Here is a 576,716-nt window from a genome sequence, read left to right as displayed (position 1 = left end):
TGTTAAATGGTGCGACTCAAACCACCTACACCTGAACACCAGCAAAACCAAGGAGCTGGTGGTGGATTTTAGGGGGCCCAGACCTCTCATGGACCCCGTGATCATCAGAGGTGACTGCGTGCAGATGTTGCAGACCTATAAATACCTGGGAGTGCAGCTGGATGATAAATTAGACTGGACTGCCAATACTGATGCTCTGTGTAAGAAAGGACAGAGCCGGTTATACTTCCTTAGAAGGCTGGCGTCCTTCAACATCTGCAATAAGATGCTGCAGATGTTCTATCAGACGGTTGTGGCGAGCGCCCTCTTCTACGCGGTGGTGTGCAGGGGAGGCAGCATTAAGAAGAAAGACGCCTCACGCCTGGACAAACTAGTGAGGAAGGCAGGCTGTATTGTAGGCATGGAGCTGGACAGTTTGACATCTGTGGCAGAGCGACGGGCGCTCAGCAGGCTCCTATCAATTATGGAAAATCCACTGCATCCACTAAACAGTGTCATCTCCAGACAGAAGAGCAGCTTCAGCAACAGACTGCTGTCACTGTCCTGCTCCACTGACAGACTGAGAAGATCGTTCCTCCCCCAAACTATGCGACTCTTCAGTTCCACCCAGGGATGTAAACATTAACATTATACAAAGTTATTGTCTGTTTTTACCTTCATTATTATCAATCCTTAATTTAATATTGTTTTTTGTATCAGTAAGGTGCTGCTGGAGTATGTGAATGTATGTGAATTTCCCCTTGGGATTAATAAAGTATGTATGTATGCATGTATGTATGTATGTATGCATGCATGCTCAAGGGCCCAACGAAGTACAGTCACTTTTGGTGTGCCTGTTAAGGATCTAAAAAAAACTAATTCTTTCTGAAACCTTCAACTGGATCGGTCTTCTGGGAACCAAAAATGATTTGGCATTGCTCTGAAGAACCACTCTGAGACCAATTTGAAACTGGCAACTCATGACATTTCCAACAAATAACTAAAGACACTATGAAAAATAAACAAAAAAAAACAAAAGCAAAAGAACAAGATGGCATCTTTTTTTTTTTTTTTTTTACTAAGCATGATGTTAGCAAAGGACACACAACATGCTCACTCTAAGGACATCTATGCCATTTGTAAACCTTTTCACACTTTTAGTAACTCTCTCTAAGAAGATGATTTCCGAATGACCACTCTGTATACTCTGCAGTACAACTTAATCACATTTTTTTTTTTTTAAAATAGCATCAAAGTATAAAAAGCATCTTCCCTGGGATATTGTTCATATCTGCAATAAAACTTAGTGAATTAGAAGAAATATGCATTTTTTTTATAAAATGATGATAATGCAGTAATCATTCAACAGTCATTTTTGGAGGCACTGAAGTAAACGTTCAGGATCCATGTTGAAATGTTTGTTTTCTTCTGTCACTTACATTTTTTTCTCAAAGCCGTCCCAGTTTGTTGAGCCATGTCATTTGAACTTGGCAGTACACCATGCGGAACCTTAAATATGATGCATGTGTCCCATCAGTGTTTTGCTACAGCAAGTTTTATATGTTAACATAGCAGCGCTATAGCTGAACCCTTCCAGGATATTCAGTCTAATGTGACAAATCCTTTATTAACAGACTTGTGGAATGTAAAATTAGAAAACGATTCCAAGAAAGCTGGACAGTGATGCATCATGTCCACTATGGGCATTACATGTCAGTATGTCAATGATATGAACTAGTTTTGTTATGTCAAAAAAAGGCAACTGTGCTTACTATTGGTTAATCTTAATGAAACTAATCTTTCAAATGATGTCTAAAAAAATGTATCGAAAGAAAGAGTATGCTCCACAGTATGCACAAAGTGGGCAACACTTTGGATTTAACAGATATCATAGAATAAGAAATATTTTGATTTTGAAAAGGCTGTACCAAATATCCCAATCTCATTCACAAAACTGCTGCTTCTGGCTTTCTTGGTCAGCAAAGCAAGAATGTCAGTAGTTTTAAATACCTGGAAACCAAAATGGATAGTTGCTTGAAACTCAACTAAAATATATGCACTATATTTTATTCCCCTAGGACTCGATAGAATTACTACAGGTGTCGCATGGACAATATATTGACCTAGTGATTTATGGACAATTTTCTGATCTCTCTGGGGGCAAAAAGGGTAAGATGAGAAAATGATCAGTCTTAAGTTTTGTTTTCCATAAACAGAGGTGCCTGGGGTTTTGAGCATAATATGGCAGAAATTCATACGCACTATCTTAAAGTTCATTCATTGATTACCAACCCTTCTTAATCCAGTTCAGGGTTACAGGGGCTGGTGCATATCCCAACGGTATCCCAAGAAGCCATTCCACCAGTGCATGCTCATCCATACACCCACATTCCTGACAAAGGGCCACATTAGAGAATATCAGTCAACCCAAGCTGAATGTCTTTCAGATTTAGGAGGAAAATCCTATAGATAGATAGATAGATAGATACTTTATTAATCCCAAGGGGAAATTCACATTCTCCAGCAGCAGCATACTGATAAAGTCATACACGGAGCTGCTGATAAACATACAGAGAGCACATTCAGGCTTCATACAGAAAGTAACCTGTCCAGTTTCTCAGTAGGTGCTTGCTGTTGGGAACAACCATTGGACATTCATATCCTTAGTGAGCGACCACCCACCAAAGCATTATTTTTTGACTTGTCTTTCACCTCTTTTTGCTATGGCTAGTATGTTTCTCATCTGTAGTAATTAACTCATCTAATATACGTATAAAGCTTCATGTGTTGTTTGTATGTATTTGTTTTTTTATACAAGTCCACACCCTTGGTCTAATCTCAACAAAATTTTGCACACATATTCCACTTTGTCAGGAAGAGACACTGGATTACTTTGGAACTAAACCTTTTAATCCTGGGGTTACTATTTTCTTTTTACTACAGTGAGCTTTAAGGACTGTGTCTTTTCCAATTTATAACAGTTAATTTCACCTTAACATTACCCAGACAAGTCCAGGTGATGCTGCTGGATAACTAGAAATCTGAAAGTGTGTGCACTTTGTTCTTTAGATAACATTTAACGAGTACTGAATTATTTTATTATATTTAAGTATTGCAGAATGGCTGACTGGGACTGGGTAGAACGCCTAGAGGTTTATTTTCTCCTGCATCCTCGTGAGCCAGTGGTATCACTAGGGTGGCATGGCAGGGCTATCGACTGCTCTGGGTGATGGTGCTACACTCAAATGACTGTCTATACAATTTTTGTGCAGTGTTATTGAGCTGAAATCACCAAGGTGGAACCTACGTGATGAAACGATCAAGTGTTCACGAGGTGAAACCACAATAGGAACCCTACCCCCCAAGCCTCCGCGATTGAATGTGTGAGGGCTGAAATCACCCAAGGGGTTAGGTTTAGGTTTAGAATTAATGCTCTGTATTGAATAACTGGGTGTCCACATGCTGCATTGTTTAAAGTATGGGTGACACCAACCCTAGTGATGCTGCTGTCACCAGCTGGAGTTCTTTTTATCTCCTTTCTGCCCACTTGACCACAGCATATGTTGTCAATTTGGTCTTTGAATTTTACTGTTTTAACCATTAGAGACTTACAAGTTCTAAGGGTTCTTTCATTTTACACTCTTACAACTTGCTACTTGTAACATACTTTAAACTACACTGATTACATGGAGTACATGTGCTATATATGTAAAAATATTTTAAGTCTTTAAATATATATATATATATATATATATATATATATATATCATATATATATATATATATATATATACATATATATATATATATCAAAGTTTACTATATTAAACATCTTATGATATTGTATGAATGATGTTGTATAAAATAAAAACTGATTGATTACTTTTAATGCTGTATAATGCTGCTTTTAAATGTTCTGGCATGAACACCATTCGACCAACAGGCAAGGCTAAGCAAAGTAACCATTCAAAAAAATGGCAAGAAACAGGAAATGAGTGAATTAATGTGTATTTTTAATAGATGTATAGCAATGTAGCTGCAGCCGCGATTGCAGTGGTGTGCTAAACTGTTAATAGTAAATTTGTTAATCGTTGGTAAAGACTGGTACTACGCGTCCCAATAAGAAAATAAATGATTACCGATACCTCATAATGTCGCAAGATGGCTCACTCTTTCATCTTTCAATTGCGACGGGGAACAGGCAATTTTAAGCCCCGCCTTTCCTCTCCCATTGGATGAAACCAGCCCAATCGTCGCGCAGCAGGATTACGTTTCTCCTGCTTTTTCTCGGTTTTTTTCAGGTGACGTCAACCCACATAATCCTCCTGACTGTAAACACCATGTACCGAAAGGAGAGGTGGTGGTGGTGATGATGATGATGATTCTGTGAGGTGTTAGCGTCGTTGGCGTTCATTTACAAAAAAAAAAATGTAGTAGGTCTACTTGACACGCGAAGCACATTGGTCTATTGTATACAAAATGTATCTTTCTGTACAGTATGGCTTTTTAAGGTATTGTGATCAAGACTGGATTCCTTGTTTTCTCATTATATAATTGCCTGTTGATATGAACAATCTTGTACAGTATTTTTAAATTTCTATTCAAAGCTTTACAGGACCAAAAATATACGGCCAACCTTCGTTCTGTGCGTTTTTGTTAGATTTTTACGAAGTGTTAAAGAAAATCTTGAAACGCATCGGAAATTCGAACTCCCTGCAGTAAGTTCAACCAGCTACACAATACTGTATGTTTAAAACTGAAACAAAAAAAATGCGAACGCTTCGTGTTCTGTAATTCCCCAAGCTTTTTACTTTTTTTAAAGTACTTATTAAATACGATGTCCCTCCATCGGCCACCTCCAGGACTCTCTTTTTCTTCCCAGTGTAGGAGTTTTTCACTAAACGCAACTCCGCGGTGATGGTACAAATCCGACAACTAAAAAAGTTTACCTTCGCCCCCCCCCCGCCTTGAACTTAAACGCCAGCATCTACTAATTCATGTCGCGCCCCGCTGCCAAGGAGAATTAACCGACAGGCTGCTCAAATGTTCCAGCAATAATTCAGCCCACTCCCTCTCCCTCTCAGGAGTGTTTGCTTGTTGGATAACATTCAAAGGATTTATTGAGCTACAGGTAGCCTAAAGAGCTTTTCAAAACCCGCTCCACTGAATCTCCCTTCTCTTTCGCTATCTTTCAGGGGGATTTAAAGATAGTTATGAATCTGTAATATTGAATGACTATAAGGTTATTTTCGTTTTTCTATACATACTGTATCTCCTCTACGGCTTTAATTGTCCTCCTCAGAGGGTTTTTTTTAATGGAGGGGCGATTTTGGTTCTCCTTCAGGGCAAACAATCTGTCCTTATTTAGGAGTGCGTGTATTAGTTAGCTAGTTGCAGGAGGGCAACACATAATGGAAGGGCTCTAAAACGCTTTATTTGCTCTTTGTACCAGTAGGGGAAATTGTGTTAAAATTGTCTTTGCAGAACACCTCACACCCCCTTCCAAAGAAATTGCAGTCTACAAAACCTGTTAGTATTGCTTGCATACCTATTTTACGTAACTTGTCATATAATGGGCGTAGAGCATAAGAATTAAACTGCAACTTACTGTGTTAAGCCATCCATTAAATTCAATTAAATTAAATTAAAGGATCATAGAAAGTCAAAGCCTGGCTCAGAAACATTGGGTGCAAAGCAGGAACTATCCCTGGCCAGGGTGACAGTTCTTCCAGACTCACATTCAGATGTAGTCTGTCTTAACTTACCAGCTGACATAGCCTGCAAATATTTATGGTACAGGCAGAAAGCCAGAACACCAGGAGGTAATCCCACACATACACTTGGCAAACTCCACACACACAGTTACCAGAATGGATTCAAAGCTAGGCTGATGGCGCTCTAAGACAGGGGTGTAATTCAGTGTACCACTGTGCCAGCCCCAAGTAGTTAACCAGTTTTTATTTTACACAGTGACATTAATGGATCAAATTGTCACCGAGTATTTTATAGAATAAGGAAAGTTACAACACATCATAAGTAAGGAAAATACTGTAGGAAAACCTGTAGCACAATTACAAATGAGACAGCAGTATTGATTGGCACTGGGATGGGCATAGAACACGTCAAGAACAGAGGGAATTGCAGTTGGAAAAAAAGGAAATGAGAGAAGATTCAGTACAGTGAAGCATGGCAATTGCAAGGCGCTTATCCAGTATGATGAGCCATGGAAAACAAGAAGGAAGCGGTGAGTCTACAGTTCTGTTTATTCTCAAACAGAACTAAGCAAAAATTTCCAGAGTTGCCACCACAAAATTACATAAAAGTTAGTTCAGTGAGGTTGTTATCTCAGAAATTTATATGGGGAAAGCAACAGGGAATGGTATTCAAGTTTATTTTCATCTTTGCATAGTTTGGATAAATTCTTTTTTGTCAGTCTCCTTCGATTGGTGACAGTAATGCAGTGAGAACAGAAAAGGCACATACATGCTCAAAAAAAAAAAAAAAGAAAATTAGGCATGTTGACACTCTTTTCAGGCTAACTGCAGTTTGTATATGGTGGGTGCATTTTGAACTTTATTTTGCTGACACTGTAATATAAACCTGTTTATATAGATTTTTTGACTTACAAGTTATTTGTAAAGCAATGATTATGTTTATCTATTTGGCCTTAGCTTTTAAAATGTGGTAATGTCCATATTACAGTGTGTATTTACAGTATATTTCTGGAAATATTTGTATTATGCATGTTGCATCAGAGACACTGTGTAGCAATATTTAAAACAGCATATTTTATTTAATGCTCAGCAGTACCAACTCCAATGAGCTTGCATCCTCTTATGATTCAGTCTGCTGCTGCTTATACAGGAACACAGATTTGCATGCTCCAGGTAGCTTCTCTACAACATGGCGTGCTACTTGTGTTTAATGCACAGGTCCTTCTAACATTCCTCCTTCACAATGCCATATCCAGTCCAGTTTACTGTTACATGAGCTTAGGAGCACTCTGAGCTATTATATGAACAAGTGAGTAGGGGCTTAATGGAAAGGGTACTGTGCAAAGTTTTAGGTCATATTCACATTAAGTGTGAAACAAGTCCGGTTACTGTATTGCAAAAAACATAAAGCAATTCACTTAGCAATGGAACTCTAATTTTTTTTTTTAAATAACTTCTTACAAGCTTCTTGAAGGATGTGCCATAATTCTTCTTTTGACTTTGGCAATTTTTTGTTTATTTTCCTGTCCAAAGTATCCCACACAGCTTCATCTACTTGAGATTGAAGCTCTGTGGTGAACAACTGATGCTGTTCATTTTCATTGTTGCTGAATTCTGTTCCAAACAGATCTTATTTGTGTTTGTCATTATCACTGTGAATGATGAACTCTTCGTCAATATGTTATTTTTATAAGGTGTAGCAAAATGAAACAGAATCTGTTTATTTTCTAGCAGTCGACCTTATTTTGACTTTGACCAGATACTCTACACTGTTGTATATCAGCCAGAGTTCCTCTTTCTTCAAGTGCAGTTTTTATGTCTCTTGTTCATTTTTGATTCTTTTGTTTGTTATTGTTGGTAATTTCGTTCATATTTATCTGTGTATCATCTTTTATGTTCCATATGTTCAATGAGTGGTCCGCCAAGAGGTGGGTCCACCTGCCATTATCATCAAGGGCCCTATATGGTGTGATGAGTTCTCTTGAGTTTATTCTGTGCTTTTCAGTAAAATCTGGATGTTTCGAACCATTGCTCTGTTTTTTGACTTTGCCTTCTAAATTGTTTACCTATTTTGAAGGCCTTACCTTCTTTGCCTTTGTGTTCATTTAAGCTTTTTTGTTTAACAGAGCTTATTGTTATAAACAAATCTCTTTATAAAGATTCTTTGTTGCCCTTTTTTGTAACTAGCCAGGGTTTAAAGGGTATCCCCCCCAAACCCCCCACTGCGCATTTTCTTTTGTACTTACTGTAGGTGCTTAGGAACTCTTTATCTCACAACATTTGCATACTTCTTGCCAACTTCATTTCACATACCGGTATCTTTGTGAGCAAACAACTTTACATTTGGAATCATTACTCCATAAGACTTTCTGCCATGGTTTGGTGCTTAGTGCTATATACCATTTGTGGACTGTTTTAAACATTAGGACAATTTTAACAAGAACACACCATTCAGCCCAACAAGCTTTCCATACCTCTCTTCAAAAAAGGTAAGCCCTTTTAGATAGACAGACAGAACTTTATTTGTCCTCAGGGGAAGTTTGACTTTTTTTAGATTTATTTCTTAAATTTCACCACTTACATGCCTGGATTTAGCTAATTACTTCTTCATTGATTTGAATCAGATGTGCTGCTGGTGGAATTTTCCAAATATGTGGAATGACAGAGATTGCTTATTCTAACCATCTCAGTAAATAGTATGGCCAGGATCTCATCCCTGGCTTAAATGTCTTTTCTTTCTGTTTGATGTTTTTGTTATTCTCTATAATTACTTCGGCAATATTATTAATTTTGTTTTGGTTTTCTTTTTTTTTTAACAATATATGTGTTATTTAATGTATTATTAATTATTTTGTGTTTATGCATGATGTTAGTTTTGTTGTGACTAGTCTTTTACATTATGTTCCTTGTTTTCTTTATGTTAAGTCAAAAGGGACAGGGCTTCCCTCTGATTTTGCAGCTGGAAAACTGCTTATGCTTTTATATGCTTGCAGACAGTGCATTGCTTCACTTCTTTTGAATTCTGTGGTTTATGGAGTTCTCACTTTTGTTTCAAGGTACTGTGTTTTGCTATACAGTATGGGAAAGGCCTTTGTTTGGTTTTGGGGTTGGCTTTTGCGCAGTCCTTTTGGATACTTTTTCCCTTGGCTTTGCACTTGTGTGCATGAATAATTTGAATATTAAGAAACATCGTTTTGGTTAATTGTGCATGAGGGTTTTTACAGTTTCCTTCCTTTTCTGAGTTTTCTTTTGTTAAAGCCTTTTGCCCATTTTGGCGGGCATGCAAATGCATGCTGCTTGATTTTGGGATAGTCAAAGGTCCATTTTTCTGTTAGGTTTCACTGAAACCTTTATTTTTGAGAGCCTGCGTCTCAAGTTTTTGAAGCCAGGTAGAATCATAACAACAACTTAAAACCCCACAGGGCTCCACATTTTCCACTGGCTGCCACTTTGAGGGACTCATCAACCACTTCAGTGATGCACCAGTTTTATAGCATTGGATAGCAAATGCTCAGTTTTTGCTTATTATGCATAATTGGCAGATCGGCATATACCTGGCGAATTACTAGGTGAAATAAATTGTAATCTGTGCACTGCACTTCCTGGCTTTACTTTGTGTGTAAAGGAAGCTAAAAAATCATGTATCAACCATCTACTGTGCATGCAACAGGACTGTTTAAAGTCTCTTTTAGCTTAGAGAAGAACATGAAGAACTGAAACATGTCACAGGACCTTGGACCCCCACAGAAAAGCCAGTTGTGATAGAAATAGAGCAAGATAAAAAAAAAAAAAAAGCATACACAATGAAAGATATTGGGAGTTTAAGTAAAATCAGCTTTCCTTTGAAACATTTGTTCATTTGATTGTTTATTCAATGTAATGTTATGTTAAAAGCATTCGTTAAACAATATTATATTTTAGTAGTAACAATTATTTCTTTGTATTTAATAGCAGATTGATATTTTAGAATTTTAAAGAAGGAACATATAAGACAAATAATGCTTGATATTTTGGAAAAAAGCAACGTAAAACAAGGTGAGCGGACAGAGATGACACGCACAACCACCTGTTTTTAGGATTGTTAACATATTTTTGTTTATTTGATATTTGCTATACAGTACAGAACATGTACAGTTGGGTCCATAAATATTTGGACAGAGACAACTTTTTTCTAATTTTGGTTCTGTACATTACCACAATGAATTTTAAATGAAACAACTTTTGAGCCCCTGAAATGAAGGGATTGTGTTAAAAAATGCTTTAGTTGCCTCACATTTTTATGCAATCGTTTTGTTCACCCCACTGAATTAAAGCTGAAAGTCTGCACTTCAACTGCATCTGAGTTGTTTCATTTAAAATTCATTGTGGTAATGTACAGAACCAAAATTAGAAAAAAGTTGTCTCTGTCCAAATATTTATGGACCTAACTGTATACAGTATATGTCGTGGTGGATGGCTGAGGCTCCTGCCCAGCCGGGATGCCTGGAGGATGGAAGGACCGGGAGAGAGACAATACCTCCCCCGGGACACAAAAGGGCAGCCGCCCAGGTTTGCATTGGGGCCACGGGATCAGAGCTTAGAAGCTCAACCCTGTTGGGGCCCTTCGCCACCGCCAGGGGGTGCCCAGATGATTACAGAGCCATGGACGGTAGCACTTCCACCACACCAGGAAGTGCTGCCGGAACAGGAACCAGGTACACCCGGAGTGCTTCCGGTTGTCCATGCAGCACATCTGCCACACCAGGAAGTGCTGCAGGAAGATGTTCAGGGAGCACCTGGAACACATCTGGGTGAACTATAAAAGGGGCCGCCTTATTCCATTCAAGGAGCAAGAGTCGGGAGACAGAGGACAGAGCTTGTGGGAGAGAAGAGGAGTGGAGGTGGCAGAGAAGACTAGAACAGGAAAAGAGAAGGAAGGAAAAGAAGGACTGTGATCATTGTTGGGGATTTGTACATTGTGCAGTGCTGTAAAAACAAAGAAGAAAATTAAACGTGCGTGTTTTTGGGACTTCTGTGTATCCTGTGTCTGTCTGTAGTTGGGCAGATCTTCACAATGTACAAAATTATAATATATAGCATTGTGCTCTGCTAAAAATATTTCAATTATTAATAGTTTATTGCAGCCTGTAAGGAGTTCTTATGCTGTTGCTTATATTGTAGTCCAAACCCGGTCCACAAAATTAAAATCAAGATGTATGAAAAGTTATTTGTTCTTTGTTTTTTCAAAGAAGTGTTCCTACTGCTAGGAACATTTTCAGTCCTCCTTAACTCCTTTACCATTATTCCTCATAAAACTCATCCACCGCTAGTTGCATGCACACTTCATCCCCAAGTATATCTGTCTCCAGTGAACCGCAGGTAGTGATGGAGGGTGGATGTTGTCACAGCATTGGTGGCAGCAGTAGAGCTGAACAGTGCCTGTCGGAACGTAAAGCACATGAAGAAGTAGGCAATTTGTTGTGTTGTAATAGTGACATTTCTTCAGAATTGACTAGTGACAGTATTATAGATTCTATATCCAGAGCTTATACTTTTGCCTAATGGTAAACTGACTGTACTTCTGAATATGCATGCATTATGATAACAGCACTGGACAACTTTCAAATCTGACATTCACTGATTTCCAGGGCACAAGGCAAATGTATAATGTATAGATGATCCCTTATAGAATTTCAATCTGTTCATAAGTGACAACAGTTAAATGTAATTCTGTGCCCAACAGACAGGCATTGAAACTCATTGACAGTGAAACATAATCAGAAGTTGTTCATTTGGTCTGATATTAGTTATGATGAACTGATGACTTTGTTTGCACATAGTTTATAGATTTTATAATAGTTCAAAAGTCTGGTGTTAAAGTACTAGTCAACAAAACCTTTATGTTAAATGCCACATGGACCATCCTGAATGTGGATTACAAATTAAAAATGTTTTAACTTACCTGTCAAGCGTTGGCATTTTGTTGTCTACTTACAAAAGTAGTCAAAAAAGTAGTCACTGTAATGAGAGTCCTTTTTGAAAATAAGATTTGCACTTTACATACCTGAGGAGAGTGTTGTTGACAAACCATAAACTGTACCCCATGCAATCAGAGTTTTTAGTAGCTGATAGAAGCACACAGAGCCTGAAAACTGATGAATAACTAAACCTGCTGATTTGCTTTTGTTTTTATTTTTAAAATTTATTTTTATGTAATTTTACTTTTGTTTTCATTTTGTTCTTAGCTATCGTAACAGCTAAAAATACATGTTATTGTGAAAATAATTGCTGTAGGTGCCAGAATAATCCTCTCCCTTTCCCTTTCTGTCTTATAATAGATAGTTAATGGAGCAGTCTTTTTGTTTTTAATATCTGTCATGGCTTACTGTGCTCCAATGGCTATCAAGAATAACTCTAAGCTTTGCCATTGCACACTCTGTCACTCTCTCTGTGTGTTTTTTTCATGCTATCCATACACCTATCCCATACTTTTACACCGCTTGCTGTTCTTGTGTAGCACCTCTTCCAGTTTAGGCAACTCCTAAGCTTTGACATTTCATACAGGTTTTTCTGTGGTTACCTCAAAACACCTATGGAAGTCTGAACAATAGATCAAACTCCTGACCCTCTCCCACCAAAGTCTGCCCTGACTGTTGTGATCTGGACATTTATGCTAACATTTGGGAAACCTTTTCATTTTGTTGAGTTCAGAACTGGCTTACTGACGTCCACTCTGGTAGTTTAGGCGTGTTAAAGCACTTTGCTTTTGCTAGTGTAGAGTATTACATGAAAACAAGATCCTAAATAAAATGGATTGCAGGATGGAACCATAGTCAGTGCACTTCAAGTAACTAGTGTATTCTGTAGCATATTGCCATGAGTCTTTTGAAAATAACCATTTGGCATTTTAAACTTAACTGTTATCTAAGAAGTGTTTTAGCTGTGAAAACATTTATGAGCAATTGCTTAATAAACTGAATTATACCACCCCAGTCCTCATAGGCTATGTTTGAACAATCTACATGACATGAGAAGTGCATACACAGTCGCAATTCTGACATGTGAAGCGATAACTGTTCTGATTGAAATGCTGTAAAGCTGCAACAAGCTAACATATAACCATATAGCATTACAGTTACTCCAAATATAGCCTGTTAAAAATGACAATGATATTTTCATTTTCTGCAACAAAATGTTGATGCCTAGTTGCCAAGCCTGGCAACCTATTTTCAAAGTTAGTGTTGAGCCCTGCACCAATACATTTTTTTCAAAAGGACTTCATGTTACTCTTTTATTGCATAAATGCTTATTTGTACTTAATTCCAATGTGATACACTGTTTTGACAAGCAAATAGTCACTTACTGCCGAGCTAATTAGTTTTGTGACCTTGTTGTTTATTTTTTTTATACTAATAGATTCATTTTTAGCATGTAGAATTCATTTTGGCTATTGGTTTTGGATTCATTTAGATGAGTGTTTTTTTATCATTTCATTATTTATTGCGATACCATTTTATTCAACAGTATTTCCTTTACATTCTGACAATACTGCGACTGGTTTGATATGCTTTGGTGGATGAAACTGCTTTAAAAAATATTATTGCTTAGATTATAGGTTATTGTTAGTTTTCACTCTGGTTTTGACAATTGCTTTGCTCTCAACTTCCCATATCTCTTTTATCCTAACAATCTAAGACATTATGGTGTCTGTCCTTTTGTTGAGTTTTACCCCACTTTCTTCTGACAGTTCCCTTGTCTTCCCTTTTTTGGTACTCATCTTCCATATTTAAGCTCAAACATATTGCTGGGATACTCTGACTTGTCCACAACAATTGACTTTACTATGCCGCCAAAGTAACTATTTATAATTTTGCATAGTACTGTTCGTTTTACCTATTTAAATAGCTTATTTCACTTCTCATACCAGGTCTCGTAGTTATTCAGATATATGGCCATCTATTGGCAATAAATACAATGGTCAGATGCCTGCTAAAATTCTATGCAACTAAATTTAATAGCCATCCATCCATTTTCCAACCCGCTGAATCCGAACACAGGGTCATGGGGGTCTGCTGGAGCCAATCCCAGCCAACACAGGGCACAAGGCAGGGAACCGATCCTGGGCAGGGTGCCAACCCACCGCAGGACACACACAAACACACCCACACACCAAGCACACACTAGGACCAATTTAGAATCACCAATCCACCTAACCTGCATGTCTCTGGACTGTGGGAGGAAACCGGAGCACCCGGAGGAAACCCATGCAGACACAGGGAGAACATGCAAACTCCACGCAGGGAGGACCCGTAAATTTAATATAGTTACAAAATATAAAAAAAAATATTAAAATTTATTTTATTTCGGGAGTTTTTTTCCAGAGTGATTTCCAAATCATGGTTTATGCGTTATGTCTCCAAGTACAGCATTGTTCAGAGTAGTGTGTTAAGTTGGTGAAGGAGATTTTACTGGTAGCCTTGTGGTTTATAGTCCAGCATCTTAAGAACTTGATCACACGGCAAGTAAATAGCCCAAGCATATTTTCTACAGTTAAATTTAAAAGCAAATAGTAGTCAAGTTGCTCAACGTCTCTCACCAAAGCGATTAAACAAATGATTTTGTAATTATCAGTCCAACATGTTATCTCTTCACTGCACTGCAATGAGTCCATTTAATGTTTACTGTAGCTGATCGAGTTGTTTTGCTGTTATTTTTTGGTAAGATGACACAGTTATTCCTGCAATAATAAGACTGTATCACAATGTTTGTTTACAGATCATTGCATCCATCTCAGGTGCTTTATTTACTTTTACAAACCAGATCACTTTCTCTTAATCTTGATGCTTAGATACAGTGTCCTACTGGGCTAAGTATTTGAAGTGAATGGATACAAAATGTTATATGTGTAAAGAAATGTGGTTTGCATTCACAATAAAAGGAACTCTTATTAGTAAGTATATTTTAGTTAAACACTGTAGTTACGGAGATGGACAGAACTCCATGAGGCTGCAGGTTAAGTCACCACTGTTGGCTCACTGTAACAGTAACCAGCACAGTTTGTCTGCTTGGGTTCAGAGTTGTGTAAACATCAATTTTGGTGTCACAGATATGATCTGTGTCTTTAAATTACAGTTGTGAGAATATCGGCTTCTACATGGTACACAGATCCATCTTGCAAAGATCAGGCATCAGATACCAGCGTCACTGTATGAGTGCCTGTGAATAAATTGCTTTACTTAACTCTGTTCAGGTTACGCAGGTGCTGGTGTTGCAGGTCACTATGCAGTTGAAATTGTCTTTTTGTTAATGCACACAGAGGTTTGAGACTTCTTAGTTGGGTGCTCATACTGAATGAATATACACTAATGAAGAGAATGTCACACGCTGTATGTAGTGTCTTACTGCGCTTGTCTGACTGTTGCACGGCTTAGTGATTTTCTATTGCCTCCCAAACAACTGCCATTGTTGTTCAGGGGCAATGCAATTCCCTGCACTGTGTCTAGCCAATTTGCATACTGCAGATTTCTTGGGAGCGCTGCCAGACTTAGCATTGGGCATTAGTTGCCACCTTTTGCCCTTTCAAGTGAATACCCATTAGCTACACCAGTTAGTCACCATTACATGCAATGCTTGGATTGCACAAGTGTGTCTCAGGTGCCAGCTAAAGCTTAGTTACTGATCGGTTGGTGCCTGCATATGCCATGCTTTGCCTGCAACTTGTTATGCCAATGGAAGCTGCCTTGACAGGTTTCCAAAAGGGACCAGAGAGTCAGAGCGTGGCAGACAGGTGCCTCATTATCAGCAAATGCACAGTTTGCCTGGGTTTCATGAGAACGAATATGATGACAGCATGTCATATGAGCATCCTCAATAAAGTTTAGAAATGGAAAAGAAGACAGTAGAAGCCAATGTGACAGGAAAAAAATGCAGCTAGGGGGAAAAAAAAAACAGGAACATGAAAAGCTACAAAATACAGGGAAAGCACAATTCTTGCCCCATTCATTTATTTGCAGAATTGTGTTTATTTCACTTTTCTTTTATATAGGTAAATCTATCCAGATATATTTTAGCTTGTGGTGTGTTCAAACCTGCAGGCACACAGAAGTTATAAAGATGTGTAATTCCTTCTGTAATCATTTTGAATTCATTTTGTAACTTCATGTAAATCAAGTGTAAATAAAGAGTCTATGACAGCATCTCTAGGTGCAAGAGAAAAACTAACTCCTTCAAGGTGAGCATATGTCTTTGAATGTGAGGGGAAATTGATTTGTCCAGAGGAAATCCACCTGAACATGTGGCAATAATGCAGACTCCATACACACAGTGACAAAGCCAAGACTGAAAACTAGTCTCCTGCAGCATTGAGGTAGCATATACTAAAGTGACATTTCAAATGTTAGTGTCTGGGTTGTGTCTTGCTTTCTATGACTGAGACTGCTTCTGTGAGTTTTACACCTCTTTATACTTTGTGCATTTTGTGAAAAAATGTAACCTTGAAGAAGAAGACTTGTCTGAACTATTCAACTAGAAGTATGTTCATTTGTTACCACTTGTCCTTGGGCACCTTGCTCTTCAGGCAGTAGAACACAAGAGAGATATAAATCATGCATGTGTAGCAAATAGCGTTAATTAGTTAGAGGTTTAGAAACATGAGGCAGTGTTTTAACAGGAGACTGCTAGAGTCTCGAAATCCACCCATTAGGAATTTGTTGTTAAACAGACCATGCAGTAGCATTAAGTCACTCTGGTGTATAGTACCTAATGCTTCATCTGAATTTTTGAGACAAATTCCCTCAAAATATTTTGATAATGTCTTGAAAAAAATGTGGATACTGTCTGCTGTCTTGAAAAAAATGTGGATACTGATAGCTTTGTCCAGCAAAATAGCTGTCCATATTCTATAAAGACACTGTACCTTTGTTTCATTGCATATACACAAAGCAATGCCAGCATGGTCTTAAATACAAGTGTTATAAAGCTCTAAATTCAAACAGCTGCTATGTACTCTATGTTTCATATTCTGTGGTTTACTGAAGATGTTCTGAGTCAAGTCTTCTCAAGGTATCCTAAAACCCCTATTTGAAGCTTACTACCAATTGCTAGTGACTACAAAAGACCACCCACACCTGGAATTTGCCAAGAACCTGCCACTTCTCGTTAGTTCAGCTACATCCACGTTCAACTGATTTTCTCTTAAAGGTTAAGTTCAGTATATTTTGAGGCAGTTATTAGTTCCCAACCATAGTATATATTGATTTCCCATATGAAGTTGATTTCTAAAGTAAATCATTTGATAACATTTCATGTCTGTTCTTGCAATTTTAAATGGGTTTTTGGGGACACCAGTCCAAACAGAAAAGAAACGTCCTTAAACTAACTGAATACTGATTGATGTGTAGAGATTGTACATGTATTGTAAAATGGCATATTGGTGTAATTTTATGAAGAAATGTTTTTTTTATAAGATTCAGCCATTGTAAAAGAAGACCAGCTGTGTGCTTCACCTTACTGCTCGTCTCCCTCCGTGGCAGTCTTTCAGCGCCAAGAATGTGGTTTCCTCTAGCATAAGCTCATGCCACTATTTTTAAAAGTTTGTTTCTGTGCCAGAGCCTTAATAGTCCATTTAGTACCTTCAAATTGCAACTTTTCAAAATGTGTAACTCTTCTTCTTTGCTGTATGCTGTGGTTTATAGGCCTCCTGTAATTAATGATATGTTCGTTTCTGATTAAATAGTACTGTTCATTCATGTGAGCAGTTTCTTTCATTCTTTGTCAGCAAGATTGAAAATATCCCTTCTGGTATCTTTCCAACAGGTTATGTACTTGCTGTTGGTAACCATGGTATTGTTTTGAAATCCTTTGATGTTTTACTTTCACAGTTTAAAAAGTACTATTGACACACTTAGACCTACTTTTTGTCCTCTTGATGATGTTCCACCACGCCTCTTACTGAAGGCTTTTGATATCTTGGGTCCAGCATTGTTGGTTATTATAAATGGATCTATTAGCGAGGGGGTTGTGCCCTCATTTTTTAAACATGCAGTGGTGTGACCCTGTCTTAAAAAGACAGAATTAGATCCTGGTGTTAGGAAATCATGTGAAAATTAGCTAATTGCCATTTTTGGCTAAAATGTTAGAAATAATTATTTATAATCAGTTGGTTGATCAGTTATTAACTCCATCCATCCATCCATCCATCCTCTTCCGCTTATCCGAGGTCGGGTCGCGGGGGCAGCAGCTTGAGCAGAGATGCCCAGACTTTCCTCTCCCCGGCCACTTCTTCTAGCTCTTCCGGGGGAATCCTGAGGAGTTCCCAGGCCAGCCAGGAGACATAGTCCCTCCAGCATGTCCTGGGTCTTCCCCGGGGCCTCCTCCTGGTTAGACGTTCCCGGAACACCTCACCAGGGAGGTGTGCAGGAGGCATCCTGATCAGATGCCTTAGCCACCTCATCTGACTACTCTCGATGAGGAGGAGTGGCAGCTGTACTCTGAGCCCCTCCTAGATGACTGTGCTCCTCACCCTATCTTTAAGGGAAAGCCCAGACACCCTGTGGAGGAAACTCATTTCAGCTGCTTGTATTCGCAATCTTGTTCTTTCGGTCACTACCCATAGCTCATGACCATAGGTGAGGGTAGAAATCTGGATTGACTAGTAAATTGAGAGCTTTGCCTTATGGCTCAGCTCCTTTTTCACCACGACATACCGATGCAGAGCCCACATCACTAAGGATGCTGCACCAATCCGCCTGTTGATCTCACGCTCCATTCTTCCCTCACGCGTGAACAAGACCCCGAGATACTTGAACTCCTCCACTTTGGGCAGGATCTCGCCCCCAACCCTGAGAGGGCACTCCACTCTTTTCCGGCTGAGGACCATGATCTCAGATTTGGAGGTCAAATGCCTTTTCCAAGTCCACAAAACACATGTAGACTGGTTGGGCAAACTCCCATGCACCCTCCAGGACCCTGCTAAGGGTGTAGAGCTGGTCCACTGTTCCGCGACCAGGATGAAAACCACACTGTTCCTCCTGAATCCGAGGTTCAACTATCTGATGGACCCTCCTCTCCAGGACCCCCGAATAGACTTTTCTAGGGAAGCTGAGGAGTGTGATCCCTCTGTAGTTGGAACACACCCTCCGGTCCCCCTTCTTAAAGAGGGGGACCAGCACCCCGGTCTGCCAATCCAGAGGCACTGTCCCCGATGTACATGCGATGTTGCAGAGGGGTGTCAACCAAGACAGTCCTACAACATCCAGAGCCTTGAGAAACTCCGGGCGTATCTCATCCACCCCCGGGGCCCTGCCACCAAGGAGTTTTTGAACACTTCGGTGACCTCAGTCCCAGAGATGGGGGGTCCACCTCCAAGTCCCCAGACTCTGCTTCCTCACTTGAAGGCATGTTAGTGGGATTGAGGAGGTCTTCGAAGTACTCCCCCCATCAACCCACAACGTCCTGAGTCGAGGTCAGCAGTGCACCATCCCCACCATATACAGTGTTGACACTGCACTGCTTCCCCCTCCTGAGATGCCGGATGGTGGACCAGAATCTCCTCGAAGCCATCCAAAAGTCGCTCTCCATGGTCTCCCCAATCTCCTCCCACGCCCGAGTTTTTGCTTCCGCGACCACCGAAGCCGCATTCCGCTTGGCCTGCCGGTACCTATTAGCTGCCTCCTGAGTCCCACAGGACAAAAGTTATTAACTCCAGTAATTTATTTGAGATCTGCTAGTCTGGCTTTAGCTGTTATCATGGTGTTGAGACTTTCCTCCTGAAAATATTTAATGAAATCTCTGTCATTACTGACTCAGGTTAGGCTGCAGTCCTTGTACTCCTTTCTGCAGCTTTTGATGCTATTGATCATGAGATCTTACTGTTGCAGCTTGAGCATCTGGTGGGGCTTAAAAGGGCTGCTCTTAACTGGTTCAGATCATGTCTTACTGATGGACACTTTTCAGTAACTTTAAAGTCCTCTTTTTTTTGTATACTGCTCCTGTTAAATGTGGTGGTGCTATTGTTAGGAATTTTAATGTTTCTTTTCATTGTTACGCTGATGACACACAGGTCTATATTCCTGTTTGTATCTCTTCAATTAATCAGCTGCACAATTGTCTTGTAGAGCAAAGATCCTGCATGGCCGACAATTTTCTCGATCTTAATCAAAATAAAACAGAAGTGCTAATCCTCCTGCCAAAGCTCAATTAGGTTTCGAACTCTTTGGTTGTTTTGCGGACTTTTGCAAACCTCGTGTTCAGAATCTTGGGGTAATATTTGATGGTAATCTCTCTTTTGAGAAACAAATAAATTCTGTGGTCAAGAGTTGCTTTTTCCAGCTTCATCTTTTAGCTAAGGTTAAGCCTTTTTTATCTCCTAGGGATCTTGAGAAAGTTATTCATGCTTTTATCTTTTCTCGGCTTGATTACTGCAGCTTGTTTTATTCTGGGATCAGCACATCCATGATACGCAGGTTGCAGTTGATCCAGAATGTTGCTGCTCGTTTTTTGGTCAGGGCAAGAAAGTTTGATTCTGTATCTTCAATTTTAGCCTCTTCACTCTGGCTGTCTGTTAGTTTCAGAATTGATTTTAAAATTTTGCTGCTGGTTTTCAAATCAATACATGGATATGCTCCTACTTATTTTTCTGAATTATGTGTTGTTTTGTCTTGGTAGAGTAATATATTGCTCTGCTTTCCCCTATTATTAATATGTAGCCTTTGTCAGAATGCCTTATCTCACAGACTTACCACTGTTTATAAGGTATTATAGTATATAACTTATCCCCACCTTCCCTTCTATATCTGTAACCTCAGGCAATTAGATGTGGTAAAAAGATGATCAGGAGTTAAGTTACACATAAAATAATGTATTACTGATAATAATCATAAATAATAACAAAATGCAAAGTACATTTGAATATTGGCAACCATACAACCTGATTAAATGGTGATGCGTAGTTTCAGGCTGCACACAGACTTGTAGTTATTTAGTGTCTCTAGTTAAAGCATCATTCAGCTTTCTTCAGAACAGGCCGTATGCCTGTTCCAATATGGCTGCTAAACTGTGGTATCCATTCTGTTGTCCTTTCAGTTCATGGTGTGATGGTCGTCTTCAGTTGTTGGTTAGTAAGAGAGAGACTTCATCATATGTTGGTTGGTAAGAGAGAGAGTGTGAGGTGAAACAAGTAAATACAGTAATCCCTCCTCCATCGCGGGTGTTGCGTTCCAGAACCCCCCGCGAAAGGTGAAAATCCGCGAAGTAGAAACCATATGTTTATATGGTTATTTTTATATTGTCATGCTTGGGTCACAGATTTGCACAGAAACACAGGAGGTTGTAGAGAGACAGGAGCTTTATTCAAACACTGCAAACAAACATTTGTCTCTTTTTCAAAAGTTTAAACTGTGCTCCATGACAAGACAGAGATGACTGTTCCGTCTCACAATTAAAAGAATGCAAACATATCTTCCTCTTCAAAGGAGTGCGCATCAGGAACACAGAATGTCAGAAAGAGACAGAGAAAAGCAAACAAATCAATAGGGCTGTTTGGCTTTTAAGTATGCGAAGCACCGCGGCACAAAGCAGCTGTTGAAGGCGGCAGCTCACACCCCCCTCCGTCAGGAGCAGAGAAAGAGAGAGAGAGAAAAACAAACAATCAAAAATCAATACGTGCCCTTCGAGCTTTTAAGTATGCGAAGCACCGTGCAGCATGTCGCTTCACGAAGTAGCTGCACAGAAGGGAGCAACATGAAGATAAACTTTCAGCATTTTTAGACGATCCGTATCGTCTAGGTGTGCGAACAGCCCCCCTGCTCAATCCCTATGAGAGAGAGAAAGTAAGTTGGGTAGCTTCTCAGCCATCTGCCAATAACGTCCCTTGTATGAAATCAACTGGGCAAACCAACTGAGGAAGCATGTGCCAGAAATTAAAAGACCCATTGTCTGCAGAAATCCGCGAACAAGCAAAAAACCTGCGATATATATTTAAACATGCTTACATATAAAATCCGCGATAGAGTGAAGCCGCGAAAGGCGAAGCGCGATATAGCGAGGGATTACTGTATATAGATTTTCTATCCAACCCTTACAGCCAATAGGGCGTCGTAGTACTTAAAGGCCTCTGAGACAAGCCAATTCCAAACAAACATACCTCAAACCAATGAGGAAATAGAACATCCTAATACCTGCCATCCCCCAAAACCGTTTGTTGAAGTAACCTGGCATTCTTGCGGGGGTTGAAAGACTTTAGCAGAGAAACACTTGCCAAACTGGTTTAAAGCACACACCCCAAATCCTGTCGTAAAATTCAAGACTCAGTCGTAAAGGGGGGGGGGGGGGTAAACACGAATGCCTCTCACCAAAGTAACACTAAATTATATTGCTTTGCCTAAATTACAAATAAAGACATACAAAATATTTATCAAGTTATATGCAGAATCTTACATCACAACATGTGTTATACACCAGCCATCCAGAGAGCCTAGATCTACCAGTCAGTTGTCTCTTGTTGTTCCTCGTACTAAGTGCCAAACTACGGGGGATAGGGCTTTTGCAGCTACTGCACTTCGTCTGTGGAATTCTTCACCTAATTACATTAAGGATTCACCTTCAGTTGAACTGTTTAAAACCATATTCTTTTTACTCACTCAAAAACGTTTTCCTCACATGTTCTCTTAGTATTCTCAGCAAGAGCAACACAACTGGTTTGTGGTGTTTCAGTCTGTTTCATTGTCTCTTAGCTCTCTTATAATCTGCCTTTTCATTTTCCCAGTTTTTTTTTTTGTGTGTGTGTGTGTGTGTGTGCAAGCAACATGCCATTGAAATTGTGTAATGAGTGTTGACTGGCATTGTGAACATAGTATTAACCTACAGGTGACTTTGGTTGTTTCAAAAATCTAATGCTTTGATATAAAATGCAAAATAGTGTAATTGGTTCAGTTCAGATTTATTATGTGTATAATACTATAATGCACTCTTATGTGCCTGCATGACCTACATGCTCTACACTGCCACTTGGCATAAATCTCACTCCATAGGCTGTATGAAATATGAAACAGACATATAAACACTGCCATCCACACATGCTAAAGGAACATATTCTGGATTCTTCTGAGGTATGCATTCCCTCCCTGGGATGAGAGGGAGCACTGTCATTTGTAGCTCTAAATGGTGACATCAGGAAGATTCCTGACCATGTCTCCTAAGAACTATCAAAAGGCCCCATCCCTTCTGGGGATAGTGCCATATATTCAGTCTGGTGACTAGAAACGACCGTTGATTTCGGGGCCTGCGTGCAAGAGAGACAGAGCTCCTGTACTCCACACAAGCACTTCAGCAGTAGCCTTTATTTTATTTTTCTTAGTTTTGCAACTAGTAGTAAATGGGGCCTACTGAGGAGAAAACCCAATCCTTGATCTGTAATCCATCAAATTTGTGACAACAAACGTAAACACAGAATATAGTAGGTGAAAAGTAGGCATACCACAATCAGCCCTCACAATGAGTTCTGTGGTTCTTGATTTCAGTCATATAAAAACATATAGAAAATCACCAGAAATGGCATTACAATGTGTGAAACAAACCTGGAATAATAGCATACAGCTTTCACCAGCGTCCATGTGGAGAAAAGAAGTTTGCACAGAGTGGATAGAGAAAGCCAAGGGTGCAGAGCATACTAATGGAAGGCAGCATGTTTAAAGACATGGCAGACCTGACAGTTTATGAAAATATGGCAGCAAATAATCAGATTACTTTGCATAGTTCTGACATGCGGGGTTGCACCATGGTTATAGCCAGAAGGACCAAAGCAGCATGGAACTTGACAGTACATAAGGTGCAAATTAGGAGTATACATTTGCCATCAAACCACTGTGTCTGTATGTGATTCAGTAAGTGTGCCAGCATTGTGTATAAAATGTTGTGATTTGATTGCAAATGGCATAGGAAAAAAATAAAATCTGGTTTGAGTAGGGATTAGGCATCTACTCAAACAGAGGATTCCATATTAAACTGACAGCTTTGTCACTATATCAGACACTTGGCACACCTTTTTGCAGATCATCAGTTGTTACAAGCCATGACAGAACATAACTGTTGATAAAACTGAATTGAGGAGTCAAAAGGAGGAAATTATGCAACCCTAAACTGTGACAAGGCTTAGGGAACTGCCAGTTAGTGGTGCATCTCCAATAATCTGTCACTATTGTAAGGCAGTAATTTGCTGAATTTTTAATTGTGTCACACTTTCTAATTTGGTGTAATTAGTAAGAGGCAATAAAACATTGTTGTCTTCTTTGCATTATAAATTAAATTATTGAAAAGGATGAGACCTGCAGCAATGTATTTGTTTTGGGAATGAAGATGGATAATGTTAGTACTTAAAAGCAGTGTCAGATTTTTGTCTCAAACTAAGTAATGAGTTCTGAGTTCAAAGGGTTATGGTGAGAGGAACTTAAGAATTAGGTAAAGTTAAAAATGGTGAACCTTAGGGATCATTGCTTGGGCTGCTTCTCCTTTTAAAACACGTAAATGATCTGGACAGTAACATAAATAACAAGCTGGTTAAGTTTTCAGATAATACTAAACTAGGTTAAACTGCAGACAATGTAGAATCAGCTTAATTATCACAGAGGGACCCAGATAACTTACAGGCTTAGGCAGATTTGTGTCGATGAAATGTAATGAAGGAAAATGTAAGATGTTACTTGCAGGAACTAAAAATGTTAAATTGGAATACACATTGGTTTGAAATTTGAAAATCCAACTCTTGAAAAGGACCTAGGAGTCATAGTGGACTTGTCTTTGTGTACATCTAGACAGTGTACAGCAGCGATCAAGATGGCCAATTGAATGTTAGATTATATAACCCAATGCGTGGAGTACAAGATAGGGAAGATAATGCTTAAACTATATAACACACAGTGTTGTGCATAGTTTTGGTCTCCATGTTACAAAAAGACATAGCAGCACTGGAGAAAATCCAGAGAAGAACAAATAGGCTGTAAGGTATGAACTGTGATGAGAGATTGAAGAAGTTTAACCTTTTCACTTTAAGTACTTAGAGATTAAGATGTGGTAACACTGAAGAATTTAAACATTTTAAAGGAATTAGAACTGTGAACCTCAACTGTTACTTTAAAATAATTTCTTCAACAAGAACACATGGACACTGTTGGAAACCTGGGAAGGACAGATTTCACACACAGTTTTTTTTTCCCCCACAAAGAATCATACTGTAGATACAGAATACATTTATCAAGTAGTGTGGTAGAGACTATGGTTTTAGGCACTGTCAGATCTCAACTCAATGTTATTTTGAAGAATCTACGTGAACAGGATTGGTAAGCTTGTTTGGCTGAATGGATTGTTCTCATCCAAATTGTTATAATAATTACACAGAAGAATGTCACATTCAGCTGTTGCTAAAATCTTGCCACTCCTCAGTCACTGGATCTGTCACCTTAAGTGAATTGCAGTTGAGTAACATATCATTATAAGACTGCTTCTGAGTTTTATCATGCTGATTCCAAGTCATACATTGCAAGTAGTGCAAGGTGAGGGTAATTTTGGCCTAAAATTCATATAACGAGTGCTAGAATAAGAAAAGTAGCAGTGCAGAAAGTAATCAAATTAACACAATGGATACCTCAGTTGCAATTTGAACAATTTGAAAATTCATGGTGATAAACTAATGCAGTTTGTTTCACTACTGGATGCTGTAATGCCTTCATGCCTCCACACTAGAGTCAGCACCTGGATGGGTGATTGAGATTACTGGATATTCATTAATGTCAGTGTTCGGGAAAGCAATGTAACTACTTTATGTGACCAGATGACCTCAAGAGGCCCCACTCAATCCAGAGAAGCAGTGGTTCTACTCCAGAGTCCTCCCATAATGCTGAGCTCACCACCCTATCACAAAGAGAGGGAGCCTAGTAACCCTGTGCAGAAATCTTGTGGTTAGGAAGATAAACAGTCCCCCATTGCTCAGGTCATGTTACTATTTCTGTTCTGTTTTCTTTTCTACTGTACTGTTTAAACATGTTGTCATAAAGCCTAACATTAACAATTAACCTTATTGTCCTTATCACATTGTAGCACAGCAAGCTGCCTCTGACATGGTGGATTTTTTAACAGGCATTAGAATCCTTTTAAAAGAGAAGATATGATTTACAGGTTGTTTCATGGTCAAATATGTACTCTTTCTGGACAAAAAAATGGAGATTTCAACATGTTATGTCTTTCTGAAGTAAAACTTTAGCAGAGTGGTTAGTTATGCTCTTGACTAATGGTCTGAATTCTGAAGCGTGTACTGCCTGTGCGACTTTGCAGGTCCTGCCTATGTCTCTTTTAGCTTTCCTTCAGGTACTCCATCTTCTGTCCACAGCCCAAATGACAGGCAACCAAAATTTGTTTCCCTGTGAGTGAATGTTGGTTCATTAGTGATCCTGTCTTGTAATCAGCTGGTGACCAGTCCAGAATTGATTTCCGCCTTGTGCCTAACGTTACTAGGATATGCAGTGCCCACCCACAACATGGTAATGGACTTTATTTCTGTAGCGAAATCTTCCTCAAAAGTGCACTGCATCAATACTCTAATAACTAACCTCAATTCACGTAAAAAAATCAAGACAGTGTGTCAGAAATGCGAATAATTTAATTACCATTTCACCTCAGATGAGCAATTTATTAAAACTATAAAAATAGACTATAGATTAAATAAAAAATATGCACAAAGCAGCGCTAATACAATCTTATTAGTGACAGGAAAATCGATTTTATTGCATTAAGTGAAACGTGGCTTAGCTCTGATGGTGCAGCTGTTTTAATCGAATCTGCTCCTCCAAATTACAGCTTTACTCATGCGGATCGCCAAGGTAAGAAAGGCGGCGGTTTAGCAAATATTTACTCGAGCCGGTTCAAGTGTGAAGATGTTGGCTTTGGCACATTCGAGTCCTCTTCAAGTATCTTGCCGTTGTTATTCAAGGAGTTTCTCAGTCTCTAGTATTGTCCGTGAATAGACCTCCTAAATACAGTGCATCTTTCTTTGAGGAATTATCAGACCTGGGGCCTCATGTATAAACGGTGCGTACGCACAGAAATGTTGCTTACAAAAGTTTCCACGCTCAAATCACGATGTATAAAACCTAAACTTGGCGTAAAGCCACGCACTTTTCCACGGTACCTCATACCCTGGCGTACGCAATTTCTCCGCTCGGTTTTGCAGACTGGCGGCACCCAGCGTCAAACCAGTGCTACTGTTCCTGTGTTGTTACCCTTTCTTTCTTAGATCCACATTCCTGACGCGGCTTTGTAAATACACTGAAACTAACTGCATATTGTTTATTAGTGCATTTGATTGTAATTAACCTGTAGCAATATAATGGTCCAGGGAATAGCCATAGTATTCCAAATACCATAACTGCTTTAGCATTGTTACGCTCACTGCATCTTCTTCTTCTTTCAGCTGCTCCTGTTAAGGGTTGCCACAGCAGATCATCTTTTTCCATATTACTCTCACTGCACCGCTCAGAGTATTTATATCACTGTATCTGAGTGGAGAATCACAGCAGAGCTGATCGGAAAGAGAATTATCGGTATACAGTTTCAAGCACACACTACCTCAGCCACGGCAAAATGCGTCAAAGCCTTTCCTGTACGGACCTCGCGTTTCAGAAACAGTTTCATCCCAAGAACTATAAATGCACTCAATCAAGTGCTCCTTGTACAACTGTTTGTACTTATAAGTACAATTACCCCACTGTAAACTTACACTACAGTTATAATATTGCACAACCTGCACCACTTTATAAAGCACGTATGATGACAATATCATTTTTAAGATGAAATGCAGCAAAATATGTTGCTTATAGTATACAGATAAAACTTTAACTTAATTTAAATAATCAGTATTGTTAATAATTAAACATGTGAGGACACAGTGCCACAGCGCTAGCTAGTTCACGGATAGCTCCTGCCTTGCACTGTATTATTGTTGGTGCTGATGCGACACTGGAAGGATAGACAGATAGAATAATTAAACATGTACTACGAAGATATTTCAGTGTTCCTTAAAAGTTTTGAAGAATCTGTGTTCTAAGCTTACAGATGGCTTAACGTCTATTACAGAGCTGATTGTGTGGCGATTGGGTATTTGGAGAAAGAAAAGTAAGGACAGGAATTGGAGGTTAGTACGTTTGAAAGAGACAGTACTTGTGTAATAAATTATTTCATCGAAGGTCGCGCATGGTGCAACAAGCCTCTTGCATGAGATATGAACAATCACTGCGCCACCGTGTTCCCATGTTTAATAACATGCTTTCATTCCTATCATCATGAAAAAGATATCACGTATACATCTCAGTATTTTAATTATTCAGAGAGTTGTAATATCACGAATGTAATGGATTTTGTGTCCTGTCGGAGAAAGAGAAAGAACGGAAGCACGTAGTGATTCACACACACAGAGCACATAGAAGATCAAACACAGAACAAACCATTTAACGTCCTACTTTAGTTACCATAGGATTTGAGAAACTAGTAAATTAAACGATTTTAAGATGAAGTTTATGATGTTCTACTTTAATGACAAAATAAACTACATGATTAAAGTTGAAATTTCGAGATTAAAGTTGAAATTTCGTGCTTTGTTCCCCACTGTGTGCCTATTTTTTTTCTCTGTACCCTAGTAAGCTTTCATATGACACTCAGACGGTCCGCTACGAGTCGCCTTTTCACACCGACTTTGATTTGTGACAACTTCTTTTTTATTTCGGGCACTGTGCGACTTTGTGAACTTGAGCTTTCGAGTTTCTCCGACACTATGTCACTTGATCAATTTTCTTTTGTTGATTATACCACTGTTTAAACCAACAAATAGTACGTTTTCCTTTGCCTCCACTTGGTATTCGCTGAAATTCTTATATTTTCCCCCGTGCTTTTCCCATTGTCTTTTCACAGAAGGCTATTTATATCGATTTGCATATTCAAAGAGGCGTAATTCTGGGAGGAGTTGTGGCGGGACAGAAGGCACGTGCATTACTTTTCCCGCTGATCAGGATTTATGTAGCGGAAGAACATGGAAGTTTGCGTACGTTCAGATTCCTGCATCTGGATTTTTCTGTGCGTACGCACATTCCCGCTTTTGTGCTTACGCCATGTTATAGTGTGAGTTCTACGCACGGCGTTATGCATGAGGCCCCTGGTGTCAATTATAATTACGAATTATGACAGGTTACTAATAGTTGACGACTAATTTTCATATCGCTAATCAGTGTGACCCGAACCAAAAGAATTGATGAACCTCCTGGACTCTTGATTTGAGCCAACACGTTAGTCAGCCAACACACAAAGCAGAGCATACGTTGGATTTAGTAATTACTAAAAGACTAAAAGTTGATGTGAGGCAGATTGTTGATACTGGTTTATCAGACCATTTTCTCTTACTATTTAATATAAAAATAATGATAGAAAAATTCACGAGAAGCATATTGTTAAAAAACGCTTCTTTGATTCATCTGCAGCTTCAAAGTTTACAAACATTTTAAGCAACCAGTCCATTTGTAGTGCTTACTACAATAGTGAGGATAATGTAAATAGTAAGGTGGAAAATTTTAATGCTAAAGTGAGAGCTGCTAAAATAGTCGCTCCTGAAAAGACAGTTAAAAAATCCTCCAGCACTGTTACACCATGGAAGACCCAAAGAGTGTCTGATCTGAAGAAAAAATGCCGGAGAGCTGAGCGTAAATGGAGAAAAACTAAACTAACTATCCACTATGAGATATTGAAGGCTAAAATAACAGAATACAACAGCATAGTCCATCTTGAGAGGCAGTGCTATTTCTCTAAAATTATAAATAACAAAAGTGAAAGATTTGAGGCTTTTGCTATATTTTTTAATCACAAAATTAACAATATTAGAAATAATATAGTATATCTCCCCAATACTGATCCTATTAAACCCTGGTACTCCATTTTAAACAAATTCTTTCACCAGGATAGATTTACCTGATTTATGTAAAATAATTTCTCAACTAAGACCCTCCATCTGTGTCCTTGACCCAATACCAACAAGTTTTTTTAAAGAAGTATCTGGAGTGCTAATTGATAGTATTCTTGACATAGTAAACTCGTCATTAGATACAGGGGTCTTCTCAGACTGTCTTAAGACTGCTGTAGTTAAACCCCTGCTCAAGAAAAATAATCTTGACTCCTCTGCTTTTAAAAATTTTAGACCTATTTCTAACCTGCCTTTATTAAATAAAATCATAGAAAAGTCAGTCATTATGCAGTTAAATGACCACCTCAATAAACATCCTATTCTTGATAAGTTTCACAACAAATCACAATACAGAAACTGCTCTCGTTAAAGCAGTAAATGCTGGTAAATGCAGACAGAGGCCGTTTATCTGTTCTCATCCTCTTAGATCTGAGTCCCACATTTGATACCATTGATCACAATATACTTAGAAATCGCCTTAGTCAATGGGTTGGCCTCTATGGCAGTGTCTTAAATTGGTTTGAGTCTTACTTGGCAGGTAGAAAATTCTTTGTAGTTGTGGTAATTATACTTCAAAGACACATGATATTCTCTCTGGTTTTCCACAAGGCTCTATCCTGAGTCCGCTGCTTTTTTTCGATCTACATGCTTCCATTAGGTCAGATTATCTCGGGGCATAACGTGAGCTACCACAGCTATGCTGATGACACACAACTGTATTTATCAATAGCGCCTAATGACCCTGATTCTCTTGATTCACTGATAAAATGTCTGTCTTGTGTTACCAAATGGGTGAATAGTAATTTTCTCAAACTATATAAAGAGAAAACAAATTTTAGTGATTGGCAAAAATGGATATAATGAGGGTATTATGAATAAACTTGATCTATTAGAATCAAGACAGAGGTAAAGAATTTAGGGGTAATTATTGACTTTGACCTAAATTATAAATCACATATTAATCAGATTACTAGGACAGCATTTTTTCACTTAAGAAATATAGCAAAAGTTAGACCTCTTATAACTTTGCAAAATGCTGAGAAATTAGTTCACGCTTTTGTTTTTAGTCAACTAGATTACTGTAACGCACTCCTCTCAGGACTACCCAAGAAAAAAAACAGCAATCGATTGCAACTAGTGCAGAATGCAGCTGCTAAAATCTTAACTAGGAAAAGAAAATCCGAATACATCTCTTCAGTTCTGATGTCACTACATTGGTTACCTGTGCCATTTAGAACTGACTTTAAAATACTGCTTATGGTTTACAAAGCCTTAAATAATCTCGCTCCATCTTATATTTCAGAATGTCTTTCACCTTGCACTCCAAATCGTAACCTTAGATCTTCAAATGAGTGTCTGCTTAGAATTCCAAGAGCTAAACTTAAAAGAAGTGATGAGGCAGCTTTCCGCTGTTATGCACCTAAAATGTGTAATATCTTACGGATAGAAATTTGCTAATTCGGCTAATATGGTGGAACGCTTTCAAAAAACTGCAAAAACCTCATTATTTTAACATGGCTTTCTCATAGCTTCATTTTAGTTTAATCCTGATATTCTGTATATGCATTTAATTATCATTATCATTCATGGTGGCTCCGAAATCCACACTAACCCCTACTTTCTCTTCTGTTCTTTTTCCTGTTTTCTGTGGTGGCGATCTGTGCCACCACCACCCGATCAAAGCACCGTGATGTCCCTACATTGATGGATTAAAGGCCAGAGGTCCACATGACTATCAACATCAAATTCTTCCATGTGAAGCCTGAAAACCATGAGAACTGATTTGAGATCATTTGTTAGGTAGAATGCCTAGAGCGGGCTGGGCGGTCTTGTGGCCTGGAACCCCTGCAGATTTGTTTTTTTTTCTCCAGCCATCTGGAGTTTTTTTTTTTTGTTTGTTTTTTCTGTCCTCCCTCGCCATTGAACCTTACTTTTATTCTATGTTAATTAGTATTGCCTAATTTTATTTTTATATTTTCTCCTTTTTCTCTTTTTTTATCCTGTAAAGCACTTTGAGCTACATCATTTGTATGACAATGTGCTATATAAATAAATATTGTTGTTGTTAAGAAAGCGAACAGATCAATTGTGGATTCTAAATAACCTTAACCTGCTGTTCTAAAAGTCTGATAATGAAAAGTACTTTTAATTGTGAAAACCCCTTATAAAGGAAGTTGAAGTAGTGTAAAAATGTAAAATATAATGAATGAATACATGTACTGTGAAGCAAGACCTTTTTGAAGTGCAGACATACAAAAACAAACTAGGAAACACAAATAGAACTGAAGGCTAAGAATTTGCTAAAATATTTCTAGGTATGAAGGGAAAAGAAAGAAGAGGCATGTATTGTTCAAAGTCATCAAGCTTTTGAACATTTTCTCTGAGCTAAACCACCTTATTAAAGTTGTGAGAGACTAAACCCTAACTTTAGACAAGAAGTTTGCACTTGTTCCTGCTGTTCCTGTTTGATGTTGTTGATATGATGCTGTCAAAACTGTTTAAGATGTTAAATCAATGTTAAAAATCTTTTTCTTTGTTTTCTGTCACCTTTTGAGGCATGTGTTGGTGTGTACTTAGCTAGCATTAGGCCCTGACACTAAAAAACCTACTTTTATGGAATTGTGCAAAATACAATACTTGTATTGTTTAATGCTGATTTAAATGGCCATGTGTTAGAAAAGATTGGAATAGGGCTGGATGGACGCCAAATGTTCTACGTGCACGTCGATGTAAATTTGACATGCAGATGAAATCAAAAAGGGCGTCAATGTTCTCCAGTTGTTATAAATTCAGTAAATAATTGCATATTTATACACAACACAAGAGATATGAATTCTGGTCAGTTAATGTGAGCTAAAATTCTTATTATCCATATAATTTTGAAAATACTTGGTCAATTTTCACAATTAAGTAAATGAGCATAACTGGACTACCAGTATCTTGAAATCCATTCATCCATTATCCAACCCGCAATATCCTAACTACAGGGTCACGGGGGTCTGCTGGAGCCAATCTCAGCCAACACAGGGCTCAAGGCAGGAAACAAACCCCGAGCAGGGTGCCAGCCCACCGCAGTATCTTGAAATCAATTATTCATTCAACACATTGTATATCTTGCCCTTCATATTGATCGCCAATAAAAAGAAATAAATACACTAAGCAGAGCAACATTACAAAAATATTTAAAGTACTTATATTTGCTGAACTTATTTTTTCCATTTCAGGATTGCGTAAGGTTGAAAGAGTATACTGTGGCAGCATCAGGTACAAGAAAGACCTATCCATAGATGGGACCACAAAAATGGACCAGGGGTGCTTACTGTAATTTATCTGTAGAGTTCAAACAGTGTCTCATTTTACGTTACTACATATATCCATGATATGGCGTTGTACTAGGTATTTTCTCCATTTGACTGCAGTGCACAATAGGTTTACCTTTTCAGAGAATTAATTTGCCGTGTTCCAAGGAGCTTAAGACCAGCTCTGTGTTAGCTCTTTTTGGGTTTATGCATGAGGATATCATGTGATAGGCTCCTTTGTAGGAATTGTTCAGACCTTGCTCCTAAAACCTACAGGGTTAGGCACTGGCATGCCACATTATATTGGGAGATGTGTGTACAGAAAATGCATTAGTATGTGAATGCATGTGCTAATCTCAAATCCAAATGCTATTTTAGGTGTGTATGTGTTATGCATTGTTTAATCAAAAATGTGTGTCTTCACATGATTAAAAAAAAAAGCTTCAGCTAAATAAAATCCCAGACTGTCATCAGGAGCATTTTTCTCCCTTCAGCTTGTTTGTGTTGCCACTCATACTTAATAGAATTAAGCAGTAATTAAAAAAAAGAGAAAAAACACACTATGGGTACATCTTCTGCCAAGTCACCACCTACTTCATCTCTTATTGTCAAAACAACAAGCTCTGTACCTCCAACAGTATGTAGGCACGTGTACCAATCTAAAAGCATTCCAATCTGTTTGGACAAGTACTGCTGTGTAATTTGGGTATAGAAAAGCATGGGCAGGATAAAAGCATATCATTTTAATATTTGCAGTTTTGGTTGGAAGACTTGTGTTTTTGTCTAGCCCAGAGACAGAACTATTAAACTGCACTACTTTGTGACAAAATCACCAAGTTGTTTCAAAATGCAGCCAAAATAAAATTAGCATAGGTAAAAGAAAGCACATCTCCTGCAACCCATCATCAAATTCTAATTTCCACTGTAAGTAAGTTTTCCATCCATCCATCATCCAACCCCACTATATCCTAAACTACAGGGTCACAGGGGTCCTGCTGGAGCCAATCCCAACCAACACCGGGCGCAAGGCAGGAGACAAACCCCAGGCAGGGTGCCAGCCCACCGCAGGGCGCACACAGACATACCAAGCACACAGTAGGGACAATTTAGAATCGCCAGTGCACCTAATCTGCGTGTCTTTGGACTGTTGGTGTAAGTTTTCTCCGTGTAAAAGTATCTGCTTTACCTCCTGATAGTCTTAAAAATGTCACATAGTGGTCTAATACTCCCGTGTGCCTAACACACAATGGAATACAATCAATCAGCTTCCACAAATCAGTGCATCTCACATGTCACCTGTCCTGTCTGAATTTCCCCGTGGAATTAATAAAATAATCTAGTCAAACTCATGTCATTTTAGCTCATGACCCTGGTTGGCACATAGCAAGCTTAAGGAAGAGAAGAGTTGACAATCAAACTGATGCACTACTTTCATAAAATGGAGTTTCTCATGGCTAAGGCGCTGTTTGAAGTGTGCAGTGATGCCCTGCTGTTATATATCTTAAATTCATAGCCACATTTACAGTAAATGTTAAAATAAATCATGCATGGTGATCGCCTGCATAATGCAAGTTTGGCTGAGTGTAGATATTTATTTTATTTATTTTTAATAGAAATAACATGAATTTAAAGAGTTACAGTAGGTGTAAAGCTTAGGTGCAGAACTGACAAGATGGTCTTCTCAGAAGTTCTCTTACTTGCCAGTCCAGAAAAGACCTTGTAGATGTGAAGGTTTAACATGCCGCTAAGATTTTCGTGTAAACCAGAGGGGCATAAATTTATAGGAAATGAGGACTTCTTCCCAATGGGACCTGTACCACTGTGATGGGTTGAATTTGAACCACAAGAGCATTAGTATAATTGTGGAAGAAAATGAGTAGGCTTGTTGAGGACTGTTTAAAATATGGAATGGTCGAGGTGGGGAGTTTAGGACTGGCCAGTTTTATAATTTCACATAAAGGAGAGGCCAGTAATAGTAATTTAAGCTGTATATATTACAAATATAAAAGAAATGTCTAACCTACAATTTAAAAGACAAATTGGAATGAGTAATACATGAAAAATTACTTTCCTTAATGTTTATAATATCAACAATAAAATAAGTGAGTTATCACCTATAAACCAGTCGCCCACTAATTTAAAACTAAATGTGTAATATTGTGCAGGTCACCCTTGTGCTGCCAATCGGCACTGATCCATTGAGGCATGGATTCTACAAGACCTTTGAAGGTGTCCTGTAGTATCTGGCACCAAGACATTGGCAAAAGATCCTTTAAGTCCTGTAGGTTTCGAGGTGGGGTCTCCTTTGATCGAACCTGTTTTTTCAGCACATGTCACAGATACTTGATCAGATTGAGATCTGGGGAATTTGGTAGCCAAGTCATCAGCTTCAAATATTTGTCATGTTCCTCAAATTATTTCTGGAGAAGTTTTTCAAGGTGGCAGGGCACATTATCCTGCCATCAGCGAATAGCATTGCCTTGAAGGGATGCACGTGGTCTCCAATAATCTTTAGGTAGGTAGTGTGTCAAAGTAACATCCACATGACTGCCAGGATCCATGGTTTTTCAGCAGAACATAGCATAGGGCATTACTCTGCCTCCGATGGCTTACCTTCTTCCCATAGTGCTGCCCGTTGCCATCTCTTCCATAGCTAAATGACGCACACACACCCAGCTGTCCATATGATATAAAAGAAAATGTGATTCATCACACCTGGCCCACCTTTTAACATTACTCCATGGTCCAGTTCTGACACTCCTGTGCCTCTTGTCGGAGCTTTCAGTGGTGGAGAGGGGTCAGCATGGACACCTGACCGGTTTGTGGCTACACAACCCCACACACAGCAAGTTGTGATGCACTGTGTGTTCTGACAACTTTCTCTTATGGCAAGTTTTTAGCAATTTGTGCTATAGTAGCTTTTCTGTGGGACTGAATAAGATGGATTAGCCTTTGCTCCCCACATGCATCAATGAGCCTTGGACACAAATGACCCTGTCACTGGTTCAACTGTTGTTTCTTTGCAGCACTTTTGTTAGTACTAACCACTTCATACCTGCAACATTATACAACACCTGCCATTTTGGAGACGCGGTGACTCAGTTGCCTAGCCATCACAATTTCACCCTTGTCAAAGTCCCATTTTTCCTGCTTTCAGCACATCGCCTTCAAGAACTGACTGTTCACTCGCCGCCTAACATATATCAGCCTTAGACCGGTGCCACTGTAATGCGATTGTCAATGTTATTCACTTCACCTGTCAGTGGTTTAATGTTTTGTCTAACCAAGGTGTGTAGATGAGCATAACATAGGTGGTTACACTTTATTTGGAAAAGGTAGACAAAAATTAAAACGGTATAGAAAAAATCTGAATGCTTACCTGCCTGAAATGAGCAATGAACCACATCATCAGTGAGGATTTCAACTAGAAAGCATCAGAGATAGAGGTGTAATATTGGGAAGGAGTGTGTTATAGACCCACCCATAGTAGTTTAATTATAAATATTTTTAATATTTTAAAAGGCAAGTTTAGTGGGGGGGTATTACTGCATGATGATGCTGGATTTCAATTTCCCAGATATTATAACTTGATGATATAATATAACCATTGATGGGATAACCTGACAAAAAGTGGAGCAAAGGAATAATTTTTAGAGTAAATCATCCATCTATCCATCTTCCAACCCGCTGAATCCAAACACAGGGTCACGGGGGTCTGCTGGAGCCAATCCCAGCCAACACAGGGCACAAGGCAGGAACCAATCCCGGGCAGGGTGCCAACCCACCGCAGGACACACACAAACACACCCACACACCAAGCACACACTAGGGCCAATTTAGAATCACCAATCCACCTAACCAGCATGTCTTTGGACTGTGGGAGGAAACCGGAGCGCCCAGAGGAAACCCACGCAGACACGGGGAGAACATGCAAACTCCACGCAGAGAGGACCCGGGAAGCGAACCCAGGTCCCCAGGTCTCCCAACTGCAAGGCAGCAGTGCTACCCACTGCGCCACCTAGAGTAAATCAAATCTGTGTAAATGTACTATTTTGTAATAACTGAGTTGCAATAGATGAATAAATGTTATTAAACCATTAAGATCAAGTCACCATAATACTGTATATTACATTTGACAGTGTTTGCCAGAACACATATTCTAAAAAGTCTGCACATCATCTTAGCATCTGAGCTGGTCTGTTTGGAGGATTAGTGAGCTAGCCACTCTTTTTTTTTGTCTGTGGAAAACATTTTACAAGGTGGCGCATTCTTTTTCCAGTACTTGAGATAGTACATACACCAGTATATTTGAGTTAATCTATGGGGGGAAGATGGATTTCTAAGTGTTGGGAACAGCTAAGAAATAATAGCAGACATCTAGTAGGAGATGGCTATCTATGCCTAATAGAATTGAGTGTAATATTGAGTTTATTTCTTAGACTATCCTCTGGTCATTACTATAGCAAATTCCCACCCCGTGTTTATTGACAATGAGATAAGATCATGTTATTTTTGCATTTAAATCACTAAAACACCCATTCATTCATTTATTTTTCTGAATCCATTATTTAATTACAGATTTGGTAGCCACTGTGTTACACAGCAGCATGAGATAAAATGCAGAAAATCAACCATGAGCATGATGCTACTCTATTATAGCTTTTAAAACAGATAAAGAATTTCAACTAGTACTGGCCACAATTTTAGAATTTCTGTTTTATGGTGTAACACTGACTACTGTAAACATTCATATCCCACCATTGAATATGTCAGAAAGCCTCAGTGCATAAAACACATCTTATATAAATTCTTTTTTTCCCCCTATTTAGCATATGTATGGACACATACAGCTGTTGATTACAAGGTGTTGAAAGTTGCATTAAGCTAACTAACCCCCATCACGTTTGTTCTAAACAGCTAGAATTGTTTCACCTTAACAGAGAGACGTGATGAATATTCAGATTCAGTGGGCATACTGACCTCTGGTGGATGTTTATTGCATTGCACTCAGAAGCTAATCCTTTGTTGTTGCACAGCTGAGATGCTGTAAAACAACAGTTGACAAAATATATTGTAGGAAATGACTCTGTATTCTGGCTTGATAACTAACTAACCGGGGTGCATATCTTCAAACAGCTTATGTGTAAATTGTTTTACCATGTAAATGATAAATTAGCTCTATTTGTTCATTGGATGTTCACTGAGCAAACATTTTGCTGATGCCTTAAGTTTGGAGAAGTGCTATGTACACTGTAATAGCATTTGGTGTGTAAGCTTGTTTTGATGCACCAATACACAGCACTGTCCCTACAGATAATAACAAACCTAGCTACCCAGGCTATAGACATTTTCTTTTAGCTCAACTAGCGATGTGTTAAGACTACAACAGAGCATAAGGACCCGAGTTCAGTTTCAGGTATGGGATGATCCATGGGGGATGTTAAGTGTGTACCTAATCTTGGTTACAGCACAGCATGCAAAAAGAGTAGGCAATTTTTCACATAGAATTTTTTAATAACAATTACAGAGATTTTAATTAGTGAGTTCTGATTTGAAGTGCAATTATGTAGTGGTGAATCTCTAAAAGTAATCTTTGGCACATCTCTGAATCTAATTTAACCATCAATCCATACCTTTTACCTACTTTGTCCATTGCAGGTTCATGGGGACCAGAGCCTGAAACCAGTAGCATTAGTTGTAAGTCATGAATCAGTACTGGACAGCACCCCAGGCCTTTTTAAGCCACATTCATGCATGTACTTACAGTCAGCCAGGAAGACACAGTTTAAAATCGGCCATTAATCTATCCTGCACTTGTTTAGGATGTGAGAGTAAAACTGAAATGCCCTGAGGAAAAAGCAAATTACACACAGAAAATGTACAAAACTCCACATAAGCAGTGACCTGACTGGCATCTTCCAGCAGTAAATTGAAGCAACTGTGAAAGATTCAGCTGTGCAGATTGCCGAATGCAGTGCTGTTGTTTTGTGAGAAAAATCACTGTATGGCAGACATAACCTGCAAGAGGGAATGGGCTGTGATCTGATCTCAAAGGAAAGGGAAAAAAGATGTCATGAGACTGTGCTCCAGAATAACAGCAGGCAATGTCAGCATCCATCTTCACTGATGACTCTTATGATTTATTTTGAGTGTACATCCTGCAAATTACTGCAGTCATAATGTACAACTACAGACTGAATTTGTCATCTTTGCATTTTTGCCATACAAGTCCCCATTTCTAGTGATTTTTTTTTTATTGTGTCCATTATTTCAGGTAGTAATTGTGTTAGCCCCAGAAAACAAGTCCAAATTAATTTTAAACATACCTCATTCAGTTGATTTTCTTTAGTGAATAAAAGCATCATGTTTCATAATATTCCTTTATTTTCCAAATCCACTTATTTCATTTCAAGGTTGTAGTGGTTGGGGACCTTTATAGCAGCAGAAGTCTGGAACCAGCCTTGGCCAAATCTAGTGCTTACCCTCGTGCTTTAAAAACACCCAGGGTTGTACTAAATAATGAGAGAAAATTGGGCCTATCATGACATGCCAGAGACATGCTGTAATAGGCACGGTGGCACAGTGGGTAGCGCTGCTGCCTCGCAGTTGGGCGATCTGGGGACCTGGGTTCGCTTCCCGGGTCCTCCCTGCGTGGAGTTTGCATGTTCTCCCCGTGTCTGCGTGGGTTTCCTCCGGGCGCTCCGGTTTCCTCCCACATTCCAAAGACATGCAGGTTAGGTGGATTGGCGATTCTAAATTGTCCCTAGTGTGTGCTTGGTGTGTGGGTGTGTTTGTGTGTGTCCTGCGGTGGGTTGGCACCCTGCCCAGGATTTGTGCCCTGTGTTGGCTGGGATTGGCTCCAGCAGACCCCCGTGACCCTGTGTTCGGATTCAGCGGGTTAGAAAATGGATGGATGGATTGACTTGAATTAATTTCCTATTCACATGGTTTTTGTACAATGAATATGCTTCTTACTTTTGGAATAACTTTTGTAATATAAAATTATTAATATCGCACCTTCCATGTCTGCACAAATGGCACAGAGTGAATTTCATTTCCACATATTTCTGAAATCAGTTTAAAGGTAATATGTAACTAAAGATGAAAATTATAAACATCACGTAAACATTAGCTTAAATTTTAGAACAGTTTTGTTCTTTTAACTCCACTAGGGGGCTTCACCACTTGCTCGCTTCGCTCGAACCCCACCTGTGCTACGCACCAACCACTCCGCGTCTGCTGTTCGCGTTGTGAAGAGGGGTGCTGAAGGCACCACAAGGAGATGCGATCGCTCCTCCGACACCCCCCTCTTAAACGTTGACACAGTGGGAAACACATACAGTTTGTTTTTTTGGGTTTTTTTTTGGTTTTTTTTTACCTCCTCTTTGCTGCTGGTGCCATGCTGTGTGATCCACATTTTGCGCTGCACACTTTTATCATATTACTTATGTCCATATATTCGATCTCTTTTTGTTTTTACCTTTTCATCAGTATTGCATTTAATTTTGATATCGTGACAACGCAATGTAGAACTGCCTGTGAGTGAATATCGTTTCTTTCTCTCTACAAGAAATGTGTCTGACATAACCACGCAGGACTTTTCCAAATCTCTTTGCATAAGCTCTTGTCATCTCACGGGGCGTGAAAGTGTCTCTGAGACAATCATGTCTCGTCTCCGTCCAAGATTTTTTTTATAATAGAGAGATATATACTTACAATAGATACACACCAACTTGAGAAACAGTATAGGGTCAACATAACCCCTTAACTTAATCATTCAGGACATACCCCATGACTGAGAGACGAACATTGAAGAAGAAAAAAAAACTACAAAGGCTACTGTTTTTACTTATGCTTATACCTTTTCAGTAGACCACATGAAATGGACGGATGAGGGTGGACATCTCTAATGTGATTTGAATTGCTGGCTAGTGTAGTTATTTGATCTTCTACAGAGTATAAGTATTTGAATCAAAATTTGTGTTTTTGCAGTGCAGTAGTCACTGCTGCTTTTATAGCCCCCACCCCTGCTGGTTGTCTGCTTATGACCTGTGCCACAGAACAGCAAACATTTAAGGCTAAGCAGGGAGGTAGAAGAACACATTGCAGGCATTGCACGTGCCTGGATGGCCTTTCCATATACAGTAGCATGTTTTATCCTTAGATGCTGTACTGTATGAACTGTAATCTCTATAAAATCAAACCATTTGCAAAATGCAGTGCTGACCCTACCTGTTCTAGATGCTTCCTCTTCCAATCCTTGCTATATTTTGTCATGATCTACACCACCAGGATATATGGGCAGAGTCTATGTAAACACACTTGAAAAGAGCGGTGGAGACTTTGTAGATTTTATACCATGTTCAGAGGAAGCTGTGGAAAATCAAATAAAAGTGCTGAACATTGTGAAATTGTTTTCCATATTGATATTTATTAACTTTAGAATTTGATAAAAAAAAAAATTTGATATACTGCCTAGCCCTAGTGTTACCCTTGTGCTAAAATCAACTAAATTCTTTTTTTTTTCTCTCATCAAGCAATTCTCAATACCCAAGGGTGATAAAGCAATAGCAGGTTTTAGAAATATTTCCTAAGTTATATAAGTAAAGAACTGAAATATCACTTTGACACAAGTATTCAGACTCTTTGCTGTGACTCCTATTGTTTTATGGTGTCCAAGAAAGGCCTCTAAGGTAATACTAGAAATGCCTAAACTGTTAGCCTTGATTCACACATACTGTATGTCCTGTAAAACTTAACTATTCAACATTCACACAGCGCAGCTAAGCTCAAATAAAAATCAAGAATATCTCACACTGGCCAAGGCTAGATACCTCAACTTCGATATCTCACCGGGGGCTAGAAGCCATTCCGCTCACAAGGTGTACCTGCTGGGATTCTCTTAAGTGTCGATCCGTCTTCAGGTTGCTTCTCCTGAAAGAGCTACACTTGAGAATACCCTAGCAAAATCCAGGAACAGCTACTCCTATCGAGCTTTTGTATGCTGATGGCTACCTTTGAAAGGGCTATGCAATCTAACAGAAGCCAAGGTCTAATCACTTCCCCTGACAGTACATAACCTAAATGGACAATTTGTTTCATTAACAATCATCGGTCTTTGCTAAATATCAGTAAACAACAGCACAACCTCAGTAAAGCAATACTCAAAACTATTTAAATCATTATGATTTGAATGAGAAACCAGGTGTAAAAGTTATATATGAAAACCTACAACCTGAACAATTCAAATCAATGTCACACAGCAAGCGTTGTTTCAGGTTCCGATAGCTTTGGTTGTTGCAGTCTTTGGTTTCTTAAACCTCCATGATGCTTGGGAGTAAAGTGGAAGTCTATAGGTGGCCCAGTGTGACCGATTTGTCTTCTCTTTGGCAGTTGTTCCTCTCCTCCTAGTCTTGGCAGTGCCTTTTACAACAACAACAACAACAACATTTATTTATATAGCACATTTTCATACAAAAAGTAGCTCAAAGTGCTTTACATAATGAAGAAAAGAAGAATAAAAGACAAATAAGAAATTAAAATAAGACAACCTTAGTTAACATAAAAAGGAGTAAGGTCCGATGGCCAGGGTGGACAGAAAAAACAAAAAAAAACTCCAGAAGGCTGGAGAAAAAAATAAAATCTGTAGGGGTTCCAGGCCACGAGACCGCCCAGTCCCCTTTGGGCATTCTACCTAACATAAATGAAATAGTCCTCTTTGTAGTTAGGGTTCTCACGGAGTCACTTTATGCTGATGGTTATACAGACTTCTGGCTTTTAATCCATCCATCATTGTTGGAACATCATGGTGCTTTGGGTAGATGGTGGTGGCACAAGCCACCACCAATAGGACACCGGAAAAGGAAACAGAAGAGAGAGTAGGGGTTAGTACAAATTTTGAATAAATAGTTATTATAATGAATTGGATATACAGAGTGTCAGGATTAAATTACAGTGAAGTTATGAGAAGGCCATGTTAAAGTAATGTGTTTTCAGTAGTTTTTTAAAGTGCTCCACTGTATTAGCCTGGCGAATTCCTACTGGCAGGCTATTCCAGATTTTAGGTGCATAACAGCAGAAGGCTGCCTCACCACTTCTTTTAAGTTTTGCTCTTGGAATTCTAAGGAGACACTCAGTTGAGGATCTGAGGTTGCGATTTGGAATATAAGGTGTCAGACATTCCGATATATAAGACGGGGCGAGATTATTTAAAGCTTTATAAACCATAAGCAAAATTTTAAAGTCAATTCTGAATGACACAGGTAACCAGTGTAGTGACATCAAAACTGGAGAAATGTGTTCGGATTTTCTTTTCCTGGTACAATCCTTTAAATTTATTCTGTCTTGCTGAGTGCTCCTTTCAATGTCTTACGTAAGATATCAGTCAGACATTTCAGACAACTTATAAGTTCTCATGGTCTGGTTGACTGTTGATCAAGTTACTTTTGGCTAGACATGAAACATGTTCATCCTTCACATATTTTTACAAGCATACATACACTGGTCACTTTTTCTAAGCTTAAATATATACATTCTAATAACAATGACACTTTTAAATAATTTATACTTATTTTCACAGAATTCCTGTTGATGTCTATTTTACATATACCCCAGAATTTAGTCTACTTTCAAAATTTGACACTATTGGAAAACTACCTCATAAACATTAATGATCTAATGAGGCAATTTGTACATGTTTGCTATTTTAGATATAGAATATTTTCGATTAAAGAATGTCAGTTTATATGCCCAGTTTATAAGTCTTGGTCATAGAGTTTATGTGCTATTATCTAAATAATTCTAAAATTAAACACAAATGTTAGGAGTTGTGTTTAGCATACTGTGAAAGCAGAATTTTCCAACAACATTAGACCTCTGAAATTTGGCACAGGCACAACCTGTTCTGTTGATCATCGTTGAAATGTTTCTACACCTTGTTTGCTTTGCTTTGTTTGCGGGTAGTGTTGTGTAGTTGTTAAGGCTTTGGACTTCAAAGATCGAGGTTGTGGGTTTAAATCCTACTACTGACACTGCGTGACCATGGCCAAAAAAAGAAATGTGACCGATTATATCATAAATGTTGTAATTTGCCTTGGATAAAGGCAGCAGCCAAATAAGTAAATGTAATGCATTTCTTTGATTAGGAATCTCACACACATTGTCTAGTTAAGGTCCTATAGTTGACAATGTGTATCAGAGCAAAAACCAAGCCGTGATGTTGAAGGAATGGCCTGGAGAGCTTATAGACAGGATTGTGTCAAGTTCCAGATCTGGGGAAGGCTACAAAAAAGTTCATGCAACATTAAAGGTTCTCATGACACCGTGGCCTGTATAATTCATAAATGAAAGCTGTTTGAACAACCACAACTCTTCCTAGAGCTAGCCACCTGGCCAAACTGAGCAATCTGAGAAGAAGACCCTTGGTTAGAGAGGTGACCAAGAACCCTATGCTCATTCTGGCCTGTGTGGAGAGGGAAGAAAATTCCTGAAGGACAAACGTCTGTATGACACTGAGTTTCATTGCAGAGTGGCCAACAGATAGAAGTGTTTGTCCCCAGGGGGAAGTTTGGCTTTTTGCAGAAACTCAATAGATAGATAGATACACACACTCACACACTTTGTTCTATACACACACCAAATTCATTAAAAAGGAGGAATGTTAAAAAGAAAGAAAACTTCTGAATATGCAGTCACAGTCAGGGTGAGGCATTATGCAGGCATATTGCTTTTGGTATTAAGGAGCCCCAGTAGCGTTTCTAGACACATTTCTGTTGAATAATTCATTGACTAAAAGTCTTCAGTGTTAGTCCTTCAGAGAGAGGTTGTGCAGCATTGTTCATAATGGAACTCAGTTTTGTTTCAATTCTCTCCTTCTCTACTATGTCCAGGAGGTCCTGAGTGTGTCCAATATTACCCTTTTAATTATCTTTTTGATTCTGTGGTCCTCTGCTGAAATGATGTTACCAGCCCAGCACATCTCAACATAGAAAATCGCACTGGCCATCACAAAGTTATAGAAGATGTGAAGGATGACACTATCCACATTAAAGTAATACAGTCTCCTAAGAAAAAAGGACCTGCTCTACCCTTTCTTATATAGTTCTTCTGTGTTACAAGAAAAGTTCAAACTGTCGTTGATGTGGACCCCCAAGTACTTGCAGGGTCACACCATCTCTATAGCCACTCCCTGATATTATGTTTCAGACAATTCTTTCTGCACCAAGAAACAAAGTTCTCCACCTGACTCCTATACTCTCTCATCACCTCTTTCAATACACTCCAAAAGTGCAGAATCATCTTGCAATTTGTGTAAGTGACATGACCTGATGTTATGTGTATAGTCTGAGGTGTACAGAGTGAAAAGAAAAAGGAGTTCCTTGTGTTGCTCACATCCATATCAGAAACACAGAGCTTGAATCTCACAAACTTCAGTCTGCCTGACAGATCGTTCATTATCCAGGACACCATAGGCTCATCTACCTGCATATCTGTGAGTTTACCCCTTAACAGAGATGGCTGGATGGTACTGAAGGTGCTGGAGAAATCAAAAAACATAATCCTCACAGTGCTGCCAGCTTTGTCCAGATAAGAATAAGCCTTGTGGAGCAGACAGATAATTGCACCCCCCAGTTTGTCTCATAGGCAAACTGCTTTGGGTCCAGTTGGTCTACCACAAGAGTACACATATAGTCCAGGACCAGCCTCTCAAAGGTCTTCATGATGTGAGATGCAAGTACCATTGGGGTGTAGTCATTAGGAGAAGAGGCGCCTGCCTTCTTTGTAATGGAAACAATGCAGGATGTATTCCACTTCAACAGCATTTTCTGGAGACTTAAGGACAGATTGAACAGGTGATGGAAGACACCACAAAGTTGATTAGCATAGGCCTTATGAATTAAAGAACTGATTCTATCTGGTCCCACAGCTTTCCATCTCCTTGGCTAAAGATTCTTGAAAGCCTTTTTGGAGTTTGTGAAAAGCCACCTAAGAGACTCTCAGGACTCTAAGAAAGCCGATTCTGTGGTCTAATAAAACCAAGATTGAATTGTTGGACCTCAGAAGCTCAGGGTGCTGTAAACTCACAGAGAATGTTATTTTTGAAAATCACAGTTAAACACGGAAACAACTTAATTTGCATGCACACCCCCATTTAAGCCAATTTGTTATCATTAGGTCAAGGATACCCACTAACAGCCTGGTTCTCAAGGCTGCCTGATGCATCAGTATTTGTATATTATATTAATAAATGTGATTAAAATGCCCGATTAGCTATTTTTCCTACCAAGTAGGGTTCTTTCTCCAGGACCAACATGGAATTTGAAAAGGTGGAATAGATCATTTCATTTTGGAACAGAATACCATAAGGCATATTTTTGAACAAAATATTTTATTTGCATGTAGAAGATAACAGTGCTGTCTTATAGGTCCAGGGTCCTGAATTCAAGTCTCACATCCAGACACTGCTTATGTAGACTTTGAATGTTCTCCCCGCGTTGGGGTGTGTTGCACTGCTGTTGCTTTTGTATTCCAGTGATCAGCATATTATGTTGATTGGTGACACTAAAATGGATGAGAATGTATGCATGTGTGAATGTTCCTTGCAGTGAACTGGTACCTTGTTGGTTCTTGTATTGTGCTTGATGGTGCCAGGATAGGCCCCTGTAAGTCTCAGTTGGTTAGAGTATTTTTGACAATGCATGGATTATTAATAATGTCTGTTCTTTAAAATATTTTTTTCTGTGTGCTTTTCTTTAAATGTTTGAGCTTAAGTGAAGTATCTCTCAAACCATACATATATTACATGTCCAAAGAATTAAAATAACAACAATAATGAGTTCATCCATTCACATTTTTAACATTTGAGTATATTTATGGACAATACCATCGTGCAGCCCTTGACTCCGTTATTGGAGACACTATGTGAATATGGCATCTAGCCAATCATCTAGGACTAAAGGGCAGACAGCTCTAATGAAGCTCCTTATTTAAATACATTATTAATTAAAGGCCAAAGTGTGTAATCTGAAAAGTATTCTCCATGTAAAGTGAGCTGCTTCCTCAAGAAGCCTCACAGTTTAACTGTTGTTGACAGGTAGCTCTATGAGAACATGAAAAGAATTTTAATATTCCTGGGATGATCAAGCAAATTGCAAGCTAGGCTCCAGTCAATGAATACATTAGCATTATTCATTCAACTGTATTTCTGTGCCCCCTTATTCCATCTGCCAGGTACTTTGTGTTGAAAATACGCATCACCCAAAGTCACATATTGTAACCTAAAGTTGTATTGCATTTATGTATTGTTTAAAATGCAGTGACTCTTAAGAGCCAATGTGATGCTCCACAGTCTGTCATTAGAGAGTTTTCAGCATGAAAGTAGATGTGTTTTGGTTAATTTGAAACAGATTGGGATAATTAAATCAAAATAAGACTTATTTTAATCGAATTATTTAAGGGCTTTATTGTGATAATTCCAACATGATCACTGTATGAACGGAGGACATACATTCTCTCCATGGGTGCCTTGGATGTTCTCTTGCTACTCAGGGTTTACTTGAATATCACAAAAACGTGGATGTTGGGGTTAATGATGACTTTACATTGAATGTGTATGTGTGTGCACGAATGTGTCCAGCAACGGACTAGCAGGTTGACCAGGGTATTCACTCGTGCCTTGCTCACAATGCTGCCTGAATAGGCTGTGTCCTAGAAACCATCATCTGGGTTAAGTAGACTTGAGTGTGATGTGAAAGTGGCAGTTCTGTGGACTGACGTCATGAAATAGAAACAAAGACTTTAAAATAAGCTGTCAATTTGCTGGTCTCTCTGTGTCCCAATTTTCCCTTACAGTCATAAGGTTTGTGTAGTGACTGAAACAATCGTTTTGTGTGACCAAATGGTTGAAATGTCTTCCACCTATTCCTGCTACTTTGATAACAAGATGAGCCATTTGAAGTGGCTTTGACAGCCCACTTGACCAACTGGTGAGGAGAACTGAAATGCAGTACAGGATTTACTGGATGGATGGAACTGTTTTATGGACCTGACAAGTTCTTAGGGGAAGCTCTAGACTTTTGGTAGGGAAATAAAGCCTGCTTAAACTTGTTCAGTTTGTCCCACCTAAATCACATTAGGAGGAGTAGTGGGGAACACTGCTACCCTACAACACATGGATTGTGATTTGTTTGCTTTCCAGGATTGTTTTTATATGAAAACTAATGTTAGGTTGATTTATTTGAAGGAGTGTGAGTGTTCTTTCTGAAGGACTGTTATCTTACATAGGGTTGTGGCATATTTGGCCAAGGTTTTACACTGTAAGCCACAATGTTGCTGGTTATATCACTGCTATTAACTCATCACATGTCCCATAGCATGTAAGTTTTTCCTTCCTGTGTTCATGTTTTAAAAATGTGTAAAAACAAATTGCACTCCAATTTGCGTGTTGCTTTGGGGAAATCGTTATCAGCTAATTATACAATGTAACTTTAGGTTAGAGCCCAGCTCCGCACATAACTGACCAGGATGAGACACAGTAAATGGAGGGAATTATTCACAAGAAGAAAGTTCAGCAATAATCAAATTCAGCAGGGTGCTTTTCAAGGAGTAGACTTGCAGATTATGATGTGATAACTGAGTGAAAGAAGTTTCAGACTTCAATATGTATTTTAGTTAAATTTAGTTGAAGTTGCTGTTTTGTACACAGTGCTGCAATATCCCTTCCTGTCAATATGTAGAAGTAATTATATAATTGTACATTGTTAAAGAGTGCCTTGATTATCACATGCACTTTTTCGCCCAAACACGCTTGGAACTTCTGTCTCTTACATAATGTGCATCAGCTTGTAAAGGTTTACAGTGCTGAAAAATATCAAAACATAAACACTGTTCCGAAAACAATGGCTTTTAGATAAAAAGGCTTATGATTATAATTGCCTGAGTGCAATTTTGCTTTTAAATATATGAGATCGAGAAGTCTGTAATTGAGCATTGAGCAACCTGTTATCATATTTCAAATGTGATGATACTTAATGACACTCTTAGGAATATACTGTACAGTATACAGCTTGTTATAAACTGGAAAATATGCATTGTGAAAGAACTTACATCTCTAGTCACTGAGTAGAAAAAAAGGAAATTGTCCTGGAAATCCCTGACTATATCACAATCTTCTGTACATCAGAAATCAATACAACATGGTCATGACGGAGTAGACCAAGCGGGTTTAGAAATGGATGGAATAGCATATAGTCATTAGTGACACATTGGACCTCAGTCATGACAATGAAACTTTCAAACTGAATAAAAATAGAATGCACATCTATTCAAATCCTAATCAATAGGACTAGAAGGACAAGAGATACTCATCCTGATGTCTTTATACATGTATGGTTTCTTAAATTAAAAGTTTTTTTATACTTAATTATATTTTGGGTGACACAGTGGTGTAGTGTTTAGCACCGCTGTGTCAAAACTCTGTGACTCTGGGTTGATATCCTAGTCATGGCAATCTCTGTATCTCCCCCCCCCCCACATCTTTAAGATAGCCATGTTTCATTTAGAGTTGCAATAAATGTAAGTTCTTTCATGGCATTTAAAAGGTGGTCATATAGATGAACCACCGCAGCAGACAGACAGAGTTAATTGTAATTATAGCAAAAGTAATGCCTTTCAAAGGGATAACATGGTTCAAGTTAATTGTTTCAGAAAAGGAAGAATAATGATTTGATTTTAAGGCATTTATACTCATTTATCATGTCACTGGAGAGTGGCAAAATGTTGCATGTTGATTAACATTTGCTTTTTCTGTGATGGCGATCTGCGCCACCACCACCTAAGCAAAACACCGTGATGTCCCTACATTGATGGATTAAAGGCCAGAAGTCTATGTGACCGTCATCATCAAGTTCTTCCATGAGAACCCTGAATAGAATGAGGACTGATTGAGGTCATTTATGTTAGGTAGAATGCCTAGAGTGGGCTGGGTGGTCTCATGGCCTGGAACCCCTGCAGATTTTATTTTGTTTTCTCCAGCCGTCTGGAGTTTTTTGTTTTTTCTGTTCTACCTGGCCATCTGACCTTACTTTTACTCTGTTAATTAGTGTTCCGTAATTCTATTTTCTTATTTATTTAGTCTTTTTTCTTTTTCTTCATTATGTAAAGCACTTTGAGTTTCATTATTTGTATGAAAATGTGCTATATAAATAAATGTTGTTGTTGTAGTAAGAATGTTGCTATACCTTGTACATGTGACAATATTAACCCTATAAACCTATGAATGTGATGCATTGGCTCCCTGTCAAGGCCAGGATTTAAATTCAGTCTTCAGGAGCTGTGAGACATTTATGTTATTAGCTGCACCATCATGTCACTCAAAACAATTATGCTGGTAAACAAGTAAATGCTTCAAAGAAATCGTGCAGTTAAGTAAATTTCATTTATGTCATGACTCCATCTTTGCTTGTCTCCTCATAGCAGATCAGAGTTGAGCCTCTGTTTTCTTGTTTTTCTGTGTTGTGCACTTTTTGTGTTCACTTTCAAGTACAGTGGAACCTCAGTTCACGACCATAATTCGTTCCAAAACTCTGGTCGTAAACGAAATTTGGTCGTGAACCGAAGCAATTTCCCTCATTTTACATTTATAAGACATTTAGAAATATTTCTGCTTTTGCTATAGATTTAAATGCTTAACTCTCTTTTGTTGATTTCATTGTATTTTGCCCTTTCTCTGTGCAGTTTTTCCCCTTCATTGTATCTTATTAATGACAATTAAAATGAGCAGAGCAGACACACTGGCAAACAACACTGAAGGCTGCAAGTACTTTAGCATCAGACCCACAGATTAGTAAATAATGGATTAATTAAACAATTAGAACATCTAGAAAAGTAGAATGAAAATCAAGATGAAAATATTGTTAAAAAGAAAAAAAATAAATTTTTCCCATATAACTGCTTGGCACATTTTAATATATATTGTCACAGGTGGCTGGGTGTGGTTGGCAATCAGCTGCCTATTTAAAGGTCCGCCTCCCGACAATCAAGGCTGGAGTCGGGTGAGGAGCTGGGCGAGGTCAGTGAGAGAAGGGGGCGAAGAGAGGCCCTGTGTGTGAGAAGAGTTTGGGAAGAAGAGAGATGGCTAATGAGAGCCAGGACTGTGGGACTGTGGGGAGTAGTGTTGGTGCACTTATTGACTTTGTAAATAGTAGTATGTATAATAAACGTCTGGTGATGGACTTAGACGTGACTGCCTGCCTGTGTCCGGGTCGCTCTATTCCACAGTGGCGTAGTCGGCAGGATGCTCCACCTGGGTCAAGGTGGGGGCCTGCGAGTAAGAAATTGTCTGTGGACGACCCGGCATGGCAGGAGACCTCACACATGTGCCGCAGGGGTGGCGTGCACCTAACCCCGCAGGGGCATAGGGTAACCCGGGCTGTTAGCGGTCCACAGGAGGACTATGTGTTTCAGAGGCGGCTCACCGACTCGGTGGCAACGCAAGGAACTGCCGGGAAGGAGAGGCTGTAGATGGGAAAGTTGCAGCAGCAGCAGCGGAGCTACCCAAAACCTCGTTCCCCTGTGAGAGAGGAGGACAAGATGGCCACCGACAGGAAGTCCCTCCTCATGACAGGCACGGGATTGGACAGCGTGTCCTGTCTTCCCGCCAACTTTTGATCGGAGGCGGGAGCAGGAAATGTCCGTCTCATGCCTAGAAGAAACCCGAGTGGGCCGGAGGGAAGGGCCTATGGAGAGCAGTCGGCAAGTGGCGCTGCTCAAAAGGTAAGCTCACCACCGGCTGTTTCTCTCTCCTTGGCAGAGATTCTGCAGGAGCTGCAGGAAGGCCTGCGACTTGTGCTATCACTGCCAGCTGAGCGATGTGCCCTCCGGGCGGAGACGCAGGATTCAGGAGGGACGGCAGTGGCGTGCGATCGAGAGCCGCTGGCGAAGGAGGATCGGCGCGCTGCGGGAACTTCTGACTGGAGAGGCACAGCGGGGAAGGTAAGCGAGACCAACCCCGTGAAGCTCTGGACGCCAGCGGGGCTGGGTCTGTCCTTTTGCAATGGGCAGATCCGAACCGTCACGGCGTCCCAAAGTGAAAGGAGGAGGTGGCTAGAGAAAGCCAGTTCCTCCGATACGGGAGAACGTGCAGCTGGGTGCGCACGTCCCTCGAAGGGCCGTCCTCTGCGGGGGCAGAGGAATAACCCGCATTCTGAGAGGAGACGAGCGAGTGTGCTCCCGCTGGTGGTCCCGGGGCGGGGATCACGGACTGCTCGAGCGGGGAAACCGGAAAAGGGAGCATCGGGGTGCCGATCGGAGCAGAGAGCATTGGACCAACCAAGAAGACGAGCCGAGGGGCTGCATCAAGGCAACGTCTCCGTCCCTTGTTTTTCTATTTTGTTTATAGGATCGGGCCCTAGGCTACAGTGTGTCGGCTTGCCGCCAAGGAAGGCCAGTCCTCGCAGATCGGTCCGCTGGCCCCTGGAGGTCTCAGCTTGCGGGGGGAGTCATGTCACAGGTGGCTGGGTGTGGTCGGCAATCAGCTGCCTATTTAAAGGTCCGCCTCCCGACAACCAAGGCTGGAGTCGGGTGAGGAACTGGGCGAGGTCGGTGAGAGAAGGGGGCAAAGAGAGGCCCTGTGTGTGAGAAGAGTTTGAGAAGAAGAGAGATGGCTAATGAGAGCCAGGACTGTGGGGATTAGTGTGGGTGCACTTATTGACTTTGTAAATAGTAGTATGTATAATAAACGTGTGGTGATGGACTTAGAAGTGTCTGCCTGCCTGTGTCCAGGTCGCTCTATTCCACTATATATATATATATATATATATATATATATATATATATATATATATATATATATATATAATATTACCAAACTTAGTTTCTGATTTCTATATTGTTCCCAAAACACAGAACTTTGGAAATAACAGTTCACTTAATTAGCCCATTGAATTACACTAATACTATTAAAGTTAGGACAGTATGAGTTGCCTAAGAATTTAGAGCTACCAATATTATTCACTCACATATTTGAGCAGATTGTTTTTCTAGCGGAGTCGTTTTTGAGAACCATGCCAGTTTACTAATCTAGCATTTTAGTGTTTGCCAGTCTTTCTTTAATCCCATCATTTTAGAATAATTTGTCATAAAATTACACCATATTAATTCTTCAGTTTTCTGTATAGAGTAGAAATGTTGCAAGTCTTCGTTTACCCGTCAACTCTGAAAATACAATAGTTATTTATTTTCAGCCAAATAACCATGTACACTCATGTAAAAAAAAGTAAGCATACTAAATAAATTTTTTTTCCCATCATTAACATATGAAGACATATCAAGATTTGATGTTCATTTAGATTTCATTCAACTTTGCAAAAATGAATTCAATGAAAAATGAACAGATCTGTTTCTATCTGTGGATAGAAACGTTAAATCCTCCCTGTCTCTAATAGCTGATATTTACCCTCTTTGGCAGAAACAACCTCAAGTAGGTATTTCTAATAACTGTCTCCCAGTCCCTGACATCGACTAGAAGAAAGTTTTTCCCACTCCTTAATGCAGAATTGTATCAGCTGTGCAGTCTTTGAGGGGAGTCTTGCATTCACAGCCTATTCAAATTCCCTACAGCATCTTCATGAGATTCAGATCCAGCCTTTGACTTGGCCATTCTAGAACCCTACATTTCTTTCTTTTCAGCCACTGCTGAGTGGATTTACTGGTGAGTCTGGGGTCAGTGTGTCATATTGGAAGGTCTACTTTTAGTTGCTCTTCAGTCTTCTGACAAATGGTCTTGAATTATTCTCAATTAGTCTTTGATACGACAAAGAACTCATAGTGGATTCAGTGATGGTGAGCAGCAAAATGTAAGAAAGCGGTCCCAAGCCGTAACACTTCCATGGTTTTCAGTTGATATCAGGTTCTTCTGGTCAAATGCTGTTTTTGGTTTTTGCCAAACATGTCTTTTGATACTATGGCCAAATAACTGTCTTTGCCTTGTCTCTCCTGGAACATTTTTCCAGAAACCCTGGTCTTTGCCTAAGTGTTCATGAGCAAACTTACCCTGATCTTCTTTCTTACAACAAATGTTTCCTCCTGGAGCACGCCTCATGTAGATCTAATTTGTGCAGCCTCTTTCTAATGGTAGACTCATGTACTTTGACATCAACAGTGGCAAGAGCTCCATGTAGGTCCTGTGATGACTTTCTGGGGTTCTTAGAGACTTCTTTCACTACCCTTCATTCTGCTTTCTCGATGAACTTGCAGGGGTGGTATGGCCTGGATAAGCTGGCAGTTGCTTGAAATCTTTTTCACTCTACCTCTATGTGATCTCTGGACAGTGAAATGATTGATTTCCAAATGTTTGGAGATATTTTTAAATCCTTTCCCAGACTCATAAGCATTAATAATCTTCTTTCTGAAGGCTACAGAGAACTCTTTTGATCTAGGCATGGTGAGAAAACACACATCAACAACAAAAAGAAAACCAAGTTAAAAGTCTGAGGTTTAAATAAGACAGGTTCCTCCAAGACCTGCTCAAATTATGTTCTAATCATTTGCATCTGATGTTAATTTTATGTATTTGAGGTATTTGATAAATGTAGGGATTATTTACTTTTTCCAGATGCAAAATATGCATTTATGTTTATTTAAATTATACAATGGACAAAAAAATAAATAAATATGGCATGATGTTTGTTAAATTATATGGCGTTTATTGATAGATATTGTTTAAATAAAGATGGACTCTTCATATGTTCATATAAGTTGAAAAAGAAAAGACATTTTATGGGGTGTACTTACTTTTCCCTGTAACTGATTGTAATTGTTAGCTCAAAAATTCTCATTTTAAGAGAAATACATATTTGGAGTCAAAAAAGTGAGCAGATAATAGATCCAGAGAAACGGTGTTTTTCCACTAGCATGAAAATGGATGCTTATTTTACACGATCATTCACGTCTTTTTGTTCTTATTTAAAAACTTTAAAATTAAAATAACATTTATCAAAGAAACAAATAGTATCAAATATATTTTAATAGTCATTTGATAATAAATTACACTATTTATAAATTAAATTAAAATAAGAACATTTCTTTATATTGTAGAGATACACATTAAAATTCTTCCCCCTAGTACACATTGAGGACAAAATAAATAAATAGGAATGTTACGGTGGTGTATTTATTAGAACTCCTTACACCTCTAAAGTTCCAGGTTTGAATCCAGACATCTGTGTTGGGTATTTATGTGGGTATTGTGTGTATGTGTGTGTGTGTGTGTGCGTGCGTGCGTGCGTGCGTGCGTGCGTGCGTGCGTGCGTGCGTGTGTGTGTGTGTGTGTGTGTGAAAGGTTAATTTGCATTTCTGAAGTGGCCTACTGTGGCTGTGTTAGAAAGTGGACTATGTGATGGACTGGTGCTGTTTCCAGGATTATTTGTTGCCGTGAGTCTGATGCTGTCAGGGTGGGCTGTGTTATGTTCTTTCCAGGTTTTCCTCTCATATTCCATAGGTGTTGCAGAATGTGCACATTCTATACAATCAATGCCTGGGCACAAGATTTAAAACCAGGATGCTGATCCAAAGACCCATAGCCACTATATGTTCATGTTGTTCAGAAAAAAATCTTTTATGTTTTATGATGTATGGTAATTATGTAAGAATATGTGACTTAAAAATATACTCCTGTTTGGATGTTTGAGTTGTTTACTCAGCATCTAGTTGCCTTTCTGTACATAGTAAAACACTCCCATGGGATAAATAGAAGATATCATGAATTAGAACTTACTTCACTCCCATCAGTCTTAGATGCAGCAGGATCATCTTCATCACAAAATGGAATAGTTAGTATCGTGGCTTCAACAACTAATAAGTGATTTTAAACATATTTGTTAAACTCACTGTTGCAGAGAACTGAAGCCTTATTTCAGCAACTTAGAGCACAAGATAAGAATCAAGCCAGGAAGACATAATGATGATTACTCATGCTAGACCAATTCAGGCACTCCAATTAACTTATCACACTTGTCCAAGGGATGCTGGAGGAAACTAGTGTACAAGCTCCATGTAGCAAGTACCGTAAAGCTGTACTGCAGTAAACGACACTGCGGCTGGTACGTCATGAATGAAATATTGTAAGTGTGACTACATTCTGTAAGATTCGATAAAAATATGGATCCATTAATTATAGAACAAACAGGCCTACCTCTCTCCAATGTAATGTTATGCTACCTTTAGACACATGTAAGAAGAAACATTAAATGTAAGAAAAGAATATTGTAAAATGACAATCAGTATGGCTTCGGGACATGTTGATATTGTAAATAAATATATTTGTCTGTTTTGAATGGGCACTCAGAGTAAAGTTAATAAACTTTAATCCAAATGGACACTAGAGCAATACCATGGTAAGGTAGTGAACATGTCTGAAAGTTTCAGGTTACTTTTTTAAAAGAAAAATCACTTTGGAGAAGGAATGAAACAAGGGGTTTCTGGGGTATCAAGGAATTGTCCATGTTTAACAAGTAATTCACACTGATCAAGGCACCAGAAAATTATAATGTGTTGCATGTTGGTCAGATATATAAGAAAGCATGTTATTGTATTCTCTACACAAACCTAAACATTGATAATTAAAAAAAAATACAGATTATTGGGCTGACAAGGAGGTGGATGGACAAAATGAAGGAGACCCAATACAATCCATACATTGTCAGGTGAGTCTACAAAAAGAGCCGGGTGGGTGAACAGCCACTAAATGCTAATTTATCATTAGGGGAGCCCAGAACAGAAGTAACACAAGAGTGTAGTCTCCAGGTTGCTTTGTGTCCCATAAGTTAATTGAATGTCTTAGAAGTAACTACTACAAGGTCACCAAAATAACAGACAGGTCACTTGAATAATGGAAAGTTATTCAGGAGGACATCTGCCTGTTGCGAGGTACACATGATATTTTGAATAATTAACTTTTTTATTTTTGGATTGCTACTATGACATTAATATATAATGAGGAATATTTAATTGAAAAAATATAATGTGCTGTTCCTGCCTGAATGTTTTTTTTTGAGCATAACATTTTTTGACATAAAGTCGTTGTTTAAAATGAGAAAGACGGGTGGTTCAAGGTAAGGTTCTTATTTGTTAGTCATGCTGCCAGAGAGTGGCGACCCATTACATGTTGATTAACACATGCAAGTAAAGGATCCTTCTGTAATCTGTACATGTGACAGTAATAACCCTTTAATCTTGTAGATTCCATGACTTTTATTTGGAGTTGCAAGTGTTTACCATAAAAAGTAGTAGTTGTGTTTAAATGTATCCTATAAGGATTGTTTGAATTTAGGTTTATACCTTGCCAAATCTTCAAGCAATCCTTAAATGATAATACAAATAAAATTTATGTACAGTATTTATCTCGGGTAAAAACAAATCTTCTTTTAGGTGATTTTCATGTGGTCACATTGATCTATCACATCTGGTCTGTTATTACTTAATCAATGTAGACCAATAAAAAGGTTTGCCTAGTATTATTATGTTAATGTTCTACTAGGGGGCTTTGCCCCCTGCTCGCTTTGCTCACCAATCCCTGGGCCTGCACTATGCGTTAGCCTCTTTGCGGTTCTGTTGCTCGCGTATGGGGATGAGGTTGTACAATATAAACAGATTTTTATTTTCATTGGATTTGTTACATATGCATAATAGAACTAACTATTTTACATTACAGCGAGTAATTAACCATAGTAAAAAATAGTAAAACGTAATAATTTTAAAGTAAATTATGTTTGATGTTGCATTAGAGTTATTCGTTGAGTAATACAATTTCATTCTGTTTGGCTTTGAAATTAACACGCAAATACTTTTTAAACTTACACTTTTACTGTTAAACTTCAGTAAAACAATTTTTTGAATTACATTTTCGTCAATAACACATTGAATTTTGATTCTGTGTTTGGACTTTCATCGTGACAACACAACGTATAACTGCCTGTGAGTGAATATCGTTTCTTTCTCACTATTCAATAAAACAACTTTTTTGAATGTTTGGCTCTGAGATTTGTTAATTATCTTTGCAAAAGTTATAACGGGAAACTGTTAACGTTTTAATATGAATGGCATATCAAGATCTCCTATGTTGTCTAATGTTATCCCCTGAAGATGTACTACATTACCTTTCTTGGATACATCCTTCTTTCTACAGTAATTCATGCAGTGGAAGACCGGACGGTATTAACGGTTGTAGATATTCTTTGAGATATTTTAAGCTGATGTTTTCATGTTCCACACAATCACCACCAACTGTTTCAGTATAGTCTATTGGTACGCATTTAACCAATTTGCCGTGTAATGGCGCTAGGATTGCCCATGTACTCATTTTTTCTGTTGATAACCCTTCGTGATGAAATTCTTCAATGAGATTTGGACATAATACGTCTTCTTTAATTAGGAACTTTAAAGTGATGAAAACATTAAAATTTATAAGAGCTGAGAGAGTAGGAACTATGTCTGACAAAAGCATTCAAACGAATGAGAGGTGAGAGGACTGTGTGTGTGCTTGAATATGGTTGAGAAGAGGGCGTGACTTGAAAAAAATCTCATGGCCCAAGTCTCGCGAGACTTGAAAAAAATCTCTCTTCAAAAAGGTCTCGTCTCATCACAGGATTTTCTTTTTTATATACTAGAGAGGTTTTATAGCTGCCTAATATGTATTGTCTGTCAGTCTGTCTTGTGCTAGTGTATCCCTTATACTGTCTGTGATAAAAATGGCTTTGACCTTCTCTCTTTGGTGGTCAATTAAGGAGAGACCACAGCAGTCCTTCAATATAGGAGAACTTGATAATGTGACATAATTCCTAATTCAAGGCGCTTATTGATAGAAGACATTGTGAAACATGAAATCTTTTTTTTTTACAGTATATCCAATGTGTAGATAAAGTTTAAAATATTCAATATTTAAATTACAACCATTCTGTTTTGTCGGTCCATTGAGGAGAGATTCTTTATGTTTAACATAGTTTACTACCATCAGACTCATGATTCCCTCTTAACTGCTTTGCATGGACAACTGACCTTGAAAATCTCTGAACTTGAAATTTCTATCTGTATTTTGTGTTTTACATGCCCATGCCTACACAAGCCATTGGTGAATGGCTTGTGTGGAAGACTGAAAAGTATATACTGTGTCCTATCCATATCTAGTCTAAGATCAAAAATGATGTTCAAGTTAAGTAACCAAGCGACAGAAAACTTCTACAACACCAAAAACTAAATGCCTAATAACAGTGCACTAAAAGCTCATGCAATGCTTACAATGTTTCCCAGGGAGCTACATTATAGACATCTCTTCATTGGATAGATTTACTTGGCTCACTAGTCTAATGGAGTTCTGACCTTTTAGGGTACACGACAATTCAAGGATGAATGGAAACCAGGACCCATGAAATGGAGTTCTAGCCTGTTTTCATCTGTTACAAATACACTGCCACCCTTAACTCTGAAAGCTACCCCAAGATGGGGTTTAAGATGACTCTGAGACAGAAGCCAGGCAATCTTGGAGTTTAGAAGATTGTTGTTGGTAAGAACACAACTGATGTGAAAAAGAGAAGACAAAATCTAAGAGAAAGAGATAAAGAAATGTCAGAAAAGGAGTGAATATTAGAGGTAAATTAAGGTACACAGGTCGACAAAATGCTCTGCCTGATTGATCAGACTCATGATCCTATTGAAGGGCTCAGAGAACCAAAGTAGTTAATTGATCTCTTCTGCCTTGTTCTTATGCCACTCCTTTTTTCTGTGTAAAATAACTCTTTCTGCACTTTTCCACCTTTGACTTACTCAAGGATTTAGGCTGGCTTAAGATTACACTTTGTAGTTTTCAATGTAAAAACAAAATCCTTTACCTTGTCAAACATATATCAGGAGGTTTTTCTAGATTAAGCCAATCTTAAACTTTCTAAGAAAATTAAAGGTCATAACTTGTCTAAAGTTTACAGTCTATAAACTTTAGAATGGTTTTCCAGTTTATGTTGTAGATAACCAATTTGTTCTTGTGTTTGGTTATGGAAGGTGCATCCTATCCTGATAATGTCAGATATTATCACTTCTGGATGTGCAGGACACACTCACACACACCCATACTCACTCATATGAGGCCAATTTTGAGTCACCAGTGAGATGAACATACCGTGCATGTTTTTGGGATGCAGACACCGGAGGAATGTGCAGACTACACACAGGCTATGTCAAGACATGGAGCAACGGAGAATCCAAACATCATTCAAAAAACTCACTGGAGCAAAACCTACTGACAGGGGCACTGCAGAAAGAGTTGTGATCCAAAGCACTAGCCAGAGGTAATGTGCTTCTTTGTAGCACTTATGACATCAGGGGCAAAAGGCATTCCCAAAATGTGGACAGAACAGATTGCAGGAGTTTGACAATAGAGCTGCAAGAAGAGCTAGTCATGTGCAACTGGAAGCAGAGAATGACCAGTAATGACCTATTATTCCACTATACTCCAGCCAGGGCCGGATTTTCCTATAGGCTAACTAGGCTTCAGCCTAGGGCCTCAAGATCAAGAGGGGCCTACATTCAAATTGTTAGCAAAATTTTATTATCTCTCATGTAATTTACAAACTTAAAAATGGAAGGTATAAGGGCCTCATAAGTGGAATAGCCTAGGGCCTCTTTTCATATAAATCCGGCCCTGACTCCAGCATAGGCCATAATCTCTCAGCAACCTGGCAATGATTTGGAGCACTTTTTGAAGATGCAGAATGAAAAGGTAATAGTAATAATAAGCTCATAAAGATAATAAACTATAATCCATGCTTAGACAACTGAATTACTATGGGATCAAAATACAGTATACATCAGGCTGCAGTGTTAGTGAAGTAAATTTTAAGCTGCACTGTTCTTGGGTTTCTTTTTAATAAAATTAGCAAATGTTGCAAATTTCCTCAATGAAAAAGGGTACTGGGAATTGTGCTCCATCTCATAGTCCACTAGTGGATATTTAGATGTAATAAATACTGTCTACTTGAAACTCCTAATTATGCAGTAAATACTTGTTACATTGCATTTTTCTTATAACAATCCGGTGTGATAAATTAAAACTAAATAATTGCCAAGCTCATTAAACAAAATATATGTGTGTGCAAATCAGATAATTAGACAATAAAGAAAAAGATAAATCTACAAAGATGGACCCACTCTTGTGGCCATTGGTGATTCAATTGTGGCATAGCATAGCATTTTTTAGCAGATAAAGAATTAATTACAATATTAAGAAAGAAATGTCGATTATCAATACACTGAAAAACTTAATTTTAACATGTGGATCGCTATAGTTCTGGGAACAGTGCTATCACAAATTTAGATTCTAATTGTGCTTTGGACTGGACCGTTTACTTCTGGCATACGATGATCTAAGAATTATTGTATGGCACCCACAAAGTGGAAACATAGAGAAAAGCATTCAGATTCAAAGAGATGGGTTGGCCTAGTGAAGGCAGACCTTATTGGAGGAACACAGCATTATTGGCATTGCTCAAGCTAAGGATGGTTGGTTAAGAGAATACAGTCTTGCTTAGTCATTGCTTCAATACCCTGGAGTTCTGGGACAGATAGGAAGGGTCCAAGGAGGTTTACTACTTCCTTCATGTGCAAGATTACTGTAGGTCCCATGGAGAAAACTGCTGGGTTCTTACAGTCCACTGGAGAAGATTATTGCTGTTCACCTGGCTCTTTAAGTGAGTATCAGAGCCCACAGATGATGAAATAGTAGGTACTCTCAGAAGATACTGTAATCTGGAAAATCGGGACACACGCTCTCAGTCATTAAGAAATGGTTATTATATCCTGGTGTCAAGGAAGGAGAAGAGGAGAGAATCAGCCATGATGTAAAATGAAATTGGCAGTAAGTGAGAAAAGTAAGCTAGCTATCCCAATGGATAAATTGATGCCCAGCAGAATAAACCAACCCTGTTTAGGGTAGTAGGTTGTTTAGCTTAATCTTCTTTGTATTGCTCTTTCTTTACCAATACCTTCCCTCATTATTATTTGAATTAATAGTTTAGGTTAATCTAAACATTTGTATCTCTGAGTTATTCTTAGGTTTCATGAGTGGGATGTTACAAGAAAGAGACTTAAAAATACTTTCTGGTTCAAAAGATATAGTTTGATGCATTCATTAGCTGTAGTATTTATGAAATGTTTACCAATAAATAGGAATATCAGATGATGTTTTAATGCTTTTGCTTTCATTCACCTCCATGTATTCTTAATTCCTGATCTTTCTTCTATTCCCAAGATTCGTTTATCTATTTTAATTATGAATGAAAAGGGAAATAATTCTGACATGAAGCACAAATGTTATAGAAACCTAGTGTTTACTTGGGGAATGCAGAACTCACTAGGTTTTCACCATCATTATCAAAAAGTAACTAGAAAGTTATCAGGAAATTTGACTAAGACTTAGTGTAATGAAATTACTTTTAATATAATTTTGGACCAACTAAAAATATTTAACATCTTATGTTTTTTGTTACACACGACCATTTTGTTTTTTTTGTGAGCATCACTATTTTGGGAGCTTTTGTTTGTGGTTGCTACCATGGTTGCTACTGCATGGCAACTGGATGTTGACACATGACATTAATATTTAGACGGTAATAAGGTCAGCATTGTGTACTTTCAAGTTCTCCAAGATTGCAGATAAAATTTTAAAACACAATCGCTCTTTTGCTCTCCTTGCAGTTTAAAAGATTTTTGACTTTGGAAGCACAATTTTCACATTTCAGTATTATTTTGCCTCATTCGCCTGACTTTAGGCTTTAATTTCACAAACAATTTGGACCACAAATGTTTAGGGTTTTGTTACATGTTACTTTGTGTTTTTGACCTTTCAACTGGTTTTCAACCCTGATTCCATTGCCTGGTCCTTTCTTAGCATTATTTGCTTTTCTGGCCTATCCATTTTCTATCATTGCTAAAAACAATGAGACTTATAAAGCTACAAGGGGGCTCCGCCCCCTGCTCGCTTCGCTCGCCTACCCCCGGCGTTGGGTATACTGAAATACATTAGTCGAGCTCGTTCGTTTTGAAGCCGTGCCCGCTTTGCCCGCGGCATTTCAGACGCGTGTTGTAGGCGCCCGCATTCATTGATTTTATCCAGGCGGGCTCGTGTTTGTATATCCGTCAGTCGAGCTCGTTCGTTTTGAACCCGTGCCTGCTTTGCTTCCGCAGTTTCAGACGTGTGTTGTAGGTGCCTGCGTTCATTTATCTTTTCCAGGTGGGCTCGTGTTTGTATTGTTGAGCTGTATTGTGTTTGAATGTGGTGTAAAGCGTTCAGTGGTTTGTACAATCCCAAGCAGCACATTATTCCTAACTGCACTCCGCAGTAGTGCCACTCACAATATGGCGGTGACACCTGCGCCTTCAGTCCGCAGTAGTGCCACTCACAATATGGCGGTGACGCCTGTGCCGTCCGTACTATGCCGGGTTTCACTATGCTGTGTAGGCGCCTTTGCCTTTCGTACTTTCCCGCGCCTTCCGTACAATCTTTGTGGACCTGTGGGGCCTCCGTAGCCTCTTCCGTTTGAATCTGGGCTGCAGCGCAGAATCCTCTTTTCTGTGTGGCTGTGTTGTTAGTCGTTAGCTATGGGCGCGTTGTTGCTTCATTTCTCATTCACGTCAGTTGAGCTCTTTCGTGTTTGGTCCGTGACTCCTTCATTCGCGGTGGATACAACTTCGCTTGCGGTTTATGAGACGCGCGCTGTACGAGCCTGCGCAGTATGTCTCATGGTCCCATCGCCGTGTACCTGCGTCCATGCCATCCGGTTTTCACCGTGTGGCTGCGTCCATGCCATCCGGTTTACCATTCTCGGTTAGTAATATGGATAATGAAATTGCAATTGTATTTCATTTTCTAGGCTTACAAGACCATTGTACAGGTTAGATGTTGCTTCCTGTTTAGTCATTTCTGTTGGTCATCAGCTGGAGGCCACTATTCACAGATGTTTGGCCCACTGCTCCAGTACATTTACTGGTGAGGGAGAAATGACAAATTAGGGACATCTCCCTACCACCCTCTGCAGCTGCCTTTACAGGGTTGTTTGCTCTCAAACATTGTCCTTCTTCTGAAACCACAGGCAGTAGCTGGCCATCTCCTTTACAGCTTTACATAAGTTTAACCCCATCATGCCAGCACCATGGAACAGCTGAACTACTGCTTTGCTAAGAGAGCCCCAGTATCCAGCCTCTATGGGGCAGACCCTGGTCTTCCAGCCACTGTCTTGACACTCCACTGCCAACTCTGTGTACTTGAGATGTTTTTTTTCATGGCTGCTGTCATGCCCTCTTCTCAGGGGATGGTAAGTTATTCCATGAGGATCTTTTTTTCCACTGCATACCACATAACAATATATTGCTATAGAGTGGTTGTTATCTCTCTCGGGAAAACCATCTGCCTTCAGAGGTCCACCAGCATTTGCCATACTTTGCCCAGTCAGAGTATGGTGTCTCTCTTCTGTGCATGTGCTTGTGACATAGTGCATAGCTTGTTTAATGTTGTAAGACTGGGTTTTTCTGCTTCTGGGGTGTGGTTTGCTGCTACCTTACATCTCTCCCAGACCTTGGCAAGCTTTTCCAGGACTTGGTCATAGCACCACCTAAAGTGTCCCTGCATCAATGCATAGGATATACTGGAGGCTTTCCTTGATGTTTACACATACCAGGTAGCTTATGTCACTTTCAAACCATTGGGTAAGATTCCTGGGTCCTGGAAGAGTGCCATAGGCTGCCCCAGAAAAATGAGTCTAGCTTGTGCCATCCTCCAAATATCCACTCAACTAATGTGTCTATTCACTGTTGCGTCCCTGGGATACTGCCTTTATGTGATAACACTCCTGCTCTAGCCTTGTGACCTCATCTACCACCATGACCCTTTGCTGCGTTTTGGTGGCTTTTGACCAAAACCAATGTGGTGTTCCCCAACCTAATCCAGTATGACTGATCTGAACTGTCCCCATCCCCTCTTGGTGATGCAGGTTGGTGATAGCGTGATCTACCATGGCTTGCGTCTTCCACTTGCAGCCTGTGCAGGTTAGGAATTCTGCACTCCTTATGAGCTAGTCAGCAAACTTCCTTAAGTATTATTAAAAAATATTTTTCTTCATATAGCTGTGATTCTTGCTTTTTGAATTATTTTTTTCTTCATTTTCTGTTCATTTTGGAACATTCTGGACTGTGTTCTAATATTGATCATTGTGTTTTTCTATTTTTTTGGACTTTATCATTATTCTGACCAAGTCATTTTGTTTTCTGTTTTTTGTATGTTAACCTCCATTTTGTGACTGCCTTTACATGGTCACAACCATATTGTTTACAGGTTTCTATGCCTGTTGTGTTTTTGTGAAAGATAAACGACAGAGTACAAAAGCAGCATGGCCAAGAAATTAGAGTAAAGAAAGTTGAAAGAAACTAAAATCAAAACAAAAAAAAAATACCAAAGCCCATTACACAGAGCAAAAATTACTGCTATATTTTAAAGTGTCGCTATGATGACATCACACAATACAACATTTTTAATCACATGATGGCAATGGAGCACCTTTCTGTATAACGAGTCATGAAATGGTGGAGCCCACAGCCAAAAATGCTAAAAAAATAAATAAATAAAAAATGGCAGGAAAGCATAAACAAAATAGCTTTAAATTGAAAAAAATTGAAAACTATGAGCTACCAAAACTATTTCAATAAAATAATATCTAAATATATGACATGTTGTCAGTCATGTGAAATAGCGATTGCATTTTTTGAGGCCATTCTATAAAGCATGGTTTTGTAGCAGGATCACTGTCCTAGTGAGCTGAATGACCTCCGGCCTGTCGCTCTGACATCACATGTGATGAAGACCATGGGGCGGCTGCTGCTTCACCACCTGAGGCCACAGGTCCGTCACACCCTTGACCCTCTGCAGTTCGCATACCAGGAGAAGGTGGGAGCAGAGGATGCCATCATCTATATGTTACACTGATCCCTCTCCCACTTGGACAGAGGCAGTGGTGCTGTAAGAATTGTTTCTAGACTTCTCTAGCGCCTTCAACGCCATCCAACCTCTGCTCCTTAAGGACAAGCTGACAGAGATGGGAGTAGATTCATACCTGGTGGCATGGATCGTGGGCTATCTTAAAGACAGACCTCAGTATGTACGTCTTGGGAACTGCACGTCTGACATTGTGGTCAGCAACACAGGAGCGCCACAGGGTACTGTACTTTCTCCGGTCCTGTTCAGCCTATATACATCGGACTTCCAATACAACTCGGAGTCCTGCCACGTGCAAAAGTTCACTGACGACACTGCTATCGTGGGCTGCATCAGGAGTGGGCAGGAGGAGGAGTATAGGAATCTAATCAATGACTTTGTTAAATGGTGCAACTCAAACCACCTACAACTGAACACCAGCAAAACCAAGGAGCTGGTGGTGGATTTTAGGAGGCCCAGGCCCCTCACAGACCCCGTGATCATCAGAGGTGACTGTGTGCAGAGGATGCAGACCTATAAATACCTGGGAGTGCAGCTGGATGATAAATTAGACTGGACTGCCAATACTGATGCTCTGTGCAAGAAAGGACAGAGCCGACTATACTTTCTTAGAAGGCTGGCGTCCTTCAACATCTGCAATAAGATGCTGCAGATGTTCTATCAAACGGTTGTGGCGAGCACCCTTTTCTACACAGTGGTGTGCTGGGGAGGCAGCAGAAAGAAGAGGGACGCCTCACGCCTGGACAAACTGGTGAGGAAGGCAGGCTCTATTGTTGGCATGGAGCTTGACAGTTCGACATCTGTAGTGGAGCGACGGGTGCTGAGCAGGCTCCTGTCAAATCATGGAGAATCCACTACATCTACTAAACAGTGTCATCTCCAGACAGAGGAGCAGCTTTAGCAACAGACTGCTGTCACTGTCCTGCTCCACTGACAGACTGAGAAGATCGTTCCTCCCCCACACTATGCGACTCTTCAATTCCACCCGGGGGGTAAACGTTAACATTATACAAAGTTATTATCTGTTATACCTGCCTCGCACTCTCCACCTTTCACTTTTTAACTTGCACTGTGTTTTTATCACTCCTTCATTAATATTGTTCTTTATCAGTATTCTGCTGCTGGAGTATGTGAATTTCCCCTTGGGGATTAATAAAGGTGTCTGTCTGTCTTCGCTTTGGAACAACCAAAACTAACTCCCTTGCTACCCTTGTACTTTGATTTTTTTTTGGTTAGAAATCTTCATTGTGTCAGTTTGGCTTTTAGAGTTTAACACTCCTTATGACCACAAATTTTGTCCTAGTGTTTTGTTTATGTCCATAATGCTGAAGCCCAAAGTTTGAGTACAGGTTTTGCTTGCTCCCTTTAGGCTTTCATCTCCCTGTCTTATTTTCTTTCTCTCTCTATTTCTCTCTAACTTTTAGCTTGCCTTTTGTATTTTTAGAGCCTTTACAACATATATAGTAGCAACCTTATGTGTTTCAGCTTGACATAGCTATCTTGTTTTGATTTCCTTTTCATTTTATTTTTATGCAATCATAATAGGTGCTTCCGGATGACACTGTGACCTGGTAAACAGAGAAACATAGTGTCTGTTATTAAGAAATAGGTATAAGAATCTTGTATGAAAAAAGAAGAAAGAGAAAGAATCACCAGTAAACTTACAAGAAATATGACATGAGTAAGTGAGTGTATGTAATTGTGTCCTGCAGTGGACTGGCTCCTGGTCCAAAGTTGCTTCCTGACATTTTTTCCAAAGTTGCTAGGATCAGCTCTGCCTCTTCCAACCCTGAACTTTATTAAAGTGATTCAAAACCAGGCTAGACGGAAGTCAAATCTTAAATGTATGTTCCTGAAAACACATTAAAATCCCAGTTAAGTGGCAGCAGTAAACTATATGTTATTCTCCTACACTACTCTTTAATTCTTTGAGCCTAGAGTGAAGATACGTATTTTTAATTCATTTGAGTTGGGGGGATTGGGATAGACCCCTCTGCTTTCCTTCCCTCTGCATATTCAGAGACTCATATCACTTTTGGATTTTGGGCCCCTTCATCCTCATTGGCCTCATAACTGACACCAGTGCCATCTTTCCTGAGTCCGGTCAGTGACTTCCTTTGGTAAAGATGTTTTTTGCGAAAACCTTTTTGTTTTTTTTTGTTTTTCTCTCCATCAAATACACAATATAATGGGATCACAATTCAGTGCCCCATCCCTTTACCTTTGTTTATGTTATTACAATGTTTAAAAAATCTCAATATGTTTACTTCTGCCCTTTACATTTGTAAGTTAATTGTTTCTAATTTGATATTTTCTCTCTTTTAGATACTAATGTTTTATAGTACTAATTAATAACAGTAGAAATAGTATTTCTAAAGTATGTAATATGTGAAGTTAGCCCAATCAAAAGTATTTTGGTAACACTATATATTAAGTGTTATATGTTAGTACACATTCCTGTCTTAACACATACTGTTGCTCAAGTTAAACACTAAGTACACTATAATGATGTCTAAGTACACTGTAGGTCATCAGGTAATTAGAGTGTACATACACAGGAATAAGACTTTTAATGGAAAGTGTGACCAGATTTTTCCTTCCTTACATCAGTTACCTAATGATCTTCACTAAGAAATAATACATTTTATTTTCCAGATGAGACAGAATTAGAGTTTGTTTGCATAATAATTCTGAATATTAAGAATTGATTTGTATCATTTTCGGAAATTTTGCTTGTTTTTCCCATTACTGGTATTTTCAGGTGTCTGCATCTGTATTGTTAATAGCAATAGTTTCTGTTGCTAGCCATGTTCAGGAGTTGATATACAGTATGTTACATCGTTACTTGGAAATACAGAATTGTTGCCCCAGTGTTGGGTTTTTTCAAAAAATGAAAAATTTAGTTAGTCAGGATGATCAATCCTAATTATTTGTTGGGCTTTCTAGCTTTTTGATCAGCTTTATTGTATGGATTCGGTTTTGTCTGTAGTTCTTTTATTTGTTCTGTCCTTCTGGTTTACAAACTCTAGCCCATGTCCAACTATAAATTAGCCTTTTCCTAATGGGTGTTAGTGCTATACATTTTTTTTTTCTAAACACCTACTTGCACATTATCAATTATAATTTTAAATTTTGATAAGTTATATATTTAAATGTATCATAAACTGTGAATACTGTACTTGTAATCTAAGTACTATTTATCTACAGTAGTTGCTTACTGATGATGCTGAATGAATTTACCCTTTAAATTGAACATAACATTTCCAAACCTGCCTAATCAAGGTTATATGGGGTCAGTGTCTTTCATTGTAGCACTGGGCACAAGGCAAGAAACAGCCATGGATAAGCTGTTAGTCTATGACAGGACCCACTCATGCACAGAGGGCCAATTTTGAACCACCATTTAACCTAACCTGTATGTCTAAGGAAATGTAGGAGGAAATCCCAAACAGATATGGGGGAATGTGCAAACACTACATGGAGGGCAACCATGGCTCAGAATTCAAACCCACAACACTGGATTCATGAGGGTGTAGCACTACCTACACACCACCATGCCATTCATGATTTAGATGTCATCTGATTTTGTGAGGCTGGTAGTAAAGTGAATAAATTGTTGTGAAGCACAAAATAGCTAAGTATTTTCTTTTAATCTTCACTGGAAAAACTTGGTTAATGATTGTGAAATCCAGTGCTTTTACAGCCTTGGCAGAGTTTGTGCTGTTTAAATTGAGAAGCACAATGCTGTATGTATGTGTGTTGGCCTCATGTTTTAATGTCTGATGAGGTTCACCCTAAGTTGAATGAACTGCTACACAGGACCAAACAGAATATATTCATAATTATGGTGGGCTGTGAAAGCCATTTAAAGTATGTTAATCTGTGGACAAGATTATTGACAGGTGAATATTGTTTTTCCTGACCAAAGATGTTTGTTGACAACATCAAGTAGTATGGATAGTATATTTATAAAACTGACTCATCATAAAAAGCTATTGTAACAGGGGAGTATTATGAATATTTCAGAAATGCAAAAATTGATGAGCTCAGCCATTTTTTATCATTTAGAAAGATTATGGGGGCATCACTGGTAATGCATTTAAACAATTAACTTTTAAGCCCAGCAATAAGGATGAATATATGTGGGAAATTTCAGAATTTAACCTCTAAAACTCTAAATAAAAATAGTGACTACAGGTGGGCTGAATGTATGCATATATTAAAATAATATAAAATGCTTCTCACCAAGAGTTTTCTCTCACATATAAACATGTATGGATTACATGAAGGACTGTTTTAAAATCTGTCAAGGGGTAATTACTGTTAAAAAGAGTGTAAAAATCACTATGGGTTCAGTCTGTACTTGAACAAGAAGACAGGCATTCACAGTCTGAGTTCCAGAGGGATGGAGCCACAATTTTGCATAAATGGCCATTTGATCTAGCAGACTTACACAAGATAGATAGATAGATAGATAGATAGATAGATAGATAGATAGATAGATAGATAGATAGATAGATAGATAGATAGATAGATAGATACTGAACAAATTTTATTTGTACCCAGAATTAAGTTTTAGCTTTTTATAGAAGATCATTAAATAAATAAATACATAAATAAAATACACACACGCTATGTTCTGAACACACGCCAAAGAGACTAAAAAAAGTAACCTTCTGCCTAGGCCTGTCACAGTCACAGTGAGGCATTATTCAGGTGTAGTGCTGTTGGTAAACAGGAGCCCCAACACTGAAGCCTGACACACTTCTGCTGTATAATTTGTTGGCTGAAAGTCCTCATTGTTAGTGTGTCAGAGACAGGATGTGTAACTTTGTTCATAACGGCACTCAGTTTTGTTTTAATTCTCTCCTTTGCTATGCCTTCTAGGGGTCCATTGTGCACCCTATAGCTGAGCCTTAACCTTTTTAATTAGCTTATTAATTCGATGGGCCTCTCTTGAAGTTATGTTACCAGCCCAGCACATCACAGTGTAGAAGATTGCATTGAGCATCAGACCGTTGTAGTAGAAGATGTGAGGGATATCACTACTTAAATTAAAGGAACATAGTCTCATAAGAAGAAAAAAAAAAACTGTTCTGCCCTTTCTTATATTCAGTCCAACCTGTCAGTGATGTGGACCCCTGAAGTGTTTGTAGGAGTGGACCACCTCTCCATCCAATCCCTTAGTAGTGACCAGACATAGAGGCTCTTTGGTGTTCCTTGTATTTGCTGATGTTAAGTCCTTTCTGCACCAAGAAACAATATTCTCCACCTGACTCCTATACTCTGTCTCATTCCCCTTGTCTGGTATAAGTGTTGTGTATGATAGAAGGGGCATTTTTCAGCCATCCCAAACACAGGTTGAATGTTGAGAAGACCAAAGATCTTTTAAAAATGTGTTTTATCACACACACATATAAACAGGTGAAAAACATCAACATAATGGACATAAGCCAAAACACTAGCTTCCCTTATGACCATGTCTAAGAGAGGATATTCATCTGTGTGACTGTTGAACTGCATTATGGACTTGGCCACATGTGAGCACAAGTACTGTAGATTCTTCCCTGTCGTGTGGCTCAACCCCTGCCCTGCACAGCCTTAAATTGACTGCAGCCCCTGTTCTGACCAGATCCTCCTCTACGCTGACCTTGCACATTCCATGCTGTACACTGTAGGTTTTATTTCTTCATCATGTTTTCTCTTTCTTTACCTTCCTTTACACAAGTTGTAATACTTCACCATTTATCTAGGAGGCCCCATTTGAGCTCAGCACCTACTGGTGTAATAGCAGCCAGTCTTTCTGCCTTTGCCTAAATTTCTTGTCTTGTCGGGTATATTCTCTCTTGGCATTAGATACATATTCTCATTTACTATTTTTTACATGTTCAGTTTTTTTTTTTAATTTATTTTGATTTGGGGATAATTGCCCAGTGTATAAAGGTAGTACAAGATAATTAAAGCTTAATTAGCAAGTTTGTAGTCTGAAGTATATCAGTACCCTGAACGTGCATAATCCTCTGACACTCCAGAAAAGGATTGAAGCCCAGACTCTGAATGTGTACAGTGTGTGTGACTTGTCAAGCCGCAGACACTTAATTGCATTGACGTGGAGTGAAAAGCGGTTTCCATATTGCTTCCTCCCCTGTAAAATAATATTATCAGAATGCTTATTAGACAGACCTCATTTTCAAATGCAATTAAAGTAACAGACGACCGCAAGCTCCAGCCGTTTTCAGCTGCAAATTTGAATCATTACATTAGGCTTAGTGATACTGTTATTAGGATTAGCACAATGACAAGGGTGTTAAAAAGTCAGAATTCAGATATTGTGTGTCAGTGTGTATTCAACACTCATCTACAACAGCACATTTCAGACGGCTGAGCACATGCACAAATGTATAACAAGAACAACACAATACAATATGTACTTAAAAAAAACATTATGCATATCTGGTTCATAAAGATCCTTATAGTAATAATATAATAATAACAATACAGTAGTATAGCACAGCATGGTAATGCAGTTATAACAGATCCAGCATCCTTAGGTTGAGGTATACCACTGTCTGTTGTCTTTACGCTGTTTTATCATCCTCTGCATGTTTTTGCCGGTTTTCTTTCTGTGCTGGTTTCCCTTCCAAACAAGTAAAGATGTGCCAATTAATTTAAAACTTAAACAAAATAATCTAAATATTGGCATATATTTTCATAGACAGCATGGTGCTGCCAAGGGTAAAGTTGCTACATCACAGATCCAGCATCTTGGATTTTTTTCCCATAACTCCAAATACATGTATATTAGGTTAATGGGTCTCTCAGACTTGGCCCTGTGTATGTAAGTAGTCCCTCTGATGAACTGACACGTTGTATTGAGTTATCAGATATGAGAATGTTATAATTATTTTTATTGGCTCCACATCAAAGGGTTCAAGCCCTGTGCCTGGTCACTGTCAATGTAGTGTGTTATTTACAGTGTGTGTGTCTATGTATACGGTGCTAAAACAGAGATTTTGAATGTACAATTTTTTCTGTACTTTTTATTTCAGATTGCCTGGTCTGTCATAATCATATTGACTCTTCTATAACTTGCGCTGGCCATTTGTTAATTTTACTAATTGGCTTTTCATATGGTAGATTCAGAATACTCTACACAGCATCAGTTTATGTGACTGTAGTCCGTTAGATAAAACCCTCAAACACAAGTTAGACATATTATTGTCAGTTCTTCTGTAGTGCCGTGAAGCTCAACTTCAAGAGCAGATACTTTGAATAGAGCAGCAATAATACATACCCTAAGGCAGGCCCTAAGTCCAACCCCAAAAAGACCAAATTAGATATAAGCCATGTATATCCACTTTAGATGGAAAGTCTTAAGAAGTATGTATAAGTAATTATATGTGTTCTTAAGTATGTGAGCTAACCTTTTTTGCAAGGTTTACACAATCTAATATAACATAATCAATCCCACTTCAGGAGCTGAAATCTAACTGGCATGCTCAGGTACAAAGCAGAAACCAACCTGAAATGAAGTGGCAAACAGCTACAGGTCTGCTCATACTGGACTAATTTAGAAGAGCTGCATAATCTAACATTCACATCTTTGGGGATGTCGTGTGAAAAGTGGCATACCCTGGGAATGTCCCAAATGGACACAGGAAGAATGTACAAAATACACATAGACAACAACTGGACATGAAATTCAGACTCGGAACACTGGATGCTTAATGCAGAAGTGATAACCCACTTTGCCATTGTGTTTCACCCAGGTCTTAAACAATGAATCAAAAAAAGAGTTGAACTCTAATGCATAATAAACATAACCTGAAATGTGCATTGTTTTGTTATGGGTTTCAGTAAAACACAATGCACAGTCATGTAAAAAAGTAAATATACCCATGGCAATTGTTGACTTTCTCAACATATTTGAAGAGACAAACATTAGATCTTCATGATAGCAGTGATATGCTTGAAAAAAGGACACATAACATTGATATGGTGTAATCATTCTCATAATCTAAGTTAACAACAATCCAGATTTGTCACATGGAAAAAGTGAAGACACCCCCAACATTTATCACTGCTTCATATCCATCAAATTAGAATGAGGTGTTCCAAACTTAGAAACTCCTTAGGGAGTATACAGCTGGAACCCATCTAATTAAAGCTACAGATATCTAGGGTCTGGTGTTCTTTTTACTATCGACACGTGGTATTATCACACCAAGATCAGAAAAGATCCACAAAAGAAGGTTGTGGATGCCTGTGAGTCTAGTAAGGGATTTAAAAAAACACCAAATTATTTGAAATCAATCATTCCATTGTAAGGAAAATCATTTACAAGTGTTAGTGATTTCAAACAACCTGTTAATTTGTCCAGAACTGGCTAGCCCAGAAAAGAAGTCTCCAAGAAACTCAAAATTTTATTGCATGATATGCAAGTAATTTGTGCAAAAATTGATATCAAAATACATGTATCTGTAATGAGAAAGACATTGCACAAATTTGACCTGCATGCAAAGTGTGCCAGGAAAAAGCCTCTGCTCTCCAAATAGAACATTAGAGCAAGTCTACAGATTGTAATTGAACATCTAGACAAAGACCAGACCTTCTGGAACAATGTGCTCTGGATAGAGTTGGTTGTCCACAGTAACAACAGACATGTTTGGTAAAAACCAAAGACAGCATTTCATGAGAACCACCTCATACTAACTGTGAAGCATGGTGGTGGAAATCATATGGTTTGGGGATGGTTTACTGAGCTGTTTGCAGTCATTGAGTCAACGGAGAATTCTGCATCACATCAAAATTTGCTTGAGGAGAATGTGAGGCCATCTGCAAAATGTTTAAAATAAATAATTTATGATTAAAGGGCTAATACCAGCTTCTGAGGCCAAGGGTGTACTTGGTATTCCCCCAGTAAACCATTACATTTGTTGATATTTTTGTTGTATAAATGATAGAATTAGTATTGGTTGTCTTGTATGAAGAGTCCAATTTTGATCTTACCACAGCATTTCTGTTGATAGAAGATCCATCCTCTGGTATTTTTCCATATTCTGCCTGTTTTATTGTATCATGTGTCTGTTCTACCTGTTTTTTTTTTTTTTAAAAGAGCAGGAAGGTGGATAAGTGTTGAAAGGACTAAACAAACTGACATTAACTGGGAGTAAGTGATGCTTAATATCAAGACCGTAATTATAAGATAAAAGTCATAGCAAAAGGCCCCAACCAGTTCTACAAATGAGATTCCCTTCTTACAATTCTAATTCATGAACCATGCTTTTTTTCATATCAATCTGAAAACTTGGACATTGTGAGCTGGGTGCCACCATCTTATACAGTAAAAAGAAACTGACATCAACTCATACATTAGTGTCAGAGGCCAAGACAGCAACAACATAAAATGGTGGAAAAGTGATCAAACAAGACAGGGACAGAAAGATAACAATGTCGTAGTAAAATGAATACACTGATGCTAACCACTCATTGTTAATATAGGAACATAGACAATAAAATAAGCTGCCTCGATGATTACAGGCCCATTACACTTACAATAATTCTAATAAAAATATTTGAATGGTTAGTTCTAACCCATTATAAGTCTGCTGCTCCTTATTTTGACTCACTTCAGTTTACATATAAGGCAAATAGATTTGTGGATGACACCATTAACATGGGCCTACACTTTGTGGTAGAGCATTTTGGCTATAAAGGAACTTACAGCAGAATACTGTTTGTAGACTTTAGTTCAGCATTTAACGTCATTGTCCATGGACCATTGTTAACTAAACTTCTACAAACTGAACTGAATGCTTCCATCTATAAATGGATGCTAATGAAACAGCATATAGAAGGCAGGTGACTCATTTGTCTTGGTGTGCTACAAATGACCTGGTACTCCATACTATTGACAGAGGAAATGGGTTCCAGCCCTGTGGCCGGTCACTCTTATTGTAGTGTGTTATTTACAGTGTGTATGTCTATGTATAAGGTGCTAACACATGGATTTTGAATATACCATCTTTTCAGATTGCAGATTGCCTGGTCTGTTGTAATCATATTGACTCTTTTATAACTTGAACTGACCATTTGTTAATTTTGCTAATTGGCTTTTCTTATGATAGATTCAGGTTTGAAAAACAGCAGTGACAGCCTTTTGTTCTAGAAATTAATGATTCTCCAGTCGATATGGCACAGCTATCACAAACACTCTCAGCTGGGTTGCAGACCTGTATGTATCTAGTGTCATTAACCATATTTAAAGGATCATCATGGACTCATCTCACTCAGGTCATCACCTGTTCCAAAAACTCCACTCTGGTAAACATTTAAAAGTCATTTAAAGGTAAAACTAATGAACGCCTAAATAGTTTCTTTCCCAGAACCACAGCCCTTACACACCAGTCCTTTAGCCTGTCTCCCTTGCTTATTTTTGTGTTCTTTTACAGTATATACTGTATGAAAGTGTGAGTGCCATGTGCATACACACTGTACACACAAATCCACTGTCGTTTACACGTCTACTTATAATTGCAGTATTCTGCAACTGCTTATGATGTATATTGTTTATGTTATTTGTATATTATGTTGTGTTATGTTATAAGCAGCCCAAAGCTAAAAAGTTCAATTCCGCCACATTAAAGTACTGGTAAATGAAAATGATCCTGCTGTGATCAGCTGCTACAAAGAGGCCTTGGACATCCTTGGAGTGGCCCTTTGGGGTTTGCTATGTGAGTTGGCCATTTGCTCTGTGGGATCATTTTGAATGCCATCTGAATCAAGGTCGAATCACTTTAGTTTAGTTAATGTTTGTGTTGAATATGTGTCTTACATCAAATTCATGAACTGGGCAATGATAATCTATAGAGTTCGGTATATGTTAGGACCATTTTTGGTGTGATTTGTCTAGCTTCCTGAATATTTTTAATTTTTGTTCTTAAAGATTTTGTCATTCATTTTTGACATCATGCCATCACAATTTTGTGTCTTTTCTTCTACGGAAGTAACCATTTTGCATGTTCATTTGCCTGAGCACCACCATTTTGTTTGTCTAGTTGCTGTGATGCAACAGTTGTAAACACTTTGTGAAGATGTCACAAGAAACTAGTGCTTGGGTTTTTGGAAAACGTTTCTAGTAAAGAATTTTTCTTTTGTTTTGACTAATGACTTTGCCAAGCTATTTGGTTTTGATTACAGACCCAGATAATTAATGTAACTACATTTTTTGCTAAGATTCCTAAAGCAAAACATTTCCATCCCTTAAATTAATTTTCAGACCAACTAAACTTTTATTTTTTTTCCAATTCTAAAATTACAATAGAACAATTTTTCTGAAATTGTTCTGAAGATTACTAAAGTCCTCCACCCTACCACACAACTTGATAACTTGTTCCACGTGTCTATTGTTCTCTGTGTAAAGAAAAAATTTCTAGAGTTTATGCAGAATTTAATCCCAGCAAGCATCGGGCACAAGGCAGGAACAATCCTTCTGCTCAGCCATATCTGCTTGGAATTTGCACATTCCCTTCTGTTACTCCAGTTTCCTCCCACATCCCAAGTGTTGACATATTAGGATGTTAAGTCAGTTTCAACGAGAACAGGTCATTAAGGCCACACAAAGCTCATCAATCCTGTTCTCCTAATTTCTCTACAGTAACATCAAGTTGAGTTTTGAAGGTATATAAAGTACTACTCTAGTTCTATGTTTCTGTGATTCTCTGTGTGAAGTAAAACTTTGTAACGTGTGTGAAATTTGCCTTTGACAGGCTTCTATCTGTGTTACTGTGATCTTATTGAGAACTCGTTTTCGGTAACAGGGTGTCTCTTAAATTGACCAGTTGTTGTGTACCCGATTTTATCCTGCAGTGGACTGCCATCCTGTTTAGAGTTGGCAGCAGTTAGTGGTGAATTGCACTGCAAGCCCATCACACACACACACACACATTCTCAAAAGGCTTGCCACTGTTGTTGAGGAGTTTTAACATTTTCTTGAGTTTGTGGGGGCTTCTCTCTGGACAGGCCAGTTTGTCTACCACAGATGTACAGATTTATTTAACTGAGGACTCCTAATTGGCCTCCTTATGAGTGAGTATGTTAAAATGCATGGCAATCAATGGGCACCCTGCCTATGGTGGGCTTCTCCCCTCCAGGATAGATTTTCGCTCCCAAAAACCTAAAAATGGAGAAAACGTGTATGAGAATGCATGTATGGAGTGAGTGAGTTTGAGAGTAGAATTCTTTATGCCTTGGAGCAGGAGGCTTAACCACCTTATAATCTGTGTTTCAGAAAAGACAACAATAGTGAGTCCCACGTAGCAGGCAGAATATTTGCAACTGAAGTCATTTTTCCCTGCTACATTAGTTTTGTTAATGCTTGGTGTGATCCCTTAAGGCCTGAGAGCTGGTACATAAATATAAATGCATTATATACAGTTATATTATACAATTATGGCTGCAAGACAAGCTGTTATGTACAATGTATTGCAATGACTTACAATCTTACAAATGTCTTTGGCTCATTTAATTAGATATGTAATTTGATTTCATGTGCCATCTTTCTCAAGTTAATTTGTACCAACTCCAGTTGACTTAGTTTCCATGGTAACGCCTGTCTCTTGAGTTCGTTCCCAGCTTGATTCGGCCTCGACTTTTTGGTATCAATTTATTTCAAGCATCACCATGCAACATGCACATCAGCCATTGTAGTGGCATCAAAACTGAAAATGAAGAAAAAAAAACGTATAAGTCTCTAATGCCTCTTGTAACGGTGACTTGTCACATTTCTAGCAATTTACAAATGCTTTAAGAGGCTTTTGATACAATAGAGGTGGCATAAGGTTTGTAGAATATTGTTATGGAACTGCAGGAGAGCACAAATACACAAGGACACCAAAAAGGTGACCTATCTAGATTCAACTGTTTTATTGATTCATAACTTTTAAATATGGCAGGCAAGTTAATTGGCAGTTCTTATCTGGCCCTGTATGGGTGAGTGTGAATATATGTATGAGTATGGCCTATGATGAATTGATGGCCCTGTCCAGATTTGGGGCCTGTTTGTTCATGGTGGTAAAGAATCTGAACTGGTTTAAGCAAGATTGTTAATGGGTGGATGTGCAAATAAAATAAATGGTTGGAATGCACTTTTTCTTCTCCCTTTCACTTTATAGTTTTCATAAATGCAGGGCTTAGAAATAACCTGTTGTTTGAAGATGGCATAGTTTCAGGCTTGTTGAGCCCTGTCTGTGATCATGAACTTTGCCAAGAGTGAAAGAAGCTTGCACAAGCAGGAAACGCCAAGAGAAAATGTTCAAATCATTGTTCACAATATATATCTGTTTGATAGTGCATTCCTCTCATTTGTATTTTCTATCTATATTCACACAAACTCCAGCACGGAGCTTAACTTAATTTGTCCTGGGCAAAAACATGCTCTGCAGTTGGCCATTAGCTCAAAAATTTTTTGACACCGAAATATTTATTACTACCGTTTAAGGATTCATAGAATGTTTTCTCAAGAATACTGGCATAATAAATAGCCTAACAATGATATCATTACAGTCCTATGAGTATGGAAATTTAAGGGCATAAAAGTATACATATTACTTAAAGTTTTTAGTGCTACTCATCAACTTCTCTAGGGAACTGGGTTCACTTTCCAGTCTTGTCTCTACCAGTTACCACGTAGTGTAAGACAGTAGTACTACGGGATTTCAAAACTCAGCTCGATGTTATTCTGTAGAAGTTATATGAATAGGATTTTGTCTGAATGGTCTGTTCTTTCAGTGCTCTGGCCTGTGTGCAGTCTGTGTGTTCACCCTGCAGGCTTGATGTCTGGCTTAGATTTTATTCCACATTTCAGAGTTAGGTATCTCTTTTTAATTGTTGACTCTAGGTGTATGTGAAAGTTTACCCTGTAATGAACAGGTTTCCCATTTGGGTGCTGACACCGACCTTGTGCTTAGAGCTACCAGGAAAAGCTGCATATCCTAGTGACTACTTAGCCCAGTGTAATGGAATAACTGAGTTGAGAAATGGAGGGATGGGTAGACGTAGGTAACAGATTTTGACAACTATCACTACAATGAACTAATCCTGTGAGGATATTATCACAGTTCAGTTTTTTTCACAGAAATTAAATATTTATATTAATGTTATAGCTGCTGTATGTGTTTTCTTTTTTGTATTGGTTTTATTTATAAAGTAAAAATAAGTATGATTTTTGAATCACCAATAAATCAAATAATGGTGGCTACTTCAAAATAGAAGAATCAAGTGCTACTACTATACTATACTATATTTCATACTATATTTTAGAATGTATTGCTTTTGTGCTATCACTAGGCAGGTTAATGTCTTTAGAAAGGTGCAGGGTATAGGATGTTGTTTTCTACCCTACTTTCTTTTTTCCCTACTTGTGCCCCATTACGTTTTGGAATGTGAAGGAGGAAGATGACAATTCTTACTCTTCTGTCTGAAATGTTAGCGTGTGTGATTTTCTGTTTGTTTTAAGTTACAGGAAAAAGAGTGGTGAGGTTTATGTTCATTTTTCACAGCAAGTAACAATGGCACCAAAAACTTAATTCAGTGAAGCGGATTCAGAAGGTAAGTGGCTGGACAGACATTTTCTGTGATTGTCTGATTCTACTCTCCCTTTGAACTTTTTTGAGCTGTTTCTAATTTTATAGTCTGACTCTTCTGTAAGTGACTTTGTTTTCATATTTGTTCATATTGTAGTGACCAGAAAAAGTTTAGGGCTGTTGTTTTAACTGCTCTAATGTTCAGGGTGACTTTGACACGTGGTGAGTTATCTTGGTTGTCATGCACAATAAAAGTGCAGGTTTTTGGTGTTGTTTACTCACAGGCTTGGTGTATGGGTGCACACTAAAAGCGTTCCATACTCAGAGCTAGAGCAACGACCTGTTAAGCAGCATCTGTTTCATTAAATTCAATGCAAGTTTATTGCTGAATAATTCTGGATAATGTTTAGTTAATTATTAAAGGCTTCCTGACGATTATCTTTGTCATGGACTAGTTTTTTACCCACAGCACATGGATGGCACGACAATATTTTATACTTTCGAATACTGTTTTTTACGCAATTAGTTTAATGTATTAATTAAAGATTCACCAGTTGCTAGGTATGCATTTCCTTGGCCAGGAGTTCACAGTACCCTCACTGAACTATGACAGTGTTGCCACCATCTTTCATAAAGAATTTTCAGTGACCAAAAAGTATTTACACTTTTGGAAATGTTTACATTTTATTATTATACAACACTGAATCATAAATAAGCCCTTTAGTCCGGTGGCCATAAAGCTCAATTTTGGTCTCATTGTACCAGAGAACCTTCTTCCAGCTCACCTCAGAGCCTCTCATGTGCTTCAGGCAAACTCTAGCTGAAATGTCATCTGTGTTTTTTTAACAGTGGTTGTCTTTTTGCCACTGTCCCATAAGGCTTTGGAAGTTGAAGCACCCAGGCAACATTTGTATGCACAGCTTGTCTAATCTCAGCCACTGTAGCGTATTCTTTCAGAGTTATCATGAGTCTCTTGGTGGCCTCCTCACTAGTTTTCTTCTTGCATGATCCCTCAGTTTTTGTAAATGACTTGCTCTAGGCAGATTTACAGCCTGCCATACACTTTCCATTTCTTAGTGATTGATTTAATTGGACTACAAGGGATATTCAGTAAATTGGATATTGTCTTATGTTCATACCTTGTGTTGTGATCCTTTTTGCAGAGTTGCTTGGAGTGTTCTTTTGTTTTCATCGTGTAGGTTAGGCCACCATACTGACTCACTACAAGCTGGACCTCCGCAGATAAGTTGTGTTTACACTCCAATCAATTAAAACCACTTGACAACATACAAGTGATTTCCATTAATTAATTATGTGACTTGTAGAACTAACCGGCTGCACCAGTGATGATTTAGGTGTGTCCTACTATTTGGGATGAATACTTACAGTAGATACAATAGATTATTCTGTTTTTTACTTGTAATTAATTTAGACCACTTTGCAGAGATCTGTTTTCTTTCTGACATATTAAAGGCTTTGTTGTTCTTCAATTGTCAAACAAAGCAAATTAAATCCACAGTGATTCAGTGTTGTACAACAATAAAATGTGCACACTTTCAAGGGGATGAATACTTTATATGGACACTGTATTCGTAGCTCACATCCAGAAACAGTAAAGAAGTCTATGCAGGACTGCAGGTTTCATTTCATACTGGTTCCCAAGGCAGCTTGTCTTGTATGTGTCTTGAACAGAGGAGAACTTTGTTGCAAAAATACTTTGAACTGAGCCTTGAGTACCATACCAGGAGGTTATTTACATTTAAGTGTACATGTATTCCCTTAGCAGACACTTTATTCCAATGTACTGACTCTGAAAATAGAAGTGAGGCACAGGAGAAAGAAATGCAGTCAAGACAAAGTGAGGGTTAAAATTGAAAATCAAAAAGAGAACAAAACCAAAAAACAGAATCGAAAGGCAGAGATTTGTTTCAATAACCGGTTATCAAAATATCAAGGTGGGTAAATCGTTAGGTTTGGCCCAATCTTAGATGCAAGCAACTGTTTTGTGGGGATCTTCATAGTGGTGTGTTGATGACATCACAGCCGGCTCAGCTCCAGTACACCATGGGAAGAATCCTGTTGGAAACGCAACGCAAAAGCTCCAAAATGGCAGTGCCTGTTGTTAAACCAAAATGGCGTAGGAAGAGATGCAAAAAAGACTCCACTTCAGAATGCAACCTCTAAGTAATATTCTGAGTACAGAACTGGATTCCTTGGGTATTAAAACACCCTAAACGACACGAAGATGAATTTTCTAGCCTCAGGAAAACCAGAGAAAAACTAACTTAAAAGAAACTCAATTCTTAATATCTAAAACAATTACAAAATTGAGTAAAATCAGTCTGCAGACCAATATGAAGCAAGTGTTATAGAGCAAGGTTACAAAATTGACCACCACAAGTCAAGAACTCTAAACCAAACAAAACGACATATGACTTGTTACTCTTTTCTTAGCTACTAAAGAAGGAGATACAGTAAGTACCTAGGAGTGTTTCCATATATATAGGTTCTGATCCATTTACATTATGTACGTAGTATGTAGCTGTTAAATATGGACTCTATTGTGCACCTCTAGATGTTGTTCAGCATAGATTAGATGGAATAATCTGGTCTTTCTTCGGACATCTGAGAAAGCAAGGGTATTGGTGGGACTTCTTGACATAGCTGACATGCACATACTTTAGAATATATGCATGGGGAAGTACTCCTCAGTTGCCATTCGGAGGAATAACCCTTATTTAAAAAATAAAATATTTTTTGTCTAAAACCTGAGAACTTTCAAGGGGAATGTGCACCACACTTTTAATCATGTAGACTATTCTTGGTTCCAGAATTACATTCTGTATATAAAGAAGTGCTATTTGTCATACTGTACATTTGTTTTGGTGGAGGTGCAGCCATCACTGAGATCTTTCCACCATAACGACTCATAAGGGGACTCTTGCTTTTGGAGGTCCTTGTACCTTTTTCTGAGTCAGTCTCAGAGCTACTCTTATGCAGTCATAAAGGAAAATCATAATTTCTGGACTTTTATGCTTGCTGTTTGTGAGGCTAAGCTGTCTTTCAGTTTGTCAGAAACATCTAGCTATACACTTACTCGACTAAGGCTACTGCTTACACAGTTAAACAATTTAAGAGTCATTTACCTTATATAATTAAAGGATTTGAGACACTGAAAAGGATTTAGGACTTTGAGAGTTTATGTTGGCATTATATTCTCAGGGGTAATGTGCAGAAGCAATTAAAAAGGCTAATAAATTATTAGTCAATATTATAAAAAATGCAGAACAGAGATCAAGGGAGGTTGTGCTCAAAGTGTTCAGTGCATTAATGAGACCACATTTACAGTAAAGTGTAATGTACAGCCCTTAAATAAAACACTTTCTACAGTATATGAGGTACTTCTTCCTCTGTTCGGTTATATGAAATGTTTTACTTCAATTTGTGTGCAATGTGATATAAAAATAAATGGTACTTACTGTAGTCTTGTTAGCTTATAAAAATTCCTTTCTAGTATTACTAGACTTACTTCTAACCCAATATGCATGTTCCCCTTTGATTCTGCATGTCTATCTGCTGAGACAACTGGATTCCAGCATCTGTTACAAAAACTGTTATCAAAAGCAGCTCCTTGATCATGTCAGTACTTGTTCAGAGAGAAATAGCGAGGGCCCACACATCAGTGTAGTGTTTAAATCCAAGATGAATGATTCAAGTTAGGTCACCAAATAAATTATGCCCTGGAAAAGAACTTCAAAAACATTTCCATTCGATAACACCCTACCCTGAAATGCTACTTACATATCTGCGTTAGTGTGTGGATAGCTTGATCTCCTTAAATATGGGCTCTAAAAGTAATCAATGCTTCTTTCAATCTAACTGATCTTGTATCCTTGTTCTTTGTTCATCTATTCATCTATTATCAAGCCAACCTAATCTAGTTCAGGGTTGGAGCCTACCACAGAAACATTGTGTCCAAGCCAGGAAATGACAATTAACAAGGCTACAGTATGTCATAAGGCCCCTTCTAGTTCAAATTTTTGGGATTTAGAAAGAAAACTGGAGTACTATATTGGACATTATAACAGGTTATATTTTCAAACATAGTAGTGCGACTGATGCAGGTTAAGATAATTCTAGCAAATTGTAAACACAGTTAAAGTTAAAATATGAAGCACAACTGTGTCCACTAATGGTCAGGCATCCCAGACTCGGTTGCTATCTTACATTTGTTGCTTCTAGGATAAGGTTTGAGTTTCTGCAGTCCTGGATTGGATGAACATGGATAAACATTTAGTACAAAAATCAATGGATGGATGAATTATGTAGATTGGAGCTTTTAATATTTAAACTGCCGTTGAGCCTTGAACTGTTATTTATGTTTATATTTATCATTCTTCATTTGGTGATGACTTCCAAGTAAATGATTCTAGGGTGAGGAGACATAAAGCAATACACCACCCAAAAATGATACGTTTATCACTTAATTACCATGCATTGTTTGTAGTGGTGACCAAGAGAAACAATTCCTGATACAGTGGCCTTCAGTGTAGATCAGCTTCAACAACAAATAATATGAAATCTCTCTATTATAAAAAAAAAAAATCTTGTGACGAGACGTGATCTTTGAAAGAGAGACAGAGAGACACTTTCACGTCCTGCAAGACGGACAAGTCACGTCATACTTACAACCTTTGGAAGCAAGTCCCGTGATACACATGCAGAGCAGGTTAGAGATAATGGAATAGGAAAATTCGAAAGTCTCAAAAAAATGATAGTAAACATCACATTAGCGCAAACAAGCAGAAAATATTACTCGGTGAAATAACTGAACAGCAAAAAGAGATCAAATAGTGCTGGAGGACGGTTTCCTCCCACAGTCCAAAGACATGCAGGTTAGGTGGATTGGTGAGTCCAAATTGGCCCTAGTGTGTGCTTGGTGTGTGGGTGTGTTTGTGTGTGTCCTGTGGTGGGTTGGCACCCTGCCCGGGATTGGTTCCTGCCGTGTGCCCTGTGTTGGCTGGGATTGGCTCCAGCAGACCCCCGTGACCCTGTGTTCGGATTCAGCGGGTTGGAAAATGGATGGATGGATGGATGGATGTTTGGGGGAGAAGAGTGAGACAAAAGGACAGCTGCTGTACAGGCTTTTAAACGTTTGAAGCGCCCCGCAAAATACAGATCACGTGGCACAGCAGCAAGCCAGTAACTGATCGAGCAAAGAGGAGGTAACAAAAACAAATGTTATTTGTTTCCCATTGTATCAGCAGCTAAGACAGGTTTCGGAGGAGTGACTACGTCTTCTTGGATTGCCTTCAGCCCACCTTTTTGCAACAGCAAGTATCGCTTTGGCGAGCAAAGCGAGCCGGGTACGAAGCCCCCTAGTTGTTCATGAAAAAAATTAAAATTACTCAGGCATGCATAATCCAAACATCATGTATCTAATTGTAAGTTCACAATGGCCCAAACATGTGTATTTTGGTTAAATATTAAATAAACCAATTCCAGAAAATACTCTAATACATGACAGAAAAGCTTGGTCAATATGGTTGAGCTTATGAATTGAAGACTTGCATGAAATGTCATGTTTTTCATTTAAATATCACACTTTACTATTGAGAAGATCATACCAATGGCAATACACTACCCTGCACTGTTAAGCAAATCATGCCAATACCTACAGTTAATGTGAATTGGAAAAATGAATATTTAAAAACTTTGGCTCAGCTTAACAGATGGTAATGGTAAAGATCTCTGAATTAAACAGAAGCCAAAGATGCTTACTTCCATGGAAGAAAGTTACCCCTATATAAAAAAATCATGTGTTTAAAGAAAGTTAAACAACTGGGTGTAAGGGTTCAAACAAGGTTGATCAAGTGTAGAAAACAAAGATCTTTCACAATGTTGATAAATTAATTTCTGAGTTGATCTTACTTGCAGAGTCATTGAGCTTGAGATTGCACAGATTTTTGTTGAAATAAGTTGGCCTTCTCATTCTAAAGTTTCATAGCCTTGTCATTTACTAGCTTTGAAATGTATATGTGAAATATCCATACAGTTACATTTTGTTATTTACCTGCAAATGTTTTATCATAGTTTTTAACCTTTTTGCCGGCTAAGTAATATCAATGGATGTATCTCAATTAACAAACCTCAGATGTACGTTCACTTTGTGGATGGAGTGAAAACTGAATGCCTAACTTTATATTGTGTTGTGAGCATATCTCCCTAAAGGCTGCCATTGCCAGATCCCCTGGTTGATAACATGCACAGAGCAAGAAGAATAATGTCATTGTTTTTGTTTCACTCTGGTGTGTGGGTGAGAGTTTACTGCACATAATGCAAAATAGTCCTCTGAAACATTTTCTCTTGCATCTGGGCAATTTATCTTGTACTTGTTGTACTTTGAGTTTATATTCCCATAATTAGGTTCACATTATGATTTAAACAAGACACACAAACACACTTGTCAATAAATAAGAGTGCCACAAATAAGTAAGTAAAATAAGTCTTTCAGCATCTGAAATGGGATTTATTGTACCATTAAAACAGGAGGAAAGCAAATACATCTGAATTATTAAAATGTAAGAATATACAAACACAATGATATGTGAATGAACTCATAGTAAAACACTTTGATAGCAGAAGTCCACGTGTTTCATCATCTTACAGTATATCTGCTTATCTTTTTCTTGTATCCTCTCTCTCTCTCCTTATGGCACATGCTTTCTCTATACTCGGCTCCAAAAGAGCTCTCTTTGACTTTAGTTCTGGACTTGGTGTTGTCAGATCTATTCCTCAATCAGGTTCCAGGATGTTGAGGGTTTTCTTTTCTCTTGCTTTTTGGCTGGATCAAATGATTACTCAGTGCATTGAACACCAGGAAGCACAAAAATACAGTCAGGTTCATAAGTATTTGGACATTGACACAATTTTCATCATTTTGGCTCTGCATGTCACCTAAATGGATTTGAAGTAAGGCAATCATTATGTGATTGAAGTATAGACTTTCAGCTTTAATTTAAAGGATTTACCAAAAATATCGTATGAGCAGTTTAGGAATGACAGCCCTATTTCTGCATAGCCCCCAACCCCCCCATTTCTAGGGGCTTAAAAATATTTGGACAGTTCACTGACAAGCTATTCCATTGCCAAGTGTGAGCAGCTCCCTCATTATTTCATTAACTATTAAGCAGGTAAAAAGTCTAGAGTTGGTTCCAAGTGTCAAATTTGCTTTTGGAAGCCGTCACAGTGAATTCTCAATAAGTGGTCCAAAAAGTTGACTATGCAAGTAAAAACAGGTGATCATTAGGCTGAGATAATAAAACAAACCCATCAGAGGGATAGCAGAAACACCAGGAGTGGTCAAATTAACAATCTGGTACATACTGGTGAACTCAGCAAATCCAGAAGGCTTGGACAATCATGGTAGATTACTGTGCTGGATGATTGCAGAATTCTGACCTTGGTAGAGAAGAACCCCTTCACAACATTTAGCTAAACCAAGAACATTCTCTGGGATGTGACCTATTATTGACAAAATGTACAATCAAGTGAAGATTTCTTGAAAGTAAAGACTCAGGGTTTACCACAAGGTGCAAAACAATCGGTAAACCTCAAGTGTAGGAAGGACAGATTAGATTTTGTCGTAAAACATTTTTTAAAAGCCTGTCCAGTTCTGGAACAATTTTCTGTGGACAAAGGAAACTAAGATCAATATCTACCAGAATGTTGGAAAGAGGAGAGTATGGAGAATTAAAGGAATGGCTCATGATCCGATGAATACCACATCATCTATGAAACATGGAGGAGGCAGTTTTGTGGCATGATTATGAATGGCCACCAATGGAAGTGGGTCACTGGTGTTTATTGATGATATTACTGCTGGCAGAAGTAGCAGGATGAATTCTTAAGTGTACAGGCTACACTATCTGCACAGATTCAAACAAATGCTGCAACACTGATGGAACAACACTTCACAGTAAAGTTGGACAATGAGCCCAAACATACTGTGAAAGCAGACCAAGTGCTTTTTAACACAAAGTAGTGGAAGATTCTTCAAGGGCCAGGTCAATCAAGTGACCTCAACCCAAATGGACATGCATTTCACTTGCTGAAGGCAAAAGTCCAATGAACAAGCAGCAACTGAAGACAGCTGCAGTAAAGAACTGGCAAAGTATGACTAGGGTGGAAACCCAGCATTTGGAGATGGCCATGGGTTCCAGACTTCAGGCAGTCATTGACTATTAAAGGATTTGAAAGGAAATATTGAAATTGATCGTTATACTCATGATTGTTAGTTTACTTTTGATCCCCTGAAAATGTATAAAAACGGCTGTCATTACTAAACAGCTCATATATTTTTGGTAAACTCCTTAAACTTCACTCACAATTATTTTATTTTTATTTCAGATCCATTGTGGTGGCATAAAGAGCCAAAATTATGAAAATTGTGTCACTGTCCAAATAATTATGGATCTAACTGTACATACTTTATTACAAAATGTCTCTTAACCTCATTAATCTCTAGCGAAAATCTGTGTTTGACTCTCATTTATTTAAAATGCTTACAGAAGTGAGGACCATATTTCACAGCTTTTGTTTACCTCATACAAGTTATAAGGCATTGGATCAAAAAATGAAAGTCGTGACTTTTTAAGTAGCTGCTGGACAGCTAGCCATTTCAAAGCATCCTATGTGACTGACTTGTACTTGAATTTTAAGGCCCATAATTTTGCACGTTTATGCTGCAGGGTACACTTTGGAGAGGTTAACCAGCTAAAATCAATGGCTCAACACCCATCAGTCTTCCATACCTGTTTGTCTTTTTAGGCTCAAATTAGGTCGGAACTGATGGACAGAGAGCATTAACCAGTTATAAATGTAACGCCATTACAACACAAAATTGTGGCCCTAGTGACACATACTCATATTGGACTGATTAAAGATGTCGGACATCCTAGCATCATTTGTTTGGACTATCAGAGAAAACCCAGCAGAACACAGCCAGACCATGCAGACTGAGTACTTGGAACAGACAGTTGGCCTCACTCACCCATTTACCAATAAAATCTTAACCATGTTAAGCAATAGTTTAATGCCACTCAAAAAAAAAACAACTGTGGTCATTGTTTTCTGTCTCATCTGTTCCCCAGTCTTGGGCCAATACATAAAATTCATACCAATGCATTTAAATATTGTAGAAAGGAAAATGAAAAAGTACCTTCCCATGTATAGCAGTCCAGTCTCCCCTGTTGTTCTGTTTATATATTTAAGTCATTTAGCCTACACTCAAAAGTTACTCTTATATTACATACCCCTACTCTTACATGGCATACCCTTCTCAATCCCACTCTATTCCAATTCTGGATCATGAGAGTGTCACAGTCCATCACAGGACCATACCTTAAAGTACAATATTAAAAATGTGAGAAGAGCAGTGTACATAGGTAGTTTAAAATTAGCAGATTTTTAAAATACTTATCAACATTTTAAATTATTAAGTGGGCCCAAGATAGCAGAGGATAGTGTAAAATTTAAAAAAACTGAGTCTCACACATTTAGAAATGACCCTCTCAGTTCTCATTTTTTTACTACAATAGTTTGTTGTGACGAGTCTGAAAACTTGGCTATGTTTAAGAGAGTTAGCACTGCTCGCATGGCACAGTGTTCAGGAGAGTGGGTATTGCCCAGAGATAATGAAAGTTTAACTGAAATAACAAGCAAATCCATCTGATATTTCTAATTTATTTTTCATGTTATAAGATCATGGACAGTTGCAGCATATTGGATGCAAGACAGAAACCAACTGTTAGACTCCAGGTCATAGCAGGATAAACTCACACGCATGCTCACTAATGCCATGTCAGCTAAGAGTCCCCAGTTAACCTAACTGAAGTATTTTTAAGGCTTGAAATCCTTCACAGACCCAACATAGACTGATACAAGGTTAGGCAGACAGTAACGCCCTCCAGGCTGGCTCCCTGCCTTGTGGACGTTCTGACAGGATACTCCAGCCTGTCCTGAACTATCCATTTACTGTATTTGAAAAGAAATGAATGAAGAAGTAGGAGTTTTATACTTGTGACTTTGAGACTGGCTTGGCTACAGTGGTTGAAGCCTGTTAGTTTACTATTACCTAGTATCTCTCCTTATTGCCCAATTAAGAAAATATTTGAAAGGATATGCTAAAATATGACCAATAAAAACTGTTTGACTTCTTGAGCATTAAAATGGAATACAGGTCATTGTGCCACACTGTATTGCCAGCTTTTCCAAGGTGGATGTAGTTCTATGTGTATTATCAATATCTGTCTCAGAAAGAAAGAAAGAAAATTATTGGCACAAGTCTCAGTGCCTGTTTGTGAACACAAATGCCATGAGGGGGTGGAGGTGTTCTGCATTCCTGTCATTCCTTGGCTCTAAGCGTCCAGGACAGGGTAGCACTCTCAATTAACTCCGAGCTGTCAGCCTCCACAGCCTTTCCTTGAATGGAGGTCAGGCCTCATTCCAGTATCCCCTTTTTGTTAAACCCTTTATCATTAAAGATCTCAGTAGAGGCTTACATGACTTCCGCAGCTGGCCTTGTCCCTCTCCGTTTCTTAAAGGTAGCTCTTTTACACAGCATTTCTCGCTTTTTGCAAAAGTTGTTATGACTTGCTTTATTTCCACTGAGTCCTAATCCAGCTTCTTTTGCTGTGGCAGGAATTCAGGTTTCACGAGGCGCAGCTTCCTAATCACATTGGTCTTTCATACTGATCAGAATAAAAAAAATTTAGAGGCTTGGTTGTATTTTTTAATGTCTGAAATTCAGTTTACATAGAACTGAAGCCAAGATGTCATAAGGCCCACATGCCCCATATGGCCATGTGTTTTTGACAGGTGAATTTGGATGCGGTGGTTTATGATTCCAATCCCAGATCAGGATGTGACTCGCTGAATGATCTGAAGCACCTTACTTAACTTCTGTGCCCTCCTTTGTATTGAGTTTTTAATTACAGTGTTGTAATTTTGTTGTTAAATATCTCATAGATTGCCATTATGCAAAAACATTATAAGCAAGATTTGCCCTTGATTGCTTTCCAAAATAAATGTAACAGAGAATCTAGGAAGTATCAAAAATAATAGTATATGCAACAAAGCCAAAAGTAACTATAAGACCAACACAAAAGTCAAAAAAGGAATAAAATAATATGGCAGCTCCACTGTGCTTTTCAAATCCATACAGTATTAGGTGGGGTGGTTTCTCTAGCTGGTCATCTCAACAGGCTTATTTGTTCTATTTGATTGTTAATCAGTTTACTTAAATATCTGTCTAGTTATTAAATCACCTCTGATATGCACCTAACAGGAAAGGTACCAGCTAAACTTTTAGGTTCTTTTCTTAATGGAGGGTATAAAGAAATGTAAAAAAGAGCTAGGTGCCTGCAACGTGTAACCACTTATTTGAATTACTGTCCTCTAACTGAGAATGTCTTTTCTTTCAAACCCAGTTTACTACCAGTAGAGGGTTTCGCAAAAGTATCTGCCCATGCTCTTAACAGCTAGACAAGGAATGAACAAACTACCTTCTCAGCCTGCTAGCATCAAGCATGCATGAGTAGGGAACATCTTCAGGGCTTTGGTTATACTTGGAATTCCACCCTAAACCACAGTGCTTATTTATTATTCTCCTCTTTTATCATCAGATCTAAGGCACATCAAGATGAAGAACTCTGATGTCACTTCCACCTTTTGCCCAAATGTTCCACTTCTTTCACCCAGGGAAACATATAAAAGCCGGGTGCACAGTAAAAAGTAAGTCAGTTTGGAACTCACATCTGCTCAATATGTCACAACCCTGGCGGTAATGAAAAGACTACATTTTTTTTTCTTTCCTTTATGCAGCCATTTCTTATTCTTCTTTCAGCTGCTCCCTTTAGGAGTTGCCACCGCGGATCATCTTCTTCCATATCTTCCTGTCCTCTGTATCTTGTTCTGTTACACCCACCACCTGCATGTCCTCTCTCACCACATTCATAAACCTTCTCTTAGGCCTTCCTCTTTTCCTCTTGTCTGGCAGCACTATCCTTAGCATCCTTCTCCCAATATACCCAGCATCTCTCCTCTGCACATGTCCAAACCAACGCAATCTCGCCTCTCTGACTTTGTCTCCCTACCGTCCAACCTGAGCTGACCCTCTAATGTACTCATTTCTAATCCTGTCCATCCTCATCACACCCAGTGCAAACCTTAGCATCTTTAACTTTGCTACCTCCAGCTGTCTCCTGCTTTCTGGTCAGTGCCACCATCTCCAACCCATATAACATAGCTGGTCTCACTACCGTCCTGTAGACCTTCCCTTTCACTCTTGCTGATAACCGTCTGTCATAAACTACTCCTGACACTCTTCTCCACCCATTCCACCATCTTTTTCACCTGTCTTCCACAATCTTCATTACTCTATACTGTTGATCCCAAGTATTTAAACTCATTCACCTTCGCCAACTCTACTCTTTCCCAGCTCGGTCCCTCTGTCTAGTCAATCGGCACAGATCCTTTTCTCCCTCCTTAGTGTCCGACCTCTCATACAACTCATCATATGCCTTTTCTTTAGCCTTCACCTTCACTTTGTGTCTTATCTCCTTGTACTCTTGTCTACTTTCTGCATCTCTCTGACTATCCCACTTCTTCTTTGCCATCCTCTTCCTCTGTATACTCTCCTGTACTTCCCCATTCCACCACCAGGTTTCCTTTTCCTCCTTCCTCTGTCCAGCACCCTTCTTGCTGTCACCCTTACTACATCTGCTGTAGTTTCCCAACTATCTGATAATTCTTCACTACCACCCAGTGCCTGTCTCACCTTCTCCACAAACTCAGCCTATTGCAGTCTTCCTTTTTCAACTTACACCATTTGATCCTTGGCTCTGCCCTCACTCTGTTCCTCTTCTTGATCTCCAACTTCATCCTATAGACCACCATCCTGTGCTGCTTAACTACACCTTGCAGTCTTCAATCTACTTCAGATTGACTTCTGCACAGGATGTAATCTACCTGTGGGCATCTTCCTCCACTCTTGTACGTCACCCTATGTTCCTCCCACTTCCTAAAATACGTATTCACCACAGCCATGTCCATCCTTTTGGCAAAATCCACTATCATCTGACCTTCTTCATTCCTCTCCTTGACACCAAACCTACCCATCACCTTTTTATCTCCTTTGTTCCCTTCATCAACATTCCCATTGAAATCTGCTCCAATTACCACTTTCTGTCCCTTGGGTACACTGTTCATCACTTAAACCAACTGACTCTAAAAACTGACTTTCTCATCCATCGGACACCCAACTTGTGGGGCATATGCACTAACAACATTCTTCATCACTCCTCCAATTTCCAGCTTCATAATCATTACTCTGTCTGACATTCTTTTCACCTCCAAAACACTCTTGACATACTGTTCCTTCAGAGTAACCCCTACCCCATTTCTCCTCCCTTCCACACCATGATAGAACAATTTGAATCCACCTCCGATCCACCTGGCCTTACTCCCCTTCCATTTAGTCTCTTGCACTCACAAAACGTCAACCTTCCTTCTCTCTATCATAACTGCAAGCTCTCTTCTCTTATCAGTCATACTGCCAGCATTCAAAGTTCCTACCCTCAGTTCCACTCTCTTTACTTTCCTCCTCTCCTCCTGCCTCCGGACAAGTCTCCCCCCTCTTCTTCTCCTTCTTCTTTCCGCCAGCACCCTGTTGGCTAACTGTACTGGTGGCAGTTGTTGTTAACCTGGGGCTCGACCAATCCGGTATGGAAATTTGTATCGTTGTCCACATATTGATTTGGCAAAATTTTACACCGGATGCCCTTCCTGATGTAAGCCTCCCCATTTATCTGGGCTTGGGACCGGCACGAAGAAACACACTGGTTTGTGCATCCCCTGTGGCTGGGTTTGTGGCCATTTGACTTGCCAAAAGGAGAGCAACCAAGTGCATTCCTGGACTTAAGGACGTGTCTTACTCTGACAGACTCAGCAAATTAAACCTGTTTAGTCTCAAGCAGAGGTGACTGTGAGAGGAGCTTAATCAAAACCTTCAAAATCACCAAAAGAAGAGAAGATCCAGGAAGATTCTTTCAGGTTAAGGATGAATCATTTACTTGAGGACATAAGTGGAAATTAAGGGGAAGTGCATTTAAAACAGAAAGAGTTGTGGGACTGCCGAACAAACAACCGTGACATGTAGTTGAAGGAGTAACCTTGACAACCTTTAAGAAAAATCTGGATGAGATATTGTGACAGCTTGGCTATAAGCTAAACAAACAAGCTTGATGGACTGAAAGTCAAAGTCAAGGTTATTTTACCATGGGAGTCAAAAGCTGAACTTTGTAACTAAGCATATCTATCTATCTATCTATCTATCTATCTATCTATCTATCTATCTATCTATCTATCTATCTATCTATCTATCTATCTATCTATCTATCTATCTATCTATCTATCTATCTATCTATCTATCCAAAACTGTTCTTGAATGCCACACAAACCCAGGTTTCCACCAGATGAGTGCAGGATGCCCTTCATTTCACTGCTGGTTTACTATCAGCCCATCACAGTGATAAGTGTATAGTTAAAACATTTCAATGGAAGAAAAAAGTTTGACAAAATAATATGCAGTAGAATTACAGTACTACAAGATGTAAAATGACATGACAAAATAAAGAAAACATGTTTTGTTTCAACAATCCTCATTAGACTGAATAGTTTTTTTAAATTATAAACCACTTGGGCAGAAACACTGACTGCTTAAATTTGCAAATGCAATACAATATTAATTATTACGTACATGTAGTACAGCTGGTGCTTTGAAAAGAAACTTGAAGCATCTGTTCAGGAGCATCCTGGTGATCTTTGAATTTCAGTATGCATAACACCAACTATCTGCTGCAATTCAGAATGGTGTTTTAGTCATGGTGATTTTCTACCAGTTTAAAAGCTTTCTCAATTGCTCATCATATCTTGTAATCATAAACTGTTCACTGCTGATAGTGATTTCAAAATCACTATCGTTGCTTGAACATGAAAGACAGTATTCCAGCCTTGTTTTTCTCAAAGAGTGTTACAGAGTTAAAGAAATACTCTGTCCAAAAATAACATTTTTTAAATGTTACGTACTCCATGTATTTTGTGGTGGTTGGTGAGAAAAATTTTTAATCTCATGTTTTCATAGAGAAAGGATATAACAGAGTTCCTAACAAAACAGAACCTAATCATGAAAATTCTGGATAAAAGCAAAATATATCAAAAACATCCATGAGAAAAAAAAAACTCACGTTACTTGTGCCGCATAATCCATATGTCAAGTTATCCAATTGTATGCTCACAACATGAAAAAAATGTCTGTGAAGATTCTCAGTAGATACCTAACAAGAAAGAAGTCCAGTTGCCATGACTCAACTACCAGATACTGTAACATGAAAAAAATGCATGCATTTTTTGCTAAGATATTGTTAAATAAATAACACCAGAAAGTGAAAGTGGTCCACAGACATGATCACCCTTTGGATTGAAGACCCACCTCTCCCCCTCATTCACTGTGCAAGAGTCTTCTCCACAAAAACACAAGATTAAACAGGAAACTCCATGCAAGGAGATTTGACCTTATACTCCAGGAGAGCTGCCGTAATGTCACTGGGTGCCTAAAACTCAACACCTGTCAACAGCATCTACATACTGGCTGGTTTTGCTCCACCAGATACACTATAAGAAGAAATGTGGTTAGTAGATGAGAAAAACAGAGGCAACTAGAGGACCCAAGACATGCACTGTATGACCATTCCAATGTTGCTGAACATCTGAAATCACAGAAAAGCTTCATACACCTGACCACCTCTCTGTACTCACCAGTCAACTCATGTCACGAGCACCTTAGGGACATCAACTCAATTAACATCTCTAGCATAGAAGTGGAAGAACATCTTCCCTCTGGTGGTCACTTAGACTAGATAACATGGAAAATCTTTAGCTGCCTATGTACCAGGACTGGCAGATCTAAAGCCAAAATGACCAAGTCTGGGGAAAAACAAGCCATGGAACATCTCTTGATCTGCCCACACCTGGACAAAATATGCATCACGTTAGGACCTCACAATGGCCACAGACAGCTATAGCCTGCGCTCACCACTGGAATGTCATATAAAACCTTGGTTTAAGGACTCGAGGAGAAGAAGCAACTAAATGAGCTAGAAGAGTTTTCAATTATTTTTTTCATTTATTTCCTCAACATTTTGTACAGGTGGTGTAATTCCTGCTTGGCATTTGCCTGCTGCACCTCCGCCAATGCCCATTAGGTCAGCTGCACGGTCATCAGGTGGTGCCACCATTCACTGATGTTTCACCCCCTACCCAGTTCATCTCGCAGTGAGTGGGCAGTGGCCAAATGGGGGCATCTCCCTGCCACTCCCTACAGCTGACCTTACTGTGGGGTTAAGCCTCAAAAACTATCTCTCCTCCTCAAGAAACAACCAGTAGTTAGCATTCTTCACCTCCTCTGTCATCTCTTTAATGGGTTTCTGTAAATTTGTACCAGTCATACCCATAGCACTCAACCTCTATGAGTAGATGGAAGTCTCCCAGCCTGCCTCTTTGCACTCTGCTGCCAACTCGGTGTACTTGAGGTGCTTGTACTCATGTACTGCTGGTAACCCATCCTCCCAGGGGATGGTAAGTTTGATGATGAGGACCTTCCTGGCAACTGAAGACCACGTTACAGCATCTGGTCTTAATGATGTTTGCTTATCCAAGTCCACCCTTAACTCCCATGCTCTCGAAGGGGTCAGCACTGACTGTGACTTTCCTGCTGCTATTTTTGGCGGAGTCTCACCTTATGTATCAAATGCATTGTTCTTATGGGATATGTTAAATGTTTTTCAAGTGAAAGTTATTTTCTTACAGTCATGGTATACTTTAATTTGCGATGCTAAATTATATTCTTAAGTGAATCATGCTTTTGTGATTAAAAAAATATTATGCCTGTAATTGTGCCTTGTGGTGTAAAATGAAGGGAAAATACTGATTTTATCCTTAAGTTACAAAGTGATTAGAATTCTCTTACTTCTAGCGCATGGTTACACAGTTGCCAACAGGACAGATGCTAGCCAGCTTATTCCCCAGCAGTTTGTAGCCATTTCTACAACATTAGAAGTTTTTCCACAGGTGAGAGTTGAACTTATCTCAGAAAGATTTGTCCAATAAGCATTATTAATGCACCCTTAGGACCAGTCTATACTTGACACTCAGAATGCTTACGCACAAACATCATGGCTGTCACTCGTTCCCAGCATTCTTTTGACACGTCTTCTGAGCACATTGCCAGAAATTAATGCGACACATTTACTAGTTGCAGTACCAGCAAAAATATGGGTGATGTGTGTGTTCAACTTTTGGTTAGTGACATCAACTTTGTCATTTATTATCATGTGACGGCCATCCGCACTGCAGCTCCAACAGGTTCAATCTGTGTGCTTCAATGTTTGATGAACGGTTCGGTGCAGTGAAGCAAATCATCAAACTTAAATGCTGACTTGCAGAAGTATTCATGCTGCTTTTCTTTATCCATTTTCCGCATAGGCAATACAAGTGTCGCGTATTCCCCATCATAATGACGCAACATATTTAAAGGTCTCGCATACCATCTTTTATGTCGCTGTTGCTGACAGAATGCAAAGAATTTTTATCTTTAAAATCTTTTTTTTTTCCCTCAACTCACAAATCACAGTGAAACCAAGATGATTTCTCGCACTGCCACCTAGTGCAATCCTCCAGATTTATTTAAAGTATGCATGCAAGTACAGACAGTATACTGCTTGCATAGCAGCAGCATCCTCAGGTGCATGCGTCACATCGTGTTATGGTTATCCCCGGACTTACTGTCCATTTTGATTTAAAGGGTATAGGATGATGTAGTCATCCGAGTCTGCTTTCCACCAAACTAAGCTCTTCTTTACAGCTTAGATCGTCATGTTACCTCACTATTTAAAGCCCTTGACATGTCTTAAAAGTCAATTATTAACTTTTGGTCCAAGTTCCTCAGATTTCAGTTATGAACAACCTTGGTGTTACTTAGTGGACAATTCATACCTATGCAACAGTCAAATTACATTTCACCTCGGATTAAAATCAGACAGGTCATTTCTCCCAGGTGTCTCTAGAATTTGAGCCTTGAAGTCCCCATGTGGGATTACAGACTGAGAAGGTTGTACGCTGTCAAGCTACTCATTCACCTTCTCTGGGATGTCATTAAGAGCATACATTCAAGCTATAGTAAAAATTTGCATCTCTTCAATCAAAAGTTGCAAAGAATTGATATAAACTCCAAATGTACAGTATCCAGCTGGTGGTTCCCAATGTCCTTATTTCAAACTTTGCTGCGTTGAATTATAATAGGAGTTAATTTGGGATAGTTTTTACTGGTCATTCCCCTTAGGCCAATATAGCCAAGCTTTCGAGCAAACATCTCTGGATAACATAACCCTGATGACTTCTAGCACATGCGGTGCTTCCGCCATTTTGAATTGGTGATGCAAGGGGAGTAATGTCCTCCATACAAAGCATATTTATTCTCACAGGTGAAATGATGGAAACAGTTTATTGAACTCTGTTTTTAGCTTGGATTCTTCACAGTCAGAAAGAAGAAGAATCTTTAGATACGTAGACAAATTCATAATGTATCACGACATACAGTATGCGGTGTCAGAGAAACTTAACCTCTACAGTTTAATACCAGGGTTAATGACATACAAGTTAAGGGAAAATGCAAACACATAAATCAATAAGAAGAAGTACACTTTCAAAAAATACTCAGTTCACAACAACAGAGAGATATCAGTATAAGTTGGTAAGAGAAGAACAAAAATAACTCTGCTTAATAGCTAAAATGGTATAGGAGTGTAAGAAATGTTCCCCTTGAGTTTCATTGTGGGGAAAGATTTTTTGTGAATTGCCTTATTTTATTAACCCAAAGAATCAAATGATGTCAAATAAAACAGTGAATTAAAGGTAAGAGCAAAACAGCTACGGAGAAAATGCAGGGGAGGCTGGAAAATGTCACTGGCTGAACTAACTGCAAATGGTGACTAGACTCTTAAAATCTGAGCAGTCTCTTGACTTAATTTTTTTCAGTTTCAGTTAGATATTTGATTGTTGCAAAGAAAAGCAGAATATAAAGTAATACATTATTTTATCTTTGCTGTAAGGTTGCAGATTGCATCAAAATGGAGTTTAGTAGGCACACCATGTGTTTGCTTTGGGGAATCAGAAAATGATTTTAATTTGTTAATACATAAAGCTATAGAGAATTGTTTTATGCAGTGTGTTTTTGTTTTCATGCTGTGATTTGACTGAATATTTGAAAATGAATGCATGAAGCTGCACAGAGAAGAGTAAGCAAGTGCATCCCACAATTTAGAGACATGTCTACTCTGATAGGATCATGAGGTTAAAACTCTGTAGATCAGAGGAGAGGAGGCTAGTTGGACACCCTAACCCAGGTCTTCAAAATTCTCAAAAGCATAGATAAAATGGGTCCAGCAGAATTCTTTCAAATGAATAGCAAATTATGTATTTGAGCACACCAGTGGAAATTAAGAAGTGTAGTTAAGAATGAAGCCAGTGAGCACTTCTTTACACAAAGAGTAGTGAGAATATGGAACAAACTACCAGTCACATAGTTGAGATGGAAGCCTTAACAACTTGTGTCTGAATGAGATATTGGGACAATTTAGCTTTAGCAAAACAAACAATGGCCTCCTCTCATTTGTCACTTTCATTATGTTCTTATGAGTATTACCCAGATGTTGGGTCCATTAAGCACAAAAATACTCTGATGGGCTTTTGCCACCAGACTAAGGTCAGAAATGGATGAAAGTTCCAGAGTAAATCATATACTAGATCAGTGTTTCTCAGCCAGTGGGTGGATTGCATCTGACCTCCCTGCTTTATCTGCACACTCGAACCCTTCCTCTAGGATATAGCAGACATATACCAATGCGCTCAAAACTCTCTTTATTTTCGATTGTGTACAACATAGCAAAGAGCGCCATATTTCATCAAAGTACACTATTATTAAACGCTAAAGGGGAAATGTTACCTGGGGTCATCACTGGCCAAAAATAGATAAAACTGGGTCTAGAGGCAAAAGAGGTTAAGAACCACTGTTCTAGAGAGCACAGGTGGGAATTAAGGAGACGTATATTTAAGAACTAAGCCAAGAGTCAGTTCTTTATACGCTGATGAATCTTCAATTTGTCACCTAAAGGAATTGTTTAATTCTGTTGTAGTCATTTTAGAGCATTATTGATGCTGTTTATTTTATCTTTACAGTAGTGGTATCACTGTAGCATTGTTTTGAACAGGTTTTCACCATAATCACTGCCTGTTTATGGTGATCTCTGAAGATTTGGAGATGGGTTGTTTATTGTGGCAGCGTCCATTACTAGCCAGGTGACTGGACTTCAATGCGCCATCAAGGTCGGAGTGCAGTATTGTGCTAGTTGTGCATTGAATAAATAAAAACAAAATTCAAAGAACATTAGAGAGAGTTTTGGACACGTTTTTATTGTGAGAACCTTTTGCTTGTTTATTTGACCTAAACTTTCATTTTGTGATTTGAGCTTTGAAGATCAGTTTTGGTTTGCTCCTTAAGGTTTCCTACTCCATCCTGTTAAAAGACAACATTTTTACCAGCTGCTTTTGCTAAGTAAACTTCCCGGTAGTCTTGTCTGGTCACCACAAAAACGGTTTTGAACAACCTATTTTGTCGTGTGTGTAATATGCACAAAGGATTGGTGGAATCTGGAATAATCTAACTTGAAGCAGTGGCCTTAATCATTTCTAGAAGTTTCTGGATGAGACAGGGGGAGAATGTAGCGATTAGCTAACCACTAAATGGTTTAACTAGCAGGGTGTGAATGAGTGTCAGTGGGCGAGTGTGTAAGTAAGTCGGTAAGTGAATTTTATAGCATTATTCATCAACTAATGTCACAAAGTGCTTTACAAACAGTCATCACAGTCACTCACACAAAGGCGTGTTGACACATTTAAAACAGAAATAAAAGGAATAAACATACACAATGAAACCTAGTAACAGAAAAAATTTAATCTGAACAAAGTAAAACAATGTGGATGAGTATAATGTGCTTGGTGCTTGTGAGGCTTCTTCCTACTTCAGAACGATAAAAGAGCTTAAAGTTAAACAGAAGCCCTAAACTAGTTTGGTGTAACCCAGTGTCCTCTGCAATGAACCATTCAAAGTTGGTACTTGCCAGTCACTCGGTGCTGCTGGGATGAGCTTTAGCTTCTTGTCACTTGGTAAGGAAAAAACAGGCTTAGAAAATGAATGGATGGTCGAAGGGGAAGAAATTATATCCATAGATGACAAATCGTTTGATAAAATGATAAAAAATGAACATGAAAACAGTTAATTCTAAGTGCGGCCTGGTACTGTTAAAAAGTGAAATATTTTTTTTCCAATCCACACTACTTCACCAGCACACCATTTGTTATGCTGCCTACAAATCACTGCTCAGGCCAAAGCTAAAGAAAATGCCCGCATCATTCCTACACTTGTTCAGTGTCATCTCCATATGCTGGAGAACTATTTTTAATAGGCTTCAATACAAGAAAATGCTAGAAGTCCCCTCTGAACCCATATAAGGGAGCGCTGACAAAGGAGAGGTATAAAATAACAAACACATTGCCTTCAACATCACTTCATGGTTACTAGAAATTACAGCAAGCTTAGAGTAGATGTGATGCCTCATACCACCATATACTTTGCAACGGTTTAACAATGGGGCCTTGAATAAACTGGGATGCAGGAGAGAGGTAAAGACACAGTCCTATGTTCAAAACAGGTGATATCCAAAAATCTAAATATCAAAAGTTGAAGTGAAGTAATTAATTCCATCCATTCACAGTACAAGTGTGTAAGAATAAATACAACAAAACAAATAGAAAAATGGTCAACAACTTAGTGGCTCTAGTCCCTTGTCCAGTCTGTGGAGTCAAAAGCAAAACCACCTCAAAGATCCCAGTTCTTTCCCTTTCCAGCTTCTTTCCAGCTGTTCCAGGGAACAAAAGACATTTTCAACAAGAAACAGTAACTCAAATAAAACTAATGTCAAGCTCATCACATTTATCCCCAGTTCTTTGTGCTCCATGGGTTCAACAAGAGTAACTGTACCCCCTCCTATCCTTACACAGGCTGCTCAGCAGTATTGCGATGCACAATCTATTACTGACAGACTCTCTTCTGCAAAGGAAGACACCCACTGACGTCCGTCTTCCCTACTATTACACCCCGGGATCCATTTGACCAATCTCAATGGACACCTTACCCAGCCCACTCCAGTTACTTAGTAGGTTGCTTTATGTGTGTAACCCAAAAAGAAGCCTAAAACTCTGGGATTCATGTGTGTGCATTGCCACTGACACTCCAACCATGACTGCCCTCTGATAAGTAATCACTCTGTCTCTGCCCCTTTCCTCACTCAAATGGCTTTGCTAACTTTTAGTCTTTACCTTGCAGCTTAGTACCTCATGTCAGGATGCCTTGTATCATCCAGTTTCACATGAATGGTGTAGCACTTCACCATTTGCACCCACACTTCCTCGGCTATACGCACACCTACACAGCTGCCTTACTGTTTCCTTTTACTGGAGGTCTCTTGTTGACACCTTTTCAACAAGCAAGGCAAGTGCCGCCCGTATATTTAAACACAAAAAAACAAAAATCTATAAATAGTTACACTCACACACAAGTAAACACCATCACCATAGTGCAATTTACCACAGCCACCCACCTTCCCTGTTGTCATGACCTGAGAAAGGCTCCCCTTTTTCTCTTGGTATTATGGCCAGCCTATAATACATATGCTCCATATCCATCAGCTGGGTAGGTCAGGTCAGCGGCAGGATCAGTCTTTGGCATAGACAATGTAGGAAGCTGTTCAGGGCATGCCAGTTTCATGGGCCTGCATTATCATTGCTGGTTTTGATATCTGAAAGATAGTTGTGGCAGAGCTGGGAGGGAGAGGATGACACTTGCTGGTGGAGGAGTGGAGGCGAACAAGAGAGAGAAAGCCGAGAAGAAGTCAAAGAAAGTGCTGTGTGCTGTACTGTATTGTACTGGGTTGCTGAAGGGAATGATTGGGAAACAGTTCCCCTTGATAATAAACGTGTGTTGTGCCTAGCATCTGACTGTGTCAGATTTGGGTGGTTGGTGTGCCCCGGCAGGCCACAGTGTATTTTATCATATATTACTTAAATTATTTATTTAGTAATTGCTTTCATCCAAGGTGAAATACAAAAAACCTTATACAGTCATGCACCGATTTACTCCCAACTGACAGAGGCCATTCGTACTTACTGTTGAGCACCATTGGAAAATAATAGGGTAACAATATTCTGCCAAAATCAGCCTCTACAGTCTGCAAAAGGTGTACACGTTTTGTTATCATGTACTTGTAGCAGCGCTGCCAGCCATAAAATGATACTCTTTATATAGAATCTCTGAGAGAAGTGGTGGTGGAGCTGCAAAGATAGCAGTCTGTTGGCTATTGGCCTTTTTGTACTTTTTGACACAAACTAGCAATAACACATCATTTAGGTCACTGAGTTCCAGGCTTTGGGGCACTGATTGGCCATGCCACACACCACTTTTTTTTGGCTTCATTCAGTTGGCATATCTTATTTGTTTCTGATCTACGCAGATGGTTCGCATTTTTTTCTTTCATCAAAAAGATACAGTGCCTCATAAATAGTAATAAATCTTTAGTTTTTATAATTTCACAGGGTCTCATATGTTTTCTTACTCTTGGAGGATCCTTTAAGGTTTGTTTTGATAAGTGCTGCTCCATGTAGCTGATTCTAATGCATTCAGCTTGCAGCATCTTCCCTTACACGGACCCAGCGTGCAGCTGCTGAGACTTGAAGATTAATTTGTGCTACTCTGTACCAGCCATTAAAGTGTGCATACAGGTAACCTACACCAGCCCTACAGAGCCTCAACTGCAATGCCCTGTACACTTTATGACCAACACACGGCCAATTTGACATACTGTACAGCCAAATGGCTGGTCACAAATGGAGTTGTAAGTTCATAAATGTCTGTACGTGGCATGAGTTTATGTGACTGTTCTTCCTGGACGTTATATAATTTTTCCAATTAGCCCATTGTGATACCATTTAATAGCTACAAAAACTAGAAACATTTGTATTGGTGTAGTGACATGAACCCTTGATGTTCTGTGTGACAGGTTAGACATAACCTGGCACTAAATACAGTATGGCAGGTTGCTGCCCAGGAAATAACAGCAGAGCATCTCATAGTAGATGAAAAGATAGTCTTCTAACTCAAAATGAGCTGAGGAAACAAGAAGAACATGTAAACCCCACATTTGTTCTAACATAAGTAAAATTTGTGTTCTAACATAAGTAAAAAGGTAGGTCAAAAAAAGGAAGGTAAACACCACAGGAGATGAGAAAAAACATGTGGTCTAAAACTGTAAGAAGTCAAATCAAGAAAGATGAAGAACCTAAATAGCCAAAGCCCAATAATTAAACCAGAAAGCAAGGTCAATAAATACGAAAAGTCCAGACTCCATAATAAGATCTTTTACTATATAAACTTGCTGCAAAAAGATTTACTCTATACAGAAATTTGGATATCAAGGTCTTTAGATAGATAGATAGATAGATATTTATTTGTCCCCGTAGGAAAATTGTTTTTTACAGAAGCTCTTTAAATAAATAAATGCATAAAGAGATGCATCACCACCTCAAAAACTGAGGATAGATGGAAACGTACTCACAAGCGATGGAAAGAGTACTTTGAGAGGCTGATGAATGAAGAGAACGAGAGAGAGAAGAGGTTGGATGATGTGGAAATAGTGAATCAGGAAATGCAATGGATCAGCAAGGAGGAAGTAAGGACAGCTATGAAAAGGATGAAGGATGGAAAAAGCTGTTGGTCCAGATGACATACCTATGGAAGCATGGAGGTGTTTAGGACAGATGGCAGTGGAGTTTTTAACCAGATTGTTTAATGGAATCTTGGAAAGTGAGAGGATGCCAGAGGAGTGGAGAAGAAGTGTACTGGTGCCGATATTTAAGAATAAGGAGATGTGTAGGACTGTTGTAATTACAGGGGGATAAAATTGATGAGCCACAGCATGAAGTTATGGGAAAGAGTAGAGTAGGTTAAAAAGTGAGGTGATGATTTGTGAGCAGCAGTATGGTTTCATGCCAACAAAGTGCACCACAGATGCGATGTTTGCTCTGAGGGTGTTGATGGGGAAGTATAGAGAAGGCCAGAAGGAGTTGCATTGCGTCTTTGTGGACCTGAAGAAAGCATATAACAGGGTGCCTCGAGAGGAGTTGTGGCATTGTATGAGGAAGTTGGGAGTGGAAGAGAAGTATGTAAGAGTAGTACAGGATATGTACGAGGGAAGTGTAACAGTGGTGAGATCTGCGGTAGGAGTGACGGATGCATTCAAGGATGAGGTGGAATTGCATCAGGGATCGGCTCTGAGCCCTTTCTTATTTACAATGGTGATGGACAGGTTGACAGATGAGATTAGACAGCAGTCCCCGTGGACTATGATGTTTGCTGATGATATTGTGATCTGTAGCAATAGTAGGGAGCAGGCTGAGGAGACCCTGGAGAGGTGGAGATATGTTCTAGAGAGTAGAGGAATGAAGGTCAGTAGGAACAAGACAGAATACATGTGTGTAAATGAGAGGGAGGTCAGTGGAATGGTGAGAATGCAAGGAGTAGAGTTGGCGAAGGTGGATGAGTTTAAATACTTGAGATCAACAGTACAGAGTAATGGGGAATGTGGAAGAGAGGTGAAAAAGAGAGTGCAGGCAGGGGGGAACGGGTGGAGAAGAGTGTCAGGAGTGATTTGTGACAGACGGTTATCAACGAGTGAAAGGGAAGGTCTACAGGATGGTAGTGAGACCAGCTATGTTATATGGGTTGGAGACGGTGGCACTGACCAGAAAGCAGGAGACAGAGGTGGAGTTAGCAGAGTTAAAGATGCTAAGATTTGCAATGGGTGTGACGAGGATGAGCAGGATTAGAAACGAGTACATTAGAGGGTCAGCTCAGGTTGGACGGTTGGGAGACAAAGTCAGAGAGGCGAGATTGTGTTGGTTTGGACATGTGAAGAGGATAGATAGATAGATAGATAGATAGATATTTATTTGTCCCCGTGGGAAAATTGTTTTTTTACAGAAGCTCTTTAAATAAATAAATAAATAAATACATAAAGTGATGCATCACCACCTCAAAAACTGATGGCCCAAAGACATAACACTACATGTTTTAGGAAGTTGTCACTAATAATATGGCTGTAACCATTAAAAATACTCAATATGGCAGCTCCCACACTTGAAAGTGACAAATGAATAGGCCGTAATGTTGCAAATATAACAATTAAAAATAACAAGGTTAAAAGTGTCAAAAGTGTAGCACAGAGATGTTGGCTTATGTTGACTTCAATATGTTCCATAGTTGTTGAAGATTAGCTAATGCATGTCATTCCACCGATGCTTGAATGGATTGTGATGTGATGGTTGGGGAGACCACTACATTAAGATAAATTCTCCTTCATGTAAACCTGTGGCATGGAGTGTTATCCTCCTAAGTATGCCCATTCATCATGAGGAAATTCACCCAATTGGCAATAATATTCTTATATTCTATGGCATTTAGATGTTGCCCTTCTCATATCATGATGTACAACTTGTGTCGTAAAAGCACACTATACCACCCAACAAGCCTGAATTGTTTAGACCCAGTATACTGAATCTATAGATTCATTGACTTTTGTCCATAGTGTGGTTCTCCCATTATCACAACTCAACTGCAACTGATATTCACACAGTCCTTGTGGACTGAGTGTTTAAGTTCTTTATCCCATCATAATTTGTTGTTATGCTCCATTCACTACATTATACAATAATTTATATCCCCATCAGGACCTGCTGGGATCAGCTGTCATTTGACTAAGTGTAACCTATCTTTTACTCTGGCAGATGTTTCATCATTGCTTTGTTTCCCATTCACAGGGTCACAACTAAATCCTGGCTTTGAGAAGTGCTGGAATGTTAGTGAATTCATATTAGCGATCACCCTCTGTCTCCAGATCTCATCCCAGTCAGTCATTTGGAAGATGAAATAGGACAAGTAATTCACAAGTAAGAATTTCACTTTACTCTGTAGCTCTACCGGTATTCACCATATAAACCTATAAACAACAGCTAATTTTCACTTGCTGTGAGATGAATTGTAGTCAACATGGGCCAACACCCTAAGGTCACACCATGCTGAGTCCATCGCCCAAACAATTAAGGTCAGCGATTATGTAGATGCATCTTATATAGTGGCCTCTCAGTGTTGGAAACTCCCCATTGTAACTCATGAGGATGAAAATGAACACTGGTTGATCTCACAATTATCAGCTGTTTAATTTATTATATAGCATCCAGTTGTGAAGCTTATCACAACCCAGCTTAAAGCACCATTTCTTGATTTTAGGCCTATATGATATACCTGACCAAACTGGGCATTGCTTAAAGAAAGCATGAGAGCCAATATTGTGATTATTATTATGTTCTTGCAAAAAAAAAAAAAAAAAAAGCAAAGATCTGTGGGCTGAAGAACACAGCTGAGTAGGAGGTGCTGATACAAACTGTAAGTCATTCTCAGGTCTCCGCTGCCAATGTGAGATCATGAGTGGTCACTGAGTAATATTCACAAATTGGGCTAGCCAGTGTAATGAACAAAAAATATTTTTATGCACACAATTTTATAATCGGCCATATATGTTGAAAATGTTTTATGATTTGCATTAGAAGAAGACAATTACCAGTTAATTTGATACATATTTAGAGTCATGGGAGTTTTCAATAAACGTCTGTGCCATTTTATTTAAGAAAGAGAATCAAATACTGGGGTAACTTACCCATTTGTTAACCAGTCAAGTATGGTTTGATCACTTCCCAGCAAGGTGGGTTTCATTTCTTAGCCAGAGACATGTAATTTACACTAATTCTCTTTAAGGGTGCCAAAAAGGTGGTAGTGTTAACTGAGCTGTCTCACAACTCTGGAAATCTGAGTTTAGTTCCTGCTGTGAACACTGTCTAAGACAAGTTTGCATATTTTTCCCGGGTTTATGCCTAAGTTATATTTGGGTACTTCAATTTCCCCCCACATCCTAAACAGGATCATTTTCCACTGAATGGTGACTCTTATTTGAGAGTGTATGTGCATCGGTGTGTTCTTCAATGAATGAAGGGGCTCCCCATTTGTAAAAAGTTCCTTGTGACCTTAAAGTGGAAGATCAGAAAGGATGAACTGATTGTTTAGTCCAAAAGAGGCATTATGATGAGATGAATGGCTTCACTTGGCACTAAGTTTGTGAATTCTCCTTGGGATTAATAAAGAATCTATCTATCTATCTATCTATCTATCTATCTATCTATCTATCTATCTATCTATCTATCTATCTATACATGTCCAAACCAACACAATCTTGCCACTCTTACTTTGTCTCCCAACCGTCCAACCTGAGCTGACCCTCTAATGTACTCGTTTCTAATCCTGTCCATCCTTGTCACACCCAGTGCAAATCTTAGCATCTTTAACTCTGCTAACTCCACCTCTGTTCCCTGCTTTCTGGTCAGTGCCACCGTCTCCAACCCATATAACATAGCTGGTCTCACTACCGTCCTGTAGACTTTCCCTTTCACTCTTGCTGATAACCGTCTGTCACAAATCACTCCAGACGCTCTTCTCCACCCATTCCACTCTGCCTGCACTCTCTTTTTCACCTCTCTTCCACAAGCCCCATTACTCTGTACTGTTAATCCCAAGTATTTAAACTCATCCACCTTCGCCAACTCTACTCCTTGCATCCTCACCATTCCACTGACCTCCTCTCATTTACACACATGTATTCTGTCTTGTTCCTACTGACCTTCATTCCTCTACTCTCTAGAACATATCTCCACCTCTCCAGGGTCTCCTCAACCTGCTCCCTACTATCGCTACAGTTCACAATGTCATCAGAAAACATCATAGTCCACGGGGACTCCTGTCTAATCTCATTTGTCAACATGTTCATCATCATTGTAAATAAGAAAGGGCTCAGAGCCGATCCCTGATGTAATCCCACCTCATCCTTGAATGCATCCGTCACTACTCCTGCAGACCTCACCATCATCGCACTTCCCTCATACATATCCTGTACAACTCTTACATACTTCTCTGCCACTCCCGACTTCCTCATACAATGCCACAACTCCTCTCAAGGCACCCTGTTATATGCTTTCTCCAGGTCCACAAAGACGCAATGCAACTCCTTCTGGCCTTCTCTATACTTCTCCATCAACACCCTCAGAGCAAACATCGCATCTGTGGTGCACTTTCTTGGCATGAAACCATACTGCTGCTCACTAATCATCACCTCCCCTTTTAACTTTGTTTCCACTACTCTTTCCCATAACTTCATGTTGTGGCTCATCAATTTTATTCCCCTGTAGTTACTGCAGTCCTGCACATCCCCCTTATTCTTAAATATCGGCACCAGTACACTTCTTCTCCACTCCTCAGGCATCCTCTCACTTTCCAAGATTCCATTAAACAATCTGGTTAAAAACTCCACTGCCATCTGTCCTAAACACCTCCATGCCTCCATAGGTATGTCATCTGGACCAACAGCTTTTCCATCCTTCATCCTTTTCATAGCTGTCCTTACTTCCTCCTTGCTGATCCAATGCACTTCCTGATTCACTATTTCCACATCATCCAATCTCTTCTCTCTCTCGTTCTCTTCATTCATCAGCCTCTCGAAGTACTCTTTCCATCGCTTGTGAGTACGTTTCCATCTTTATCCTTTATTACCCTAACCTGCTGCACATCTTTCCCAGCTCGGTCCCTCTATCTAGCCAATCGGTACAGGTCCTTTTCTCCCTCCTTAGTATCCAACCTCTCATACAACTCATCATACACCTTTTCTTTTGCCTTCACCACCTCTCTCTTCACCTTGTGTCTTATCTCCTTGTACTCTTGTATAGTTTCTGCATCTCTCTGACTATCCCACTTCTTCTTCGCCGTCCTCTACCTCTGTAAACTCTACTGTACTTCCCCATTCCACCACCAGGTTTCCTTTTCCTCCTTCCTCTGTCCAGATGTCACGTCAAGCACCCTTTTTGCTGTCACCCTTACTACATCTGCTGTAGTTTCCCAACTATCTGGTAATTCTTCACTACCACCCAGTGCCTGTCTCACCTTCTCCCTAAACTCAACCTTGCAGTCTTCCTTTTTCAACTTCCACCATTTGATCCTTGGCTCTGCCCTCACTCTCCTCCTCTTCTTGATCTCCAGCTTCATCCTACAGACCACCATGCTATGCTGCTTAACTACACTTTGCAGTCTTCAATCTCCTTCAGATTAACTCTTCTCCATAGGATATAATCTACCTGTGTGCATCTTCCTCCACTCTTGTACGTAACGCTATGTCCACGCTACAGACCACCATGTCCATCCTTTTGGCAAAATCCACTATCCTCTGACCTTCTTCATTCCTCTCCTTGACACCATACCTACCCATTACCTCTTCATCTCATCTGTTCCCTTCACCAACATGTCCATTGAAATCCGCTCCAATCACCAGTTTCTGTCCCTTGGGTACACTGTTCATCACTTCATCCAACTCACTCCAAAAATCTTCTTTCTCATCCTTTGCACACCCAACTTGTGGGGCATATGCACTAACAACATTCCTCATCACACCTCCAATTTCCAGCTTCATAATCATTACTCTGTCTGACACTCTTTTCACCTCCAAAACACTCTTGACATACTGTTCCTTCAGAATAACTCCTACCCCATTTCTCCTCCCATCCACACCATGATAGAACAATTTGAATCCACCTCCAATCCACCTGGACTTCCTCCCCTTCCATTTAGTCTCTTGCACGCACAATATATCAACCTTCCTTCTCTCCATCATATCTGCTAACTCTCTCCCCTTACCAGTCATACTGCCAACATTCAAAGTTCCTACCCTCAGTTCCACACTCTTTGCCTTCCTCCTCTCCTCCTGCCTCCGAACGCGTCTCCCCCTCTTCTTCTCCTCCTTCTTCTTCTTCTTCAGCCAACAGTAGCCCAATTTCTGCCAGCACCCTGTTGGCTAACAGTACTGGTGGTGGTCATTGTTAACCTGGGGCTCAATCGATCCGGTATGGAAATTTGTATTGTTGTCCGCATATTGATTTGGCAAAATTTTACACCGGATGCCTTTCCTGACATAACCCTCCCCATTTATCTGGGCTTGGGACCGGCACGAAGAAATTCATTTCAAATAAAGACCAAGCAAAAGCCTACCAAACCTATCTGAGAACCGTGCATGCTGCAACGTCAGTGGCACTTCTTTATATGCTGAAACAGTAATTTCTCATTTCATTCGTCCACAAACACCTGACACACTACAGCAATTACATCAACGTGGGCTTCAGAATGATGCCCCTCATATGAGGCATTTGCATCACAAAGCCCCTTGTCACTTCATTCTGCTGTTTGATAACCTAACAGGGTGGCATCTGCATGTCTTGTTTTGAGACCCTTTTCTTACAGGCTTGACAATTTTACTTTGTTTTGGATGGCTTTCTTGTGGATTTTTATATCACTTATTCATTAAAATTAACATAATAATCATTCAGGAAAATGGGAAAACTGAATATTTCTGAATGCTGAGTAATCAATGTAGAAGAATGGGTTTTTACTTTTATTTGGTATGGAATTTTAACATTGATTTTGTATATAACATAATAAATGAATTGGCAGAATTACTTTATGGTACCTTAGTAATGGGTACTTTGGGCTAAAAGAGAGCAAATTACATTTTATCTGACTGAGTTACAATTTTGCACTTAAAACTTGTTCCAACTTGCCTCAGAAAGCGTGTTGTGTCAAGCTGTTGTCAAAGAAAGGTTTTCTTAATTAAGATTTGAAGACAGTTTCTTGCAATAGGTGTAAAACTTGGATTTCTCTTATGTCATTATCTATGCTAGGCAGAAAGAGAACTGATTTTGAGAAATGTTTATAAAAAGGACAGCAAAGTGAGCTGATGGCGCAGAAAGAAAGGATGGGGTGTCACACACATGCGATTGGGAGACAGCTAAAGGGCCTGAATGATAGTAATTCCACTCCAGACCAGGGGGTGGCGAGGTGCACTGACTTTCTTTCTCAATCCCTTGCAAACCATTCACGGGAAATCCTGCATGGTCCCAGCATCACTGATGACGTCACATCTGGTCCCGGCTCCACTGATGATGTCACATCAGGTCCAGCGCCACTGATGACACCACTTCCAGTCCCAGCGCCACTAATGACATCACTTCCTGTCTCTGAATATAAAGCCTCCATCTTTAGCAACCAAAATCAGTTCTATATGGACTCATACTTGCGAACATCTTGCAATTATTTAACCCTTTCGCAGTCAAGGCACATTATACAGGTGGCTGCCCCAAACCTTTTCATGACTTTGTGTCATTTTTGTGACCGGGGATATCAGTGAATTAGTGAGCCACTTGTATGTCTAAAGGTTTACCACGGCAGGACTGTATGTGTGTTATTCAGAATCGTACAAAGATCACAGTGAAGTAGTTACAATTTAATGTGACATTTAAATCCATATCACGTATGAATATTCCATGAAACAAAGAAGCCTTCATTAGCCAAAGATTTCATTTATTAATAACACAGGAAAAATGTTACAAGAGGAGACATAAAACTGCACTTCATCCACCTACTCCCACTTCAGTATAGTGTATGATAAACTTTATTAAGGAAAAGTAATTACTGTTTTTGTTATAAGGGAAATGTAGGAAAAGCATGACGCTGAAGAAAAACAAACTTTTTAATACATTTATAGATTAGGAGAAGGCATTTGAGACAATGGTGCCTTTAGACTTTGCAGATGAATCGTTACTGTCTGTAGTGATGTAAATGGTGGAAATGGCAGCAAATGGAATTAATAGAGGCTTATAAAGCAAAGTTGGACATTACCAAGTATCTCTTATGAGCGTTGCTATTTGTATAACTTATGGAGATGGCGATCAGAGAAGTATGAAATAGCCTGTCATGGGAGCTCTTGAAAAGCAGTATAGACAGTGAAAATGCTGAAATAGACATCTAGTACAGCAGAGAATGGCCTGATGGTGAATGTAGGATGAAACCTGACTATTGGTGATGTCTGAGATGTGAGAAAATGCATAAATGGTTCCTGGCTTTTTATGTTGAATGGTCAGTAAAGGATCTTTTAGCTTTGTGACTCCTACTTTCTGTTTCAGATATTTTTTTTCTTACAACTAACTTTTATACACCTGCTATATGCTGGGTTTACTGCTAAGCAGCTCCAAAAGTCATTCTTCTCTTTGGTATTTTTTTTTACTTTTTATGTTGTCTCCAGTGTTTATTCTTCATAATGTATTACCTATTTATCTGTCCATTTCCTGTGCTGATTATCTGTATCAGGGCTGTACTTAGGAAAGAGCCCTGAACAAGATGCCAATGCGTCATATGGCATACTTATGCACACACGTGAACTCACTCCTACAGGGCCACTTATGTGACCTTTGTGCAGTTCAGGGTGTTAACTGTCTTGCATTTCACCATGACACATTTCAAACAGTCACTTAGGGAATGCATATCCAAAAGTCTTTCCCCAGGGCTGTGTTTTCTGCCCATTACAGCTTTTCCCCTATTTATGCCATATTGTGCTGGCAATCTTGACCCAAACTCTGTCATTACATTTACTGATGTCACCAACAACCTACAGGTTAAACTACTCAGTGAATGATATAATAATATTAATCTGTCCTTTAATGTCATGAACTCAAATAAGTTGTGGACTTTAGGAGACTTGGAGTAGGTCATAAGTCCAGCAACATTAATGTCATTGTTGTGGAATGAATAAATAGAATCTCTTGGTTCCTCAACCTCACGTATTTACTTGAGGGTAGGGGTGCTCAACAGCACCTTCATTTTTTGACAAGGTTCAAGAAAGTCAGTCTGCCCCCTCCGATATGACTTCCACAACTGCACAGTGGACAGCATACTGGCTAGCTGCAAGCAGACTGTTTGGTTACTACACCTTAGCAAACTGTAAAACTCTACAGAAGATGTTAAGGTGGTCTAGTTCACACTGAAGCCAAGTTCCCATCCATACAGGACAGCTATAACAGGTGATCTCAAAAGGTGGCTTTTTCCATGTAATCCAACCCTAAAATGCTCTCTTTATACCTCTGCCATCCAGCAAGTGATATTTTGGCATTTGCATATTCCCAGAAAATTCATAAACGGGTCTTGTCCAAGGACCATTACACCATTACTTCCAAGTCATCTGCTTTATATGTGATCAAGACCCCATTATTTAACCATGTCAACTACCTATAATGATTCGTACCTCAAGACAAGGCGGAGGACTTGCAGTAATTGTCAGAGTTGAGTTAAATATCAGAAAAATCCCAATTGATTGTCCACTGTCTTTTGAGTGTCTGGCTCTTAAACTAATAACGGAATCAGGTCCTTTCTTACTCATTGTTCTTTATCGTCCTCCAAAATACAATGCATCCTTCTTATCTGATCTGACTGAACTATTAACCCACTTAAGTTCCTTTTCCCAGAGAGTCATTCTTTTTGGTGATTTCAACATCCATATTGACATCCCCACATCGCAACTGAGAAATGAATTCCTATCCTTACTGGACTGTTTTGACTTGACACAACATGTTGATTTTCCCACCCACTCTTGTGGCCATATAGTGGATCTGATCTGCACATCTGGACTATCTGTTGCCAACACTTACAGCACTGATTTGGGACTGTCTGACCATAAAGCAGTACTTTTCACTGTCTCATTACCTCTCCCTCCTTTTACGTGTAAACGTCAAACTTCTTACAGAAACCTTAAAAATATCTGTCCCTCTATCCTTTCTGGATCCATTTCTGATCTTTTACTGTCTGCACCTATTCCATCAACACTAGATAGTCTTGTTGGCTACTATAACACAGCCCTTCATTCAGCATTAGATAAAACAGCTCCTTTAAAACATAAGGAGGTTTTCTTTAAGCATCCTACTCCTTGGTGTAATTCAGAATTGCGATCTATGAAAGCAGCTGGCCGACGCCTTGAGATAATGTCACATAAGACTGGCCTCACCGTTCACATCCAGGCTTTCTCTGACCACCATAGAGCCTACAGAGAAGCACTAACTACTGCCAAGAACACCCATTATGGTAGAATAATAGAAAGTGGCCACGATAACCCAAGGGTTCTGTTCTCTGTAGTTAATAAACTACTCCAACCCGCATCTGGCCCAACTACCTCTTCTACTGAAGTCTGTGAGGAATTCCTCCACTTTTTCAGTAACAAAATTAAAGATCTAAATAATTCAACTAACATAAGTACATCATCTGTTTATATCTCTCCCTGTTTTCCCACTCCATCCAGCTCCTTCTCTAAGTTCTCACCAGTCACATCTGCTTTTGTTAATGACCTGCTTTGTAAGATGAGGCCAACTACTTGTGTACTGGACCCCATCCCCACCACACTACTTAAAAGCTGCCTTCATGCCATAATCCCGACTGTTACAACAATAATAAACTCATCCCTTGACACTGGCTTTGTGCCGCTCACTTTTAAAATTGCTTCTGTAACCCCAATGTTAAAAAAGTCTGGTCTTGATGCTGATAATCTTAACAATTTTTGGCCTATCTCCCACTTACCTTTTCTGTCAAAAGTTCTTGAGCGTGTTGTAGCTTCCCAGCTCACCAGCTACTTAACCTCTAATAATTTGATAGAACCCTTTCAGTCTGGTTTCAGGGCGCAGCACAGCTGTGAAACTGCTCTGCTACAGGTAACCAATGATTTGCTTATGTCGGCAGACTCTGGACAAACCAGCATATTAATTCTATTAGACCTCAGTGCAGCATTTGACACTGTCAGACATGACATTCTACTGTCCAGAATGGAGAACATGCTGGATATCTCTGGCAATGCCCTCCAGTGGTTCAAGTCCTATCTGACTGATAGGCAAGAGTTTGTTAGTCTTGGCAACAGCAGATCCAGCTCAGCGCCAGTCACACAAGGAGTCCCTCAGGGCTCTGTCCTCGGCCCTCTTCTCTTCTGTATTTACATGCTTCCCCTTGGCCATATTATTCATAGCTTTGGACTGGGTTATCATTTTTATGCAGATGACACTCAACTCTACTTCAATGTTAAAAGTGGAACTTCATCAGAGTTTTCTCAGCTCACAACCTGCCTCAGTGAAATTAAAACCTGGATGGAGCAGAACTCTTTAAAATTAAATTGCAACAAAACTGAACTCCTGCAAATTGGGACTAAAGTGCAACTTAATAAAATGAGCTCCTTTCCGGTCAATCTTGGCGGTGATCTCATCAGACCTGCCTCTACTGCAAAGAATCTTGGTGTCGTTTTTGATTCCTCCTTTTCTTTTTCCGCCCACATAAATCACATTAAGAAACTTTCTTACTTTCACCTCAGTAACATATCCCGTGTTCGCTGCTTCCTCTCCTTTTCTAATGCTGAGAAACTTGTCCATGCTTTTATCACATCCTGCATCAATTATTGTAATTCCCTACTGGCAGGTGCCCCTTCTAATCATATATCACAGCTCCAGCTTATTCAAAACTTGGCTGCAAGAGTCCTTACTCAAACCAGCAGCAGCAGCAAGCACATCACACCCATCCTGCTCCGTCTTCACTGGCTCCCTGTGTCTTACAGAATCGAATATAAAATTCTACTAATAACCTACAAAGCCTTAAACAACATTGTGCCAAACTACATCAGTGACCTTCTCCATCACTATGTGTCTGCCCGCCCACTAAGGTCCTCTGATTCTGGCAATCTTGTTGTGCCCCACACTAATCTACACTCCATGGGTGACAGGGCCTTCAGCTGTATAGCGCCCAGACTCTGGAATGACCTACCGAAATTAATCAAGTCAGCTGACTCCATGAATTCTTTTAAAAAACAACTCAAAACTCATCTGTTCAGGAAGGCTTTTAGTTCTACTTGATTTTATTACCCCTCTTTCAGTTTATCTCTATGTCAGGATGCTCATGTAACCTGTATGTGTGTGTGAGACCATCAATTATGTTGTCTGTTAGGCTTTTTTTTCTCTGAATTTACTATCTTACTTACTTATCTTTATTTATTTATCTGGTTTGTACAATTATATATACTGTATACCCTGCCGTTCTTTCTTAAACTACGTGAAGTGCCTTGAGCATGATAAAGGCGCTATATAAATAAAATGTATTATTATTATTATTATTATTGTTATTTTAACTGGTGATGCAATGAACTCGGTAGCAGACAAAAAAAAACAAAGATGAAAAAGGTATTAAGTGTAATGTCATAACTCACAATGTATTGTCACTGCATGTTTCTGCAGTAACTGCTTATAATTATGATTTAGTGACAATTTGAATTGAGCTGATTGAATTACGGTGTTACTTCTAACTGTTTTTGTATGCTTTGTAAAACAAAGTAACATTTCTCACTGAAAGGAGTCACTTTTGTGCAGTTTTGTTAATTGTCCATCATTGCTGAGGTATTGCCAATATTAATTTATCACAGTATCCATATGACTTTTTTTAACTAAATATCTTAAGGTTAAAAAGTAGCAAGCTGTAAATCCAAAATGACATAAGAACAGTGCCATGTGCTGTCAGTCCAGATAAGATTGAGCAGATGAGAAGTTTTAACATGAGGCTTAAATCTTTATATATAGTGGAGGGTTTATAGATAGATAGATATGAAAGGCGCTATATGATAGATAGATAGATAGATAGATAGATAGATAGATAGATAGATAGATATGAAAGGCGCTATATGATAGATAGATAGATAGATAGATAGATAGATAGATAGATAGATAGATAGATAGATAGATAGATAGATAGATAGATAGATAGATAGATAGATACTTTATTAATCCCAATGGGAAATTCACAATATGAGATATTGGAATGCTTTTTGAAACAGATGAGACCTAAACTGTGACAGCCTGGACCTAAACTGAAGAGATGCCAATGCAGTGTGAAGGCCCATACAGTAAGTAGGTTATTTGAGGACTAAGGAAAAGTGGTGGTGTGGACAACAGAAAGCTTAGTACAGGCCCGGCCTATAACTATACTTACACAAATGGGCAGTATCGTTAATGCATCAGATATACAAGGTAACTTTGACATTTTAGCCAACAGTTAATAATCTGAAATGAAATGAGAAATACATTAAAATTGTTTGTCCTAATACTAAAAGTGTCAAGAATAAAACAAATGAGTTGGAGTTGTATGTTGTAACCACCAGGGGCTGCCACCAAGCACAGACAGTACCACACCAAGACAGTCTGGGAGCAAAATAAAGATTTTTTTTTGCAGCAACTACTTTTGTACAGTCCCCACCTCAATGTCCAATTCACAGAACTCCTTTTCCTTTTCCAGGTGAGCTTTGCCTTCTGCCTCCTGACTCTGACTCAACTGGAGGAGGATGGATGGTTTCCTTTTATGTTGGACTTGGGAGTACTTCCAGTGCCAGGGTATAGCCCTATGGAAGCACTTCCGACTGAAGCGGAAATCCCCTGAAAATTGAGTCCTTCTCCCTGCCGCACCGTCTTTGAGGCCTCTTGTTGAGTGCAACTTGTGTCTGAGCTTATGTGTGTAGGGTGTTTGTGGAGCTGGAGCTGTGGCCACAATATATGTATACACACAAGTTGTCCCCTGCTGCTCTGCCCACATAGTGGTGAAACAGGACAAACTTTAAAAATCAATAAAAGAAAAAAAAATATGTAATATCTGTTGAGAAGAATTTATATTGATAGCTTTCATATCTGAGGTATCTCTGGCCAAGCGGAAGGTAGGTACTCTCCAAGATCAAACGTTGTCCCCCGCATGAGAAATAGAGCACGTGATCATGATATCCTTGCCAATGAGCAGGTAGGCTCTAAAACGCACGTAGCTGTGATCTCTCTTTCAAAAACATCAAACATTACTCTTTAACAATTTCTAGGTGAAAATGTCTGCTGAACAAACAGGTATCGTTAGCTAAGCGGAGGCAAAGGTACGCTCCAATGGGGTGAGAGATAGAGCGACTCAAACAGAGGCTGGCGCATGACTGAAGCATTGTACACATTACTGAGGGAAGTGTTGTGTTAGATCTTTAGTGCAGAAAAGCCCCCTGGAGTGGATTTGGGGCAGAATCTGTTGGAAGAGAAGGTGAAGTTTGTATCTCTGGAGAAAGACATTCTTGCTATTTCATGGATTGTAACCTGTTATGTCATTATTTCTTGGGTCAAGACTTCACTTTGGTAATTGATCATGCACCTTTGCCAATGCTTTTCATAAGAACAAGGAGGCTTCACGATCTTCTGTTCTATTGATTTGTAGTGAAACATTAAAGTGGGATTCTCCATTGCAATGTAGATGTTCTGTGCCATGAAGAACAATGGCACCACCAAGGTTTCCTACTATCAATGTCTTCCAGTTGCAGAGCATTAGACCTCTCACCACCAACAAGATGGTGTTGGTCACTGACCTGAAGCCCCCAAAGTAAACACCAGTGTTGTCCAGAAAATTATTGCAGAGTGCTAACCTATTTCCATTTTGAAATGACCAAACTGTTCAAGGTAAACTTCAAACTGTTTCATGTTGTTTTTTGTCTGTGTTCCTTCACACTCTATATTGAAAAGTCAATTCTTCTATATGTTTCTGTGGACATTTTTGTTTAGTTTGTTTTTACGAGAAAGGCACAGTAGTGCAGTTCTTGGTGCTATTGCTGTATGGCATCTAATACCTGGAATGACTTTCTGTCTCTTTGCATGGTAATATTCCAAGAGCTCTTCTCTCCAAATTTTAAATGTGCTTCTTAGGTTAATTGGTTATTCTAAAGGCTGAAGTGTAATTTGTGTTGTGCCCCATCCGGAGGGGATTCCTGCCCTTTTACTGGATGCTGCTGGGACCCTGAAATGGAAATGAATGGACAACTGTATAGTAACAAAAACAATCAGAGAGAGTCAGCAAATAAATAAATAAAAAGATCTATAAACTCATTTCAAACCTGATACCTGCTTAGTGGACAGTAGACAAAGGCATAAGGCCAGTGCAGCATAACAAATAGCTAGTCTCATTAATTACTGCTCACTTTTATTACTTTTTTCTTCTTTTATGTGAAGTTGTTTAATTTTAATTTATAAAACACTGCTCCCCTCTGCATCTTCGTGCACCGCCAGTGCTTGCCACACACCCACTAGACTCCCACATTCACGAATACAAAACGTAATTTGCTTAAACTAGAACTGCGAAAAGAATTATGCAACACAGCAGGTGAGAGATTCACTGTCTACTTAACTGTACAGATTACAGAACATATTAAACAAGAAGGTGTCTCTTTTCAGCCTTTGAACCTCCAAACAAACAAACAGCATAAATGTTTTCTGCATATAAGTGTTTCACATCTGTTTACCAAAACACTGGCTTATCGATTCTGGCCAACAAGCAAAGGCAAGAAAAAAAAAAGCATTGACTATTCACTTACTCTGACAGGTCCCAACAAGAGGCAGGCAGCATGTGATACCACAAATTTGCAAGGTTAAGTGTTTTCCTCTGCTTCATGGTATGACTATAAGCAACCGCTTCGAGGTTTTGTGATAGGACCATAAAAAGTCCTATGCATACACAAAGGACTACTATAAGGTGTAAAATGAGAGGTACTGTATAGATACTATAAATGAATTTATGTTTTTCAGACACATGCCAGGACTGCTATGTATGTATGTATGTATGTATGTATGTATGTACTGTATGTATGTATGTATGTATGTAAAAAGGCACTTTCATTCGTAACAATTCACATTTTCTGAAATCATTAATTCTGAATCAATCAAGGTACTGTGGCAGGACAGCCTTCACTTCTGTCCTATACCAGAATTATCATGTACATTTTTATATGTGTTAGTAACCAGAGTGGAGTATGTGAATAACATTTGTCCAAAATAAAAATCTCTGATCAAAATAAAGTGTGGCAGAATCTCTGACTTTTGCTTATGAGACATAGTGTTCATTGTCTGAAACGAACAACTAGCTCGCATTCTTCACAATTACCTCATTGCTTCACCTTATTCTTCTTCTTTTCGTCTGTCTCTGCTGAGAAGTCTGCTCAAGCTGATGTCCCCCCCTCAGCCGCTTGTTCCACACTGAGGCAGCAGAGGCAGGAATCAGACTTGGGCCCTTTGGGTGATGGAGCAACCCTATGGCGCAAGCTGAATTCCCTGGCCCCGACAGGCAGCCAGACGTCTAACTACAGTAGTGTTTCTTACATTGCAGCAGTCTCAATATGTTACCGTTCTCACAATTTAGAAAAATGTTCATCCTACCCATCTCACAACTTTAGAAAATTTTAGTATCTTCCAGCTTTAATAATGCATTTATTCTAAGATGCCAGGGTTACCCAGTGGGTATATTACAATTCCATTGTATTCTGCAGCTTGTTCTGATAGGTTATAAATACATCAGCTCACTCTTCATTGTCTTTCCCACAGCTGTAACATGAGACGTTTTGTAGCCCAGCTTTACCACTCAGGTTCTCCTGGCATCTTTACCCATCCTGGCTGAATGATTCACAGGATCTATGTTGTTTCACTGGCCTTTCCTTAGTTTTTGAAATGCAGCTGGCCTGCCAGCCTATTCTTATGGAGTATAGAATTTTGTCCCAAGAGCTTGGAACTCGTCCCATGCATGTGCCTCTAATTGTTATGTTTAGCCCATTGTTCATCGCTCTATTTATTTGCTTTCTAGTTTAAGCTATGCCCTCCATATCATGCTCATCCTTAGCCTTGACTTTTTAATTAATCACTAAATAGACACCTTACTGAAGGGGCTCAACCAATCATATAGAGCTTGTGGTGAGCCATGCGTAATATGGAGGATATTGTAATGAGCTCTGAGTCCGGACCACAGAGGGACATGCTTCTCAGGTGGTGGAGGACTTTTTTGGTGTTGGAAATAACTGGCTACAAAGCAGTCAGTGAGCTTCAAGAGACACGTCTGATCAAAGTACTTTTCTAAGTGTTGTGTCCACACCCCCCTTACCTGCTGGTCACTGTCTGCTTTATAGCCAGCTTCTCCTGGTATCCTGCCCCCTCACACGGTCCATCACCAAAGAAGGAGCATGTCCCTCTGAGGTCTGACCCAGAGCTTGTTACACTCAAGATGGAAGACCAAGACACACACCAAATGAGAGCTAAGCCTGATCACAGACACATTTATTTAACAACAAATCATTTACAGTCATACTTCTAGGTGAATCGCCATCCCACTGTTAAAGCCATTGGGGACACCTCTTAAAAATGACAACTGTCTAAAATAGACAGGGCTATTGTCTGAGTGGGCTATTCCACTCTCACAGTGTCCCTGACAGTCATCCAGCATTGCATGCCATGTCCTTCCCCATCCTTCAGTTACTGTCTGCGAGGCTGTATTTATAATGCACTGGGAGTGTCCACCTGCCTTCTCGAGAATTCCTTTACTTGTATGGTGTAATGAGAAAGTTCCAGGAGTTTCTGGAATGCAGAGCTGATCACACCTGTGAACATTTTGCTGTCAATCACCCCATCGAGCCCTGCCTATCTTTAGTGTAAAATGCTGACTATTTCAGTGGTAGTAGTTAATCTTTTTGCTGGTTACAAATAGTAACAGAGAACAGAGCTTGAGGTAAGTACAACAAATCTACAAGAATTGAAAAAGACAAGACGAAAGCTGAAAAAAAATAAATTTATGATCAAAAGTGCAGATCCTTCAAAAGACTAGTAAACTGCTATGATGATCAAATCAAATAATGAGACAGAGGCAGAAAGAAATGCTGATTTTTAACTGCACTATTGTTTCATACATAATAACGTGAGTTAAAGAAAGTTTAATAATAAGTGCAATAAATAGGAATGTGAACAGCTAAATGAATAGGATTTTCAAGTGGGATACGTCATTTAAATCTGATGTAACAAAGCAAAAATTTTAAGTGCAAAGAGAAATCCAACTGTCCAACCCAAAGTATGGCTTCCTCAGCTTGTGGTAGGTGTTTTCGGTAGGAGAATCCGCCCTCTCCAATAGCAGGTCCATTAATCAATGTTGATTTCCAGTCTAGGTGCCAATTATGACTAGAAAAGGAAGAGTTTCCAGAGTCTGGGCAAAAGTGTGATCTGAAGTCTTCTTCCACTCAAAGGTTAAAGAGAGAAAGGAAATTAAAGATTGTGTAAGCACTTTATCACCCTTCCTTACCTGAACAGAGCTTTCAAAATCGTTTTTAAGCATGTGTGTCAGACAGTTGGTAACTCCAGGGTCAACACAGTCTTTGGCAAAGGCATTTCCAAGCTGGCACAGGTTTCATATATGGCACAAAACAAGCTGCAGAATTAGTTAGGACAAGCTGCAGGTGGTGAATAGAACTTACTGTTTTTCATTTAAAAAATCATTCTGCTTGTACAAGGGTTTAAGAGAAATGTAGCCTAATTCTATAAATGATCTCTTTATTTTACATTAACATTTTCCAATCACCTAAGCCAATTCAGTGTCATAGGGGTGTGTGACTCTTCTAGCAGCACCAGATACTAGGGAGGAACCAGCAGTGGAGAGGACACCAGTTCATCACACTCCATCCCAGGGGGTCAAACTAACATCATCCACACTCACACAAGGCTAATTCATTTAACCAAACCTGCATGTATTTGGGCATGTGGGAGAAAAGCTGGAGTAGCTAGCAGAAAACCCACACAGACAAGAGAAAATGTGCAAACTCCTCAACCAGGCGTGGGATTCAAACAGGATCCATGAGAAGGAAGTGATGACCACTGCACCCACACTGTAATTAATTTACTGTAAATTCCAAAATTATGAAAGGGTAATCACTAGAAAAACATGGGCATTTTTCCACTCTTTGTTGTGTGCTTGACTGAGACATTAGAGAACACATAGTGTAGCTAGAACTTAAAATCATGGAAGTTCCAATAATGAACTGTAGATTTTCAGAAACTCTTTGGAAGGGTTTCACCAATGCACCTCTTCAATTACACTTCTTTTACAGAAATAATTTCTTCAGTGCTTTCTAACAGTAAAAACAACTTCCTCTTTACACCACTACCACAGATCATATAAATTAGATATCAAACATAAAATTTCTGTCTTATTGACTATGGATGGGGTGGAACAATGATTAGTGCTGCCACCTCACAGATGGAGTGCCCAGAGCTTGTATGCCATGACCAGTTGCTATATGTATGGAGTTGTATGTTCTCCCCGTGTCTGTGTGGAGTTTCTCTCACATCCTTAAAGATATGTCAGATAAATTAATTGATGATTCCATGTGAGTAGGCTTTATGATGGACAGATGTGCTCTGCTGAGTTGTTTCCTGCTATATGGAAAATACTTTATCTCTCAGCTGATGGACTTCAAGTGATGTGGCTTAAGCCTAAAAGTTTTCTCATGCTAAACAGGAGTGCAATGCATTGAAGGAAAACTGAAAAGCAAAGAAGCATTTAGAGTATTTTGTTTAGTTAGCTCAGCCACTGGTTCCCATGAGAAAATAACCTTTACTTTGTGATAATGATGTGGTAACATTTTTTGAGTTTTGAGAACCTGAAACGTGTCATGGCACATTCTACTAGTGAGATGAAAACAAGTAAGCCAGGTGCTTATATTGAGTTAAAGAGATGGGAGGAGTGGTTGCTTTCTATTATGTTTTTTTCAAAAGGAATTCTTTCTCTTAGCTGCTGCTGAAAAATTAGTACTTTTTGTACATGTGCTGCTTTTCTGTCACTTTTGTAAAGAGTTTAGCTCAGTTCCAAAACTTGTCACTTGTAAGCAGTTTTTCTATCTCTGCTCCTTTGTAAAATTGACAAATAGGCATAGGCATTTCATGGATCTCTCTCTTAGCTGCTGGACACTTGGAAAAGAGCTCTCTCTCTCTCTCTCTCTCTCTCTCTCTCTCTCTCTCTCTCTCTCTCTCTCTCTCTCTCTCTCTCTCTCTCTCTCTCTCTCTCTTTCTCTCTCTCTCTCTCTCTCTGGCAAGTAATCTTCTTTCGTTCAATTTTTGAGCTAAGGATATATAATTTGCACCTGAAGTAAAGAAGCCATCTGGGAATAGTCATCTGGAACTGAATGAAGACTGCAAAAACCCTCACAGGTTGTATAATTCCTTGCATCCCTTATATTTGCTGCTGTTGGTTTTTATGCAAATAAATATAATTTTTAAATGAAAACTTTAAAGTCTGATTGCAATTAGCATAACTGAAAAGCTAAATCATCCATCCTTGGTCTGGCTGCAATCCCTTAAGGGCTTAAGGGGACACCATTTATAAGCCCCCTATTAATGATAAAACTGGGTTGAAGTAAAGTTTTGGAAATAAAAGCCAGTCCTGCTCAGTAAGCAGCCTGCCATTTGAGGTCTCTTGGGTTAAATACCTGGGTATATATATATTATTGTACATATTGAATATTATTGCCTGAGTGATCCTATTATTTTAAATTGGAGTGAAATCAGACACCTCATATCATTTTCAATCCTTCATTTGTTTTTCTTTACAAAGGGTCACATGCAGCTGGAATCTATCCTTGAGTGTGTTTACATGTGCTTTAATACCCTGGTTATTCACAGACACCTGGTTTCTAAAATGAAATATAAACAGATTTTTCCATTAGCAACCCAGTGTTATGGCCATGTAAACCCTAATCGGGTTACAGTTAAAGATTTTGATTTTCTGCACATGTCTGTTGCACTCAGTTCTCCTGTAAACTTTGCATACACACGTTCAGCAGCAAGAGGTAAAAGTGTCCACAAGATAATTTTCCTGAGGTAAATGCTCTGGCAATTGTGTTGTTGTTGTTTCTGCCGTTTAAAATAATTTGTCTCAATATTTCAGAAATTACTAAACTTATGTTGAAGGTATAGTGCACATTATAGAGAAGGAGAGTTTGGGGGTAACGTGTCACATAAACGAGTCACAGACATCATAAAGGCTTGGGGCAGCCTCCCATATATTGGTTTCCTGGCTGCAAAAGTTGATTGAACAGCAAGAGATGCTCATAAAACAGAGTCCAAAATAGAACTAACTGACATTGAGACAAAATGGCATTTTAACATAGAGCAAGGGAAATGATATCATTGATGCCAGAACTGGAAATGACATCTTAGTGACCGGAAGTGACGTCATTGTTGGCGCCGGAACCAAGCGGGATTTCCCGAGAATGTTCTGCAAGAGACTGAGATAGACAGCACAGTCCGCTGGCCTCCTGGTCTGGTGTAGAATTACTATTATTTAGGCCCTTTAGCTGTTTCCCATACGCACATGTGTGACACATGTTAAAAGTAACGTAGTCTGATTACTTTTAAAAGTAACAAATCTAACTCAATACTTATTTTGTTGAAGTAAAAATACCTGTGTTGTTATTCTAGCAGCACAGGGTGTAAAACAAGAACCACACGTGCCAGTATGCTGCTCCTTTGCAGGCCTCAGACTCCAACCTTCACTCAGTTTCTTAACTTGAAGCCAATTCTCATTGCTAATTATCCCCGTTATTTAATTCCATGGCACTGATTCTGCCATGGCAGACATTTCCAAAAATGTTGATTTTGTTTTTTAAGAGCGCTGTCAAAATGTTTGTGGACCTGAGCAGATCGACATTACTGTGGCCTTCACCTTTCTTTATTTTCAGTTATTGTGTGATTGATGCAGGCTGTTGTTTATGTGTTGGTTCATTTTGTGTCTTAATATTGTTTGGTTGCTAATTAAGGAAAAAAGAAATAATTAAAATAAGGGGCCTGAGTTTTAAGTTGTGCATCAATTAAAATTAAGGCAAAGAGTTAATTAGCAGCAAAATCTGGTCACTAATTAAGAAAAGGGTTAGAATGAAAACCCTCAGCCACAGTAGCTTTTCAGGACTGGAGTTGGAGACCCCTGATCTAGAGTGTTCTCTGCACCCTGTAAGTAAGTATCCAAAGACATTAACCCACCTTGGACATTTTTTGCTTTATGACAGCTTCCAGAAAAAATTTAAGCCCTTCAACCTCATTGGAGAAAACTTTAGTCATCTTGTGGACACCTTGCAGAATTCAAAGTGAATTAACCCCACCATCCTAAGTTCAAATAAAGTTTTCAGCATGGAGCAGTAATCAAGTGTTTTGACTTTCACCCACACTGGTGCACTGTGGTTGTAGAATAATTGTTCCTTAATGAAAGACTGCCTGAAGTTTATTTAAATTTTAAGCATCCACTGTTCAGTGGTGTGCAGAAGTATTAAATCCCCTTGAAAGTCATTATAATTTTCAACATGACAAAAGATTTGTACACATATTTATCCATTCAGTATTTTTAATGTGAGCTCTTTTTCTGTAACCATACATTTCTAAAGTCAAAATAAAGCATTTTCTGTACATATTTAACTGAAGAGGAAAAGCTCAAAGGTTAGTGTTTGTATTAAGTATTCAAGCCGTACACATTAATACTTTGTCGCAAACCCTTTTGCTGCCATAATAGCCTTCATTCTTTTGGGGTATGTATATCATTAGTGCATAGTCAATGGGAGGTTGTATTATAACCCCTACAAGCTAAATTCTAAGTGGAATATTATAATTATTTCCTGTCATTCTCACTACAGAATAGTTTCAGTTGTGATGTGCCTTGCAGTTGTTAAGGCATAGAGGACAATAAGTATCAAACCGTATTGAATGTACTGAACATACTGACGTACTAAAGTGAAGCCAATGTAAGTTTGCCATGGAAAAGTAACGACTTCAGAGTATAGAAAGTAACTGAAGTTTAACAGGAGAAAGCTAAGATTGTAATGGAACAGAAGAAACCATTTTTCCATTTTTATTCTGCGTGTGTAGTAACTTTCTTCTGAATTTTTGCGATTTCTTTTTTCCTTTTTAAAGTTTTGCTAAACATTTTTAAAAGGAACTTTATTGGACTAAGAAATATTTTTTATTATGAGTTTGATTCATGCTGGATCTTTCCTTGCCAACTCAGTAGCTGCTCAAATTTGGGGACCTAGAAAAGATGCATCTACGCTTATTAGAACAATTTTGACAAGAACAGCCATTCAGTCCAACACACCTAATTTCTCCAAAATGACATCAAGCCAAAGTCATAACATGCATCAATATGTCCTGTACATACATACATACATAAATAAAACAGAAAGCACATGCCACAGTCAATAAGGAGAATGGGTATGACAGATACAGCAGGTTTCACAACACATGTCACTCTTTACTCTTGAGGGATTGTCACTGATGCACACTTTCGTATCGTATTAATCAACACAAGGCATTCTTGCAATACAATTAGACTCGCTGTCATGTTTGCCTAAGGCCGATTTGCAAAACACTTTTAATAGACGTTGTATCTCAGCTAAGGTCGCCTCAGAAACAGCAGTCAGATGAAAAATTATTCAGCCTGGCATGAAGGTGTTGAAAGCTCTTGGGAGGACTTTAAAGTCATCTGAGGTAACCAGGAAACATGCGCTGACACTGCAAGCAGATCTGTGTGAGCAAATACAAGATCTCTGCCTATTTTTTTTAAGGTTAATGCAAGCCACAGATGTGTTGCTCCAAACCACTACCAGAATACACAGACTTTTGCACTTGCAGGAACTTCCCTTAGACTGTGACTGTACCAGAGCTGATGCCGCATATCTCACCTGACTCAAGACACTGCAAGAGATGACAGCAAACAACCAACGCTCCCATTTTCTTTCAAAACACACCCATCCTCTTCCAATGTTTGCACAATGCAAGTCTGTTTTAAAATATGGTTTTACAACATGTGGAATTCTCTATAAATCCTGACATTCAAAGTCATGGGCACATGTGCTATGCGCTTCTAACCTGAAGCTGTAAGAACCAGTTTCAGTTTTCAGCCAGGTCTATACAGAATCTGTCGAGTGTACACATTGTCTCCATCTGCACACTAGTTAAGTCCAGTATCTCAAAGGATGTTCATTAGGCTAACAGGTAAAACTAAACTGTCACTGTAGTGTGAGTGAGGGTGGGTGTGCAAAGTGTGAAAAGGGGGATGCCCATCTAATTAAATCAAATCAGAGTATTCCCGTGTGGAACCTTTCTCCAAGGATAGACTCTAAGTGCTTCCATAGATTTACAGATGTAGTGTAACAAATGAAAATTATACATTTATGCAATACTTACATAGAAGCATATTAATTTAAATTTCAGTCTGTTCCAACTCTGCTTCCAGACAGACTGGGTTTCTAAGTAATCGACAGAAGTTGGGACACCTCTGAAAATTGTTTGCTTCACCTTGCAGGGCTTAATTTACTTTAACTGCTGCAGAACATCTGTATGCTGTAACCTATTAGTTCTTCCCTGAAGAAGGCCCATTTGAAATATTCTGAAATTTCCTGTTTTATCAGTTTTTGCCAACCTAATATTTAAATTTAAAGCTCTGGCAGTTTATTGCTTACAGTTTCCCCAGTTTAGGTCATTCATTGCATTTCAACTGATTAAACTTGAAGAAAAACTGGAAAAATGGAGGTGTTCTAAACAGGAATTTACTACACGCCATTCAAATCTATACACCTTTGTTTAATTATGTACACAGTTCTCATCCCTATTCAATGCAGGTTTTACACCCTTCTACAAGTTTGAAGATTCTCTTCCTATAGAGCTTTGTTCTAGCCATTTGTAAACAGTGATGCACTGCTGCCAGGACAGCCTCAGTTCTTTGGTTGTCACAGTTCAGATCTCTCATATAAGTTCATTGATTGTTCTGTCGTCACTCTCGATAGATGCTGCCAAACACTATGGGGCTGATCAGCAATGCCCGTGATCTTTATTTAAAGTGCTTTGCCTATCCTTTGACATTGCTAGCAACCATGCCAGTATCTCTGTGTGCATGAATGTTATCTGTATAGATGTCCTCCTTCACTAGACATTCAGTCTCTACACTTTATAAAAAACAACACTTCCTCATCAAACATTTTCTTGCACTGACGTACAGGTATCCAAATGAGGTACATGACACCCTTTGTCATTCATATGTAAGACAAAGGGTGGATCTTAAGGAATCCAATAATTGCTGTAATTCCCGGGAAAACGGGAACGGCCAAGCTTGCATATATAGCGTGTAAAAGTATAAAAATAGATCAAGAAATAACAGAGTTATAGTTGAAAATAATTAAGTGGCGTGGTTTTTTTGGTCCATGGTGTAGTGTGTTGCTCATTAATTCATTCAACAACAGACCAGCAGCAGTCAGTCTCCCGGCCCCCACTAAGACTGAGCACAATGGACTTGGAGGTGTCTGCACTCTGCAGCTCACGAATGCCGGGACGGGGCAGACTTCATTGACGTCTGTGCTGTTGACAGCTTTGAACAGCAACTTGAAATTGCAATGCATCAGTCTGTTGCATCCGCATTATCTGTGCCAAAAAACTTGCCATCACAGAATGATGACAAGAAACTGGATGCATCAGTAAAAGCTGAAATGGCGGTGTTTCAGAGCAACGGCAAGCGCGGGCATTGTTTAGAACAAGTGTTTCAGTATCTGATGATTGTGCCACCTACTTCAGTGGAGGCAAAGCATGCTTTCTTAGCGGCTGGCGTACTGTGTACGAAGGTGCGCTCTCGCCTGGACGACCGCACGCTGGACACGTTGTGCTTTCTACACTCTTATTACCGCAACTAAAGATACATGTACTTATATGACAGCATGAACTGCTTGTAGATAAGGTTAGTCTTTTATTTGTATCAACATATTGCAGTAGATTTATTAAAAATAAGTGTTGATCGTTCTAAAACTGTTCACATGTGAGATGCCCGTGCACTGTGTCGTCCCCGGGAGCCCGGGATTCCCGGGAATGACATAGAGGATTCCCAAATTCCTGGGAATGGATTCCCTAGTGGATCTACTAGTTATTATAATGTATATTTCAGTTTTATTTTGTAGACAGTACATGTCCCTAAAAGCTATGTTCTTTCATCTTAACCCTATGATATGAATACTCTAGTAGTGGAGCTGTTTACTTCAAAAAAACAAACCGGAGCAAGCAGATCAGAGGTTCCAACTGGGGTTACTATACCGAAAGCCAAAAAGAAATCTAGCAAATAAAACACAAACTTCGTAAAATCACTAGTTAATAGTGGGCTGAAGCAGTACCAAAAACAGACTTGCAAAAATTGTCTCTATCCAAACAAAATTAAGTGCATCTCAAGAGATTTTGCTTGGATTTACTAAATTGCATGCTGCAGATACTGTGCCACCAACTTGTATAGGTGGGGACTGATGAGCAGTAGTGAGTATATAATACTGTATGTCATGTGTCCAGCAGTGGGTAGAGCAATGCTAAACAATGTTGCCATAGTCATTAAAATGAGCACAAAATGGCAACAATCCACAAAACAAATTGACATTGCAGAGACATCACCAAAAATGTGCAATGCAATCTGTAAACATTAAATATAGCATGAAGAAAATGAATTATTACAGCCTAATACTAACCCAAAAACACCCACAGGTGGCAGGGGAAAAAAGCGTCAAACATTAAAGAAAATTTACCACTTAGCTTAGCCTTTAATGCTGATTTATGGTCTTGAAGGAAGCAGCTGTGAAGGCCACCATGTCAACAACATCAAATGAGAGTCTCTGGTGCTACAAGAACAAGGGCAAGTGTCTTGACTGAGGCTCAGATTTTTGTCTCTCCTGCTGTGGCCAGGTGTCTTGGTTCAGAGAAGAGGATCAAAGGCTGGAGATCTTGTTGTCTTCCAACAAGACAGGACTCAGATGTTAAGCCCTCAAGACATAATAGATAGCAGCAGCAGAGTAATCTATTCCTTTTTTTTCATCTGACTTAAATATTTTTACAACATTTGCCCAATAAGTTATACAGCCCAACAGATCATATAGTGTCTTATTTTCTCAGTACAACTAAATAATTTAAGATGTTTTTATAAATGCAAGCTAAATCCATGTGTCTCCCTGCTACTTTAATGCCCAGGTTATCTGTTCACCCACTCCGGCCTGCTGCATCCCTCTTTAACTGCAGCAGTTGTTTTTACAGCCAGATTCCGTTCCTGACACCAACCCTCTTTATTCATCTTTTTACAACATGTAAGAGAAATGAATTCCCATCAAACCACAGGTCAAAGGAGTGAAGCTAAATCTAGGGGTAAAATAAGAAAATGTATATGGAAATATATTTGGAAATGTATAAATTTACATAACTAATTAAAGGATAAGTGTGGAATGGGCCAATTGCTGATTATATTTGCTGCACTTTACGTCAGTATTGAACAGTATCAGTGCTTGAGGTGGAAATAATAAGGACCAGTGCTGCAATTGTTGGCAAGTTAACATGCCTATTGTATTGATTCTCTAGAGGCAGGAAATGAAAAATGAAGATGATTGGGAGATGCATAAGTCAAAGAGGTCAAAACTGGGTGTCTAAAGGTACTCTTTTAGCAGAACCAAAACACAATCAAAATTTCATCGTCAAAATATACAGGAGCAGAGGTTTGTTAACTGGCAACGTCAAAAGAAAGTTTTGTAGTGCAGTGATTCATAGGTTTGTGTGTGAAATTCAGATACCTCAGTAATGTTTGGGATGATTGTTTCCTGCTACCTAATTGATGCCTCAAATGAGAATCCTCCGAGGCAATTTCGGGAAGAATTTCCATGGAAATAAAAATGGTGACATTCACAGAAAAATAATATGGCATCTCAATAAAACACAAATGAATTTCTTGAGTGTCTAGACCCCACAAACAGTAACTTTCCATTGCTTAACAAGAAATTGCGCAATAAATTTTGAAGTTTACAAATCATAACACCTATCAGCTAGTATCAGTAAAACATATTACATTTTGCACTTCTTGGTATGAATTAGAAATGTTAGGAGATATTCTAATGTTCACAGCGTATGTTTTTAAAATGTCATTACACAGTTATTCAAATGAAGACTTCTAGACAGCTTTGGTGTACGATACCATCAAGGCCTGCAGTGAAGAGCTCTGAAGTAGCTGGATGAAAACCAGTGTTTCAGCATTCTGAGCCTCTCTGTCTCTTGCTGCCAAAAAAAGTAAAGTGCCTGCCTTTGAAATTGGCACACAGTTTTCATTGAAGACACAAAGAGCAGAGACAGGCCCAGGTGGATCAGGGAAATACACAAAGAACATTAGAGAGTAGTTATCTATACAGGTGGCAAAGACATATAATACACAGTGAAGATGGTAACTTAACTATCCAATTACCTTTCTTTCTAATATTCTTTAGAGTACAAATTCAGATTATATTCGCTTGTGGTACTTTTATTGCCTGGCTAACATTGTGACAGACTTACAAAGTTACCCACACCTTTCCATCAGCAGAAATAACTGGACAGAATTATAGAGGAAATGCACCATAGTCAATGAATTTTAGTAAGGATCACAGCCCAGCAAGTCTTCAGCAAGGGAGACCGACAGGTAAACCTGTCTCTTTGAGCAGGAGCAGAACAGTACCAGGAGGTAGTGAGAAGTGCCAGTATGCGATAAAATGTCATGAAACTCTGAAGAGCATAAGGGAGGAGTGTTGTTAATGTATGCCGATAAGTAAGGGTCTACTTCCAGCACTGAGTTTCAATACTAGTTACTTATAATAAAATCAGATGTTATAGAGAGATCGAAAGACCTCAGTAAAACTGTAATAGATATCATGCTAGCTAAAGGTCTGTCTAACAGAACATTTGTCTCAGTGGAGAAGGTATGGTCAGTGGTTAGTTGAGGTCTTTTTGACCTTGGCCAGCTAGCTACCTTTCCCCTTCCAGGCACCTAAAATATTGTATGGCACATGTGCAGTCCATAGCTACAGTGTAGTTTTTGTATTTAAATAGACTTCTTTGTGTACTATCCATATTATTTGTGTGTTGTTGGAAATGTGTTTTTGTTTTGTATTTTGAGTAGTTTTCAGTTGTATTCAAGACCACAGGCCATGTTGAACCCATACCTCAGGTAACAGTGACCTATAGAAACTAATGACCCTGAAAAAAATTAGAAATCAGGGTTAGAAGTACATCATGTCCTTCACTGCCCAGTTGTGCATCAAGGGGGTTAAGCTAAAAGGAGGCAGCACTGTTAACAGCCAAGAGTGTAATGTTCTAAAGTACCTCTAGAAGAGCATCCATGGCATACCTCCCTTGGTCATGTACTCTGCCACAATACCTCCTCATGTTTGCTCTTGTTGGACACTCATGATGCCTCAATAAATCCTCATCCACATACAGCCTTTTTTAACTGTCCAGGTGACATCCCTTCATTCAGTGCTCAGTCTGATGAGGTGATCATTATTAAATTGTTAATGTCCTGTCTTATTATCCTATTCTGCCTTCTTACCAGCTAAAGAAACTGCTGTACCACTTGAAGTTAGAAAAAATTCACCCAATAGGTAATGTATGGTAGACTTCCATAGACGTGGTGCTTTACTTTGACCACTAATTGATGTAATTGATGGCTCTCATTTTTATTCTCTGTTTTCCATAACTTTTATTTAATTCTTTTCAGTTTTCATGGCAATACAGTATTCCCTTAAGAAAAGAAATGTTAATTCATGGAATTCATTGGATTGTTTCTCCAAAGTAAATGTAAAAGACAGATCCTTTATTGCATTTGCAAACAATCGTATCTTGTAATAATGATTCTGTTAAAGACTGACTATATCTGCAATAACTGCATATTATCTATGTTTATTTACTGCCAAATTATATAGCTGTATTTAGTGATGATTATCCCTATAGAGTCAATGGCTACAGACAGGTAGAATTCACATCCATTAGAATAAAATGCTTCTTGTGGCTGCTGTTGGGACACATTAAACATAATATTCCAGATATCCTGAACTTCCTCCAGTGTGGATACTGTCACAACCAGTGCAAAGAGCATGTCATATCCCTTGCATTTGGCTCCACCCTGGCAGACCTGGATAATTAAAAACTACTGTTCCAGAGGCCAGTGTTATAGACTACAATTCAGTATTTCACTGAACTGACTCAGAGCCCACCCTCTGTGTCCAGAGAAATTTTGGAGTATTGGACAATGAACAGGACATGGAAATAACAACCAGGGGTAGACAGAATTCTTATCTAGGTATAAACAAAGGTCAACAAACCAAAAGAACTACACAACTGAACTTTTGAACCAAAGAAGACAACCATAGTTTAAAGTAAATTTGCGAAGTCCACACTAACTCTAAATTTGCGCCTAAATAATATTAATCTTTATAATTTTCTAAAGAAATGTTTTTAATATGTGGATACCAAAACCTGTGAACCGGTGTTCTGACGATTTATGCTGCTTTGTTAAAATATGATACTGTAGCACCAACTGATAGCTACTTCTATCAATAGTGCTACCCTATCGATAAAAAGCTCCCTTTGGCTACATTCACATGAGCGGCATTGCTGAGAGATGCAGGTGAACAAAGTGCTGAGACATCATCATAATATGCTCGCCGTATTCGGTTATTTATTTATTATTTATAATTTATTATTATACAGCATGAATATTTAAATTCTAACAAACAAAAATCAAAACGGTCAACTTTACCAATATTTAAACAACTGTCCAACATTTATATTATGAATTACTTTATTCAGCACATTCTTAAACAAAGCATAATTCGATTAACAAGTGTGCCTTATGAAAAACATGCTCCCAGTGCATATATACTCCAGACTGGGTCACTTCTTACTCTCAGAGTCCTTAAAAGAGACAGATTACTTTAATAAAACATGTCTGATGCTCTTATGAAAGGAGCATGCTTTAAAGTAACCCCGTCTATGAGCGGGAGAACAGCAGACAAGCTTTGGAGACTACACTGCAATAAATACATGTGTAAAAACTAGACCAAAAAACTTTAAATGAAAGATGTTTTGCTTTTATTTAGCAAATTTATAAATGTGCCAATGGGGCAAGCAAAATCTACTTGACAGGATTTCTTAAAGCAAGTTAAATAATCATAAAAACAAATATTTTGATAAGTCAATTGTTCTTACAATAAGGAAAACAAGATTTTATGTCATAATATAAATACTGTACTTTTCACTTGCTAAGATTTCATTTTTCTGCAGTGTAGACAAGAAATGAAAACATGCAAATATTCACATGTTTAAATGGAAAAAAGTTGGGATGAACATAAGATTTTCTCCCCACTTTTCCCTATAGATGCTTCACGCCGTTTTCAGATAACTAGTTTTGCTGCAGAATGCAAGTTTTCACATGCAAACTGTGCCATTTTAGATAACTTCTGTGTTCTGCAGCAAAACAGTTGTGAACGTGACAATATTTACACATTTAAAAGTCAAAAAATAAGATTTTTATGGTATTACCATCAGCCAACAGGTTGCACAAATCGACGGGTATAGTGATGTATGAGGTGAAATGTTTACTGCACATGCACAGAATAGTTTTGGAACACGTTTCGATACGTTGCGTGGTTCAATAGAACCCCGGCATTTTATAAGATGACATAATATATTAGGCATATCAACCCAAAAAAATGGCCACAGCCAAGCAAAAAGAGAGGTTGGAAGTATACACTGATTTTGCGGCGCATTGCCGCACCCAACCCACTGCAAAGATCAAAACAAAATGAAACTAAGACAAGAAACCAAATGGTGTTGCTAGAATAATGATAACATTTAATATAAACAGTCAGAAAAAAAATGTAAAAATTCAAATACAGACACTCAGCAGGGTAGTGTGCTGAGCCCCCTCCTGTACTCATTGTTCATGGTGTGGCCAGTCGTAACTCCAACTCCTTCATTACATTTACTGATAACATCTCCATCATAGGCCTGAACACCAACAATGATGAGATGGTTTACAAAGATGAGGTCTGTCTGCTGATTCAGTGATGTACCATGACATCAATCTCACCATTAATGTCAGCAAAACCAAGAAGCTGATCATACAGTAGACTACAGAAAGCTGATGGCAAAGTACACTTCCATCTACATGTGCAAGTATGTAGTTAAGAGACTCACTATCTCTGCATACATGAAGTCGGTACAACACTGCTCAGCTATAGTGAAAAAGGCTCACCAATACTTTTATATCCTCAAATGTCTGAGAAAAATGCAGATGTCTCTCATCTTTACTCATCAGCTCCTATAGGTGCAAAGTGGAGACCATCGTCTTTGGCTGCATTGCATCTCAGAACAGCAGCTGGCAAACTCTGAGCCACAAAACACTGAAGAGGTTGCTAAAATAGGCACTGAACATGGCACATACTGTAGCTCTCTTCTGTTCACGAGGACATATATAGAAGTTGCTGTCAAGGAAAGACAAATAGTACTTATTAGTAAAGATATCAGCAATTCTTCACAGTTGTGTTTCTCATTCATTGATTCTGATTAATGGTACTGAATCATAGTATCGCCCCACTAGGTTCAGGGACAGCTTTTATCCTTCAGTCATAAGGCTCCTCAAAAGCCACTTGTATTTCCTGCTAAGTAAGTGCATTTGATATGTGTTCTTATGTATTGCCCAATGTTGCATTAATGGTGTGATATTTGTTTCATACAGCTGTGAATGGTCTGGGGGAAATATGCAGGTTAAATCATTTGTACTCTGTACACATGAAAATAAACTTGAACATGAATTTAAATTTGATTATTACATGGGTTTGCCACCAGCAGTCATAACATCTCGTATTCAAATGTGTGCTGTCTAGGACTGGTGGCAATGGTTGGATTCCTTCTCCTGCACTAGGGCGAGGCATACAACGTGTCAGCAGCCCAGACTACCAACTTGCTTTATAGCAGCGTTTCTCAACCTTTAAGTATTTGCAACTCGAGTTTTCATAACAGTTGTAATCGCGCCCCCCTAACGTTTTTTGAAAGGAGCCCACTAATTCCAATTTGTTCTTTTTTAATTAATGATATATCATAGATGCATATTTTATTATACCTACTTAACTTTTATCGACATTTATCTAACTCTATATTTATTTTTCTAGTATCAGAATGTAGTTTAAGTTAATTTGTTTTGGTTTCAATTGATGTGTTTTTCATATTTTCAATTCTTGTTTTCTTTTTTTCACATCTTCGTGCCCCCCTTTTTGTTACTTTGCGCCCCCCTAGGGGGGCCTGCCCCACAGTTTGAGAACCACTGTTTTATAGCTTCATAGGGAGCTTAAAGCAGAATTGCTCCGTTTGAAAAATAATCTTTACAGACTGTGCTAACTAGAATCTTGTTTCAAATCAGGGATCATCAAAGAGCCAGGCTGCCATCCATTACATTGTTCTAAGAAAGAGAGAAGTTGTATGGCTTTCTGTGATTCAGAGTGTAACATAGTAGGTGTGCACCCAGAGAGTATTTCATTTTATAAAATGTTACATCTGACTTGAATGCAGACTACATTATTTTCAAAGGAAAAATCTTTTCACACCTCGATAATCAGTGCTAATGTGCCTAACAGAGATGATAGTGTTTCCATAAATTACAGTGCACCCATTTTGCCAGACTTAGGTTCACACCATGTGATTTATTTTCCATCATATTCAGTATACCTTCTTGGCATTTGGCGGACAATTAGCTGTGGAAGGACCTCTGAAAAATGGGCACATTCTTGAGGGAAGTTACTCAGTGCAAGTAAAGGTGTGAACTGACCTAAAGTTATTTCTGGGTCATTGATTTCATTTCATTGCAAAGAAACAAAAAAAGGAAGACAAAGACACTCCCCGTGGATGCTATTTCAGTGATTGGCAAAGAGTGTAATGCACATCTTGCCTTGTGCGTATGTATGAGATAAAATATGATTTGTAGGATTTGGGAGATTCATCACTGTTTACAAGGGCTAAAAGCAGGCAGCCAAGCTTATTCCTGATAATACCACACATGCAGGGCTTGACTACAGTCAAGCCACTCAACTGATCCTATATATATAATATATGTGTGTGTGTGTGTATACTGTATACTGTATATATGTGTGTGTATATGTACGTATATATATATATATATATATATATATGTGTGTGTGTGTGTGTATAAATTATACTGTAAATGAAACATGAAAATTAAAAAATAAATCAAAGGCAATTTCCTAACAAAATAAAAAGCATGGGTGAATCAAAAGGTATGAACATGAAACTGCTGCTCCACTAGGCCTAACTAAACACCGCTTCTTGCTTTTGTCTTGCTAGTTGGGTGGGTCATCCCACTGGGTTTCCGTAGTTGGTTCCTAGCATACTGAAGGAGCACCACATGCTTTACTTAGCACAACCTTCTTCTTTTAACCTGGTGTGCCTGGTGAGGTATCTTCTACAGCACCCCTATACAGGTATGCATGGGGGTCTACTATTCTTACCTTCACCTGTCCAGGTATATGATGCAGGACTGGCTTTTTTGCAGGGAATGGTCTGAAGCATAATTGGCACCAAACAGTGAAAACATACGGCATAAGCTAAGTAAAGAAAGAGAGACAGAGAGCGTGAGCACAACACCTCCTCTGGCAATAAAAGGAGGCCTGGGAGGGCTGGTGTGGACAGAAGGTTGTAATTCTGGAAGATAGATGCACTCTGTACAAAAGCAGGCTGCCTGAGCACATCACAGAGAAAGAGTGATGTGAAAGTGGTCCTAAGCTGTTTTGGTGAGAGTCCAGTACATATTTTGGTTGTCGGGATGGATCATGTGATCAAATTTTGTTTAAATCAAATCTTTGGTGTCCTTTGGAAGATAAGATTTTAGAGGACTGGCAGGAAGCTGGTCCGTACCATCCAGGCCTTAAGGTGCATAGGTAAGAGGAGCTGGATCTTATTACCCTTTTAATACAGGTAGCTCAAAAGCTTTTTAAAGAAACCAGATATTTTAATGGCTAAATGACATTCAGTTGTTCTATACCAGAGTTCCTGTAGCTAAAGAAGTGCCACCCCAGACCAAGGAGTGACTCAAGAGCTTGGATATAAAGAACCCTGGGAGGAGGTTTAAAGAGACCACATAAAAGGAGTGTTGCTAAGTCTAGAGTGAAGAATAGAGATGGGTGAATGCTCAGTTGTTGAATGGAAAATCCAGATTGAAAAAGAATAAGAAGACAACACTTTTGTGTGGAACTTGGTAGACAGGCCACCCACCTCTGTTAGACAGGTGTCCATTTCCCACTTCGTGTTGTCCCTGTTCATCCCTTACCCTTAGTGTTGTGTTCTGTGGTGTAATCAAACCTTGAGCAGCTTCTGAAGTTACTTAGACAAATGAACAGTGCTCATTTGTAATTTGGTAGCCACAAAACACTTTCCAAACATAAATCCAAATCATGTCCATTTTGTCAATAAAACTGCAAGAGTGGATGTGAAACCTGGCCTCACCACCTGTATTGGAATGAAACCCGATGAAGTTTATAACAGAAGCAGAAAGCCATGCCACATTTTATTCTAAAAGATGCACTACAATTGCAGGCCAAACTACAACAAAGTGTTTCATTTGGTCATACAAAATTTTCAATGTGTCGATCTTTACACCTGTAGCAGAAATGTAGTGACTGAAGACCAATGCATGAGGGGGCAAGGCGTATCTTCAATTCAGATACACAGTATTATGGGAAGGCAATGGGAATTCTGAGTGAGAATTTTTTTTCTGTCTTCCATTGACGTTTTACACATTGTTTGCCATTGGACAGAACAGGTCACCGTTAACTTCCATTATATAAAAACTGTTTTCTCTCATTGTGCATGAAACCGTGAAATTAAAATTTTTTCTTGGCCACAAATACAAACTTACATGGGGTAAGTAACAGCAGGCAGGTTTTTCCAGATGTGCTGTCCAAATAAATATAAAAAAACTACTTTAATTAGGTAATGTAAAATAATCATGAAATAAATTTGTTTATTTGCACAACATGCCTGGTTTCAGCTCATGTCAAGATCCATTAAAAATTGGTTCTGACTTGTATTTGTTTCCTTTCTATGTGAACACTTATGTTTCCTGAATGAAGGGCATGGGTGTAATGAGAGTCTCTGTAAGTCCTTGATCTTTTGACAAACAGGTGACCTGAGGCTCCCCTTTAATTGGTTGCTTTCAGATTTTTCCAGGGATGCAGCTCTTTGCACCCTGAACACTCCCACATTTATTGACAGCGAATTAGTATTATTTTAGGTTTTTTAATCTAACGTGATTGGACAATTATCGACACACACTTTTTCATATTCATGTCTGTGGTTCACAGTTCACACCTGCCATTAATGTAACTACAGATGAGCAAGTGCAGCTTTAGGGAAATGCCAGCTTTAAGTGGAACTGTAGAAATTAAAGAAAATTTGATTATTTATTTAACAAAACACTGTGTAAATCATTCACTTGAAGAAAAAAAAGAAGACAAAGGAGCTTGGACCAGACTGACCTGACAGCAGGCAAGTGACCAAGGACGAGTTTACACACAGACTTTGTCCTGCTTTTGTTATGACAAATGGAGTGGAATAATTTGATGTGGTGTAAGTAATGCCTTTGTTTGCTTTCCCTGTTTGCTGTATCAAAGTGTCAGGACAATGATGGGGGTACAAGACCTAAAATATCTTTCTGAAAAATGTAAATGGTGTGAAAGTAGCTGCAGTCATCTAGACAATAGCATGAGGCTACATGTTTTAGTAGGCTTAGTGAGATTAGTCAGTTTAATCAGAAAGTAATTGAGAAATTTTAAGACCTAAAGGAAAGGAGGGTAAAATGTATGTTCAAGGAAATATAGGTATCCTAATCATAAAGACAGAATAAGATTTAGGTTGGACTTGTCCTGTGGGTGTAGTACAAGACAGGTTGGGGAGTAAGTTATGTTTTAAGATGTGGGGGTCTGTCGATCTTACAGTGTGAATTTGCTCCCTTGTGAGGTAACCCTAGCAAACTTGCATAGGAATAGGAAGACTGGCAGGAAGTGTAGAATAAAATTAGGGTGGGAATGACTCTCTGGGTGTGCTAAATGATAAACTGGGATGCAGATCAGAGGACTAATGATTATATAATGTGGATTTATGGAATACAGTGGAAATGGCCAGTTACTGAGCACCCTATTAGAACAAGCAGAATAATATTTGGATTGGACTTATGCTATGGATGTGCCATAGGGCAAACAGAAGTCCATGTTATTGGAAGATTGCAGAGGTGGGGGTGTGGACATTATGGTATAGGTTTTGGCAGAATGGGGGACTGAGCAAGCTGGCAGAAGATTGGACAAGTTAGAGACAGGTGTAGTATAAAGTTTGGGTGGCAGGTGCACCTGTTCCTTTCCACATCTATAGGGAAAGTTATGAGAAGAATTATGGGGACTGTAGATGTCACAGACTGAAGTTTTGGAGCCCAGTAGAAATGGAACAGCTGGCATCAGATTGGGCAGCATGGTGGAAAGAGTATAAGACATTTTAGCTTGGATTTGTCCTATGGGTCTAGTACTGGACAGACCAAGATGTGCATTGACACTGTGATGAGGACCATGAGAGCATGTGGAATGACCAGACAGATACATAGATATGAAAGGCACTATATAATAGATAAGTGCTTCTTCAGTTTGCTCCACCAAAAACTGCGCTCCTGTCTAATTTTTTTTTTACCAGCCACTACTGTTGGCCACTGAAACTGAGTATAGAAAATGAGAAATGCATTGAGCTTACTTCCTTTAGAAACTAGAATATATCCAGAGCCACTCTAAGAACTGGCAAAAACCTCTAGCAACCAAGTATTCTCATCTTCAGGCCGGAGAAGTCTTTTCAAAAGTGGTCTTCATTGAAGAGTTGTGAATAAAAAGCAATTCATTCGAGATGGAAATAAAGCCAAGTGACTTCCTTACTACAATGCGTAGCAAGGCAGCAAGGTGTTCTAAAATCAAAATTTAAAAATTTTGGTTATACCAGAAGGTAGTTTGTCAACCGAAGGACTGAATGGGACAATAATTAGTGTCTGCAGTTAACAGAAAAGCATAGTGGAGGTTCCCCTGCAGGTCTGGAGCTGTATTTTCTCAAAAGATGTTGGTTAGATTTCATCAAAATTGATGACCTCCTTATTGCTGAGGAATACAGACATATTCTTATCCATCATGCAATACTGTCAGAGAGGCAGCTGATTCATCCCAGCTTCATTCTGCACCCTGATATTGACTCCCAAACACAGAGTCAAAGTCAGTCAGTCAGTCATTTTCCAAAGTACAGTAATTTAAAAAAATTTCTTTAGCCAAAAAAGAATCAGGAATCTTGAAACAGATGGTGTGGCCCTTACACACCCCTGATTTCAACATCATCGAGCCAGTCTGGGATTACTTGCAGAGACAGCAGCACATAAGGCAGCCAAAGACTGCAGTGGAACTGTGGCACATTCAGTCAGATGCTTGGAATAGCCTACCATGTGATAACCTTCAGAACTGCATGCAAGTGAACCTAAAATTATTTTATTCAATTAAGCAAATTGGTAGAGTCTGCAGGATAATGTGCTAGATATCTTGGCTCACCTGGTTCAAGTATATAATGGTAGCAACTGACCACACAGCCAATCAGGTCTTCACAGAATAAACTTGATACCCAAAGGATAAGACCAATATGTATTTAGTACCCGTACTAAAGGGCTATGATGAAGTACAATTACATTTCAGGATGTACCTTGTGAGCAAAGCTGTCACTTGTGTTGTCACTCTTTCATCTGTGGAGGAGCATTTCCTCCATTTGGCCCAGCAGGATATTTCATGAAGCCAGTCTTCTGGCATCGTCCCTACCCAGCCACCTGAGATTTGTTTCTGGGAAAAAAAAATCCTGGCTTTATCAGCAGTCTTAAAATAATTCTTTTCTCAAACAGCAAATATTAGCCAGAGTTTTCAGAATCGGCTGTTTGCACCATGCTTCTATTCTTAGACCAAATATTTTATTTTAACTTGTGTGTTACATAATTTCAGCCAAAATATTTGCTTATCAGAAAGATTTGCAAGTGTAAAGTGATCCATTCAAAAATACCCAGGCTGATTATTAATTACTCATTCAATCTCAGTCAGTCTGTATTTTCCATGGCGCCTTTCGCAGTGAGTACTAGGATATGCAGATGCAATGCAAATAGTTATTATAACAAGTATTTTCATAAAGACTGTCAATCAATTTTATAATGGCTGTTTTATTTTACTTGGATAAGTATTTCCATAGAGGTAAATGAGCAGGAGCAAAATGCTTGCTTGTGGTATAATCACCATCTGAAGAGGCTCTGGTCACCTCTGTTATATTAGGCTGCCTGCACACGCTGAACTTCTGAACTGCTCTACTGAACTGGTTTTATGGCATGAAAAATCAGACATTTCTACTCAGTGGATGTTAACTTTTAGGAGTAGACGGCATGGTGAGGCAGAGGTTTTTATTGCTGTTCCAAACTTCCGGAGTCCTGGGTTCAAATTCTAAATCAGTTTTCTATTTTCCCTCTTTTTATTAAACATTTTCTCTGTTGTTCTCTCATGTACCAAAGATGCTGGCATTCGGTTAGTGGACAATTCTATATTAACTCCATGTGGTTGTGTGCAAGAGTGAGCCCTGCAACAGACTGATACCTCATCCAGGGTTGACCCCATACCTTGCACCCTATGCTGGCTGCTGGCAACTCTAAGGCCTGTGGCACAGTATATGACTTCAAGTCAGAGAGCTTGTCAAACTTACCATTTCCTGAATCTCTTCCTTGAGGATGTCAGTTTACATGACTAGGGAATACCAGGCGATGACAGATTACATTACATTCCAGGACAGTTTCAAATTTCCAAAGTATTTTGCATATTTTAACAACCGCTTAATCTGTTGCCAGGCAGTGCTGCTGGTTGTATACATTTCTCCAGGTATAAAGAGTTCAGCCACAATCTTGGCCTGTATTTTTCCCTTTGGGCAGATGATTCTCATTTTGTTTAGTAGTTAAGAACACTTGTTTTTCTTCTTTCCTTGCAGTCACACGAATTATGTATGAATCATATTTCTGCTTGGAGCCCACCCTTATGATTTAAGACATTTGTCAGGGCTTGTCACAGAGTACAATCACTGATAATGTCACATAGTGACTGGTGGTCACAAGCACATGCTGTCATTTACCATAGCTTGCTAATATTTTGTAAATGAAGGCTAAATCACTGTACAAATGAGTGTAGTGTGACCCTGGATTAACCTGGTTTAAACTGATTTAAGGATGTTATGTTAAGTATGTCCTTTGACTGTAAACTGAGCCTGAACTCTCAAGAGGAGATTCAGAGACACGAGAGAAGGTGCAGACTCCACAATGGTGGCATTCATGCATCCGGCGCCGCCGTGAGTGGCAGCCTTTTCAGCAGTTATGTGAATTTCCCATTGGGATTAATAAAGTATCTATCTATCTATCTATCTATCTATCTATCTATCTATCTATCTATCTATCTATCTATCTATCTATCTATCTATCTATCTATCTATCTATCTATCCATCCATTCTGGGCATATACTGAGTTCTGATCATAGTGCTGCAAAGTGGTACTGCAGCTGCCTTTTTAGTCAACTGGTCTTAAGTTAAATGGTAAAAAGAATCCAAAATATTGACATTTTTTAGATTGCATTGGTTTGGACATGTACAGAGGAGAGATGCTGTGTATATTGGGAGAAGGATGCTAAGGATAGAGCTTTCAGGGAAGAGGAAAAGAGGAAGGCCTAAGCGAAGGTTTATGGATGTGGTGAGAGAGGACATGCAGGTGATGGGTGTAACAGAACAAGATGCAGAGGACAGGAAGATATGGAAGATGATCTGCTGTGGCAACCCTTAACGGTATCAGCCGAATGAAGAAGAAGAAGTTTGCATATAATGCAAGATGCACATATTGCAATAGCCATGTCTGTTAGTCTGTCCACATGAAGCAACTTGGCCCCCATGGACCAATTTTGTCGAAATGTGGCACACTTATTTTTCAAGGAAATTTGTCAAAACAATTCCATCTTTATTGAGATATCTTGAACAGTTTGCGCTATATAGTTTTTTTAATTTTCAAAATCTCCCATTGAAAAGGACTGACAAATCATCTAACTTAAAGCACAAAAATGTTCTGTGCGATTTCAACTAGAATTAGTTCACTGTTTCAGTTTTACCTTGACAACTATTACACCAACTCGTGTATTTTTCTCTTTTTTTAACGTCCGGCATCTGCTACTGTGGGCAAACAGGTCCTCAGTACAGGTTAATGAAAAATGAGCAGACTGCATGTGCGGATAGGAAGTCGCTGCCACTGCTGGCTGTTTGGGTGAGCACGGGACAGCAATTGTTTTACCAGCAAGTCCATGATGTTATGCGAGGAAACTGCTACATGCATCTTCCTTCTCCTGCCCATGATTTAAGTCTTAACAGGTAAGGTAAGTGATCATACTAAATGTAAAAGTATAAAATGCAAGTAATTTGAAACAAAGGGTTATAATAAGAAGTACCCTCTGGCACATAAGGCGCAGTGCACAGAGCAAACAAGCATTCATTTTTTGAGACATAAATTTGGTCTTGTCTATTGGGCTTTGGCATTTTGTGTGTGTTTTTTTTTAATTTTATGGCTTTGATCTTACTATGTTTTGAAATTGATTGTTGTTTATCATCTCCTGGTCTATCCTTAATTTTGCCTTTTTGAGTCACCTTCGCCACAATTGACAGTATGGGACCATTTCAGGGATTACAGTAAGCATTGTGTGCTATTATTTTAAGAAAAGTCACCGTGCTTTGAAATCTAGAAAAATACAGGACTGAATTAAATTTTAGATCTCAAAAAAATGTAAAAATATAAAGTATTTGACTGGATTGAGCAGCTGTCACCATCAGTCCAACCGAATTTGCTAAAGACACGTCCCATTGAATGTTATTGTCAATATGATGTTTTGCTTTGAGGAGTGCTGGGTTGTTGCTCTACTCTTAAATTATAAACGTCTCTTTAATTAATGGTTGGAATCCCAAAATTTATACTTGATATATTGAAAGTAAGGAGCCAGACTCCGTGCAGATTTATTGAGCATTCATGTGCAATTGATTGTGCCATGTGCTGGTTCCTGGCCTGTACCCATTCTTGATAGCCATTTTCTGGAAAAGCTTGTAGAAAAACTGGATGTCTGGATGATTTCCTATTGAGTAAGTGTCCCTGATCATACTTGAAATTAGCAATTCACTTGCACAGATAAGAAAGTATTGTTAAATCACATCTACTGACATTGGAGCATGAAGTGTCATTACACGAGTATAATGTAACTGCAGCCTGGTTCAAGTATCTGAGTTTTGTATCAGATCTGTAATTAGCAAATAATAGTTATTCAGAGAAATTTTCAAAGGCCAGCAAAATGCACAGTGCCGGTTTGCCTGAAAGGAAATTCTTAAAAGCATTGTTTCAGGAGTATGTCTACAGACACCTACTTCGTTCACAGACTCCTACTCTCTGCTCAAAATAGGACATGCAGTCAGTGCCACATGGACGCGTCAGTTCAGTTGCAGGGGTGGGAGCCATGTGCTAGCTTCCCCAGAGACAGCCCAGTTCTTTTGTAATGACAGTGTGAGGAACAATGCGTGAGCCTGTGCTGCTCCTGCAGTATGCTCTCAGACACACACACACACACACACACACACACATGCACACACATTCTGATGTATTGCAGTTGGAAACATGACATGATAAGCAAAGCCGGCCCTTCTGCCTGTCCCTCACCCCCACCACCTTACTCAGCTTTTTCCCATCAAGTCATTTCAAAGCACACTGATGCAGGAGCTGCTTGATTCTGTGATCTAATGCTGTTATATTCAGAAACTGTTTATCGTCTTAACGTAATTTCTAGAGCTGCAGGCCCAGGTCATTCATCATCACTGTCTTTCCTTTTTATTCAGATGGTAATTACATTATTTTATTGTACTATTTTCATGAAAATGTGTACTTTATATATGGGACCTGTATAATCTTAAAGAGGAGGTAGGCTGCACCATTTATAAGGAAAAACTCTACAAAATTTTAAAATTATGACATATTACCTTGTATCATACAGTATGTAAAGTGTAATATAATTTTGAAATTCTAGATTTTTTTACTACATAATATCAAAAGACTTTTCCCGTGGAGTAAAACATTTTAAGGTAAATGTTGTTTGCTCTCATTTGATCTTGAATCATGCATCGGTTTCATCTCAGTGCTCTCTCATTATTGAATGAAAGAATTTATTTGTGATTGCACATTTCTAGCTAATCAATTCAATTCTCTTTCCAGCCCAAGCAGTGGCTAGGGTTGCTGTTTCACACCTCCATGAGCCTTAGTTTGAATATTACTTTACATTTACATTTTTAGCTGACACCTTTATCCAAGGCGACAAACAACATTTATGATACAATTGCATTTCAAATTGGAACACAAGCAGGTCAAGTGACTTGCTCACGGTCACACAGTGTCAGTAGTAGGATTTGAACTCTCAGCCTCAGGGTTTGAAGTCCAAAGACTTAACCACTACACCACGCTAGCATCATCATCTCCTATGTAATGACCACTTTCCAGGTTTATCCCGGTTCATAGAGTCTCCTGAATTTTTTTTCCTACTATTTCTGTGGTCCTGAGCACCCTTTGGGGTGAGACCCATTCTTTTCCTATCATCAGATGCCACTTGTAATCATTGTTGTCTCCTTCATTCTGTCCCTTGGCCACATTCTCTCCACCTCCATGATTGTGCACCACTTCACCCAATCATCCTCTGACTTTTTACTCCCAAAGCACCTTAGTCTGTTTCTCCTCAGCAGAAAAGTCATACACACCAAGTCTTTGCCTTACTTGGCATATCTTTTTCTTGCATTGTGACTCTTTACTCATCCATCAGATCATTCTCATCTCTGTTCTTCCTAGCTCTGCCACTATATTCTGCTTTCACTGGCCATGTCTCTATCCCATATGGTGTAGTGCTTCTCATACAGCTTTCATAAACTTTACTCTTCAATGTCAGAGAGACTAACTTAGAAGTCAGAATAGGAGACACCTCAAGGAGGTTTTTCCATGCACCTCTAACGATATACTAACTGTCACAGGACTTCATTTCTGATTAGTAATTGTACGTTCACCCCTCTCACACACATTTTACAAAACTGGAGTTAGAATAGGGTCACCATCCATTATGCTTGGTGGCCAAAGAAAGTTGGCATCAAGAACGGCATCCAGCCTTGAATAATTCTGCTTCAGTAGCCCTTTTGTAATGCTTCATAGACCCCAGGATGAAGGTTGCCACTGTTTGTGTGGTTTTGCAGATTCTCTCCTGGTTTTCTTAAATTTTCTTCTCTGCATGCTATTGAGAAAATATGAAATCCAGATACAGAGAGATAGGCACCAAACCAGCAGCATCAAACACAAGTTATTCAAGCCAAATTTATTGTCATGTGTATATAGTGCAATATAATACATACTTGCAAGTCTACTCAGGCAGTTGACAAAATACAGTATAAAAAAATATAAAAAGTATACTTAGCAAGCAACATATATACAATTATATATAACATGTATTTGCGTGTATTATTTATATACACTGTTTTTTATGTTAGTTTTTGAATTCCTATGATTGGCTGTTCAGCAACTTTACAACTTGTGGGTAGAAACTGCCCCTGAATCTGCTCCTTGTGCATCTTGTGCCAGAAGGGAGGAGTGAGAAAAGCAACTGTGCCGAATGGCTGAGGTCTTTAATTATCTTGTTTGTCTCTCTGAGGCAGTGAGTGTTGTAGATGTCCCGAAAAGAAGGTAGCTGGCTGCCATTAATGTTCTGTGCTGCCTTCACCGCCGTCTGTATGTCATACAGCCCATGAGGATGGAGTACACTGTGCACCTGTAGAGATCATGAAAACAGATGGAGAAATGTGAGTTGTCCACAGACATCTGAGGCAACAGACTTGTTGGTCAGCCAGTGAGGTATAAAGTGCCAAGGATGCTGCATCCTCTGTGGACTAGCTGTGACAATATGCAAACTGGGGGAGGTCATGACTATCTGGAAAGATTCTTTTTAATGTGTTCCAGCATCAGTCTCTCAGCACACTTTGTCACAATTGAAGTGAATCCCATCAGTCTGTAGTCATTCATTTTATTTTTTAGACACAAGGATAATTATTATTGTTTTGAAGCACACAGGGGCCACAGATTCTGTTAATGAAATAGTTTGTTGGAGGTGAATGGGCATCCCAGCCGGATCAGAGATGGTGTCATTACCCAGACAGAAGGCCAGTACAATGACGCAAGCAAATTGCCCTGTGGATTGAAGAAATAACTGTGTGACCGTCCAGCATGAAATAATGGATGGAACAGCGGAAGCTGAGACTGAGAGCTGTTTCATTTCCCATACGCCATGGCAGTTGTCCTCATATGGTAACCCAGTTGGAATTGGGAATTGGAGTCCAGAAGTGCAGCCCTATCAGGGTACTTGGGTCTCGTTAGAGGGTGCTTTAGGGGGAGGACCTTCCTACTTTCTTTATGGCATCTCAGAAGACATGGAGTGGCACTGGAAGCATTCCCAGGTCCAACATAAAAGGAGTTTGCTGCCCCATATCGGGGAGTCAGAGTCAGCAGGAGGTGGAGAGAAGGAAGAATTAATTTATTTTATATAATTGTGGTTTACTTTGGAGAGGTGATAATTCAAAAGGTGCTTGGTGTACATAAATACATGTCATTTTATTCATATGTGTACTTTACACCACAATTTAGGAAATGTGCAAACACTAAAATTGGAGGGATAGCAGGCACTGAGGAGGCAGCCAAAACAATTCAAAAAGACTCGGATAAGCTTGAGAACTGGGTAAACATCTAGAAAATACAGTTTAATGTAGATAAAGTACAAAGTGCTACGCGTGGGTAAAAGGAACATCAATTACACATACAAGAAGGGAGACACTGTCCTAAAGAAAACAACCTCTGAGAAGGATTTAGGATTTTATGTTGACACAACATTTTCATCAAATAAGCAATGCGTTGACGCAATTAGAAAGGCAAATGAGATATTAAGTTATATTATAAAAATTGTTGAATTCAAGTCAAATGATGTTATGCTCAAACTATGTAATGCACTCATAAGACCGCATCTGCAGTTTTGTGTGCAGTTCTGGTCACCATGGTAGAAGAAAGACATAGCAGCACATGAAGCTTAAGGGCCTGTCCTACTGTGACAGACTCAGAGAATTAAACCTGTGTAGTCTCGAGCAGAGGAGACTGCATGGGGACCTAATCCAACACCTCAAAGGCTCTGATAAAGCAGATATAACAACATGCTTTTGGCTTAATACTCAAGGATATCAGTGGAAATTAAGGGGAAATGCATTTAAAACTGAAGCCAGGAAGCATTTCTTTATGCAAAGAATTGTGGGACTCTGGAACAAACTAATGAGACATGTAGTTGAAGAAGCAGAAACCGTCACAAACTGTAAGAAAAAATTCTGGATGAGATATTGAGACAGCTATTAGCTAAAATTATGGTCATGACGGACTGACTGGTTGTTCCTCGATTGTCAATTATCTTATGTTTCATATGCAAGATGAATATTTTACAAATTGAAAACTAGGAGTAGATCCTTATTTGCTTGGTAAGATGAATTTAAACAGTTTTATTTTTTTCATTGCTTTTTCTAAACAGTCCATTTCAAAATTCTTAAAATGTTAGTGTAGAAATTGGTTTAGAGTTTCTTCGACTTCATGAGGTAAAGTCAACATTTTGTATGCAGAATGATGCACCATTCATATATCTATTTTGTGTAGCTGAGCACTGATTGTATCCATTAGAAGTAATGGAAGTGAAGCCATCTTTTATAAATTGATTGATATGAAGAGAAATCTATATAATTAATCACTGTAGGGTGATGACTCATTGTCTTTGCAAACCATCAGATGGACAAGCTTTATGTTGCAGCATTGTTAAGATGCATGTAACATGTCAGTTATGGCAATTTAACGTGATTAACATGGAGCACCATTGATAGTGGGGCAAAAACCACATGTATCCCAAAATAGCTGCTTGCTTCAGTTTCAAATGCTTCTAGAACGACTGATTCAAGTGAAAGTTGTAAAGTTCTCCGGCACAAGTAGCCAAGCATGCAATTGAAAAGATTTTGTAAATTGTGTTGTAATTGCAGAGTTCAAAAAACTCGCAAAAGACTTTAGTACCAAATAGTAGGCCTTTAGACTGTAGGAAAACTAAGAGCCAAAAGTAGGCCTGGTCCTGAAACTCAGACCCTTAAAAAAGGACCAAGCCTACTGTAGCATATTCTTCAAAAAGGGAGAGGAGAACCTTTTGGCTCAAAGAACAAAAAAGTGGAATGTTCCTTGTGAAAATGTGTATTTAACAAAAAGGTTCAAAATGCACAAATGTTTCTTCCAATAGGCAGCTTAAAAACATGTCCAAATAGATAGTCCAGATTCCATAGAGAAAAAAAAAAAAAAAAAAGCAAAAGTTCATTAACCAAAGAATAAAAATATTAGAAATCTTGGGAGGCACCAAGCAACAAGAGCAGTAGCTAATTCCTGAGCATGGAACTGAGGCCAGCAGTTGGTTTACATAGGACATACTGTACGTGAAGGCCCTGTTAGATTATAGCATGGACAGAGTTATGCAGATTGCAAAGATAATAACAGAGAGCACAGAAGGGAATGGGGGAATTTCAAAATTCTCAAAAAAACAAAACGTAACAAAATATTGGCGCAATCCTAACAAATTGCAGACTTCAGTAATGGATCTTGAACTGGTTGTGATTGATCTGAGTCATTTTGGGTTGCGCAGACTCGTGATTCACAATTGTAATCAATGGGAAAGGGTCACATATGGTTTGTGGAGTGACTTGCGATTGGTCACCCCAGGTAGTTTAAAGCAAATGGCGGTGCTTCAAAGTGGACCATAACCATAGACCACCAGCTCCCACCCTTGTCGGCAGAGATTCTGGGTCTTGGAGACGCCCAAAAAAAAGGTAAATTGAGTTGTGAAAAAAAAGTTGAAGAACCACTGATAGACCGTTTAAGTGGCACCAGTTAGTTCTGTCCTCATAGTTTGCTCATTTAAGAATATCTGCAATGGTTGGAGATCTAAGTGGAGCTCAAATGGCAGCACAGTTAAATACCTGTGTTTGTTACATAGTAGCTGTTTTGTGTTATTTTGAGACCTGTTCACACAAATGTCAACTGTTACAAGATACTCTATTTAACAGTTTAAAGTTAAACATAAAAAAAGAGATACATTAGTTTTAAGGGAAAAATAAATAAAAAGTAATACATTACACTTTGTTTCACTGCACCTTTGTGACATTAGATTAGAACATAAGAAGACTTACAGTTGCTAAATCTAATAAACTTGAAGTCAAGTGCCTGAGATAACTCATCTTTCTGAATAAAACACTTGAAATGATGGGCAGTAAACTGCTAAGGATAAGTAAGATTTAAATAGAAAAAATGTTGACTTCTGTGCTATGTGACTTTTTTGAAGTTTGGCCAATATAGAGACAAAATGTTTTGTTATCTTGCTCTGATTATTTGAATTTGAGAAAATGTAGGGGCTGAGTAAAGAGCGTGTTGACTATTTTATAAGCTGGATAAATGATAAGCTGAAATGGGCAAACAGTTACCTACTATTTTTTGCTGTCAAAAATTTTGTTAATTTTAAGTAAGGTAAAGGTGCATTAATGTAGACTAGAGGACACTGGTATTTCATTCAAAGCAGCCTTTGTTTCATCCATTTCTGTAAAAAGTAGAGCACTGATTTAGTGCCTATTCCATTTAATTTAATAAAGGGATTCATTATAATTCAGTTACATGATGATATATTGCTCTTATTATTATTGTGATTTTGATTGTAATTATTTAGTTAGTATTCATAAGTTAACATGTTTTAGAGCAGGCTGCAGTTAGCCTATTTATTTGAAAATTGCAGATAAAAATCGATAATTGTTGAGTCTTCTGTCAGCAAAGCAAAGGCAGAAAAAAGGACTATGACCAGCAGAAGAAAACCAAACTGCAAAACAAAGCAAAGGGTCAAAAGCAAGAAGGCAAACTCATTTGTACCAAAGTTACTAACCTAAAATGTAAAAGCTTTTAATGAAGCAAGAAGTCATTTATTCCTAAATATAAGCATAAACTCATACTTGAAGAATTGTTTAGCTAAATCCAAAATCTTGGACAGTGAGCTAACTGCAACGGCGACATTTATACTGTCACACCTGTGATGTCATCACATGTGACTTCCAAGGCAAAGTCTCGAATACCACATCTTAGCAACCATTAATCCATAACAGTGGCCCCACTTAAGAAAAGCATGCCATCGTAGAAAATCCATAATGAAACCAAAAATAATTACTTACGTCTTAAACAAAAATATTATCAAGTTATATTTAACTTTATACATTTGAATATTGGAAGATAAATTTTGAATACCTGAATATGAATACATGATACATCTAAATATTAGTAAAAAAAAAAATAAAGACCCAAAGAAAATTGTTAAACCTTACTAGTAAATGTACATCATTTTAATGTGCATCAGTAAATCATTGATCTGTGAAAAAGGCATCCATGTCAGAGCTAAATGTTTGTCTACATTACCAAGTTAGTATTAACGTATCACACATACAGTATCACATAGCTGTATGTGGTTTTTAATCATCAGGATTTTCATGTTTGATAACATGATGGTCTGCGGTGGGTTGGCACCCTGCCTGGGATTGGTTCCTGCTTTGTGCCCTGTGTTGGCTGGGATTGGCTCCAGCAGACCCCCGTGACCCTGTGTTTGGATTCTGCAGGTTGGAAAATGGATGGATGGATGGATGGATGGATGGAACATGATGGTGTAGCTGCTGGAGTCATTACTTTGCTAAAATTAGACCTTGGTTCAATTTTGGGGCAATTCTACTGAGACTCTGATATCTCTTCAAGGATAAATTCAGTGTTTTTCAAGTCAAAGTTATTTCTTCTCAAACATGCTATAGATGTGTTTGTCACGTGAAATTGTGTTCTAAAGTCAATTGCTTTCTCTAAATTTTAAAAATACCTTGCCCACACTGATGCTTTACATTTGCAGTCTTTGGAGAGCAGAGGAAAAGCTTCACAACTTACCAAATACATTTATTTTCCAAGCCAAGATAGTTGCTGAGCATAGATCCGTGAACACACACATTGTAAAATATTTTAGATGCCATTTTTGAACAAAGAACATGAATATTATGAGAGTTTTAAAAGAAGACTAGCATGCGCAGTAGCTGAGCACTTAGTCTTCCTGCGCAACAACCTTTCAAAGAGGGGGTGCCTTCCTCCCGACAGACCTAATCACAGCAATCTTTTTTTGTGCCACGTGGTTGGTTTCATTTTGATTTACTTCTATGTTTATGCCAGAATTCTCACAAGTAAATAGAAAACACATCCATACCATGAGAAAAACAGTACCAGTAATATATGATAAAATAATTATTTACAGAATCCTTTTGTTGTCACAAACCTGTGTCAGAAACACGTAAGGCGCCGTGGATCATTACTCAACAACTGTCTTGGCCTGAAATATGGATGTATTTGGTAAGTTCTTAAGCTTTTCCTTTGTGCCCTATACCCTCCCTTGTAAAGCACCAGAGCACATAAAATATTGTTTTACATTTATAGAAAGCACTTAACTTTAGAACACAATTTAGGGTGGCAAATGCATATATACCACGTTTGTGAAGAAATAAATTTGACTTGAAAAATACTACAGTTATCCTTTAACAAAGCATGCCATTCAGTGATAGAGAACTATGTAATAACTATGTAATGTACGGGTGTGTGGCCGCATTTCAATTTATCCTGTGACCTAAGATGAGCTTTCATGTTACCAGAAAGTTCATCTACTAGGTTCCCAATAGAAGAAGAGGAGGATATATTGGAACCACCCTGTTTATCATACTTGGAAAGCTACCAGTAGTAGAACCAGAATTTCAGGCAGCTAATCCTCATTCCACACAACATACCTGGCATTAGGATAGGCTGCTGCTCTTTGTGTTGCTGATTCAGAAAAATATCACTTGGAAAAATGAATGGATGAGTAATCACCTGCCATCGGGGCAGCTTGTTTCAACACACCTGAACAGTGCCTTCTCTAAATTTACACAACACAGAAAAGAGAGGAGAATATTAAAGAGCAATGCCACATGTGAAATCACGACTTGGCTGTTTGATAAAAATGAGACAATATACTGTATTTACCTTTTTTGGAGTTTAGGCATGTTTTAGTTGACACCCATGTTAGCCATGCCAAAAACTGAAACTGACGCACTTTACCAATACACTTCTGCCACCAGTTTGTATTTTGCACTCTGGTGTGCCTTCTACCACAGCATCTCCCTACATGCCAATACTGTCAGCCCCACAGTGTTGTGTCATGAAGAAAAGAAAAAAAGAAATTCAGCTAGTCGACAGCACAAGCAAAGCCCACCTTCTTTTGTGAAAGGGCATCAGAGAGTCACCCTCAGGGTTCATTCCTGGTATGTACTTCCACCCTGGACTGAGAGGGAGTCACTGCTGTCAACTGTATTGTCTTCCTTTTCTTCCACAGTACTGAGAAACTGCCCAGTGAGGGGAACTGACTCCACCCCTTCCGGTCCATAAGCCATTAAAGCACGACTGCCTGGAAGGAGGCGTTAGTTTACAACCAAGTGATTAGGGAGAAGGATCTCCTCTATAACTTGAAGGAATGCATAGAATTAGTCAGTCAATCAGTCTATCTTTTTCCTTTTAAGTAAATGGGAAAGGCCAGGTTGGCACCCCAAAATTAATTTTTGTCAAGTCTATCATTCCCTCAGATGACCACAGTTGTTATCTAGGAATTCAGAATAAAATGGATGACAAATGTATATATACCTGTAACCTGGCATAGCATTATCCATCCATCGATCCATCCATTATCCAACCCGCTATATCCTAACACAGGGTCACGGGGGGTCTGCTGGAGCCAATCCCAGCTAACACAGGGCACAAGGCAGGACAAATCTAGGGCAGAGCGCCAGCCCACTGCAGGGCATAGCATCAAGGGGGCCAAAATAAAATAGACTGTTGACTACATCTGTTAAATGGGGTGGTCTTTCCACTTGTCTACTGGAGTATAACCAAGCACTCCCTTCTTCCTTCACCTCAGTCTGTCATTTCGTCCTTCTAATTCTGATGTGTCTTCCTCCCACCATTTGAGGTCACCACTGAGGGACTGCTTCCCATGCCCTAAAGGCTCATGGGAAATGTAATTCCTAGCCATTCATTGAATGTGTTTGGTGGTTGGGTGAGTTCTCCTTTTGATTATTACTTCTTTGGATTTACTGGTTTTTGTGACTTTCTCCTACTGTTTAAAGAGTTATGTTTTTTGGATAATTGTATTTGGACTTATTTGCTGAGGATTGACTTTTAGGCCATTCCTTTTTGTCTCCATTTTTGATAGCATACTCCAAGTAGCATCACATTACTGTTTCAGTCGCTTTTCTGATAGCATTGCAAGGGACACTATATATATGGCTTCCTTTGCTGCATTAGCTATGCCTTGGTGGATACACTGTTAATTCTTTGCAACGTCTTGGAGATAGTTACCTTCAAATCTAAGCAGACTTTAGCAGAAGGTTTTAACTTTGACCTTTGTTTCAGGTTTAACGTCAGTCCAAGTAACTGTCCTCAGCCATGTTTCTTGGCTCATGCTTTCATCTCCTACTCATTTTCGTTCACAATAATCTCAGTATCTATCCAAAATTAACATGTAGTCCATTCTTAGAGGTAATAGTGATGCCACATGTATGTTGTCCTTTACATTGTTGTCTCAACTTATTGCACATCTTTACCTACCCCAAAAGTTCAGGATGACTTGTGGACTGCGTAATGTGAAGGCTCAAAGCAATAAGAAGTTGCTTTAAGGAAGAGAAGGGGTAAAACAGTGTGTGTGTTTTCAAACATCAGAAAGAGTCCAACATCAGAAAGAGACACACATTTACTGCACTTAACAGTAGACAAGCTTCAATGCCTCAGTAATACAGCATACCATGATAGGAAGCCTGTGCTGCAAGTTCAAAGCTTATACAATGTGTGGAGGGTAACTAGTGATATTTGTTAAAGACACATCTCCAAATGTAACCTGTAAAAGAGGGCTGCTGCCAGCCTGAAGATCTGGTAGGACCTCCAATTCTTTTATTAATGGGAAGTACCTTCTTCTATTCCATGGCCTCTTACCTTGACTTAGTTGCCCATATTCCTTCCAACTGCAATAACCTGTTGGGACAATAACTACAGTAGTGTTTGCAGTTTTGCCTTGTATATTGTATGTCTTGTGTTTATATATTGTAAACATGAGAATTCATTTTTTAAAATTTGTTTTGTTTATTGTTCCAGTACAATTCATATTATTGTATAACCAATCTGGGTTGCTGTTGGACGTAATATAGTGTATAGTGCCCATATATTGTACATATATTGTGATGTGGGTCACAGACTTGCACAAAAGAGAAGGAGGTGAGTCCAGGTTTCCAAGAAAATAAGCTTTATTGTTGTGAAGACAGGAACATTTCCAAATCATTTATTCAAATGGCAGCTGTTACTTAAGCACATGTAACACACAAATAGTGAGATGATGTTGTCCTGCATTTGCTCTTTTCTCAATCAAAAGAACAGTCTTTCTGCACAAGCAAGAAGGCAGAAAGAGAGCAAGACCAGGTCAGTGGCTGGTTTTACATGTCCTAGTATCAACCATTCAGCGACACACATGTTGCGTGGTGAGTCTGCAAACTTACAGTTGATCCGGCAGCGGACAACCACCCCATCCCGTTTTAACAGAGTTTCATCACACAGTGCAGTTGGGGGAGTTGTTACTGGGGGGGGGGGGGGGGTGTTCATCCTTCATCAGTGGCAGTGGACTGTGATCTTGCCCTCATATAACATTGTACTTTGCAAAGTAATACACTGTCTGGTGCAACCATGTCAGTGGTCATAGGTGGACTGCCTCTTCTCTTGTATGGCACACTTTTATTATACACCTCTGGGTATTTGTGACATGACAGAAGATCATTTCACCTTTCCTCTGACCTTCTTCGGTTGAGCCAAATCCCAGGAACTTGTTTCTCTCTCTTGAGTGTGTCCTTTGTGACACATCTTCACTGTTTGTGCAAGGAGAGCAGCACAGGTTCACCTAGCTCAGTTAACCAAGAATAGTTAAATGAAAGGTGACATTCTGTGTGAATATTAAAACATTGGAACCACAGGGGGGCCCACTGAGCCCCAAACCTCTGACACAATATCATCCAACACAGTCCTGGGTTCATATAAAGGATTTTATTACACCAGTAGCTCACTAAGTGTGCAAAATCAACAAAACCGCAATTACAAAACAAGTGAATCTTGGTTCTCTCCTTATGCACCTCCTGTTGAGTATCGCCCCTTATAAGTCGGACCCAGAAATGCTTCCAGTAACATAGTGTGTCCTAGTGGAAGCACTTTCGGGTCGTGTGGGAACCAGGGGGATCTTCCCCCAACAGCTCCCTCTAAACACACCCAGGGATCCCAACAGGGCTGCACTTGCAGTCTCCAACATTCTTGTACTCCATTTATTGCTCCGGCCGGGCAAGAAGTTGTTTTTTTGCATCCAGCCAAAATGCCCGTCTGTCCTCCTTGGCACTTACAACATACTCCTATGTCTATGTATCCTTATTTCTCCTAAATATTTATACCCTTATAACAATCCAGGGGTGTGAGATATGAAGAAATGAAATCAGCCATCTAATGCCAGATTGTTGGTGAATTGGCCCTAAAAAGGACTGTCAGCTTCTTTAGTGGCTGCTTCTGCCATTCTGCTCAGATCTTCTTGTGGCTCCACATGCTCCCAGCTGCATTGTTCCTTTACCTGCTCATACATGCCACCCAGCTCCAGCTCATTTCCCTCAACCAGAATCAGACGCAACCCAACCCGTATACCACGCTTTCCCCTGGTTCCATGAGCTGACCCAAAGCCAGGGTCCACATCTGAGTCTTGCCAGCAGCCACCCATTAGTGTTAATGGTCTTGAGCTGCCAGTAGATGTGTACAAACTACAATCTAAAGCTAACTCTGCACCCCACTACCCTACATGCTGCTCACAGGGCTGGTTTTATAGCCCTCTACTCCAGGTATTTCCAGCTACTGAGACAGTCTGTGGCCACCTGAGAATTGTGTCCTCTCTGGCCCAGATCCAGAGGATATATTTTTAAAACCTTTTATTCAAATAAATTTGTATTAGCACAAACATGCTTTTAAAGGACAAAAACAACTAGAGAAAATCTCATGTTTGTAATAATTCTGCCTGACAAAGCTAGCTATGCCAAATGCCTAGGTAATTGAGAATTAAGCAACTGTCCTAAGAAAATCTTAAAAGTCTCTATATTAGTCTCATTCACTTTTTTGGAGACCCTGCAATAGATTTGGCAAGACAGCCAGCCTGTTAACAGTATTTTCATTGATATAATAATGAAATGAAGGACTAAGGAAAAAAAAAAATGCTGCCGCCCTCGGTGTGCTGTGATATCAAGTCATCCCACTCCCTGTCGTGTCTTAATGTTTCATTTGCATAACCTCTTCAGAGCTCCACCATCCAATCAGCAGTTGTTAAGGAGTTTTATAACAGACTCCACAAATGTGACATTATTTTTCAAGCACTTAAGCTTCTCTTAACCCTTTCTAATTGAAATAATGCCTCAAACTAAAATAGATGAAGTGTAAGAAAACAAAACCAAAAGAAATTCTTAATCCGAATGACAAATAAATATGAACCTGGTGTTACTGTTTTCTTCAATTGGACCCTTAGGCTTCTTCTACATGCTGAAGGGTAGCCCTTGTTTAAGATAGCCTCTTTAGAAGGCACCGAATTAAAGTTTTCTTTCTGTTTTTGTTTTTTTGCAAATGTATTAAATGTAGAGAGCAATGCCAATACAACACATACAAATAAAATGAAAACCTTGTTAAAGAAGCCATGTGTTCAGATATGATACGGAGACCACTCAGGGGACAGATTAATGCTGAAAATGAGAAATTTGAAACAGGAGACAAAGTGTACTACAAAAGGGCTGATTGTGCAAAATGAAAGGGACCTGGAGTGGTCATTGGACAGGATGGAGTTATATCTGATATTTTGATGTTTATCAGACATGGAGGGTCATTCCAGACTACATAAAGATGAGAATCAACATACTGCCAACAGTGATTTAGAGGAAGCAATGGATTTATCACACACTATCACGTGATGAAGAATGAAGATGAAAAGCAAAATCTAAATTCTTTGGTCCTTGCAGAAGACGATGTCACTGAAGTTGAAAAGACTCTTGGGTTGAGACAGAAGCATCATCTTAGTCTAAAAATGCGCCAAATTGTGAGATATGTGGGCAGGTACAGTGGCATTCAGCATAAAACTGAAGCTTTATGGATCCTGGGAGTATTGCTAACACAAAAGGGTCTGTTGATATGTCAAGTATGGGAAGTCTGCACATTGATTCAGTAAATAATCTGCTGCCACACAATGTGACTTGTGCATGGAAAATGATATGTTTCAAACCAAGGCTTTATCATGTGAATAAGCAGAGCAAAAGGGATAAGAAATTGGAAAAGTAATGGCATTTCTGAGGAGGTTGAAAGCAAAGGTCAGAAATGTATTTCCACAAAATAGATATGCACTTTAAAAGACACTTCAGCCGGAATACTACCCAAAATACTCCTTGAGCCAAGAGGGTTTGAGGAGCAAGATAGGAATGAGCATAAGGTATTCACCAACAAGTTCATCAGAATCTCTTCATCTTCTTTTAGCTGTTGTCTGTTGAAGGCAATGCAGAATTCATTCAATCTACTGTATATAAATGTGCTTTTCTACACAGTATGACACTGTCTCTGGATATTTATATTGTGACTGGTGTTGCCACTGGTTAGCTTCCCATAACAGCGACAACCATTGCTCTTGTGCAGTTCAGTAGTTCACTTGCCCCATTTTTCCTTCCACATAGCGCCACCAGTTGCACTCTCTTACACTCTTATTTGCAATCTGTCTTTTTGTTAAACAGTAAACCAATGGCAAAGAAACACAGCTGCCCTTCAGAAACTCCCTCTTAAACAGTATTTTAATAAGAAACAAACACACTCTTACCTGTCCCCTTTGCAGGACCAGCTGCCAGCTTGCAGGCTTACTGCACAATGTGCTTCTAGCATAAGATTTAGAACATTTAAAAGACTGAGCCCTGGCCTACGTAACAGCTCACTCTCCTGTCCTCTCTCCTTCAGACTGCGTCTGGCCCCAGTCGCTGCTTCTGAGCCACTGAAACCACTTGGTGAAAAAGACTTTGTGTTCTTTTGACCTGGAAAGGGGAGCTGGACCCCATGTTTGACAGTTGCAACCAGTGTACTTATCCTAATGATAATCCCCTTCTGAATAAAGTTTTATATCTGTACCTGCCAGTTAAGCAATAAAGGAGATCATGCTGAAGACAGGTGGAAAGGTTTCACAAGTAGATCCTGTAATTTTTTACTTGTTGGATAAAGACAACACTGTGACTGGAATTTTTGCATACCTTTTTATTTATTCTATATTGACAGGCACACATAATATTCTATATCAGGGATTCAATACCTCAGATCAACTTTCCAGGTTTTTCGTGAAGGGCATGATCACTTCCACTTTATGGGACTGGAATTTGTAAGTAGTAAAGGAGCAAGAAAGTTACACAGAGTATCTTCATCCCATTGCTATAGGAACTGTACTCACCCTTTTAACTCTGTCAAAATCTGAATATGCCTCATAGATATGATCCTTTTCAAATATGAAAACACAGCAACAAGCTTTTCTATCAGAGTAGTAATACTGTCATATTTGTTCAGGTCTTCTGCCGAAATTTCCATCACAATTTCTCGTGCTCTCACTGTAAGCGACAGTCCAAGTGTATGTTTTTTATTTTCAAGTTCAGTAACCTGTGTCTATATTAAAATATAATTTTTCCAATTCATGTATGTCTTGCTCTCATCAAATGCAGGTAGTATTCTAATTGTATGTAAACTTCTGACTTCAACTGTAGGAGGAAACCTCACACAGACATGAGGAGATCATGCAAATTTCAAATGGACAAGAAGCAGGCCAAAGATAGAATCCATGAGACAACAATGTTAACCCACTGTAAAAGATGACAGCAGAACAAAACGAAAGCCAACAGAAATCAATAAGATCAGTTTATCCCCAGTGTCGTACACGGCTGGGCGTCAGACCCGGCCGGGATGCCTGGAAGGACTTGGTGCTGGCATATTTGTCCTCCAGGCCACGAGGGGGCAACCGCCCTGGAGTAGAAGAGGTCCACGGAAGGGGAGCAGGGAGGCTCAAGACCGTTGGGGCCTCTGGTCACCGCCAGGGGGCGCCCCGAGCCTCATGGAGCCTGGGACTTATTCACTTCCGCCACACCAATGGAGGACGATCCTTCCAGGGTCACCCGGAGTGCTTCCGGGTGCTCTCCTGATGCTTCCGCCACACCAGGACGTGACGTCAGGTAGAGCACCTGGAGCTCATCCGGGTGAGGATAAAGGGGGCCGCCTCCCTCCTGTCAGTGAGCTGGAGTCGGGAGTAGGAGCAGGACGAAGCTCCTGGAGAGAGGAGACAGGTGGCCCAGGGACGAGGAGAGAGAAGGCCCAGGAGAAAGGTGACTGGGGCTGAAGACATTGTTGTTGTGTGGGACTGAGTAGTGTGTTGTGGGAAGACAAAATAAAAGTACATTTGATAAAGATGTGGTCTCCGATTGGTGGTGTCCGGGCAAATATCACACCAGCCTCACTAGACACAAAAAAGTGCTGTTAATGTGACAAACAAATGGTGGACTGGGATACTTGATAAGCTTATTCCTAAACCAAAAATTCCATAAAGTATGCAGCAGGAAAAATTGGAGTTAAATATTAAAAATACTTTACTATTTTGTCATGTGTAGAAGTGTGCGTTATAGGCAAAAAATGTACTCATAATTGCTACCCATTATAAATAATAGCCTTTGATTTAATTCAGTTTACTCTTACATAGTATCCTTTCCAGAGCATTAGCTCAGAGTGCTGCATGTGCAATTCATAAAGTCTGCACACACGTTATATTAATAGTTTAAGAAAATAGTAAGGTCAACAACATATATGGTAAACACAGTAGGTACACTGTAATTACATTAACATTTATTTAATTAGCAGATGCTTTTTTCTAAAGCAACTTACAAAAGAGGTCAAACAATCAAATAACATCAGTCTGGGGAAATTTAGGAACAGGTGCTAAAGAACAAGGTTACAAAACGCATTGTCATAAGTGAAGAGCTCTAAATCAAACAGCACAACACAAAACTAGTTAATCTTTCCTCAGGCTATGTTCACACTATTATGTTTTCGTTTGACAATACAGAAATTAGTTTCTGTTTGAATTCCCCACTACCCCAGCTTTTTTAACCCCCTGAAAATGCCAATGTAAACTCTGATCGTGCTCTGTTTGGTTTGTGCTTATTGTGTGGCCCTTCCCTGGATGGACCCCACTCCTTACATTTTCTCAGCCATTCTGCTCTCCTTTTACTTTGTGAGAAGCAGCCCGGACACAGACAGACGGACATCGTTATGTCACCCAACACACGTTTATTTATACTATTTACAAAGTTTCTATGTGCACAACCCAGTGCCTCCAGCACCAATCCCCCAAAGTCCAGGCCTCTCTCACACTAGTGCCTGCTTTAACGGCTGTTAAATTATACAAAAAGTAGGGTTTCAATATTCGTGTTAAAAATAAGTAAATATTTGAATATATTCAAATGTAGGTTAAAAGTTCTAAGCACTAATACATGTACTTTTGTACAAATGTATACTTTATATGCTTCATTATTATTATTTTTGTTGTTTTGCTCACAGTTCTTCTGTAAAGCGTGCAACGTTTATGACTCATACACTGATGCAGCATTCGCTTGGAAAAAACAGCCCTTCACAAAAATGAATTTTCTCACTGTAAGGAAAATTACGTGATCAAAGAGAAAATTGAGTCCAGGACCCTTCACTTGCCTATAATGGAATTGAAACCATGTTAAAAGGCACATGCAACTTTAGGCCCCACATTCAGCCTCCTCCCCCAGCCCTCTGCTCCGCTGTGTGCCTTTCTGATCCTGGGTGCAGAAGTCAGTGCCCATCTATACTTTATCGAGTAGAGGCATGTGTCTATCTGTGTTTCACAAATGGAGTTACTGAATGTACTAAATGTTGCATTGTAATGTTCTTTATAGTATTTCCTCCTCCTTATTTTTTTTATTTGGCAAACACTTATAGTTTGGAATTCTCACAATATAAAACTAGAGATTCCATTTAAAACACAATGACTTTTAAACTCCAAATAAGATCTATAAATGCATGTCAAAGACAATAAACAGTATCTTTACCATTTAGGCTGAAAACCACCAAAGCTTTTCACAAAATACAGACCTCTTTCCTGGGCTGGTGTGGACATCCTGTCTAAACAAAACAAAGACACATGTATCACTCAGCTACAGTAACTCAGCAGATAGCTCTTCTATTGGTGTGTAGCCCACACCTGCAAGTCAACAACAGCAATGCACTCTCCAAATGTACTGCATCAACAAGGTAAACCCAGCTCTCCGATTAATGAATGGTTTGTCCCTGGCAGTCATGTGTTAGTTGCTGATGAGTAGCATATAGTTGAAATGCTATGTCTCTAACCTTCTTTTCTATTTTTACCGGTTGACAATACCCTGTACCGTTTTTCCTTTTGCAAATGTATGCTGATTCAGCCCCCACTAACTTAACGTGTTAGTTCCTTTAACATTTTATTTATGCTTGCTGACTGTGCTTGAACTACTATTGTCTGCATGATTGCTCTCACTGTGGACACATCACAATCACAGAGGTTTAGTCACATAAAGACATGCATGGCAGTGCAACCTGTGAGAGCTGGAACACATTCCACAAAGTTCTAGATGAAGATAAACAAAACCCTCTGATAAAACCAGAGTGAGAACAATGCCCTGTCTGGTATCATAAAAATAAAGACAGACTAACCTGTGCAGGCCGCTTTTAAAGCCTGGATAAATTTAGGATAATCAAAAATTTCCATATTTCTATATTTTTAAATGTAGTTTTTTTAGCACTTCTTTTTAACAAGTGTCGCATAATTCATGCCACATAAATGCCCTGTGATATAAAGCCAAGCAGGAATTCAATATCTCTCACTTTCTTTTCTGCTGCCATCTGCTTAGCTTTTAGTTAATTTGGTGTACTTTTTTTTATTCCCTATTGATGAAAGCACCAGCTGGTCACAAACATTTGCCAGGGCAGCTTGCATTTTCAATCTGTTAGGAGAAGGCATGAGGGGCAGATTACCAGTGGGGCATAGCACTGCATGGCCCATTTGCCAGGGGAGAGCCATGGGATGTCGGAGCGAGGATCGTAAATCTGCCTCAGGATTCCGCTTATGGGTCCAAGGCTTATCCAGGGACTTTCTGTGCGAGGTGTTCAAGCATGCTGCCCATGCCATGCCTCCCTGTCTTTTATACTTTAAAACCATAAATATTTTTGTCTTTTTCACTACAAATACACTACACTTATGTGTATATTGGACTTCAAGTTTTTGACAAATTTATATATTTTAATCATCCCTGCACATACTTTCAGTGATATCTGCTGTATGTGTTTGTGTGTTTGTGTTTCAGGATGTGAGACTTTGGATATGATAACTCAAAGACAAATTACTCAGTCCAAATGAAACTTGGCAAAGTTATTAGCATTGTAAAATGCTAGAAGCCTATTCATTTTAAACAATATTGCTTCAATGGTTTTTGTTTTGCATTGTGAATGATTTTTTTTGCACAATTTCATCTGCAGTATTTACTGCTAAAATCACAGTTTTATGTAGGGAAAGCATGTCCTGGATACTTATTTTTTAATATATAAATTATGAGGCCACTCCTTGGCCTCCCACGCATGCTGACATCCTTTTGCTGCTTGAAGCTAGTTGTATCAATTCAGTTTATTCAGAATGCAGCAGATTTTACTGGGATAGATGTTAATTTTTCTCTATACCCTATGTAAAACCAACAGAATGCAGTTAGTTTAGGGATCTTCTGTGCAATGTGCCCATTAGCCACACCCCCTTTAAACAACCTGCAGGTTTTGTGGGAAGACGATGATACCGCCTGAAAAGACAGATATAACAGTAACTGCCAGCACAAGGAAGGCCCAATCAGACAACATTGACAGAGGAGGTATTAGAAGTCAAATGTTATAGTGGCTGCGGTGGGTTGGCACCCTGCCCGGGATTGGTTCCTGCCTTGTGCCCTGTGTTGGCTGGGATTGGCTCCAGCAGACCCCCGTGACCCTGTGTTTGGATTCAGCGGGTTAGATACTGGATGGATGGGATGTTATAGTGGAACATGGGATGAAGATTCATCAAGCCAGGACCAAATGTGGAGGAGTGGTAACACCATTGCAGCACTTGGTGGTAACACCAGGTGAAATGCAGGAGAGCTCCAGTCTAGAAGTACCTCATAGTACTGAAGATCTCATAGAAGCAGTGCCACCCCAAAGCTCTATGATGGGTCCTTCTGATGCAACCCAAGAAACCGAACCTATGATAGAAGGAGTGAAATGGCACAAGACATGCAACAGTAAAGAATGGTAACAACTAAAAAAAAAAAATCTTGGACATCTCACTAGCAGGGACAGTAAAAGAAAAGCTTAAAACAATGACAGCAATCACCTACAATATGGCAAAAGAGCATTCTGGCACAGTTGAAAGGAAGGAAAACATCAGAAGCAGAGAAAATAACAAACAGAAAGAAGAATGAGATCTGGAAGTTGAGGAAGGAAATCAAGGCACTCAATAAACAATTTGAAAGAGCTAGTATGGGTGAGAGGGAAGGCATCAAAGACCTGACAAGTGGGCTCCAAAAACAGTTGTGCACATTAAAGAGGGCATAAAGAGTACAGAAACTGAGGAAATAGAAGAAAGAGAGAACTCAGTCCATGAAGCCATGAAGAGCCATAAAGGTTCACCAAGGCTGTGTTGGTTGAAGCAATATCCATGACCAGGACCAAAGAAGAGGTGGAGGCATCCTTAAAGTAACTCATTCCAGCATCTCCAGAAACCAAGCCCTAGGTGATCACCTAAAGATTAGCAGAGCTGCATTCCCTTCCAAAGTGCTGGACACCAGCACACCGTCCTGGTGGCCATAAGGAAGGTCCGATCAGCATCTGCCCAGCACCAAGCGGTTTAACCCATTAGGTTTATTGGAAGTTCCCACTGTTAGTGTTTGAGTGCAATCAAATGAACAGTACTGGACGTCAATTCCAAGCCTGCCTTTACTGGGCTAAGAAGCAGTACCTTAATGGTGATGGAGAGGTGACCCTGCCTCTTGAGGACCCAACTACAAAATAGTTTTGTTATCTTTAATAATTTTTATTTACTTTGATGTTACATTATTTTCTTTCATTTTATGTTTAAGTTCTGTGCATCTTCATTTTTTAGATGTTAATTGTGCATATACGTGTGTGTGTGGTTTTCATATACTTTTCATTGTGCTACTTTATTTACTGTTTGTGTTACTCATATATTACTTATACTTTTAGTCATTTTGCTTTAATTTTACATTTAATCATAAATTCTTGAAAATATGTTTACATTTTTGGGCATAGAAATTGATATTTTTCAGTTTAAATTAACTTTTTTTCTATTGTATTTTTAGTTATTGTATGTACAGTATGTATCTTTAACCTCATTTAAATTCTTGCTACTTTAGTTTTACTTTATTCCTTATTTTCATATTATTTTCTTCCTTGTAACATTTAGTGATTTTTGAATTGTGTTATTTAGCATATTTTTGAGTCAATAATTGTTTTCCTTAAATATATATGTGCCAGTAACAGTGCACTGCACAATAACATACAGTGAATACACTTGATTTGAGCATTCCTAGTTTTCATCCTCTTTCTCTGTATGTTTAGCATTCATTTGTTCAGAGGTTGATGTGCTTACTGAATCTTGTGCAGCTCTTCTTTTCTCCACCCTAGCAGCCCGCTTCTTCTCTTCTTTCGTCGCCATCTTTTCGCGTTAAAACTGATTGTCAGTGTTTGTGTTGCATTTACTAGTACATTTTCCTTAATTTTTCACTTAAGCTGGCACTTAAGTCTTCAATCTGCCTCAAGAATGACTTAAGATATGAAGAGTTAGGGGAAAGTGACGGCGAAGGTGGTAGGGATGAGAACGGTGCCCATATGCATGCGCTGCACGGCCACCCTGCTGCCTGCTGCCGTGAGTTGATTCTACAATAAAATAAAATAAAAATAAAAAGAGGAATAACCTTGGAGGTCAATTATCACCCCGAAAGTGGATAGTAGACGTCACGTAGTATATGTGTACCAAATTTTAGGTCAATAGTTCAAATAGTTTGTGAGCTACAGGTGATTTAAAATCCTGGACAGACAAACAGGCAGCCACGGTAGCGTATTATATAAGAAGTGTCACACACGTGCAACTAGGATGCAGCTGAAGGGCCTACGTAATTGTAATACCACAACGGACCAGAGGGTGGCGAGGTGCGCTGACTGTCTTTCTCAGTTCCTTGCAGACCATTCTCGGGAAATCTGGCACTTTCAAAGACATAACTTCCAGGCCAGATGACATCACTTCTGGATCTGGTCTCAATGTTGATGTCACTTCTGGTCTCAGATGACATCACTTCCGGTTCTGGGGCCAATGATGACATCACTTCCTGTACGGGCCTTTAAAGCCACTATCTTGCTTACATCTAGTCAGTTCTGTCATAGACTCAAACCAGTGAACATCTCTGTTTAATTTACAACCTTTTTTGCAGCCATGGAATAATATACAGGTGGCTTCCCCACATCTTTATGATGTCTGTGTCTCATCATTATCACATATACTATCTTTATCTTCTGTTTATCTGTATCTTTGAATATTGCTATTGTAAGCAGCTTACTTCTGAATTATTAACTGTTTCTACCTATTACTTTTCTATTATTTTATCATTGCAGCTCCACAATTCTTTACTTGCTCTGTAGTGGATAGATTTATGCATCCACATGGGGACAAAGAGCTAAAGCAAAGCCTTGCAGGTTTATCCATAAGACCTCAATAGATAATTCCCTTAATTAGGCAAATTAGAGGGTCTGTCATGAAGTTTGTGTTTCTTGTGCTGTTGGCTCCTTTTGTTTCCCTTTCTCAGCATGTCTGAATCTTCTGAAAATGAAATGTATTGCAGTTCTTTTTATAGAATAATTTCCTAATCATGTTTCATCAAAAATTAATTTTATGCATTGTTTCTGTACTATTTCTTTGCATCTTGATCCTGTGTTATTGTGGCTTTCTCATCCAAAAACACTTATGCTACATTTGACTAAAACTCATAATTCCCGACCTCCATCTTGGAAAATGGAAAGAAAACATGCCCTGATCTTGAAATTCATATTTGCAAAACTGGGCCTGGCCTCTCAAGTCTGAGTTTGTCCAACTTCAGGTTATTATGTCAATCCAGAATGGTGGCATACACTGCATACAGTAAGTATGGTAAGAGTTCATAGGTATAATTTGTTTATTAGAAGAATTTACTTTAAATTAATCATCTCAATCCATAGTACTGCTTAGTGAGTAGCTAAACATTCACATTATGAGAATGAACAGTAATGGGCTAACCGATGTTAGCTTGATACACGCTACTGTACATTGCACTCAATGGTTGCTTTTTACAGTTTTTTAATTGCAACTTCCAAGCAGAAGTAGTACTATTTATCATGGCCAAGAGCTCAGAAATCTTTTTTTAGATATGAAAACATATTTCTGGCACTTTTCTTGGTCTTTTGTTTCCTCTTCGATCTGGACTATGAAACATCTGTTGCTGGAATACCAAGTAAACAACTGCTTTTACAGGGGCATCTAGTGATTACTTTCCCACTTGGGTAAGTGTAGGTCACAAATGATACAATTGCAGCTTCTGACTTCCCAGCTCCGCTGTATGACAAATGCAGCATTATGGTCACATGCATCAGCCAAGAGTCAGAAATGATTCAAAATGTAAAGGGAGGACTGTTACAGGTGCTGCTTTTAAAACTAATTTAAACACATTTTAAAGCAAGCTTTTATGTGCTGATTGTATTTTATTGTAATTTTGTCTTATCTTTTTATTTTATTTTCTGTTTTTATTGTAACATATTTATGTAAAGTGTCCTTAAGTGTCATGAAACAAACACTGTAATATTTCAAAACATGTAATATTATTATTATTGATATTAACAACTGAAAAATATAGATTAGCAATCCTGACTACAGATTCTGTTTAAAGATAGTTTGTTTGCTCAAGTCCCGCTTCTCTCAAAGTTTCGATATTTACTTGGCACGTACTAATCTGTGCCACCCTGAAAAGTTTTCTGCTGTGATTTGTTCTTTTAATGGAGATGCTCCAGTATACGTCAGTACTTTTTTATTTGCTTGGTTATCAAGAAAGCCAGAGTATCACTGGAGGACACTCACATTTATCGCCACACTTCTATATATACAGGAATAATTTAGAGGGAATGCTCCAGCTCCCCAAACACCCAACACAAGCAGGCTCAGGCACAAGTTAAAAGGCAAAAGAGTCTTTTATTGTGGGAAATCTTTCCCTATAAGTGTTTCCCACCACCACAGCCACAAGTACAATAAAGCACAGTACAGCACAACTCTTTTCTTCCTTTCTGTCACTGCCTCCTCCACTCCTCCACGCAAGCGTTGTCCTCCTCCTCCCTCTTTATCTAACACCCGGGAGTACTTCCGGTCTTCCATACATGTGGTCCGAAAGCACTACCCCATGGAACCCCATGAAGTAGGGCTCCCCAGTACTTGCAGCATCCCTTGGCCACAATCAAGGCACCCAACAGGTCTGAGCTGAAGTACTCCATATCCTGTGTTGCTCTGAGGGAATTCAAGGCACCATTGCAACCTGGGGGACTGCTATCTTGCGATCCTGGGAAAGATAATGCCCTGTGCACACTCTCTTCCCTGGTCCTTCCATCCTGAGGACATCCCAACCAGGTTAGGACACTGGGCCGTCCCTCACAAGAGTCAACAATTATCTAAAAATATATGTCTTTGGGAACAGAAAAACCTAAGCAGTTGCAGGGAGAATTAAAAAACTGGGAGACAAACCTGAGCACCATGATTTGTGAGGTAGAAGTGCTAACCATTTTACCTCAAGTCATCTCTTAGTTACAACATGCAAATTTAAAATGCTATAACTACCACCCTGTTACAGTTCTAATTATAATGTAGACACCATGAAGAGATGACAATAATATGAAAACCAATTAGATTCCAAAATGTTTGCATTCACTTCTGCTCCTTCTTGAATGAAATTCTAGCCTTCTGATTTCCAAAGTAGATTATTGTGATACAGAGTCTCAAGGAGCCAGAGAGAATCCTGTTGCGTCAATAACAGAAAATAACAATGGACATCCAAGGGCACTCTCATGCCATACAGTTAGTTTCAAGTTCAATCAGTCAGACTGAAAGGGTGAAAAATAATAATAATATAATAATAACATTTATTTGTATAGCACATTTTCATACAAAAAAGTAGCTCAAAGTGCTTTACAAAATGAAGAACAGTAAAAAAAAAAAAAAAACAAATTAAAATAAGACAATATTAGTTAACATAAAAAAAAAAGTAAGGTCCGATGGTCAGGGTGGACAGAAAAAACAAAAAAAACACTCTGGAGAAAAAAATAAAATCTGCAGGGGTTCCAGGCCACGAGACCGCCCAGTCCCCTTTGGGCATTCTACCTAACATAAATGAAATTGTCCTCTTGTGTCTAGGGTTCTCACGGAAGGACTTGATGATGATGGACATGCAGACTTCTGGCTTTTAATTCTTCACTGTTGGAACATCACGGTGCTTTGAGTAGATGGTGGTGGCGAAAGCGAAAGCCACCACCAAAAGCACACCAGAAAAAGAAACAGAAGAGAGAATAGGGATTAGTACAGATTTTAGAGCTACCATGGATAGTTATTAAAATGAATTGGATATACAGAGTATCAGTATTAAATTAAAGTGAAGTTATGAGAAAGCCATGTTAAAATAATTTGTTTTCAGCAGTTTTTTGAAGTGCTCCACTGTATTAGCCTGGTGAATTCCTATTGGCAGGCTATTCCAGATTTTAGGTGCATAACAGCAAAAGGCCGCCTCACCACTTCTTTTAAGTTTTGTTCTCGGAATTCTAAGGAGACACTCATTTGAGGATCTGAGGTTACGATTTGGAATATAAGGTGTCAGACATTCCGATATATAAGATTGGGCGAGATTATTTAAGGCTTTATAAACCATAAGCAGAATTTTAAAATCAATCCTGAATGACACAGGTAACCAGTGTAGTGACATAAAAACTGGAGAAATGTGTTCGGATTTTCTTTTCCTTGTTAGGATTCTAGCAGCTGCATTCTGCACTAGTTGCAAACGATTTATGTCTTTTTTGGGTAGTCCTGAGAGGAGTGCATTACAGTAATCTAGTCGACTGAAAACAAACGCGTGAACTAATTTCTTAGCATCTTTCAGTGATATAAGAGGGCTAACTTTTGCTTTGTTTCTTAAGTAAAAAAATGCTGTCCTAGTGATCTGATTAATATGTGATTTAAAATTCAGATTACAGTTAACAGTTACCCCTAAGCTTTTTACCTCCGTCTTGACTTTTAATTATATTATATCCAGTTTATTTCTAATAGCCTCATTGTATCCATTATTGCTAATCACTAAGATTTCAGTTTTCTCTTTATTTAGCTTGAGAAAGTTACTATTCATCCATTCTGAAATACAAGTCAGACATTGTGTTAGTGAATCAATAGAATCGGGGTCATCAGGTGCTATTGATAAATACAGCTGTGTGTCATCAGCATAGCTGTGGTAGCTCACGTTGTGCCCTGAGATAATCTGACCTAACGGAAGTATGTAGATTGAGAAGAGCAGCGGACCCAGGATAGAACCTTGTGGAACACCATATAGGATATCATGTGTCTTTGAGTAGTAATTACCACAACTAACAAAGAATTTTCTCCTTGCCAGGTAGGATTCAAACCAATTTAAGACACTGCCAGAGAGGCTCACCCATTGACTAAGGCGATTTCTAAGAATATTATGATCAATGGTGTCAAATGCGGCACTCAGATCTAAGAGGATGAGAACAGATAAATGACCTCTGTCTGCATTTACCCGCAAGTCATTTACTACTTTAACAAGTGCAGTTTCTGTGCTGTGATTTGTTCTAAAACCTGACTGAAATTTATCAAGAATAGCATGTTTATTTAGGTGGTCATTTAACTGCATAATGACTGCCTTCTCTAAAATTTTACTTAAGAAAGGCAGGTTAGAGATGGGTCTAACATTTTCAAGAGCAGAGGGGTCAAGATTATTTTTCTTAAGTATGAGTTTAACTACAGCAGTCTTAAGACAGTCTGGGAAGACCCCCGTATCTAATGACGAATTTACTATGTCAAGAACATTATCACTAAGCACGCCCGATACTTCTTTGAAAAAATTTGTTGGTATTGGGTCAAGGACGCAGGTGGAGGGTTTCAGTTGAGAAATTATTTTATGTAAATCAGGTAAATCTATCCTAGTGAAAGAGTTTAATTTGTTTATAACGGAATGCTGGGGTTTAGGAGGATCCTTAGTGTTGGGGAGATATACTATGTTATTTCTAATATCATTAATTTTTTGATTGAAAAATACAGCAAAAGCCTCACAGGTTTTACTGGAAGTACTTAGGAGGTATTCCTTTGAGTTACCTGGGTTTAGCAAACGATCAATCGTCGAGAATAAGACTCTGGGATTACTAACATTGTTATTTATAATCTTAGAGAAATAGCAGCGCCTCTCACGACGGACTGTGTTATTGTATTCTGTTATTTTAACTTTAAATATTTCATAGTGGATAGTTAGTTTAGTCTTCCTCCATTTACGCTCAGCTGAAAGGGCATGTTCTCTTTAAATCAGACACTCTTTGGGTCTTCCATGGTATAACAATGCTAGAAGATTTTTTAACTGTCTTTTCAGGTGCAACTATGTCAACAGCAGCTCTCACTTTAGTATTAAATCTTTCCACCGTATTATTTATATTCTCCTCGCTATTATAGTTGGCACTATGAACTGATTGATTGTTTAGAATGTTTGTAAGTTTTAAAGCTGCTGATGAGTCAAAGAAGCGTTTTTTAACAAAATGCTTCTCATGAGTGTTTTCTAAAATTATTTCTAAATTAAAAAGTAGAAGAAAATGGTCTGATAGACCAAATCAATGACCTGCTTTATATCAACTTTTAGTCCTTTAGTGATCACTAAGTCTAACGTATGATCTGCTTTATGTGTAGGCTGATTAACGAGCTGTCTCAAATCAAAAGAGTCCAGGAGGTTCATAAATTCTTTTATTTTTTTGGTCACACTGATTATCTAAATGAAAATTAAAGTCGCCGACTATTAAGAGCGTAATTAAAATTGACATTAAGTCAGAGAATTCCCTAAAAAAAAGACGCGTTGAATTTAGGAGGTCTATACACGGATAATATTAGAACGTGAGAATCTCCATGAATAACAACGGCGAGATACTCAAAGGATTTGAATTTACCAAAACTGACATCTTTACATTTTAACCGGCTCGAGTAAATGTTTGCTAAGCCGCCACCCTTCTTTCCTTGGCGGTCCGCACGAGTAAAACTGTAATCCGGAGGCGCAGATTCGATTAAAACAGCCGCGCCATCTGAGCTAAGCCATGTTTCACTTAGTGCAATGAAATCAATTTTTCTATCACTAATAAGATCTAAAAATGAACATTACCCAAAAGAAAACTCATGCAGATACAGAAATAAATATACAATAAGTGCCCTGCTGCGATCTGATCCAATGGCTCTGGACCTGCATTGTAAAGGCCATCGTTTTGTTAACATCCTCTTGTGTTAGGGTCAGCACCGACCCGTTTTACTTTTTAAATGCATAAAACTACTACCTAATTTTGTTTATTGCTTCAAGGCTTTTTCACTTTGTCAGGAATCTGTATTTAATTAAAATAAAACAAAAAAAAAACAATTGTACTAAATTAGAAAATGCTCTGGTGAACATTATTACCTTTGTGTTGGTTGGGTCAGTTTTGACCCAGTTATAATTTAAGGTTATAAAACAATAGTTAGGGTCAAAACAAAAATCATAAACACACTTTGAGGGGCTTCTCTCTTTGCCTGTGTGTCTTCTTACCTGAACAAACAAAACAAACAAACAAAGACAGATATGTTCAGACATGTAAGGCTTGCATAAGACAAATTTAGTTTAGCGTTGGTGACTTGCAGAGTACACATCTCCTGTTTGCAGCAGTCAAAAATGAGATGAAGATTTACAGTAAGCCAAGCTCTGGATCATATCTTTTCTGAAAATAAGGCAGAGGACACAGAACAGCATAGTGATACAGATGAGCAGGTTTCCGAGGAGGAAGACATTGTAGAGTATCTACCAGAAGGCACAGACACATCTGATGAGTCTGATGAAGAGGTCACCGATGCTGAAGCTGCACTCACTCCTGCTGAAATGTTCAAATCCAAAAGTGGTAACATCTGTTGGAGCTCAGTACCTCCTGACTTACATGGCAGGGCAGCTGCTGCAAATGTCATCAAAATGACCCCTGGAATCACAAGGTTTGCTGTGACGAGAATAAGTGACATCAAGACATGTTTTGATCTGTTTATGCCATTGTCACTAAAGAAAGTCATGATTGCTATGGGGCGGCACGGTGGCGCAGTGGGTAGCGCTGCTGCCTCGCAGTTGGGAGATCTGGGGACCTGGGTTCGCTTCCCGGGTCCTCCCTGCGTGGAGTTTGCATGTTCTCCCCGTGTCTGCGTGGGTTTCCTCCGGGCGCTCCGGTTTCCTCCCACATTCCAAAGACATGCTGGTTAGGTGGATTGGCGATTCTAAATTGTCCCTAGTGTGTGCTTGGTGTGTGGGTGTGTTTGTGTGTGTCCTGCGGTGGGTTGGCACCCTGCCCAGGATTGGTTCCTGCCTTGTGCCCTGTGTTGGCTGGGATTGGCTCCAGCAGACCCCCGTGACCCTGTGTTTGGATTCAGCGGGTTGGAAAATGGATGGATGGATGATTGCTATGACAAACCTTGAAGGAAAAAGGTTCATGGCGACATGTGGAATGACATTGATGAGGAATACCTGGATGCTTATATTGGTGTTCTTCTTCTTGCTGGTGTTTACAAATCCAGCAATGAGGCCACTGACAGTCTCTGGGTTGCGTCGACAGGCAGAAATATTTTCCGGGCAACAATGTCACTTCAGTCATTTCGAATCATATCAAGAGTCCTTAGATTTGACAACAGAGAAACTAGAGAAAAATCTGACAAGCTTGCTCCCATCAGGGACGTCTGGGAAAGGTGGGTGCAGCTCCTTCCACTGATGTTCAACCCAGGGCCAGAGGTAACAGTAGATGAACGTTTTGTCCCTTTCCGTGGAAAATGCCCTTTCCGGCAGTACATGCCTAGTAAGCCAGGGAAATAAGGCATAAAAATTTGGGCAGCCTGTGATGCAAAAACCAGCTATGCATGGAATCTGCAGATTTACACAGGCAAACATGCAAGTGGCATTCCTGAGAAAAATCAAGGAAAACGTGTAGTCCTCGATATGACTACTGGACTGCGGGGTCACAATATCACATGTGACAATTTCTTTACCAGTTCTGACCTTGGACAAGAACTTCTCAGGTGGAAACTTACCATGGTGGGCACAGTAAAAAAAAATAAACCTGAGCTGCCTGCCGAAATTTTGCAGGTGAAGGACAGGGCTCCACTTTCTTCAAAATTTGCTTTTACAGACACCACCACGGTTGTTTCATATTGTCCAAAAAAACACCGGAGTGTGATACTTATGTCCACTTTTCACAAAGACGCAGCTGTGTCATCAGCAAGTGACAAAAAGCCCATAATTATCTTGGACTATAATAAAAACAAAGGTGGGGTGGACAAGCTGACTGCCACCTACACTTGCCAGAGAATGACCAGGAGATGGCCAATGGTTGTGTTTTATAACATTCTAGATGTGTCTGCATACAATGCATTTGTGTTGTGGACCCACATTCACCTAGGGTGGAACTCAACCAGAAAAAACAAGCGGAGAATGTTTCTTGAGGAGTTAGGAAGTTCCCTTGTCAAGGCACACATTGAGCAAATGGAACGGGTGCCCCGGGACCCAGCCGCTGCAGCTTTGGTCAGACAGCTGCAGAGCTCACGTAGCACTCCTTCCGCACGATCAGCAACACAAGAGCATCAGTGCCAGCATCCTCTTCGGCCAGCACTGCCTCAACATCAACCTACACAGCCACAGCCACAACCCCACTGAGGCCACCTGATTCTAAAAGAAAGAGGTGTCAGGTCTGCCCTAGCAATAAAGACAGAAAGGCAAACATACTCTGTTTCTACTGCAAAAAATATATTTCCAAAGAACACACTAAAAGTGTCACTTTTTGCCACACATGCATCTAAATGCACATGCATGTTCTTGCACACAAAGACGTTTTTTGGAACTAGTGCCTCATTTCTATTGGTTTGATTTGCTTGATTGTTCGTTGTTTGTTTGACCTTGCAAATCCACATTTTGAGATTTACTTGTTTAGCTTTCCATTTATATTAAAGTTATTTTTGAAAATACTTTTTTGCCTTTTTCTTTGAAATAAATATATATGGGTCAAATTTGACCCGTAACACCATAGATGTTACTATAGTAATTAATATTATAATAAAAAATATATATAACAAATTTATTTAAGAGATGTGTTCTAATACCCCTCAGTAATAGTCAGGTAACATAACAACCTTTTATTTATTTAAATAATTCTCTTGAGGTTCATTTAATCATTTTTTAAAATTGAAAACGAGAGGTATGCTGTTAAAGTAAAAGCTCATGAGGTCACAGCAAAAATATTAAAAACATTCTTTTAATGGACAAGGAAGCGTAACAAAGTAACCAAGAGGTAAGGAAAAAAATTGGATGATAAATAATTGTTTTGAGGGTAATATGGCTGATTAAAGACACGGGTCAAAACCGACCCGTTAACATAAGAGATAGTAACAGAAAGCTAACATAAGAGGAAGGTTAACTCAAGAGGTATTTATGACATCATGAGATGGATGATGACTGTATGTAACAGCTCAGATTCTCAGGAAGTGTCTTTTCCATTCTTGTGCAGTTCCTTCAGTTGACTGAATGTATGTTAATGAGAGTTATAGATAATGATAGTATTAATAAATGATTCTGGAATTTTATGTGGTTGTCGGAATGTACAGTAAAGGTCACAAAAAGAAAATATTAACACACAAAAATACCCATATGGAAAATGAAAGTAAAAAGGAGATGAAACAAACTCAAGTTTGAATAGATGGTACACTACAGGTATAGCATTCACTGTCTGTTGTTTGACAGAGTCTGAAATTACTGCATACTGTATCATCTACAATCCCTAACAGGCAATCCTTTTATCTTCCTGAGTTGTTTCAAACTTTGTGTATTGCATCACGAGACCACCTACCTCAGCTCATCAGTCACTGCTGCCTAATAAGGATTCAGATCAGTGCACATCTGTGTTAGTGAAGGGCTGCGTATTATACACAGCAAGACCATTTTTAATTAATAATGTTGCACTGTTACACAATAATGGAAGATTTAAATTTCATATACCTACACTAGACACAACAGTTTATAATGTAAGGAAATTTTAAGGCAATCCTGAAATGTGTCAAAAATTCTGCAAGACAGTGAATGGTTTCTTCAATATTGAAAGCAAAATTTGTATTGTCTTGAAACGCGATAGTTTTTCAGATTGGTGGTTTTTTTCCTAAACCAGTTTATTTTTATATTTATATGCTCTAGGCAGTGTGGTGTAGTGGTTGAGGCGCTGGACTTCTAACCCTGCGGTGGTGGTTGGTTCAAATCCCACTACTGACAGTCTGTGCCCACTTCACCTGCTTGGGCTCCAATTGGAAAAACTAAAGAAATGTAACCAAATGTAATTTGATTTGGGTAAAAGCATCTGCTATGCAAGTAACTGTATTATACCACCTTTAGCATACTCTTATAATGCATTTATTATAGATCTTAAAAATGTTACAATAGTAAGTGTTTTTCTAACAGTTACATTCATCCTAGATAAACATTTCAAAAAATAAACAAACCCAAGCTATAAGGTTTAATGGGATAATTACTTTTTCTTCAATAATTACAGCAGGAATACCCAATGTTGCCTGGATACATCAAAAAGCACATTTTTCTGTTAGTTGCACAGATGTACGCTCATCTGAACTTAACATGTCCTTACAGAGAGCTGTAAGGTATACTGTAATACTCTGTCTAGCATGGTTTCCCAGTATCAGTGTTTTAGTGGTCCCAGCTCTCTGCTCATATGTCTATTTTGCCCACTCTTGGTTCTAAACTACCCATGGTCTTTCTGAATATACTCGCAAAATTTTATATTGTTGTGCGTACATGCCACTGATACTAAGGTGGTCTGTTCTTTTGGGTAGACTTGTATGTTTAATTGCATGCAGCAATCAAAGATATGGACAATGACAGATTGACTGTTTGACTGAACTCAATTAAATTCTATTAAAAAAACTGCAACATATCTGAAAATAGAAAGATTATTAATTCAGAAAACTCAAAATAACCTCTTTCATTTCATCAGATTGAAGTATCAAGTTTTGTCACTTTTTAAAATAATTTACCTTTGTTATTTATCCCGTTTCAAATCTGCATTGTCTGGTGTAGAGTCCCATGGAGCCAGAGCCTATCCCAGCTACACTGGTGCAAGGCACGAAGTAATCCTGGTAGAAATGCCAGTCCACTGAAGGCCACACTCGCCGTATTATGCACAGCAAATGTAATTTGAGGTTTCCATACAAATGAAATCTGACCAGTTTGTAGCTTGGCCATGTATGTATAAAATCTAACTCCAAATTAGGAAGGTCAGATGGCACATGGTTCAATTGCTGCCTGTCACAGGTATGTTTTGGTTTGAAAGTGTTTCTGGAGAAACATTAGAACAATCTAGACAAGAACAGGCCATTCAGCCCAACAAAACTTGCCTGCCCTATGCACTTCTTCTAAAATAACATCAAGCTGAGTTTTGAAAGTCCCTGAAGTCTTACTGTCCATCACACTACTTGGTAGCTTATTCCAAGTCTGTGGTTCTCTGTGTAAAAAAAACTTCCTAATGTTTGTGCAAAATTTACCTTTAACAAGTTTCCAACTATGCTCCCATGTCCTTAATGAACTCATTTTAAAATAACAGTCTCGACTCACTGTACTAATTCCTTTCATAATTTTAAACACTTCAATCATGTCACCTCTTAATCTTTTGCTTATACTGAAAAGGCTCTGCTTTTTTAATCTTTCTTCACAAATCATCCCTTGCTGCCCTAGAATGAGCCAAGTCACTCTTCTATGGACCTTTTCTAGTGCTGCTATGTCCTTTTTGTATCCTGTAGACCAAAACTGTACACAGTACTCCAGATGATGTCCCACCAGTGTGTCATAAAACTTGAGAGCATAACCTCCTTGTAATAAAGGGTGTCTTCATGCAGCAGCTGGAGTCGCTGCCTGATTGTTTCTTTCTTATTGTCTGGAGATGTTGTGGTGTTTTGTTTAATACAATGTAATGATACAGCTATATAGCATACTTTCAAATGCAGAAAGTTAAGGTAAGACACCATGAACTAAGATTGTCGAATCCATAACCTACTGCATGGCTGATGCCTTGGTGAGACTGTGAGGAGCCATAGCTGACCCTGACAAGAGGAGAAAAGGGCCAATTCAGTTAGTGCTTTAGAGAAAAACTCAACTCAGAATGTTGGCAGACGCAAAGCTCCTGGTTATTAAGACACAGTTATGGGAAGGAAATGGCAATTGGCTTTTCAGGTCACTGAATCCTTAAGCTATCCAGCACACATTCACCTCTGCTGTCAGGCAGTGTGACATATTGCTGCTTCTGACTCCCTGGGTGACCCTGGGCAAGTCACTTAGCCTGTCTATATATATCTTATATGTGTGTGTATATATATATATATATATATATATAATATATATGTATATATACACTCTTCTATACAGTACATATATATACTGTGTATATTTCATGCAGTTCTTTATATACATATGTTAAAATATACACATGTAATATGTTAAACAATGCACTTGCAAAGTGTAAAGACTTTGGGATGGAATTCACATAAAATGGAATTCATGTAAAATGCTCTATTTAAATGAAAGGCTTTGTGGTGTGGCACTGTGCAGAGTCATCGTCCCCATTTCTTATGTCACTCAACTGCCTGCGAACAAGCTCATATCTTTGTCTACTTATCAGCCACTTGAACAGAATATAAAGCGTTTTTAACACTGTGTTTATTTATGTATATATAATTATAAATATATATATTGTGATAAGAATAAATGCCAGACATTATAATGGTTTGGGTCAGCCACCCATATAATATGCCCTAGCCTCAAAAGGTTGAGATTTGGAACAGAGTTGTTCACAAGACTGAATACAAAACAGAACTGATTAACTGGAAGCAAGATGCCAGCTGTAAAGGCCCGCAGAGGAAGTGACGTCATCAAGGGGGGTCGGAACCGAAAGTGATGTCGCCAGGACAGAAGTGATGTCATCCATGGTGCTGGAACCGGAAGTGATGCCTTTGGGACCAGAAATGACGTCATCGAGGACTCCGGAACCTGGCGGGATTTCCCGGGAATGGTCTGCAAGGAACTGAGAAAGACAGTCAGCACACCTTGCCACTCCCTGGTCTGTTATGGTATTACCATTACTCTTTAGCCCTTTAGCTGCCTCCTACTTGCACGTGTGTAACAATATATATAGTCTGCAGTATATATGGAGTATATATGCATATAATTATATATAAAATCCTAAACTTTTTCATTGCAATTAAGTTAAGCAAGTTTAAGAATACTGCATTATGGTATGTTATGTCTCATTGTTTAGTGCCAAAGTGAGAAGAAAATTCTGAAGGTTCTTCTGAATCTAGAAAGTGAAACTGCTTATGTGTTCTTGTTCAGTGCAGTGACTCCTGAAAGCTTTCATACCAACCATCTTTTTGTGGAAAACAGCAAATAGAAATATATTAATATCCCCAAATACTTTTGTACGTTTTGTAATGAAGAGAATTGTTCTGGTGGATGATATTTTAGGACAGTAGATAGCACTGCTACCCCCCTGCCCCATTGTCTTTTGTTCAAATCATGGCCAGCATGATCACTACCAGCATGCTTTGCCAAGCCTCCCTCTGCAGATTAAGAAGTGATGTCAGACAATGCCAGGTGTCTATGTGGGTTTTTCTTTACACTTCTTACAGACCTGCAGGTTAGTCTGATCGGCAGTTCTAAGATGACTGTTGGAAGGTGTACACCTGAGTAGATGCTGCTATGGAATTGGTGTCACATCTAAGGGTTACTTCATGTCCAGAACACAGTGCAGCTAGGACTGGGTCGTGCGCCTTTGACCCTGAACTCAATCAAGCTGGTTTGAAGATGGATATTATTAAGTGACAATGTCCATACTACAACAGTAACAGGCTAGTCTATAGCCTGATAGGAGAAGGGTTGTCGATTTCTTGTACGTGTAAGAACTTTTCTCCATTGTGTGGTGGGTGCGGCAACACACTGTATCAGTGTATGCTCCCAGCCTCATAACAATTGTGACACAACAAAAATGCATAGCATTTGCAAAAAAGTTGCTGTTTTCCCAGTCATCTCTGCAGCCAGCTTCTTAAACCATGAGCACAAAACAGAAAAACAAAAGGAATGACACATACTTGCTTAATGCCTCCAGGATACTTTAGAGTTGTTTGTCAAGTAAATGGCTACATTTTGGACTATGAGAGTAGAGCACACAAACACAGTGAGAACAACTGAAGTCCACATGGCTAACCTCTGGAAATGGTGTAAACAATGTGAGGTATCAATACAACCTACTTTTTAATCATCTATCTATCTATCTATCTATCTATCTATCTATCTATCTATCTATCTATCTATCTATCTATCTATCTATCTATCATTAGCTCATCTCTATCTAGCAATCGTGTGAATTTATGTTTTGTTTAGAACTAAATAAAAACAAACAACATGAATATTTTTTCCCAGCATATCATATTTTTGTGTCAAGTTTTCATCACATAGTATAATATTGATTCATTCATCTATTTACAATATGTATATATTATTTTATTCATCTTCTAAACCTGCATATCCAGAGCAGGGTTGCAGGGAAGATGAAGTTTATCCCAAGAGCATTGAGCACAAGATAGAAACAATCCCTGGATGCACAAGTCCATCACAGACTGAACATATTCACACACTAGAGCCAATGGAGCACCTGGCAGTCCACATGTATGTTTGGGGAACCTGGGAGATAACCAAAGCATCCAGAGGAAACCCATCTAACTCTCCATTCATTCATCCAGCCATCCATCTGTCCTTATATTTTATGTATCAGTCTTTCTCTCCACCTATTTGTACATGCATTCATCTATTTGTCCTTTCTTCCATTCATCTACCCATTTATCTAATCATCCATCTTGCACCCATCCATCTTTTTACATTAATGCATATATTTTCAAACCTATGTACTTCAATTTGGATCACAGGAGGCTTGCAGCACTTGGCACAAAGAGGTTAAATAATCCATTACAGGGTACACACACATCCTCACCCAGTACTAGGGTAACAGCAGGCCTGTTCTTGTCAAAATTATTCTAATGTTCTACTCACTCCCACTAGGGTTATTTAGAGACACTACTTAATCTAGCCAGCATGTCTTTGAGAATATGGAAGGAAAGCCCACATAGACAATAACCCAGGCATGCAAATTGAACCCAAGATGTTGAATCCATGAGGAAGCAGCACTAACCAGTGCAGCACCTTACTGTCCCCATCTGTTTATCCATCCATTAATCCTTCCAGTCATTCATGTATACATCCATGTGTCTCTCCGTCCATATATCCATCTATTTATTTACTGAACCTGGCAGGATAATTTAATACCATTTCACTTAATAACAAAAGTACAATGAAAAAATAAATATAAAGTAGGGTATCCAGGACAGCACTCTGAAATAATAAATACAACAAAAATGTAATGTCGTTCAGGAAGCAATTAAAAAAAAAAACAACAGATTGCTGCTTTTTAGCACTGATCCCTTCTCTGCTAGTGCTCGACGCTGCCTGAAGGGTCTTGTGTTGGAGAAACAATTTCTCAGTTCCCGCAGTGCTGCACAGTCAGCCAATTCGCTATATGTGATGGCAGCAGCAGTTAAGCCGTTTATACTTGCCCCCGACACAGGACTCGACTGGAAATTATACACAAGTGAGACCTCAGCAGGCCATTAAAATGCTTTAAGCAGGAAAAGCTCACTTGTGCCTGTGTCACAAATCAAGGTTAATAGGTGGAAACGGTCGTTTAGAAACGCACAGCAATAAGAGCTGGTAAGGTCACATTGCCAACGACGCAGGCCTGTACTTTTGGTGTCTGATAACTGTGTGGCTCTGTCCTATTGAACGGTACTCTCTAGCTTGGACTGTCCTAGTGGGTGGCACTTACTTTTAGCTCTGTCACTGCCTTATCATAGACCCTCAATGACATATCCTTAGCAAACCTTAATGAAATTGAATCCTGGATTGGAAGCCAGTACTGTACTGAAATGAATCATTTGTGGCCACATACATATTGAAGAAATATGTTGTAGTGGTTAAAGCACTGGACTTTAACTTATAAGGGTGTTGGTTCAATTCCTGCCTGTGCCACACTCTGTGACCCTGAGCAAATCCCTTACGCTGCTTCTGGTGTAGCTGGACATTATGCCATGTTAACAGCTGTAATGTATCCTAATCTTGTAAGTTGCCTTGATAGAGCTAAATGTATGCAGTTGACAGAAGCCACCTGAATTCACAGACTGGAGGAGAAGCAGGAGGCAGGTTAGTTAATAAATAATGGGAGTGTGGTGCTTACATGGCAGCATCTGACATCATTTCTTGACCTGCAGCAGGAGGCCTGGCAGAGCATCATTTGCATCTAATTTATTTAATTAGACAACTAACCATATCATAATTACAGACAGTAGGGTGGATCTGGTGAAATTCTGGATGCCACCAATTCTTACTGTCAGCACTGGGATCAGCAACTCTAAATTGGCTGTGTGAGAAGAGCAAATGCATAGGGTCAATCATAGGGTCATTATTGTCACATGTACAGAGCATAGTGGAATTCTTACGTGCATGGGCTCATAAACTTGCAACATGTCACCATTGTCCATCACCACAATTGGTGAGTGGAACTGAAACTTCTGTCTTTCTTATCTAAAATAATTACCTTACCTTGAAGTTACAGTTTAGATAGATAGATAGATAGATAGATAGATAGATAGATAGATAGATAGATAGATAGATAGATACTTTATTAATCCCCAAGGGGAAATTCACATACTCCAGCTGCAGCATACTGATAAAAACAATATTAATTAAAGAGTGATAAAAACACAGTGCAAGTTAAAAAATGCAAGGTGGAGAGTGCAAGGCAGGTACAACAGTCAATAACATTGTATAATGCTACAGTTTGACAACCCCCCTCCACCCCCAGGCGGAAGTGAAGAGTCGCATAGTGTGGGGGAGGAACGATCTTCTCAGTCTGTCAGTGGAGCAGGACATTGACAGTAGTCTGTCACTGAAGCTGCTCCTCTGTCTGGAGATGATACTGTTCAGTGGATGAAGTGGACTGTCCAGCTCCATGCCTACAATAGAGCTTGCCTTCCTCACCTATTTGTCCAGGCGTGAGGCATCCCTCTTCTTTATGCTGCTTCCCCAGCACACCACTGCGTAGAAGAGGGCACTCGCCTCAACCGTCTGATAGAACATCTGCAGCATCTTATTGCAGATGTTGAAGGACGCCAGCCTTCTACAGAATAGAATATAATAGTTAATAGAAATAGAATATAAAGTTAAAATAAACCTAGAAATTGGGTGCCCTGGAACATATTAACACACAGGATTGACTTTTGTAGAAATAAGCTAGTGTAGAAATTGGACAGATAAATAGATAAAAAGTGAATGGCTTGCCAATCAGTGAATAGATGGCTGGATGGACAGATGAATGGATCCTTTTCATAGGACTATAATTAAAACTATCATTACATCTGCTGTAAATGTTTAATTTTACAAATTATATAAAATTTTTCAGAACGGTTATACACCCACCGTCCACTTTAATAGGTATATCTGTTCAACTGCTTGTTAACACAAATATCTAATCAGCCAATGACATGAACCAATTCAATGCATTTCGGTATGTAGACATTGTCAAGACAAACTACTGAAGTTCAAACTGAGCATCAGAATGGGGAAGAAGGATGATTTAAGTAACTTTGAAAGTGGAATGGTTATTAGTGCCAGACGGGCTGGTCTGAGTATTTCAGAAACTGCCGATCTACAGGGATTTTCACGCACAACCATCTCTAAGGTTTACAGAGAATGGTCCATAAAAGGGAAAATATCCAGTGAGCGGCAGTTCTCTGGGCAAAAATGGCTTCTTGATGTCAGAGGTCAGAGGATAAGATTGGTTTGAGCTGATAGAGTGACAATACTAACTCAAATAACACTCGTTATAACTGAGGTATACAGAAGTGCATCACTGAACTCACAATTCAATGTGATCAAATATGATTTGATCGAATCGTCAAAGGAAGACCACACCGGGTGCCACAACTGTCACTTAAGAACAGGCAACTGAGGCTACAATTCGCATGGGCTCACCAAAATTGGACAATAGATGATTAGAAAAACATTGCCTAGTATAATGAGTCTTGATTTCTGCTGTGACATTCGGAGGGTAGGGTCAGAATTTGGCATCAACAACATGAAAATATGGATCCATCCTATTTTGTATCAACAGTAGATGCTGGTGGTCATGATGTAATGGTATGGGGGACATTTTCTTGGCACACTTTAGGTACCTTATTGCCAAATGAGCATCGTTTAAATGCTACAGCCTACCTCAATCTTGTTGCTGACCATGCCCATCCCTTTATGACCACTATGTACCCATCTTATGATGGCTACTTCTAGCAGGATAATGCACCATGTCACAAATCTCAAATCATCTCAAACTGGTTTCTTGAACATGACAATGTGTTCACTGTATTCAAATAGCCTTCACAGTCATCAGATCACAATCCAGTAGAACATCTTTGGGATGTGATGGAATGGGAGATTCTGATCATGGATGTGCAGCCTACAAATCTGCAGCAACCAAGTGATGCTATCGTGTCAATATGGACCAAAATCCCTGAGGAATGCTTCCAGCACCTTGTTGAATCTATGCCATGAAGAATTACAGTGGTTCTGAGTGCAAAGGGGGGTTGAACCCTGTGCTACCAAAGTGCATCTAATAAAGTGACCGATGAGTGTATATTCTCCCCATATCTATGTTGGTGTTTCTGTGGGTATTTCTGTCTTCCTTCCACATCTCAAAGACATGCACAGTAGGTAGCTACCAACAGTAAACTGGCCTAATGTGAGTGTGCATGGGTGAGCCCTGTAATGGACCTTCTGACTGTCCACATGATAGTTCAGCAGAACAGTATTACATATTTAGATCCAAATTCTAAATTTGTCCTGAGAATTGAATGGGGTATTCCATTCAATTCTGATTCTCCCCTTAGTTCCATAACAATTTTGTATCCAAATCTGAAGATCCACTTGGTAATATCAACTACAGTGTTACTCAGAATGTACAAGGCCCATGGAGAAACACTTGTCTGATGCCTTTATGCATGTCAGCTTACAAAATCAGCATTTATTCTTTTTCCCTCACAGATTTACATTGGTGTGCCATCTTGATTAATGTGACTGGGACACCTTTGATTTTGCCCAGGTTGTCAGTTTTAACTCCTTTCCCACTTCCAGGCATCACTTTCTCTTTTTTTCTACAGAGTCTAATTCTGGACATCACCATCAGATGCCTTAGCTTTGTGTTTATAATACAATTACTAATATATTGTAAACATGTAATATGGGAACAAACGTGAAGTATTGTGGTGTGCTGCAGAGTCCCATTTGATCCTGAGTTTTTGCAAAAGGAGAATGAAACAAAAGGTTGTAAAAGAGGCTTCCTTAGCCTCACAAAAGAGCTTCCAGAAACGTAGATGTGTCACATATGGATGCTGGTTCACTATTTAATGCCAACATCTGGCCCATGGTGGTCTTAAAACACTGGCTGAAGCGGAAGAGGCAAGACTTCTGGCAAGGTGCCAGAAATGGCGTCATAGTCCCTTTCAGTTTTTTATTCTATTCTGAAGGAGTAAAGGGAAAGGCAGTTAACTCTGCTGTCACACTTCTCTCCTTCTGTGTCATTCCTATTCACATCGAACCCCAAAGATAATCCCTAGACACATATCTGACAACATATTTAATTTCAAATACATCTGGAATCAGAGGCCAAGGCTGAAGTGGCTGGGTTGTCATTTAAAGCCACTACAGCACACCACCCTGCCGATAGTAGCAGCTGTCTGTGTAAAGAAAGATTTTTTTTTAATTCATAATGACGAGTAACAGTGCTGCAGTCACTGAATGCCAATGCAGACATATATCGACCATTCATCCATCTGTTTTCTCATCCTCGTATCCTTAACACATTTAAATTATGAAAAAGAAAGAAACATGTAGGGCAAACATGCAACACATTTTTTTCCCCTGCATTGGCCCGGCTGTAGAATGCAGAATTGTACCATACAGAGCAATACGATACAGAACTAAACTGGCAGCAGTGTCTTTTTTCACCTAACCATAAATTATCACAATGCTCTCTTAGCCACATTTGTTTTGTTGTCTTTCCTTCCTCAGGTGACTTCACAGTCTGCCAGGGACCCTTTGTATTCCCAACTCCAAGCTTTCAGATCACTGGCTGAAAGCATCCTTATAGGTTTCACTTGCTAGGGGGGAGGGCCTGAAAGATATAGCGCCTTTTGGTGGTCCTTTGCCCTGCCTTGTCTCCCAGACCAGCAATGAATTTCCTGTCCTACTCCCTATTGGGCAGAGCCTTATTATTCACTCACAACTGCCATCCTGTGGTTAATAAGTGACAGTGACTTACCAGCCAAGGTGTAGAAGCCCTTCAGCACAATCTGAACAGCTGTATGAGTTCCTCTGCATGCGAAGTACTGCCCAACACCTCTAACTTTTGCCACAATGTCCATGACAGTCTACATGGAATCTCTTGTCTTTTTTTGAAGAACCTATTTGGAAGTCAGCACTAGCATCATCTTAGTCGTTTTTAATAATACTATGAACTCTGATTCATTTTTAATATATAATACAATTGCTAATGTAACATTCTGAAAACTGCTTGTTCAGAGATGTAGGGACACGGTACCACTCTAGATAAGGTGCCAGCCCACTGCAGTACCCACTCATGCACATACCCACACAATTGGGGGCTAAGGTACTATCATTGCTTAATTTAACATGCACATCTTTAGGAATGTGGGATGAAAACTAGAGTCCATGGTGTGGGGAATATTATGTAGACAGGGGTAAATGTAGAAATTTTTCAACAGAGGAGGAATTTGAAGTTAATACATTGGGTACGAGAGGCCACAGAGATTCCCACTGAATCCTAATATGAAGACTACACCTAATAGTAATGATTTTTTTAGTATTCTATGAATTATGTAATTAAATAATAAGCATTACATTTAAAAGTAAAAAATTTTGATCAAATTATTTTTTATATTTACTAGAAAATTCTTAGCATTCTTTCATAATAAAAGAACTTTGCAGTAGTGTTCTGCAAAAATATTTAAAATTAAAATGACTGCTCACATTATGGGTTGACATTCCATCAATAATGATCCTGTGCTTTGACAGAATGTGTTGTAAGGTTTAAGTAGGAATTATAACATATAGGGCTGGGAGGTTCTGCATTTTTAGAACTAAAGGTGAGCCCCATAAAGAGGGTACCATGCCAGTAACAAGCAGACACGGATGCATGTTGGCCTGAGATGATTTGAGTGTTGCCAGAGGGTATTAATAGAAATGTTAGTTGCATTTATTATACTCTTCTTCCATTTGTACATTCCCCTCCTCCAAGAAGGAGAATAAAACACATAAATATACAAGCATCTCTGCGTCCATGTCTGGCCAGATTGGCGCCCTAGGGGCACCCTGTGATAACTGCTACAGCAATACTTGAGCACTGTAGGTTATTGTATTTTCTCATAATAGGTCAAACTGATAAATATAATTTCAACACCTTGCATATATTGTGTTTTTAGTTTTAATACTGGCTTTCAGATATTTCAATAACTTCATAAATTGACAGAGGCACAATGGTGGTGCTGCCCAAATCTAAGGGCTTAGTTTCTGTTCCCGGACTAAACTGTCTGTGTGGGGTTTTCTGTGTGCTCTGGTTTACTCACACATCCCAAAAGCATTTGTGTCTCTGAATTGGCCTGGTGAGGATGTGTGCCCTGCTGTCCTGTCCAGAGACGGTTTGTGCTTTGCACCCCATGGACTACCCCCTAAAGTCTGTGATCCACTAACGGGTATAGCAGGTTGAGCAGACTGGTAGCCAACTGAGTGGCCTCTGCTGTCACTGGAAGCTTTAAGCTGAAGCAGCTGGAATGCAGCACTGCAACTGGAGGGAACTACTAATTAATACAATCAATGACAATTTCACAGAAATAATGAACATGAACTCGCCCTTAATTAGGCATTGTTAAAAGTAAAATCATTCATTTTTTTCTTTTTATTCTAACTGATTTTTAAGTATTCTTATTGTTAGTGCCACAGTGCCAGTTGTTTTCTTGCCCTTTGTTAACCACAACTGTTTACGTTTAGGTGCAGATGCTGGTGTAAGGTTACACAGTTCATTTAATTCACAAAGTAAGGAAGCAAAGAGATTACCCCATGCGGCTGTGTCGCTTTATTCATAAATGGGTATGGCATTTACTGAACAGTCCTAAGAATCACTGGCAATAAGTTATGCCTTTGTGTGTGGGTGTCTGCAATTGGCAGTTTGCACTACAGCGTTGGAGGACAGCAACTTCAGGGCCTGAGTAAAACAGTCTGAGACTTTTTGAACAAAATGGGAATCCATTTGAAAAAAAAAAAAAAGATAAGCAGCTTGTATGGCGAGCCGCTGTGAGTTTTTGTGTTTTTTTTTTGGTTTTTTTTAACGTAACCATTACTGTCTGTCTTTCAGATGACCTATCACAACCAGAATGCTCAGCTACTGGACTGCTGTAGCACATCCTGAGAGCGGTAACTCTCCAGGGAGACTCCATCTGTGAGTGTTGTTTACTCCTCCACTATCTTATGTTGTGAATATTGCTGGGCTGCGCTGCAACAGAAGAATCAGAGAGACCTCAGTGACGCACTCCTCAGTGAGCCCTTTGTGGCCTGTGAAGCAAAAGAGCCCTCTGATCTGCACGAATGCCAGTTCATGCCTGCCTGCTGATGTTTTCAAGCTGCTTAGTGAATGAGTGCCAGGTCAGTTATGGTTGTTAAAAGTACAAATTTTGTGAATATGCAAAATGATTGTAATAATACTGGCATAAATTTCAAAAACTCACCTATGTTTAAAATTTCCATCTTGGTGGCCTCTCTGATGAGTTTTCTCCTTAGCCAGCTAATTAGTTTTGAATGGATGAACTATCATGCACACACTCCAAACACACAAGGCCAGTTCAGAATACCATCCATCCATCCATCATCCAACCCACTATATCCTAACACAGGGTCACAAGGGTCTACTGGAGCCAATCCCAGCCAGCACAGGCCTCAAGGCAGGAGAAACCCCGGGCAGGGTGCCAGCCTACCACAGGACACACACAAACACACACCAAGCACACATTAGGGACAATTTAGGATCGCCAATGCACCTAACCTGCATGTCTTTGGACTGTGGGAGGAAACCCACGCAGACACAGGGACAACATTCAAACTCCATGCAGGGAGGACCCAGGAAGCAAACCCAGGTCTCCTTACTGCGAGGCAACAGCACTACCAATGTGCCACCGTACAGCCCCAGTTCAGAATACTTATTGAATTATTTTATATCCTTCATGTGGCTAACACTTTTCTACTATAACAATTAATTACATTGATATAGCACCTTTATAAATTACTCAAAGCACTTTACATAGACAATGGATGTCCACATCAACCACCACTAATGGGTAACATCCATCTAGACAATGAGACAGCAGCCACTCTTGCACCAGTACACTCACCACACATTAGGTAATAGGTGATCAGGGGGTCAGAGAGATAGTTAGCCAGTAAGACAAAGGGAGACAATTAAGGGGCAAGAGTGACCAAGCCATGGTGGACAATTTAGCTAGGACATCTTTAAACACCCAATTCTTTTTGAACAATGCACAAGGATCTCTTATTACCACAGAGAGTCAGGACAGTCTCATCCAAAGGATGGCACCAATTTTTACAGCACTGTAGGAAGAGAGAAATTTTTAAATGTAGTTAATTAATTATCAGGTTTACCTCTGGTAGTGCCAGTTATTAATTAAATAATTTGGTAAGGGTTCCTACTTTATTTTCCTTACCTTTCTCTGTAGGAGGTGGTCTCCGGCCATTAGACTTAGGTAGTTGAAAAACATTGGTTTTAAGAAACAGAATAATGTGATTTATTGCTAAACACAAGTGTTGCAGTTGTTGCTGTTGTTGTTCCGGGTTCAAGTGCACTCTTTCTCTTTGTGACGTGGTCCATTGTTTGTGGTGTGTACTTAGTTAGGTTCTTTGTTGTGTCCTCTGCATCCTCATAAGGAAAAGCATTACTCTGACACTGAAGTTCCCTTTTTGAAGTCATGACTACTTCTCAGTCTTCTCTGTCCACTGCCAGCACATTTGTCTTGTTGCTGTTGAGTTGCAGGTTGTTGTTCCTGCACCATAATACAAAGTCCTCCACGACCTTCCTGTACTCTGACTCGTCTTATAATGCAGCCTTTGATGGACAGCTTATCTGAAATTTCTGTAGGTGGCAAGTGCTGGTATTATACTGGAAGTCTATTGTGTAGTGGGTAAACTGGAAGGGAGACAGGACAGCCCCTTGTGGTGCTCCAGGTTTACACGCCACCTTTTCTTACACACAGTCCCTCAGCCTCACAAACTGCTGTCTGTTGGTCAGGTAGTTCATGATCCAGGAGACTGTGAGGTCATCAAGATTCAAAGCCTTGAGTTTTTTCCCCAGCAGATGAGGCAGAAAGGTGTTAAAGGCACAGGAAAAATCAAAGAGCATGACCCAGACTGTGGTAAGATATTGAATGCTAAATCAAATGAGCAGACAAGTGAATTTGACATTGAAGATGTTGCTACCCTTTAGCATTCAGTGTTGTCAGCACTTGCATCCAATTAAGTAAATATGGAAGAGTGTGAATTTAAAAGATAATGTGGCAAAGAAAATGTAAGCATTTAAAGTTTGATAAAAACAGCAATATTTCAGAATTTGTTTGAATAAGGGAATTAAAAAGAAGATCTCAATATAAATGGAGATCACTTAAAAGTAAGAATGAATCACTAATTATGAAATGGTTTGGGATTAAAAACTTCAACAACATTCTGCAATGTTCTTTCAGCTTAAGGGAGAATGACATATTCATGGACATCAGTGGAGATTGAGGGAAAGTCACATTTATGACTCAAACCAGGAAGCACGTCTTTACGCAATGAGTTGTGGGACTATGAAACAAACTACTGAGACATGTAGTTGAAGCGGAAAACTTGACAACCTTTAAGAAAAATCAGGATGAGATATTGCAACAGCTTGGCTATTAGCTAAACAAACAGGCTTGATGAGCAGAATGCACTCTTCTCATTTTTCAACTTTTTTATGTTCTTAAATTGGGAAAAACTGCCTTAAAATAATTATAAGATTTCCACCAAACCCAGCTGATATGAAATGCATATGCAAAGCAGATGGCTGTCCTTTGATATCACATTTTCAACTCTGTGGTTGCCACACATGCACATTTCTGTTTAGGCATTTTGTGAACGTTTGCTTCTGTGTGTTTCTTTGTCTGTAGAAGATGCGCAATGGGGATGTGTCTGCACGAACAGAAAAACGTGGAGGTATGCAGACAGCACTTAGGATGAGAGTGGTAATCTGCATTGACGTCTACAGTAAATTATGTCGTATTTTCTATGTACTTGACTGAAGCTATCCTTAATTCATTTTTTAACCACTGCAAACATTTTGTATTTGCACTTCTTTACATTTCTAAATTCCTGTGCCTATGTATATTTTTTGGGAGGAGCTTATAAAGTGTCTCTTTGACAGAATATCCAATATATAACAGCATGTAACATTTGCTTCTTTTATATATTTATGCTGTTCTTAAACTTTGAAATAAACATTTATTAAAAATAATTTGAAAAGAAAAATTAGTTCTATCTCACCTCTAAACTATTTTTTTTTTCTATTTTAGAGTATTGGGACACCAGCTTTAATCCTGGCAGAACAAGGCACAACGTAACAACCAGACCTTGACAGGACAGGAGTCTATAGACTTAAAAACCCTAAAGGGAATAAATAAAGTTTATATGAGCTTTTTCTTTGAAGTAAGTATTTCCAATGGACTACAGGGCTCTTTCTTTACCCAAGTGTGGAAAAAAAACGAAGGAGTTAAAGAAGAGTGATGCCAGGTGAAAGTCAATTTTGTGTCGAAAAGTAAAAAGAAAGTTACTTTAGCTGCCATGAGGTGTGTGCAAGCGTCAGTATGGAGATTAAGTTACCTAGCAGAGTGGTATAAAGTAGCATAGAAGGGAGGTTTAAAGAGCTTGCCATTGAGAGACAGCATAGATGTTGCAGTTATTTTGAAATAAATGAACTTTTCTTCAAACAATACCCAAGTACGTATCAACAAATATGGTGGTGACGTGTAAAGTAAGCAGACTAGCCCAGATCTGGGATCAGACTGTCATGTAGCCTCTTTACCCAGCTTCTCAAAGGCCGTGTCTCATCGTCAGGAGAATTGTAGTGGTGCCCAGTAAACTGACAAAAATGACAAAAAATACACATATAGCTCAAGGAGTTAATGCTAATGAGACAGGTATGGTATTAGAATTTACTGTACATACTGGGAAAAGCCAAGCAAAATGACAACACCCTAGTACTACTGTACATACTGGGTGAAACTTAAGCCAACATATAAATACAAAGAGAAATAAAGAAGAAAATGAATAAAGGAAAATGAGAAAAGAGGCATTACAGTATCCATCCATTTTCCAACCCGCTGAATCCAAACACAGGGTCACGGGGGTCTGCTGGAGCCAATCCCAGCCAACACAGGGCACAAGGCAGGGAACCAATCCCGGGCAGGGTGCCAACCCACCGCAGGACACACACAAACACACCCACACACCAAGCACACACTAGGGCCAATTTAGAATCGCCAATCCACCTAACCTGCATGTCTTTGGACTGTGGGAGGAAACCGGAGTGCCCGGAGGAAACCCACGCAGACACGGGGAGAACATGCAAACTCCACACAGGGAGGACCCGGGAAGCGAACCCAGGTCCCCAGATCTCCCAACTGCGAGGCAGCAGCGCTACCCACTGCGCCACCGTGCCGCCCATGCATTACAGTATAAAGGAGAAAAACTATTGATGCTTTATTAAAGTAGTTAGTTTAGACAATGATGAGCTAGTAAAATGTAACTACAAATTTGATTGGGAAAAAGCCTTCTAGAAGAGTGACAACAGGATATAATGGATGCCAGTTAGGGACACAATGGAAGTGTTATAGCCTCTAATGTTTTCATATATGTATTTTGCATATTTAAAAAATTATGGAAACAGAAAGAAGAGACACCTGGGGTTGTAAAAAAAGTGGATGAATAATAACAACATGTATTTGTGTAGCACATTTTATACACAATTGCAGCTCTAAATGCTTTATAAGTAGTAAAAGAAAGCCTAAAGTTATTAAAGAGGTAAAATGAAAGAATTGTTAGTTTGTAAGATTCATATTGTTGAAATGGTAAAAGTCAATGTCCAGTTTGATAACATATGTTATGGTCAGGTGGCCAGAAAGCAGAAGAAATAAAGACCAAAAGACTGACATCTTCATCTCTATAGTATTTTACATTATTTAAATATGATGAAGTGATTCATTTTTGTCCATATATAATGCAAAATCCAAAAGATTTTACTGTGTTACTATTGTTACTATTGGTACTATCATTCAACCACCAGATAGCAGGAAGTGAAAGCAACATCCTACTGTTGAAATGTTGTAACAAGTCTTTTGAGAAAATGGCTTCCTCCTCTCACTGTCATATCATGTACAAAGAGTAAGACCCCATCCACGTTATTACTTTTTTTATTTAAAAACACAGACATTTGTCTTTATTTTCACCTTTTGTCCACACTACTAAAACACTTCTGAAAATGCTACCCAGAGCTGGATACTTATAATAATAATGCCAACCTGACATTTCAGTGTAAACAGATAAAAATGAAGATTTCTGAAAAAACAGACTCCATCACACTCTGGCTGGTTCATTCTTACTACATGGCTCTTCCCTGATTGGATCCTGCTCATTACAACATCTTTCTCTCATTGGTCACCCTTCATGAAGGAAAAACATTTTCTGACAAAGCAGACTTAAAACAATTAGAAGTTGTGGTCAAGCAACTAGTCGCACTGCACAAGAGAGTTGACAGATGTATATGTGCTCAAACCACATGCGCATGTTTGAATCAACTCACATGCCGTGACGTGGGTTCTTGGACTATACATACAGTATATAATGCACTCTCACTGTGGTCACTGCACAATGAATTTCAGGAAGTCTGATGGCACCATCAAAAAATTGGCTCATGAGCCTGTTCACACTATAAGAGAGACAACTGAAATTTCTGACATGACAGAAATTCTTCCAATCATGTGACAGCCCAATAGTAAGATGTAATCAGGCCTCACAAACCCTCTCATACTGCATATGAAATGATGGCGATGTAGCTAAAATTCGGGCCAACTCAGAAAATCAGTTGGCAACTGCAAATCAGGCTTATAATAATTCCAAAACTTCACTGTGTATGCCCAGTTAAAGACATCTATGCTGCATGCATGACCTGTGTAGACAGACAATTGCCATATGCATTTTCGGTCATTTTAGTATGGACAAAAATAAATTTGTAAATGATGTGAAAATGCTAATGTGAAAATTCTGTTTTTAAATGAAAACGTAGTAGTGTGGGCAGAGCCTAACAGTAGACTATAATTTAAGAGATTTTTCTTTTGGAAATTGGTAAATTGTCAGTCAGAATGGTCCTTCCATAGCTAAACAATTAGTGCATTCAGGAGAAGCACTGCATGCTTCAGAAGAGCTAGTGGAAGATAACAACATGCAGAAGGGCATGGGCCAGGACATTCAGTTATGGTAAGAAGAAGCAGGAGATAAAAATGATTAAAAAGAGAAGGCCTGTTTAAAAGAATGTTCTGAATGTACAGGAAGAGTGGGCTTGTTGAAAGAAATGGGAGTTTTGTGTGTGGGAAACTCAGACACTTTGGCACGGGGTCATCTGCTAAAAGATGAATCTGTGCAAATTGAGAAACGTGAAAAGTTTTATACATGTATGAACATATTCAGCTGTCACAGCAGTGGCATGTAACCATTAAGGGTGGATAGGGTAGAGCCCCTCATCCCCCAGCACATGTCATTGTTGTGCAAAAATGAAATAGTAAATTTGGCTCAGTAACTTAACATATTCTTAAAATGTTTATAACAAACTCGGCTTAGTCATTGTAATGAAATTTTTCTACTTTTCCATGATATGCTCTTATTTAGAAAATATTCTTTTGAGTATGTAAAAATCTGTCACTACTCTGATTCTGTGCTCTTGCCATACCTGTGCCCATGTGTGCACATGAGCAGCCTGAACTTTTCAGTTCCACCTTGGCAGCTACAGCCCCTTTAAGTGACCTATTGATTGATTTTTTTTTTTGTAACACAAGCTAAAGGGTGCAGGAACATGTACATCATGCAGTTTTGTTGTAGTCACCATCATCAAAAATCACATCAATTACTTAGGTACAATATGATTTAGCACTTTGCTCAGTAAGCAAAAATTAGAAATGTATGAATATTCATTCACATTTCTGCTTCCTGTGTTGAGTATTTGATGTTGAGATGTGTTTTGCCGCTGTCATTTGTTGGTTGTATTGTAAGACAAATTAATTTGTTGATAGATCGTCATTTTTGTGTCATGTTAATGGCATTATCCAGTGTCTCTCCCTCCCTCAAGGTCTACTGGAGGCTGTCTCCTTCCTCAGGCACCCTCCAACACCGGCTCTAACATAGTTCTACTCTTCCACAGCTCTAGCACATTGGAGTCAGAGGCAACATTATGTTTTCCCAGAACTGAGCTGGCTTGCGCATCTTTTCAGGTGTTTTTAATAAATCGTGCCCAGGATCCGTTTTGCCATTAAAAACTGCTTTCAGTGAGTAAAAGATAAAAAAACATAACAATAAGTTGAAGTAACTTCATTCAAGCCAAATCTGAAACAGTAAATGAATCCATTATTGGAGTTGCACATAATGCTTCTCAGTTTTAAGATAGTATGATGGAGGGCCCAGGCCTTTATTCGGCTGGGACGTCTTCATAGTGGAAGGACCAGAGGAGAGGATATGTACAGAGCATTATCTCCCCCAGAGTACTAGATGGCAGCCCCCATGGGTTGCAGCGGTGCCTCAGATTCACACAGGGCTTCATGGGAGTTGGAATCCAACACAGCTCTGTTGGGTTCAGTGGGTGCCGCCAGGGGTTGCTACAGGGACTGCAGAGCCCTACTTTGTCAGGCTCTCACCTCACCCAGAAGTGCTTCTGGATCATACTAACGGACCACCAGAATTTATTCCCACTTTGCAGAATAAAAGGAGCCTGCTGCCACTGCTCCAGGAGCCAGAGTTAGGAGGGAGAAGACAAATCTTGCTAGAGGATGAGTGCAGGCAGAAGAAGAGAGAGTGAAAGAGACAGAGACAAGGAGAAAAGGTGTTACTGTGTGCTGCTGTTATTATTGGTGCTTTGTAACTGTGCTTTACAGGTAGTAAACATAAAGGAAGCATTTCCCACAGTAAAATAAAGGCTGTGCATGTTGTTGAACTTGGTCTGCATCTGTTTGTGTAGGGTTTGGGATGCTGGTGTGCCCCCCGCAGGCCACAATACAAAAGTTAATGGCCAGTGCTTTTCAATGAGAAATTTCAGAACTTTGTACTGCATGTTCTGTTCAAGACCTCTCAATGAAAAATTTGCTTTTATGATAAATTTCCTGGAAGAATAACTTTGCCAAAGTTTAGCAGAATTGTCCACCAGGAGCCAAGTTGTATCACATGGACAGGCAGTAGGTGGTTTTCGCATTATATGCAAATACACCTACAAATAAAAACAGATAGAGTGTTGAAAGTTCAAGGAAGTAAAATGAGATATGGCTAATCTATCCCAAAATAAAAAACTGGAATATGTCAAAGTTTGGTGAACATTTCGAATTCAAAAACAAGATGTTCTTGAATGTCAAACACTATTCAACTGAACATCTAGTATTACTAACCCAAGAAATAGCATACAGCAGACACCATTTAAATTCCAGACACCAAACAGTGTTACGAAGACAAGTATTGTATTTTGAAATTCTTGTGAGTAAGCCAGAAGATGATAATTAATAAACAGGGTAGCTGAAAAATAAAATAAATATGGAGAGGCATGGCAAACAAATTGTGAAAAAATAGACTGATAGAAAACATAAAATGATAGCATTAAGCTCAGAATGTGGCCAAGCTGCCCAACACTTCATTGTAATACAGTATACATAAAAGATGTGTGCAAAGGAGGCAAGAGGCTGCTAAGAACAAAGGCACAACCAAGGAGGGAAAAGGGAAGTGGAGATCCTACAAGGAACATATGCAAAAAAGAGAAGACACAGCCTAATGTGTAGTGTAATCCCCAAAATGAAAACAGGACCAATCCAGGAAGAAGAAAGGCAGCCAATAAGAATTTGATGAGGAACTCCAGAACACTAAGGGGAAGGTGGGCTAACAAATTCTGGCACTGCCTGACCCACCACCACCACCTAAAGAAAGGCAGAGCCATCAAGGACTACAAAGCAGCCACAAGACCTTTTGGCCAACATATAGCAGTACAAGTTCCCTACAAGTAGAGGCTGGTGCCAAGTTGCTTATTTAAGGAAAAATTTAGGGTAGATTGGCAGGAGTTGACAAATAGCCAATGACATAGAATTGGGAGGAGAGCTGCAGCAAAGGTTCATTGGCAGGAAGAACAGAACAGGATAGCAAGAGACACAGAGAGAGATAATACAGAGGAAAGAAGGCAGAGTATTGGTGTGCTTCTTGGAGATGAGCAAAAAGGCCAAGTAAGAGTGAGAACACATTTTGGCTTCCAGCTTGTTCCAGTTTAGTTTGTGCTGTCTCTCCTTATGTGTTGTATTATTAAAACAAACACATTTTGATATTTCTAGTTCCTCCTGAGGTGAAGACAGACCATAAAGGCATGCTAAACTGTTATGTGTTACAGACCATTGAAGAGCATTCCTAGGATTTTTTATTTATGTTAACATATAAAACAAAACTCAGTTATATCTTTTGGAAAATTTGAAAAAAAACATCAAATTGTCATTTCAGGCTCTTGGTTTCCTACTTTAATAGGTGTCGATATAAGAACCATGTGTAGGACATTCTGTTATGCCAAAACCTGTCCACTCCACACCCTCCACTGACCTTTGCCAACCTGAAAGAGTAACTGAGCTACACTTTGCTCAATGTTCCACTGGTTACCATTTAGAAATCACAACACACACCCATTTGTATCAGCAGCCATAAGAGTCTCATTTGATACAAATCATTCACATGTATAGCTGTGGATTTGCTCTTGCTTAGAATCATTTCTTATTCATGTGTCATACTGTCCTGTAGAGTGGTTTTCATGTGAAGAGGACACCAATTCAACTTGGACTCATCAATATAGACTGTGTACACCAGGCTGAGTTTTCCAAGTATAAATTAATGATAACACAGGATCTGGTGCAGACAAAATGCCAGAAGCTATCTGACTTGTTTCTTTCTTTCCAAACAGCTATAACACCGATCTGGAAGTAAAAAACGAACTGTCACTCATCTCACCGGACATTTTGTCTTTAAAAGAGCTCTGATATCCAATATGGATGTCTTGTTCACACTACTGTCAATACTGGATCATCTCCATATAATGAGAAGAGGTGTTGTGGTGGTCGTAGGCACTCCATTATGCACTTATCTCATTCCTCCAGGAGGAAACATCTTAATAAATGACTTCATTTCCTACACTTTTTGTTTTGTTACTATTGTGTTAAACTTACAGTGCGGTTGGTTAGCATTGCTGTTGTGACTACTTTTCATTAGTATGATTTATAAAGGAAGTTCAAGAGAGAAAGTATAATGTGCTGGTGTCAATTTAGGTTATTAAATGTAGAATGTCACTCACCTGTGTCTATCCTTATTCTTTAATAGTTGTAGAGTGGTTCTTAATATGTATTTATGTGTTTATATAGTACACATACACACACATAACACACACACAAGGACATATCTATACAGTATATATATATATATATATATATATATATATATATACACACACACACATACACACAGACATACACTGTATTGCTTTTAATTTCAAACACCATACAATTTATGATGCACCACCTTTAAAAAACATTTTTAGGAAAAAAAAATTAAAGGCACAAAAATTATAAGTAAATTGTAGTCTAAAACAATTTATTAAAGAGTACAATATTAATAATGTATTTAAAGCAAAGTATACTGGCAAATAAAAGAGAACACCTTTATAAAATAAATAGAAGATGCATATTGTACAATTTCATCCAATTTTCTTTGTTTATTCTAAAAGTTCCTCAGATGTTCCTTCCGATTCACTCTAAAATTCTAGTGTCGAGGCAGCTTCATTATTCATTTTATCATAGTCTTAGAGAATGTTACTTTGAGATGCATCTTTTATATTTGATAAATAACATTTTGAAAATGAGTTTGTAATGACTGTATTACACTGTATTTTTCTTTTGTAGATTTGCTTTCACTTCATAAGACAGCGTGCATGGAATTGCTTTCACTTCATAACCCTGCATGAGCTTACTTCCTGTATTTGTTTAGCTGCAGAAGGTCACATTCTGAGCATTTTGAGCATTTTTGTTTTCTTATATTGTGTTTGGATTTACACTTGATAGTTATTCTCCTGAAAAGCATGATTTCAAGATATTTGACGTGTGGCAATTAAATTCCTCAAATTTAATATGCACTCTAATTTTAAGTTGAGGAAAATATTTTAAAAAGTGCATCTTAATTTCTTAAATAGGAAGCATTACATTTTATGTACATTATAATATGTATTGTAGCTGGGTGAAACCAGACTAGGGGACACCAGTGAAATGTTGTTGTACCAGGAAGGTAACTTTTTAAATGCAGAAAGCAAAACACTGCCCCGTGGGCTTACGGAAACAGAGTAAAAGGCTTTCAAACAGCCTTCCAAATTACCTTAAACACAATAACAGAAGCTCTGTCCTCATCAAGCTTTAAGTCTAAATACAACACCACCTTCCGTGTCTGCGTTGTTTTTATGGCATCTGAACTGGAAGGGGCAGAGGCTTCATCGGGGCATTTTGGATGAGGCCAGACTTTCTCTTTGGTCAGCCTCTCAGAGCTATGGGAGAAAAAGAAGATACAGTCAGTGCGTGCTCCCCCCTTGCCCCCCGGGGTGGTACAGCTTACTTTATCAGTACCTAGTATGTGGTTCCCTGCTGAAAATGGCATCAGCATCACTTGGACATGAACCCAGCATATGCAGGATTGAAAAGAAAAACATCCGCATATTAAATAACACTTTAGATAGATAGATAGATAGATAGATAGACAGACAGACAGACAGACAGACAGACAGACAGACAGACAGACAGACAGACAGACAGACAGACAGACAGATAGATAGATAGATAGATAGATAGATAGATAGATAGATAGATAGATAGATAGATAGATAGATACTTTATTAATCCCAAGGGGAAATTCACATACTCCAGCAGCAGCATACTGATAAAGAAACAATATTACATTAAAGAGTGATAAAAATTAAGGTAAAACAGACAATAACTTTGTATAATGTTAATGTTTATCCACCACCCCCCATACCCCCCCCCCCCCCCCCCACCCTGTGTGGAACTGAAGAGTCGCATAGTGTGGGGGAGAACGATCTCCTCAGCCTGTCAGTGGATCAGGACATTGACAGCAGTCTGTCGCTGAAGCTACTCCTCTGTCTGGAGATGACACTGTTTAGTGGATGTAGTGGATTCTCCATGATTGACAGGAGCCTGCTCAGTGCCCGTCGCTCTGCCACAGATGTCAAACTGTCCAGCTCCATGCCTACAATAGAGCCTGCCTTCCTCACCAGCTTGTCCAGGCGTGAGGCGTTCTTCTTCTTTATGCTGTCTCCCTAGCACACCACTGCGTAGAAGAGGGCACTTGCCACAACCATCTGATAGAACATCTGCAGCATCTTATTGCTCTGGCTTTATGACCAACACCCTCCAACCCCCACCTTATTATTCCACCCTCACCTAACACCCAACTACCTCCCCTTCCTCATTTGCTATATATTGCCTTTGATTCTTGTATGTCTAATAATTTTCCTTTGATGACTCATCTTTTTGCTTTGTGAATTTCTATCTACAAATATATACAGTATGTATATACAGTAGACCCCCATTAAGTCGCGGTTCAGACTTCGTAGCCTCAGTCGTTCGCAGATTTTTCCTTAGAACCTAACTAATAATTGTTAGCAGAAACTGCAAATATCCTCCGCAATTTTTTTATGACTTTTTTCGTGGCAATACTGTACTGTAGAGAGAACACAAAGCCAATCTGAGAGCATTATTTATTTCTCCTTGGTCCTGGTTGGGTGCTGCCCTGTGACATATCTCCGGTAGATGCAGCCCAGCATTCCCACATCATAACAGTTTATCTACCGCGTGTAGCTATCTCAAATGTTTCGCTGAGTGTTCTTGTGTTTTTCGTTTCATTCTTCTTAAAGCCCTAAGATGCCACCCTGCACCTTCTAAGGCTTCTGGCAATGAACCTAAGTGCCAGAAGAAGTTTAAGACACTCCAGGAGAAGGTTGAACTACTGGATTTGCTCAGGGAACTAAAAAGTTATGCTGCAGTAGCCACTCGAGGAGCTGTAAATCCTCTGCTTTGCTGTGCAGTCATTATCTTCATTACATACCTTCAGCATACTGCACAGCTAATTCATCATCATCATCTTCAATCAATATCATTCATTATTGGTGAGTACCCATACATTTTACTGTATTTTTATTAAATAAATTATTACGTATTTGCCCTACTTATACCAAAGAAAATGACAGTGCATACCAAAGAAAAAGCGCTTGCATAAATTATATGCATATAGGGGTAACATCGGTATTTTACATTCTAGCACTGCCGGAGACATAGCAGTATAGTACTGTACAGTACACGGGTTTACCTTTACATTGTTTTTTTTTAGAGTAATGTATTAAGCTGAGTTTGAAATGAAATTAAAATGATTTGGGGGCATATTTGGGGTTTAAACTATAAAAATAGGCATGTATAGGCATTTTTTTAACCACATCCAAAATTTGTGGTTTTCCACAGTTCACGGGTGCTCTAGGAATGTAATATATATATATATATATATATATATATATATATATATATATATATATATATATAGTGGTGGATGGCCAGGGCCCTTACCTGGCCAGGATGCCCCAACCATGGAAGGACCGGGGGAGAAAGTATTTTCAAGAATGTTTCTCCCCTGGACCGACGGAGGGCAGCCCCCTTGGCTTCCAGCTGGGCCACGGGTTATGAGCATGGAAGCTCATCCCTGCTGGGGCTTGTGGCCACTGCCAGGAGGCGCCTGGACATTTGCAGGGCAGCATATAAAATGAGCCAGTCACCACCACTCAATGGCCAGAGATTTGGAGAAGTGGACAAAGCTCATGAGGAGGAGTGGAGGCAGAAGGACTGGCTGAGAGAAGGGACTGGGTTGGTGCTTGCCTTGTTTGCTGTGGAAGGCAAACTCTGTAAATAAATTGTGTGTTGTATGCTAAACCTGTGTCCTGCCTGTCTGTGTCGGGGTTAGGGCACCTTTACGTGCCCTGAAGGCACACAGGGGTGATAGTGGGAAGAAAGATGCAGTCTTTAACAGAACCTACATTTTCCTTCTCAGAGTGCACCTGAAAGTGTCTTAAGAAGACCAGTAGAGTCACTTCTTCTCTGCTCCTACCCACACCCCTTCCAGCACCATAATATAAAAGAATAGTGGAGACCAGAAATAGGTTGTCATTTGATGACCGACCTCGCTAGAAGACATGCCTGTCACAGAGCACATCTCCTTAAAATTTTCTTAGTGACATGTTTCACTGCTTTCTTTCTTTGGTATTTAGCAGTTAAATGGAGTTTTCCCAGCTGGGACCTCAACATTTTCACACGTTCCAGTTTTAGCTATTCACAATATACTGTATATACATGATTTATAGACAAATGCATGTATGATGTTTTCTACCAATACAGTAAAAAATGTTTAGCTTTACATTTTCTAAATCATTATGATAAAACTATTAGAAGTGGTGTTTTTCAAACCATTAAATAAGTTTACATACATCCAGATGCTAAATCAGAACATACTAAAAGGTATCATAAGCTTTTCCATCCTCTATGAGATAAAACATAATAACTTAACATCATGATTACATAGATTCATGTCCTCTTCTGTAGTTTACTTTCTCCTGTTAGATATGTGCGTATTGGACTGACAGAAATGTGATGTCACTGCATGTTTGACTAAAGAACATACCAGCTTCCTGCAAATTTCTGGCACAGCAGTTCTGGCACTTGCTAAGTAAGTTGGACAGGTCATTGTTTTTAACTGTGAAACTAAGATAATGACCCACCCTAGCTTTTTAAACTCCTCTACTGTATCTCACAAACAACAATAAAAAATAAAAGGGAGGCATTGAATTTAATACATTTGTAGCCAGTAATGGTGATTGCATCTGGTAACATTTAGGCAATGTGGGATTTGTACAACTATATTTGGACATGGGATTCTGTGACCAATTAGTATTAGGCAAGTCTTCATCTAATAATGATCAAGCCCTGGTATCTGACTTGTGATGGCTTCTGAGCTTAGCAAGTATTAAGCACTAGAGTCTCTATGTGATTAGCAGTAGTAAAAGGTTCTGTTGTGTAGTTAAATTTAAACACTGGTGTCTGTTCCTCTGCATCTTTTACCAGCTGCTGTTTTGTAGGGTTAGGGTTAGGCAAAGACTGGCGATTTCCATTTCTCTTTAGGCAATTGTTCCTGTGTATGGTTGTGTTGTTAACCAAACCATGAAAAGAATATATAAAAGTTAAAATAAGTGCACATCATTAAACTTTATTTTACCTTAAAAAGCTTATACAGAAAATTGTGTTACCAATTGCTCAACCCAACTTTAAATGGTGCCTTTCAAGGAGACCAGTGTCACCGGCCAAAAGCAGCAATAGATATTTACAGGCAAAGGAGCAGTGTAGTTTAAGATAGCATAACACTGATAATGAAAATATTCTGAAAAAAAGAAAAAGGTTGGTTCTCATATTAAAAATTGTCTGGTTCTGAACTTATGGTCTTCTATGTAAAAACAAACTATAATAATACAATTATATGGGCTAAATCATAATATTTCTTTATCCATTCAGTATAACTGTAATATTTAGGATACTCAATCAATCCGTCCACTTATCCATTTCCTAAACTGCTTATCCAATGTGGGATTCCAGGGTGGTGCTGCATATCTCTCCAGCACTGGAAGTAAGGAAGAGACCAACCCTGTATGGAAAGCCAGTCGATTATAAGGCCCATTAGCCCACACCTCACACTCACTTACAATGAACCAATTTAGAGCTACCAATGAATCTAACCTGTATGCTTCTAGGATATATGAGGACAACTGTAATGTTAAAATATGGATGGAAAGATTTGTGTGTTTTAGCATCCACTCTGGCATAATGTTGCTCTTATGGCTGTTGTTAGTGGTATTTTGAGCAAAATGGGTTATATATTTCTTAATTTTCAGTATGTTTCTGTGCTGAAGAATTAGACTTGTACTCCCATCTACTGGCTATCACCCTCATTTGGCCAAAATATGCCATTAGTAAATCATTACACATTAGAACATTAAAACAATTGTGACAAGAACACACCATTCATCCCAACAAACTTGATGAAAACCACTTACTTAGATTGTTCAAAATAACATCAAGTTAAGATACTGTATGAAGGTCCCTAAAATCAAGCTCTCTACCATACTACTTAGTCTGTAGTTCTTTGCTTAAAGAAAGAATGTATAACATTAGTACAAAATTGGCCATTACCAATTTCAAGCTGAGTCCCTATGTCCATGTTGAAGAATTTACTTTACTGTAATATATGGGGTCCACTAAACTAATTCCCTATACAATTTTAAACACTCCAGTCATCTAATCTCTTTATGCCGATTTGCTTAAATTGAAAAGGTTCAACTCCTTCGATCACTCCTCATAGCTCATACCTCTCAGTCTTTCTCTACCACTCCAACATCTTTTTTGTAAGATGAAGACCAAAAGTGAACACAGTACCACAGGTGAGACCTGTCTAGAGCATTATATAACTTAAGCGTAACCTTTCTTGACTTGTACTCCACACAGTGTAAGCTAACATCCTACTAGTCTTCTTGATTGTTTCTATACACTGTTTTGATGTAGATAATGATAAGCCTGCTATGACTCCTAGGTCTTTCTCAGAAGGTGCACTTTAAGGGCCGGTTTATACTTCATGCTGAGAATGCTTGCGTGCACACATCATGGCTGCCACGCGTTCCCAGCGTTCTTTTGACATGTCCACTGAGCACGTCATCACAAATTAATGCAACACATGCATGAGTTGTGGTACCAGCAAAAATATGGGTGGTCTGCGTGTTCAAGTTTTGGTACATGACATCAGCATTGTTGTTTACTTTCAACATGTGACGACAGGCTTGCAGCTCCAGCAGGATAAATCTGCATGCCTCAGTGTTTGATGAATGGTTTGATGCAGTGAAGCAAATCATCAAACTTAATTGCTGACATGCGAATGTCTTCATGGTACTTTTCTTCATACATTTCTCACATAGGCAATAGAAGCATTGCATATTCCCTGTCGTAATGACGCAATTTAAAGGTCTCACATGCCATCTTCTGTGTCCCTGTTTCTGTCATCTTATTTTTTTTGCACCTTCGCAACAGCATCAGAATGCAAAGAAGTATTATTTTTTAACATCTTTCTTCCCTCAACTCAAAACACAGCGAAACCAGATGTTGTTTTCTCAATGTGATGATTTTTCACACTGCCACCTGGTGGAATCCTCCACATTTACTTAAAGTAAGCGCATAAGCATAGACAGTACGCTGCTTGCCTAGCAGCAGCGTCTTCAAGCACACGCATTGTATAGCATTAGGTATATCTCCAGCCGAAAGCTTCAGACCTCCCATTGTGTATTCAGATCTAACAGTTCTATATCCTACATGTGAAATCTTACATTTACTTACAGTACACTATATTTCAGGCCTGTGTGATGTCCAAACCCCTCTATAACAATTTAGCTGATTCTACCTCATCTACCCTTCCATATAGTCTGGTATCATCTACAAAGTTGACCAGCTTGTTATTTTTTATTCTTAACTATTCTTAACCCAATCATATACAGTATGGATGTTAAAAACAGCAGAAGCCCCAGAACTGACTCCCGAGGGACACCACTTTTGCATAAACACCGGACTCATCGTTAAAAACTTGCATCATGATACTACTGTATATATGAGGATGTTACTCTTTTACTTGATATTTATTTGTTTTTTAAGATTGTATAAGTTTATTTTTTTCTTTGTTACTTGTTCTTTAATATTATTGCCTAATCCTTGTAACTTTCTCTTTGATATCTTGTAAAGCACTTTGTGCTACATTGTTTGTATGAAAATGTGCTATATAAATAAATGTTGTTGTTGTTTTAACATCACTTAATTCTGAAAAAGTTCCCCTCACCATAACCCTTTACTTGTGTATTTGAGTCAATTTTGTACACACCTACGCACCATGCCTTGAATTTCCACTTACACACAGCTCTGAGCTTACTCTATAGCTTACCTGTTTGCCATTGTTATCTAGCATGGCGAAGAATGAGTATTTAAATCATCCAACAACACAACATGACATCAACACACCTGTGTCTGAAATATTGTTTCTGATTTTTGTAATGTTTCATTATGGCAATACACAGGGAATCTGAATTGAATTCCCGACCCTTTCTTATGTCTCCACCTGTCTTTCTTCATTACTGTCAAAACTAAAAACTGATTGTAAATGCATACTGACAATAATCAGTAATAGAACTCTGAGCATTTCCTTTTAGACAACAACAAGGTTACTTTTTATTTGTTTGTGAGTGACAGACCAACTGTTTTTAAAAGATGGTGGTATTCAACTAGCTTTCTCATTTTTAACATGTGAATGTAAAAGTTTTAAAAATTAGTAATTGTTGCGTGAAACTTCATGTTCAAGTGATGTTTTCTTAATGCAGATGACAACCATTTAAAGACAATAGGAGTGAACATCTGTGCGTCCATGTACAGTAGGTATCTGTACAGCACCATCTACTGGAGTACTGTGGAAATGGAGAGGTTTTGATAATAGGGTATGTATTTTAAGTACCATATAATAAAAGGAATACTCCAGCAGTAGATACAGGAAGCAAACCTAAAATCTGATCAAAGTGATGTCAAAATTGTATTGGCCTTCTACTGGTGTTAACTAGGCTAGGCTCTGCCTCCCAGTTGTCACGACTCAGTAGGCATGAAAAATAAAAAACAAAAATATTTAGAAAACAAAGAATGTGTTATTCATTCACTTCAATTTTAGTAGCGACAGAGTGAGAAATCAAAGGAATTCAGTGCTTGATACTCCTAGCCATACTGCTATCCTAATAAAATCATCTAAAATTTATGACCTTACAGCCAAGCTTGATGGCTTTCTACTTTCTGCTGGCTGTATATGACCAGACCTAACTACATCTGTACACCGCCTGGTTCCTAATAAGCACAGATAAATACCATAGCACAAAAGCTACAACAAAAGATAAGACAGTGAATAAGGTGAGCTATTCAGGCTCAAATAACCAGTCCCTCTATTTCCCTGCTGCATGTTAATCAGCACAGAATTAAAAACAGGGCATATTAAGAAATTGAAATATTTTTTAATTTTAATTCCAGAATGCAAGTTGTACTTACAATAAGCATAAAAGGTAAATATTCCCCCATATATGGGACAAATACCTTAAAGCAGGAGAGCAATTTACAAAACCAAAGCAGGGTATTCATGCTTTGTTGCCAAACTAGAGAAAAGAGTTTAACAAAGTAACCATAAAGTGTCCTTAACTATCTAGAATGAAGTACATATTGTTGTATTTTAAGGATGCAAATAAGGTTCTTTTATTTCTTGATTTTTTTGTTCATTTAATGTACAGGTACAGTTTTCATTGACACACAGTTAGTATTGTATTAATTAAGTAAACTGTTTGAGTCTAGCAATGACATGTTAAATGGAGTTTAAACATTTAGGTGAGCACACAGATTCTGGATGGCTTTTTGCATACAAGACTTGTGGGAAAAGAGTAAAATGGTGTGTGCAATGTAGATAACTGTACAGCACCATCTACTGGAGTAAAGGGAAACACCAGTTGTCATGGCTTTGCTGGAGCTTTACCCTGTCTCCACCATTTCTTCATCTTTTTGTACTTTTTTTCATTTTGATTTTTTAATTATATCTTTTTCAAATAATATTAGAGCCACAGGGGATGGTACATCCAGTTACGACTCATTCTCACATGATGCCTCAAATTATAACACAGTTCTGTGAGGGCAAATAGAAGAAAGGATTTTCCCAACAAGTGATGGTCTAGACTTTCCCTTGTGTCCCTTTTCAGGTATCAGACGTATCTGAATTTTTGCTCTATGTTTATGGTTTCATTTTTTGGGGTCCTTTTCTTCTGGTTTCTACTTAGTTTTCTGATTTTATTTTTTGTTCTAGTTTTCTCTGTTTATCTCTGTTTTTATCTTGCTTTGCCTTTTTTTAAACTTTTTATGTAGCCTTTGAGATTTACTGCTAATGTAAAGTGCCCTATAAATAAGATGCATTATTATTATTTTCCTAGACCTTAGGGTTTGTGACCTTACTTGATTTACTTGAAATTTAGTGTTTTTCCTTTACTTTAGAAGTATTTATTTTTCTCTCTGCTTTAATTTAATGTTCATTAGATTTTAGGGAGTTATCACAAATTTTTAGGTTGTTTTTTCTGGATTTTTGTTCTGCTTTTTCTAGTTTTCTTTAGTAGTTTTCCTTTTTGTTTCTCGTTATCTAATTTTGTATTAATAATTCATTAACTGTTTAGCATCTCATTTCAAGTGTGATTATTTGGGAATATAAGCTATTTTTGGTTTGGGTCTTAATATTTTTGCCTTTAACTGAGGGTGGTTCCTTGGAAGATCCATTACAGTGGTGTCTGTTAATGGGCTATGCATTTTGCATATAATTAGATGAGCAGCAACTTTGAAATGGATGATCGAACTAACCAGAAAACTGATTAACATGATTTTTTGAATTTTAAAAATTTTGTACATAACCTGCTAATAATACAAAATAAAGCCAAACTACAGGTTCCGATAAGATAATTAAATTATACACTATAATGCAACTATCCTGGGATCAAGTAAAATTATAAGGCAGTAATGATAAAAATTGATAGACAGAAGGGTCAACAGAAGATAATAAAGATCATCATTTTATAAGGATGTCATGGTGGTATAATAGTACTGTTGCTCCATCATTCCAGTGTTCTGTGTTTGAATCCTGCACCTGATCACTGTCTATGTTGGTTTTACTCCATTTTAAAGACTGCATGTTTTGTTACCTAGCAAGTCTAATTTGGCCCTTTGGATGTAAATGGAGCATGTGATGGGTTGCTGCTCTGTCCACAGATTATTCCTACTCTACTCCATCCCCAAGACTCCTAAATTTATTAATGGTTAGATTATGTTAAGGTTAACTTAGGTGGACTTTTATTATCCTAAAAGGAAATTTGTTTGTAACAGGAAAGTATGAAACATGAGGTACTGTTGCACAGATACAAGAAAATAAGCCAAGACACAACAACTGACAACCAGTGTTATCGTAAGTACACACAGTCAAGATTAGTGCAAAGAAAGATAATTTATCTTTAACCGTATACAAAGTAATGATTCAAAATTTATAAGCATTAATACAAGTAACATAATTCAAAATTCTTATAGCTCTAGGAATAAAATAGATCTTAAATCTGTTGCCCCTTACCTAAATATTCAGCCTGATGTTAACAGCTGAAATTTAGGGAAAAGAGAATGGCTATTGTCTGACAGAAATGAGTCGCCCTCTTTGTAACCTGTTTGTAATACAGCTCAGTGACATAGATTCATTGCAAACCAATAACTTTACTGGTAATTTTAACAATATTGATGATACAAGACTTTTTTCCTGTGATGAGATGTGATCTTTTGAAGAGAGACAGAGAGACAGAGAGACACTTTCACGTCCCGCAAGACGGTAAGTCCCGTGATACACATGCAGAGCAGGTTAGAGATAATGGAAGTAGGAAAATTCTAAAGTCTCAAAACAAACGAGAGTAAAGATTGCATTAGCGCAAACAAACAGAAAATATTACTCGGTGAAATAACGGAACAGAGAAAAGAGATCGAATAGTGTTTGAGGATGTCTGGGGGAGAAGAGAGACAAAGCAGTGAGACAAAAGGACAGCTGCTGTACAGGCTTTTAAAAGTTCGAAGTGCCGCACGAAATACAGATCACGCGGCGTGGCACGGCAGCAGCAGCAAGCCAGCAGCTGATCGAGCAAAGAGGAGGTAAAAAAAAAATGTATTTGTTTCCCAATGTATAACTGTTTCAGAGTGGTTTCGGAGGAGCGGCTGCGTCTCCTTGGGGTGCGTTCAGCTGCCCTTTTCACAATGGCACGTAGCACTGGCGGGGGGAGGGGTGGGGGTTGGCAAGCGAAGCAAGCAGGGGGCAAAGCCCCTTAGTTGTTAAGATAATTCATATTGTTACTGCTGAGGTTTCCAAATTAACATAGAAAACAAAAAGTAACAGGTGGATAATTTTGGTTTTATCCACTTTAAAACATTTGAGTTTCCTAAGAAAGAAGAGCTGTGCATGCCACTTCTTTCATATTTGTTCTGTATTAAGATCAAAGTTTATCAATAATTGTCCCTAGCTTTTTGTACTGCTTTTTCATGTGCACTGTCTCTCGTTCAATTCATGTTGATATAGTGGGAAGAGGGGAGCCCCTAAGATCCACAACCATATCCGTGGTCTTAGAGATCCCCAACTGTAAAAAGGAATGATCACTCCATTTAATAAACTCATCAACAACAAGTTCTCCCTATCCTGTAGAAGAACCACAAAGACAGGGTCTTCTGCAAACCTCAAGACATGTCATTCCCTTTGTGAACTGTTGCAGTCATCTGTGTATAAGATAAACAAAAGAAGTTGCAGACAGCAACCTTGATGTGTCCCCATGGGTGTATTAAGGCTACCATTAACACTTACAATTTGTACTCTGTTAGTTAAAAGATAGATTCTATATTTTACCAATCAGATTGTCAAGTAAAATGTGAAGCTGGATATAATCTATTATAAAAAAAAAATCCTGGCGAGAAACACTAGGGCGTTGAGACGTGATCTTCACGTTAAGATCATGGAAGACACTTAAAAGACCCGCGAGACGAAAGAAAATGGCCACGGAGCGTCTCGCGGGGACCTTAAACATGAGACATTGTGTCAAGAGATTGACCCAGGACCGTCTCGCGATGACGTAGAACATGAGATTCTTGCAAGACACGCCCTATTACAATCAATATCAAATAAGACAACAGGCAGCAAAACATTCAGTCATGTGAAGGATTTGAGCACACATAGATCCAGTGTCTCAGCGCATATAAAGCGTATAAGGACAATACGTTATAAATGAAACATCGACGACTAAGCGAAGAAGAAAGCAGCATGGAGAAAAGAGACTCAAAAGTGTTGGAGAGAAAAAAGCGCAAAAAAGAAAAAATAATCTAGGTGCATATTCAGAAAATAAGTAAAGTAATTATCAGCCCGTAACAAGTGGAATTGAAGCAAAGCATGTCCAATCGGGCTCAGAATTAAAAGACAGAGTAAACGACAAAGTAGAACTTCATAAAGACGTTCACAAACGGCGCTATACACATACACAGCAGGTTAGAGATTATGAAAGCAGTGGAATTCGAAAGGCTCAAAAAAAAAAACGTTGGCGCAATACACATGTGGAGAAAGATACAGAATATGAAAGTAGGAAAATTAGAAAGTATAAAAAAAAAGAAAGTAAAGATTGCAGTAGCGCAAACAAATGGAAATTATTACTCGAAAAATGGAAAACAATCACAACGGACCAAGTGTCACTGAAAAAAAAGCAGGACAAAGCAAGGTCAGAAATAAAAAACAGAGTAGCAAACAAAGTAAAACGTCATAAAGAGGTTAAAAAACAAGGAGGACAAACACACGCCGAGCAGGTTAGAGATAATCCATCCATTTTCCAACCCGCTGAATCCGAACACAGGGTCACAGGAGCCAATCCCAGCCAACACAGTGCACAAGGCAGGAACCAATCCTGGGCAGGGTGCCAACCCACCGCAGGACACACACAAACACACACTAGGGACAATTTAGAATCGCCAATCCAACTAACCTGCATGTCTTTGGACTGTGGGAGGAAACCAGAGCGCCCAGAGGAAACCCACGCAGACATGGGGAGAACATGCAAACTCCACACAGGGAGGACCCGGGAAGCGAACCCAGGTCTCCTAACTGCAAGGCAGCAGCGCTACCACTGCGCCACCGTGCCGCCCATTAGAGATAATGAAAACTGGAATTCAAAAGATTAAAAAAAAAATGTAGGCGCGAAACACATGCAGAACAAGATACAGAATATGAAAGCAGAAAAAAACAAGTGTCAAAAAAAGAAAGTAAACATCGCATTAGCGCAAAAAAAGAGAAATTACTGGGAAAAATAACGAAAAGGTGATTAGAGATCGAATATATGGACACAGGTGATATTTCAGAAGTATATGAATATTGTAAGGCTTTGAAGTTTAAGTCAGAGAATTTCAAAAATGTGGTTTACCTCAAATGCATTTATTGGTTACTTTGCAAAAAAAATTATTAACTGCTGATGATGTAGATCGCTTTGTCTGTGCTGAAATTCTAAACAGAGAAACCTACCCTGAATTATGGTACAAAGTCATTAAACACATGTCTCACTGACCTCATTTAAAAGATTCAGCATATTGGGACACAAAAGATTCCAAATATTGTTTTTACAGAAGTTCTGAAATAAAAGAGAAACTAATGAAATAGCAACGATTCAAAGAAAAAAAAAATCTTAAAAGTGTGTATCCGGAAAACCAAACACAGGGGTTGGCAAGCGAAGTGAGCAGGGGGCAAAGCCCCCTAGTTTTAAAAAAAGTAATTTAAGGGGTGTCCATCCATTTTCAAAAACAAATGTATGTAATTGTTGGCAGACAAACATGCAAAAGTAAAACAATAGGTTTTCATTCAGGAAAGAAGTGAAAATAAGGCTGAATGGGGTCTTGTGAACAAATTTGGCATGAACAAACTTGAGTGTTTTCCGAGACATGTAGAATCATTGTAGAATCTTAAGAAAACTTGAGTCAGAAGATCTTAGGTATTCTAAAGGTTTAAACTTAGTAGTGTTGCCGGGTATTTAGGCGTGATGTTAAGAGAACTACCCACTCCAAACAGCCTCCTGGTTCGGATGAGTATGAATAAGGATGCCATTTAATAGACATTGAGGAAGAAATTAAAAAGGGAACATATTAAGGAAAGAAGTTATGTCCTCAACTAGGACCCCTTGGAGTCAAGAACCAGGCAGGGGGAAACTTGTTCATTTGTTTTTAATTTCTCTTCATGAAGTGGGATACACTCCTTTACAGCAGCCAGTGAAAGAATGATCAAAGGGCAAACACAGAGAGTCCTATTTAGAGACAATTGAGTTTGAATAGTACAGCTGAATTTATGCTTATATTACATGTGACATTTCCTCTGATTGGTTCATTAGCGTACACACCCAAATACATACCCAAAATAAAAGTCTCATTTCACTACATTCTTGTCCTTTACAATGCTTTCCAGTACTTTTTGAGTTCAACTCTTATTCTTTTATGCAGTTTCTGTGTTATGTGACAGCTGCCTGTTCTTACTGGGTACATGACAGTTAGCCACTTCTTCAAAGCACCACCTAGAACTTTCTTGTTCCTTGTTGTTCACTTGACTTTTATCTGGTTTCTTGATATTCTTGAACAAGCTTAGATTATATTTATTAACCTTTTATGCTACTTCTAAAATAGATTCTATACTGTTAATGTGGAAAGCCTACCAAAACAATTTATGCGCAATAACTATATTACCCCTAAATTAATATGTGACCCGTTAATCTCATATTTCTTCCAAAACATTCACAATCGCTACCTACAGAAATAGGTGCTAGCTTAATATGTTCCAGTTTTGAGATGGTAAGAGTTACAGAAGGGATATTTGAACAAATGAATTAAATTTACATTATTTAAGTTTGGGAAATGTTATTCTGATAATCCAGTCTTTTTTAAGAGATTGCAATAGCGTAATTACTTTTTCTATATAGTGCGTGTGACTGTAAGATATACTTAATGGATTTTTGTAGAAGACTGCACTTGTCAATCTTATTTTTCCATGATAATAAGGTGATCTGCTAGTTCAGGACTCACCTCTACTACTCCATTTTTTTCCTCTTCAGATTATGAAATAACAGAGACAATTTAAGGCAAGTCTACCTTCTTTCTCCTGAACATTTCAAGTTCATAGTGATCACAATCCAAATGCGCTTTACATTAAAAATGCACCATTCTACTAATGTTCATACCTTGAATTAACTAACTGACTGACTCCAGCAGAACCCAGCATGCCGGAAGAGTGCTATGAACCACAACAGTCTGGTTTCAAGCCCAGCTGCTTGGCATAGACCACACTGCCTAAAACAAGAGGAGGAAGGAAATTCTTTGAGAAAATATGGTAACTGCATCACATGGGCTCCCATGAAAACTGAGACGGGGGGATCAGTTTGGATGCCTTTGACAGATTTAAGCATCCCTGCCTTTGAAGTTCAGAATTCTGAATTTGAACCCCAGTTGAATCACCATCTGGATGGCATTTTTACTCTCTTCCACTGTTTGTATTTGTATTTGCTCCCAAGTGCAGAGGACAGACATGTTAGTTTAACTGGTGGCTCTGTTGTCCAGTTTGAGCCTTACATAGGTATATCGTATTACAGATTAGTGCCCTATTTAAAGCCAACTCTACAGGTTCAAGGTTTTTATTTAGTCGTGTTTACACAAGAAACCATGAAATTTGCCTTTTCAATTGCAACAAATAACAGAAACAAAATAAACTAATAAATAAAGACAACGAATTGGTAAAATTAGAAATTGTAAAGTATTTACATAATTTGAAAACAGATTATTTGCTAACTACTTCTGGCAGTATGATAATGCTTTTTTACCTAAAAGGGTTACATGATATATATGAAAAACTTTACACTTCTAGAAATGTTTTATTATCTCAGATATTCATTATTAAAAAGGCATACAGCACTAGGAACAGAGTGATTTCTGATGTGGTTTGTGGGGGTCTTTAAAAAGACTATCCTCCCTAATTTACTTAAGTTATGTTCTGTGTGTAATGAGAGTCTGTCATCACTTGAGATGAGTTCCTATTTTTTCTCCATTGCCCTCTGACATACACTTATCAAATCGTCTACATCAGCCCCAATAACTTCAGCTGCATGTTTAATAATCTGCTGGAGCTTTTTAAAATTTTGGTTTGTCAGACTACTAAACCAGGCAATGAAGCTAAAAGTGATGACAGACTGGATCTAACTATGATAGAAGAACAACAGGAGGTTCTTCTCTTTTTTTTAATATTTTTGAATTTATGGAGGAAAATAAGGGCTGATCACATTTAGAGTAGTGCTGGGAGGTATACCAGTTCATACCGAAAACTGTTTTTTATTTTTGTTATGATATGGAATTTTCTTATACCGCAATACCGGTTTAAATAGCCTAAACAACATTTGGAACATGGCGCAGCGGGAAACTGTTTAAGGGGGGACCTTTTCCACTGCTACACCGCTAAACATGCATGCAATGGATATCATGCGTTAGTGGAGGTATTGAGCGGTGAAAATGGACAGAACATTCAGAAACTTAAGCTGTAGCAGACTATAAAGTTGAACATGATGACACAGAAGAACTTTTGCCGAAAAAAGGAGCTGTGTCTGTTGTCTGGAGATACTTTGGTTTTAAAAGGTCAGATGTGAACCAAATAACTACTTACTGCAAATGATGTTGAGCTAAAGTTGTCGCCGGAGGCGGCAACATGAGCAATTTGCTGCACTACCTTAGCCGCAAACATGCTTTGGTGTACCATGAATGTATGGAACTAAGATTGGCATCTTCCACGTCCTCAGGTAAAACTGAAAAAGCTAGAGGACACTCGAGTCAGACGTCACTTGTTGAAGCGTTTGCTAGAGGTACTGCCTACGACAAAAAAGCAAGCGGTGGATCGAGATAACTAACGCCATTACAATCCATGTAGCTAACATGTCAGTGGACAGAGACTGTTAATATATGTTAACAGAAAGTGTAGTTGGTTTACAAAAAATATTTACTATTTATTCCTTTTCTAAGACATGTTCAGTGTAATACAACTTTTGACAAGCACCTCTGGATATTTTACTAAGTCTAAATGCCTCTTTGGATGTTTGAAAATATGTTGTCAAAATTATAGTTTAAGTTGTTTGCAAAATTTGTTCAATAAAAAGGTTCTATATTTTGACTGCAACTGTCATGCAATGTGATTCCTTCTCTTCATTGGTGTCACCCCCTTGAAAACTATCACTTTATGAGGCCATGCAAACCTGTATTAATACTTGTGTGCATATTAAAATGTTTTTTTGTATAATGTACAATTCTCATGATGGTGGAATAGGTTATTCTTAACCAGTCTACTGCAGTAATTGCAGTGGAAAATGTGGTTAACATCCACTCATATATGGGGAAAACAAATACAGTTGAATACCATGAAACCGGTATAATTTTGAAAAATACCGTAATATTGAATTTTGGTCATACCGCCCAGCACTAATTTAGATTATGGTATTTTTTCTACATTAATAGTCCAATTAAGAATATTATCTAGGATAGTTCCTAAATGACTATATTCAGTCACTAACTCTAATCTACCTCTTCCTCCAGAACAATGCTGGGTTGACGTGCAGATTTCTGCCTCATAAACTTAAATATCATTTCTTTGGTCTTTATGAAATTCACCAGCTACCTGTTCCTCTATACCTGGATAAGGTGGTCTTCTTTACGTCGGTGGACGCCCTGGACGGCTGTTAGGCGACTCCCCGGCCTGCCATCCTCGTGCCATTATCTCTAAAAATGTCATGCATAGCAGTTGCCCAGGATAAAACGGTATTCGCGGAAGAATCTGGGCAACTTAGCCGAGACGTTAAATGATGGTGAATTTCTGCAAGCGACAATGTGGCTTGTCCTTCTCAGAGTCAAAAGTGGTGCCCATTGCCGTTTGGGCTTGTCCTACCCCTAAATATGGGACAGGGAGAACAACGCCAATTCCGTGAATCGTGCCATATTGTCAAAAAATACACAGTTCGATTTTAATTAAGCTGACACGAGCAAAGATGCGAGCGTGAAGTTGAGCCATGACTGCAGGTAAAGGAGAGCCAAGCGCTCCAAGGGGAGATGAGCGCGCGGTTCGCGTGCCGACTCCAATCCGGCCCCTCGGCTCGCCCGCGCCGGGTTTTGCACGCGACCGCGGCGCTGCGTACAGCCTCTCGTCGCTTTTAACTGAGCTCTTGTCCTGATATCACTCCGCTGGCATGGAGGAGGAGGAGAGCACTTGATCATTGTGATGGTGGCAGCAGCCGCGAGCGAAGCAGCAGTAGCAGCACTAGCTCGGCGTTCGCGGGACTTCGCTTTAGTTACTCGTCCAAAGGGCACGATTTGCAGCAGCCGCTTCCCACCGGGGGGATTTTACCTCGACGCTAATGAGATGCAAGTTTACAAAACTACTTGGGAACCTTGGCGCTGTAAACAGCAAAACTTTTTCTTAAAGGAAAACACAATAAAGCGGCGACGGCGGCGAGCGAGCGAACGACGCTGGCTCTGCTGTGCGTGAGTGAGTGATGAGCGCTCGCGACATCCGGATCTCTTGTGGAGTTAAAGTGAAGCCCGCGCCGGGAGTGCGCACGGAGCGCCGCTACACTCGTGTTACTCTTCTGGCTTGGCATCGCATGGCTCCGTGCAGGCAGACAAGCACCTAACCGCTTGTTCTTGGTGGTTTTGATTTTATTGTCTCTTTCCCCCCTTCCACCCCCGCCCCCTTGACCCTCATTTCCCACCCCACTGGTTAAACATTTTTTAATACAAGAGGCTAAAGAAAGTTCTTCCAAAATAGTGTGCACAGACTGTAGGATGGGGGATTTTGCAACCCCCGCTGCTGCAAACGGCAGTAACATTTGCATCAACAATAATAACATAAGCAGCGGTATCAACTCGAGTAACAATAACAGTAACAATGTGAACATTCCTAAGCACAGCACCGTAGTGGAAAGGCTAAGGCAACGGATTGAAGGCTGTCGGAGACACCATGTCAACTGTGAGAACAGGTACAAGCAAGCCCAGGCGGAGCAGCTGGAGATCGAGCGCAGGGAGACCGTCAGCCTCTATCAGAAGAGCCTTGAGCAGAGAGCCAAGAAGACGGCCAACAACAAACAGCCCAGCAAACAGCTGGACCCCGAGTCGGCAGCCACGGCCGAGCAGAGAACCAGCACCCTCATAGCGGTAAGCATCGGGTCCCGCTTTGGGATGGTGTTGGGGAGATGGTGATGGTGGTGAGTGGATGGGACGAGAGAATGGCGATTTAAAGAGTTCCAAAAATAGATGCCGTCATTAGCCGGCAAGCTGCGTTTCGTTTGCTTTACTCGCCGACGGAAAGTTTTGTTATTGTTGTGGTTGTCATCTCTTTGTGGAGCAACGAATAAAGAGGGGAGATGGTTGTCTTTCTGCACCCTATGGCAACGCGTAGCGCCTCCTTAACGTTGTCGGGCATGGAAAATGAGATCGGAGTGAAACTTTTGTCAACTTCACGTCACGAAAGGGAGGGGTGTGTGTGTGTGTGTGTGTGGGCTACGCTCTCAACTGGGTGGAATCTCCCTAGCAGGTAAATCCTGCTCGTTTTGAAAGCGACCGGGGGCGTGTTTAAATAACAATAATAGTGGAACGTTGTACGCTAGTGTGGTAGGGAATGGCACGCACGCGAGTGATTGAGAGGCGAAGTGGTGTGGTGTGGTGGGATTGGGGGGTTGTCACCTTTCCTAGTTATTGAGACAAAGGTAGCTTCCGTACGCCTTAGACTGGGCATCTCCTCCGCCGGGTAGCGGAGTTGGCATGCAAGGAGAACCTGGCGCGGATTCTCTTTAATGTCGCATTCCTTACCCCCCCGCCCCCCCCCTTATCTTCGGCAGTTGTTGTTTTAGGAAGCTGGCGTGTCATCCTCTCGCACAATTGAATATGTGTTACACTGTTTCCGGTGGAGTGTAAAAGAACAAGCAAGCGTGTTGGGTTACAAAATGAGATAACGAGAGAGAGAGGGGCCGGAGTGAGGGTCTAATCATTTTCTATTTTAAATAGAGGAGGTACTCCGATTCCGGTATGGCATCGTGCATTACTCCTGTTGGCATGTGTCGATGCGTGTGTGTGTGTGTCTGTCTTCCTTGTCCCTCCCCGCTTCCTTTCGCTATAGATTGCCGCACACTTGAAGCCGAATGGGCCGTTCACAAACGAAAGGTTAAAAAAAACAGGCCACCCGGCTCAATGTAAAGCCGTTCACTCATATATTGCTCCTCTGATCCGATCGTTCTTTTGGATGCCTTCTATTTTCTCGATCGCTCGAACTATTTTTGTTTAACATAATGAGGGGAACTCGAAGCTCATCCCATTCGGAAAGGGGTGGTGTTTCAACCTAGAATACACACACACACGACACGCCCCCTCCCAGAGAAGTGGATTACGGTGGGGGTTCTAAGCCTCGGCACTCGTTATGGTTGTCAGATTTTTTTTTGTCTTTTTTAAGCAGTCATATAAGCCAACACATTGGAAAGGCCCCGAATGCGCAATGCATTATTCGGGAGGTTTTGGTATTAAATCTTTAATTGTTTCTTCCTTGAAGGCACAGTTGAGCTTCAGTGTTTTGGATTGAATGCTAAACGGTAGAAATGTATTATTTTTTGCACGCTTGTCAAAGTAGACATTCAGAGCTCTGAGGAGTAATAGAGGATTACTTTATTTTAAAATGTTTTGTCAATTTTATGCTTTTAACGGCAAGCGACTAAATAATTAGCATTTTTAACCCCTATAACATGACCGCGCCTCCTTTCGTGTAAAGTGCATTAATTATCATAAAGTAATACCCCTTGTCAGAGCTAAACGAGAGTGTGTGATCGAACTCTCGCGGGGGCTGTGCTTTTCATACTGCTAGTACGGGGTTTTTAAAAGGCTCGAGGCTACCTGACTTATTGTAACAGTGTAGCCTGACCAGACGTCATTCTCGGTCGGCCTGAATGCGCTTCTTGTAGTCTATTAATAATATCTGCCTAGATTTTAGCGGAACAAGCAGGTCTTAACCAACAGATAAATCAACAGCGGCGGTATAATGATTATCTAGACTTTTTTCTTATACCAGGCTTAAGGTTGATTCGCAGCATCAACGAATCTATTAGCACAGTTAAACACAAGGCAAAAAGTGCAGGAAATGAACGAATCGATTCGCTGACATGAATTGAATGACGCGGATCGATTCAGGGCAAAAGTATTAACAAGGGGCACGGTGTTACTGCGCGTACAGTAGTCCTGCGATGCACACAGGAACTCCGAGGGGCTGACCATTTCATTGGAGCAGTCGGGAGTGACGTGAAGTGTCGTGTGCGGAAGCTTTGACGCGAGAACAACTCGAGATCTCGGAACCTGAAACCGCAGGCCTTTACGAGAGCACTCATGACGCGATAGCAATATATATATATATATATATATATATATATATATATATATATATATATATATATAATATATATGTAATCGTGATGAAATATGATCGTGCCACATGGAGGTCTTCCGAAGATCAGCTCTAGCCGGAGACGCCAAGGACAACTGGCTCTTAAGTAAATAAATCGGCTGTTTAGTTGAGTCATGTAATAAAACACGTAGGTTGAAAGACAGCTGTCAGAATCTTGAGCGGCCCACTTGTTTAAACAGCAGAAATGCACCGCGTGACTGAGCTGACACCTTTCTAGTGGACACACTGCCACTTTAAGAGCTTATGAGGTTGGTTGTGATTTAATAGAAAAGTCCCCCAGCCCCCACAGTTAATCTATGTGGACACAGGACGGAGCCTCCCCTTAGTTGGTTAGCAACAAACGGTTTAAAAGAGGTGGGGGAATTATTACTTAAAGGGACCAGTGAGTCTCGTGCATTTTTTGTTTCTTTGAGGTATAAAATAGCATTTATATAGGTACATGGACATTTAAGTTAGTCGATCCTATTTTTACGTGATTTAAAAATAACCAGAGTCGACAAGATTCCCCCTTTAAAAACTGCTCATTTGAGCTGCTTGTTGTTAAAGAAATGGTTAAACGCAGTGCGGAGGCGGGGCCAAAAAATCACAGGGACAGAGGGCGGCTCTTATTTACCTTGGGTTGCGATGTCTTCTGCCGTACGTCCGTATACGCGTCGGGGTGGGTGGATTTGGTCTCTGCTGGGGGATAGTCTGCTCTTTGGCGTTGTGTCGTGCGGCTGCTCCATCCTGTTGTTCGAGTTGAGGCTTCTCAGCATTACGCTGCATTTTGTTAGCGTACTCGCTGACATTGGCCACCTGGGAATAGTGCGTAGCCACGGGGCAGCCAAAATCTTGTTCATAATAATACAGTCTGCCTTGCCTCCTATCAATTTCTCTCCTGCGGTTTTTCTGCCACACGGTATATTTTTGTACAATGTGCCTTATTGTTATCTTTTGACCTTTCCAGTTCCTCAATCTCTATTTTGTATAGTGTGATCAAGTCGCTTTCTGTTCGCACAAGTAACGTAAGGATTTGTTGAGCTGTATAGATAGATAGATTGATAGACACTTTATTAATCCCAAGGATAAATTCACATGAAATTCATATTAAGTAAAACTAGCGCCATTCTGGAAATTAAACTACCAGTTCAAGAATGGAGAGAACGTGCAGATAGAAGGCAGTACTAGCAGGCCTTAGGAGGCGCACCGAAAAGCGTAGTAAAAAATAGAGTAGAGCGATGCATTTTGCAAATAATAGAAGCCATAGTGTGGAACCCTCCGCAATGGCCAAGCCCCACCTCTGCCCCCCTCTTCCTTTTGATCATTTCAGTTGGACTTCTCCTTTTTTCTTTCACCACTTTGAGAACTTCCTCAATTTCCATTTCTATCCTTAGTGCTCATTATCAGCAAATATAAAATGAAAGGCAATAAATAGGTATGAAAAAGGCAGTGTGGCGTAGTGGTTAAGGCTTTGGCCTTAAAACACTTGGGTTGTGGGTTCAAATCCTGCTACAGGGTGACCATTACCAAGTCACTTTATCTGCCTGTGATCCAATTGGAAAAACAAAAGAAATATAAATGTGTATGTATAAAGAAACCCTTCCAATACTTGAGGAAAATAGTGGTAAATGTGTTGTGGAGAGATGGATTTGCCTCTATGAATCCACCTTGCCACTTTGAGAATGCACATTATCCAGGCACGCACCTTTCTTGAATGAGAGCACCGGGTTATTGCTGGCCATAACTCTTTATAGATGTTTGTTCACTGGGGCACTTAACCTAATGCCATTTTCTTGAGTAAACCAACACAGCTAAGTAAGAACAGGAAACAACTCGGTGCAGTATGGGATGGTTTCATTACCCATTTTGTCATTGGTTCAAGCCAAGTCTCAATAAATTGTTGCCAATATATAGCTGTCATCAATTTTACAAATCTCTATAAGCCTAAACAATACATTTTCATAAAATCTTGTTAAACCCTTTTTTACCTATTAACTTTTCTGTTCATTATGACTAGGCAACCGTGCACTGCCATATACATTTGTGGTAATAAGTTCTATTCTGTTACATTATGGCAGACAAATTTGTCTTGTTTTTGGTTGTGTGTCGCGTGTGTTGTGTCTGTCTTTCTCTTTTTAAAGCTATGTTTGTACATAGTTATGCTTGAGCAGATCTTCTTCTGGCCCCTTATTCTGCCATCACACATCCTTCATACAATGGATGTCCACAGTGTACTGTTAAAATAATGTAGGTTGGTAATTCATCTTGCCTTTTTCGGATTTTACAAGTGGGCATTCCAGTCCTGAGTACTACTAATGTCTTTTTCTAAAGGCCTAGGGCCATGCAACTTCAGTTAAATTTATCTCTGCCTTATACACAACAAAAAGTTGAGGAAGGAACTTGCCCTTACCTGCCTGCAACATTGTAGTTTTCTCACATGATCTTGGGCAAAGTGCAGTATATCTTTTTAAATAATATACTTGTAACATGATATTAAAATGTATCTACATTAGGGCTGCCAAAAGTAGGCAAGAAATAATCTTTATTCATATTAAAATTAAGTATATATTTGGCTATATTTGAATGTATGTTACAAATTTTAGGTACTGCATAATGGTTATACTTTTATCCACCTTAATAAAAGGACAAGCTCCTGTCCAGTTGCTATGTCTCCGTTACATACCATTTGGTGTGCGTTTTGTAAAAGCAGTGCTAATGTTTGTGATGCATCAGATATTTATAATGCACCATTTTTTGGATAGACACATGAAATGCATTTTATTACTACATGCTTTACATGCATTACAAATTATATTCCAATAGATGGTGCACCACAAATGTTAACACTGCGCTTTATATTGATTACTTATTTCATCCCATCATAGATGGGTACCACAGCTAGTTGCTTTTTTTTATACCTATAAAGATTTCTTTTTTTTCTCACAGAGTACTAGTAGTACTGGTAAAGCGTGAACTGCTTAGGTGTGTGCTATATATTGTTAGAAATGAGACACTGGTAGAATGTTGTCAACCAGTAGAACCTTTTGTATATCTTTTATTTTCTTTCCACAGTTGAAAACATTTGTTACTTGTCACAAAAGACAAGTGTATGGTGGGGAGTGGGCGTTTTACTTTCGTACAGCACATAACCATAAGCCTCTGAAACTGTTTATGATTGCATCAGTGGAGTTTAAAGAGGACCCTCCCTCTTGCTACCACCTTTCACTGTCTGAAGTTAATTTTTTTGTTAATACTTTTTTTTTTTTTTTTTTTAATTAAAAAAGTAGGAGAAATCTTTAAGTGTGCGTAAGGTTATGACTAGGCAACAATAAGTATTATTTTTATATCTTTTGATCCATTCATCCATCCATCCATGTTCCAACCCGCTGAATCCGAACACAGGGTCACGGGGGTCTGCTGGAGACAATCCCAGCCAACACAGGGCACAAGGCAGGAATCAATCCTGGGCAGGGTGCCAACCCACCGCAGGACACACACAAACACACCCACACACCAAGCACACACTAGGGCCAATTTAGAATCGCCAATCCACCTAACCTGCATGTCTTTGGACTGTGGGAGGAAACCGGAGCGCCCGGAGGAAACCCACGCAGACACGGGGAGAACATGCAAACTCCATGCAGGGAGGACCCGGGAAGCATCCCCTGGTCTCCCAACTGCGAGGCAGCAGCGCTACCCACTGCGCCACCGTGCCGCCCTCTTTTGATCCATGTATGTGGAAATGCTGCATATCTGCAGAGTTACAAAGCAATGGAATTAGAAACATTTAGTTTCATACAAATAATGTTTCATCATTAATATAGCTTTTTTTTTTGCTTTTCCCCGTTGTTTATTCCAATTTTCTGCGCAGTGCTTTGAGCAACAGAAATGTGCTTTATAAATAAAATGTGCTATTATTATTACTTTAGCTGATTAAAATGGTCCTCATGAAAAGAAACATAACAGTAGATCTATACACTGTTAACCTATAAAATTGGGCCAACAGAAATGTCAATACTGGATAATTTTTAATTATATCATGATATAAATTTTTGACCATACCACACAGCCCAAGACCTTCTTACTATAATGTGTTCACTCTTACTTGAAACATGCATGTGAAAATGAAATAATTGTGACCGTTTTAAACAAAGCCCTTCACAAAAATGTGATTCTGTATGTGTGCAAAGTGATGTTTCCAACTCTGGTTGTGCGAGATAGCCTGTGTTCTTTAACCAATGGGTGATTTCACTCAAAACTGTAAAAGGTTACAAGTTGCAGTAAGAGAAAGTGAAATTCATCCATCCATCCATCCATTGTCTCCCGCTTATCCGAGATCGGGTCGCGGGGGCAGCAGCTTGAGCAGAGATGCCCAGACGTCCCTCTCCCCAGCCACTTCTTCTAGCTCTTCCGGGAGAATCCCGAGGCGTTCCCAGGCCAGCCGGGAGACATAGTCCCTCCAACGTGTCCTGAGTCTTCCCCGGGGCCTCCTCCCGGTTAGACGAGCCCGGAACACCTCACCAGGGAGGCGTCCAGGAGGCATCCTGATCAGATGCCCGAGCCACCTCATCTGACTCTTCTCAATGCGGAGGAGCAGCGGCTCTACTCTGAGCCCCTCCCGGATGACTGAGCTTCTCAACCTATCTTTAAGGGAAAGCCCAGACACCCTGCGGAGGAAACTCATTTCAGCCGCTTGTATTCGCGATCTCGTTCTTTCGGTCACTACCCATAGCTCATGACCATAGGTGAGGGTAGGAACATAGATTGACTGGTAAATTGAGAGCTTCGCCTTGTGGCTCAGCTCCTTTTTCACCACGACAGACCGATGCAACGCCCGCATTACTGCGGATGCCGCACCGATCCGCCTGTCGATCTCACGCTCCATTCTTCCCTCACTCGTGAACAAGATCCCAAGATACTTGAACTCCTCCACTTGGGGCAGGATCTCGCTCCCAACCCTGAGAGGGCACTCCACCCTTTTCCGGCTGAGGACCATGGTCTCGGATTTGGAGGTGCTGATTCTCATCCCAGCCGCTTCACACTCGGCTGCGAACCGATCCAGAGAGAGCTGAAGATCACGGCCTGATGAAGCAAACAGGACAACATCATCTGCAAAAAGCAGTGACCCAATCCTGAGCCCACCAAACCGGACCCCCTCAACGCCCTGGCTGCGCCTAGAAATTCTGTCCATAAAAGTTATGAACAGAATCGGTGACAAAGGGCAGCCCTGGCGGAGTCCAACTCTCACTGGAAACGGGTTCGACTTACTGCCGGCAATGCGAACCAGGCTCTGGCAATGATCGTACAGGGACCGAACAGCCCTTATCAAGGGGGCCGGTACCCCATACTCTCGGAGTACCCCCCACAGGATTCCCCGAGGAACATGGTCGAATGCCTTTTCCAAGTCCACAAAACACATGTAGACTGGTTGGGCAAAATCCCATGCACCCTCCAGGACCCTGCTAAGGATATAGAGCTGGTCCACTGTTCCGCAACCAGGACGAAAACCACACTGTTCCTCCTGAATCTGAGGCTCGACTATCCGACGGACCCTCCTCTCCAGGACCCCTAAATAGACTTTTCCAGGGAGGCTGAGGAGTGTGATCCCTCTGTAGTTGGAACACACCCTCCGATCCCTTTTCTTAAAGAGGGGGACCACCACCCCGGTCTGCCAATCCAGAGGCACTGTCCCTGATGTCCATGCGATGTTGCAGAGGCGTGCCAACCAAGACAGTCCTACAACATCCAGAGCCTTGAGGAACTCCGGGCATATCTCATCCACCCCCGGGGCCCTGCCACCAAGGAGTTTTTTGACCACCTCGGTGACCTCAGTCCCAGAGATGGGGGAGCCCACCTCTGAGTCCCCAGGCTCTGCTTCCTCATTGGAAGGCATGTTAATGGGATTGAGGAGGTCTTCGAAGTACTCCCCCCACCGACCCACAACGTCCCGAGTCGAGGTCAGCAGCGCACCATCCCCACCATATACAGTGTTGACACTGCACTGCTTCCCCTTCCTGAGACGCCGGATGGTGGACCAGAATCTCCTCGAAGCCGTCCGAAAGTCGTTCTCCATGGCCTCCCCAAACTCCTTCCACGCCCGAGTTTTTGCCTCAGCAACCACCAAAGCCGCATTTCGCTTGGCCTGCCGGTACCTATCAGCTGCCTCCAGGGTCCCACAGGACAAAAGCTACCGGTAGGACTCCTTCTTCAGCTTGACGGCATCCTTCACCGTCGGTGTCCACCAACGGGTTCGGGGATTGCCGCCACGACAGGCACCGACCACCTTACGGCCACAGCTCCGGTCAGCTGCCTCAACAATAGAGGCACGGAACATGGCCCATTCGGACTCAATGTCCCCCACCTCCCTCGGGATGTGGTCGAAGTTCTGCCGGAGGTGGGAGTTGAAGCTACTTCTGACAGGGGGCTCTGCCAGACGTTCCCAGCAGACCCTCACAACACGTTTGGGCCTACCACGCCTGACCGGCATCCTCCCCCACCATCGAAGCCAACTCACCACCAGGTGGTGATCAGTTGACAGCTCCGCCCCTCTCTTCACCCGAGTGTCCAAGACATGTGGCCGCAAGTCCGACGACACGACCACAAAGTCGATCATCGAACTGAAAGTGAAATTATTAAAGTTTATCCTTACCCTTTTTTGTTGTTGACTGCCTTGTTTTTCAAGCTACACACTTGAAACTTTGGCATACAATATATCTATTTTGACATAAAACCTTTGGTATTGCCAAACCCAACCATCAATCTCTGGGATGGCAGATGCATGTTGGGGTTGAATGAGTGTCAAGAAATACTGCAGTGTGTCCTACAGATAGAGAAACAGTGCCACGGTGGTGTGATGCTTAACACACTTTTCATTTACTTGATATTGTGTTTAATTATTTTTTTGCACACTTTTCTTATTGAAGCATCCCATTCCTTTCTGTCTTTTGGTTGGTGTCAGCCTGTGTACTGGTGATTGAGTAGGTGGGATAAGCTCCAAAACAGAAATGATTGAAATGACATGATATCGCAAAAATGGTGGCACCAGGTACACTGTTATATGAAATCTGGCTTTTTGTGGAGCGTGAATTGTGTTTGCAAATCTTCATAAGTGATACCAAAAAATTGTGCAAATCAATTCTTCCTGGCAAGAGTGATGAATACAAGCAATAGTCAGGGATTTCTTTTCTAACTGTTGTGAACAGCAGGTTGATTTTTGTATGTGGTGTTTTCTTTCCCCAAGAACCATCCCCCACCACCTCATTACTCAGAATGCTGACTCTGATGTTGTTAGAATGTTGAGTTACCAAGCTGAATACGGTAGTCCTTCTATGCTCCTGTACATTATTTCATTTTATATATTTTGGCAATTTTTTTTTTAAATTCATGTTGGTCATTAATATAGAATATTTGTCTCTTGAATATTTTACAATTACAGAATTTATGGCTGGGTATTAATGTTTAGCCTTTATATGGGTCCGAAGGCCAAAAATGTATGGAGTTTTGTTTTTTGCTTCTTTAAGAAATAAATACATAAAACTAAACAGATGTCGTTTTCTCATATGTTCGGAAAGCATTTTTTAAAAAGTACATTGAATGGACTACTAAGTAAAACCATTTAAGCATTTTGTTGCCTCTGAAAGTATCATTTACTATAAATGTCAAAGCTTTTTAATATTTCACGTATAACCATGTGCATATATATAAATGTTTTAACCTGTGTCAGACAAGTACTTGTCAGAACTATTCTAGAAATTAAAGACACAATTCTGTATTTCTTTCGGGTTGTTTTTCCTTGTTTCCAAAGATAGAGTGTTTCCTTCAGCCACTGAGCAGTATAAAGAAATTTGATGTTAGGAATATTTAGTATTTACTTTTTCGTTGCTGAAAAAAAAATCATTTTATACTTTTTTTTTTATATATGTGATGGTTCCAGTGCTGCCTCCATATTATTTTGCATGTTCAGTTTATGAGAAGTCTGCATTTGTTGCAGGCTTTGCTCATGAGAGGGTACTCGCATCTGTTTTTTTCATTAATGCTTGTGTTAAAGCTGTGATGGATTTTATGCTGAGAATACTGCAAAATTTAGATGAACAAATACTAGAAAACAATACCAAGTATTTGTCTTGTGTGATTTTATTTTTAGGTTATCCTATATGCTGTAGAGTTCATCCTTTAGATTAATGACAGACAATTTAAAAAAAAAATACTGTTCCTTGTGAATGCAGCTATCCAGTATTAAATCAACTTGGCATACATATTACACTTTTTATCCTTTGTAATACAGAACAGAATATGCAGTCTGAAGGAGCTGTGCATTGCTCATAGTATAAAATTCATAATATCATGATGCAATAAAAAGTGCAGTGCTTATTTGAATCAGTGCCTTCATATTGTTACCAAATACATAGTAGTTCTTTACAAAAAACAACAATAAAAACTACCAGAAAGTGCTTACAGAAAATTGGGGCTGACGATAGCCTTTGTGTCACTTATGTATTTAATTGTTAAAAGCTTCTCTGTTTACTCTGCTAATTGATATAATTTTTTTTTTCTAATTCAGGGAGAGTGGGATCTGAACCAGTTTGCTTTAATGTAAGCAAACAGATGCTCCTGCAACTTAAATAAAAAAACAAATTTCAGCTTGTAATTTATCACACAAGTTACACGTGCTGTCCAGTTTTTTCTGTCCCGCAACATGTCTTTTAGTGGTGGAATACACTTTTATATTTTTTTACTTCACATTTAAGCCTTTCTTTATATTTATATTTATATTTATTTTTATTACATTGACACTTCAAATATTGCAGTTTCTAGTTCCATGTGTGAAAACACAGCCACATAAGATGATTATCACTTCTGCACACAAAACCAGTACTATAATAAAGAAATAACAAACATGCCTGGCATGGAGTCCAAACACTGCTGTAGTTTGGTTAATAGTCTGAAATTTTAAAACTTGAACCGGATGGTTTAAAAGCAGCTTTAATCTTCATGCAGTACATGTTTAAATGAGCTGGGGCACCCTGATTATTTATCTCCTGTCATTTAGCATCAGGCATGTCAATAATACGTTTTGCATTAAGTATTGTTGTTTTTGTCCATAGTATATTTTTCTTCTCTCATATTTGTACATTCAGTGCATTTGATATGTACAAAATTTTTTGTTGGAATGTCACGAAGAGACCAGCTATGAATTAGGGGCGGAGTGGTGGCTCTGAGGCTAAGGATCTGTGCTGGTATCCAGAAGGTTGTCGGTTCGAATCCCTGTCACTGCCAAAAGAGATCCTACTATCCTGGACCCTTGACCCCAAGGGGTATGCGAAAACTAACAAATTCCTAATACAAGAAATTGTATAAGGCAAAATAAAGGAAAAAAAAAATTTCAGTGTACTGGTTGCATATGTTCCTAGGGTAGAGTTAAACTGTGTTTATTGTCTTATGTATCTGTTTTTTCTAGCACTTATTTTTGTATTATTTTAATGCTGTGCCCCGTTTGCAATAAAAAAAAAATGAAATTAAGATTTTTTTTGTTCTTTAGCTGTGTTTTCAATTTAGGACAGGATTCACTCACTGTTAAGTACCAGAAGTGCTCTAACAATAATTGTACCTTAAAATATGGTGTGTTAATAACAGTTAGAATACAGCCTGCCCCTGTTATCTGGATTTTGTTTTTATCTGACTTTTATTTTGTCTTGTTTTAAATGGTAAGAAGTAGGGGTGCTCTATTCTGGGATTGTTGAGCAAAGTACATTTTTCAGATGAAATTTGCAAGCTAAAATATAATTCATTGATTTTTATTTGTTATAAGCTAGAGTTCATACATAAATGCATTCTAATGTATATAAAGTCCCCAAGATGTGCACACACATTGTTTACATATGGATGCATCTGTTTTCTTAGCCTTTTTTTGTTTTTAACAGAAGTTGTTATGGATTCAAGTTAGTAACTTAACTGTAGATGGGATCCTGGTTCTGTAAAACATTTAAACTTTTGCACAAAGACATTCATATTGGTACCCGTCCAAGTTAGAGGCACCAGTTAGTTTAACATGGATATATTTAGGAAGTAAGACAAATCCAAATTGCGAAGACACCACCAAGGTCAAATGGACATGAGAAGAGCATATATGGTTATTTCTTATATATTGCACCCTCTAAAAAGTAGGTTAGAAAATGGGTAGTTTGTTGTGTTTTCAAATTGATTGTGACAATATAAGTAAAGTGTGATGTGTACTGTACAGATAAAGCAAAATGGAAGGGAAAACCTCTGAGGGTAAATTGTGTGTGTGTACGTATCTATACGTCTGTGTGTGTATTTTATTTTCCATTTGTGGACTATGCTTAGACCTATTTACCAGGAATTTTCTTTTATCCATCCATCCCTTCTTTCGCTGTCTAACTTACTTTGTTAATTTCAGGTCACAATTACTGTAGCTCAGCTTGGGATGTTAGGCAGAAACCAAGCCTAGCCTGCTAATCCATTGCAGGGAAGAGTCATGCTCATACATGCCCTCATGTGGGCCCTGTTTGGATTCGCTAATGAATATGCAAATGATCTATATTCTTTACTCTGTGAGTTTCAAGACAAAAAGTTTAGTTTTCTATGATGGGATTGTTTTTCTGTATTTATGTAATTTTTAAAAATATAAACAACAACAATAACGACATATCTATATCTATCTATCTATCTATCTATCTATCTATCTATCTATATATATATATATATATATATATATATATACTAGTCATTTAGCCCGTTACAATAACGGGCGCTAGAACAGTAGTGCATAAACATTAGTAGGAACAGTCTACACGTATATTAAATGGCAAGGGACTGTGACCTCATTCTTTTTGTTGGTCGTATTTTTCTTTCTTTCAGCCTTTCTTTTGTTGATGTTTACTTGCTGAGCTGACCGTTCTTCGTGGGCTGCCGCCGTGTATTGTGTATCTTTAATTTTCTGTGACAGTAATACTGTCTTGTACGGCTCTATTCAATAAGGGCGCGTAGATAATTTAGTTCAAATGGCTCTGGAATATGTGAAGAGCAACAGGTGCAGATCTTTATTTACGCGCGCCGTTATTCGCTGCGCCCAATTGAGGTCGTCCTTTTGAGGCTCGCCTTTTTGTGCGCGCCCTTATTGAAGGATGCCTGTGCACGCCCTTACTGAAGGATACCGTCTTGTACGTCCGCTGGCTTGTACATCCGTACGTCCGTAATATACCTTTAATTTTCTCTGGCGGTAATACAGGCGTGCACGTCGGTAATATGCCTTTAATCTCCTCTGACAGTAATACTGGCTTGTATGTGGCTGTAATATGCGTCACTGTATTGTGTACCTTTAATTTCCTCTCACAGTAATACTGGGTTGTATTTCCGTAAAACGCCTCTAACTTTCTCTGACAGTAATATCGCGCATAGCACTGTGCCCCGCGCATGCGCACTTCACCAGAAGACACCCACACACGGACACCTGGACGCACATAGGGATTTTATATATATAGATATATATACTAGACATTAAGCCCGTTACAATAACGGGCGCTAGAATAGTAGTGCATAAACATTAGTAGGAACAGTCTATATTAAATGGCAAAGGACCGCCTATTTTCTGTTACAGTAATACTGGCTTGTATGTGGCTCTAATATGCGTCACTGTATTGTGTGCCTTTAATTTTCTCTCACAGTAATACGTCTCTCCAGCGAGTATTTTAATCTGTGCTGGCGTGCAGCTGATTATTGTATGTATGGCGTCTCCCCAGCAACGGATTTTATGTGCGCGAAAACCGGGCCAAGTTTGTTAATCGCAAATCTGACATCCTCCGAGTGAACACTTGCACAGCAACAAACACTAATCCCACCTCTTTGGGGAAGCTGGTCTCCGCATCTCGGTACCTGATTGGATTTTTCGTGCGTTATGTTTTAGGTGTTACCTCATTTACCGAACTCTGATTGGATTGGCCGCATGATATTTTATAGGTCCCGCCCTCTCTGTCTTGTGTGACGCGTCGGGCGGCCTTTGAAGCATCTCACCGTGCCCCTCGCATGCGCACTTCACCAGAAGACACACACACACACGGACACATGGACGCACACACAGGGATTTTATTAAAGAGGATATATATATATATCTTTATCTATCTATATCTCTCTCTCTCTCTCTCTTATATATATATTATAAAAAAAAATCTTGGACAGACACGAGACGTGATTGTCTCAGAGACACTTTCACGTGTCATGAGACGACAAGAGCTTATGCAAAGAGATTTGGAAAAGTACTGCCTTATGTCAGACACATTACTTGTAGAGAGAAAGAAAAGAAATATATATATCTCAAATAAAACATATATCTCACATTTTCTTATAGGCAGTTAGCTCAAAGTGCTTTACAAGACTACAAAAAGAAAGTTAAATGAAAAATGAATAAGATTAGGCAATAATATTAAGGAATAAGTAACAAAGTCAAAAGGTAAAGTCAGATGGCTGGGACTACAGAAAAAACAAAAGAAAAACTACAGCTAGGCCGTAGAAAAAATAAAAGCTACAGAGATTCCAAGGCCAAAAGCACAGCCTAGCTCACACTGGGCATTCTACCTAACATAAATGTTTGTAAATCAGTCCTCTTTGTTTTCAGGCTGTGTGATGATAGTAATTAATGGTATTGGACTTTTGGACAGCTCTGACACCTGCCTTCAGTCCATCAATGCAGTGGGCTGCATGGTGTCTTGATCAGGTGGTGGTGGCACAGATCACCACCACAGAAGAACCGTAAAAGATAGCAGAGAACAGTAGAGATTAGAACTGATTGCAGATCCCTGAAGAATATGATGTATTCCTGATAGACTATATGAGCATGGAACTAACTAAAATGTATGTACAAAAAAGCCATATTAAAATAATGGGGTTTTAGTAGTATTTGAAAATGATCCGCAGTACTAATCTGGCAAATTTCTATTGGTAAGGTATTCCAGATTTTGGGTGCATAACAGCAAAAGGCTGCCTCACCACTTTTTAAGTTATGCTCTTGGAATTATAAGCAGACCTCCATTTGAAGATTTAAGGTTATTACTTGGAGTGTAGGGGGGCAGGCATTCCAAAATATAGGATAGAGTCAGATTTAAGTCTTTGTAAAACTGTTAGTAGTATTTTAAAGTCAATTCTGAATGATTTGGATAATCAGTGTGATGATCTAAAACTTCTTAGTTAAGATCCTGGCTGCTGCATTCTGCACTAATTTGCAACCGATTGATGTCTTTCTTAGGTAGTCCCATTAGGAGTGTATTACAGTAATCTAGTTGACTAAAAACAAAGGTGTGAACTAATTTTTCCACCATCTTGTAAATTAATTAGGGGTCTACCTTTTGCTATATTCCTTAAGTGAAAAAATACAGATCTAGTGATTTGGTTAATATGTGATTTAATGCTCAGGTCAGAATTAACAATTATCCCTAAATTTTTACCTCTGTCTTGACTTTTAAGCCAAAGATTATTTCTAATACCCTCACTATATCAATGTTTGCCAATCACTATAATGTAGTTTTTCTCATTATTTAGTTTGAGAAAGTTACTACTTCTCCAATTGGAAATACTGCCAAGACATTGGATCAGAGAGCCAAGAGTGTCAGGGTCATTGGGTGCTATTGATAAATATAGCTGTGTGTCAGCTGCATAGCTGTTATAGCTCACCTTGTGCTTTGAGGTAATCTGACATAATGGAAGCATGTAGATTGAAAGGAGCAGCGGACCCAGTATAGATCCTTGTGCTACTCCATGTACAATATCATGAGTCACCGCAGTATAATCACTACAACTAACAAATATTTTTCTACCTGTTAAGACTGAAACCAATTCAAGATGCTGCCAGAGAGGCCCATCCATTGTCTAAGGCGATTTATAAGAATACTTTGGTCTATGGTGTCAAATACTGCACTCAAGTCTAACTAAATAAGAACAGATGTATGGCCTCTGTTCACAGCTAAGAAATTATATTTCGTAGTTCGGGTAGTGAAAGAATTTAACTCCTTTGAAATGGAATGCTGGGATTCATTCGGATTAAATATGGGGGGTGTTCTATATTATTTCTAATATCATTTATTTTGTTTTTAAAAAATATTGCAAAAGCCTCAGAAGATTCACTAGTAGTTTTTAGGAGGCATTCCTTTGAGGGAGTTGGGTTTAGAAGACAGTCAATAGTTGAGCATAAAACTCTTGGATTACCACCATTATAAAGCAGTACACATAAGGTTAGCTTTCAAAACCAACATAAATCGGTTCCAGTTTTGCTTTTTTAAATCTAATCTGTAAATCAATGCTTCTGGTATCATATCAAATTAATATTTAGATGTGCCATTATGTTTCTGCAGTGTTGTTAGTAGTGAGCATTGCATACCAAAGTAGTGATCTGAAGAACATTGTATAGTGAAAATAAAAAAAAAATGCGTATGTGGTGTGTATACATACAGTATATGAATGCAAGACACTTAAGGATGAATAGCTTGTACTGGGTGATATACACAGTATAATTTAATGGCAGCAAGATGTTTATTCCTTTAGACAATCAGTACTGTTACCCCTTCAAAGCCAGCAGTCAAAGCGTCCCGCTGCTGAATGTACTGTAGTTTATCAATATTGCTACATGTAAGCATTTTTAAGGCTTCAGTACTGAGAGCACTCCATTTTAAAGCATCTCTAATGTGTGTTCAGACCAAAGTCTGTGTGTGTATATTTATTTATTTAAAGAGATTATGTAAAAAGCCACATTTTCCCCTGTGGACAAATAAAGTTCTATCTATCTGTCTATCTATCTATCTGTATGTCTGTCTGTCTTTTGGACAGTACACTATTTGAACATTGTTATCACTAGTAAGAAATATTTTATATTCATTATTATGGATCACTCAGTTATTCTGTATCTTCTTTTTTTGACTTTATATGATTTTTTACCTGCTGTGAAAATATGGCACTAAAATAACGTAATGTGCATTGAAGACATACTGTGTACTGTGCTGTTCACTAGCCCACGATGCAGAAGTGGATTAAACAGGATTCAGAAATGTATGAATGTATCTGTGTATGCATGTATGTATGTAATTAGAACTTAAAATAGTATTTTGTGTTTTTCATAACTCTTCGGATATGAAACCAGCCATAGTATAAGACATGTTAAATGTATATGTACTGTGTGTTCGTCTTTGATCAAGTAATTTAAATTATAGTATTTTAACTGAAAGCTCAGTTGTATAAAAAACCTGTGCTCCTTTCCTTCACTGATCCTGGCATATTGCCCTTCTGTTAATGTAGTAGACAAATATGTTGACATTTTAGTGAGAAAAGTGGATATTTTATAACAAATTCTAAAATACAATTTCAGATAAAATTTGTTGTCCATTTTCATTTCAATTTTGAACATTTGTATTCATTATTTTGTTTTAGTTAAACATTTGCATACCATGTCAAACTGGTGAATCTGCTCTGAAGTCCAAAAATGAATAAAAAAAGAAACTGCAAACAAAAACTGATATGTCCTTTATAAAGGTTTTAAATAAGAGAAGCAGTAAAACTCTTGAAGAGGAAATACACCATTTTTGACATATGAGCTCATTCTCACAACAGGACTTGTGCTGTTACTCTAAACACTTTTCATGCGTCTACTTGATATTTAATAATTTGCAACTTTCCCATCAAAATGTTCATTTTAGAAGTGACTTAAAATACCCTCAAAATCTCCTAACATGTCATGCTGTTAGCATCTTTTATCAAGTATTAACATTTCTGAAATTATTTTAAAGCAGTTAAAAAAACATTATTATGCAATCTGAAGTTAATTATATCTTCTTTAGCCATTTTCTTTCATACTCAAAACAGGTGGAAGCGAAACAGCCTCTTTTACTATTAGACCAAAACTAAGGAGCCATACACTGATGTTTCATTATTTCTCAAATGTCAAAATATAAATAACAAGTTATGATAATAATAATAATAATAATAAATTGTGAGTAAATAATAAATTGTAATAGAGTAATTGATATTGAATTACTGAAATAGCACATTGTAATCCTTGATTTTGAGGACTTTTGCAGTGAGATGAAAGTTTGTGGTGTTGTACAGTGTATAAAACATCTTAGGCTTATGAAAATACCTGTATAAATTTAAAAAATGTTTGAAGACATTTATATATAATGAGTTTTGGTAATTTTTAATTTGGGCCTGTATATCAAAAGGGTGACATTCATCTTTAAGAAGCCTTTGAAGTGTGAAATAAAGATGTGTAACAAAGTTGTGACATACGCATTTCCTAGTGAGAGGTCCCATAATCCTTAAACCAAGGCCCAGAACTGCATGTTAGCTATTAACAGAAGATTACATTTTATGTAGAAGTTGGCATTTGAGAAATGTAAGAATAAGTTGTTTTTTTTTTTGGAGCTGTTGGTTTATATAACTAGTCCAGGTGTTCTTTTGTTTCAAATTTTATTTTTCATACAATCACTAGAAAGCTGAGCAAGTCAGTATCCGTTTTTGAATATTTAGTAAAATTTGTTTAAACATTTTTAGTAGGTTAAAATGTTTACAATGTATTGTTCCCATTAGAATGTTTTGTATTAACTGAATAAAATAGCAATTCAAGTGGAATGTGGTGCCAGGTGGGTATCTTGTTTTGTTGCGCTTGGGCATTGCCATTCTATTCTTGTTATCAGCTGTAAGGTGCGACTACCCAGAGTGTCTAAATTTAAAGTGGCCACTTTTAAACTATGTTCAGAATTCATTTTGACCAGTGTGCTTACAACCAGATGTAAATTAAGCTTTCATTGGTTACCTCGGGTTCTACCCCTTAGCCTGCTTTCACTGTCAGCTACATGCTGTTACACTGTCTGATGTGTCATAGAGGAGCATGGCTGCTTGTTTACATCTTCATGTTTTCAGTTTTTAATAATATTGCTTTTTCTTTTGTGACTAGGTCTGTATGCAGTTACGGGTACCTGTCTACTGTATATATTTACCATGTTATATAGTTACAGTACAGTTGTGCTTGAAAGTTTGTGAACCCTTTAGAATTTTCTATATTTCTGCATAAATATGACCTAAACATCATCAGAATCAAAAGTAGATAAAGAGAAACCAGTTAAACAAATGAGACAAAAATATCATACTTGGTCATTTATTTACAGTAATCCCTCGCTATATCGCGCTTCGCCTTTCGCGGCTTCACTCTATCGCGGATTTTATATGTAAGCATATTTAAATATATATCGCAGATTTTTTGCTGGTTCGCGGATTTTTGCGGACAGTGGGTCTTTTAATTTCTGGTACATGCTTCCTCAGTTGGTTTGCCCAGTTGATTTCATACAAGGGACGCTATTGGCAGATGGCTGAGAAGCTACCCAACTTACTTTTCTCTCTCTCTCTCTTGTGCTGACTTTCTCTGATCCTGACGTAGGGGGATTGAGCAGGGGGGCTGTTCACACACCTAGACGATACGGACGCTCGTCTAAAAATGCTGAAAGATTATCTTCACGTTGCTACCTTCTGTGCAGCTGCTTCGTGAAGCGACATGCTGCACGGTGCTTCGCATACTTAAAAGCTCGAAGGGCACGTATTGATTTTTGATTGTTTGTTTTTCTCTGTCTCTCTCTCTCTCTATCTCTTTCTCTCTTTCTCTGCTCCTGGCGGAGGGGGTGTGAGCTGCCGCCTTCAACAGCTTTGTGCCACGGTGCTTCGCATACTTAAAAGCCAAACAGCCCTATTGATTTGTTTGCTTTTCTCTATCTCTGTGACATTATCTGCTCCTGACGCGCACTCCTTTGAAGAGGAAGATATGTTTGCATTCTTTTAATTGTGAGACAGAACTGTCATCTCTGTCTTGTCATGGAGCACAGTTTAAACTTTTGAAAAAGAGACAAATGTTTGTTTGCAGTGTTTGAATAACGTTCCTGTCTCTCTACAACCTCCTGTGTTTCTGCGCAAATCTGTGACCCAAGCATGACAATATAAAAATAACCATATAAACATATGGTTTCTACTTTGCGGATTTTCTTATTTCGCGGGTGGCTCTGGAATGCAACCCCCGCGATGGAGGAGGGATTACTGTATTAAGGAAAGTGATCGAATATTACATATTTGCGAGTGGCAAAAGTATGTGAAGCTTTGCTTTCAGTATCTGGTGTGACCCCCCATTGCAGCAATAACTGCAACTAAACGTTTCCGGTAACTGTTGATCAGTCCTGCACACTGGCTTGGAGGAATTTTAGCCCATTCCTCCGTACAGAACAGCTTCAACTCTGGGATGTTGGTGGGTTTCCTCACATTAACTACTCGCTTCAGGTCCTTCCACAACATTTCGATTGGATTAAGGTCAGGACTTTGACTTGGTCATTCCAAAACATTAACTTTATTCTTCTTTAACCATTCTTTGGTAGAACGACTTGTGTGCTTAGGGTCGTTGTCTTGCTGCATGACCCACCTTCTCTTGAGATTCAGTTCATGGACAGATGTCCTGACATTTTCCTTTAGAATTCTCTGATATAATTCAGAATTCATTGTTCCATCAATGACGGCAAGCCATCCTGGCCCAGATGCAGCAAAACAGGCCCAAACCATGATACTACCATCACCATGTTGCACAGATGGGATAAGGTTCTTATGCTGGAATGCAGTGTTTTCCTTTCTCCAAACATAACGCTTTTCATTTAAACCAAAAAGTTCTATTTTGGTCTCATCCGTCCATAAAACATTCTTCCAAAAGCCTTCTGGTTTGTCCACGTGATCTTTAGCAAACTGCAGACGAGCAGCAATGTTTTTTTTGGAGAGCAGTGGCTTTCTCCTTGCAACCCTGCCACGCACACCATTGTTGTTCAGTGTTCTCCTGATGGTGGACTCATGAACATGAACATTAGCCAATGTGAGAGAGGTCTTCAGTTGCTTAGAAGTTACCCTGGGGTCCTTTGTGACCTCGCGGACTATTACACGCCTTGCTGTTGGAGTGATCTTTGTTGGTCGACCACTCCTGGGGAGGGTAACAATGGTCTTGAATTTCCTCCATTTGTACACAATCTGTCTGACTGTGGATTGGTGGAGTCCAAGCTCTTTAGAGATGGTTTTGTAACCTTTTCCAGCCTGATGAGCATCAACAACTCCTTTTCGGAGGTCCTCAGAAATCTCCTTTGTTCGTGCCATGATACACTTCCACAAACATGTGTTGTGAAGAGCAGACTTTGATAGATCCCTGTTCTTTAAATAACACAGGGTGCCCACTCACACCTGATTGTCATCCCATTGATTGAAAACACCTGACTCTAAGTTCACCTTCAAACTAACTGCTAATCCTAGAGGTTCACATACTTTTGCCACTCACAAATATGTAATATTCGATCATTTTCCTTAATAAATAAATGACCAAGTATAATATTTTTGTCTCATTTGTTTAACTGGTTTCTCTTTATCTACTTTTAGGACTTGAGTGAAAATCTGATTATGTTTTAGGTCAGACTAGGGGGCTCCGCCCCCTGCTCGCTTCGCTCGCCAACCCCTGGTGTTGGGAAATGACAAAGAGCGTGATATATGAATGAGATGTAGAATAGTGTGAAGGTGTAGATGATGCATATAGAAAGCAAACAATAAAGTGTGTGGCACAGTGTAAAGGTTTATTGGAAAAATTCTTTGTAAACGCCGTTTAAGTGTAAAAGGTAATTCCAGGTCAGAACTTGTAATGTCAATGAAGATGGTCATTGTCGTGATCAGAGTCAACTTTGTCAGAGCTTAGAAAGAGTTGTGTTTCTCCAGGAAGTAATGCAATGACTTGGGTATTTATGTTTTACACATTAATATTTTTTGGACATAATATATATAGTGCGTTGTGTTAAAAGGGGCATTTGGTCTAATGAGATTGCTGTTCCAAATATCTCTGTAACTAAGTCGTCGCAGATAAAGGCTTGAGGAATTGTAGTAATATCTGGGTGAAGTCTATCTGTATTGGTGAGTGTACCATCTCCCAGTTGTAATAACCAATTGTTATGATCTGGATCTGGACATCGTATGTTTTGTACTAACTGTATCTTTTGAAAGCAATGCCAATTGTCTGCGTATTTTAAGGTGCACTGAACAATAGCTGAGCGCATGGCATGTGGAACAATAGCTAAGCACTGTCTAAAATCTCTTCCTAATAAAAGTACCTTTCATCGAAAGGGAATATTATTATTCATCAATGTTTGTAGAAGTTTATGAATGGTGTTGAGTAAGTGACTGGATGCCATTGTACATTCATCAATAATTAACAGTTTTGCAAGACGGATGTCACGTGCAGTGCTACTGTTCATGTTCATAGTGGATACCGATTTGTAGGATCTAATGCAGTTCATAAAGTTTTTACTTTCAGGTACATCGTTAGTTAGAAGCTTCTGTAGATATTCAGGATATGAATGTAAAGGAGGCAGTCTAATTTGACCCTTTTGACAACAACGTGTAAATGTATTACTTGTATTGCCAGTTGTTTCTTCAGGGAAGTTAAGTGAATGACAATGATTGCAAATGACATTCATTAATCCGAATGAATTTTCCTGAATAGTGGACTCATTATTGAACGCGTTGTCAGCTGAGTGGCGTAAGCGTTTAGCAGGTGTCTGTCGTTGATGTCCGTGACCTGTACGTTTTGCTTGTGCCGTTTGAGAGGCGCGTCGTTGTATGTTCAGTATTTGGGACGTGTTGTTTTGGAGCTGTAATCTATTTGCCTGTGCTGTGTGAGAAGCCCGTTGTAGTTTACGGCGTGCATTGTTTGTATTGGGCCTTGCCCGTTTTTGTATGTAGGTCAGTTGAGCTTTCTCTTTTTGGAGCCTTGCCTGCTTGTTTTCCGGCATTCCAGATGCGCGGTGTAGACGTCTGCGTTTATTTATTTTGTCCCTTCGCTGTCGTTTCTGTATGTCTGAGACGGGAGGTGTTTCGTTTTGAACCCGTGCCTGTATCGATGCAGCACTGTGAGACGCACGCTGCATGCGTCTACGTTCATGTTGAACCCGTGATCGTGAATTCGTGACTTGTTTGTTCTTCAGCGTTAGATATATGGATAAGTAATAAGGAGGATCGCACTCACTGTTAATATGGAGCCTTTTCTGCGGTTGAACGGTTAATAGTGCCTCATTGTAATGAGATCCACCTATGCTGCATAGTGTGAATTGTGTTTGGTCCCGTTATCCGAGCCGTATCGTTTTGTACCCGTGATCGTGAATTCATGACTTGTTTGTTCTTCAGCGTGAGAAATATGGATAAGTAATAAGGAGGATCGCACTCACTGTTAATATGGAGCCTTTTCTGCGGTTGAACGGTTAATAGTGCCACATTGTAATGAGATCCACCTATGCTGCATAGTGTGAACGTGTTGAGATGACGTATGTTTAATAGGGACGGTTCATTTAGAAATGGGGCTTTGTGTGTCATTTGTTATTTATGTTAGTGTGGTCGTGGGTCTGACTCGTTGTTTTTGTGTACGTTTCGTGTGCTATGTCCGTAGTCTGTCCCGTTTTGTGTCCAATGGGTTTTGTGTGGTGCTCGCGGCTTCTTTTTTTTGTGTGGTAGGGGCTTGTTGAATCCTCCTCTTTGTGTGTGTCCCGTTTCATGTGCAATGGGTTTTGTGCACAGCGCCGGCGTCTGACTCGTTTTTTCTGTGGTCTGACTCCTTTTTTCTGTGCGCGGTGCCTCATTTCTTATTTTAGGTTGCATTCCATCCGGTTCCCATTGCTTTGGGGATCTGTGGGGCGCCTGCGCAGTACGTCTTTTGCGTCCGCGGCCCATTGCCGGACGTCCCTGCGTCCATCCGGTTTATCATTCTCGGTTAGTAATGTGGATTTATGCAGAAATATAGAAAATTCTAAAGGGTTCACAAACTTTCAAGCACAACTGTATATTCAGACCTGTACAATTTTTGTGTGTGTGTATCTTTTTTTGTGTGGTAAAGTGTTTTTTTTCTGTGTTTGATTTAGAAAAAGCATTGCATGTGATTTGTTTTGTTTCATTTCAAATAAATTACATTTAAAGAATTTAACACTGTTGATTAAGGTGAGTTTACTTCAAGCCATATGGCAGCTTTAATGAATGTCTAGGTTTAGATGAAATCCTGATTCCTGTGAGAACTTGGTTGCTGACTTTTGAAAGTAAATTTCAGCAAGCGTTGACAGTTTTGAATGTGCTGAATTGCTCCTGTTGAGACTGTTGTCTTAATTAACATGAAATATTAAGTGACTTTCAGGGGATGGAACTGCACAATCAGTGGTAGAATAACCATGGGGGCGTTCACATAGTTGTTTAAAAAAAGAAAAAAAAAACCTGTGTGAAACAATCCAAACCAATGTATAGAATGAATATGCATCTTCAGTGTAGCTAATTAAGAGTACTTTTCTTCCATTAAGTTGTTAGCTTTTGTTTAGTTTCTGTCTCTTTTCTTGTTGGTTCTAACATGAAAGATTAGTAATTTTTTTTTCTTTTAATCACCTTAGCACTTTGACACAAAATTGGGGAAAATGATGCTTTATTGAGAGTGTTGTCAAAGTGTATGTATTTACTAACTTGCTGAAACAAAAAAAAAATAGTAAATGTTGGGTAAGAGATGCTCTGCCATGTTCTTTTTGCAAAAATGCCACTCTGAAACCCGTCTTCATATGGAACCATTGAAAGTCAGTTAGTCATACTGATATGCAGCTCTCTTTGCACCAGTTAACTATGTCTCATTTCAAAATTTGTGCCTAAAGGTTGACTGAACAAATGCTAACAATTACGTGTTTGCATGGATTCTCTTAAGTAATCAAAAAGTGTAAATTTAATATCCAAAAGGAATATTGTATTTTTTTTCAGTACCTTTATTTTACATTCTCTTTGTTGTCTTTATTCTAAGAGCATGAAGTGCATGTGATTTTACATGTTTTGTCAAAACCTTCAGAGAGATGTAGCAACATATGTAGGCTCCATTTGAAAATTACAGGTCTAAACACATGCAGTTGCTGTGATGTCAGTGGCAAAATAGACACTTAAGTGGGCAACAAAAATATTCTTTGTGGTGATTAGTTTTACCAAATGATGGATTAGAAATGTAAGATAGAAAACAGATACTAATACAAGAGTGGGGTCAGAAAATAGATGTATGAATGCTGTCTTGCGAGTTGTCTTAGGATGATGCTGTGCCATTTCATACTTTTTCAAAGCCGGTAGTGTTCCAGAATTCTGAATAACCAGTTACATTTTCTTAAATTAGAAAGATTGAATTTAGTCTAATAAAAACATGGATGATTCTTTGATTTTTTTTTTCTTCAAAATAGATGATCTATAAATGTGAAACTGGAGATGTATAAGTCAGTCAAGCTTTACTGTTTTTGTTTTTCAACCTAAAAGGATATCATCATGGATAAAAAGGAGCTTACTGTTAACTTTTTAGACCAATTAAATGAGTCACTTTCTTTTGTAACTTAATTTATAACGCCCACTTCCATTTTTTTTTTGAATCAGGTTTCCTTTACTTTTGCTGAGGTCCTTTATAACCCAAGCCTTTTATACTTTACTAGCCAACCCGCGGCGTATCATATGCCGCATAATTATTTATTGATGGGTGAACACTTCCTGAACGACACAGTTGTCCAAATGGGGTGGGTTTGAGGATACGACTGTGAGTGAATGAAAAGATGGAACTCTGGAGAGAGCAACATACAATTGTCCGTGACTGAAAACTGGGTTTGGCAGATACAGGCGATGTGTGTGTGTCTCTCTCTCTCTTGCGCCTGTGTGTGTGTGTGTGTGTGTGTCTCTTTCTCTCGCGTGCCTGTGTGTGTGTGTCGCACTCTCTCACGCACCTGTGTGTGTGTGTGTGTGTCGCACTCTCTCATGCGCCCGTGTGTGTGTCGCTCTCTCTCGCGTGCCTGTGTGTGTGTCGCTCTCTCTCGCGTACCTGTGTGTGTGTGTCGCTCTCTCTCGCGAGCCTGTGTGTGTGTCGCTCTCTCTCGCGCGCCTACACAGATGAAAGCGACTCAGGTGAGGAGTTGGGGCCGGGCACATGAGCAGGAAGTGCGCATGCCTCGGGGAGGAGGGTTAGAGTTGCGTGCCATGGTCGGCTGCTTAGTGAATTGTTGGTGGGCGGGGCTCTGTCTTGCGTGCCATGGACTTAGTGAATTATATATATAGATTTTGTTTTGGTGCTGATTTGGGTGCTGTAACCCTGAAGTCTCGGGGGCATGTAACTATCCTTCCAGAGCTTTTGGATATCAATTTCTTTGGGAGAGATCATCTGGCTACCACTGGTTAATCTTTTTCTTCTTTTTTTTTTGTAGTATATGTTTTGTCCAGTTCTTTGTGAAATACCAGGGCATGTTGTTAGGTGTTGGATGGTGCCTGATGGCAGTTGCTGTTGGGATGATCAGATACCTTTTCATATATTAGATAAGTGGGGAAAAAATGGTTAAAATCTCCTTTTCTTTTTCCTTTCCTTATTTGTTGTGTTTTCTTATCTTCTGTTTAAAGTTCAGTATTTATTGTAAATAAACTTGTTTTTTTTTTTTTTTAACTTTAAAGCTGGTCTCTCTGTCACACATTTAGTGGTAATACCATGATGGATCCATTGCCTAACAGCTTGAAAGCTTCTTTTGATTTTTATCTTTAATGTTCATGATGCAAATTCTCAAGTGAGCAGTTTCTGTTTTTGGACATTGTGTATCTGCTAAGTAAGAGATTTTACTTTGCTGTCATTATATACTGTTTGTTTTCTGAGATTAGATTTTGCACTCGGTAAGGACTAGCTACTTGTTAACATATTTTGATATGTGAAATCACAGAATTGAAAGAGGGTGTATTTACTTTTCCAAATAACTCTACCAAGTAAAATGAAAATAATATAACACACCTTGCAATTGAAAGGAGGCAATGTGGTCCATTAGCTGTATCATTTAAGATCCAAAATAAATGCTGTTACCACAAGTGATTAGATTATATTTGTCTAAAAAAAAAAGTCTTAAAAAATCTCATTGAAGCACTACCTGAAAGTGGTCATGACTGGTGACCAAAGGCATCAATTTTCCACCATTGTGAGCTTCAATAACTACCTTGAGCACATGTGTCTGCCACAAACTTGCTTAGAGTTCTGGGAGTTGCACTGCTTTAACAGACATCCTCTGATACCAGCCTTGTTGTTGTTTGATAGCCTCTTTGCAGTCCACTTTGCGGAAGCTGTGAGAGCCAATGTTTGCACACTGTTTTTCAACATCTGCCTTTCTTTTCACATTCAGACTGAAGACAACCCCTTAGTTTCATTGAAGACTGAAGACAACCCCTTAGTTTCATTCAGAAACAACCCATCAGTTAGCACTGCTTCTACTATAATAAAATAGACCAAACTCCCAGAAACATTTCTATTTACAGGAAAATATGTCAACACAATCCCTTCTACTGCTGTTGCTGTTGCAGACATTTTTTCACTTCCATTTATGGAGTGTATTGTGAGTAATCACACTTCAAAGTAACTACATCTTTGGATTTTGTTGTATGTTCTGTAATTTTGTGCATGGTCGGTAATATTAATTAGTTATTTTCCATGATAATGTAAGCCACTGCAAATATCCAACTAACGAATATGATTGATGTTTCTAATGGATGAAACTAGCCTGTTACTTTGCATTCTAGTTTTTTTTTTTTTTTCTGCATTCTTAAAGTTACAATTTTGTGTCATTTTTCCACGTGTGATATTCACATATAGATGCATTATGTTTTTTTTCCATCTAATGTGTGTCTGGGCTATTATCAGGTTCATATCACTGTTAATATGCAGCTTAATTGCATTGTGCTCTCGGTGGCTGTTTTAACCATAATCACTCCTTTTGTAGTAGTTTTCTACATGACTGTGTGAACTGTAGCTAGTTGCGTGTTTTGTTTTGGTTTTCTGTAATTAATCTTATGATTTGTTTGAATTTCTTTCTGAAACATGAGCAGTGTTCTCTAACTTAAGAGGTGGTGACTGCCACAAGCCTACAGGGAAGAATGCACAGCAGCTAATAATACTTGCAGCGTGCTGGGACTCGGAAGCCTAGACTTTAGGTAGAAAATGTTATGGTGACACAAGTGAGTATGGAATGTTTGGGCTGAAGTGCTTGTAGCCATGGTTGTAGTAAATGCCTATTAAACTTCTCAGAGAGGGCCTACATTTCTGTGGCTTTGTAACAATTAAGAAAACGAAGGAAGCTTTATCTGTGTGAAATGCTTTAAAGAGAGGGACAGCTTGAAGGTATTAGGTGCAGTTGCTGGCGCTATTGCCTATTCCCTTCAGTGTTTTGTGTTCCAGTCCCAGAACTGATACTTAGCATGTTATTCCTGTTAACACTTACATTTTCTCCTGTTTGTCCAATTCCCTTTCATATGTTAAACATGTGCATGCTGGGTTATCTAATAGATCTAAATTGGCCCTGTATAAGAGTGATTGCATGTATTCTTGTCTTATGCGTAGTATTTCCAGGGAATGTTTTTTCTGTCTACAATATAATTTCACACTAAATGGGTTTGAATTAATAAATGTTGTTACCAAAAGCCTTTTGTGCCCATAGCTTTAACTATGGTATCTGAAAAAATCACTATCCATCCACCCATTCATATTTTATGTCTAAGCAGGATATGCTAAATTGTTCACGTCTGAAGGCTTTATAAGCAAGCTGACTTGTACTCTAAGAGATCTACAGTTCAGGTCAGAGTATTTTTATATGTAGCATTTAGTAAAAGACATAAACAGAGTGTAACTATTGCTCCATCAGTTTTTTTTTTTTTTTTTTTTTTTGTAAATTTTCTCTGAGGATTGTCCCTAAGCATATGACCCGGACACAGACAGACGGAGAGCATTTTAAAGTCCACCACACGTTTATTATACACTACTATATACACTTATCGTGAGCACAACCCAGTGCCTTGGCACCAATCTCCCCTTCAGTCCTTAGCCACACAACACAATGCCTTCAGTCTCTCAGGTCCACCTCCACTCCTCTCCTCTGAGCTTCGTCCTACTCCTTCCGACTCTTGCCAATGAGTGGAGGGAGGCGGTCCCTTTTATGCACCCTGGATGGACTCCAGGTGCATCCTGCGGAGCTTCATCCTGGCGGAAGCTCTGGCTGTGTATCCGGAAGTCCTCTGGGTGTCCCCAATCCTCTCCCCCCCCCCCCCCCCCCCCAACACTTCCGGGTGTGGCGGAAGTGCTGAGGTCCAGGGCTCCCAAGGCATCGGGGCGCCCCCTGGCGGTGACCACGGGCCCCTACAGGGTAGAGCTTCCATGCTCTGTACCCGTGGCCCCCAAAGCAACCAGGGCGGACGCCCCCTCGTGTTCTGGAGGAGGCACAAGCCCTCCTCTGGTCCTCCTGGGCCTCCCAGCCGGGCATGAACCCCAGCCGGGTGCCACAGCATATAATCTCTTAAGTCACGCTTTAGTGGTGACACCCTATTCAAAAGCATTTTATATGAACAAGAGAAGTGCCTAATTCTTAAATTTGACATGAGCCAAAGTGGTAGATCTCTCTGAATTATACTTGTTTATCATGGTACTGGAGAGTGGTAGCATGTTGTATTTTGTTTAGATATGCAAATAAATATTTCACTTTACTCTGTAAGTATGAAAATACTTATTCTACAGTATGCCCTACCATTGCATGCATTATGATGAGAGTAATACTAACATTTCTTTACTGACACTGTTACTATTCTGAAATCATTAGCTTTGTTGGCTTATTCTAAGCAGTGTGAACAGGAAGATAGAGAACTGATAGCATTTATGTATATACACAGTGTGATCATATACAAGCCTAACTTATTATATAGCTTTCAAAATTAGCCTGATGTCAAACATTAATTTGATACTAGATTGCCAAGGTCAGTATTTCAAAACAGCGGGACCTAGAATAACTTTTGATCTTCTGCAGGTAAGGTCATGCACATGCAAAGTGAAAATTACTGGGTCATGCACGTGCAAAGTGTGGTGTCAACTTTATGCATCTTTGGGGGGAAAAAAAATCAATTTGGCAATATTGTGAATGTTCAGAATTCACATGGACGATGACTGAGCCATGATTCAAAACAAGTCTTTTAAAGCAGTTTGGTGACAAAGTTAACTTTCTCATCACTGTGGTACTATTTCTGTAAGGCTTCTTTTTTCTTCTAACAAAATTGGGTGATGTAAGAATTCCTGTTAACTCATTCATCCTTTATTCATTTTGATCCAGCATTTTCCATACATATTAACAAAGGTAAGTAAACTAAATGCCAGTCCAGTGCCTTAAAGTATGTTGTATGCTAAGTAAAAATTACTTTGCTTCTGTGCTGAGTATATCATTTGTTTAAAAATGTGTGATGACTAATAAAGCAGAAGTGGCACAATGATTCATATTTTTTTTTCCTTGCTAGTAATCCTGCTGTTGGATTGTTTTCTGCAATAGTCTTTTTTTTTTTTTTTTGCAAAAGCCTAACATGCAGTTTATAATCGAGCCTCTGCACGACAGCCTGGGATAATGATTATTCCCTAGCCCACAGCTGTTGTCCAGTTAGAGATCACTGACACGGATAAACTCTCAGAGGAAGAAAGCATGGTGAATGCTCTATTAAGTATTGAGGCGCATAAACCGGTTTTGTCATCCTTTCACAAAGCATTCATGGTACATTAGGCCATGCTGCTGTTAGTCTCCTAGACCCAAATTCAATTTGGTTTTTGCAATGGGTGATGTTTCTTATGATGTGTAGGTTTGTGTCCTTCTGGATGCTTTTTTTTCTGAGTAATATCTCTTAAAAACTTTTAAACCCAGCTCCTGTGTTCACTGGCACTTTTTCTGTTTGTGTGTTTACATTCATGTTTTTCTTTTATGTTCCCTGGAAAAGTTTGCTGAGGTACTTTTTGTTTTAATATTCAGTTGTTAGATGCTAATAATTATAGTGTAGCTAATTTCTTTGCATTTCTTATTACATTCAAGTTTGATACCTCTTGTTCACATTTTAGTTATAAGGTTTACAACAACAACATTTATTTCTATGGGACATTTTTATGCAAAGTATGTAGCTCAAAGTGCATGAAGAGTCTAAAAAGAGAAATTAAAATTTGCAGTGAACTAATTTTAAAGCAACAGAAAGGCCAGTTGTGTGCAGCTATGCACAATTTTAATATTCTTGTACACTGTAGCTACAATTGTGTTTTAGCATCTTGGGCAAATGGCCTCCACTTGGAGGTGGGTGAAGGATAATGGTGACAATACTGTTTGCTGTTTTGCTTCAGTATTTGTTGTTTATCTGGAAGGAGAAAACAATCATAGTGTGTTTTGTCCCAAATTCTTGCAATAAATCAGGCAAGAAAACTTCAGTTTTTTTTCCCCCTACTCCCCCCTTCTCTGGGTCAGGTGATTGAGAGCCTAGGTCTGTCACAATAGTAATGAGAATGACGTAGTTAACAGTCTTAGCATTTCACTCACACTGAAAAAGTCTTTGGACTGTTGGAAGAAAACCATATTTCTCTGTTGACAATCTTCTAAAACCAAACACAGACTATTTCAATGGCATAGCTCATAGAAAATTGCGAGAATGAAAAGAAGAAGAGTCTTACACAGTGTTTTTGGACTTGTAAATTATTATACTGGCCTGCAAAAGTATAAGCCAAGTGATCAAAAGGTTCATATATTTTTTTTTTTATTTTTGTACCCCAGTCTCTGCCAGCAAAATACAAAATTAAAAACATTTCAAAATGTGTGACATCAATATAAATGCATTAAACACACCTCTATATCCCTGCATACCTTTTCCGGCTAATGATGAACAAGTACTTGTCCTAGTAGCAAGAGGAAAATTAGATTTGTTGGCATGGACAACAAATGCATGCACACACTCTTTCCAGGACAATTTGGAGTTGGCAGTGGAAAACTATGGGAGGAAATTAGTATGGCGAGGATCTGAAAATGGACATCACTCCAGTCTCATATAACCAGTGATCTATGAGGCAGAAATAGTGCCCACTAAACTTATATGTCCCATTAGTGAAATAAGAGCAAAGTGCAGTTGATGTGCTAACTAAAGACTTTGTGAAAGTAGTTGCAAATGAGAGTGTGTGATTTGCTGTGCTTTGCCTAACTGCTTACAGAGTAATCAGTTAAAATGGAAACTTGCCTAGTGGTTAGGTTGTTTGAAGTCTTTTTTTCTAAGTCAATAACGACCAACATTGACTTGTTAGGAAGAAATAAATGGTTCCATAGTGATATTCATATTTTCTTTTGAATGGTAGAAACTGTAGATCTAATACCAAATACATTTACCTCATTCCTACCATCTGTTTGTGCCTGGAATCCTCCATTTATCCATTTTCTATGGGTATCCGTAACACATCCGATATCATTGGGTACATGGTTAGAAGCAATCCGGGATAGGATGTCAGTCCATCACAGAATACAGACACTCATAGAGGGCCAATACCTAGTCAGGCAAACAAGGAGATAATATGCAAACTCCACTTAGTCTTAGACAATACCTTGGTTTGCATTTAAGCCCAAGACACTGGAGTCTGGAGTCTAAGACAGCAGGAAGAGCTGCTACGGTTCCTAGCTAAAGTTGTGTCAATTTAAGTTGTGATGTCTTAATAACTTAACTGAAAAATACCTCTACATTGTGTTGTTTGATTTAAAGTTTCAGCTAATGAGGACTGGAGTTTAATCTGAAGGCTATTTAGACAATGTTATTTAAAAATTCTAAATTGGATGTTTGTCTTCTTTATAGATATAGTAACATGTTCTTGATACGAGTCTGAGTAACAGTGCATCTGGTTAAAAGTCAATTGGGAGACCCATGTTGTACATACTGTACTTGACTGATGTAAATGATGCATCATCTTGTAAGAATTTCTTCTTGCTGTTGCACTTTTTTTTTGTTGCAATGCTATGTGTAGATGTCCAAAACTGTGCTGATTAGAAGGAACATAAAGTATCTTATTCCTGTTAGTAAACTGCCAAGCCAGTATTTTGATTCATATAAGTTAAATGGCGCTGGCTGCCTGACTAGAGAAAGAAGTCATAAATTGGAAGTGGGTCCACAGATCATTGCAGCTGTCAAGCAAATGAAACGCTCCTTTTGCCACAGCCATGCCATTACTGCTGTAGTTAATCAACAAAATAACGAGTGGTGGGTAGATCTTTGCACATCTGTATTTGCTAATACTCATGCAGTCTGAGAAAGGCATGACAGTTGTGATTAGTGTGCACATTCTTGAATTACATTAAAGTGTGACAAGTACACCCATTTCTCTGTCCTTTTTTTTTTTGGGGGGGGGGTCATAGAAACTGTTTTCTGAAATTATGTGATAACGCAAGTCCTGTGTATTCTAAATTCTAAAGTGGCTTAACCTGAGTTGCCTTAAAAGATGGTAAGTATTCACAAGAATACAAATTATGATTTCACAGCAGGTAATGAGGTCCCATCTACCATTGGCAGACAGAAAGCGAGCAAGGCACCTTCAAATGACAGACGTTTGGAAGCAGACTTTACAGGAACGTGAATGAAACCGGAAGTGCCGGGCAAGAAAGGTTGAGACACATGAAGAACCTGTGGAAATCCATATTATGAACACTGAGGGCACACATAGGGCAAGAGAGGTTGAGGCATGGCTCAGGGACAGATGTTACAAAAGCTAGGCATAGATCTCCTTCAGCCATTGTTTTGATATGGTCAACTATATGTGCCTCTATTAAGTAAAGAGGAGAAGATGTGAAGGTGATGATAGCTAGTGAGGAAAGTAATAGTGATATAAAAACATAATGTATAGAGAGGTCATATACAGTTAAAAGTAGAACAGGGAGTGGGTGGGTAGTGTTAGGGGAGGTTGTGGCAAAAGAATCACTTATTATCATTTATGTCAAGTTTTATGGTGATTAGTCTGATATAGAAGTAGTCATACATAGTGTATTTGATAATATTCGTTGATAAATAAAACAAAGGAAAAAGAAATAACTTTTTTTTTTATAAATTTGTTTTAAATTAGCTATTAACTTTTTTTTTTCTTGGTAACCATGTTATTAATTTAAAAACCTAATTATATTTACAGCAGTTATCAATTACATTTTTTTGTTCACGTGTGTCAGTCATATCATATAAATATTTTTAAATGTATTCTTTAACCTGTCTTTGTCAGGTGTCATGTGAGTTATACCTATCATTATGATTTTCGTTAACATGACAATACAGACTTGGATATAAGAGTGGTATGCCATGCCTTCATCTTTTAATACCAAGGTAGGCATCTTACTCCATTTAACACTGTGGGAAGAAAAAAAATCGATAGTCTTTAATTGACTTATCAGCTTTTTTTAAGATGCTTATTATACTGTATACAGTAAGTCTTGGTTATTGGGGTATGGGGCTCCCTGTTTGATCCTTATCACAGTCATCATTTAACCTGTCTGAGGTTCAACTGTAAAAAAAAAAAAAAAAACTTTGAACGGTTGTACCACTGAACAAAAGATTCTTTTATTTAAGTACAATGAGAAGAGGAATTAATGAAACAATAAAATAATGGTAAAACAGATGTACAGGACATAAAACCACAGAAGATTAAAAAGGAAGGAGACATGAAGCCAAAAGTAACTAATCTAAGCACCCCTGCCACTGTTCTGTTGGCTTACTATGACTTTTCTACATGGCTGTCATTCCCAAAGTCTTTACCAGGTAGAGTATACTTGTCATCCCTACTGTATCCTAGACTCTGATTCACCAGTGTTGTCCATACATTATTGAGGAGCAGCATTTCGAGTAGACAGAAGACAAACTCTAGTTTTAAACTTTAATATGATCACAGAGGCAAGGCATTAAAGATGTATCGGTAAAAAATTACTCGTATTTCATTGTAATTCAGATTGCTGATCCAATGAAAAGTGCTCAAAGTAGAAAACAAATCGGTAATGCCTCTGGTTGTATCTTGCAAAGATCCAGGACATTCTTCCTCATATTAAGAAGGTCCATTACCTTTAAAATAAATGGAGACTGATTAGTGTTTTCATTGACTTAGTATTGCTCTTTTCTTGCCGGTGTTTTGTATGGGGTGCCAGTCTCTGGAGTTCTCTGAACTGTTTTGGAAGCTGGCATATAGCAACTTTTCAAGTGTATTTCTTTGTACTTTGGCTGTGGTTGAAGAAATAATTCTGCCATTAGAAGATGAGATTTAATAGTTGCCCCTTGACAAAGGTATTCATTACTTTGTTTATTTAAATGTATGTCTATGCGAATAGATAAATATGAGATAACAAGATATAATATGTTTTTCTATTAATGGGATGACAACATCAATGAAGAGTAGACGTGTTATTTTAAGTCTCTAAATACAGGAAATCCCTGTTATCTAAAAATAAATGCACCCAACTTTGAACTTTTACCAGTTTTCTAGCATAGACCTCAAGCTCTTCACTCTTTACATAAGTGTGGAATATGCAAAAATGTGTATAGTACCAAAAACATTACAAAATAAACATATCATTACTATTAGCTATATTTTTATTTTTGTAAAAGAGAAACTTTTCCATGTTGCTAAACTGTCTTGCTTGCTGCTCTTATTAGAGAATTTCTCTCGGAATGCCTCATAGTCCATCAGCTTGCAGGCTATTGAAAGACTTTAGAAAACCCAGTAAAGTCTGCGGTGCACATCCTTGTTGGAAGGGAGAAACAAGAAAATGTATTTCATTTCTGTGCTAATGAATCCTCTTTGCACTTCCAGCACAGCAGCTAATTAATACTTTTTATTGCTGCTCACAAAAGGGTCAGGGATCGGATTTAGTATTTTCTCTTCACATCGAGGCCGTTTCTCAAGTGAGACGTCAACAATGTGGATTAGACTGTCATTTCTAATAAGTAATCTGCTAACACAAAATTACAGGCTGCCAGTGATACCTCCATGGAAATAGGGCCGTTAGTTAAGGTGAAATAACATCAGACCCACTATTATCACTGAATGCCATCAACCTGCTCCTCTGGTAAAATGCTGTGATTGTTAAAAGTTTGGAAAAAGAAAAAGGGGAAAAATATGCATTTAGGTATGGAGAATGAACAGTGCAGAAGTCCCTGCTTTGTCTTGTCATTAGTTGACATACTGTAAGAAATGGCAAATTTGTTACCCCTTTTCTCTTTAACACAGGCTTAACACAGGCACAGATTATGCCAGAAATATCCCACACCTTCATATACTAGCTTTGAAATAGCATATTATGGGGAATGTGTTGAACAAAGACAAATGACACCAAGATCCTCTAAAGCAACTAGAATGACTGATAGACATCTTGCCAGACGTAGCACATTTCTTGGCCCAGTCTATCTGATTTGTGAGTCAGCATGAAATCGTTTTGTAGGAGCAGCTGGCCTTTACTTATTTTCAACTTACTTTTTTAAAATTAAGTGACCATTCAATAACTCTTAAATTGCCTTTATTGTAGTTAGGGCAAATGCTTTATGCACCCACCTTACAACAGTAATGAATGCTGAGGTAAAGTGCATTATCTTAAACATTAAACTTCTCCACCAGATGGCTAGATGTTTTTCTGTGGTAATGTGAGGAATTCAGCAAGAAGGAATAACGTTGGAGTAGAGCTGCTACAAGTAGTTGCAAGCATCAAGGAAAGCCAAATGAAGTGGTTTGAGCATCAGGCAAGGATGCCTACAGCAGCTTTCTTTTGAAGCTGTTCCTTGTAAAACCCACTAAGCACAGATCCAGAGGCAGGGACAGAATACACTCGAGTAATTACATATATTAGGCCTAGCAACACTGGCCTAAGCAGAACTTTACTGGGATGAACTAATAATAAGAGAGGGGACCCAAAAGTTCCTAGAATTAAAAAAATAAATAAATAAATAAAAATCTTTATTATACAACTGACAGAAATTTCATTGTAGTCATCAAAGTACTCCCCTTGAGATGTAATACACTTCTCTCAGGGCTTCTTCCATTTCCTGCACTCGTCTTTTACTGTCTCTAGAGCCCCTGTCATTTTTTCCCCTGAATTTCATATATTGTAGCAAATTGTCATTCCTACAGTCTCATTTTAATTTTGGGAGCAAAATTAAGTCACATAGAGAGTAAAATCAGGTGAATACAGGGGGTTTGAAGCTAAAAATAGCATTGCTTTTGATCAAAAACTCTTTGACTGTCAACGCAGTGTGTTCAGGTACACTGCCATGGCTTAAAATGCAGTTTTGTGTGTGCCACTGCTCTGAATGTTTTATTCCTCATGCTTTTCTGCAGACACCCTAGCAGTTAAGTGTAATGATGCTGTTAAATGTACTGTTCACAGGGAACAAACTCCTAATTAATGAATACACCAGTGTTGAAAAAGGCAGTCATCAGTGTCTTGATGTTCAATGTGACATGACATGCTTTTTTTTCATCTTGGATCAAAAAAAAAGTCACAGACATCACACACATTGTAAAATAAATTTTGGAAATATACACTCAATCAAATCAGCATGGTGCCACTTGGTGGAGTAATTAACGAAATTGTAGCCATAGACGATACCTAGTGATATAGTTGATAACTACACCCTAGTTCCATGGTATCGACTGATTTTTGGGAATTTTTGGTCCACTGCACAACCCATAAAATTATTAAGTGTAATATGCAGTAGTCCACTAATGTGCTGTTTGGATTAATTATTCAACTGTTATTTAAAGTGACCTATAGTCTTCAAAAAAAAATGTCCATTATCCTGCGTTAATGAAATGTAAAATTCCCTCTCATCCACAACTGATTTTCAATAGAAAAGAGATTCTGATTAAGCACATACAAAAAAACTGCACTTTTCAATATCGTATTTAAAGATCTTTGATTTAGTAACTAGTGATGCATTCTTTTAGTAGCATTGAATTCAGTAAATATTTGCTGTTTTGGTTGATGAGTCGTACATATTTAGGAAATGTTTTTTTTTACTAATTACTCTTTAGAATGGCTATATATTTTTAGTTTTCTTCCATGAATGGCTCACTTCAGGTATTAGAACAGCCTTATACTTTGGCTTTGGTCAATATTTGAACCTGGACATTTTAAAATTTGGAATTTATTTTGCTTGCACTATTCTGTTGAAAGTTTACTGGCTAGGTTGTGAATTATTGTGTGCTGCAAGACCTACATTCTTTTACATATTAATTCACTGACATAAACAGAGACCAGTTCCTGCTGAAATGTTCATGTTATAAACCGGGGTTAATTGTTCTCTAAATGACAACAAGCCATTGAGATCCTGAGGCTATAAAACAGTCCCAAACATATTTCCGCCACCATGCTCTGTGTTTAAAAATAAAAATAGAAATACAGTACATTAATTTGTTGGAATTAAGGTTTTTGTTTGTGTTTTGTCAAGTATGTTAGTTCCTGTTGGCACCAAAAAGTCCGATTTTTTTTTTTGTTTGTTTTTTTTCTTTTTTTCTTACCAGTCCACATGACATTTTTTTAGCGGCCTTTTGGGTCATTTGATGCTATGAAAATGTAGAGAGAATAAGTGCTTCTTTGGTATCCTCCTGAATGTAACCACATTATAATGTATTTTCCTCAAAAATAAGTAATGAATTTTGAAAACTCATTAGTTAATTTAAGCAAACCCTTTCTTTACTATTCTTTGCGACCATTGTATGCATTCCTCTTGGTGTGAGTTTTGTTCGATTTCCACTATTGAAAAGAGTAGCACAAGTTTTGTATAATTTCTGTGTGCAGGCCGATTGATGAAGAACCAATTCATCCTAAATGTATTTATAAATACTTACTGGCTTCATGACCATTAATAGTGATTCTTCTGAGATTCTTTCAATTTTTTTTTTTTTTTTCCTTTTCCAAATCTGTCACATGAAGGCCATCCTGTCCTGATGACAACCTAAGTTGTTGTTTCTCATAGTCAATAGTTCCAAAATCTACTGCCTGATTATCATCTTAAAATGGGTCAAAAAGCTTAAATTTATTCCTTAATATAGCTGATTTATTCTAAAGGGTAAAAAAAAAAACAAGCACAAATTTTCCATTTTTTGTATCATCAGTTTTTCTCTGTTTATTATTAGGATCTGGAAGAAGGTCAGGTCAGTTGTTAAGTTAAAGTGGAAATGCAGATAATTCAGAGGCAATCACAAACATTTCTTCATCACTGTACACAAGTCAAAACTGAACATTTTTACAACTGAAGCGCTGGTGGTTTAAGTGACCTGCTTAAGGTCATATCTTTAAAAGTTTAGTACAATGCATTTGAGAGGAGTGTTTAATGTAACACTACACAAGCTTCAACTTAAATCTTTTGTCCCACATGATGACCCACATGAATATTCACAAATGTTACCTTTCTGTAGATGTGGGCTTCTAGTATTCAATCCGTAGAACTTCTTAGTGGACAGAAGGTGAGATTATAGAAAAATAAAGCTTTGTAATTAATTTAGTTGTCTCCAAAGTATTTACTTTGTGTCAGTGGACAATTCATTGACCCCAGACAGAGCTTAAATATTGCCATTCAGATTTTCATGTACACTGAGCCAAGGGAGTACCTGGTTTCTATGAATTCAGAATAGTTCTGATTTTGTTTTTCCAGTGGCAAGCCTGAAGTCCTCAACATTATGATTTAGCTGGTATTTATTTTGCTTTCAAAAACAGTTCACATTATCTAACAAAGGGATGGCTAAAATTTTCAGTAAACTGGAACTTATAAGCATTGGAGAACAGAGGAGGTTTTTTCTCAACAAGCAAATGCAGTGAATGCTTATATTTAATCTTGTATATGTGTATATACACTGGAATAGGCCCTGGCCCCCTTGCAACCCTGAGTTGGATTAAGTAGGTTTAATTTATACATTGTATTTATGCTTTTGTGTACATATGCGTAAAGGTGTGTGTAAGTGCAATAATGTTCATCTAGTGCATGAATAGCCCCGGGTCAAAAATGAATGATATGACTGTTTAATTAATTTGTACAATTGGAGCACTGCAAGGCTAAGTTACTTGCTCAAGGTCACATAGTATGTCGGTGGTGAGGATCAGACTTTGTAGTCCAGTGCCTTAGCCAATAGAACACACTGCCTATCTGCTATTTAGTGTTGATCCCATGGGAACTTCTTTCAAAGCAGCCGAATAAGACTCTTTGTGGTGTTGCTGAAAGATGTTAACTTCTCTCCTAATGGGGTTGTAGGTGCTATCCAAAATGTTTATACTTGACCTCAACAAAAGACAAGAAAAAAAATAAAACTATGGTTACTGTGCCCCAAATGCCTAGCTTGGTCAAAATGAAAGCATTTCACCTTTAATTTAAAACTCACTTGTTGTCAGTGATAAGGAATATGCAAAAAAGCAATTGTGCTGCAGGATTTCGATTGTTTATTTTGTATTATTTTGTATCAAATTGATTGCTTTTACTTTAAAGTGGTAACGACAAGTGATTCTGTTACATCATAGAAATTAGCTGCTGATACCAGTAGAGAAGAGACTTCCAGATTATAGCTCCTGAAAGTGATTGATCCTTGGATAGCTGTGTCGGCATCAAAAATGCTGACAGAATATAACAAAAACAGAAATTAAGTTAAGTTAAAGTTTTGGGTAGTTTTTAGAGGACAGGACATGGATCCATTGTTATGGATGTTTGAATTTCTCATTATAATCTCCCCTGCACAGTTTGAAATATGGCTTCCAGAGCCTACCCATATTAGACAGGCAGAGTGTGAGTGAGGTTAACACTGTAAATGTGGCATGAAAATGTACACTAAGCACACTTCTGACTTAAGCATCCTTACATGAGTGCAGCACTTAATCCCAGTCAAGGCTATAGCATTAAATCCTACTTTAACAACAACAGATGCAAGGTCCTAGATGGGACGCTGCACACACTAAAAAATGTTTGTGCCTCAGTTCTTACAATTAATGGCTGTAGTGCTTACTGTGGACAGTAAAAACATATTAAATACTCCAGAGAGAACAAAGAGAAACTCACTAGAAGGTAACCCAATGAGTCAACCTAGGACTCAAGTCTATAGGTACAAGGCTATGTTCATAACCTGGCATTTCTCATCCAGTTGTCCCCTTCCAGTCTCCATATGTTTAATGTTACCAGATCCATTACATTTATGTAATTCTGTTTTTCAACCTAGAAAGGAAAGCTCACTCCTGCCAGCTGCTGACTTTGGACCATCCTTTATTGGGCACAGGTTTCCTTCCACCTTTCATATCCTTTGTGCTGTTTGACTGAGAAGATTGTGTATTGTCCACAAGTTTTTGTTGTAGTGTCTCTTTCCTGGCTGTATAGATGCAGCTGTCCCTTTCTGGACTCCCTTTAAAGTATTCCTACATCACTAGAATTTCAGTGCACTGTAAAAGTTGAATTAAGAGTTTAACCATTAAGCCTCTCACATACATACAGTCATATGAAAAAGTTTGAGAACCCCTCTTAATTCTTTGGATTTTTGTTTATCATTGGCTGAGCTTTCAAAGTAGCAACTTCCTTAACCAGTAGTATTTCAGCAATGACATTAAGTTTATTGGATTAACAGAAAATATGCAATATGCATCATAACAAAATTAGACAGGTACATAAATTTGGGCACCCCAACAGAGATATTACATCAATACTTAGTTGAGTCTCCTTTTGCAAACATAACAGCCTCTAGACTCCTCCTATAGCCTTTGATGAGTGTCTGGTTTCTGGATGGAGGTATTTTTGACCATTCTTCCATACAAAATCTCTCCAGTTAAGTTAAATTTGATGGCTGCCGAGCATGGACAGCCTGCTTCAAATCATCCCATAGATTTTCGATGATATTCAAGACGTGGGACTGACGGCCATTCCAGAACATTGTACTTCTCCCTCTGCATGAATGCCTTTGTAGTTTTCGAACTGTGTTTTGGGTCATTGTCTTATTGGAATATCTAACCCCTGCATAACTTCAGCTTTGTGACTGATGCTTAAACGTTATCCTGAAGAATTTGTTGATATTGGGTTGAATTCATTAGACCCTCAACTTTAACAAGGGCCCCAGTCCCTGAACTAGCCACACAGCCCCACAGCATGATGGAACCTCCACCAAATTTGACAGTAGGTAGCAGGTGCTTTTCTTGGAATGCAGTGTTCTTCTTCCACCATGCAAAGCGCTTTTTGTTATGACCAAATAACTCAATTTTTGTCTTATCAGTCCAAAGCACTTTGTTCCAAAATGAATCCGACTTGTCTAAATGAGCATTTGCATACAACAAGTGACTCTGTTTGTGGCATGAGTGCAGAAAGGGCTTCTTTCTCATCACCCTGCCATACAGATGTTCTTTGTGCAAATTGTGCTGAATTGTAGAACGATGTACAGATACACCATCTGCAGCAAGATGTTCTTTCAGGTCTTTGGAGATGATCTGTGGGTTGTCTGTAACCATTCTCACAATCCTGCACATATGCCGCTCCTATATTTTTCTTGGCCTGCCAGACCTGGGTTTAACAGCAACTGTGCCTGTGGCCTTCCATTTCCTGATTACATTCCTTATAGTTGAAACTGACAGTTTAAACCTCTGAGATAGCTCTTTGTAGCCTTCCTCTAAACCATGATACTGAACAATCTTTACTTTCAGATGTTTTGAGAGTTGCTTTGAGGATCCCATGCTATTACTCTTCAGCGGAGAGTCAAGGGGAAGCACAGCTTGCAATTGACCACCTTAAATACCTTTTCTCCTGATTGGACACACCTGTCTATGAAGTTCAAGGCTTAATGCGCTAATCTAACCAATTTGGTGTTGCAAGTAATCAGTATTGAGCAGTTACATGCATTCAAATCAGCAAAATGACAAGGGTACCCAAATTTTTGCACAGCCAGTTTTTCACATTTGATTTAATTTCATACAACTAAATACTGCATCACTAAAAATCTTTGTTCGGGAAACACCCCAGCACTCATATATTCCTAGGAAATTAAATACATACCACTGTTATCTTTTTTGTTGAAAGTAGAGTAAATTATTGTGCAGGCTGAGAGGGGTTCCCAAACTTTTTCATATGACTGTACCTAGACTCCAAATCTATTCAATTGTGTATTATAGTTCAACTATTTAAAATCTAATTGAAACTTTCAGGCCACTCTACCAATCTTTGTCTTACCCTTGACTCTGCTGTTTGATTTTATGCATTTCATTAGCTTCTCTTACAAATTGGCCATCTTCACACACTATTTCCAGAACGTGCATTTTTAAGTTTTTGGCCAGGTAGCTCCCATTGTCATCAGTGAAGCAAATCCATTTCTACTCAGTGAAGAAGTTCAGGTTTTTCTTTTCTTAAATCCAGGCATTCTATGGAATGATCCCTGCTCTGCTTAGATACCCCCCACCCTTCAACTATAGAACCAGCAGGACTGGCATGAGGAGATGATACAAATCTCCAGCTGACAAAGAGGGCAGCATCCACATTCCACTCTGTAATTCATACAGAGGCCATCTTTGGCTGGTCTGGGTAAAGTTGGATCAGTCCAAAGGTGAAAATGCTATTATTTATTTTGTATTTTTGTTTAATGTCTGAAGAGACATACAAGTACTAATTTCATTGTGCTATGTACATATGTCAATAAATATCACTTGACAAATGGAGGATTTGTGTGAGCTTTCCAGTCTATTAAAAAATCATACCCAACTCTGCTTTCATTTATAAAAAGCATGAAAACAAAGCATAATTTTTAAGCACATTAATACTGGTAGGTAAGTATAGGTAGAAGCTGCAAAAAGGATTCAATAACGTAATTTTACTAAGTAATTGTCATTGAGTTCTATCTGTCAGTTTTTTGACTAATTACAAACAATGATTTTCCACAGCAAAGGTTTACAGTATGATGGTGGTTTTCTCCTTTTTTCATCTTGATTCAAATGTATATAAATATAATTTAATGAGAAAATACAAATCCAGTAGGCAAAATTAAATTATTGGTCATCTTGTGTGTGCAGTGCTTGAAATATATTTTGGTGTTTAAAAAGATTTTAAAAAAATGTAATTAAAAATCTGGAGAGAATATATAGTATTTTTTCCAAAGTTGTTTAATTAACCTAGAACATTCAGTATTACAAACCAAAATATTCAACAGGTTTTTTTTTGTTTAATAAATATATCAAACCTGACAAATGTTATTGTGAAAACAGCATGTTATTTAGCCATGTGTCATTTAGCAACTACTGTAGAATTTTTAACGTGGACAGATTTTTGACTATTGGTTAAAATGTGAGCCCTGTTACCCACACATCCATTTACTTTTATATATCTAAGGACTGAGGGCAGATTGTATATGTGTTCACACAATAATTATTTTTCATCACTCTTGGTACATTTGTGTGGTATGCATAGAAGTTTAGTTTTCATCAAGTGTGGCCATTGGACAAGCAAACAAGGTATTATATTTATTAAATTATTTCAATTTGTTTAGTACAGCTTCCTTCATTCTAAACTTGGACAAGACTGCTGACACCTGTAAGGCTGTTGTATTACTCTTATAGGCAAACTTTTTAGTAAAGCTTTAGCAAACTGCTCTGGAACATCCAGAATTTGTGAAACCTGGCTGCTGAACTCAGTCCAGTGAGAACTATAAGCCAGAAAAAAAACGAAATGATACGGAATGAGCTGGTGCCAATTAAAGTTCAGTTTTCACTATCTCTCTGCAGTGGCATAATGTGTTTTTTCTGCTATGCTTTATTTCTGATGTTAAGGCTTCTACTTTTATGGAATGTCAAAAAGTGGCATCTTTAACATTAAACCAGACATAATGCTAAGCGGAAAAAGCCAACATACACTATTTTTCTTTCAGTAAGTAAAACAGTGAAAATAATTTGTGGGCATAAATGGCAAATGTGGCATTTTTCTGAGCAATAAATAACATACAGATTGACACCAATTGTTGAAACAAATATTTTAGAAAACAACTGTTGAAATGGCAGTTTTTTGTTTGTGTTTTCTCATTTTGCTTATAATGTTTGGAAGTACAATTTCAGTTTTTTATTTTCTCTTACCTAAACTCCACAGTCAAGGTCCGTAGTCTGGACTGGATGAAGTTTCTCCAAGTTTCTCTTGGCTTCCTGCAATGTCTGCTGGGTTTCATTTCTGTTCAGCTCCTTATTGTAGAACCCACAGAATTAAAAAATTCATAACCATTATGCATATGCCATGTGCTGTAAAAACTGTCTTTTTGTTTGCAGCGCTGCCTTCATCTTTGTGCATGTAGGCACTCTGATCCCTGCACTGCTGCATTTTCAGTTCATCCTGAGCTGTCTTTTTTCTTTGAGATTGATGACAACCATTTATTTAAAAATTTCTAGTGAAGTATTTGTTTTATTTTGTTGTTTTATCTGGTAAATAAAACCTAATTTTTAGTAAGCATTATTAGGAAGCATTATTAGGACTATAATGAAGCAAAACAATGCTAACTGATATAGGACAAAAATATATCAGTGTGTTCAGACATCTTGGATTATACTGTCCGCGCAGCTTTATATACACTACAAATTTAGCTTCTTTATGAGTGTCCCCTGGATTCAGCTAGCAACCAGTTTTGGGTATTGAGATGCAAAAAGCATCTCAAGTACAAAACTTCAAAAGCTGTCTTAAAGAAAATTATGAAACATTAATTTCTGTATGGGCTAATAACAAAGAAGAAAATTTGCTACCATTTTCACTGTAGTGCAGGATACAAGCCCTGACTGTAGTGGATGGTGTCTTTTTTAGATGTATGTTTTATCGCTGTGGCATCAAGCATGTGGACAACTTTTGTCCCCTTTGTTAATTTTTTGAAATAAAATACAATTGAAAGTGTACATTTTTCAACCTTTGTCAGATAGCTGAATGTTATGGCTGAAGAACTAGTCTTGAAGTGTTATCATCCTTCAGCTCCTTCCAGTATGGTAGCATGACTTTAGACTTTGTTTACTTGTTCATTCTCCACCTTTTACTCTTTGTGTGACCCTAAACAAGCCATTTAATACAACTGTGCTCTACAGTATTTGCACTGTCTGATACCTCTTCATGTATAATGTAGCATAAGTTTACAGAGTTTTTGGGATGTTCTTTACCAGGAATTCACTATATACTGTAGATAATTAAATGAAAAAACAACAAAAAATGGGTTGTCTTCTGATGGTATTTCCTGCATAACAGGATTATATCTAATAAACTTTGACTAAAGACAGTGAAAGTCTGAATGAAGTAAATATGAAATTGTGCTCATTAACAGTTGCTGGATACCTTTTTGTTAAAATGTGGTAGAGGCAAAAGAAGAGCTCATCAATTGATTTCCTAAACTCATTTAGAGTGCCTTTCATAGTGAATACTATCACTGAATGTATTTCTAAGTCATTAATAGTGTGGCTCACAAAAAGTATCATTACATACACTACCAGGAAAAAATTTGGATACACTCAGAAATATTCATATTTTTGAATGAAATTTATGCATTTCCTTTGTGAAGACTAGGGGGCTTTGCCCCCTGCTTGCTTCGCTCGCCCACCCAACCCCCTTTCCCTCCCTCCCCACTCCCACCCCCCCACCTGCGCAACGCACCAACCACTTCGCGTCTCTGCTGCTTGCGTTGTGAAGAGGGGGGCTGAACGCACCCCAAGGAGACGCGATCACTCCTCCGTCACCCCCTCTTAAATGGTGATACAATGGGAGACACAGTGTTTTTTACCTCCTCTTTGCTCGATCAGCTGCTGGATTGCTCCTGCTGCCATGCCGCATGATCTGCATCTCGCACGCCGCTTCAAACATTTAAAAGCCTGAACAGCAGCTGGTCTACTCTTTGTCCTTACTTTTTTTATTGCCGGCCCCAAGCGTGATTAAATCTTTTGGCACAAAGTCTTGTCTCACGGGACGCGAGTTCTTGATATTTTTTAGTTTATAATTTAAAAACAAAACAAGAATCTGAAAATCTAACAACATCACATTAAAGTTCGATATGGGATTTTTTAATATATATACAGTATATATATATATCAGTTGTGGTGGATTGCCGGCTTCCTATTCCGGCCCTCACCCCCAGGCCGCCAGGAGGAGCTCTCCCAACAGCATGGACGTGCCCCGAGTTCCAGCAGGGCCTCATGGACTCTGTAGTTTTTATGCACAGCCCTGCTGGATACCTTGGGGGCCACTGGGATTCGCTGTAGGGGGGCTCGTGGACTCTTATGTGCCCTATAACCCGGGAGTACGTCATGGTCACATGACAGGAAGAAAGGACGTGCTCCCGGGTTGAAGAAAAGGACTGTTTACCCCGGCCCGGAAGCAATAAGGACTTGTGGGTTTTGGACAGGAAACACTTCCGGGTCATGGGATATAAAAGGACTCTGGGAAAGCCCAGACATTGAGCTGAGCTGGGAGGTAGGGTGGCTAAGTGTCTGGGAGAAGGAGGAGAGAGTTTGTGAGTAGTTTATTGTCTATGAGTAGTATGGAGTGGAGGGTGCTTGGTGCACTGTACTATAACAAAATAAATAGTTGTTGTACTATTACCTGGTGTTTGGAGTGGTACCTGAGGGTTCAAGAGGTGGACAAAAGCCTCAACTGCTACACAGTGTGTGTATATATATATATATATATATATATATATATATATATATATATATATATATATAAATTTATTTATTTTTGCATCAAACAATGTTATTTAAAACTCTGTTATATTTTCTTATGAGAAAATGTTTGAGTCCGGCTATTAACCAAATACTAAAACTTTTCATAGACCCTGGTAAGTCTTCAAAAGGGTATAATTTGATTTTTCCAATTTTGCAACATAGTCCATTTGGTTTGTCAGTTTATTTCAATGCACAACAATATGGAAATGTAATATTCATGAAACCCTTAAGAATTTCTTTATTAGATGCATAATCGATGTGTGAATTATAATTAAACTCACCATTGCAATTTCTAAGCCAAGGTAATTATCTTTTTTTGATTTGGATTGTCAAACAACAGTTTCTCTGTTCATATCAATATACTTCTAGGTTTATTTAGTAACAGCAGTAATTTGATTTTGTGGATATTTATACATGTATTTAGCGCCCACAACTATGTTGACTTCAGGATGTTTTTGTGTATATAGGAATCGCAAATCTGTTCTCTAAGATTTTTGTGTATATTTAGCCACCACAAATCTTTTGCTAATCTGGATTTTTTGTGCATGATAGGAATGCCAGAGCCTTTCAACCCAAGTGAACAGAATAACCAATTTTAGCATGCTAATGCAAATTACAAAGGTTTCTCTAATAACCAACTAGCATTTAAATATGACTAATTAAGGAAAAGCTAAGGGAATTTACCATTAAGACGCTGAAGGAATAGCTGCTGAAAATGGGGCTTTGCAATTATATGTCAATAAATTAAAACTCAGTCTTTTCAAGCAGTAATAGCCATTAGAAACACTAGTATATTAGGTATATTTTAAAATCTATTTATTAGTATTTTAATATAAAAAGATATCAATTTCTATCAGAAATGTGAAAGTTTCTGGATTTGTCCAAACATTTGACTAATAATGTTAATACAATAATGTTTTAAAACCATTTTATGTACTGGAGGAAACAAGGATATTGACTCAACTAAGAAATAAAATGTGGTGTCTGTCTAAGGAAGCTGCAAGGATTGTTTTTCCAAAAAATATCTTGTGCCAGTTATATTCAAATTATGTAGTATACATATTTTCCATGGGTTTTTTAGGTTCTGAATGGGACCAATTTGCTTTACCGAAACTTACTAGAGCACCATTGAAATAATATTTAAATAAGTGATCTGTGAATTGTACATTACATTGTTTTTTACCCGGAAACTTAATGTTTTAAATATGGAATTTCTGAAATGTGGATTGGGGGCAGAGCAGTTAGTCCCTGAGTAAGAAGAGGATATTACTTAAGATTTGGCTGCCAGAGGATTTGCATTTAGTACACAGTTTAGGTCAATCCAGGACAGTAGCTTCTTTTAGTTCAGATCTACTGAATTGCCTTGCCCTATCTAGCCTATCCCCCTCAGCTATCTCCCCTAGCCTGGTCAGAGTTTATTTATTGCAATTCAGCTCATCACACTGCTCTGTTGTTGGCTGTTTATTGACGTGCATATTCCATTTGTTTGCTGGCCTGTTGCCCAGTTTGTCTCCCACCTCCGTTTCTGAAAAAGAAAAGTGTAACCACTGGTGACTGATTGGATTAGCCTGCCATCTGGTATGAGAACCGGAAAGCACACCTATTTTTTCTACTTGTATTATGTAATCTTAGGGTATGGGTTTCACCCAACTTTTTGTCTTTTTTCCCACCCCATCATTATTGACTGTAATAATTTAACCTCTGGTAGAAGACACCACATAGAAAGTAAAATCAAAAGTGCCAGTTTAAAGACTTGTCTTTACTAATGAAATTTTAATGCCATAGAGGTGGCGGCGGCTGTTGTTCCTTCAGTATTCTCAATTAAATGAAATGAGAAAACATTTAAAAATAGATGAGCTAGTCATGGCAGTCGTGTGGTTGGTCTGTCACTGCGGCAGAAACAGAGGATTGTGTTTGCTCACTTGATTTGATGTTTGCTTTGCCAATGGGTACATGTGTTAACAAAGCATGCAGCCCCCACCTCTAGCCACTTGTTGCTGTACATCAGACATTCTGTAGAGCTGTGGAGATATAGCCACATTTTCCTGTTGAAACAGGATTGCCTTTACAAGAAATTGTGCAGGAGTTTTTTGCCGGCCCTCCTCTGTGTGTATTCAACATGTTCTGCTACTCAGTATCAGAAGACTTTAATAGGTATAAGCTCTTGTGATTACATGATCAGGAATTTGGTGTCCTGGTTTAAGATTAAGCCAAAAAAGTATCTATTCACATGTTGCTGTTTATTTCTAGGCCTGTTAAAGCAATGATAAATACACAACCCCAGACCTAAACCACGCCACAGCAATGCTATAACTGCTGCTGCACACTGAAACCTACTATTCATTGGATTTAAAAGTTAGTAAACACCTGAGCAACACATGGTTATTTGTAAATTCACTGTCTGAGTAGAGTCTGAACAGGATAAAGAAATGAGTGAAATGGAGAAGCAGCCATGTTTTGTAGCATGGGTTATATGTCAATCATTGTATTGCACGCCATGGGTTCTGGCATCTTGGCAGCCTTCTCTTCAGTTTCAGTGAGGATCCGTCAGCTCCCTGTTCACTGCCTTCCTAAAGGTCTCATTTTTTATTTAGAAGGGCCAGGCTCCATTATTAGATTGATTTATTTATCTGTTGCTCCCATTGGTCCTGCTGTCCACTTGTAGTCACTTATTGGGATGGTTGGGTGCTGAGCATGAGGGAGCTAAAGGGGCTTTGTCTATTGTTGAGACAAAATGAGCCAAATCATTTTTTTTTAGCTTTCTTTGCTAATGATGAGGCCGTTCAGCTATTGCTTCCTCCACCTCCCCACACCTTGACTCCTTGGTTGCTGTAGTTCTAGTCTGCAACTAACATTGAGCATATGTTATGAAATTTTTATGAATGTTCCCTGCATGCTATTGCTATGCTGCATCAATAGCCATTAGCTACTCAAGCACAGTAATTGTGTCTCGCTAAGTGAGCACCAGAATAAGCCAAAGAAAACCTCATTATTTGATAATATTGCACATAATAAGAAAATAAGGGGGAGGGGGTCAGCAGGCAGGCAATCGAAATGTAATCCTAAAGGTACTAATTTACAATTTTAGTCCTTTTTTTTATCTTTTTTTGCAGAGCTGTGCTTAGCTGTGCCTGTGCTGTTTTACCTTAGTTGCCACTTGCCCATAACATGTTACCACATCTTGCCTAGCCTTGCCTATGCTTTCCACCTAGACTGGCCTATGCGCTTCCCGTTAAAAAGAAGAGAAAGAAGTCTCAAGCGGCTTTTCAAAGGATTGTGGGAGCCATAGTGCAATCAAGGACACAAAAGAAATCTGCTTGCATTGCAGTGCATTAGCAAGGGCTGTGTGTTAGCTACTCAGATGTAAAATGTTCATTATAATGCAGTTTGAAGAAATCCCACTTCTCTCTCTCTTTCTAACTCTCTCTCTCGTGCTTGCTATGGCTGCTCAGTTTGGTTACTCTGTCTTTAAGTCCCAGAGTTAAGTGACAGAAGTGCTGTATGAAATAAAGCCCGATTGATTAATTTCACACCAACAAGAGTCAGTCAGACTTGATCTAGTGACTTTAAAGGTTCACTGCTTCAAAAAGAGCCTTACAATGCAAAAAACATTACTACATTACAAAATGAAGGCAATTCTTTATATGCATACAATAGCAGACAGAATGCATACAATTAGCATGCAGGATTGGGGGAGAGTGAAAAAATATGGGAAAAATGTGGAAAGTATGAAAACACAATTTTTATGTACTTATAATATCTAGAACATAAGAAAAGCTTGGATGAGATCAGACCATTCAGTTAAATATATATAATCAATCCTTAATCATTTGAGATGCCAATTATACCAATTTTTACCAATCAGATACCAATTTCCCCTTGGCATTAATAAAGTATCTATCTATCTATCTATCTATCTATCTATCTATCTATCTATCTATCTATCTATCTATCACACTGCTTGGTAACTTACTACATGTGCTTATTGTTCTGTCTGTGAAGAAAAACCATCTAACAATTAGTGCAGAATTTACCCTTCACTATCTTACATTTGTGCTACTACATTCTAGTTTAAAAAAAAATACTCATTTAAGTAACAGCGGGCCCCCATCTTAGTAATTTCCGTCATAATTTTAAACATGTTTGTTGTGTCTCCTCTTAATCTTTATTTGCTAAAACTCAACTGAATGTTCAACTCCCTCAGTGTTTGTTCATAGCTCATATTTAGCTACATTTCTAGCGCTTATAGAGTATATAGTTTTTCACCATAGGCCAGGTAAGGCCTTTCAAGTGTATTGTGTAATTTAGTAGTAACTTGTTTTCTCTTGAACACAGCAGAGTATACTATATAACCAAAAATCACATTAACTTGCATAATTATATCTTGATATCATGGAATATCATTCATCATATGAATATGTATACCTTTTTACAATATTTAATCTGGTACCTATTATGGGAGTTTTATTCTGAGGTCCAGCATGAAGTTTACACCTTGATTTTTAAAAAATAATTTTTAAAATCTTTAGTCCAACATGTACAACTTGGGTTTGACTGGATTTTTCCATAGTTTCTGCAAAAATTTTGATTTCATGATTTCTGATATTTTATTTCATTAGAAATGTTTGTTACTTAAAGAAGTTTTAACAGTTAGTAGAAAGGAAAGTCATTGTCTTTGGACCTTAGGAGGTATATTAACAGACCTAAGAAAAGAATTCAAGAGAAAACAGAATTAGGCATTCACAGAGAGTTCCTTTAAAATAGGGAGAATGCTGGCAGTGGAAATGATCAAATGTGTAGTCACTAGGGATGGAACTTGCCAGCAATTTCACAATACCCTATTATTACAATAATTTGCCCATGAAATATTATTTTTTATGTTTTAAAATACTAGTTATTGCAATTCCTTTTGAAATATATGTTGCTTATTTTTATTTGACTGAAGGTGAAATCATTTTATAAGTAAAAATATGTCAGTCTGTTATGCTTAATTAAGTACTGAGTACATGGTACAAAAAAGTATTTATTTTATTGAAAAGTATTTCAATACCTTGCTGTTCCCTTAGTTATGCATTAGATACAGATATCTCTGGCCCAGTTGGTTCTTACTCTGCACTCTTTCTCTGTCTCAGCAGAAACCCGCATTAAGCTTTAGAAATTCTTTTCGGCTCTTGCCATTCTCGAGCTTGCGCTCAAATGCACACCTCCTGACTTATTTTCTTCTGATTTATTTTTGTCCTTTCTTACCTGTCCCTCTCCTTGGTATACATGTTTTCAACCTCAGCTGATGCATGCACATCTGTGCTGGATAATCAGCGGGGACATGACCCACCACGGTTAGGGGAGTCCAAATATTATGTGCAAATTTACACCTTAATCTTCACAAATTTTAAGGGGTGACTGTATGCAACCAAATGCCATTTTTACATTACTTTTTGTTAGACTAGCATTGCTTATGTAACATAGAGGAATGACACAAAAAACACCAGAATCCTAGAAAATCAAAGAATAACATATATGTACTTAAATATCCCAGAATATAGAGTGACATTTGGTACTTTGCCTCATCTTAATCTTTTTTTTCAGAAATTAATTGCTTTTTTTAAAAAGCATTTTTTATTACACTGCAGTAGTGATTTTGGAAATGTCTATAAATTTCTGTACACTATTCATAATCATAGCTTTGATTTACTGATGCACAATCACACCTAGATAGTCTGTCCCGCGATAGACAGTGCCCTGCCATGGATCTTTTTCTACTATGGATTCCTAGCATTTAGAACCAGTAAAAGGTGGCATGAAAATGGACAAATGGTCAGGTATGTATTGAATGGTTCGATGTATAATGTGAAAGCAGACCATTGTTTAATTTCAAAAGGTTGTGTCTTCTGGGAGAAAAAGTAGTAAAAAAAAGTAAGCAGAGGTACTACAAAACCATATTTATGTTACTTCCTCCAGAGTTAATAAGTACAAGTTCTCAAAGGAATGATGTTTATTTTAGAAAATATAGTATATTTGAGTTGGAAGACACATCTCTCTATTATAAAAAGAAATCCTGTCCCCTGTCCTGATAGTCTACGATACGTGATTTTTCTTGGAAGATAATTTAAACACCCGCGAGACGAAAGAGACCTGCCACGGTGCGTCTCACGGGAACATAGAACGAGAGTCTTGCGAGACACACCCTACTTACAAGCAATATCAAAAAAAAAAACAAATCAGTAGTGTAAAGGCAGTCATGCAGCACACACAGCTCCAGGGCTCAGTGCATATAAAGTGTATAAGGTCAATACGGTAGAAATGAAATGAATAGGGTAGAAATGAAACGTCGACGATTAAATAAAGAAGAAAGAAAAGCACTGAGAAAAGAGACTGAAATGCGTTGGACAGAAAAAAGAATAAAAGACAAAGTAGAACTTCATAGAGATGTTTACAAACGTTGGCGCTAAACACATGCAGAGCAGGTTACAGATTATTAAACCAGGGAAATAAGAAAGGCTCAAAAAAAAAAAAAAAAAAACGGCGCTATACACGTGGAGAAAGTTAAAGGATATGAAAGTAGGAAAATTAGAAAATATAAAAAAGTAAATATCGCAGTAGCGCAAACAAACAAACTGCCTCACTTAACTATGTACCAGTCTAACTTTGGTTTTAAACAATAATTACTACACTACACTTGCACCTTAACACTTAATTCTATTTTATTCACATAATTTTACTTATTTATTATGTTCTACTATACTGTTATCTTTCGATCTATGACTTTTTGTTAATCTAACTGATATTCTTCTAACTTTGCACAGTTTTTGATAAGCGGATCAGAATGCATTTCACTGCGAGTTTACCGCAAATGCATTTATTGGTTACTTTATTAATGTATATATATATATTTATCTGTCTGCTTATTTAAAAACATAAATTTAACCCAGGAGTCAAAAACGTTTTGTCTAGCCCTTGTACAAAAATCTAGGCAAGAGCTGGGGTATCACCTTGGTAACCCCATGTACTTTTGGAACTATGAGAGGAAAATAGCACGACTTTACAGACAGTAATCCAATGCAGAACTCTACTTACTTTGTTACTTTGTAAAAAAAAATTATTAAATGCTGATTATGTAGATTGTTTGGTCTATGCTGAAATTCCAAACAGAGAAACCTATCCTGACCTCATTAAAAAGATTCAGCATATTGGGACTTGCAAGATTACAAATATTGTTTTTACAGAAGTTCTGAAATAAAAGTGAAACTAATGAAATAGCAACAATTCAAAGAAAAAACAATCTTAAAAGTGTGTATCCGGAAAACCAAATACGAGGGTTGGCGAGCGAAGCCCCCTAGTTATACAAGAAATTAGCAGTGTTTTACAAAATAAATAGGTAATTGGATGTGGTGGCTCTGAGGCTAGGGATCTGCACTGGAAATTGGAAGGTTGCCGGTTCGAATCCTGTAAATGCCAATAGTTACTTTGCTCTGTTGGGCCCTTGAGCAAGGCCTTTAATCTGCAATTGCTTAGCGATGTGAGTAGGGAGAAAAGCGCTATATAAATGCAAAGAATTTATTTATTTATTTATTTTTATTTAAAATTCAAGGTTACATGTACAAAATTGATACTCCCTTGCATTTCTTTAGTCACATCACAAGCTTAGACTTCCAATGAGAGCATGCATGTATGTGTACATATAAAGCAATCTGAATGAAAGATATAAAAAAAAAATTCTGTAAAGGCACCATAGGAAGTTAACTTTGTGAAGCAACATGCAGGAAACGATAACGGCTTGAGGTGAATAAAAAACATTCAGTAATACTTTAAGGTTCGTAGACTACTTTAGAAGCAACACAATTTACAGTTATATATACATTTTCTGTGCCTGCTTTTTTTTTTACTAGCTCAGAGTTCAGAACACAGTGGTAACTCTCAGTTAATCTTTTCCCAAGAATGTTCAGTTTACCCAGAGTAGAGAGAATTGTGTGCTTGAAAGCTGCATCTTTGTGGTGTGTACATGAATACGTGAATAAACCTTGGGCACCATATTTTACTTCAACCTTCCACTGCATAAAGTTATTTTCCTGCTGCTGCTCACTTTAGTAGTTCACATCTTCATTTGAGTGTCCCAGATCTCCATGCACATAAAATAGTAGGTGAAGTTGTGCCATTGTAGCATCGAAATACCTAACTGTGATACCCTATTGATGATCCTTTCAAAGGCAAAATTGACTTTTTAGACTTATGGCACGGAAGCTTGGGCAAGTCTACCATTGAACCATTACTCCCAACATGTACCCACTGTAAGCTTTTTGCTGCTGTTGCTGCCACTGCTGCTGCTAGCTTCCTTTGCTTTACCTCTGTGACCTTGTTTTCCCATCACTCCTGCTGTGTCGCCTCTGGGCTGCTCACTTGCCCTGTGGCACTTGATGTAATGTCTGTTGACCCTGTGTTAGAAGGCAGATTCAATGGGTAGGTTACTTATGTATTGGGGGATTCAATAATATGTAAGCATGGCAAGTCAATAAAAGCAGAAAATCAACCCTGGAAAATGTGTTGGAAAGGCAGCATGGCCTTAAACTGTTAATAGAAATCCTGTCTGGTTTATAAAAAAAAAAAAAAAAAAAAAAATGGGCACAATTCCAGAAGAGCGTTGCTAACAGGGGTCTGCTAACTACGCATGTTTTGCTGTGAGTCCCACAGCAGGGGATTGCCCGGCACGTCACTAAAAGACACAGTTGACTAGAAATGGATTCTGAAAATGAATCGAGAGGCACTAGTGAGAAAAGTGAGAAGGGAGCTGCTCTTCCACTGCAGACAGGCTGTGAGACCACGCACACACACAGATAGTGTTGATTAGTTAAAGGAGGAGGGCTGAAGTGCTTCTTCTGTGACACACAAAATGCTGCAGGAGAAAAGATGCAAGAGGAAATCAGTTTGCTTCACAAGTCTCCATCATTGCAGGAGTCATTTTTGGATATTTCAATGTGGTATGACAATACTAATTTGTCCAGAGTGCTGGGGAAGACTTCTGTTTTCATGCTAACTTTTGGACTTTTACTTTATACAGAGAAGATTTCCTGTGCTGTCGGACCACATTTACAGCTACAATAGAGTAATTGACATAAAATGTTTGCTCAGCTGAGAAGTTCAAGAATTTTCATTCTTTTGTACATATAGGTACATTAAATAGTACACTTTCGTCTCTATGTTTGTTATAAGGAAATACATGCAGCATGTGGCCCTCCACTTCCACTCTGTAAAGAACTGCCCACCATTTAAAAATAAATAACTGTTGAGTGGATGTACAGTATGTCGAAGGCAAGCTTTAAAATTTTAATTAAAATTTATCTGGAACACTGAAAGGATATTTTGCCTCACTTTTGACAACACCAAAGTCTTATTTCGATTCCAGACTCCACACTTTTTGCCTCTATGTTCATGTGGATTCTCTACAGGTACTGTGTTTACTTTTTGCACTCCAATCCCATACTGTTTGTCTGTACTGGTGACAGTAAATGTAAGTGTGTCTTTTATTAAACTGGCATTCTTTCAAACAATGGTTCTTGCTTTTATGTAAGGTGCATTTAGCGTTGACTTAAGCACTGCACCAAAAAATGGTGTGAAACAATGGCTGGATGGATGGAAGATGACACAAAACTGCCATAATGATATCTGGTCAAAGAGCTGTTAAATGAGACCTTTAATCTGTCCATACGTGCTATCAGTAATCGCTTTATTTTAGCGGAATAAAGACAAGATGTTCTTTTAACAAACAAATAATGCACATTTAATATACATTTTGGTAGTACTGTTGCTGTAGAGTTGAAAAATGGTTGAATTTTCTTGAAAATAATGTATAATGTAGTAATAGTAGTAGTGTACAGAGTAAAGAGAGATTCCTACTTGCATGTCAAACAAATATTAAGCAAGAGCATTTTCTCTTAGAATTTAGATTATATTGTACTTTGTCTCCAAGGGGACATTAAAAATTTTACAGAAGCTCCAAAAAATTGTGCTTATTTTTTTACATTAGAAATTTAGTAGATCTTTTTCTACCAGGGTTTTATGTCATTTAAATATTCTTTCTGTTCTTGCATTTACATTATAGCACATTCCATAGGTGGGTCCATTCATCTTGGTCTCTTTATTCCTGTCCTCTATCTATTTAGCCGTACATGTTCAAAATGGTTTATTACAGTTTAGAGTTGTAGGGACCAGAGTCTTCCCTAGCATCATCAGGTGTTAATAGTGTTAATAAAAAGAATGATTTTTTTTAAGTAAGGTACCATTTGGCCCGTTGATCCTGGCTATTACCAGTTAGGTGGTATTTCAATTTTTCTATTGCATGAAACATAAGGGAACTGAATCTTTATAGCATTTCATTCTTAGTTTATATATATATATATATATATATATATATATATATATATAAAAATAAAAATCTTGGGACAAGACGAGACCTGTTCAAAGAGACGAGACATGTCTTTCTCAGAAAGACACTTTCATGTCCCGCAAGACAAGACTTTGTGCCAAGAGATTTAACCACGCCCAGGGCCGGAAAAAGACAAAGAGCAGATGACAAATCAGAACGTCATAAAGAATTCAAAAACGTTGCTGCAATACACATGCAGATCAGGTTAGAGATAATGGATGTAGGAAAATTCGAAAGTCTTAAAAAAATGATAGTAAAGATCGCATTAGCACAAACAAACGGAAATTATTACTCGGTGAAATAACGGGACAGCAAAAAGAGATTGAATATATTGTTCAGATTTAAACTTTAAGTTGGAGACTTGTAGATCGTCTAATTTGTGTTGCCAGGAGGGGACAGTTCCGTCTCTCAATTAAAAGAATAGAAAATCTTCCTCTTCATAGGGGAGCGCCTTGGGAGCGGGACCCCCAGCAAGAAAAGAGGATGACTGGGGGAGAAGAGAGACAAGGCAGTGAGACAAAAGGACAGCTGCTGTACAGGCTTTTAAATGTTTGAAGCGCCACACGAGATGCAAATCACGCGGCATGGGAGCAGCAGCAAGCCAGCAGCTGATTGAGCAGAGGAGGTAAAAAAAAACAAAAAAAAAAACTTTGTTTTCCATTGTATCACTGTTTAAGAGGGGGTTTCGGTGGAGCAACCGTATCTCCTTGGGTGTTCAGCCCCCCCACTTCATAACGTGAACGTTAGAGACGGATGGGGTTGTGGTGGGTGTTGAGCGAGGCGAGCAGGGGACAAAGCCCCCTAGAATGTATATGTGTGTGTGTGTGTGTGTGTATATATATATATATACTGTATATATACACATACACACACATACACCTAGCCCACCTGGATCTTCCCAAATATATTTTGTGGAAGTGATGAAAAAGTGCCGTTGTCTTTCTCTGCTATTACGTCAGCATAAAGAGGTGCGTGTGACCTGTGTTTTGGCTTTGAATTATAGCTGTCCAAACAATATCAAAATGTACGGTTCTTCTCCTCACTGTTACCCCTCAAGTAACCCCCGCACACCTCCTGTCCTTCACCTACTTTCTCCAAAAGATTGACTCTAGTGCAGTTTTTTTTTTTTTTAACAATTCTCTTTCTGTATCTCTGTTTTTTCTCCATTCTCTAGAAATTTTATATTGATTGCTTACTTGTCTGCTGAAATAAGACCCTAAAACACCTGCTTCCCTTTGGATTGTAGGCCTTTATGGAGAAAAATGTTTATCTGATGAAATTCAACTCAGAGGCTTGGTTTTTGTAATCATATTCACTCCTGTAATTAATTTGACTAATTTGGAAACCCTAACAGACTACTGGAATGAAATTAGGCCGCCTAAACTGCCTATGCTTAATGTGGTGCTTTCATAGTGTACAGATATTTTCTAGGTTCAGGGAATTCCAATGTGGTCCATATATTTAAATTGCAATATGTTTTGTCAAAATCTGCAATTATGCAGCATAACCACTATGTACATGTAACTTTAATGCATAAGTTATTGGTTACAGAGCTGAGATAGATGAATGAATTGGGTAAGGGAGGTGACACATTACAGGTTCATATCCCACTAATGGACCACATGACCTATTTGTAGGATTGTTTGTGTAAAAAATTTTGTTATAAGGTTTATGTGAAGCATTTTGTTCACCTCGTATAGCACATTAATGAAGCCTTTAATGAAGTCCTTGGGGTCCATTTTGGTGCTTTTCATATTTTTGTTACAGTTGCATGTTTGTGTGTCCTGTTCATCTAGTATACACTAAGACCCAGGTTACACACACTTATTCAAAACATAACTACCCTCTAAACCATTGTGAGTGTCTCTGCACACAAGGGGTGCCCTCCCTTGAAGGAGACATTTTTGTTATTACTGACTGTCCTTCTGGTGTATGTTACAGAACACCATCCAAATAACTGCTGCTTTCCTTGGTCTATGCCTGGCAAGTTTGACCTCTGCAGTTTACAAATTTTGTGACAAGAGGGATAGCCTCCAGTGACCTTACTCATGATTAAGTGGGCTCTGAAAATGGTATGGTATGGTTTGAAAAGGTTTAAAATTTGGGAAGTGCACTATACCTGGATCTGCCAAGCATGGGGGCTAGCACAGCTCTTCCGTTTGTGGCCAAACTGACAACCACAGCTAAGAAGTTTCCTTTCCTACGTTACAGAGTGCTGTCCATTTGAGATTTTTAAGTGGTATTTTTGTGCTTTAATTATGACAAAGACAGAGTTTTCAAAGTGATGTTTTAGTGGGCACAGACCGTTGGCAGTCACTCCTTGTGTAGGGGGCTTTAGTCAGTGCTCGAACCTCCAAAACAACCCCCCCCCCCCCCCAACCCAAACACAGGTCTGCATGAGACTGCCTTCTTAAGGGGAACCTTAAAGAATGTCATTCTCTCTTGTTTATGTTCCTAAACCTTGTGCGGATACTTCAAGGTGACATGTTTGTTTGTTTATTATTTTTCTTTTTTATTGGCAAATTTATAACATGGCTGTTAAAGAAGACTGTGAAGGGGGTGGGTTTGTAAATAAATTAAATAAATAAAATGACCCTGTTTCACTTTGGCCTTAATGTTGTCGAACACACACACACTCACACTCACACACACACACACACACACACTGTGCTGTAACTTGTGACCAGGACCAGGGATCATGGATCGTCTTTCTCCGTCACCATGGTGACAGTGATGCAGGCAGCCTATAACAGCCTACCTGTCATGTCCTATACATCAAACCGGTGATAAATGAAAGGTTTTAAAAGGGACAGTGTGGAAATTGTGGCTGGCTTTTTCTTTTTAGTGAAGTGTGAGCATGAGTAAATGATTTTTGTCTTGATTTCAATAATATCTTGCCTTTAGGTAATACAATTTTGTGATCATTTTTGCTGAGATCCTCATGTTGATGGTCTGGTCCAGTCATTGTTTAGGCTAACTTTAGGCGGAAGGCGGACATAACTGATGTATTAAAATAGTGAAACCTGTTTGTTATGTTCAGAACATGTTTCCCTGCATGCTAGCCTTTCACTAGAATGTGACAGCAGCAACAGTAGCAGCAGGCCTTTCAGTGATGTGTGGAATACGCCTTGGGGCAGCCACATTTTATCTTGTGTTGAGCTGGTGAGTTTATAAGGGAATTCATCTCAGACAGACGATAATTTGGGGATTTTATTGGCTGTAGAATCTGAATAACCATGTGGTAACATCTGTTTCTACAAGCAATCTTTCTATGTATTATTCTTTCCCTGTTATTCTGTGATCTGTGTTGTTGCCTCACAAATCCTAGGAAGTGCTGCCATCTTTACCGAGGCCCGGTGGCTAAGAATTTAAAGTGTAAACTGCAAAAGTGCTGGTTAACAAGATGCTTAATCTGCCTGTAGCATAGTTTAAAGAAGATATGCCCATGATTGCTTAAACAAGATGGCGGTTACTCCAGAAATTTGCTGCATGTTCTACTCCTCTTCACTTACGTTACCCTCCACACTCCAGAGTTAACTGACAATCATAAAACTACCTCAGTAATTCAGGTATGCACCCTATTGTAGACTCTATTAGACTCTTGATTGCTTAAACAAGATGGCGGTTACTCCAGAAATTTGCTGCATGTTCTACTCCTCTTCACTTACGTTACCCTCCACACTCCAGAGTTAACTGACAATCATAAAACTACCTCAGTAATTCAGGTATGCACCCTATTGTAGACTCTATTAGACTCTTCCTGATTAAATCAAAACTTAGCCTTCTGTACTTGGTTGTTGTTTGTCTTTTACATGACCTTGACTAGGATTAGTGAAGAATAAAATCATTTCAGGCAACTATAAGTTATATTGGCATAAGTGTAAATCTGGTGGTGTACACAGATATGTATATCCAGTCTAGTGCTGCTTCTGGTACCAGTTGGTGTTTAGCCATTTTTACATGGTAGATTTGCTTATTATATTTATTTGCTTTCAAAATTGACTGTTTTCTACTCTTTGTTTGTGTTGATGCTGACTGTTCTGTGTCGCCATTTGCCTGTCAACTATGTTGTATTTAAACTTGGGTATATTCTTAAAATGTGAGGAGAATTACATGCTCAAAATGTCACTATGTTTTATCTTGTTTCAGTATTTTTGTGTGATTTTATTTATGCTTTTGTGCTTTGCAAAGGATCTTGTTATGGCGTGCTTTAGGCAAGGTGTTATATAAAGTAAGGACAGTCTTAATAGGATGTAAATCCCTGTGACATATGTTTGGAATTAGCAGATATAGGTGGTTGTTGTTAGATTTAATGTGTTTTTTAATGTATATTAAGGTATCTGGATACTTAACTAGGAAGTAGTCAGTGGTGGGTAGAATCTCAATAACCACCAGCTAGTAAAAAGAAGACATGATACATGGTTGACTTCCAAGAGGTGATCAGCATTGTCATGAAGTGGGGCAGCAAATGATGGTTGATCTGAAAAAGAGGTAAATAGAGCAGTGTTGTTTCCATTGCATTGGCTGATCATCCTCTCATGTAATTCTCAATGGGCACAGAAGCACATGGCATAGTATTTTATGAGCTGGATTATTCCATGCATCCTACCGAGCGCAGTCAGCAGCTCGATCTGCCATTCAGTTTGAGTGCTTGTAACAATTGAAAGATTCTCTGGTACTGAAGAGTTGAAAGGGAGGCAAACCGCTTAGAATGCCATCTGGGTGCCCATCTTCTTTAATAATATTAAAGAATGATGGTGGTTCTAGTAATTATGGAGTGAACCATTGCTAGAGCTTATAGGTTAACAATTAGCCAGTGCTCTGGGATCAGTGGAGACCAGTGGCTTTTTGTCAGGGTGGTAGTGTGGCCAGTACAAGATGTTACCTCCTCTTTCCCCCCAAAGTAATAAATTTAAGCATGACAGCTGCTGCTTCTGTGTTTTTTTTTTTTTAACCAGTCACCACTTTAGATTGGCAAACTTGGATCAAAATATGTTTTTGGCTGTACCATTGTATTTTTTATTTTGTTCCCTCCCAATGTTTCCCTACACTAATATTTTTCTCTATTATATAAAAAAATCCTGAGACGAGACCAGACTTTTTTCAAGAGATTTTTTCTTGTCCCACGAGACGAGACTTTGGCCATGAGATTTTTTCAAATCACGCCCTCCATTCAACCATATTCAAGCACACACCACGGTCCTCTCACCTCACATTCGTGTGAATGCTTTTGACAGACACAGTTCCTGCTTTCTCAGCTCTTATAAATTTTAACGTTTTCCTCACTTTAAGTTCCCAATTAATATTATGTCCAAATCTTATTGAAGAATTTCATCATGAAGGGTTAGCAACAGAAGAAATGAGTACACAGGCAATCCTAGCACTTAGAAAAGATGAAGTCAAACAAATTAACGTGAAAATTTTCGATTGGTTACACAGCAGATTGCATAAATGCGTATCAATAGACTATGCTGAAACAGTTGGTGGTGATCGTGTGGAAGATGAAAACATCAACTTTCAATATCCCAAAGAATATCTACAACTGTTAACACTGTCCGGTCTTCCACCGCACAAATTACTGTAGAAAGAAGGATATATCCAAGAAAGGTAATGTAGTACATCTTCAGGGGATAACATTAGACAGCATAGGAGATCTTGATATGCCATTCATATTAAAGTGTTAACAGTTTCCTGTTAGAATAGCTTTTGCAAAGATGATTTACAAATCTCAGAGCCAAACATTTGAAAAAGTCATTTTATTTATTAGACAAAAAAAAACAAAATTCAGTCACGGGCAGTTATACGTTGCGTTGTCACGATGAAAGTCCAAATGCAGAATCAAAATTCAATGCAGTATTGACAAAAATTTAATTCAAAAATTTGTTTTTACTGAAGTTTTACAGTAAAAGTCTAAGTTTAAAAAGTATTTACGTGTTAATTTCAAAGCCAAACAGAACAAAATCGTATTACGTAATGAATAACTCTAATGCAACATGAAACATAATTTACTTTCAAATTATTAAGTTTTTACTTTTTTTTAATATGGTTAATTACTCGCTGTAATGAAATTAGTCCTATTATGCATAAGTAACGGTTCCCATGAAATTAACAATCTGTTTAAATTGTACATCCACGTCCCCATACACGAGTGCGTAGCGTAGGCCTGGGGGTTGGAGAGTGAAGCGAGCAGGGGGCAGAGCCCCTAGTTTCCTTATATTTTTAAATGAGTGTCTTTTTAACCCCTCTGGTTTCACTACATCATAGCTGAGGAGTCGACGGTCCTCTCTAGGTGCTTCATTTACCCCCAGATACAGGCTAATAACCTCATCTTAAATTTTATACTTTTTGTGACAAAACAGCATGAAGTTCATGATGTCACTTGTACAGTTTAGGTTTCAGTGGAACTGTATAATAGACTGCACTTGTCCTGTAAGCTAAGTGCTTCTTAACTCCCAAGCTCCTTTCTTTACAGGTCTGTCATGATTGAGGTGACGATTATAGATTGGCCATCTAGTTCTGTGTTCTCTCTTTGAATTGCCTTTCCTAAGATATCTTCTGTTTTAATTTTTTCTATCAATTTTTTGGGAGTTTTTTTTTTTTTCCTTGTCTTCTTACAGTCAAGACTAGGGTCTGTCAAAAACAGCCTGTTCTGTTAAAAGACTTTGAGATTCCTTGTGTGATTTTGGGCTATACAAGAACTAATTTGCCGTTGTTGTTATTCTGCTGCTGTTGCTCAACAAATCCAGCTTCCTCAGTTTGAATCTCATATTGTTGTTTTCTGTATGGGATTTTTATTTTCTTCCCAAGATGATGTGTGTTTTCCTCCAGTATTTTTAAAGACATGAATTTTAGGCTGATTGGTACCACTAAATTAGCCCAATATGAGTGTTTATGCCTGTTTGCATGAGTGGACCCTGTCATGGACTTGCACCTTGTGCATAGTTGCTTCCTACCTGGTATCCAGTGCTGCCTAGAATGGAAGCAACTGCACCTCGACCCTAGGTTGAACTAAGTTTATTTGAAAATGTATGTACTGTATGTAAATATGTATAATTTGTTAGAATGAAGTCATCCAGGCAGTTTTTTCTTAGACATGCTACCAACGAAGTCATAGCAAGCGTTTATGAACAAGCTTAATATGACAAAGATCAAAGCAGCACCTGATATACTATAATTTTGAAATGTGCAAGCTTAGGTGATTTATTTGAAACAATGTAAAGTATGTAAAGAAAGTAAATGCAATTTTTGCATTTGTAATTTAGCAGAGATAGCAAACATTTGTATAAATAAATATAAGCAATGCTTATGGGAAATTGAAATAGAATCTTAATTACTTCACTTAGACCTTAGTCTATACATGAGTCACTCTGTTATGCTTTCCTCTTTGAGGCTTTGACCAGTCTTAACCAGCTCCATATTCATTTTATCTTTTTCTGAGACCATCAGAAGGCATTCAGAAATAATGAGAATGTGGTGCTTCCCAAGTATGGAGGTGTTCCTAATCAAATATGACAGTCTGTTTAGCATTAACTTATTCTGTAGGAGTGTGACATTCATCTGTTGAGTTGGGGCCAAATGCCAATATCTATCTAAATGTTCTCCCAGTAATCTGTTTACCTGTCCATTTTTCTGTCCTGTTTTACCATGTTCTGAGTCATGTGTGATTGTATTGTATCCCAGGAGCATCTGGTATAAGGCAGGGACTGACTCTTGATGAGTCAGCAGTCTATGGAAAAGGACACTAACAAAACTTTCTCCAGTTAACCTAACCTACATGTTTTTGGTGTATGTTAGGAAAAACAGTCTTCAGGAGCTATGATTTGACCACTGCACCACCATGCTACTGTTTCCTAATTATGACTATTGTTGAACTTGGCTGGTACTGTTTTAGCTGTGTGATTTTTTTTTTTTTTTTTTTTTTTCTTTTTTCTCTTTTCTTTTTTCCTTTAACACTTGGCAAGTGAAAATAGCATTTAAATCTGTGCTCACTGCTTAAATTTGTGAAATGCAGTGTGAAAAGGGAACACTAAAACTTATTACTAAGTGCTGTCGACATTCCTCTAACCCAATGTAAGGTAAGTTTTAGTTTAGTTATAGAGTTTTCATGATACTTGAACCAGTGAAGTGCTAGGTGTGAGACTGGCTATCTTAATTACACATTGTCATGTATGGGCAGTTCCTTCTCTACTTACTCAGATTTTTTTGTAACCATACATATATCCAAACCTGTAAGCTTGCAGCATTAGTCAGTGAGTGAAGGTTCAAAATATTTTTTACTGGTGCACAAGACCTAAATGTCTTTTATCAGCAGAATGAAAATAAAAATATACTTTATTTCTACAACTAAAGGTGGAAAATAAAATAGAATTCAGCTGCTCTATGGATGTTTTGTATATGGTGCTTTGACTTTCAGTTATGCTTCACAGCAGTTTGGTTGTACAGGAGCTGTTCTTAAATGGAGTCTTAAAAATGTGACTGGTAGTATAGGGAGTGCTGAGGAAATGAAACAATTGGAAAAAGACATTTGCCACTTGGGGCAGCATTGTTTTTTGTTGAATTAATCCATAATGTGGATTATACCCCTGCCTGTTTAGTTGAATTAGAACATCTGTATATTTATACAGCATGTAGTATAGGATGTCTGGTATACTAGAAGCTATTGAGTCTTCCCTTATTTAACCTATTTGATAGATTTTGTGAACAGGTGCTTAAGGCACTGGAGTGTAAGCTACCAGTTTACGGTTTTAATTGCCATCACTAACACATTTTGACCTCAACGTAGGCACTTATTCTGCTAGTACTCCATATTTAAATAAACCCTTTAAACCTGTGAAATACCTTTAGGGTATGATGGTATTTGATATAAGATGGTATTATCATTTTTATGTGACGCTAAATGGTAGTAACTAAGAAGGCCTACTTTTGTAAAGGGTGCAGTGAGAGTAAGGACTATGTTGCAAGTGCACTGGTATGCATATTTTTGTCTCTTGCCTGCTTTTTTGTCCTATAGGAAGAGGTACCATGTGACCCTTTTCAATAATTGTAGACTTTGTGATCTAGTATCTGTATCATCTTTGCATTTGAAATCTGGGTTTTCAAGAAAAACATGTGTCCCTGGAAGTGCTGATTAGAGGTGTGAGTGCTAACATCATTTAACCTGAGTTACTTTTGTGTGTATACAATATCTATATTTTTTCAACACAATGCATGCCCAGTGGTATACATGGAACCAACATCTAAAATGCTCGCAACACATATGCAGGAACATTCCAATGCTGTCAGAAGAAAGGATCCATGATCTCTGATTTATGCACAAACAAGTTCCACTGGACACACGTTTAACTGGGACACTGTGAAAATAAAACTCTGGGCCAATACCAAGAGTGCCAGAGAGCTGGCTGAATTGTAGCTTTCTAATGAAAACACCATTAACAGACACTTGACTTGAACCCAGAATATGCAGATTTAAAAAGAAGAACATCCAAAAAATAATTAAAAGACTTTATGACCATCACCTTCCGAACCCCACTTTATTACTCCAGCCACTCCCCTTACAACCTCCTACCCCACCCCCACCCCTTACTGTCTATATTTTGCCTTTGATTCCTATATGTCTAATCATTTTCCTCTGATGATGATACATGGTAGGTTGTTGAAAGCATAGAAATCTAAGAGCTATTTTAGGATATGTGGCTAATTTTCTTCCTTTGTGCATCTCCAGCTACAAATACTCATCCATCCATCCATCCATCCATTGTCTCCCGCTTATCCGAGGTCGGGTCGCGGGGGCAGCAGCTTGAGCAGAGATGCCCAGACTTCCCTCTCCCCGGCCACTTCTTCTAGCTCTTCCGGGAGAATCCCAAGGCGTTCCCAGGCCAGTCGAGAGACATAGTCCCTCCAGCGTGTCCTGGGTCTTCCCCGGGGCCTCCTCCCGGTCGGACGTGCCCGGAACACCTCACCAGGGAGGCGTCCAGGAGGCATCCTGATCAGATGCCCGAGCCACCTCATCTGACTCCTCTCGATGCGGAGGAGCAGCGGCTCTACTCTGAGCCCCTCCCGGATGACTGAGCTTCTCACCCTATCTTTAAGGGAAAGCCCAGACACCCTGCGGAGGAAACTCATTTCAGCTCATTTGTTACTGCAGTGTCAACTTTGTGCTGTGGACAGGTGAAACAGTGTTTTCCAAAAAATGTTACTCTAATCATGCTCTGATTGGTTCTTGCTTTTTCCATGGCCCTTACCTAATTGGATTCTGCTCATTCCAATGTCACATTCACTGGTTGGTCACCCTTCATGAAAAACATATTATAACATAGTAGGTATATGCAGATGGCGCAGTGGTAACGCTGCTGCTTTACAGTAAGGATAGTGTGAGTTCGCTTCCCGGTTCATCCCTGCATGGAGAGTGCTTTGAGTAGTGAGAAACGCACTATATAAATGTAAAGAATTATTATTATTATTATTATTATGATCCTTAACACAATACATCTAAATTGCATTTTTTGGATTCTTTGTACATGCGCAAAAGGCAAATTATTTGCCAGTTGCTACAGATCTGAGATAAATTCGTTCTAGTGAAAAATTCAGAGTCCGTGAAAATCAGATTGTAAATAACTCAACTGGCAGTCTCTTATATTTATTATTTAAACTTAATGTTCAGTATGGAGGAACGCTTTCCACAGCAACATTAATAGCAAAGCACTAGTGGATTGGTGTATAATGCAACCAAACTCACAAAAATATAGAAACATAAAAGTACAATGCTCTAAGCAAAGATATACAGTACATGCATGTGTTTGTTTATTTTCTTGGAGTTAGTTTTACAAATGTTGCATGGTTATAGGCTGTCCTCCGATTGGTGTAGACTGCTTTTGATCAGTGCTCTAACAAACAGAGCACTAAGCACCTTCTTTTTTTTTTTTTTTTTTTTTTAAAAAAAATAAGTGTACCTTCAACATTTGGAGTGCTTTTATTTAATGACAGGACAACCATCACCAGTTCGAAAGAGCATTACTTTCAATTTTGATCACACAGTAATGTGACACGAGGGTAATTTCCTACGGCTCCTTAAACAATTTATTTCTTTTTCTATACTGTGAATATGCCATCAGTGTCCTGAGTTTGTTGATGATTTTGAAAGTGCATAAAGCACAAGCGAAACTGATTTTCATAGGTCTTCAGTTTTTTGGTGCACAATCTTTTCACAGGGTTTGTGCGCAAAAAGAAAAAAAGATGTTTACTCATAAATTGGGATTGTAGATGTTGGGGGTTAGTGGCAGAGTCTGAAAAGCAACTTTGCAGTATATGTATTTCAAGATCTACGAAGAACCATAGCTACATTAAGTTTTTCATAGACCACCATGTCAGAGAAGCAGATAGTTATATATTTTACTAAGTATGGTGGATTTGACTAAAAGGTTATGCTTATATTGAAGAAGCCACGTGGTTTATGTCATCTAAAGCTTTTTCACACACTTTCATTGTTGGCTTTACTGACCCTGGTGGGCCAACACTAATGGTAATAATGTGTAGTTTAAAAATGATTATCAAGGACTTGCTTTTGAAAGGTAGTTTTTTTAAAATTGTACTATCTACTTTGTATTTTAGGGATATCAGATTAGCCAAAAATAGGATTTGAATATTCCAATTGAAAATAAGCAAATATTTGAATATTTTAAGATTTTGGTTAACGATTCTGAATGTTACATAAACATTTCATAGAAAGATTTGAGTGACAAGTGTGAGGGATAGTATAGTGCTTTTGTGTCAAACAGGCACAGGCAGAGCAGTTAGAATAGCAAGCAAACTAAAAGAGCAGACAAGACACAGGTGGACTGATTTATTGTTCAGGAGGTATCCATGGGCAGCAGTAGTAGTGTACCATTTATATCATGCCATTAAGAAAAAAAAGATGCTCAGCACCTGTGGACTCACCTGGAAAAGCATGATTATCACAGTATCAAGTCAAGGTCTGTACAGTATGCCTACATTTTTTCTTCTTTACCGATGAAACAATATTTTAATAAAGGTGGTCTGAAAATTTTTCAATTACTCCTCATTGTTTTCTACATTATGTGTCAAACCAGCTGCCACATAAGGCAGAGACTAATCTTGGGACATGACGTGTTGACTGACAGGGTTCTTTAAAGTGGGCATAAAAAAAAATATTAAAGCTTGCAGCATAAGTTATAATGAAAAGGCCTTAGCATTAACCAGCAGTCAGGGATCTCAGGATTAAGAGTGAATAAGACAGAATCTGATGCAAAAAGATCCATTTGGGACACAGGAGAAATATTTGGAAAAAACGGTTGTTCGTATACTTGTAGATCAAAATGCAGAGTAATTGGATTAAAAAAACATTATGTTGCGAAGAGGACTAGAAATAAGTTTTACAAATTAAGGTAACAAGCTAACCATTCAAAAGTACCAAAAGGCTGATCATGGAAATAAAGTGCAAAAAGAGATTAGTAAAATACTGCAGCGTTGCGTAGCGCGTCTGGAGTAGCATGATACTAAAATTAGTGCAGGTAAAACAAACAGCTTTTCTTTGGCAAATCGAATGTCAGCTTTTGCCTTTGAATGAAACATTTTTTAAATAAATTTGAATTATATTCGAATAGCAACATTCAATATGACAGTCCCTGCTGTATTTTATACCTTACTAGCTGTCCCCTGTGCCTCCGCCCGTGTAGAATTGAAACAGGACAGTGAGGAGGGCCCTGCCCGGCTCCCCACTTCTGACGTCACGCTTCCCCCTCCCCTCGGCCCGCAGTTTCTGTCTTGGATTAGCACAAATATATCACTTCTGCAAGCGAACTATGATTCTTAAGCTTAATGAGAGAAGTCACAAAATCAACCGAAATGTTCAATCAAATTCTAGAAAACAACCTGATCTAAATCTGTTAAGTAGTTCTCTTGTCAAACACGGACAGACGTACAGACAGACACACGGACAGACATTGGATTATTTATATATACAGTGGAACCTCGGTTCACGACCATAATTTGTTCCAAAACTCTGGTCATAACCCGTTTTAGTCGTGAACCGAAGCAATTCCCCCCCCCCATAGGATTGTATGTAAATACAATTAATCCGTTCCAGACCGTACAAATTGTATGTAAATATATATTTTTTTAAGTTTTAAGCACAAATATAGTTAATTATACCATAGAATGCACAGCGTAATAGTAAACTAAATGTAAAAACATTGAATAACACAGAGAAAACTAACACTGCAAGAGTTCATGCTATAGCGCTACGAACCGCTCGCTAAAAACACATTTTTAAGAGTTTTAAGCACAGGTAAAAAAATGAACATTTGAAAAATCTGTAATTTAATAAACCACCAAGAAAAGTAACATTGCAACAATGCACGCTACGAACCGATTGCTGTAAACGGAAGTGAAAACAAAACAAACCTGGTGCATTCTTTAACTGCCTTCCCTGCCTTATGGTTCAGCCCCCTCTCTCTCACTCGCGTGTGTGTGTCTCTCGCGCGCCTGTGTGTGTGTGTGTGTCTCTCTCGCGCCTGTGTGTGTGTGTGTGTCTCTCTCGTGCACCTGTGTGTATGTGTGTCTGTCTTGCGCGCCTGTGTGTGTGTGTGTGTGTCTCTCGCTGTGTGTGTGTTTCTCTCGCGCGCCTGTGTGTGTCTCTGTCTCGCGCGTGCATGTGTGTTGCGCGCGCTCTCTCTCTCTCTCGCTGCACAGGGAATGCACAGGGAGAGACTGAACACCTGCGGAAATCATTGGTGCACACAAACCGAAAGGGATACTGGCTTGTTCATATACCGAGTGTGTGGTCGTGAACAGATGCAAAAGTTGGTGAACTTTTTGGTCGTAAACCGATTTGTACGTGTTCAGAGACGTTCGTGAACCGAGGTTCAACTGTGTGTGTGTGTGTGTGTGTGTGTATATATATATATATACTGTATATGTAGAGATTATTCACCTTGCAAAAGTGACACATCGGAGAGAGTTTTGTAATTCACTGGTTGGAGTCTTAGGTACAGGTTCCACACAGGTCACTATTGTTGTCAAATTTACATTTTATTTCCATGTTTACTTGTGTTTACTCAAAAACAAACAATAACTAGTATGTGATTAAATCTATGTAACTTGTGAGTATAAGTGAGATTTTTTTCCAGCTGAAAAAAGGCCATAGAGTTTGACTGTTTACATCACTAACTTTTTTATTAGGTTTCTAGTTCATTGGCTAATTAACCTAGGAGTCATTGTTTGTTTATCCTTCTACTCTTCTGTTCCTCAGAGCTTTTCGTTTTTATGTAAGGTCCCATAAGCCAGTCAAGTTGCATCTTCAGTTTTCACTGTTTATCCAAATAAAGGTTTATAGTATATACTAGCCAACCCGCGGCGTACCATACGCCACATAATCAGGCCGCTTTTTTAATGATTTTTAAGCACAGGGAAAAATTAATATTTGAAAAATCCGTAATTTAATAAACCACTAAGAAAAGTAACATTGTAACAATGCACGGTACGAACCAACATACAATTGTCCGTGACTGAAAACTGGTGGACCGCCGTCGCGCCTTCTCCTCCCAGAGCGAGGGACGGGGGTGGACGGTGCTCGGGTGCGGAGGGCGGAACGGGAGGAGAGGGGAAGGACGCCCATTCCGCCCCCTCTGTCATGCTAGTCTGCTGATTTCTCGTTCAGTATGCACTGCCTGCTCATGTGCCCACCCCCAACTCGTCACCTGAGTCGTTTTCGTCTTTGCACAGTCCACATGCACCTGTGAGTCACGTAGACTTTTCATTGTTCTTTGCGGTTCTGGCTGCTTTTCTATATATAATCCACCAAGTCACCCAACCATGGTAGTAGCGTGTGGGGGGGGGGGGGATAGGGGTGTGCACAAAGGGCAGGGACGTAATCAGTGCGAGCATATGACCCACACTTAGCTGGGAATTCCTCGTTTGTGGTGAACAATTGCAAGCCCCGGTTTCCAGCACAAATGGGGTTCATCGGCTGACCCACGCCTCTCTGCGCCGGGTATACACACGTTGATCCATTCAGTGTAGCGCGCGTGCAGTAAATGAAGATCTCATGGCAAGCCTGAAAGCATAAAATTGGAGCTGTGTGACTCGCGTTCTTTTCGCGGTTCACTTTTCCTCAACATGGGTCAATTGTATGTGCCAGCCTGGATCTCTGTAAGGGAATAGCAGTGGATAAACCATGGGGTCACAGTTCATATTGAGAACAGAGATACGCTTGCAAGCATCTCCCCTTGGATATATGCAAATGTCGTGTTGTGCAGGAGGTTCCCCGTCTTCACCTACAAAGATAGCAGCAACATCAGTTTGACAGGACGGGGCGTTATACCTTCTCATAACCAGACTTGGATTTTCCATGGACACCATTCGTACAGCAGTAATAGGGTTACCGTGAGTGATAATGTCATGCATTTGCATGTAAGACTTTGCGAAGGGATTAACCTGTCGTATCATGTTGTCTAGTTGAAGCAACAAAATGTCACTGCAAGCGCTATTACATTCCTTTTGCAAATGTTGACTGGTAGCTTCTGCAGAATCGAAGATATATAGCTGGCCGTATTGTGGTGACATGTCAGGATTGGTATATAAAGGAGAGACCTGGTGATAAATTTGACCGTGGATTCTGAAAGCATACGGTCCTTGTCCAGATGGTTGAGCGATGTGTGTGCCCATTGACGCGAAAGCTAAAGCAGAGTTGTATTCTCTGATATGATCACAGTAATTTCGGGACAGCGGGTTCTTGCCAGTCAAGAGGTCTTCTAAAAAAAGAGGGGATTTGGATAGCGGTGGCAAAGACACTTTGCCGGCATGACAACACTTAGTGTAATGTCCGGATTTGTTAACCTCTGCTGGCCAATGAAGAGCACTGCAAGAAGCACATAGTGCGGTAGGTAGGCCAATGTTATGTTCTTGGACGTGAATGGCGGTATCTTCTTGAAAAGCTGCAGAAAACTGAATGCGGTGTTTGTGCATGAACGATTTAGTGCTGTGTTGACACTGAAGGGAATTGGAATGAGTTGTTTCGAAGCATTGCTGGCAATGTTCACGTTGCATAATTCGTTCAGTGGAGTGTGTTTTTTAAATGCATGTTGAGATATCTCTGCACTCGGAACGTTTTTGAACAAATCGTGCATTGCAAGATCTGTTTGGAATGCATTTGTTCAGTGGAGTGTGTGTTTAAATGTGCTTTGAGAGATTTCTGGCGCGTGAAGGTTTTGGAGCAGTGTTGACACTGAAAAGAATTGATCAGGGAATGTGTTTTGAGATGGTTAGTAAGGTATTTGCGTGTGTGAAAGTGTTTGTCGCAAAGTTTGCATACAAATGTTTGTGTTGAATGGATCTGCATATGGTTGTGGAGATCCATCTGACCTGTGAAGTCCTCGTTACAAAATGTGCAATTGAAGGTGAGAGTGGAATGAGTTCGTAAGTGTTTCTTGAGAGTGCAAGTTGTTTTGAAGCATTGCTGGCAATGTTCACATTGCATCATTCTGTTAGTGTTGTGTTTTTTAAATGTGCATTCAGATATCTCTGCATTTGGAAGCTTTTGGAACAAAAGGTGCATTGAAAGTCCTGTGTGGAATGCGTTTGTTCAGGGGAGTTGTCTTTAAATGTTTTTCAGGAAGAGGAGAATGGGCAGGTGACGTCACATTAGTGCGGCGAGCAAGTGGGTGTGCACCCTGTGTACATACTGACAGCGTCAAAAGATGTCACCAGAAGGTTATCACGTGTGTATTTGAGAGGCATGAGAACCTCGTAATGCCCATGATCCAAAGGACTGCTAAAGAGCCGGGATATGGAGAGACGTTGTGCCGGATTGTAAACTCGAGGAGATGCATGAGGACGTTCTTGGAAGTAAATGGTGGTAGTAGCTGGAAGGATTTGGGACATTGCCACAATTTCTGCCTCACCACCATAGACTCCGGACGTATTCATGTAGTCAGCGTATTGTTGAGCAGACTGTGTAACAATGCCTCTGTGACTAACAACAACGGACACCACGTCGCTGAAGTTATCCCAATGTTGGCAAACAAAGCCAACAGCCATGTTGCGAAGTTTGAGAGCAATAGTTTCGTCAATGACATTTTTCCAGAAAAACCCGACTGATGGAAACAAACCGTTACCTGATGCAGGAATTTCTATAACATTGAAAGAAGTGTTGTTTCCATGAAATACATTTGAAGCGATAGCCATGGAGGGCAAATGAACAGTCAACGTGGCTCACAGCTGGATTTGGACCGCAGCACAGACCAAAGCGAGTGAATATGTGTTTGATGAGCTGTTCGAGTTGGTGGGCAGTGCTCTGAGGTGCGTTCCCTATCACGTAGGAGGAGGGGTAGAGTTTCTGGGCGGAGCTTCGTTGTTCCTTTCGCGGTCGGGTGTCATAACCGAAAAGAACAATGAAAAGTCAACGTGGCTTAGAGGTGCATGTGGACTCCTAGCACAGACGAAAGCGACTTATGGGGTGGTCGGTGAGTTGTTGCATCCGGGCACATGAGCAGGCAGTGTGAATGCCTAGAGAGCGAGGGTGGATGCGGGCCGGGGAATAAGGAGTGTTGGTGGGCGGGGAAACGTTTTCCGTGTTCCTGCAGGACCATCTAAGAAGACGCATGTTTGTCGCGGATGCAAATTGCTGTATGTAGCGTGTAAAACAGTTTGCGATGGTGCACGCGGTCGTGCGTTGTAACCGAAAAGTCAACATAGCTCAGAGGTGCATGTGGATTGTAGCACAGACGAACATAAATGACGGTGTGTTTTCCGAGGTGTCGCATCCGAGTTGGTGGGCGTGGCTCTGCGAGTTGTCGTCGTATCCAATGGTCTTAGAGTTGGTGGGCGTGGCTGCCTTGGTGCTTTCCATGGGTGTCTACTTGTCGGCGGCTTAGTGAATTATATATATAGATAATACATATAATATTAGTGTTGAATTGGTACTAACATTTAGACTTCATTAACGATACTAGCTTTGGACCTTAGCACCAATAAATAACAGAAAATACTGTATATACATGCACATACTGTTTGGAACTATATTTATTACTTTTTTTTTTTTTTTTTTGGATTCCATTAGTAAGTGGTAACCATCTTGTTCAGTTATTACCATCATGGAAATGAAACCGGTCACTAAAAGTAAGAACTATTAGACTCAAAAATAGTTTCTTCTTCTTACTGTAGTCACTCTGAATAAATACAGTCTCTCATTCATGTCTGTTTTTTCCTGATTTCAAAATTATATTTATTATATAAAGGCTTATATATTACTGGGCATTAGTGGTTTTCTGTTTTATATATTTGTGCTTTTCTGCAATATATTATTTTTTACAGCTGTATTCACAGTAATTTTGGGCTGTTAATTGTACTATAGTTGTTGGTGTTATGTGTATAGATGTAACACCAAGAGAAAATTGTAGCAACTGCATTTCTTGATAATAATGTTCAAATTCAATTCTAAAACGTGCTTAATCCAATTCAAGGTCATCAGTGACCAGAGCCTGTCTCAGTAGCATCGGGTGCAAGTCATGAGCCTCCCCCTAGAAGGCACCAGTGCATCAGATAGGTTATTCTAAAATATAGGGATGGTCTTTGACCACAAGTCATATCACACAAAACCATATTCAAAGTATGCTAGAAAACAACTTTTGAGATTTACATTGAAGCCTAATATAGCATAAAATTACAGCAGTTTTTGTGTTTTGCTAAGGGAAGTGCTAGTCAATGCACAATGTACAATTTACAATAACCAAATATGCAAATCAAAATTGCTGTCTATAAAGAACAGTATAAATAGTTTATTTTTCTAATTATTTTCCTGACACAGTTGTTAAATAAAATGCATACAAATCTGTTTGTTTGCTTTTTGGCATCTGTATATGGTATTTGTACAATTAGGATATTTTTTGTAAATATTCCACAGTTAAATGTTGGATCTCCAAATGAAGCTGGAACGTGGTGTAGTTTATTGTTTTATAACACACGTTTGCCATTGTTATCAAGTTTTTTTTAATTTTTACATTTTTTTACAGTTTCTTACTCAGTTGCTAAATACAAATGCTGCTTTGAACTTCTGGTGTGGTCAGTATGAAGTTTGCATTTTCTGCCTATATGTGAGTAGTTTTTTTGGGGGCACTGCTTTTTCTTCCATATCCTTATGCTGTGTTTACTAGTTGCCTGGTACAAATGTCTCCTTGAAAGACTTGTGCCTTAGTCATGTATGTTCCAGCCTCCTTTCCTTGAATGCTGCTGTCGTGACCGTAAAATTGAATAGCTGGGTTGAGAAGATGGCTCAACGGTTAATATTGGGAGGTTTAATTAGAAACCTCCATGAGCTTGGGAAATGCGTTGTATAAATAACATTTATTATTATTATTATTAAACACTATGAAAGTTAGATTGGTCCTAAGACTAGAATAAAGTTAATGTAAAATCACCAAATGATCATATCAGAAAAACCGGAACATACAAACACGTGGACAACAAATCGGCTCCATTTAGCGTCATCAACGGCTTTTGTAAAGTGTATTGACTCCTCGTATGTCTTTTTCACTTTTTCTATTATGTATCCCAAAGATATATATTTTAAAAAAGTATCGTGATGGGTTTGAAAGTCTGGATTAAAAGAGTTTCAGTGGTTTTACATGTTTTAAGCAAACTTGAACACAGTTTGACTACTTTCCATCTAATGTGTCTGTGTGTTAGGGTGTGAGAATGTCAACATAACTCAAAAAACAATTGCTTAATGTGAAGGAAGCTTGACACAGTTATAGTGGTGTTTATACACTGTATACAAACTTTAATATGACTACATTTGCAGTGATGCCTGTAGGCATCTGTATGTGATTTTGTGGACATAATAACTTTAGAAATAAGTCACTAAATCTGAATGAAATTTGTTAGTTTTTAGTGGTGTATAGTATTTAAAATCTAAAGATTTTTAGTGACATTACTGTATAAGGTTTTGCTTCCAAAGATGATGATCCTGTTTTATTTATTAATTTGTTTCACTCCTGTTTGTGTCTCAACTGCAGCACTACTGAGGAAAGAAAATATAAAAAACTGAACATGATTCTTCTGTTTTATTCTCTACTTTAAAATATTGACTTGATGTATTTTACTTCAAAAATCACAGCTTTACATAGGAAAAGTATTGTGCTCAACACATGTTATGAAAATGTATTGTGGAAAACATTAATAAGACACTCTTTAATTCATTTGAAAGTTTTTGAAAGTTTAACTTGACCATTTTGAAGACTGCACTTTGGGGGGGGGGAATTGTGACCTCTACTAGTATACAATGTGCTCCTTGCCCTAGATTCTCTTACCAAGTTGTAGAACTGGTGAGCCAAGACTTAAGAGGTCTATACACTTAAAGCAGACACAGAAAAGCATATTTACAGTGGCTGAAAAAAAGGTGCAGGCCTCTTGGAATCAGATGCGAGAAAAATTGCTTTAGAAAAAGAATAGATCTCTAGCACTGCAGCACAGTGTTCTGCATTCCTCAGACACTTGAAGCCCTTCCCCCATATGCTTCTAATCCATTAAGGAGCAGAGCTTTATTTACTAGCATGCGGTGGCTGTCATTTCTGGTGGCAGAGGTGTTTAGCTGCTGAGCTGCCCAGTTCACTTCGCAGTCTGCCGTGCTACATGCCCTCCTGATAATAATTAACTAGTAGAACAAGCAGAAGGATTACATTCTGTACAGAACAAACAGCCTGAAGGAGCTGACAGGTGTCACTAATTACTCAAAGGAGGCCTGATAAACCTGAGAGCCTGCAGTCTAGACTGAGATGGGACGCCTTTGTTTCTTCTTAAAATGAAACAACAAAAAAAAAAAGCAGCCCTCTGCACAGAACCGTTCCAGAACGGCTAGCAAAGTGGACACAGGAAGCAAAATATGTGGAGGGGAGGGGACTATGGGAAGGAGGCTTTGTGGAGGTGATTTGGCCATGCATTCCTTGTGCTGCACAGACCTGCCCCTAGTAATGAGGTCTTAGTTCCAAAGTGAGCTGGAGTGATTTGGTGAAGGGTTAGTTTGCCTTCTCTTTCTCTCTCTCTCTCTCTTCATCCCCCTGTGTTAAGGAGGCTCCTTATTAAGATTAGGCCACAAAGTGGCTTCTTGATAGCCTCATCTTTTTGTAGGTGCAGGAGTTGTCTGAGTGCAACATGCAGTTGTGTTTAGTGCATTGCTTTCCAATAAGATTAACTAATCTCAAACATGGCCGTGTAATTTCCCTTTTAAGTGTGTTTTTTTTTTTTTTGTCCCAAGTTCTTTTGATCAACATTTTCCTTAAAAATTTTAATCCTACCTCACAGCAGTAGGTTGGGGTTATCACTACCCAGTAGATACAGTCTACTACCGCCTAGTCTGAATTATAAGCAAACATGAGGAAATCTTGTAGAAATTAAATTCAGGGTCTTCATTTGAAAGGCTTGAGAGATTCTTGTCTTTGGAGAAAAAAAAAGTGTTATGTCTTCCTGTAGTATCATCGATAACTCTCTGATTGATTTCTCCATGCTATCAAACTCCTTATTTAGTTTTAATTGAAAAGCCTATTTTACCTTCCTCTTTTCAATTGATTTAGGAAATATTTGTTAGGTTAATTGATGTCTGTAAATTGACTTTGTGCATGAGACTGACTGTGTGTAAGAGTGTGCTTTATAATGTACAGATGTCAGGATAGGATCTGACCCCCACATTACATTATACTCGGTTAAGTGGGTTTGGGAATGGATGGATGGGTGGATATTTGGCCCTTTCAAGCAAATGCATCATTTAGCCATCCATTTTCTAACGTGTTTTTCACACGGTGGTGTCTAAATCCAGACAGGATGCCAGTCTTTTAAACACTCAGAAAGACACATTCACACTTACTCACATCAGCGAGGTTTGTAGTTGCAAATTAACCTAACATAAAGGTGTTTACAATACATGAAGGGATAAATCCTATAAAGACACAGGGAAAATATGCATATGCCATGCTGACATATGCATATGCCACACAAATTACTTGCTCCGATTCCTCCTTGAACCTCATCATCAACATTACTTAAAGATTTCCGGTATAGTGTCCACAGCATTGTACTTAAAAATCCCAAAGCACAAAACCCACTTCAAGTCTAGCTGTGTAACTTTGAGCTATGTTTGTCACATATTTTTTTCTGATTGTTAGAATGTATTTTGAATGAATAAAAGTATTTTTCTAGTTACACTCTGATAAGGAAGGATCTATAGGATAGTATTTGTGCTCTCCATTATAGTACATTTGATCTTTTGTCTGACCTTTTACCTTTCAGCAACAGTGGTGACACTTCTGTGTTTTGCTAAACATATTTTTGTACTTTTAATAAAAGTAAAGTACCAAGGTTTTATAATCTACTCCAACTCCATTTCTTTCCTCAGTGCCGACTTCAGCCCTAAAGCATTCCCTTCCTGAGAGATGGGCACATAGTAGAAAAAACAAATGCATCCTGGGAGTTGTGTTTCACTGAGCCTCCAGGCCACCCCCTACCATAAACTAAAGGCAGCATTTAAGTGCAAAGGGAGTAAAAATCGTAATTAAAATGAGCTATTCACTTTTTCTACATTAATATTTTTTGATTATACCTTGTAAACGTAAACCTATAAAGACAGTATGCTGTGCATATCAAATAAAAATATCACTTTTTTCTTTTTTCTTTTCTTGCAAACTGGTTAACATTAGCAACAGGGAAGGAAAGGTTAAGTGCTGCATATAGTGCTTACTTTAATGACATATTCTGGAAGACAGTGTGTTATAATGGTGTGAAAACCTTATTAAACGTTTATGACTTTTTCAGGTGTACATCACAAGTTGTTTTATAATTTATGTATTTATGTGTGTGTGTGTGTGTGTGTTCATGTAAATAATGTCACTGAGGGGTATGGAAGGTGACTCAGCTCACAAATTGATATGTGTGCTTTTAATGAATATAGCAAATTACCAGGTGCTGAAGACATGTAGGCAGTGTGAGCTAATAAGAGTCCTCAGGTGAAATTACTGCCCAGATAAATACGGCGCACAAGGAGACACGTGGGAGGGCAGCAGATGACAGGGCACCAGAAAGCTTGTGTGTGTTGGTGTGAGGTAGGATCCATATGCTAAACAGAAAAGGCTAGGAATGGGGGCAGCATAATGCATTTCTGGGAAGTTGAGGTGTCCACAGGAGGTCCTGAAAAATTAAGAATTAGGGGTAAGATATAGATGGATCGGGGCATTGAAAGGATGCATAACTTTTTTTTTTTTTTTTTTTTTTTTTTTTTTTTTTTTTTTTTTTTATAAAGCAGTATGCTTACTGCTTAAGACTGGAGAAAACATACATACATATAATGAATCTGATGGACTGGCATTAAATTTAAATAGATTTTGAACTGGGCCTTTTGCATGTGCAGGACCCCAGTCCTTCACAGAACATGTTCAGTCATACCAGGTCAAATAGAGTTGTAAGTAAATGTCATATGCGTGTGATATTGTTTATTGCCTTGAAGAACATTTTGCTATATAAAATTTATTCAGATATATTTTCATATTTGTGAGTCCAGGATAAATGTTTGGCTGTTTTGAGGGCTATTTTTCAGATACAGTGGGGCAAAAAAGTATTTAGTCAGCCACCAATTGTGCAAGTTCTCCCACTTAAAAAGATGAGAGAGGCATGTAATTTTCATCATAGGTATACCTCAACTATGAGAGACAAAATGAGAAAAAAATCCAGAAAATTACATTGTCTGATTTTAAATAATTTATTTGCAAATTATGGTGGAAAATAAGTATTTGGTCACCTACAAACAAGCAAGATTTCTGGCTCTCACAGACCTGTAACTTCTTCTGTAAGAGGCTCCTCTGTCCTCCACTCGTTACCTGTATTAATGGCACCTGTTTGAACTCGTTATCAATATAAAAGACACCTGTCCACAACCTCAAACAGTCACACTCCAAACTCCACTATGGCCAAGACCAAAGAGCTGTCAAAGGACACCAGAAACAAAATTGTAGACCTGCACCAGGCTGGGAAGACTGAATATTGAATAAGTAAGCAGCTTGGTGTGAAGAAATCAACTGTGGGAGCAATTATTAGAAAATGGAAGACATACAAGACCACTGATAATCTCCCTCGATCTGGGGCTCCACGCAAGATCTCACCCCTTGGGGTCAAAATGATCACAAGAACGGTGAGCAAAAATCCCAGAACCACACGGGGGGACCTAGTGAATGACCTGCAGAGAGCTGGGACCAAAGTAACAAAGGCTACCATCAGTAATACACTACGCCGCCAGGGACTCAAATCCTGCAGTGCCAGACGTGTCCCCCTGCTTAAGCCAGTACATGTGCAGGCCCGTCTGAAGTTTGCTAAAGAGCATTTGGATGATCCAGAAGAGGATTGGGAGAATGTCATATGGTCAGATGAAACCAAAATAGAACTTTTTGGTAAAAACTCTACTTGTCGTGTTTGGAGGAGAAAGAATGCTGAGTTGCATCCAAAGAACACCATACCTACTGTAAAGCATGGGGGTGGAAACATCATGCTTTGGGGCTGTTTTTCTGCAAAGGGACCAGGACGACTGATCCGTGTAAAGGAAAGAATGAATGGGGCCATGTATCGCTAGATTTTGAGTGAAAACCTCCTTCCATCAGCAAGGGCATTGAAGATGAAACGTGGCTGGGTCTTTCAGCATGACCGTGATCCCAAACACATCGCCTGGGTAACGAAGGAGTGGCTTCATAAGAAGCATTTCAAGGTCCTGTAGTGGCCTAGCCAGTCTTCAGATCTCAACCCCATAGAAAATCTTTGGAGGGAGTTGAAAGTGTTGCCCAGCGACAGCCCCAAAACATCACTGCTCTAGAGGAGATCTGCATGGAGGAATGGGCCAAAATACCAGCAACAGTGTGTGAAAACCTTGTGAAGACTTACAGAAAACGTTTGACCTTTGTCATTACCAACAAAGGGTATACAGTAATCCCTCCTCCATCGCGGGGGTTGCGTTCCAGAGCCACCCGCGAAATAAGAAAATCCGCGAAGTAGAAACCATATGTTTATATGGTTATTTTTATATTGTCATGCTTGGGTCACAGATTTGCGCAGAAACACAGGAGGTTGTAGAGAGACAGGAACGTTATTCAAACACTGCAAACATTTGTCTCTTTTTCAAAAGTTTAAACTGTGCTCCATGACAAGACAGAGATGACAGTTCAGTCTCACAATTAAAAGAATGCAAACATATCTTCCTCTTCAAAGGAGTGCGCGTCAGAGAGAGAGAGAGAGAGAGACTGTCATAAAGAGAGAGGAAAGCAAACAAATCAATAGGGCTGTTTGGCTTTTAAGTATGCGAAGCACTGCTGCACAAAGCTGTTGAAGGTGGCAGCTCACACCCCCTCCGTCAGGAGCAGACAAAGAGAGAGAGAGAGAGAGACAGAGAAAAACAAACAAGCAAAAATCAATACGTGTCCTTCGAGCTTTTAAGTATGCGAAGCACCGTGCAGCATGTCGCTTCACGAAGCAGCTGCACAGAAGGTAGCAACGTGAAGATAATCTTTCAGCATTTTTAGACGAGCGTCCGTATCGTCTAGGTGTGCGAACAGCCCCCCTGCTCAATCCCCCTACGTCAGGATCAGAGAAAGTCAGCGCAAGAGAGAGAGAGAGAGAAAAGTAAGTTGGGTAGCTTCTCAGCCATCTGCCAATAGCGTCCCTTGTATGAAATCAACTGGGCAAACCAACTGAGGAAGCATGTACCAGAAATTAAAAGACCCATTGTCCGCAGAAATCCGCAAACCAACAAAAAATCTGCGATATATATTTAAATATGCTTACATATACAATCCGCGATAGAGTGAAGCCGCGAAAGGCGAAGCGCGATATAGCGAGGGATTACTGTATAACAAAGTATTGAGATGAACTTTTGTTATTGACCAAATACTTTTTTTCCACCATAATTTGCAAATAAATTCTTCAAAAATCAAACAATGTGATTTTCTGGATTTTTTTTTCTCATTTTGTCTCTCATAGTTGAGGTATACCTATGATGAAAATTACAGGCCTTTCTCATCTTTTTAAGTGGGAGAACTTGCACAATTGGTGGCTGACTAAATACTTTTCTGCCCCACTGTATACAGTGCATCCAGAAAGTATTCACAGCGCATCACTTTTTCCACATTTTGTTATGTTACAGCCTCATTCCAAAATGGATTAAATTCATTTTTTTCCTCACAATTCTACACACAACACCCCATAATGACAACGTGAAAAAAGTTTACTTGAGGTTTTTGCAAATTTATTAAAAATAAAAAAACTGAGAGATCACATGTACATAAGTATTCACAGCCTTTGCTCAAAACTTTGTCGATGCACCTTTGGCAGCAATTACAGCCTCAAGTCTTTTTGAATATGATGCCACAAGCTTGGCACACCTATCCTTGGCCAGTTTCGCCCATTCCTTTTTGCAGTACCTCTCAAGCTCCGTCAGGTTGGATGGGAAGCGTCGGTTCACAGCCATTTTAAGATCTCTCCAGAGATGTTCAATCGGATTCAAGTCTGGGCCACTCAAGGACATTCACAGAGTTGTCCTGAAGCCACTCCTTTGATATCTTGGCTGTGTGCTTAGGGTCGTTGTCCTGCTAAATTAACTGTCGACCCAGTCTGAGGTCAAGAGCGCTCTGGAGCAAGTTTTCATCCAGGATGTCTCTGTACATTGCTGCAGTCATCTTTCCTTTTATCCTGACTAGTCTCCCAGTCCCTGCCGCTGAAAAACATCCCCACATTATGATGCTGCCACCACCATGCTTCACTGTAGGGATGGTATTGGCCTGGTGATGAGCGGTGCCAGGTTTCCTCCAAACGTGACTCCTGGCATTCACGCCAGAGAGTTCAATCTTTGTCTCATCAGACCAGAGAATTTTGTTTCTCATGGTCTGAGAGTCCTTCAGGTGCCTTTTGGCAAACTTGAGGCGGGCTGCCGTGTGCCTTTTACTAAGGAGTGGCTTCCGTCTGACCACTCTACCATACAGGCCTGATTTGTGGATTGCTGCAGAGATGGTTGTCCTTCTGGAAGGTTTTCCTCTCTCCACAGAGGACCTCTGGAGCTCTGACAGAGCGACCATCGGGTTCTTGGTCACCTTCCTGACTAAGGCCCTTCTCCCCCGATCGCTCAGTTTAAATGGCCGGCCAGCTCTAGGAAGAGTCCTGGTGGTTTTGAACTTCTTCCATTTAAGATTGATGGAGGCCACTGTGCTCATTGGGACCTTCAAAGCAGCAGAAATTTTTCTGTAACCTTCCAAAGATTTGTGCCTTGAGACAATCCTGTCTTGGAGGTCTACAGACAATTCCTTTGACTTTATGCTTGGTTTGTGCTCTGACATGAACTGTCAACTGTGGGACCTTATATAGACAGGTGTGTGCCTTTCAAAATCATGTCCAATCAACTGAATTTACCACAGGTGGACTCCAATTAAGCTGCAGAAACATCTGAAGGATGATCAGGGGAAACAGGATGCACCTCAGCTCAATTTTGAGCTTCATGGCAAAGGCTGTGAATACTTATGTACATGTGCTTTCTCAATTTTTTTATTTTTAATAAATTTGCAAAAACCTCAAGTAAACTTTTTTTACGTTGTCATTATGGGGTGTTGTGTGTAGAATTCTGAGGAAAAAAATGAATTTAATCCATTTTGGAATAAGGCTGTAACGTAACAAAATGTGAAAAAAGTGATGCGCTGTGAATACTTTCCGGATGCACTGTACATGCACACAGAAAGTGTCAATTCTGAGTTGGCAGTTAACCTAACCTAATCATCTTTGAGATCTGTGAAGAAAATGGGAGTTCCCAAGGGAAAAGCCACACAGACATGGGGAGACCCTACAAAGTCAACATTCATTATGCTCACACTGTAGCAAAAAGTGACTCAGTTTTGATTTTTGGCTTTTTTATATTTTATTGACACCCACAAATGTGTATAATGCCTGAAAATGTGGCAGCTGAAATGAAAAGCATCCATTTCTTTTGTCCCTCTTGTCGATTAAAGGTACTGATGGTTGAAACTCCTTTATGAGTTATTATTCCACCTTCTTTGAAAAATCAGTTGTGAACTGAGCATTAAATTCACAAACTCAATGACTGCCTTATCTTACCTTCTGAAAACATCTTTCTAAACAAAAGTTGTATTTAAGGCTAAATCAGACCTGTTGGAAGAGCCAGTGGTTAATGTTTCATGTAATATTCTGTTGATCAGCTTAATACGTCACACTAATGCAGTCAATTTTTCTAATAAATTAGTTTTGCAATAAGATATGTTTTGTTAAAAGTTGTTTGATTGTAGCTTTTGCTACCTTCTCTGCTCTAACAGAGGAACCAGGACATGTGGCATTGAGATGTACAAGGGTTTGGCAGAAAAGCAGTAATGTGACCGTCTTAGAATTCTGAGGAGTGTTGGAGTACTTACTTCAATATCTGTCTGCAACAGTAAATTAAAATCGTTGGGACATGTACTCTAAATTACCAGACAATTCTGATCGAAACGTTCAGAAGCAATTCAAATGCAAGTCAGATACATCTGTCAGGTTTAATAGCACGTATGTAGGTGGTCAAAATTCATTTAAAATAATTAAGTCTTCTCTAAAAAGATCAAATCTGGGCCACATATACATTAAAATATAAATTAATAAAGTTTTTTCAATGCTTGGGCTTTAGATTCAAAACCTGGACCCTGGAACTGTGTGGCAACCACCTTCACACCATTTTATCTATTCTATATACTGTATATAAAATGCTAAGGGTTGTCTGTCTCACAAATACTCACATACCCCTGGGCTTTGAAGCTTACTTTTGGTCTCATTGTAGAGCTTATTTCATAATACACATAACATCACCTGTGAATTGGTAACACGGTCACAGAATATGACTTTAGGTCATTCTTATGGCAGTGGGCAATATGGATATGTACCATATATGACAGCAGCTTGACAAAAAACTAGACCGTGCTGATCGCTAACCCTGGAATACTGACAGTGAACGACAAAGTAACATGGCTGAAAGAACAATGTTGACAAACAACTGTATAACAGGAAAGTGCAGTGCTTGACACAGTGGCTTGGCAGAAAGAAAAACAATACTGGATCAGAGGTCCGCGTGGTCCTAGTACATATTAACAAGGCCATCCAGAACTGACATTCTAGAATGTATTACCTCCAATTTCTTATTTTTGTCACCACATCGTTTCATAGGTGCACACCATGTATTCACTATTTAATCCTATTTATTCTAAAGTGAGACAAGGAGTATGTAGTATTTCTTGGAGAGTCCTAAGGAAAGGTGGATATGTATTATGCTACTGTTTGAAGCAAAATTCATAAATACTGTCAAAATTGGGTTAAAACAAAAAAACTGTATGGAAAGATTTTCAGGTAATGGTCAGAAGTCACCTAATTATTATAAAAATATGGTCTGTGACTTTCTACACAATATTGTTGTTTGTTTACGCCTAGGTTCCACTAAAGAGCAACACAGGAAGCTGTCAGCCTTCCACACTTTTTGGAAAGACCTATAAGTCTCATATGGTAATAAGCATAATACGTGTAAGAAGCACAAAAATAATTACAATTCCAATTTGTTTTTTTTGTTTTTTTTTATTATTTTTGTGTACATATTTTGTACTAGCCAGAAGCATGACGAGCAGAGTAGAGAGTATTTTGTTGTTTTACAAATACTATTACAGTTGATTAGTTAAAAAGCTGCCGTATTATCCAAAGTGACTCACTAATCATATTGGTCCCATAGTTTTATTGGGAGCTTAAAGGTTACAGAGAGAAAATTCAGTGGCTGAGATTGAACTGATAATCTTATGGTTGTGAAACAAGTTAGACCTATTGGCAGTACTGCTTCTCCATGTAGTATATATATGCTATAAACTATTCATATATGTATACATACAGTACAAACTTTATATATACACACACTCACACATAGTATAATGATAATATCGGCAACACCTTGACCTTGGCTGTCCAATGGAGTTCCAACCTGCTGAGCAGAAGGCAAACTTCAGTTTTTGCCATTGTATTGTTGTCTTTTGTTTATTTTAAGTCTAATCTGAAAGCATTGTGTACTGATATAAGAAGGTGAAAGATTAATTTACTTTTCACCAAGTGGATCCAGCCTGAGAGTCAGAGTTAACAGTGCTGTCAGTGTGGAGGGAATTGTGTTTCATCCAGCCAGTTGCAGCATTGCAGGTTGCATTCTATGAAACATTATTTATGAAATGAAAATCAAAGTAGGGGAGAGTCCCTTATATGATGTCTCTGTATAAAAGTCTCTCTCCCCCTGTTCCCTTAGCCCGTTGCTCGGCAACAGCTGTATTTCTCCTGTTGCCCATAAGAGGGAGTATTTGTTGGTTGGGGGGTGTCTGCTTTGAGCTCCTGTAAAGAAATGTATGCAAAGGTGTCAAAACTGCATCATTTAGTGTATGCCTTTCTTTGTTTTTCCTTTATTTTTTCTCTTTCACTTTTAACATCCCAAAAGGTAGCCCAAGTAACAAACAATCCACCAACAAGGCTGCTAAAATATGCTTGCTATTAAACCAATAACATGCTAAAGATCAATATTATGCAAGGCACCCATTTAAATCCAGTAATCTGGATGCATTAATTAGACTTCCCTGTCAGCAGCTTCAGTTTTATGGTGCAGTATTTAGTTTTGTATTGCATACAGCAGTTCATTGTAGTCTGTAATTGGAATCAGGATGTGCATACAAGGAGTTTACTTAAAATGAAGTGTGCCATTTTTATTTTTAGACACGTTTAGGTTACACAGTTAATCCATTGCATGTAAATGTTTAAAAAAAAAAAAAAAGTGAAAACCAATCCAAAATCCAAGATATGTTAGGATTTTAAAACAAAGGTTTAAGACTGGGATAAAAGTTGGTTATTTTGTTGTGATATCCAACATCTCCCAACCCCCCATTTATTACCTAATACGTGCTGTCCGTGTGTGGTCAGGATAAAGCGGGCACTCAGTTGTAATCATTGATCTTTGCAGATTGCTGTATTAACATTCATCCAGTTGGTCATTTTGTTAACTGACTTTAGGGATCCGTCAACATTTGTACTATAGTTGAGTGTCTAATGCAAATGTATCTTATGTAAATATTAGTGCAGCACAAGTCCTTCGCTGTAGGGCTTCTCGTCTGAGTAGCTCTGGGCGTCTATAAAGAGCCCTTGTTACGATTCCAGATCTGAATCTTTCTGCTTTTCCTTTATCTTCTTTTAATTCTTTCCCAGTGGGGCCTACGTGTGTTTTTAGACATTATTCCTTCCTACCTCGCCTGTTCCATGCTGCGCCACTGGCTTTGCAGGCCATGCTGGGTACCTATTGATATGCAAATGACACTGGTGTAATTGGCTGCGAGGTAGTGCACAACTGGAGAGCCAGCAATGAACGGAGGAGTTAAGTGGCTAAGTGACAATTACAGCTTTGCATTGTCGATGAGGAAAGTAATATCATTGTCGTCTTGGCTGCAGAAGTGGCTGCCTCTGTCGCTTTGCAAGGCAGATCGAGTCTCTTGTCTGAGAGGTTTTCTTCATTTTAAAGTGGTCCAGATATTGCTTTTCATAATGAGCTCAGCTCTGCAGACCAGTTATTTAAAAGCTTGAACCTGGACATGTTTAATGTACCACATGTGTCTGTTAGATCTCTTTTTTTGTCTTATTTTACATATAAGTACAGCAAGTAGTCAGCAAGATATACAAGATACAGTATGCACCCTTTCCAGAAAAGTGTAGAGCCTTGGAATATATAGTGCCTACATCTTCACCCAAGATTTATGAAGTCATATATGTCATGCTACTGATAATACTCTTTATATAAAAACAAAAAAAAAAAGAAAAAAAGGATAATTATGAATTGAAACTGTGTACTCCACATTATGTGCTTGCCCTTCTTCTGTGGTCTCCTCACATGTGGTTGTGGGTTAAGATTTAATCGACCAAAGAGCTTCATGAGAAATCAAATGCCTCAGTCCTGTGACATGTGGGTAATGCAGTTCAATTAAATGGGTTAAACAAATCTCACATCCGTTTATACTTTAAACCCAGTTTACAGTACCTAATACAGTATATTTTTTTAAAATAAACTGTTTTTTTGGCACAGTGGTTAGCACTGCCGCCTCACAGCTCTTGTTTTCAAATTTCTTCATGTCACTCACTATGTGGAGTTTGAGTATGTTCTCAGTGTCTCCTTGGGTTTCTCCCTCTTTATTCTTGTGTTTTCTTTCCCACATCCTAATGGTGTGAATGTTGTGTTAATTGGTAAAACTAATGATAATTGTAAAGCCAAAATTACACGCAAAAAATGCAAAACAACACTGAACACAAAAAGTCCTTGCAGAATGTGCGCAGCACTATATACATACGTATATAGGTGTATGTACAGTATGTATGTGTATGTATACAGGTAGATCCATAAATATTTGGACAGAGACAACTTTTTTCTAATTTTGGTTCTGTACATTACCACAATGAATTTTAAATGAAACCACTCAGATGCAGTTGAAGTGCAGACTTTCAGCACTTTCAGCACTAAAAATGTGAGGCAACTAAAGCATTTTTTTAACATAATCCCTTCATTTCAGGGGCTCAAAAGTAATTGGACAATTGACTCAAAGGCTATTTCTTGGGCAGGTGTGGGCAAGTCCGTCGTTATGTCATTATCAATTAAGCAGATAAAAGGCCTGGAGTTGATTTGAGGTGTGGTGCTTGCATGTGGAAGATTTTGCTGTGAACAGACAACATGCGGTCAAAGGAGCACTCCATGCAGGTGAAAAAAGCCATCCTTAAGCTGCGAAAACAGAAAAAACCCATCCGAGAAATTGCTACAATATTACGAGTGGCAAAATCTACAGTTTGGTACATCCTGAGTGAGAAAGAAAGCAAGCACTGGTGAACTCAGCAACGCAAAAAGACCTGGACGTCCACGGAAGACAACAGTGGTGGATGATAGCAGAATCATTTCCATGGTGAAGAGAAACCCCTTCACAACAGCCAACCAAGTGAACAACACTCTCCAGGGGGTAGGCGTATCGATATCCAAGTCTACCATAAAGAGAAGACTGCATAAAAGTAAATACAGAGGGTGCACTGCAAGGTGCAAGCCACTCATAAGTCTCAAGAATAGAAAGGCTAGATTGGACTTTGCTAAAGAACATCTAAAAAAAGCCAGCACAGTTCTGGAAAAACATTCTTTGGACAGATGAAACCAAGATCAACCTCTACCAGAATGATGGCAAGAAAAAAGTATGGAGAAGGCGTGGAACAGCTCATTATCCAAAGCATACCACGTCATCTGTAAAACACGGTGGAGGCAGTGTGATGGCTTGGGCGTGCATGGCTGCCAGTGGCACTGGGACTCTAGTGTTTATTGATGATGTGACAGAGGACAGAAGCAGCCGAATGAATTCTGAGGTGTTCAGAGACATACTGTCTACTCAAATCCAGCTAAATGCAGTCAAATTGATTGGGCGACGTTTCATGATACAGAAAACATACAGCCAAAGCAACCCAGGAGTTTATTAAAGCAAAGAAGTGGAAAATTCTTGAATGGCCAAGTCAGTCACCTGATCTTAACCCAATTGAGCATGCATTTCACTTGTTGAAGACTAAATTTCAGACAGAAAGGCCCACAAACAAACAGCAACTGAAAGCCGCTGCAGTAAAGGCCTGGCAGAGCATTAAAAAGGAGGAAACCCAGCATCTGGTGATGTCCATGAGTTCAAGACTTCAGGCTGTCATTGCCAGCAAAGGGTTTTCAACCAAGTATTAGAAATTAACATTTTATTTCCAGTTATTTAATTTGTCAAATTACTTTTGAGCCCCTGAAATGAAGGGATTGTGTTAAAAAAAATGCTTTAGTTGCCAAAATAGAAAATTTTATAATAGACGATGTGCACTAAATCATGGTAGGAATGTGAACATTGTAGCTTGAGCCAAACAGAAAATGGTTTGAATTTGTAAATATTAGCAAAGTAGTATCTTCATCTCTACTTGCAGAGAAGGTCATGCTTGATTTTTTTTTTTTTTTTTTTTTTTTTAGTTACCTGTATTAGGTTATGTCACAAAGTACAAATTAGGTGCTATCCAGATTAAAATACAATATTTAGAATTAACTAAAGTAACCTAAAAAAATCACTAGGTATTGACTGTTTAAAAAAATGGGGTTGGTCACATTTAGTGAATTGGCTCCAAATGCTTGTTTGTTCAATTTCTGTACCCAGTTTTTCCTGATCACGGTTAGGCGTAAGATAGGAGTTTTAATATTTGAATGATGTAACCAAGGAAAAACTCATATTTAAGTCATTGTTTTCTGGTGAAATATATTAAAGTTGAATTGAAAAAATAAATAATAGAACAGTTAGCTCTTAACAAATACTGTAGTTGAGTTGGGTCACAAAAACAAGCAGTTGCGGAAAGCCGCATTATATTCATACAGCCATCTAGATTTAGTATATTTGATTTCCTATCACTGTATACTGTATGTCCTTGGCGAGGAAGATCGTTTTAACCTTCCCCATTATCCAAAGGTAACATGGGCAAAGTCACAGTTTTTTCTCTGATGAATACATGCTGTGATTGCATACTTAAACCACAGAGATAATATATATTATTGTATAAATGTTATTTCTGATGTAATGCTTTTTTATTAATTTGCTTCTCAGTCACTCCACACCCCCCACCAACCACCAAGCCATAGCAGGCTTCTACGTACAGTATTTTATGACAGCTTTATACGAGCATTGCTTTAAATTTTAGCAGTGATGGAATGTGCAACTTGTTGTTAGTGTGTGTTTTATAAGTTACATGTCTGAATGGCTGATACTCTGTGCTGTACACTTAAGTACTGCTCCTGTTCCTGCATGCCATCTACTGTTGATCTGTCTGGCCATTAAAAGCAGTCTTCCTTCTTGTGGTAGAAGGTAATTGTAGATCTGTTGCCTCCATTATGAGTGGCTCATAATGGATTCAAATAAAGCTGCCCATTCCTTTTTACTGGCAGGGGCTTGTGTACTTAATGAGCTCTCACTGGATTAGTTGAGATTAGCCTGCCTTGGCCAAATGTAACAGTGGCATTCTAGTGGTTGACACACCCTGGATATTGTACCACCCTGTCATTTGTTAGCACGCTGGCTTGCCTCTGTTTAATTTCTCAAAGAAACATTGTCTTCGGTGCTAAGACTAGGATGTGTTGTCATTTGCTCTGTGAAGTACAATAGAACCTTAGACCATCCCAATCCTCTTATGTGGAAGGGCTCCTTTACAAAATACAACCATTTTCAGCAGCACGAATATTTAAACTTTTTCCTACCAAGGACCGAAGCTACATGTATTGTGTGTCCACTCCTGCTGTGTGCTGTAGGATGCTAAATATTGATGCATTGTGGAGAAAATTTGGTGCAATTCTGAACAAAGATCCATCGTAAATATTTTGCTTTGCTTATTGTGGTTTCTGTGTGTCACCAAGGTTAAACTGACCCTCATCTTGGTTCCCTGTAATGAATATGATGTGATTTGCTCAAACATACATCTTTGCCTTGCTGTCTTTTAGAGGCAGAAAAAAAGTTGCAAGAAAACAGTTGTGCATGATTTTATTCAGCACTCTTAACACATGTTAGCAATGCATCAAATTACATTTCTAGAAGTCCATTCCCTTCCTGTTATGGCGAAGCCAGTAAAAATAAAAACTAAATCTGCTAATAGAGAATTACTCTTCTAATGAAATAAGAATTATTTCTTGATCCAGCTTTATTTATGTATTTCACCAAATTTTCAAATGTAACCATTATTTAAATTTTACCATAGTACAGTATATGTGTTGACACAGTTTTCTGGAATGTTACATGTTGGCCTCTCTCTAGCTCCAAAAAGTCACCTGTAAATCACATAAGAGGAAATTTGATGTGTAGCTTTGAAAATAGCTTTTATGTAATTTCTGACATGCGCATAACAACTCTTGGTTTGGTTCAAAACTAATCTATCTATACAAACACAAGCTTTAAGCTGTATCTCCTCCCCCTCCATTCAGGAACTGCCTGCATGTCCTGCACATATTTAGTGGCACTGCATGGACATCTGCCATTCATCCATTAGAGACTGTATATTCCTCAAGAATCGGGGGCCCTCTTGAATCTTTCATTTTCTCTGGGCTCACATCAATGTAGCAAATGGTTGAAAATCAAAAATGCTATCTCCTCATCTTAAACACGTTAAGCAGATTACCTACAGTATGTGGCTATATGCTATCTTGTTTCATTATTTTTGTGTTTACTAGTAATCTGTACAACACACTGAGTCAGCCTTGTGTGGAAAGTTCCATTTACAAATTAACAGAGCTGAAGAAACAAAACCAGAAAATGGATGGACTGAATTATACACAGTTTCCACTGATGATTCTTGTACAAAAAATGCTTTTTCTGTGTCTTTATTTGGAAAGAACCTCTTCGGTACTCCCTTGTCCACCCACAATATTGATTTTAGGTCATTGGTCATTGCACAATCTGATTTATTCCCATGCAGAAAATGTCATGCACCTACATTGACTATTTTCTGTCAAAGTATTTTAAAGTGAACCAAATTGTGCCTTTCCTTACTGACACTTACTTACACTGGATACTATTAAAGATTCACTCCAACAATAAAGCCATGAATGGGATGGTAGCTAGCTACATCTTGTATGGATTTACATTCAGGCAGCAGTTTATACAAGGTGATGTGACCTTTACATAATTAGACTTGCAGAGTTTAAAACTTAGCACCAAATTATTGATGATGTAATGAATGTGTTTATGATGTCTTTTTTTATACCATGCATATAGAATCTGACTAGAACATACTGGATCCAGTTTTATAAGAAGCTACTTTTCCTTTGCTTTTCAAATCTCTTTTCTTTTTAATTTAAGCCAGTTAGTAGATATCAGAGCCGCCTTTTTACATTTTGCTTTTAAATTATTCCTATGCTACCCTGTCAGAAGCTTACCCATATACTCTTTTAAAATTCAGCCACAGTGGACCACAGAACTGGAGTGAATGCAGGTTTCCATTACTGAAATATTTACTGTTCAGGCATAGCACACTTTGTCTGGCACAGTGGGTTCTTTTTACATTTTATTGTTACTATGTGTCCCTTGGTTGAAATATATCGGGGGGGGGGGGGGGGGGGGGTACTTTTCCTCCTACTCTTGCTGTTTTGTTTTGACAAATCAAATTTTTTTTTCTTTATGACATTTTTAATGGAGGTGAAGTACTCCCTCCCCGCCTCTCACATCCTTTTAATTTGCTTGCAAGGATAAGTTGCCAAGAACTGGGCAATGTTGTCATATAATTAGTAAATAAAGGCACATTCCTTTTTTGCACAATTGGAGTGTTTATACCTGTTTTAACTTTGAGAAAAAGGATGTTACCAAATTACCCATTAACAAAGAGGGCACCCTTACAGATGTTTGCCTTGGTTATGCTCCATATTATACTTTCTCTCCTTATATGCCATATTGTAGATATAAGGAGAGTATTATGCTGGTGTCAGAAATACACACACACACAATTAGAGAAAATGATTTTGCATTTTTGTCCACTTTTGTGTCCCAACCCGAGTATAAAGGGGGAAAGAATTATTTCCCCCAATAAGGTATCATTCTTCAATTTAATTAAATAGTGGCCTACTTTCACTGCTCAAATGACATGTTAATGTTAGAAAAATCATATGGTGGATATATTATTTTTCTATTTTGGTAACATAAACACATTCAGAAACAACCAAATTGATAAAAAGTCTTCCTTCAAAATTAAGGTATTCCAGTTAAAGCGCTTTGAGCATAGGGAAGGCACTAAATAATCATAATAATCAGAAATTTTATTTATAATGTTTTTCTGGTGCGGATTAGTGAACTTGAGGTTTTGCTGAAATGTTAGACACAGAAATTGAAGAGTAAACCTTGGCAGACCAAGTTGAAAGTAAAAGCCAAAATCAAATTCAGTGGGTTATGAATACTTTTTAAAAGTTTTTTCTTAATAATAAAAATAAAAATAATTAATAAAGTGTTGTAATCTTTTCTTTCAACCCTTAACAACAGTCCAGGAAATACTAAAAATAAAGAGCAAAAGGATTTTAACAAGTTTTGTAAGTCCCATATTAATATATTTAACACTTGATTTAATAAATGTTAACTGATTTACTGGCGCATAGATAGATTCTTCATCCTGATGCTTGGTGTTAATTATGTATTCGGAAGGAACTCTAAGACATTATTGTATCTATTTTTCTTTATCACTATGTGTGTAGGAGGAAGAGTAGAGTATTTTTTATTAACTTTTTATTAAATTGGGTAGATTGTGATCTGGGGTATATTACTAATTACTTTTGTGGGGTGTGAACAGTGTTGCTAGATTACTGTTAAAAACTAATAATTAGCAGTTGTTTAAGGAGTTCATAACTGAAATAAAATTTAATAAAGTAAATTAAGGCTAGCAGTGCCTAATGAGAACAAAAAACATTGAATATGTGTGGCCAGTGCTTGATGAGAACAACTTATTGTTTAGGCTGGCAGTGTGCCCTTGTAGCTAAGATCTTCAGCTGTATAACATGAGTTTGCCATTTCAACCTGCACCATTGACTGACTAAAAAACTGTGAGTGAGGCCTGTAACCTGACGGAACTCTAAATTTAATGTCTGTATGTAGTCCTCTCCTTGCAAAGGTCCTGTTGGCAATATTCGCTATATTTTATACAGTGCTTATCTACATTTTTTTTTATAATGTTTCGCATTTTTCCTTTCATATATTGTTTAATTAATGAGACCTTGGCACAGTAAGTGCAGAATAAAATCTTTGCTGTAATTATATATCCTCCACCTTAAGACAGAACAATCCTGACCAATTTAGTGACCTCATGGGCACCAACTTGGGCCACAGTGCTGCTTTAATTTGTCCAGTTTCTTAACTACTGTAATTCAGTATGAATTGAATTAGATGATGTAAACACAAAATTCCATTTTGCTCACTCCATAACATTTTTTGCCTCTCCCATTTGTTGCATCTGCAGAAAGCGTGTTTTGCTGAAATATTTTAACACATGTTATAATATTGTAATTCTAGCAATGGTTCACTATGAAGGAGTTTTATAAAATAATGATTGACTGAGTGACTAACAAATATTTAAAGGGAGCCATGTAGGTTTAATATTTAAAAAGTTTGTCACAGACTGTGGCACACTTAACAACAGAACTATTCTGTGATGTTCTGTGCCTTTATAGTGTTATCTTAATATACTGTACATTTACTGCTGCCGAAGGCTAAAGGTAGTGCTTCACTAGAAGTGCCACAAGCAGCCAACTTTTGTAGCTGTAGGTCCTAATCAGCATAGTCAGCCCCACCACATGCAAAGGCTTTTTGTTCATGGAAAGAGGTAAACTGATGCAGGACAGGGTCATTTTCTCAGTTGGCCATTTGGTGAAAGAAAACCCCACAGTGGCAGATGGAGAGTTTCTCTACTATTTTGAATAGAGAGGGGGTGCAAAGTATGCTGCAAGATGTAGAAATGTGGGGGGTCCCCTGGAAGTCAATTCTTCAGAAGCAAATGGGTTAGTACAATCATACCCATGCACAAATTAAAAAAATCTGTTGAAAACATAAGCACTATTAGTGTCTGGTGAGATCCTGCTGGTAGGAAACACTATCCATATATTTTCTAACTTACTAATCCACTTCAAGAACTCAAAGAGTTAGTGCATCCGTAGCAGTCTTTAGAACAACCAGGTCTTGATGTAGTTCCAGCTCAAAAGAGAGCACATTCATTTGAACTGCACCAGTTTAGAGTTATCATTTAAGAAAACAATTTTATTTTAATGTAGAGGAAAATATGAAAAAACAAGTACTTTGACATGGGAAGGGCGTTCACGTTCTGCACAATGAGTGCCTTGGACTCAGGAGCTTAGTAGCAGCACTAACCACTGTTCCACCATTCTTGCCTGCAGTATACATTTCCAAAATTTCTTAAACCAGTCTTGACAGAGCTGGCACAATACAGGAATCTACCCTGGATAAAGAGCTGTTTCATCACAGGGTACATAACTGAGATTTTATGTAAGAGGGCTTAGCAGAGTACTTTCGGCATTGCCCTTAAGAGAGTGCTATGAGGTGGCAGGGTAGGCTTCACTTGCTCCAGAAGTAAAGAGGTTTCAGAAGCTGCTTTCTGCTAATGGGTGAATTTGAAATTAGAGGGCAAGATGTAGCAAATGTTTGCTGGAAAGCAGGCAGAAAGGCTTCATATAATCCTAGAGTGAGAGAAACAGAACAGTGGCTGAAAGGGAGATTATTGATCAAGTTTGGAGGTGGAAAGTTGAATAAATCACTTAACGCCTTTGATTAGGGACTGACTAGTCAGTGAGGCAGGAGGGCTTTCTTTTTGGTGTGTTTATTAAGTTGAGTTTTCATTTAGCTCATCTATTTTTATTATAATAACAACAGCCTTTATATTCATCATTTATAATCTTTCTTGGTATCTGTTTTGCACCCTCAGGGAGGAACTGATTTGACAGCATCAAAAAATGCAAAGTCTTCTGAATGAGTAAAATACCCAGCTAGGTATGCCATAGGCCTCTGACTAATCAAGAAATGGCTCATGCTAAAGAGAAGGACATGGTACTTTTGGGGTTTGGAAGAGCAAAACAGAAGGCTTCTAGTTAGTTTTTGATATTGTGCAACTTCTGAAACACTTTTTTGTTTGCACTTTTAGCCTGTTCACTACAGTGCTTGGGGGTTAATGTGACCTGCTTACTGTAGATTAATACTTTTGGGAGACGTTGGTTTATTTTCTCCCCACTTTATTTTCTTCATTACTTAAAAAAAAAACACACACACACACACTTTTTGATTTTGTTTTATTCTGAGCTTCTCGCTCACTTGCTTACTTGCTTGCTTGCTCACGCTTTCTGTGTGGCTCTGATTTTCTGTAAAAGCCACCCACAGTGATTACTGCTGACAGCTGAATATACTAGCGACTTCTGAAAGTGCCAAATTCACTTGTCACATTATACCTCAGGAGGCTTGTGATATTCTTTTTTCATGTTTAAAGATTCTTCTTGTCTTAGAGAAATGCTTTGTACTTGATAATGTACATCACGTGTGTCTTTTTTTTTTATTATTTGCTTTTCTTTTATCGTTTTCAATGTCCCATTAACTCTCCTCTTCCCCATCTCTCTGTGTCCAGTACAGTTCATCTGGGTTTATATAGAGGGATGTTAGAGTGCAGATGTTAGCACACACTCGGGCAATCTAGAACATTGTAGTATTGTAGTTTAGAAGTGATAGAAAAAAGAAGATTTGAACACTGGTAATGTTCTGTATGTGACAGAAAGACATATATTTGCCTAATGCAAAGAGAGAAGAGAAAATCTAGGCAAAGTGCAACTTTTTTACATTTTTTTTTTTTTTTGTGAAAATCAGTTACCTTATCCAATACAATATACTGCCTGCTTATATTTTTTAAGGGCACTGAGTTTTTTTTTCTTTTTCTTTTTTGGGGTGAGCGGGACACCCTATAAGAAACAGTTTAGTTTTCTATGTATTTATGTATACTATATTAGCAGACATCCATGTATTAGTGTCTTTTGGACAAGTCTTAAGCTCATCCATACCTAACATCCAAACAAGTGCATCATGTAGCACTTGATATGGTCACCATATCAGGCTTTCTTGTTATATGTGCTTGTTTAAAAAAAATTACATTTGTAAAGCACACAGAACATGGTGCAATGCTGTTGTTTGGCACTTTGCTGCAGTTGATCATTTTTTTTTTCTTTTAAATACTGTATATAGACAGACAGGGTATTTATGTAATAAATGTATGTGTGTGTATTACACTCTATGTGCAATGCCTACCCTCTGAAAAGAAAACTCTGCAGTGGAGCAGTTTACTAGATCAACATCCCTGTAAGCCAGAAAGTAGTGACTATTTACTTAGAGCCTGGTTAAACACAGTCATCATTTACTAAGCCATTGATTCCACAAGATAGCATTTGCATTTGAATAAAGAGCAAGATGAGTGAATGAGGGCAAGAGGACAGAGGAGGAAAAAAAGAAATCCACAAGCAGGAGCTTTGTCCTGCTGGCATGGTACTAAGTGTTGGCACCAGCCGGTTAGCTTGTTGGGGGTAAGACACACAAATGTTTTTTTTTCCATGGCAGAAGAGCAGTGGGGAATTTTGTAAAACCACAAAAAGTTGCAAACACACTGATTGACTGGAATCCAGAGATCTACAGCAACATGAAAGACCTTACTTTGCACTTCTTGTTTTTTCACCGCATAAGACAATCAATCCCTTACTTTAAAAGCCAAATGGGCCTTGGGAGTTTTTACATTTTCTGCAAGGCTTTGAAGACCCTGTTTTTAGGGCAAACACTCAAATTAATGTGAGCCTTAACGCATCTCCTCAGCCTCTGTCTCTAGCCCCAACCCAAAGTTTTATGTCTTTAGATTTCCGGAATACTTCTTTTGAATCTGATGGGATTTCTTCTTTGTGAACTTGTTAATGTATGTCTTGGTGGAGGTGTGGATTTCTTCAATTTCAGTGAAAGTATCAACCATGATTTAATGAAGTAATAAATTCTAAGATACTGTTTTGCAGACTGCTAGTAAGGTTCACATCTTTTTGCCTTACTGTTTCAAAAGTGCTATGCACACAGCCAGGAAATGTGTGATAGGGTCAATGTTCACATTGCTTCTAGAAATCTGAGGCATTTCTAGATGCCACTGAAATGTTAAATGCACTAACCAGAAGCTAGCAAGAAGGTGTTCTAAGCTTGTATTTTTTAATAATCTGCTAGTTCATTATTTTCTTCATTCAGTGCATGTCATTTTATATGCAAAGACATTTTCACTTATAACCCAAGCCTTTAATAAATGTATTACATTTAGAGCTTTATTAAATGTAGACACAATAAAGCACAGTTCTGAACACAAACACCATGCAGTAAATACATCAGGGGTCCCCAAGTCTGGTCCTGGATGGCTGCAGTGGCTGCAGGTTTTCATTCTAACCCTTTTCTTAATCAGTGACCTGTTTTTGCTGCTAATTAACTTCTTTTGAATTAATTTTTATTGACTTGTTTTTTTTAAGACTTGTTACCCTAAATTTCTTCATTGTTCCTCTCAATTGCTTCATTTTTCCTTATATGACTCCCAAACAGAAATGAAATGTGAAGTGAGTGAGCCAACAGAAGACAAACTAAGTAAAAGCCTGAAACTCCAGCTAATTTCAATCCAACCAGTTGCTTAATTAGATGCTGATTCTTGTTGTTAATTAAACTCACTCTTTAATTCCATGGCTTGTTCCTGCTCTCACTGTGCAATGGCATACATTTCCGAAATTGTTGATTTTCTCTTTTCTAAGAGCACTGTTTCAGTTGCGAGAAGCAGATCATGGAATGTTGCATAGTTTACTGTCAAATAATGCAAAGAATGGCAGACTAACCACAAGCGTTACCTGGTAGGTAACCACCCACACAATTCAGGTTGTCGAGACTCAGACTACGAATGCAATGAATATAGTTACTCTGGACCTACAGGCTGTCAAATAAACGAACCACACGCCGTGGCACAGCGTAAAGGGGCATTGTCTCTGACGCTGACATCCAAGGTTTGATTCCCCAAGAGGGGAGCAGTAGAGTGTGTACGCCTGATGACCCCAAATGAGGGCGAAACACGTGTCGCGTACTCTGCATTATTTGACAGTAAACTATGCAACATATATATATATATATATATATATATATATATATATATTACTAACCGAGAATAAACCGGATATGGACGCAGGGACACGGCGATGGGACCATGAGACGTACTGCGCAGGCGCGCGTCTCATAAACCGTAAGTGAAGTCGTATCCACTGCGAACGAAGGAGTCACGGCCCAAGAACGAAAGAGCTCAACTAACGTGAATGAGAAATGAAGCAACAACGCGCCCATAGCTACCACTAACAACACAACCACACAAAAAAGAGGATTCTGCGCTGCACCCCAGAGTCAAGCGTGAGAGGCTACGGAGGCCCCACAGGTCCACAAAGAGAGTACGAAAGGCGAAGGCGTCACCGCCATATTATGAGTGGCACTACTGTGGAGTGAAGGCGCAGGCGTCACCACCATATTGTGAGTGGCACTACTGCGGAGTGAAGTTAGGAATAATGTGCTGCTTGGGATTGTACAAACCTCTGAACGCTTTACACCAAATTCAAACACAATACAGCTCAACGATAAAAACACGAGCCCACCTGGATAAGATCAATGCACGCAGGCGCCTACAACACGCTTCTGAAACTGCGGAAGCAAAGCAGGCACGGGTTCAAAACGAAAGACCACAACTGACGGAGATAAATAATCTCTTTCAAATCTATTTCGGGTTACCCAAGACCAGGGGTTGGCGAGCAAAGCGAGCAGGGGGCGGAGCCCCCTAGTATATGTGTATATATATATATATATATATATATATATATAAAATACAGATAGATAGATACAATGTATCTTTATATATAAAACTTGAGACGTGAGTGCTTCGGCCATACTTACAGACTACGTGGGCGAACTAGTTTGGTTGTGCTGCAGAAGAATATGTAGTAACGCAGTGTATGGGGAGTTGGCAAACTAGATTGGTTGCACACGACGGAACTACACAGCGTTTGAGTGAGGGAGTTTGGCGGCACAAGTGTTCCGTTTGTGTTGCTTTGTTTGCAAACTTTTTGGCCCTTATCTTGGCTCCTAAATGAAAGTCAGAGTCTTCAGATGGTAGTGCTTCGAAGAAGAGGATAGCCATCATGATGGAAGTGAAATTAGACATTGTAGAGATCAGAAGGAATAAAGATAAGGAATTTTTTTTTTACACTCATTTTTTTATCATTTTTTTTGTTACTACAGTACAGTGTACATTAGAGTATATTTATGTCCTATTCCTTTTTCTGTAGCTTAGTTGTGTTTTTATGTTCTAGATTATAATTTTGCAAATGTTAGGATTGGTAAGTGACTTAGGCTAGGGTGTGTTTCGACTTACACCAAAATTCGAGTTACATCACTATTGTAGGAATGCGAACTGTGTCATAACCCGAGGACTCCGTGTGTGTGTGTGTGTATGTGTATATATAATATAAACTTGGTGGAATCCTTCCTTGAATTTAACACAATTGGGGGGATTTTAGACAAGAATGAAAGTGTATTGAGGGAGGTGTTAAAAACCAGTTTAATAAACTTTAATATTAATATTTCAGACATTTTTTTTAATGCCACAAATTACTGTTTCAGATATTTACATCAGATTATAAAATTTTGAGAAATTTTATCATCCAGTCTTTCAGATAATGTTACATTATCTCTACTATTTTAACTTTAAATAATTCTTATAAGTAATAAGTCCTTGTGGAGTTTGAATGTTTTCCCTATGTCTCTGTGCATTTCTTCTGGGTACTCCAGTTTTCCTCCTACGTGCCCAAAACCTTGCAGGTTTAGTTAAATGGTCTCTGGGTGAGTGTGCACAAATGGACTATGCGATGGACTGGTACCCTTTGTGGAATACCCGTAATCCTGTGGCAAATTTCAAGCCTACATATCTCTCTATTATAAAAAAAAAATCTTTGGAGGAAGACGAGATGTTATCTTCTTGGAAGACACTTTGACGTCACGCAAGACAAGGCAGTGAGACAAAAGGACAGCTTCTGTAAATGATTGACATGCAGTGCGACAAGCAGAACATGCAGCTCGTCAGCAGCAGCAAACCAGCAGATGATCCGACCGCATCTCCTTAGTGTGCGTTCAGCCCCCCCTTCACAATGCGAGCAGCATAAGCAGAGCACGCAGCTCGTCAGCAGCAGCAAACCAGCAGATGATCCGACCGCATCTCCTTAGCATGCGTTCAGCCCCCCCTTCACAATGCAAGCAGCGTTATACATCCTGCAAGAAAGATAATTTAACCATGCCCGGGGCCAGAAATAAAGGACAAAAAGTAGATAACAAAGTACAACGTCATAAATGTTGGCACGGTACACATGCACAGCAGGTTAGAGATAATGGAAGTACGAAAATTCAAAAGTCTCAAAAAAAGGATAGGAAAGATCACATTAGCGCAAACAAATGGAAATTATTATTTGGTGAAATAACAGACCAGCAAAAAGAGATTGAATATATTGTTCAGATTTAAACTTTAAGTCGGAGACTTGTAGATCGTCTAATTTGTGTTGCCAGCAAGAATTAAGATTCCAAAAACGTTGTTGCGGTACGAAGTCCTGTGAGACGGAGACTTTTAACATGAGATTCTTTCAAGTCATGCTCTACTTACAACTATTTTCAAACAAGACCACGGTCCTCTAACCTCTCAGTTGTGTGAATGCTTTTGTCAGACACACTTCCTGCGCTCTCAGCTCTTATAAATTTCAGCAGGACAATAATTTTATATGTTCTAGATGACATGTCAATGACAAAGCAAAGAAGAAAGAGCATGGACTTTGAGAAAGTCATTTTATTTATCAGAGAGAAAGAAACGATATTCACTCACAGGCAGATATACATTGTATTGTCACGATGTAAGTCCAAACACAGAATCAAAATTCAATACGATCTTGAAGGAAAGTTAATTCCAATTATTGTTTTTACAAAAGTTTTAAAGTAAAAATGAAAATAATGCATATGTAACAATTCCCATGAAAATAACAATCTCTTTAAATTATATATCCGGTAAACCAAACCCGGGGGTGGGCGAGCGAAGCCCCCTAGTACTGTATATAAACCCAGCAAGGGTGACACATGTTATTCACCAGTGAGATAGTTGTATCTCCATTTTGTTTAGCTTATTGCTAACTTACTGCTTTTGAAAATGTCATGAAGACTAGAACAATGGATTCTGTCTTGAGATATGCATTGGCAGCTCAGGATTTTGCATAGGATGTTTAGGTGAGTGAGTGTAGGTAAAGTTCAGCTGGTATGATTCATCCGATATTCATTTTTAATAAGATTTCATTAGACTGACAAGCACCTCTTTGGTGAATGCCCCCATTCTCTATCAAACTCTAGTGTGCTCTTTTACATTTTAAATGTTTAATTTCTCGTGGAAGTTTCTAAACAAATCCATGTAAATGTATTCTAAAAAAAGCTTTGTAGTCCTTTCTTTTTGCTCTGCTTGGTCTTTGAAAGCTTTTGAGATGTGGAAGAGTTGGGGAGTAGCAAATACCTGCAGCCTTTCCTTTCCATTATGCATCTTCACCAGGTCCTTGCAAAGTTCTGTTTTGACAGCTAGGGCACTAATGACTGGAACAGGCTAATTTTACAGATCTGTGCCTGCAGTGAGGACAAGTTATGCTGTCCTTGACTTAAGATGGGTTAAGGGCAAAAACAACAAATCTCAGGCCGTTGTTTACAGCAGTGCCACATGCCACTTTCTCACCGAGGCGTTTTCCTGCGTCATCCTTATTCCTAGTACAGCACATGCAGATCAGTTTTCAAGAAAATGGATGAAGTCTTGAGCCTTGAAGTTTTATTTTCACTGAATCAGAATGTATAGTATTGAACAGTCCTGTGTTCTTGTCTTAACCTTCTCACAGGTGTGCAGAGGTGCTGTTTGGTAAGATTGCATTTCACCTTAAAGAGGACTCGTCTTGAGACTTATTGCTGCTGTACCTAGGTTTGTTGCAGAACTGGAATGAAGCATTTAATGGCTGGACAGTAATCCCTATGCAAAACATATCAAGTATCATGTCTGTGCCAGAAAGCAGTCAGAATGAGGAGGAAGTGGAGCATTTCATGGATTCTTAATGATTTCAGAGTCACTGTATCTCTGTTTCCTTCAACTTGCTTGTCTATTTTTGATCATTTTTTTCCCATTTAACATTTTAAGTAACGTGCTATGGCAGTCTGTCTTCCCCTGATCCTTTTTTACTTCTGTTTTCAGCTTGCTGCCTTAGGTGTCATCTTCACTTTCTCCTTTCATGTAAGAAAATCCCACTTTGCCCCATTGCACTGTAATTCAGAATTTTTCATTTTTTAGATTTCTTTTATTATTAACAAAATATGAATGTCCACTTTCTAAAATTTTTTTGCAACTGATTTTTAAAAAATTTTTTAACACTATTAGGCAACATAACTTTGAATACTGAAATTTTGTAGTTGCATGTTCATAGGAGCATTTAGCGTAAAATCTAAAAGTTGTCAGAAGAAGTTAACATTCTCAAACCTGAATAAGTGCTGCCTATTAACCTAACCTTTGGGAGAAAAACTGGATGCACAATTTTTTTTTTTAAATTTTCTCCTGAAAAGCAAAAAGAACAAATAAAGAGGGCTTCTGATCATATGAATTAAATGTCTTATTTCCTGTCAGGAAAAAACTGCCTTGTGAGCTTTCTGTTCACACAGGGCATGGGTGCTGAACATGTGACTACAGTAGGCATTGTGGCATATCAGACATTTTGTTCAAAAAATACACAAGTAGGTGAGCTCTAACAGTGTAACGAGTACACTAACATAATGTGTAACCTTGTTTTTCTTTTAATGTTCCAATTTTAATACAGTATATCTGTATCTATAAGCTGTCTTGTATCAATGGTGTTGAGCAGTCTTGAGGCAGCATTCACCATTAAAAGCACTACAAAGTCATATTATAAACTTACACTACTATTATAGGGTGGATTTCCTCTTTTTCTGATGCTTGCAAGTAGTTTTGTATTGTACTTTCATATGTAATGTATATAAATAAGCAACAAGTCTCGGATGTTTTAGCCCAGTCACTGTCTGTGCAGAGTTCCCATCTAATCTCAGAGTCTGTGTGTTTTCTCCATATGGTCTGATTCCCATCCACATCCCAACAAATGCAGGTTAGAAGAAGTGGATACTCACTATTGTAAATTGAGTGTGCCTTGTGCTAAAGTGCACTTGGGTTAAGTTAGTGCATTGTTCCCAGTGCTGCTTGAATGGATTTAGCTCCCTATTATTTTAAATTTGCAGTAAGTGTTAAATGTAAAGAAATAAATACTGTTATATCAGACAGTCAGACCCGCCACCTGTTTATAAGTTAGTCTAAAGAGGAAACTTCTTCATCATTTTTATGTAGTCCTTGCAAATTAGAAATGTGTTAATTCTGAATGGGTTCTTGGGGGCTCTGTGTATAAATTTTTTGCCAAGGTTATAGGAATATTCAGTGTAAGGCTGAGGTCATGTCCTACCCCTACCCTTTTCAGTGTTTTAAATTTCATGCTTTGTTGGAGAGTAAGCTTGACCGCTCTGCATTATCTGTGGAAAATAAAATAATCCTGCTGGACAACAGAGGTTAGTAAAATGAGACATAGAGCTAAAATAGAGGATTGCTCTGCCTCATGCTGCCCCAGATCTCAGGTTTTGTCCAGTTTTGTAGTTCCCAGTTAAACAATATCAGTCCCACTCCACAAACTTTTAATTTCTGTTTGTCAAGTTAAACCCCTCTCTGACTGTTGCTTAATTGAAAGAAGCTTGTTTTCCATTCTGAGCAGAAGGGAGGCTTTGGGGATCAAATTTCAGCGTGGAAGGCAGACAGAGAGAGGGAGAGAGAGAGAGAGAGAGTGATCGAGCAAGAGCTTTGTGATACAGCTTGATGGAGCTGAGTTGCTACCACTGGTGTGTCTGTTAGGCCTCCTTTGTAGGCCTTTTTTTTCCCCTTTGGAGGAGGGCTGTAATGCCTTGTTGGATAGGGTCTAACAACTTGTTTGTCCTCCTGACAGCCGCAGGAATGCATCCCCAGGAAGGCCCAACTGTGCAAACTGGCTGGAACAAGTTTAGGCCAGAGTTGCCCGCTGACCATTTGTGTGTGTGTGTGGTTTTTTTTTTTTTTTTTGTTTTGTTTTGCTCAGTTTCATGCAAGTGCCAGACTTGTCAGAGTGTGTCCGAAATCATCTTAGGCCTGAATGTGTGATCGAGAGGCTCGGGGTTTTGAGATTAGACTTTTGTACATATTTTGTATTGTGTGGTAGTTATTTCAGAGCTGACTTGCTGATCCTATTGTTGAGGAGCTAGACATGTTTAAAGAAAGATATACAGAAAAACAAAAGTCTTTCTGTGACCATTACCACTCTGATGATACATTTATCATTTGGCTAACAAGAAATGGAGGAGGAACATGGAAATATTGCAATGTTTGTGATGTTTGTTTGCACTGAAGAAGTCAAGTTTAGGTTCAAGAATTGTTTTTCATGTGTGCATTTATTTGTCTGAAAATGTGAACTGATTTTAAAATTGCCACGATGGCAAAATATAAGTGATGTCACTGCAAAGTCAATGTGAGTTGGTCCACTGGGCTTAAAAATAATGATCTGAAATCTTTTTGCAAACTAGATAATAACCATTTATACCAGGAGATGTGCATTAGCAAAGCCCAGCAGTTTCTAAAGTCTTTAGAAGTTAGGCAAAATGACACCTTTTATTGGCTAACTAGAAAGATTACAATATGCAAGCTTTCAAGGCAACTCAGGTATTACATCTTGTCTGATGAAGGGGCCTGAGTTGCCTCGAAAGCTTGCATATTGTAATCTTTCTAGTTAGCCAATAAAAGGTGTCATTTTGCTTAACTTCTCACTACATCCAAAATGGCTAACATGGTACAACACCTTAGTACTAAAGTCTTTAGCAAAGCCATCTTTTAAATAACGCAAATTCTTGAAGTAAGCAGCAAAAAGTATTCTCTTTGCACAGTTGCCTAGAAGCAAATTTAAATCCCACCTCTTGCAGGCTTCTCTGCAGTGCCTTATATTGTCATCAGATTTTCAATAGGAGTAATCTATATTTATTGATTATGGCTCTTGTTACTCTTTATTGCCACCAGTTGCCGTTCAAATCAGTAAATGATGCTTTTATATTAACACCAAGATCCACATGGAAGAAGGCTAAGCTGGGCCCCAATTGTAATTTTTTTTTTAAGTCTTGTTTTGTTGGTTCCTGAAGCCTGGTAAAATTTATTAACACTAGTGGGCTTTAATCTATACAGAGAATATAACTTGGAAACTTTAATCCATATTTGAAGCACTGTATATAGTTGAATGTCAGTGTAGTTGGAAGAGGTAAATATCCAACTCTGCATTAAGCAAATCACAGAAAACAAAGAATTAAATAAGAGTGTAAAAAACAACAAAAGAACAAATAGCTCCATTGCAATTTCTTCTGTTCTGCTATGCAAATATCTGGCATTTACGTTTAATGTAACCCATGTTTAAATAATAATAATAAAAAAAAAAAAAAACTTCTTCAGGCTACTCGATTGTAATAGCAAAACACCTGATGCAGTGACATTATCAGTTTTATTTTGGGCTGTGGAATTAGTAGAAAAGCTGTATAGTGTACTGTAACTCATGCCTTACTTAAAGGGTAAAACCTTCAGCACAGAATCAAACTATCACAGAATCGGGAGAAGAGGCACAGTTTTTGACTCTGATGGAGGCCTTGTTGGGCCAACCCGGTAAATCCTGGATATGCATCCCTTCTTGCTGGTTCACTTACAGCTTTCCTGCTTAATGCAAATTTGGGCACCTCATAAATTGTCAGCAAGAGCTGCTGCTTAGCTGTGGGAACTCAGTCATGTAATGAGTACATTTTTTTGTTGCTGGCTCCGAATACAAAATTGTGGTCCAGAAGGAGGCATTAACATGGAAACATGGAACACCTGGTTTAAAAATATGCTGGAAGGGGAAACATAAACCACTTGTTTTAGAAGCATGTACTTTTTGTTTCTTAGCAACATAATTTCTGTATAATTGGTTGAAGTTATGGTGAGGGCAGTGGTCTAGTAACCAGATATGTTTAAGATGAACCTCTCAATCTCCTCTCAATATCTTTTCTAGGTGAAGGCAGAAGAACCCATAACAATAATAAAAAGACATCTCCACAACTGAGACTATGTTCTTCAGCCCCTGGAGAACAATTTCCCATTATCAGACACATAGGAGGTATCTCTTTGCTTGCCATGAATGAGCATTGCTGCTCCTCTTCTTTTTGCCCTCCTTATATTCTAAAAATAACTGGACTGCAAACTCTTTGCAAGAGATGTCACATTGGGCTGCCAGGATCAAGTCACTTCTCTCGCCACTTTGTGAAATTGCATTGCTGTTTCACGCCCCCATATCCAGTTGCTGTGCTCATTTCCCTCCCTCAGTCATCTTCCAGCAAAGCCACTGTTTGCAGCCAGGGTTAAGCAGGGTTGGTTGGACCTATCATAGTCCCTCCAGAATTCTTGTGATATCATTTAGTTTTTTGTAATGGGGTTGAAGGCACAAGACTAACCCCACTATGGAAATTACACTTGCCTCGTAGATTTTTGGTGATATTTCTTTTAGTTATTTGCAGATTCATTTTGTCAGGGAATGTAATTTAGCCTATTGCAACTCAATTCAGCTCAAAGCATAAACAAGATACAACCATATTTTTGGGATTAGAATAGAATAAACAAGTTGGGTCTATCAGATCCATGTGTAAAAGGACTGCATTTTGCCCTTGGATCTGTTCGTAATAACCCTGAAAACTAAAATCATTTTATGGGATTCTGATGCAGTGCCAACAGCTGATTTTTGTCACAGTAAAACTAATTTTGATTTATTTTTATTTGGCATTCCTTAAACTATGACATGTACATAATGTTTTTCTTTCTTAACAGAAAATGGAAGTCTTCAGAAAATCTTATATTTTTTATTTTCTTTTTCCACTGTGTTTCTCAGCAGTTTGAACAAAACCATGTTAAACAACTTGACAAGGATCATGCTCAGATTTAATCTGATTTTTATAAATATGTGGGTCCAGCAGTCAAAACGATGTATAACTAAGGCCTTGAACACTAGTTGTCATAATCAGTTATGAAGAAAATAAATCCATCCATCCAAGCAAAGTTAATCCAGTGTGAGGTCATGGTTGCTATAGCTGCCTGTCCTGGTAGCAGTGGACAGTGGTCTTGGACAGAATGCAAATTCATCACTAGGCACACATACACTCTCAATCATTTGGGTCCAATTTAGAGTGGCCAGTAAAGCTACGTATATGAGGGGGGACCCAATAATTCCCGAAGCGGTCAATTGCACGGAAGTAGGGTGAAGTTATCAACTATGCCGCCAGGTAACAAATGCCCAGAGTCTTGTTAAACAGTCTGCCAAGTGGCATTATGCTGATCTGATCAAGATGCATGTTTCTGACATTTATTCTACAATCATGCAGATGACTTTAATGATTGTTTTTCTACACATTTTTTTTTTTTTTTTTTTTACATTAATGGACTTGTTAATAAAGAGTTTCCAAGTCATCACACTGTTAATCAGCAGCATTACACTAGACAGCTGAGGCTTCTTTGGGAAAACATCAGGAAAAAAAATGTCAGAAATAGCAGCACATGCAAAAATTAATTTTTATACCATGATGGCATACCTGCACACACCACTGCACCATGACAGTGTACCCGCACAAACTGTGGTGTTAGTCAAAAGGTTTTTAATAATAACATTGTTGCATTGCAACACCCGGAATTTGCCAGATCTTGCTTCCTGTGACATTTTTTGTTCCCATATTTAAAACTGAGACTATTTGCTACTGTGTCAGAAAAACAGAAATAATCGCAGGAGGCAGTAGACATGGTAACAAAAGATAAGTACAGGAAATGTTTCCAGGAGTTGAAGAAGTGTTGGGACCAAGGGTATGACATCTTGAGAGGTATGTTTTGATGGTGACTTAAAAGGAATTGCTGTAAGTTGTATAGTGAAGTTTTGTTTTTTTTTTTTTTTTTGTTTTTTTTAATAAACAATTCACAGAATTTTTGGATTCCCCCTTGTACACATCCATGAGAAGTGAGAGGAAAGTCCACATGAATTTGGGGAGAACAAGTGAACTCGACACAGCCAGTGCCATGACTGACACCCAAATTCAAGATTCTGAAGCTGTGAGGGACAGACCAGCCTCTGTGCCCCCAAGAAAATAATATAAAATAGCAGCTAAAAGTGAGAAAAACAAACTACAATTGCTTTTATTCAGAGGTTACTTAGTTAGGGAAGTAGTACTTTTACTGTATATCACACTTTTCCACTGTAACAGCTATGGTAGAATGGGCTGTCACTTGTTTGGGGGTTCTTGTTGCGAGTCAGCATTCTTAGGGGTAGCACAAGATAGCAGGTCAATCCAGTGATTGGCAGAGAAATTCCCTGGTAATGCCAGTTCTTTATTACAGTTTGGAAGTTTGTTAAAGATATGTGTAAGATTTGTTCTGTTTGAATGGTGCCATTGTTTTTGTTGGAAGCTATGGAGATTTGTCACTTTTTTTTATTAATTAACCACCACTATGGCTGAGTGCAGTCTGGATTGTGTGGCTCTTAACAGAATGTGAAGTGGCATTTATGTATTATGCATAGGTGCTGCATTATATGTATGCTCAAAATCACAATCCTAGGGCTTGAAATGGCTGCCTCATCTGACAGTATGCCGCTGAGAGTGAAAGAATACATCTCAGCGGGCTTGTTCACTTACTCTGTTTTAAATAAATAAAGACTTCCTGAAGACAATTGGTTTGCGATCATCAGGCCTGCCTTTGGACTGATTATCTGCTGTCCTGTTATCCAGTTTCTTAGATGGCATGACTTATATGAGCATTTTGTGAAGAGGTACCTGAAAAATTCATACTTGTTATAAATGGCCTGCTCATTTCTAATGTGTGAGAGGTTTTTTTTTTGTTGTTAAGACTAGTTTTCCCAAGGATAATTTAAAGATTTTTTTAAAAGATGATTACCAATGTGTACCTGGTGACATCAGAACGCTAACCTTGAACATTTCCTCACTTTTTTAACAGTTCACCTAGTGCTGCATTTCTTGAGCAGTGGGGCATGACAGGCAGGCCAGATTAACCATTAATACACACAGTGTGTGCTCTAGCAAAAATGAGAAATGCAGAATAATAGTGGCTGCACACTAGCACTGCAATCCGGGAAGCCAACCTTCATAGCAAGAAAATGGAAGTGTTAAAATATTGACCCAGGCTGGCACTGACTTGATTCCGGATGTTTGTTCATCTGGATAGGTGAAGGGAAGTGCAGTCTGCTGATATTTTGCAATCCATTTTTTTTGTAGTTTGTGTCTGTTATTGCATATTTAGCAGCGCTGTACATAAGCAGAGGAGGAGCAGTGCTTAGCAAGTGAATTTCACTATGGAAATGGAGGAATGATTAACATGCTGGTAGTTTAATTATGTACATTTTAAAAAGTTATTAACATAGAAAAATTGTTATGTCTTCATTGCTCTTGATATAAAAAGTGCAGTACATCACTTAACCAATTCCATCCCACAATGAATCTGCTGTTAGCATAATGTATTAACAGAATGATCCTCATCCTTGCAGCGTTGTAATGTGAGACCACATCACAGAAGGTGGAACAACCTGAATACTACAAGAAATCAGTATCTAAAGACAGGCTATTAAACATTATGTTTTATTGTGTGTATCATTCTTTAATGTACAGTAGATACTCATGGTTATACTAAAAGAACTCTGGAATTCCAGTTTATTTATAGGTGAATTGGAGACATTGATTAATGTGTCTGATTATGTCAAATCTCAAAATATTATTCTTCCTTTCAGATGTGAATGTTACCTTAAAGTTCTACCTGCATGGTGATATGCATGTCTCACCTGACCCCAAAAGAACATATGGGACAATCCAAAGAATCTGTGAAGCATATAGAATGGACATGTATTCAGAGATCAAAAATCATTAACTTGTTCTAGGTTTCAACCATGTGCACCTGAACAGAATTTCCTGAATGTGCTTTTAAAGGGCCTTTTAAATAGAACAAACTGTCAATGTTCATGAGTAAGTTTGTGTCTCAATCTCGTCAGTCACTTTGCTCTGCTCTGATTGATAGGTGGATTTGAAGATGTCCCACTCTGACAGCTGCAAAAAGCATTCCATATGTTGAAAAAGAGTGTTGACATGAACCATCTTAAAGAGAAGGTCACTGCAGCTATAGCAACATTCATGGTGGATATGTTTCATTATATCCAACAGCTTCATGTTGTATTCACAATATAAACTTCAAAGGGATAAAATTGACTTGTGAGCTTTTCTTCATGTTATTTAAAAATGAGAACTTAGTTTTGCTACATATTCAAAGTAACTAAACATTTTTTGAAATCCTGGAAATCTTTTTAAATGACCCTGCATTTTTTGTTAATGTCACTTCAGAGCTTCACAGTTGTGGTAACCTGATTAATTTTCAGTAAAGAAATTATGAATGTGTTTAAGAGTATCTTATTTTTTGTGAATAGCAAGTGGTGGTCTCACCTTCTGTAGTTAATGCCAACAATGTGAAATATCATTTAATCTAGGAAAAGCATAAACGTTTGATGCTACAGAGTTTGCTTTTACTAAAGGAGATGTTTGTGCTGTCCAAGTTTCTGAAATATAACTAGTATCTCTGAGATGGTTTCTGCCAGGTGATTTCGCCTGACTGGTGAAAAAGTGAAAGCAGATAAAGTCTTGAATAAGCCCACCACATCTTTTAAGTCTATGCAACCCAGTTTTTTTTTTTTTTTTTTTAACAACTATAGAATGTTCTGTGTAATAACTGAAAGAAACCTATGTGAGCCTTTGCTTTAGTGTAATTATGTATTATTCTACTTAAGAATTCTACTTAAGAAGGCGAGTGTCCTGGGCATTTGTGCAGTTTGTCAAAATGCCTCCCACGTGCTAACTTTCAGACTTGCATTTGCAGCATAGTAGTTCAACCATTTAGAAAATTTTTTTCAAATACTTTGAAAGTTCAAGCTGTAATATTGGGAGTCTGATTTATTCATCATAGGAATATTCATGGAAATAAGCTTTGGTTATACAGTAGTTAACATAACTAGATTACTTTAGGATACCATTTTTGTATATGTTTTTTTGTTTTTTAGCATTGAAATGTTAGAAAAATCTTATTCTGGTCTCATTGGTGTTGGTCGTGGTGACGTTTTATTCATGGATTAATACAGCCCTGTGGAAAGATAATTGTGTCAAGAAACAGTAATGTCAGTGCTGGAGGATGCTTTGCAAGAAGTGAAAGAAGATTAAAGAGATGAAATGAATGATGTAATAAAAACTCTGCTATGGAGGGATCAACTACCAATAGGAGACACATTCTTAGAAGTAATGAGGGATGATAGCGAAGAGAGGGAAGAGGAACTAAAGTAAAGGAAGCTACAGTAGCTGGTTTACTGTCAATAGTGTCTGCTGGTTTGGTGTCTGATGTATTTGCACTGACCTTAAGGCCCCTTTTTTGGTTTAGCTTTTGTTTACTAAAGTCTACGCATTTTTTTGTTTTGTTTTGTTTTTCCTGTCTTCAGTTGGGTGAGCAGAATTTGCTACAGTCCTCAGGAAGGAGGAGTCTTAGAGTTCAAGGCTTTGGTTACAAAGTTCTTGTCTAATGAAACTGGCTCCTTTGTTTGTGGGGACTGGTGGTAACTGGCTTTGAAAGTTCTAACTTTCAAGTATTTTTTTCTTTTCTGTTTCTCCTTTTAAACCCCTTACAACTGGAGAAGGCACGTGTTGCATTTACGTTAGCCTTTCATTTGCTAGAGGCAAGGCAATTCTCTTGCTGCCATTGCCAGACGAGGAAGAGCACAAGAGTGTCGTGTTACTTTGATAATGTGGACTGGCTCCAGGCAGCATGAGGGCCCCTTTCTTTGTTTCCAGACCCTTTTATGGTGAATGATATTTAAAGAGGCAGAGTTTCCAGAGAGTGTCAGGAGCTGCTAGTTGCAAAATGGAGCACACCTCTTGCCAAACCTCCATCACTCTTCTGTATTTTTTAACAAAGCTTGTCTACAAAAATACCTTAATATTGGTTTAGAAAAAGAATATCTTTATCATTATAAGCCCTTTCCTTTATTTTTTTAACTCCACTCTGCCTCTACTATTTTAAGTTTAGAAAACATTACAAATGTGGATCCTGGCCTAGTCTATGGAACAGATGGCAGTGGAGGGTTAGCTGCTCAGCACCCAGCTGAGCCTTGGAGAGCTGCCCCTTTTAGGGTCGAGACTTGGATGAATTGCATTCATGAGGTAGGGACAGAACTACAAAAATAGAGAAGGCAGCAGCTGAAATGACATCCCATTGATTTTCCTAAATGCATTAAAGGTGGACTTGACTTAAAATTTCATGTCATTCCCAGCTTTTTTGACGAAGGTAGCAAAACTAAATTGCCTTGTGAGGTGCCTTCAAATTTTGGGAAGCTTACTAGCGATGAAAACTTTTTTAACGTAAAGATGATAGTCTTCTGTGGAGATTTGCTTTTGTGGATTTGGTTTAATTTTTGATAGTTCTCACTACTCCTTTAGAAATATTCCAATTTTCTCTACTTAAAATTAACACAACATCTTTATTACTATCCCTGTGTGCAGTTCCCTTATAATGTTATACTGAATAGTGTTATGGCAAGACTTTCTTGGGTTCTCTTTGCTGTTTCGATCATGTGGCCTTTAAAGAAAGTCTGAAAGTGAAGGGTGACCATTCAAGTTGATATGTGATTTTGTGTCTTCAGGTTAACTTCTGAAAATTTGGTCCTCTAAAATTTTGGAAGACAGGATCAGAATAAAATGAATTTGTTTAATTGTGAAAAAAATATTGCAAATGTGCAAACTACATCCTTTATAACTGGATTTGCTTTTTGCAAGCTGACGGTGCACTTTTTAAATTGTTATGGTGGAGCTCCACATGTGTCTGCGTCCTCAGATACTTTCTCATTTTTTTTTCCTGCCATTACTGTTTTTTTGCACATATTGCTTGCTAACTGTAGCACATATTTGCAAACATTTGCTGTCTAATTGCACAATATAAACACATTTTACATCATATACTGTACTTCAGTATTTGTATCAGTTCTGCTGGCATGCTATTGGATAATGACCTCTAGATTCTTGGATTATGATGTAAGTTAGGCCTGGGTACCGGTTAAAAAAAATTAACTAATCACATACATGTATACAATTATCGCATCTAACAATGAAACGTGTAATTATACATTAGTACATTAGTATTAGTACATAAATGTAATATAGAATCAACACAAAGGAATTAAATAAAAGTAAAAAAATAATGGCTTAGTTTAAACTTAAACAATAACCTTATACCGGAACGTTTAAGAAAATACTACATGATCAAGTACAACCTGTATTTGAATACCTTTCTAAAAGGCAAGTTGAAAAGAATACAATAAAAAAACAAGGCCAATGTATTAATTATCAAATTGGCATAGCATATGAGACACAGATGTGTCAAAAATTAAACGATTGAAATGACTGTTGACTTTGAATGCACTGCTGAAGATTGATTTTAATTGAAAGAATAAGCATCTCTTAATTGTGCATATATTAAAATTTGTGTTAAAACTCCGTAAATACTATCCTCAATTGTTCATCACCATCAATGACTTCAAAATTATACTCTACACAAATGTTTTTCAACTGGTACACCATGGAAATAACAGTGTAGTGCCTCTGGGTCCTGACCTGAGAGAGAGACACTGCTTAGGTGGTTGAGACATTTCTGAGGAGGACGGGACTACCTGGAGAAACCGACATAAAAGCAGTTCTGTGAGCACTGTTTTGCAGACAGTTTAGCAAGTGTATAGATTTAATGCATTTGTGGTTGGTAGAATCGTGCCTTGGGATTTTATCGGTTACAAAAAGTGTGCCACCACTAAGAAATGGTTGGGAAAACACTGCTGTACCTACACCTTTGCTCCTGGCACGCTAAAGAAGATCCGTAGCTGCTATCACACTTGAAAACTGACACTGTACATTACTTGGATGTTTATCTTGCATTCATTGCATAAATTAGCAAAGGTACTGCAGACTTGAACATGAATGATTAGTGATAATCGTTACACTTCTATTTCATTGGATTTTGTCATTCTATTAGGGCAACCAGCACTGTAAGCTGGCTGGCAGACTGGCAAGTTAAATGCAGAGGTACTAGGGACTTATTTTGGTTTAGTGCTACTCAAAGATAACTTACTTAGCACTTATGTGATATGACTTTGATCTGATCTTCTTTCAGAAATATGGAATGAAAAAAAAAGGGTGTAATTGTTCCTTCGCAACTTTCCTGTAAATGTGCACCAGGACTGCTGTAAACCCCTCTTCCCGACCTCCTTTCCTCCCACTCCCCTGCACCTATGTCAGTATGTAAAAATCAAGAAAATGAACACCATTGCTATGTATTGACATGTGGCGTATCGTGAACTGCGTAGTATGAAATGCTAAATCTTTAAATGAAAATTTTATTTCATTTAAAGGAAGCATATAAATATGGTACTGGATATATATGTAATTCTTTAGGTATACACTTAACTTATTTGAATTATTGTTTCATAATGTTAAAATAAATAAATAAATATATACATGACAATGCTGCCCTGACCATAGCACTGCCTGAGACGTTTGCTTCGTTGCCGGCCCAGGATGCGACTGTATTTTTTAACACATTAAACAGGTCACATTAATCACAAAAATTAACACATTACCTTTCTGAGGCCTAATATGAATGCATTCAAGTACTGAAATGATAATTATTTAGATTATTTATTGTAATCCTCTCTGTTTGTTTTGCAAAGGTCACTGAATAAGTATTGAGTATTGTGGTTTCAGGACAGTTACTAAGTAACAATATGATCTTACTAGTAGTAATTAAGTAGTAATTCAAACAATTGTTTTTCTTGGTAAATGGATAATGCAGTTATTATGATATTAGAAACAGGGAATTTATAGAATACTAAGTCATACTTATGAACAAAAGTGATGTTTTTGAACACCCAGGTAAATATTTTTTTTCCAGAGTAATTTAGACATGTGAACTAATAAAAGAACAATGCAGGATAGATTTAGAAAGTGAAGGTTCTGATTTTTTTTTTTTTTTTTTTTTTATAAAGGACATTGGTAATGTAATACAGTACATTCATTTAAAGAGTGCAGAAGTTACCGTTGGAAAATTTCAAAGAAAATCAGAAGATTTTATTATGCTTCTAGATAATAAAATAATATAAATGAAATCTAAATCTTAATACCTAAAAAGGATAGAAGTAAAGTCTGAATGGTGTGAACATCTTACATTTTTTAGAACATTACACAATATTGTGCTATAAAAAAATAATGTTAATTTTTATTTTTGATATTTGGCATCATGTAGTGTTGATAATTATTCTTTTGCATATATTTTTGTATTTGAAACATCAGTAAGATAAAGATTTGAAATGGGATATAGGAAGGATTCAAACCAAGCCACCACCAACTTGTATGTTATACCATCTATGCTATTCTGAAATAAGGATAGACTGGCACTAATAGTCCCTTCTGACAATTAAATGTGAAACATCATTACAAGTTTTTTTTACAATTAAATTAAGTTTTTGTTGAGTTTGGACTTTCCTAGAATTTGGGAATTTCTTTATTCAGTCAGTGAGACATATACAGTTGTGCTTGTAAGTTTACATACCCTGGCAGAATTTGTGAAATATTGGCCATTGTTTGGAAAATACAAGTATTCATAAATAAAGTTTTCCTTTTAATTAGGGAGTGTGCTCCGGTGAGGCAATTTATTATCACATAATTGTGTGTACCCTTTTTAAATCATAATGATAAATGAAATTACCCAAATGGGCCTGATCAAAAGTTTACATACCCTTGAATGTTGAGGCTGATAATACATACACAAGTTGACACACACAGGTTTAAATTATGGGAGAGTGTCCACACCTGCAACCTCTTTGATTGCAATCAGTGTCTGTGTATAAATAATCAATTTAAATGAATGCAGAGCTGCACTGACTTTGCTGGATACCAAGCCATGGAGAAAGCAAAAAAAACTGTCAAAGGACCGGATCTGGAGATCTGAAAATGCCCATCAGTAGTGTTCAGACGGATAAAGTTAGGAGTTCTGTAGTTAGCAGACTACGGTCAGGTAGACCAACTGAGATTTCAGCCACAACTGCCAGGGCCATTTGTCGAGCTGCCAAGAAAAGTCCTAAAACCACTTCAGCTGAGATACAGGCTTCTCTGCAAACAATTGGTGTTGCTGTTTCAAGATGCACAATAAGTAAGTACTTGAACAAAAATGGACTACACAGTCCAGTTGCAAGAAAAAAAGCCTTTACTGTGCCAGTGCCGCAAACAAGTCCACTTATAATATGCTAAACTTTATCTAAATAAGCCTCAAAATTTCTGGAACAAAGTCCTTTGGAGCGATGAGACCAAAGCTGAACCATAAACGCTATGCTTGGAGAGGATGCAACAAGGTCTTTGACGAAAAGTACATCATTTCTGCTGTAAAGGATGGAGGTGGATTTCTGATGTTCCTGGGAGCTACAATGGCACTGGTAACTTAGTGTGAAGTTTGATGGCAAGATGAATGCAGCATGTTACTGGAAAATATTGGAGGACAACTTGCATTCATCAGTCTGGAAGGTGCACATGGGATGCACTTGGATCTTCCAACATGGCAATGATCCAAAATAAAAGGCCAAGTTGACCTTTGGTGGCTACAGCAGAGAAAGTGAAATGGTGGAGTGGCCATCACAGTCTCCCGACCTCAATTTTTTGGAGGCACTTTGGGGAGATCTCAAATGTGCAGTTCATGCAAGACAATCCAAGAATTTACTGGACCTGGAAGCTTTTTACCAAGAAGAATGGACAGCTCTACCACCTGAGAAAATCAAGGACCACATCTACAACTATCACAAAAGACAGCGTGCCACCATTGATGCTAAAGTTGGCAAAACACAGTATTAAGAGCTGAGGGTATGCAAACTTTTGGACAGGGAGTATCTCATTATTTTCCTTATTACTATGTTTTGCTTAATGATTGTGCTATTTCGTGATGCTTTGCAGTTTAATTTGGATTCCATTCAAAGTAAATGAAATGTCTTTTGTCTGGTATACATCTTACAAATTCTTAAGGGTATGTAAACCTATGAGTACAACTGTATATATACTATAGATATTTAGATACACTGTAGAGATAGATATGAGTGTGTATGTATAAAGAGAGAGAGACATTTTATAACAACTGATCACAATTTCTAAACTTTAATATGCATATTTTCTGAAGACTACTATATCATTGTAGTTATCAAGATTTAAGAACTTGCCAGTTCTGTGAAGCCATTTTTGTTTGCCCTTCTGTGCCTTTATTTACATTTCCTTTCTGTTTGTTTTGGTTTTTCCCTGCACAAATGTCATCCTCCAGAGACCACCTTCACTGTGTGTGTGTGTGTGTGTGTGTGTGTGTGTGTGTGTGTGTGTGTGTGTGTGTGTGTGTGTGTGTGTGTGTGTGTATGCATGCTTGTGTGCTTGCTCTGCAGCAGACCAGCCACGTGCCCTGGCCCTAGCTTGGTATCACCACCTTTAGGGTTAAGTGAAAGTAAGTAAACAAATGGCATCTGTGCACTTGTGAGTGAGAAAGTTACCTGGTGCCATCTTTGCAAACACAGCTGGGGAGATGTTGAGTTTATGTGCTCTGAAGGTTAGCACTAGATTTTTAGCAAGTTACCATGAATCAGATGCAGGCCTCAGTATGTGAACAGACTGCTGCCTGTGCCCTCAAAAGTTATCAGTTTAAGGAAGAGGTTTGTTTTTCTAAGCAGTCATGCTGAGAATGCATCTGCCTCATGAGTTCGAAGGGGCAACCGGTGTTACTTCACCATAAAGAATGTGTGGTTTGAAAACAAATTGCATGTTTGTGTGGGTGGTTTTCTGCAATTGCCTCACTATCTAACTACCTGAGTGGCCTCCTGCCCACCACAGTAACATTACTGAACACCACAGGGTGCCCCAGCTTGTTTGTATATATCCCCACATTTTACCAAATGACATAGCTGAGTTGTGGGCAGGGACTAGAGTAGCAGTGATCCCACACCCTCTAGACCGTCTTCCTTAGTTTACATTTCCTATACCTCTCTTTGCTAGTTTCAGAAATGTTTGGCAGCATTGCCTCCTGGTTGCTGCAAAGATTTCTGTGTATCTTTTCACTTTCATGACAATTCGTAAGTGGAAAGTTAAGCCCATGTAGACTTCATTAAGCCATTTAGAGACAATAAGCTAGCACATTGCCATAGAATTGTCTTATCGCCACTCTTTTCAATTAGTTGGTGCTCCAAAATCTTACATTTAATGTGATTGTGAAAATTATTTTTCTTTAGAATCATTAGTCCCTAAATCCTTGACCAAACTCTTTGCTGTTAGCCAATACACAAGAAAATACTTAATAATTTAATCAACCCCTGTAAAGCAGCAGGACTAGACAACATCCCTGGGTGGGCTCTCAAAGCATGTGCCAATGAGCTGGCTGATGATCTCTGCTCCATCTTCAACCTTTCCCTCTGTCAGCGCATCGTTCTGTCCTGCTTTAAGACTACGATCATCGTCCCCCTTGCTAAAAAAAAAAAAGCCCACCCACCTGCCTGAATGATTACAGGCCGGTAACACTCACTCCAATCATCATGAAGTGTTTTGAGAGAGTGGTGCTGGCCCACATTCAGAACAGCATACCGGACACTCTGGACCCCCTGCAGTATGCCTACTGGCCCAACAGGACCACCTCAGATGCCATCGCGGCCGTACTACATCATTCCCTCTCCCATCTGGAGAACAAAGACTCCTACATCAGGATGCTTTTTGCTGACTACAGCTTTAAACACGGTTATCCCCCATAAACTCACCCGTAAATTGTCTGCACTTGTTCTGCACCCCACCCTCAGTGACTGGTCCCTAGACTTTCTGACTGGCAGACCCCAGTCTGTTAGGATTGGTTATAGGATTTCAGCCACCATTATAACAAACACAGGCACCTAACAGGGATGCGTCCTCAACCCCATCCTCTACACCCTGTTCACACACGACTGTGTCGCCTCTTACAAAGATAACATCATCCAAACGTTTGCATATGACACAGCAGTGATTGGATACATCACTGGTGGGGATGAGGTGGCCTACAGGAGGGAGGTGGACAGTCTGGCATCATGGTGTAAGGACAACAACCTCACCCTCAACACAGACAAGACGAAGGAGATGATAATGGACATGAGGAAGGAGAGGAGACCTCACTGGCCACTGTTCATCCGAGGGCTTGAAGTGGAGAGGGTGAGCAGCATTAAATACCTGGGCGTCTACATCAGTGAGGACCTCACTTGGACACCTAACACCACACAGCTGGTCAAGAGGGCTCAACAGCGGCTGTACTTTCTGAGGAGACTGAGGAAGTTTGGTATGTCAACTAAGATCCTCGGCAACTTTTACAGCTACATTGTTGATAACATCTTGACCAGCTGTATCACTGTGTGATACGGCAACTCTACTGCTATGGACCGCAAACGCCTGCAGAGAGTGGTAAAGACTGCTGAGAAGATCACCAGAACCCCACTGCCCTCTCCGCAAAGCATCTACAACTCCGGAGTCCGCAGGAGAACTGCCTCGATCCTCAGGGACCCCACTCACCCCCAACACGAACTGTTCACACTTCTACCCTCAGGCAGGAGGTATAGAAGTATGAAATGCAGGACTTCCAGGCTAAAGAACTCTTTCTTTCCCAAGGCCATTAGACTCCTAAATAACTGACTGGAGTTTATAATCATCGTTCACCTCATTCTATCTACCTCAGACAACTGTATTTGACTTGTCCATCACACACCTACCTGCACATAACACTTTATATTTCTATTCTGTTTTTATACTTTATGCTGCCTCTGTTACTTATTATCTATCTGCTACTTATTATATATGTTTATCGTTATACGTTGGTTTTGTCATTTGGTGTGGACAGCAAAGAAAGAATTTCATTGTACAGGGAAACATGTTTCCTTACTGTGCACATGACAATAAACTTTGAACTTGAACTTGAAAAGGCTGACTTCATAGCTGGCAGTAGAATTAAGCGTGGAATCAGAGTTTTTTTGTGCCTGTTTCTGCCTCAGTGAGCTATTTCTGCATCATGAGGTGACAGAAACAGCTGCTTAGTTGATATATTCCTGAGAAAATAGATATTCTGAGTGCCTTTTGGTGTGTATTCTTCCAACTTGCTCTTCTGCAGTAGCTCAGACCGTACAATATAAAGACAAGGTTCAGCATATTCTCAAAGCACACCTTCACAAAATATCTTGAAGCATTGTACCTCCAAGGACAGAACGCTGCCATTGAGATCATGTCCAGTAAATCAATCCATCCATTATCGAAATTAAGCCAACAAGTTTAAGCAGCAGGAATGTTGAGCATATGGCTGGGTTTTTTATGATGGAGACAGCAAGCAGATTTTATGAAAAGCTGATCAAATTTAAAGACACTGTTTATGAAGGGGGTTGCATAATGGTGCAGTGGTTAGTTGCTGCTGCCTCATGGATTCAGTATCCTTTGTTTGAATTCTTGCCTGTGTGGAGTTTGTTCATTTTCTTTTTCCTTGACATATTCAAGTTTTTTTCCTCCCACATCACCAAAGATGTGAAAGTTAGGTAATTTGCAATGCCAGATTGGCCCTTTATGTTAATGTGAGTGTTGGATATGGGTGTTACTGGATCTTATGTTGGACTGGTGCTTTTTCATCAAGTAAGCTTTTCGTGAATGCCAGTAACGATTTTTTTTTTTTTTTAAGCAATGGTATGTGCAGGCAGAGTTATTGCCGCAATAAATAAATATATGGTAATTGTAAAAGGAAATGCTTTAGTGATAATGATGGGTTCTGACTTTGGGTTTGGGTGGACCTCTGTGCTGAGTGGGTTAGGAGGGGAGCTGTGGATATGTCTGTGGCAATTCTGCTTATGATCAACCCTCCCTCTGCTGAACAATTTCAATAAGTATATAGCTCAGGAAAAGCTCAAAGTATGGCACCCAGATGCTGACATTTTTTCCTAAGGTACTGTATATAACAGTCCTATGTGATATTAGTGGCATTTTGAAATTGGGCCACTAGTGTGTATGTAAACCGATTCAATTAAACTGTTTGAACTGTTGCTACTTCACATGAAGCATGACTGATCAATATGGGGAGATTTAGGTAATTGCACAGCATATGCAAGTACTCTACTTTTTGATCCTTGAATAAATAGAGGACTTTCAAAGAATTCTGATCTCGTCTTGTTGGTTTACAGTAAATTCATTTTTATTAATTTTGTGTCAGATCTAGTTTGTCTTCAATTGAATGTACATGGTAGTTGGGGGTTGCTTGTTAGCACTGTCAAATCACTGATACTTTAAAAACAAACTGGATTGATAAGGAAATTTGCAGTAAAACAAATGAAAGCATATGCTAAATTGTTCTTTTTTTCAGAAAATCGGTGCAGTTCTATCATCACTTTGAATAAACAGTCACACTGCAAAATAGTTTTTAATTATTAAATTATTTAATTATTAAAATTATTAACCAGACTACCAATGGTCAGTGAAACAAAATGGCTGTGGAGTCTCTGTTGTACTGTTTTAACGATAATAAGATCAGATGGTAAATAACATTAATCAGACATTTGAAGTGTTCTTGTCACTCAGTCACTTGTCAACTTATTTCCCCAGAAATGGCTAATCATGAATTTAGCACAGACCTAGAGATGCATTTGTTAGTTTAACTGTAGTCTCTAAATTTGGGGCAGATGAGTGAGTGTGTTTGCCCTGCAGAGGACTTTCCAATAACAATAGCCATTGCTAACTACTATCTTTTACCTGATGCTGCTAGGGTAGGATTAGATTTCTGCAGCCCCTCTTTGAATTAAGGTATGTTTAAATATAGATTTTGATTTCTGCTCCACAAGGTTATTATGTACAGGCTGCACACGTTCAAGTGCATTAAAGTGTTTCTTTTTTGTAATTCTTATGTCCCTCTAATTACCAGACTCATTCTTCTGTCCATAATGCTGAATCCTATCCATTTATCTGAACCAGCTTAGTCCAAATATAGTTTTATGAGGAACCAGAGAATATCTTCTAACTAATAACATTCATCAACACTGCTACTATTCTTACCATTAATTATTGTGTTCCCAAAGAATTTCTTTTAGAATTTTGGGGACTCTGAAAGTCAAATTGATTTTTTTTTAATGCCAGAAGTGATTCAGTGTGTACAATGAAGCAAAATCAATTGTTAAACATCAGTTGATAATGGTGATGGTTCTCAGAAAAGCAAACCTGCCAACTTGTACTGTAATATAGCATGTAATGTTAAGACTAGAATGTGGATTGTATGGAGCGAATCATACTTAACAGAGTTTTATGGCTGGGGAAGAGATCTGAAAACACATTAAGAATCTGTGTCAAAGGTATCCTGTGTGATTCTACTGTGCCTCGTTCAGGTACTGAGCACAGAAGGATTTTAAAGAGATCATCCCCATGTGATGCACATTAGAACAAACTTCACTATTGGACAAATCTCCAGTGACGCATTAACTCTGTGCAATGTTGCCAGTGTTCTGAGCCATTTAACAAAAATGTTAAACATGGTAAAATAAAGAACTGCCCTTGCATAATTTTCAAATTAAGATGATAATATTTATAGTGATAAAATACAAATTAGAGGCTTGGCAGCCTAATAAAGTATGAGCAGCTGTCTTCATTTAATGAAGCAGGGTTCAATGTTTACATCTCGAATGATATACTGTAAGTATGCCACTGTTGTGAGCTGTTTCTCTTATTAGATCTGTTTCAATGTACTTTCTTGGCCCATTGCATGTGTAAAACTACTTTTTTTTGTCTAAGCACTGAGTAGTATATAAAAGGAGGGACATTCCACCTGCAGCCTTTTCACATTTTGGCTTTCGACAAGTGATTCAACCCTCTGTGCAAGGCTAATGCATTGCATATAGAGAAAAGAGCTATCTTTTTATTATTACATATACATTAAGAGATAACAGAATTTTTTTGTGTGAAAGCAACTGTTCAGTAAGATTCTCTTGTGGGGTCTAAGTAAGGGTATAGATGGGCTGTCTTTCACGTGTATACTGTTAACTTGATTTTCCTTATTCTTAAAAGAATGATCAGCCATGACATTACAGGCTCCTACTCAGGAGTAAGGATTCTTTGATGATAGTGACAAATTGTGCGTAATAATCTGGTTCATCTCTGAATACAGTAATAAGTGGAAAAAATATTAATGAGAGAGAAGGGTTTTCTTCCTTGGTTAATTAAACCTATAGCTTTAGGAGATGTTCCCAAGATACAAAAGAAAAAAACAAACACATTTTTTATTTCAAAAAAGGTAGGATTCTTTCCTGGCTTGCATGGAGCATTCATCTATGTGACCTAGTTTTTCATTTTCCTGACACCTGTGATGTGCCGCCCTCATGTTCTTAACAGGGGGTCTAGTAGAATGCTGCTAACATAACTTTTTTTATTCTGTGTATTTGAAATACAACCAGCTGATCATCATTTTCATTTCTCTGTCTGTCTATGCTCATGTATATCTTGTGCCTTCTAAGGTATCTCATTTTCTTTCAGACTGTTACAGATGAACAAGCACAGCTAGTATTTTGACTTTTTGGAATTTTAGATTCAAAGCTTGTGAATCATTTAGTGCCTGTAGCAACATGAAAAGTATTACCCTTAATTCAGTTTCAGTGGTTGTAATATATAGAGCATGGTGGTGCACTTGTTAGCTATGATGTTTTATAGTTCCTAGGACCTGGCTATGATTCTAAACCTATTAGCTACTGTTTGTGTGGAGCCCTTGTGTTCTTTCCAGGTTTGCTTGGGTTTTCTCCAAGTACACCCATTTCCTTAAACATCTGAAAAATGTGTGTGTGGTAAATTAAGTGACAAAAATCAGGCCAGGTATGAGTAAGTATGGAAATGCGCATGACTGTGCCTTGCTGTAAACTGGCGTGGATATCAGTCTTCTGCTGGACCAGGCTTTTTACCCTTTGTGACTCAGTAATGTAAACAAATTACGGATAAGTGAACAAATGAAACAGTGATTTTTGTATGTATGTAATATATTAAGGGCTTCGCTCGCCAACTCCCCCAGCCACTTCGTGTCTCTGCTGCTTGCATATGTAGATTTCACTTTCACCAAACAACAAATTTTTTAATTAAGGATACACCTCTTCATTGGAAAGAAACACTACTTTTCCCTGATGGCAACACAAATTAGACTATCTACAAGTCTCCGACATAAAGTTTAAATCCAAACAATATACAGTAATCCCTCGCTATTTCGCGGTTCACTTTTCGCGGATTCACGACTTCGCGGATTTTATATGTAAGCATATCTAAATATATAACGCGGATTTTTCGCTGCTTCGCGAGTTTCTCTGGACAATGGGTCTTTTTACTTCTGGTATTTGCTTCCTCAGTTGGTTTGCCCAGTTGATTTCATACAAGTGATGCTATTGGCGGATGGCTGAGAAGCTACCCAATCAGAGCACGCAGTTAAGTTCCTGTGTGCTGCTGATTGGCTCAGCGACGGAGTGCAGCATTATCCAGGAAGGCTCATCTCACTCATTCAGCATTAATGTGCTCTTGCTACTGCATTCAGGGGATTATCACCTTCATCGTCATCATTTTTACTGCGCAGCATATTCATCACCATCATCACATCATATATAGCTACGTGTACTTCGCTATACAGTAAGTGTAAACTTATCTACCGATTTCATATTGCTTAGCAGTTGTCCCTGTTATTAATAGAGTAAAGGATGGGTTGTAAACAATACAGGGAGGGTTTAAAAACGTCCAAATACACGTTAAATAATTAAATAAATATGGTGTCCCTACTTCGCGGAAATTCAGTTATCGCGGTCGGCCTTGGAACCTATCTCCCGCGATAAGTGAGGGATTACTGTATTCAATCTCTTTTTGCTGTTCCGTTATTTCACCGAGTAATAATTTCCGTTTTTTATTGCTAATGCCATCTTTACTATCATTTTTTTGAGACTTTCGAATTTTAGTACTTTCATTATTTCTAACCTGCTCTGCATGTGTATTGTGCCGTTTTTGAATTTTATACGATGTTCTATTTTGTCATCTACTCTTTGTCTTTTATTTCCGGCCCCTGGTGTGGTGAAATCTCTTGGCACAAAGTCTTGTTCCACCGTAGATGCTGTATCATCTGCACTTCATCAGTCTCCTTCCCATCTGGACAAAAGAGACACTTATGCTAGAATACTTTTAATTGACTTCAGTTCATTGTTCAACACCATCATCCATCTTTATAATAGGATAAGTGTTTGTATGTTTATCTGGTTGCTATGTCTCTGCCATTTCAAAAGATGGCACATCGCAAACCTTTTTAGCAGTAAAATGCATTGCATTTGACTTTCCAATGGATGGTGCATCACTAACATTTTTGGTAATAAAATGCATTGCATTTGTCCTTCCAATAGATAGTGCATCACAGACATTAACACTAATTTTATGAATACCATACAAATGACATAAAATAGAGACATGTTAATTGCATGGTATACTGCAAATGTTAATGTTGGGGTTTTCATTGATTACTTATATTTCAACCTGTCTTAGATGAGCAGCACAGCTAGTCCCTCAGAAGCTCTTAGGGAAGTTGTGTCTGCTAGGCTACAACACTTCCCTAAGCAAGATGCCCCCCAGGTCTGCGTACTCATGCTACTTCTGTTCACTCTGCTGACTTATGTTTGTATAGTTGCGTACAACTTTAAGGCCGGGTTTATACTTGATGTGACATGTGCACCTGTGGACGATACTGCTCCGCAAGTGTTCTACTGTTTATACTTTCGTGCGTACTTTACGTAAATCTGGAAGATTCTACCTGGTGGCAGTGCAAGATACCATCATGGTGAGAAAACGTTTGGCTTCATTGTGTTGTGAATTGACTGAAACACCCATTAAATTCCGAGGACACCTTGCCACAATATCTCTGAAAAGGATGGATGTTTAACTGATTAAAACCATCTATCCAGAGATGCACCCATTCCAGCTAGCATTGGGCACGAGTCAGATACAATCCCTGGACTGGGCATCAGCTCATCGCAAGATGAATAGACGCACACACATACACTCATTTTAGCGTCATTTTAGGATCACCAAATATCTAAAGCTGCCTATCTTTGGAAGGAACTCAGAGCACACTGTGGAAACCCACCAGGAAAACACGAAAACGTGACTCCCTGCAAGGCAACAGTGCTACCACTCCGCCACAGTGCCACCCCCACATGTGTAATTATTAACAGTATTCATTATTTAAATTAACGATTTATCTGTAAAATATAATGTACATAGTTTAGTGCATTTCATCATGAAAGTGATATCAAGTATAAATCTAAGGATTCTAAATGTGCAGAGAGCTGGAATATCATAAAGTTAATGTGTTCTGTGTGACGATTGCTGCTTGCCGTTGCTGTCAGTGCAGGAGGAAGCCCCAGAAGCATGTAGCGATTTAACAGCTGGGACGGTTTTAAGATGATGTTTACGACGGTTTACTTCAATGATAAAATAAGCTACAGGATTAAAGTAGATACAGTATTTAGAGATTTAAGACGAAATTTCCACTTTAATCATATAATACACCTTTTCTCTAAATACGCCACCGTATATTCTGATACTGTTATGAAGATGCAAAAAAAAAAAAAAAAAGACAACACAGAAAAACTGTATGTGAGACCTTTAAAATGTATCACATCATTACAATGGGGGGAATATGCAACACTTGAATATAAAAGCACCACAAACACATTTGTATGTCACCATTCTGCTTTACCCCATCAAACCATTCATCAAACATCGAAGCATGTGCATAGATCCTACAGGATCCACAAAGCGGCTTTCTGTCAAATGTAGATAGTATACAGAGACTCTGATGTCACATTCTGACTTTATCACACTGCGCCCCCCCGATTTTTTGCTAGTACTGCAACTTGCGCACGCATCAAGTTAATTTCTGAGGATGTGCTCAGAGTACGCATCAAATGAATGCTGGCAACCATGATGCGTGCACATATACGTTTTGAGTGTGAAGTATAAACTGGCCCTAATACCATCATTAAGTGTGGATGATGCAACATTTGTGGGATGAGTCAGCTTATAGAATGAAGATACAACGATTGGCAGACTTGTGTAAATGCGACAATCTGTCTCTTGATATTTATAGATTATTGATTTTAAGAAGGCCCATGCTGTCCACACAGCACTGCATATCGAGGTCTCTGCAGTGGAAATTGGTCAAGAACGCTAAATTCCTTGGTGTATATTTGGCTGTGCTTACGTGGTCAATTAATATCACCTCCATAGCCCAGAAAGCACAGTAGCAGTCTCCATTTGCTTTGAAGGATGAAAAGCCCATATTATTGTGTAGGACTCGTCCCACAGCCTGTTTGTCCTACTTCCATTTGGCAGAAGGTATGAACCAATTCTGGGATGTTCTGCTACAGCTTCTACACCTTGGCTTCTAGACTCTGAACTCTGTACAGCCTTCCAGCTCTGTACTGCCTTCCAGCTGTACTCCCAGTAGCTTTATATGCAGTTCATTTTTTACATTTGTTACTACAGTTTTTTTTTTTATTATTATAGTATAGCATATTTATAGTGTAGTATAGGTCTTTACCTGTCTTATACTTGTTCTTTGTTTATTGATATGTTGCACCATGGTCCTGGGGAACGTTGTTTCTAGCCACAGTATGCTGCAGTACTGTGCATGGATGGTCTGACAACAAAGTCGCTTCACTAAATTTGACTTGAATTGGACCAGAAATGTTTTTGGTTTGACTTTTCACCCTTGTTTACCAGTATTAAGTTCTCTGTAACTACAATTGAACAGCATAGACCGTTAGAATGCATAGAATGTTGATATTTTGTTTATTTTAAAACTAATTTTACTTTAGAGGTGGTACCATACCTTGCACTATTTGCTTGCAGTTTGTGTTCTGATGATGTTTGACCCTAAATTTGATTAGGTAAGCTAGAAAATGAATAGTTGATTGAATCCTAAAGACAGGCATGATAGATTAACTGGCAACCTTAAATTGGTACAAGTAAGCATGCCATGCCAGAGACTGGCACCCCATCCAGGATTGGTTTCTTTTTTTAGCTGGAATGGTCTCCAGGCTCAAGTAGCACTGAACTGGACTAAGCAGGCTTGGAAATTTATGGATGTTTGGACTTCACATTTGGAAGATTATTCTAATACTGGAAATGACACTGTTTGTAAGTGACCCAGTTTTGCCATGCCTAGCTGCCAGCAACAACAGAGCAAAGGATTCTTGCCAAGTAAGCTGCTTTTCTAATTGTTATGGTGTATATAGTGCATTTCTTGGTCATTATAATTGCAAAGTTCCTTACTGTGTAAATGTCATAGTTGAAAAGGAAAAAAACACCAAATTAATATGCACACATATAATAGTCAGACATTTCTGTTAAGGCATGCATCTCTTGCAGCCAGATTCTCAGCTGTGTATGGCTTAAGTAAAGGGGGCTGATTTAAATCTCTAAGTAAACATCACGAATCTTGGCTTTAAAGGAAAATATCGCTCTACTTTTCTTAAATGATGTGGGCACCATGCGTAGCTAAGTCTCCAATTACAGCCTTTTTACTGTGTAACCTGGTGAAATGCTATTGTAGCGACAGCCAAGATGAGGAAAATCTTTCAATCAGTGCATATCTGTCAAGATCCCTTGAGGTTAGTGCCAGTGGTATAAATCCTCACCAGTCTTCTGTGTCAGTTTCTTCCAAGTTAAAATGACTGTGTGTGTGGTAATTCTCCTTGATGAAATAGGAGGCCTACTGTACATGCCGCACACTTGCCACACAAGTACTGTGCTGCTGTAGTTTCTTCCCCTGCTCCTTATCTTACTAGGTATTGTGTTGTTATACTGTATACCCTGCCGTTCTATCTTAAACTCTGTGAAGTGCCTGGGAAAGGCGCTATATAAATAAAATGTATTATTATTATTATAGGTGCATAGAATGGCTATATTATTCTGGCAATCTTGTTGTGCCCCTCACTAATCTACACTCCATGGGTGACAGGGCCTTCAGCTGTATAGCGCCCAGACTCTGGAATGACCTACCGAAATTAATCAGGTCAGCTGACTCCATGAATTCTTTTAAAAAACAACTCAAACTCATCTGTTCAGGAAGGCTTTTTGCTCTATTTGACTTTATTACCCTTCTCTCAGTTTACTTCTCTGTCAAGATGCTAATGTAACTGTGTGTGTGTGCTAGACCATCAATTATTTTGTCTGTTTCTTTTTTTTAAGAATTCACTGTCTTAATCTTCTTTAATTATTTATCTGGTTTGTACAATGCTATATACTGTATACGCTGCCGTTCTTTATTATATTCTGTAAGTGCCTTGAGCATGGGAAAGGCGCTATATAAATAAAATGTATTATTATTCTGTTGTGCCTCTTGAATACTTTGTAGCTTGTTCTCCAGTTCCACCTCTACTACTGCCAGCCTTTAATAATTTAATGTTTTTTTTGTGATATTTCTCAATGTCTATGGCTCTATATAAACTATGATAACATGTGGTGTTTTCAACAAATATGTAAGTAGTGAAATACTGAACATGGACATGTACATTTTGATAAAAGGTGGCATGCATGTCCTCCGTAAGCAATGTTTATTTGTACTCTCCTTACTATGACAACAAATGTAAATACCAGGGCAAAAAAAGGAAATTGATCCACAAAGATAGCAAAAGAGTAAAAAGTTGGCTTTAAAAATCCTGTCGAAAGTGCCTCCTCCTTTGTCACAAGCTGAGATCCGGATATTTGCCTGAATGAACAAACATGATCAGGACGGGATGTGAGACTAGCAGGGAGCCAAATGCCTCGCCTACTCTTGAGACATGGCTAGTAAATAGTTTTGTCCTGCCCCCTCTCATTCACTCTTTCTCTCTCCTTCCACAAAAGAAATCTGCAACACGTGCCATCTGGCCCTCCTCACCTCCTGCAGTGTGTTGAACACGTTGCATGGCTTGTTTGGTTAGCCTTTTTAAGATAGGCTGCTCCTGAAGAAGTATATAGAAGGTACATATTGTTATTTGTTCAGTACCGCAGTGCTCAGTGTTCTAAGAAAGTTAAGATAAGAATACTTGAAGTTATCAGCAGGCAATGCACCTTCACTTTGCTGACTTTCATTAGTGGTCTTTATTTTTCTTTCTTTATCCATTCAACTGATCTTTTAGATGTTGCCAGCCCTTCATGGCATATTATGAGTTTCTATAAATATTTTTAAATTCTTTCATCATTTTGTGGTTAATTGTGTTGCTTTTGTTTATTTAATTTGCTGGGTTTTATTGCAGTGGTTAATGTTAATGCCTTCAGAAGACAGGAGTTAATTTCTGGCTTGTCGTTGCTGGTATAGAGTCTGCACGTTCTGTATGTAGTTTTCTGCATGCATTTTTTTCAGGTTATCCACTTTCCCAACACATTCTGACAGTAGATTAACTGAATTTTGTAAATTAGCCCCCATTAGTAAATTTGAATTTATGGGTGAGAATGTCATGTGAAGTACTTGCTTTCCTTCCAAGGCTGTTGGGATATCCTCCAGCACCCAGCAACCCCAAATTTGATTAATCAGGTCAGAAAATGAGGGAAAGACAGATGGATGGTTTTCAAAGCAATCAGTCTCCTACATAGAGAAGAGCAATCATAAATGTATAATTACTCATCTTTTGGCAGTATTCACATAACAGGCATGCATTGTTATAGGTACACTTACATTCAGGGCTGAATATCTAAAAAATTATGTAAATGTTTCTTGGATTGAAGTATATAAAATGATTGCAATGACAGCAAATGTGCATCTAATATGCATGACTTTGAATTAAAGAGTAAATGAATAATAAACATCTTTTTATTTTATTTGGATTCCTGAAAATCCTCCATCCTAAGTCTTATTGTATTCATCTTGATACACCAGACAACATGATATAGTGATTAATGTACTGGATTTTAAATCCCAAGGTTGCTAGTTCAGCTCTTGCCTCTGTTTCACTGTGTGAACCTGAGCAAGTACTTTTATTTTGTCTGAACTGCCATTGTACATCATGATCTTCTTTCCAAAAAGCCCAACACTCACTGTCCATTATTCCATTCAGTCACACTCCACAAGTGATTAATGTACTGGATTTTAAATCCCAAGGTTACTAGTACAGCACTTGCCTCTGTTTCACTGTCTGAACCTGAGCAAGTACTTTTATTATGTCTAAACTGCCATTGTACATCATGATCTTCTGTTCAAAAAGCCCAACACTCATTGTCCAATATCCCATTCAATCACACTCCACAATCAAGGGGTGTAGTGTCTTCATTAACCTCCCCCAGCCAAAGATCTACACTTCAATTGCCTGGTACTTTGTTTTCTTGGACCCCTTCATCTTCTCTTCCCATTTTAATCTGATGCTGCTCCAAATTATTTAGTGCCAACATAAGATAAGTGAAATAATACAATTGCATACAACAACATGAAGTGAAATCTCAAATTTACCATGGTCAAATAGCAGGTCAGAGGCTTAATAATGTCAATACGAAATTTTAAATTCAACTCTAAATTATAAATGAGTCATTTACCAAGTTTTTGATGGACAAATAAAACAATTAAATAATACCAATAAACAAAATTGAACCATTATGTTATGCATTCCTTATATACAGTGATGTATGTATTCAGGGTTGACTGTGTGACTAGTCATGCTGATTTAAAAAAAAAAAACTGTTTTAGCATGGGTTGCCTCTTTCATTGGTTTGCTACATGATCTCTCACTCTACAGCAGCCTCAGACCTTTGCTTGAATTGCATGCTGCACATTTGGTTGTATAACCTTTAGCAATGCACACTAAATGCAGGCCTTTGGATCAGAAAATAGCATTTCCCACTTTGTTATAATCTAATGGCCTGCACTTACACTTGTATTGAAATAGTTTGTTTGCCATAGAAATCCTGTTTTGCTGGTTTTGACGCTTTTGCTTGGTGTTTGGTGTATTAAGTTTGAAATAAAGCTGAAGCGGAAGGGCAGCCAGAGTGCATCTACAAGTGTGTGGTTACAGTACTCTGCATCAGAAATCACCACAAGGCAGAGCAATATGAAGTGAAGTGGTACAAAGTGCTGTATGATGGACACTATTAGTAATGCAGCCAGTCTTGCACATGTCAATACAGAGAAGTTGTTCACTCAGAACAGATAGATAGATAGATTTATTATTTATTTAGATTTATTACATTCTCCAGCAGCAGCATACTGATACAAAAAAAAACAAAAAAAAAAAAAAACAATATTAAATTAAAGATTGATAATAATGCAGGTAAAAACAGACAATAACTTTTTATAATGTTAACGTTTACCCCCCCCCCCACCCCCCGGGTGGAATTGAAGAGTCGCATAGTTTGGGGGAGGAACGATCTTCTCAGTCTGTCAGTGGAACAGGACAGTGACAACAGTCTGTCGCTGAAGCTGCTCCTCTGTCTGGAGATGACACTGTTTAGTGGATGCAGTGGATTCTCCATAATTAATAGGAGCCTGCTTAGCGCCCGTTGCTCTGCCACAGATGTTAAACTGTCCAGCTCCATGCAGACAATAGAGCCTGCCTTCCTCACCAGTTTCTCCAGGCATGAGGCGTCTTTTTTCTTAATGCTGCCTCCCCAGCACACCACCGCGTAGAAGAGGGCGCTCGCCACAACCGTCTGATAGAACATCTGCAGCATCTTATTGCAGATGTTGAAGGACGCCAGCCTTCTAATGAAGTATAACCGGCTCTGTCCTTTCTTACACAGAGCATTGGTATTGGCAGTCCAGTCTAATTTATCATCCAGCTGCACTCCCAGGTATTTATAGGTCTGTACCATCTGCACACAGTCACCTCTGATGATCACGGGGTCCATGAGGGGTCTGGGCCTCCTAAAATCCACCACCAGCTCCTTGGTTTTGCTGGTGTTCAGGTGTAGGTGGTTTGAGTCGCACCATTTAACAAAGTCATTGATTAGGTCCCTATACTCCTCCTCCTGCCCACTCCTGATGCAGCCCACGATAGCAGTGTCGTTAGCAAACTTTTGCACGTGGCAGGACTCCGAGTTGTATTGGAAGTCTGATGTATATAGGCTGAACAGGACCGGAGAAAGTACAGTCCCCTGTGTCGCTCCTGTGTTGCTGACCACAATGTCAGACGTGCAGTTCCCAAGACGCACATACTGAGGTCTGTCTTTAAGATAGTCCACAATCCATGCTACCAGGTATGAATCTACTTCCATCTCTGTCAGCTTGTCCCTAAGGAGCAGAGGTTGGATTGTGTTGAAGGCGCTAGAGAAGTCTAGAAACATAATTCTGAGGGAAATTCTGAGGCTGAGGGAAAGTAAATTCAAGTCTTATACTGTATATGTATCAGTTCAGTTTTACACACACAGTATGTCATGTGCCTCACTTTCTCTAGCCAGGAACACAAGGGGCAGCTGTGAGGCTTCCAAAGGTTTAGACATATTGTACTATGTAAAGTTGTTTTTTTATCTCTTATGTATTCATTTACTTCATATTGAAGGGTTGTACAATACAAACAAGGCATATACTGTAAAACTTTGCCTGCATACACAATTAGTCTTTATACTGTTTTTTTTTTCATGTCTCTTAATTTCAAGAATTTAGTATTATAGATTAAAAGATAAATGTGTCATTTTTGAAGTCAACCTCTTTTTTTTTTTTCCTTCATGATCATGGTATACCCTCATTTGCTGCACAAACCTGTGTTGTAAAGTGAAGCTGTGTCTATAAATACATAAAAGTGCTTCCTACTGCAGTTTACAGTTGTTGCCAAGTGGGCATCAGAAAAAAAAATATAACAAGAAAAGCCTTGAAAATTACTGAATGTCCAGTTTAAATCTGAAACTGTTCCTGTGTATCCATTCATGTCCGGAGATGGCACACATACTAGAAGAGTAAGTGTCTATGTCATTTTCACAAATACATATGTATTTTGTTAGGCTCCACCCTTTTTAAAGATGTTTGTTAGGGACAACCATTATGCAACCCTAAATTAAATATTCATTCATTCATTCATTACATTTATATAGCGCTTTTCTAAGTACTCAAAGCGCTCTCCACACAGGGAGGAAGCGGGAAGCGAACCCACAATCTTCCACAGTCTCCTTACTGCAAAGCAGCAGCACTACCACTATGTGATTAATTAACATTTCTTTGTTAATTGATCACTTTTTTTAATGTTGTCATACATTTTGACATCTGAGAACCACTGGTGAACTAACTTATTATGACAAGTACTGAATATATTAAAAAAATAATAATGGTGTTCATAAAAATATCTTTACAGTTGATGAATCTATGACCAGTTCTAAGGTGCTCAGTAAGGTTTTGCATCACTAATCAACATAACCTTTATTGTTTTGAACATAAGATGAACAGGCAGATATTCCTTGCATATGGCACCTTCATCACCTCATTAGCCACTGTGCTAACTTGATGATCAGAAAATATCTGACATTAAAAATGCCCATATACAGGAAATTTGTGTAATGAAAGATTGAATTGATTGATTGTAAAATTTTGATGTCAGTCACTCAGTTGCTCACTAATTCAATTTACATTTGCTTGTGAAATACAGAAAGTATAAGAAACATTATTTTTTTTTATAGGCAGTCCTTTGGGATGGAGATTAAATATTATACACCTTCATAAAATTCCTTATGGTTAAACTAATCCTCTCTAGATTTGGTAAAGGCAATTCAGAGAAACAGATCAGCTAGAGAGAACAACTTTCCACTTATCTGTTTCTTAGTGCCACTTGTCCTGTGCTAGCTTTAAGGCTTGAACAAGATGCAGCCTGCCACATTGTCTTTGTTTTGGAGCCACTGAGTCACCTCTTGCAGCTGGGAGCCTTTGCCAGCGCGGGGGCATGTTCAGACACAGTTGGTCTGAAGATCTGAGTTGGACTGCTGGAAAATATCCAGTCTATCATGATTGCAGCAAGCTTTCTTTTAAAGACTGTTTTGCTAGAATAAAGGCTTAGTTTGTAATAAGTTTTATAAAATGGGCTTTCCTCTCATTAACTTATTTATGAAGGGTCAACATAAACAGCTTCTTGTAGAAAGGCACAGGACTCTCGAGAATAAACTGACTTATTTAACTATTTAACATGGGCCGGACTTCCTTTAAGGCTTCCCTGCTAATTTGTGCAGTGTAGTTGAAGCCTCACTAGGGCATACATAGACTTTGAGGTTGATTGGATGACTGGTAAAAGTGTCATTGTCCAGACCAGCCTGACCACAATGCTCCTGTAGGTCATCTTTGGACAATTAAGAAAGATGTGAGGGAGTTCCATCACTGACTCTTCTTTGCCACATTTAGCATTTCACTTACCTTTTTTGTAATGCTGGTGCCAAACTACGGTGATGGACACACCTTTACTATCATACTCTTCAAACTGTCTTTTTAATAAAAGTCCATCCTTCTGCCCATTTTCAAACCTAGTTAATCCATACCAGAGTTACAGGGTTGAATAAAAATACTGGCTGATAATAAATACATAAAAACAGATCAAGTTACCATATTTTACAGTAATGCACTGTAACTCCTTGCTTCATATACAGTGGAATCTCGGGTCACGAATGTCTTGGAAAACGTACATATCGGGTTACAACCAAAAAGTTTGCCAAACTTTTGCATCTGTTCACAACCACACACTCGGGTGACGAACAAGCCAATTTCCCTTCCCTTCTGGTTTGTACATGCTGATGATTTCCGCACGTGTTCAGTCTCTCCCTGTGCATTCGCTATGAATTCTTTGTGCTCTATTTCATTTCCCTTCCGGTTCGTACGCGCCAGTGATTTACGCACTTGTTCAGTCTCACCCTTTACAGTACATTGTTCTCGGTCAGACGTGCATCGCGCAGAGGGACTTTGTGGTATAGCAGGTCCACAGCTCACGTCAAGAGGCCAGTTTTAAATAAATAATAACCGCACTTGCAGCTTAGCGAGGGGACGTGGTGGTTGAGTGGCTGAAGCAGTTCCAGGGGAATTCGTGGTGTGGGCGTACAGCTGCCACGTCCTCTTCATAAATAGAAGTGTGAGGCGGCTAAAGGAAGGAAAAAGAAAAGAAAGACGGAGGTTGCGGAAGTAAGCAGGAAGCAGTGTGGAAAGAACCGGTGTGAGCGAGCGAGGCAGGCAGCTGGACAGTGAGCCCTAGCAGGGGTGTTTGGCTGACAGTCGGTGGGGCAGAAGGAAGTGGTCGCTCCAGCTGAACGATCAAGGAGCTGGAGTGACCAGAAGAAGGCCGCGTAAGGCCGAGAAGGCAGCGGGAGTTGAGGCTTGGGCGGTGAATTCCCTGACGTGGGCGTCCTGGTCACTATGGAAGCCAAGTCTTGGCTTGGAGAGTGTGCGACTGAAGCCAGGGATCGGGAGGCCTCCAGACCAGAAGGAAGAAGGAAGGACAGCTGCAGGTAGAGTGGCTCCCCTTTTGCTAAACCTGGATAGGGAGAAGCAGGGGAGTCACCAGTTAAAGAATGCACCGGGCTTGTTTTTAAAGAGACTGCTTTCAGCATTGTTTTAACCTCGTTGTATTTAATGAAGACTTTTATCTATTGGATTTTAACCTCCACTTCACTTCTGTTTTTATGGGATTATTTATTTATTGAAGGATTCTGAAAGCACTGCACTTTATTTAATTTGGACTTTGTTTTTGATTATTGCTTTGTTGATTTTCATAAAAGCACTTGGCACTTTTTGCACCATCTCCTTGCTCCATTGTAGTGCCTCACTGTCGTGCTCATCGGTAACATTACTGACGGTGACAGGTTTAAGGGTTCCCGGAAGCGAGATGGGAGCATCGTCACAGACTTCACCTCAAAACTGTAATCTCCTCTCCACCCAGTTCCTCCTCACTTCCTTCATGCCAGAACTCGACTCATGCAAGATTAGTTTTCTTGGTTGTTTATGGTTAGTTTTTGTATAAATTAAGGATTTTTCAAATGTTCATTTTTTTCCCCTGCGCTTAAAACTCATTAAAAAAAAGTGTTTACAGCAAGCGGTTCGTAAGGCTATAGCGTGAACTCCTGCAATGTTACTTTTCTCTGTTCAATATTTTCTCAGTGTTGTTCAATGTTTTTACATTTACTTTACTATTACGCAGTGCATTCTATGGTATAATTAACTATTTATGTGCTTAAAAATCTTAAAAAATATATATATTTACATACAGTTTGTACAGTCCGGAATGGATTAATTATATTTACATACAATCCTATGAGGGAAATTACTTTGGGTCACGACCAAATCGGGTTGCGACCAGAGTTTTGGAACGAATTATGGTCGTGACCCGAGGTTCCACTGTATAGTTATATAATTACTTTTTATGTACTTTTTTCCATTTCTGCCTGATGATAACAGAAATAAAGTTGTCCCATGAAGCATTTGTCAAACTAATTACTGATATAATATGATATTTAAAGTAATCTATTTAAATTAATACAAAGTATAAATTAGGGTGGCACAGTGCTTACCACTGCTACCTCACTGCTTCAGATATCTCGGCACTGTCTAATTAAAGCTTGTATAATTTCACCCCTGCCTATGTGGGTTTTTCTGGCCATTGTTGTTTTCTTCTGATATCACAAGAGTAAGCAGTGACTTTAAACTTGCCTCATGAGGATGCGTCTGAGCATTTGCTGCCATAGCCTGGGTTCCCACCCAGGCCTAAACCCACACCAACCCCAGCCACACACTCACCAACACACTAAAAGCCCCCAAATCATTCAGTGCTGTTATGCTGTTGGCATAGACAACAGGTTCCCCTAACCCTAAATCAGATAAGGGGGTAAGTAATTGATGGGATGGAATTGTTGAGTTGACACAGCAAGTGCTCAGAGATTAGGTGAATGTGTCTCAACTGTTCCACAGATTAACTTTAAGTATACAAATAGTAAAAACCTGGCCAATACTGATATTCAAAGGGGCATTATTTTTATCAACTGAGGTTTGGTCCAGTTTGCTAGCCTGTGAGAGGTCTGATGTTTGTAAATGGAATCTTTGAGTTTTCTGCTCTTGCTCGAGTAGTCTTGATTGAAAAATGGTATTTTATCTAGTAATTAAAGAATGTAATGAGTGTTGAAAGTAAAAATCTGAATGTTGGAATATGAATATAGTGGTAATCATGCTGCCATAAACATTTTTGTAGATTTTTTATCTCCCTTTTTCTTCTTTAGCACCGTGCGCTGATGGTGTTTCACTGTGAAACGCTGGGAGATCCAAGGGTTTGGAATGTCAGTGTTGCACACAGCAAAGATGTCAATGTTTCAGTGGTGTGGTGTGCAATTTGTGGAGAGGTAATGACAGGGTCCGTAGCTTTGATATCTGAAACAGCAGACAGGACTCAAAGGATCTAATTCTGGTTGGTCTTGAGAACTTTGCTGAGTAAATAACAAGCCACTGTTGAAATGTCTTCCATGATGCACTTCCACCCAGCATGCACTTCCGGCCACCTGACAGGGCACTGTGAACACACAATATTAACACTGCTTGTCTGTCGACAGTGAAGTGTCATTTACCTTTGCCTAGAAGACTGCAGTCCTTGATACTTTGGGACAGTACTTCATTTTTGCTTATAATGTAATTTTTTGGGGGAGAATTTATACAGCTTATTGGTCTGAAACTCTAATTTTAATTCAAAGAAGCAAGCATCCCGAAAGGCTGAAAAGGCAATTTGCCAGCCCTGCAGTTGTGGCCAGTTACCCATAGTCTGATTCTTTTATTCTCATTTGAATTTTACTCCAATTTGCTTTGGAGAGTGCCTTGTTAATGATGCACTATGTAAAATAAAGAGTGATAAAGAATTTCCCATTGGGATTAATAAAGTATCTATCTATCTATCTATCTATCTATCTATCTATCTATCTATCTATCTATCTATCTATCTATCTATCTATCTATCTATCTATCTATCTATCTATCTATCTATCTATCTATCTATCTATCTAAATTTGATCTTTTGTGCCATGGGCACAGTTGTTGGTCCTTCTCTATTTATGTTTGTATCATCTGCACTTATGGTGAAAGAGTAACACTCTGACATTACTGTACATAGGGAAATTTGGTTTTTATGTTTCATGTTAGTGGGGTGTCATTTGCTGAAGGTGTCTAACCTGCTTTGTTGGTAGATTTATCTGTCTGCTCTTTAGAATATGTATAGTATGCTTTGAAATTTGTCATAAAATTAATGAAGACCAAGCTGAATACATTTTTGAATTTTTTATGAAACATATCTTAATCTCATTTGTTGGAGTTGAGTTTTGCTTTAATGTTTTCTATCCAAATGAATAAAATATAACTGTTTTTACTTTCTCATATACAAAGTATAGGGTAAGTATTGGAATCCTCCAAAAAATCCATTTCAAGATTTTGATGAATCTTGATGTTTTAAACCTCCCCAAGTCCAAAAATACCATTTTTGGAATTATGTCTGTATGCCTGTGTGTATGTGTGTGTGTGTGTGTGGGTGGGTGGGTGGGTGCGTGCAGATTATGCTTTTACTTAGGTTAACCAAATTTTCCATACAAGTATTAGGTACAAAATGTAAATTTCTATCAACTTTTGGGCTATTTCCGCTAACCGGAAGTGGTACTTGACCTTTTATTCATGCAGCTGCAGTGTCTAATTTATTCAACTTTACTTTTATAATAATTGTTCAATATTTTATTGATTTGATTTGTTGTTAATGGTTCTTTAATGTACATAATATCTATATATATATAATTCTCTAAGCCTACGCCAGAGCGGGCAAGACACCCATGAAAGCACGCAGGAAGGAGCCACGCCTACACCCATGAAAGCACGCAGGAAGGAGCCACACCCACAAACTCTAAGACCATTGGATACGACGAAAACTCGCAGAGCCACGCTCACCAACTCAGACGCAACACCTCGGAAAACACGCCGTCATTTCTGTTTGTCTGTGCTACAGTCCACATGCAGCTCTGAGCCTCGTTGACTTTTCGGTTACTACGCACGACCGTGTGCAACATTGCAAACTGTTTTACACGCTACATACAGCAATTCGCATCCGCGACAAACATGCATCTTCTTAGATGGTCCTGCAGGAACACGGGAAACATTTTCCCGCCCACCAACACTCTTTATTCCCCGGCCTGCGTCCACCACATCCGCGACAAACATGTGTCTTGTTAGATGGTCCTGCAGGAACACGGAAAACGTTTCCCCGCCCACCAACACTCTTTATTCCCCGGCCCGCGTCCACCACATCTGCGACAAACATGCGTCTTCTTAGATGGTCCTGCAGGAACACGGAAAACCTTTCCCCGCCCACCAACACTCTTTATTCCCCGGCCCGCATCCACCACATCCGCGACAAACCTGCGTCGTCTTAGATGGTCCTGCAGGAACACGGAAAACGTTTCCCCGCCCACCAACACTCCTTATTCCCCGGCCCGCGTCCACCCTCACTCTCTAGGCATTCCCACTGCCTGCTCATGTGCCCGGACGCAACAACTCACCGACCACCCCGTAAGTCGCTTTCGTCTCTGCTAGGAGTCCACATGCACCTCTGAGCCACGTTGACTTTTCATTATTCTTTTCGGTTATGACGCACGCACCACCATCGCAAACTGTTTTACACGCCATGGTCTTAGAGTTGGTGGGCGGGTCTCCATGAGTTGCTCTTGCGAGCGGGCACATGACCAGGTGGTGTGTATGCTTTGAGAACGAGGGTGGACACAGCAGGACCATGTAAGAAGAGGCATGTTTGTCGCGGATGTGAATTGCTGAATGCAGCGTCTAAAACAGTTTGCGAGGGGTATCCCATGGGATCCTTAAAACAATCCTTTAAAACTGAGGTTAAAACACAATGAAGGAAGCAGTCTTTAAAAATCAATAAGCCCTGTGCCTCTGTTTCATTAGCGTCTCACCTGCTTCACCGATGCAGGCCCTGCAACAGTCGAGATGCTCTCTCAGCAGCTGACCTTCTCTGTGCCTGACTCCACTATAGGCTGCAACAAAATTATGAAAGTACGGGCGCATTTGTTTCACACAAGCTGTGTATGTGGGTGGGTTGGTGTTAGTTAGTTAATTAGTTACTCGAAGGATTTCAAGATTTAATATGCACAAGTGGTAACACTGCAAAAGCAGCCCAAACCAGAAAAAACGGCTGGCAAAAAGTGGCCAACAAATTAAACGCGTGTGCATTGTACTTACTGAAAGCAGCATTAGGGATTTTACAAATGTTCATTTTTTTCCCTCTGCTTAAAAAACATTTAAAAAGCGCCGTGATTATGCGCCGTATATTACGCCGCGGGTTGGTATGCAGCATGTAAAACAGTCTCCTTACTGCAAAGCAGCAGCACTACTACAGCGCCACAAGGCAGTTAAAGAATACACCGGGCTCGATTTTGTTTTCACTTCTGTTTACAGAGATCAGGTCATAGATAGCATTGTTGCAATGTTACTTTTCTTGGTGGCTTATTACATTACGGATATTTCACATGTTCATTTTTTCCCCTGTGCTTAAGACATTAAAAAAGTGTTTCTCAACTGTGACTCCGGAACATCTCAGTACACAAGCTATATTAAGCATCAACAACGAAGACTCGCTACACCTTAATCTACAAGTACTGACACTTATCCCTACCAACGAAGTAACTTTCACCAGCGTGGCCTTCTTCGTCACAGATGATCCCGCTTTCAGTCACGGACAATTATATGTTACTCTCTCCAGAGGTCTATCTTTTCATTCACTCACAGTGGTATCCACAAACCCACCCCATTTGGACAACTGTGTCATTCAGGAAGTGTTCACCCATCAATACATAATTATGCGGCGTATGCTACGCCTCAGGTTGGCTAGTAAAAATATAATCATTGTCTTGCGGTTCACTCCTCAAATATCCATCCCCATATCCGAGTATACGAGAAAGTCTAGAGGAGACCACTCCCGATTTTTTATTATTATTTTAAATTGTAATAGATTTGATGTGTTATTCTATGTTTACATTTTTACAAATTGCCATAAAAAACCCTTACTCTTCAGAAGATGTCAAGGCCATAACATTTGGAGGCAGTTAAGGGTGGGTTCTTTCATAACTACTTTCCAACACATGTTGGAACCCACATAGCAGCAAAGTGCCCACCCGGACTGCATGTGTCCACAGTAACATCAGTTAACATGCAGTCATAGTGAATATTCATCCTCCATATACAGCAGCCTGAACAAACCCATACAGACATGGGGAGAACACGGAAATTTCACACCTGCTGTCCCCAAGAATCTGGAGCCTAGAGGTAGAATAGCAAACCACTGTCTTGTTTTACCTTCTGCACAAATTCTCCCATATTTTTCATATTTTGGAAACTGCAATCATTTTAGTAACAGAGTCAACCAGCTTTCATAAAATGTAGAGCAACACATACCTGCTTTAGTTTTTTGTGTGAAAAATATGTGATATAGAGATGAGTGCTAATAAGCTTTAAATTCAAGTTTAGTGGGCCCAAAGTCTGAAGCTTGGGGTTTACAAACCGAGAATGAAGTATAATGACATTTAAGACATGCGTTAGTGTAACTCAAGGAAAGCATTTGGATTGGAAATTAAATGCAGCCTTGTGGCCTATGGGAAATGCGTTTTCCTATCTCTGAGCTTTTAAGTGAGTATCCTGGCTTTATCTGATATAATACATGAAAAGCACAGGCATTCAAATAAAGCGGACAAGTCCCAAGAGCAATTCAGTTCAATGCAAGGGTGGCCTGAAGAGGAGTAATTTATTTGTTTTAGTTTGCTAGGTGCACATGCAAGGAATGATCAGCCAGGTAATTCCTGACAGCAGAGTGGCTCATCCAGCTACTGTTATACAAGGCATTTAGCTTCCTTCTCCTCCAGCATTTAATTGCTAGAACCACAGGTTCCCAGATGATAAGTTTATTTACTCCCAAGTTTATGTATGGTTTCCTCATCTCATTGCTGTCTTCCTTTTGTCATATTCTAAAACCTCCTAGGTTGAATTAATCATTTCAGTTAGAAAAAAAAGTGTTGTGTTTGTGGTAACCATTGCAGAGTAATGAGTTGAAATTGATGAGTATGTATTTGAATTCTAGATATGGCTGAACTAAAGAGATCCAAAAACGGATTGGGTAGGTGAACCATATCCTGGGGTACATCCGTAGCAGTAGGTTTTCATTGGAGATGGCTACTTTCGCAATGTAACTTACTGCCATACAGTATTCTCCTATTATTTCCTATTTCACGGTAGACTGAATTTTCATCTTTCTCTGGACTATCATCACAGATTTGCATTGTTTTTGAGACTACAGAATGAGGTCTGCTCTGCTCAGTTTCTGCGTGACCTGTTATTTGCTAAAAGGTGGAACAGTTGTGATCAGTGGACAACACTGTGAATGACAGATATTTTCAACTTTCACTTTGCTGTCTGCTCAGCAGATACGTGACTTTAAAAGAAAACAAAAGTGGTGAGATTTGAGAGGCTAAATATGAGGTAAATCAGTGTGAATATCTGTGGGAGAGGCAAAACACAAAGTCACACTAAACGTGCAGTAAAATAAAGCAAAGGGTTAATTTACAGAAGTAATTCTTGGAGTAAGAAATGAAGACAAATTTGCATTAAAAAAAGTACAAATTTTGAAACCTTCTGAAAGTCTAATACAGGGGATTTGCAAGCTCTTATTACTGCCATGTCTCCTTCCTATATAATGTGAGAGCTGAAATTTCAATGCTGGGTTTTGTGTACACTTTTCCATCAATGTCAGGGTTATTTTATGTTCGCCTCTTGTATCTTTATTCACCAAGCTGGATATGTCAGAACGTGTCCTTTTTTTTGATCATTTGCTCCTTTTGGATTTGTCTGTGCTTGGCTGGCATTGCACTTTGTTAGGCACTAGAGCTTGGTAGACTTATGTCATGCTTATCTGTCAGCTATAAGTACCTGGTTGGTAGACATACATGCTCACAAAGGATCAAAGATCTGTTTTGCACTTTGCTTATGCCTTTCATGTCCCAGAATACATTTTTGTTTTCAAATTTTGCTAAATTATTTGGAGGAGAAGTGGAAAAAGCACAGCCTTTGCCACTCTCTCCTATTTAGTCTGATTTCCACAGGTGATTCGTTGCTGTTCGGTTACTGACGCTTGTTAAAGTGGGTCTGAAATATTGCCATCTGTATTAGATGAGGTCAGTCTCCCGCCTAGCTGGAGCCACTTCTCTTGTGCCCAGTGTGAGGAAAGAAAGATAAAATGAGCCCTTTTATTGGTGAGAGTAAGGGCAAAAAAGCTGTTTGGTTGTTCTTTGGCTTCAAATTGGAGTCCTGTAGCTGTTACGTTTTCAAAAAGGCAACGGAAGCAGGAGTATGAGGGCTAAAGATGTGATAGCTGATAGCAAAATAAGGACAGGCTTCCTTTTACAGAAGCTCACGTGTCTTGACAGTGTGCTGTTGTGCCCCTGCAGAGCACTTCCCTCTGAGCCCTGCTCATTTGACTGGATTGGAGAGCTCTGCCAAGATCGGCAGCATGCTGATTTGGGGAAGAAGACGGACAGGTTGGGGGGGTTGGGGCCTGTCACCATGAGAGACGTGACGTGATTGACACTTCATCATTAGCAGTTCCCACCCACTCAGAGATGGCAGTGTCAGAGACGCCCATCTGGTTGAAACCCAGCAGCAGGAGGAACTCTGGCGTGCCTGCCTGCCTGTCAGAATATGTGCACACACAGCCAGTTTTTTAGACCCATATCTGGGGAAAAAAAAAAAAAAAAAAAAAAGGTGGTGGGGATGGGTGTGTGTGCATGCTGCATTCGTGTGGTGTGTGTGTGTGTGTGTGTGTGTATGTGTGTGTGAATTGAGGTGGGCGGAGGTAGGGATTCCCAATTAAAGGAAAACATTGAGCAGTGAGTCTGCTTAAATATAAAGCAATAGAGAGCTCCTTTGAGCTGCAGCTTACTGAGGAGCAGATTGATATAATCCTTTAACGCAGGTAGCTACTGGAGCCTGGCACGTGCAGGCCACACAGTTTGCTAATTAGGTCTGTTTGCTTTGTAAATGGTCAGTTGGTTCGTATCTGCTTTTCTTAAGTTGGGTAAAGGTGGCACCCACTGGCCATTAAAGGAGGTACAAGTTATTTCAAGAAGCTTCACTTCAGAAGCTCTTTAGTTTTATGTTACGATGATGAAGTCTTTCCGTGCTGCTACATATATATAGGAATTTTTGCTCTCACTGCTTTTTTAAGACATCTTTGCATTTTGTTGATAAAGGAACTGCCCCTAGAGCTGCATAGGCAATATAGCATTACATTTATTCTTAGGATCTGTTTTATTTTATATTTACGATTAGTTGATACCTTTATCTAATGTAACTTACAAGAAGGAGGCTGCATTCTAAATGGTTCACATATTTTATTTTCTGCTGTTTTTCTTATAAGTGGAGAACAGGAACGTAAAGTAGGTCACATAATAGGTCAGATGTTAAGGCTGCCTACTGTTTTTCCACACTGTTAGTTCCCCAAGTGAATCTTTTCCTGTTTTACAAGAATATGTTTGGAATTAAATACCCTCGTTTCCAGTTACCAAGCCACAGTGTCACAAACCTATGTATTCTGCATCACATTTAACATCTAGAACAACCCAGGTTCCTTGTACATTTCACCAACTTAGGAAGCAGCTGTTATAAGTGTTTGCTACACGCATCACACTTTTTTGCGGCATTTACAATGAGGAGCACGATATTAAACTGATATTACTTTTGTCTTTAGGTTTTCAGCACTGTTATTGTTAGAAAATGCGTCTTTTTTTACTTGCCCAACCCAATGAAATTTGAGGAGCCGTGGACAGTTAGTGTTCACAGGAATTATTTGCTGTTTTTGTAGTTTTTTTGCACTAGAGTATTAAGGACCTTAACAGTATGGTGTACAGCTACATGATGGGGAAGTCCAGTGGCACAAGCTTCTTGCCGTGTGTTGTTTTATGCAAAGTGCTGTAATGGGGCATTTTATGTTTAAAGGTTAAACAACTAATCCTTCAGCAACATATTGGTTATAGCTGCTGGTTGGGTTTGTTATGAAAATTATGTTTTTGCTCCAACTTTCTTCTCATTCACCATCTCTCTCTAAATGGCTGTTTCATTTGCTGGCTGACAGCAATGTTGTGGCTGCAGGAAGGGTCAGGGACGGAAGTTGAGGAAGACCTGAGCAGCAGCTTTGTCCCTCTGAAGGCAGCAAATCATTAGTCATTGAGCTGCACAGCGAGCTGTCTTCCTCTACCCGTTCAGGCAGCTATTACTCACTAGTGAGAAGTCACAAAGGCCTGTCATTAATGGAATCAATCACTGAGGTCCTGCAGCGCTCTACTGCAGTCTCTCAATTTACTCAACTAAAGAGTTCAGGCCAGCTATCTGTGGCTGACTCAGCTCTTACTTGCAACTCTGAAGCAGAGAAAAGGGGTCTCTCTTACTTGCTGTTTCTATGACCTGGAGTTTCATGCTGTAACTTCGTTATCATCTAAACAACCTTGTTCCTCTGGGGCTGGTATAACCTCCCCTTCACAACTGTAATTTGAATGTTTTGTTTCTTCAGTGCTGCCATTGTTGCCTTTCTGTGCCAGTGGCTCATAAGTGGGCTGTGGTCCAAACTCAGTAGCATGAGAAGATGATGGGTAAGATCCATAGTTATAATCCAAACATGAATGTGTGTTGGGGACAACACTTTAGAATAGGTACTGCCTGCCTTAAAGCACCAAATGACAATATTTTAGAATAGTGGCTATCCACCTTTGTCTATTACTTTATTACTACTGCTAAAGTGAACTGATTTAGGAGTGTCAGTTTATTAAAGTTTATTAGCATTATTATTAATACATATTATTAAAATAAACCATTAGTATTGCTGTGAGGAGACATTACTAAATATAGTTTTCACACCTTCGTAATAATTTTTTTTCATTATAATACTATTTTAAGTAATGAAAAAAGTGGTTAACTTAAAAGACCTTGAATGGAATGTTGTGTGCTGTATCCTTTAATTGAGGACCAGACTTGCTATTTAATTCTTAATTTGTACGTCTGTATGTGATTCTGGACTTGCACTGAGACAGTTCTAGGATTTTTGTTTCATAAGACTTTCAGTTACATCTTTAAATTCAGATAAAGTGTTAAACAGCATTAAGAGGATGATGATCCCAAAATGAGTAATATATTATAAATCCCTGGAAGTTTAAAAAAAAAATCACCTAAATAAAGCTAGTTGTACGTGTCTTAATAACTTGAAAAATGCTTCACCAATTGAATATTACCTGGATGATGTTACGACAACCATTTTTGCTAGCCAGTTAGAGACAGGGGATGATTTGGGGGCCACAAAGAATAGGCCATGGAGGACAATATAGCCTGGACACCCTGCTCTTTACGAAGGATGCCCAGGATCTGTTATGACTACAGAGAGTAAAGACCTCTGTTTAATGTCTCATCCGAAGGACAAGGCCACTTTCACAGCTCAGTGTCCCTATCACTGCACTGGGGCATTTGGATCCACATTCAGACCACAGGATAAGGCACCCTCTGCTGGCCTCACTAGCACCTCTTCCAGCAGCAACCCAAGGTTTTCCTAGATGGTCTCCCATCCAAATACTGGCCGGGCTCAGACATGCTTAGCATTAGGTGGATGACCTCATATGAACTGCATGTGGTATGGCTGCTGGCTAACTCTGAGAAACTGTGGTTACGTAGCCACACACATCCAAACTTTGATGCCTGTTCAAAAGCAATACATAGAAGGTTTAGCCTAGTTGGAAAGAAGTACATGTTAATAAATCCAGGAGCTTTTGTCTAGATTGGATAAACCCTACATTTAAAATGGAGTAGGAGCGTGGGATGCTAAATTTCCTTGGGATCAACAGTACAGAGTAATAGGGATTGTGGAAGAGAGGGGAAAAAGAGAGTACCGGCAGGGTGGAATGGATGGAGAAAAGTGTTAGGAGTAATTTGTGACAGACGGGCATCAGTATGAGTGAAAGGGAATGTCTACAGGACATGTGAGACCTGCTATGTTATATGGGTTGGAGACAGTGGCACTGGCCAGAAAGCAGGAGACAGAGCTGGTGGTAGCAGAGTTAAAGATGCTAAGATTTGCACTGCGTGTGACAAGGATGGGCAGGATTAGAAATGAGTACAATAGAAGGTCAGCTCAAGTTGGATGGTTGGGAGACAAAGTCTGAGAGGTGAGATTGTGTTGGTTTGGACATGTGCAGAGGAGAGATGCTGAGTATATTGGGAGAAGGGTGTTAAGGATAGAGCTGCCAAAAAAAAAAAAAAGAAAAGAGGAAGGCCTAAGAGGAGGTTTATGGATGTGGTGAGAGAGGACATGCAGGTGGTGGATGTAACAGAGCAAGATGCAGAGGACAGGAAGATATGGAACAAGATGATCTGCTGTGATAACCCCTAATGGGAGCAGCCAGAAGAAGATGATGATGATGATGATGATTGCAGGGGCTATAAGGCAGCCAGCTCTGAGAAGTGAATGCACTGTAAGGTGCAACTCAGGTTTGGAAAGTATCCACATTTCAGACTTGAGAGTTTTATCTCTGTTGTTTGTAGATGATGCTATCCTATTTGCTTTATTAGATTGTAATTGATTTGCGGTTGAGTGGGAGGCTGTCCAGATGAGAAGTGGGATCTCTAAATCTGGGGTCATCGTCTTCTCCTGGCTTTGTTCCTTGCAAATTTGAGAGAACAGCTGCCCCTATGAAAGACTTAAAGTACCATTAATTCATGTTCACGGGTATGGGTAAAAATATTGTAAGGCTGATAAAACAATTGGCAAAGTGATAGCAATCTCGTAAATGAACCAAATTGTGGTGTTAGAGCAGGAGTTAAGTCCTTGGGTGAAGCTTTCGATTTGCTGACCTTGTCTACATTGCCTCACACAACTGTCGCTACAGTTTATATTTACTGCTTGAAAAAGTTAAATCAAAAGTGTAAGGAACTGAAAGGATTTCCATGTGCAGGTTTGTTGTCCTTACTCTTTGTTAAAGGGTGAAAAGCACAGTAGCATGGGAGGGCCTTTGGGTAGAACTGCTGCATCAGTAAATCAAGGTTAGCTAGGCACAGTTGTGTAGGCTTGTAGAGAGGATGTCCCGGAATAGTCCCCACACTGATTATACAGATGCTGAATGTGTGGGAACTTTTACTGGGACTATAGGGCAGGTTGGTCTTCGAAATGTATGCAGAGTAAAGTGAAGTTACCTTCAGAATGAGCAGGTATAGTACATAATCATAAAATTAATCAAAACAATGCATCAAGCAGCTATAGACGTTTGTCAAGTCAGTACAGACAGAATGTGTGAATTTGAACATTCAGTCCCCAGTCTTCTTGGGCTTTATTCTAGCTACTCAGGTTGCCCCCACATCTCCAAAAATGTATGGGTTCGTGATTCCAAACTGACCCTATTGTTAATTTGGAGGGAGTTCTGCATTGGACTGGTGCTGTGTCCAGGACAGTTACTTGCCTGGTCTGTAGTGTTCTGTTCCCCCCATGAATACAATTTGGATTAAGAGAATTTGAGAATATTATGCTATGTAAATGGCAGCCACAAAAATGAGTCTATAAAATGCATTTTATGTTGCATAGTAAGTAGAGTGTAATATTTTCCTTAAATAATATCCATATTTATATGCAAGAGGAACTAAAGCAGATATGACATGAACCCACAGTAGTTTGGTTTTCCTTCTCGCTCCAGTGCTGGTGTCAGATTATAGTGTATATATTTAATTGAAATTTTTTAATTAATTTTTCAGTGGGTTTTTTGTTTTGGGCATATGATGTTTTGATTCCAGTCCAGTCAGAGCATCTAGCAAGCACGTAGTCGAGTTTATTGTTATGTGTACTCTACAATAAAATTTGTACTTTCATGTATCCAAACTATACATTCTGTACATTGTCCCTGAATCTGCTGGTGCGGCAGTGGAGTAATATTCTTTGCCATCTTCACCACTCTTGTGTGGTTCTTTACTATCTTGAGCTGAGTAACTAACATACCAGGATATGAATTAGCCAGTGAATATGGAAGTTTGCAGCAACAGATAGAGAAATGCAGTCAGATGTCTGATATAGTTGAGGCACTAGTTAGATCAGGTCAGGTCAGGTTGGGGAGCATGCTCTGTGACAGATCATTGAGCTTTATTTATTTATTTGTTTATTTGTTTTGTTTGTATGTTTTTATATATATATATATATATATATATATATATATATATATATATATATATATATATAGTATATATATATAGTATATAATTTTTTTTTTCTTTTTTACGAAAGGCAAAATGTGTTGTGCCCAATTCAGTTTGTCAGCGATATTCACTCCAAGAATTTTAAAGTTGCTCACCCTTTTAACAGCATCTTCTCTGTTATAGGTGGCAGTGTAGTCTACCTTCTGCTTCCTGAAGTCTATGACTGAAAGTTTGGGCTTGCTGACATTAACAATTGGACTGTTGTTAGCAGATAAACCTTTTCTCTGTAAGTTGTATAATCAAAAAATTTAATGATGGAGTTGGATTTGTGTCTCGCCACACAGTCATTGTTGAACAAAAAGTATAGAAGGAGACTCGTCACACTACCCTGTGGAGTGCCTGTATTGAGGGTTAATGTGGAGGATGTGATGCCTTCAATCCTTACATGTTGAGGTTTGCCAGTTAAACATATAAAATCCAGTAGAAGAGGGTGGCTACAAGTTACAAATTGAGGTGTTTGGTGATCATCTTTGGTTGTACTACAGTGTTGAATACTGAGTTTTTGTTGTTAAAGACTAGGAGTTTTTTATTATTCATGATATGAAATGCAAGAGATATAGTATTCTCTGTGGACTAGTTGTGATGATTTGCAAATTGGAGGTTATCATGACTATCTGGAAAATTCTTTTTAGTGTAACCCAGCACAAATCTCTCAAAGCACTTCTTTACGATTGGAGTGAATGCCGTCTGTCTGTAGTCATTCAGACAGTTAACTTTTGTTTTCCTAGGCACAGGGATAATTGTTGTTATTAATGTGCTGTCTTGAGCTTGAACTCACTCAAATTATGGCCAGTAACTTGCTGTAATAGGGCTTGAACAAATGTGTATCTGTGAGCAGAAAGAAAGAGCTGTCTGCCTCCTCTCTGATTCTGCATTAGCATAAGCGGTCTTACATTGTATTGGACAAATGTGTGTAGGGAGGACAGTATACAGAGACACTTCTTATAGGCTGACAAGGCCTTAGGATTGACTTGTTGACAAAGGGGAGTTATTGTGTCAAGTTTTCCGCACTGTCTCCGTCACCCTCTATCTCACTAAGAAATTCACTGCTCCCCTACACACCTGCACCTGTGCTCTGACTTCAAACTGTAAATGGATTTGACTACTGTGAGTTCAATGCTGAGAAAATCTCAATATTGAGGACTTTTGAAGAAGTGTTGGTTGCAGCTGGTCTTCAAGGATATGGAGATGCCTGGCACTGTTCTTCACTCTTTGTGAGAATGAACAAGTTTTGATGTTTTGTTTTTTTTTTTAAATAGTCTTCCCTTTCTACCGGTTGCCTCCATTTTTGCTGTTGGAGTTTTGTAGTCTAATTTTTCCATTCATTTTTTAAGTGAGCAAATAAAACAACTTTTAAAACACACAAGTAGTTTATCTTGAATTAATCAAAAAATGCACAGACCTTAAAGAAAGGAATGCTGTTGGAATGCAAGTTCTTTTTTGTTGTGACCTTCTTCCACCCTCAAGGTAGCTAATTAACCTCTTCATAAGAACATAAGGATGAGGTGTCACATGGGCCTGCCATGCCACTTATAGGTCCAGTGTCACTTTATCCTAGGCATCAGTCCGTACTGTTCTACTTGATAAAAAGAGCAAGAAGACAGTTAACATATGTGAACCAGTGAAAATAGTAGCGTTTTTGTGTGTGTGTGATTTTATTTTAAGCATCACTTGTTCTTTTTCTTTCTTTTTTTTCCTTATAACAAGCATTCATGTCTACACCACATTGTGCAAGGGCTTGAAGTGACTGCAGTTTGTGATCATCCATCTATTGTAACATCAGCATAGTCCAGTTTAAGGTCACACAATTGGGCACAAAGCAGGAACAAAACTGAGAGGGGATATCGGTCTATCCATCTTTAACTTTAAGTCTGTAAATAAATCAGCTGTCAGACTAGTGGCAATTACATTGTTATCCGAGACACTAATGCAGATGTAACATGGCCTGGCATGTTATAGGTTGCTTATGGTGTTATATACAGTTAGTAGTTGGGGCCTGTGAGATTTAACTGAGCAGGGCTTTTTCACTCTTTTATCATATAGCCAAATGGGGCTTAGCTGGTTAGGGGGAATGGGTGTTGAGAGGTTGCTTGGGCTGTATTCAGTGGCTGTGAATTTACAAGAATATGAAACCTTTTCTTACAAACTCCAGAGCTATAATTATGGATGAATGATGCTTTATTTTCACAAGAGGTAAAAGTCTTGTCTGGTTCTGTCTATGACATCCCAAGATTGCCAAGCTAATCATTAAAAAACAAAACATTGAAAATGCATCTTCCACCAAAGGTGTATGGGTTACCTGACATTTGTGCTGTCAACATTTTTTTGATTTTCTCCTTTTAAAAATCTCCCTGCCTTTTTGCTTTCATGCTACTTACAGATGGACAACACTGATGAGCAGCTGATTCACTGATTTATGCCATGTACTTCCTCTAAACCATGTCAGTCCACTTATTCTGAGTGAATCCTGTTTTGCACCCAGAATCGATACTTTTGATTGTTCACTACATTTAATCTGCATATTATTGCATATCTTGCAAGACATCATAGAGCCAATAGTGATGATTAAATATATTGCATGTCGGCTTCTGTGGGGCCATGTGGTTATAACATCTTAAAATAATCTGAATACTGACTGCCTTAGACCATTCATTGTAACAAATGGCCTCCAGCAGTTTCCCTTGCTCTTTATTTTGCCAATAATAAATTCCTCCTCTCCAAACAGAGGAGGGTTTCTACCAAATAGAAGGTGTAGCTCTGCTTTTTCCTCCAAGCCCCCATATTCATACCTCTAAATATGTGATCACACTGTTTTGTGTGAGTGCCTACATATTTTGATTTAAAAACCAAGAAGTAATTTTGGAGTTTCTCATGCTCATTACTGTTTTTGGAAATGATCTTTAACACTGAATTAGGGAACAATATAGGATTATGTTTTTGCTGCAAAGAGGTGTACCAAGGATGGCCACTGTATCTGTTGCATATAGAAATCCAGAATTCTGAGAGAAGCTCTATTTGAGGACCCTACAAGCCACTTTCATTCCTCTAGTGGGTTGTTTGAACAGGGAAGGACAACTGTATTTAGCATTGCTGATCTTTTTTAACAATAGCTATCATAAGTGGATGGACTGCAGTATGTGCAGATGCATGCACATGAACACACACACACGCAAAGTAACAGAAATAAAACTGACATGGTAAAAGAAGGCAAGAAAGACAAAAACATCCCTAGGGAGCTTGGTGAAATACAGGCATTTTTTTCATTTGGGCTGAAAAGTCAATACACTCCAAGAGCAGCTAAAGGGAATGATACTCTTTCTGACTACATTTTTCAGTAGCTTGGTTTCCTGGAAGTCATGGAAAGTAACAGGAATGGAATGCTAAGAAAGTCTCTCTCAGGGATTCTTGCTCCAAGGGACTGTGGCAGGAATGTTTTTCTGATGTCTCGTGTATTTAGAAGAATTGTTTCTAATCTGTGGGCTGTTTTTCTATTATGTGTGCATCACAAATATGCAAGGGTGCGTACTAAATGAGTGCTATAAGATCTCAGGAGCAAATTCATTGGAGATTCGGTCAACTTGATTAATATCGGACAATTATTTTTGGCTAACATGAAATAAGAGGCATATGTCTCAGATTAAGACCACACATTCAGCAATACAAAGTTATAACTTTCACTATGTGAATACTGAGATGTGTCGAAGCTGGCCTTCTCAAGGAGCATTCTACAGACCACTGGTGTCTTCCTCTTGTCCAATTGTGTCTTGTTCTAACGGCCATGTTCTATTTTTTTTATTCAAGCACCTCTTGAATTGTTTGTTCTAAATAATTAAACTAACTCCCTTTTCAAATTTGCATTCTATTTCTAAACCTTGTGCTGGTGCTTGCTGTAAAATGTGCTATATTAAATAATGACTAATTGAATTTATACCTTTGTCTTGCAAATTTTAAATGTGGTGGAATTTGGCTAAATACCCAGCCTTTATGGCTGTTTCTCTGCTAACCCTATTGGCATTTTGTGTAAAGTGGTCTGGAATAGCATTTATTATGGAAAGTGCTGCAATGAATAAAATAAACTCATTTTTTGTATAAACAACTGTAAATAATTACCAAACCAGTGGTTAATACTGTACTACTCTTCTCATTTATAATAAACAAGAAAATAAACCTCTGTGTCTATAGATCCTGGGTAGTGAAGCTCCATGGATTACAGCATGCTACACTGTTGTCCAAGAAATCCTGTGAGCCTTCAAAGCCTTGTTAACCCTTATGATAATCATTTCTTAAAGGTATACTTCATCCAAAAATTTTTTTTTTTTGTTACTTGTCCCATGTAGTTTGTAGTGATGGTCAAGAATTTTTTTTTTAATCTCATGTTTTCATGGAGAAATTACATGTGAAAGATTTAAGTTACACAGGACCCAGTGGTGACAACTTTGGACAAAAGCAAACAATGTAAAAGAAACATTCCTTGAAAAATTAGAAAAAGGTCTTGCTTAAGTTGTGTTACATAATCCACATGTCTGTTATTCATTTAAATGCTCAAATCTTGCAAAACACCTTTATTTTTTGTTAAAATAATGTTAATTGTTACTTTTGGGGAAACTACATGCAAACAATTACAATACTGTGCATTTCAATTGAAGAGCCCAAAAACAACCTCCCACCATTCATTGGTCAAAAATTCTGTGTTCAGTTCAAACACACAGCATTGTGGGAAAGACTTCTTTCTTGTTTATCGCTTGCATGTAGTTTTCCAGAAGTAACTATTAACAACATTTTAGCAGAAAATGCAGCTGTTTTGCATATTTTGAGCATTCAGATGAATAATGGACATGTGGATTATGCAACACAACTTACTTCAGCATTTCATTTAATTTTTTACAAGGATAGTTTTCCACATTGTTTGACGTTTGTCCAGAGTTGGTCACAGCTGGATTCTGTGTAATTTGAATCTTTCATGTGTAATTTCCAGATGAAACCATGAGATTTCATTTTGTTTCTCAACTACCACTACAAACTACATGGGGTAAGTAACATTTTAAAAAAATAGCATTCTTGGGTGGTGTATTCCTTTAAATCTGTCATATTAAATCAAGTTTACTTTGTATTGTAATCATGGTTTTCCTTTGATGGTGGCAGTTATGAAAGGTACTAGATAAAATAATGTTTCATTGTTTGGGGGAATACAAAAATCACCAAATTGATTAACAATGAAAATCTTGCACACACATTATGTATTAGAAACTTGGCCTATGGGATTATTTCAGAAGCATCACTTAACTGTACCGAGTCTGATGGAACTTTGTGTCAAACTAGGAGGATATCCATAAAGAATTTCATCATAATAATGATGTCTTTATTAATAATTTATCATGGCGACAACATTATGAAAATGTTGTGACGGTTTCCCACCATTCTCGAATGGATCCCTTAGCTCAGGGGAAGGATTGCGGGGTAGGGGTTAAGACCCTGAGAAGACAGTGCTGCAAACCTGAACATAAAGCAGAATTCACAATCACTGAGTTTTGAAGTGATGAACCTACAGTCCCAGATGTGCTTGGCCTGCTTATTGTGTCTCTTGGCAGCCACTTGAGACTGGAGAGTGATACATGAGATGGATAGGCAGCAGATTGCTTGCAGGTTCTTGTCATGCCTCTTAGAGAAGCTGACCGTTAAACCTGAGTGCACCTTGAATGTGTAGTTCCTGGTTATGTATATCGATTCTGTCAGGCAGCTCATTGCTGTTCTAGAGGAGGGGGGTGGTGGGGGAATTTATTGGACAATCTATTGTGAGCATTTTTCTTACTAGCTGTGAGTAACTATGAAATGCACTCGACGTCTTTCTAGGGATGGGGGGATGCAAATGTGTACGCCGCCTCCTTTAATATCTCCTCATTAGTGAATACTTATGCGGTCAATAATATTCAAATGATCTGGAGCCCAAGGGGTTGTGTTGAGACCAATTAGTATCGCTGTATGGCTGAAGTCCCGTGTAAATTCCCAGGATGGTTGCCGTCTGTTGATAACCAAAAAAAAAAAAATCTTACACTCATTAGTTTAATTACATTTATTGCTTTCTGAGAAATGTGAATTGCAAGCATGCTACAGTGTCTCTAGTCCACTGGAACACAAAATCAAAATGATTGTCTTAATGCTAGGTAAGATCAGGATAGAATTAAAATTCAAACAACCCCACCCCTAAATATTTACATCTCCACTGTGTTACATTAGGGCAGCACTTAATGTGGCCCTGGCCATGCTGCCGTGCTGCTATCGATCTCCACCATTGCAGACGTTTGTTGAGGTGGATAATACCAGCTCTGACAGAGGTGTTTATTTCATTGGCCTTCCTGCGCAACAGACTGATAATGGCCTGTGAAGCATGGCTGGCTGGGCTCCTGGATTTCAGGCATGAGCTCATGTTCACTTGTAGTCCCTGGTTTAGCTTTGCCTCCCATTTAAACTGCCATGTCTGCCTAACTGCAGATACAAACACAATTTCCAACGGCATACAATTCTTCAAGTTGAGCGGCACATACTTGGGCTGTCTGTTGTGGCAAACGGGACAGGGCATAAGTTGTGTGGATGATTGGAACAGTTATCATAAGTAGGAGTGGGTGATCCTGCTGCTGCAGTGTGGCTCACACCATTTAAAAGGTGCTAAAGCGAGACTTCTGAGATAATTAGTTTAATAACCCGCTACAAAAAAATGTTATACCTACCATTGGCTCACTGCTGTTGAACCATGTGTAAATGACTCTAAACAAGTAAAGGATCACTAATCCAGCCATCTATTTTCTGTTGTAAGGCTTCAGGGATCTTGTACCTCACCTATCAGCTCTGTGTGGAAGGCAGTAACCATCCCTGAATGAAGCACTTGTCCATCACTGGACACACTGACTCATCCAGGGCCACTGGGCCTATGTAGAGTTGTCATTCATCCTTCCACAACAACTGTACAACCAGTGCATACACAAAGTCATATACAGTACGTGTATGGGACATTCCATAATAATGCCTGCCATTACATGAAATCCTGACACTGCTACAGGATAGTTCTCCCTCTGTTTTGTCTCTCTTATGCTGGCAGAACAGCATTGCGGAAGTGTCCCAGTTTAAGGGATACTAGCAGGCCTTGGCTGTGAGCCTTTCCATTTAGTCTTATTTTATATATCCCAACGGTCACTGGATCTGACAGAAGAGGATCCTTCTGATCTGAGGGACGAGGTGAGTCATTCTGATCTGTGAGCAGATCTGCCGTGATGGTGTGACACTACCACACTCTGTGCTCACTATCCAAAGAGTAGGCTTTTACACCCAGCCTGTAGTATTAACAGGAGCTCACTAGAATGACTACTTAAATCTTGGTTACAGTGCAAAACATTAAAAAAAGAATGTTTAAGCCACTTGTTATCTTCAGCGTGTTGGCAGAGTTTGGAAACTCCAATTGTTTTTCAGGACTGATCATTCATGGAATGATCAAAATCATTGCACCTCTCCAGTACTTCTCTTAAATAAACTCACCACCAATTGGAGGTTGTGGAGCAGGGCGGTTAAACAGTTGTTAACTATTTAACAATAAATTATTAATAGGACATTTTGGAGGAAGGATGCCATTCAAGCTACAAGAGGCTTGCCTGATCTGGGTTTTGTCTAAATAATAGTGTTCCTTCTAGCACAGAACTACAGGGACAAACCTCAAAAAGATTCCTGCACTACGACAACCTCCTCCTTACACAAGTTGCTTCTAACATTTAAAGGATTTTTTAACTATTTGCTTGCTTGGTCTTCTAAGTCATTATATACATTTTATTTATTATCTTTTACTGTATTTTGCTACTATAAAATTCTTTGTTTTCTTTATTATTTTCATAAGTAAATATGCTGCAAACACCACTCTCTAGGGGCCTCATGTATAAACGGTGCGTACGCACAGAAATCTTGTGTACGAACGTTTCCACGCTCAAATCGCGATGTATAAAACCTAAACTTGGCGTAAAGCTACGCACATTTCCACGGTACCTCATACCCTGGCGTACGCAATTTCTCCGCTCGGTTTTGCAGACTGGCGGCACCCAGCGTCAAAGCAGTGCTACTGTTCCTGTGTGGTCACCCTTTCTTTCTTAGACCCACATTCCTGACGCGGCTTTATAAATACACTGAAATTAACTGCATATTGTTTATTAGTGTAATGCATCTGATTGTAATTAACCTGTAGCAATATAATGGTCCAGGGAATAGCCATAGTATTCCAAATACCATAACTGCTTTAGTGTTGTTACTCTCAATGCATCTTCTTCTTCTTTCAGCTGCTCCCGTTAAGGGTTGCCACAGCGGATCATCTTTTTCCATATTACTCTCACTGCACCACACGGAGTATTTATATCTCTGTATCTGAGTGGGGAATCACAGCAGCAGCTGATTGAAAAGAGAATTATCATTATAAAGTATCAAGCACGCTGCCTCAGCCACAAAACGGTTCAAAGCCTTTCCTATACGGAACTCGCGGTTCAGAAACAGTTTCATCCCAAGAACGCACTCGATCAAGTGCTCCTTGTAGAACTGTTTGTACTTATAAGTACAATTACCCCACTGTAAACTTGCACTACAGTTATAAAATTTCACAACCTGCGCCACTTTATAAAGCGCGTATGATGACGATATCATTTTTAAGATGAAATGCAGCAACATATGTTGATTATAGTATACAGATAAAACTTTAACTTCATTTAAATAATCTGTATCGTTAATAATTAAACATGTGAGGACACGGTGCCGCAGCGCTAGCTAGTTCACAGATTGCTCCTGCCTTGCACTGTATTTTTGCTGGTGCTGACGCGACACTGGAATGATAGACGGATAGAATAATTAAACATGTACTATGAAGATATTTCAATGTTCCTTAAACGTTTTGAAGAATCGGCGTTCTAAGCTTACAGATGACTTAACGTCTATTACATAGGTGATTGTGTGGCGATTGGGTATTTGGAGAAAGAAAAGTAAGGACAGGAATTGGAGGTTAGTACGTTTGAAAAAGACAGTACTTCTGTAATAAATTATTTCATCGAAGGTCACGCATGGTGCAGCAAGCCTCTTGCGTGAGATATGAACAATCACTGTGCCACCGTGTTCCCATGTTTAATAACATAATTTCATTTCTGTCATCATGAAAAAGATATCACGTATACATCTCAGTATTTTAATTATTCAGAGAGCTGTAATATCACGAATGTAATGGATTCTGTGTCCTGTCGGAGAAAGAGAAAGAACGGAAGCACGTAGTGATTCACACACACAGAGCACATAGAAGATCAAACACAGAACAAAGCATTTAACATGCTACTTTAGTTACAATGGGATTTGAGAAACTAGTAAAAAAAACTATTTTAAGATGAAGTTTATGATGGTCTACTTTAATGACAAAATAAACTATGTGATTAAAGTGGAAATTTCGAGATTAAAGTTGACATTTCGTGCTTTTTTTCCACTGTGTGCCTATTTTTTTTCTCTGTACCCCAATAAGCTTTCATATGACACTCAGACGGTGGGCTACGAGTCACCTTTTCATGCCAACTTTGATATGTGACAACATCTTTTTTTATTTCAGGCACTGTGCGACTTTGTGAACTTGAGCTTTCGAGTTTCTCCGACACTATGTCACTCGATCAACTTCCTTTTGTTGATTATACCACTGTTTAAACCAACAAATTGCACGTTTTTCTTTGCCTCCACTTGGTATTCGCTGAAATTCTTATATTTTCCCCTGTGCTTTTCCCATTGTCTTTTCACAGAAGGCTGAGCTTAAGAGCTATTTATATCGATTTGCATATTCAAAGAGGCGTAATTCTGGGAGGAGTTGGGGTGGGACAAGAGGTGCGTGCACGTGCGTTACTTTTCACGCTGATCGGGATTTATGTAGCAGAAGAACGTGGAAGTTTGCGTACGTACAGATTTCTGCATCTGGATTTTTCTGTGCGTACGCACATTCCCGCTTTTGTGCTTACGCCATGTTATAGTGTGAGTTCTACGCACGGCGTTATACATGAGGCCCCTGGTCATGATCATTGTAGTCAGGACATTTGTTGGCAATAACAGACGTAAAGCAGAAACAACTGCTGGACAAGGGTACCTGCCCATCACAGGATACACACCCAGGTTTAGATCAGGATAGATCGGAATAACCTGAAATGTGTGTCTTTGGAATTTGGGAAGAAAACCAGATTACCCAGAGAAAAAAATGAACTTTGAGGATATGTGGACACCATACAGGAAGTTTACTGTTCAGGGGCTTGAACCCAAACTCCAAACCTATGAGGCAGCAGTGCTGATCTCTGTGACCCAATACAGCCTTTCATCATGTATGCATTTATTTACCAGGTTGCTGTAATGTTGGTATAAAAATGAATAGAGTGTCATTTCAGAATAGACCAGTCCCCAACATGGTACTGAAGTTCAAACCTTTGGGAGTTAGGGCATATAAATGATTGAAGATTGGCGAGAGGAATTTTGAGTACTTCAAATGTGAAGCTAATTTGCACTTTTATTTAGTGTGCTATTTAACGTATGAGAGCAGAAAACAGCTTAAATTTTGTGAATTGTACTGGCTTTACTGGTGATGGAGTAAAGAGAATTTCAACTGGGAACACTACATTTGAACTTAGCTGTTTACCAGTGCTATGGATTCCTATAATAAAAGGGGATGGTGGATGTAATTGCTTTGATTCATGCTGACTGCTGTAAGTCCTGCCCATAAAAGCAGAGACTCAGAGAGTACAAAGCATTGTACATACTCTAGTACTAGTCTCTAAACCCACTCCTGGCTTCTCCAATATAGATAACAGCCTGCTTAGTAAGAAGGGACAAATTTTGACATTCTCATCTCTTTAGCTTCTTGCTCACTGTTAATTGCAGATCATACTTAACAGACACATTTTAGTGTATCAGTAGTGCTTAGGGATATAATGGTTGTTTTACTGTTCTTCTTTTTAACAAAAAGAAGGAAAGAGCTTCTGTCTCAATGACTGCCCCCGTAATCAGAGACCGCTGTGTCTCTGAAGGAATGAATTCCTGAGTGAGAAGCAAAATTGATTAAAGCTGAGCCTTTTTTAGAGTGTCGTTTGTGTAAAATTCTTATTTGTACACATTCCTGAGACATATTTTATCTTCTTCATCTTTAGAAAGTCATCTGGTAAGTAACCATCCATCCAAGTTCTCCACCTACTTTTTGCAGGTCAGGATCATGGAGACAGAGAGCCTATTCTAGCATCATCATGCACAAGTCTGGAGCCAGCCCTGGATAGGATAGAATTTAACATAAGGTACACTCACATGCATGCAGGCACAGTGAACAAATTTAGATTGATTTATTTTTTATGTGTAATTAACATTTTCAAGCCTGCTTAATCAAATCTATTCCTTCAGGGGAATTAAGCCTGTTATGTTGTTTACATTTTTTACACTACTGTATTGTATATTTATTTGACACCTTTGACTAAAACAACTTGCCAGTTGTCCACAAATTATTTGCAAACATTTTACAACTGTATTACAACAAGCTCTTGGGCTTATACTCCTTTTATATTGAATTAATAAAGTATTTAGGGCAGTCACTGATCAATCACATCCTCTTCCACCTTTTCTGTCTAGCTGTCTCTATTCCTCTTCACTATTTCTAGCTCTTCACTCTTTCTAGGTAGTGCAGTTGTGAAGAACTCCAGGTCACTAGAAGCCACCCTAGGTAAACTAGATACCACCTCCACAACCATCACCACCCCAATTTGCTTGTTTACCTTCTGACTGGTAAAAAAGCTCACAGCCTCTCCTCACTAGCTGTGAGTGTCTTATTTTAAAAAAAAAAACAAATACAGCTCATAAATAATATGTAAGCTCAAAAACCTTGACATAAATTAATCATGCATTATATTCCATTATTTTCATGTCGTGGTTTAATGACTAAGTAGCTGGATGTCCAGTTCTGGCTCACTACATGACCCCAAGCTAACCTGTCAGTTCTCTGCATTTATACATTTTTGTTTAGCTAATGCTTTTATCCAAAGTGACTTAAAATTCACAAGTATTTCATACAGTTATTTATATATTTTTAATTTGGGGCACTGACAGATTAGGTGGCTTGTTTAGGCAGGGATTGGCACCATCAACTTTATGTATCTCTTCTGCCATAAATAATCATGAAGGTTCGAGGATGGACTCATCTGTGAAAGATACTTAAAAAAAACAAAAAAAAAAAACTGTTACCCTTTTGCTTTCTGGAATAATTTTCAATTTTTATTACAATAAAATAGGTAGTTGACCTAAATGAAAGACTTTGCACACTTCGTATAAGGTATTTAGTTGGATGACCATTAAGCAGTAATTTTTACCAAGAATAAAGGAAGCCTTACCTACAAGTAAAGTATGAATTCCACACATACCTTCATTCTGTGTTGTGATGTATTTGTCTGAAGCTTTTGTCCAAGCTGGCATATATGTTTAGGATACTGTACAATGTCTTACATACATTTACACAACTATTACACAGGGCAGGAATAGTGGAATAGTTACTTGGAGGTGGGAACTGAACCAATAACCGTGTCATGTAAAGTCTAATGCATTATCCATTACACCATACTATCCAACTAAGTGTGCCTTCAGGAGGGAGTATGTCTTTGCCTGGCTCAAATAAAGGCTTAAGAGAGATGGCATGGAAAAATGAAAAGTCATTCACTGGCTGCCCTTCTGCTTTAGTACTTGCCAACTCCCAAACCCCCCAGGCCTGTGCTACACGCCAGCCACTTCGCGTCTCTGCCACTTACGTTGTGAAGAGGGGGGCTGAACGCACCCCAAGGAGACACAGACACTTCTCTGAAATCCCCGCTTAAACGGTGATACAATGGGAAACAAATAGTATTTTTTTTTACCTCCTCTTTGCTCAGTCAGCTGCTGGATTGCTACTGCTGCTGTGCCACGTGATCTGTATCTCACACGGGCACTTCTGTCATATTACCTATGTCCATATATTCAATCTCACTTTGCTTTTACCTTTTCATCAATATCGCATTGAATTTTGATTCTGTGTTTGGAATTACATTGTGACAACGCCACATATAACTGCCGTGAGTGAATATCGTTTCCTTATCTCTACAAGAAATGTGTCTGACAATAGCATTTACACAAATGAGAAATGATTGAACCGTGTGCGTGGTTATGTGGGCAGGACTTTTCCAAATACCTTTGCATAAGCTGTTGTCTTACGGGGCTTGAAATTTTCTCTCGCGGGATTTCACTTTCACCAAACAACAAATCTTTTAATTCTCGCTGATACGCCTCTTCATTGGGAAGAAACACTACTTTTTTTCCCCCCTGATGGCAACGTGAATTAGACGATCTACAAGTCTCTGACTTATTAATCTGAACAATATATTCGATCTCTTTTCGCTGTTCCGTTATTTCACAGAGTAATAATTTCCGTTTGTTTGCACTAATGCGATCCTTACTATCCTTTTTTTTGAGATTTTCATATTTTCGCACCTGCTCTACATATATACTGCGCCATCATTTTTGAATTCTTTACGGTGTTCTACTTTGTCATCTACTGTTTGTCTTTTATTAAATCTCTTGGCACAAAGACTTGTCTTGCGGGATGTAAAAGGGTATATTATTTATAATAGAGAGATACTGTTATATATATATGCATGCATGCTTGTAAATCAGAAACATTTTGTGCAATAGATGATTTTGAGTGGGGTCTCTTACACTCCTGGCTTGTTTTATGCCAAATACTGGATATGGAATGAAAAAAAAATACCATGAACAGCCAGGTTCAATTATTAGGTGTCTATCAATTAAATGCTATCTAAGGCTTTATTTGAAAAAATCAATAAGAAATACAGATCTCTCAAAACCTATTACGTGTTAAAAAATACTGCTGTTCATTAATCTCAGCAGGAGTTTTTCTGCTAGTGCTAACCTTTTAAAATACTTTTCATCAGAAGCCTTCTATACAAACTGCTAACTGAGTAGGCCAAAGATCTCCAGGAGAGCAGAGCAGTGGATGCTTAGAGTTGTAAAGGGTTAATTGATCTAAGATTCAGGGCCGCCCCCTCAGGGTGGTGAAGCACAGATGTCCATCAGATAGGGTGAGCTTGAAGCCAGTTCCTTTCCCCGGTGCCCACTCTCTGAGAAGGTCCGGCCCTCCTCACAGCAGGCTGGATTTTCTCTCTTGTTAGTAAATGGAGAGCCACTTGAGTCGTAATTCGCTCCGTCAGCAGCTCTGAAATTGCTGATGGTAAACACAGAGCGCGCACACAATTAGGAAAACAAACCACAGAGCTCGAACTGCAGCTGCAGCTCAGTAAACACCCTGGACTTCTGTGCAGCAGATTAGGCTTGTGACACCCAAACATCTTGAAGGGGCGGAGGCAGCTGAAACATGTCATTTTAAACTGAAGCAGCTACAAGCATTTTTCTCTGTTAGGTTGGTCTCTGTAGCATTCAAAATGCAGCTCCCATTCCTTCTTAAACTTTTTTGAATTTGCATTGAGCACCATCTAATATATATGTGTGTGCATGTATGTGTGTGTGTATATATATATATATATATATATATATATATATATATATATATATATATATATATATATATACACACACAGTGCATCCGGAAAGTATTCACAGCGCATCACTTTTTTCACATTTTGTTATGTTACAGCCTTATTCCAAAATGGATTAAATTCATTTTTTCCCTCAGAATTCTACACACAACACCCCATAATGACAACGTGAAAAAAGTTTGAGGTTTCTGCAAATTTATTAAAAATAAAAAAATTGAGAAAGCACATGTACATAAGTATTCACAGCCTTTGCCATGAAGCTCAAAATTGAGCTCAGGTGCATCCTGTTTCCCCTGATCATCCTTCAGATGTTTCTGCAGCTTAATTGGAGTCCACCTGTGGTAAATTCAGTTGGTTGGACATGATTTGGAAAGGCACACACCTGTCTATATAAGGTCCCACAGTTGACAGTTCATGTCAGAGCACAAACCAAGCATGAAGTCAAAGGAATTGTCTGTAGACCTCCGAGACAGGATTGTCTTGAGGCACAAATCTGGGGAAGGTTACAGAAAAATTTCTGCTGCTTTGAAGGTCCCAATGAGCAAAGTGGCCTCCATCATCCGTAAGTGGAAGAAGTTCGAAACCACCAGGACTGTTCCTAGAGCTGGCCGGCGATCTAAACTGAGCGATCAGGGGAGAAGGGCCTTAGTCAGGAAGGTGACCAAGAACCCGATGGCCACTCTGTCAGAGCTCCAGAGGTCCTCTGTGGAGAGAGGAGAACCTTCCAGAAGGACAACCATCTCTGCAGCAATCCACCAATCAGGCCTGTATGGTAGAGTGGCCAGACGGAAGCCACTCCTTAGTAAAAAGCACATGGCAGCCCACCTGGAGTTTGCCAAAAGGCACCTGAAGGACTCTCAGACCATGAGAAAGAAAATTCTCTGGTCTGATGAGACAAAGATTGAACTCTTTGGTGTGAATGCCAGGCGTCACGTTTGGAGGAAACTAGGCATCGCTCATCACCTGGCCAATACCATCCCTACAGTGAAGGCATGGTGGTGGCAGCATCATGCTGTGGGGATGTTTTTCAGCGGCAGGGACTGGGAGACTAGTCAGGGTAAAGGGAAAGATGACTGCAGCAATGTACAGAGACATCCTGGATGAAAACCTGCTCCAGAGTGCTCTTGACCTCAGACTGGGGCGATGGTTCATCTTTCAGCAGGACAACGACCCTAAGCACACAGCCAAGATATCAAAGGAGTGGCTTCAGGACAACTCTGTGAATGTCCTTGAGTGGCCCAGCCAGAGCCCAGACTTGAATCCAATTGAACATCTTTGGAGAGATCTTAAAATGGCTGTGCACCGACGCTTCCCATCCAACTTGTAAAGAGGAATGGGCGAAACTGGCCAAGGATAGGTGTGGCAAGCTTGTGGCATCATATTCAAAAAGACTTGAGGCTGTAATTGCTGCCAAAGGTGCATCGACAAAGTATTGAGCAAAGGCTGTGAATACTTATGTACATGTGCTTTCTCAGTTTTTTTATTTTTAATAAATTCGCAAAAACCTCAAGTAAACTTTTTTCACGTTGTCATTATGGGGTGTTGTGTGTAGAATTCTGAGGAAAAAATTGAATTTAATCCATTTTGGAATAAGGCTGTAACATAACAAAATGTGGAAAAAGTGATGCACTGTGAATACTTTCCGGATGCACTGTGTATATATATTGTGAGGGATGGCCGGCCAAATATTCCGATCCACACCTCCAGGCCGCTAGATGGAGTCCTCCCAGCAGCATGGAAGGTCCCCAAATTCCAGCAGGGCATTTTGGACAGTGTAGTTTTTATAAACAACCCTGCTGGATACCATGGGGACCACCAGGAGCTGCTGTAGGGAGGCTTACAGAGTGCTACGTGCCCTATAACCCGGAAGTGCGTCGTGATCACATGACCGGAAGGAACGACATGCTTCCGGGTTGAAGAAAAGGACTTTTAATCTGACCCGGAAGTGATAAGGAATCATGGACTGTAGGATTGGAATCACTTCCGGGTTGGGGAATATAAAAGGACTATGGGAAAGCCCAGACGCCGAGCTGAGCTGGGTGGAAGGGTGGCAACGCGTCTGGGTGAGGAGGTTGGTTATTTGTATTGATTATTGATTTGTATGTGAAGTGTGAAGTGGAGGGTGCTTGGTGCACATTATTATTATAAAATAAATAATAATTGTAATTTTACCTGGTGTTTGGAGTGGTACCTGAGAGTTCAAGGGAGCACTAGCGCCCCTTACTGCGACAATGTATATATATATATATATATATATATATATATATATATATATATATATATATATATATATATATATATATATATATATATTATGTATGTGTGTGTTTGTGTATATATATTTGTCAATATTTGTTATCATTATAACTTTCATGCACTGTACTGCACCTTGATTGTGGTTTATGCAAATTAAGGACAGAGCAGAAGCTTTTGATGGGCCAAACAGCAGCACTAACCAATAGCGTGGAAGAAGAGGCAGTGTCCTGGGCAGGTAAAAAGAGATGTGATCAGATTTTGTGTTGACAGTCATGTATGAATTGGAAGGCGAATGTTCGACAAAGCTCAAGGAAGATGAAAGGTCAGTGGTTAGCAAGCACACTATGATCCTCTAGTGCTATTGCCAGGTGCTGTGGCTTGTGAATGGAGCTTGTGAGGGAGTGAGAGAGAAGTAGAGGCAGAAGTAGTATCCTCCAATCAAAAATGAGCCAGGAGTGATACAGTGGTATCTGGGGGTGGGAAAGGGTTTCAGAGGTTTAGGCCCCTGATCTTTTGTGCCCATATTTTTCTCAATAATTTTCAGTAAATGACAATATAGCCTCTGATCTATTTTGCACCATGATATGAACATGTGTGAAAGCTCAAAGGGACTCTTAGATGTGTACTGGCTCTCATCTTAGTTATCGTCCTGCTCAGTTTACTGCCAGCCTCTGGACACAGTGCTGGTAACTCCAAAGGGGTTTCTTCAATATGAAACTTTTAATTGCACCACTCATATCACGCAATACTCCAGCACTATTCTTAGATTATGCCAATTGGATTTCTAATGGGAAAGCCATTGAAATTTTTTTGCGATGCTCAAAGCTACCACACTCCTCACTCTTCACATTAATACATTAGTGTAATACATAAGAGACCCCCACTTGTGTGTATCCACTTCAAGCGCTACTTTGCATATATATTCACACCTGCAGACTTTAAAAGGGGGTGCCATACAACTCACGAATAAAACAAAAAGAAATATTGTACCTAAATGAATGACATAAACAAATGAAAATTGCAAACATCTAATAATGATAATCATACAGTATGTATTCAAATTTCACATTATTCCTACTAATTACCCGTTTCATTTCAAAAGAATACAGTTTCCTACAACACAGTTTTTCACAGTGACCATCAACAAAAGCCAAGTCACTAGGAAAAGTTGAAAAATGCAGAAATTGATCTAATACAGGAATATTCTACTCATGGACAATTGTGTATATCATGTTCAAGAGTAAGTAGCTTCAGTGAACTAATATTGTTATTATTACTTATTATTTGATTGATGCTTTTATCCAAGGTGACGTACAACATTTGAGATACAATTGGTTAAATTTCTTTTGTTTATCCAGTTGGAGAACATGCAGGTGCAGTAAGTTGCTCCTGGTCACACATTGTCAATGACAGAATTTAAACCCACAAACTCATGGTTTTAATTCCTAGGTCCTAGGGTTTAACCACTATACCACATTGCCTACCAATAATAATAGCCCTTGGTGACTAATATTTTATACAGAAAAGTACTTGGTTAGTTACATTGTGCTTCTGATGCACCCGATGAATCCAAAGCACTAAAGGTGAGGTTGTTTGTCTTATGAAATTTCCCTGGTGAAGCTGGATAACACAGCTAATTTAACATAACAGAAATATTTATGTTGGGGCTGCACACAGTCACTACTGTTAGTTGGATGCAGGGTGGGCATCTGTTTCAATCAATTAGGATAGGAAAGTTTATTATATGCAAACTTACATACTGTATATTCTCAAACCTGTTTAATCCAGTTCTGATTCACAGGAGTGGTGAGGGGGTTTTGGTCAGAGTCTGCCAGCACCAGGGCCCAGGTAAGAACCTGCTATTGCAACATATTGCAGTATGCAATCTCTCAAACACACAAACATTCGCACACCCATAGGGTGTCAGTTTAGAGCTGCCAAATAACCTACAATTATTCTGTTGTGATCTGTAGCTGTGCAGAATAACAAACACACTTATTTACATTGTTCATGTAGTGACATAACCTAAATTAATTCCTCTTGTTTATCCAAGCCAACATGGAAAAAATTTGCGGCACAGTGACACCTTAGCTGACACTACTACATCAGAGTCCTGCAATGTCTATCTGCTAATGTTAGCATTAGTTTTCATCCTACATCTCAAAAATTTGCAGGTTAAGTTAACTGGCAAGTCTAAACTGATCCAGCATACCAGAGTGCAAGCATGATTATGTCTTATGTTGGGCTGGTGCGCCATTCAGGTTTGCTCCTTACTTTGAACATGACCCTGAACTAGGTAAGCTGATTAGAAAATCAATGAGGACATGAATGAAGAAATGTTTCTGCTCAGTCACAACCTGTTTTCTTTTGACAACTGCATCCAGTGTTTAAGGCTTTCAACAGCAATAAACAGGATGGCAGTCCAGTGTATAGCACAATCACTTACACATGGTCAATTCTGAGCCACACTTACTTGGGCAGAAACTTGAGCCTGCAAAGGGTACTTACACAGACACCGAGAGAACATTCTGCAGCTGTATGCAGAAAGCATTCCAATGAGTACAGGTCCAAATTGAATTAGAAGTGAAATGTTGAGAGGTATCAGCAGTATCCACTGCAGCATCGTGCCACCAGTTTCTATTTCTATGTATGCATGTTACTTATTTTTAATGCACACTGAGAATGTTTGAAACAGCCAGCTAAACACATTACTTAAGAACACTGAAATGTAATAAAGTGTCTCATGGGGGGAAAAAATACAAGTAGGCAGTAGACTGATTTTACACATGGGAGAGCAGCACTCAGTTAGTAGGTCTTGTATGTTTTTCTTGTGGTTGTATTACTAGCAGCCATTATATCTGTTTTTTTATTTATATTTAAAGATGGCAGGCTGTTTTAAAGACGAGTGTATTTTACATGAAGGTGAACTGGGACTAAGCCAAATAACACCTCTATACATAAGACGTTTTTATAGTGTGCCCACTGTCACTTGGAGAATATGTGTGTACACTCTAGTCCTGCTGAGTAGGGCAAGTATCACATGCAGCGGGAAGCAGTTCTGCTCTTGAAGATAAAATATCATTTATTATAGTTTCTAAAAGGAGGAGATGAGTGTGTTGAACCAAAAGGAAATTTAGTATAATAAAGATGATCCAATCACTTGTAGGAGAAGGAAGAATAGTAAGAAAGTCATTCTCTTAAATATATTTAGTCAGTGACCTCCATTTATTGGCTGTTTTTTACATATGATTTTAGTTTGTTTTACTTATTGATGATGTATTGTGTGTTTGGAGCAGTGAAAGACATAATCCTTATAGTGTGTTCAGAGGGTCTGTTCATGTCCTGTTCATGTCCTTCATGAACCCGCTCTGTGTCTTGTTCTTTTTCCATAATGGATGGATGGATGGATACTCTGGGAGCATCTAAACCACATGCCCAGACCATCTCACCTTGCTTCTCCTCATCAAGAGAAATAGGTCCTTCCATATGGCTGAGTTCCCAAGGAGTGATTGTTATTTCTGTGTCTTATTCATGCTCCTTGTTTACTGTATGTCATATATTTGATTTTAATGTTTTGAGGTTGTACATTTATAAGTGTAATTTTTATATGTTCAATGCTTTTATTTTGTAATTTTTCTCTTTTTCTGTCATTGTACTATGAATCATTGTTGCGTATTTCTAAACAAGTTAGACTAGAAACCAATGCTTTTCATGAAATTGTAAGAGATAGTGAAAATAAGTAACACCTCAAATGGAAAGCCAATCTATTACAGGATATTTGTCACCTGGCCATGGGAAGAATGTGTAACTGCACACAGAGTAGGCTGGAATGCAAACCCTGAAGCCTCAGCCCACAATGGTGGCTACTACAATATTCCTGTAACCGTCAGTAGTTGGCATAATGATACTGTATTTCCAAGTGTTACAGATCTACCTTTCTTCAGATCTATTGTGGTGCAGTTACACAGTGGTTAGTGATGCTGTATGTCTGGTATACGGTAGCATCTTGGAGTTGAATTCTGCTTTCAGTTTTTCTCTGTGTATAATTTTGCAAATTCTTCCTGTGTGTCTTCATTTTTTTCTCTTGACTGTGATTTTTATATCCATATTTCAAAAACATTCATTTTAGTGTGTTTAGTGATTCTAAGTTGTCCCCACATGGCTCTTCCCTGCCTGGATAAACTCCTGGTATCCACAAGCCTGAATTAGATTATGTGAGTATGAGATGCCATGCATACCTAGGTCCTGTGTTGCTACACCTTATTGTTATTCAGACATTTCTCTTTTTTAAGAATCAGAGTTGTGCAAATGCAGCTGCCTGCATAGTGAAACACATTACATGCCATAATCACGCGTTACTCAAATGGCTAGTTAGACAAGAACGTGTGATCTGTTTTAGTAGTCAGCGACTTTAAAAAAGAACTCCTCTCTGTTATACAGAGTATCTGTCTTTCTGCTGCTCCCAGGACTTCCTCTGTTACTTTTTATTTTGTCTAGTTCCTGCCGTCTTCATATAAATTATGTGTTCCCACCCACGTGCACACAACTCTGCCATTTCAGCAACTTGTATATTAGTATCTGTTTTGCCATAAGAAGTGTAGATCTGTAAAAGAGGGAAATATACAATTTGAAATAACCTCTCTCAAGGTAAATCTGAAACAACAAATTAATCAGTTATTGAAGTTACACAGAATGTTTACTCTTTTAAAACAGGTGATTTTTAAAATTTCTTGATTCTTTTTAAATTAATTGTGCCTTGGTATTGTGACATATTGCATGTTGGTCATTCATGCTAATGAGAATTTCATTTTACCCTGTACATGTGTCAATTCTATCATTAGAAAACTTGCTGCAGCTTTATTTGCAGTCTCTGCAGCAGGAAGCTGACAAGTTTGTTTTACTAAACAACCATTGGTCTGCCTGTTACTTTTAAACCAGCTTGCAGGCTGTTGGGTAAAATACCTCATAAGCTCTGCCCCATCACCGAATCCTCTTTAAATCAAGAACCTTTGGGAATAGCCCCTCATTAGCAATATGAAACATGAAGGTCAAAATAGTCTGTAACTCTGGCATTTGCATACTGGTTCTGGAAGCCACATAACAAATAACGTTCTTCACAGCAGTGTTGTTCTGTCATTTTCTGCTGATTATATTACACAGCTGTGCCCAATCACAAGTATGAAATCTGGAAAGCATTAGTTTATATCAGACATATCACAACACAGGGCCTCATATTAATGACATTTTGTGTCTATTACTGTGCAGCATTTGGTAATTGTAGTGCCAGAGTGGTGAGATGTTACTTGTTGGTGTCTCATGCAAGTAAGATATTCAGTAAAATTTTACACTGACAGTAAACTTAAACTATTGTGTGTGTATATGAAAAAAATATTCCTAATATGTGATTATGTCAGGTTCATAACACTTGATTCTTTACCACCAAGTATTAGGTAGTAAAACAGTTTTAGTTAGCTCAATAAGGTGCACTCAGTCTGGGGATGGCTCTTGCTTAGCACCAAAGATGCTGAGATAGGCTACAGCCCCCAGTAACACTTAAAATATTGTCATGCCATGTATTTCAAAGAGCTACATAATTGGCGTGGTTCATGTGGAAGTGCCCTGCAATGGATTATTGCATCGATGCTGCCAGGGATATTCTTCTGAAATCTTAGGGTTTGGATATAGAATGATAGTAAATGCGTGGATGAATGGTTCTTAATGCTTCTTTTTAGAATTATATGCTGTTTTGCTTCTACAACTATTTTAATAAAATGTATTTAATTTAAACAAAAATTTACTTTGACTTTATTAATGACTAGACAAAGAGCCTGTTTCGACAACGTAAGATGAAACGGGCACGAGTTTGTGTCAGCAGTGTATGAAGAACAAATGATAAGTAACGAAGAAGTTGTTTTGTAATGATTGTAGTCCGCTTTACTCATTCCTGTACAGGCTTGTACTGTTAGTTGATGAATTTTCCAGGCCTATAGTATAATATTGAATGATGAATGCTCCAGTACAATATGGAATAGTAATATGTATAAGCACCACAAACCTGATATAGGTGTATTGAATGAATGCGTAATTGAATCAGAATGCGTAATTAGGCTTCGAGCTTTAGTCAAAATCGCCTTTCAGGCCTCTAGAGCTTTAATCGAAGTCGCCTTTCTCTTTGAATCTTTGCGACCGTAAATCCGCCGCCTGCCGCGATGTTGGGGTTGGATGTCGGTCTCGTAAGGTTTTTCGGGCAGCTGCGCAGAAGGCGACTGTGCATTCGGCTTCAGACGTGCGCAGAAGGCGACTGCGCATTCGGCTTCGGACGGACGTGAGTGAGTGAGTGAGGAGGTTGAATGAATGCGTAATTGAATCAGAATGCATAATTAGGCCTCGAGCTGTAGTCGAAATTGCCTTTCAGGCCTCTAGAGCTTTAATCGCAGTCGCCTTTCTCTTTGAATTTTTGCGGCCGTAAATCTGCCGCCTGCCGTGATCTTGGGGTTGGATTTTGGTCTCGTAAGGTTTTTCGGGCAGCTGCGCAGAAGGCGACTGCGCATTCGGCTTCGGACGTGCGCAGAAGGCGACTGCGTATTCGGCTTCGGACGGACATGAGTGAGTGAGGAGGTTGAATGAATGCGTAATTGAATCAGAATGCGTAATTAGGCCTCGAGCTGTAGTCAAAATCGCCTTTCAGGCCTCTAGAGCTTTAATCGAAGTCGCCTTTCTCTTTGAATTTTTGCGGCCGTAAATCCGCCGCCTGCCACAATGTTGGGGTTGGATGTCGGTCTTGTAAGGTTTTTCGGGCAGCTGCGCAGAAGGCGACTGCGCATTCGGCTTCGGACGGACGTGAGTGAGTGAGTGAGGAGGAAGGGGAATTATGTATTAAGATGTAATGTTTTTCAGTCAGTTCCCAAAGTATGGTATGCATACTGTTAGGAATACATAAAAACCCTCTGAGGGATATGCCAAAAACTATAAATGTAGTGGTAAATTTTGCAATTTAACATCTATTCTCTCTGTTCATTCAATTTTTCAAGTATTGAGCTGAACCACACGTAACCTTTCTGGTGTGTGTCGTATGTGATGTAAAATACAGTAGTACAATTACTCAAAACCTTCCAATAAGAAAAAAAGAGTGCAACCGTTTACTAATTTCATCTTTAAGAAACATTTGGTAGAATAGTTATGTTATATCTTCTCTAAACCTAATCTACTTAGTTCAACTAAAAAAAATGCTTGTCAAAAACTGATTGGATAGGTGGTTAAAGTCGATTAAGGTCAGGTCAGATTGAGGGGCATGCATATGCAGATTTCCACAGCGTGTTTCTGCACCTACACAACAACGAAACAGCTCAGGAAGCTAGTTGGCAAACCTCCAAGGCAGACATGCGGTCCAGTCCCACCCTTCAGAAATGACCATCTATCTGCTGCAGTCAGTTGTTACGTGGGTGTCCCCTTGGCCTGGTCCAACTGCTGTTGCCCTCAACAATGAGGACCTTCCAAGCAGGATCACCAACAGGGAATCACACCACATGTCCGTAGTGCCGTAACTGACGCTCCCTCACAATGCAGGTAATGTGCCTCATTCAGGACTCCATAGGGAACTGCTCATTCAACACAAAGTCAAACCAGTGGTACCCAAGGATTCTCCGAAGAGACACAGTGCTGATGGACTCCAATCTTCTTCTCGGGTCACTGCAAAGCATCCATTTCTCACTGCCATATATTAAAACAGGAAGCACCAGGGCTGCAAAGACTTCAACCTTCACCCATTTGCACAGATATCGGGAGTGCCACACTCTCCAGTGACCTCATAGATGATTCTACTGACATAGTGAACTTGGGCTAACTCCTTGTGTATGTCAGGTGCTGTTATGAAGGTGCAATTAAAGAGGAAATTTTGTTTAATAATAATAATAATAATAATAATAATTCATTACATTTATATAGCGCTTTTCTCAGTACTCAAAGCGCTATCCACACAGGGAGGAACCGGGAAGCGAACCCACAATCTTCCACGGTCTCCTTACTGCAAAGCAGCAGCACTACCACTGCGCCACCTGTGAGGACAGTTTAGTCAGCCATGTTCAATTAAAACAACTAGAGAAGACATTTTTGAAAAGCTTGACAATTTTGTCAATATGTATGGATTTACGTGTGCCAAATATTTTGGCATTTGTACTGGGGTGAAAAATCAATGACTGGAGACCATAGTGATGTAGTGACTCTTATTCAGGCAGTTGCTCCTGAAGCAACTTGGATTCCCTGTAGCATTCACAGAGGGCCTCTTGCAAAAAGTGCAAGCCTGCTGGTCTGAAAGAGGTGTTGGACAGTGCTGTCAAGAGGTTACTTTTATTAATGTTTTTTTTTTCTTCTTTTATTGTAAAGCTCTTTGGCCACAGCATTCCTATGTTGTTTTAAATGTGGTATATAAATAAATTGACATTGACATTAATACAGGGTTTGACCACTAATATATTTAATGTGCAAGATAAAAATCAAGTCAATGATTTAAAACCTTGCGTTTTTGTGTTAATGTTTATTGAAGAGAAGAATGCACAGGTTTCCAAACCAACTTGACCTGGTGGACTACACCAAACATGATATCAGACAGCATCTCATACATTTGGCTTTGCAGTTTCTTTTTTCCTGCAATTGATGCTGCAAAATATTGGATTCACAATCCTTTCAATTGTTACAACAGTACCTCCACTCTTCTTCTCTCACTAAGTCAGCAAAAGAACTTGATGGAGATAGCCATGAGTAGAGACTTAAAAAGTGCGTATCAACACAAATTGCTGGTGGATTAAGTTCACATATTGAATATCCAGACTTTTCAAACATGGCTGTGAGGTTTCTACTGCTATTCCCAACCACATATTTCTGTGAGAGCTTTTTCTGCATTTATTACACTAAAAGTAAAGTACAGACATAAGCTGTTCTCAATAGAAAGTTTAAAAGTAAAACTGTCATGCATTTCACCAGACCTACTGAAAGTGTGCTCCTAGAAACAAGCCCACCCACCACATTAATGGTGAGTAGAATAAATTGACAAAGAATAGAATTGGGGATACTCTGCTCGATTGCCAGATTTTCACTAAAAAAGGCTGCTATTACTGCTACAGGTATTGCTGTAGTTGAACCAGCTTGTCTGGTTTTTTTTGGTTTTGTTTTTTTAGCAGACTTCTAGCAGCATAAACAAAGAGTGGTCAAAGCTCGTTTTATCATAGAGCTTTGCCTTTACATTAAAGAAAGTGGAGTAATAAACTGAGAAAATGGAATCGAAGAAGTCCTGTGCTTTTAGACAAATGGCAAGGAAAACTACTTAAATGAATTCAGAACTTTTTATTTTTTTTAATTAAAACTGACACCATTTCAGTTTGTACAGTGAGACAGTTTTAAGTGTGGCAGCTTACATTTTTAAATGGAAAAAGAAAAGATAAAGAAGAATTTGAAATTGCTGCTTTGTAAACAATAGGCGTGTTAGCTTAACAGCAAAATGTATCCATCCATCCATTATCCAACCCGCTGAATCCGAACACAGGGTCACGGGGGTCTGCTGGAGCCAATCCCAGCCAACACAGGGCACAAGGCAGGAACCAATCCCAGGCAGGGTGCCAACCCACCGCAGCAAAATGTATCTTTTACTTATAAACCTGTTAAGCATGTTAGTTTTGTGTTTTCTTGATAAACAACTTAGGAAAATTTGATACATTTGTGGCTTTTTTAAAGATTGTACTGTGTTTATTATTTATTTATGTGTGTCATACAGTATACATTTTTGTAAGAAACAAGTACTACATAATTAAAATAATAATCCATGTTTTATAATTACACCTCAAGAATTATTCATGTCTAGCTGGTACACTGAAGAAAAAAACACCGTTATTAATATAGTAAATATATATTTTGACAGAAAAAAACTGGATGCAGTTGATGATTTAAAATGATCAAAACCTATAAATACATGGATATTTACATTTAAGTAGTGTTTAATTGCCTATATTAAGTAATAGATTGTGTGAAAATATATATATTTGGTTTTTTTTTGTTAGAGACATTGTGAAAACTACAGTTAACAACTGTGGTGTAATTAGAAAAATGCCAAAGGTGGCACTTAAATATAGAAATTAAGGCTTCTGTGTGTCTGGTTTTGCAGGAGTTTAATATAAAACATTTTTAAAGGGATAAAGGAAAAAAAATAAAAATTGAGATTGGAACCAGCTGATCAAGTAATATGAAATCGGTGATCGTTATCAGCTAAAAAAAAAAAAACCTGATCAGAGTATCCCTAAATAGAATAAAAAACAGTAATACTTTTTGTTATCATGTTTATATACTACATGACAATTATTGGTACTACAGTATTATGAACAAGGCATTCTTAAGGTAGCACAGAGTCCATGGAGCTGAAAAGGGGTACCAAGCCTTGAAAAGTTTGGGAACCACTGATACAGACTGATGTGTTAATCTGAGATTTCTTTTCATTTAAGGCAGTTTGGGTATGTAGTAAGGATGCCCCTTGTTGTCACCCATGGAAGGTGTATAAGGCTTGGTCAGTTGGAGAAAGAGCCAGGGCGTGCTAAATTTTGCTATGGGAACACTCACTAAAATAAGTAGAAAGAAAGTGGTGGTGATGATGATAATTTGCTTCCGTACCTGTGATAGATTTTTATCCTAGTTGGAAGGGTTTGCTGACTTGTTGGCTCCAGTTCCTTGCCACCCTCTATTGGATTAAGTGGATTAAGATAGTGGACGAATTACCTTTGTGTTCCCTTCTTTAAATCAGTTGGTTTGTGAAACGGAAGAGTAATTAATTAGTAAATAATTAATAGAAAAATAACAGGTGAAAAAAGTAATGACAGCAGCTGTGGAAATTCTTATCAGTTAACATATTCCCAGTACATTAGGATCAGAGACAGCTGAGTGTTAGTTGTTTTGATGCATCAGAACATTTCTTACTTCTTTTGTTTCAGTTTTTTTTTCTCTTGGGTTTTAGTTTTCATTTGGACAAGTGCTCTTTGCTTACTCTTGTAGCCATTTTAATTAAAGGATAACAATCAGGATCTATGCATCAGCTGGTAAAGGCACGTGATGACCATTTTCCCCCCTCTCCTTTCTTTCCTGCTGTCTTGTTCAATTCAGTTTGTTAAGTAATATGCTGCAGATATGCAGACCCGTGGACCTGATTGGCGGCTAAACACACAGACTAAATTCCGGATTAGCTGCTGATAAGAACATAAGAAATGTTAAGTGCAAGAAGAGGTCATTGGGAGGGATGGTTTTGTATTTTTTTTTTTTTTGCTTGGTTGACTGATCTATCTGTAGAAAAGAACGCACATAGCCAGTTTGCTTCATTAGCAGGTTAGCCGCCTTCGTTATCCTCTACCACAGTCATATCCATTTCTATCAGTAAAGTACCCTGCCCCCAACCCTTCCTCTCCTCATTCATCCTTTCTTGTTTAATCTGGTTTAATTCAGTGAATAATCTGAAACCTCTCAGGCAGTGTCCTGTTTGCTTCTAAAGATGTTCTACAGCTAAAAGATTCCTTGTTTTGGGTTCTGAGCAGTATTGGAATGTTGAACCTTTGTATTTGTAAGGCAGTAGGTGGAAAAAAATGCTCTATAAGTGTTCTTCAGTAAAGTGCCTCAGCAATTGTTGATTGTTATTGTTTTTTTTTATACTGGCTGTCTGACAGCCACCTTTTAATTTTTTATTTTTTGCGCATAATATGGTTGAACAGGTGTGGTTACTGAAACAAATATGTTTGTTTGCATTCCTCTGGTGATCACAGTTACTTGAGGCCTCTAGTCCAACTCTGGTCAGAGTCTTAAATCTTTAGCTGGATTTTCAAAAGCCCGTCTGGCAGTAGAGTTACAAAACAGAAGGTGTGGCAGAAATTCACAGCACTTCATTGTTTATTGGCTAAGGCAAATGTGAAGGCTACACTTCCCTCTATGTCCCTCAGTGCAAGCCATCTGAGGTTACGTTGGCACACCAAACAGCATAAAGATCACAAAATAAGAAGGACAAGTCCATTTAAAGGAACAGTGGAAACCGAGCAAGCAAGAGGAGACCATTGAGTGAGCCTGCCCAGCTAATTTCCAGTCCATTAATAAAATAGAGCTTGCAGCTTCACTGTGACAAACATATAGAAAGTATGACCCTAAAAACTACCACTGTCGTGATTTAGATAATATTATTTGTGGCTTCAAAGTATATTTCAATTCAGGACGAGTCCTTACTTTTATAACTTTGAAAGGGCTCAGAAAGATTGTGAGGTCCCTGTTTTCTCAATCTGTTTCTCATTCCAAAAATCAAGACCAAGAAAGTACTTTGGCCTTCTGCTTCATGAACGTTTCTGTCCTCCCTAATCTTGTCCTAGGGCATCCACAATATAATATAAAATCCTCACCCTGCCACTGTCCCTGGTGCTAATTGCACCTGGGAGGATACTTCACACCAGAAGTGAGAGCCCCACAGGAGGCTTCCACTCCCATCATACCAGATGAGTGAAAAATGATAAAAACACAAAAAGATCTATAATATGACACTTGTTCATGTTTACTTTTTTTTATGTTTTCATACCCATCATATGCATTCTCATTTAACCCCTCATATACTGTACATGAGGCAGGGCTGTATGAGTGAGTTCAGAGTGATAGTGCTATCTAGGAAGGCCACTATACAAAATATAATTATTAATGGAACGTTATTGGCACTGTAAACATTAATTTTTTTTTACTTTTATATGTGTGTTATTATAGACTGACTTCCTGCCTAGGGTTGCTTCCTGCCTTTTGTTCATTTTTGCTAGGATAGGCTCATACTCTGGCTCCCCATGACCATGAGTTTAGAAAATGGATGAATGGGTTACTGTCCTGTCAAGATGCAGCTTCCTATATAGTGGCCTCCTAATCCCAGTGTTTTCCTGATGTTTCTCAAGCTCACTTCAGAAAGGCTATCTTTTATTTCTCATGAAGTGACAGCTGTGAATGCCTCACTTTCCATAACTGCTCAAGGGAATGTTTTCTTGTATCTTTTTCTAAAGAAGAAGTCAGGCATTTGGGAATGTCACAGCTAAATAAATGTGAACAAGTCTAATAAATAGAATTATGACACATTCCAGTATTGCAGCTGCTTTTGTCATTGACACAGTGGCCTAAACAACTTTTGAACATTAGCAGATGTTAGTGAATCTCATTGCCTTTTTTGTTGAAAAACTTCTTTTTCCATTTTAGGAAAATGTGTGTGGCTGAAGCAGTGAACTGTAAAACACAAAGATGCATCTCCAGTCATTATCCTTGACTCATGGAATGACCCTTTATGAGTCACATAACCTGCCTGTATGCAAGTTAGATATTCTGTTCTCTCATCCTTCACTTCGTTGATTTAGGCATCTATGACTTACATTGTGCTTTGGAAGATGGCATAATGTATGTCTACAAAATAAAGCTGCTCATTTCAATTTTACAGTTGCAAGGTGCACCTGACCCCATAGCATTGGGTGCAAGTCAGAATCCAGATCCTAGTCATCCTGATGCAATACTGCTGCCATATTAGCTCTTTATGTGGTTTAGTTCATAACCGTACAAAAGGCCTCAACAGCCCAGTGGTTAAAGTAAACTTGTCTGGAAAACATGGTGTCTTTTTGATTAATTATGTGGAATTAGATGTGGTTAATAGATAAATGTAAATTGATAATTAAATATAAATTCACTGAAAAACTGCAAGTGACAGGGTGGCCTAATAGCTAAGGAGGGGGCTTAGAGACAAGGGCAACAGGATCAGTCCATTCTGCTGTTTTACTCTTAAGAAAGTCACTTTGCATGCGTCAGCTTCAATTGTAGTATTATAGAAATAACTATATTTTAGTGCACACTCACACAAATAGTGCATTGTGGGATGGTGTTTACTATTAAAGAAGCTTTCTAAAATTGGTGTGTTTATGTGTGCAACTCCCACATACCCTCCCTACTTCCTCCCAAATGCCAAGCATCTCTTTAGGTGCACTGAACATCCACATATGGCTTTGTGTAAAATGGTCCAAAATGTCATGGGATTCTGAACACAAGCCACTTTTAACTTGTTACAGATAATGTCTTGGCTGCCGACAAGTGCCTCACTCATACTGTTGGATCTTGGGTATTCCTGTAAAGAAATACATATTCCAAATACTCAAAACTGCTTTTTTTCCTTGTCTTGGATTTTGATGAAACAGCTTATTTATCTGCTTTACGATTTCAACCTGTTGTGTTTAGGGTGAAAAATTAACCAGGCCAAGCTAAGGAAGATCCCATTGTAACAAATACTTTATCTCAAACCATTCTCTTTCCTAAAGTGAACCCCTCCCTTTCCTACAAACTTGCATCATATGAATTGATCTTTAGTATTTTTTGGTGACACTTTTAACCAAGGTTACCTACAAAATCTGTATTCATTGCAATTGTTTACAGTAATCCCTCCTCCATCGCGGGGGTTGCGTTCCAGAGCCACCTGCGAAATAAGAAAATCCGCGAAGTAGAAACCATATGTTTATATGGTTATTTTTATATTGTCATGCTTGGGTCACAGATTTGCGCAGAAACACAGAGGTTGTAGAGAGACAGGAACGTTATTCAAACACTGCAAACAAACATTTGTCTCTTTTTCAAAAGTTTAAACTGTGCTCCAGGACAAGACAGAGATGACAGTTCTGTCTCACAATTAAAAGAATGCAAACATATCTTCCTCTTCAAAGGAGTGCGTGTCAGGAGCACAGAATATCACATAGATAGAGAAAACAATCTCTAGCAAACAAATCAATAGGGCTGTTTGGCTTTTAAGTATGCGAAGCACCGCGGCACAAAGCTGTTGAAGGCGGCAGCTTACACCCCCTCCGTCAGGAACAGGGAGAGAGAGAGAGAGAGAGAGAGACAGAGTTTGTTTTTCAGTCAAAAATCAATACGTGCCCTTCGAGCTTTTAAGTATGCGAAGCACTGTGCAGCATGTCGTTTCAGGAAGCAGCTGCACAAAAGATAGCAACGTGAAGATAATCTTTCAGCATTTTTAGACGAGCGTCCGTATCGTCTAGGTGTGCGAACAGCCCCCCTGCTCAATCCCCATACGTCAGGATCACAGATAGTCAGCGCAAGAGAGGGAGAAAAGTAAGCAATCTAGCTTCTCAGCCATCTGCCAATAGCGTCCCTTGTATGAAATCAACTGGGCAAACCAACTGAGGAAGCATGTACCAGAAATTAAAAGACCCATTGTCCGCAGAAATCCACGAACCAGCAAAAAATCCGCGATATATATTTAAATATGCTTACATATAAAATCCACGATGGAGTGAAGCCGCGAAAGGCGAATCGCGATATAGCGAGGGATCACTGTATATGTATGTTTTGTTTTTTTTTTTTTTCCTTTTTTCATTTGGAGCCATAAGTAGGTAAAGTGACTAGCTTAAGGGCCATACAGTGAGTCAGGGGTGGAAAGTGAAGCAGCAGCTTTTCTGGTGTAATGTTAAATGACTTCACCACCACAACACACTGAAAACTCACCTGAGATCTCTGCTTCTAACTCGCCCACTGGAGTTACACCTATTTGTTCTAGGTCCTGTCCCCTTTCCTTCATTGACTATTATTTTCCCAAGAATACAGTAGATTTGCGTACTTATTGTATATTTATTTTGTCCAGATGAACTTTGAAGATATGGAAAACCTATATTCTCTTTTTGTGATGGTTACTGTGACTCCCATCATTTTTGTTCTGGTTTGGAAAAAAGTGTACTGTAGCTGTGTAACTATACAGTACTACTCTAGAATGTCACTGTATACTGTAAAATAATAAACCGTGTTTGTAAATGTGTATTCTTTACTGGTTCATTTTTGTAAGGAACAGAAATTTAACAAGTTACTGCTAATGAAGCAAGACTACATATGCATCAATCAGTCATTTTAACCCTGTCCCAAAGCGTTTTCACTTCCATGACGTACAACATGGCATACAGGGACATGCATTGTTGTCATCCCTGTATGGCACACTCCCATAAAGTGAGTCAGCCATGGGCTTTGACCCTGGTACCTTGTGTATTCTTACATCCGCCTTAGCTGCTGCAACAACTGTCCTGCCAACTGTTTACACTAATGTCATTGAAGAAGTAACTCAATAGCTTATGTTGTTTTATTTTTATATCATATTGCAGCCCCAGTTGAAGAGATATAAAACTCCTCTGGAAGGAGTGTGTGTTGCCTTTAGGGAAATCTCTCTGCTCGGCTTATGTCAGTGAAGCTGCACGCACTGCGGTCTCAAGCGGTGGTAAATGGGGGGTTGGGCCTGCTCTGGCTTACATTCTTGTCACTTGCTGTTGGTTGCACTCGTCCCAGTGTATATTGTTTCTGTCCCATAGCTTATTGCTCATCTTCTCACTCCTCCCCTTTTCTCTTACTCGTTTTTTTTCCTCCCCTTTCAAACATAGCTTCTTTATCCAGTGCATGGCTTCCTGTGGTCAGAAGATGGTGAGGCAGGCGCTGATCACATCCGACAGATGTATTGGTTGTGAGGATTAGATTACTAGAGTAATGCTGGGTTGCCTTTATGCTGTAGGTCGGCATCAACTCTGCATTCTGATGCAGAAACCCAGTCCTGGGCTTGCAGGGCCAGAGGCCAAAGGAAAAGCGGATATGTTTGATGTATGGCCCTCCAGTAAACTAAATAAAGACAGCGCCCACTCATCATACAGCTGGATGTGCTGTTTGGACAAATAGTTTTGGAGAAGAAAAAAAAAAAAAGAAATACTCCACAAAGTAGTAGCAATAATAACAAAAAAACATGTTGTTCAGAGTTTGCTTTTGTGGGCCAAAAGTTATATTTCTACAGCATGCTACTGTAACCCTTGGCATCACTCCCATAATGGGTGAGAGGAGCTTGGGTGTGCTACTTTTTTAAAGAGTTTGGGCAGCTTCTGTCAGCTGATATGTTTGATTTGAGTCACAGCTTGTAGTTGTCCTGTTAAGAAGCCTAAGAGGAAGTTGAGGTTGGGCCCCTCTTCCTATCTATCCAGTTTGTTGACAAAATTTTGGGGAAACACTAAGCACTAATGAAAGATAATGCTGAAGCATGAGACAGTTAGGGAGGGTAGAAATTGTGCCTTAAAGGTAGAATTAAAAAGCACATGCTGCAGTAATTAAACTTTGTCCTGTCACTAAGACCCTAGCTGCATTGTAAAACTCATTATATGTTCTATCCCACACTGTAACCTTGAGCTTCTCATCTCACTTGCCTGCAGTGTTGGATTTCTTTTTTAAATTTTAACAATTTTAGGTCAACTTGCTATTGTATCATCATCATTTTCATTCTGCTTTTCTTGTTGAGGGCCACGACAGCAACAAACTGAAATGTGTTAGCCAGCACCTCCCTATCCTCAGCAATCTAACCAAATCAAGTAGCTGTTCATCTTCAAGTCACAGAGAGTGAGCTCATGCAGGTAGCTTATTTTGGCAGCTTGTACTACTTGTACTCCTTTGAACTACGTTGTCTGGTGACGTGTATTCTTGATAGTTGCCCATGACCAAATGGTGCAAGGGGAGGACCAGACCAACACTCCTGTGTTCTAATAAATTAAAAGATACTCTCTGGAATAGGAATTCTGGGAGTATCTGCTGGCTGACTTATCCTCCTGCCCAAGTATGGCTCTGTCCAGAATAGATGTGTGTAAACCCCATGTGAGATCACAACACACAAGGCAGGTACAGTGCTAGTCAGATGACAGGCAAAAGTGGGACAGACCCAGGCATATTAAATAAACTTAGATGGCACTATATAGCAGCATCTTCATTTGAGTGAAGTAAGTATTTGGGATGAATTGTATTTAATCACTATTAATGCTGTTATTGGCACAGGAAAGCATGTGTCTCAAAGTAATGCACAAATATGGTGACAAATTTTTAGCTAAAAAGCAGAAGGTAAAGGTGAGTCAAGGAAAAAAAATCCACAAATAAATCAATAGAGCTTTTTGTTACTTAACACTTTTAATTTGTATCCAAAGCACAAGCACAAGACAAAGAGAAAAATACTCAACACAAGAAGCCTGTGTAAGCATATCAGCTGCCCCCCTCCCAGCAAAGAATGCAGATCGATTCCAGGCTGTGAACAGTAAGCCAGGCCACAGTTAAGCCTTGTGGCCTATGCATGAGCCTGAGTCAAATCACATTTTCCTCTTAGTCTTTCAGGAAGATCCCCCCCCCAACCAAATACACCACCACCACTACTACTTTCCACGCCACTCCGCTCATGGCTTAGGGTGACACACATGGGACCATGTAGTAATTGCCTTCCTGCTCTGAACTGCTGAAACCTTTATTGGATTGGCGTAGGGTTTCAGGGACTGTGTTTAACATGCAGTCAGTCACTGCAGTGCAAACAGAACCTGTGTTTAAACAGCCACCCATTAAGCCAAGAAAATGCGGGAGGATAAAAGGTGGGGGGTATCAGAAGGTGGCACTGACTGCCCTCCCCCATCTCATTTGCTTCCCTCCTCCTCCTTCTCTCCCTCTCTCTTTCTCTCTCACACACTCATACATCTCAATCCAGCCTTCTACTTAAGCAAAGCAGGAGAGAAAGGAAGGGGTGGGGGGTTGATCTTCTAGGCCCAGCAAAGCCCAGCCACGCGAAGCACTCATTAATATCTCATTACATTAGTACTGCAAGAGGATGAGCAGCAGCTGTGGGCGGGTATCGCAATCAGCCTGATTTTAACACTTGCTGGACAGACCACAAGGTAGTGAAATGGCATGGATATGCCACATAGAGAAATACTAAACACTTACCCAAAGGAAGAGAGAAAGAACCCTCAGTAGCCAATGGAGAAGCTCTATCTACTGCTTAAAATGCTCCTGATTGTTTCTTTTGGTCCTTAAAGTATGTGAGAGGGCAATATGTCAAACTAATACCAATTCACAAAATGTTCATGTTTTTGTGTGGCACAGAGTACTGAAGATATCAACCTGAGCAGGTAAAGTGAAATTACAAAAATGACAAACATTAGTGGTGTTTTGGAATTTACCACTGAACAAGTTCCTTATATGCTTTTAGTAGACTAAACTATAATGAATAAGATTGTGAATTTTCAGGCATAGAAGCCATTTGGTCTCAGCCTGAACTTGATAGTAAGAAGGATGAGGAATTTATAGTGTTTTACACACATTTCTACAGTTGGAGCACCAGGATATTCAGCGACTTGCTCAGGTTCACACAGCAAGACAGCAGCGGAACCTGAAATGACATCCTTATACTTTAGAACGGGATTTCTTAAACTTTCTAATATGAAGAACCAAATTAGAAAATCGGTACCAGTACCATACTGGGACCAAAGAAGAGTATCATTATCACAGTGGAATCGGAGTCATAAGGGTATAAATAGAAATGGCCATATAATAAAAAGGATAAATATTTGTTTCCTTTAAAACATGTTTTCCCACATCAATATTACTAAAAGAAAAAACTGGTAAGCTAATGTATTGTTAAAGTATTACTCTGTGGAGCCATATTCCAAATCTGTTTATTCAGAGCAGGGTCATGGAGGAGCTGAAGCCTATCCAACACAGGACCATTTCCTGGGCGGAATGTCATCCCATCACAGGGTGAGCACATACAAACACACACACACACACACAGAGAGACTAGGGACAATTCAGCACTGCCAATCCACCTAACCTGTATGTCTTTGGAGAGTGAGAGGAAACCGGAGCACTAGGAGAAAGCCATAATGGAAATGGGGGAAACATGCAAACTCTACATAGAGAACGCCTGGAGCTAAAACAACTATTATCATTCAAAACAGGAATAGATTTCCTGAGGTGTGTCATTGCCTGTAGAAATGCTTAGCTTTAGCTTAGTAAAACTTAGAGAGAGAATTTCTTTGGGTGTGGTGTGAGGAAATGATGATTTTTGAAAGCTTAGTAGGAAAGATTACTTAGCTTTGTCGTTTGACTCATGATAGCAGTTAAAGAATTATGTAGTTTAAAATTAATTAATCAGTGCAGCATATTTACCTTGTCTTAAATATTTTTTAAATGTTGTTTTTCAAATATTTCCACCATTAACAGTAAATTTTTCCAAATTAGTTCGCAAATAGTTTAACATATTCCTGATTCAATTTAACAGTTTGATTAACAAAAATTTTTTTTTAAATCATTCTTAAATTATTCTTGTGTGGCACCTTAGTAGCAAAACATCTTTTTACAGCCCATAAATATGTACTAACCCAGCTTATACCAATTTGCACAAATATGAGGTGGAATTTCTAACTTCTTTCGGATTTCAACTGGTTTTCTGCCTTTCCTTGCCTTGATGTACTGCTTTTTCTTAGTGTGTTCAATACTTTTTCCCTGTGCCATACTACTTTATTACACATACCTTTATTTATAGCCTTTAATGTTGCAAATTCTTTATATTTCTGGATTTTTGTTTCATACCAGTGTCTGGTGAGAATTTCTTGTGAATAGCCTCATTGGAAATATATTTACTAAAAAAATGTTGACGCATTCAATACTTATTTCCCCCACTGTATATACATTATGTTTACTTAATACGGGCGATAGGATATTTTTCGCTGAATAATTCGGTGAACACTCCAGTTTGAAATGTTTTACTCTGTTGACAAACATGCTCAATGTCTACTGCTTGTCTCAACCTTTTGATATTTTGTGATGTTCCTATACTTCTCAGTGGTCTAACAACTGTGTCTTTTGGTCTACCAGTAGATTGATATTTATCAAACTATACTAAAATAACTAAAATCCCCTTGGCATTAATAAAATATCTATCTATCTAAAATAGTGTGGCAAGAAGGAATTCTTCCTCACCAAGGCATATTAAACTAAATTCAGTCTTCTTTGCACCTTAGTTGCACATTTGCATTCAGTGTATGCCATAAGGGGAACACGTATTGAGGAACCAACCAGTTGTCAATGACAACTGAAACTTCATTAAGTATGAATCACTGCCACAACACTATACTGTATATACCCTTACTGTATTGGCTTGACCCTCATAAAACCCCAAAAATGGTCACATCCTTGTGCTGCACCTGCTATTTTCATTTCAGCATTTCAAACTAGTGCCGCAGTCGCTTCACCTCACAAGTTTGTCTGTCATTTTCTGCTTTCTTGTCCTTTCTTATATGTGTCTTTGCTGTCAATCTTTTCAGTTTGATTCTTTCACTGGTTGTGAGATGGGAGGATGGGAATCCTCCCTTATATTTCTGCTTATATTTCAGTGCCACAGAATTATTTAAAAAACACTGCTTTAAAGTCCAAAACTATAAACAAGGGGTTACATTGTCTTATTTTACTTGAGAAATAGGTATGCATTTGATACACTTCAGTGTGGTCCTCCAATCTTCTTCTTCAGTGGGCAGAATCCCTTGGGTCAAAAAGAGTCAGCAATTGAGCTAGAACCTAGCTTAATATTCATTAACAGCCTTATTGTAAGTACTGTAAAATTTTATATAGTAATTAGCCATACTGAAAAAAGCAAATTACAATTTATCTGTCACTTTTGAAACTGCTGACCCAGGCTGATGTCCAGACAGAATTATAGTTGGAATAATAGCAATCTCTTTTGATCATGTGTTCAAATCACGGGATGTCTTTAATTTTGTTAGCAAATTTAGCTAAACTCCTAAGTAGTCTGACTTTTTTCTTTGTGAGTGAACGCTCACAACAAACATTGATAAGCCTCAGCGGGAGTCTAGGGTCAGACTAGGCAGTCGCAAAACTTTTTATAAATGCTCATGTAAAACATGCAGCTATACAATTCACTAGATTACAAGCAGGAAAGTGCTGTTTGTTTTTGTTACAATCACTGCACATCTGTGCCATTTTGTTGGCATCTTTTGTACTGAATATGTAGAATGTATGCATTTAAACTCTCTGATTTACAAATCTACTCACATAACACCTATCACAGAAACATCGGGAACAACAGTGCATTCACTAAAGCAATAAAATGGTCCTTCGCTGGGTTTGTGTAAAATGGGATATGCAGAGAGTACAGGTAGTACAAGTCAAGCTACAAATAACAATAGTTTTAGGAAGGTCAAACACAGCCTTAGGTAAAGAAGCAAATACCTGAGAAAATGCTCAAGTGTGAATAAGGATGAAATTTGAGAATATCATTATTTGAGGGCTAAGAAGGAAAGGCAGGTCTGTGGTTTGGTTTTTGAAAGATGAGACAAACACACATGTATAGGGAGCCTCAGAGAGCAGGCTCCACATTGATTAACCAGAGAAGGTCAGGTTCCAAGGGTGTCTCTGCCAGTACAGACTCATGCCTGCCTCTGTAGGCCCCTGGTGGCTAAATTCTTACATTATGCTCTTATTTTTTTGTTTAAAGGCTGTGAAAGTGCTGTTGCTTTTTTTTTTTTCACTTGCACTACTTGAAAATGTCTCTCAACTGATAACAATGCCATCTCTCTGTTACAACTCCAGATGACATGTGTCATGAAAAGCTACGGCACAATGATGTTTGGCCATTGTTTGGCATGGACATTTAAAGTGTATCTGAAGAGATGGACTTCCCACTTAAAAGCTGCTGTTCAAACCCTGCCTCTGACTCATTTTGTGCTCAAGGGTGCAACCGAAAAAATACTGTTAAGAGGTTAACTATGTGAAACTATTTTATACTTTTTGCTTTGTGATGATACTCAGTGTGAAAGGTACTATATTAAATAAAATAAAAGTAATGTTTGAAGTGGTGGCCCTCTTTAAAGTGGACTTAATATTTATGATTTGAATTCTGCATATACCTTGTTTTCTGATCACTACATACTACCAGTTAAATTAAGCATGTTGGCATGCCCTAATAAATACCAATCCTTATCTGAGAAATAATGAGAGGGACAAATTCTTGGCATTATACATTTTTCCCCCAATGTTTTATTATGGGTTTGGATTATCATGTAATATGCCTTATCATCTTACCATGTTTTGTGTTATATTCTTTTTTTCCTACATAAAATGCAGTGTGATGATAGTTAACTGGGAAAGACACTATATAAAATAAAGCCAAAATGACAATGCTGTGAAACTGTAGTACTCTTAACAGTTTACATTTATGCGCCCTAAATTACAGGAAATAGTGTGTGGTGTTTGATGCTGCAGTTCGTGGCAATGCATAATATTTGCCCAATTTTGAAACTAACAGCTGAGGAGTGTATGGAATAAAGATTGTGCATAGTGTACACCAAACAGTATTACCACTGAAGTATGGCCTAACATTTTAGCTATAATATTATCTTGTGTCTCCTCTGCTTCCTTTTGTGGTAGGTCTTTTATGTATTATAAAACAGCAGCTAACTCATCTGGTGTATGGTTTTTAAAGAACTGCTAGAGGACTGAGTTTCCAACTTCCATTCTTTGAGAGCTGTGGCTGAAAATGCTCTTTTATTGGCTGTTCCTGTGCTAGAAAAACTAAGAAAAGTGTACTGTATACAGATGTACCAAAGTGTAGAGAAAGAAGGATAGAAGCCAACCATGATCAACAAGTGAGCTTAAGGACAAAATATGTTTTCTTCTCATGCCATTATATTCAGAGTTGAATAACTTTGGAACTTCAGCTTTTAATCTCAAAGTAAGAAGTGACAAGTGAATAACATTAAAACATTTTCTGCATTCAAGGAATCTAGTGCCAAATGAGATTAGTACTTAAGTTTTTTTTATTCACAAGACTCTGTGTTTATTGCAGTTACACTTGTGTATTTCTGAGCATCAGATAGTGTATGATAATGGATATAGTTCATTGTGTCGCCACCTAGTGGGACTAGTATTTTTCCCATACTCATGCTTAAAATTGTATTATTTGGCAGAATTCATCAGCAAGCTTCCTTTCTTATCCATGTTTTATTCTTTTACATTAATTAGACCTGTTGCTCTTCTAAGTTTGAAAGTTTTGTAATTTGTTTGTTAATTAAAATATATTCAGAGAGGAAATTTAGGGTCATGAAATTCTTGACATACATAGTAAAGAAGATCATCTTGCCTTTTCAAAATTAGGTGATAATGTCACACTGTATTCTGTTCATTCAAATACCACCTAGGTACATAGCCTTCATCTGTAGGAGTAATCCACACTGCTCAGTTCTGAATGCTGAGATAACCCTCTGCAGTTAACAGCATGCATTATGGAAATGCTTTTTAGGTAAAAAAGACATGTATTATTTTTGGTTCATTCCTTGAATGTCACAAAATGAGTGTTATGAAAGGCAAGCACAAGTTAAAGTGATAACCTGCGTTTATTTATGTGCTTCGGCTTTGTACTGGACCTGGATTGAAACTGCAAGTTGCATTGCGAGAAAGTATCATTTACCATCCAAAACATAATAGTACAACAACTGGTACAAGTAGCCGTTATTTGTTTCTTATTGCTTGGCTAACATTAGAATTTCCATGAAGGATACTGCTTATGACAACTTCAAAACACTGTTACTTAGGCAGTAGCTTTAAAATCAAACTGGACAGAATTTTTCATAGTTCCTTTTGCAAGATATCTTGTATCTTTATGGAGAGAGGTTTGCAGTAATAATAAGTCTGCCATCTTAACTGCTAACTGGTAAATTTAGCCTGGGTGATTAGCACAATGTTGACAGGGATAAAGCCTACCAGTTGTGGATGACTGCTGGAATGTTGGTAAAGCTTTCATTGCTGAACCATTATGTGTTGAATCTGTAAAGCAGTGCTTGACGGATCATTTGAAGTCTATAGTAGTTGGTGTACAGATGGACTTCTTTAAGTGCTGTCCTGAAGGCATGACAAAAAGCTGCCGATTTTTAAATTTTTTTATTATTTTTTTTATATATACAAGAAATGACATCTGTTGGTGGATAGTGTGAAAACCAGGAGCGGCAGTCAGTGTTTGGGTGAGGAGTAGCCTTAACATTACAGACATACCAAAGCCTTGGTGGAGCAGAATGCTTATACTGTACAGTAGATGAGCCTTAGGAAGGAAGTCTTTTTCTAAAGAGAAGTCCACTTCGGTCTTGATACTTGTCTAGAGGACTACAGTGTATAATGCCTGAGGGGGGCACAACCTGAAACGAGATGCTGTCTTTCATGTGCTAAAGAATTACTGGTTAACTGGCTGATGTTGGTGTTGAGCAGTTTTCAGAATAACCATCAAGGCAGTGTGGAATAGTGACTGGATTTGAAAGATCAGAACTAACAGTTCAGCTCTTATAATGTGACTTCATTTAGCGTGCACACTGCATAGACTATGCTTATAATAGCATGTAAGCTGTACTATACTTGTAGCAACGGTGATTAACAGCTCCAGAGACTCCTGGGTTCAGTTCTTGGCCTGGTCACTTTCTGAATTATGTTTACACATGGTTTTAGTGCCTGTGCATGTTTTCTCTAACTACTCTATGTTCTTAACACATCAAAACAAGTTCAGTAAGTTAACTGGCATCTTGTAATTGGCATGTTGTAACTGTGCCCTCTAATAGGCTCTATCCAACACAAAGTTGTTGTCTGATTTTCTCCTGATGCTACCAGGGCATAGACTGGTTTGATAGCTATAAAACACAGATAATCATCAATTGGGACTGATGCTATATATGAAGGCCTTAGTGGAATAATACAATGGAAGAAGCTGGAGTAAAATTAATACAGATGCATCAATAGAACATTATAATAAATTAATAATGTGAGGATAGCATCTTGTAGAAACAGACATCAAGATTCACAGATTAAGACTGAGGATGTCACTCCTTAAATGTGATAGTAGCAAGTTAAGGTGTACACTCAGTGAAGTAAATTAATTACATTTCCGTGCTGTATGTAGATTGGCTCAGGCACCAGACAAAACCATTGGATTTTTACACATTGCTATTTAGTCTTCTAGAAGAAATAAGTAAATTGTAATTATTATTTGTCTGGAGTGATGTTTTTTCTATGATAGAGAAGATCATCGACCCCCAAATTCACAGAGTAGATGCAGCCAGTTGTTTCAGTCTCTCTTTTGGTCTTTGATGTGTCCTACGAGGTAATTCTCTTCCTCTTCCAGATGAAGACTAACTTGGAGCCGTCCTTGGTAAGATGCATATATATCCATACTCTGTATCAAAGAAACTGTTAAAGAAAGGGTTTGCTTGAAACTGACAATGGAACAGGGTACATGCACATATGCCAAGTTAAACCTAAGAGTACTGTATTATGCCCAGGATAAAAGCAGTTTATTCCCTTTTGTACCTGTGAAACATCTATTCTTGAAACATGGGTTCTAGGATGTGGGGAGTGCAGACATCCCTGTGTGTGCTTCTGACTGGGTAAGATAATAAGGCAAGCCATGGAGAAGTTAACTCGGCAGATGAGCTTTTGTTAGACTCAAGCTTGGCATCTGGCCAACAAGACATTCAGATTCATTTACTCCAAGTGATGAATCTTGATATGGGCTCAGGCATTGACAAGCTGGGGTGTTAACACAATACAGTATGTTAATTTGTAATACAGTCGACACTCTCATCTCACTGTACCACTTAGACAAATATTCAGGGATAGGCTATGCAATTTTTGCTGAGAGAGCTGACTGTTCATTTCATTTCATTTCTCATCCCCATCTTATTTTATATCTGCTTCTCCCTGGTGATGGTCACAGTAGTATAGGGCTGAGCAGGCTTCATAAGTTTCCTGTTTCCCTGGCAGAACTACCAAGTGCTTCCAAAACAGATGAGATGAAATCTCTTTAGCGGGCTTTTTGGATCAGCTCCTAGTGCCCTGCTTCACCTTCTTTGAGATGTACCGACTACTTTCTGTCTTTAGTTGAGGATTGAGATCTGCACTGACCAGTAAGCTTCACTAACGTTTTGGGTCCTACTTCACCTCTATTAGTCAAGTACAATGTCCACAGTATTGTTGCTGCTGCACCTGCCCATTCAGTTAACACACAGTACAGTTTAAATGTGATTTAGTCGTACATGAAATGTATACATCCTTTCAGCATTTTGCAGAATGCCATCCATCTCCTGTAGCTACCACTATCATGGGGGCCAGAGCATAACCTGGCAGCACTGAGCGCAAAGCAGTAGCCAAACTTCAATGGAGCTCCAGTACATTGCAGGGTACCCTCACTAACTAAGCAACCCAACATACACATCTCTGGGATTTTTTTAATGTACATATTTTAATTTTTTTGCCTTTTATCTTTTTGTTACCATGCAGAATTTTTCTCATATTCTGCAGTTTGATCTGCTTGGAATCAGTGTTTACTAATGGTTGTGTAGATATTTTTTTTGTTGCTTGATCAGGCTTTTGAATAAAGTTAGATTCGTGGGTGTGGGGTGAGTCAAGAGAAGCTTGGGTGTTTGAAGCATTTTAGTATATAAAACATCCTAAGAAGTTGCTTTGTTTACTGTGTATATAACCTAATCTGTGTTTTTATATGTGTGCATTTATAATTGGTAATATTTGTAACAGTATGTTACAGTTAGTTGTTAACCTGTTAAAATATACTGAGCCCAAACTAAGTGAAGTTCACTATACAGAAATAAATTGACTTGGCGATACATTTGGAGTTTTAGGTAGTCTGGGTCTACACCATATTTGTTGTATGTGTAATATTTGCATATTCTCCCTATGTTTGTGTGGGTTTACCCTGCTACTTTCCCAAAGATTTGCCGATTTTGTTAACTAGTGACTTGTGTACCCTTGTCAATATGAGTGTGGGTTTGTAATCGACCTGCCCTATCCGGGGCTGGTTGCCTGTGTGTGTTCAATGATGCCATTGGATTGGATTATTTGGGTCTGAAAATGCACTGTTACTTTTGAGTTGAATGTTTAGCAAAGCTCTCTTTGTTACGCCATTGTGGAGTAAGTCTTTCATCAGTTGCACAGGATAACTTGTCTGTAGATTTTTCATATATGGCTATTGGTAGATTTTTCTTACATGGCTACCTCATTTTTAAATGGTTTAGCCCCATATCCTGACTTTCTATCCACAGCTTTTGTTTAGCATTACCATGTTACCAATGGATGGGCTAATGGTAGCAGTAACAATCTGTGTAAAGAAAATGATTGCAGAAGACATTAGGCTATACTGGCAGAAGCGGAGAAGGATTTGGCATTTTTTATAGACCTGGCATTCTCATCTTCCTGGCTATGTTTATCAATTAAGAGGAAGATAAAATATTGCAGTCTAGGTTCCCAATCCCTTATCCAAAATCCTTGGGTCCAAATGTGTTTTGGAATTCTACATTTTTGGGATTCTGAAACAGTATGAACAAATCATATGAATTCTAAAAAGTGTAATAAATAAACACATTATTTTTGTGACACAGCATGCATGTTTTCTTATGTACATGCATTTTTTTAAACCAGTAAATTATTTTATTACCTTGATTTCAGCCTCCAGTGCTGGAGGTTGTGTTTTGGTTCCTTTGCTTGCTTATTTTAAGAATGCACACACATGATGACACCAGTATATTTTGAACTACCCCTTATGTTTTTTTGCTTAAGCAAATAATACTTCTAAGCCTGTCTGTCATTTTGTTTTTTGTCATAGTGATGTCACTTGCTTTTGGCCTATAAAGTACACTTTTTAATTTTAAATTGTGGGTCACCACGAACATACAAGCACCACAGGTCAAGTACCACTGCAAAAAAAAAAACTTTTATTTTCCAGAGCTTTTTGAACTTGTGGATAAGAGATTTTTGCAATGTATTTAATAGACAGCTTAAATTAGTGATTTATTTTTTCCTGTAATTATGTATGAATAAGTTAAAAGTGTATCAGCTCTGTGAAGTTTCTCAGGTTTGATATTTGCAGGATTGCTGTTACTGCTCTGGTTAAAGACTCCTTAATTGCTGTGCTGAACCACTGAATGCCATTATGCTCCTGAAAGGTTTTTCACAGTTTGAACAATCTTTTGCCAAAATATATATTTCTAACCCACTGATAATCCAAATTCAGCACTGCTGACATTTATCTCAAAATGACATTAGGAGTGAACTCCTGGATCTCAAAAATTGGATGTGAATACAGTAATGATGAAAGACATTTCCATTTTCCACGAAAAAAGTCAGGCTGTAATTCGAATCCATATAAATGTGCCATAAAGAGCACTGGACGAATTTCAAATCAGACAAATGGTAGTGCCTGAGATATTGTCAGTCTCTCCTCACTAGAATGGAACGAGGAGTATAACAAGATTGCCAGACTAGACACAGTGCCTAAGGCAGCCTGTATTGTGTAATCCATTTTGTTTTTCTCATGAACAAATTGCATATAACCGTACATTTACACCTGGAGCACCATTCTGCTTTGGTTTAAACCCAGTGATTCAGTCAAGGCTGAAGTAACACTTTTCAGGTTTAGGTCAGTGGCCAGAATGCAAAAGTTTGTAATGGAAAATACTGTAAATCCTACAAGGACTCAGAAATGAAAGAAGCCTGCTTGATAGACATGCTGTCTCAGTCTGTTGGCATGCCTTTCATGGTACGGGTCATAGGCTACTTGACTCCTCAGCTAGAGAACAGAGTAAACACAAGATCACATCCTCTTTAATCCCAAAAGAAAAATGTTGTCAGTCTGCCTCTCTTGAAGTGCTACCGAAGGGTATACTTCAAGCAATTCAGCACAAATGTGTTGTGGTCTGCCCGAATCTAACTGATGCTTTTACTTGAAGCTACATTGTGGCTGTTGCTCTTCCATCTCTTGGCTGCAAGCAGAAGAAATTTGCTACTGGCTACATGTGATTTTTTTACATTTGTCAGATCTACCTTGTGATGAGTGTAAAGTTTTAAGTTAAGTCTGAATTGAGAAGGCACAACTAATATCAGAGACCAAGAGGATACATAGTTAACTCTGATGCATGCATATCTAAGTTGTAGAGGAGTATAACAAGATTGCCAGGCTAGACACAAGTACAGTAATGCATCTATGAGACAGGTGCTGTCTTAGTAACTGTGTGTTGTGCTTATCTAGGCAGGAGATAGATCAGAGGAAAACACATCATTCAGGGTCAGAAAAGGCCAGAGACTATTCTGGCAGTACAGGGTGTCCGTGAATCGCAGGGCCCATTCATGCACACAGCCCTAGTCCCAAGGCTAATTTGGAATAGCCTTTTAATGTAACTCGTATGTATTTGAGGATGCGGGAGGAAGTCAGAGTATAAGAGAATAAACAACTTGGCTACTTGGTGAACATACAAAGTCCATACAGAAAATGACTGGTCATGGAATTCATTTAAAGGAAGTTGGATCTAAGTGATGGCTGAACTAATCTCCTGTACCAGCAGTTAGAACTTGCCAATGTCTGAGAAATCCAAAGATTCAAATGTGGGTGTCATGACATAAGTGTACTTTAAAGTATTTTCAAAGATATTTTATTGTCTGACAAGAGTATATAAGTTGCTGTGGTGTTTGAAGATATGCAAAGCAGCAGTGTATATCTATATTTATATTTTATTTCACTATATCTTATTTGTTCTGTTTTCTACATCTTTTCCACTTCTGGGCAGCACAGTTGCATGGGGGTAGTGCTACTGCCATACAGATCCAGATTCCTGGGTTTGAGTCTTGGGACAGATACAGTTTTTGTGGATTTTGCATGTTCTCTCTGTTCTTAGCTAGGTTCTTCTCAGTGTAAAATAGTTTCCTCTGACAGCACAAACACGTGCCTTAAGATAAGTGACAGCTTTACACTGGCCTCTTGTCAATAAGTGTGGATGTCCCTTATGACTAAATAGTGCCTCGCCAAGGGTTAGTTGTTACCTTGCACCCACCTGACCAAGTGTGTTATGTGCAGCAAAGATTGTACCTCCCAGAAAGTAAATGGTTGTGAAAGAGGACTAGTATTATGTACTGAACAATCTGTCGGCCTATTCACCAGCACACAAGAGCCATGCTGTCCACAATGATGATGTGTATTTTACTTGTAACAAATACAGAAAATGATAATATGGTAGATATCTAGATATCTGTATAAAAAAAAAACCTTATTATTCACACTGTCAGGCAAAATGATCTTTGCTACACAATATGCAAAATCTGGTTTATTACTGAGTGTGCATCATAGATTTTTTTTTATGTATATGTAGCCCGAACTGTCTGACACACTACACACGAGTTCTCACTATTCCGATTTAGGATGCAGCCTCTCATCTCATGTATTCCACTCTGAAATGGAGGCTGTTGAAGCTGCACCACTTGATCTCCCTCTGCAGTATCTTTCTTCTCAGATATCCTGTCATGTTGATTTTCCTGTCTGTTTCTTATAGGATGTGCATTCGGTATGCCATTTGTATTGTAATGTGAATTTTAGTACGAATGCTACATTAAATAAAATTTGATATAATTTACAGAAATGTTTTCAAATGTCCTTTTTTTTTTATAAATATTTTACATGCTGCCTAAACTCATTTATAATTCTATGCTGCCTTCTTCATAGTTAGTCATGACAAAAATGATATTGGCGGCTAAACTAATATCAATGACAGCTGCCTGCGCTGCGGTGTGTCTGTGTCAGTCTTGTTAACAAGATCAGCTTAGTGAAAAAAATGCCCTCTCATCTGGAACCAACCAAACCTTTTTTTAGGGTAACAAATAAGAAAGAATGAACAAATAATACTGTGGTAGGCACAGCACATCTCTGGTTTGATATTCATCTTTCCTTTATGGCAGCATAGATAGATACTTTATTAATCCCAAGAGGAAATTCACAAATGTGATGCACCAATTTTATGGGTGCTGAGGGTGGCTGAAAAGCATCAAGCTTTTAGTCTATATCCCAGTTCACCTCCTGACTTCTAGTGTGACCTGTAGGCTCGAGTCACACTTCCTGTTTTTGTCTTCAGCGCCTCTTGGTGCTTTGTTCTTCAGGGGAGATTGAGGCCTGTTTGCTGGCTTCCAAAGATTTACGTGTCCTAGTGGGACGATCAGTGGCAAACATCCAATTCTAAGCTGTTTTTTTGTTTAATTCAAAACTTTAAAATCTCATTTAAGGTCAGAGTTCAAGAGCTAATTAGAGGTGAAAGCCCAAACAAATACATAAATAACACAAGTTATCCTTATCACATGGAAGCCCCAAAAAGCTACTGTGGCAAGACTCTCATCAGTAGTCTGTTTGGTACCAGGGTCATGATGGTTTTTAGTCCTGCTGCCTTTTTATTTATTTTTTTAATCTGTATGGAACCCTAGGCAGCAGCTCTGTAACTGGAAAGCAATGTTCTGCTTACTTGAGTGATCTAGCTGATGTGATGTGGATAATAAGGTGTCACTAAATCTAAAAAAGCAATTCCAAGTGACAGTGTTGAAAGAACAACAGTAAAGTGATTACTGTAAGCAGAGTGTATTTTAAGATTTTGGTAGTTAATGGGGCAATATTCTACAACCAAAGTGCACTCTGATTATGAAATTTTCACAGATATGGTCAGGTTTCAAGCTGTTATTTAGAAAAAATGAATAGCTTGTTAGAAGGGAAGGTGGAAAAAAATGGTATCTGATGAAAAGAAAAAAAAATCCATTTCCATCCAGATACCTGTATGAGCAGAAGGAACAATACTAGATGGCTAGGCGTCTCACTGAAGTCTTGAGAAATGAAGACTAATAATCATAATAATAAAGGTAAACAAATGCATTATATCAAAGCAGACAGCTAATAATGGCTTCAGGTTAGTGGTCATTTCCTCTTTGTTACTGGCATTTGTACATTTGGGGGAGGGGCATAAAAGGGGGGTTGCCTTGACAACAGCACCTTGCTGGTGCTCCACTCACTGAAAAATGAATCCCTGCTGTTGGTGGGCAATGCAGCCCAGGCAGCTGCTTTAACTAGATGAAAGCTGCACTTGCCTGTCTGAAGAGCTCCTTTTCTTCCCCCTTGTGGCTCATGATAAAGACAGCAAATTGGATACTTGTGACCTTTGTTGTGTGTGATCAATTGGGGGGTGTGAATGGGCACACAATTTGTTTTATTTTTTTTAACTAATGTTTGTTTCAAACATTAAACACAGACATAACTTCAATAGCAGCTTTTTATAGAGAAGAGGATTGCTGCTCATCATTTAACCACATATTATCATATATTAGGTAAAATGAGACCAACAAGGTGCGGCTTAGAGCTAGGTTTTGCTTAGGGAGAGTTTGAGGTGGACAGCCTTAAATACAGGGTACAGACATATACAGTATATATTTGCAATATTACAAGCTGAGATCATAAACAATAAATAAAATTATTTCAGTATTAATTATAGTTTTCTAGTTCACTTTTATGAAATTTGCAAAATGTGGGTCTTCTTTTTAAAAAAGGAATTAAAATAATGTGCCAGTGTTAATATCCTTCGTGGACAACTCATGTCATATTAGAAGTACTATATGGGTACCTTGGCCATACTGGAATCTATTGAAAATGACATAGAAGAAGGGACTGAGCATCTTTGTTTTAAATGCCAAACTAATCAAACTTGGGATACCATAAGGGTGAATCTCATTTTCAGTACCTTCATTTGTTCTGTCACTCATGTCTTCTGGTTCCCAACAGATAAAAATGAACATATTTTATGTCAGACCAGAAGCCATTCTTACCCATCTCAGCATAAGGCATGGTAGCAGAAAATGACTCCCAGGTTTTTTGAATTGTTCTTTTTCTGTACTCATGGTATTTTTGTTTTCTGTTCACTTTGCTAATATTAATCAAACTCTGTTGCATTTATCATTTTGTCATTGGAACATATTTATATTTTAGGACTCATGAAGTATACACATTACTGATATATAGTATGTTTGTATGGTTAGATGGCACAATAGCAAAGTGATTAGCACTGCCACCTCAATGATATTGTATCCTGTGTTTGAATCCGATGCTCAGTTCTCGTCCATAAAGAGTATATATCTTCTCCTTCTGTCTACACAGGTTTTTCTCTCATATGCTGAAAGATGTGCTTGTTGGGTTAATTTGCAACTTCAGTGTGGCTCTGTGAATTGGACTGATTCTCTGTCCAAGGCTGATTCCTGCTCTGCACCTGAAGCAGCCTGAATAAACATTGGTCCACCATGACTCTGACTTGTATTAAGCTGTATTGAGAATGCTATGTTTTTTGTTTGTATGTGTGTGTACTGTATTCGGTTAGTCATATATGCTTACTTAAAGATAGATGTAAATTCATAATTTTGATTTACATTATTACCCTAAATTGGATTAAGCATGTCCAAATTTTTTGTCAGAATTTTTTTCTCTTTAGGGTACTGTAGAGATCAATATGGTTTTTTCAGCGACTTGCTCCAAATTGTTTTTGGCTCGGTATTACTACCAGCTGTTTTTCAGCGCGTTTAATAACCAACCTGCAGCTGACAGTAGAAAAAGCATTACAGGTTTTTATCTGAAAGAGCCTTTCAGTGTTTAAATGTCTTAAGGGTGTAATTATACTCATGGCTAATGAGTCACGGGCGACAGCAGTAAAGTGCAGACATGTCAGCTTGACAGTTTTGCTCTGTCTTGAGGACTGTTGCCTCTTCCTTATGACCTAGCTTCAATATTCTTGAGTGATTGTTGATTCACTCTGCCTTTCTATGCTATCCATGATAGGCCAACGCTGATTGGTTTGTGTAGGTATCCATCCATTCTCTTAAACCTCTGGGTATTATTTTATCCCAAAGTCTTGCATCAGACCAAAGATTGGAAAAGTGAGGCTGCTATTGTGGTCACTGTATTTAAAATTATTGAAAATTAGCCCCTTTTGCTCACTGGGTATTTCAGTACAGACTACAAAAACACTAGCTACTAGCAGCCTTTCTACGTCAGTTCAATCCTAATTAAAGTTATCTGCACCAACTAGTTTTTGTTTAATGCTGTGCTATCAATTGAAACCTTTTCCACATGGCATAACTGTCATTATTAGTTTATTTAGAGGAAAAATGGAGAGCAACAAGCCTTACTTAAATTTGATGTAGCTTACTATACACTTAAACAACACGTATACTTAACTGCTAACATACTTCTCAGATTTTAGGCTTGGAAATGGAACTAATTTATAGTCTCATTTCTTCCGTAAGGCTCTGTTACACCATGCAATTTTTTCCAGTGTTTTTCAGTTGTAGACTTCGTTTTTACATAATCTTAGTGAGTCAGGAACAGTCCAGTTGTGTATCTGACATTCTCGGCGAGTTAGTCTAAGCAGTCTGTGGCAGGTTTGATCTTGCCTTAAGTTGTAGGTGTGGACTTGTCTGTATACAGGAGCTGACAGCCAGTGGACACTCCCTTATAAGTACAATGCATTTAATGCAGCTATAAAGAATAGGATACATGATTGGTTTGGAACTGGCAATCAGAAGAGAGGCTCATCTGTCTGATGTCTCATGTTTTCTGTACAACAACAAAATGGAAAAATGAAGAAAAAAAAAAGGACAAAGATTGTGACTGAACTTGTTGTACCTGGAAAGCATTCATACAGCATTGGTTCTGTCAGACTCTGCATTATTGGCTGTCAGACAAAGGGACTAGCTTGCAGATATTTTAGAAATGTGAAACTGCTGATAAGTTTAAACTGAGTCATTTAATTTGTCAGCCTCTGCACTGAGTAGTAATGTAATCTGACAACATTAGAAGGTGAGATCTGCAACTGCAGTCATCAGGTTTTACATCCCCTTTGGCTAGAAGTCGTTTAATGTGACCCTGGCTTTAGATGCCATGATCGAAAAAAATATAAAAGTTTTATCAGTTAGCGCATTTGTGTTACATGTTTGCATATATATGAAATAATGGTGACTGAGTCACAAAGCATTCAGAGGAATTGTTTTTTCTGATTTCACTTTGTGCTTAAGGTGGATTTAAGTAATGATTAATTTCTGGATTAAAATTACAAAAATGACAGAAACAGAGCCTAGATATACCTGAAGACTGTGACTCGTGTGCCAGTATAAAACAGTTGTGAGCCATTGATGAACTACTTATACAAAAAAATGTCCTCAATGGTGCCAAATTACCTGATGGAATTTAGATGAAGGTAATTGAAGGTAATGTTATATATATTGAATACAGTAATTTGTTAAATAGGGTTATTTGGGCCAGCCAGTAGAACTGGATGAATATTTCTAAATATAAGTTAGTTATTTTCATGTTAAATAATTTAAAAGTAGGAGAGAGAGGCAGAATGTTGGTTATTAGACCTTTTCAGGTGAATCATTGTGACTTGTAAGCCTTTTTTTAAGCCTAGACATACCCTTTACCAGCTTTTCCTACTGCAGATTTACGCTAATGCAGCCCTTCACTGATTCCTATGCCTAAATATGTTAAACCATAAGGGATGTGCTCTCTTTTTAATTAGGCTGCACTTTCAAATTTCCTTTATGTCTTAGGAAGAGAGATGAGGGATGAAAAATCATTCTGAAATTAACCTTGTTTCTGAAACGTAAATTTGTGGAGGCACAGTGGTGGAAAGGTTAGAGCTTCTGTCTGAGATATGCTGCATCCTGGGTTTGAATCTCTTTCACTTTCTCCATTTTTCATGAAGAGCTTTCAAATTCTTTCTGTCTTTAGGTTTTCCTATAGGTACTCTGGTTTTCATCCCACATCCTCAATGATGTGCAAGCTAGGCTGTGATTCTACATGTGTTTCTTAATTGTCCCAAATTAGACACAGTGTGAAGGTGTGTACACAACAATGATGGGCGTTTCCAACCTGTGTCTTGTGCTACCCTGATAGACACAGACACTCCAATGATCCTGAATTGAATCAATTGGTTTTCAGAATTTACAGTACAATGGGCATGCATCTGTGAAGCTTAAATTTCGAACATGTATGCCTGCTGTATTCTATATTCCCTAAAACAGCAGATTTCACAGTTTCTCACTATTTTGAGTAACATAGTCGGTGAGTGATTTGTAATCATGTTCGTGTAGGCCAATTGTATAGTTTAGTGGTTAAGGCAGTAGACTTCAAAACATAAGGCTCCTGGTTCAGTTTCTGCCTCGTAAGTTATTACATGACACTGCAGAAGTCACTTAACCCACCCATCTCGGCACAAACTATAAAACATGTTTTAAAATAATTTTACTTTACTATGACCTTGTTCGTTGCCATTGATAGAAGCATCATCCACATATATGATAATAATTACTTTATAGTTCAGTGATGTCTTTACCTCTAGTTTCTAAACAGGTGTCAATGTTTTCCTTGAAACATAAGCTGTTTGGATAGTGTTTTTCACATTGACAGTGTTACCAACAGGTAAAAACAATGAAAGGTTATACCAGCTTCAAAAAGTAATAGAGTTGGCCAGATTCAGAATATGGACATGGAAACTGTGAAAGCAGCAGTATAAACTGTTTCTTTCTAGAGAAAACCTGCTGTAAGGCATGAAAGAGTTATGAGTTTGTGTAATGTACTGTAACACCACCCAAGGAATCAATGGTTAAGCACTGCACTGTGCTAAACAGTAGCTTCTCCTACAATTACCTCCCTCCCTCACTAACTGACTGTTTTCTAAAGCACCAAATTATGCGGCTGTTAAATCAAAGGAGTTTACTGTAAACAGACCCTATTACCGCATTGCTCAAGAGTCTCCTGCACAGTGCTGTGCGGTGGGCACTGCTTAACGCTCAAAAATTGATTGGTTTCACTGTTTAAAATGGCAAAACCCTTCTTAAGTACGGCATTTGGTTTAAGAATTTTTGGGTCTCAACATGTAACCTGCCCCTCTTTATGGAAACCTCTTAATTGTGTACTGCAAGGTTGTAAGTGAGGACAAAAATCACAGCAAGCAAAACTACACCTATTAATTTTCTACACTTAGCATATTATGACCACTCAATGGTATGAATTAATTACATTCTTATTTTAACAGGAGAAAAAAAACATATATATAAAGCTAATGATTCTGAGAGTAACAAATGAGAATATATAGTAATTAGTGTTTGAAATATTAATTTTCTTTAGTGTGAAGACATAATTGTGAGATTAAAATGTAGAAAATACAGTGGTTCTGGTTATTTAGTTTGTAGGTGGTATCTTTGAAAAATCTCAAGCAGCATTACAATTGGAAACAGGAAAAAGGAGACGCCATTATGGAGCTTCGTAATCCTGAATTCCTTTTCATATGCAATAATTAACGGGAGCCTTTTAAGTCTGGAGGGTAATTAGACGGTATTTACTGTTGTAACGTAGCATGCATCAGTCACTGTAAATGGCAGTTATGGAGTGGAAAGACAGGCCTCTCAGGTTATACTTGCTGAGCTGTTCTGTGCAAAGAAGGCAGATGCAAGTTCTTCTTTAAAGACGACTGCATGTCTTCTTTGATTTGCCACTTTTGCTTCTTGCCAGAACCATGTATGTTTTATAATATAAAACATAATTTAATATAAATTACAAAAAAAATCCATATTACACTGATATGCATGTTAGGCAGATCTTTGTTGGCCTATTACTAGTGTATGAAGGTACATGTGTGATTGTGCCCCATTAAGTTCAGGGTTAGTTCCAGCCTTACACCTGATACTGCTCAGATGGGCTTTGTCCACTGCAACCCACCAGTATCTTTACTAGTTTTGATTGTGACTGTCTGTGAATATGCTAGCTGATCCCTAAAGGCAATATCCAAGACAAGCAAAAACAAAATAAAAAGTAAATTTCTCAGATTTTTAAATGAACAAAGCCACCTTCGGTGAATGGCTAGTTTTTATCATGATGCAAGGACAATTTTGGATGTCTGACTAACACATTGTAATTTACTGGTATCACTGTTCTAACAGGTATGACATATCCATTCACATCAATATACTGTAATTTATCTCTGTCATTGAGGATATGAAAAAAGTTTTTGAAAGAGGTTATTAAAAAAATCATAGAATACAGACGTGCTTTATATTCAATCACAAATTTCCAACTTACATCCTCTGTAAAACATGATTAATGTATACCTTGACATGCTCTCCTTTCACGCATATTCACTGTTTTAAAAAATTTGTGTGTTGTGCAACAATAACCTTGTTTAATTTTCCTCCTCTGTGATGTTTCTTCAGAACCACAGTATAAAAAACTTACTTGATGTTATTAATACCACTATTAATGGATTTCTAAAAATTGGAAATTTTCCGTATTTGCGCTGCAAGTGTTATAACCATGTACTGAAAGGGGACACTGTAGTGGTTCTTAATCGAGTGGTCGGATTAAACTTCAACACAGGACAAATTGCAGTATTAAGGGGGTCATTTACCTTCTGTTCTTTCCATGTATGTAAGCCTTCTCATACTATTCGAACATGCACAAGGTTGAATCAAATTAAAACCTTTTTTTTCATACTTTTTTGCAGCAGAAGTGTCATACATTTGAATTATTTTACTACATGATCTTAATAGGTTTCGATACAAGTCCTTCAGTGCTAACAAAGTTCACTCAAAGTGTAGGTTCGTTGTATCCATAGCACAGGCAGTGTGGGGCCGAGCATTGTCATGTTGCATCAGAAGTTGTTGACAGGCATCAACAATCATTGTTTAATCTCTGGTGTCACCTGCCATGGTACCCACCTTGTAGGCACAGAGCAGATCATAGACGATGTGGTGTGCAGAACCATGACTGACTGGAGTCCAGAAGTATGGCCATTTCATTCATTGTTACTCTGCGATTTTCCATTACAATGTGTTCAACTTCTGCAGTTGACACTGTCACTACTCAATGTGTCTGACACGGTCTACTAGAGTCTGTCATAGAACTCACGCCGTTTCTGCAGACATGTATCACCTTACTGAACTTTTATTTGATGATTAATTTTAATGGGTTTCACCCCCTCACTGATCAAAAAGTGAACAACAGTATGCTGATGCTCTTTATTGCATGTTACCAGTAGGGCTGGCATCTTTATATTTGTCTGCCCCATGCTTCCACCTGCTGGACACTCCTAATGTTATTGCTAACCATGTTGCCAACTTACATGACATTGAGTCAGTGTTTAGAATCTCTGCCACAATTTTGAGGTTTTCATTTGACTCACCCTCGTATTTCAGAGCATCTCATCATTATACAATTGCAAGATGCTATACTCTTTTTTTTTTCAGTGTGCTTTGTTGGACAGCAACATAAATTAACTGAATTAAAATGTGCAGCGATTACAATAAATTACTCATATGCTGGGAGATATTTTGGATTATTTAAGCTGAATTCTTATAGCCTTGCTACAGGATAATTTGGGATCCATATTACTAACCGAGAATGCTAAACCGGATGATGGACGCAGGCATATCCGGCAATGGGCCGTAGCTGCAAAAAGACGTACTGCGCAGGCGCAAAAAGAGTCCGCGAGGGTCGGCTGAGGAGCCGAGAAAGGCGGGTAGAAGAGGGCGAGAGAGGCGGATGAGGGGCCGCGAGAGGCGGACAAGACCACAGAAAAAAGGAGTGAGCACAGGAAAAATTGAGAAATGAGGCGCAAAGAGCACCGAAAAAAGGAAACGGCACATAAAAAAGTATTCAAACGCAAGCAAAGCATGAAACACATTGTACACGAAACTAGACCCAAAAAAAAAAAAAAAAGAGGCTCGCGCACAACAGCAAGGCACCCTCCCCCTACAGGCACCGGACGGGACACACACCAAGAGGGGGATTCAACAAGCCCATGGAACACAAAAAAAAGAACACAAAACCACCCCACAGACCCTACAAGCAAGGGACGGGACACACACAAAGAGGGGGATTCAACAAGACACAGGAACACAAAAAGAAAGAAGACGCTCGCGCGACAACAATCCTCAACCCCCCCCCCCCCTCACACACACACACACACACACATCCATAAGAAGTGACACCCAAACCCACATATTCTAAAGTGAACATCAACACCTTCACACTAGACAGCATAGGTGTCAGCATAGGTGGATCTCCTTACAATAAAGCACTATTAACCGTTCAACTGCAGAAAAAGAAACATATTAACAGTGACTGCGATCCTTCTTATTACTTATCCATATTTCGCATGCTGAGAAAGAAACAAGTCATGAATACATGGTCACGGGTACAAAACGAAAAGGAAAGGATAACAGGAACAAACACACGAAAACGAAAGAAACAACAAAATAGACGGCTATGCAGCATAGGTGGATCTCATTACAATAAGGCACTATTAACCGTTCAACCGCAGAAAAGGCTCCATATTAACAGTGAGTGCAATACTCCTTATTACTTATCCATATTTCTAAAAGAAAAAATGTCTCGACTCCAAAAACGCAAAGCTCAACTAAAGCTTCTAACTAACGATGTACCTAAAAGTAAAAACTTTATGAACTGCATTAGATCCTACAATGGTTCATTTGCTTTTGCATATACCGGAGTAAATATCAGGCCACCAAAAGGCAATGGCCCATACTACTTTCGCATATGTGCACAAATACTGCATCGCATTGTAACAGTGCACCCTGAAACAAATCAACAACGCAAATATGCACAAATCTACATCCTAGATCCACATTACGCAAACTATCAATCAAAGTGCTACATCGCAACAGGCACGGATTCAAAACGAAACACCTCCCGTCTCAGACATACGTTAATGGCAGCGAAGGCTACAACGGGCTTCTCACACAGCACAGGCAAATCGATTACAGCTCCAAAACAACACGTCCCAAATACTACACATGCAACAACGCGCCTCTCAAACTACACAAGGAAAACATACACCAGGAAAATTCATTCGGATTAATGAATGTCATTTGCAATCATTGTCATTCAGTTCACTTCCCTGAAGAAACAACTGGCAATACAAGTTATACATTTACACGTTGTTGTCAAAAGGGTCAAATTAGACTGCCTTCTTTACATTCATATACTGAATATCTACAGAGGCTTATAACTGACGATGTACCTGAAAGTGAAATCTTTATCAACTACATTAGATCCTACAAATCGGTATCCACTATGAACATTAACGGTGGCACTGCACGTGACATCCGTCTTGAAAAAATGTTGTTTATTGATGAATGTTCAATGGCATGAAGTCACTTACTCAACACCATTCATAAACTTCTACAAACGTTTATGAATAATAATATTCGATTTGAAGGAAAGGTACTTTTATGAGGAGGAGATTTTAGACAGTGATTAGCTATTCTTCCAGATGCCATGCACTCAGCTATTGTTCAGTGCACCTTAAAATACGCAGACAATTGGCATTGCTTTCAAAAGATACAGTTAGTAAAAAAGATACGATGTCCAGAACCAGATCATAACAATTGCTTATTACAACTGAGAGATGGTACACTCATCAATACAGCTGGACTTCAGGCACATATTATTACAATTCCTCAAGCCTTTATCTGCGACAACTTAGTTACAGAGACATTTCGAACAGCAATCTCATTAGACCAAATGCCCCTTTTAACACAACGCACTATATTATGTCCAAAAAATATTAATATGGAAAACATTAATACCCAAGTCATTCCATTACTTCCTGGAGAGACACAACTCTTTCTAAGCTCTGACAAACTTGACTCTGATCACAACAATAACCATCTTAAATGACCTTACAAGTTCTGAGCTGGAATTACCTTTTACACTTAAACGGCGTGTACAAAGAAATTTTCAAATAAACCTTTACACTGTGCCACACACTTTATTGTTTGCTTTCTATTTGCATCATCTACACCGTCACACTATTCTATATCTCATTCATACATCACGCTCTTTGTCATTCCCAACACCAGGGGTTGGCGAGCGAAGCGAGCAGGGGGCGGAGCCCCCTAGTGTTTACTATAAATAGCCACCTGACTTCCTTCTGAGGTGACAATTTTTCATCATTTCCAATTGTAGAATGATAATGTTAACCCGTTGTCTTCTAACATCTAGGGTTTTTCCTTCAGACAATATCATATCAGATAATATGATTAGATTTTCCACTACCACAGCACGTTAGGTTCAAAATATTAGACCTCCCTCATCCACAATTACTGTACTTATACATGTTTTATTATTTTATCTTTTAGGTTATAGTAGTCTTCTAGCAAGTGAATATTATGATATGTGAAACTGAAGGATATATAACAGAATCTTTACTTTTTTAACAATGTTCTCTAGAATTTGTTTTACATGTTAAGTTATATATATTCTGCCTCAATTGTTGAGATGCAGCCCTAATGAAGAACTACCACAAAATGTTTTGGAGAAATGTATTACTATTAGGTGGAAATCATTTTTTTTTAACTTTACCAGGATATATGGCCATTCTTTTTAGAATCCTGTTGTAATGTTCCTTTGGTTGGTTATCATAACCTTTTTGAAAGCATTCAAAGACTATTTGTCATTAATGTGTTAGTTAATGTGTGATGCCACTCAGATTATTTGTATAATGAGTTTATTAAATTATATATGGTACTGTTCAGATTTTATGTATTTTTATAATTTGGTTGATTGTGTATTATGTGATTTGGGAATGGAATTAGAATGAAAATTCATTCTTATTGTTGTTTTCTTCCACATTATGGAAGGTAAATTAACACAGCATCTTTAATTATGACATTTTCAATTATAATTCTGCCTCCATATACTTTGTTTTTCTTTAGAAGAAACTTTATAAATACTAACCTACTCTTTTACATTGTTTAATAATACTACAGTTTTTTTTTTTGGTATTTGCTACATTTTTTTATTTCTACCCTGCAGCAACAATAGATCAATAATTTTCTAGATAACAATCAGTACTAACCCATTTATCAGTGGTTACTTTTCCCACATGAATGTAAATGTATCCAAGTGCACCGCTCTGCTTCCTCTGTGAAGCGTGCGAGTAATTTGTGCTGTGGATTGAAGGCTTTTTGCTTTCTGATATTGAGAGAGGGAAGAGCTGGATGAGGATCTTAAAGAAAATGTAATTCAGAGGTACGAAAGACAAAGGCAAGCTAGGGAACACTGCTCTGCGTATCTTTCATTTTTCAGTGGTTAACTTGTGCTTCCCAGGGACTTGCTTCTCTTTTACAAGTGTTTTAGGGGTATTTGGATGGGAAAACAATATTCTAAATTTGGACTGAGCTACCATAACACACTCAAGTTTTTTATTTGAGAAGTGGGGTAGTAAATTATATATTACAATCATTATGGGGACAGATTTTAAACAATTGTGCTCAAATTGATATTAACACCTACAAATCTACATTGTGGTGAAATGTTTATTAACCTAGATGTGCCAAAGTGGAAATTCCATCTCTTACTGTTTTGAGTAATTTCCTTGCTAGCGATTTCCATTTTTTCAAATGAGTGTTTTATAACCATTTTCATTGTTTAGTTGTGTCTCCTTATTAGCTGGGTTTTTATTGGTAAATGTGATTAAGAGAGAGAAGAGGAGAGTTTTAGCTTTTTAATATGAGACAAACTGTTATTGAGATGGACTTCAAGACATACACATGTTTGTCCCACCACTGTTCTTGGAAAAACAGGCAAGTAGTTTGAAATGTCAGCAACTGTGAAGGATGCGAAATACAGTGAAGCTTGACTGACAAAGCACATTTCTATGCAGATTCTCTGCTCTATGAGCATATACTGTGCGAATTGTAATTGTCCTTTCTAGGTATAAAAAAAATAATAATAAACCCTACTTCACCACAATGTACTGTATACAAGGAAGCATGTGACAATGGTGCTTAATTATTCAAATGAAAGTAGAAAGATTTCTGTAATGAATGTTCAGTGAAGGGTACAGATTGCAGATTCATCACCTGTCATTTTTTTATCTAACATCTTGCTGTCTCTCACTACCCCCATTCCCACTCCCCAAAATCCCATGTTGTAATTAAGAGTGCTAATAAAGGGAGATCGGCTCCTGTCCTTCCCTGCACCTATGCATCTGAAACAAGCTAACTTGGCCCAAGCAGTGTTACATTTTCATTTACTGAGGGCCTGCCATGTCTGCTTACTGAAAAGCAGGCTCTTGAAATCATTAGTAAGAAAGTGTAACAGACATCTCTACTGTCTGTTTTATGTAGAGACATGATTATTCTGTCAGCAGCCCCTATTTAGTCTGGAGTCCATTGTTTGCTCGCTTGCCTCTATTCCTTCACAACATGTAGAGCACCTGACATTTCAGCTTGCATCATAATCAATCTGAATTTTACCCTTTGATGATGCCTCTCAAAATTAATTTTAGATTAATTACTGTGCCGACCATCTAGAAATAAGTTGTGGCTAAAAAGTGTTAATAACCAAACTCTTTCTTGCTTTCTTTCTCATCTCATCATAGTTAAGTATATTTGATCCAGGCCACCTTAGAAATGCTGTGTCCATTTCCTCATACAAACTGATTTATTTTTATCTCATTTGTTCTCTTTCAGTTGCAAGAAACTGTGAAAAGAAAACTGGATAGTGCCCGGTCACCTCTAAATGGGGAGCAGAATGGCATTTGCGATGGGAATTTTTCACCAAATACCAAAAGGCAGCGGAAAGATGGACCTGGAGGGGGTGGGGGGCTGGATCCCTTGGGTGCTTTGCCCAGCAATTTACCACCAGTACCCTCTGTCTCACCCCTCCACCAAATGGACATTAAGCCCTCACTGTCACTGCAAAACAACAACAGCAGCAGCACTGGTAACAACCACGTCCCCGGCCGGCCGGAAGACCTGGGTAAAAATGGAGGGTTGCCAGATATTAAACTGCAGGTGAACGGCACTTTGGAACTGGACGATAGCTTCAGCTTGCTGCAAAGCAAGGACCTGAAGCAAGAGCCCTTGGATGACACAGCAGGGATTGAGTCTTCAGATACCTCCCTGTCAAATCAAAACAAGTTATTTTCAGACATCAACCTCAATGACCAGGAGTGGCAGGAGCTCATTGATGAGTTAGCAAACACTGTGCCAGAAGATGACATGCATGATCTTTTTAATGAAGACTTTGAAGAGAAAAAGGAGATGGAATTTACAAGACCAGCTGTTCAGACTCCATTACCTCAGGAACCTACTCCTCCATCCCAGAATATAAAGAGTGACCCCTCTCGCTCCCCCTTCAGTCAAATGCCTATGGGTTCCCCTCAAGTCCGGCCTGCCTCATCGGGCCCTCAGTTTGCCAGTGTCACAGCAGCTTCTAGCAGCACTCCACCACAGCAACCACATCAACAGACATCCTCATCTGTAATGGCAGCAGGATCTCCAGCAAACTGTGTGGCTCGATCTCCTCAGACACCCAACCAGGCCCAGAGTCAACCATCCAGGCAAGGAAATGGATTTCTGATGAATCAATGTCCTGGTGGCACAACTGGCTCATCTGCCTCAGTGCAAGGGACAAATGTGCCAGTTCCATCTTCCTCCCCAGCTGAACAACTGAAGCAGATGGCAGCACAGCAGCAGCAAAGGGCAAAACTCATCCACCAGCAACAGCAAAGTACAGCACCTAACTGGTCCCCTGCTGGACCACCTACTAGCCCCTATGGTGGGGGTTTCAACCCAGACAAACCAAATAGCCCAATGATGTATCCACAAGCCTTTAACAACCAAAACCCCATGGTGCCTCCTATGGCGAGCAACCCTCAGAAGGCCAATATGAATAACTACCTCCCTCAGAACCATATGAATATGATCAATCAGCAGTCCAGCAACATGGGTCAAAACACTATCAATAAACAGCCAGCTGGCATATTGTCATACAGTAACACTAAGCCCCTTACCCACTTCAGTGCTGTTGATCACATGGGCCAAAGGATGAGTTCCCCTGTGGCCACTCAAAATAAGAATCCCATGATGCCATACTTGCCACAGCAAACATCCCAGCAGCAGCAGCAGCAGGTTCCTCCTCAGGCCCAGACACAGATGACAGCTCAAGCGTCACACCTGAGTGAAGAGCAGAAGCACATGCTTCTTCTAAAGCAAAAAGCACTACTGAATCAGGGCCTCTCTTATGGTCCGATGCAGCCTCATGGCCAGGTAGGACTCTTTCTACTGTAGTAATGTTTTTTTTTGGGTATTGTTGCTATAGGTACTACAGATTTAGCTATAGGAGCATTTTGTTATGTTGTTGAATATGAAGGTTTTAATTTGTCTACCTGCTTTGGCAGATGTTGGCTGGTTAGAAAAGTCAGATCTTTATTTTATTAAATGGTTTTAATGGTGGTAAGGCCTTAAAGTATTTCACTGAGCATACTAGTATGGTGAACTAAGCATGCTGACCATGATGTACTAAACCGTTGTACTAAAACATTGAACTAAGACATGATGTGTTCTCTTTACCATACTGGTTTTGCCATGCTTCTCTTAGATATGAGACCAAAAGAAAGTGATCAACTGTAGAATTATAAGGTCAAGGTGAGCTTTATTTTGACTGAATAGGAAACTTTTTAGGTACTATATGCAGAATAAACAGAAAAACAATTAATTAAAATAACATATGCTTTAACATTTTTAGTCATTCTTCTATCATTGAATATCATACATGCTGACAATATCAATGATTTTATTTTTATATGTTAAGTGTTTTTTTATTCTACATTGGAGGATTATGTTGCTTGTTAAACTGATAAAATGGAATTTGTGTTTCAGAGTAAATGTAGCATTTTTAAACTTTGATGGTTCAAATTTGTTAGGAGAAAATCATCATGTAGGTGTTCTACAGATAATGTTTATTTTAACAATTTTCACTTTTGTTTATGTCTAAGTTTACCATCTAGTTTAATATGTTGGAGAAGAGGTTCAGAGCAAAATATAAAATCAGGAAGGGCAACAGGCTAAGGCTCCACACAAAGGTAGTCCATTTTATTATGTATGTTGTTGTTGGCCACCTAATTAAACATGGAGTCTAATTAAAAATGGAAATTGCAGCTTCTGATTAAATATTGGCCACAGTAGAAAAGCGTAGTTCCTGTGGCTTCATAGTAGATTGTATGAGGAAGTGAGTCCAATTTATGTAAGGGCAGAGATACATCACAAACTTCAGTGCTTAAACAAAATGCTTTAATTGTGCTTTATTGAAAGGAATTCTACACACCTTACATTCTAAATGATTAATATTTATTTTAAGTATTCACAGTTCTGTAAAGATATCTGGACCCTAATCTTTGGATAAATCTGCCTGTTCATGTAAGGTACACCTCATTAGACTCTGCATTTAAATCTTGCCTGAAATCTCAGTACTTTGTACAGAGAAGAGCAGCCATGTATATTCTGGACTAAAGGGCAAGTCCATCCTCAACATGCTAAGAGAATTAAATATCTTTAGTCTTCAGTAGTCAATGGTGTAGGAATCCCATCCAGATCTATACAATTCTCAAAGACATTAATACAGATGATCCAGGAGAAATTAAGTATGGGAAAGGTACTTTATAAATAAAATGTATCACTGGTATTATTGTGATTAAATAGTAAATCACATTTTCGAGTACAACTGCTGGAGGGTAAGAAGATGTGTATTTAAGATACTACCTTTATTTGCCTGATTCTGGTGAAGTGTCCTGCAACACATAGAGAATAAAGGACTGTATCTTTCGGAATATGCAGCAAAAAATAACTTTTATACCATTTGTAGTGGCTCCCATCCAGCAGTGCTCTACACTTGTGACATGAATATTCCTTTCCTTATTATCACAACTGGAACAGATGAAGTGACTTGCTAAGGGATGCAGTAACTCCTTAGCAAAATTTGAATCTACATCTAGGAACTCCTCTGTCACTTGTCTAACATCCTTCCTCTTTCCCTGCAGTAGACAGTCTTTAGGGTGTAAAAACCTAATCTGTATAAAAAGCTTCTATGATAGAGAGTGTAAAGCTCAGGAGATTCTTTTCTTTTGCTATGCACTAACCTTAATGTATTGGCCCTGCCCTCCCTTGCTTTCTAGATCCTTTCTAGCACAATCACAGCTTTTCATTTCCTTTTCCTGTCTAGTCTAATACTCTTGGGTCTTGTCTGTTTCTCTGAGTGAAGAGATTGCGAAAGGATCAGGGTTTGTAGCTGGATACCCTCTTCCCCAGCTGAGCCTCTTGGTTTTGACATTTGACAAAATTTTTAAAATAGAATGATCTCTGCCAAGTTCCCGGCTCTTCTCCCCATCACATTACACAAGACATATCATAAGGGTACCCCTCAGGTGAAATATAAGTGCTCACTATGTCCTACTACGTGCTGTAGTGAGTTCCTGGAAGATTGCAGCAACATCCAGAATGGATATGTGAGGATTGAATCCTAGGGTTCTGGTGAATTGTAATTAACTTTTGAAAGTCCAAAAAGGTGTGTGTCTCCCAATTACCCCAAAAATTGTTTGCATTGATGTTAGTTGAGTAGAGTGACACAGAGTGCTGGACTCAACAGGACCATGCAACATCTGGATTTGCAGGACTATGCAGTTTATTCCCTGTTGTTATTAATCATTCTGTGTTTACCAGTACAGGGGAAACATATTACTAGTATGCTTCTAGCCATCATCTCAGAGATGTGTGATGCCCAAATAATTGAACATAAGTTTATTGTGATATGAAATCCTACATTATAGATAGATAGATAGATAGATAGATAGATAGATAGATAGATATGGTTAATAATGTTTTTTACTGGTAGAGAATGAAGTATATCACTTGTATGCAGAGACTTGTACGTCAAGGATTTTTGTTGCTGGCCGTATGTGATAGTGCTAAATGGGAAAGGTGCTCTGGAAGTTGAACAGTGACTTACCATCAATCAGCACATTTTGTTACACAGAACTGAAAATCAGCAATGTCCTCCTCACACTGATTGTCCTTAGTTTAGGTTGTCAAAAAAGAAGAAGCAGTAGTAGTTGTACTGTCATGTTTACTGAATATAGTGAAATTCTTACATTTTTATTCAAACAGAAGTACTGTCTCTGCCACCTTACAGCCTGCATCTTGAGTTTCCAGACCTCTGCTCATCTTTGAGTTACATTAGCTTGAAGACTTCTTCTAAAGGTTGGCTACATGAGAGCCGTCAGGCCGATTTACACATCAGTCCTAGTTCCTATATGATTTAGCTCCCCATAACCCTGTGATGGAAAAAGTTGATTCATTCCTTGAATTGATGGACCTGTAGTGTTGAGTATCCTTATAAGAATGATCTAGTAGGCCACCCACCTAAGTACTATTGGAGAACTATGGTCCTTTGGCATTTGGGGTTCAACCTGCTCATTGAAAACGTGCTTTTCACATTTTTTACATTTGTTTTCAATTACCATAAATCGAGGTTGTGTGGCACTGTAATGCTGGATCCCACCCAGTTGTTTCTGTGCCTACGTGAGTATTCCTGGGGATGCTCTTGTTTTCCTCGAGCATCCCTAAAGATGTGTTAGGTTAGTTTGCTAATTCCAGATTGACCCTGTATGAGTGTCAGTGTATGGACCCTCATGTTACTAGCTTTCTGTCCTTTGGTTCCTACCTGGTGCCCAGTGCTGCTAAGGTTCCTGTAATTCTGAATTTTACTAACTAGGTTAGAGAATGCAATGTTGTGTATTTTTGTAGTTCCAGCTAGGTCACTCACTCACAGCAACGCAAGCAACATAACACAGAGGTTCAGGACAGGGTCAGTGTTGATAGCTAATCTTACTGAAACAAAATGGTGCCTGTATAATGGTAGCCATCAAACTTGAGGTTTTTACCAGAAGCATTGATTTGCAAAGAGTGAAACAATCTCCTGAAACCTGAAGTCACCTTGTGATGTGGCAACAAGCTGTTAATGAGCTGATAGCCCCTACAAGCTGTCTGATTGCTCCTTGGCCTAAATAGTAATTAGCACAGTTCAGGCACAGACCTGTTGTCTGGTCTCTGCACCGGCTCTCCTGTCATGACTTGCTTTTTTTTTTTTGCTGAGGAATATCAATAATTTTAGTTTCTTTGTGGGTATTTTGGTCTCTCTTCTTCTTCCCAAAAATTCCTTTACTCTGAAAAATTACTCTTTTTAAAGATATCACAGAGAATGCATTTCTAAAGCATTCCACTTAAAATGGCCTTTAAGCATAGAAGTCACATAGAGGATGAGTGCAGGATTAGCAATTCCATGCTGTCCCCTTAGGCAAAGTCCTCCTTTTTTAATATATTTTTAATTCCCTTTGTGTTACTAGCATTTTATTTCTTTATCCTGTCTTTTGTATCCTTTATGCATTGATTTCTAAAAGAGCTTTCCATTCTGAAGCACTGCTGCCTTCTTTCTGAAACCCATCAGTTGGAAACATTGTGGCAGTGAAGTAAGTTGAGTCAGTGGGGGAATGTGACACACTCACACACACTCTCGTGTCTTGGCCTGATTTTATTCGTTGCTCACCCACCCCCCATTATCCTTTGAAAGTGTCTGACATGTGTCACAAGAGGCTGTGGCCTTTACTAAATGGTGCCCGATAGAGTAGAGCTGGCTGAGAATTCTGCAAGTGTCAAATAAGACAGATTGTGATATTGAGGTGAGAAAACAGTGGGGTGAATAGAAAGGCTAGAGATGTGGGCAGGGATTTGTACATGAGAAAAAGTGGAGCATGAGGGGGAATGTGCGTCTCAATGTAGGTAACTTGAATCTAGCATTTGCTTTGATTTCGTTTTAATTTTCGCTGTCCACCTTATGTTATCTTAATTATTATTACTGTTGTTATAAAGGAAGTGTTGGTTATGGATTTGACAACACCGTTTATTGTCAGTTATGCCAATAAGCACTGCTTGAAGCAAGAGAAAAGGAAAAAAAAACACAAAAAAGCAGTTTTTTCTGCAGTACTGGTAGCCTTTCTTCACTCATGAATTCTGTCAGGTAATGCCCCATTCTTACCTGAGCTGGGCCTGTTCCTGAAGTATGAGCTGAAAAATGATGAGTGCATGGCCAACCTAGTGGAGACAACCTGTAAATCTTTTCCTGGCAGGGTCTGGGTTGTTTCTCTGTTCCTTTCTTGTGCTGATGGAGTACTTGGTTTCTACATGTTAGCCTCTCGCTGTGATGTGCAGACAAAAGGAGAGTGAAACGATTCTCCTTTCTCAAGGAGGCTAAAGCCTGCTAAGTAAGTGATCATGGCTGCTTGTCACAGTGACTGGGAAATCAAGTGTTTTCAGGAGACCTAGCATCGCTGTGGTGCGGAGGGGTGGGAAGGAGGAGGAGGAGCATGGGCTAGGGGGCTAGGGGGAGGAAGAACAGGTGTCTCAAGCATTGTCTTTGTCTAATAAAAGCACTAAGCAGGGTGTTTTTGATAGCCCTCTCAAGCGGCAGCCCATTCTGCTGCTAATTTAATGCAAAAACATCTTATTAGGCGACTGCAGCTTCAGCAAGTGAAAGAAAAGCATGGGGCATTGCTAAATGTGCTCTTATTTAACCACAGCACATAATTGGATTCATTCTTTCCCCGTTACACTTTGTGTTTAACTGGATTTTTTTTCATTTGATTAATTATTGTTAACATCTGAAATTCATCGCCATGATTTCCCCTCACCTCCACCACCACCCCCTACCACAAGTTTTGAAAAATCTGATTAACATCTTTCATTCAGCAGATCACTTTGGTGTCTAGATAAATGTGCTTCCAGGTCACTGATAGCATGGCATTTGATATTATAGTTATTATTTGCCAAAAAAAAAAGGTTGTTATTAGTTCCATCTTTTCTGCTTATGTCTGTAGGGGGCTGGGAGATCAGTTATAAGTATTTCTGTTTTATCCAGTGATTAATTAGTTTTGATCTGCTTGTTTTATGTTTAATAGTTCAGTATAAAGTGTTTACTCCAGGATGTCCTGACAAAGATACAAGAAACCAATTCATAAAATTTTAGGAGTTTAACACCTATATTGATTGTAAAATATATAAATCCATTAATGTATTTTCAAATGTTAAATACTTAACTCCTATTTTGATTGTGTGTGTATATGTGTATATATCCATCCATCCATTTTCCAACCCGCTGAATCCGAACACAGGGTCACGGGGGTCTGCTGGAGCCAATCCCAGCCAACACAGGGCACAAGGCAGGAAACAATCCCGGGCAGGGTGCCAACCCACCGCAGGAAGCACACAAACACACCCACACACCAAGCACACACTAGGGCCAATTTAGAATCGCCAATCCACCTAACCTGCATGTTTTTGGACTGTGGGAGGAAACCGGAGCGCCTGGAGGAAACCCACGCAGACACGGGGAGAACATGCAAACTCCACGCAGGGAGGACCAGGGAAGCGAACCCAGGTCCCCAGATATCCCAACTGCGAGGCAGCAGCGCTACCCACTGCGCCACCGTGCCGCCATGTGTATATATATATATATATAATATATTCATGGCATTCGTAGTCTGAATCACAGTCTGATTGTTTGGGTGGTTACCTACCAGGTAACGCTTGTGGTTGGTCAGCAAGTCGGCTAACATCCGCCACGGTGCCCTCTTTCAGTTGCGAGAAGCAGATCATAGTATGGTTGAAATAGTTTACTGTCAAATAATGCAAAGAGTACGCGACACGTGTTTTGCCCTAATTCTGGGCTCTTCAGGCGTACACACTCACTGCACTCCCTCTCGGGAATCGAACCTCGGACGTCAGCGCTAGAGGCGAAGCCCCTAACGTTGCGCCACGGCGTGTGGTTCATTCATTTGACAGCATGTAGATCGGGGTAATTACATTCATGGCATTCGTAGTCTGAATCACAATCTGATTGTTTGGGTGGTTACCTACCAGGTAACGCTTGTGGTTGGTCAGCAAGTTGGCTAACATCCGCCATGGTGCCCTCTTTCAGTTGCGAGAAGCAGATCATAGAATGGTTGAAATAATTTACTGTCAAATAAAGCAAAGAGTATGCGACACGTGTTTCGCCCTAATTCTGGGCTCATCAGGTGTACACACTCACTGCACTCCCTCTCGGGAATCGAACCTATATATATATATATATATATATATATATATATGTGTGTGTATGTATGTATGTATGTATATACAGTAATCCCTCCTCCATCGCGGGGGTTGCGTTCCAGAGCCACCCGCGAAATAAGAAAATCCGCGAAGTAGAAACCATATGTTTATATGGTTATTTTTATATTGTCATGCTTGGGTCACAGATTTGCGCAGAAACACAGGAGGTTGTAGAGAGACAGGAACGTTATTCAAACACTGCAAACAAACATTTGTCTCTTTTTCAAAAGTTTAAACTGTGCTCCATGACAAGACAGAGATGACAGTTCTGTCTCACAATTAAAAGAATGCAAACATATCTTCCTCTTCAAAGGAGTGTGCGTCAGGAGCAGAGACTGTCATAAAGACAGAGAAAGCAAACAAATCAATAGGGCTGTTAAGCTTTTAAGTATGCAAAGCACCACGGCACAAAGCTGTTGAAGGTGGCAGCTCACACCCCCTCCGTCAGGAGCAGGGAGAGAGAGAGAGAGAGATAGAGAGAGACAGAGAAAAACAAACATGCAAAAATCAATACGTGCCCTTCGAGCTTTTAAGTATGCGAAGCACCATGCAGCATGTCGCTTCACTAAGCAGCTGCACAGAAGGTAGCAACGTGAAGATAATCTTTCAGCATTTTTAGACGAGCGTCCGTATCGTCTAGGTATGCGAACAGCCCCCCTGCTCACACCCCCTACGTCAGGATCAGAGAAAGCGCAAGAGAGAGAAAGAGAAAAGTAAGTTGGGTAGCTTCTCAGCCATCTGCCAATAGCGTCCCTTGTATGAAATCAACTGGGCAAACCAACTGAGGAAGCATGTACCAGAAATTAAAAGACCCATTGTCCTCAGAAATCCGCGAACCAGCAAAAAATCCGCGATATATATTTAAATATGCTTACATATAAAATCCGCGTTAGAGTGAAGCCGCGAAAGGCGAAGCGCGATATAGCGAGGGATCACTGTATGTATGTATATATATATATATATATATATATATATATATATATATAGGTAAAATTCTGTTACATCGAACTTCCAGGGACCTAAAAAATATTTCGTTATAATGAAAATTTCGTTGTAATGAGATTCTGTATTTGTAGCTATAGTGCTTTCTTCAATTTGTGTCCAGGCGTCTGCAATAGCTTCTTTCGTGTTAATTTTAATCTTCTCCTGTCTACAAGTTATGCTGACGAGAATTTTTCTCAGCATTTCCTTGCGATAATACACTTTCAGGGTGTGAATGATGCCCAAATCCAATAGCTGAAGCACTGCTGTGCAATTGGGCGGGAGGAATTCAAAATGAACATTATCTAAATGAGGAAGCATGTTGTGGGCAGCACAGTTATCAATCAGAAGTCAAATCATCCTTTTCTTCTTCTTCATATTGTGAGGTTTGTGATTTTTTTTGGGATTCCCCCCCCCTCCCCCAATGGGAATGTCACGCTGAAGTGTGTCCTGAAGCGTGATTGCCGTGTCTGTGTAAGATTGTTTGTCCGTTGCCAGGGCAGGGCAACAGCAGGCTCACAGCGGTACAGTGAGGTGCCACAGAAGCAAATCCTAAAGATTGGGGTTGCGCTATAAGTCCATGTCTTACACCCCAAAACACGAGCCTGACTCTCAATACTTTAGCAGAACCAGCTTTATTCAGCTTGAAACAGGAACAGCACAGTTATTTATTGTAGCGGGATCTGTCACTCTCCTATAAACAGACACAGCAGTCAGGCAGGGTCGTGGCCAGGTTAATGGCCAAGTAATCCTGTTCCCTGCATTACCCATCGAGTTTGCTTTGGCGCAGAGACGCAGTAGAGCTGTGAGCCTGCTGTTGCCCTGGCAACATATAAACAATCTTCCATAGACGCGGTGATCGCTCTTCGGGATGCTCTTCGGCATGTTGTCCAGTTGTGGGAGGTCCCAAGAGAGTTTAGAAACCTCACATTTTCTTGAATGAATGCTGCATTAATAGGAACGTTTCTTGAACGAGCATCAATGAACCACATAAAAACTGCTTTTTCGATATCTTCAAATGCAACAGTTTGCATATATTTGCAACCCGAGATTTTTCTACTTTTTTTTTGCTCTGTCTTTCAAGAAAGTTGACAGTGTCGATGGGGAAATTCCAAATTCACTGCAATGTCTTTTTTTCTTTTTGCCGCAATCAAGAGCAGCAAAAGTTAAGTTTTTTTTTCTAATATGAACTGTTATCGTTTTTTTTTTTTGTGTCTGCCGTTTCTATAGGAGGGTGACAATAAGTTAAATTCCAATGGATGTTTTTCAAATGTTGACGAGCAATAAGCAAAAGGTATCACTGAAAACCACTGAAAACAAAAACAGCAAAAAAAACAGTACGAGCAAAGTTTGAAGAAAGAAATTTTTTTTACAGTGTTTCTGTTTGGGGATCGTTGTGCACAACTGAGCTGCGGCCACAGAACTAACTGCTCTGTGAATGATTCATTCAGGTATTTCAAGGTCTTGTGGGCACTTCATTGTAATGAAAGTATCTACTGAATGTACTTCGTAGTAACGAGATTTCTGTAGACTCGTGTCATATGGGGAAGCTGTCGGGACCATAAAAATACTTTGTTGTAAAGATATTTGTTGTATCGGAATTTTACCTGTATATACCTCTGTATTTTCAGAATAGACTTGACACACTTAAAAAAGGTTTGGGGCAGCCACCCGTATATTATTCCTGGCTGCAAAAGATTCTTGTTTGAATACAGAGATGTTCTCTATACCGAGTCCAAAACAGAACTGTCGATGGTTTGTCAAGATGGCGGTTTTAAGGGATAGGACAGGAAGTGATGTAAGGGAACCGGAATTAGTGATCTTCAGTAGTCAGTGTAGATGCCGGAAGTGATAATCTTCTAGGCATTGGAACTGGAAGTGATATTCTTCTGGGCGCCAGAAGTGACGTCATCTGTTTTAAATCAGACAGGTTTTCACGCGGCTGGTCTGTAGAGATAACAGGAGAAGGTTTAGTGCATCCCCGCCACCCCCTGGCCTTTAGTGGAATTAACTTTGCTTGGTCCATACAACATCTTCCTAATCGCATGTGTGTAACAAGGTGTTAAATACTTTTCTATCATTTAATACTTTCTTTTGCAGTAGAAAAGTAGTAGTTTTTTGTTTTATTTAACATTTTAGGTATCTATGCATTTCTTTTTTTAAATCATTTATAGAGTTAAACAGCAGCAACAGCATTAAAGTAACCACAACCATGGGACATATAAGTTTAGCTATTAAATAAATTTTAGGCACAGTGGGTTAGTCATTAACTCTGTTGCCTCAAAGGTTATAGAGACTAAGTGCAAATCCCAGCCCAGTCTCTGTCCATGTAATTTAATGACTGGGATTATGGCAGGTAAGTGAAGGAACAAATTGCTGTGTTTTTACATTTTGTGATGTAACCTAATGCCCTAGGATGAAATCTGATTATATAAATAACTTCATTGAAAATATTTTAAAATAAATAACTGAGAATAAATGGTTTGAGACTCTGATAGCATGCCATGCAGCATTTTAATTGGTCACTTCCTTCTGACATAATACTCAGATATTTGGGAAATCCAAATGAAACTCATTTCATTGTCCTGCCCTTTCCCCAGTGTTTTTCACCAGTCTCAAAATGGGCAACAGCTAAATGAATGATGGTTTTCAAAGACTCAATAGTTGTAAATTGATACTTTTCTTTGTAGAGAGTCATGAGTCAACACATACTAACCCATGTACTTTACAATAAATCATTTTATTCATCTTTCTCACCCTATTCTATTGTGCTATGACACTTCACCAAGCAAGGCTACTAGTCCATTTCAGGATTGGTATAAGAAAATAAAAATAAATTACTACCGTAATTACTTCCAATTTGTTACCCTATAACTGTACTAACAGAGTCACCTGGTTGAGAAAATGGAAAGAAGCAAATATCAAAAGTAATTCAGTAATGACATACTTACAAACTTTACTACCCGTTTATTAGCTGAGCATGTTGTATTTAGTACATAAGCTTCCCAATGTGAATGAAAGTTTTTGTTTACAATATACTTGGTTTTTCATTCTGGGGAAAAGAAATACCTCCAGAGACAATACGTCTCCACCTAGTGTGGCTAAGACCCAAGACAAAAACAGTGAGTTAAATAGTTAATGAAAACAGAAAAAGAAAGTTAAATGTAATGGACAATAATTTAACCCAGATTTCTTGGTTGAAAGGTAAACTTTCTTCCCGTCAGGCCAACATCACAGCCTATGTGGCACTGTTCTTTTGATGACAGATCACACTGTAGTATTTCTAACCACTTGCTATAACCCCAGGCCACCCACACAACCTCCTGGGTTTGCAAGGCCAAAAGTTAAATGTCAGAAACTTGACGTATGGCGAGAACCGCCTGAGTGCCAATTTCAAGTCTGTGGCTTGATAAACAAATCTGTGCGTAAAGAATCAACAACAAACACACAGAGATTGCATGTTTTTATATGGAGATTTATTAGAAATACTCTTCTGAAACTATGGAATGGAAGAGCTAGTCTCAAATATTTTATTGCTGTAATTACAACTTTATATACAAGTCATCATTTGCTGGACACAATCAGATTTTGAAGAAATAATGACCACTGCAAAAAAGGACTTTCAAGCTAAAAGCTTTTCATCTGAGCCAGATATCCTAAATATTTGTTATTTGTCTGCAGAAGATGACCACAGTACAAGAGGATGTTTTAGGCATTTCTTTCGGTACTGTAATTAGGAAGTCATGAAATGGTACTGTGTAATAGCAAGAGCTGCCCCCCTTTCTGACTTCTAAAGGTGCCTCCCTGGCATTCATGGGAAATGTTTTGTGAAGCTGTCTGAGAGGGTAGTATTCTGTTTGGAAATGAGACATGGCTGATGAAGATATAACCAGAAACAAAGCTGGAAAAAAAAGGACAGGAGAAGGATTATGTGGATCTGTGTTGCAATGGTGCAAGGAAAAGTTGTTATGTAGACAATCAATACTATGCCAAGGAGAGAAGGACTAAGATGTGTTTGCCATGTAGAGTGAAACACAAGTGATAAATTGGGGAACTGGGTAATTCCACCAAAATGGAAGTAGAGGGAATGTGACCCAGAGGGAAGCGAAAGAAGATGTTGAAGGTGGTCTTTGATGATATGAAAAGAATGGGTCTTGCCACAAAGAATAGCTTGAATAATAGAAAGTGGAGGAAAATATTTGAGGTACAATTGGCTAACCTTGGTGAACTCAGAAAATTCCGATAAACAAGTAATGGCGACAGTAATGAAATAGCAGGGATAAATTCTCCTAAGTACTATCTCCTTTTATTATTTGTAATTTTGCCTGATTTTGAAACACTCGGCTCCATATAATGTGCACTGCAATAATATGTGAATATTTTTTTTAATGAAATACACACATTTTTGTCAGGTATTTGCCCAGCTCTATATTATCCAACCCTCTGAGCCAGTTCAAGGTCACAGGATGTCATAATCAAGCAGCATCAGTTGCACAGCAGAAACCAACCCCAGACAGGGTATCGAGGTTTTAATTTACGGAACAGTTTATAGTTGCTATTTTTGTGTGCTGCATTTTAAGTAGCATGTGGCTAGAGTTGATTTTATTTTGTGGGGTACAGGTTGTAGACCCACTATACAGGACCAGAGTATCTCTGCTATTCTACAGGTTTTCAAAGTGTTATTTAAAGGTTTGGTTTGCTTGGATGTTTGGCATCATATGGTCATTCCCGAGAGCATTATAGTAGTGTGGTGCGGTGTAGCAGCCAAAACACTGTAACCCCAAAGCCAGCTGGTTCAGTCCCCATTTTTGACTCTCCTGAGCCCTGAGCAAGTCTCTTAACTTGTCTGTGCTACAGCTGAAAAACAAATTGTAGAATTTCACTGTCTGTGTATATGCACATCTGCAGGATGTAGTGTATTGAAAGGCTTCATACAAAGGAAAGGTTGGCATTTGTAGGGGGCAGTTTAAAATCCTTTAATATCATTTTGATTTTTTTCACCAATATTTAACTTTCCTTATGTCCTCTAAAAGATTTGACTTTAAAATTGCCTTTTCAAATATCTTTTCATAGAGTGGGACAGTGAACTACTTTTAATTTACATTTTTATGAATAGAGTTTGTCAAATTTGGAAGAATTTCATTAATACTGAGGATTATTTTGTCCTTATGAAAAGGATTATTTTTTCTTGATATAAAAAAAAATCTGAGCCAATTTGTGATGTGGGTAGAGCTCTAACTGCTGGGGATGTTTGTTTTACTTGCACGCTGCCACCCTTCATAGACTGCGGATGAGGAGAAAAAAAAAAACACAACAAAAGCAGCTCCATTAAGGACCTCCAGGCATGATGCAGCCACCCGCCCCAGTCTTTTCCTGCATTGTGCCAGCCACCGTGAATGTTGGAGGGATGGGGTAGCGTTTGTGCATCAGGGGCCGTTTAACATTTAACTATCAGCCAATTTTGCAGCACAGAAGAACTAGAATGATCATCCCTGCATTCAGCCGCTGCGCTGGCACACATACCTCATGTTATTGAAACTTTGGCTGCCTCAGCTGCTATACTGTTACCATGGATACTGTGGCTCATGGTACCTTTGCTGTTTGAACCAATGACAGCTCCAAAAAAGGGGGGCTGTGTTTTGCAACGTTTGGAGCACACTTGGAAGCATGTCTGGAAAACTGCTTTCTCTACTGTAGGTTTAAAGAGCAGCAGAAGAAGGCAATGCACAAAGATTCCTGTCAGTTGACCTGCAATGACCCCTGCACATACTCATTACAAGTGATGAGTGAAACAAAACAAGTAAAATAGGTATTTTTTTTGTTTTCACCTGGGTAATTCAAGTAATGCTTTTTAATTGCATATACAGACTGAGGAATCAACAAGACTGTAGTGAGAGAGTTCTGAGAAGCTAAAATCCACCCAGCATAATTAATATCAGTGTGACAGTGCAATATAGAAGAACCTGTTTAGTCCGGATTTAAACGCTATGACTCAATGAGTGTACTGTAGCTACATAAATATTATGTGATGTTTGAAGTTAGTGTAGCCTGGTGTTGAATTAGCAGCTTGGGTCCTGTCTTTCAGATCAGAGCTAAAGACCCTCCTCTTCTCTATTCTCGTTTTAAATCTGCCTTTTTCCAATTTTAATAAGTGACACTTTTGTCAATAACTTGTAGAAGCAAAAACAAACAAACATCAGATCACCTGGTTCCTTCAAAATATATGGTTAATTGATATTCTCCTTGGACATTTCTTTCACGTGGTATGGAAAAAAAATGTAGTCTGGGGACAAGAAAAGCAAATCTTTAATGTGTATTATTCTCCTTTCTTCTTCTAAACCATATACCGGGCTGCCCATGTCAGCTGCAAACTTTGGACAGTATTCCTACACATGGTACAGAAGGTTCACTGCACCCACATGCATAGGAGATTTCAAATTCTGGACTTGTCACTGTCTGTAGATGCCTTCAAAATTTTGTGATGAAATGGGTGGGTCACAACATAATGAAAGAGGATAAGTGGCACTTTGAGACTTGGGTTTACTAACCCGGCACCGCAGTCCTCCCTTGTGTCTAGAAACAATAAGGCAGTCATTCACAGTCTCCTGCCTAATCTGTATATATCGTCACCCCCCAAAGTATGCCATTCAGCCTCCAGCTTGTAATCGTGCTGCCCCCGTCATGTGGTTTGCTCATTACAACAGGGTGGAGTCATTGATGTGCTGTTGAAGAGGCAGTTCTTCATATACTGTAAATGTGCAAGGAGAGTCATGGGGACAGAATGTTTTGAGCAGCATTTCCTTTTTTGTTCATTCTATATTTCTTTTGCTTATTTCTTGAGTGTGCCATTTAGAGCTTTGTGTTATTTACATGGCAAAGAATGTAATTAGGAGCTTACTTTACAGAAAGTATGACACAATCATTGTCTGCATTGCACAAAATGTCAGGTTTAGTCCCCACCATTTGCCCTCATCATTCAGATCCAAGTTGTAAGGCAATATTAAACAGCTATGTTGCATACTTGGGCTGATATTCACTTGGAAAGGAACTATAGAAGCAAGGGTGTTTATTTTAGTCATATTTGTGATATTTGATCATGAATGGCCTGTGTACAAACTCAGTCCTTTGATCTTTCCCAGAGAGGGGTTAAAACCAGATATTTCAGTTTTTGCCCCACGTATGTAGCAAATGTGAATGTGTTGAATGAATTACTGACTCTGTGTTGCCCCAATATGAATGCACCTCATTTAATGCTATATTTTCTTCATTTTTAAGGGATTCTGCATGAAGACAATTAGTGCCATGAACCTGCACTGTCTGCAGCATGTACAGAAATCCGTTAAAGACACCGCATGTCTGTGCTTACATGACATTAAATCCAGCTGGAAAAGTGGGATGGAGATTTAAAAAAAAAAGAAATGGCTTCTAGTTTACTGATTTAATGACTCGAGAGGTTAAATTGATTTTCATTTCTTCTGGCAGTATGTCTCAGTGTTTGATTCCCTCCATATGTCTGTTGACATGAAGGATGCGTTCAAGTGGGTGGGGAGCTTACCAGTTGTACCACTGCCTCTGTGATTGTCCCCAAACAGTTAATTGAAGCAGGAAAGCTAAGAAGCTTTGTGGATTAACAGAAGTGTGTGTGTGTTTTTATATGAAGCTTTTTTTTTTCTCCCCCCCCCCCCCCCCCAAAATTATGCGCCTTTAACATCAGAACATGATTAATCCCTGCTTAAAGACAACTAATCCTCACACCTGATAAAGAGTTCAATGAGGTGAGCAACACTGTGCTCACGGTCATTTATTCCGCCTAAAAGCCGGTTGTTGTGTTTATTCCCCATGCTGCTGCATACCACTGAATCTCCAGGGATCACATTGCAAATGCCTCAGGTTCTCCATACTCTGTGTTTGACTGCTGGGTTGATCGGTCTCCTTGTGGAGAAATGCCAGGATGTGTCTTAAGTCATCCTGTGGAAGACTGGCTTAGTGACTATGAGCCAAAGTTGTGGACGCGTAGGTAGTAAAGTTAATGAAAGGGATGTGCATATGAGATTTGCATTATAAAATTAAACAGTATGTCATAAAATCATATTAATCTAGTTGCTGCAATTGAAAGGTTAATCTGTTGTCCTTTTGACATCAGCTTGTTCTGAATATTGAACACTAATGCATCACTCCCTCCAAGCATCAGCCATAAGTTCTCTTTTGCTTTGTGTCCTTTTGACACAGTCATTCAGTGGTGGAGATTGAACTATTGACCTTGTGATTTACTATACAGCATGCAGTCCCAATGTCATACTGTCATCATATTTATGATTCAGTAAAAGTTTACCATTCAATTTGCAATAAATGGACAGAATTCTGGGTACAGAAAACATGTTACAGTGGTTAGCGCTAGAAGACTAGGTTAGAATCTTGGCCCAGCCACTGCCTATAATATTAGTGCTGTTAACCTGTGCATATTTTAGTCATTTTCTCCATGTATATGTAAGTTTTTTCTCTTTTGGTTCTACAGTTTACCACTCACATCCCATGTTGGACTGAATACGTATGAAAATGCATTAATGGATGAACAGACGGGGGTCGTTGTTCTGTATTGGGGGGTGGGGTTGTCCTGTATCTTTGGTACTGTAAAATTCTCTATGCATTCTGAATTGTGTGTTAGTGTTTCCTCAGAAGTACATCTGCAGATGGATTGGTCAAACGGTTTCTCTTACTAATAGAATTAGTAATGCTAATGCTGCCCCTTGTAATATTTCATGCTTGTTACAAAGGAATATATATATATATATATATATATATATATATATATATATAATAGTCACAAAAACCAGACACAAGAATCATAAAGAAGGTTTGGGGCAGCCACCCATATAATATTCCCTGGCTGCAAAAAGGGTAAATTGATAGCACTGATGAGCTCAGAACGGAGTCCAAAACAGAACTGATGTAGTTAGCAGAATATGGCGGCTTTAAAGGCCAGAAAGGGAAGTAAAGTCATCAAGGGCAGAAGCGGAAGGGTCCTCTTCCATAGGCTCGGACTTGGACGTGACATCATCAAAATGGCCGGAACCGGAAGTCTCTTTGTCCATGGGCTCTACAGTGGAAGTGACATCATCAGGGCCATGTGGAATTTTCCATGAACAGTCTGCAGAAAAGCGAGAAAAAAGGTCAGTGCACTCCGCCACCGCCTGGTCTGGCATGGAATTACTCTCATTTAGCACCTATGCACACATGTATGACAATGTAAACAAATATAAGCAAATGATTTTTGCCAATAAATGCATGATTGATAGTGCTGGTAAGATGTGGTCCTTCAAGCAGGTTCTCAAATCCCAAAACACGACTACTGAAGCACTGTTAGAGTGGCTATTGGGTTCTTGGTCACCTTCCTGACCATGGCTCTTCTTGGCTGGTTACTCAGCTTGGCCAGATGGCCAACTCTAGGAACAGTCTTGGTGAATCTGAACTTGTTCTGTTTTACAGTTATTGAGGCCACTGTGTTTCTGGAGTCAGTTAAAGTTTTATAAATGGTTTTTTAAACCTGTGCCCTGATCTGTTCCCCACAACAGTTTTATCATTGAGATCCACATATAGTTAGATTTCATGGCTTACTTTTGTTCTGACACACACTGTGAATCGTAGGACCTTATATGCCACAGGTGTGTGCCTTTGTAAACAATGTCCAAACAATTCAGTTTGCCACAAGTGGATTTCAGTCAAGTTCTTGAAACCAATTTGGAGCACTGCAGCAGAGTATCTGAATACTAATATAAATGAGAAATTTCAGTTTGTTTTTCTTAAAACATGTTTTCATTTTGTCATTATGGGTTATTGTGTATGGATTGCTGGGCAAAAATGATAGATAGAACTTTATTTGTCCCCAGGGGGAAATTTGGCAATTTGTGTGTGTGTGTGTATATATATATATATATATATATATATATATATATATATATATATATATATATATATATATATATATATATATATATATATATATATATATAACATGAAAACCACTCGTAGACCTGTTTTACTTAAAGCATCCTCTTTAAAAGCAGTTTCAAGCATCAGTACAGTTTCAGTAGCTGTTTTTTCCTAAGAGAAAACAATTTAACACAGACTCACTGTTCTTTATAATCACTCATCACAAAAATCACAGAACACCTTTAATAAGTTCCAAGAACAACAGACACGGAATGCCATACGAACAACACATAGCAACTCCACTTGGCATATTGCCAGTATGCTATACGTAGCAGCGAAATTTGCAGCTAAGTCTAAATTGTGTGTCAGGTACAGGTTCCGGTTATTTTTGGGTATCCCCTTGTGTATATATATTTGCAAGCAGGTCCTCCAACTTACAGGGAAAACTTGGGGGATAGTGTCAGGGTTGGCAATCCAGCCACCGTAAAAAAAACTCACACTGTTCCAGTGTGGTGCTAACATGTCATCTGCTGCACTTGGGTCTCAATCCGGGTGGTTTGTCATGTGGTGGGTATGGCAACACACCATCAACACATCCTCCCAACCTATATGTATATCTGTCTATTAAAAAATGTTTCACTCGTATCTGTGATATTCAGCCTTGACCACTCCCCTCCACACCACTCACCCCATCATTACTCCTACTGTGCTCATCCTTTCTCTGTAACACCCCTTGACATTTTCAGTGCCAACTTGCCCTTCAATGCTTTCAAAAACATCAAGTTTTAGATCACGATAGAAAAAGAGCAGCAAGAACTGATAAAGAACGTCGAAAAAAGAAAATGGACAAAAAACAGCTGCATATAATAAAAAGGAAGAACAAAGAATCATCCAATAAACAAAGGAGAAAAATATCCCAAACAATATGTGAACAGAAATGCAAAAAAGAAGCGTTTATAGAATGTAAGTTAGAGGATAAAGTAATTCATAATATTGTTTTTGAAGAGGCATTAATATAGTTACATTTTTTTTATTACAATTTATTACATTTTACTTTTTTACTTCAGCTTTTGCTTTTTTACTTTTACTTTTTACTACATTTGATTATTCATTGGCATTTAAAACAGACAGTAGTGGTAACTGATTTCCAGTCTATAATAACTAAGCACCAAACTCTCTTCTTTCCGCGCTCCACATACTCTTCTATATACCATCTCTTTAAATACAATCACTTTCTTAAATGGAGGGACCCCCTAGTGGTGTGTGTGTGTGTGTTTGTATGTATGTATGTGTATATATATATATATATATATATATATAATATATATATATATATATATACTGTATATATATATATATATATATATATATATATATATATATATATATAATATCTCGATTAACTGTATGTCTACATTAACAGTCAGGACAAAAAAATACACTGTGAGCTATACACATTGGAACAGTTCTCCCTTGTGCTAGTATGTAGTGTTTTCCCCCAGCACCACATGTCATGCCTCATTTTGAAATCACACTGTCAGTTACGTTCCATCAGTTTTAATAGCGTTTTGTAGCTTTTCTCTTTTGTTATAGTTAAACTAATATACTACATTGTTATGGCCAATACACCTACGTGTGTAGTGTTGGAAAAATTTAGATTTATTAAATGTTTACAAAACAGCAAAAGTGCTTCACTGTTGTTCTTCCTACTCCGCAAAATGCTTGAACAATATAAAGCATGATGCCGAAAAAAATTGAAAAACGTGTTGAAAATGGAAACCACTGATGGTAATGGTATTCTATATCAATGTTAATGTTCTTCTGTATTGTAATTTTCTTATTAAATTCTGTTATACAGTACACCCCCAAAATTCACGGGGGTTACGTTCCTAGAGCACCTGGGAATTGTGAAAAACTGCGACTTTTGGAAGTGGTTAAAAAATGCCGTTTAAATGCCTATTTTTATATTTTAAACCCTACTGTAAATACAGTATGCCCCCAAAGCACTTTAATTTCATTGCAAACTCAGCTTAATACATTAGTACATTGCCTAAAAACAGACTGTAAAGGTAAACTCATGTACTATACAGTACTGTACTGCTATGTCTCTCGTAGTGCTAGAATGTACTGTAAAATACCGATGTTACCTCTATACGTACTGTAATTCATACAAGCATGTTTTCTTTGGTATGCGAGTAAATACATAATAATTTCATTTAATTAAAATACAGTAAAATGTACGGGTACTCACCAGTGATGAATGATATTGATGATGATGATGAAGTAGCTGTGCAGTACACTGCAGAGGATTTAAAACTCCTCGGGTGGCGCCTCTTCTTCAGGCGCTTCAGGAGGAGTCATATCTTTGGACGGGTCTTCTTCTGGTGGGGTTTCGTGCTGGCTTTTCTTTATAGGTTTCAGGAAAATTGTGATGGGAAGTTGCTACATTGTCTCCTGTAGCGAACTGCTGGTACAATTTCCGTGCTTTCTCACAGATGATGTTACCGTCCAAGGGGATGTTCTTCTTCCTGCAGTTGGTGATCCACAATGCCAAGACAGATTCCATCCTGACAATATTTTTATTCCTTACGGTCGTTACCTTTTTGACACTATCACAGAAACATACAGATACGGTACTCCAGATTGTTGCTTCATTCTTCTTTATGTAGTGTGCAGTGCTTTCATTAATGCCATAGTGGCGTGATACTGCAGCATAACTTTTTAGTTCCCAGAGCAAATCCAGTAGTCCAACCTTCTCCTGGAGTGTTTTAAACTTTTTCTGGCGCTTAGGCTCAGTGCCAGAAGCCTTAGAAGGTGCAGGGCATTTCGGCGACATCTTGTGCGTTTAAGAATAACAAATGAATACAATAACAAAATGGAAAACATGAGGGCACTCAGCTGCAGACGCGTCAAAGGGCAGCAGTCAATCAGCAGCAAGGAGAAATGAATAACGCTGTCGGATTGGCTACTTTCACTATTCCAAACCGCGTTTCCCTCAGCCATGGTAAACCCACTCACCTGGAGACGCATCACAGAGCAGCAGTCAATCAGCACCAAGGAGAAATGAATAACGCTCTCGGATTGACTACTTTCACCATCCCAAACCGCGTTTCCCTCAGCGGTGATAAACCCACTCACATGGAGACGCGTCACAGGGCAGCAGTCAATCAGCAGCAAGAAGAAATGAATAACGCTCTCGGATTGGCTACTTTCACTGTCCCAAACCGCGTTTCCCTCAGTGGTTGCTTCCTGTTCTCTCTGCAGCACAGTATTGCCACGAAAAAAGCCATAAAAATTTGCAGAGGTTATTTGCGCTTTCCGCTAACAATTAATAGTTAGGTTCAAAGGAAAAATCTGCGAACAACTGAGTCCACAAATCCTGAACCACAACTTCGTGGGGGTCTACTGTATTATGTTTTGTTAATATATTGTGATGTGCAGGCAGCTAGTGATACACTGAGCGGAAGCAGATAGGGTGGAATGAATGCTGTAAGTGATGGGTTTGGGTAAAGGGCTTCTGTAATGTAAGGGGAGAACATGCCTCTTAGGAGATGAGTGACAGGAGAAATTTGGAGAAAAAGGAAGGTGTGGCAGAAGGAAGTTTTGAGTAGGAAATCCGTAGACATAAAGTAGGAGTGTTTGCGGTGTAGAAAAAGGCTGAACATGAGTGGCAGGAGATAATTATTGGTAGGGAAAGCTTTCTTTTATTGTTTTGGAGATGTGCTCTGTTAATACTTTATTATATTTTGTTAATATAGGTTTTTTTTGTAAATAAGTATGACTATTTGCTAAACGAATCTACTGTATAGTATTTTTGAAGTAGCTGTTTTATTATCTGTCTTTTCTGTTATCCGTCACAGCCTCCGTTCTGACCCCTGACGGATAATAGAGGTTTAACTGGATATATGTATATAAAGTATGTATATATAAAATATTTGTGTGTGTATGTATGTACTGTATATCAGTTTTTTATTTTAATAAATGCATTCAAGTTATTTTTCTATGGTACACTTCACAATACCTGTGATGAATTGTGTGTGCTCTGTCATAGAATGGTTTCCAAATGTTGCAGGTACACACACCAGCCTCCCCCACCCACGTTAGAAAATGAATTGAAAGATGAAATTCCATTCACAGGTTTTTTCAAAGCTTTTGATTATATTTGTTGTATGTAGCCCTGATGACTTAGGTACACTGGACAGGTGAAAGACAGATGGATACTGTATAACAACAGGCATTTATTTTAATATTAATGCAATTTTGCTGAGTAACATACATGCTTATGTTGGAGGTTGAAGTTGAAGAAAATGTTATTTTATATGGTATTTCTCTATATTGAAAATTATAGTGGCCAGTGCCTGTTGACACCCTATTATTGTAGGGGAAGGATCCCCTTTTAGTTACCAAAACAGTGCCCCTCAGTGTCCATAGTGTGAAATGATGGGGGGTTGCGGGGAGGCAGAAAGTTCTGTTGCATGCACTGCTTGAACCAAAATGACACCCTCACTGTCCACAGTGCAGATGTACCAGACATAGCTTTCAAAAACAGCACCCCTTCAGAGTCGGCACCGTTGGTGGCTGCCTATGACATCTAATGGATTGACCAGCTGTGACAGTGAATAATAAGTATTAGTACTTCTGCACACCTCCAGTGTCATGGGCTGAAATCTTGGTGTAAGCACAAGTGAGTATGTCCTTTTTGTCAGGGTACTCTACTTTCCTGCAGCATCTTGGGGACATCTGTCCTTTTCAAGTGAGTGGATTGTACTATTGATTGGGATCCAGTCCTTTGCTGGTTCTTGCAATGCCTCTGATGATGGCAGGACACTTTTTCTCTCTCTTCTTTTTTCAATCCCTGTAGAGAAATAAGCAAATTTTGAACAATAAATATTTAGTTCCCTAAGTACCAGTAGCTTTGTAGTCTGAAGTTTGATGCCTTAACTATTAGGCCACCAGCAGATGTACATACAGATGGTTATTTCCTTTTATGAAGGCAGCACTTTCTCAGCCTCATTGAGTGCCACTTCATTTCACATTGATTCACTTACTCTGTTATTGTGCATGAACACTATTTCTGGAGCCCTTAAGGAGCTGTTTGCCTTTGTATGAAAATGTCACAGCAGCTGCACATTTTCATTGCAGAAATATTCTTAATCCAATAATAATTACTGCTTTTTTTAATGCAGCTCATTGTACAGTATCTAAAGGCTGGCAAAAGGTGGACAAGCAGTGTAGAGATACTACAATTACCTCTTACAATCAATAAAGTAACATCAGCCTACCCTTACTAATAGCAGTCAGATGAACATAAAATACTCAACTGATCATTCTGAAAACTAAAATAAATAAGTCCATAAGCTATTAACATTTTACAGTATGTTTTAATGTGGCAGAAAACAAACAGTAATGTAGAGTATGCGTTGTAAAACACAATGGCAGCTGGTAAAAAGGGCTCCAATAGTGGACTCTAGAGAACTGTGGTAGAATCAGTCTTGTGCTGAAGCTGCTCCTCGGGTTGAACAAAGTTTTGGGTTGCTGGTGTGAGATATGAAGGATCACATTAAGACTGAAAGAGAAATGAAATTGGAGATTTGCCTCAGTACAAGCTTTAATTCTAGTAGAGCATCACAGGGCAATAGAGTATTTGACCATAAATTTACTTTGCTGAATTTACTTGGGATCTAAATTCTATGTAAAAATGGTTAAGCCCAAGTGACTCTCAGGTATAATCCATGTTGTTCACACAGTGTTTAGCCCAAAGAGTAGTATTCTGCTGCCATCTAGTGGATAGAATAACATCATAACTGCAAAAAAAAAAATTATCAGTATTTCTATATTTTGCTACTCTGTGGTAACCTATGTGGGGAACAGCCCGGACACAGACAGGTACACATGTTGTTTCTTCACCACACACGTTTACTAACAACTATTATATACAATAGAAGTGCACAAACCCAGTGCCTCAGCACCAATCACCCCTTAAGTCCTGGCCACACTCACAATGTCTTGCACAGTCTCTGGTCCGCCTCCACTCCTCTCCACCAAGCTTCGTCCTCTTCCACCCGACTCTTGCCCCTGACTGGAGGGAAGCGGCCCCTTTTATACACCCCGGAAGGGCTCCAGGTGTACCCTGAGGGCTTCTGTAGCCACACCCCTGTGTGGCGGAAGCTCTGTCAGCATATCCGGAAGTCCTCCGGGTGTCCCCAATACTCTTCCCCCCAGTACTTCCGGGTGTGGCGGAAGTACTGAGGTCCAGGGCTCCAAAGGCATCAGGGCACCCCCTGGCGGTGACCACGGGCCCCTACAGGGTTGAGCTTCCATGCTCTGTACCTGTGGCCCCCAAGGCAACCAGGGAGGACACCCCCTCGTGTCCTGGAGGAGGCACAAGTCCTCCTCTGCTCCTCCTGGGCATCCCGGCCAGGCGACAAACCCCGCCAGGTGCCACACCTATCAGTATTCATAAGTGCTTTCAACCAAAACATACAATGATGTGTAAATGAAAATATGTAAAGCTAGTTTTAGAACAAACTGAAACTGAACCATTAGTTGAATCAAATGATAATAATAACCAGTGTGAACTGGGCATCAGACATTGACATAGATAGTGAAACAGATGCATACTGCACTGTATGACTGAACCGGTATCATTTGCCTAGTGAATTTGGTCACATGAAGCTTCAGTATGACAAAAACATAAAATGATTGTGATCAAGTAGAAGGACAAGAAAGACATTGGACTCTTAAGCACTGTCCACAATGCAGCCACTCTCAATGTTTTCATATCAGGGGAAATGTGGAAATCGCTAAACCTTCTGCTGTGGTAGCCTACAATAACCCAATGATCAGCAGTGGATCAGGCACTGACATTCTACCCTCTCATGTACAAGCAACAGAAAAAATATTATAAGAAAAGTGCTAAAGGAAACAAGCTTCTACTGTCCTGAGTATTTTCTGTTGTCATTTTTCAGAATGATTGCATTTAAATGTGCTTTAATAACCTGGTTATTAACAGAAACCTGGTTTTAAAAATGCCATGTACACCCTTATTCCAGTTACAGGGTAACACACAGAAATTTCTACACAGGTGACCTGATTATATGGCTTTGTAAATCCGTAACTAAGTTGCTGTTTAGGATTTCATAGTCTGCATATGTCTCTTCCCATGTGTACATACTTGCAGCAGCCACAGGTGGAAAACAACAAATATAAACTTCCTGTGGTAAATGCTCAAGAGATCACATTATTGCTTCTCCTGGTTGAAATAATGTGTGTCAATATTTCAGAAATCTCTAAATTTATGTTAATGAACTAAATATACAGTACTACTGTAATGCATGCACTACTGCAGGGGTAATGCAGTAAAAGTAGCATACTGTATGTTACTTAGTCTGGTACTTTTTAAAGTGAAAAATAATCTAATGCAGTATTTATTTTACTGAAGTAAAATGTTATTATCCAAATAGCACTGGATGTAAGGCAAGGAGCAAACATATCAGTATGCCACTCCTTTGCAGGGTTCAATTGCATAGCTAATCACAAAAGAGTGTGCTACATGCAATCTGGTAACAGAAACATATTAATAAAGTTTGTTTAGTTTTAATCTATATCTATTTGCTGTAGATACTGTATGTTGAAACATTGTGATCGGGTGGCACAGTGGTTAGTGTTCATGCTGTGAATCTTCAGGGGCTCAGTTCAAAGATTTATTAAAAGGACATGTGTGCTATTTACTTCACCACACATGAAGGACTACATTTGTTTATAAAACAAAGGAAAACTATTAGGTTTGGCTGTATGTCTGGTCAGTTTTGTGAAGGTTCATATATTGGCTTAGGATTTGATGATAAATTCTGGCCTGTCAAATGTGCAGTTTGTCATACAAAAGTAGAAAAAGTAACAAACTCTTTGTAATACATTCCAAGTAAGTATACAGCATATTAAATTACATTTTTTGTAAGTAATGAGCGCTTCACCAAGGGGTAACACCTTAAGTGGACATGTGCATGTAAACAAAGGTTTTAAAAAAAAATAACAGGTTTCTGCATTAAGTGGATTACTCACCTTGTCCTGGTTTTGTTTGCATGTAAACACACTACTTGTTTGCTGTTGTACAGCATGGATTGCCATTGCATTCTGTTACATCAAACCGTTTTCTCTCATGCTGCATGAAAACATGAGATTTAAATGTTACTTAGTCACCACTAAAAGCAACATGGGGTAGGTAAAATAAGAAAATGTCATTTTTGGGTGGAGTATTCCTTGTGCCATTTAGCAGTGCTCGTGGCAGTGTATATAACAGGTCAAGTGTTGATTGATAGACAAATGCTCCATACTGGTAGAAGGGAACTATTCACATACTATTCACATACCCACTGCTGTCAAAGAATCTTTAAATGCCATTTTGAGAACAGTTTGGGCTTTCATATGTCCCACTTTTTGCTTTCCTTCACAGATATTAAGAAATGTTATTTTCATGTATATTTAACAGAACTTTTTCAACAGAATCTAGATCTTTGCTCTGTCAAAAAATTAACTTCTTTGCTGATGCTGGATAAGTTAGTATAAATAGTGATTTGAAAGCAGATTCTTTATTAACTCTCGTGTCTTTTGTTATACCTCTTGCTTCTCTCTCTACTTTTCATTATGGCGATTGTTTTTATTTGCAGTATCTTTTTATGATTTTTTCCCCATTAACTAACTGAACCACACCCTAACAGTTTTGCTCTTTATGTCCTTCTGTATGTCCTTCTATTCTGTTGTGGGCTTTAATGCATCTGGGTACCACCAGGCCTCCTGGTTTATTTTGCAGTTAGGTGTCTTTTATAAAGTCAGTTTTTTTTTTCTTTAGGGACTCTGCTTTTCTCCCACATTCCAAAGATATATTCTTAGTTAATTAATAAATCTAGAATTACATGTATGTACATGAATAGCATTTTGATTGAACTATAGTTCTAGCCAATGTTAATTCCTGCCATCAGGCCAATGGTTCAGTCTTCTGCTACTCTCAACAGGAAAACTTCAATTTAGAACATGAATGGAAGCATTTCTTTGTAAGCAATTGCTGGTCATGTTCACAATAAAAACGTGCATGTATATAGTAGACTCATTCAACAAGTTTTTATGTAGCATCTTACAAATTACAGTATATGCCATCAACATCTCACAGTACACCTTAAATGCTGAATTCTATCGGTTTCATGAATAGGTACGTGAAGTAAACTTTTCTTTGTCCATGGAGTCACACAATGAGGCAGCACCAAACCTGGCAGTAAGTACTAGGCACATGGTGAAAACTAACCCTAGAGAAGATGTGAGTCTGTTCATACCAGTTGAGAGTTTCCAGTTAACCTACCAGTTAACCTACTATAACACACATCTTTTGCTTGTGGCAGGAAATCCAAGGTAAAAAAACACATAAAAACCAAGGGAAATGTGCAAACTCTAGGCAGTACCCTGAACAGGTTTCAAGTGTCAGTTGTAGCCCTATGACCACCTAAATGTTGAATTTAATGGATCCACAATAAAATCAGGCACCTTAGCGTTGTTTCACGTTGTATAGAAAGGCCTTAAATTGAGAGTGAACAAAAGCACCTTAAAATATGTTTTAATAATCTTTATTAAAAAAAATACAGAAATAAAGAAAAATTGAGAATTCATCAAAGCTAATTAACTTAATGATACTCAATAAGCAGAAAAATAATTGAATAAGTTAAATAACAGAAAACCTGAAAAGAGTGAAAAACTGTGAGGCAATTAATACCAAAGAAAAAAAGAAACACTTAAACTTGATAAAAACTCTGAAGGATCCCACCAAAAATATCTGAAAATAAATTTCCCAGTGTAACAGATAAAAGATGCAAACAGAGACCTGTAGAAATTAAACAAGACAAAAAGGAAAGTAACCTAGAACAAAACCCCATCGCCAGAATGAAAGATCCAAGTCAAACAGAAGAGTGGAATTCATCTGAAAATGACTACAACATTGCTCCCCTGTTTATTTTTAAGACCCTCTTAAATTTGTAATTGTAAAAATGCCAATTAAACCCACCTGGAAAATGGCAGGACATGAGCTTAAAGAGTCTGAAGTGGGGAATAACATAATGAGTGGAGCACAACACTAGATCTGGCTTAAAATCAGCAAGGTAAAGCTGAAGAAGATCTAGGAGGAAAGAGTCATTGGTGGAACTAGATATGAAATCTGGAGCAGTTAGGCCGCGGTAACCACCGTGCCACCACCCAAAAGGGTATTGCTATTTGTACATTTATGGACAATATCTAAGACAATCAAAAGTTTTGAATGTTGGAGAGAAACACCTCTGTCGCTATCCTCATGTGATGACCTGTTTATTGAGGCATATTGTACAACTAAACCATCTCCCCTTTCCTTGAATAAAGCTGAGCCATACAGAGAATTCTGTTTAAACAGAAAAATAATGCGTGGCCTTTCTGTGGTCAGGCTTAGCTTGGAAACACACAAATAATTCTTGTATACCCATACGTAACTGTTCTTTGTTCCGTTTGCATTTTTGGATACTCTGCCTTTAGCCAAGTGGCTACCTGAGCTCATTCCGACTCTAATTGACTGCGAGTACCATTTTGACCTTTGGCATATGCAAATTAACAGCCCAGTTTAAGGTGATTTTACACATCTTAGTTTTGTCACACATTCTTACACTCGATATTTAATGTGCTTTAAACATCACATGATGTGTTAAAAAGGGTTAGGCACTTATATTTTGTAAATCTGTCACATCTCTGTTTTATGTTATGTTTATTGAGGTAGGCATCAAGGAGCTGGTTGCTGGGGCCTGTTAGTTTTAGTAATATCTGATGGAGCTTTTCAGGGGAGGCTTTGCATTCACTTGTTCCCATTAAAGAGATCAGCGAGCAGAAAGGGGCAGAACAGACTCTTCGTGATGTGGCAGGAGCATCACCACCTTGACACGTGCATGTTGGCAGATAAATCAGTAATTAGTAAGGTGTCTGTATCAGCCTCCCAGTTATTTGGCCAAAGAACATTATTGCTGAGTAGAATCAAAAGCAGCAGTCGTGGTGGCAGAGATGAGAGAGAGTGGAGCCAGCCAGGTAGAGCAGTCGGACAGTGTAGCAATAAGCCAAATGGAAAATCTGATGCAGTAGGAGGTGACTCAGCATGCTCTCCAGGGCTTAGGTGCAGGCAGGCCAGATGGAATTCCAAAGGAAGAAGGAAGCTGGCATGCAAACTGTGTCCTGAGTTTGAACTTGCTTTTCGTAGCGCTTTGAATAATAATAATAAAAAGAAATAACACACAGACGATTTTCTGTCTCTTGGCATTCTTTTGGCAAATGGGGCTGTGCCCTTTCGCTTTCTACCCTCTGGATAAAATGAGATGCATTATCCTTTGCAGCCATGCTGCTCAGCAAAGCTAGTGAGAGTTCACAAGTGAAGCACTGTCAAGAGAAAGCCGGTAAAAGCAGGTTTAGGTCTCTCTGATACATTAATAATGAATGGTGCCTTTGAATGTCTCCAGGGATTCTGGCGTCTGCGGCTGCACAGAGAAAGCTGTCAGCATTCAAGATGCATTTGTGTTGAGTAGCATAGCAGACAGGGCTAAGCAGGAAAATTGTGCATTACTTGCTTGCACTGGAAAGAAAGGTTTCTAGCCACCATAAACTATGAAGTCAGTTTATTTATATATGTTTTACACTTTACAAAAACCTGGCTGACAGTGTCTACTGTTAGATTCACTGGACAGTGACCTTTTTATGGTCCTAATGATGGTGTCACCTTCCTGGCCATTTGTCTTCAGCTGAAGGGTCCAGGGCTTCTCTTCTTCCTATCACTTTACTTTAAGCTCAATAGTTTTGTTTGTGCCCACATTGTCTGATGATGAATGAAATTACTTTTGAATTTTATTTCATTTTCATTTTGTTAATATCGGTTGCTGCTTTACAGGCTCATGGTGAAGCGTAGACTTTCCCAAAGGTATATGTTGCAAAGCAGTGACCAATCCAAGAAGTGATAGCTGGCCACTGGAAGGCACACACCCACACAAACCAGTTTACAGTTGCACAAGCAGTCGTGCATGTCTTTGGGAAAGGTCACACAGGCGGTGACAGGGTTAGAATTGAACACAAGGTGCTGGAACTTCAGATATTTTGGAGAGAAATGTGATACTGCTCCATGTCCTTATAGTGCATCAATGTTTCTTGAAATGGTCATGGTTGCTTTTGGAGTTTCATCATCAGAATGAGCATGAGTCTGTGCTAATTAGCTTAGTCCTGAAAAGGGCATCACAAAAAATGGATGGGACATAGATAGACATTACCCCAAGTGTACAAGTGCTCATCAGTGGAAGTATGAGATTCAGCCCTATAGGCAGAAGCATGGGTGTAGAAACCAGAGTGATTGTATCCATAAGTCTGTTGCAGCTTCCCCTCAGGGTATGGCATTGGATTTTAAGCAAACAGGCATTCAACTTAGTTCCTACATCTGTCTCACTTTGTGACCCTGACCAAGTCACTTAGCCATCTTGTGCTCCAATTGAAAAAAGAAAAAAAAATATTGATAAGCAATTATTACTAAACCCAGATCTAGTAATTCTGATCGGATAAAGGTGTCAACCAAACATACAATAATAATAATACTGTAATTTTAGTCCCAGTATGTGTATTATTCCTACACTTTAGCATATCTCCAGCAGTAAATGCTGTCATTTATAAATAAATATAATAGTGGTCTTCAGCTTTGTTGCTCCGACACATTTTTTTTGCAAATTTCAATTTACTGTAAGCAATTTCAAACAAATTCTACAGTTTTAGTTTATTTTCACATCATACTGAATAATAAAGTTTTTCCTATTGAAATGTTCACTATATAACGCCCACTTAAGTGCTTAACTTTGTTTAATCATCAGAAGCGTGCTGTTTTTCATTTAATTGGTATACAGTGTGTGCACTTTAAAATTTTAAAAATAATCATTTCAGCGCTGACACTACTTTTTGCCACCCTGCATTTTATGGATTAAGAGGTGATTCATCATATATTTAAAGCTTATACTGAGCTCTTAATGTTGCTCATTAGCTGCTTGATGCAACTTCTTTTTTGGAATCTCTTTTATAGTGACTTCCAGTTCTATCCATCCATTTTCGATCCCTCCTAATCAAATTAAAGCTTGTCATGATCCTGTCTATCCTGGCAACACCACACATGAGGCAGAAACTATCCCTGAATGGGATGCCATGTGTATTTGGAGTCCCCAGGCATTTCACACAAACGCAGAAATGCTTGCAAACTCCACACACAGGAACTGGGCCTTCCCAGACACTTGCTAAAAGCTAAAAGAATAAAAAAGCAAGAAGGGACAGAGAAAGGGGACAGTATAAGCTTGTCCAGAACAAATGAGTCATCAGATGATGGCTTAAAGGAAACCTGTGAAGCTGCTAGTGATCAAGTGAAATGCACCTACAAAACATTTTAGCAACCCTGTAGTGAAACCAAAAGTGTTCACAAGTTTGTAACTGTTATTTTTTTCCTTTTCTGAAGTCTAATGCATAAGAGCGTTTCACCAACATCCTGCATCTGTGCTACCCATGGTTACTAAAATGAAGACACATCTGCTCATCTTAACAATTGTAAAAACGAATCCATGTATGGCAGTCCTCACTCATCATGCAGATCTGCGGCCCACTGTCTAAGCGCCTTCATTTTATGGTCTCTCCTTATTTTACTGTTGTTTTTGTGACATGGCTATCTGTATGCCTGCTTATCAGAAATTGCTTCCTACGCAGAGCATTTTTTTTTCCTTTTGAAAAAACATTTTAAAAAGGCATTAGTAGGCCACCAGTTAAAAAAAAAGATGATAAAATATGTCATTATTATTAGCATATTTATCAGAGTAATGGATGGCTTCTTTGGAGCTCTACTTCCTATCACCAGCAACAGGAGGCATCTATCAGGGTGCCCATTGTCCTTAACATGCATTCGATAAGAGAGGCTTGTACAACAAAGCGGATGTTTGGCTTTATCTGTGAAGTACACAATGTTCATGTAAACCCTGGCAACCTTGTCCACTAACATCTGTCCAGTTAATGCTAGGTTGTGCCCCTGCCAGCTGACAGAACAATATATAATACTGCCTGAAATACTGTACCTACCAGTTGTACTATTCTCATGTGAATTGCTTGGCTTTTCCTAATGTCAGTTTAAAAGTTAGTTTCAATGTTCAGCATCATCCTGAATACTGTGCATCCATATACAAAGTGCGCTTAAAGGATATTTTGCAGCAAAAACATGATAATGCATTTTGAGAGACATTACTTCCATTCACCCATTAATTTTCATGTCCTTAACACATTTTAGGGTCAAGGGGGCCTAGAGCTTATGAGATAGATAGATAGATAGATAGATAGATAGATAGATAGATAGATAGATAGATAGATAGATAGATAGATAGATACTTTATTAATCCCAAGGGGAAATTCACATACTCCAGCAGCAGCATACTAATAAAGAAACAATATTAAAGAGTGATAAAAATGCAGGTATAACAGACAATAACTTTGAATAATGTTAATGTTTACCCCCCCGGGTGGAATTGAAGAGTCGCATAGTGTGGGGGAGAACGAACTTCTCAGTCTGTCAGTGGAGCAGGACAGTGACTGCAATCTGTGGCTGGAGCTGCTCCTCTGTTTGGAGATGATACTGTTTAGTGGATGCAGTGGATTCTCCATAATTGACAGGAGCCTTCTCAGTGCCTGTCGCTCTGCCACAGATGTCAAACTGTCCAGCTCCGTGCCTACAAATGAGCCTGCCTTCCTCACCAGGAAGCAACTAGCTTTATACGAGAAAGCACTTGGTTATCCATCCATCCATCCATTTTCAAACCTTCTTATCCTGAGCAGGGTTGTGGAGAAACTAGAACCTATCCCAGCAGGCATTGGACACAAGGCAGGAACAACCCCAAACAGGACACCAGTCTATCACAATGTGAATATACTCAAACACAGACGTAGAGAAAGGCCAGTTTAGCAATGCCAATTCCCCCAAAGCTGATGTCACATTACCTAACTTTTTGTCATGGGGCATGTCAGATTTGCTGATGGCAGTCGCTGATCGTGTCATTACATCATATTAAATTACACAACTGAAAATGGTAACCCATGTTACATTTGCCAGCTGAGTACCATTCTTCCAGCATAGTCATGCTTGTCCTTTTTTTTCCCCACAGCCAATAGAGTGTTGCCTGACAGAGTAGCACTGTGTGAAGGGTTAACAGCTGCAATGAGTTCAGCAGCAATCTCTACCCTTCAATTTTTTTTTTCTGTTATGGTATATAAGATACGAGAAATTAGACAAATAAGCTACTCTACTGTTTCTGAGGTTCAAAACGTGTGTTCCTTGCATCATCATTACATTATATGCATTGTACTTTGGGATGAGCATTCATTGGTTCATTTGGGTGTTGACTGTCCTGCATACACAGCCCACTTCTCCCAACTAGCTAGAAAATTCAACATATTTGATTTTGTCCTAGCTAGTCACAGACTAGTTGGTCTGAGTCACTGGGTATGTCACATTAGATAGATAGATAGATAGATAGATAGATAGATAGATAGATAGATAGATAGATAGATAGATAGATACTTTATTAATCCCAATGGGAAATTCACAAGGCACTCGTCTTCACTGGAGTGCAATACCGACTGCCTCCAATTGGCTAAGATTATGTAAGCCAAGGCTACGGCTGGAAAAATCTTCAGATGTGTGAAGGGCTTAACCTACATATTTTTTGACTGTGGAAAGAAACTGGACTACCTGGAGGAAACCCATGTGGACAAGGGGAGACCACATAAACTCCATGCAGGGAGGACCTGAGATGTGAACCCTGGCAGCACTAGCACTGTGCCGCCATGCTGCCCACAGAACTTGTCCATCCAGGGCCTAATTCATGCACACACCTACATTCACACTTAGAATACAGACAGTTTAAAGTTACCTAATAAAATTAACAGGCACATCTTTGAGAAGTTGTCGGAGAACTGGTGTGCCTGCAGAAGAACCCACATAAAAGTGGGTACAACATGAAAATCCCTTCTAGATAGAGGCATGATGTAAGATTCCAGCCCATGGTGCTAGATCCACAAGGCATCAGGGAAAAATGCTGCACCAGTGTGGTGATTTGTTGTCATTTGGTTCAATTTAAATTTGGGAAAGTGCTCAGAGCTCATCATACCAGCATGAGAGTTCACAGGCACACTGAAACACATGTATTACACACACACACACACACACACACGCACACACTCTTTTAGAGGTGTAGGTAAAATCCGCCTGCCTCCAGATCTACTTATACTGTGGTGAACTGGCATCATGTTCAGGGTTGTTTCCAGCCTTGTGCCCTGTGTTGCAAGGATAGACTCTTTTGCCCACAAATGATGAAGTAATCTGGAAGCCCATATCTTTTTACTACATGGAAAGTATAAATTTGATTTATTTAGAGAAAATTTGAACTGACAGCTTTTTAAAAAATAAAAGAAAAAGTTGGAGTAGAAATGCAAATTGAGTTTCTTCTGTCCCTGTGTAAGGCACATCAAGCTCCATGAACTGATAGGCAGGATGTTGCAGTCTTTTGACACTGTCCCGTACACTTTGTTCCAAATGGAAATGCAAGTGGTGCCTTGCAAAGCAGTCAGTGTACAGTACAGCTTGCTTCTGGCTGAGATTGAGTTGCGTGACCCCTGTCTGTTACTGTGATTGAACGAAGATCATGAATCCACTTGACAATTTTTCCTTATCCATTGGTTCATTTTAATGAGAGACATCTGGGGCCATGCACACAGAAATGGTATCAGCAGCTGTAGGCAGCGATGGATTCAGAGGTAATGCTGCAGTGTGTACTGAGAGAGGAAAAATATAATAAAAACATGTACTTCTTTTGGGATGTACATGATAGTAGCCTCATCTAATTTTCCTTTCTTATCTTTAGTTCATCTTATAGAGCTGATGGTCGTCATATTTGCAAGAGATCTTTGTTATTCTTATATCCTTTATCTTGTGAGGGGTCCTAAGGAGGTAAACACTTGATACTTAGTTTTTGTTGAAAGCACCTTACTTTCATAAAATTTTAATGCATTATTGTACATTTGTTGCCTTTATTGCCTTTTCATGATTTTCGGTTTTCATTGTAATTATTGATTTCATGTTTACAGTTGAAGCTCAATCACGTTAAGTGACTTTCTGAGGATAACATAATGAGTCAAGCAGGAACTGACCCCCTTTTGGGTTAGACTTTAGTGCCTCAGGCACAACACCACTCTGCCTTACTAACAGTCATAATAGTATTTTGCCTATAGTGGCACAGTGGTAAGAGCTACTCCCTCATGGATTCAGCATCCTGGATTTAAAATCCTTGCCTGGTTGTTATCTGTGTGGAATGTGTATGTTCTCCATGTGCATGTGTGGGTTTTCCTCCCAGAACCTCAAAGTCATGTGTGTTAGGCTTTTTGAAAAATGTAAATTGTCTCTGTAGATGTGCGTGTGCGAGTCAGGGGACCATGCAGGTCATCTAGATTTGATTCACACATTGTACCCTGTGTTGCCAGAATTGCTTTCAGTTCCTTGTAGCCCTGAATGGGATTAAGAAGTGTTTTGAATGTTTCATTGTTAGTATTTTGTCTCGGAGTACTGGACGAAAAATATTACTCAGGGACAAGCAAAATTGAAATGCACAAGATGTATGTAAGTCTACCACAAGCCCGGATTAAGACTCCTACAGGCTCAGGGTAACTTAGCTCCTCAACAGAGTGTTGATTATAGTTTAAACAATACTTCACATGGACACCCAGTAGTTTAATACTGCATGGTATTTCTAACCCTTGCGCTCGGATCAAGGAGACTCGATAGTTTCATCATGCCCCTTGTTGAAAAGGCCCCTTGCCATCACGGGTCCTGGGCATGCACCTAAAATGCCCTGATGGTAGATCCATCCCTGGTCTACCAGGTCCAGGCTTCTAAAATCTTTTACATACACTCAAGTATGCCCCATTAACACCCTACATTTCCATCTAATATCGTATTAGTTGAACTTTGAGCTACACTGCACATATCCTTCTGCTCCTTACTGTCAGTCAACTTGGTGCTCATTAGAGAGCTGGAGCTAGAGACTTATGCAGTCATGATGTTTGCAAGACTCTTCCTTTACCATTCTGTGAGAGCTTTTCTTTCCGTCTTTATGCATTCGATATGTAGGCTGGATTTCAAAGCTTCTATCGAAAAGGCAGCAGCCCTGTGTGTGGGAGCTAATCAATCAGAGAATCCTCGTCACCAGTGCACCTATAGTTGAAAACTGGGGCATGCTCTTTGGTCATATATTCTGCTCCAGTGTAGCATTAGTCGACGCCACCCAAAGCATAAAAGTATTTTTAACTTGGAATCAGCAGCCTTTGTTCATTATAACTGGGCAGTGATTAGAGAGTCTGTGTGCACAAAGGCCGCCCGTTGCACATGTGACTCCCACATGCAGACTGTTAGCATAGATGCAAAGATGAATTATGAATCTAATGTTTGGTTCCCCTGGAAGCTTTGCACAGACCTTTATGAAAAATCAGAGACTGCACTAACTATGTTCAGAAATACGATTTTTACTCTTTATATACAGCTTGGCACAATTATGAAATGAAATAAAAACACAAAAGACAGATGGCAGAAAGCCAAATTGTACTTAGGCATTCCGGCAGGGACACTTGAGCCCAGAGCAGTACTTGTTATGTAACTTGCAGCATGCTGCAACCATGAATAAAAAAGAGAGAAGAAACTCTTGGGACAGTTGTGCTGCAGATTTACTTATTTTGCTCTGTCAGAAAGAGTCATCAGAATGTGTAAGTGTTCCATGCAAAGTACAATTGAATATTATTTCCACTGGTGTGTTATATGCTTGATTAACTCTGTAGGCCGTTCTTACATTATTGAGATTTCTACAGAGTGTTCAGGGTAAAAGACAAAAGAAAAGCTCAGCATGGGCCTTGCCACTTGGAAAAGCATTCATTTGTATCCTGGCATCCAGTTTTAGAATCCACCTTTTTGCACTACAAGGGTACAGGGAGCTGGAGTGCATCCTGGCAACATAGAACACAGAGCAAGAAACCAATTCTAAACAGGGAGCCTGTACATTATTGGGCTTACACCCACCCACCCACCCACAACATACCTGTTTGAAAAATCCAGTCCATAAAAATGCCTATTTTCGGGATATGGGAGGAACACACAGAGAGAATATATGGACTTAAAGCTCACAGTGGCCAGACTATGAATTGACAGTGTATCTGGATCTGTGAGGCAGCAGCAGAAGTCACTGCAGTAGTGTAACACCACAAACATTAATAGCCATCCAGCCTCCAGCCTTTCCCCGAATTCTCCTGGTCCAGTTCAGGTGGCAGAGTGATAGAGCACATACCTCCGATGTTAGGAGTGAAGCAGGAGCCATCGTTAGACATGTTAGAGCACACTCGCACTGTACCAGGTTCATTTGCCACAACCAGTTATTATTACTTTATTATAAACACAGTTTTACTTGCAATGTTTTACACTTTAAAAAATATACAAGATGTAGAGTCAATAATTATTAAATTTAGTGTTTCTAGTATTGTGAATGCACATGACTATAGAATGTCAAGTCTTTTTTGTGAGGTAGCAAATTGCAAATTTCTCACAAATAAGGCACTTAGTATTATGTACAATAGACATGTCAAGTGTGTTTGTCATCAGATCACAGAGAAAGGAAGAATAACTATGTCCATGCACATTGGTCACACCTTAACATAATTCAAAGAATGGAAATAATTTATCTCTGCAGTAGACACACTGCAGCCTACACCAAATATCATTTGATAGCTTGTTGTTAAATAAGAGTCCTTGTAGAGTCCATGGCTTAGCAGGTAATAGACTAGAGGCATAACCTATACAGTGCATTATTTATCATCTTGTTTTTTGAATTATTTTCTAGCTATCTTTTGGATTCAATGAAACTATAGTTGTGCTTGAAAGTTTGTGAACCCTTTAGAATTTTCTATATTTCTGCATAAATATGACCTAAAACATCATCAGATTTTCACTCAAGGCCTAAAAGTAGATAAAGAGAAACCAGTTAAACAAATGAGACAAAAAATATTATACTTGGTGTAGCAGATGAAGCGCTTGTCCACCTCTTGAACCCTCAGGTACCACTCTGATGACCAGGTGAAAGTACAACAATATTTTATTTTTCTATTGTACAGTAGTGCACCAAGCACTCTCCTCCCCACACTCATAAACACAATAAAGACTTCTACAATAACCAATCCTCCACTCCCAGACACTTCGCCCTCCTGCCTCCCAGCTCAGCTCAAATGTCTGGGCTTACCCAGAGTCCTTTTATAGCCCCTGACCCGGAAGTGGTTCTAAGCACAACCCACAAGTCCATTTCCTTCCGGGTCAGGGCAAACAGTCCTCTTCTTCATCCCGGGAGCACGTCACTTCCTCCAGTCACGTGACTGAGACGCACTCCCGGGTTATAGGGCACGCAAGATCCCACTAGCCACCCTACAGCGACTCCTGGCGGCCCCCAAAGTATCCAGCAGGGCTGTGTCACAACACTACAAAGTCCATGAGGCCCTGCTGGAACTCGGGGCACAAATATGCTGTCCGGAGGGCTCCTCCTAGCAGCCTGGGGGTGGCGACCGGAGTCCATAGCCGGTCGTCTGTCACATTGGTCATTTATTTATTGAGGAAAATGATTGAATATTACATATTTGTGAGTGGCAAAAGTATGTGAACCTCTAGGATTAGCAGTTAGTTTGAAGGTGAAATTAGAGTCCGGTGTTTTCAATCAATGGGATGACAATCAGGTGTGAGTGGGCACCTTGTGTTATTTAAAGAACAGGGATCTATCAAGGTCTGCTCTTCACAACACGTTTCTGGAAGTGTATCATGGCACGAACAAAGGAGATTTCTGAGGACCTCCAGAAAAAGAGTTGTTGATGCTCATCAGGCTGGAAAAGGTTACAAAACCATCTCTAAAGAGTTTGGACTCCACCAATCCACAGTCAGACAGATTGTGTATAAATGGAGGAAATTCAAGACCATTGTTACCCTCCCCAGGAGTGGTCGACCAACAAAGATCACTCCAAAAGCAAGGCGTGTAATAGTCGGTGAGGTCACAAAGGACCCCAGGGTAACTTCTAAGCAATTGAAGGCCTCTCTCACATTGGCTAATGTTCATGTTCATGAGTCCACCATCAGAAGAACACTGAACAACAATGGTGTGCATGGCAGGGTTGCAAGGAGAAAGCCACTTCTCTCCAAAAAAAACATTGCTGCTCGTCTGTAGTTTGCTAAAGATCACGTGGACAAACCAGAAGGCTTTTGGAAGAATGTTTTGTGGACGGATGAGACCAAAATAGAACTTTTTGGTTTAAATGAAAAGCGTTATGTTTGAAGAAAGGAAAACACTGCATTCCAGCATAAGAACCTTATCCCATCTGTGCAACATGGTGGTGGTAGTATCATGGTTTGGGCCTGTTTTGCTGCATCTGGGCCAGGATGGCTTGCCTTCATCGATGGAACAATGAATTCTGAATTATATCAGAGAATTCTAAAGGAAAATGTCAGGACATCTGTCCATGAACTGAATCTCAAGAGAAAGGTGGGTCATGCAGCAAGACAACGACCCTAAGCGCACAAGTCGTTCTACCAAAGAATGGTTAAAGAAGAATAAAGTTAATGTTTTGGAATGGCCAAGTCAAAGTCCTCACCTTAATCCAATCGAAATGTTGTGGAAGGACCTGAAGCGAGTAGTTAATGTGAGGAAACCCACCAACATCCCAGAGTTGAAGCTGTTCTGTATGGAGGAATGGGCTAAAATTCCTCCAAGCCGGTGTGCAGGACTGATCACCAGTTACCGGAAACGTTTAGTTGCAGTTATTGCTGCAATGGGGGGTCACACCAGATACTGAAAGCAAAGGTTCACATACTTTTGCCACTCACAAATATGTAATATTCGATCATTTTCCTTAATAAATAAATGACCAAGTATGATATTTTTGTCTCATTTGTTTAACTGGTTTCTCTTTATCTACTTTCGATTCTGATGATGTTTCAGGTCATATTTATGCAGAAATATAGAAAATTCTAAAGGGTTCACAAACTTTCAAGCACAACTGTAATTATTTTTATGATATGCTCATTTGCCTTGGAAGAGATGAAATAGCTGCATATAAAACGTTACAAGTGGCATTATTTAACCTGCAAATCCTGATGTCAGGATTTGACAGTCCTATACACCAAAATGGCAAATGGTAGAATAAGAAAAGAGAAACAATTAAATTTCAATGAAGTTCATCCATAGTTCAAACTTCAGTAACCCAGAACAAGGTTGTGGGTAGTGAGAGACAATATTGGCATTGAATTGGGACACTGGTCCATTGCAGAATATAGTCACCTGGGCTCTGACACTCACTCACACTGGGCTATTTTAGGGTGTCTAATCAAACAAGCCAGCATGTCTTTGAGTGGATGCCGGAGTGACCATACAGAAACCTTCCAGAGACATCAGAAGATCGTACAAACACCAGCCCAGGATTATAAGCCAGGAATTTGGAGCTGCGAGGCTGTGCCACTAATTGTTATGCCACCCAAAACCATTCCTGTGCATTTTTATGTCCAAAATGGATCCAGATCCTATGATGATATAATTGCTGCTTGCAGTTGTTTTCTTAAGTATGTTTTGCATGGATCTAGTATAAAGGGGTTTCTGCTTGTGTAATTATTATCACTAACTATAGTCTGTCAGGTTGATAATCTGATAGTACCACTGTAATAATTTTGGAAAAAAACAAGCCTCTTGTTTTTTTTTGGCAAACCCTGACCTCCTCTGGTAATTCTAGTCCTGTGCAAATAGGATATCTGAGGATATCTGAGTTCTGAACAGAAGCTTCAAGAGGCACACACATTTATGAATATCTTTGTAAGACTGAATTTATCAACTTCCTGATCTGTCGATACAAAAAGGAAAGGAAAATGTCACTTTATGTGATAGGTGTCAGGTTAACAAAAGCTTTTGTATCATAATTTAGATAGATAGATATTGAAAAATTAACACATGAAACTGATAAAAAATCAATGTTTAAATGTACCTGTTATTGATAAATGTTGAAATCCATTGCTTTTTCATATTTGACAGCTTACATATTTCTGTTATTATTATATCAGGAAGCAACAGCAAACAATTCTTGTTTTCTGAAATTGCAACTTTTGTACATCATGGAGAGATACTTATTTCAGCCTTTATTCCCCTGATGTTTTCTAGGCTCCATTCACCAGATAGTGGCCCCATTAAAATAAATAAATAAGGTTATTGTATACATTGAGTAGGAAATTTTATCTACTGTAACCATGCCGTCAAGTTACCCATGTCTTCTAGAGGTGTTCCTAGAAATGCTGTCTTCAGTACCTAGTAAGTATGTGAGTAAGCATTGAGCAAAGCCAGCTTGAACACAGGCTCCATGACACTTGATGCATGTAGATTTGTTATGAATGTGGACTGTCATTGTTCCCAAAAATCTGCATCTCTTCAGTGCAGCATTTATAACTGCAGGTAGAAACCTACCATACATTGCTCACGATTCTTTGAATGTGTGCCTCATTTGCCCTTCTTCTTGAGCTGGGCATCATGACATATCCAAAAAGCTTTTATTAGTCAAACACCATTCCATCTGATAATTTTTTTTTTTTGCTTTGAAATTCAAGTTTATTGCTATATGTACATAGTACAATGAAATTCTTCATTTCCATGTCTTTTAAGAACAGTGGCAAGTAACAAGGTAGTTTTAAGGGATGCATTTGGTATTTTGTGTTAATTTATTTTTTCTTCCCAGAGCTGTGGCATGTACATGAAGCTGTATTTACTAGTTTTATACGCAGCTTAGAGTTGCAGCCAATTGCGCAGCAGTCTGAATGTGAAACAGAAACCTTTATGCCTATCGATATATTGACGCCTTATTGGAGATGCTTTTTCATGGTTTCAGTTGTCATTGCCTTGCCTTGATTAACTTTGATTCCTGTGCAGATATCCTGACACGTTTTCATTCAGACTAGCCAGACAAACTGTGCCAGTGGCCTGTTATAGGCAGTTGAAAGTGTAACAAACAAATGAGACCACTGGAATACTGAATGATTTCCAGTATTTTCAGGCAGGTCTCTTTTTCACATTGACATTTACTCAGCATGTATTTTTCATAGAGGCATGCAGTTTCAGCCTATTAGCACCCATAAAGAATCAAAATTAAGTAGAGATAAGTGACTCCAGGCAGTAGAGTAAAGCAGTGCAAAAAGAGTGTACTGAGCAGTCAAGAAAAAGTTAAAGGAAGGGGTTTTATCAGAAATGCTGCACTTCAAGAAACTTGCGTTTCAACTTGGCTTTTTTGTAATTTGTGAGTGCATTTGTTTCCGTGTTCTTTGCTAGCAAAGTTCACAGAGAGTTAATGATGGGTTTGGCCTTTCGCGGCCAGATTCTTCAGCTTTCATCCTTTCCAATAATAACCCAACGTTGAGAGGAGGCCAATGGTGCTCGGCGTCATGCTGAGGTTTTGTTGGACTTGGCTCTGCAGATAAAATCCCAAATGGCTTTTCATCTCTTGTTCAGCCTGCATTAGAGTGCACAGGCCGTTTTTGGGATGTAAATAAACAAAAGTCTTTTATTGCAGCACAGCCTGACCACTTCCGAGACCTCTTGTGGATGATTGGAGGGCTATAAGGGCAGGGGTGCTACTGTTCAGAGCTTGGCTGTATTCCTTTGCGTACAGTTTGTTAAACCAGTTATTTGTTAGTTAAGAGAGATATAGGTCCTCCCATTGTCCTGTGGGCTTCAGTCCACAGTCTGTCCCCTGATTCAATTACATTGTTTTGCTCAGAGGTATCATAATCTGTTCCTCTTGCATAAAATCCGATGGGATGTGGAGTTATAAACTGATCGCTTCTCTCTCTCGCTCTGTTTTTTACTCTCAGAGCTTCTTGTCTGGTAAATGGTTGTTGATTTTCAGGATTAAAAGCTCTGTTTAAAAGTGCAAAGTATTCAGATAATTCACTTGCCTAATTAATGAAGCTGTCATACTTTTTATTTTGAAAACATGACATTTATAGCACAGTTCTGCAGTTTTTATACTTAAAAAAAAAAAAAAAAAAAAATTTTACACTTGAAGAAGTGGTCCCCATGTCCACTGAACTTCATCTGTGACCCCTGTTTTATGTTCATCTTTGAGGTTTTGCTCTGTGTCTGTTGGGATTGTTGGAAGTTAAGTTACATTTCTGTGTTCCATCGTGTTGGAAATGTGTTCTTAAGATGAAATCCCAAATTAGCAGTCCTAAGCAAAGAGAACAAATTTAAAAACAGGCTCATTGACAACAGACTTTATTGATTGTTTAATCTTCATCTCGGTTCACTCAAATAAAAATACAATGTGTATTGTACTGTCAGTACTGAAAATTAATTTTAAATGTATATTGACCATTCAGTCCGAAGGAAAACTCTAAAAACAACTGACCTTAAAAGACTTCCATGTGGATTCAAGCATGAAAACATGCATATGCCAAAAAAATTCTACACAAATTAACTTTATAAATCACAATCTTTTTGTAGATGTATGTGCATAAACGCACTTAAAACCCTGCCCAGTTGTACCCTTGAAATAACCATCCAAGCACTGTGCTAACTGGCCTGGTGCATATGCAGTCACAATGCTGCAGAACTTTCCACTTGACGCATAAAGACACTGTTACTTACATTTGAGGAGTTCTATTGCGTGCTAAGCAACTGAGTGCACAAGAACATGGGCAGCATTGCAGAGCCTCTCCTCTGCTTTCTAGAGGTTAAAGAAAGGCATAAGGTGCCAGCGTCTCAGCAAATAGTCACTATCTCCTGGCACATTTAATGACATGATTGCTGTTGCAATGAATAGTACAGGCCATATAAAAAAACTGAGGGTTCAGCCAGTTACTTTACCTGTAAGCCAGTTACCACATTCAGTACCATCATATTTGTCAGATGCCTCACAGTTAGGAGACCCGGGTTCGCTTCCCAGGTCCTCCCTGTGTGGAGTTTGCATGTTCTCCTCGTGTCTACATGGGTTTTCTCTGGGTGCTCTGGTTTCCTCCCACAGTCCAAAGACATGCAGGTTAGGTCGATTGGCGATTCTAAATTGGTCCTAGTGTGTTCTTGGTATGTGTGTGTGTGTGTGTATGCGCCCTGCGGTGGGTTGGCACCCTGCCCGGGATTGGTTCCATGCCTTGCTCCCTGTGTTGGCTGGTATTGGCTCCAGCAGACCCCCGTGGCCCTGTGTTTGGATTCAGCGGGTTTGAAAATGGATGAATGGATATTTGTCAAGATCTGTTAAACATATTTGTCATCAAATGCATGGGTGTACAGATGGAAGTTGATTTTCAGCGCATTGTAAGAAACATTCCTTGACATAGTCCAGTTGAGGTAACTCTACAACATTGTGTTTGGAAGACTTAGGGAAATTGTATTCCATGTCTCTTATTAAAGTGTCTCCACTGTTTCAAACATTTACACAACTTAAGTAGTGCAAGCAAGTCCTGTATCTGGGTGTTCAGTTCTGAGGCATGTCAAGTCAAATGTAAGATTATAGGAGACAGCAATGCAGAACCCTCCTCATACTTGATTCAAGATTAATGAACATTGTTGTTTTCTCAAACATGAGCTCTCAGGGTGAAAGGCTGGTCCTGAGCAGACCCACAGTTTTTTTTTGTGTGTTTTCCTGAAACAATCCAAAGAATTGAACCTAACATATATATATATGCACATCAGACCCTGGGAACACTTTTTATATGATATAACAACAAACATCCCTAAAGCCAGCAATACGGTGTAGTAGCTAAGGCACTAGTGTTTAAACCCCAAGGCTGCTGGTTCAATCCTCCTCTCTGACCCGTGTTATGATCCCGAGTAAGTCATTTAACCTGCTAGTGCTCTACTTCTAAAATATATAAACAGGTTTTGTTATACCTTTATATTTGTAAATGTGTAGTGTGATAGTCTTAATCATAGAAAATGCACTATATAAAATAAAAGGTTGCTCCCTCCCTTGCTTAAATATATAGAAAAACAATGATGTAGAAACAAATTACACCATCGCATGCACATATGAAAAAATATCTGTAATCTTAGCAGGCTAAGAGGAAGTTGTCACCGTGTTAGAAACTAGAATGTAAGATCAAGATAGCAGTGTAATTCAGGTGGTATTTATAGGTTTGCACCAGTGGCTCCTGTTCAAAACAAAAAGAAGGTTGTTTGTGCCTGTTGCCTCACATGATAAAAAATAAATCTCTCTGTTTGACGTATGGAGCAGAAAATTGTAATGCTGAGTGCAGGGTTTGAGCTGCTGCTGCTGCAGTTGTATTCATGGAACACAGAATCTGAAGTATGGGATGCAGTGGTTCTGAGAAGCTACCCGATAGCGAATCTACCAGGTATTTTTCATGTTTTCTTTTACCACTACATATTTCTTTCCTAGATGTAAAGTTTTTCTTGATCTTGGCAACTACATCTTATAGTTATATCTATTCCATGTATTCTATGTGTAGTGTTAGTTAGTCAGTCATTATCCAACCTGCTATATCCTAACACAGGATCACAGGGTTCTGCTGGAGCCAATCCCAGCCAACACAGGGCGCGCACAAGTCAGGAACAAACCCCGTGCAGGGTGCCAGCCCACCACAAGACACACACACGCACACCCTAGGGACAATTTAGGATCGCCAATGCACCTAACCTGCATGTCTTTGGACTGTGGGAGGAAACCAGAGCACCCGGAGGAAACTCACGCAGACACTGGGAGAACAGCCCAGGAAACGAGGCAGCAGCACTACCACTGCGCCACAGTGGCGCCCTGTAGTGTTAGTATTATATTTTAATATTTTAGCAAAGTGCAGCATCAGCATTCTAATAAATGTTTAGGGAAACTTAACCTCCTCTTATTTTTTCTTTGGGCACCCAAATGTGTTAACGCTAATGTATTGTACTGTTAGGTATAGTAGCCTACTATTGTTCTTGCAATAAATGTACCTAACTACTGACCCATCATTACAAAGTCCTGGAAACTTCTCACAACAGTGTCCAGAATGTGTTCACTCTTACTATTGTACACAGAGATCCATTGCACAGCAAGGCACAGAGTATGTTTTTATAGTTTTTTACAGTCCAATAAATAGATACATTTAAACTCAGCAAATATGCAAGCTTACTAGTGCTATGTTTACCTTATGTTAAGTGTTCAAAGTTCGAGTAAAATGCTACAGTGTTTGCATATGAGTAAATCCAGATAAAAAGAAGCACTACAGCTCTGCATGTCCTACATGTACTGTTTAAGGTAAGCAAGAGGTCATGGTGGAAAAGCAATCAAACATGAGACAGCTTCAGTTTAGCTCTGATCATGTCCTTGCCTTACAGGTAAAGGGAGCAGTGCACACAGAGCAAAGGTTTTCAAACTGGAGTCAGAATGTCAGTGGTTGCAATGGTTGTAAAGTGTGCTCATGCTGACTTTAACTATTGCTACCTGACTGGCATTATTGGGAGCTCTCCATAGTACTGAAATGGGTCCTTGCCTTCCAGTTTGGACTTGTACATTTGCTGGTCTGAATTTCTCTTCATCCTGTGTGAACGGAATAACTTGTATTACAATGAACAGTACAAGTTCTTGTGTGGTTATTAAAGTTGATATAAAATATTTGGTGCTCTTGGAATCCATGTAGTGTTCTCTCAATTGTTACCTTAAAAAAATAAGCAGAAAAGAATATACTGATCAGTTAGTTTTGCTTTAACATGAATTGCAGTTCTTACTGCTTCTGGTAGAAAAGGGGTTGACTGGTATGTTTGCATTCTAGGCGAAATCCTAAGTAATTTTTAGGTGGACAGCCAACGGTCCATCTTTATATCACTTTCAAATTGTATGAGACTGTATATACAGTATAGTACAATAAAACAATCTGAATTGGCCAATACATGATTTTCTCCATATTTACAACATCAGTAGAGATGCAGTACCACTACTGCATTTGAACATTACAAGCTTTAAAACCTCAAACTGAGAACTTTGGATTGAACTCAGAATTTACAGAAGTCTTAAATGTATATGCCAAATTTTGTGAACTTCTGAGCAGTGGTTTGGCTATTGTTGGTATTGGCTTTAAATAGTTTGAACTTTAAGAGGTCAAAGTTAATAGTTGGAATTCTCACAAAACATAATGAACACTTAACACTAATGAGTGCAAATTGTCAACAAAATTTTGAAAGAACTGGCCCGTTCACTCTTGAGTTACACTGTCCACAAATTTTTTAACACAAAGAAATAAACCCACAGGCATGCATCTTTCCTAAAAAGTGTGTTTGAGGGATATCAAAAAGTGTTTTCCTTGGAAAACCTGAAGTCAGTCTTGTTCATTCAGACAGTACTTCCTCCATAAGTTATCTATGGAAAAAGTAAAAATACATGCAGTTTTTTGGGCATGCTATGTAAGATTAAATGGTAAAACACAGGAAATTTTCAAATGGCCTCCTTTTAGCCTGGCAGTCTTCTGGCCACCTCAAGCAGCCTACCTTAAGTAGCCTCTTTCTTAATCTTAGCTTAAGGTCAGGCTTCCTTGGCATTGGTTAGGGTGTATGCCCTGTAGAATTCTAGGGAGCATTACACATTTCCTTCCAGGGCATCTCTATCTCTTGCACTGATGCCCCTGCTCATGGCCATCTACTACCAACTAATCCAAAGCTCTGCCAATGTTATGATGTTTACTTCAGGGCTTTGCCTTGCCCTGTACCTTCTTGGTGGTACCTAAGCTCTGGCAGCTAATCAGGGACCCAACCTTATGCATAAGTGTTGGTGTGTATGTTAATACTATGTAATAAATATATATAATAACATATTGAGTTAAGCAGGATTAAAAATGCTATATATTACACAGTATGTGTGTATGTTTATATATACATATACAGTATATATTTGTACATAATACTGTATGTATAGAAATACTACTAATATATTCTGTTGTGTATGCATAAAGCATATCTCTGACATTGCAGAAATCCCATGGCATGTGATTTATGTATCCCCCCTTTCTTACTTAAAGGTCTGTTGGGCTGAGGCACTTGAACCAGATGATGTGTTTGTGCGTGTGAGCCAAACGTACACCCTGAACAGAGTGCAAGTCCATTAAAGGGCACTCGCATAATATGATTTCTGAGTGAGTGGGGTGCTTGTGCAGTATCGTAGGCTGACTTCTAATGGTAGTAAACAATAGCTTTTCATATTTAACTTGCAGTATTTGTTTTGTGCTGTGCTCCAGACTACCTTATCAGTGATTTATCAATGCTTTTAACAAGAGTAAATGTTTAACTACGATCATTCCAGTCAATGCCAGACGCAGTCACTTTTCTCTTCCATTAAATTAATAATGAAGGATTGTATGATTAAAGTTTTAATTTAGCTTTTTGTCATCCTTCCTTTGACACTAGCATCCTTGGTTAACAGAGCTGATTCTTAAACAAAATGCAATTCTGACCTTGCAAATAACACAGGTTACAGGACCAGAACATTTCACATAGCTAATAGTTTGATTATTTTAATTGGCACCATTCAATCATTTGTATTTATGAGATCATGCATTTCCACGTAGGAGGTTTTTGCACTAAAAACATATGAGTTACACGATAAGACAGGTTGCAACAGACTCGGGTCGTTTTCTTGTTTTAGTCAAATGAAATGGTTTATACAGTATGTTTCAGATTTGATGCACAGTTAAAAAGAATTATGTCGAGTAAATTAAAACCAGATAGCTCAGGTAATAAAAATCCATAAGTAACCTGCATTTAAGTAATCTTGTGGTCTTGTATTCTGATTTAATGACACTTTTGGGATCAGATATTATAGCTCATGTGGGACCACTGTATTCCCTCCTTTTTCCACCATAGCTGTTTTACAGTTGCCGCTAATGTGCTTCTTTCATTTTTTTCTCTTCCTCATTGTCTCTGAGCAGTATAGTGGTACGCTTCCCACTAGTGTCTCCGGAGCTCACAAACATACAATTTGGCAACAGCTCTCCTATCTTATTGAATGCATTCTAAAATCTGAGGAAGAGCCACAAAGACTGATGAATGCAGGAAGCACTGCAGGGAAAGATGTATGACATGGAAATCAATATGAAGATGACAAAAGTCATGAGAATTAGTAGAGAGGGAACCAAAAGGGAAGGCCAAATATGCTTAACATAACAGCAGGTGCAGAGTTTGGAATGAGCAGGTAAGGTGCACTTATGACTGAGAAGGTGAGCTGTTGTTGGTGAGTCTGTTGAGTGTTTCTATTTACACACACACACACAGTTATATATCTGCCTCGTTTGTTCTGCTTGCTCATTACTGCATACTCCCATCCTTGACAGTTGAAGGAGACCTGTTCGATCTTTCTTGTTGCTTATGTTAATAGCTGCAGTTTCATTTTTATTTGAAGATTTTGCCATAGCCACATGTAACAATATTGTAGTACAACGATTTCCAAATGACACTGTCAGGGCATCCTCCATCTTTTTGAACAAACTGTCATGGTGCAGAGTAGCACGTGGACAACCGAGAAACTTGACATATCAAAAATTTTGTAATGTTGCTTGTGCCAAAAAGTTAAAAGCTTTGTATGTCCAATATCAGCTCGCCCTCCTTTTCACTACTGTGAATACACCACTTGCTGTACACTTTTACAGAGGCTGCTGAACACTTCCCATGTCCTTTACCTACACGTGATGTGAGAGTCTTCTTTGTCCAATGACGCATCTAGTGAATGGTCACACACGGTATTAACAAAAGCAACATATGGATTGTGTTTGTTCTTCTTAAAATATCATAGCAATTGTGGCGTGTGTGGCTTGGGATGTTTCAGTGGACTCTTGTAATATGACACATTCATGAGGGCCTTATTTGTATTATATATAGCTATTAAACATCTGTTTTAGAAGTGCTTAACACAAAACAATGGCAGAGTGGCACTGCTGCCACCTTAAAGCTCCAGAGTCATAAGTGTAAATTTAGGATATTTAGAGTGACTACATTCTCCACATCTGTTGGGGTTTCTCCTGGTCTTTCAGTTTTCTCCCAGATCTTATGTGTTAGATTAATTGGCAGTTCTAAGTGAGTTAGTGTGGGCATACTAGAGTTTGCCCTATTATGGATGTAAATTGCTTAAAGGATCTATCTGCTCAATTTCAAATATAGGTCGCATATGACCAGTAGATCCTTGTTTTTTTTTTTAATTCAGATTGGTGCATCTGGTATCCTAAATGTTAAGTACAAATTTGATGCCGAAAGATTTTGAGGACTAATGTGAAAATGAAGTGTACAAATATAAGGAGGGGATCCTTTTCATTATTATGTATGTCTTGTCAATGAAAACTCCATTTCCTTTTTCACTAGTCTTTTTCACAGCTCTGTCATGCCCTGTCATGTTCTTACCTCAGACATTTATGTACTGTATATAACCACTGGGAAAACCAAATAGCCTGTTTAATGCCAACCTTAAAGAGTTTAGTGATCATAATAGTGGAGAATATAGTCTTCTGGACTAGAGAAGGTGCCATAGTCATGACAGCATTACCACCTTCCTCTCAACTGCTAACCAAAAGCTTGTGTCCATCAAAGTCTACTCCTGAATGCCAACCTGATAGCATCGCACATTTTCACATGCAAGCCTGTCTGCTTTCTGATGGAACATGTTAAGATTTCATGGTTCACTGGAGAATAAATGGTTGTCATTTCACAGACGGGCCAGGATGTAATTAGCCACAATGCATTGAAGTAATGGAACAGATGTCTCTTTGTAAACTGAGTTTGCCACTGCACACAGTGTGTGACCTGCTGACTGCTGCAGGCTACTTAGTGCTTTCTCTGCTTGCATGTTTTCTCCCTCTGTCGATCCTGAGTGTAAGCTGTGCTAGGCAGCAACTCTTTGCAGATCCATCCATATGAACAGTGTGGCTTAGCTGAGTCAGGATGCAGTAGTTTGCTAGAGATTAGTGCATCTGGCACATGTGTTGCTTTTCTTTTCATCCTTGTGAAACACGAATCAGCTGTAGGTGTGAAACAACATAACAAGCTCTGCTTGAAAGGAAAAAGATAAACACATATCTGTTCTGTTGAGCCTTTAACAGCATCTTCACAAAAGTACTGCATTTATTGTAAGTAGACAGAGGAGGCAGCCTTCTTGGAACACTCGAGAGTGGTTGCCCTTGTTTCTGTCAAGCAAACAAATGGAGTATATCTTGAAGTGATGGGGAACGTGAGTGCAGCTCAGCTTCAAAGTAGTGTTGTAAAACCATCAAATGAAGGCATATGCACGATGTCTCTGCTGAGGAAGGGTATTCTTACACTTATGTTATTGTGAAGAATGCCTCCTAATAAGTGATTTAATATTTTATATACATTTTTTTTAATCTTAGGCACCTTAACTGTTTTTAGCCTATTACAGTGGAAGTCATTAGTTTGGAAATTTATATTTGGATGCAATCACAGTATATGGCTTGTCCAAAAATACAAGAGGTAAGGGTCCAGATTCTCAAGGTTTACTATGTGACGTACCTGCAGTGTAATAAAGATATCTGCATCTACTCTATGTTGAATTGTATTCTCTTAGAGATGCTGCTCACAGTGAAATAAGCTATGCACAATAAGTAATGTTTATTTGATTTAATAAATATAAAGAATAGCTTTGGCGTATCCTAAACTGTAAAGTTGTGTAAGGTTGTAATTTCCAATGACCCAGCACTCCTGGACTTCTTGATTCTAATTGTGACACTAAGTGATTTTTCTTTTATCTTAATACATTAGGTGTCTGCTTCAGTTGATTGTGCACTCAGTTTTTGGGATTTCTTTGCCTCTTAAGTAATTAATTATTTTTTAATTAAATAGAACGATTTTGTTAGTCTTATTATTAATACAACACTATTAATGATAACTGCCCAAAGCTGTGCTCTTGACATTGTTTTCTTACTGTGCACTGTTGAGCTAAATGATTCAATCTGAAAGACTGCAGTGGAACAGATTGCAGTATTTACAACTTATCTCCGTCATTTCAGCCTTTACATTGCACACATTTGTGTCAGTGTAACCTGAGCATTTCCGTTCTGTGTAAGTAGATATGTGCAACAGACAACTTTAATTCTAGGAGCATCACATTCATGGGGTCATGCTTCATACATACTTTACATCCATCCATCCATCCATTATCCAACCCTCTATATCCTAACTACAGGGTCATGGGGGTCCACTGGAGCCAATCCCAGCCAACACAGGGCGCAAGGCAGGAAACAAACCCCGGGCAGGACGCTAGCCCACCGCAGGGCGCACACACCCACACACTAAGCACACACTAGGGACAATTTAGAATCGCCAATGCACCTAACCTGCATGTCTTTGGACACACAAACTGGATTAATGACTGCTTCTGCTTGGATCTAACATTCTGGGTTTGAAGCCTGCAACTGGTTTTCTCAGTGTCCACCTGTGTTTTTGTCCCACATCCAAAAGATGGACTTGCTACTTGACATTGGTCCTATTATATATATTTATATGTATGTCTTGCACACAGTACTGCAGGGAAAGACTCTGACTCTACACAACGTTAAGTTAAACTAAGTTATTTGAAAGATTCCACAGATGGACCTCCCAAATTGTGTGTGCAATTTGTTTTCAATACTTAATAAGTAGCAATGCTCTTGAAGAGAAAAAAAAGGCCTTCAACATCTAAATACTTCCATATTGTATGTGTGTTGTGTGTATGCATATATATTTAGAAGAATATTGAACCAAGGTGCCTAGCTGCAAAAGTTTGCTGCAGCAAAGGCACGAGGAAGAACAAAGTACTACAGTAGACCTCCTGGGTAACAGCTTGTGGTCTGTATGGGGCAGTAAACCCTACAGGCATACTCTGTCCCCACCACCCAAGGGTATTAATGGGCTATGTTGTTGAAGTACTGTTTTCCTAAGATGCTAGAAGACAGCTGATGCAGCAGTTGGCAGAACTCATAGCAATCTCAAGGAAGATAAGAAAGCAGTTCAAGAAGGGGACATATTGAGCTGTGTTGTCTCTGTGATACATCAAGCAGGTAGCTGGGAAGCTACTCTGGAATTCTAGCACTCTAAGGGTTCCATGGGGTGCAGGGACATGGCTAGAAGGAGTTCCAGCCTGTTATTACTGAGTGTAATTACTGAGCCATTCCTAACCATGGAAATAATTCCAAGAGTAGGCTGTGACACCAGGATGGAGTTTTTTTTAACCTACCTCATGGGCAAAGAATATTTTAGTGCAGTGGCAAGAGAATATCATAGGGTGAACAGTAAAATGTTAGGATATGATAAAAAGAGTGCTTTGGTGTGGTACTGTGGTGGGCAAGTAGGTAAGCTACCCCACTGGATGGCTATTTCAGCAGACCCAGAGAAGTTCATATTTTTATTTTCTTTCTGTATATTTGCAGTTCATGCACTCTCTTGTGTTCATTCCTCCCTTGAGTATTTTTAATGGCAAAAGTTTTTTTTTTTTTTGAGGTTAATGTTGCATTGTGAATTTGTGATGATATTAATTGCCAACCTACTGTTCATCATCTGCTGTAGCATAAAGGCTTCAGTCCGCTCAGCCAGTGGTTACTGCTCTTCTCTGTTCCCTATGATGCATTCTTAGCCCCAATATTCTAATATAAGTTCAAACCTTGCATATCGATATTCTTTACATTCTTTAAGCTTGATCATTTTTATTCAATACTTTGAAATTCAGTTTATTTTAGATCATTTTTATTCAATACTTTGAAATTCAGTTTATTTTATATATCACTCTTCACTGAGTAAAGGCTCAGAACACAGTGTAAAGCTTTTTTCTGTGCTCCGCTGATGTTATGTGTTACAGACTTCGTTAAGACACACTTGCATGTGCATTGCATACACTAGTACTGGACAGTGCCTCACTGCACTGACAATAATGCTTGTTTTGGAAACTAAATTGCTACTAAATATTTTGGGAAAACAGGAACCTAAATAAACTTAACTTTTTAGATTTAATTTCTGAATTTTTGTCAGCCTCCTATGGGCTACTTTCAATGGTCTAACTTGTTAATATCCTGTTTATTACAATGAATTAAATATTACATCTTTTGAAAAGTACCAAATAGGAACACCCAAACAAGTTATTAGACTAGTCTTTGAAGCTTGTCAAACTTTTAAAGTTATCAGTAACAGTTTGAAGTGATCTTTCAAGTTTTTCTCATAAAATCGTGTGTGATTGCTTCCATCATTAGCTTGTTCTCTGGCCTGGGACTCTAAAGCTGTGAGACACCATTACTAACCACTGCAGTAAACTGGGTTTCAAAACAAGTGACTAGAAAGAAATATTCAGATACTTATAAAATATGCCATTGTCTTTTTATGTTGCCCTTTGAGCTTTTCATTTTCTTCCTTGTGCCGCCTTCTTTTGATGTTCGTGCATGTCAATGTGTTGGGATGTTTTGACAGCTGGTTTTGTTTTTTAAACGGAAATTGTTGCTTTTAATTTTTGAGGATAATATGAACATGAGATTGACGTTTCATGTTTATCATGCAGAAAAAAATCAATGCAGAAGAACCAATGTTAGTGTTATCAGTATTTCTGTACTTTATATAATACTTTGCATGGTGAGCTCATATTATTCTGACATATGATAATTCAATTTCCTTCATTTAATTTTATTTTCCACATATGAGCACAGTGCACTGTATAATACAGTAATTAAAAATGGTATGAAAGTAGAAGTGCAACGTTATCGCACAAGAAATTTGAAAATCATTTTCAGGCTCACTAGTGGGAGCTTTGATGTGTAGTCTCCTTCATTTTTGGGAGTAGACATCTTTTAGTTTCGGACCTCTTGACCAGTGTAGTGCAGGTCCTACTCGAGTGCATCAGCTATCTACAGTGGTAAGTAAATTGTGTGTGAAAGCATAAAAAGCATGCCTAAATTTGAATAGATTTTATCAATATGTTGGTATGCAGCTGACTACAGTGGCATTGGAGCGGAACACCAATGCCACTACTCTTAAGGGTTCTTATTGCTGAGAATTAGTGGAGTTACTGCTAGGCAAATGTTTTTTCGCCTCATTGTAACATGAACTCCTGCAGAGACTGCTAGACTCTTGACTTAGGCACTGCATGGGTTAAACTCGGAGAAGCAGTCATATCCCTCACACACACCCTCCCCCATTCCCCTCTGGCACTGGCAATGGCGAGGGTTGGTGGGGGCTCATCTCTTGTGACTAGAGATCATTTAAATTTGTGATGCCTCCTCTGCAGCAGTTTTAAATCATAAACTAGAGCAATATGATGGTGCCTGCCTGATGATTCTTTTGTTTTGCAGCAAGCCATGTTTGAAGAAGGTACACATACCTCTGCAGTCACTATGGCCGCTTTTAGTATAATTACAACACATTAATCTATATGAAAAGTCATAGAAACAAACCAGTTTGGAATTTTACTTTCCTTTCATGGTTCTTTCTTGACCTTTTCAGGTACTCATGACTATAGTCAAAAAATGGCTTGAGCTGCTACATTACCATTTTCCAGGTCTGTTTGTGGTAACCTTCTGAGCTCAAACTCATGGGCCCCTTGTGTTCCTACATTATGACCTAGCTTTATAAATCGGCCATTCATTTTCAAACCAGCTCAATCCAGTTCACAATCATGGCTCTGTATTTGGTACCATTCCATTACAAGGCAGACTCTCTCACACACAGTTTAAAATCCCCAGTCAACCTAACATACATGCCTTGGGAAAAAGGATGTAAAACCAGGATAACTGAAGACATTCACCACACAGCGAGGGGTGAGAATGTGCCCAAGCTGTACAGTATTGAGGCAACAGTGCTAAGCACTGTGCCACCACGATACACAATCTTTCTGTCGTACCATTTCTAAAGAAATGTTATGCCTAACTCCCTTTAACAGTAAGTACATCACAATTCTAAGAGAAAACTACACTATAATGATGACATTTTTTCATGATTAGCTCCTGTTTTGTTTCCTGTGAAATATTTTGTGTGGTGGAATAATTAAGATGCATGCAGTGTTGCTCTTCAGCCAGTGCTCTCACCGATTTAGCTTGCCTCATTTTTGTGTGCCAAAGTGAACTGCATATTCCATATTTATAGAGCTGGAGCTTTGTGCCAAGAGACACCCTGAAAAGTGGCATCGGAAAGGAGTCATGATTCCAGATCTCCCCCCAGACCCACTATTGTCATGGCACAGTGATCACTTTGAGCATTTCATGCCTGTTAAGTTTATGTTTGATGTGTATTGTGCCACTTCCTCATGTAAGAGTTTCTTCATTTGCTAACCCCCCCCCCCCCCCCCCCCCCCCACCCCCCACCTACTCAGAGAAGCCATTTCAAGGCTGTGAGGCTGCCTGGCGCCACTGGCATGCAGCTGCTTAATTAACAAGGTTTGTTTCCACTCCATGCAAGCTCTCACTTGGCCTCACCAGACATTTTTATTTGTTATAAAAGCAGCTTATTAATGATAGGTTACCAAAAGGAGCTGTGTACAGTATACGTGGTAACAGTTTAAGCTGATAAATCCTGAAGCCATTTAGGGGACTTAACCTGTGGGTATGTATCTTTCTCACCCTCCTTCCTGCATGCATTTTCCCACTCTTCATTTTCTCTCTGTATTCCACAAAGCCATATTACCTTTCTTGGTTTGTTCATTGTATTTCTTTTCCAAATTTTCATTGGTGTGTAGTAGTGTCTGCGTCTGCTGTGCACATACATTTCACATTCTAAATTGTGTATTGCTCCACTTCACAATTCTGTTGATTCTGTGCATGGAAGAATAATTTTGTTGTGATGCTAAGTTACCAAGTGAATCTGAATTGAACTGGCACCCTGTCCAGGCTTGATTACTGAATTGTGTCTGATGCTGTCAGGATGGGCTATGACTTCGCACGGTAAAGTGGGTTCAGAATCAGTGGGTGGATTTAAAGTATTGTAGCAGACCAAAATATCCCAGTGGAAAAAAGAATGTTGTGTAAACATTATAATGTAACCAGAACTACATCCCATTTGAGTAAATTGCTGTCAGCTTGGTTTGCCACTCACAATCACCTTAGGACTTGTTTCATACTAAAGCCATAACCATGCAAGTGTGGGCTTCCCAAAATGTTCATTCAGTTCTTACTTTATTACCCAGAATGCAGAGCATCTATTCTGACAAGCTTTTTTTTCCATCCATACTGACGTTTTCACATTGTTTCCAAAAGTATCCCTGTTTACACTAAAATAACTGAAAACATATATGATGTGGATGTTTGCCTATATTGGCCATGTGTGCATTGGCAGAAACATCCTTGATGGGACAGCAACAATGTCTGCCATGGGATTTATTGCAAAACTGCAGCAACCAGTAAATTATTTACCTTTTACATATGTTTGCAGGGGCGGCACGGTGGCGCAGTGGGTAACGCTGCTGCCTTGCAGTTAGGAGACCTGGGTTTGCTTCCCAGGTCCTCCCTGCGTGGAGTTTGCATCTTCTCCCAGTGTCTGCGTGGGTTTCCTCCCACAGTCCAAAGATATGCAGGTTAGGTGCATTGGCGATTCTAAATTGTCCCTAGTATGTGTTTGGTGTGTGTGTGCATGCCCTGCAGTGAGCTGGTGCCCCGCCCGTGGTTTGTTTCCTGCCTTGCGCCCTGTGTTGGCTGGGATTGGCTCCAGCAGACCCCCATGACCCTGTAGTTAGGATAATGGATGGATGGATATGTTTGCAGCCTTCACACTGCACAAAACACAAAATTTTGGTGCACACAGGTAAGCAACACAACAAGCACAATGAAATGCAACTCCTCTATGCCAGCAAAACTGGATTTTGTTTTTCTTTCATGAATTGTGACCATTCAGTTGTAATGAGCAGGATATAATCAAGGAAGGGCCACATAATAAGCACAAACAGAGTACAAATAGAATCTGTGTTTTCACCCATCCACATTACAAAACTGGGGCTACATTTTCAGAATTATACAGCTTTGAAGAGCATTTTCAAATGTCTTCATGGGTTGAAAACTCTGGGGTAGTGTGGACAAAAGTAAAAAACAGAGAGAAATGTTTGCATTTTTAAGCAAAAGTGTAGCAGTGTCTGAATTATGGGTGTAGCTGAGATATAATGGTTTAATACCCACTGATCCATTCATGCTTAGCTCTTCATGACACTCCAGTTCTGTCCAGATTCTTTTACTGGAGTTGCAGTGAATTTTAACTCTTGCTGGTTATTCTTGTCACTAATAGATTTCCATTAAAATCTGTAGTGCAAAATTAGCCTTTCTGTCAGAGATGTCCATCAGTGGAGCTTGATGTTCATTTGATTCATTCTATTACTTGTTTAAATCTGAAAGGCGTGGCTTTTCCTGATGCTTTCACCCTACCTAAACTGAGAAGACCGGTGCATTTATGTGTAATGCATCCCATTTAAAGTGATCAGTCAGAACAAAACAACACTTTAATTTGTCTGATCCAATACAATGGCACCCCAAAGCCTCTAACAGCAATCTACCATCACCTTTCTGTAAAGTGCTGCATTGATTTTGGGCAGCCTGAATATAAAATATGGATATTGTTCCTGTGAATGTTTCCCAGTTAACAAGTATATTGTAATTGAATGTACTGTACTATTTTTTTTTTTTAACTGTTTCTTGTTACTCTTCTAAAACTGAAAGCAATTTACAGAATTGAACCAAAGTATCAGGTCACTTTAAATAAAATTTTTACATACCATAGCCCTTGCAAACCCGCTTAAACTAATTTAGGTTCTTGAAGGGCTGATCCTAGTGGCATAAGGTAGACACCAATTTAGGACAGGGTTGCCACAACTTTTAAAATTTCTGTACGAAGTTTGCCTTGCATCAAAATAGGTGAATGATTGCCCAAATGCATTTAATATAAATTTATATAATAACATAATAACAGCTAACATATTTTTTCCAGTTTTAAAATCTGATGTTTCTGATAATTTGGTGAGAAACAGAGAAGTCAATTTGTAATAGCCCAATGGACACAATAGAGCACTGGACAAAAGACAGGTAGCAACCATAGAAAAAGATTGTGCACTTTATCTTTATCACAGGGCACACAATTGCAACCCTCTCTGTCATAGTTTACACGCACTCATTCACACAGGGCCAACTAGGAATGGCCAATACAGTTCAAAGCAAAACACAGGATCTTTTGTCTAAGTACAGTCTACTGAATAAAATATCCACTGACATGGGGATAATAGTAATAACTATTGTAACTGGGCCACATGGTGGTGCAGTGGCAGCACTGCTGCCTTGCAATAAGGTTTCTCCCTGCATGGAGTCTGCATGTCCTCCCTGTGTCTCTGTAGGTTTTCTTCTGGTGCTCACGTTTTCTTCAGTTGTTCAAAAACATGCTAGTGAGGTGAATCAGCAATGCTAAATTGGCTGTAGTGTGTGTTTGGTGTGTGTGTGCCCTGTGATGAACTGGTGCCTGGCCAGGGTTTGTTCATGGCTTGCGCCTTGTGCTAGCTGGGATAGGCTCTAGCTCCCTTCACAACCTTAGTCTAGATTAACCTGGTTAGAAAATGACATGACACAATTGTAATACACAACAATCAGTGAGAATATATTCTTCAGTTTGGGCAGTTAGATGGTTTCTTCAATGTTGTATATAATCTTAATGAAGTTTATTTAAGCCTACAAGTCAGAAACTATTGGTTACATCTTTTATATACTAAAATGGCAAGAGGAGTAACGTCAACACTGTGTTTTCCTAAATTCCTAATCAGAGTTCATGATGCTATGTGGTTTGAAAATGATATTATCAGAAACATATCAGAATTTGAATTGCATTGATATCATTAAGTTAATTAATAAAATAAAAATAAGCTGTAAACTGAACTCTAACATTCACACACCACCTGCTGGTGAATGTGAAAATTATAATAGTTCTCAAATTATGTAAAAATTAAGGTTTGATTATTCATGTTAAAAATAAGTAAATGTACTTTATGTGCCATTTCATTATTAATCATACATTACTTTTTTGCTCATAATGCATGTGCAAAGCATGAAATACTTGTGACTTTTACGCACACACAACATTCAGACAAAAGTGTTACTTGAAAACACAGCCCTCCTCAAAAACTGGATTTCTTGTGCCTAGAAGAAGACATGATCAAGCATGAAAGTGGAGATTGAGACACTTCATATACCTGTCTGTCATATACCTTCATATACCATGTGTGAAACCAGAAAGAATAACTCATGATTTACTTCAACAGGTTAAACAAGAAGTGTAGAGTTTGACAAGTTCATAGCTCAGGCTGCTTTCCATCTAGGAATAATATGTGAGATTAAACTACACGACACTGTTTTTTTCCATCCATCCATCCATTGTCTCCCGCTTATCCGAGGTCGGGTCGTGGGGGCAGCAGCTTGAGCAGAGATGCCCAGACTTCCCTCTCCCTGGCCACTTCTTCTAGCTCTTCCGGGAGAATCCCAAGGCGTTCCCAGGCCAGTCGAGAGACATAGTCCCTCCAACGTGTCCTGGGTCTTCCCCGGGGCCTCCTCCCGGTTAGACGTGCCCGGAACACCTCACCAGGGAGGCGTCCAGGAGGCATCCTGATCAGATGCCCGAGCCACCTCATCTGACTCCTCTCGATGCGGAGGAGCAGCGGCTCTACTCTGAGCCCCTCCCGGATGACTGAGCTTCTCACCCTATCTTTAAGGGAAAGCCGCTTGTATTCGCGATCTCGTTCTTTCGGTCACTACCCATAGTTCATGACCATAGGTGAGGGTAGGAACATAGATCGACTGGTAAATTGAGAGCTTCGCCTTGCGGCTCAGCTCCTTTTTCACCACGACAGACCGATGCAGAGCCCGCATTACTGCGGATGCCGCACCGATCTGCCTGTCGATCTCACGGCTCCATTCTTCCCTCACTCGTGAACAAGACCCCGAGATACTTGAACTCCTCCACTTGGGGCAGGATTTCGCTACCAACCCTGAGAGGGCACTCCACCCTTTTCTGGCTGAGGACCATGGTCTCGGATTTGGAGGTGCTGATTCTCATCCCAGCCGCTTCACACTCGACTGCGAACCGATCCAGATAGAGCTGAAGATCACGGCCTGATGAAGCAAACAGGACAACATCATCTGCAAAAAGCAGTGACCCAATCCTGAGCCCACCAAACCGGACCCCCTCAACGCCCTGGCTGCGCCTACAAATTCTGTCCATAAAAGTTATGAACTGTTTTTTTTTTCCCTACTTCCTAGATTCAGCAAAATATAATACAGTTAACATTAATACTATTTTTTCATTATGTTTTTGTCTTAGGAATTGCATGTCAAGGCATCAGCCTCCTAAAGACGTATGTTGATTGAAGTTGCAAAATGGCCGATGCTGACACTAAAAGTGCTCTTTAAAAATGGCAAAAGAAAAATCAGAAATATGGCAGTTATTTTCCATTATTCCAGCTTTTGTTGGCTACAATGGATTCTTAATTGTTTTAGCATTAAACAAGAGCCAATCGGGGATCTCTGGTTCAAGAGTGAATTGGAACAAGATTAGGAGCAGAACAGTACTTTTAGGGTGCCTGAGAAGTGCTTAAAATCTGTTCTTAGGAAACCTGTTGATCAAAAGCACAGCGGTGGGGTTAGAAAAATGTGTCTGATGTACATGATACCAAGCTAACAGTTCAAAACCACAAAGAGCCTGATCGTGGAAATAATGTACAAAAACAGATCAGCAAAAAACGGCAGTAGTCCATAGCAAGTCTAGAATAAACCAATGGCAAACATTTGTCTGAGGTAAAATAAACAACAATCAAATGTCAGCTTTTGTCTTTAAATCTGAATTTTTTCAAATGCATTATAATTTTATCCGAATAGTATCATTTTAACAACCCTGTTTAGGATGGAAACATCTAACATGTCATCAATGTTCCCCATACACGTCAGTGTAAAATATCAACAAACAAAAAAACCTATTGTTTACAACAGTGAAGTTATTTTAAAGTTTCTGTATGAAGTTTGCTTTGCTTCAAAACAGGTGAATGTATGCCCAAGTGCATTTTATATGAAGACTTTTTCACATGTAATTGAACTATTGATTAATTTTAATGCCAATAGTGTGAATAAATAACTTAATGTTAATAGTTTAGTGCAAATAAAGTTACTTCCAGCATTCACTCACCATCTGTGGGCAATTGAAAATTACAGTTGTTTGTAGTGCTTTCAAGCAAAAGGATCTAAAATGGGCAACAAAACAAAAACTTAAATGAATTTGTATTGCTTTTTCTACAGCAGTTATTGCAAGGTAAACAGTTGGAAATGCTGGCAGTGTTTTCATATAACCTTGGCACCATGTCAGGCACCATTCATTTGAAAAAGTAAGAATTCAGTTTGTGTAAAGAAATTAATTTAGCATAGAAAAGAAAAGAGTGGAAATCTAAACCCATGGCTGTTGTTTTCTGTGATGTGGTGCAATGGCCAATTCTTTGAAACTACTTTTCATTATTGTATACAATACTCTTTCATACGTGGTGTGATGTTTTATATGTTGTTGGGAGATCTTGAGGTGAAGTAGGTGACCTCTGATTTTTAAAATGTCATGCTGGAATTCTCCTTAAGTTGGTATCTCAAAGATTTAGCCAGGTGTGCCATGCTGAGCATAGTGGTGTGTACCTTTTGTACTCTTATTTTATAACTTTGTGTGCTCTCTCTCAGGTCTAGTTTAATTGATGATTTGTGTTATTTATTTAGTTAGTTATTGTGAATTTCCCATTGGGATTAATAAAGTATCTATCTATCTATCTATCTATCTATCTATCTATCTATCTATCTATCTATCTATCTATCTATCTATCTATCTATCTATCTATCTATCTATCTATTCAATGATTAGCATGAAACTGAAAGAAAACATACATACCAATTTATATCAAATGAAATTGTTTGGACTTTTCACTTGCTTTTTCAGTATTTGTTGCAAGTTCATGTGTAATTTTATTCCCTCTATTCAAGGAGTTAACAACTGGCAAAATCAGTACCAAGTACCGAATGCACTGCGTTTTGTGTTGCAAGTTCCGGTTGTTGTATTGTTAATGTTGTTGGGTGAAACTCAATCGCAGGTACTGTGATATTAAAGAGACTGCTGCGGCAAGAAACTCTTACTGTGTTCACACTAGTCTGATATAATAAACCCCTGCTTAATTTGTTTCAGGACTGGTTGGTACTAGAGCCTATCACCACAGCACTGCATGCACACCTACCCTGGAGAGGGCACCAGTCCATGCTAGAGCTCATTCACACACACTTACACAGCAACAATTTGGAATCACCTAACACATACTATACATCATCTGGGGATGTGTGAAGAAAACTGACAAAGAGCGTATGTGCGGACCCCACAGAGATAATACATGGGTATGGGATTTAAATGGTGCATCCATGAGACAATCCGCGTTTACCACTGTGGCAACCCATCACCTCATCCACTTTTTAATTAATGTTTAAATCCCAGCTCTGCGTTTTTAGATTTATCAAGGACACTTATGCATGTGGACACCTGCCTCATATTTGCTATGTAAAGATCTTAAAGAAACACAGTGGTTAAGTCCAAAAGAGTTATATAGATCAGTTTGCTATCAAAGTAGAAGAGGTGTTACTGTCTTAGACATACAGATATCCGTGACTGCTGACATATGGCTAAAAACCCTGTGTTGTGTACTGGGTCAGTGGTCTGCAGCCTCACCATGTGAACCTGAGAGGTTTGCATGTCTGTTAGAGAAGTATGCTGTACATGAAAAGTGCTTTAGGAAGAAGTTTGCCACAGTAAATTGCTATGTAAAACAGTTTTCAATGCAGATACATTTTTAGTGATAGTATTTAAATTAGGCTGGAAGCAGCCACAGTTCTCATGCGATGCTCCTGCAAGGGAAACATCATCAAGTGGCCATAAAATCTCATGGCCATAAGTGATAAATGAAATGAATACAACAAATTGGCAGATATGGACCAGCAGGCACTGAGGAACATTGTGCCAGCCTCCATCAGCATTTCCCAGTTTTTGGCAGTAAAGCAGCAAGTATTGTGATGAAAAACTTTCAGCCTTTACATTCCATCACTTAATAAAAAGTGAAAGACTTCAACAGAGCAATGCAAAGCGGCACGGCAGGTAAAGCTGGTGAAGTGGAGTTGAATCTGTGACCTTGCAGTAGGCACTCCAGTTCCTTTATCATCGTCTGACTCACTTAATTTGATTCTTTAGTAGCTGAGTTTATTTTGCCAGCTTTTGTGTCCAGAAGAGCTGTATTCTTTTCTTGTAAGAATTGGGGTTAGTAAACAGTAGAGCAGCTCATTTGTCAGCTAAATCCTTGTAGTGTACAGTACAGTGAAGCATGCCTTTCCTTATTGACTGTTTTTTATTTGTAAATATATTTTCCCATCTGTCTAGCAAACGGAAGAAAGCTCTCAAATCCTGAGAAGTGGTTTAAGGCTGCCATAATTCATGGGTACAAGGCCAGCTTTGCATAGAATGTCTTCTCCCAAACTTGAGAGTGAGGTTTGGCCATCCTGTATAACCTAGGTGGCATGTTCTGGTAGAGTGGGATTAAAATGGAACCCCCAAAGAACACTCTTTCTGAGCATAAAGAGCACTAAGGGGCAGTGTACAGTTAAGAGTTTTAAATTGGCACTCTTGGTCTGTCAACTTAGCACATTGGATCATGTTGTTTTTAATTGATATATAAATCAGGATATGCCCAGCTCTGCACCAAAGATATGTTCCAGGCTAGCTTTCAGCGTACCAGTGGAGCATGGAGGCTTGCTTTCCTTAGGTCTTCAAGTTCAGAACTGCATAGCTGGAAGTGTGAAGTGCCATGGTTGTTCTCTCTAATTAATTTCTAGCTTTATTATATTAATGGAGAATGTAAAAGACAGTCCAGAAAAAAAGCACTGCTTGGAAAAAGGGAAGAAGCTTCTGATGTTAGTGAGAATAAAAGGTCAATAATCATGAAACAAAAGACCACTGGTTTTTGGGTTTTGTGTTGCTAGCTACAGTCATTATGATTGTCAAACTGCCTAGGAAAATACCAGCACACCTCGGCAGACAAAGAGCACAGTTCCTGTAAGCCCATCTTTACTGACCACATAAATCAAGAGCAATAATTGCTTGATGAAAAAAAAGAGCCTCTTAGCAGTATGGAGCAGTGCCGAGTGCTCACCAGCATTCTCAGACACACACACTAAACTAGACTTCTCCTGATGGTGACGGATCTTTTTTTTTTTTTTTTTAAACCTCTTCCAGTGGGGATGACTTGAACTGGAGCACATCAACTTAGGCAGAAAGAAAGAAAAAAATCCAAATAGAGAAATATAAATAACATGCTATTATATCATGCTCTCTTTGTTTATTCTGATTGAATTCCCCTCTAGGGAGGAAGGATAGCAGAGATGACCATTTAGTGCACAGGCAACATTGTTCCAATTAGATACACTCACCCCTTTTATTACCGATGATAGCATTTCACCTTCTTCCTGGTGCTGTTAATGAGACAGTTTCTCTGGGATTTTTTTTTTTTATCATCAAGATAAGCGTTGCAGGTTTAACCCTTTGAATGCTATCACTCTGCTTTGTTTGTACAGCTGTCTAGATTTTCTTGGCTTTTAATTCATCAACACCCAGGATTGTTAATGTTGTACATGTATGTGTATACAGAGTTGTAGGCATACAGTATGACTCACATATTTACATATCTTCCATAATTAACTTCTCACTAGCTTAAAAGCAGTGTAAGTTCGGCTGACACTAGATGTGAAGTTGCTTTTTTATTTATTTTTTTTTTGTGTCACTTTCTTTCCCAATACTTTTGGGACAAATCTGACCTAGATTTAGCAGGTTTAAGAATGTTAATGTTCATATTTATATATATATATTATGTTGTGTTTAAATGTGCACATATTCTTTAGTTTATATGGATGTATAAGAACATACACATACATATTTATTTTCAACCAGCTCAAGGTGACAGGGAGCTGAGCCTATCTTCGCAGCATCAGGTGCAAGGCAGGAACACACTGCAGATGGAGCAGCAGTCCATCACAGAGCACCATCACACCCACACTTACACATACAGAGCCAGTTTAGAGTCTTTGGAAAACTGAGAACATACCGAAATTCATAGATTACATACAAACACCATGCAAACACTACCAGGACCAGGATTTGAATGGAAGTTGATGCACAGGTAATGTACCACCATGTTCCAATATGTATTATGTGTGTATATGCATATTTGATCGAATGGCAGAAAACACGTTGTTGTCATTCAACATTTCTAAAGTCAGTGCACACTGACACTCAGCACTGTGTGAGACAATTGGTTTATATATGGTTCTTTGTAAAGGAATTCAGCTCATTGATGATTTCCTACCGGGGAATTTTGGTCTCTGTGATATTTTTATTTCAAAGAAGGGAAATCTAAGAACTGATAAAAATGTCATTTCTTACCATTAAAGGTCTTTTGTACCCAACACTTACACTTTTTTTTGTTCTCTAAATTTCCACTTCCGTCCATCCATTATCCAACCCGCTACATCCTAACTACAGGGTCACGGGGGTCTGCTGGAGCCAATCCCAAAACAGGGCGCAAGGCAGGAAACAAACCCCGGGCAGGGCGCCAGCCCACCACAGGGCGCACCCACACACCAAGCACACACACTAGGGCCAATTTAGAATCGCCAATGCACCTAACCTGCATGTCTTTGGACTGTGGGATGAAACCGGAGCACCCGGAGGAAACTCACGCAGACATGGGGAGAACATGCAGACTCCACGCAGGGAAGCGAACCCAGGTCTCCTAACTGCGAGGCAGCAGCGCTACACACTGTGCCACCGTGCCGCCCTAAATTTCCACTTCAAAAAGCAAAATGAACTAAATAGTTAAATTCTCATTTCTTTTGAATATTCTGTAGATCTGAATTGGTTGGCAATGTAAATTCATTACATAACGTACTGTATGTAAGTGCTGATTATTGTCTTTATACCGATTATTGTCTTTATAATGCTGACTTTGCTCGGTTGTTTTTGCCTGTTTGGCCAGTAAAAGATGGCGTTTATTAAATTTATTCTTTTTCTCCTTCTAAGCCATGGTTCCCAGAAATAAGCAAATAAATTATTTCTGCTGAAAGCTAGGAAAATCCATCTGGGAATCTAATAAAGCCAACCCACAGTATGCCAATGACAGTAAAGGGAAATTGAAGGCCTCTTAAAATATGATGTTTACCCCACATCAACACTTGACATCAGTAGCTAGTGAACAGTAGCCATCTTCAAGCGCTGCTTTTAAACAACATTCATCGACACCCTTATGTAGGACACAGAAATTGAGAGATCAGCATTTCAGAATTCCTGATATGTGTCTTTTTGGAGCTTAAATTCCACACCATCGGTGCATTTTGAGGCTTGTGATTCAACTTTGGTGTGCATTATACTGATGTTATAGCCCAGAGTGAGAAACTAGATAAAATTGGGTTTCAAAATTAATTAGTGCCATTTTCTGCTAGGTGAGTTCCATTAATAGCTGTAATAACCCCAATAAGCCTTCTAGATCAAAACCTGTAGCTTTCTCATGTTTTGTATGTGTGCATGTTTGAAGACAAAAGGAGGTGTCATATGAATACCTCTGAGCTATACGACATGCTAAAAGCAATGGGTTCGTCCATCAGTTGTTTGACACAGATTTTTTTTTTTTCAAGTTGCAACAGTTAGCAGATTTGCAATCCGTTGGATGGATAGATAGACTAAACTTTATTTGGCTTTTTACAGACACACTTTAAATAAATAAATAATCCATACATTCATACATAGGTCGATAAGTAAGTAAATAAATAAATAACTATACACGCACACTTAGGTCTGAACACACACCAGAATGACTATAAAGCACGAAAATTAAAAGTAAGAAAACTTCTGCCTTGGCAGTCAGAGTCATAGTGAGACATTATGTAGACGTATTGCCGTTGGTATAATAGGGCCCCGGTAGCATTTCGTGACACACTTCTGCTAAATAATTTGTTGACTTAAAGTCCTCAGTGTTAGTGCGTTAGAGGATGTATGGCAATGTTCATAAAGGAACTCAGTTTTGTTTTAATTCTCTCCTTCGCTACTACCTCCAGGGGGTGCAGAGTGCATCCTATAACTGAGCTTGCCCTTTTAATTACCGTAGCTTGTTGATTTGGTTGGCCTCTCTTGAAATGTTGATACCAGACCAGAATACCACAGTGTAGAGAATTGCATTGGCCATCGCAAAGTTACAGAAGATGTGAAGCATGTCACTTCCCACATTAAAGGAACGCAGTCTCCTAAGTAAAAAGAGCCTTCTCTGCCCTTTCCTGTATAGTCCCTGTGTGTTCCGAGACTAGTCCAACCTGTCATTAATGTGGGCCACCTCTACATCCACTCCTTGAGTAGTGACCAGACATGCAGTGGTGCAGTGAAAGTCAATAATGAGTTCCTTGGTTTTGCTGATATTTAGTAGCAGACCATTCATTCTCTTTGCACTAAGAAATAAAGTTCTCCACCTGACTCCTATACTCTGCCTCATCTCCTTTATCAATACATCCCATAAGTGCAGAATCATTTTGAGAATTTCTGTAACTGACACGATCTGGTGGGGTTTTTTTGTATTCTGAGATGTACAGAGTGAAGCGAAAAGGAGGCTGGACTGTTCCTTTTAGTGTTCCAGTGTTGCTCACATCCCTATCAGAAGCACAGTCCTTGAGTCACGCAAACCACAAATAATATTGAATGATAAGAATGGCATTGGTGGTGAGCCAGTGTGGGCCTTAAACCACTTTCCCTTCTTCAGCCCTGGGCTGATGTGTTTTTATATGACCCAAGACATACAGTCAGTTATCTGAATTACTGGTATAAAGGTTACTGTATGAGAACCACCTCACTCATGTGTCTCAAATTGATTTATTTTGGATACTTTGGATGTATCTATTAATTTGTCCATTTTCTAACATGCTTATGCAGTGTCTGTCCCTGCAGCATTGAGTACTAAGTGGAGTACCATGCAAACTCTACACATGCAAAGTTTGGACCAGGATTTGAACCCAAGACTGCACCATCATGCTGCTTAAAATTGCTTCATTTTAGATCTTAACAGGATAGGTTATTCTGGCAGTGTTCTACAGCTATTTCAGGACATTTTGCCCATAAAAGCTTGTTTTTAATCCTCAAGTAGTTTCACTTTTTGTAGCTTTTGTATGGGGAAAAAATGTTTGTGTTATCTCTGTAGTGCTGTTTTCGATTTCACTCACAAGTGGCACTGTTTGACCTTCACATCAGATATTTGAGTCCCCCTTTGGTAAGTCAACTTACTTGGTAAGCTCAGGTAAGCACATCGAAAATAGACACTTTGTGTAGAAAGACTGTCCATTTGTCACTGTTCCTCCTCCTTTGCCAATGGTTACAATGTTTAGTGGTTTGCTTTCAAAGGCACTATATAAAACCAAGATTGACTGATATAAAATTGAATGAACAAATGATTATCTGGAGAGTTAAAGGGTATTTTGAAAACTGTGGCCCTAAATTAACAAAATAGTGCACTAGGTAGTGAAGTCATTCCTAGTTATTGAATGGATACCAGCATTGCAAATCTGTAGCTAGTTGAGGCCTAAATCAAGTAACTTGAGGATTCTCTTATTTGAAAGAAAGAGAAAATCGTATCAAGATGCTTCTTTTACTGATAAACTAAATATGAACTTTTGTTTCCGCTAGTTAAAAAGCTCAACAGCAAAGTGGCATTCTTGCTGTTCTTTGTGTTTTGGGGTGTGTGAAGCTATAAAGCTCTCTTAGCAGGAGACTATGATAAATCCTCTTCACCACACAAGTCATGCACTGAGGCATGCTTGTCGGCAGCTTTTTTGTCATGTGACTGGTCGCTTCAGAATAAAGGCTTTGTAGAGGGGCCGTGGAAGCCACCAAATCCTCAGTGGATTATGTTCCACACTCCTTTCCATCTCCTTCACTTTATCTGTAGTGTCCCACTCCTTTGTTTATGTTTGATGTTAGAGGCTTTTTAAAATATTTTTTGACTTTTGAATTCTCCTAGATGTGTGCTGTTCTTTAACATTGCATGTTATAGCCAGGAAAGAAAATACATTTCTACTCATTCAAGTTCCTTCTCAGCTTCTAGCTGTTACGGGAGGGTAGATGCTTAAATCACGACAGAAAATTCACATTCTGTTTAAAGCAGGTATGCATACAAAACATTATGTAGGGGAAAAAATTAAATGCCTCTTAGAGAATATATTGAATTAACCTTGCATCTCCTATTAAGGATTTTTCTTTGTCTCCTCACCAGCTCTATATCTCCATACTGGCTGGGTTGCCTATTACCTACCAGGTTTCTTTTCTTTGCCTGTGCAAGCTACTTCTGTGAACCATGCACCACCTGTCCTGTTAGCAAAAACACACTGACATGCCATGAAAACCTTTAACAATGGATTCTTTTTCATTTGTAATTTGATCCTGTATTTAGGGGAGGGTGCCAATGGCTTAATGAACAAGCACAAATGTCAGCTACTCTTCTATAAGTGGCACAGTACAAATGAATGGTTTACCCTTTATCTCAGGTGTCTGTCCCTGTTTGGAACTAAACTCCCATTCCAAATCACAAGAACCGCGCAGGAGATTTTAAAATGCTGGGCACAAGCAGCTATCACAGTGAATACTTAAGGAAGCCAGGCATATTAAGTTTGTTGTCTTTTCTATGTGAATTTTTGAATTTCCCCGAGGGAGGGAGGGAGTGAGTCAGTCAGTCTGTCTGTCTGTCCGTCCTGACCAAGCTGAAGCTCAAGAGGCTGCTGCACTTTTCCATATAATTCTCTGCAGTTATGGCCCACTATATGTTTATTTGGTAAAGAGATGCTGGTCCTTTAATCTTGTTTTTGAAGATGGTGAGAATGTTTGGCCTATCTGTAGCGGTCTGTGCTGTGGTCTCCTGGGGAAGTAACATACATACATACATCTGAGTCAGTGAACTAACCCTACGTTACTGTATGTTGCTGCTGTTGGGGCAAGTGAACTTAATCTGTGGGATTAATAAAGTTCTATTGATATATAGTATCTCTTAATTCTTTTAAACAGATACAAATGAGTGTGTTTGGTACGGTATGAAAGAGCTCTTGTCCTCCTATAGTGCAGTGTAAATCTAGCAGCGATTATTGAGACCTGTGGCACACCATTTTTAGCCAGAAGTGATTGATTGAGTGAGAGAACTGTGAAACAAGGCCATACCCGTTTATGAGCAAGGATAGAGAGAGAGACAAAGGAGGACAAGAGGGAGAGCTGAAATTATTTGTGCCAATAGTGCTTTTGTTGTGTAATCTGACACAAGTCTCTTGTGTTACTGGCTTGAGGAGCTAGCTGTGTCTTTTTGTACTGCAAGTTAATACATTCAGTTCTTCTGAGTTAATTACCTGTCACTTGAGTTTTGGACATTTTAATCTTGCTAAGCAAGGATGCATTTTTACTCTAATTTGTTTTGCTTGCTGTTTTTTTAGTAGTTTGATGCTTAATTCTTTAATCCAAGATAGAAAGTGTTACAAGTACCTGTGTAATAAGCATACTGTATAAACAAAGAAGATCAGCACACCAAGACTTTGCTACAACATTTTTAGAAGCGTGTATGATTAAGTGACAGAATTGTCCCTAACACTTTAATTGACGTAACAGTTCTAGTCAACAATTAATAGTTTATAAAGATTTCATTCATTATGGGGTTATGAATCTTTTACCATATCACACAGTAATACAGTAGATACTTTCTGTTGTGCATCAATACAAATGCAATTATTACATTCTGTAACTAGTATGGAAATCACAATAATGTCCAGGCCTCTACTGTAGTCTGTTTCCTGTGCATGAGTGGTTCCTGCTGTTATTCACACTATTTGCTTTCAAGTTTCTTTATATGACTGTAAACACTTTGAATGTCATTCTGCAGCCTCTTATAGAATGATGCCACCTGGTCTTCATACTATGGATCCTACTATGTAGGTTAAGGTTTAGAGCTGCTGGCATCCATACATGTGACCATAACAACCCAGTAAACCTAAATATATCTGTGAGATTTCTGCTTTATGATACAAAGTGAGATATTTTAGATTATTCAGGCAAACTCTATAATATAGTGCAACAATTAAACTCTCTGCCAGTAGATAATTTTTTTTACTAATTCACAGTATTCTTTTACATAATTTATAATATCACTTTTACATTTACATATTGTTATAAATTAGTTGTATTTAATAGTTTTGAGGTATAATGCATGCTGCATAACATACTATAAGGTCTTAACAACAATACAGTTCAATTCAAAATGACAGTAACACATTTCAAGAATCTTGTTAAATTTTAATCATGATAATAATTTGTTTTTGATAATAGTATTTTTATTGTCTGTTTGTAATATGTTTATTAACAACTGCTTTTAATGGATACCTAAAGTAAAGCATTTTCAGTTTGTTTTGGCTGGTGGTCTGGCATATGCATTATTTACAGGAGTGGATTATTTTTCTTAAATACAAAACTGCCTACCTGAACCCTCAATAGATAATTTGTTTGGGTATAGACGGAGGGTTAAAATTACATTTCAAATTTTATTACCATCCCTTAAAACTTAAATCTGATGCAAGTCCTTCACACTCAGTACTTTGTAATTAGTGCAGTCTTGAAACAAAAGGGAAGACTCTAGAGCTGCAACAGCTAATCGCCATAATAATAATCGATTATTTAAAACATTGGCAACAATCATTTTCATCGATTAGTCGATTACATCATTAGGCTGAGAATGTTGTGTCAAGCCATTGTGTCACTACTTCATTCAGTTGTGAATGCATTTGCAAAAAGGCAGATGGAAAGCAAGTGCCAGAAAGAATTGTGTGACCTAAGAGTTTAGGAGTAGGTTGGGAGTTGCAAATTGTGTAAGGTCTGACCTCGTATGGCATGAGAGCACAATGGAGATATACAAACATTTGAACAGGAAACACACCGTTACAGGCTCTGTGGCTCACCATCATCCCAGTATGTTGAATGTTACATCAAATATATGAACGCAGTGTTTGTAGGCTAGGCAGAATGACATGACTCACTCTTTGAAGTGATGAGTATTTCAAGTAATTGTCCAGCCCTCTAATAGTGCAAATAAAACAGTATGATATGCGGCAAAATTTCATGATACACGACTAAAAGTATGTGTCATTAGCCACTCTCTAGTAAATGTTCATATGTTCACTTGGTGATTTTTTTATTTTTTTTGTTGTGTTCACTCTTCTAAATTATGTTGCCAAGCTACACGCGTGCCAACACCTTTAACATTAGCATGTGTGTGTTTACAAAAAATGGTTGCGAACAAACTCAAGTCTCTGTCCAAGCAGAAAACTTTTTTTTTTTTTTTTTTCCAGTCTCGTGTGCAAAGGAAATCAAAAACTCAGTGAGAGTGCGGTGGTGAATCTCAGAGCACATCAACCTTGACTGAAAGGTGGATCACTTATTCCGAGTCAAAAGCTCTTTAAATAAATAAATATATAAATAGGTAGATAAGTAAGTAAAAAAATAATTAAATAAATACACTCGCACCCTTTGGTCCAAACACTCACCGGAATGACTATAAAGCAAGAAAATGAAAAAGAAAGAAAAGTTCAGCCTTGACTGTGACCGTCACAGTGAGGCATTATGCAGATGCATTGCTGTTGGTGTAAAGGAGCCCCAGTAGCGTTTTTTGACACACTTCTGCTGAATAATGATTTTCTTAATGGTTTTCCAGGTATTCTGGTTATATAATCCATTACTTACTAATAATCACTAATGAGTGGGTCTGACACTGAAAGTTGTTGCCGCCTTTTAGCCCGGGTGTCTGCTCTATCCGTCTTTAATTGTCCTTATTAGGATACAATTAAGGAGACAACTTCACAGAAAAAGGCAAATTAAAAGTAAAGCAACAAAAGAGTTAAGCATTTAAAAATATACATAAAAATACATAATTTTAAATGTAAAAAAAATCACACTGCTGTGCTTTTTAGAATAAGATCAGAGAAAAAAGACAAGGCAATTTAAGTGAGATTGGTTAAAGTTACATACTCATAACTCATTGACTGTGAAACGGCAAAATCCTGCAGCCACAGGTGGCCTTCAGGACTGAGTTTGAGAAACTCTGGTCTGGAGTGACTAGGACTGTGTTTGTAGGTTTTTGGGGGTTTTTTTAAGGTCTTTTTGGATCTTTCTGGGGATTTAGTTTTTTTTGTTTTGTGTGCCACCTTCAGAATTATTGCTGTCTTCATTCATTTGCTTCTTCCACCATGATTGTTCAAATGTGTCACATGATATACAAAATTAACCTACTCACTGACTGATCAGAACTGAAGCAGAGTTCAGTACCACATACGAAACCGGCATATATTGGATCCCAAAAAATTGAACACCACATTGGTCTTAGGTGTTTACACCAAAAATGACCTTACACTTCCTTTGTGGTATTATTGCCAGTGATGCCAGAGCTTCTACTCTTGTTGATGCATTGTCTCCGTTTCCTTTTCCTGTCACAACTTCAAAGCTTGCTGTTTGTAACAATTTGTGTAGTTAGAGTGAGTATATTTCACTGAATTATTTTAATGTGTTAAAATAAGTCTTATTCCTAATTCAGGTCCTATTTAAAAACAGAAAGAAATTATTTGATTTTCTCTTCAACATATGTTTTTCCTCTGCTGTGTATTTCTACATTATCTGTTGTTCATATAGCTGCCTGAAGGTGCACATTCTGTGAAAAGAATGATGCCGCCCACCAAAGCCACGTACTGCGAAAACAAATTTTTTCCTTGCTGCTTGGGGAAAAAAAAGCCATTAACCTATTAATTATTTACAACTGCATTTTTCTGTCTGCTTTCCTTATACTTTCTTCCATTGCTCACTGCCAAGACCTATTTCTGGGTCTTCTGTGCATCAGAATAGCTCATTTTCAGTTGAATAGATATGTTTAATATGTGATATGCTCAGCCTACACCTGTTGATCATTCCTGGCTAGTCGCTTGATGGCTCTTAGTCACAGTCACATTCATCACTATAGTCGAAGTTTGTACTACATGGTGGGAACATAAACATCTCAGCCTCCCCGGATTTAGAAACCTTTTACCATCTCCCCATGCGCATCCCCCATATATAATCTATTTCAAAATTGTAAAATTTCTTCACTTCACCCTCAAAAGGAACATGTTGTTTACAAAGACATACATCTTCCTCCATTAAGTGTAACCCATGATTAAAAAAGCAGATAAACAAATACACACTTTGCATTTATTATTTTTAACTATTGGTTGCTTTATTTTTTGAAATGATTAGTAATTCAGGCCATATAGTATGTTCGATGAGCAATTGATCAAACCCACCAGTACATTAATTTTAACATTATGTTCCCTTATTTTATTGTATTTATTTGTTCAGTCACATCCTTTGGGACAAATCTTTTTTTTTTTATTTTACCCCTTTTAAATGTGAAGGAAGTTGTGCAAGGAGTCAAGTACATCTCTTCTCACATGTGCTTGGCCGTAAATCTGATTTATACAGTTTATATCCTCTGCTTCTCAGCTCTGTGGAGGAGTATATGCACACATCTTCATTTGCTACCAGACACAAAATATTTTCACTTTTGAACACCAGTAATTATTTTTATTTAATGGTTTACCTCTGGTGCATATGCAGTATTAAAGAATGGTGAATCAACCAGAGGAGTACTAAGCTGGATTCCTAGTCCCAAGGCTTAAATTATTAATTTTCTGTGTTTTTCTTTCTAACGCTCATCCATAAATAAGGGGAGTCCTTAATGGCCCTTCACCCACTGTCTGGACATAGTCACTTATTTACTTTCCCTTGTAGTCCGCCACTGAATTCCTTACACTTCCACTGTGTTAATACTACAATGTATTTTTCCAATATTCCCTTTTTTGAACTTGAATATAAAAGATGGCTAGAACAAAATTCCAGAAAATATAAATAACCAAGTTATTTTAGAAAATATGACATTCATCTTGTGATGCTCTAGAGAGACAGTCCATTAAGATGTGAAACTGCACTCCAGATTATTTTTTATTTTTCTTGTATGTGCTTAAGAAGGTGCGCATAATCAAAAAAGCCAAAGTCATTCAGAAATGTTTCCTTACCAAGAACCGGTGTATATGATATCTCTAGATAATCAGAGGGTCAGTTTAGTGCTCCAGGGTTGACTGAACACTGAAATCTTACACTAGTATTATGAAATATACAATAAATTAGTTATGAAGAATGCTGTTAGTTAGGACATCCAGACTGAGTCAAATGTAGAGGAATTCTATTATACGTGGATATTATAAAAAAAAAAAAAAGGCCACACCAACTTGTACTCCTGGCTATCATCACACAGAACTGCCACTTGGCATCATACAGAACTAACTTAGATGCCTGTGACTGCTGCTTCATCGTGTGTATTAAGGTAATTGCGTGCCGTGAATCAGTTTGCCACCATGCAATAAAGCAATGCTCTGCTCTAGTTAGTTGCTGGAATGCAAAAGCATACCATTTCAAAGGTAAAGCAGTGTGAATGCTGTTGGTATCTCAGTATCATTAGTCTGAGTCACTTTCTTCTATCTGCTCTCACACTCTCCAGCATCACTCAGACCAAGATAAGCTCTAGTAACCGTGTGCTACTCTTCTTTATATGTATACATTTGCTCTATCAAAGTTAAAATTAACAGTTTCTGTCTTTGTGTCCGCACTCTTATAATGCACCGAGAACTGTAATATGTTATGGTCACTTAAGCCTAGGGTCCAATCACATCTACCCCCACAGTTCTGATGTATATTGCCTGCCAAATAATACAATATTGTATACTCTGTAATATTTGGCAGGTATTAGATATACAGTCTATGATCTGCTTCTCACAACTGAGAGGGTGTAGCGGTTGTCTGTCAAATGGCCGACCAACCACAAGTGTTGGTAACCACCCAAATATCAGATTGTGATCAGACCTATGCATAAATACTGTACATATACACACATATACACCCACAACAGATCATTAGATCGATTGGAGAGTGGGAAGTGAACTCTCTGTTCTACTGTACCTGTGCCACTCTTCCTAGACACAGAGATTCCTAGGTTTATGTAGACATAAATAAGAAAGAGAGCTAACAAGTAGTACTGTAAATCATCCTGTAGACTGTGGAAGTTACTAGGAACGTTAGAAACATGAAGTACAAAATTGATTATGTGATCACATCTTTTAGGCTATAATAGCAATATACATGAATATACATATGCATTAAACTGGTTATATATAAAGATATTGAAAAATATATAGACAAAAAAAAATAAAAACGTCATTTTCTTCACAAGACAAAGGGAGAATGTGCAAATTCCACAGAGGGCTCGAGCTGACATTCAGGTGCACAAATGCTTAAGAGAGAATTATTTGAAACTTTAGCACATTCATAGCACGTTAGGACTTTTCAATCTCATATCAGAATTTACGTAACAGTGTTGACATCTGGAACTGTGGAAACGTTTGCTTCACAATTTTGCTAGAACTGTTTGACATTTGAGAGTTAGGCAGTGAGTTGAATAACCTGAAAATTACCTTAATGAAAGGTAATACAGGTGAAGCACACCTAATCCAAAATGCCTGGGAACCAGAAGTATTTTAGATTTTGGATATTTTCAGATTTTGGAATATTTGCATATATTCATTTTTCTAAAACACCTGCTCTCAATTCCTTCATCCCATGCTCTTTAAACAAACCACCAGGAGCAAAAGAAACTGAACAAAAGATTTGATGGCGAGAGAAAATAAAAAAGTAAAATAGCTGTCATCCTTTTTGGATCTCGGCACCAAAAGGTAACTGCAGCTTAATTATTAATTTGTACATTGTGAAGAGCACATGATAGATCAGACACACAGACGCATATAGCTGCCAACTCCTTCAACCCTACATCGACTCTATCAATGACACTATCATCGTAACTGAACAACTGTGGTTTCAGTTTTGGATTTTGGAATTTCAAATTAGGAATGTTCAACCTGAACCGGAAGCTGCTTGAGTCCTTGATGGAAAACCCTTACTACCACCAAGGTTGGGTTCAACTTGGAGCAGTAAATCCCCATCCCCAATCACCCAATTCTAAAAATGATCAGAAATAACAGATTTTGTATATATTTTTTGAGATTTTCAGTATTTCAGAAAAGGCATTTCAGGGTCATCGGTTGGCACAATATGCACCAATGGCAAAAAGCAGAACCCTGTTGTTCTGTTTTTTATGCTTAGCTATTCCATTGTACCATAGTTAGAATGTGCGCATGTTTAAAATCGGGAGTGCTCACAGATTTATTTACACGTCTGCTTACTAATAAATGCCATGATTTGCATGTGAAAAATGCAGGACTTGTGAGCGCACACTGCTGGCCTTTTAACATCTCATTTTGTCTACAGGTTGTTATGATCCTCTTAGATTTAAGCTGTTTAGGAGTTCACAAAATAAATTGGCACATCAGGAAGTGATATCCATGTTTTTCTTAGTATTGTTGTCAGCATCTCACAAAATGGGTGCCTTTTTTTTTTTTTTTTTAACTTTACTCTGTTTATTTCATACCTGTAAAATGGGCACTTTGCATGATGAAGAGTTTTGTGAACAAAGGATACAAAGAGGACCGTACTCCTTTATTACTCAAGGCAATCTCTGAGCCACGTTTCACTTCCCAGATTATCCCTGCCGCCCTTAGTGTCTTTTGTTTCTGGTGCCAGTGCCGCAATTTGACTTTATTAAATCACTTCTGCAGGGCTGAAATTGCCCTCGACTGAATTGCCTCGCTTCAGTAACTTTCAGCCACAAATCTTTCATCATGGTTCAGCTCTGCTCAGCAATGCTTTTTTCTCCCATCTCGTTCACTTTTTTTTTCCTTATTGCTCTCTGTCATTCTATTGGCCTCCGCCCTCAATGAGAGATTTGCCCAAGCATTGCAGAACTGAGCCACACGCAGTAACTGAGCACCAAGTCCCGTTTGTACTGCCTCTAAATGTGTTTGACATGGATGTGCATGTTGTCAAGAAGGAATGGGGGCAAAGCGAGTGGGGGTTGATGGTGGCAGAGATGAACCAGCACTAACGGCAGTTTGCTGACTGAAGCAGTAAAACTCCTAAAATGAAACAGTGGTGACTGCGCAAAATTGTCTCTGATCTCTGGGACAGAAAAGCAGTGCTGGCAGATGGCAGGGACAAAGGTCAGCACTCATCATGGGTATATTCCTCTGCTGTTTCAGGACATGCAGGAGGGCTGTAGATAATTATCACCTGTATGTAATGAATTGGGGAGACCGAGGCATAGATCCCTGGGGGCTCCTGTAGGCATGAGTCAAAACTGCTCACATTCCATGTTTTTCTTTACTCTGCTGAGCTGGTAGAGGTTTTTGTTGTTTTTGTAATATATCTATGTTTGTGTGTGTGTGTGTATGTATATATGTGCGTGTGTGTGTATGTGTGTGTATATATATATATATATATATAATGTGTGTGTGTGTGTGTATATAATATATATACATGCTGTATGTATAAGCAGACAAGCATACAGTATATTACAGAAAGTGTATATAGTAGTCAGTCAGTCATTTTCCAACCCGCTATATCCTAACACAGGGTCACGGGGGTCTGCTGGAGCCAATCCCAGCCAACACAGGATGCAAGGCAGGAACAAACCCTGGGCAGGGCACCAGCCCACTGCAGGGCACACACACACCACATACTAGGGACAATTTAGGATCGCCAATGCACCTAACCTGCATGTCTTTGGACTGTGGGAGGAAACCGGAGTACCCGGAGGAAACCCACACAGAAAACCCGGGTCTCCTTACTGCCAGGCAGCAGCGCTACCACTGCGCCACTGTGCTGCCCGTATATACTGTAGTAGTGATGGTTCATATTATTCAGTACTGAGTATTATCAAAATTATTATTGTTCCCATTGTACAATATGCAGTATCATACAATATATGAGAAGTGTAAAATAAATCCCAAATTCACTCTGGCATTCACTGGTTATGCATCCTCACCCAGAGCTGCAGGACACAAACTTGGGCTGTTGGATTCAGAGCTCAGACTTCAGTTGTCTAGGCAAGTTGAGCTGAAAGTAACTCTGCTGTCCAATTGTTGGTCATCTTTTTCCAATGTGCTCACTTTATTTCTAAATCAGAAAAGAGGAGAAAAGATTGAGTGGTGCAAGTGAAATAAAATCATAAATAAGACCTGTGATACTAAGCCTGTATTTGAATTTGGGGATCTAATGAAACTCCAGAGTCACATATCAGAAGAAAAGTTGAATATGGGGATAACTGTTTTGGGTGGACACACTTGGGTGTTTCCATTTACTAAACCCACTGTGCACATTAATTAATGGCAAGCCAGAGGCTTTCTTTTACAAAGCAGAAACCAGTATTGGATGTGATTCCACCCCCAGCAGTGCTCACTCGTGCATACACCCACATTCTCTCACTGCTCCATTTTAGAGTTGTCAGGTAACATAACTTGCAAATCTTCAGGCTTTGAGCGGATGCCATGGCAAAGGAAATGTGGTGAATGGACAAGAGAGAAAGTGATCAGGCAGAGAATCAAAGTAGCTGCAGTGTGAGAGCAGTTCTAACAACTGTACCACCATGATGCTCGATGCATAATAAACTAGTAGTAATTCTGAAAAAGTGACATATGGTGTATTGTTCTAAAAACTTCCCAAAGTGACATTAACCAGTTACTTTATCAACAGTATCTGCAGACTCACTTGTGTCTGTGGTCCCGTATTTCCCAGACTTGTGAATAGGCTGTGTGTTGTTTAAATGAGTGTTGTGTAGGTTCTCCATCACTCTGCTTTGTGCATTGACACTCCTGAACAGAAGATAAGTACAAAGTGCTCCTTTCTAGATCATCCACATTATTGGTCTCAGTGACGACAATCATTTTGGTATTCTGATTGGGTCTTTGAAAGGGTAGGTGAGTAGGAATCTTAAGTCATAAGTCCTCCCAAGGTAACCATAGTTTAAGCCAAGGTGATTAAAGGTGAAGATGGGGTGGTTGGGGATGGCCCCGGGGGGGCTTTTAAGCATACAATTTATATGCATACATTATATCATATTATAATTCTTCAAGACTAAAAGGGGCTGCTAAAATACCAGTGTGTGTGTGTGTATATATATATATGTATATATATATATATATATATATATATATATATTACTGTATATACAGTGCATCTGGAAAGTATTCACAGCACATCACTTTTTCCACATTTTGTTATGTTACAGCCTTATTCCAAAATGAATTAAATTCATTTTTTTCCTCAAAATTCTGCACACAACACCCCATAATGACAACGTGAAAAAAGTTTACTTGAGGTTTTTGCAAATTTATTAAAAATAAAAAAACTGAGAAATCCCATGTACATAAGTATTCACAGCCTTTGCCCAGTACTTTGTTGATGCACCTTTGGCAGCAATTACAGCCTCAAGTCTTTTTTAATATGATGCCACAAGCTTGGCACACCTATCCTTGGCCAGTTTCGCCCATTCCTCTTTGCAGCATCTCTCAAGCTCCATCAGGTTGGATGGGAAGCGTCGGTGCACAGCCATTTTAAGATCTCTCCAGAGATGTTCAATCAGATTCAAGTCTGGGCTCTGGCTGGGCCACTCAAGGACATTCACAGAGTTGTCCTGAAACCACACCTTTGATATCTTGGCTGTGTGCTTAGGGTCGTTGTCCTGCTGAAAGATGAACCGTCGCCCCAGTCTGAGGTCAAGAGCACTCTGGAGCAGATTTTCATCCAGGATGCCTCTGTACATTGCTGCAGTCATCTTTCCCTTTATCCTGACTAGTCTCCCAGTCCCTGCCGCTGAAAAACATCTCCACAGCATGATGCTGCCACCACCATGCTTCACTGTAGGGATGGTATTGGCCTGGTGATGAGCGGTGCCTGGTTTCCTCCAAACGTGACGCCTGGCATTCACACCAAATTGTTCAATCTTTGTCTCATCAGACCAGAGAATTTTCTTTCTCATGGTCTGAGAGTCCTTCAGGTGCCTTTTGGCAAACTTCAGGCGAGTTGCCATGTGCCTTTTACTAAGGAGTGGCTTCCGTCTGGCCACTCTACCATACAGGCCTGATTGGTGGATTGCTGCAGAGATGGTTGTCCTTCTGGAAGGTTCTCCTCTCTCCACAGAGGACCTCTGGAGCTCTGACAGAGTGACCATCGGGTTCTTGGTCACCTCCCTGACTAAGGCCCTTCTCCCCTGATCGCTCATTTTAGATGGCCAGCCAGCTCTAGGAAGAGTCCTGGTGGTTTCGAACTTCTTCCACTTACGGATGATGGAGGCCACGTTGTCATTATGGGGTGTTGTGTGTAGAATTCTGAGGAAAAAAATGAATTTAATCCATTTTGGAATAAGGCTGTAACATAACAAAATGTGGAAAAAGTGATGCGCTGTGAATACTTTCCGGATGCACTGTATAAAGCTGCAGTTGTTGTTAAACAGTTTTATGAGTGTACACCTTCTGTAAGCCTCATCAGTATTGCGTTCCTGAATAAAACTGATTAGATAGATAGATAGATAGATAGATAGATAGATAGATAGATAGATAGATAGATAGATAGATAGATAGATAGATAGATAGATAGATAGATAGATAGATACTTTATTAATCCCAATGGGAAATTCACATTCTCCAGCAGCAGCATACTGATACAATAAATAATATTAAATTAAAGAATGATAATAATGCAGGGTGAAAAACAGACAATAACTATGTATAATGTTAAATGTTAACGTTTACCCCCCTGGATGGAATTAAAGAGTCGCATAGTTTGGGGGATGAACGATCTCCTCAATCTGTCAGTGGAGCAGGACAGTGACAGCAGTCTGTCGCTGAAGCTGCTCTTCTGTCTGGAGATGATACTATTAAGTGGATGCAGTGGATTCTCCATAATTGATAGGAGCCTGCTGAGCACCCTTCGCTCTGCCACAGATGTTAAACTGTCCAGCTCCATGCCAACAATAGAGCTTGCCTTCCTCACCAGTTTGTCCAGGCGTGAGGCGTCTTTCCTCTTAATGCTGCCTCCCCAGCACACCACTGCGTAGAAGAGGGCGCTCGCCACAACTGTCTGATAGAACATCTGCAGCATCTTATTGCAGATGTTGAAGGACGCCAGCCTTCTAAGGTAGTATAACCGGCTCTGTCCTTTCTTGCACAGAGAATCAGTATTGGCAGTCCAGTCTAATTTATCATCCAGCTGCACTCCCAGATATTTATAGGTCTGCACCATCTGCACACAGTCACCTCTGATGATCACGGGGTCCATGAGGGGTCTGGGCCTCCTAAAATCCACCACCAGCTCCTTGGTTTTGCTGGTGTTCAGATGTAGGTAGTTTGAGTCGCACCATTTAACAAAGTCATTGATTAGGTCCCTATACTCCTCCTCCAGCCCATTCCTGATGCAGCCCACGATAGCAGTGTCATCAGCGAACTTTTGCACATGGCAGGACTCCGAGTTGTATTGGAAGTCTGATGTATATAGCCTGAACAGGATTATTATTAGATCACATTACCCAATACATTCCTAATAGATTATTTTTTCTGCATACCTTGTAAAGTCAACTCACAAAAGTGCATTTAGAGATCACCTCACATGACGGAATGTTAATGCTAATATTATTATTTGGAGAGCTGCACTATATTCCCATTGTTGCCTGTAGTTTACACATTACTGGTGATTCATGTTGAGTATCGCTGCCTTTGAGACAGTCCATTTTCTAACGTGGCTTGCCTGCACGGTAGAATTGGAGCTTTGTCTCACACATAGTTACACTGTAAGCACCTTGCTGTGGTTCCTTCACTTTGGTTTTAGTGGTTCTACCATATACAAACAGACCCCTTGCTGTCATTAGTTATGACGCAGTAGTCTCATTACATTTTGATGGATTATACTCATTTAACTTTCTTCTCCATACTTTCTAGGGTGGGTACTTTTCACATTTGCTCACTTGCCTGACATTTTAAAGAAATAATAGGCATGTATTTTTACAAAGCTGAGATTACATGTCCACCTACTTTCATTTTCAGTATGTATCTATTTGCACCTTTTCATTTACTGTGGATGCTAGGTAAAACTGGTTTGAGATGGTCCTAATTAAATAATCAGGAGTAGACTGCTTTTCAGTGATGTTAGAGCAACAGGACCATGTATTCAGCGCATCCCAGCATAATGGACTGTTTAGAGAAAAATATGGCAAGAGGGACCAATCTTGAGCTTTTTAGAGGTTTTTCACCTTGTTAAAGCCTGGTTCGCTATTCAATTTTGTATAGGCAACATTTGTTTAAACAGTCAGTTTAGCTCACGTAATTACTTTTTTAAAAGTCTTGGCCATTTTTTGGAAGCCTGCCCCAGCTGAGTGAGAATGTCTGTATGGTCCTGTGTGCTCTTTGCTGTTCCGTATGAATGAGGCCCTGTTCTTTCGAAGTGCCAGCTACAATGGATGACCATAAAGCTGTCCTTTCTCCTTCCAAGAAAAGGGATTTTGTTTATTGTCTGACCTTGTGGACTGAGGAATGCAGTCCACACAACAGAACCCCGGGTGTAATTTATGGCAGGCGCTTAACAGAGAGCGGCCTGCCATTGTATCTAATTGCTGCAAGTTACCTTCATGCCAAGTCCTCACAGTATTAGGAGCTGACAGGTTGCCACCAGCACAGATACCAAGCGCCCTTTGTGTACCATTTTTAAAAGGCTTTCATCTGAGCCAGTCAAACGAATTGACTGAGTTTTTATGTGGCTATTAGTAATGCCACTTGTTTACAGGCAGTTATTAGAAAGTGTTGATTGCCTGCATTTAAGACTGCCAAAAACTGCAAAACCACACCTGTCACCCCTGGGTCAAATCGTGGGATGAATTAAATGAAATCTTTGTGTTTAAAAAATGCAGATCATCCTCTGCTGCTCTGTACAAAGTGAGGGGCTTTCAAAGTGAACAACTTTGGTCAAACAGCTGAAATGTCCCAGGGCCTTCATTTTCTAATAAAAGGGGCATCCTCACTCAGGATTGTAGTATTTTGTAGCCAACATGGAATATCCCAAGAGTCCTGCTGTGAAGACCTGATTTTGGAGTGGAGGTACCACACCCATAAGTAAGAGAGTCATCTAAGACAAAGACGACAAGCCTTCATTTTATACGGCTTCTCTCACACCATCCCAAAATTCAGAATATAAAGGAAGAGGCCTATATATGACAAAGTTTCAACAATGAAGAAAAATGTAAGAGAGTTTCATAGCAACAGGATAAAACGAAGTACAACATAAACAAAGCAACAGATACTAGTGCCACTCTGTTAAATCACCCTGTCTGTCAGGTGGGCTGGCTGATCCACTCCCATCCCCTCCAGCACTCTTCTGTATCACTTCCTATAGTTCTGTCACCTTTTGTCTGACTTCTTTGTCCTTGTGCTGGTATAACACTTGACAAAACCTATCCTCCTAACTCTAGGTCTGCAGTGGTTCTACTTCCCTTTCAAAAGTCTCTTCATTTTTCTTCCAGAAATTACCTTCAGGTCAGGAACAGACCTAAGTTTGGAGCAAAAGGTCTACCTAGTTTTTCATGGGGCCCATGCATCTACTATTGGAGCATAATTCCATGGCAGCACCTGAACGTGAAGAAACCGCATGGGCCTATACCAATCCATCTGAAACTATCCACTCCCCATTTCTGTCCTTCCCTTCTTTTCCTGTATTGTTTCCAGCCGACAGTCCTCACTTAGGATCAACTGGAGATTCATTTGTGGAGATGGGATCAAGCTGTCTTATGCTTTGCTGACCACATTAACTAAAGGAAAAAAACTGGAAGGAAGCAACAATGCTGAGGTGGAAATTCTGGGGTCAGTCAAGATGTAGTACAGTGTCTAAATACAGTGATCCCTCCTCGATGGCGGGGCTTGCGTTCCAGAACCCCCCGCAAAAGGTGAAAATCCACAAAGTAAAAACCATATGTTTACATGGATATTTTTATATATTTTAAGCCCTTATAAACTCTCCCACACTCTTCTAAACATTTCCCGCAAAGTTATACAGCATAAATCCTTTATATTCTCTTAGATATTAGGTAAGATTCGTTGAAATTATGTATGTAAACACACTGTTTATATACTACGCACAAACATACGTATTGTATATCATTGAGGAGTATTATTTAATATGTAATACAGTTTTAAACACATTGTAATAATACATATTTTAACAAAAATAATTTTATATTTACTGTATATACAGTAATGCACTTGTTTTACTTACTCAGTTATATTGGATATATTATGATTATTCCTTTAGTATTAGTATCATATTTCTAAAATACGAACACTGCAGTCATGTGTCATTTGCATTCTGGTAATGTTTACATTCTTGGCTGATTTCGGCTGGTAACACTGCCAATTGTTGCCAGTTGTAAAATGGTACAGTTCATTCGGAACATAATTTATTACTGGTATTATTATTATTATTATTATTATTATTAAGAAAAATTTAGTTTATTGGTTAGGTAATATAAAAATAAATGGAAAATCTACAGCATGTAAATATAAATAAAAACTAAGTTATTTTAAAGATATCGACCATCTCCGATATCACATATGTTACAGCCATTACGATAGACAGGCCACCAGCAATAAATATGTACAATGTAAGAATAATTGCATAAAATGTGTGTACAGTTACACTAAATGCATGTACATGTACTAAGTACGTAGAAAATTAGTTATGGGTGCTCACCAACAGCAAAACACATTGATGCTGAATGAGCGAGACAAGATGCTGGCTAACACAAAGCGGAATCGAATGCTGCTGTACGTCGCTGAGCCAATCAGCACCCAGGAACTTAACCACGTGCTCTGATTGGGTAGCTTCTCAGCCATCCGCCAATAGCGTCCCTTGTATGAAACCAACTGAGGAAGCACGTACCAGAAATAAAAAGACCCATTGTCCACAGAAATCCACGATATATATTTAGATATGCTTACATAAAAAATCCACGATAGAGTGAAGTCACGAAAGTCAAAGCGCAATATAGCGAGGGATTACTGTATTCTGGGAATAGTGTTGAGTTAGGAATGTCTCAGTGGGAAGCCTGGTACATGTAAACAATTCCTTATTGTCATTCTATTCCCATTAGCCATTTTTGAAGCAGGTGGCATTTCAGTGTTCCTTACCAGGAAGTAGATGTTTTTAAAAAAAGTAATACGCCAGGCTTCTCTGTAAGAGCTCGGCATCACAGCAAAAAACAGCATTACAACGTCAAAACTCATTTGCCACGCTATGTTTGTAATGAATATTAGTAAAGATCTTTAGTTTAATTAAGGTCACCTATCTGTTGGCCTACTTGGAAAACAGTAATGTAGAACAAGGAGGGTCCTGCAGTAATGAGATGGGTAAAATCTACACATACACAAAATGCTGATAGGAAACGGTCTGATTAGCCAACCATTATTTTATATTCGTAGACTACAGCATCACAATACAGCTTACACAGCACTTACAGCTGCACCTCAGATGAGCAAGACAATCACTCAAGTCATGAGAAAAAGCATGGACACCCCATGATTTTTTTTTCAATATATGAACATACCAAAATCTTCATTTAAACTGTGTCTTTAGATAAAGGTGATATAATTAGGGAGATAAACAATGGGAATGTGGGTTTACAATAATTTATTAAATGAAAAATGAACAGATTTGTCATTTCTATTTGTGAAAAAGTCCACACTTTGCTCTAATAATTGGTGTTTCTCACTTTTGTAGAAACAGCCTTAAATAAGTGTTTCTTTTAATTGTCTACCATCTCTGACATTGTCTGGGAGAAAGCTTTTCCAATTCCTCCCTGCAGAATTCTTTTCAGCTGTGTGATATTTGAAGGGTGTCTTGCATGTACAGACTGTTTCAAAACCCCCTACAGCATCTCTACAGGGTTCCGATCTGAGCTTTGACTTGACCATTTGCATAACCCTCAATTTCTTTCTTTTCAGCCATTCCTTGTTGGATAAACTTATGTTTAGGATCATTGAAATGTTGCAAGATCCACTTTCGACCAAACTTCATTCTTCTGACAGATTGTTATCCTCAAGCAACTCCTGGTTCAATGAAGAATTCATAGTGATTTTGTTTGATGGTGAGCTGCCCAGGCACTGAAGCAGCAAAAGAGACCCAAACCATAACATTTCCATCACCTTTCTTTACAAGTTGGTATCGGGTTCTTCTGATCAAATGGTCTTTGGTTTTCACCAAACATGTCTTCTGGTATTACAGATGAATAACTCAATCTTTGCCACACATGTCCAGAATGCATTTTCCAGACATCCTGGTCTTTCCAGAGGTGCCCACAGGCGAGCTTTAGTCTTGCCCTGATGTTTCTTCTGAACAGTAAAGATTTCCTCCTGGTGCACATCCTATTTAGATCTAATTTCTGCTGCTTCTTTCTAAAGGTAGACTAATGGCATTTTGACATTAACAATGGCAACAGCTCCTTGTAGGCCCTGTGATAAAATGCTGGGTTTTGTAGAGACAAATCTTGCACTCAGATCTCAAGCCGAATTTGCTGAGGAAGTCTTGCCTGGACACGCTGTTTGAAATCTTCTTCACTTGTAGATGATTTTCCAGACAGTGAAATGATTGATTTCCAGTTGTTTGGGGATATTTTTTAAATCCTTTCCCAGATTCATAAGCATTAATAATCTCTTTCTGAAGGCCTCAGAGAGCTCTTTTGATCTAGGCATTGTGATAACACACACATCGACAACAAAGAGAAAACCAAAGTAAATGTCTGAGGTTTAAATAAGACAGGTTCCTCCAAGACCCTCTCTAATGATGTTCTAACCATGTGCAGCAGATCTGGTGCACCAGATTCTAATTTTAGTTATTTGCGGTGATGAGAAATGTAAGGGTTTACTTGCTGTTTCCACATGTGAAATGTTTATTTAAATTGTAAAGTGGGGTATAAAATGTAAATGTGGCATGATTTTGGTTATTTTATATTACCTTTGTCTCTAGATACTGTTTAAATGAGGATTAAATATTGATATGTCCACATATATTAAAAGTAAAAAGACATTTCAAGGGGGTGTACTTACTTTTCACATGATTGTACTTGGGAGCGGAAATACAGCAACATAACCCTCAGAATGGAACTAACAAAATGGACTGATCTGAATATATCTGAAGAAGGTGGAAAGTAGTGGATAAACTGCACAGTAAAGTCCATATTAGCATGAAAGGTGCGTCCTAAAATTTAAGAAACACAGGTGTCACCTTGTAACTGGCAGAGTCTTTTGTTTTAAAAAGAGAATCTGAAGTGAGCCTCTTTATCCCAAGGTTGTCATTCCGAACAATTTGTAAAGTAGAAAAACAACAAAGCGCAAAAGCAAATGACCACCTTTTTGTGCTTTTTATTGCCTCCCATGTGACAAACTTAAATATCACTTTGGTTTCTTAAGAGCGTAGCAAGGAAAGCCACTGTTCCTACATTGTTTAATATGCAAGGCACTGTATAAAATAAAAGACTTGTGTTTATACATCATTCTGCGCCATTAACATAGTCTGAGAAGCTCTTGTATAGCATGAAGAGGCCACAATGGGTGCAAATGTCACTAGATAGTTGAAAAATGCTTTTTATACTCTGATAACAAATAGGATAGAAGAAAGCAGACACTTGAAATCTTCCTACAAAATATTTCTAAGCTTATTCATTGGGACCTTTACCAAGGTCTTTAAAATTATTTTTATTCATGGGATTTTGGGACATAAATTGATATTCACTACAGTCAAATAGTACTGTGCAGAACAGGTCACAACACAACAGCAGCCAGGTTCACTAGGGAGTCCCTGGAACGCTTCTGTCACATCAGCCCACTGTAATTCCATTCAGTATGAACCGCCACCTCCTTCATTATGTCTACCTTCCCGAGAAGAAGTGAGACCTGTGTCAGCCTGTGCTGGTTTCTGTGTGTTTAAGGTTGGCCATTTTGCATTTCGTGATAGTGTAGGTGAGTGATGAAGCGGATCGCCGTCTCTGTTCACCGGTTGAAATGAGGGAGCACTTTTCAGGCAAAGCAGTTGCTAAGCTACCAAGTGACAGTCCGCACTGGAGTTTGATTGCTACATCATCATCCTCGCTCGACTCTCTATGCTTGTGATAGATTGACAGTGGTATTTGCACATTTTTATTCCTTGCTTTGCATGTTGTTTCCATGAAAAAAGGTCTGTAAGAAGAAGGAGAGAAGAAAAGCTCCACCAAATGGAGGATTTTATTGTAGGTACTTGTACTTATGTGAATAGATGCTGCATTTAGGTTAAATGACAAAGAAAAAGTGGTGTCTGCTAACAAGTGTTATCAGAAGCAGCTGTTTTATTTAACTTGTTATGCAGTCCGGTAATGCGGTATGTTTATAAAGGTATGTGTGAACCCCTTTGATAAGTGGCACGTTTGTGGAGGCACACTCTCTGGTTATTTGGTGGCTCTGGATATGTCCAGTTACACACAAGTGTGTGCTTATAGTTGAGTGGGTCCTGCTGTGGACAGTTCTATTCTTCAGCTTGTTGCTACCAAAACAATGCAATTCCTTTAAATGGATATGTAAAATTGTCTCTTATTTCCACTGTTCTGTATTTGCAAAATTGCGAAATGGAATTTCATCCCATCAAAAAGGTCTAGGCTGTAAGCTCTAGAAGCCCTCAAGACCTCCAATGAGCACTTGGGTGCCACTACATCCTACAAAAAAGAGCTAACAGCTCTAGAAGCTTTGCTAAATGTACCCCGAGACTAAAGTGCATGTCCTACTCTGACAGGTTAAGGGAGCTAAATCTGTATTGTTTCAAACTGAGAAACCTGTGGGGAGGTCCAGCCCATGCCTTGAAAATTCTCAAAAACATTGATAAATTTTGTCCTGCAAAAATTTGCCCAGTTAAATAGTTAATCATGTGATGGAAATTAAGGGGGCATGCAGGACAGAAAACAGCACACTGCTTGACGTGAAATGTAATTGAGTCTGAAGCAAAGTACAGAGTCATGTTTGACAACACTTAAAATGTATCTGTGGAGATGTTGTGATGGAGGACTTATAAGACTGATTGACTAAACCATATCCTCTCAAACTGTTTTACATATTTAGGAAGTGTTTGCTTTTCCATGTTATGATTCATTTTGCCTAGATAAATACAACTGCTATTCTCATCTGCATATTTCATACTGTTTTAACAGCTTGATCTTTGATATGTTTTAACATCTTTCCTATAACCGTTCACACCGTAACATCTTTGCAAACAACAGATATGTATCTCTACTCAACAACCACAGATCAGTTCACTTACCCCTCATGTCATTGTGCGTTTTCTTTCACTTTAATTCTGTTGTCACCCAGCCCATAACTTAGACATAGTTCTCAAGTACGACAAGACAGACCAAGTTGCAAAAAAGATCACTAGGCCTATTAGCCGTGCTTGATTGATGACAAATTAGTCTTCTTGTTTTTATTTTAATTGATATTTTTCTGTTTGTGATGTTTGGAAATGTTTTTGTTTAATCAGGTTTTGTTGAGGTGCACAGAAAGTTTTCTGTTTGCACTGACGCACATTGCAGTGATGACCTAGTGTTTACGTATCAGGCTCAAGTGCTACAATATGTCCCATGAGCTGGACCCTCTGTACTCATGATGCATTTGTCTCCAACTGTCGCCATTAAGAGTGTCAGTGTAAACAGAAGCATTTCTGCAAAAGTCAGGGACTTTTTTTTAAGCATTTCCATTATCATTATTTGCACCGACCGAGGTGTATACCAGGGGTCAATGCAATAGCAATTAAGGCTGCTGATCCGAGTCTTAATTTGTGGATGGTACTCTTACATTTATAAATGTACTTTAGTGCTTTTGATATTTACTCGGCTCTACTGGTACCCACATTTTAAACTCAATCTTACCTACCAACTCTCCTGATCCCGTTTCCTATCAGTTCATGTGTATGTGTGTAGGCTCTTCCAAGACTGTTCATGTGTAATATGTCACGTTTTGAGGAAACTATATTTCTGTATTTTTATACATCATTGCAAGGTGCTTGAAAGAAAGAAACTACCTTATTTGATCCCAGAAAGAAATTTGTCAGAAAACAAAATTGCTTTTATTTGATTTCCATTGGCTCATGTAAGTGACATATCACATAAAATCTTTACATAATAAAAACTGATGGAAAGTAATGGAAATTCAGAAACAAAAAGAAAAACAGACAAAACACTGAATCTGATTTAAATAAGGACTGAGTGATAGTGAAAGAATGGAAGGATATTTACACAAATTAAATTCTGGCCTTTTTCACAACACCACATAAACTTTCCAGTAAAGCCTTGGCCATGTGTGTTGTGTTTAATGCAGTGGGTGTCTATGGGTACTACATGTTGCAATTTTAGCCACAGTGTTAAGGATGGCAAATGTATAGTGTTCATTTTGAGCTGTGCTATCCAAGCAGGCCAGTTATGGGATGCCATGTCTGTTATGCAAATGTTATCAAGTTTATGCTTTACGGGGGCATGGCAGTTACTGCTCTATTCCAGTCCACATCACATACCTGCAATCCGTTAAAAGTTTACAACTTGTGACATGTTCACATTCGTAATAAAACTAGGTCAGTCTAGCATGTTTTCCTTCATGGCTCTTCTGTTCCAGTACAAGTAAGTTCAGTCTAATAAGTGATGCTTGTAGTTGGTTGATCATGAGAGAGGAGTCTATCCTCCGTCACCTTTCACCTGTCATTTTATAATTTTGCCTGCACAAAACAGATGTGATTAATAAAAGTAAAAATTCTGAGCCCCAGGAGTCTGAGTTGAACTGAACTGCCAAGTGTCTGCCAGCACACTAATAGCTTACTTTGTGTACCTTGGGCTTACAGAAGCACAAATGGAAACGCAACTCAGTAGGATGTAGAAGCTACAGTGGGCCGGATTTGCTCCAAGCTAGCCTTAGCATGAAAAGTGTAAGTGAGCTTGAAGATGCAGTTTACCGAGTGCTGACCTTTGCACTAACTGAGGCCTGCCTGGAGTTTGGCACCTACTAGCTACAGTTTTAGAGTTTCAGACACAGCTGAAGATTTTAAAAGAATGTGATGTTAGAATCATTCATTCTGTCCTCAAAGCAAATAGTATACTTTCCTTCAAATGTACTTTAAGGCTAATTTTCAACAATAAGAAATCAAACTGGTTTTAACTGTGATCATATTGCTTGATTTGAAACTTGATAAACTTGAAATAAAACTTGGAAACTACAATTGCAGAGTCACTAAACTTCCAAACCTGCAGTATACATTCTCAGTCTTTGTTGTGTTTTGTAATCACTATGATCCCCTTCCCAGTGCTTATTGTGTACATGTATGATATTTAGAGTATGGCTCCAGTAATATTGTGCTTTGCTTTACAATTATTTGTATAGTACTAGCAGCACACAGCACTGCCCGGGTAGTAATTTTGAGGAAGAGCTATAAAACATATTACAAATGGTATTTCTTAAAATGTACCCTCCCAGAGACAATTTAAATTAATTTAATCCAGAAAAGAGCACTGTCCTTAAAACTCACTGTGGTAAAAAGGAACCCCAAAAGGTACCCCCGGGTCAATATTTTGGGGTCCAAAGTAGCCTGTCAAAGTGGGATATGTGTAAAATTTTGTCGAGATTAAACCAACAAGGGTGTGGAATTGTATAAATAATAAACACACACACACACACCCCCCCCCCCCTTCACATTAAGCTTTACAGTGTAGGATTAGTTTTGTTCATGATGTAGGCATTAAGCTACATTGTGTATCTGAGTATTCCATCTTCCACCTCCACATAAACTTTCAAAGGCCTCTAGTATTTGGACCCATTCTACATTTTAGAAATTGTGAGTTTTCAATGAAGTTGTGACAACTCTGTGCCCCTAAATGCTTGCTCTTTTCTTTTGCTTCATTTCCATCCATTCGTCTTGAAGCTCCTGACACAACATTCACAAGCCTGCAGGAGATTAACCAGACAGCATCAGGTACAAGGCAGGAACTGTGCCAATCCAACACAGAGACAAATTAGGTCAGTTAACTTACAACACACAGCTTTAAGGATGTAGGTGGAAAACCGGAGTGCCCGGTTATACTTCTATAACTAGCAGGGTGCAGCAGCAATTTTTTGTGGATTGATGTTGAAGGATGCAGCTCACCATCCCACCACCTATCACTACACAGAAAACTCCTTACTTTTGTAGAAGGTGAAAAGAAAGCCGAGCGTGTGTTTTCAGTTTGACAGATCTCCACCAGTTGGAGAGAACAGTGGAGTGCAAAGGAATGCTGTTGATTCCATGTCCAGCTTTAATATGTTCTCTGTCACTTGCTTTTTTCTTACACAAGTGCCATGATTTAGAGCTTAACTCTAATCTACTGCAACTTGGTAAAGCCGAGTGCTCCACACTAGACCAGCAGGTAATTGTATTTGTAAGTGTGTGCTTGCAACGTACTGCGGCTCAGAAATAATTGGATTGAGGGCCGTGCCTAACTTCATCAGCTAAGTGACTTGCTTACCGTATTTCAAGTTGCTGTAATGTGGAATTTCATACCAGCAAAAATTGTAACAATATGCACGTAAATACTCTGCATTTGGAGGTGATTATTTTGAAAAATACAGAAAAACACCTGTTCAAGGTAGTTCCTGTAATTAGACAAAGATTTATTGTGAAGTTCCCGTGTAAATATCTTGTCTCTCTCATAGCACAGCATATGTGGGAACTGCTTGTACTTTTGTAAAGACTTCTCTGCAAATCATTCTATAAATTTCATAGTAGCTGCTGATTATCACCTTGAGTATATAAACTAGCGTTCAAAAGTTTGGAATTGCCCCAAGTTTGTTTGTTTGTTTTTTTTTTTGGATAGAAATTGATAATTTTTTTAGCAAGCTACAATTAAATTAATTTACAATTATACAGTACTAATGTTGCACATGGCTATTACTGATTAAAATAGCTGATTTCTAATTTATTATTCATCTATGACTGCAAAGCCATAACTTCAGTGTCCTAATGGTAAACTCTCTTAGCTCATCCTTAATGAATTATGTTGAACTTGTAATTGGTTATTAGAGAAACCTTTGTGTTAGAACATTTAAAACCTGATATTCTCTTCAATAAAGCAAGAAATTGGTCTTTCCTTGTTTTCCTTGCAAGGCACTGGCATTCCTGAAGTTCAGTCCTGGGTTCAGAAGTGGCTCAAATGAAACATCGTTCTCAAGACGCAGGTCAATCTGTTATTGTTCAGTAAAATGAAGGCTGTTCTATGTGACAGAATTCTAAGAAACTGTAGATTTTACACAAAGGTGTGTGTTCCTGTCCTAAGACAAGTCGGCAAAGTAGATCTAACCGTAGAAAAATCTGTGGAAGGCCCAAATGCACAAATGCATAAGTGGATAAGGATATCAGAGTATTTAGTTTGAGAAGCAAACGGCTTGCAAGTCCTTAGTTGGCTTCTTTCTTAAATACACACCCAATACCAGGGTCATCTGCAACTGATTAAAGGCGACTCAGAGATAGTCTCAAAGAAAAAGCCACATCTGAACTGGCGTATAAAACGAAAAGGTTAAAATGGGTGGGACACAGACATTGGATGGTGGTTGACTGTAAAAAGTGTATTCTGGCCAGCATCCCCTGCCTTCTTTTGATTATCGCTTTCTAATTGTAAAGTCCTAGAGGTCTTTGTCACCATTAGTCACCCTAAGTGTTTCATGAATACTCTGCGGGTCCAGCTGGATTACCCAGCCTCGCTCCCTCCTAAAGATACAACTGTAGAAGTAACTGGCGCAAACTGTGTCCGGCTTGAAGGGCAGTCTCTACTAAAAAGCTTTTTGCAATACGTGTGTTGCACTTTGAGATTTACTGCTAATGTAAAGTGCCCCTATACATAAAATGTATTATTAGTATTATTATTGTTGATCTGCTTATTTAAATCTGAATTCTTTTAGTTTACATGTTTTAAAGTTAGCTAAGAAAACCAACAGCAGCTCCATTCAGTCCTGCAGAAAGTGTGAGAAGGTGCCTGGAGATGTCCTAGGTGTGTTGGATGCTGGCTGTGGCTTATACTGGCACGTCTGTTTCATGTTCCTGGGTTATACATAATGCAGAGCCAAGTGAGGGGTCTACAGCTCACAGGAAATGTGCTTGACACGACACAGTTCCAGTGTAGCCTTCAATCTATTGTACTTATGTGGAGTGTCATGATTTCCCCGAAGCCAGCTATAAAGATGGGGCATTTTCAAGTAGGGTGGGGCCTGATCCATAAACGGAAGATATATAGCCGCCGAGAGAACTCATTTTGAGTAAAGTGGGCCTCCTGTCCCCAGGGATGTCCATCATGCTGTATGAACACCATCTGTTCAGTATTATGCTCTCAGTTGCCAGGCTACCTGCTCTACGCCGTCACACTTCACTGCTTAGGCTCAGCCTCAGACACATTATCCAGGAGGAAGAGGAGAGAAAAAAAACAACATTGGTCATGATTAAGCCATCTGCTGGGAAAAGGCCAAAATTAGAGGTGGCATGGCAGAGTGCTGCTGCCATCTGCTGGCTGCCAGCGTGAGCTGAACCCCGAAAGCATCTGAGATAACCAGAAGAGCTTTCCTGATGTGCTGTAGTGAAAGGCAGCTTATGTCTGACCTGTGCGGCTCATCGCATGGTACAAGGAGTACACACGGACATCCTAAGCGCTTCCTTGGTGTTGAACTCAGAATTCATGAGGCATGCTTTGTGGCTGAGCGTTCAACAGTTGGCAGGGACTGAAATAGCTGCCTTTGCTCCATTAACGGTTTCTTTTTTTTGTGTGTGTTTGGTGAAAGACTCTTTAGAAGCACGATGCTGACTAATCATTTAGTCAAACCTGGTCTGTTTTGCTGTAACAGTACAAACTATTGCATTCATATGTTTATATGTATTTTTTTTCATTTTCCCATGGGATTAATAAAGTAGTAATTACATTTGCATAGTGCTTTTCTCACCACTTACAGTGCTTTTCACAGTGTGTGGGGAGCCACTTCAACCACCACCAATGTGTAGAATCCACCTGGATGATGCAGTGGCAGCCATTTTTGCACCAGTAAACTCACCACACATCAGCTGCTAGGTGGTGAAGTGGCGAGAGAAAGAGAGAGAGAGACACACAATTAGAGACAGGGGATGATTAGGGGGCCAGAATGACCTGGCCATGGGGGGGCAATTTAGCCTGGACATTGTGATACACTCTACTCTTTGCGATGGATGCCCAGGAATCATTTTTGACCACAGAGAGTCAGGACCTCGGTTTTACATCTCATCCGAAGGATCGGGCCATTTTTTCAGCCCAGTGTCCCAATCAGTGCATCTACATTCAGACCACAGGGTAAGCGCCCCCTGCTGACCTCAGCAACACCTCTTCCATCAGCAGCCCAAGGTTGTCCTAGATGGTCTCCTATCCAAGTACTGACTGGGCACAAACATGCTTAGATTCAGATGGGTGACTTCTTCTGAAGTGCATGTGATATCTAATTAAGTTTATCTAATCTAATCTATAGCGACTTTTAATTTTAAACCCCAAAGCACTTTGCACATTAGGCAGTGGTAGGGATCACGCCTGTGGTTTTGTGCTCTACAGTCCTGCTCCTTAGCCACTAAGCCATGGTGCATGTCCGTTATGAAGGTACCCTGAATTGGGAGGACCCAAGTTACACCGGTGAGCATGGCAAGGATGTAATCCAACATGTCACAAGGACATTGTGGGGTTGAAGAGCACAATGCAAGCAACCAAGGAGCAGGACTGGCTTAATGCTGTGTGTTAAGAATCTTGGGCAACTAAAACCACAGTTGGGCAGCTTCCTATCAACCATTAAATATGATTGTTTTGAAGCGGGGTACAGCACCAGAGAACTTCTTGAGCCCAAACAAAAAATGTTTATGTCTTAGCAGTTGATTGCAAATGAATAGCTGTTAACGACAGGGTTACTTTAAAAAAAGAACTTAAAAAGTGCAGGCAAGCAAAGTACCTCCTGTGTGTCAGACAGCTTAAGACGACTGTCTCTTCAGTCACCGTAGAAAGAGCAGTAATACTGAAAGGAATACCATTTTCTTTTGTAAACGTGGCCTTTTGACAGCACATCGATGAATCCAGTCAGCATGGCGTCATTTGCATGGTGTGTGTATTTACTGAATGAGGGAGTGACTGCCTAGGAGTCGTGCTAAGCTCCCTGGTACACGTTTGTTAGCGTGCATGACTGCAGCTCCCAAGACAGCCTCTTCTCAAAGAGTGATGTGTTTGTAGAGTAATAGGCTGTCTCCAGAGTGGTTCTGTGGCCCTGTGATTCCTTAAGAAGGCAGTCAGAATAGCGCAGACTGTGATTCCACTCATTCCTGAAACAAACGACTCAAATGAGCAACAGGTAAAATAAGAGTGTGGCATGAGTAAGACAGGCAGCATGAGGCATAACTGTGTGACAAAATGTTCTGAGCTCTGTGAGGCCAAGTCTAAGGACATGGCGTGTGTACTCTAGTTACCTGCGGAAAAGGAGATGAATGAACTGGATGATGTGATGAAGAAGTAAACAGCTGCAAATAGATTGTTCTCTAATTTTTAAATCAAATGAGGTTTTGCATGCTAAAATGGGAATAACTTATCACTTTATTATAAATGTGTGATCTTCCAGGGTACAAATAGAATCAGAACTGTCATCCAAAAACTTCAGGACATGTTTTCGTGGTATAGATATACTAAGTATTGTATATGTGCATGTGTATAAACTATGCCATTCTCCATCACAATTAATCCAAATCAGGGTTGTCGGATGCCAGAGGCACTGGCAGGCAGGAAACGTCCCTGGCTGGGGTGCCGATGTATTCCTGGGCTTACTTATACACACACACAGCCTGACTCGCAGATTTCTTTGTTCTTTCACGTTTTCAGTCATGGGTTTCACCCCCCACATTTCCCATGGCTATATTACATGTAGTTAGTCGGGGTGATGTAGTTTCTGGACCTCAGGACTTTGTTGCAAGCTGGCCAGGTCAGTTCCCACCATTATGACCCTGACCAAGTCAGTTAATGTTCCAATGCTTCCTTCTGCTGAATCTGGGCATGTAAAGTGTTTTTAATATGGAAAGGGTTCTGTATAAATAAATGTAAATGTGAAGAGCACAAGAGAAATGATGGGGGTTTGGCTGCAAGGTGGGAAAACCCTTTTTTGCAAGCATTGAATGAAGTGTCTTGAAGAATATCTGCAGCCACGGTCTCAGTCCAAGGATGTGAGCTCCAGACTTGAGATGGCGAACTTATATCCCCCAGAGGAAGCAAGGGGCCAAGGTTAAGACAGAGACAAGACGTGGTTAGTCACGTCTTATCCAGTTCAGAACTTCTATCTAAAGTACAACTGAGAAGCACGTGACTTTCTGAGCACCCCCAGAAACTGTCCCCAGTGTGACATTTAACTGGGACCCCATAAATCCTGAAGAATCATCACAATTCAAGCATGTACATTAAACTACAAGATGTCCCATACTGGAGGACACAGTTTAAGCACATTAAAGAGATAACGGGGAGCGAACAAGAACAAAGACAGATGTTGTTTATCATGGGATACAGCAAACCTCCAAGTGGTTTTAACTTTATACAAATACACACATGCAATCCTAGCTAGAATACCTGAGTGTGGCTGTGTGGGTAAATAGAGCCTGCAGTGGACTGACACCCTGCCCAGTGTTGACTCCTGCCTTGCACCCGACTCTAAAGTGGATTTAGCGGGTTACAGAATGGTAAGTTACTCTGCTTCCCTGTGATCCTGCACTGGAGCAAGTGGGTGTGGAAAATGAATTAATTTATGCAAATACCCCCCCAAAACCCCAAAAGGCCCATTACTTCAAAAGTGCTGCACAAAGCCAAGGGACAAACAGCAAAGTGAATTCTAAGAGTTCCAGACCAGCCAACTTTTTCTAGTGCCATTATATGCAGTGTGAGCAAGTAATCCTGGCACCTCAAGCTCCTCAAGACGAGGCAAGCATCTGTTGGCATGAAGCTCATGTTAAATAGGGGCGCAAAATATAGCACTAGATCAAGCACTTTTTACATACCATACAGCAGAGCCTACAAGGGTGACAATGCAAGTGGGCCCTAGAAGAAGTCACATTGCTTACTGTCCAGCAGCTGAGCTCATCTGTCACAAACACTGTAAGATACTTGATAGAGTGTAGAAGAGCACAGGCCACACATGGGGGGGTGGACCACACAAACACTGTTAAGGAGCAGTGCTTGTGCCACACACACGTGTCCATAAAGTGCATTCCTCAGGTATTCAAAGTGTCGGTAACTGTTTTACAGAGCCTTACACAGAATCAACTGCTTCTGGTACCTTATCTTCCCAATCCTGCAACTGTATTTTTTGAATACACCACATCTCTGAATAATGAAGATCAACTCCATCTTGTACAATAATGTAGAATGAGCAGGTGATGAAGCTCCCACCAAGCTGGGCACTAATGTATTCACCCCAGTGGCAGGTCCGCCTTGAGCTTGAGTAAAATGCAAAAGAAGCTGGCGTTTTTTTTTTGTTATGTAAAGAAATGTTATTCTGATTTTCATTGTGAGGCTGTATGAAGTAAAAAATATAATAATATTTTTCTGTTTAGAAGCTGACACAACTGTGCTTCCTGGCACTGACCCAACAGTCGGCGCTGGTTATCCTTCATTTGTCGGGATGCATGTTTTAAGCCCCAGTCACCTGTGGTATTCATGTGACCTGAATAGCAGCGTCATATTACCAGACACACCATGTACCTCTCACAGCTTGAAGTTGCTTGGGGAACATCTTACTCTGAGACATCTGGCCAGAGATTAGATCAGCTACACTTTCTGTCAGTAGACACTCCGGTCCTGTGACCTACAATATCTCTGACCCCAGCACCACGGGACCCAACATACATTTATGTTTTACACAGTTGTCAGTACAGTTTCTTCTTCTGGGGTGAACACTTACAGGGGAAAATATAAAGCACCTGAATTTTGCAAAACAGAACCAGCCTTCAATTTGTCGGCCTTCATTCTGGTGACTGAGCCCAGGGCCTTAAAGCAGGAGTCTGTTACCATAGAGACTGTCGAGCGCCTTCTAGTGCAGCCCCTCCATTACTTGAAAATATGGAAAATAATTAGATCAACCAGATGCTTATTTTTTTTTCTCCCCCATTTCTGTCTCCCTTGATTTCAGATGTTTCTAGCAGGGAGCACTTGGAGGAGAATGTGTCACACAGTCAGAATAGCTGAGGCTTGAGAAAAAATACAGACACCTAATAAAAAAACACACTCTTTCTTTCTTTCTTTCTTTCTTTCTTTCTTTCTTTCTTTCTTTCTTTCTTTCTTTCTTTCTTTCTTTCTTTCTTTCTTTCTTTCTTTCTTTCTTTCTTTCTTTCTTTCTTTCGTGAATGACTGCCAGCCTTCTGCTTCTTTGGAGACAGAGCTAGATGAGCTAATGCTACCACTGACGCTTAAGGTTTAAAGCTACCTGCTGCAGCACTTTCCTTCTTCCACCAGCACAGCATCCATTGTAATTTGTTTTCTCTCGAGAGCCTGCAGACAAAAGCTAAGGAAGCCCAATGTGCTGTTGTTATAAACAAAACTCGATCAAGTAATCTTTGTGGGAAACGATGTATTTAAATAAATGAGACTTATGAAGGTCAGATGCACATAACTGTGCTACTCAAACGCTCACAACATACTGTGCGACTAATATATACTGTACATCTGGAGACAACCATGAGTGAATTTCAAGTCACTGAGTGTCACATTTCTAAACCAATCCAAAGCCTCATGAAGGGGGTGCACAAAGTAGGGGTAGTGATTTTGAACTGCAAAGAGCACACATGTTCACGTATGTTTTCACAAAAGTGTACCGCATCCTGTAAAGTGCAAAATTGCCGTTCAGAGTGGTAAGGTCATCCTTTGTCTGTACCATCTAAGTGTTGAAATAAATATCTGCAAAGAAAAGGGGAGAGAATATTGACTTGCATATGCTGAAGTTATGCTGATAAAATTGGCAAGCATAGACTAAACTCAGGGAAGTTTTCTTTATCTTGTTAACCAACATATGAGTGTGGCATGAAGCTTGCCTGGTTACAATGGTCATGCCAAGCTTATAATGTGATTTTTTTCTTTTGTTTGTACCCTACAGGAACAGCTTCCTCGGCAGGCAGCCTCAGTCCAGCCTTCTTTACCGGGTCCTGCCAATGTAGCCCCAGTACCAAGCACGAACCCAGGAGCACCAGGTTACCAGCAGCAGGCTGCTCTCATGAAGCAGATGATAATGGAGCAAGAAAAGCAGCGAGTCCAGTTACACTTGATGGAGCAGCAAAAGCAGCTTCTAAGAGAGCAGCGACAGCAGCAACAGATGCTGGCAGAGCAGGTAAGGACACAAAAAAGCAAACACTCGAGGGGAGGGGGGAGTTCCCACTGTAACAGGGAGTCATCCTCTTCATTTGATGTCTTCTTAATAAGTGATACAGGTGAAAAAACTCTCACTATGTTGAAGACAACTACAGATGGATATGTTAATTGGATTTATTATTAATTACTTGAAACTAAACGATTAGGATAATCAATCAATGTATTTCATTAAATACTGTAAACTCGAAGGCGAAACAAAAACTAGAGAGGCTAAATGAAGAAAGAAGATTTTAGGCAACTCATTCATTCAGTCAGTCATTGTCCAATCTGCTATATCCTAACAAAGGGTCACGGGGTCTGCTGAAGCCAATCCCAACCAACACAGGGCGCAAGTCAGGAACAAATCATGGGCAGGGCACATACACACACACACACACCAAGCAAGCAAGCAGACATGGGGAGAACATGCAAACTCCACACAGGTAGGACCCAGGAAGCGAACCCAGGTGTCCTTACTGCAAGGCAGCAGCGCTACCACTGTGCGACCGTGCCGCCCATGCAACTCATTCAATTTGTAGAATTTAAACTACAACTAGGTATGAGTTAGATTTCTTTCAATCGACAGTACAATATAGGCTTAGGTGAGATTTCAAATCGAAACACAACTTGGGTATAACCAAGATTTCTTAAATTTGTACCATTTCCTGAGTAGTAGATGTGCCAGGGTGAACTAAGCTACCTAATGCCACAGCTCTTAACAAGTCTTGTATAGTCCTCTTTGGGGACTGGAACCGTAAAAACCAAAAAACTCAAGCATTCTAAACTGAGCTTGACCCCCAAGCCCTGCTTGCTCTGAACTTGATTGAAAATGTTCAACAAAAAGGAGCAAAAGGGGTAGGGTAGAAATGAAAAACACAAAAAAATGAAGCTGGGGTGAGGCACAGACACAGTGCAGACATTTAGAGAAATAAAGAGAGTGCCCCTACCAGCTGTTACATTTATGCCAAGTGCAGGGCAAATCCAATACCAAAGGGTAGACTGATATTCAAAAAAAAAAAAAAAAAGCACACAGCCTGGAAGTGGGCTAAAGAAGCTCACCTGTCTGATTTGTGCCTAAAGGTTTCTGATGCTTCTCCTCATTCTGTTGTGCACTCTGCGACAGTGTCCACTGTGAAAGGTATAGGGTGGTACATGGAAAAAGTAGCCGATCTTTGTGTCAGTGTCATTGTGAGTTCTATTAGTAATAAAAGAATACTGAATGTTAGTGTCCACTCTGAAATGTGTTTAATTGTATTCATGTTAGAGAATGCTATTAAGGAATTTTACTGACCTCTTTATAGACTGTTTTAGACTGTCTCCACCAACAGAACTGCAGAGTTCCCCGAGCTGTAACATGTTCATGAAAACAAACCTCAGCCTGTCTTGAGTGGTAATTGTTCCATCAGCTTATGAGGACTTCTTTCCATGTGACCCACAATGTTGCCATGAAGGGTTTCTTGCTCACAGAAGCAGCTGTATGCCAGTTTTCACCTCTTGCTAGATTCTGCTGAGCAATCATAGTTTTGTTCCAAGAATCCCTCAAGTGTCAGCCTGAAGGAGTCTGGAGTCATACAGCTACCAATAAATGTCTTCTCTCCAGGCAGCACTCAGATAGTGAAACAGACCTAGCAAAAGGAAGTGCCACTGGCTTCACCTGACTGTGTTTGCTACTGCCAGTGCCTGGTGGGCTGCTTTCTCGTGCACCTCTCTGAATTTATTTGCAGCCCAGTTTGATTGGGAGGATGATGTCTGCTAAAAGCCAAGTTTTAACTAAATGCTTGTTTTTGGTACTCGATTCCTGATGCATGCCTGGTGTCCTTTTTAAAACTCCTGGAATGAAGTCTGGTTTCCTCTGCATATGGCGCCAGCTATCTTTGAAATAATCTTCTCTATTTTAGATGTGGTGCTTAAAAAGCATAATCACATTTGAGGCCATAAGCTCTTATTGTGTTACCTGTAAAGACATTACCACTAATAAGACTAATTACCTGCTTATGCATTGTCACCGATGCTGCTCTGGACTCCATGACCCTGAATTGAGTTAAGATGACTGAGAATATTTTTTCAGAATTATTCTTTCCTTTATGTATAAAAACATTTAAGGCACCATATACAGATATTTATAAATGTATTCAGATGACAGGTAGATTAAAAAAAAACCTTACTCATTTGAGCTTGACACTTTGTCTGACCTACCAGTTTGTCAGATAATTCAGCAGTTGTCCCATGAAAAGTGTCATCCTTCCTGCAGACTGACGTTAGAAGCTAATGTTTTTTTTTTTTGTAGCACAATCTAATTTTGCTCGGACTCCTGCTGACGTGTGCTTTTCCAGCATATTTTGCCAGCCAAGTGGGTTTGGTTTGACATCATGAACTTGCTTAATGGATAGGCTTTTGTCTCCAGTGCTACGATTAAGCAATGTTGAAATGAATTGTGGCATGCTGTTTGTTTTGGCCAGGGGGGGCTAATTCTTCATCCTGAATTATGTTTTATTGGCTCTGTGGCTCCAGTTTTATTTGGTGCAGGGTTGAAGGTCTCTGCAGTGGTCTGGTCCAGACAGTGTTGACTTTCTTTTGTGGTACAGTGCGCTGAAAACCTGATACACTGGCCCAGTGGACTATCATCAGTGCCTTTTTCAATGCGCATTGTAGAATACAAAACAAGGTTGTAAATGAAGACCGACTGCTCAGTTCAGGGCTATGTCTTTAGTAGAAACCCTCTGAAAAGTAAGACTAAAATGTGGCACTTATTCCTCCATCCATCCATTATCCAACCCACTACATCCTAACTACAGGGTCACGGGAGCCAATCCCAGCCAACACAGGGTACAAGGCAGGAAACAAACCCCGGGCAGGGTGCCAGCCCACCGCAGGGCACACACCCACACACCAAGCACACACTAGGGACAATTTAGGATCGCCAATGCACCGGGAAGCGAACCCAGGTCTCCTAACTGTGAGGCAGCAGCACTACCCACTGCGCCACCATGCCGCCCACACTTATTCATTTAAATGTAAAATACTAGAGCGCCTTGTAATATGTGGATTCAGGCACCAGATGATGACCCCTTCTGTTTGTGTCAAGTCTCCCAGTGTGCCGTCAGTCACCCCAATGCAGCCTTGCGCTCTTCCCTACCTGACGTGCCAGAGAGGATCAGCACAGTACTAAACTGCTCTTCTGCTACAGCCACTTCCACTGCCCTGATTAAGAAAAGAAAAAAAAAACAAAACAAAAACACAAAAATTTGGCACAGATCTCCAAAAACCTTCTGGTGGGTCCATTTGCATGGATGACCCGTGGAATGCTGCCAGACAAAAATGGATGAGTTAACTCCCTTAGGAGTTTGCTTTTGCTTTATTCATTGGCCCCAAGTTTCCTGCTTTCTGATGGGATCAGGAATTAAAAAAAAAAAAAAAAACATGAATACTAAGATATGGCCCTTCAGGTTAGGAAGGAAATCGTGGGGGTTGTTTACCTTATTAAGTTGTGAAATTTCTTCAGGCATAATAATAAAGGCATACATTTATTTGACTTTACATCAGTTTGCAGCTTGAGCTCTAGGAGTGTCACGGAGTGAGAGGAAGACGAATGGCCAGTTAAGAAAAGGATTCGGTGTGCAGCGATAGGTGTTGTGCTGAGAAGAATGTGGACTGGGCAAGTGACGTGAAAGGCAGAGGATGGCAGGGTGAAGGGGGTACACCAAAATGGAAGTGGGTGAGATGTGGCCCAGAGGTTGTTTTACATGATATGAAAAGAATGGCTCTTATGTCAAAGGATGGAGACTAGAGGAAGAAGAATTTGAGCAGCAATTTCCTGACATCAGTAAACCAAGAAAAGGATGATGATGAGTGTTAGCTGGTTTAACTGCAGTGTGGCTTAATTTTAGTTTCCAACGTGAGGTTGCTCCTGTCTCGCACTATATCTTCCATGCTTGATTGTTTTTAATACTGTTTTGTCGGATTTTTGATTGTCTATGTGTGTGCTCGATGGTGTTGTAGTTAAGCTTACAGGGAATGAATGTTAGCAGCATTATGTCTAAGGTCCACCACCCCGGATTCAGGTGACACACAGATTTAGTTCTTTATTGGTGTGTGCACAGCTTGGTTCAGGACCCATTGTGCATCTTTTAATGGAATGCTGGGAGTGATGAAGACCGTTCACTGCCATGGTGATTGCTGCCTGCATTAGTGATTTGGGGACCCAGTGAACTTGAGAGGGCACCAATTCACAAATGAAGCCCACTAGTTCTACTCTTAGTGTTTTTTTTCCTCCATACAGTAAAGAAGATGACAAAATGTGCCTCACATGTATTGCCTTTTCCTAAGCAGCAGCCGTCACAAGCAGAAAGTGGTGCCTCAAAGTAGTGTGTACATTAACATTTGGATATTTATTTTTCTGTAATGGATAACTATATTGACTTGCAAGAGACAGTAAAAAGCTAGAACACTTCATCACACAGCTAATGTGTGCCCTAAGACTGTCCGTGTAGTCAGCTGTATTTTACTTTACTTTGCTAGCATGTGGCCATTTTTTGATTTTGCCTGTGGTATTATTTACATCTGTGTCTCTTGTTGTTTGAGCACGGTGACACAGTGGTTAGCAAAGCTGCCTCAGAGTTCGGCGCAATCAATCCTGCATAGTTGGCAGATGCTTCCCCTATATATCGGGGCCCTTAAAAGACCACTGCCACCATTATGATTCCTCCATTGGAGTTCCTGAACACTTCCATGATTTTGCTGAACTCATGGTGACATGAACTTTGGTGGGCTCGTTCATCATTAATAGATTGATGGGTGCTGGACAGGAATTCACTCAAAAATGTATAAGGAAGTCATAACAACAGCTTTGTTCATACTTGCAAGCTATAGCAGGAACGGCCAGGTAGAGTCCACTTGTGTGTAAAAGTTGGATTTGATATTCTGGAAGTTTTAACTTGGCAGTTTCTCAGATCAAGAACAGGTATGATGTCTATAACTCCATCTGCAATTATGTGTGCACAAAGCCATAAAATTGGTGGCTTAAGCATCCAGACATCACAATGACTGTATTTACTGAACGACACACTGATTGTGAGGTGCACGCCTTCCAGACACCCCCAGTGAAGCAGGAGCTTGTGTAGCACGGCTCCTCTCTGCCGCAGGATTGCAGCACACACCTACAAAGAGATTCAGAGCTGGATGAGCTGACGCCTTAAGAGCCATGACAAACAGCTGTGAAAGACCTATTATTGATACCATTCATCTGTAAACAGTAATCCAAAAGACCAACAGGAAGTCAGATCAGGCAAGCACAGGCAAAAGTATCCAAATCACTAGATAAAAAGAAAAGAGTCAAAACCACCAGATCTAAAAGAAGACAGCAGAACATAAAGTTTTTGGGAGGCTCAAAAATAGTGGCTATCACCGAGACACAAAAGGTACACAGTATGAAAGCAACACTACAAATCCGTTTGCCTCTTTATACCTCCCTGTGCCTCCCAACATGTGACTCCTACGGAAGTAATGTTGCATAGCAACAGGCAACAATAGGAGGGGCCAGCTGTAACTAATAGGCCAACAGAAGGGCCATGACAGAGTCATGATGTCAGAGCAAGAGAGTGAATCAAAAGAGACACGAGTGATAGACATCGGTAAGTCGTGACTATCTCAAAGTGTGTGTGTGTGTTTGAGTGTTTGATTTGAAAAAATTATCAACTGCGTCCCTCACTAGAAAAAGTAAATGAGAAGATGAGGACCAAAATAATGATTTAGAACATGGAAGCTCCTGTTGAAAGCAAGCAGCACACAATGTCCACTTTACAGCCGTTTTCATGTCAGCAGATGGAGGCCGTACACTTGGAGAGTGTTGAAGCAGCCAACCAAGGGTACTAGGCAGGAAACAAACCCCGGGCAGGGCGCCCGCCCACCACAGGGCACCCACACACCAAGCACACACTAGGAACAATGTAGCATCACCAATGCACCTAAACTGCGTGTCTTTGGACTGTGGGAGGAAACCCACGCAGACACAGGGAGAACATGCAAACGCCACACAGGGAGGACCCGGGAAGTGAACCCAGGTCTCCTAACTGCAAGGCAGCAGCGCTACCACTGCGCCACCGTGCTGCCCTCATTCAAGTCTGTTTTACAAAAATGTATGTTTTGAAAATTATAATAATAGAACAAACCCAGTACTCTACTACTGCTCCTGCTGCTTCTCTCAAGACAGATAACCACAACTATGAGGCTATGCATTTTGCAGGGGGTCCTGGCAGTCATCTCACTAAGTCTACCAGTCATATCAGTTTCCCACAAGTTCCTTTTAATCCATGCTTTAGAGCTCACTCTAGATGCTTCTACCATTTTGGGATTCTCTAGAAAGATGGTAATCAGTTCAGGAAAGAGTCATAGTGGTGGAATTGCTATTTCAAATGATGCATTGTCACTATTTTAAAATTTTATATCAGGGTGAGGAATGTAGCAAAGTCGATGTTGTGCCAGTATTATACACCAGGGCAGTCTTCTAGAAGAAGCTGGAAGGCCCAGAGTGAAAGGAGAAAGGAAGGCAATGTCCACATAAGCCTGAGGCAGCAGTGCCATTTTATCTTCTGAAGTGTTATTTGGAGTCCTTATCTAAAGTCCATTTCAGGTACTTCATGATGTTTATCGGTCCCACTGTCTTGATGTGCTGTGAACCCTTGTATATCAGTACGGCTCCAGCCGAGATGCCTTCCTGTAGCGAAGCTGCCAAAGAGACGTACACTTTATGTCTACTTTTTCTGTAAATGTACACAACATGGCTCATTTGAGTTTATTTTCTGTGCATAAGGTTTAAATTGAACAATCATTTTGGTTGTCTTGAAAAAACAACTTTGTTCTGATGTTGAACACTTCAATAATTTTCCTACTGAGGGTATCGGTAAGTAGGCCACTATGAGTTATCACCTTGAATGTCCGGGGCAAGAAGCAGGAAGCCATTTATAAAAAGTTGCATGCAAGCCACTTTAACCATGAGACAGCTCCCCTAAAAATACCCCAGAGCAGTAAGATGAATGACACAAATGGCAAGTGTGCTGCTTTCGTTTGTTTTTTGTTTTTTTATTAAAATTCTTTCATTATTATTATGTTTCTGGCAGCTTTCAGCAGGCACTCGTGTAATCCAAGTGATGGTCACAAGACATGCTTTGAGTGTAAAGTTCTTGGTGCCTTTGTGAAGCACATCCTTTCATCTGCAAAAGCACCGTGAAAAGCCTGAATTGAAAATATAAGGACTCATAGTCGGCCGCTGGTCAGAATATTCTTTATTTCTAAGTTAAAGTGTAGGTAAAGAATGATTGGAAATGCTTTTCAGCCATCATGGCTTTTTTTTTGGATTCCATGAGTTGTTAAGTACAGGGGGAATGTTCAAAGCCCACTTTTAATAATCGCAAGTGACAGTTGCTGTCATTTAGGCAAAGGTATGCAAGTGAAGGAAGGAAGGAAATCCTGACTGTCAGGCCAGCTCCCTTCCTGGGGAGAGTTCACGTTCAGAGTGAGCTGCTTTCACCTGTGTTCCATTTCTACGAGGGTCTGTCGCCACCCTGACAAAGTGCCAAACAAAAGGATGACTAACATGGCTGTGCAGACACATGAAGTGTTTGGCAGCTCATCAAGCCTGTCCTGCTAGTTGCCATCAATGACTGACTTCTTTTTTTCTCTTTCTTTCCCAGCAGTTACAGCAGCATCTACCCAGACAGCATCCGCAGCAACAGAGGAACCCCTATTCTGTTCAGCAAGTCACCCAGTTTCAAGGTAAGTGCTAAGTATACAAACAAGTGTCCTCACACACAGACGTGGGCACAATTGGCCTAAATGCTGATAATGTCTGCCTTGGCACACACTTCTGTAGCATGTTTGACCGCACTAACAGCTGGATCAGGCATCTTTTCAACTGAATCCATGAACTGATCTCCTGACACATTAGTAGCTAGTTAACAGCGAGCAAAGCCGCAGAAGAATTACTATAAAAGCGGCTTGATAACGTGTGCAGGATGTGTTTACGAAGTGAGCTGCTCATCTCAGCAGACGGCCTCCGAATCTCCAGGCACTGCACACACCATCCTGTGATTTGGCAACTAGTAGTTCATCAAAACCTTTTGACAGTCCTAACTCCAGAGAATCCAACCTGAGGTGCCTCCAACAAAACGTGCGCCTGCCCTCTGCAAGGCAGGCCTTCGATTATCTTGTCCCGTTTCCATGGAAACCAGGTCAGACGTAAATCCTTGGAAGCTGCCTTTGCCCAGAGGTACCATCCCTAACATCATGTCAGCACTGCCCCTATGGCTCATGTCAGTTAATTTGCAGGAATCAATTTCAATGTTTCTTTCGAGAATTGACAAAACCATCTGAAATGTATTAGGCCTAACACTGGTCTCGTCTCCTTGGAAACCGGCTACAGTATCAGTATGGCTTTCTGATGTCTTGATTCAAAAGGGTTTAGATTATTGAGTGGCCCTAGCTTTTGATAACCAGCACTGCTAGCGCTCTTAGACTTATGAGGTGTTTTCGGCAGACCTTTTAAATAACAATAGAAAGAATGACTAAAAACTAGAAGCCAGCAGCAAATCGAATGTGCCATCACTGTAATGTTCACTGCAGACAAAAGACACCATCTACCCGCAAAGAAAAGGCTATGAGGAGCCAGGTCAGTGTTCTCAACCTTCTCTTCAGTTACCACTAATTGTGTTAGGGAGTCTGCAATACAGAGATTTCACTTATATGACTCACCGGGTAATTGATATAATGGGAAGCAAATTAAATTTACCATTGTGGTATCGTTTAATTCACAATAGCTTGGTACTGGCAAAAACCTTAATTTATCCTCTGGAGTTCATTTACACTCTGTGGCCACTTTATTAGGTACACTTGGCTGTTAACACAAATAGCCTGCCTGCCCCGCCAAACAGCCAATCTTGTAGATTCCACTCCGTATATTTAGCATGCAAACTTGATCGAGAGGTTAGCCGACGTTTGACCAGGGATTAGAATGGCCAAGACAAATGATCAAATAAACAATGACAGTGGTATGATTGTTGGTCATTTTAGTATCTTTAAAAACTTGCCACCCTTTTGGGATTTTCATGCACTGCTGTCTTTGTAGTTTACCACATCATTGTAAACATCCAGTAAGCAGCAGTTCTGTGGGCAAAAAACGTCTTCTGAATGAGGGAGGGCAGAGAAAAATGACCAGACCTGTTCTTTCAAACAGAGATGCCACAAATACTTAAATAACCGCTCGTTACAACAGTGATGTTCAGAAGGGCACCTTTGAATGTATGACATGTTCAGCCATGAAGCAGTTGGGCTCCCACTGATAGAAAGTAAAAATGTTAGATTTGAATACACGGTGAAAGCTCTGAAACTTGAAAGTGCACCTTATGCGAAGGATCTAGGAGTCGCAATGAACTCATCACTATCTACATCCAGACCATAGACAGAAGTGATCAAGAGAGTTACTATGATGTTAGGTTATATAGCATGTGTGTGGAGTGTAAGTCAAGGGAGGTTTTGCTTGAGCATCATAACAAACTACTGAGGCCTCACCTTGATTACTGTGTTCAGTTTTGGCGTCCATATTCCATAAAAGACATAGCAGCACTTGAGAGAGGCCAGAGAAAAGCGACTGGGTCGATTCTTGGACTGAGAGGTATAAGTTATGAAGACAGATTGATGAGAGTTAAACCTTTTATTTTAAGCAAACAGATTAAGAAAGGGGAATGATTGAATTGCTTCCAATTATGAAAGGAATAAGTACAGTCGATCCCAATAGAAGAACACTCTGGGTTCAACTTCTGTCAGCTATCCGCAGGGAGATAAAGCTACAGATTGTAAAAAACGTCACCTGGTACGATGAATCATGATTTTTTGATGTGACAAGCTGATTGCAGGTTTAGAATTTGGTATGAACAACATGAATTCACGGACCTGGCCTACCTCTTGGCAGCAGTACAGTAGGGAGATGGCAGTATAATGGTGTGAGAAATGCTTTCTAGGCATACACTAGACCTCTTGATACCAGTTTACTGCCATCTGAATACCACAATTACTTGTGTTGTGGCTGACCAAGTGCATTCCCTTATGCTCATGTAAAACATGCATCATCTCAAACTGGTTCCACCAACAGTTACCTCATTTGAGACCAGTGGCCTACACAGTCCCCATATCTCAGTCCAATATTAGGATGAGTGGAGGGTTCACTGCATGAACATATTCCCAAAACCACAGCAAGAACTGTCAGTGTGGACCAAAATCCTTAAAGCATGTTTCCAGCACCTTGGTGAGTCCATAACTTCGGGGATCCAAATGGGTTCTTTACTAGATAGCTGGACTTAGTAAGTGGGCCAGTGAGTGTGTATTCATTGACTACAGACAAATTTCCTGTGACTTTGTAATGGGAAACAGAGGTACAGAAATGGGTAGATGGAGAGATCAAGAGATTATTATTCAAGTACTTGTAATGTTCTTCAGGATATACAGTAGCTCCTCCGATCAGTTCTTCTTCACACAGTGGCCAAACTATTGTCATTGCAAACAAACTCCGCATTAGCAGCCAGCAATCTCTTGAAATTCATCCCCTTGATTCCTACGCTGTGTTCCATTTGAAGTATGAAATCCGAATTCCTAATTGTAATTTTCAACTTTGGGACTGGCCTGTCAAGTCTGAGTTTGTCCAATTTCAGCTTATGACGTCAATCCAAATTGTCGAAGTACACCACAAACTTTAGTGAAAGTTGTAGTATTATACTGTTATTTATTCACACTTCTGTCTATTTGTGTCTCATTAAATTAATTAGTCGTACACACAGTACTGTTCAGCATCTATCTCTGGACATGTTGCTGTGGTGTTTGGATGCACAAAATACCGTGTAAGACTGCTGTTTCTTCCAACGGAGCAAGTAGAAAAAAGGTTTTCCTGGAAGCACTCATATTGGTTTTCTGAATGTTTTACTGGAACATAGTCAACTTGTGTGTGACGTCATTCTCAGCACAAACATCTGACTTCTGAGGTAAATGGAATGCAGCATTAGATTTTGGTTTGAGATTTCATAATTTAAAGAAAGAATCTTAGTAGATGTTGTCTTCTCATATGTTAAAATAATTTTTATTTATGGGCCCCTCTTTCTATGCTATATGTACAGCTATATGCAAAAGTCAAAGATTGTAAAAGATAGCAGCAGGTACTGTAGAAGAGGAGATAAACAAAAGGGTAATATTGAGATGCTTTGAAGAGCCAAATATCATCCTGACATCAATTCTCAAAATAGAGTATTGAAGCAAGTAAAAATGGATAAAAGATTTACAGTAAAATCTTAGTAACCACAAAGTCAATATCAGTGTGGTGAGTGTAGAAGAAGCAGTTTAAGCACAGTGATTGCAGATGTGTAATACAAGAGAAGAAGGTGGATTTTTAGACCTGAAAACTTCAGTGGCCCCTCACTGAACACCATACACAGACAGACAGATCCACTGAGGTGAATGCGTCCATACTGAGAGCTCCCTGGCGAGCCTTTGGGTTGGGAAAGCTCTGACACTGAATAGGCTAATTGGTTAGGCCACTGCAAATGATACTCTACAGTGCCTTTTGTCACCAGCAGGTTTCATTCACAAGTCATCATGCATGTTATTGTTTGCCACTTTCACTAGATTCGTTTTTAGAAGCTGGTGGTTTATAATAATTGGGGCCTGCAAAATAAGCTCTTGCTTTCCCCCACCTCTGCTGATCTGGACTCCTGTTATGCATACTAGATTAACTCATAACATAGAGAAAGAAAACTTTTTTTCTGGGAACAATTCCATTTGTATACGTTATACCATTACAAAGTGGAAAGTAGATTCTATTAAGGGAACCTACAGTAAAAAATGTTGAACGCAGCCATCTAAGGCGCAGAATCCTTGGTAGACCGAACAGCAGTCATTTTTAGGCAACCCTCCCAGTTCCTCCTACATTCTGAACCATGGCAAGCGCAGCAGGTGGAATGATGGGATATAGAAGTGAGTCAAGCCACAGCACCGGCTCTGGAGAATAGATGACTGAACATTGGTGGGGTTTTAATTTATCTGCGGCTGACATCAACAGTCCCACTTTATTATGGGCACAAGTGGGGTCGGCATCCTTGCTTAGTTGCCGTCTCAGAACTCCAGCCTTCATTTCAAGTCCTGTTCAGACGCTTTTTAACAAACATCCGTATCTACAGAGCACAGTTCTCTTTTTTCTTTGCAGGGTATTTAAAAGGAGTCGATAGCCTTATCAGAAAGGAGGATGCCAGCTGTTTGTTGGTCCTTCTTTCTGCTGCAGCATGGTAAAGGACAGCAAATGTCTCATGGAGAATAACAATGGCGCTGTTCTTTGGGTACATTAGTGCCTTGTTTAAATCATCATTCCAAACCCCACTCACAACATTCATCACTGACGACAAAATGTGCATGAATTCAATATTTTACACCATAGCCTCACACAGGATTTTCCCAGCCCGCACCTCACCCTCAGAGTCTTTGGTAGGATTGCTGTATTGCCAGATCGTCCACTCTCATTTTCTTTTTCCTTCTATTTCAGGCACGCCACAGGAGATGGCACGAACCCAGGCCCTGCAGAGCATCCGCAATGCCCGTTTACTTCAGCAGCAACAGCAGCAGCAGCAACAGCAGCAGAGCCAGGGCATGCTTCAGATGGCAAGTGTCCAGAACTCAAGTGGAATGTCAGCGGCCACAGGTCAGCCCGACATGAGCATGGCCTACAGCGGCACCCCAAGCGGCCAACAAGGGATATACAGTATGAACCCTGCAATGAACCAAATGTTGCAGCACCCAAACCAAAGTGGCATAACAATGGCCCACAATCCTTCTCAAGGACAGAGGCAGCCCAGTGCAGGACAAGCCGTTGGTATGGTGGGTGGCTATGGGCAGGGCATGATGATGAACTCTGCTTTGTCCCAGCAACAGCCACAACAAATGAAGGGACCGCCTGTGGGGCAAGCTATGCCTAAGACCCCAGTTCAAAGACTACAGAGTATGATGGGAAGTGCCGGCCAGGGAGCACAAGGCTGGCAACAGCAACAGAACCTACAAGGCATGGCTGGGCGGACTAGTGGTGAAATACTGACCTTTAACAACAGCCCTGCTTACAGCGTGCAGACAGGACAGCCACGACTGGCTAAGCAACATTTTCCACAAGGACTGAACCAGCCTATTGTGGATCCTACTGGAAATCTTAGAGCCATGAACCCTGCATTGAGTGGGCAGATAATGACGCACATGTCTGGTCAACCAAGGACCCAGCAGCCAAGACCAATGGTCATGGCTGGAATGAACCCGGGTGTCCCGAATATGACGCCTTTCAGCCAGGGCCCCAGCCAGCAAATGGGTGCAAGTGGGTCGTCCTATGTACAGAGTGGTCAGCCTCACGGTTACCAGCGGACAGCAAGTCAAGATTTGCCTTTCAGTTACAGCGGTCAGTCAGCAGGGGCAGGATCTTTCCCCCGATTAGCCGATGGGGCTGACCTTGTGGACTCGTTAATGAAAGGTGGCTCGGCAGACGAGTGGATCGATGAACTTTTTGGAAGCCAGTAGCCACTTTACACGCTTTAGGTGGATGTTGTATGTTTATGAAGATTTCAAGAGGGTCGGGGTTCCATTTTGTTTTTCTTTTCGGGGAGGGGCCCAAGCAATGTTTATCTGACATACTCACCTGTGGATGGTCCAGAATGCATTTTTATACTTGCAAATTGTTTTCTCTCGCTATAAGATGTTTCATAATTTTGGCAGTAAACCTGCGTCTGCATAGTCTTTTAGAAGTGAGTCCATTTTCAGTGTGTATTCCTCCCTTTTATTTCTCCAGTATCCCATTCAATTTTGGTCATACAGTGGAACCTCTAGATACGAGTTTAATTCGTTCCAGCACTGAGCTTGTATAGCGAATTTCTCGTATCTAGAACAAACTTCCCCATTGAAAATAATGGAAATCCAGTTAATCCGTTTCGCACCCCAAATATATTAACATAAAAATCAATTTTCCTAACAAATAACACTGATAAATTATATATACTGTAGTCTACCTTTAATAAATAACACTGGTAAATAATATAACTGATTATTAAAAGAATCAAAACAGGTGTCCAAAGTGCAGTAGAGCATTCAATAAATCTTTAAATAAATAATCCTTAAAATAGTTGTGAAGTGGAGGTTTAAAATACACAAGAATAACAATCCTTTAACACGAGGTTAAAACGTCAAAAGGATGCCGTCTTTAAAAAACAGATGACAATCCCCGGTGCTTCTTCTCTGTTAGCGTCTCACCTGCGGGCTCTGCAACAGGCGAGACACTCTTAATGCAGCTGACCTTCTCTACACCGTCCTGCTTCAGCTGTTTGGCTCGCCTGTTCAGCTACACGCGAGCCTGCCTGCCCTCTCTCTCTCTCTCTCTCTCTCTCTCTCTCTCTCTCTCTCTCTCTCTCTCTCTCTCTCTCTCTCTCTCTCTCTCTCTCTCTCTCTCTCTCTCTCTCTCTCTCTCTCTCTCTCTCTCTCTCTCTCTCTCTCTCTCTCTCTCTCTCTCTCTCTCTCTCTCTCTCTCTCTCTCTCTCTCTCTCTCTCTCTCTCTCTCTCTCTTCTTTTACTTTTTCTCCCTCTTAACCGGCTCGCGCTTCTCTATATATGCGGGGAGGACATGGCAGCTGCAGCCCATCTGCCACAGGAACAATCATGGATGTGGCCAGTTTCCCACCTGTGCACTTAAGTGAGAAACGCAGACACCGCAGATCGCGGCTCGCAACTGCTACCACGCCCCCTCGCTAAGCTGAGAGCTATACCCACAGCCTGGCTCGTTACGCGAGCCAATGCTCGCATTTAGATCAGAAATTTTCGCTCATACTTTCCTCGTATTTTGAATTTCTCGTATACAGAGGTGATCGTATCTCGAGGTTCCACTGTATATATATAGATATATATATATAATATATATATATGATTATAACATAACTAGAAAAAAGCATCGAGTACTCGTATTTGATTGCTTTTCTGTCTTGATAAAATTTTAAATGAGAACTGAGGTTTTTTATTTTTTTATAAAGAATTTCACTGTTTTACCTGAGGCACATTGAAGAATTGCAAGTGTTCAATGAAAAAACATAAATAGCTTTTCAAAAGGTTGGCTTTAAATGTGTTCTTAACTGTGCAATCGGTTTCTTTGGATTGTATGTCCCATTTAGAAACTGTTTAGGGTTTCTCTGATCATTTGAGCACGTCCAAATCTGGGCAGTGGGTTGCAGTGGAAACTTCCTGAAGGCCCAGGAGCAAAGCCTGAGTGTGCCAAGGAGTGGCAGTCACTTGAACTGTCTGGCGTTGTCTCGTCATTGTCATTTCAATGATCCCTTACAGTTGTGTGATGTCCCGTGAGCAGCAGCTGAATGTAACCCAAGTGTAAACGTGTTGATGTCATACGTCTCCGTCTTTAACGTTTATTAATTAAACGCTTTAGAAGATTTTATGGTTTGGTGAGGTTTACTTTACTAGATCAACAGTAACGTGAGAGGTGCATTTGTCATTTTTGTCCTCCTATTTTTGTCCTATATTTTGTAAGAACTGAGTTTTAAACATTGGTAGGGATCTTTTAACGTAGGATGAAAGAAATTGGCAAGGAGAAGGAGCAGGCGGCACAGGGTGGTCTGTCAGTTTGCCTCCTTTACTGCAATATTCAGAAACATTCAGAGAACTAAAGAGAAGTGACTGCCATATTATTTAACTTGGGCCATGTGTACCGTCAGCTGCTCAGATATGTAAAAAGTGAGAAAGAGGTTGGTTTATTTTTGGGGGTTTTTACTTCATGGTTTGTATTTACTAACAACAAAATTTGAGAACTGAGGCAAGGGACAACTGTTTAAATTTTTTTCTGTAAGTTTGTTCCTGGGCTTCAGCAGGGGACTAGACTGCAATCCACCGCCCCCCCCAAATAAATAATAAAACCTTTTTGTCTGCAGCAATCCTTTCAACCAAACGTGAAGACTGCGTGCTGGCCGCGTTTCTCTCTTTCTTTTTCTCTCTCTCTCTCTCTCTCTCTCGCTCTGTCTGTTGTTTTGCAGGCCTTGGTTTGTGATCTTTGCATTAAAGCTTACGCTCTTCAGCTCTGCAGCTTCCAGATGATTTTGGCGGGCAGCCACCCCTGCTTCAGGTGTGCAAGCCAACCCCACCTCCCAGCTGAGCACAGGCGGCCAGGCCTCAGTCCACACGCAGCCTGCAGGTGGTCTACCCCAGCAATGAGGCCGTGCGATCTTTGGAGGTATCTAGGACCAAGACAAAGGAAACGAGCGACTTGTGCTTTTTTATTATTTTGTGTCTTTCTTTTTTTTTTTTGTTCATTTGTCTGTCAGTCTGTTTTTGTACTTTGGTGCTGACATAGGCCTGTATGTGATAAATTTAAAGGCAGAAAAAAATCTAAATTTGAAAAATAATGGGTATTTGTAAATATGTTTTTACAAGTTGAAATACATCAGATAATACTGGCTCTACTATCTGTAAAAATGCTGTTTGTTTAAAATAGAGAAGTATTTTTATTTCATTTTCCACTTTTAAACTCATCAGAGCTATGCCATTGCACTTCAGACAATGTCTTACTACTAATTTGTACTGTAAACCTATTTTTCTTTTATTTTGGAGTTGTTTTTCTAGTTTGAGATTTTACTCTGTACTTTAAGCAGTGCTTATTTCTTTTTATCTTGTACAGAATTCTGAAATGTTAACAGGAGAGGATTACAGAAACATCTTTTTTTTTTTTTCAAGAAAAAAAATAAAATGTTATCTCAATCATATGATTAAATTACTCTATGATTGTTCTGTTTTCTTTTGTTTAACATCTGAATTTAGTTTTGTTTCCTGTCTGTCTGAACTAGTGTGGTGCGGAGGTGTCGTCACGTCACCCGTTGCACGGGTGCGACAATGCGCTGTATCAGCGTGTGCTCCTTGACCTCTCCTCTCTCCTGTTTGTCATGTACTGTATACCAATCATTCCAGAAATCACAATTTAATAATATTTTAGCAAAAAAAAGTACGCCTTTTGCATGTTTTGTGCATTTACCTGAATAACTAACGTGTTCTGCTACATGAGTAATATACTGTATGTTTGTTTTTTACCTTGTTGTATTGCGTCGGTCACTATTGATTGATACCCTAAATGTTTTCTTTCTATTCTGCATGAAAACATGACTTCAGAATTTTTTTTTCAGCCACCACTACAAAGTACAAGGGGTAAGTAATGTATTAGATATATATCATTTTTGAGTGGAGTGTTCCTTTAAGCTCTCCAGGTGACCAGGCACAGTGATGTGTTTATAAAGTTATTTGTTTGTCATACATACTGTATGTAACTGTATAGAATTTTGTTCACAGTATAGGCCCCCCAATCCCATTCATTAGGCCTGGGTAAAAATATTGATTTTCTGATTAATCGTTTAATTTTTCATTTAAAAGTTTCAATATCGATTCTCTACCTCTCAAGTTCAATCTTGTGAATCTATGTCCTGCTCAATTACCATATGTAGATTTTTTGCTTATCTTCATTTTTGCCATCCAATCCAGTAGATGTTGCTAATGCTCCTGTTAGGGCTTTCTGTGGCAAAAGCACGTTACTACCTTGCATAGAATGAGAAGAGTCCAGCTGCAGGTAAGACCCCATTAAATGGTGTGTCCTCCTCAACTGAAATCAACACCTTCAGCACTTCAGTCAGATGTGTGGACTTTCTACGGGTTCACCTGGTGCGTTGGTAAAGAACAACTGGCTAAAAGCAAAGGTATATGTGTGCTGTGCTGCTCAGAAGTTAATTATTACTATAGCACAACAAATCTGAGAAATCCCTTATCTCCGCATCGCCCAGAAACGTCTCAGTTGACAATCCACACTGGAGAAGGCAGGTAAGCTTCAAGCTTCCATTTGATTCTCCTTTGTGCCCAAAAAATAACAGAATCTATAGCAGCTTTTATCTGTAAAGATATGTCACCCTAAATCATTGTGGAAAAGAATGAGGGCTTTATATAAATGATAAGAGGTTTTGGAACTGCAGTATGCTATACCAAACAGAAAGCAGATGAGTGAATTTATTGGACCTAGGCTTTATGAAGATCCTAAGCAAAGCATCGGCACATTGCTCGGGTCAGCACAGAGAGTAGCCCTAACTTGCAACAGCTGAACATCCAGAGCAGTAGACTCCTATGTGACAATCGTATGTCACTACATTAAAACCGACTGACTGTGTTGCAGACCAGCATCCTGCTATGCCAGTCACGACGGGAGCGACCTCGCTGCCTACACAGTATACAGAGCTGCTCAGATGACTAAACCTTTCTAACGTTTCATCGCGTGACCACATCAATCATAAGTTTGTGTGTTGGCAACTCCAATAAACGTTGCTTCTCTTTAAGCATGTGGCATCTGTACTGCTAAAGTGGAAAAAGTTTACAATACATCTCACCCATCCTCGCAAGCGGGCAATTGTTGGAATTTTCAGAGCAGCCTACGATACCAAAGTGAGGGTGTGCACAAAGCAGCCAACGTGAAGTATCTCCATAAGCCATAGCGCAGATCATATTAGTGCAGTTGTCAGTCACGATGGCCAGTTATTTTTCTTTTATGTTCCGTTCATCCAATGCCACTGTCAACAAGAGTCAGCACTAGATCTTTGTTTTAAAATGCTTCCTTTATGTATGAGTAGGAAGCATATAGACACATTTTCTAAAAGTGATTAATGCGACTGCTACAAGTGCGCAACTGATGATACGTGTAACTTGAGTTATAGAGAGACACGAGTCTTCCCACTGTATCTTTAATTTGAACTCATTCAAGATTATTTTAATAGGGGAATGAATTTGGCTAACAGTTTAGTTGAAGGGTGTCAACATGAAGATTCGTAACACACAAATAGGTTATTGCATAACATACTTATTATTTAAGAAGTAATGTTAGATTATAATATTATTTGCAAGATGATATAGATGTTTTATCAAGTATATGCCATTGCATTGTATTAAAATAAGGAGCTCCTCATATTATGGGTGGACACTGATAGGCGGAGTGGTGGCTCTGAGGCTAGGGATCTGCACTGGCAATCGGAAGGTTGTTGGTTCGAATCCCGTAAAATGTCAATAGGGACTCTGCTCTGTTGGGCCCTTGAGCAAGGCCCTTAACCTGCAATTGCTGAGCGCTTTGAGTAGTGAGAAAAGCGCTATATAAATGTAAAGAATTATTATTATTAGAATTATTACTGATGTGGCATTACATATGTTAGTTAATTTAGGATGAATTTTTTTTTTTTTTTTTGCGCAGTGATATTTTGTTCCACATTTTCAAAATACTGATGTTATCTGTTCATTACTAATCAAGAATTTCTTCTTAAATGTCATTCCATGCTTATGCATACTTTACGAAGTCTCTATGTAGACACCCTTCAATTAAAGTGTTGCTGAAATTTCTCACATTATATTAAAGTTCCCTGTGAATGGGTAAGTTATTTGTAAAAAAAAAAAAAAAAGCCACCACTTGAAATATATCAACACACGCTAATTCAGTCAAGATAAAATCAATATTAATCAGGACATCAGTACCAAAACCCAGCCCTGGTGTTCATAGTGTGTACATGTACTGTAATTACCAAATACAATTTAATAAAGCTGTTTTCTTATGTTTTACCACTTCAAGTTTCACCTTCAAAGGAGTAGTGGCCTTTCAGTTTTTCTTGGCATTTCCAGCTCTTTCACAATCTTTTTTGGGAGCTGTGATGCTCAAGCTAAGGTGGGGAGATTTGTCAGCAACACATGTGACTAGTCAAGCGAACCGCAGAATGTCAGCCCAGCAACAGATGGAAGAATGATCGATACTGGGACGGAGCATCACTAACATCAGCGACACCCCATTCTGCTGGTTAGCAATACAGGCACACTTTCGGAAATGGTCCCAGACTCAAATATCACAACAAAGAAAATTCAACTTTAGAAAATGTAGTTCTGAATCATAGGGTGAAAAAGTGTATTACATGAAATTGAAAGCCTGAATGTTCAGAAAGTGGTTGTTCAGGCAAAGACTGTTCTATGTGCATTGTGACCAAAAGAGCACACACTTGGCCTGGTTCCTAAACAGAAAGACAAAAGCAACTTCTGCAAAATAAGCTGATGCTTCTGCTAAAGTCTCTCTGTGGAGAGTCCTGCACTCTGGGCGAGCTTAATCCCTTGGCTCATGTCTTCACATGGGGCGGAAGTGTCTAGGAAGTCTAATTCAGTTAAAGGTTATAGACCTCCAGTTTCTCGGGATACATAAAACCCTTAAGAGGTGCACAATTGTACTGTGACTCACCTACAGTGTGTTGCTTCTGCTCACTGGGTGGACTCCTTTTCCCAGGTTTTTATGTTTCAGAGCAGCTGCTGTAGATGCCAACTGTCAGAAATCCCTCCGTAGCCATCTGACGACAAGGACTTCATTGCATTTCCCTGTCTGGGAGCTCTTTGAGCTGTGAAGAACCACTGACAGGTTTGCAGTGTTGGTGTGAATTCAAGTTTCTTCAGTTTCCCATCCTTGTACTGAACCTGAAATACAGTGAAACATAAAAGCGATTTCAACCAGATTCTGTGGTGCCCATGTGTGTGTGTGTGTGTGTATGTGTATATATATATATTATTTTTTTATTAATATATGTTTATAACATATATAATGTTAGAGTACCTGTCAAATAATTACAAAGAGTACACGACACGTGATTCATCCTAGTTGGGGCTCATCAGGTGTACGCACCTTAGCCTCCACTTGTGTTTTATTCTTGAGCATTCAGCACCTATCGGGTGTCATCATCAGATGTACAGGAGTCAAAGGTAACGTGTAGCAAATGGGGATAGGTGGGTGTAAGAGGGTGTTAAGTCTTAAATTCTTTTTTTATTATTTAGATGTTTTACTTTTTAAGCCTGCATATGCTCAGTTCATGTCTAAGTGTCTCTTAATGGTGCTTTCATTTGATAGCCACGATTCCGCCTGCTCTCTGGCCCTTTTTTTGTCCCAGTTAAACGTGTGCCTGGTTGATTTGGTATGTGTGTATATCAGAGTGTTTGGGTCCTTCCTTTGTGAAGTTCTTGTGTTTTAGATGTTTGTCCCACATACAGAGCTGGGCATGCTCTGCATGGTATACTGCATACTGTGTTTTGTGTCTCTGTTGTAGATTTCTTTACAAAGAACTGTCTGTAGAGTGTTCCTCAATTTATTTGCTACTTTAATGCCTGATCTGCGGAGGATGTGCCCTCGGCGATAAGAAAGGCTGTGCCAGGTAGAATGGCAGATCAGGTTGGCGTCCATTGTTTGCAGAGGTGAGGGGCGTCTCCTGTGTAAGCATTGTTTGATGTAAACAGGTGGAACAGAGAACACCTTTCATTCTTTCTGGTTTTCTTTGTATTGCAGTGTGTGTATATCCTTTTGAACAATTTCTTAAGACAACTCCATTTATGCGATAAGGGGTGATTGCTACCAAAGTGTAATATTTTGTCCACATAACATTCTTTAATAAACACTTGTAATCAAAGTGGGGGCATAACCTCTTACAGAGGAGATGTCCAGAAGTTGATCTGTCCATTCATTTTTCTTTCCATGATGAAGGGAATTGCAGGGTACTTGAGTTGATGTGGCTGTGGAATTCACTTAGCTGGTCGCTTTTTAATATGACGAATGTATTGTTGACGTAGCGCATCCAAGGTTTAGGTGTGAACTGAGTTACAAGCATCTTTTCAAATCGTTAAGTTTGACTAAGAGGCCTGATAATGGAGATCCCATTGGCAGGCCTTCTTTCTGCCAGTAAAAGTTCCCATTAAAATGGAAGTGAGTTTTCAGGCAAAGTGATGTTAACAGCATTATGTCCTTTGTTGTTGGCTTCGTTCATGCCATTGTGGTGGGGTCGTTATTTAGTCTCTGTGGCCAGCCGACTTGGAGTCATGGTGTGTAGTGACAGAACATCAAATGAGACCATCGCTGGATATGTTCTTGAGCATCTGAAAACGACTAGCAGCTGTGACCGCCTCACCTTGAACCTTCTGCCTCTCCTTAGCTGACCTGGGAGCCTGAGGGTCAGTTCTTAGACTTGGAATTCTTGCAGTTGTCTGTTCTGATTTATGAATTAACACAAGCAGTGCTGATCTGCTGTTGTGTTATGCTCATTGTCTGTTGTTTGAGCTGTTGATGCAAAATTAAAATCAGCCTCTTCCCTGCAATACTGACCAATGTACGTATATAATTTATTAATTATTAATATACAAGACCCCACACAGCAGGATTGTAGTTTCCCATAACCGGTTGGTGGGTGCCTCTCCTTATTTCCCCCTGCTGTCTTCATCATTCAGCAGACCTTTTTTTTTAACACAATGTGTTTTGGTTTTACACATTTGCCATTTTAATTTATTTTTTGTTTTAATTCTGGATTACCACCTAAAACTTCTGCCTTCCTTATCTGAAACTTCCACCTTCTTTAACTTCATGTTTCAATAACATTTTAAGTTCATATTCTTAAATACGTATTAAACTTTTTAAATACTTAAGTGTCAGTGCTACAAATAAACCCTTATTTTAACTAACTGCATGATTCTGTCATAAGGCAGGCCGAAGTTTTAAGGTGGGGTACCGCAGCTGCACTCGCTAATCACCATTGGAGAGTCGCTAGTCGGAGCTGAACTGTCGTCTGTGGCTGTGACATTAGTGACCTATGGAGATACCCACCGGATCAGACTACATGTCCCATTTCACGAGCGAACCAGAACAGCCAGTTCATCTGGATGAAGCAAATTGCAGCATGCGTTATAAAAGTATCATGGATCTTGTTAGTTGGAGGGATTTGACTTTGGATGTTGTCCTATAATGAGTGATACTGCTGTCTTCTTTGATACCTTTAAGATGTCTCAGTCTGTACGTACCGTTCACTGAATGGAGCAGCATTTGTGAGTGTGATCTGGAAGTGCAGTGGAATCCTATGATCACAGAATGCCCAGTAAGTGAGCGTCATAAGCACTCTGACCACTGGTGGGCTACTTTAGTCAGGTCATGGCTTGCTGAAAGAAAGCTCTGATAGGTGATCAGCATGACAAGATCCCCCATGCACCCCCACAAACTTGACAGCTGCCCAGTAAGCCATGAGGGACTTCAGCCCCATTCTACGTATACCATGTCCTACCCTCAGATGCCAGCACTATTTTACACAGCCATCAACCACAAACCTTGTCTTAAAGTTGGTCTACAGACATTTCCAAGGTTACAAAAATGATTGAGAAACCAGTTGATGCCTATCCCTTCACTCTTGATTTCTAGGGTGGCTGTTCTTCCTTTGACTCTTCAAGGTGGCCTCTGCCATGTTTAACTGTTCTACAGCTTCTCTTGGTCTAGTTTATTCTTCCATTTACGCAGTGCAATGGTCTCTGTTCATATGGAAGGTTGTCCTGATGTCTCCCAGTATTACATTTTATTTCTACTGGAGGTACTCTCTTTAATTTCTGTTTATTTATCTGTGTCCTGTGCTCCAGTGGCACAGTGGTAAGCAGTAAAGAGACAGAGATTCAAGTCCTGGGTATTCCCTGTGTCCATGTGGCTTTCCTCTGGGTGCTCCAGTGTCCTCCAGCAGTCCAAAGACGTGCAGGTTAGGAGGATCAGCAGTGTGTGCGAGTGTTCACGCTGTGATGGCCTGGTGCCCTATCCAGTCATTGTTCCTGCTTTGTGCCTGACGCTTGCTGGAATAGGCTGCTACGACCCGATGCTTCACGTGGTTTTATTAGGAATCGTACTCGAGTGTTCTTTTAGTTTTTTCTTTTTTAGTGTGTGTTCATTTTTGACATTAAGTAAGGTTAAGGTTTTTTATCTTGTCTGGATCTGTAACAGAAAAGAGGAAAAAATAGTCTGAATTTGTGTAAGTCGCCCTAATTCGGGGTGCTCATAAGAATTGTGATGCTTTAGTTCATGAGGTAGAAATACATGATAAACAAGAATAGTTGTGTCAAATATATAAAATATTAAAATGTGTGCTTCATCTACATTTTCTTGATTGTAATAAAAATGTCATTTTTCACCCTTTGATTGAAGCCTGTAGAGGGCTAGATCCCTATTAAAGGATCATAAGTCAAAAATAACATCATATTCATTATCACTAACCTTGAAATAGTCTAAAATGATAACCCTGGTGCTTGTGTTTGAAATGCATTATGGGAGTGGCTCTTAGAGGGCTAGGACCACCGGTAAAGAATCAGATATTGCCATATTTGTACTCCACAACCTCAGAGCATGAAACGATGCTCCACATGTCCATATTCTGAAGTTCTGTGAAAAGGAATTGAGCCCTCATATCCCGTTAGCAGATGAGCCCCAGGGACGGGTTGATGTGACATTCATAACTTCACCATTCCTTCTGATCATTGCTGCTAAAGCCAACTATTGGTTTGCTCTTTATCATAAGGGTGTAATTTCCTGCACAAATCATGGTCAACAAATGGCCGAAAAATAAGGGGGCCAAAATTAGGGTGGAACCCCAAACCATTTGCCATCTTGCCTGTGACATCATAAAGAGTTGCTGCTGCATTTATATAGCTAAAGCGCTATATAAATGTAATGAATTATTATTATTATTATCTACCTCCTTTGCAGACTAACAGCAACTTTTCCTGCATCCCACCTTGTGTTCTTCCATTATTGATGTAGAGAATTCTAAACCAACGCCTCTGGAAATGTTTCCATTGCTAGCATTCTTCTTGTGCCTGATTAGGCTTGGCTTCCCAGCTAGGACCCTGGCCATGGCTGTAGTCACACTAAGAGTTATAATTAGACACCACTGGAAAGAATAATTCAAGCTCAATGTCAAAAGTCTTCTGCAGTTCTGTTGTTTACTCATCTTGTAACTGATGAATCAGTATAATTAAAAAATTAAATCCAAATCAAAATATGCATCTGCAATTTCTATAAATGAATCTTTAATAAAGAAACTGGATGTAGCGATAATTACATTTCTATAGAATAAGTTATGACCGGCCCGAAAAGTAGAGCATCCGAGACCTTTCACGGGTCTTTTGTTGCTTCATTTTCTTTTCATCTCTGGGCTGTACGCTTGGACTCTGAAATGAATTTAATAACTGCAGTTATAATGACCAAGCTGCAGTCCCCATCTGGTGGAGCAATATAGTCAGTCATACTAGTAATGTAATATGTAGCCAATGACTTCCGTTATTAAATCTAAAATTATGGACTTCCAAGCAGTAAGCAAAATACCCCTGGTAAATCGGGGGTCCTGTTGCTGCTCAATGTTGTTTGACCACTGAAATCTCACTCTGGTACCATGGGATCTATAATAATAAAAGGCAAAGCCCTCACTGACTGACTGACTCACTCATCACTAATTCTCCAACTTCCCGTGTAGGTGGAAGGCTGAAATTTGGCAGGCTCATTCCTTACAGCTTACTTACAAAAGTTAGGCAGGTTTCTTTTCGAAATTCAAAGCGTAATGGTCATAACTGGAACATATTTTTTGTCCATACACTGTAATGGAGGAGGCGGAGTCACGTATCGCGTCATCACGCCTCCTACATAATCACGTGAACTAAAAACAAGGAAGACATTTACAGCACGAGTCACACGCGGGAACGAAGGTAAATGACGTTAATTTTTGACTGTCTTTTAATACTGTGTAAGCATACATATTAACACATGTGCAATTAAACGTGTGCATTTACGGGGTGATTTCTGAGGCTTAAAAGCTCACCTTTTATCAAACGCGGGAACAAAGGTAACTGACGTTGTTCACTGTCTTTTAATACTGTGTAACCATACATATTAACACATGTCCAATTAAACGTGTGCATTTACGGGGTGATTTCTCAGGCTTAAAAGCTCGCCTTTTACTAAAAAGGTAAATGCAAAACTATTTTCAATCAGTTTATTGAAACGCTCCCGTTAAGGATTGCAATAACATATTCGCGAGATAAAAGAACGAAGTAGGGGGAAATGGAGGAACAGCCGCAAACAGCGAAGAGCAAAAAATTAATTAAACAATTGAGAACGGAGCGAGTTAAGCATACAAGCATGTTCATAAGGGAAACAAAGCACGGTGTAAAACGTAAGTTTAAATTAAGTTTATAGAAACGCTCCCGCTGCGGATTGCAATAACATATTCGCGAGATAAAAGTTTAATGAGAAGACACGAGGTATAAACGAACCACACGCCGTGGCGCAACGTTAGGGGCAACAGTTTCAACCATTCTATGATCTGCTTCTCGCAACTGAAAGACGGCACATGGCGGATGTTAGCTGACTTGCTGACCGCAACGTTAGGGGCTTCAACTATGGCGCTGACGCCACATCTCTGTGCCAACACTTTGCAGACTGTACTTAAAAGACACGCCCTCCTCACTGGACAGTTAAAAACACCAATCAAACTAACGATGACATCAAATATTACCCAATCCAAAGTAGGAAAGGAGGCATCTTCATAAAATGCGTGTGGGATGATTTGCATGAGACGCTGCTTTAAAAAAAAAATGATAAAAAAAATACGGGATAAATCCCGTCCAGTATTGATTCAAAACGGGACGCGCAATTTCATTCTCAAACGCAGCACGATTCCGTATTTTAAAGGACGGGTGGCAACCCTACAGTGCCAGGTAACCACCCATACAATCACATTGTGATTCAGACTAGGAATGCAATGAATGTCATTACCCCGATCTACATACAAGGCGAAAGTCTTGCAACATTCAAAGATGATGGTTTGGGATAAGTACACCATACAACATAAAAGAGCTTATGAAGCCTTGAACCGAAAAAAGCAAGATCTCAGAGATCGTAAAAAAAAAATAGGAGGTAATGTCGTTTTACTCGCTGTAGATTTTAGTCAAACATTACCAGTTATTCCACGAGGGAGACCAGCAGATGAACTCAAGGCGTGTTTAAAATCCATGCTTCTCCCACGCTCGGTTATATGTCGCGTGTTCTCGGGTAGGTGCACCAAAAAATTTATACATTTAAGCATGTAATGGACAAACAAAAAATGAGGTATACCCGAAGGCACTGCAGTAGTACTTCATGTAACTTTACTTCTTAAATGTTAATGTTTTACTGTTTAATAATTTATACGCTTCTTATATGTTGTTCAAATTCTTTTATCAAAATACCACTGACAGCGCAATGCACGATAACATGGAGTGAATACACCATACGCATGCCACGGCTGCCCTGCTGTGCGCAGATACGAGTTGATTCTACAATAAAATAAAATAAACATAAAAAGAGTAAAACAATCATCACCCATAAAGCGTGTGTGTGTGTATATACAGTGGTGTGAAAAACTATTTGCCCCCTTCCTGATTTCTTATTCTTTTGCATGTTTGTCACACAAAATGTTTCTGATCATCAAACACATTTAACCATTAGTCAAATATAACACAAGTAAACACAAAATGCAGTTTGTAAATGGTGGTTTTTATTATTTAAGGAGAAAAAAAAATCCAAACCTACATGGCCCTGTGTGAAAAAGTAATTGCCCCCTGAACCTAATAACTGCTTGGGCCACTCTTAGCAGCAATAACTGCAATCAAGCGTTTGCGATAACTTGCGATGAGTCTTTTACAGCGCTCTGGAGGAATTTTGGCCCACTCATCTTTGCAAAATTGTTGTAATTCAGCTTTATTTGAGGGTTTTCTAGCATGAACCGCCTTTTTAAGGTCATGCCATAGCATCTCAATTGGATTCAGGTCAGGACTTTGACTAGGCCACTCCAAAGTCTTCATTTTGTTTTTCTTCAGCCATTCAGAGGTGGATTTGCTGGTGTGTTTTGGGTCATTGTCCTGTTGCAGCACCCAAGATCGCTTCAGCTTGAGTTGACGAACAGATGGCCGGACATTCTCCTTCAGGATTTTTTGGTAGACAGTAGAATTCATGGTTCCATCTATCACAGCAAGCCTTCCAGGTCCTGAAGCAGCAAAACAACCCCAGACCATCACACTACCACCACCATATTTTACTGTTGGTATGATGTTCTTTTTCTGAAATGCTGTGTTCCTTTTATGCCAGATGTAACGGGACATTTGCCTTCCAAAAAGTTCAACTTTTGTCTCATCAGTCCACAAGGTATTTTCCCAAAAGTCTTGGCAATCATTGAGATGTTTCTTAGCACAATTGAGACGAGCCCTAATGTTCTTTTTGCTTAAGTGGTTTGCGTCTTGGAAATCTGCCATGCAGGCCGTTTTTGCCCAGTCTCTTTCTTATGGTGGAGTCATGAACACTGACCTTAATTGAGGCAAGTGAGGCCTGCAGTTCTTTAGACATTGTCCTGGGGTCTTTTGTGACCTCTCGGATGAGTCGTCTCTGTGCTCTTGGGGTAATTTTGGTCGGCCGGCCACTCCTGGGAAGGTTCACCACTGTTCCATGTTTTTGCCATTTGTGGATAATGGCTCTCACTGTGGTTCGCTGGAGTCCCAAAGCTTTAGAAATGGCTTTATAACCTTTACCAGACTGATAGATCTCAATTACTTCTGTTCTCATTTGTTCCTGAATTTCTTTGGATCTTGGCATGATGTCTAGCTTTTGAGGTGCTTTTGGTCTACTTCTCTGTGTCAGGCAGCTCCTATTTAAGTGATTTCTTGATTGAAACAGGTGTGGCAGTAATCAGGCCTGGGGGTGGCTACGGAAATTGAACTCAGGTGTGATACACCACAGTTAGGTTATTTTTTAACAAGGGGGCAATTACTTTTTCACACAGGGCCATGTAGGTTTGGATTTTTTTTCTCCCTAAATAATAAACACCATCATTTAAAAACTGCATTTTGTGTTTACTTGTGTTATATTTGACTAATGGTTAAATGTGTTTGATGATCAGAAACATTTTGTGTGACAAACATGCAAAAGAATAAGAAATCAGGAAGGGGGCAAATAGTTTTTCACACCACTGTATGTGTATATATATATATGTTGATATGTGGATGTGTATATGTATATATATATATATATATATATATATATATATGTAGATATATATATATATATATATATATATGTAGATATATATATATATATATATATATATATATATATATATATATGTAGATATATATATATATATATATATATGTAGATATATATATATATATATATATATATATATATGTAGATATATATATATATATATATATGTAGATATGTATATATATGTTTATATGTGTGTGTGTGTGTATATTATATATATATGACAGCAACACTCATAACAATGACAACACAATTACATTGACAATCATGTTACGTTATTTTTAAAATGTTTCCTTTTTTTTTCATAACCTCTTTAACACACTACTTCTCCGCTGCGAAGCGCGGGTATTTTGCTAGTATACAATAAATCCGTTATAGAGAATGCTATTCCTTACTGTGCATACCTTAATTAGACGTCAAACTGAAATGCACACTCTGCAGACCAAGATTTGGCCACCTTCTACTTCTGGCTATCAGAGAGAGCATCCACTTTTCGTGATAAATGCACACTTCGATGTTGTGTGTAAAAGACAGCAGCACCTCCTCTGTAATTCTTTGCTCCTGCTGAACATCAAGTAACTGCACCCTGAAGGCTTCCTCCCATCAACCCCTGCATATTCCAGTTGGCTGATGGGAACTGAAGTCTGCCACAGGTCCATCAAAATTAACAATTCACACGGACAGGACATCCTCAAATAGGCTTTGTCATTTGATTGGACGACGGTGTTCTCTTCACCGCCCTAACCCAATATTTTTCTACTTTGCCAACTGAAAAGTGCATGTAGTTGAATCCGGAGAAACAGAAATATTCTTCTCAGGGCATTGTTAGGAGACACGTCACAGCACAGAAAGATAAAAGATAACCTAGTGGAGATTCTGACTGCTTGTAATTTATACATTTGGATTATGTCTCTATTAAAAAAAAAAAAAAAATTTGGGATGAGACGTGACCTTTTGAAGAGAGACAGAGAGACACTTTCACGTCCTGTGAGGCAGGCAAGTCACGTCATACTTACAACCTTTGGAAGCAAGTCCCCTGATACCACGGTTTTCAAACTGTGGTACGTGTACCACTGGTGGTACTTCAAGTCATGCCAAGTGGTACTCGGGTGGTCCTTTATTTTCCACGCTTCGATGTTGCTAGAATGCCAATATGTTGCATATAATCATATATATTATAAGTATACTACTGTAAATGCGTGGAAGACTCCAAGCTGACTTTTATTAGCACGGGCACCCATTTCCCAAAAACTCGTTACCTACTCACGTCTTTGGTCCGAAATTGAAATAGCACAGAAACAGACAACAAGTTTCGTCCAGCCGGGGAATCACCAGAAGTTGGAGCAAATGGATTATTATGCCCCAGGCGCCCAAGCTTAAACCCTCACAGGTCTTATCTCAAGTCTACCCTTTCTCAACGTGGATTGTGAAATGACCTTTTCGTGTCTGTTTCTTTGAACAAACGAAAGAATTTGGAGGGAATTGACAACTGGCTTCTCAGAAGTCTCATTTCTTCAGTTCGATTTATGGTTTGTCTCAAGGAAGGTGGTGCGTTTCCAATCCACGTGCAAAGTAATTTACCCGCCGTTTACCCATTTTACCGTGTTGTGTTCTGCGCAGTTCTTTCAAGATGGACAAATTCGTTATCAGAAAAGTGGCAACATCTGTGCAAGAATCACAAAGAGGCGGTTCGAACAGCAAAGTTTCCGGTGCTACCGAAACAACATTTCCGCCGAATGCTGAACGACGAGATACACCGAAAGAACCACCAAAAAAGAAAATAAAGACAGCCCAACCAAATCGCAAGTACAGCGAAGACTATTTGCAATGGGGGTTTTATTACATTGAAAGCGACACTCATCAGCAGCCTGTGTGCGTTATCTGCAATGAGGTACTGTCGAACCAGTGTATGAAGCCATCCTTACTTCAGCGACATTTTACAACTAAGCACAAAGATCACAACAGAAAGCCATTGGTGTTTTTTGTCAGGAGTAAAGACGAATTTTTGAAGCGGCAGACAGTGTTCAGAAAAAACAACAAGTGTGCCTGACAAGTGTTTGCAGGCATCATATGCTCTGTCATTGCTAGCGGCAAAAGAAAATAAACCCCATACTGTCGTTGAAAAACTTGTGCTTCCTTCGGCAATAGAAATCGTATCAATCATGTCTGACGACAAAATGGCCAGCGTTTTGAAAAGTATCCCATGTTCTGATAACACCGTGCAAAGGAGAATTAAAGATATATCGGAGGATTTGATACAACAGGTGGTTGAGAAGATGTTTGCAGCTAAGAAGTTTTCGATGCAGTTGGATGAAAGCACAGATATTTCAGGCGAAGCCCAGTTGGTCGTTTTTTTTCGTGTTCCAGATTCTGAAGATATTACCCAACATATTTTGCTTTGTCGACCTTTACCTGAGAGAACAACTGGTGAGGAAATTTTCAAATATATCGATGATTTCTTCCGCGAACATGATATTCTTTGGTTTTGGTGCGTTGCAATTTGTTCAGATGGAGCAGCAGCAATGACAGGAAGAACAGCTGGTTTCATTGCGAGAGCAAGGCAACAAAATAATTCGATAGTTTCTTCTCATTGCATCCTGCATAGACATGCGCTGGCATCGAAGAGAATGAGTGAGATTTTGCACGAGACCTTGAATGATGCTGTAAAAATTATTAATTACATCAAGAGCCGCCCTTTGAACGCGCGGTTGTTCCATCAATTGTGCCAAGAAATAGGTTCTGACCATAAGTATGTTGCCTTTCCATACAGAAGTTCGATGGCTTTCAAGAGGAAAAGTTCTGATGAGGATTTTTGAGCTCCGTGATGAGGTGTATCTCTTCCTGAAAGATTCGTCATCCCTTGCAGAGAAGTTTGAAGATGTGTGATGGGTTTGCCGCCTCGGTTACCTTGCAGACATGTTTAAAAAATTAAACGAACTGAACGTGTCTCTCCAGGGATACGGACACAACATTTTTACAATGGAAGGGAAAGTTTCAGCTTTTCATAAGAAACTCTATTTCTGGATGAATCGGGTCGCAAATGGAAACTTGGAAATGTTTCCAATTCTCTCGGAATTTCTAGCAATGAACGCTGCTGTCGATACAAGGGAAATACAGAAAGTTATTACCAACCATCTGAAGAAGCTCCATTCGGAATTTGTATCATATTTTCCATTCTTGACGTCAGGAAGCGACGTTAGAAACCGCTGGATTACATCGCCGTGTAATATGGAGAACATTATGAGTGCCGATCTTTCCATCCAGCAGCAAGAGATATTGATAGATATGACAGATAATCAGCATTTCCAAGAAATGTTCAAAGAAAAATCAGTGACAGAATTCTGGAGTCAAGTGAGGAAAGAGCAATGATGAACTCGGTGCTAAGGCGATTACAGCTCTGCTACCCTTCGGCTCGACGTATCAATGCGAAAAGGCCTTTTCTTCCATGACAAGCATAAAGACGAAACCAAGAAATTGTATTCGGAATACGATCTGGTGGTCTCGGTAAGCACACTTTCTCCACGGATGGCAAAAAAGTGCACGTTTCGCACTAAGCATGGCAGTAAGTGTGAGTAACCTTACAAGTGATAATGTATTTTGCATGTGAACAAAGTTATTAAAATCCTTCTCGTGAGCGAGAATCTGCCGTCAAATAACCCTGCATATGACTTTTCAGTCGTTTTACCTGTTTATACACCTCGCACTTATTTAAAACGATTCTTTAATTAGTTTAATATCACTTTAACGTCATTATTATAGTCATTATAGTGATTATAGTGACTTCAAAACAACACGGGCATAAATTAACGATTCATTGACAGTGGTACTTAAGTTTACTGGTCCTCGCGGAGTGGTACTTGTTCAAAAAAGTTTGAAAACCGTGGCCCTGGTACACATGCAGAGTAGGTTACAGATAATGGAAGTAGGAAAATTCAAAAGTCTTAAAAAAATGAGAGTAAAGATCACATTAGTGCAAAAAAAATGGAAAATATAACTTGGTGAAAAACGGAACAGCAAAAAGAGATCGAATAGTGTTCGAGGATGTCTGGGGGAGAAGAGAGACA

General features: G+C 39.1%; 1 protein-coding gene across 1 annotated transcript; it reads left to right on the top strand.

The window, feature by feature from the left end:
• Window positions 1-221,918: 221,918 nt before the first annotated feature.
• Window positions 221,919-560,466, top strand: maml3 (mastermind-like transcriptional coactivator 3). Its single transcript, XM_028801708.2, has 5 exons — window positions 221,919-222,911; window positions 439,557-441,137; window positions 543,391-543,621; window positions 551,330-551,411; window positions 556,213-560,466. The coding sequence occupies exons 1-5, from the start codon at window positions 222,543-222,545 to the stop codon at window positions 557,223-557,225; spliced, it is 3,276 nt and encodes a 1,091-aa protein (XP_028657541.2). The 5' UTR covers window positions 221,919-222,542; the 3' UTR covers window positions 557,226-560,466.
• Window positions 560,467-576,716: the final 16,250 nt, after the last annotated feature.

The sequence above is a fragment of the Erpetoichthys calabaricus genome, chromosome 5 (assembly GCF_900747795.2).
Source record: "Erpetoichthys calabaricus chromosome 5, fErpCal1.3, whole genome shotgun sequence".
In the NCBI taxonomy this organism is placed as follows: domain Eukaryota; kingdom Metazoa; phylum Chordata; class Cladistia; order Polypteriformes; family Polypteridae; genus Erpetoichthys; species Erpetoichthys calabaricus.
Note: the sequence above shows the minus strand (reverse complement) of the source record. Positions and strands in the feature narration are given on the sequence as shown.

Coding starts and splice junctions, on each gene's coding strand:
- maml3 (XM_028801708.2), top strand. CDS start 222,543: ATGGGGGATTTTGCAACCCCCGCTGCTGCAAACGGCAGTAACATTTGC. Junction 441,138..543,390: donor CGATGCAGCCTCATGGCCAG/GTAGGACTCTTT, acceptor TGTACCCTACAG/GAACAGCTTCCTCGGCAGGC. Junction 543,622..551,329: donor AACAGATGCTGGCAGAGCAG/GTAAGGACACAA, acceptor TTTCTTTCCCAG/CAGTTACAGCAGCATCTACC.